General features: G+C 44.3%; 3 protein-coding genes and 1 non-coding gene across 5 annotated transcripts in view; 2 read left to right on the forward strand and 2 right to left on the reverse strand.

Moving 5' to 3' along the window:
• Positions 1 to 62691: 62691 nt before the first annotated feature.
• Positions 62692 to 401890, forward strand: PRICKLE2 (prickle planar cell polarity protein 2). The gene is made up of 8 exons (XM_065885383.1): positions 62692 to 62747; positions 303662 to 303845; positions 340650 to 340763; positions 343611 to 343748; positions 346639 to 346842; positions 351617 to 351803; positions 356706 to 357578; positions 401016 to 401890. The coding sequence occupies exons 2-8, from the start codon at positions 303702 to 303704 to the stop codon at positions 401888 to 401890; spliced, it is 2535 nt and encodes an 844-aa protein (XP_065741455.1). The 5' UTR covers positions 62692 to 62747; positions 303662 to 303701.
• TRNAR-CCG (transfer RNA arginine (anticodon CCG)) lies at positions 118400 to 118472 on the reverse strand. Its single transcript has one exon. It is a non-coding gene; the product is annotated as a tRNA-Arg (tRNA).
• A 79276-nt stretch (positions 401891 to 481166) lies between the features above and the next one.
• Positions 481167 to 502807, forward strand: PSMD6 (proteasome 26S subunit, non-ATPase 6). 2 transcript variants are annotated; one of them, XM_065885340.1, is made up of 8 exons: positions 481167 to 481346; positions 482089 to 482294; positions 485041 to 485186; positions 485847 to 486066; positions 486173 to 486281; positions 497600 to 497768; positions 502382 to 502459; positions 502608 to 502807. In XM_065885340.1, the coding sequence occupies exons 1-8, from the start codon at positions 481202 to 481204 to the stop codon at positions 502702 to 502704; spliced, it is 1170 nt and encodes a 389-aa protein (XP_065741412.1). In that variant the 5' UTR covers positions 481167 to 481201; the 3' UTR covers positions 502705 to 502807. The 2 variants fall into 2 exon arrangements, with proteins under 2 accessions (XP_065741412.1, XP_065741413.1); XM_065885341.1 differs by having other exon boundaries at positions 481202 to 481229.
• An 11473-nt stretch (positions 502808 to 514280) lies between these two features.
• Positions 514281 to 537758, reverse strand: part of ATXN7 (ataxin 7) — an 84580-nt gene continuing 61102 nt past the window's right edge. Inside the window, 10 exon segments of the mRNA XM_065886178.1 lie at positions 514281 to 514390; positions 516080 to 516101; positions 516103 to 516147; positions 516922 to 517885; positions 522249 to 522370; positions 523365 to 523563; positions 525061 to 525326; positions 529683 to 529765; positions 530242 to 530501; positions 532536 to 532785. Of these exon segments, the coding sequence (XP_065742250.1) occupies positions 514281 to 514390; positions 516080 to 516101; positions 516103 to 516147; positions 516922 to 517885; positions 522249 to 522370; positions 523365 to 523563; positions 525061 to 525326; positions 529683 to 529765; positions 530242 to 530501; positions 532536 to 532785 (2321 nt within the window).

The raw sequence follows: 537758 nt of genomic DNA on the forward strand, positions 1-537758 counted from the left end.
CGTGATCACCAACTTCAGGTGAAAGACCAGCTGTCCCAGAAGAGAAGGGTTGTGTTACCAGAAAAGGGTAGATGGTATGGAGCCAGGCAAAAGCAACACATATCCACAGGAGATTCCGTGTGTGTGTATGTGGTTGCAAGCACATGCATGTGTGCAAGTATAAAATCTCCAAATCCCATAGCTCACACCATAGGTCCATAGTTCCTTGTCACCCCTCAGCTTCATCTGAGACTTGGGTTCTAGTCCTTTCTCTGACATCTAGTAACTGTAGCATCCTGAACCGTAGTAGGATAAATATCTGTAAAATGAGGCTATTGAAATGCCTCCTATCTACCTTGCGGGCTTGTGTTTTCTATAGCTGCACTCAAAATACACATCCGCACATTTAAGCCGACGGCGTGAAAGCCGTGGGTTCTGTATCAGTTAGGAATTGCGTTCAGCTGATAATTACAGAGACCCGACTGCAACGGCTTACACGTTAAAGAGTGTATTTCACTGTTATATTCAAGAGGCCTGGAGATAGGCGATCCAGGGTTGGTATGGCAGCTCCACAAACTCCTCAGGGACATAGTTTCTTTATCTCCTTCTCTCCTCAGTCCTCCCTATTTCCATATGGCTGCTAGAGCTCCAGCAATCACTCCCAAATTCTAGGCAACAAAAATAAAGGAGTGGGGGAAAGGGTAAAAAGTAGCCTGGTCCCAGCTTTCTACTCTGTGAGAGAGGTTTTCCAGAAACCTCACCCAACAAGTTCCACTTATATCTCCTCAGCCAGAATTGAGTCCTGTCTTACACCTAGGCTGCAGAAGCGGTGGAGATGTAGGGTTATTTCACAGAGTTTATTGCCAAACTAAATAAAATGAGGGATCTGTTCCCGGAAGACGAAATAGACTTAAGAGAAGCAATTAGAAGTCTCCGCAACAGGTTCAACTACACTGACAAGAGGGAATGGTTTGGAAGCAATTATCATAAAGTAAGCAAGAGATAATAGGATCTGGGCTGGAGATGTGACCATTGTAATGGCAGAAAATTATAGAGTGATAGACGTGGTAAAATTAACAGGAGCTGACAGTGGGTAGATTCGGGGTGGACTGTGGGAGAGAAGGCACTGATCAGAATTCAAAGATGAGGTTTCATTTGCCTGAAAATACAACCAGGGTGTTAGAAAGATGAATGTTTGGATGGGTGAGTGCACAGATATAATCTATTAGATTCTGTTCATTCTTTATATCTTTATAGCACCGTACAGATTAAATATTGTCTTTGTGTTCTTTTCACTATTTATCCAAATAGTATTTATTGCACATCTACTGATTTCCAGTCATTGTTCCGGGCACTAGGGGTGCAGCAGTGTTCAGTTGATCCTTGAACAACACAAACTTGAACTGCACAGGTTCGCCTCGGCGTGGATAGTTTTCAATAGTAAATGCTACAGCACTGCCTGGCCTGGCATTAGTTGTATCTACAGCTACGGAAGAACTGTGGATACAGAGAACACAGCAAGTAATAGGTGGATTAACCCCCGTGTTGTTCAAGTGGCAGCTGTATTAGGGTACAGGCTAAGAGTCTGTGTCAGTCCACTGGGGCTGCCATAACAAAACACCGCAGTGTGGGTATTGTAAACAACAGAAATTGTATTCTCTCATAGTTCTGGAGGCCAAAAGTCCAATATCAAGGCACCACCAGGGTTGATATCTAGTGAGGCCTCTCTTCCTGGCTTGTAGACAGCTATCTTCTCACTGTGTCCTTTCCTTGGTGTGAGCATTGAGAGAGAGAGAGAGAGAGGTGTGTCTTCCTCTTCTTATAAGGATACCAGTCCCTGTTGGATAGGGCCCCTCCTTTATGACCTCATTTAACCCTTATAATCCATATCTCCAAGTTCCGTCATATTTGGGGTCAGGGCTTCAACATATGAATTTTGGGAAAACACAATTCAGTTCATCACAGAGCTGTAAGAAAGAGACCCCAAAATAAGACTGACATTTATTTTTCTCTCATTCGCCGTGTAGAAGTCAGCAGGCAGCTGGCCTGCAACGTGACTCTGTTCTGTATGTCTTCAGAGGACTTGGGCTCCTTCTGTTTTGTGGCCTGGCCTTTCTCGAGGTGGTGTCCTTATGTGGCTCATCCTCACTATGTCTGTGTCCAGTCTGCAGGAAGGGGCCGGTCATTTTCAGGCAATACCTGAAAATTTTTAAATGACTTAAAAAAAAAATTTTTAATACTGGAGTATAGTTGATTTACAATATTGTGTTAGTTTCAGGTTTACAGCAAAAGTGATTTAGTTATACATATACATTTATCTCTTCTTTTCCAGATTCTTTTCCCATATAGGTTATTACAGAGTATTGAGTAGAGTTCCCTGTGCTACACAGTAGGTCCCTCTTGATTATATATTTTAAATACAGTAGTGTGTATATGTTAATCCCAAACTCCTAATTTATCCTCCCCAGTCCCACCTTTATCCTTTGGTTACCAGAAGTTTGTTTTCTCAGTCTGTTTCTGTTTTGTAAATAAGTTCATTTGTGTCATTTTTTTTAGATTCCACATATAAGTGTTATCATATGATATTTGTCTTTCTCTGTCTGACTTCACTTAGTATGATAATCTCTGTATTCACAGTTTATTAGCAATTGCTTAGGTGCAGAGCCTGATTTAGAAGCAAGAGGAAATGTGCTCTAGTTGGCAGCCACGTGCCCTGCTAATGCTGAGTGGAGGTGGGGCTTCCATGACTAAAAAGAAGGAGGGAAGGATGGCCCCTGGGCAGATTAGCTGCTCTGCCACAAGCAGTGAAGAAGACCCACAAGAATCTCTGCCCTTCAGAGCTTACATTTTAGTGGTGACAGATGAGAGAGAAAATGAACAAATAAACAAGTAAGGCACTCTGCAGTTCTTTTCCAGTAATAGATCTGAGCTTATTTTCCATGATAGCCACCCCTATACCATCGTGGCCAGTCATGCTTCTCCCTGAATCCCAAGAACTTTCATACCCCAAAGCTTTCACACGTGTCTTTTTTTTTTTTTTTTTTTTTGCAGTACACGGGCTTCCCGCTGTTGTGGCCTCTCCCGTTGCGGAGCGCAGGCTCCGGACGCGCAGGCTCAGCGGCCATGGCTCACGGGCCCAGCCGCTCCGTGGCATGCGGGATCTTCCCGGATCGGGGCACGAACCCGTGTCCCCTGCATCGGCAGGCGGACTCTCAACCACTGCGCCACCAGGGAAGCCCCGTGTCTGTTTTTGCCTTAGCGTGTCAATGTTTCTTTCTCTTCTGATTCATACAAAAGTAATAAAGAGTAAGCAAAACCTAGTATGGTAAAGAAGTACCAGAGGGAGAAATAAAGAGGGGAGAAGAAGGAGGGATGCCCGGCGCCCCAGGGTGAGCAGGTTGCTGTTTTAAACAGGGTGGTCAGGAATTTCTTCTTTATGAACTTACATAGCGCCTAACAAAGCCCTGGATCACCATAAAAGCCTGGCACCAACCGCAGTGGGTGTGGAAACTCTCTCTGCCACCGACAGATGGCCTGAGAGGTCCTGCTCTGTTATTTTGGTATCAAGTCTAGGCATTGCACTATTAAACCTGCAGTTTATTTCTGCTGGTATTTTAGAGGTGATTTTTCAGGGTGTGCATACAACCTTTAGAGGCCCTAGGCCCTAAAAAGTTTATGCTACTCCCCTTAAATATGTACCTCAGACCATGAATTTAGGGGTTTTTTTCCCCATGAAGACTATTTTTTAAAATAATACCAAATATGAATTTTTCCCCTGAAACCTGAAGACCATCTTTGGTGTAGCCCTAGGCACATGTTTTTTCTGTTCAGTAGGTGATACAGCCAATGTTATAGCATTATTAATTGCAGTGATTTCTGATAAGGACAGAAGGAGCAAATATTTAAAGTGCTAATAAAAAGGGCATTCAGTTATAAAGGAAAGAAGATAAAATTCCTATATAACTTATACTATGTCACTTTACTAGGATTTAGAATCAAATGCCTTTCAGGCTGTTGATAGGAGAGTTACAGTTAGATCAGATGGTGTCTGTAGGTAGAAAAGACAATTAATATTCAGTTTATTACATTTACAAGTTCAAAAACCTAGCTCTTCCTTAAGCTTTGGAGCTCAGCTTACAAACCCTGTTATTTTACTATTTATTTTATCAGCCTACTTTTTAGCAATTACTTTTTAAAAACTTTTGAACAATATTTTCTCCATTCGTCACTTACTCAACAAAAAGCCTTTAAATATTTTATATGTTATTTATATATTTCATGAAGTTTTCCTGTCTTAAGCCCTTTAATTATCTGACAGAGGTAAATATTTCTGAGTACTTAGATAATTTTTATAAATATAAAATATAAATATTACGTAAATCAGTGACCTTAAAGTTCTTTTAAATACTCCTAAGTGGCAAGTTGATTTAGAATGGTTTTAACTTAAAATTACAAATGAAAATCAAGTACTCAATGACATGTTTGTTTGGTTTTTTTTTTTTTTGCGGTACGCGAGCCTCTCACTGCTGTGGCCTCTCCCGTTGCGGAGCACAGGCTCCGGACGCGCAGGCTCAGCGGCCATGGCTCACGGGCCCAGCCGCTCCGCGGCATGTGGGATCCTCCTGGACCGGGGCACGAACCCGTGTCCCCTGAATCGGCAGGCGGACCCCCAACCACCGCGCCACCAGGGAAGCCCTCGATGACATGTTTTAAATTGGCCTTATAAGCTACTACTCTAATATTTCAGATGTTTAAAATTATGACAATTACATAAGCTATCAGATTTTCACATGTACCTAAAACCAAAAATCTTAATAGTGGTTCTGATTCCCTTAGACATTTTTATATTCTAAATCTTGCTCTTAGCGTGAGTAAAAGTTGTGAGCTCATCCAACTGTTGTAAAAAACCAGAGGTACCCCTCGAGCATAAGAGTTGGAACAGCAGAGACTGGGATGGTTTTTCTCATTCCATCTAGGGAAGACTTGTGTATTTTTTTTTTTTTAAGCTGTAGATGCTCTTTAATGAGGATTAAATAGGAACAGGTGGGATTCGATAGAAAAGCATGTCAGCAAGGCCCTGGGATGCTCCCCAAGGCCGCTGGGCAGGTCCTGTACCAGCCCAGCACCTATCTTCTGGGGCTCCTGGGGCGCTTGCTGCTTCGGACTCAGGCCTGGGTCCCCAGAAAGCTGCTGTCCTCTGCTGGGCAGAGAGCTGCTCTGCGGCTCTTTATTTCCTGTTGCTGCCATAACAGATTACCTCAAACCAGCCTTAAAACAACATAGATTTATTATCTTATAGTTCTGAAGGTCAGACATCTAAAGTGGGTTAGTAGACCTGCATTCCTTCTCTGTTCTCTAGGGGAGAATCTGTGTCCTTGGCTTTTCCAGCTTCTAGAGGCTGCCTGCATTCCTTAGCTGGTGGCCCCTCCCCTCATCTTGGAAGCCAGTAGCGTAGCATCTTCCAGTCTCTGTGTCCCCTTCTACTTCTGCTTCCTTCATCACATCACCTTTTCCTAACTCTGACTCACTTGCCTCCTTCTTTTAAGGATCCTTGTGATTGCATTGGGTCCATCAGGTAACCCGGGATGATTTCCCTATTTTAAGATCATTACCTTGAAATGATATCTGCAAAGTCCCCTGTCAAAAGAAAGGTCACATATTCCCAGATTTGGAAATTGGGATGTGGACATCCTTGGGGTGGGAGTGAGGGGTCATTATTCTGTCTACTACATTTTCCACACATTTAAGGACTAGAGAGATTGGCCAGATGCTGACGTGATTGTCCAAATTCCCAATGAGCCACACTGACCTTTATGTCAGTGAACTTCAACTTCAAGAGAGGATGTTCCCATAGCCCATGTTCCTGGATTCAAATTCTACATATTACGTGATTTTTCCACCGGCATTCCAAACTCTATAACAGTTAGATTGCTTGATTGGCTTTGGCATGTGGCCCTTATATATATAGACATCTTCCTGTCTTGGTCCAAAGACTTTTGAACTTGTCAAGAATTTTGTGCTTTTGCATGTGCTTCCCAGGAGATAGAATTCTTATGGTACTAAAGTGATGGTGCACTGAATTCTGAATCTCTCTCATGCTTGGATAGATCTGACCTGCCATCAAGGCTTATAGGGCTATCTTTATGTTATAACAGCCGTCTAGGACATGAGCCATTATTAAGTATAGAAACTCTCATAGGTACCCTTGGTAACAGTGCCTTCTTCATCTTTCTTGTTAAGCCAGGATATCTCTTCAGTGCTTGGTGCTAAGTTTCACAATACCGTAGAATGGGTACACATCTGGGAGCCTTCTCGGCCCCAGCATACTCTGGGCCAAGGCAGGAGGCTTCAGGGGGTCCCTTTGTGGTTCGTGGGCATACCACCAAGCTTAATCAGTATCCTTAGGTGTGGAACCTGAGAATCTGCCTTTTAATAGGCTCCCTGAGTGATCCTGTGCAGACTAGGGAAAGCTACCTTTCAGAGCATCTTCTTTCATGCAGCAGTGAGGCTGTCCAGGCAGTGTCAGTTTCCTTCACCCTGTCACCCAGGCACTTCGTATTTGTCCTCTGTGGGCATGCAGTCGGCACCCATAAGCTCTAGAACAAGATGGAATGGCTTGTCTTGCTTCCCCCACTCCCTAGCCGTGTGACCTGGGACAAGACTCGTACACTCCCTGGCCTCCCCTTCCTCTTCAGTGGGATGAGGGATAATAATGGTACCCATGTCACGTGGTTGCTGTGAGGCCTCAATGTGCTCCTACATTTAAAGCACTTGGAACACTGCCTGTGTTAAGTACTCAGTATCTTTTAGATACTAGAAACTGACTAAATGCTATAGAAACCATGGTTTAATTTGGGAAGGGGTACTGTGGGAAAGGTATGAAGGTATTGGCCCACACTCTTACCTCCACTCCATGTCCTAGAGTTGAGAAAACCACGTTTTCATGTATGTGCCTTCCTCAGGCTCCACTTGTTCGCAAAATACCGTAGTTCTTTCTGTTTCCCTTCCCAAAATGTAAATGAAAGCTGTGTATCAGAGGATACTGTCAGGGCTAGAAGGGGCCTGAAAGGATATATAGATCAACAACAATAATAATAACTATATCCCAAGCATCATAAAACTGCATTTATTGGGCATTTACTATGTGTGATGGTTAATTTTATGTGTCATCTTGGCCAGGCCACGGTACCAAGTTTTGAGTCAGACACCAGTCTAGATGTTGCTGGGAAGGTATTTTTCAAATATGATTAACATTTAAATCAGTGGAGGGACTTCCCAGGTGGCGCAGTGGTTGCGGGGTCCACCTACCAGTGCAAGGGACACGGGTTCGAGCCCTGGTCGAGGAAGATCCCGCATGTTCCACACGCGGATCGGCTGGGCCCATGCGCCACAGCGGCTGGGCCTGCGCTCTGGAGCCCGCGGGCCACAACTGCTGGGCCCTCCTGCTGCCGCTACTGAGGCCCACGTGCCTGGAGCCCGTGCTCTGCAGCGGCAGAGGCCACCACGGTGGGGATCCCGCGCACGTCAACGAGGAATCGCCCCCGGCCGGCTCGCTGCAGCTAGAGAAGAGCCCGTGCGCGGCAGCAAAGACCCAACGCAGCCAAAAAAAAAAAAAAATCAGTAGAGTTGAGTAAAGCAGGTTACCCTCCACACTGTGGTGGAGCCGCAGCAATCAGCTGAAAGCCTGAAGAGAAAGCGTGAGGCCGCCTGAGGAAGAAGGAGTTCTGCCGTCAGACGGCGGCAGCAACTCTTGCCTGGTTCTGCAGCCTGCAGTTGCAAGTTTCGGATTTTCTAACCTTCACAATTGCATGAGCCATAAAATAAATCTCTTCCCTAAATAAATCTTTCTAGATAGATAGATGATAGATAGAGTAGAATATTATATATTATGAATCTATACAGAGAGATATCCGTAGCTATAGGTATATTCCATATTTATATCCATGTATAAATATACCTCTATTTCATATTGATATCTATAGGTAGATATCTCCTGTTGGTTCTGTTTCTCTGGAGAACCCTGACTAATACACTACGTGACAGGCCAGAGCCATTCCGTTGCACAACTCCAGGGGGTGCCATTCACCCTGAGCCCTAAGTGCTTTGCACGTGTCCTCTCATGGAACCATCATGACAGCTCTATGGGGGAGCCGCTTTTTAAATTCCCATTTTAAAGATGAGAAAATCGAAGGTTAAGAGAGTCTGATAGCCTGACTCCCAAACCCAGGGGCTTATGCACTCAGCATGCACGAGACCCGAAGCAGCTGTGTCCAGGGCATTAAATTAGTGAAAGGACAGTACCAAGACTGGAGCCCATACCTCCTCACTCCTGACACACTGACCTGTCACACCAGAGAGCTTGCTCACAGAAAGAAGAGAAAATTTAGAACCTTGTTTCACATGAGCGAGCAGAGAAAGGAAGAAAAGAGTCCCGCCGGGAATACTTCCTGTGATTGCTCAAATATATTCTGGACTAGATACCAACAGTTGAGAGCCACAGGCCCTGTGAAGTTAAGATGAAGTCAGTTTCCACTTAATTGGTTAGACTTTGCCCCTGTTCCATTTGTCTTTGGGGTTCAACTTTTAATATGACTGAGCAACACTTAGAAATGCGGCCTCTGTGTCCTTTCCGCTGGAGCAGCCATCCCCATTCCATCAAGGAAAGGTCAGGCAAGAGGCGCTGGGCTCATTTGCATCCCCCCTGCCCGCGCCCCCCCCCCCTCCGGAACTTGGGGCCTGAAATAAAAAGTCTTTGTCGGAGGAAAGAGCCAAGCTCTTCACTCAGCAGCTGTCTGGTGCAGAGACCTGGGGCTTTTAAGAAGCCCTTATGTTGTCTGAAGTCAAGTTTGTTTTCCATCCCCCCAGGTATTAGTCCACTTAGGAAATAAAGTGTTAAAAGCAATCGCTTGACCAGTTTGGGCTAACCCAGGGATCGGGCAAATCCATGCTGCTTGTGCAATTTACAAAATATTTTCTTTGTAGTTGTCCTTGAAGCCCAAGTGGGACTAATGGCTTTAACTACCGGCCTACACGTTTCAAAGTGATTTCCACATCAGGAAGCCCTTGTCTTCGTCTTCCCCAAACGCTTAATTGGTACAGGATGTGAGCAATTCCAAAAGGCCACGCTTCTGTTCTGAGTCCTAATCCGTGGCTCGGGTAGGAGCTGGTTTTCAGCAATGATTTCCATTTCTGTCTTCTTGTGTGCGCTCAATCATTTATGGCTCCACTTTCCTAGGGAATAAAAGGTTTCCTTGGTAATGAAAAAGCATTGTAATCATCCCCAGCACCCAAGAAGTGGAGTTGGTTTGGCGGTCACAGACCAGAGGGCTCTGCGTTGGCATAAACTCATGGAGAAACAGCATCAAAAACAGTCTTTGCAAGTGTGTGGTGGTGAAGAGTGCAGTTTCTAAAATCTGGACAAGTTGCTTACTTCCCTAGAACTCAGTTTCCTCGTTTGTACATCAGTTATAATGGCATTGAGCTCAGAAGACAATTCAAGGATTAAGTGCAGTAGTGTGCATCAGGCTCCTAGAACAGTGACTGGCCCACAATAGAGGGAGTAAATATCATCCTTCCCCTCCCTCCCTCCACCATCATCACCACCGTCATCCTTGTCATTATCAGTATCTTCCACTGTAAGATTATTATTTTTTCTTTGGAAATGACACAAAACCCAGAAGTTATAAAGAAGAAAAATTAGCAATTTAACCACATAAAAGTAAAACCTTTAGATATAAAAACAAACAAACAAACAAAAAAAAAAAACAAGCAAACCCATAAACAAGGCCTAAAGATAAATTACAAACTGGGAGGAAAATGTTTGCCAGATTAAGGCATTATTCCCATTTACAAAGATGATGAGCAAGCTGTTTTTAAAAAATAAGTGTTTACTGAAAAAAACAAAACAGAAAGGATGAGAATAAAAGAAAATTGAAGAAAAATGTTTAAAAGACACAAGCAGTCAGGCTTTTTTTTAATTTTAAAAATGACAAGCAGATGAAAACTGCCCAGTTTAGTTCATAAATCAATAGAATATAGATTAAAACATCAAGGATAATTTTTTTCATCTATCAAGTGAGGAAAAATTGATAAAACTCAATATTTGCCCGAGTTGTTCTCTACCTCTGCAATGCTTTTCAGCAGTGTTGTTGCAATAGAAATTGGTGAAACTTCTGGAGGATGATTTAATAATTCTCAGAAGGAGGAGTGTACCTTAATTATTAACCTATAGTTAACAATACTATATTTCATATTTGAAAGTTCCTGAGAGCATAGATCATCCTGTGGTGATGGATGTTAACTAGACTCATTGTGGTGATCATTTCGCCATGTATACAAATGTTGAATCATTATGTCCTACACTTGAAACTAATAGAATGTTACATGTCAATTATACCTCAATAAAAAAAAAAACAATGCTTTCCTAAAGGTATGAGTGGACTAATTCATGTGTAATACAGCATTATTTATAATAGCAGAAGTCTCGGAAATAACCTAAATGCCCATTAATAGCAGATTAGTTAAATGAATTATGGTAAATCTATATAATAATGGTATATAGGTTCGTCTGTCTATATATCTGTCTGTCATCTAATGCTGCATAACAAATCACCTCCGAACGTATTAACTTAACACACGTTGGTGTGATGTCACAGCAGCATCTGTGCGTCAGGACTCCAGGTATGGTTAGCTGGGTCTGAGACCCCTTCAGGGTCTCTTACAGGCTACAGTCAGGGATGCTGTAGTCACCTCTAGGCTGACTGGGGAGCGATCTGCTTCCAAGCTCACTCTCATAGTTGTTGACAAGATTCAGCCCTTTGCAGGCTATTGGCCGGGGGCTGCCGTCAGTTCCTTGCCCAGTGATGTCTCCCTGTGGCAGCTGATGATGTGGCGAGTTGTTTCATCAGAGTGAACCAGCGGAAAGAGCCAGAAAGAGAATGCCAACAAGATGGAAGTCCCAGGGCTTCTATCACCTAATCTCAGAGGTGACATCCCATCACTTTGGCTATTCTCTATTCATCCAAAGCATGTTTAAAGCAAATTTCAAACATGAGTTTTCACTCCTAAATTCTTCGGTATTCATCTATAAAACGTAAGGACATTCTCCTCCTTAAATGCAATGCCTTATTACATCTGAAGTAATTAAAAGAATTCCCTATTGTCGGGCTTCCCTGGTGGCGCAGTGGTGGAGAGGCTGCCTGCCGATGCAGGGGACATGGGTTCGTGCCCCGGTCCAGGAGGGTCCCGCATGCCTCAGAGCGGCTGGGCCCGTGGGCCATGGCCGCTGAGCCTGCGCGTCAGGGGCCTGCGCGTCCGGAGCCTGTGCTTCGCAACGGGAGAGGCCACAGCGCTGAGAGGCCCGTGTACTGCAGAAGAAAAAAAAAAAAAAAAAAGAATTCCCTATTGTTACCTAAGATCCTGTTTCCATCTTAAAATGTTTCCAGTTGTTTCAAAAATGTCACCTTACGGGGCTTCCCTGGTGGCGCAGTGGTTGAGAGTCCGCCTGCCAATGCAGGGGACACGGGTTCGAGCCCTGGTCTGGGAAGATCCCACATGCCATGGAGTAACAGAGCCCGTGCACCACAACTACTGAGCCTGTGCTCCGCAACAAGAGAGGCCACGACAGTGAGAGGCCCGCGCACCGCGATGAAGAGTGGCCCCCACTCGCCGCAACTAGAGAAAGCCCTCGCACAGAAACAAAGACCCAACACAGCCAAAAATAAATAAATTTTTTTAAAAAAATGTCACCTTACAGATGATTTCTTGGAACCACAATCAAATAAGATCCATATATTATATAAATCTGATTGTGATATCTTTTAACTGTCTCTTCGTCTGAAGCACCCCCCTCCCTTTTTTCATGCCACTGATTTGTTCAAAAGAAAGGAGACCAGTGGTCCCACCTTCTGGGTTTGTCTAAGTGCTTTCTCGTGATGTCTTTGAACTTGTTCTTCTACCTCCTGTCGTTCGTATAAACTAGATGTTGGATCTAAGTACTTATATTCCAGGAGACTATTTCATAAGTGATGTTGTGTCTTTCATATTCTATTTTATTAGGAAGTACATAATGGCTTGTGCCACTGCTAGTGATTTTATAATTGATCAGAGTGGTCGTTTTAAAATGTTCATATCACTCCTCTGCTGAAACCCCATCACATTTAGAATGAAATCCCAGCTCCTTACCATAATCTGGCTCAGGGCTAATTTTCTCCCCATTGGTCACTGCAACTCAGCTACACTGAGTTACTGTCCCTCACACTTGCCAAACTCTCAATTTGGACCTTGGCTGTTATTGCTTGGAACACTCTCTCCCTAGAACTTTGCATGGCTGGTTACTTCTCACCTCTCCCGACAGCCCTCCTTCCCAAACCAGCCTCTAACTTGTAACCCTGTTTTATTCTCTTTTGGCATTTATCCCAACCTGAAACAATTTCATCTTTTCTTAGCTTGTGGATTTCTATACGGGTTTATGAGATTTTTGTCTGATTTTCCATTCTGGAATGTAAACTCTACGAGATCAGGGACCTTGTTGTGGTTGCTCACCACTGTACCCCAAAAACTTGGAACAGCGTCTGACACTTAGTAGATGCTCAATAAATATTTGTTAAGTAAATAAATGAATCTTATCAGCACTTTTCCAAGGTAGTTTATGTTAAGAAACAGCCTCTAAGACACCTACCCGATGAGAATAAATACAGCATTGTGTGTATTTCTCGGTTTCTGGGGGGGTTGTTTTGTTGTACTAAGGTTTTTGGAGGGGTGTATGATGCTTTCCTACCACAGACCATTGCTGTTCAAAATGTTTCCCATGGCCCAGCGGCACTGGCATCACCTGGGAGCTTGTTAGAAAGGCAGACTTCTTGGGCCCCAGCCCAGACCTACTGAATCAGAAGCTGCATTTAACAAGATGCCCAAGTGACTTGCGTGCATTTTAAAACTTGAGAAGCCCTCGTCTAAAATCCTGGTCTCTTCTATTTCTCCTCCTTCCATTTCAACTTATTCTCCAACTCTACCCAACCACCCCCATTGTTAAGCCCTAATGGCCCATCCCCGGAAGCAGCCTCTGGTACCTCCCAAACTATTTACCTAAAGGCTTATCTTCCCGGGCTGCTTCCCTCCGGATTTCATTCTGTTTATAAATATCGAAGCTGAAATGTAAACCACATTGAAACTCTTCCCCCAGAGGCCTGCATGTCCGGGTAAGTCTTTACATTTGCAGGTATCTATTGACATATCTTAAACAAACAATTTTAAATGTTTCCGCGGGCACCCTGAGTTTAGCATTTCCTTTCATCTTGTCTGGTAGCAGATTGAGGCTAGAGTTTATTTTTAAAGGTTGAAGAATTCATAATATTTCTTAAACATGGGTTGAGGGTACCCACCACCACCACACCATGGAACTGGGATGTGGTCTCGTGCAGCCTGGTTGCAAAACCTGGACTGTTAACATCTATGGCAGCAGTGGGCATAAAAGTCGCTTCACAAAAGTGCCATTTGTTTGTCCATTCATTTATACATCCATTCGTTTGGAAGGTATGTGAGGATACTGGCGTGGTATAGAGATGTAGAGCCCTTCAGACCATCATCAGAGGAGATGAAATAAGTACAAAAGTAACCTCACAAGGTTGAGTCATGTCAGTGATGTCAGGTACTCTTTGAGTCCAGTGGAAAAACTTCATGGAGGAGGGCAGCAAGTAAAGATGCCTTTAAAGAGCAGAGGACCCAGGAAGTCGTGGTCCTTGGACCACCTCTGAACCCTTCCATTTGACTTCATTCAGGATCTTGGCCATCTTCCATACTGTCACTGGGCTTTACTCTCTCAGAATATATTAAGCACCTGAGACTCATAGGATCTTGGGGCAAGGAGAATTATCTCCACTCAATAACCTTTTCCTAAGCGCTTATTAGGTGCTAGATACAGCCCTAGGGACTGAGAATACAGCAGTGAATTAACACACAAAATACCATTCTTGTGGGGCTTATATTCTAATGAGGGGTAAATGAGGTAAATAATGATTGAAGTCCTCCATGGTGTGTGTACAGAAATGACTGTTCTGAAGTATATCTTGGTTTTAGGAATTAATGATTGCTTTATGAAAGTCACATGTGAAGAAAGCAAGTGTTTAAGCTCAGCTTATACATCTATTTCTAAAACATATAAGCCATTTTTAAGGGCACTTGAAAAATGTTTGATTGCATTTGCAAACTTAATTAAGCTACGTTGATAAATTCTCTATATTCAGTTTAATTTTTTAGTAGCTCATTTGTGTTTTTGACACATCCTCCTAGATGCTTAAGTCATTTTTGTAAATCTTTAAATTAAGCTACTAAATAGGGTGATCCTTAAAGTGTGTTAAATGTTTTAACACTTGATAAAATTTTAGTAAGATTTTAAATTAAAATCCTAAGTCAGGATCAGTTATTACTCCATTTCATAGTTTAAATGGGTATTACTTGGCTGATCTCTTCATTCTACTAGACAAAATCAGCCTATAAAATTACTGTTTTGGTGTTAAAATATTTAATATGTAAATATTAATACTATAGATTTGATTCTCTTAAACATTTTTACAATTAATCGGGAATTCCTAAGGGTTGAAATATGCTTAACCTTTAAGGAAACAGTGTCGGCCCCTTGCGGTTTGGGAGGTTGCCTTCAGGTTCACTGAGTTTAATAATCACGATACAGGTAGATCTTTGAGGTGTCACCTGCCACCTGAACCCCTTTTCCAGAGTTGCCTAAAGAAAAAGGCATGGCTTCACCTGTGTTCCTTAAATTCACGTGTAATTTATGACTCTTCACCCAGATGAACACGCTGTTGGTTTTTGCATTTCTTTCACTCTAAGTAAATCCATCTATTCCCAGGTCTAAAAGACACACGTACTTGACCAGAATCTGGCTTTTTTTTTTCTTTTCTCACAATTCTTACAGATTTCTGATTAAATTGTAGATATCTCTCAGCAGGGTGTGGAATTTTTAAGTGCGTGTCCAAGGTCATTTTATCGGCAGGATGTGCAATATGGAAAGAAGCAAGATAAAGCAGGGTAGAAGAGTTAGAAAATGATGGGGGGAATGCTGTTTTATAACGCGGTCAGAGATGGCCTCTCTGAGGAGGTGACTCTGGATCGGACACTGAATAATGGAAGAGACAAGGCCATGCATATATCTGACAGAGGGAATGGTAGGTACAAAGGCCCTGAGGCAGGAGCAAAGGCTTGGAACAAAGAGACCAGGAGGTTCCATCTGTGTAGTGAAGGGAGGGTGGAAGAGATGAAATCAGAGAGGGAAGGGGCAAGATGGGGAGATGGGGACAGTTTATACATTGCTTTATGGACCAGGATCAGGAGCCTAAATTCCATTCTGAATGAGCTTGGAGTCCTTTCGACCTGATTTAGCTTTTTAAAATTTATTTATTTATCTGTCTATTTTTAAATTTATTTTTGGCTGCATTGGGTCTTTGTTGCCGCACGCGGGCTTTCTCTAGTTGCAGCAAGCAGGGGCTACTCTTCGTTGCGGTGCGTGGGCTTCTCATTGTGGTGGCTTCTCTTGTTGAGAAGCACAGGCTCTAGGCGCGTGGGCTTCAGTAGTTGTGGCGCATGGGCTCAGTAGTTGTAGCTCGCGGGCTCTAGAGCGCAGGCTCAGTAGTTGTGGCGCACGGGCTTAGTTGCTCCGCGGCAGGTGGGATCGAACCCCGCATCCCGTTCATTGGCAGGCGGATTCTTAACCACTGTGCCACCAGGGAAGCCCTGATTTAGCTTTGAAAGAGCTTCCTCTGGCTGCCAATTGGAGACTAGAAGGTAGTGAGACTGTGAGAGAAGCAGAAAAACCAAGTGGGAAGAAGTCCTTAAAATAGTCCAGTCTAGAAAGCATGGTGGTCTGTGGTACCAATGGAGATTGTGCAAAGTGACTGGATTCTAGGCATATTCTCAGGGTAACACCAATGTGTAGGATGAGGACTGTGAGACCAAGAGAGGAATCAAGGAGAACAGAGTATCTGGAAGAATGAAGGGGCTAAATTTGGAGGTGGAAAAGCCTGGTAAAGTAGCACATGGGTTGGGGGGAATCGGTTGGATACAGAAACGTGGAGCTCAGGGTGGAGGTTGGAACCATTCTGAATGCCAGCTCTGGTCCCTGTGAAACTCCAGACTGAATGTCCGCCTGCTCTTTGGTGTCTCCACTGGATGTCTAAGGGGTGCCTCTGACTCTCAGCAGCAAACAGTGGGTATTATCTAGAAGCATGATCTGCCATGGGTGTCTGGGGGGCGGGGCAGGGTAAGGAAGTACGTGGTATATTCTTCTAGGAAAAGTGAGCCGTGACATCTAGCGGCTTTTCAGGATTTCTTCTTCCTTCTGCTGTGGAATTTCAAAGGTTAATGTGCCCCCACCCAAATTTACGTTTTATAGCTGACCTGACTTGGATGAACTGCTCTGGGTATACAGTAGAGTCCAAGGATTTGATACGAAAACGCGAGTCGGAATCTCTTCACTTTTCTTCTTCCAGTGTTTTGTGAGTGCCTCCCACATGCTGGCCTATGAGTTTCCCGTGGCTCCGAAACACATTACCACCAGTTGGGTGGCTTGAAACAGCAGAAATGTATTCTCTCACGGTTCTGGAAGCCATAGGTCGGAAATCACGGTGTCAGCAGCGCCATGCTCTCTCTGGAGGCTGTAGGGGAGAGTCCCTCCTTTTTCTCCTCCAGCTTCTGGTGGCTGATTTTATTCCCTAGGGCTGCATTGTTCCAATCAATCTCTGGCTCCATCTTCAAAAGAACTGCTCTGTTTCTGTGTCTTCTCTTCTATCTCTCATAAGGATTTAAGTTTGCTGTAAGTTGAATTTTTGTGTCCCTTCAAAATTCATATGTTGAAACCTAAGCCCCAGTGTGATCATATTTATAGATGAGACCTTTGGGAGGTCATTAGGTCACAAGAGTGGAGCCCTCATGAATGGGATTAGTGCCCTTATAAAAGAGACCCCAGAGAGATCCCTTGCTCCTTCTACCACGTGAGGACACAGTGAGAAGATGGCTGTCTGTGAACTACTAGGAAGTAGGCTCTCACCAGACACCAAATCTGCTGGCTCCTTGATCTTGGACTTCACAGTGTCTAGAACTATGAGAAATAAATGTTTATTATTTATAAGCCGCCTAGTTTATGGGGGTTTTGTTATAACAGCCTGAATGGACTAAAACAACATTCCACCCAGATAGTCCAGGAAGATCTTATATAGAGATCCTTAAATTAATTATATCTGCCAAGACCCTTTTTCCAAATACTGTCACATTCACAGGTTCTGGGATTTAGGACACAGACAGGATCGTTTGGGGGGGGGGGGGCGGGCACCATTCAACACACTACAACTGGCTAATGTTGCAGACACAGGAAAAGATGTAACCCATTCCCACACTCACACGTTTGTTAATTAATTCAACAAATATTCGTTGAGCACAGCCTAGAATATAAGGCCCCGTGCCTGGCACTGCAGACACCGAGGTGTGGTGAGGCAGAGGCCTTACAAAGACTTCACAGCCTTGTAAGAGGAACAGGGTAAGCAGGACTCAGCTCCCCTTGGAGTGCTCACAGAGTTCTCTTGTACATTATATTATTGAATATTTTATCCTCCCAGTTCTGGGAAGTAGCTATTAGTGTTTCCATGTACAGTCGTGAAGACTGGCTCAGAGAAGTGACGTGCACAGGGAGACAGTTAGTAGGTGGTACAGTCGGGATTTAAACCCAGATCTGCCCGATGGTGGCAGGTGGAGACTCCAGCTCCACAATAAACACCCACTGGGGATACCACACGTACGTGTCATAAAATGCTGACTTCTATGGCACTGAGTTCCAAATGGATTATAATAAGTGACCCCATTTAAATACACAAGGGGTGAATATTCTTGGCATCTTCTGGTCAACCCTTTTTGGTAAGCACTCACTTCTTTTTTTTTAATTAATTTATATTTGGCTGTGTTGGATCTTCGTTGCTGCGCGCGGGCTTTTTCTAGTTGCGGCGAGCGAGCGCTCCTCTCGATGCAGTGCACGGGCTTCTCGTTGTGGTGGCTTCTCTTGTTGTGGAGCATGGGCGTTAGGCACACGGGCTTCAGTAGTTGTGGCACGTGGGCTCAGTAGTTATGGCTCGCGGGCTCTAGAGCGCAGGCTCAGTAGTTGTGGCACGTGGGCTTAGTTGCTCCACGTTACCTGGGATCTTCCCAGATCGGGTATTGAACCCACGTCCCCTGCATTGGCAGGCAGACTCTTAACCATTGCGCCACCAGAGAAGTCCCACTTTTATATTCTGCTAATCTAAACGTATAGGACTCGGATTTTCTTAAAGTTCAGTGGTCTCAGAGACCTTAGTCCTGTTAAATAAAATGAGAGTGATAAAATGGCATCTTTGTCTGGGCCTCAGCAACCCAGGCCTGGTGTTTCCCTCAAAGTGATAACCTCAAAATGTGTTGCAACTGAAAAGCAACAGCAGTCCCTGTAAATGGTTGTAATTAGATGCAAAGCAGAGTTGCCCACCAATACTCTGGAAAAGCACCCTTTGTATTCAGACAGACCAAGTAGATAGAAACGCAGCTTTCATTTATACTTTATGCCTGGTAAGAGAATTAGGATTCTTCATTTTTTTTTTTTTTCTTTTTCTGCTATAGCCTTTGTAATAGTAAGGTGGCAAACAGGTGACCTGGGTATCCTCTTGCAATGCCACCTCCGAGCTGAGTGAACCAGGGCACGTTGCTTCCAACGTCTGAGCCCCACGTTGCCCATCACTAAGGTGAATGTTTGTTCTGGGTGATCTTTGAAGTCTCTTCTGGCTCTGAAATGTTTTAACTGTGAGGCTAAATATTTAGTGGTAATTATATTTACTAGGATGTATGTTCTGTATGGCTAGGCTTAGTTTACAGGTTTTTTTGTTTGTTTGTTTTTAATTAATTAATTAATTTATTTATGGCTGTGTTGGGTCCTCGTTTCTGCGCGAGAGCTCTCTCCAGTTGCGGCGAGCGGGGGCCACCCTTCATCGCGGTGCGCGGGCCCCTCACTATTGCGGCCTCTCTTGTCGCGGAGCACAGGCTCCAGACGCCCAGGCTCAGTAATTGTGGCTCACGGGCCCAGTTGCTCCGCGGCATGTGGGATCCTCCCAGACCAGGGCTCAAACCCGTGTCCCCTGCACCGGCAGGCAGACTCTCAACCACTGTGCCACCAGGGAAGCCCTAGTTTACAGTTTTTATGAGACAGATGAATGAGGTTTAATAAGAATAGTTAATTGAAAAAAAAAAGATTGAATTCCCAGAGGCATTTTACTATGAATTTAATTACGAAACTTGCTAATTGCATCACTCCAAGGCTTGAGAGTTATCCAGTTGCTGGATGCACAAAGTAAGGGGCAGTTTTTCTCAAGTTGGCCTCAACTCTGAACTAGTACCAGAGATGTGGAAACAGTTCACTTTCTAGGTATGGAAAGAAAGAGAAGATGGGAGAGCCTGGCAGTTGGCGTAATTGGTCTCTTCCCTTGTCTTTGGCAACTTAATGTACCTGTAACAGAAAAGAGATGTACATTGTAAAATACAGCTCTTCTATTATCACCTACTGTGTGCTCTGACTGTACAGCTGACACTTGACTGTATGGCATCTTCGTTGCAAATTAGCAAAAGATAGTCCTTTTCAGAGAATGCAGCTCCAGAAACAAACAGCTTGGTGAGCAGATGGCTCTGCACCAGGGTGTGGCTTAGCAAGTGGAGCTTGGGGTGAGCTGCAGTCTCTACTGGCCCCCTTGGCTGAGTGTGCAGTGCACACACTGCCCCACTGAACAAGGCAGCCCTTCCAGGCTCAATCACGTAAATCCTTTCTACTCCTCCCAGGCAGCGGCCTGTCTTTATTTTGAAAACTCCCACCATCACTGCCTTTGAGGTTCCAGTTTAGAGGGTCTGGAACACTTGAGGGCCTTGGGGTAGGAGGGAGAATGGCATTTTTGAGAAATGGAGAGAAAAACCATTGTGGTTGAAATTAGCAAACAAGGGAGATGAAGTTATGAGACAAGGCTCTGGAGATGGACAGGGGTCATTCTGTAATCTCTAGGCTGTTGGGGGCTTTTTCCTAAAAACACTGGGACTCTGTGACTGGTTTTAACCACCGAAGGGTTTGAACAGATCGAACTCATTTCTGTGGAGAGAGTGAATTACAGGAAGCCTTTAATCAGAGGCAAGAGATGCTGGTGGCTTGGAGAAGGGTGATGATGGAGAACAGTGAATGGATTTTAGCGATATTTGTACAGTAAAATTATGTGGAAATGGTGATGGATGGGCTTGAGGAGTCAGGAATAGTTCCAAAACTAAGAGTAACAGCTAACATAACACATCTTTGCGCCAGGCACCATCCTGAGTGCTCTACGCTTATCAGCTTATTTAATCTATGAAGGAGAGACTGTTAGTTGCTTCACTTTGTAGAAGGGGAATTGAGGCACGGAAAGATGGAGTAACTGACCCCACGCTCCACAGGTGAGTTAAGATTTGAATCCACAGAGTCTGAGGTTTAAATCCTTGCTCTAACAGTGGTTCTCCATCAGGACAGTTTTGCCCCAGGGGACGTTTAACAGCCTCTGGAGGCATTTTTGGTTGTCACAACTCAGGGATGGGGGTGCCACTGTCATCTCGTGGATAGAGGCCAGGGATGCTGCTAAATGTCCTATAATCACAGGACAGCCCCACCACAGCGGATGACCTGGCCTGGGACGTCCAGTAATACCGTTCCCACCACTGTGTCACAGTACCTCCTGAGGATAGCGCCTGGGCTTCGGCCTCAGACAGCTGATTCCCCAAGACTGCGGGAGAGCAACTTGAAAAGGGCTGTGAGTTGCTTTCTGGACACACCCAGCCGAAGCCCTTAAAGGCACCCCAGAGGAGTTGGCAGGTCAATGATGGCTGGGTGCTTGCTGGGCTCTGTCGTCCACAGGAGGAGCCTGGCGCTGCGTAGAGCAGGCTTCTATTCCTGGATACTGCAGACCCCCAAGTACCGTGTATATTTTATCTCATGTTTGTTTGTTTATACACTCACCCTCCTCCAGAAAGGGTATAAAGCTACTTACAAGGAAAAGGAATAAAGCACAGGCCATAAAAGATAACAGTGGGTCATTAACATGAGGGTGGAGACATAGGATGGAGCCAGAAAGGAGGCAAAAAAGGACCCTAACCATAAGCCTGGCTGCTGCAGGACTGTTATTAGGGGCTTACTGGACTCCTTTCTCTACCTCCCTGTCCCCTTCAGCTCCTCTCCAACAGATGGAGCCCAGGTCTCATCTCGTGGCCTCTCTGCAGCTGAATTTGGGTACCGTCTTTTAAGTTCCCAGTACAAAGTGGGAGAGCAATAAATATTTGCTCAGAGAATCTCTGGGGATACAGTTCGGAAGCAGACACAAACCCTCCCCTCGTCAAGCTGCCTTTCTAATGTCAGAGATCAACCAAAAAGGTAGGCATTTGGTGCAGGGAGTCATGGCTTTGTTTGTTGTTGTTTTTAAATCAGATAATAGAGTAGTTTTAAGATGTCATTCTTGCTATAAAGAAACAAAGGAAAAACAGAGTCAAGAAAGAAGGATGAGGGGAACTCTGTTAGATGGCGTGGTAGGGAGGCCTCTCTGGGGCCTGAAGAAAGAGCCAGCCCGCATAGAGCAGCGTGTGGGTGTCCCGGGGCTGAGGGAGCAGCATGGATAAATACCCCTGTGTGGGAAAGAGCCTTGGCCTTTGAGAGACCCAAAGTAGGCCAGTGGGCCTACAACATGTTGAGGGAAGGAGGCTGGGAGGAGAGATGGTAGGAAAATTGGCCCGGCCATTTGGGGCATAGTATAGGTTTTATTCTGAGGGCAGAAGGAAGCTGTGGAAGGATTGTGTGGTAAAGGTCAATGGTTTCCAAGCATCCATCCCCCACCCCCATCTTCCTCATTAATAAAAGCCACAACATTGAACTGGGCACATGGCTGCCTGGAATAGAGACAACTTTGCCCAGCCTCTTGTGTAGGTGGTGTGGTCCTGTGACTTAAGCTCTAGCCGCTAGAATGTCAGCCGAGGTGGTGTGTGCAACTCTGAGAAGTATCTTTGAAAGGATGGAGTGTCCCCCCGGCCTTGCTGCCCTATGGGATGCAGATCCAATGGCTGGAGCCCTAGCACCATCTTGGACTTTGAAGTGACCTTGGAAATGGAAGCCAGGGATGGCAGTGCTACCAGCTAGACGGGGCTTGGATTCTGACCATCGTGCCGCCTTAACAGTGCCAGATGCTTCTGTGAGAGAGAGGTAAACGTCCGGCTTATTTAAGACACTATTAGTGTGAGTTGTCTATCACAGTTGAACCTAATCCCAGCTGATAGAGGTTTTCAGGAGAGAAGGGCACAGTTCTGTTTATCATATAAGTAGCTCCCTTAAGAGCTCCCTTAGGCTGTTGTGTGGAGAGTGGATTAAGAGGAAAGAGCGTGGAAGCCGGGAGATGGGGTAGAGGCTGCTGCAGGTGTCCAGGCAAATGAATGACTGAATGTGTAAATGAATGAATGAGTCACTTCACAGTGCTGCCTGCTCTCTCACCACTTCTCTGATGACCTGCTCTTCTTTGCCCTTCTGTTCCATCAGTTGGTGAGCCTTCCTTACAGGCTGTATCAGTCTGCTCAGGCTGCTGTAACAGAATATCACTGACTGGACTGCTTAGACAACAGACATTTGTTTCTCACAGTTCTGGAGGATGGGGTGTCCAAGGTCAAGGTGCCGGCAGATTCAGTCTTGGTGAGGGCCCTCTTTCTAGCTTGCAGATGGTCCCTTTCTCCCTGTATCCTCACACAGTGAAGGAGGAAGCTCTGGTGTCTCTTCTTCTTAAAAGGGAGCTAATTCCATCAGTGAGGTGAGGGCGGGCTCCACCCACATCAAGTCATCTAAACCTAATTGCCTCTCAAGGCCCCACCTCCCGATGCCCTCACGGTGGTGGTTAGGGCTTCAACATATGGTTTGTGGGGGAAGAGGGCTGAGTGGAAAAGCCTACAGTTCTCCTCCTGCATCTTTCTCCTTTACTTTCACACAGGACACCTCACTTCTGACACTTCCGGTCACCAAATGCTTGGGTGGGGGACGGTCCACCCCCAAGCAATTCCGTGACACCAGCTGGCTGTCCTACAGTTTAACTCAATTCTGACACCACCTTCCTGGAGGTAGTGTCAGATCCCGCAGGGTAAGGGCTCAGTCTCACGAGACTGGCCCCCACTTCAGATGCCAGTCGCCGTTTCATGGGACTCACAACTTCTGCCTGATTTGGCTACAAATTAGAGGTTCCCATGAGCCCCTCCTCAGGCTCGAGTGATTTGCTAGATCAGCTCATAGAACTCAGGGAAACACTTATGTTTGCCAGTTTATTAAAGCATATGATGAACAGCCAGATGAAGGGATATATAGGGCGAGGTCTGGGACGATCCTGAGCACAGGAGCTTCTGTTCCCGTGGAGTTGGGTGTGTCGCCCTCCTGGTACAGGGATGCGTTTACCAACCTGGGAGCTCTCCAAACTCTGCACTTTGGGGGTTTTATGGAGGCTTCCTCACGTAGGTATGATCGATCATAATTCCATTTTTGGCCTTTCTCCTTTCTCAAGAGACTGGGGGATGGTGGGACCAGGGGCTGAAAATTCCAAGCTTGTAATCACCGCTTGGTCTTTATAGTGAGCAGCCCCCATCCAGGAGCCACTCAGGAACCCACCCAGAGTTACATCATTAGAACAAAAGACAGTCCTATCACCCAGGAAATTACAAGAGTTTCCCTGTGTCAGGAACTGGAGCCAAAGACCAAATATTAGAACAAAAGATGCCCTTAGTATACTTATCACTTAGGAAGTTACAAGGGCTTCAAGAGCTCTGTGCCAGGAACTGTGGGAAGAGACCAATGTATATTTTCTATTATCTCACAGGGGGACACAAACATTCAATTCATAACACAGGTGATTGTACTTCCCTCCTGGGCAGAAGGAAGAGACCAGAAATATCTCAAATATTTACTTCCTCCTCCAAAAGGAAAAGTCCCCTCAAACAAAGGAGGGGAGGAGAAAAGGCATGTCTTTGAGCATTAACCCTGGGAGGGTGCTTCAGGAATTCCCACTTCACGGATGGGAAGACTGATGCCCAGAGAGGGAAAGGGACTTGCCTGTGGCTACACAGCATGTCAGTGGGACAGAAGTTATACAGTATAGAAGCTGGAAGGGGATGTACAAACCACATAGCCCCATCCCCTCACCCACCTCATTTCGAGAAGAGGAAACCAAGGCCCAGAGAGGGGTAGTTAGTGACAGCCAGTATCAGAGCTCAGGGTCACTGTGATGGTGTAAGACCAGGACCTGCACTTGGAATTGAATGGCCTGCTGTCACATCTTGAATCATTTTAATGTTTAAATTTGTGGTTTGGAAGCTGAGTCCGGTAGGACAATGGAGCTTGTACCAAGGGTTGGGAACCTCAGTTCACGTGAAGCCCTACCTCCCACTACCTCCCCAGCTGGGTTCTCAGCCCCCAGCTTCCCTGCTGTCCCAGGACTGGCCCATTCTGCCCCTCCCCGCTGCTCTTCCAGCCCCGTCCCCCCCCCCATCCCCGTCAGGGGCCTGGGCATGGGGAGGGCTGCCGCCAGTACCCCAGAGCATCTCAGGGGAGAGCATGACCACAGCCGTCCCCGCCCTAGGCTGGCAGCACCGTGGTGCTTTCAGTGGGCAACCTGGCAGGAGTGAGTTTCTCCTGACCCTGACTTTCATGCGTAGTGCACCCTGGTGTAGAGATGACCATGTTTGGTGTCACCTGTCCACCACAGGTTGGGGTGGAAGGCCTGAGGGAAAGGGAGATGCTAACGCTCTATCCTGCTCCCCCAGGACCCTGGCAGCTAATGGGCAATGCACACACACACCAGGCTGCGGGGTGGGCTCCTGGGTGCCTGTGAAGGTGTGCACTCTCCCCACGCCCATGGCATTAAGTAGCAAGCAGAAAGTACTGTCATCCTGAGAGACTGCCGAAGGAGAAAAAGAAGAAAGCTTTCTGTTTTAGTGCCTTGAATGTAAGCACCTCTTTCCTGCTTTTTGACCGAGGGGCCCTGCAGTTTGCACTGGGACCTCACATTGGGTAGCCTGTTCTGACTTGGGACTTCTCACTGCTCCCTCCATCAGCCTCCAGCTCTGGCTGGGCAGCGCTAGCTTTTCTTACGGTCAGCCTACTGTGTTCCAGTCCCCGTGCTCGGCCCTTTTCCTGCATTATCTGTTTGGAAGCCTTGCTGGACCCCAGTGAGGTGTGTACTATTATTAGACTCACTTGAAAGGTGAGGAAGGGAAGGCAGGGATAGGCTACGTCAACTTGCCCAAATCCTCCAGCTGGTCAGCGAGTGAGCGAGGCTCCCTACCCACGTGGCTGGTCCGCTTGTCCTGGCCTGGCCTGTGGGCAGCTGGAGGTGGGGGAAGGAAGGCACCACATCTAGATGCTGATGCTAGCTGTACCCCTCCCCTCCGCTCCCCTGCTCAGCACCTCACCCTCAGCCTCCAGGGGAGGAGACCTTGCAACCCAGACTACCATGTAACCAGGCAACCGGTCCAAGATGCTGCTTTTCCTCCCTGCTCCTTCTGCCTTATTCAGTATCTGCCAGGCGAGCACAGCTCCTGGGAGTGTCCCAGAAGTATTTGTAAGAAAGAAGGCTGGCTGGGGAGGCCTGCGGGGACATCTGATATTCATCTCACTGCACCCTCCACCCCCAAGTCCTGAACCTGCTTCTGAGGGATTCTGAGAGATCTGTGGGAATCCAGATTCATGGGACTCGAAATTGCCCTGGGCTTGATGGAAAAGGGCGTGGACTATGGGGAAGATGGGGCGGGGGAGGCTTTGTGCGATGTTACACTTGGTCCTCAGCTGCTCTCTGGATGCCCCTGGTCCCCTAGCATGGAGGTTCAGATACCCTCTGCACTCTTAGAAGCAGCTCCCACGATCTGCCTTCTGCTCCCACGATTCCTGCCATCTGTAATCAGATGCGAGATGAATGCCGGGGGTGGGGGGGGGGACCAGGATTAATTGAACTCCTATTATATATCCTGCGCCAGACACGAGGGAAAGAAAAATTAGCAAATCAGACCCAATGCCAGTTTCACAAGTGGGAAAACACAAGCTCAGATAGGCAGAAAGAACCTGAATCTGCCTGATGACAACTTCTGCCTTTCCCAGTGGCGGTGCTGCTTGTACAGGAACAAAGGAATTTAGGACTCATCTGAGCCAGCTCCCTCGTTTTACAGAAGGGGGAACTGACAAACAGGAAGCAAGAGCGTCTCCTCCAGGGCCACCCAGCTTGCTTGGCTCCAGGCTCATCTTGCAATTACTTGAGCTCAGTTTCAACCTGTTCTTGGATTCAGTAACTGTTTAGAACTCCAAACCTCCTTCTCTTCTCTAAAGCTGACTGCATTATGCCTGTGCTTCTGTCAATATGCCTACAGCCCTGTAGTTTAATAGGTACGGCATAATATAGTTAAGACTCATTCCTGCGTCTTTAGAGCCGTGGGATTTGGGACAATTATTTCATCTTTATTTCATTTTTCATCTCTGTAAAATGGAGACAGTCACAGTACTTACCTCATAGGGTTATTGTGAAGATTAAATGAGATCATTTATGGCACATGTAGAATATAATCTTGAATATTATTTAATTGTGTCCAACTTGTATCACAGGTATTTTTAAAATCTCAATGAGATAAAGAATAGGGCTTATGTCGTATTCTTTATTTCTTTATTGGTACCCCAAGTGCCTAGGACTATGTCTGCAAAACAAGGGATAATAAATGTTTGCTCAGGTAGTGAAATTTTGAAAAATCTAAAAGTGAAGTCAAGGTAGACTTTGGAAACCACACCAAAATGGTGGGCAAAGCTGTCGTGCTCTCTTAGCCAAGACTGGACTTGAGCAAACTGTGCATCTAGCCTCCTCTTCCTTCCTTGTCCTTCCCCAAACCTCCAGCCTCCTCTCAGGGGATCACTGAACACCTGTCATTTCCTCTGTGATGTGAATTTAAGATCAAGGTTGTCCCTCTCCTAGGACTGGTTGCATTTATAGTCTTCTCTGCGATTGTAGAAATTCTGTCATCAGAGAGAGGAGGTGCACTGGGGTGGAGAGCTCATCACAGAGCTCAGGACATGAGGCAGAGACTGGCTGGCTGTTGGCTAACCTTGACAGCTAGGCTCTATTGCCCAGCTTCCCTTGCAGCTAAGTATGAGCACGTGACAGAATTCTGGCCAGTGACTGGCAGTGCAAATGATGTGCACAGCTTCCAGGCCTGGCTCACAAAACTCTCATAGTCTGTCCCTTTCCCCAGCCACAAGAGGACACCTCCCCCCATCAGGAGCACTGATTTTGGACTTTAATGGAGAGATGAACTTCTCTTATGTCAAGCCATTGAGTCTGGGGAGGGAGGTGGTTATCTGTTCTAGCACCTAGTGTTACCTTAACTAATACAGTCGTGAGACAGTGGCCACAAAAGGAAGTTGAGCGGGCTGTTCCCGGGTGTGATGCATGGAGGTGAGGGCCAGCCGAGCAGGAAGCAGGGCAAGATTCAGGTCCTGCCTTTATCATTTCCTATCCAGGCTTTTCGTCCAAAGGCTCTGGGCAAGCTGCTAAAACATCTTTGAAGTTGAGATACCCGTCATTGCTCGATCATTCTCTTCTGAAGAGATACCGGGAGGATCAGAGAGCTGGAAAGTAGGGCAGGGGTTCTTTGATTTCAGCCCAGTTTTTTATTTTCTCCTTGGCTAAGAGTTTAGAGTTAAAAATTCCCCAAGGGGAGAGTTCTTCAAGCTCTGCCTTTGCTGCCCCTCCCGCCATCTCTTTCTCCTTCCCTGGTTCCCTCCCTCCCTCCCTTCCTTCCCTCTTTTACGGTGAATGTGTAAGCACGCAGCCTGGATTCCCAGCTGTGTGGCCTCATCAAGTTTCTCTACCTTTCTGGGTCTTCATTTACACATCTGTACCTTGGAGATGATACCATTTACCTTGCCAGGTCCTTGTGTGGATTAGAGATGTAATATCAAAAGACCAGCACACGGCAACCTCTCAGGGGAAAAGATGGCTCCTGCTTCCATTATTACTATTATGTCTATGCCTCACGTTCTCTGATTCTGTGTTTCTATTCACTCCCTCACTCAGTGACCACTTATTGAGCACCTACTATGTGCCAGGCACTGAAGAAGAAGACGAAAGCCCTTTTCCTCATATTGATACAACTTGCATTCTGGCAGACAGGAAGATGTCATATAAGTGAGCAGACAGATAAAATAATTGAAAATTGTAATCAGTGCTAGAAAGGAAACAAACAGGTTGCTAAGATAGGGAATAAACGGTGAGGGGAAGGTGAGGCACAGCCTGGATGGGGCAATCAGGGAAGGTCTCTCTGAGAAGGTGACCTTTCTGTGGGCCTAGAAGATTAAGGGGCAAACAGACAAGAGAGGAACTAAAGGAGAAGCCCTCTGGGGAGAGACAGCAGCAGTGCCAAGGTCTTTAAGTGGTCAAGAGGCAGACAGGAGGCGGTGTAGCTGGAGCAGAGGGGAGTGGGGGGCCAGGGTATATAGGAGGTGGATTTCTATACACACGTAAAGCCATTTGAGTGGGGTTTTGTGGTCCGAGTTACATTTTTACAGCAGTTGTCTCACAGTGTGGTCCCAGACCAGCAATGTCAACATCACCCGGGAACTTGGGAGACATGGAAGTTCTCAGGCCTAGCTCCAATCTGCTGAATCAGAAACTCTGAGGTGGGACCCAGCTGTCTGTGGTCTGCCAGGCCCTCCAGGGGAAGCTGATGCTGCGGGTCCCGACAGCAAGCCCCGTGGTTCTCGTTCCTGGCTGCAGGCAACATCCAGGCCTTTCAAGATCTGTGAATGTTGAAAACCCCACCCACCGCGAGACTCTGATTGCGTCCAGTCCGGTTGGCACCTGCGTGGCGGTAGTTTGTTAAAGCTCCCCAGGGTGTTGCCTGCAGCTCCGCGGCGAGGATCTCGGCTCTAGCGGCCGTGAAGACTAGACTGGAGGGAGAAGAGGAGGTTGATGCAGAGCTCCACGTGAACCAAGTGGCTGCTTAGACTGGGGGGACGGCAGAGAAGGTGGAGAGGCAGGAACAGATTTTAAATATATTTAGAGGGAAAAAAATCAACAGGACGTTTAGATGGATTGGATATGGGGTCAGGGGTGGGACTTCACGTTTAGCATCATTGAAGGTAACTCCATGGTGGCAGTTACGACCCTGTGCTTGTAGGTGGCCTGTAGCCAGAAGCCCCTGGGAACAGGGGCTGGACGGTGAGCCTAGGAACGTGAAGAGGTGCATCTTCTCTATCTGCCTGTCAGTTAAGGCAGCGACGAAGATCAGATCGCAGCAAAGTTAGAAAGCTCTGAGTTTCTCCTGAGGGCTAAGAGGAGAGGGGATGTGAAAGACCCCTCTCCCTTCCTCCATCCTCCTCTTCCCCTCACCTTCCCCCCTTTCTCCCCCCTCTCCCCAAATGCTCAAGTGGGACGTTCTTGTTTTAGAGTCAAGTTGCCCCAGAACACTCTGGAAGGTCCCCTTCAGGGAACACCCGCCCGGGTGATGTATCCAGGAGTGGCCAGCGGAGGGCGTGCTAGACTCGGAAATGTGCATTGCTGGGAGCGAGGCACATCTTGCTGTTTCCAAGTCAACTAGAAGAAAGGGATTCGCTCCGGAAAATAATAATCGTATCTGCATGTATTAAACGGCCTCTATGTACCAGATACTGGGCTAAGTGCTTTCCGTGTACCGTCTCATTTAATCCTCTTAGTTTTACAAGGTAGATGCTGTAAGCAGCCCCCATTTTACATATACTTAGGATAAATGACTTGGCCATTGTCACCCAGGTAGTCACTGGCAAGACTGGGCTTGGTCGTCTAGCCTATCTATCTGACCCCAGAGGTGTGTGGCCACTTCTCTGTCAGGAAGGCCAGAATCCTCAGCTTTTCTTTCTTATCCCTGGTGCTGCTTTCACTAACACTTGGAGTCGGAGGATGCCCTTGGAAGGTGGCGTCACCTGAATGAGCAAAGCCATGGCTCTGCACCTCACTTGCTGTGTGATGGTGAGAAAGTTACTTAGCCTGTCTGTGTTCAAGATCTTTCATCTCTAAAATAGGGTGAGATGATCTTACATAACTGACCCAGAACCTTGTACAGCCCAGAGGACGTGCTCAATTAATGGCAGCTTTTCTGCCTAAAATGATTTCAGAGGAGGTAGAAACAACTCTGAAGGATCTAGAAGGACTGTGCTGTCCAACAGTCCTTCCTGTGATGATGGAAATGTCCTGTATCTGCGCCGTGCAGTGTGGTAATCTGTAGCCACGTGTGGCTCTTGCATACTTGATACATGACTAATTTAAAATATAGGAGCTGAATTTTAAATTTTGTTTAATTATAAGAAATTTAAATAACCACGTGTCTGAGATCAAAGTCTTTGTATCCTTGAAAGTCCCTTAGGTATTAAATAAAATAAACCATATTCAACATTTAGAGCCTGGCATAGAGCAAATGCTCAATGAACTTGAGTTTGTCCGAAGTCGACATAAAAGACAGGAAAATCAACCAGCAAAGCCATGTTCTGCGTTTGACACATTTTGTTCATTTGTGGGACTAGAGGCTCATATTTCCCCAAGAAAAATCTCTGTCAGTGTTCTCTATCCACAGGGCGCTGTCTGGGGCAGGCTGTTACTTTCTTACTTTTTCCTGCTAAAATTCTTTCAATATTTTATTCAACATGTATTTAGTGGGGATAAAGAACAAGCTTATGTTCTAGTTCATGGCATGTGTGTTCAAAACAAAATCCCTTCATTCATTCACTGACTAAAGAAATCCCGCTTCCTTTTCTATGCCCTTCTCTTTAATTTTCTCTTGCAATTTTATAAACCAGACAGCTTCCTCAAAAGTTTTTTTTTTAAGGTTTAAAATGTAAATAAGAAAATACCTGGTCCCCAGGAAGCAACACTACATCACATATGTCTCGGTTCTAAAATTTCACCTATGTAGACTTTGCTTTTAAGTGACAGTCGGTTGGCAAATCTGGAAATTCAATGGTTGGAAACTCCAGCTCATAGTGGGCAGTGGCATCGATTTCCTCCAGAGACAGGTACGCCCTGATGGACGCTGTTGTGTGTTTCCACCTTAGGGTAATTTCTACTCTCGGCTGTATTAGGAGCAGCTTGCCTCCAGCCGGTCGCATAAGAAAACCTGAGTTGATGGGCACCTAATTTCCAGTATCTTCCAGAGGAGTGTAGTGTTCCTCGTGGACTGGCCCCTCATCAGGCCGTGACCCAGAATAACACGAAGCCCCTGTCATCGGGGCAGCCTTGTCTGCTCCCAGGGCTGGCTGTCTTGTGTTCAGCGCCCTGCAGATCCTTGGCTTCCTTTCTCACCGTCCTGAAGACTTGCACGCTCTGGGTGCCCTGACTAGATGCCCAGCTTCTTGAACAAGAGCTGTGGTTCTAGCCACACACAGCCCAGTGTAAAGAGGCATTTTGTTTGTTTTTTCTACTTTTACTTTCACTACACGTCCAAGCCCTTAAGAACATAGAGAGTCCTCTGCTTGAACGACATGTTCCTTTTTAAAAAATTTTTCTGAACATGGCTCATTCCCAACTCTATCACCAAGGTCCCTTAGTCCCTTGGGAGTGGGGTCCAGATATGAACAAAGAGATGCCTTCCTAATTGTGCCTTTGAGTGAGAGGTGGAAGGATCAGTGGTCTGACTGATCAATCACTCTTCTCACCTCTGTTCGTTGGCCCGGAAGGCTGGCCGTCCTTCTCCTGAGTACCCATGATCAGCGCTCCAGCAGCCCTAGTAGGTGTCGGTACATCCTCTGTGAGGCCCTGTGCTACGTGGTATCATGGAGGGAAACATCCCCGGGGCTCCCGGAACCTGCACCACCGTGAAGTGCTTCACCGAGGTCTTAGCCAACCCTCTGTGGAAACGGCATTTCCCAACCAGTGGCTGAGGGTGGGTTTTCATGTGACGTTATGACTCCACACACGAGCCAGTACATAACCCTCAGCCCTTATCTACCCACTCCTCTGCACTGTCTCTTGGTAAAAGCACTGTCTTCATCCTCCCGGTGGGCATCGTGGGTCCCCCTACCGCCTCCACTGTGCCTGGTGTCTGGCTGTCACAGGGCATCCTTACCCTATGGCATTCAGGTGGGGTCTGCCCATGCAGAGCCCAGGGGAGACTGGAGGGAAGGAGCAGAGAAGGAGTGTGTGTGTGGGGGGGGGTTGTTGGCCCTTCCTTTCAAGGTCACCTTGGCCAGGTGTGCTCTCTAGACTAAGGTCTTGGCTTCTCTCAGGCTAACCCCTCTGTGCAGTGCTGTCAGCTCTGCTAACAGCTCCCTCCCCCGTCCCTTCAGATCTGAGGACATGACCCCTGAGCTGCTCCCAGCCCTGGGTGATTGCACTAGCCCTTATGGTCCTTTGCGCCTGCAGCTATTTAAATAGGCCCTTTCTAAATAAACCTTCCTCCAATTATCCTAATTTGAGTGTGTCATCTGTTTCCATTAGGTCCCAGATTGACGTGTCTTCCTTTGGCATGTATGTGCAGTCTGGTTTTGCTGGATTGATATTCCTGGTTGCTCTGTGAACCTCAATTTATTTCCCCCTCCAAACATTGCTTAGGTTCAAGATGTTTGCTGATTATTCCAAAGCCTGAATTTCTCAATTCTAGTCTCTTTCAAACTAACCATCCCTCCCTCCCTCTTTCCCTCCCTCCCTCTTTCCCTCCTTCCCTCCCTCCCTCCCTCTTTCCCTCCCTCCCTCTTTCCCTCCTTCCCTCCCTCCCTCCCTCTTTCCCTTCCTCCCCCTTTCCCTCCCTCTTTCCCTCCCTCCCTCCTTCCCTCTTTCCCTCCCTCCCTCCCTCCCTCTTTCCCTTCCTCCCTTCCTTCCTTCCTTCCTTCCTAGCAGTTCTGCATATAAATACTAGAGTCAGACTGCCTTGGTTAAAGGTCCATCTCCTCTGCCTACTGATTATGTGACCTTACCTCTCTAGCCTCCGGTTTTCTCATCTGTAAAATGGGGATGCTGCCTGGGTTATGATGAGAATTGAAGGAGATCTTATGATGATGTCTGCAGCTGGAGCCTCCTCTCTATCTGTTGCCTGTGATTATTCCTATGTCCAGGCCACTCTGTAGCCTACAGTTTCTTAACTTAGGTTTCCCAGGTCTGTCTTCCTTGTCCTTCTAGCCCGTAGATGACTCCTTCCTCAGCACTATCCATGCTCTTTAGGTGACCTCAGGATTCCTGGTCTTTAAAGAAACCCTTCATTTCCATGGGCCAAGTATAGTCAAAGAACACACTCTTACCTAATTCTTGTAGTTGAGTTTGCTGATTCCTCCCAGTTTCTGGTAAAGAGTAACAAAAAGGAGCTTTAAATTATTTTTAGTTTCTCCTATGAAGTAGGGGATATTCAGAATGCCTTGGAGGGAGGCATAAAGAGGCCAGGGAATCTTTTTTTTTTAACAATATGGGCCCAGCAGGAGGGAGAATTTGATACCAGTTCTAGCAGGCTGGGAGAAAAGAAAAGTACAAAGTGCTTTACACATGAAGACTGTGTAAGTATTTTGTGGTTTATGCAGTGGATTTGGTCAAGATTGTAGAGGAAGCAGTTGAGACCAACGGTTAGCTTGGAGATTTAGAAAGATCTGTGGCTATAAATTCACCATTACATGTCTGATCCATTGACGATTTTTAAGTGTTGGTTGTATGATTTTTCACCCCTAAGCTCCTGAGAATTGTTAAGAACAGGATTTAGGAAGGAGGTGTGTGCCTGAAATTCACCAAGAAAGAATGGAGGAAGCAGTTACACCCTATCCACAGCTGAATGCATTTTCTTTTCTTTTTTTTTTTTTTTTTTGCGGTACGCGGGCCTCTCACTGTTGTGGCCTCTTCCGTTGCGGAGCACAGGCTCCGGACGCGCAGGCTCAGCGGCCATGGCTCACAGGCCCAGCCGCTCCGCGGCATGTGGGATCTTCCCGGACCGGGGCACGAACCCGCGTCCCCTGAATCGGCAGGCAGACTCTCAACCACTGCGCCACCAGGGAAGCCCTGAACGCATTTTCTTGATGCTGTTTATTTCATATTTTTATGTTCTCAAAAGTCTCCCAAAATAGTAATTTGTATGCATTTGTCTTCCCATCTAATTTTGCTTTAACAATAGTTGGAAGAACATAACCAGATGCTTTCTTTTTAAAAAAAAAGAAAAGAAATTGACATGTTGACATCAAAATTAATACTACTCTCCAAAAAGTCACTTTTTCAGTTGAGTTAGTAATTAAGTTGGCAGACCCACCTCTTAAATTCCGGGACCACACGGTGGGTGGGTGAGTGGGAGGCTGGACCCTGACCTGGCCTCAGGGAAATCAGCCAGCTAAGCTTCTTGAAGTTCCCTGGAGAAGCATGCTGTAAGCCAGTTTTCTTATTTAAGCAATTAAACTTTAATTACCCAAGTAAGAGATGAATCCATTCTCCTTTTTAAAAAACTTAATACATCATAGATGAGGCTAAACTTCCTTGGACCACCACTCTTTTTTTTTTTTTAACATCTTTATTGGAGTATAATTGCTTTACAATGGTGTATTAGTTTCTGCTTTATAACAAAGTGAATCAGTTATACATATACATATATCCCCATGTCTTCTCTCTCTTGCATCTCCCTCCCTCCCACCCTCCCTATCCCACCCCTCCAGGCGGTCACAGAGCACCTGAGCACCAAGCTGATCTCCCTGTGCTATGCGGCTGCTTCCCACTAGCTATCTATTTTACATTTTACGTCACTTTGTCCCAGCTTACCCTTCCCCCTCCCCGTGCCCTCGAGTCCATTCTCCAGTAGGTCTGACGTGGACCACCACTCTTAATCATGATGCTGACCCTCTTTACTGGAGGTTCCAGGTTTGGGGGTCTATCTTTCCTGAGCTTGTACTTTGCATTTTCCTACATGCATATATACACATAGAAGGTAAGTAACATTGTTGTGTGTTTTTCTCACAGACCATTTTCTCCTTGATTACTCACAGCCAGGACTTGGGGGAGAGAAGAACTCCTTATTACAGCTGAGTTTGGGAATTTGAGACCTTCTTCTCTCTGCTGCATTTCCTTTTGCAGAAACCAAAGCTTCACTTTTTACACCCTGTGCCCTTTGCCCCTTCCTACCTTATCTTTTCCTGTTTGTGGATCATTTTGCCTTTATTTGAAATGTCAGTACTGTTTGCCATGCCTTCTGGGGGCAGTTTGCACATAGTCGAGGTAGGTAGGCAGCGACTCATGTGATCTACACCTTCCACAGCCATGATGAATCAGTTATGGTGAGCACTTGACCTTCAAGGTCATAATGTTGAGTTGGGGCTGGCCGCCATCTTGGGTCACATGCAAGATGGGTAAGTGGATGCAACGGCCTGAGTGAGGCAGTGCAGTCACCTCTGTTCTTGGTTTTTGGTTCTCAGGCCTGTGTCACCAGGCTAATCTCTGGTGCCTAAACTTGGATTCCATAACCTTTTCTTTTCTTTTTTTCCTAGTTGAGTTAAATTGAGTGAGTTTCTGTTCCATGAAGCCAAAAGAGATTCTACTTTGTTTTGTCTAATCAGGTAATTAAACTCTTTGATCCTATAGTCCCCGTGTGCCTTTCAAAGTACAGGATGCTGCCTGGTACACTGTAAGTATTCTGTAAACAGGTGTTTCTCGATAATGGGGATTTTATGAAGTGAGAATTATCTTGACCCGTAGATTCGGGTTGTACTTTGTTTCACTGGGGGAGAGAGGCCGTGTGGCAGTAATAGGAATCATTCATTCGTTCATCCAAAGACATTGCTTCCAGATAACAGAAATTGAAAAGTAAGGCAAAGCCCAGTTTCTGACCTTGGGAGGCTCCCTGTCTCGCAGGCGAGATAGCCATGGACAGCAGACTAATTAGAGTTTGATTGGTGAGTGTAGCCCAAACAAAATGTTCCCTCCCTACATCAGCTGTGATTGTTGTTCCTTTTTGCAAAATCCAATAACTCTGGCCAACTGGGTGTAAATACCAGCACTGCCGCTAGCCCAGGCCTACCCACGGATCTGTGATTAGTACGCCGTCTCCTGGTGATGGAGGAAGTGTCCCTTACCTTTACCCCCAGCTAATTCTAATGGAGAATTCCTCCGTTCTGCATTATCATTGTTCCCTTCAAACGAATCACTGACACTTGCTCGTTCTACGCTATTAGTCATGTCTGAAGTTCAGGACTGGTTCCCATTTGTCTCTGTTGCATGGCTAGGACGCTTTACACAATGCTGGAAATGTCTTTCAGTCCCCTTTCCCAGATATCACGAGTTGGGATATGTTCAAATCAAAGGATTTTCCCTTCCTCTTGTTCTCCTGTCAGACGGAGGACCAGGTGGCATCCTTGCTACCATCCCCTGCATCCCAATTCAAAACTTACCTTGTTTCCCATGGGGAAGGTCCAAGCCTCTGTCACTGATTAATGAATTTATTGAATGAACTTTTTTTTTTTTTTTTTTGCGGTACGCGGGCCTCTCACTGTTGCGGCCTCTCCCGTTGTGGAGCACAGGCTCCGGACGCGCAGGCTCAGCGGCCATGGCTCACGGGCCCAGCCGCTCCGCAGCATGTGGGATCTTCCCGGACCAGGGCACGAACCCGCGTCCCCTGCATCAGCAGGCGGACCCTCAACCACTGCGCCACCAGGGAAGCCCTGAATGAACTATTAATTACTGAAAGATGAATTTGTAATTTAACATATATTGCTGAGTATGGGTGGGAGGCTGAGGATTGCTGAGTATGCCTCAGGCGAGGTCCTGGGGACATTGCAGAATAAAGTCAACCCAGTCAGCACCTGTCCTCTGGAGCTTGGTGTCCAGTGACAAAAACCACTGGGAATTAGCAAGTAATATGAGGGCAAATCACAAAGGGCCGATGGATCTGGAGTGTCTGAAAACACACCACAAGGTCGCACTGAAGCGAGAGTGCTGTACAAGTGAATGAGGGTGCAGAAGGAGGGGAAAGCATTTGGATTCAGGGGATAATGTGTCCAAAGGCCCCAAGCTGGGAGGCACAGCCTAAATAACTTGGTGGCCACACCTGGAAGGCTCAGGAAATGAGAACAACTATGCATCGAATCGTCACCTTTCAGAAAAAAAATGCTCTGCTTTAACCAGAATAATTGGCTGGTGGGTGAGAAACCCATGATCAAAACAAAAGCCTCAGTTGTCACTGAACTGGAAGCTGTTTTACTGACGTCAAGATATTTAAAAATATGAGTGACGGGCTCCCCTGGTGGCGCAGTGGTTGAGAGTCCGCCTGCCGATGCAGGGGACGCGGGTTCGTGCCACGGTCTGGGAAGATCCCACATGCCACGGAGCGGCTGGGCCCGTGAGCCACGGCCGCTGAGCCTGCGCATCCGGAGCCTGTGCTCCACAGCGGGAGAGGCCACAACAGTGAGAGGCCCACATACCGCAAAAAAAAAAAAAAGAGTGACGATTCTCAAACAGCCCCTCCTCCCTCCCCTGTCCTCTTCTCCCTCCCCATCATCAGAACTTCTCACAACCCTGAGCTTTCCAGGGGGTCTTCTCAATAAAGAAGAGCCACTGAGGCCCAAAGGGTCCTGGTTTATTTTGTGAACCTTTTGCCTCCCTGTCCGGGTGAAGACAGAAATTGCAAAAATCCCAAAGAGCAAGATTTAGGGGAAAATAAGCAGAATTTTCAGTCAAGTTGGAAAACGGCTGCTGTTAGCTGAGGCTGTTTCTCTTTGATTTGTGACTGTTTCTTCATCATCATCATCACTGTAGTAGTAGCAATTAACACTTAACAGTCAGTCCCTCAGTGCCAGGCATCGTGCTAGGAAAGGCACAGGTATCATCTCATTTAATCCTAGCAAAACCCCATTCAGATGGGGACTGTTAGGTTGATCAGTGTGAAACTGTCAATATTCAACCACTTCTTGACCTGCAAAAATGATCATTTCGTATGGTTGAACCAGGGCTTTGCAAAAATTGTCCATGTTTTCATAATTGGGGAATGGCTGAGCTGAGATGCGTACCCGGCTACGTGTTGTACCAAAGTGACTGTATCCTTTGGCCTGACTTGAGAGCGGGAGGGAAGGAAAGATTAAATACCATAAAGGTTCTATATTTTTCCTCCCCTGTCCTAGTTTACTGCTCTGTGTGTCTCATGGGTTGAGAGAGGAGAGAAAAGTCAGAAGATGCTGAGGTCTGAACATATTCCAACAATCCTTACCCTTTCCACTCTGCTGCCCCATTCCCACCCTGACTCCATCGAAAACTGGTTTTTCCCACAAAGGGAATCATTGGCACACACTACGTCCAAGTCCAGGGAAGTGGTGACCGCAAGCACAGCCAGACCCAGGTCCCCGAACAAAGCTGAGAAAAATCTGTCTCTGCACCTCTCCACTCTCCTTCCCACTATCTGTTCCAGGTCCACAGCCCACTGCCTAATATCCCCACCAGAGAGAGAGAGAAGGAGGAAGGAGGGACGGGGTGGAGAATACGGCTTGCTCAGTACTTCCAATAAAATCCTAGCAAAGATTCCCATCAGCCTGGACAGGTCGTGTGCCCCTGCCTGGATTAGCAGTGATCCCGGCTGTATCTTGCTGAGGGTGTGTAAAGCGTTCTTTACATGCATCATCTTAATGCTTCCTTATAACAACTCTACAGAGGTTGGGGGGGAGGATATTATTATCATCCCATTTTACAGACGGAAAAACTGAGGCACAGAAGTGCTTAGGTAAGTGGCCCAAGGTCGCCCAGCTAGTAGACTCTGGCCCCAGCATATCATGTACCTCTCTGACTCACGTCATGGACTGCACCAGTGGGGAGCTGAGGCTCAGATGCCCAGCCCTAGAGTAGGGAGCAGGGGTGCGGCATCACCTGTGTGGGTCCAGGCCCACCTCAGTCACCTGAACTGAGGGATGGGAGAAGATGATTCCCCAAAGGAAACCTGGGTGCTCTTAACCGGAGGAAGAGGGGCTGAGTGTGGGCAGGAAACCACAACTGCCCTCCAAAGTGAGACTCTAGCAAAGTTTTTGACAGAGAGGGTATTTTTCTCTCCAATCTGATGTTGGACCCCCATTTCAAAGAATAGTAGGCTATAAAAGGGCAAGGGAAGGAAGTATTCATTAAAAGGTCCCTGCGGGCTCTGAGGTCAGAAAGAACAAAGCAAATCGTTGTGAGGGAGGCTCGCAGCCTGGTCTAAACTTCAGGGGCTCTGGGGCAGGACAGAGGGTCAGCCTGAGGACCTTGGACAGGGATGGAACGTCTCTAACTCCATCTTCCTTGTTTGTCAAATGGCGATAAAATACCCTCTCGGGTTTCTTGACAGGATTAGGTGTCCTAATACATGACAATTCCTTAGCCCTGTGCTTGGCGTGTGGCTCATTTTCAATAAATAGTACTGTCTGTAGGTAATGTTGTTGCTAAGGCTATTTAGATATGAGCGTCCTTGTGATCCTTCCTCTTAGGCCAAGGGTCTCATCTGCTCCTCTCAAATCTTTGGTTCCTTTTTTAGAATCACAGGTTCAAGGACTTCGTCTAGTACCTACAATCCTAGAAGTCCTGGTGGTACTTTTCCAGAACTTAAGTTGTTTTTCCTTTGTGGGGGAGGGGCAGCACGGCTGGGTCAGCAGGGCCTCCTCTGATTGGCTTCATGCGTTTCTGTCAGATGCTGGAGAAACAAGAGCCCATGTAGTCCTTTGGTCCCCAGTGATCAAATGGCAGTGTCCTCTAGCGCTCCCACTGGCCTTCTGTGGGCATCTCGTGAGATGCTTCACGATCCAAGCCCAGTGGCCTCTGGCAGCCATTCTGGGCTCAGCTTCTAGAACCCGCTTGTTCTATCTTGCCTTCTCTTGGGATCCAGCCTCTCGTCTCTCTGGCTTGACACTGTAGACTTCCCGAGTGTCCTGACGGATACAGATCAGTCAGGTGTCTTTTTGTTGCAAACAACAGAAACCCAATTGAAACGGACTTAAACAATTAAAGTAAGTGAAAAGTCAGGACACACAGCAGGATTCAGGGACGCCAACGATATTATCACATTTATGTCTCCAACGCTTGCCTTTGCTCTCTTTTCTGGTGGCTTCATTCAGGCAGACTGGTCCCATGAGGTGGTAAAGCGGCCACCAGGGAAGGTGGCTTATACCACGTGATTGCACAAAGGCTCCCAATTCGGCACCCTTCCTGCGTGCCTACCTTCAGCCGGTGACTGCCTCCACCGCTGATGTTGGGCGTGACCATGTAACCGCTTCTGGCCAAAAGCATGTGCTTGGAAGTGACAGTGTGCCAGTTTCGAGCCTCGCCCTCAAGAAGAATTGCCTGCTCTTACGCTTCTGGAATCAGCGTGAGAGTGTACAGCAGGTAGCCTGCTGGTCCTGGAGGGAAAGAAGACATTTAGAGCAGAGCTGCCCCACCGACCACAGATGTGAGGCAGAGGCAGAAGCGTGCCGGCGAATCCACAGAGCCGTCAGTGTGGCAGCAGTGCTTACTGTGCCCCTGAGCTGTGGGAGGGTCTGTGATGTAGCCTCGTGGCCATAGGTGAGGGATGCACACGCTATTCTCCCAACCACCACTCCCAGAAGAGAACTTTTCCTTCCTGATGGTTCCAACAAAAATCCCAAGATTGATTTCAATCGGCCAAACTTAGGTCTCTTCCTAGAGCTGGGGTGAAGGGGGAAAGAGAAGAATCTAGAACGAAGACATAATTGCTGAAAGTGAAGAAGCAGTGATCTCCCACAGGAAACTCACGCTGCTCTTACCAGAAGAAGGTAGAGATGCTGAGCAGGCAGAGTGACTGACTCTCAATACCCCATCCCTGAAGAGGACGTAGAAACCTGCACCCTTGGCTCCATGTTCAGCCAGGAGCCAGGCTTGTTCATGTCTACACCCATCTGTGTAGGGTGGAGCTCAACTGGAACTAAGAACCAGTCATCAATTGGCCAGGTAGGGAGGCCCAGGACCCAGTGTTTGATGAGCCACCCAAGTTAACATGACCTTGTCCCTAACTTCCATCCCTTTCCAGGCTGGAATGGGTTAGGTGGCTTCAGCCAACTGGCAGGTTACTACTTGGCAACTTGCCCTCCTTCCCCACCAGGCCAGCTCCACTTGGAGGTGAAAAGTAGTGGCTGGAATAATTGCTGGGTCCACACCTGGACCTGATCGAGAGCCGTTCTTTCTTTCCAGCCCCAGTCCTCAGTTGCACTCTTGGGGCTTTCATCTCTGGTGCGGTTCGCGCCCTGCTGCCTCTCTGTCTTTGAGAGAGAAGTAAACTGAATTGGAAGCATCACATACAATAAATATACCCCCTGCCCTTTTTCATGGGGTCATTCAACTGCTTGCTGAACATCATTTAAAATGAAGTTGAATTAAAAACTCAAGTGGCTCTATTTTGCCTGCTTCCTCCAAATCCCACCTTCTCTCTTGACCTTTTCCCTGCTCTGTTTAGCGGCTGCTATCTTTAAGGAATGACTTTTGGCTCCAAGATATTCATGGGGAACTTTTGATGGACAGCACACTGGGAAAGGACAAATGTCTGTCTCATTCTGGCAGTATCATACCCCACAGCTGCACGACAGCCTGTGCTTTCTCCAGGGCTTCTGTCAGGGAGAAACACTTAGAGATGTAAAGAGAAGGCTACCTTTTCTCTCTTCCTCAGGGGTCACCCATCACACTCCACTCCCCACCCTCCCTTAAATGCCACATCTCCCTGTGGGGCTGGGAGAGAATGTTGGAAGAAGGCCTGGGTGAGGGAAAGCAAACACTGGTCCACGTATTCGCTCCGATTTCACCATTAGGGATGAGACAATAGCTCTTGTGAACACGAGCAGGCAGTGTTCAATGCAGCTTTCTTCCCCTCCTCAATGCAGCTTTGATCCGGCCAGGGCTACCCAGAAGGAATTTCAGTGTAACTGGGGCAGCCCAACCTGGGAACCACGTCTCATTCTGTGTCCCTCTCATGATTTGGGAGGTTATTAGGACTGAGCTTGGACCATTCCATGAACGTGGAGCGCTGCCATCCCACCAGCAGCTCCGCACACCAGGCTGATCGCATTTAGCACATAGCCTTGCTCTAGGTACAGTGGCTGGTGCCAGTTATTAAACTGTCGTCTCTCAGCCTCAAAGTCACCACTGTTTGGTGGCCGGAACTGTCCTTTCTCCCAGCCACCTGGTGCCATGCTAGGTTCTGCCACTAGGGGGTGCCAGAGGGGGGGGGTTGCAAAACTGGAGGGCAGAGAAGGGACTTTGCTTCTAGTTGCTATGGGCTTCCTTCTGGCAGAGCCAACTGTCTCTAGCTTTTTTCAACACTCCCAGTGCCAGCCTCTTCATCATGTCTCTGCCCCGTGGTTTACAAGACTCTCCTACTTTTAAAACAATCTCTGGGTTTTTCAAACAATCCCGCCTCTCTGTGTACAATTTCACTCACAACAAAGAAGAGAAACATAAACAGCTGGTCCAGTGAGGGAGGGGTCTCTTCCTGCGTAAAGATCCAGTTTCCTCCCTCGGTGGGGGCGGTGGGGGGGTGGGGTGGATACAGCTAAGAAGATAAAAAAATGACCTTTCACCTTCGGGAACAGTAACGTAAGATTAATTTGAGGCTTTGAAACTAATGAGTTGGTTTGTCCTGGTGCAGCACCCCGTGAATAACACGGCGTTTGCAGAGCCGGCAACCCAGTGACCTTTTTCCTGGGGCTGGGGAGAAAGGAGGGATAAGAAAGAAACTCATTTTTAAAAACAAACCTCAGAGGAGAGAGATCCCCGTCAAGCTAGTATTAGAGGAAGAGAAAAACCAAAAAAACAAAAAACAGGGAGAGTGTGCGAATTACGTACCTTTAATCTCCTTAGCTTTTCACTGTGGGATGGCTGAAGGGCTCACGCAGGCAAGAGTATTGTGCGGTAGTTAAATACGTAAACTTGGAGTGCATCCCTCGGGGTCTAGGCCTGATCTGTGGCAGTCTAGCTGTGTGATCTCGGACATGTTTTTCCACTGCGTTTCAGGGAGGTTTGGATTAGAGAGTGCATGGAAAGCGTGTATGTTCAGGCCAGGAATCTGGTTATTTTTGCATTTTTGATGATGATTGAGAGAGGCAGGAACAACTTGAGGGTGCTTTCTCCACGCACTGGGAAGGCTGAGTTTTCTGCTCTGCCAAAAGGAAGTGTCTGAGAGCAGAAGACCAAAGCAGAACCAGGCTGATGCGAACCATGGGGAAACTGGTTTCCGCACCACCCAGGAAAAACCGTCTCACGGTCTAGCTGACCGACAACGGGCATGGCTGACAGAGGGGAGGCAACGAGCGCCCCATCCTTGGAAGTAATCAAGCAGGAGCTCTTTCCACTATATTAAAGGATGGGTTGGATCATTTCTAAAGATCCTTCTCCCTCTTCACATTCTGGATCTTCTGCTTGTTAAATGCGTTGCCTGGGGTCTCAGAGCCTGGGTTGCCTTATCTGTGAATCAGGCTGATGGTGCTACTGGCCTCCCTCTTACAATCTCTCTCCCTTTTTTCTTCACGCCTTCCCTTCAACGCAATGAGGATCATGAAGGTAGACACTGTGCTAGGCTCTGCGGATACCAAAAGGAAGTAGATGGTATATAGACACTGCCTTGGAAAAACTCAAGCGTATAGTGAGGGAGACAGATGAACAGAACATTATAAAGCAATTCCACAGATGCACTGAGAGAGCTACGTATTGAGTATTCTGGAAGCACAGGGGAGGGGCATCTAACTCAGCCAGGATGAGGTGGGGAAGGGGCATCAGAGAATGTTTCCTGGAGGAGATGCTGTAGGAATTGGATGCTGGGAGTGTATGCTTTGGAAGCAGAGTAAACACTATGATCAAGGCCCTGGGGTCAGAAACAGTGTGACGTACAGGGAACTGTACCAAAGGCAGTGCCGGTGGGATGCAAAACATCAGATGAGGTGATGGGAGACGAGATGAAGAGAGAGGGACTAGGTGACGGATGCCCTGGTCTTCATGCTAAGGAATGTGAACTTGGATCATGTAAATGATGAACTGTCATTGGCTGGTTTAAATCGGCGTGTTCAGGTTTCTGTTTTAGAGCGATCTCCTGGGAGCTTATGTGGAAGAGAAATTAGGAATCAACAAAGCTGGACCATCAGTTGGCCGACTTTTGAATCCTGGAAGTCATCTAAGCCAGAAGTGGCAATGCCATGAACCAGGCCTCTCATGGAGTTGCAGCAAGGATGCTATGGTGGGATGCTCAGGGAAGCTCCTAGTAAAACATGAACTGCTTCCCAAATGTACAAGATCCTTATAACTATGATCTCGCTATAAAACTTTGGTTTGGGGGGGCCATCGTATAAATTGAGTCCACCCATCACTTACCACGCAGTGGCAATAAAAGCCGTACGTGTCATCCGAACCAGTATAAATGGTACTTGTGCTTAACAGGAGCCTTTAAAAAGGTAATGAAACCACTGGCTTGAGAAATAATTTTGCAGATAGTTCTGGGATACAAAGTTTTCCATTCCAAGACTGAATATTGGTGCTGCTGGGAAGGACGGGGGAGAAAAGCACAAGATTAGATTTCACACAGACAAACTAAGAGGGCAGACCATGGTCTTTGAATGAAACTTCTGATGGATTTGGCACTGGAGGCACGAGAGGGCGCTGGAGCTGGGCCCAGATGTCTCAGATTTGCTGAACTGCTTTTGCAGACAGTTGGACATTTACCAGGATATATTGTATCTTGCAGACGTGCCCTGGAATGCCTCATCTCAGGGAAGGTGAGAGGAGTCTCTCTTAGGCAAGTGTGGTGTCTGCTTCTCGTGCTGTTTATGGCAGAGCTGAAAACTGTCTTTGAAATTAACGATAGATGTGCATAAATCTTCTTCAGTTACCTAGCAACTAATACAAGACAGCACAGGGGTTCACAGGGCTGGGAGGAGGTGAACCTGTTTTAGGAATACCTGGGAGCATCTTGGTGATACTTGGGGATTGCTGGGAGGGAAAGAAAGAAACACGACTGATTAAATGTTTGCATTTCTTTCTTTCTCTTTTATTTCTCATAAAAATAGAATCAGGGGCTTCCCTGGTGGCGCAGTGGTTGAGAGTCCGCCTGCCGATGCAGGGGACACGGGTTCGTGCCCCGGTCCGGGAGGATACCACATGCCGCGGAGCGGCTGGGCCCGTGGGCCATGGCCGCTGGGCCTGCGCGTCCAGAGCCTGTGCTCCGCAACGGGAGAGGCCACAACAGTGAGAGACCTGCGTACAGCAAAAAAAACACAAAAAAACAAAACAAACAAAAAAAATAGAATCAGATAACAAAAACTTTTCCTAAATCCCTGAGGTTTCTAGCAAAGTGAGGGTTTACGCAGACTAGACAATTTGTGAGCCCTCTTCCAAAGCTAAATTTCTGTTTGTAAACTAGCTGTGTGACCTCATGTGTAAAATAATAGATCTGATTAGGGAAATTGTAAAGTTTCACTCATTTTTCCAGGATGTATGGGGTGATAGCATTTTTAGATTTCAGTTTTGTTGAATCACAGATATGTGTCCTGAGTCAAAGTGGATTTTTTTTTTTTTAATTTATTTATTCATTTATTTATTTTTGACTGTGTTGGGTCTTCGTTTCTGTGCGAGGGCTTTCTCTAGTTGTGGCAAGCGGGGGCCACTCTTCATCGCGGTGCGCGGGCCTCTCACTGTCGCGGCCTCTCTTGTTGCAGAGCACAGGCTCCAGACGCGCAGAGCTCAGTATTTGTAGCTCACGGGCCCAGCTGCTCCGTGGCATGTGGGATCTTCCCAGACCAGGGCTTGAACCCGTGTCTCCTGCATTGGCAGGCAGACTCTCAACCACTGCGCCACCAGGGAAGCCCCCAAAGTGGATTTTTTAAAAGGAAGAGGTGTTGAAATAATGAAGTCATGAGGTATGTGACTTAACACACACACACATGTTCTCTGTGTGTATGTATATATATATGTGTGTATTTTATTTATAAAAATTAGTCTATACATTAAGCCTTGGGTTACAAATTCAGTACAGGGCCTGGCAGGTGACACGGATGAGTTCTGTGCCCAAGGACCATAGTGAGCCAGACATCTGGGCAGTTGCTAGGTGGCCCCGGCTGAACACGACCATAAGAGAATAGGACCCGGCACTGCCAGATCTTCTGATTCTTCAAAAATGGCAGAACTCCAGAATCCATGTAGCACCTCCTATTTTTAAAATATTGACAACCAATTTGAAGTTTTAAAAAGCATTGTGTGGGCTAAACAAAGCAAGTCTGCCTTAAAGCAAAAAGCTCTGAGCACATAGTTCTCTTTGTAAAAATTGTATGGTTGCTCATGACCTACTTTATGTGCTGGGATGGAGATGAGCTCGCCCAGGCCACGGGCTAATAGCGTTCATGCAGTGCTCCTACATCCTGTGCTCGGTGATTTTCACATTTGTCTGTCATGTTCAGTGTCCGCCCGGAGGTGGGTGTTACTTATCACAGGAGTTAGGATCTTTATTTTCAATATAAGGATGCTGAGAGCCACATACATCAAGGTTATACTGAAGGTCACTTAGCTCCTGAGTCCTGTGTCTCCAAATGTCTCATTTCTCTGACTCTACAGCTGCCTGCTCTTAAGGGTTTGACTCCCCTGGAATAAAAGGGGGGTGTTTATTACTTTTATAAGGAAAAAATCATTTTAACAGAATTTCTCTTAAGAAGAGCTAGGGAGCTGTATTTGTTTGCTGGAACTGCCGTAACAAAGCACCACAAACTGGGTGGCTTAAACATCAGAAATGTGTTCTCTCATGATTCTGGAGGCTGGAAGTCTGAGATCAAGGTGTCAGCAGGATTGGTTTCTTCTGAAGTGTCTCTCCTGGCATGTGATGACTGCCTGTCTTCTCCCTGTGTCTTCCCATGATCTTCCCTCTGTGTGTCTGTGTACTAATCTCCTCTTCTTAGAAGGACACAGTCGGGCTTCCCTGGTGGCGCAGTGGTTGAGAGTCCCCCTGCCGATGCAGGGGACACGAGTTCGTGCCCCGGTCCGGGAGGATCCCACATGCCGCGGAGTGGCTGGGCCTGTGAGCTATGGCCGCTGAGCCTGCGCGTCCGGAGCCTGTGCTCCACAACGGGAGAGGCCACAGCGGTGAGAGGACACAGTCATAAAAAAAAAAAAAGGACACAGTCATATTGGATTAAAGCCCACCCATGTGACCTCATTTTATCTTTTTTAAAAAATTTTTATGTAACTTTTAAAGGTTACTTTCCATTTACAGTTATTACAAATTTTGGCTGTCTTCCCGTTGTTGTGCAGTACATCCTTGAGCCTATCTTACACCCAGTAGTTCGTACCTCCCTCCTCCACCCTTACACGGCCCCTCCCTGCCCTCCACTGGTAACTGCTATCTTGTTCTCTATATCCGTGAGTCGGCTTCTTTTATGTTCTATTCACTAGTTTGTTGTATTTTTTAGATTCCACATATAAGTGATATCATACAGCATTTATCTTTCTCTGTCTGACTTATTTCACTTAGCATAATACCCTCCATGTTGCTGCAAATGGAAAAATTTCATTTTTTTTTTTTTACGGCTCAGTAGTATTCCGTTGTGTGTGTGTGTGTGTGTGTGTGTGTGTGTGTGTGTGTGTGTGTGTGTATATATATATATATATATACACCTCATCTTCTTTATCCATTCATCTGTTGATGGAAGCTTAGGTTGTTTCCATGTCGTGGCTATTGTAAATAGTGCTGCTATGAGCGTTGGGGTGTGTATCTTTTTGCATTAGTGCTTTGGGAATATATAACCAGAGTAGAATTGCTGCATCATATGGTAGTTCTATTTTCAGGTTTTTTTAGAAATCTTCATACTGTTTTCCACAGTGGCTGCACCAATTTACATTCCCACCAACACTGCACAAGGGTTCCCTTTTCTCCACATCCTCAGCAGCGTTTGTTATTTGTGTTCTTTTTGATGACGGCCATTCTGACAGGGGTGAGGTGATATCTCACTGTGGTTTTGATTTGCATTTCCCTGATGAGTAGCGAAGTTGAGCCTCTTTTCATGTGCCTGTTGGCCATCTGCATTTCCTCTTTGGAAAAATGTCTATTCAGTTCTTCTGCCCATTTTTTAATCAGGTTGTTTGTTTCTTTGATGCTGAGTTGTATGACCTGTTTATATATGTTAGATACTAATCCCTTATCTGACCTCATTTTATCTTAATGACATCTTTAAAGATCCTGTCTCCCAATACAGTCACCTTCTGAGGTGCAGGGGGTTAGAGCTTCAATCTGTGGGTTTTCAAGAGCCACAGTTCAGCCCCAGACAGAAGCCACCCACTTTTTTTCCCTCTTATGTCCCTGTAGTATTATTGTTATTGGAGAAACTGAGAGAGGTTTTCTAAGTCTGGGAGCCAGAGTGTCAAACAGGGCATTGGCGAACCTGAGGGGATCTGCTTGTCTGGCCCAGCATCCCACCAGCTCCCCAGAAGGAGTGAGGTGTGTTTGCACACTTGACAGTCAACCTGTTCCCAAAGCATTGCTTCAGTGTTTTAGGATAAATAAAACGACGTTTAGCAATGTCACTCTTTCACTTGGCATCACTTCTTACATATCTGCGTGTCTTGCTTTAAAATAACATTAATGTGGACAGGTAGCATTACTTATCATATCAAAATTGGAAACAACCTCAGTGGCCAGCAGCAGGATTTAATAGGATTCTCTGTAGCCTTTGGAAACTTGGCTATAGAACAATATTTGCAGTGTGAGAAAATGCTCAGGATAGATGAAGTGGGAAAAAAGCATGTTAAAGAAATATGTACAGTTGGATTTCAACTTTTTGAAAACAATTTATTACATGTACATATATATTCATATATATGTATATGCATCTGTGTTCATTTGGAAACATATGCTCTAAGATGTTTAAAATATCTCTTGGTCATGGAATTAAGATTCCATGGAATTGAGAATATTTGAGATTTTTTTTCTTCTGTTTTTCTCAATGTTTTATGTTTTCTGCAATAAATATATATATTATTTTTGCAATTAGGAGAAAATCCTTAAAAACCCAAACCTTGATATACACACTCAGTTTACAGAAAAATCCTTCTAACTTAGCCTTTGCCATAAGCTCTCTTACAGCTTTTCACGTGGGACTGCGTTTATAAAAATTTCATTTACTTGCCATTTTCCAGATACAACTCTTAGCCATGATTACCTGGACTTCTAGAAGGATTTTTGTGCCAGGCCTGAGAATCTCTTTTCTCTTTTTTGTCCATCTGACTTTCTTTTCCCATGAAAGGGGTTTTTGGAGTGAATTCAGTGAAAGGGTGGTACCCCACAGACCTGGATAAAGGGTATGAAAATAAATACGTATGTTAGATATTAATCCCTTTTCTGACCTCATTTTATCTTAATGACATCTTTAAAGATCCTATCTCCAAATACAGTCACCTTCTGAGGTGCAGGGGGTTAGAGCTTCAACCTATGGATTTTCAGGAGTAAAATCCAAGCAGATCTAAAAAGAAGTAGGATGTAACTTCTTAGCGATTTTGTGCCTTCTAGTTCTCTGTATTTATTTGAGAGATCCTTTGGACACACTTCCTTTTTAATAGAATGTGCTTTGATTGGCTAAGTATCTCTACCATATACATTGTATATTTTTATGAAGGAGAGGTTTGTGGAGGCTGATGCTGTCATGTCAAACTTGGAAGAGGCAGTAGTGGTCACCTTGACCAACTCTTGGCATCATTGGTTCCCAGACCTCTGAATCCCCTAGAGAAACTTTATGAAGGGTTAGGGTCCCATACCATTAAAGAAAAAGAAGGGGCCTGGGCCTATGGATTGTGAAAGCTCTGGTTCTTTTGATGCTTGATCAGGTTGGAGAACCCTTTTTCCACATGATTCATGAATTTCTCCCTTCAACCTCACAATAGATGGTTACATGAACACTTCTAGAGAAAGAGAATTTTCTACCTCATGAGCTATTGTATTCCACTCTTGGACAGCTATGCCTGTTATAATCCTCTTTTGCACACAACTTGGATAATTCCAACCATTTCAGAGGTTTAAAAAAAAAAAAAATGGAGTCACTTTGCGTGTGTAACCAAATAAAAATTCCATGGTCCCACGTGGTCCAATCTCTGCATAGGGCCACATCTTCAAAAGCAAAAATAATAATAATGATAATTCAGGGCTTCACCTGCAGCTCCCAAAGAATGTTGTCAGGGGTACAATTCATTATCCGTGGTAACATTTCTCAAAATCCTTTTCCCTTTTTTTTTTTTTTGCAGTACGTGGGCCTCTCACTGCCGTGGCCTCTCCCATTGCGGAGCACAGGCTCCGGACGCGCAGGCTCAGCGGCCATGGCTCACGGGCCCGGCCGCTCCACGGCATGGGGGATCTTCCCGGACTGGGGCACGAACCCGTGTCCCCTGCATCGGCAGGCGGACTCTCAACCACTGTGCCACCAGGGAAGCCCTCCCTTTCCTTCTTGATTCTCTTGTACTCCTCAGTTATACCAGAATTCTCATTCACCGTCCCAGCCCTAAATCTCCCCAAGATCAGCCTGCATGCCTCTGCAGGCGCTTTTCTTTTTCCGTTCTCAGCAGCTCCGTACATAGATTGATTTTTATCCCTGTGGATGCTTTTCTCTCTCTGGTTTGTCCACTACCCAGACTTTCCACAACAAAGGCGAGCCCAGGAAATGTGTAACAAACAAAAATCTTACCTCCTTTCTTCCATTCCACCTGGGCCTATTTTTCTATACCCAATTCCATGATATTGCTTTTTGTGTTCAAGCCAGGAACTGGAGAAAGGAGAAGATAACATCAAAGATAAAATTCTCTTTATCACATGTGATGGGAGAGGGCTAAAGTTGGGCACCCACCGAGGCACATTAATAAGCCATGTGTTCATCACAGTAGTGATTTTCTTCATCTGCCATGGTAAGACCTTGGATCCCTGCATAGTTTACATAGTTCCTCCTCATTCTTCTAGCCTCCTCCCCCCAGGCATCATAGGTATTCATAAATAAATCCCACCGACTACCAACTGGTGTCTATAAATTTTTTTTTTTCCCGTCCCTGGATCCAATTCCTCCTCTTTAGTATTGTCTGTAGGTAAGTTCTTCCCTGATTAGCATGTTGGGGGATATTAAACAATAATACCGTGCACCCCAATGACTTACAGTGAAGTATACGCCATGCATTTAGAATCTCAGCTGCATCAGCCAAACCTGGCTTTTGATCCCAGTTCTGTCCTTTACCTGCTGTGTGATACTGGGCAAGTCACTTCATCTCTGTGCCTCAGCTTTCTCATCTGTAAAATGGGGCAGTCACGAAATCTAACGTAAAGGCTTGTGAGAATTAAATGAACCTCAGCTAACTCATGTAAAGTGCATAGCACAGCAGAGAGCTGCTTCTATGCATGCATCACTATTTCCATTTTTCTTTCAACCATCCTTTTAGGAGGGGATGGACAGAAGAAAGGGTTATTTTGTTAGAAAGTGAAGAGGACCTGGTAAAAGACTTAGGGTAGAGGTCAGCAAACTAAGTTTGCAGGCCAAATTTGACCTACCGCCTTTTTAAAAGAAAAACATCAAAGCTTTAGTAAAACTCAGTCACGTTCATTCATCTCTGACTGCTTTTGCACAACAGTTATAGAATTGAGTTGTTGTGATAGGGACTGCATGACCTGCAGAGGCCAAAATATTTGCTATCTGGCTCTTTACGGAATATGCCAACCCCAGTTCAGAGTAAAAAAAACAGTCTTTTCCACATGGTCTGCCGTTGAAGACATGAATGTCATGAGGCCTTCTCTATCGGGTGAAGTGGCTGACTGTTGTCAAAGATTTCCTGTACCTAAGAGTCAACCCTCACCGACATCTTAATTTCCATGTCTTTCACCAAGAATTAACATCTACAACAATTGAGAATAAGGCAGTGTTCCTTCGAAGATTGGCTAGTTCTACTAGAAACACAAGGAATGGAGTATTGCACATCTGAGAAGGCTACCAGGACGAGGATGCCCAAGGCCTTACCCATGTCTATGATTCTGTGCTTCTTCCTGGGCTGCTTGTCACTTCCCAGTGCCCCTGCCATAAGGTGGGCCCGGTCTTGTGTTTTTACAGGTGGAATTGAGGGGAAATATGTCTGTGATTCCCACACCTGATCTGAATCCTCACTGACCCTCCATCCTCTCTCCTCTTCCTTCCTGCAGGCCAGATACAGACAATCCAGTGAAGGACCCTAAAGTTTAGAGCAAGCTGTCCGATAGAACTTTCTGGAATGATGGAAGTCTTCTATTCTGCACCAGTACGGTAGCTTCTAGTCTTACGTGGCTATCGAGAACTGGAAATGTGGCTCGTGCAACTGAGGAAATGAATTTTTGCTTTTCATTTAAATAGCACATACGACGAGTGACTTGCTGTATTGGACAGTGTACTTCTGGAAGATGGCAGATGCGGATGTTTGGAGAATCCTAGGCCTGAATGTCTGGGTGGAGCCAAGCATAGCCCCTCCCCCACCGCTGCCCCCACCCCTTCCCCTGGCCTTGGACTGTGATGTGAGCAAGAAATTAACAGCTCTTTGGATTGGCGTGTGAGAGTTACTGTTTTACCAGCTGGGCTGCCATGACTAATACAGACCCATGTCTTGGCAGCCACCTTTATGAAGAAAGGACAATTCAGTCTACTTATCCATTTTACAAGCTCAAGGAATGCCGGGGGCCTCTGCTGAGATCTAGTTTTCAACCTAGTCTGTGGCATTGATCATCCTGCTTAGAAGATAAAAGAGGTGGCTTTGTGGGCCAGAGAGTAAGTAGTTTTACTTAGCGGCTTGGCCGTACTGACCCCAGCTATAAGCTAAGTAGGAAGGTTCGGTTCTGTTCAAAACTAAGTTCCAATCGTTTTTTACAACTGCTTTAAACTGTACATGTCCTGTTCACGACAGAGAAAGGACCATCTGGTTTGATGATTTTTTGGCTTGAAGAAGAGAAAACGAAAGACAAGTGTAAGCTTTAATACTCAAGAGATCCGATTCTCTGCCGGAGAGGAAATGAACTCCATATCCAGGAGAATTCCACCAGGAAGGGGCCAAACAGACCGTGCTCTCTGGAGGATTCTCAGCAGTGCCGTGAACACCATTCTGACACTCCTTTCGGTCATTTCCAAGGTGAGACAGTGACACACCGCGGGAGTAGGACGGCTGATCTCACCTTCTGTGGTATCATGAGAGAGAGGATCTAGGAAGCTTCCGTGCAACGCCAGAAGGGCTAGGATGGCAGGAGCCATCTCATCTGCTCTATGTGCCTGCCCGTTTCTGGGAGAAGCACCTTGACACCTGTTTCACTGTAAAGAGAACCAACTTTGGAATCAAACAGACCTCTACCAAAATCTCAAGTCTGTCACTTACTAACTTGGACAAATCATGTCACCTCTGTGAACATTGTTTTCTTTCATTTAGGGATAATACTAAACTGACGTCACAGAGCTGCCGCAAGGATAAAATGAACCGGTGTCTATGGCAGCATTTAGGACAGGGCTTCATACAGAATCAGTGTCTTGGAGAACTGAGGGTTTGGAGCATAGAATTCCAGTCCTGGTGCATCAAGGAAGGCCTTCAGGGTGGTCCTGTGGATGAGGATGTGGGCTTATGTGTTAATTAAAACACTGCTTCTCAAATTCCAATGTGTACTCATACCACTTGGGGAATTTTGTTTAAATGCAGATTCTGATTTAGCAGGATAATGTAATGTAAGTGAGCTTCCAGGTAGTAATTTCAAGGCTGCTGGTTGCTGACATCACCTTTGAAGAACAAGGAATCAGAGGTGTTTACCTACCCTGTGTTTCCCTCCTCTTTCACCCACGTAGAAGAGATGTACTGTCTACTTTGAGTAGGGAGGTGGAGGGGGGGAGTGGAGGATAAGGGCGATGCAAAGTCGGCAGACAGAAGGGGAATCTACGCAGATGAGGAAAGAAATCATGGAAAAAGAGATGGATTTGAGGTTTTAAACCCTGACTGGACTTTAAACTCACCTGGAGAGCTTTAAAACTCCATTTTCAAGTCTCACCCCAGGAATACGTATTTAATTGACTGGGATGGGGCCAGACGTGACATATTAAAGCAGATGACCCCTCAGGCTGTCCCTGTGTGCAGCCAGCGTTGAGAACTGCTGGCCTAGACAACAGAGGCAACTTTCCCAGCTGGAAAGAATCAGGAAAGTGTCTTATCAAGATAGTAGATCAGGTTTGGTGTTAGGGGGCTGCTAGTTTAAGGGGAAAAAAGCCTCATGAAAATGGCAGGTAAGAGCAAGCCAACTGGTTGATACCTTGAAAAATCTGATCCATTTGATGGGTCAAGAACACCCGATCTCTGGGTCTCTGAAATGATAACTTAGCTCTGGGCCTTTGAAGAAATGTGTTTTCTTGTGGAGAAGCCAGCGGTAAATGGGAGATGTGAAATCCATGCCACTTTTTTTCTGGAATCGGACGCTTTTTCTTTCATGGACATTGTGGATTCGATTGTCCTCTGTGTTCACAGAGGCTGATGAATGATTCTCATTGGAGCACAGGAGCCACCTTGGCTGGTAGCCTTACCCAGGCCTCAATCCAGTGGGTCTCCATCAGGGTGCCCTGAGCCCAGCACATGTGCTCCAATGCACTCTGACCCGTGAACATACTTAGTGCTGCTGTGGTTGAGTTTTGACTCTCGAAGCCCAGGTTTAGGCTGCCTTCTTGTCACCAGAAGTCAGCTCAGAGCTGGCTCTTTGCCAGCCTGGACACAAAGCTCAGCCGCCTTCCGGGATCTAAGCATGCCAGGTATCTGCGAATATTGTGGTTTTGTGGCAGATTCCTTATGTCTTGGGGTGGGAGCCACATCAGACACCGTACAGCATTTCCCTTGAACAATCCCCGTTAGGTATATCTCTCCCATTGAAAGCCTGCGCACACAGCCAATAAGGAGACACTCCTCCATCACAAACCCCTAGCCCCCTCCCAATCGTTTACTCCTCTGCAGCAGAGTTGGCTCCGTCCTTTCTGCTCCACGCTTGGCTGCCTTTACCCAAGCATAGCAAACACGAGGCCCTCCAGACACCCAGACCCGCCTTCTTGAGGTAAATGTTGTTACCTGGGTGTTGAGCAGTTTATTCCGAGGGGTGCAGAGCTGGGCGCAGCTTCTGGAAGGAAGAAAAAAGCATAGCAGGTGCAGATCACAGCCAAAGAAACTGCCTGTGAGAAACCTTTGCCTAAATATTCCCAGGGTCAATAGATGTGCTTCGTGACTGCGTGTTGGAATCACAGGGGGAGTTCGTAAAATGCTGATGCCTGGGCCATACCCCTGGAGATTCTGATTGAACTGGCCTGGGGTGTGACCTGGGTGTTGGGATTCTTAAGAGTTCCCAAGGTCATTCCTAGCGTTCAGCCAAGTTTGAGACACGCTGTTCCATCCAAGCTGGTGAGTGCTAAAGAGGAAGAAAAAAAGACAGCTGCGGTCCTTACCTTATTGCTCTGTCCTGATTGCTGACCCATTTAGTCTTGTCTTGAGTGTTTTAATTCCTTCAGGTGAGCCCTCCAAGAGTCTACCGTCAGAAAGTATAAGCCTACAAAGGTTGAGAACCACTGAGTAATCCTGTGTCTTGGTGAGACAGAGAGGCCATTAAATAGGAGGGTAGGGGCTGGAGTTAGAGTTTATCTCTGAGTTAGGATTGAGGAGAAATACCAGCTTCTTGTGTCAAACCAGTGTCCTCATTTGCGGGATGCTTCTCAAGCACAGACTACGGCAGCAGGGGAAATGGGTACCAGGAAGCTCCCTTCGCTCTCCTTTTTATGGTTCCTATTCATGTGACAGAAGGCGCTGCAGGAAAATGATACAGCAACGACTTGAGAGCTGGAAGGAAAAGGGCAGCCTTGAGAGGTGAGCAGTGCGGGGCAGAGAGGCTGGGGAAGAAGCAGAAACAGGTAGTCAAGGGGGAAGGAGTTCCACTCACCTTCCTCAGAACATGCTGGTCCTTCTGGCGCACCTTGGGTAAATTAAAAGGTGTTGGGACTTCCCTGGTGGCGCAGTGGTTAAGAAGCCGCCTGCCAATGCAGGGGGCACAGGTTCAAGCCCTGGTCCGGGAAGATCCCACATGCCGTGGAGCAACTAAGTCCGTGCTCCACAACTACTGAGCCTGCGCTCTAGAGCCTGCGAGCTACAACTACTGAAGCCCGTGTGCCTAGAGCCCGGGCTCCACAACAAGAGAAGCCACCGCAGTGAGAGGCCCGCGCACCGCATTGAAGAGTAGCCCCAACTCTGGCAACTAGAGAAAGCCCGCGCACAGCAACAAAGACCCAACGCGGCCAAAAATAAATTTATTTAAAAAAAAATTAAAAGGTGTCCCCTTAGATGCACCCACATCCCACCCCAGGCACGTGAGAAACCCTGAACACTGTGTGTGGATGTGTGAGTGGCAGAGACAGAGAGAGAGAGAGAGAGAGAGAGAGAGAGAGAGAGTGCTTTAATAGAAAGCGATCCCCAAAGGCAGGAACAGATCACGAAATCCTCAGACAACAAAGCGGGGCTTCATTCCTTCTGGAACCACCTCTGTTAACAGCACAAGGTGATGACAAATCCCACCACCTCAGCGAGCATCTGGTTCCTCTTCTGACCTTCCTGGGAAACTTGGGGTTCTGATGTGATATTTATGAATGTACTTTGCAAACAGTAGACTGCTACCAAAGTGCAAGGGATTATTAAAAACGTCAGCTTTCCATCTTTGTGTTTTATAAGGGTACTAGGAAAACAAGGAGCACAGCATTATAAGCCCCCACATGCATGGTTGAAAGGAGTGTCAGTAGAAGGGAAAACAAAAACATATTTTTCTGTTATTACAGAAGACACACGTCATGGGGGGAAAAACTTAGACAATTGCAAAGACATAAAACCTGAAATGCCTCCTTCCAGGCATACTGGTATTTATCTTCCAAGGGAAGTATTTGTGCATATTTAAAATCCATTATTTTTCAAATTTAAAAGCCTCTTTTACTTCAAAACAATACATGTTTCTTGTAGAAACACAATAGATAGTTAAAAAAAGAAAAGAAATCTATATTCTACCACTTAGGACCTCCTAATCTTCTAGAACTTTAAAAAGTTATGTAATTATTTTTATATTTCGTATTTTTACCTTTATTTATTATACAAGGAATACAGACTCATTTTATAAAAAAATTAGATGAGCAAAAGGGAAACTATTAAATCACCTGAAACTCAAGCCTCAAAACAATCGATCACAATCTGTAGTATTTTTTGTTACAGTCTCTGGACTTTTAAATATTCAAATATGGGACTTCCCTGGTGGTCCAGTGGTTGGGACTCTGCAATTGCACCATAAGGGGCACGGGTTCGATATCTGGTCAGGGAACTAAGATCCCACGTGCCTCGCAGTGTGGCAGAAAAAAAAAAATCAAATATATGTATTTTTTAAAAAATTAATTTATTTATGGCTGTGTTGGGTCTTTGTTTCTGTGCGAGGGCTTTCTCTAGTTGGGGCAAGCGGGGGCCACTCTTCATCGCGGTGCACGGGCCTCTCACTATCGTGGCCTCTCTTGTTGTGGAGCGCAGGCTCAGTAATTGTGGCTCACGGGCCCAGTTGCTCTGCGGAATGTGGGGTCTTCCCGGACTGGGGCAGGAACCCGTGTCCCCTGCATCGGCAGGCGGACTCTCAACCACTGCGCCACCAGGGAAGCCCTTAGTGTAGTACTTTTGATCATTTCTAACATTTTTGCTTTACACATATTAGAATATATTTATAAATGTAAGATGATTTAATGCCCTGTGAAATATTTAGCCTGCCAACACTCTTTTTATTCCAGTTTTCTTCTGATTTAATTTTTCTTTTTTTTTTAATTTTTAAAATTTATTTATTTATTTTTAGCTGCGTTGGGTCTTCGTTGCTGTGCACGGGTTTTCTCTAGTTGTGGCACACGGGGGCTATTCTTCATTGCGGTGCGCGGGCTTCTCATTGCAGTGGCTTCTCTGGTTGTGGAGCGTAGGCTCTAGGTGTGCAGGCTTCAGTAGTTGCAGCATGCAGGCTCAGTAGTTGCAGCATGAGGGCTAGAGCTCTCAGGCTCAGTAGTTGTGGTGCATGGGCTCAGCAGTTGTGGCTCGCAGGCTCTAGACCACAGGCTTAGTAGTTGTGACGCATGGGCTTAGTTGCTCCATGGCATGTGGGATCTTCCTGGACCAGGGCTTGAACCCGTGTCCCCTGCATTGGCAGGCGGATTCTTAACCACTGCGCCGCCAGGGAAGTCCTGATTTATTTTTTTCTGATTGTGTATGTCGGTTTCATGCTCATACAAGAAAATTTGTAGACCACAGAAGCATGTGCGTTGGGAAGAAAGAAAAAAGTCTCCGATAATCCCACTACCGAGAGAGAATCGTCTCTCTAGTTACCTCCATCCACTCCCTCACCACGCATGACTTTACACAGTCTTTTTCAAAATACTATTTGTAGACTTCTGACTAGGAGGATGCTTTGATGGAGTGTCTAAGTGTTGGCTGTTGTTCAGGGAGATTTTAGCCCTGTTGCAATACTCAGAATTGTTTCTAGTAAGTACCTGAAAGAAATATGCACCTGGGTGAGGCCATGCTGAGATGCTGTGTTCTTCTTCCCTATCTTAGAAAGTACTGTGTGGATAGATCCCTAAGGTTCGCTGCAGCTATGTAGGAACGGGGCGTCCGGAGGCTTCACCTGGCTTAACAGTCACAGACTTAGTTAAGATAAAAATGTAAAGGCCAAGATACAGAAGACAAGTACATACAGGCCAAGGGGGAGGGGAGATAAACAGCTCCTTGCTATACCTGATCCAGATTTGATGTTAGAATATTTCAGGCAACAGGGCCTGATTCTCAATCTAGATAAATAAGTTTACATTTCTGACTATAAAATGAATACATATTATAGGAAATACATTTAAAAGGCAAAAAGAAAAAACTTATTTCACCATCAATCCATTTTAAGGTTTTATGTGTTTCTTTCCAGTTTCTCGACGCATGTGTTTTAAGACTAGTTAAAGCCCACAGCTTACACTGGTTTTGTTTTTCCACTTCATATTATAGCAGAAGCATCTGCCCATGTCAGTAGCTGTGGATGAAGATTTCTTCAGGTTCCATTAGTAATTGTATTGCCTTGAGAGATGAGGAAGAAACATACATCAGAGATGTCTGCGAGGGGCACATGCAGTGATAAAGCAAAATAAAATGGTCTACTGTTCCCCTATAGCTGACAGTGAGGATACATTTTCCTTCCTGGGTTACTAAGCTTTATCTTCCTAAGCAAGATAAAGTGGTTGTTGAATAGATAGGTAAGATTCTGCCGCTCATAAGTGAGCCTGAGGTGTAAATAAGTTCAGGGAAAACTGGTTCCTGCTCTGAAGAGATGGACCCAGGGGCACTCGTCCCCGAGGAGATGCTTTTATGGCAGGTGGTAGGGGAGACACTCTTGGCGCCCCCTTTGAGGTGGGATTGGGACTTGTGCATGTGGCTTGTTCTGACAAACATGTGGAGGCCACTTATATCTTGTCTCCTCTTTGATCAAGTAACAAAAGTTAAGGTCTAGAAACACTCAAACCATGTTCCCCAGGGCGTTACTACTGTTGCCTCTTTTACCACCCACATCTACCCAGGAGCAAGATGTGGGCAGGGTTACTGCCACTGGCTCTTGGGTTTCCTTCCAGGGAATTTGAAAAAGGTGCTGCTCCCTCTCTATAGAGAGCATTCCCTCCATCTGTTAGCAACTTGTAATGCACCGGTTTTGTTACTGACCTTTGCTAAACATCTTTATAATTAAAATACAAATAGGCAATGACTGCATTATGAACACTGCCCTCCCAACCTGTTCCTGCCAGTTACAAGGCCATGTGCTGTGTGGTGCAGAGCTGGCTGTGTGGTAGCCCTGCTGAGAAGACCAGGTGAGCATCCTGGGCTGGTACTGATTGTAACTGGGGTTTGAATTGCTAACACTCCCTGCCCCCCAGGCCTACCAAAGCTACTGCCTTCTATTTAGTCATTGAACAAACATGGAGCATTTGCAATGAGCCAGACCCTGCGCTAGGCCTGGGCAAATCAAGAGATGAATGGGCCATGGCGTGCGGTGGGTAAATGGAAAAATGCAATATAGGGGAATCTACCCTTTAGGTGACTGAGTTTTTGAGCATTTTTCCCAGGGCTAGGATTAGGGTGAGGTGAGTTAGGCAGAGATGTACGTGTAGGATAGGATCCTATCTTTAAAAGGATATTCTGTTCATCATGGACTTTTTTTGCGTTCATTTTGATCCTTTAATTTATTGCCTAAAAACCTTTATTACTGTGTTTGTGGGCACCCCTGTAAATTGCTCCTGAGGCCAAGACCTCACTCCCTTCACCAAACTTGAACTCAAACCAAACCTTGCCCTCGGGGCACTGAAGGTCATCAACTAATACATACTCACACGGGGGTGGGGGGGGGGTGGGGGGGTGGGGGGTGGGGGGTGGGGGGGTGGGGTGGGGGGGGCGGTATGGAAGCTGCGTCATCCTCTTGTTTTGGATTTGGGGTATAGGTAGCCTGGCCTTGCCACTAATTTGCTGCATTACCCCCGCCAAGCTGCTTTTCTTCACTCAAGTTCAGTGTCTCATCTGGAAAAACACTAAACTGGGAGAATTATCTTTTTGACACAGAGAAGAGTGTCTTCTTTTGACAAATAAGTAAACAAGATCATTTCAATGTTTTGACAAATAAGTAAACAAGATCATTTCAATGTATGCTACATGCCATATGAGGGAGTGCGCGTGTGAGAGATGTTACAATAGGGGATCAGGAAAGTTCTCTCAGGGGAGGTGGTGAGCTGAAACATCAACGTTAAGTGGACACCATGGCTTGCAATTTTTTTATTTTTTGACAGCTGATTTTAATGAGCCCTTAGTTTGTGCCTGTTATAACATGTATAACAACTATTAGGTGTCCCAACTCATCTTTCTCAACAATGCTGTGAGGTTAGGACTCTTGTTATAGCTTTTAAAATTGATGTGGATAAGGAGACAGAAGCAACAAGAAGTCAGTTAATTTGGGAAGATTACTAGCTAGCAAGTGGTGGAAAAAGAATGGGCACGTGGTCACGGGGGATTCAAAGCTTGCAGTCAGTGGTTACTTAATGAGCATCTCCTGCAGAAGTAGATATAGGGCCATTTTTCATCCTGCTTCGTCTCATTTACCAACACTTAGGAAATACTAAATAGATTCCACGCATGGTGCAGACTTTTAAGAGAGTCCACTTTGGGGGTGATGGGACTTCGGGATCTTGATCGTGCTGCTGGTTACAGGTCTGTATGAATTAGTCAAAACTGGCAGAACTGTGCACTAAAATGGGTGATTTTTACTGTAGGTGAATTATATTTTAATTAAAAAAAAAAAATCTCCACGCCCAACCCTCCACCTCCACCCCGTATCCCAGCTACAGCAGCAAGGGCCTTGAAGTGGTCCCTGCCCCTAACTTACGCGGCGAGGGTGAGGGAAGAGACTTCGGGGGCGGGCCCAGGTGAGGGAAGGGAGTAAGCCTCGTTGGGCCGGCCGGGACGCAGGGAAAGGGAGAAACTAGGCACAGCTGGGCGCCCCCCGGGGAGGGACGGGAAGGGCCCGTGGACCGCGGGGCGAGCCCGGGGAGGGCGGGGGGATGCCGGGAGAGAGGGAGGGACCTGCGGGCGGGAGGGCGAGAGGCACAGGCGAGGGAGGAGGGCGAGGCGTGTGCTCCGGAGCCAGTCTGGGGCTGCGAGGCGGAGACAGCCCACCGGCCGCCGAAGGTGCCCGCCGAAGGTGTCCGCCCAGGCGACCCGCCCTCGCGGCCGCGGTGCGGACGGACCGACGGACGGCGCTGCTTGCAGGAGGCGCCCGGACATGTTCAGCCGGAGCTCCCGGAAAAGACTCTCCAGCCGCTCGGTGAGTGTGCCCCGCCCGAGCGGGGCCAATCCCCGGGTACCCCGGCCCTCCGCGAGCGCCCCAGCCCAGACTCCTTCCGCCCGGCGGCCGCGCACCTGTGGCCCCAGGTAAGCCGGCCCCGCGGGCGGGGGTGTGGCCCGGGCGCGCGGGAGCGCTCGTAGGGGCAGAAGGGGTTAAGTCTGGATGCCGAGTCCCGGGGAGAGCCAGACCGGGAACCGTGACCCTGAATGTCACCGCCCCCCGCACCCCTCCTTTGCCCCTTCCCTTAAGGCAGGTCGCATTCCCAGCTCCCAAGCTCCAGCTTCTTGGAGCTCTAGCCGCGGACTTGACTTTGGGGCTGTTTTTTGGGGTGTCCCGTGCTGCCCCCTTCCCGGGAGCCCTAGCCTGGTCTAAGGCGAGCGCGCTATGGTCGCTTCTTAGGGACTCTGGGAAGCAGAAAGGTCTTGCTTTTGTTTCTTAGAAACCCGTGACCAAGGTGTCTGGGGGAGACAAAGCCCCAGCCAGGGCCATTTCTTGGTGGCTTAGTGCCCACGCCAGAGACAGCCCGCCTAGACTTCCCCAGGCGAGAGACCACCCCAGGGGCACCGGCAGCGCCCCACCCCAAATCCCCTACCTCGGAGAGGAGCTTCGGAGTCAAATTAGAGGAGGTGGGGTGGGAGAGGCAGGCCGTCCCGCCTGGGGCACAGTGGGGCTTTGGAGGGAGCCCCAGCGGTGGAAACATGCTTGTGTCGTCTTTTTGTTTTGAAGTTGACCGGACTGGGGCGGATCGAGAGAGGCCAGCCATGTAATGCCTGTGGTGACCAGTGCCCAGGGTTCGCCTTGCATAAATGGAGGTAGGACCCCTTACATGGGATTCCTAAAGACATACCACTGCAGGGGGGAAATCTATATATATATGTCATATATGTGTATATATGCACACAAGCACATTTTTCGCCTTTTAAATTCACGCGTAAGTCACATGGAAAGAATGCAAAGGCTGTTCTTTTAAGAGTGGGACTACATCTGCTACAAATATTGAAGGTGGAAGTGGTGACCAGACACTGAGAATGCAGGAGAGCCGGGCTCAGGCTGCATTTCCCTGATGTGAGAGTTTTGGGTCTTTGCACCCACCTTCTGTGTATCTAAGTCACTCTGTCCCAAGCGATTCAAGGCACGACAGTTTTTCCAAGTGCCGCGGTACAGCATGTGTAGGATTCCTGGGACTAGCTGGTGTTTTCCAATTGTGTTTTTAATTCAGCCTCTGTAACTCTGGGTCCCAACCACAAATCCACCACTGCCTGCCTGTGCTGTGTCAACCCTCTTCGGTGGCCAGATGTTTCTTATTAATGTGCCGTGAATGTTGACTTCCAGGCAGCCCCAGCCTGGATTGGAATGATTATGTTTGGGGGACAAGGGATCTGGGTGCCCTCCCAGTACATCTGGCTGCTGGGGCTCCGGCTGGGAAAAGTTAGGGTGCAGGCTTACAGGCCCTCTGTTTGGCTATATAAAGAGAAGAGTTGGATCCTTCTTGGCAACTTCATGAAAAGGCCAAAGCCGTCTGCAGGAGAAAATTCTGCAACAATGTAACCCGTTCTCTCTTTGCTTAATGCATCTTCCTCCCCGCCACCCCCCAAGTCCCTTTGAAGAATGCTGTTTCTGGATACTGGGGAGAAAAGCCTGCCTTGATTGGGTGTGGTTTGGTTTGGTTTTTTTTCCTCCTCTGTGTGTGCTTCTCTCCTTTCTCCCAGTTGGTCATGTGTGCTGGGCACCCAGTTCTAAGGAAACTCCCAACCGGCTCCTTCAGAAATTAAATGCTTTTGTTCCTGCCTCTGATGGGTCTGGCAGCCTCTTTGCCTTTGTTTCAGGACACTGAGTGCAGCCCTTATGGCTCCCTAGCATTTAATAACTTCTGTGGCAGAGGCAAGGCTGGGCGACCTTATAAATATATAATGCGCAGACATAGGCATCCATCAGTCCTGCCGATGTTGTAGCCCAAATAGGTGTGCTCTGGACTGGCCCCCGGTGTGTCCCCAATGTGAAAGTGGCGATACATGGGAATAGGTGCAGAAGCGTCATTTTTTTCAACCAAATCCTGTGTGACGGTGCTGATTGCTTCCTGTTTGAACCATCTTGTGCTCTAATGGGGGTGGGAAAGGCAGAGTGATGAACAGGAGAGTGATTTCCGGCTCCTCCCCTACTCTGGAGCCTTTGGGTCAACTTCTGACCAGAGGCCTGTGGGGCAGTGGTACAGTGTGCGTGTGTACCCAGGTGCCCCTCCTTTCGGTCTCTGTGACCTCTGACCTCCAGCCAGTCACTGTCCCTAGTTCTCAGTTTCCCTCTTCCGTTGAGTGGAAATAATTATGCTACTTAACCTCACAGCTTTATTGTAGGGATGAAATGAGATATTGAAAACACGTTGTTTGCTCCATACCGGGCACACAATAAACATTAGCGACTTTGTCAATTATTTTTAGCTTCCTCTCAGCTGTTGCCCTGGAGGAATCATAACTAGCTCGCTTGAGGCTGCTGGGTGTCCCCCGGTCACTTTAGACTGTCATGACCACAGCTTCTTAGAGCCCCTTAAGCCGTTTTAACCCAGCTGGTTTTGTGAGGGGAAAACGAGCGTTTGATTTTCAGCCCATTATGGAGCCTTTCTTTCGGAAAGAGCCTTTCATGAGGCTGAGATGGGTTTTCGTGCGGAAGCAGTTTCTTCACTAGCGGCAGAAAAGCCTCCATGAATGCGGTTTTTATGGTGTTTCCACCCATTGCTGGAAAGGAAGCAGATCCTTGCTTTTTGCCCCCTCCTTTTCCCTAATGGGCATGTTTTGGGTGACCTTTTAGAGAAGGGGAACAGCCATTTCTGGGTTATTGTACAATATTCTTTTTGGCAGTTTGAAATCCACAGTATGCTCCGTTTCCACTCCTCTGACTGGGGGCGGGGGGCACTCTGAGCCCCCGGGAGAGACAGTTGTATCCGGATAGGAGGAAAGGCTAGCCTGACACAGGCTGAAAGGCTGCCTTTGGTCTGTTGCAAGGAGACCAAAGGCCTTTGCCCCCAAGTACCAAGGCACCCTAAATATTACGGCTCATGGGTGTCAGCTCGTCCCTCTGCTTCTACATGCTCCCCCTCCCAACCATTGTCCACACAGCAGGCGGCTCCTAAAAGTAGAATGGACTCGCGTTCCTGCTTGCAGCACTGAAGGTACTGAAGTTCTTGGGAGGAAGCGGGTTGTAAACAAACTTTGCTTCCCTTTCTGGTGTGCTGGAGAGAGCTGGGGCTTTGAAGTCCAGAGAGAGCAGGGCTGTGGTCTTGCTCTGGTTTTGCCAAGCTGTGTGACCTTGGGCGAAAGACTCAGGCTCCCTGAGTTGCATTTTCCTCAGCCGTCACGCTGGGATCTCTCCACTGAACAAATATTTGAGGGCCTGCTGGTGCCAGGTGCTCCGCTGTGCCGGGGATACGGCAAAGAACAAAATAGACAGGATTCCTGCCCTCATTCAACAAATAATTACAATTTAGATAAGGTGGTCCAGAGAGGACTCTCTGAGGAGGTGACATTTGCACAGAGACTTAGATGAAGCAAGGGAGGGAGGGTCCTGTTGATTCAAACCTGAGGCAGGAACCGGCAGCATCACCGTCTCACGGGAGCCTGTTAGAAATGTGAAGTCTCAGGCCCTGCCCTGGACTTGCTGAATCTGACTTTAGGCCTTAACAAGATCCCCAGCTGATTCATGTGCAGGGCAAAGATTGAGGAAAGCTGAGTTACAACACCTGGCACCGCTTCAGCCAGCTGGCTCTCTGCCCTCTGGGGCTTCTGTGTGTGAGCAGAGATGCCTAAGGTTCTGTGGAGGGCTGTTATCTTTTATGGAGATTTTCCTGAGGGCTCATTCTCCTTCCCCATTTATATTGTCACCCGCACCTTTAGATGGCAAATGTGGGGATTTTTAGGATTTCTAAAAAAACAAACAACAAAAAAAAAGCACACACACAGAAAAACAAAACCCACAGGGGTTCCATGTGTTGGAGAGGGCTCATAATCGTCAGCCAAAGCGCTCTCCTCCACCTGATGTAGGGCAGCTGGGGAGCAAAGATGGGCACTGCTCCCTACAGGTGACCTGGCCCCAAAAAAGCTGCCCCTCAAGGCAGCCCAGGACAAATCCCGCAGTGGCCAGGCTGCTGAGGGAATTCTCATTAACAGGAAGATTAAGGCATCTTTGTGGACTGCGGCCAGAAGAAAATCATTAATAACTAGGCACTTAGTGTACTCTGCTTACGAGACAGCTTTCTGAGTGGGGATTAATTGGACTTGCTTGTTTGTACCCACTTGGAGCAGGGAGGGGGAGATAGCCATTTTTACAGTGACGATTTGCCCTGTGAATGCCTAGGCACTGAGGAATAAAGATGATAATGATGCCAAAGCAGCATCAGCAGTGACAAGGCTGTGTGTGTACTTACTCTGTCCAGAGCTGTCTCCCCGCATTTTTATTGAGACGTACATTTCTGTTGCATCCTCACCAGAACCGATGAGGCAGATGTGGTGATTTTCCTGATGAGAAACTGAGGCTCACAGTTGTTCAAACAGTGGCCCAAGGTCTCCTGGCTACTGAGAATGAAGCTAGGAATTGGCTCTAAAACCCAGGCTGGTTTCCCTGTGACTCCCTGCCTCTTGTGACTTCTCTATTCTAAGGCAGAGGTCACAGACTAGAGGCCCTGGGCTCCCATCCAGCCTGTGGATGGGTTTTGTTTGGTCCGCACAGTGCATTAAATGAGGGGCTTTTTCTAACATGAAAATCCAGGTTTCCAGCTTCTCTTGAAGAATCCAAAGATGTGGTAACATGGGGCCGACCTTCCTATGTGGCAGCACACAAGAGGTCTCCCTTTAGATGGATGTGACCTTGACTCACCCCAGCCACCAACATTCCAGTCGCATTCGGGGACCTCTTCAAACACTTAGGTGACCTGTCAGGTCCTGGAAGTGATTGGAAATTGTGAACCCTAAATGAGTATTCTCATCTCTCCAAAAATCATATTAAAAAAATAACAATATCTTCTGTCATATTAGCTGCCATTGTTAAAGCGTTGACACTGCCAGGGGAGTGTCTCACATGCTTCCAATCTTTCACTTGCAGCAGTCCTTGGAGTTGGGTGCAATTATTTACACCCCTTCTGATAGTTAAGGAAAGTGAGTCTCAGGTTAAATAACTTGCCTAAGGTTCTGCAGCCCCTTAGTCAGTGGGGCTGTCTGACTTCCAACCCTGTCAGACTTGAAAATTCTGTGTTCTGGACCAGAAATTCTCAAACTTGGCTGGCATATGACTCACCAGGGGATCTTGTTCAAATGCAGATTCTGATTCAACAGGCTTGAGGGCAGAGGACTAAGATGCTGCATTTTTTAACAAGCTCCCAGGTGATGCTGATGCTTCCGGTCCTGGGACATGCTTATAATAGGAGTTGGCAAACTCCTATTTGGTCCTGCCGGCCAAATCAGACCCTTCACCTGTTTTGTATGATTCATAAGCCATGCATGGTTTTAACATTTTTTTAATGGTTGGAAAAAAAATCAAAAGAATATTATTTCATGACATATGCAAGGTCTATGAAATTCAAATTTTAGTGCCCATAAATCCTTATCTGAACAGAGTCACTCCCACTTATTTACATATTGTCCGTGGCTGGTTTTGACCTACGGCAGTAGAGTTGAGTACTTGAAACAGAGAACGTACAGTTTACAAAGCCAAAAACATTTACTCTGTCCATTTACAGAAAATGTTTGCCGACTCCGGGTCTATACCACTAGTAAGGGAATATGCAAGTAGCTTCTCTTAGTTTTAGAAGAAAGGAATCTGAGAACCTTTTGGGAGGTTCAGAGCTAAAGGAAACATCCCCTCCAACCTGGTTGAGAATGGTGCTGAAATCAAAGGCAACCAAAGAACCAGGGAACAGACTAAAGCCATTTCTAAAGGGCATGTGGAGATGAGGCTGGCAAGACCAGATCAATGAACCGCCGGTGGATTCTAAGCTCCTTGTAATCCCTTTAACGTTTCAGCTTTGCTGATAAATGTAGATTTGACTCTTGCATTAAAAGGCTGGCTTTCAGAACAAGCCTCCCGGAGTTGCGCTTTGATGAGCGGCTGATATGGAAAGCCCAGAGCAATGGTAGCCTTGTGAAGTCATTTTAATTATGCAGAGTGGTTAGTCTGGGGACAACGGCCGCCTTTCCAGGCAGGATGCTTGGCCTCTGAGCGGCTGTTCCCCAAGCAGCGCTCACTGGGTCAGCCAGGACTGCGCCTTGAAAAGCATCTTTCCTTAGTTGCCCTGGTAATTGTGTTGATTGATGACTGAGGTGGTAACTTGGGGAGATGCTGGCCTGGTTTCCTTTAGTGGTTGTAATTTGGCTGAGAAATGGGTTCCCACTGATTTTTTTTGCTTGGGCAGGAAAAACCACTGTCTCAGTCAACTGGTGTGCCAAGAAAAGGGGAAAAAAAGGAGGTGGGGTGCGTGTGCGTGTGCGTGTCCACGTGCTTGCGCCTAAGAAATTCTTGGAATCCTCTAGGTAGGGAAAGATGCTTAGCAGCTAAGAGATGCTGGTTGGCTCACCTTCCTTATGTCATTAGCATTTGATAATATGCCCGGTAGAACCTGAAGCACCTAAATAGAGGTTTTTCTTTTGAGGAAATATGTATGTTCATCCCAAAGTATCTGTATTATCTCTGATTTTGAAATAAGACATGGCTATTATAAAAGATTTAAAAATCACAGGCTTCCGTGGTGGCGCAGTGGTTAAGAATCTGCCTGCCAATGCAGGGGACACGGGTTCAAGCCCTGGTCCAGGAAGATTCCACATGCCGCGGAGCAGCTAAGCCCGTGCGCCACAACTAAAGAGCCTGCACTCTAGAGCCTGTGAGCCACAACTACTGAGCCTGCGTGCTGCAATTGCCAAAGCTCGTGCGCCTAGAACCCGTGCTCCACAACAAGAGAAGCCACCACAAGGAGAAGCCCGCGCACCGCAACGAAGAGTAGCCCCTGCTCTGGCAACTAGAGAAAGCCCACGCACAGCAACGAAGACCCAACACAGCCAAAAATTAAAAAAAAAAAAAAATTACACAAAATTTCAATTTTAAGTCCATAAATAAAGTTTGAATGGAACACAGCCATGCCTATTCATTTAGCATCATCTACGGCTGCTTTTACAGTAGCAGAATTGAGTAGTTGAGACAACCCTCATGGTCCACAGAACTGAAAGTATTTACTAGCTGGCCCTGTACAGAAACAGTTTACTCACCTCCACAGCTAGAAATATATGTTGTTTATGGCTTGGGATTTATTTCTTCAGATTCATTCAAATTATTTATTAACAAGATTTTATAGAAAATACACATTCCACATATGGTCTTTTATAGCTTACTTTTTTCTTACTTAGAAGTACGTTTTAGGGCTTCCCTGGTGGCGCAGTGGTTGAGAGTCCACCTGCCGATGCAGGGGACACGGGTTCGTGCCACGGTCCGGGAAGATCCCACATGCTGCGGAGCGGCTGGGCCCGTGAGCCATGGCCGCTGAGCCTGCGCGTCCGGAGTCTGTGCTCCGCAACGGGAGAGGCCACAACAGTGAGAGGCCCGCGTACAGCGAAAAGAAAAAAAAAAAAAATAGAAATATGTTTTGGACATCTTTATATGTCCGTGTATAAAGGACATAAAGATCTAATATATTTATTAGCTTTTAGAATCCAGTATGTGGGTTATCATTGAATTAACTATTTTTGGTTCATGGCTGCTTTGGCTGTTTTCCCTTGTTCCTCATTATACACCACATGACAATAGCTTTTCTTATGCTACGAAATGCTGTTGTGGAGCTCTTGTCAAATTATCCTCCAAAGAGATGTTGCCAACTTCCACCCCCATTCCTTAAAAAATTGGAGTGTATTTGTGTGTTTTCTTTGGGCTGAAACTTTGAAACATCTCAGCTTGTGGAGCAACCTGACAATTAATTCTTGTTTAATCACCCTGAGTGACAATTTGTACCTGATGAATAGTGAGAAAACACAGAGCACTGATGTCAGTCATCTTGTTTTCCAAAACACATTTTATTTGTCTTTAATTCCCAAAGCGATATCCACATTCTGTTGAAAGGTTGTTATTCATCCTTATGCTTCTGTTGTTTAGGGTTGGTGGGATGAGGGGAATCTAATGAGTTCGTTATTTTGTGGTCTCAAAAAGCTGGAAGATTATCCTTTAACTCTGCGATTAATGAGTATCCCAGAGGGAATTTCCTGTGAACTGAGGGAGCATTCCCTAAAGGGAATGATTCCTAGATCATTGAGCATTTTGTGATCAAAAGGATTCTACCTGCATTCTATATGAGAGAGCCGTGGGGGTTGAACTCTGGGAAGAAATGTGTATTTCTAGGCAGTGTCATAAAAATTTCTATGAAGCTTGTAAGGGCTGCTGGGGGAGCATTCTAGCTGTGTAACCTTAAAGGGACAGGCTTTGAAGATACTTTGCTGGAACTGTAGTCTTGGTTCTGCCTCTTACAGGCTGAGTATCCTTAGGAAGGTGACTTAACCTTTCTGAGCCTTTCTTTGTTTTCTCATCTGCAGTGTGGGAATAGTATTACTTATTACCATGAGGTTATCTTACGTGGTTATTGTGAGAGTTAAATGGGATAATGTGTGCATTGTGCCTCATTGGGCGTGATGCGTAACGTGGGCTCCATATACGTTTGTGGTTGGAAGAAGGGTTAATGGAAACAGAATTAGATAGGAAGCAAGAACACCTGGGTTCACGGCCCTGACAATTGTAGGTTATGTGACAGAACAAGTCACTTCCCCACCGTGAGGCACAGCCCTTCACTTGCTAAAAATGGGGGTGATGATTCTTGTCTTAGGGCCTTAATTCAGAAGAGATAAGAGTCGAGTCCCCCCTGATGTGAGGATTTAGGGTCTAAAGGAATGAGACTTCCTGGTGGAATAGCAGATTCATATGGCTCATCACAGACACACCTGGGGACATGTACACTTTAGATGAAGTGGAGTTTAGAAGAATTGGACCTTATACGCTCACAGTCTCTTTGCTTAAGTGAAATATGCATATGATGTTTGTAAAAACAATTTGCAACGTATAATAGGAAGACGACAGTTAGACGCTGCCCTTGGGGTCAGTATATGAAAAGGGGCTTTTTTGTGCCTGGCACCCATGAAAATTCATGTCCAAGGTGAAAATCACACATCATCAAGGCAGTGCTTAATTCATTTTACCCAAGCCTGCTTAATAAGTATGAATTTTTGTGGCGCCTAGTGTGCCATGCTAAACACTTCCATTTGCACAGTCACCAGTCCTTAAGCAGAAGCTTCCTTTTCTAAGCCATGAGAAACAAGGATATTTATACAATATTTGAACCCAAGATGATACCCTGGAAACTCCTGAGATAAGACCTGGACTGTACCTACATTTTGTTGACATTATACAGGATTTAAAATTTTGATTAGTTGCCAACCTGTGATATTTTGGGTAAAAATTCAGATTTAAGGTTTTCTCTAGAATAATGAAAAAATTATGAAAATTTCGGGCAATTCGTATTCCTTCCATTGTTTTAGATAGAACACACGTGTTCAGCTTTTTCCACAATCCCCACCATTCCCTATTGTTTACCTGACCTGCCTCACCCATTTACATTCCTGGCTTCCCGCTATATTCGTCTGATGTTGTGGCTGCTGATTTGAAGGAGTGAGTGAGGGAATATGTACTATGGGAAGGATGATAAGAATGGCAGATTGGAATAAAGGTGCCACTTGGTGGGAACAGCTGTGCTAATAAGCAAAACATCCAAGCAGCTAAATCCTCCCTGTCCTGGAGATACTCTTGGGATGGAGCTGATATGACTGAGGACCTGCTGTGTGCTTGGCTTCTTTCATGCATCACCTCTTGTCACCCTCAGAACAATTTTGTGAGGCATGTACTTTATCTGCTCCTTTCTAAATCTGAAGAAACTGAAGCCCAGGGAAGTTAGGTAACATGCCGTAGGTCGTGCAAATAATAAGTAGTGGAGTCAGGATTCAACACCAGGTCTTGAGGGCTTGAGATCACAACTTCTTTAACCAAGAGAGACTCTTAAGCTTTGTCATTTTGACCCTGCTGGTCTAAATATAAAACAGTACCTTGGCAAAAACAGAATCTTGTATTCTCACTGGCCTAGGGATGAGATCTAACTGTTGTCAGATATCTGGAGAACCCTAGGCTAGTTGGTTTACTTGAGGCTGGGGTCTTAAAGGTGAAACTCCTATAAAATTAGAGGGTGTGGTGTTGAGCTTACTGGGGTGTCTGAAAGGTGAGAAATTGAATTAAATATAATGCGATTTCCAGTAAAAGGCTACTTGCAATTTTCTGATCAGATCCGCATACATTAAAGGAGGCTCCATTCAGCTTGTTTATAGCTTTGGTGTTAAATTGGGGGCTCTGGGGAGTTTGTGAAAGCAGGCAGGTGGGGGGCATCCTTCAGAAATGCCATTTGCATGTTTCCTAGAGGAAACCTCCACCAAAGGGATTAGTCAAGGGAGGGAGTTAACAGTGCATCCCTTCAGCAGCCAATTTGAGGTCTAAACAAGCTAAAAATAAAGAAAATGGTCATTATCCAGTCTTTGGACCTGTTTTTAAACTTCTGCTCCCCATTGCTTTAACAATTCTGACACCACGTTGCAAAATAGACCCAAGCACATTTGACTGTCGGAAGGCATTTAATGAGAACATTATTTGATTTTATGTTTGGTAAATACTTGGTGGTGCAGAAACTGCTTTCACAATTCTTGAAAACTGACTCACGATGTGTACATGTAACACCCAGAGCGGGTCCTCCAAGTTTGCGTGCTGAGGAATTAGGCCTCCCGGGGACTTTTTTTTTTTTTTTTTTTTTTTCCGGGGACTTTTTAAAAGAATGCAGGTGTTTTCTTTCTTCAACGACACTATGAAATGACTCTAATAATATGATTTCTCAAAGTCTTTTGTTCCGCAATCAGGCACCCAGGAGTGCTCCTGTCATTTGCATCCTTGATGACTGGGCCTTTGGAGCTTCTCCAGCGACTTAGTTGTTTGGAAATCATAACGACAGGCTTCTTTCATCTTTAAGAAGTCCCAGATTTGGAGACAGTAGATATCTGGGAGAGTCTCCATCATCTTGGGTCTGGAATATTTGGAGCGACAGGGAAGGACACATACGTATGTTTTCCTCTGCTCTGGGAGACAAAAGCATTTAATAGATGTGTCCACCTGCAAGGGATTTTGGATAATTTTTTTTAAACTTCAAAATCCTGGTGATAACAGTTTAAGGCAGTTTTATTTATTATTTTACATTCATTTTGATCCAGTTGCATAAGTGTACAGTGTAGACAATTTGGAAAATTCAGCAATGTCCAATGATTTATCTTTTAAAAAAAGAGCATTAACTCCATCACATAAAGAGGAAGGAGTATAGACCTCTTAGCTTTAGGGTGTGATTTCCTTCTAGTCTAGTTTCTTTATGGTAGAGTTTTATGTAGTTGTACTAGTTTTCTAGAGCTGCTGAAACAAATTACTACAAACTCTGTGGGTTCAGACAACAAAATGGATCCTCTTACAGTTCTGAAGGCTGAAAGTCTAAAATCAAGGTGTCGGCAGGGTTCGTTCCCTCTTTTGGCTCTGAGGGAGAATCCATCCCTTGCCTGTCTTAGCTTCTGGGGACTCTTGGCAGTGCTTGGCCTTCGTGGCTTCCAGATGTGTCACTCTGTTCTCTGCATCTGTCACCACATAGTGTTCTTCCTCTGGGTTTCTGTCCCCTTCTCTTCGAAGGGCTTGTCATTGGATTTGGGCCTACCCTAATCTAGAATGATTTCATCAACTTAATTATGTCTACAAAGACTCTTTTCTAAATGAGATCACATTTAGAGATTCCAGGAGGATGTTTGAAGGGACCACTATTCAACCCATTATAATGATTCTGGAAGTAAAGCATATATATATATATATACACATATATATGTAAATATATATACATAGTTTCATGTCTGTAAGCAGTGTGTCCAATTTGGACTTTCTAAACGTGTTATTTGGGAAAGTACAGTGGTGTGGGAGGGCCTTGACTCCGGGGCACCTTTGTGGGAAATACAACTTACTTGTCTTTTCTGGGCCAGTTAAATGTTTGCAACAGGACAGGATTGTACAAGCTGCTCTTAGCAGAGGGAACTCTGAGGTGGAATTTGCTGCCCATATTGATGAATTCAGCTGTCTGAATCAGTTGACCCCAGGGTCACCCTATGAAGTCCATCCATCTTCTTTGAGCTTTTGTTGGGCCTTGCCAGGGAGATGTATAGGAAATGAAGTGGTAGTGTGTGGACAGTTATTTGTGGGAAGAGCTTCTCGCCCTAGGGCCTTTTAATTAATCTCTAGGCTGTATAACCGATTCGCTCTGAAAGGGGAAAAAAGTGGGCTTCCTTAGAAAAGGAAATTCTTCATCATCCTAGAAATAGGTCCCACAAAATCCTGCCGGAGCTGACTCACTCTATCCCTCCCCCATCCTTACACCCCCTTGCCCCGTGCTGCTTCTCGGTAAACACAGTCAGAAAAACTATAACATTAATTGTACTTCCTCATTCCCTGTTGTCTTAAATCCAGCATGAATGGATTTAGGCTTTTCAGAATAAATTACGTGAAATAAAAACGAAAGCAGATTATGATTTTTTTATCATCATTTAGCTATCATGAATTGAACATTTACAATGTGCTAGGGACATTATGTTCTAAGCGTGTTTCTTGTAGTCTTATTTAATTCTTGAAACCTGTTATGAGAGAAACACCATCGTCCACATTGGTTTCATGAGGAAACGGAGAGCCTGCAAGTGAGTTAGTTTCCCAAGGTCACGCAGCTAGTTAGTACTCAAACCAAGGTTAAATCTTACAACCCTGACTGCTGTTTGGGCTCTTGAACACTATATTATGTGCCTGGCTCCAGAGGATTCTTATTGATTCTTATTGATTCTAAATCATAGTTTTCACACTTCCGTATTCATCAGAATCACCTGGAGGGCTGCTCCTCTCCCCCTTCAGAGTTTCCCATTCATTAGATCTCGGTTGGTGCTTATAACTTACATCTAATAAATTAGGTGCTGCTGTTGTTTCTGCTGCTGGTCCAGGGAACACAGTTTGAGAACCGTCAGTCAACACCATAGCCCAGCCCTCCAGGACTTCTATAGTCACATCAGTTTATCACACCAGATAAACACGATTTCAGTGACTGTCCAGTGCAACAGTCCATATGCTTTTTTATCACAAAGTAGTGTAGGTTACTCTTACATGGTTGGTACTGATGTTGAGGGCTAGGAGTTTAGATGGGAAAGAAGGTCCCCACCTGCTACTTAAGCTTTAGTAGATTCTTGGCTTCTTCCTCTTTCTTATCACCATGGAATTTAATAAAGTGGTTTTTAAGCTCTTTCATCAGCTGGAATGTAGAACCAGCCAAGGTCTGGTATCTGTGAAGATGACTAGAGATTAATGAAATGTTCTAGCCCCACCAGATAGTAAAATACATTATAAGGCTACAGAAATGAAAATAGTATGGTATTGGAGCAGGAATAGATTCCTGTGACAGACTAGAAAATCTCCAAAAATTGACCCAAGTATTGTGGGACAGTGGACTATGGTAAAGGTGACATATAAAAGCAGTTGGGAAAGATTCAATAAATGGTGCTAGGACAAGCAGCTTCCCATTTAGAATAAAAAGATTAACCCAAAACTTTCAAAGAACATTAAAATTTGAGGGGCTTCCCTGGTGGCACAGTATTGGGAATCCACCTGCCAAGGCAGGGGACACGGGTTCGAGCCCTGGTCTGGGAGGATCCCACATGCCGTGGAGCAGCTAGGCCCGTGCGCCACAACTACTGAGCCTGCGCTCTAGAGCCCACGAGCCACAACTACTGAAGCCCGCACGCCTAGAGCCCGTGCTCCTCAACAAAGAGAAGCCACCACAATGAGAAGCCCACGCACCACAACAAGAGAAAGCCTGCACGCAGCAACGAAGACCCAACACAGCCAAAAAAAAAAAAAAAAAAAATTAAAATTTGATTATGGACAAATGCTTTTACAAGTTTAGAGAGTAAAAAGCGTATCCAGGGCTTCCCTGGTGGCGCAGTGGTTGAGAGTCCACCTGCCGATGCGGGGGACACGGGTTCGTGCCCCGGTCCGGGAAGATCCCACATGCCACGGAGCAGCTGGGCCCGTGAGCCATGGCCGCTGAGCCTGCGCGTCCAGAGCCTGTGCTCTGCAACGGGAGAGGCCACAACAGTGAAAGGCCCGCGTACCGCAAAAAAAAAAAAAAAAAAAAAAAAAGCATATCCAAGTTCAAGCATTTGCTCTTCCTTTTTCTCTTACTCGCCTCTAGCTGCACTGGCCACCTTACTGGTCCCCAAATACAGCAGACGTATTCTCACCTTGGGGCGTCTGCTTTTGCTGGGACCTCCCCCACGACCGGCCCCCCAGGTATCCATCAGTTTTGTTCCCTTGCTTCCTTCCAGATCTCTCCTCCAATGCTGTTTCCTTAAAGCATTGTTCCTTGACCATCCTAAAATAGTACTCAGGTCACTCCCTTTTCCCTTCCTCTGACTTCTTTTTTTTTTCTCCCCCCAGAACATCTACCAATACCTGACATACTTGTAATGCATATCTGGCCTTCCTTGTCAACCTCGATGAAGTTACCTTAGCCTACGCAAGAATTTAAACTGCACGAGGGTATTTTGTTCCATGTTTCTCTTGTTAAATTCTCCAGTACCCAGAAAAATATCTAGTGCATAGCAAAATACCCACCAGGATTTGTTGAGTGAATGAATAAATGAATGGATGATAGGAAACCTGGACGTCATAAAGGAAGATGGGTTATTTTGAGATGAAATAATTTTGAAATTGTCAAAAGAAAATTGAAAATAAATTAGAACAGATATGATAGAGGCCTAAGTTTTTAAGATGTGAAAATGGCTCTAATAAGAAAATCATCAAATGACTCAGAAGATTGGGCAAAGGATCTCATCAGGCAGGTGTATGAGAAGGTATCATTTGTTTTCTTAGTAATGTTACCATTTCTAATGTTTCCGTTTATTTGTGAGTCCAGTATGTATAGCTGTTAGAAAATATGTTTGGGGAGAATTGTGATGTCTGTGTTCAATGAACTATAGCATCTCTTTTCCTGGGAAATGTTAAAGTAGTATGCATACTCACGTTTGGGCTAAGCTTTGTTGACTTCTGTCAAGAAGATTAAAAGACTTTTAAGATTCCTTAGGATTTGGAGTTGTCCATGGGTATAAACAAGACCCATAGCTGTGCTAGTGTGATCCAAGAAATGACAGGAAAACAACAAATAAAAGATTATGCTATCTACAGCATCAAAACATCACTTCTACATCCAGGGATGTGGACATTTGGCCACTCAGGGGTACATTTCTGTTTTCTTGTCATGATGACTTGGGAGTGTTGCCAGTGGCATTTAGTAGGCTGGGGACCAGGATGTTAACTCTTCCGTGGTCTGTGAGATTGTTCCATCACAGTGAATGTGATCCTATTCTGAATGCCAGTGCCATTCTCCCCCAGTGAGAAGCAGTGGAAAGTGTAGTAAGCAGCAAGGGCCTTTGGGAAGTGCTTCGTACACCTCTGATGTTTGGAAACTTAGTTAATTTCTCTGGACCTCAGTTCCCCTCATCTGTAGATTGAGGGAGATAGATTGTAGAATGGGAAAGGCCCCATCCTCATTAATACATGGTGATAGTATTACTAGGGAGTATTATTACTACGAATAGCAATAATATTACTATTCCTGCTCAAATAGCCAACTGAGGAGATTTGGGCAAGAAGAAATTTAGGAGAAATTTTTCAGTCAGTCCCTTTGCTGGAGAAGCCATCCTTTTCAGGATGTTCTCACTCTTCTGGTCGCTCTAGTTGTGTTGTGGAGTTGTATATTTACCAAGGGTGAATTTGTTTGTTGCCGACACTACTTACGCCAGTTAGACCTGCTACTATAGTTGGGTAAGTTACCTACATAAACCCATGAAATATGAATGTGAGAAGAAAAAGGAGCTGTTATTTCTATGAAAATTAAGCTGAATGCTTGGAAATGGCCTAAAACAATTATAAAAGATTGGAAAAGAGGCAGAAATTGTAAAAGGACTTAGGTTTTTTTGTTTTTTTTTTTTGGACAATATCTTTAAGTTCTGACACTACTCTAAGAAAACAAAAACAAACCCCCAAACCCCCATAAAACAAAAAATCTGAACTGGAAATTGAAGAAGATGCATTATAGGTGTGTTTTATGGGGGAAGTATAAGGTACTCTGTCTGTAAACCCATAAGCAAAATTCCCTTGCCCACTATAAGTGAATGTATGGTTATGTATTTCAAGAAAAAAATAAGATATGTATGTATCATTCTTTTGTGATTTCTCAATGTGATAGACAGTGCTGGTTGTCCTCATATACATTGTGTAGTTCTTCCTTAGAAATATTACCTTCAAAATAATGTCGGGCTCATAGCCAGTTAAGACAATGTTTCCTAGCCGTCCTTGCTCCTAGAGATTGCCATTTGACTAAACTCTAGCCAAAGGCATATAAGTAAAAATAGTAAGTACAACTTCTGGGATGCGCTCTTGAAGGGAAAGCATGTACCTTTTTTTCCTCGACTTCTTGCCCACTGGAATGTGGATGTGATAGTTGGAGCTCAAGCAACTAAATTGGACCATGAGGTATAAGCCCTCTGTTGAAAAAAGCAGAATAAGACAAGCAGTGCCTGGGTCCCTGATGACCATAGAGACACATCATAGCCTTGGACTGTATAACTCCAGACTGTATTTCCATGAGAGAGAAATTAATTTTCATCTTGTTTTTATTTTTTTATAAATTTATTTATTTATTTTTGGCCGCGTTGGGTCTGTTGCTGTGTGCGGGCTTTCTCTAGTTGCGGCGAGCGGGGGCTACTCTTCATTGTGGTGCACGGGCTTCTCGTTGCAGTGGTTTCTCTTGTTGCGGAGCACAAGCTGTAGGTGCAGGCTTCAGTAGTTGTGGCTTGCGGGCTCAGTAGTTGTGGCTCACAGGCTCTAGAACATAGGATCAGTAGTTGTGGCTCACAGGTTAGTTGCTCTGTGGCATGTGGGATCTTCCCGTACCAGGGCTCGAACCCGTGTCCCCTGTATTGGCAGGCATATTCTTAACCACTGCGTCACCAGGTAAGTCCAATTTTCATCTTGTTTAAGCCATTATTATTTTGGATTTTCAGTCACCAATAGCCAAATTTCAACCCAGCTGGACTATAGCAATAGGGTACACATTGTGTTCTCAATGGTTGAAAACCCAAAACCGTTCTTTTAATTTTAGGAATACCTGCTAAGGGCAGATGTGCTTTTCCAGAATATACTGTTCTGAGGCAGGAATGTCTTCATCCGAAACCTTGGCGTTTCGTAAGTTCTTCTAGTGAATGACTTGTGGTTATATTATAATAGGTATTAAAGAGAGAGTATTTTTTCCTGTTGTTCAGCGGCTCTGTGTGAATATGCGCCATCATCTATCGAGGAATAACGTGGAACATTTCAGGAATGTCATCATGTAGCACTGATTTTACCCCCTGAAAAAGTGCATTTCCTGCTTGGGGATGCGTTTAGAACTGCTTATTTTAGGATTAAAGGGTATAGAGTGAAGGAATACGATTAATCCCTTTGATGGTCCCTATCATTTTACCAGCAGACTAAGCAGAGGGGTTGGGTTCACATTACATCCATGGAGAAGTATGCCGCAGTGCTACTGTGTGGGTGAGGAGTGAAACCCTATCGCCTTTGTGTGAGCACAACACGGCATGTGCCCTTTTAACCTCTTAATTAAATAATCACCATCCAAAAACGTTTCTTTCTGGAAAGTCTGCCCTGTTGGTTGTATCCCAGGTTAGTTTTGTGTGAAAGTCTTTAAGCTGGAATTCGCTTTCTGATGGTTATTCCTGACCAGTTTTCTCAAATTATCTGAGAAGAGTGTTAAATTGGTAATAAAAAATGTCTGAAAAAAAATTGGGTGACATTTTGGGGTCAAATTTTCAAAAGGAAGAAGAACGCACTGGGAAATTGATTTATAAAAAGCTTAGAGGCAATTTATTCAAGAAAGTTTATTGTATGTGTACTATGGCTTCACATGCCATAAAATACAGTAAAACTGATATCATAAATGTGTATATTTTAAATTAGTTAGATGTCCTTTGACGCATATGTATACATATAGGTATGCATATATGTTATACATAGGTCAGTATGAATATGTGTGTATATATGTACATATGTTTTGTTTTTTAACATAAATGGTGGCATAGCATAGATACTTTTTGTCACGTAACAATAGATCTTGGTGGGCTTTTAATATCACTATATATAAATATTCTTACAGAAAAAAAGACCGTGTAATACCCCATTATACAGCTGTGTCATCATTTTTTTTTTTTCTACCGGTTCTCCACTGATGATCATTCAGGATGTTTAAAATTTCTAGTTAATGCAGTGGTGCTTCAGCAGACATTCTTATTTGCAGCTCGTTGCCTTTACATGTGACCATACCTGCAGGATAATTTCCTAGACAGAGAATCACCGAGTCACAGGGTATGTGCAAGTTAATTAGTTGAATATTGCGAAATAGAAAAAAATGGTTTCAAAAGATGTGTAGATCTCTCAGTGTGTATGAGGGGTAAAAGATTAAATTTAAATGGCCAAGGATTTATCTTGAAGAAACTTTTTGGAACGCTATTTAAAAATTTTATTTTTTATTGCGGCAAGATATTCATAGCTGGAACGCCATTTTGATTCATTATGTTGATATGCCACCCTGAAGTTTTTGCAAAACCACTGTATTGGATTTAACCTCCTTGTACTGAGATAGGAGCATTTAAATAATTTTATCCTGATGGAGTCTCTATGGGAATACGACAGACCATCCTTACAGTAGACAAGGACTAACATGCTGTCAACATTCAGCTACCGATAACGCACAGGGTACTGAATTTCGGTGTATCAGGATGAGAGTTTGTGTTCAGCCACAAGAATGGGTGGCAGAAGGCCGAGGGCTGGGTGTTAATGAGTTGGGTGCTGTTCTGCCCCTAATTTTTTTTCATCTCATCTGAGTCTTGATTTACAGATCTGTAAAAATCAAGGGGTTAAGTAAATTAGGGAAGAAAGCCCCTCTCCCTCATTGCTCCCATCACACTCTCTAGTGGTGTTTCTTAAACTAAACCTTGAACCCAGTTTGAAAATCACAGGTTAACTGTGCCCAGAAGCATCTCCTTCTCTCCGTCTCCTCTGTATCATGCTCTGTTCCAAACTACTATTATTTCTTGCCTCAATGCTGCCCTGGCCTGCTAACAGATCTCCCCACTTCTGCCTTTTCACCACTCTAATCCATTTTCCATCCAGCACTCGGATACAAAGAAGTAGTTCTTATGAAATATTGAGCAGATAAAAAATATTAATGAAATACGTAGAAGGCATAAACAACAGTGATGTGATGGACACCCGTGAGCCTGCCACCTGGTTTTAGGAAAAAGAACCTTGTTATTATCTCTTGTGATTCCATCCTCTTCCCCCTCTCAGAGGTAACCATTATCCTGAGTTATGAATTTATCACCATCCTTGCTTTGCTTAATAGTTTTGCCATAAGTATGTCTCGCCAGAAGTCTTTGCTTCTGCAGTCGTCCTTTGGGGATACATGTGTAAGAGTTTGTCTGGAGCAGTTTGTCTGGAGTGGCCTTGCCAGCTCATGGGCGTGTCCCTGGGACTTTACTAGATACAGATAGACTGTTTTCCAAAGAGTTTATACTGCCGTCAGCAGGTAAGGTTCTGCTTGTTCTCATCCTTGGCCACACTTGGTTTTGTGAGATCTTCCCTTAGTCCTTTGTACATGTGGCTTCCTCTGCCTAGAATGCCCTTTCCCCATCTATCCCAGAATTGACTGCTTCTCTTCGCATCCTCCCACTCTCAGTTTAAATGTCACCTTCTCAGAACATTTCTCTGACCCTAAGCCCCCCTTTCCCCACGACTAGAAGGGCAGGACCTGTGTCTGTTTGGTTCATCATTGTATGTAAATAGCACAACGATTTACTGGTAGGTGCTCAATAAATAGTTCGTGGAATGAGTAAGTGGCTGAGCCAGTCATGTCCTTTCCAGTCTGAAGTCCTCTTGTCCTGTGAAATGAAATAAAGATATGAGAAAGTTCAAGGGAACCCACACCATGTGTGGCTCTGGCTTCAAGGCAGTTTCATGATGGAGGTGGTTTCAGAAGACCTCTGAAGGGGTGTCGGTGCTCAGCTACTCTGGTGGAGCAGAACATTTCCAACAGCAGACACGAAAAATGATGTGTGCATTGCAATAAATGAATAAATTGAGCATAAATAAATAGAGCATAAATAAGCGGGAGTTGTAGACCTGCTTGTCTCCAAAGTAAGAAAGTGAGTAGCGGTGCTTCTGGGGTACAGAATTAACCGATATTCCAGCCAGTCTTAAGTGGGACAAAGAAGTAAGTGATCCCAGATGCGAGACCTGGGGATGTTTTATTCCAGAGCTCAGATGCCTAGTGTGGACATCTGAACTGCCTGTGGGTGTTTTGGAGTTTTTGCCTGCACTCATGGGAATTGGATTCTTTCAGTCCTTAGCGGTAGCACGTTGCCTCTGTACTCAGCCTGCTCAGAGTTGGGCAGGGCAGCTGCAATACTGGGCAGACTGGGTGGAGGTGGCATGCCATTGTTGAAAATTAACACAAAGACGTCCCTGGACTGATATCCACAAAGAATGAAATCCATGACCTGGAATCATTTATAGCCAGAAAAGCACTTTCTCATTCATAATCTGATCAACTTGAAATGGTAGGAAATTGATTGGTGCTCAGTATTCCTGTGAAATCCCAGAAGCGGGGTTGCCACACAGGGAGGTGATCATAGGCTCAGGCTGGAATCTCTGCTGCTCATTGACTGGCTCTGTCAATTTGGACATGTCACCTAGGCTCTCTGAACCTCAGTTTCCTCATCTGTAAAATGGGAATATCGGTACTTCTCTAACAAGTTTCCATTGAGGGAAAATTGATATAATAAAGATAAAACATTCGGCACAGTGTCTGACAAATGGGAAGTGCTTGGATTTTTTTCTTTTAAAGAATTATTGTCCTTAATTTATATATGATGGAGCAAGAGGTACCCAAAGGAGGTTGACATACTGGAGTATGTAGTTGAAACTGGGCCCAGAATGCAGATCTAGGGACTTTTGGCCAGTGTTCTTTGGACCCACTTCTCTCTCAGAACAGCTCAGATATCTTAAGCCTCTCTTAATTAAACTCTTTCTGTGAAGGAGCTACTCTTATTTTTTTTAAGTTTTCACAAGTCTTTCTTTTTTGCTACAATACATTCTTAGTCACTTATGATTTAAAATGGGAGGATTAAGACTGAGCAATTGGCAGTAGCCTGTAGGCACAAATGACTTCGAAGATTGTTAAAAATGAAGCAGGGGGCTTCCGTGGTCGCGCAGTAGTTGAGAGTCTGCCTGCTGATGCAGGGCACATGGGTTTGTGCCCCGGTCCGGGAAGATCCCACGTGCCGCGGAGCAGCTGGGCCCGTGAGCCATAGCCGCTGAGCCTGCGCGTCCGGAGCCTGTGCTCTGCAACGGGAGAGGCCACAACAGTGAGAGGCCCGCGTACCGCAAAAGAAAAAAAAAGCAGCAGGAAGTTGAGAGGGTAAGCAGGGAACTATAGCGCATCAGCCTCCAGGTTGCAAGTCCCCGGGGAACGAGGCTCGGAGGAACTCTCTGTGGCCCTGGCTCGTGTGTTAACCTGTGAGGACCCCTCTAAGTCTGCGGCCAAGAGGAAATGCCTTCTTGTGAGAAGTCAGCTTAGTGTGAAAAGGATGGGCAGGCTGACTGCCGAGCATTACTGGGCCAATGAAGCAGCACAATCCCCTCCAAGCCTGCTTGTTGCCCCCTGGCTGATGGACCTCCCCACTTCCACCCTGACCTTTTCCTGACGTCTTTCCAGAACAGTGTTTCTTAACCTGCCCTCCCCTAGATAAAGTTCAGGGCACCCCTGAACCAGGATGGAAAAAAATTGCTATCTTTTGTTTCTACTAACCCCTAACTCGAACTTTAGCGTTTCCCTTAATTATGCGTGAAGGCGAAAGACCACAGTAATTGCATTAGCAATACCTGTGGCTTTATCACCAATGAAAAGCCCAGATGCTTTCATGTCACGTAACAGTGTGGAAGTCATCTTGAAATACTGTTTATGCTCATCACTGCTTAGAAGTTATGGCCGTTTGGGCTTCCCTGGTGGCGCAGTGGTTGAGAGTCCGTCTGCTGATGCGGGGGACATGGGTTCGTGCCCTGGTCCGGGAAGATCCCACATGCCGCGGAGCGGCTGCGCCCGTGAGCCATGGCCGCCGACCCTGCGCGTCCGGAGCCTGTGTTCCGCAGCGGGAGAGGCCACAACAGTGAGAGACGCCCGCGTAATGCCAAAAAAAAAAAAAAGAAGAAGAAGTTATGGAAGTTAGTAGATTTACTGCTGGATCTTTGTATAGCATATTTTAATAAGTATTACTACCATATATACTAAGTTACATAAATTATAGCTTATATATATAATTTATATAACTTAATATTTATAACTATAGCATATATAACTTATATGCTGTATACTAATTATATAATCTGTATCTTAGCACTTATATATAATGACATAAATTGCTACATCAAATTTTAAAAATATTTTAATAACTATTTTAACGTAATTGGTTTCCTTTATAATCTGATATATTTTATTTTACTCATTATACTATGGAAGCAGGTTCATGGGCATCACCAGATGCCCAAAGGGGGTATAAGTCACAGAAAAGATTTAGAAGGTTGACGCTTGTTCTGGAGAGAGGAGAGGAGAGGAAGAGGAGGGTGCTGCCTTGGGTATTTTACTTGTTGTCTCTCTTGGGAAGGCTGTGAACATAGTAGAATTGATGGTTTGGAGGTGAATTTGACTTTTCTTAACCACACCGTTGCGTAGTCTCTATTTTTCAATCAAACTTTGCTTTTCACAAAGAGAAGCATTTTGCCATTGAGGGACTTGTCCCCCTCGCTTAAGCGCGCAGTGAAGCGTCTTTTTCTCTGATTCCCTGAGGACGGGGTGGAAAGGAGAATCCCCAGAGGTGAATCGGAGCTTCCTGTGTTTCAGCGGTCCCTCCTGTTCACCGGTAGTCACCACACGCACACACACACACACACACACACACACACACACACACACACACACGCACGCTTTTCGGCTTCCCTCCCTCTTCCCTTCACTGCCTGATGAACGCTTTCTCCCCAGCCCTCCTCCTGATGAGCCTTTGAAGAGGGGAGAAGGCAAAACCAGGACGTCACCAGGCCCCACCGAGAACATATTAGGAAACTGCCATGTGTCTTGATCCGTTCACTTGGAAAGGGCCCAGGCCTGGCAGCTCCTTCTTTGTCTCCCAGGCAGTATGGCTTAGAACAGAGCTTCCCAAAGCCAGTCGTTCATGTGCCCCCCTCTGTGAATTTTGCCACATCTAGGGACCTTCCCTATGCTGAGAGGCAATTTTGTGTAGTGGGTCTGCTTACAAGCCTGGCCTGGGCTCCTATAGCAGCTCCACCACTTTGGGCAAGTTACTTGACCTCTCTTAGCCTCAGTGTCAGTTTCTTTATCTATAAATGGGAGTTGGGATAGTATGTACCTTACAGGGTCTCTAGAAAAATTAAAGAAGTTAATACTTGTAAAGTCCTAAGAGCAATGTGTGACACGTAATAAGCACTCAGTAGGAGTCGGCCATGAAAATTCGTGATTGTCGCCTTAATATTTTTCTTAAAATTGCCTTTTAAAAATCAAAAAGGAATTTAATTTAGAAAGGAAACCAGTAGATAACAGGAGGGGGGCAGTGGGAACAAGTGTAAAATAGGAAGGACCAGGGTTTCGGAAAGAAAAGGCTGAGCTCCAGGGGCAGGGAGTGGAAATTCCGGAGCCAGGTAGAGAGGGGAGCCAGAGGGTGGTGAGCCAGGTGAGCTGCAGAGGGAGGTGGTGGGAACAGGACGGGGCTGGCAGGACCTTGGACGTCTGTCCATCCATAGCGATCCAGATCTAAGGCTACGGAAGGTCAAGTTGGGTTGTGGATTAGAGAAGGGAGGAGAAGCAGCTGGTGAGACTGGTCGGGGTGCCAGGATGAGGACTGGTGGGAAGAGAGGTGGTGACAGTGGGAGACGAGATGGGGGCTGAAGGCAGGGGGCACTGGGGGAGGCAAAGGGCTGGGCTGAGACTGGGGGCGGGGGCAGTGGTTTGAGGCATGAAATGTGGATCGGGGTATGGGGCACCCAAAGGTCAGACTCGTGCAAGGGATATGCAAGCATGGAAATTCTTTTTAACAGCTGTTTATTGAGGCAGGACATGCACAGATAAAAGTGTGTAATCTGAAAATTTTCCCTGAACTGAACACTCAAGACTCAGGTGAAGATACATGACCACCCTTTCTACACTCTGTGCTCCCCCCAACGATCTGTACGCCATCCTCTGAGAGGCACTCAGAAGAGTAAATTGGGACCCCAGTGGGGTCTTCCTGTTCATACTGGAGTCATAGGCTTGGGTGTACATCTAACAACAAGGTGGGCTGCATAGATTGTCTCCCGATTGCGTTTGGTGATAGGTGAGGACAGGTGACTAGTTATATGCTCCACATTTCCCCACGAGGCAAAGAAGGGAACGTAGAGAGGCAGATACAGAAGAGACGGAAGGAAATCAGTGTTTGCTGGGTCTGTGCTTCGTGGCAGCTGCTGTGTTAGATGCTTCATACACACTGTCCCTTCAGCCCTGGCAGCAGCCTTGCAAGGTAGGTCTCCGTTTTACAGAGGGTACACCTGCGTCTCAGAGTTCAGCTCTTATTACAGCTTGTGCTGCTAACCAGTGTTCAAATCCAGGCCTGTCTGGTCTGAAAAAGAAGGGCAAGTTCCTTAACGTTACTGATTTCTGCTGTTACACCTGGACATGAGAACAGTGATACGTACCTCAAAAAATGGTTACAGGATTTAACCAAGAGGAATCCTGTGAGGTTTATGGAGTTTTGTGAGGATTAAAGGAGATCATACATGAATAAGCTTAGAAAAGTGCCTGGCACATATTAAATGACATTCTTCCATAAATGCTGATTACCACACCTGGCTAATAGAGGTATTTAATAAATGTTAACTGTTGCTGTTGTCGTTAAGCCTCTAGGCTCAGAACTATTTGTTTGTGCTCAGTATTGAGTGCACGTCTTTAATGTTATCTGGTAATGGCTACTCCTTGGAGCAAAACGTCTAATTGCACAGGGAAAGCTTTTTAATGGTGATGCCTAATAAAAGTGGAACCTCTGGGCTTCCCTGGTGGCGCAGTGGTTAAGAATCCGCCTGCCAATGCAGGCAACACAGGTTCGAGCCCTGATCTGGGAAGATCCCACATGCCGCGGAGCAGCTAAGCCCGTGCGCCACAGCTTCTGAGCCTGTGCTCTAGAGCCCGTGAGCCACAACTACTGAGTCCACACGCCTAAAGTCTGTGCTCTGCAACAAGAGAAGCCACTGCAATGAGAAGCCCGCGCACCGCAATGAAGAGTAGCCGCTGCTCACCACAACTAGAGGAAAGCCACGCACGGCAACAAAGACCCAATGCAGCCAAAAATAAATAAAAGTAAATTTATTAAAAAAAAAAAAAAGTGGAACCTCTTTTTAACCTGTTGACTCTTTCCCTGCACAATTAGTTCACTTTCAGTTTTTGTTGTCTGCCACAGTAGATAGTCTGTGAAAAGAGACCTGCCTATTTTGTTTCTTTTTTTTTTTTTTTTTTTTTTGCAGTACGTGGGCCTCTCACTGCTGTGGCCTCTCCCGTTGTGGAGCACAGGCTCCGGATGCGCAGGCTCAGCGGCCATGGCTCACGGGCCCAGCCGCTCCGCGGCATGTGGGATCTTCCCGGACTGGGGCACGAACCTGTGTCCCCTGCATCGGCAGGCGGACTCTCAAGTACTGCGCCACCAGGGAAGCCCCTATTTTGTTTCTTAAAGAACAAAATTTTTTTTTTTCTTGGCCTGGTATTCACACCTAGCTACTTAAAATTTAAAGGAAAAAAAAAATGGTATTTCAGAAAATCATTTTAACATCCTCCAATTAAAAAGAAAAGGGAAAAACTCACTGTAAGACATCCAATTTAGACTATTATGAAAGATGATCTCTGAAAAATGTAAAGTGTTCATCTAAAAAACTTAAAGGCGTATTACCCTGACTTTAACTGAAATATCAGCAGTAATTTTTAATTAGGTTCTTTTCAACTCCCCAATTTTTCAGGCTAGGATGGAAAAAGGTCAAGATAGTTTCTGAAGAGAGATCCAAGTTTTAATTTTTCTCACTTTATAATCACGTTCTTTTTTTACTTCTCAATAGCTGACATTCTAAAAATAATCTTGTGTTGGCTTATAGGCTTCATCTGTCTGGCCGAGGATGATTTTCTTTTTCTTGGAAGATATTATCACCACATTTGGTTTCCAGTGATAATCTATGTGCAGTTACAAGAATTCCCCCAGCAAAACCTTGTGAGGTCAGCCAGGGCAGATGTTTAACATTTCGGCAACTTATCTCCTTGTTTATTTAGCATTTCTTAGCCTTTAAAGCTTCCCATAAATAGTCATGAAGTTATCACAGAGGAAATCAGCTAAGATGAATTGATGTCATTCCCAAATGCAAGTCTAGTGCCGGGAGCTGGCTGGTGTTGCAGGAAGATGGTGGTGGGAGCGATCTTGCCTGCCCCTCCTCGTGGCCTAATAAACTACGCCATTAGTGGTCCTCTTGATGGCTAGCCCTGCTGGACCTTTAATAAGCCTGTTGAATTTTTATTTCATCCTGGCGGGGTAGAGTATGAATTAGTAAACAGAAACCTGTATCCCCAAACTACAGAAGTAATTTGCCAGTTATATGGCTGCTTCTCAGGGGGGTTGGGGGTTAAATACACCCCATAACACGCGCACACACCTCAATGCTACCATCAGTTACAAGGAATTCACACTAGAAAGACAGACCAGGCTCAATGGATAACTGAGCCGGTAACTGTCCCGATTACCTCCCTTGCTGTAACCACAGAGGCTGACGGTTGTGAAGTATGGTGGTCATTTTGCTCCTCATTGAAAGTCCTGCCTGTGGCCCTGCGTCAGCTCCAGAAGATGAGGGTACTGGAGCTCTTGGTGGAAGATAAAGCATTAAAAAGGCCTTTGTGAGGATCTGCCCTTTTCTCCTGACCCCTTCCCCCCTATTGTAGCCCGAACCAGGACACTACGGGCTCTAACCTGTGAGCCAATCCTTCAGACTCAGTGGCTGACTTGAAATTGTGGAACTGAAAGAAAGGAAAGGTTTCTGCATTGGGAGGCTGGATGATACTGAATACCCGAAGCCAGGAAGAGGAAGAGAAGAGATTTGGGGAGAAAAGGAGGGGTTCGGATAAGATGGGGTTGAGTGGCTGGGAGGACATTCTGATGGAGGTGTTCTGGAGGCTTCTCCTAGATTCAGGCTTAAGGATATGGTTGGGGCTTCAGATAAAGGTATTATTAGTCATTCATGTTTAGGTAGTTGAGGGTAGGTAGTTAAAGCCTTGGAAGCAACATGACCAGGAGAAGGTATAGATGCTATTCTGTAAGGTAAGAAAAGTATGTTATTGGTAAAGAATTTCATGTGGCCGCAAGTAACATAGACCCTCTCCTCCCCAAAACAAAAGTTAGCTTCAATAAATTAGGAGCTTTATTTTTAATATGTAATGAGGAATATTGAGTTTGGGTCTTCAGGGGTGGGATGCCAGCTCAGTGCTGTCACCTGAGACCCATGCTTCTCTCTTCCAGCTCATCCATCCTTAGCGTACACTCTTGTCCTCCAGAGAACACAATAGCTTTTATTGCTCACCCCACCCCCATATCCCCCCCCACCACCCCGCACTTCACTATATTTAGGGCAGGAAGAAAGGGGAGGGGAGGAGGCAAAGCATTGATTCAATTTACTTATCTTCCTTTCATGGAAGATCCATCCACTCATGACTTCTGTGCACATCTCTGTGGCCTGAACATGGTCCCATGACCATCCCTACCTACAAGAGGAGTTAGAAAATGTAGTTGTTGAACTAGATTCATTGCCATCTTGAGTATATTGGTGTTCTGTTAGCAAGGCACTAAGACCAAGGAAAGATTAAATTAATGAACGAAACATTGAGCAAGTATTTACTGAATGCCGACTGTGTGCAAAATATGTGAGAATTCTTCTTCAAGTGGCTTTCTTCTCTTTACAATCTTCTTCCAATTGGGTCATGCGTGTCCCACCCTGGGTAAAACTGTATGGTCAAGGACCGGTCTAGTGCTTGACTTCCACTATTGCATTTGGTCTTCACCTAAAACCCTCTGAGGCTGGTGCTGTTATGTCCATTTTACAGGTAAAGAAACGGAGGCACAGAGAGGTTAAGTCAATTGCCTGGTGTCACACAGCCAGTGATACTCTTTTCAGTGCTCTCTACTACTTTTTTGGCCCCCTATACTCAACCCAGATCCTACCTTCTGTGAAGTCCCATACCTTTTGGTGCCCAGTTCTTTTAAAGCAGTTCATTTCATAAGTTAAAGTAAATTCCTCCCTACTTAAGGTACTGCTTACCTTTTACACATTTACCTAGGATTTACATTTTTTTTTTTTTTACAACAATTTACATTTTAATAGGGTCATTTTGTATAAGAAAGTGGCGGATCCAAAAGAATGCGTCCTCAAGAGTAGAAATTTCATCTGGGTGCAAGTGGGAAGCATTTGGGGGATGTGGGTAGGGGGATTCCAGTGGACAGAAAGCTGACCCTATTGGCAAGATGGTGGCAGGTGTGTTCCTGTTGGACCAACTAATCCTTATGGGAAAGATGAGTGAAAGAGAAGGAAATAATTTAGAGGAAATAATTTAGATAAGTGTGGACTTTCTGCCTCTCATTCTACTCATGGTACCTAGCCCCGGCGTGAGCAGAACAGGAAGGACGTGAATCTCCTGGTTCTTGTTGTTTCAGCTTCCAGTGCCTCTGGTGGTGTGGCCTTTTTGCTATGTAGGTAGGACGCTAGTGTTTAAAGATACTTTTATTTTTCCTGGCTGTGCCACGAAGCATGTGGGATCTTAGTTCCCTGACTAGGGTTCGAACCTTTGCCCCCTGCATTGGAAATGCAGAGTCTTAACCGCTAGATTGCCAGGGAAGTCCCAAGATACATATTTTTAATGCACTAGGGCCCTTTGGTGCAAGCTTGTGACTTTCTCTGGCGCTCAAATGAAGCAGCAGTGTTCTCTGTCAATACTAGGCGAAAGCTGGCTGGCTGAGATAAACCAGGAAAGATGGTTATCATTTTCCAAGACGGTACCTTTCTCAAATGTGTTGTGAAGAGTGATTTCTCTACATCAGTGCTTGTCAACTTCGGCACTATTGACATTTTGGACTGAATAATTCTTCTTTGTGTGGGGCTGTCTTCTGCCTTGTAGGCTATTTAGCAGCATCCTGGTCTCTACCTATTAGATGCTAGATGTGACAACCAGAAGTATCTTTGGACATGGCCGCAGGTGCCCTGGGAGCAAATCACCCCCAGTCGAGAACCCCTGTTCTACTTGATCTGACCTTGTGTACTGACCTCAAAACCTAAGCCCTGCCTAAGATGTAACTCCAGTCCACATTTTTCTTCTAGCTTTATTGAGGTACAATGGATACATAATATTTCCTGTTCATGTTTACGAAACTCCTGTAAAGCTGCCAGAGATGGGATGTTTGGGGCTTAGAGAAATACCATGCCCTAACATTGGTTAGCGCCAATTAGAACCCACCTGTAACGTACCGTTAAATCTTCTATCCATTAGATTTTGAGTGCCAACTACATGCAAGGCACTGAACCAAAGCCTGTGTACAGCAGGGCAAAGCATACATGTAGTTCCTGTCCTCATGCAGCTTCTACTGCACCCCTTCATGCTTATGAAGCATCAAATTACAGATTTTATATGATTGCAGAAAGTTCTCTACGGGGAATGACAGGATGAGCTGACCAAGCTTCGGGAACTGAAGAGAGCGAGATTTAGTCAGTTAATCTGAAAGATAACCAAATGATAGGAGGGGGAGGGGGGAAGAGTATCCTGGGCAGAGGGAACCACATATGCAAAGGCCCTGAGGCAGGAAGGAATGTAACACATTTGATGGACTGAAAACCAGGACAGCTGATGTGCAGAAAATAAGGCAGAGAATGAGAGAGATGAAGTGGAAGAATGCCTGGGCCAGACCTTCTTGGGAATTTAGGAGTTTATCTTAAGTATGGTGGGAAGCTGTTGAATGATTTTACACGGAGGAGTTAAGATTCGGTTTGTGCGTTAAAGGATCAGTCTGTCTCCGTGTAGGTCCAGAAAGCACAGGTTTCTCTCCAGACCATAAGGGATTGATCTCGTTTCATGCCGCACAACTCTGATGGAATCTTTTGAGGTTACCACGAGCGCTGGTGCCGGCACCCATCCTCCAATCACCCCAGTTTGGAAGCTCTTAAAACTTTAAATAAAGGAAGCCATTTCTGGTCGTTTTCTCCCTTTGTCGTCCTTCTTTAAACTGTGATTGAAGCTAGGCTCACGTATCTGAAAACCCCAGAGAAGAAAATGATTTCCATAGCAGCTGTAACCATGGGAAACCTTCAAAAATAGCTCCTGTTCCTATATTCCACTCCACTCTGTTTACTGGTTGGCTGGAAATGAGGGCTCGCATTTTGGTGTTCTTCTTTTTGTCAAAATCCATGTAGATGAGAGTCTTCCTTTCACTTCCACGTACATCTTATCATAGCTTGAGAATCAGAGCACGGCCTATGGGGGGTGAGGGAGAAAAGATGAAGCCGCCAGGATACCTTCATTTGTTCACAAGCTAGAAGAACTCAAGTGGAATGTTGATTTAAGATGATGAGATCAGTTTCTCTTCCTCTTGCTTCTTTTCTCCCAGGAAGCATGATAGGACTAAGTACATCTTCCCTGAGAGCTATCACAAGCAAACCTTTTTTTTTTTTCCCCCTTAGACGCTTGAAAGTGGTTTTCATCAGTTTCCCTTCCATTATATTCTCATGGGATTTTGGTAACAGGCCATCTCTTTGTCACTTCAGAGAGGTGCTCGAAATTCTTCCAGAAACCCATGATTCCCATTTGGAGAATTTCTTTCATAAAAATCGGGGCATGTTTTGGGCTGAATCTCTGGTCTGGTGCCTCTTGTTTTCGGGTGGGTGGGCACAGGGTAGAAACGGGCTGGTCAGTGTTTCTCTTGATGAACTGATTTTAATGAAATGAAGGCATGACAGTGAATCCGAAGTTATTGCTGTAAAAGTTAATAAGGAGCCTGGAACATATGAGTATAGTGTTTGCTTCTGGACTTTGGCCAGGCCACTGGGAGAGGCTCAGGAGGAAAGCTGAGAAAGGAAATACGAAGTTCAGGCAAGTTCGTTATGTGCATTCTCATTTCCAAAATGTTTGAAAACCATGTCGAGAAATGCATTGCATAAGTTAAACCAGCTGCCGGCAACTTTTATGTTCATAGTTTTCCTGGGTCACCCCAGATAACAGGGCAACTTCTCCAAGTTCTCAGCATGTATGATAGAAAACGGGGGGGATTTCCTTTATGCAACATTCTTATCATAACAGGGAGGCATCCTTTTACCTCCGGAACTCACTGTATAAAAAGAAATCATGACTATTGTTGGGCTGGGCTTATCATCGGTTGTTGGACTCTGAGGTTTATGTTTTCATACAAGGCACTCAGGACCTGGCAATCAGTCACAATTATGATGCAGGAATTTAAGAGATTTACCCTTGTTCAAGAGCTTGGCCTGGCCTGGCCTTCCAGAGTTTTCGCGTTGACATTCATGGGCCTTATTAGAGTACACTTGTAAAAATTAAATAAGATGATCTATGCAGCTGGCCTAGCATATGCTCCATAAATGTCAGTTCTCGTCTCTTATTAAACTTTTATAAGGGTGATCTTAAGACAAGACAGTTGGGTCTGTTTGACTGAAGCATATTGAGGGTGGGCATATTGAGATATTGTCAACATGGAGCGAGTGGCCTATCATCCAATCAGAGGCCAGGAATGGTGACAGTGCCTTGAGTCTCTTGCTTGAAGTCAAGACCGGCTAGTCTGAAAACAGTCTTTTTCTCAAAACAGTCTCTAGAGCGAAGAACTTGACAGCTCGCCTTGCTAGCGTGCTGTGGCCTCTTTCAGGCTGCCAGGATTGGTTGGTTACCACCCTAAGATGCTGGTGCCCATGCTTAAGAAACTTACTACCAAAAGCCGCCCCTTAACATGTTTTTCCTGTTAGGAAGTCATTAGGCATTCAATAGCAAATGCAGTGCCTCTGTGTCCTTCAGACTATGATTTGGGTCACTGAAAAGTTTTTCAGTATGCATCCATCTTTCAAGAATACTTTGAGAAATTTCTAGATGCAAGCCTTTTTTCCTCCAAGACCCTATTGCTCAATTCTTGATAAACAAATTTTACTTACATCATCTCAGAGTAAACTACCTTTCGTTTCTCTGACTTGTAGAATCTTAGACCTAGGAACCCTCTCTCGGAGAGTGCCTGGTATACCCAGTTGAGAAAACTGATTGACAGGGAGAGGAATTGGCTCTTCTTAAGCCAGTGTATTTGGTGGCAGAGCCAAGGCCAGAATCTGGGTCTAATGTGGTGGTTTCCAAAGTAAAGGTCTATAAATACTGTGAAAATTTAAAAAACGGTTTTCTAGTATTTATCTAAAAATTACTAGTTATAAATATAAAACTTCTGTTTTGCAATGGATAATTCATAACTGATAATCATGTTAATTGCATAAGTGTGTGTTGCTTAACTTGTTTTTGTTCTCAGACTAAGCCCTGATCTATGGAGATTGGCAGATGGGGGTGGGAGGAGTATGGGGGTAAGGAGGCTGTATGAGACCTTCCTCCTTTTTTTTTTTTTTTTGTGGTACGCGGGCCTCTCACTGTTGAGGCCTCTCCCGTGGCGGAGCACAGGCTCCGGACACGCAGGCTCAGCGGCCATGGCTCACGGGCCCAGCCGCTCCACGGCATGTGGGCTCTTCCCGGACCGGGGCACGAACCTGTGTCCCCTGCATCGGCAGGCAACTCTCAACCACTGCGCCACCAGGGAAGCCCAAGACCTTCCTCCTTTTAAAGTCTCTCTTTAACAAAAACTGATTTTGTGTTAAAGACATCTGATTCTAGAAGATCAGAATATCGGCGTTTTAAATCTCTTTGTGGATGTTATTTGGGGGAGGTTTTGAATTTAGACGGAATGGGGTGCACTTCCTCGCACTTCCAACACCTAAATTTGTGAGCAAATGCCAAAACTTGTGAAGCTCCCATTTCCCCCTCAGTATGATGAAGTTCATCATATTTCTTTCATGAAGTTCTTGCGAAGATTAAGTGATGTATAGTATATGGAAAGCCTTTAGCACAGTGTTTGGCAATAGCTGAAAACTATGATTACCTTTAAGATCAGCAGCTGATTTCTACTCTTGGACTTGAGTCCGTGCTAACAAAGAAGGCCCCCTCAACTTCCCTGTAATATGAACACGTTATTGAAAATGTCCGGCTTAATTATTTTCCCTTTTTTTTTTTTTTTTGGTTAATCTCTTCGCCTGACTGAATGAAACTACTGTTACCAATAGGAAAAGATGTGTGTTAGTTGGGTGTTACCTTTTTTTCCCCTGAAGTCTCCAGTGACCATATTCAGATGAATCTTCTGATGTTAGGCTATTTATTTACCAGCGTCATGTTACACCCAGCATATCAACATATTTTGTTTCTAGTCCCTTCATTTATCCTTGGGAATCTGAGTCCCACGGCAGGGGCACAAATGTTCTATTTAAAACTACATGACAATGAAAATAACAAGAAATCTTGCGGGAACAGTGCAGAGATGCAAAAGAGCTCACCCTTTCTCACACATGGAACTAATTGTGACATTCATCCCAGGGCCCAGGTCCTGCACGAGGACCCCAGAGGCCATGCTGTAAAGATGTTTTGGAATCCCACCTCTGTTATTGCCCAGTTGGAGGGACTGCAATATCAGCTTGGAACTGTGCAAAAATAATAAAGTTGAACATTCTTTCGGAAAGATGACCCACATGTTTAATGTATCGCAGTATGTGAACCAGAGTCAGGTTCGATTACAAGCCGCATAAAAGTTTCACGTAGGTTGTTTGTCCTTTTTTTTTCTTTCACTGTTTTTTCAGAACGTGGATTTACTAAGCTAGCTTCCCTGTATGGCACTGTTCTCCCACTCTGTGACCCAGAAAATGAGGAAGCTTTGAATCCCACGTTCACTCCTCTAGGTTGTGGGATACGGTTTTGTGAGCATCACCTCCTCAGACCAAAAGGACCATTAATTATAACATTGGAGCTTATAGAACTCTGAGGTTTTCCACCCTCTTTGGAAACCCCTTAAATCACATTTTCAATTTTGATTGGCTAGTTCTCAGTAAATAGATCTTACTATAAGTTCCTGTGGTTTTTCATAAAGAGTCTTCAGTAGTATTTAATTATTAAGTATTCATTATTAAGTGAAGTTCAACTTAAGTGCCATTAAAACAAGATTGCTCCTTGAAAACACCACTGTGCTTCTGTCCATGAATGAGAATAATTTATATTTGCATTGCTCTTTACAGTTTTTTTTTGTGTGTGTGTGTATCTTTTTATTAAGATCTGTATTTACATTTTGCAAATACAAACAGGCATCCAGTAAACACATCCAGAACAAAGAGCGTTTTCGGACACTTAACCCTTCACCATGGCCAGCAGGACAGGCCAGCTCTCAGCAGGGGGCGCCCCTCTCAGCACAAGGCTCAGAGGACGGGGGAGGCTGCCCTCACTCCCAGCTCCCACGCGGCCCCCGCCATGACCCGCCTGGGAAACGTGGGGACGTGGGGCACGGGCGGGGTGGGAACGTGTAGGATGCCCTAGGGAACAGAGACAGGTGCACCCACGTCTGCCTCCCAAGGGCTTCTCCCTGAGGACGCAGGGCAGACAGGTGTGTCCACACAGGCACAGAGGAGGACTGCTCTTTACAGTTTTTAAAAACCCTTTTGCATAGATTATCTCATGATACCTGGGATTATTTCATTGTTTTTGTTTTTTATGATCACCATTTTCAGGTGATGAAACCAAGGCTCAGGAGGGTGAAGTGGCTTGTTCCACATAGTTTGTGGGTGACAGAACCAGGACGAGAATCCAGTTCTTACTCTGACACTGGACCCTTGCCTCTGACCCAAGTGGCCTCCCCATAGTCTTGTTGAAGTTTATACTGACCAAGGCATCAACATGGGAGAATCAGGTATTTTTTTTCCAAGCACCTTCCATAGCCATGTACTGTATACGTGACTTAATTAAACCTCTCTACAGTCCTCTGAAGTAAGTAGGAGATTGTACAGATGAGAAAACAGCCTCAGAGAGCTTAAGTGTCTGGCGCAAAGGCCAAAGTTGTTAAGTTATAGAGTTCAGCTTTATTTCCGTAGCCTATGCTCCAGGCTGCCTTTCTATAGAACGGTTTAAAACTGTGGGCTCTGCACTCTACTTGCTAAGGGTGGCAAGTCAGTAAAAGATTTGGAACAGCTGCAAGTGAATTTGTTAAAGTTGGAGCTTCTATAAAGATAGTCTGCAAATATTTGAAAAAGACGCTGTCCGTTGAAGTGAAGCAGCCGAAGTAGCAGAATGTGGTGACCCATCTTGGTCCCAGATAATTTTTCTTTGCTTGAGCAGAAGAGTCCACTTTCTTTCTTTCTTTTTTTTTTTTTGCGGTACGCGGGCCTCTCACCGCCGCGGCCTCTCCCGTTGCGGAGCACAAGCTCCGGACGCGGAGGCTCAGCGGCCGTGGCTCACGGGCACAGCCGCTCCGCGGCATGTGGGATCTTCCCAGACCGGGGCACGAACCCGCGTCCCCTGCATCGGCAGGCGGACTCTCAACCACTGCGCCACCAGGGAAGCCCCCGAGTCCACTTTCTTTTAGAACCAGGGAAAAGGAAAGGGGTCCAGAACTTAGGTAGGAAGCTGGGTGGGAGTGAGATTAAGAGCCGTACTGTGCCTCGTATTACCTCTTCCACTCAGCCCTAATGGCATAAGGTTATTCTTTTATACTGTAGGAAAATGCGAAATTTAGGTCCTCTATCAGTTAGCTATTGCCACAGTAATGATGTGTAACAAATAGCCTCAGAATTTCAGTGGCATGCAACACTAAGCACTTTTTTTCCCTACCTGTGATTTTGCTGGGTTTGCCGGAGTGGCTGTGCTCCTCCTGTCTTTCATCCTCTTCCTGGGACCAGTGACGAGCTCTGGCCATTCTCCGCTCATGGCAGGGGCAGAGGTACAACAGAGCAAGCTGAGAAGCGCAAGCCCTCCTAAGGCTCAAGTTTGGAACCGGCACAGTGTCATTTCCACTCACTTGCCATTGGCCAAAACAAGTCATGTGACCAAGTCAAAGGTGAGGAGTGGGGAAATACACTCCATGATGAGCCAAAGTGTGGATGCAGGGAGAGGTGAAAGTTGGGGCTGATATTTCAACTGACTACGGGTTGCAATAGAACATGTTTTGGAATTGTTCCTTTTAAATCAGTGGCTTTACATTTTTGAATTTATGGGCCCTTTTTTGAACATAAGAAAAGTTCTGAACATGCTGTCCAGGAGAATACTAATACACACCGAATTTGGCTTTCAGTTTTCAGGAGATCTCTCAAGTTCAATCACAAGCTCCAAGTTCACGTAAGTAAGTGTAGGGAGGCATTGCCCTGGGTGGTGCCCTCTTTCCTCCAGGTAAAGGAGTGAGAGAGCTTGGTGCCTGCCCCTCCCAACTCCTTTCTGACACCTTCTGTTCTGCTGATCCCAGATGCTCAAACATTCATAAATGCAAACACTGAGTATTAGATAGGGTCTTTTTTCAGTTTTTTCTAAATTAAAATAGCTTTATCAACCTGTTTTGATTATGAAAATTTTCTGCAAAGCTAATGTGTGAACAAGTGTTGTTCTGTGATCATATTTTCATTAATTCACAGAAGAAGGTGAAGAACGGGGGGGTGAAGTATATGAAACTAAATCAATTTAAAGAATATTTCTCTTTTTTTCTGATGTTTCACTTTGAGTTTTTTGTCTGTTTTTGTTTTTTGAGATGCTTGCGCAGTTAAGTTTCTTGTACTTCGAGCAAGCTGTTATTTTTTTAAACTTTTATTGGACTATGGTTGATTTACAATGTTGTGTTTCAGGTGTACAGCAAAATGATTCAGTTTTATATATATTCCTTTTCAGATTCTTTTCCCTTATAGGTTATCACAAAATGTTGTGCATAGTTCCCTGTGCTCTACAGTAGGACCTTATCGTTTATTTTATGTATGGTAGTGTGTATCTGTTAATCCCAAACTCTTAATTTTTCCCTCCCCCACCTTTCCCCTTTCATAACCATAAATTTGTTTTCTATGTCTTTGGGTCTATTTCTGTTTTGTATATAAGTTCATTTGTATCACTTTTTTTAAGATTCCACATATAAGCAATGTCATATATTTGTCTTTGTCTGTCTGGCTTGCTTCACTTAGTATGATAATCTCTAGGTCCATCCGCGCTGCTGCAGATGGCATTATTTCATTCTTCATTACGACTGAATAATATTCCATTGTACAGTATATGTATACCACACTTTCTTTATCCACTCATCTGTCGATGGACATTTTAGGTTGTCTTGGCTGTTGTAAATAGTGCTGCAGTGAACATTGGGGTGCATGTATCTTTTCAGATTATGGTTTTCTCCAGACATATGCCCAGGAGTGGGATTGCAGGATCATATGGTAACTCGATTTTTAGTTTTTTAAGGAACTTCTGTACTGTTCTCCATGTGGCTGTACCAATTTACATTTCCACAAACAGTGTAAGAGGGCTCTCTTTTCTCCATACCCTCTCCATCATTTATTATTTGTGGACTTTTTTTTTTTTTTGGCCGAATCATGTGGCATGCGGGATCTTAGTTCCCTGACCAGGGATCAAACCCACATCCCCTGCAGTGGAAGTATGGAGTCTTAACCACTGGACCACCAGGGAAGTCCCTATTATTTGTAGATTTTTGATAATGGCCACTCTAACAGATGTGAGGTGATACCTCATTGTAGTTTTGATTTACATTTCTCTAATAATTAGTGATGTTAAGCATCTTTTCCTGTGCCTTTGGCCCCCTGTGTATGTCTTCTTTGGGCAAATGTCTATTTAGATCTTCTGCCCATTTTTTGATTGGGTTGTTTGTTTTTTTTATATTGAGCTGTATGAGCTGTTTGTATATTTTGGAGATTAATCCCATGTTAGTCGCAATTTTTGCAAATATTTTTCTCCCAATCCGTAGGTTGTCTTTTTGTTTATGGTTTCTTTTGCTATGCAAAAACTTTTAAGTTTATTAGGTCCCATTTGCTTATTTTTGTTTTTATTTCCATTACTGTAGGAGGTGGATCGAAAAATATGTTGTTGCGATTTATGTCAAAGGGTGTTCTGCCTATGTTTTCCTCTCGGGGTTTTATGGTGTCCAGTCTTAAATTTAGATCTTTAATCCATTTTGAGTTTATTTTTGTGTGTGGTGTTAGTGAGTATTCTGATTTCATTCATTTACATGTAGCTGTCCAGTTTTCCCAGCATCACTTATTGAAGAGACTGTCTTTTCTCCATTGTATAGTCTTGCCTCCTTTGTTGTAGATTAATCGACCATAGGTACGTGGGTTTATTTCTGGGCTTTCTGTCGTGCTCCACTGATCTATAGTTCTGTTTTTGTGCTAGTACCATATGTTTTGATTACTATCGCTTTGTAGTATCGTCTGAAGTCAGGGAGCCTGATTCTTCCAGATCCGTTTTCTTTCTCAAGATTGCTTTGGCTCTTCGGTGTCTTGTGTTTCCATACAAATTAAAAAATTTTTTACTTTAGTTCTGTGAAAAATGCCATTGTTAAGTTGATAGGGATTGCATTGAATCTGTAGATTGCCTTGGGTAGTGTAGTCATTTTGACAGTATTGATTCTTCTAATCTAAGAACATAGTATATCTCTCCATCTGTTTGTGTCGTCTTCGATTTCTTTCATCATTGCCTTATAGTTTTTGGAGTACACGTCTTTTTCCTCCTTGGGTAGGTTTATTCCTAGGAATTTTATTCTTTTTGATGCGACGATAAATGGGATTGTTTCCTTAATTTCTCTTTGTGATCTTTCTTTGTCAGTGTTTAGGAATGCAAGAGATTTCTATGTATTAATTTTGTATCCTGCAACTTTACCAAATTCTTGGATGAGCTCTAGTAGTTTTCTGGTAGCACCCTTAGTATTTTCTATGTATAGTATCATGTCATCTGCAAACAGTGATGGTTTTACTTTTTCTTTTCCAATTTGGTTTCCTTTTATTACTTTTTCTTCTCTGATTGCCATGGCTAGGACTTCTAAAACTATGTTGAATAAAAGTGGTGAGAGTGAACATCCTTGTCTTGTTCCTGGTCTTAGAGGAAATGCTTTCAGCTTCTCACCACTGAGTATGATGTTAGCTCTGGGTTTGTCATATATGGCCTGTATTATGTTGAGGTGTGTTCCCTCTATGTGCACTTTTTGGAAATTTTTTATCATAAATGGATGTTGAATTTTATCAAAAACTTTTTTTTGCATCTATTGAGATCATATGGTTTTTATTCTTCAATTTGTTAATGTGGGTATCACGCTGATTGATTTGCGTATATTGAAAAATTCTTGCATCCCTGGGGTACATCCCACTTGATCATGGTGTATGATCCTTTTAATGTATTGTCTGCTGGTATTTTGTTGAGGATTTTGCATATATGTTCATCAGTAATATTGACATCTAATTTTCTTTTTTTGTGGTATCTTTGGTTTTGGTATCAGGGTGATTGATGGTGGCCTCATAGAGTGAGATCGGAAGTGTTCTGTTCTCTGCAGTGTTTGGAATAGTTTGAGGATAGGTGTTAGCTCTTATTCAAAAGTGTGGTAGAATTCTTGCCTCTTTGATTTTTAGATTTGTTTTAAATGATTCCTCTTTTAAGGAAGTCATGGTGATATTAAACACAGGTATCCCCTGCTTCATGATACTTCTTTTTATGCCACTTTGCTTTTATGAAGGACCTACATTAGTACCTGTTTTCACTAACTGAAAGAAATCCAAAGGAGATTTCTTTTGCATTTACGAAAAAGAAAATTGCTTCTTCACCTAACGCCATTTCAGCTTCTGAAAGATTTCATAGGAACACTGTACTCTCAGATAGCTGAGAACACCTGTAGTAGTTTTTATAAATGTCTTTAAACCCTGTGTAGTTCCCCAGAATTATTTTGGGTGTTTTTTTCTGGCCTGTGACATCTCAGACTCTGAGAAATAGTGATGTGGACCAACTGCCCATCTGAAGCTGGAATCGTGAGATGTCTCCCCGTTCCTAAGGACTCATCCAGACTGTTGGATTACCTCCAGAGATGGAAAGTCACCATCATTGGTCAGCTATGACCACTGGACCATCCTTCCTTATGTCAGTGTAAAATCCTTTTCCCGGTCATGATAGGGGACATCCAGTCAGCACAGTGATCTTTAGTTTCCAAGCATTTTTAAGTATAGAAAGAGGAACAGGCTTACCTTCCATCTACCTATTGCTGATTCCTTAGACTCACTAATCTGGAATTCTGTAATAATTTGCTGTCCATCTGAAACATAGGGATGCTTCAGAAGTTAACTAGCCTTTATTTTAATTTTGGGCCCTATCTGGACCCAAGGTTGAGTAATCAGGGATGTGAGTGTATCATTTTGTAGCAGCATCCTCTCCCCATCCCCCAATTCCAGCCTTTCCCCTAGGATTCTTCATTTGGCTGAGAGCCCTGTAGGTTGCTCTCTCCATTTTGTGGGAGTCAGAAGTGGAAGAAGTCAGTGTCCTCCACTCGCACAGGACCTTCAGGATTGCTGGACTCCAGCCCCCCTACCAGACCCGGGATCTCCCAAAGACCGTCAATTAGTGCACTAATGAAAATGCACAGCAGAGGGCAGTCTCATGCATAATCAAGGCTGCCTTTGTGGTGATGTCTATTAAATTGAAAAGCCCATAGAAAAGTTTCTTTAATTAGGCTGGCTTCATAAAGGAGAGAAAAATCCCTTGTTCTCCTAGAGGCCATCTTTTATGTGCAGGAAGGCTGATTCTCTTGAAGGGATGATTTCTCTCTTCCCCTTGCCCCCACCCCCACAGCGTTGGGTCTGATTTGTGAAGTTCACCGACAGAAGGGGGTTAAATTTAGAGTAGGCTTTCTGGGTTTTGTTTATTTGTTTTTGTTTTGCTATTCTTTTGAAATCAAATATACAAAGTGGTAGGGACATTTGAACACAGTGCAGCCGGCCTTGCTGATTTATCAGACTATCTTAACAGCCCCCCTGCTCAAAGGATTAGCCTGGAGAGGATTATTAATGCCAAACATCTGTTTTTCTTTCATGTGCCAGGCACTCACTCTGCTGAGTCTGTCTTATGCAGTATTTCATTTAATAGTCACAAAACCCCATAAGGCAGATAGGTTTGTTATTGCCATTTTTCTGGGTAGGGAGATGGAGATGCTGAGATGCAGGGAATTGCTGGGTGACCTTGAGCAAGTCGCTGGATTCCTCCGGGCTTTACCTTGCTCTTCTCTGAAACAAAGGCATTAGAGTAAATAGCTTCCAAGAGCCCTATTTCCTCTAGGTTCCAGACAAAAATCAAATCAAAAGCACTGAAGCAAGACTTATAATGAAAATGAGAAACCTTTATTGTGCGGGGGCAGGGGTGTTATTGTAACTGACAAGGAGCTAGGGCTGTGCTTTTGCCATTTGTTTAAAATTTCCTGAGCTGAGCCTATGGCGCATTGGGAACCCAGCATCGGTTTAGTTTAACAACCATAAATGTTGAAATGCTGAGCCTGGTCCGTCCAATTTTAGCAATAACCTGCCTTAGTTCCTGGGTAATGTTAAAATGGGAACTGCATGAGAGGTTCTGAAAGCCTGGCCACTTAGCATCTGCTTCGGCTCCTTCATGAAATGCAGAAGCAGAGTGTTAGCATATTGAATTACGCAAAAGAGGTGACTCTCATTTTATTTTTCCTGACAAAAATTTAGCAAAAAAACCTGACTTGCCCTTCTTCCGAAAAAAAATTATCAAAAAGGAAACAGAACTTTCAGTGGCCGATCTTCTTAGATGGAAGTTTCATTCTCTGAAGCGTCAGCCAGCTGTCAGAAGTCTTACTTTGAGTCTGTTCTAATGGTTTTATATTCTTTCATATCTCTAACTGAGTTAGTTTCATACCTAACCTCTAACCAGGCCCTGGCTGCTGGGTGCTACTTAGGAGGGGTGGGGTGGAGATAAGAGAGAAAAAGTCACACGAAGTGGTTCTTAAGTAAGAGTCGGGTGTACCTTGGTTGCATCTGAACTGGGCCATGCACGTTATAAAAGGCAGGGGTGATTCATATAATGTTTTCTGCGGGGGGGGGGGGGTTACAAATCGTGTGACTAGAAGGAATCATTTTAAAGAGAGAGAAAACTGATAGGTACCAGTGAGATGCTTTTTATTGGTGGATATATTAAGCTTTACTGTAAGAAACTGGCAGGGAAGGTCTGGGCTGGAAAAAAATAAATTCAGCAGTTATCAGCATCTTGATGGTATTTAAATCTGTGATTGAGATCAGTTAAGGAGAGAGAATGGATGTAGTGCAGAGGGCTTACCCAAGGTTTGAGGCTTTGCAGTGTTTAGAGGATTTATAAGGGAAGAGAAGTCAGTGAAGGAATTAGAGAAGGGGAAAATGTATCCTTAGATAAATATTCTATTAGCGGAGTTGAACACACACCCATGCGTGCACACATATGTACAGAAGCACTGCTAAAAGTCCTGGTTCCAGCTTTTTACAAGTGAATTCTCCCCTCCCAAATAACCTTGCCTGGCCAAGATGCTATTTTGTCAGAGGAAACAGCAGGAGCTGCTAAGCTGAGATGATGATTCATTATCTGTTCATGGTTTCCCCCTGTGGCTTTTCTTTATTCTCACAACCCCCTACCCCCTTTCAGTGGAGTTTTCCATGTGCTAGAAAAATCTGTCTCTGGAAAATATCCAGGATTCTCAAACCTTCTGGACTTTTCTTGACTCATGGAACCTGAGAACTTCTAGGCCAATACAGAATCAGTGACTGTTAAACTGTGCATGAAATGTGGTTAACTCCACTGTATACATAACTTGTGATGGTTGATCTTATGTGTCAACTGGATGGGGCCATGGGGTGCCCAGAAAGTTGTTTAAACATTATTCTGGGTGTTTCTACAAGGATGTTTTTGGATGAGATTAACATTTAAATCAGACTTGAATAAAGCAGATTGCTCTCCCTAATGTGGGTGGGCCTCATGTAATCAGCTGAAGGCCTGTAGAGAACAAAAAGACCAATCCTTCCTTAAGAGAGAATGCTCCAGCTGACTGCCTTCAGATTGCATCTGCAACATGAGCTCAGCTCCTTCTGCCTGACAACCTTCAAACTGCAACGTGGGCCCTCCCTGGGTCCTGCTCCAGTGGTCCACCCTGGAGATTTTGAACTTCTCAGCTTCCATAATTATGTGAGCCAGTTCCTTATGTAGGCATACTTCATTTTACTGTGTTTCTCAGATATTACATTTTCCACAAATTGAAGGTTTGTGGCAACCCTGTGTTGAGCAACTCTGTTGGGGCCATTTTTCCAACAGCGTTGGCTCACTTCATGCGTGTGTGTCATATTTTGGTAAGTCTCTGAATATTTCAAACCCTCCACCAGCGAAAAGAGTATAACTGGGGGAAGGCTCAGGTGATGGCTAGCATCTTAGCAACTAAATGTTCTTTAATTAAGGTATATACATTTTTTTAGACATAATGCTGTTGCACACTTAATAGACTACAGGGTAGTGTAAACATAACTTTTATTATGCACTGGGAAACCAAAAAATCTGTGCCACTTACTTTGTTGTGATATTCGCTTTATTGCAGTGGTCTGGAACTGAACCTGCAGTATCCCTGAGTTACGCCTGTAATCAATCAATCTCTCTCTCTCTCTCTCTCTCTCTCTCTCTCTCTCTCTCTCCCTCCCTCCCTCCCTCCCTCCCTCCCTCCCTCCCTCCCTCCCTCCCTCTCCCCCCATCCCTCTCCCTCTCCCTCTCCCTCTCCCTCTCCCTCCCCTCTCTCCCCTCCCTCCCCCTCCCCCTCCCCTCCCCTCCCCTCCCCTCCCCTCCCCCTCCCCTCCCCTCCCCTCCCCTCCCCTCCCCCTCCCCTCCCCTCCCCTCCCCCCTCTCCCCCTCTCTCCCCCTCTCTCCCTCCCCCACCTTTCCTTCTCCCCCGCCCACCTCTCTGTATATATTCCTATTGGTCTGTTCCTAATACAGTCACCACTACTTACCACTATTTTAATGCTTTTTAAAAAAAACATTTATTTATTTGTTTTGGCTGCGCCACATCTTCCTTGTGGCACACAGAATCTTCCTTGCGGCGTGTGTTCTCTCAGTTGCGGCCTGCAGATTCTTAGTTGCGGCATGCATGCGGGATCTAGTTCCTGACCAGGGATCGAACCCGGGCCCCTTGCGTTGGGAGCGTGAAGCCTTACCCGCTGGACCACCAGGGAAGTCCCTGCCACCATTCTGTATCTGTCTCTTTACCCACATGAACTTCAAAGGCCTAGCCAGGTACAGTCTGACTGTTGTACTGTGGAGATCCCCGTTTGTTCGGGGACAGCACGAACAAGGGTGGAGGTCTTAGCACTGTCGACATCCAGTGAAGGTGTATTACACAGACCCCCATGCTGGGACCGCTGCCATTATTAGGTGATTATAGGATGCCTATTGGCCAGGAAGGGCTGTTTTCACCCCATTGTATTAATTATTTGAGCTCTGCCCAGTACAGCAATCTGCTGACAGGCAGCCTTCTTGGTTTCTTCTACATGCCTTACGGATTGCTTTCTGGAATTAGTGAACAGAAAGCAAGAGGATGAAGGACTAATATTCGGACTTCCTTTACTTTAGCAAGTGTACATTCAGTGGAGAAAAAGGTACCCTAAAGCATTTTTTAAGCAATATATACTCTTCGTTTTGGAAGCCATCTTCTCATACAGTAGCTCGTTTAAACATCACAGGAATCCATAGAGGATGCAAAACCAAGTGTTTCTCAAGACTGAAATTTAGTCATTAGGTACCAGTATAGCTGGATTGTGGTTACACTGTTGATTGACATTGGCACCAAACCAGTACGGTGGTGCAGGAGGCCAGGAGTGGTGCCAGGTTCTGGGGGCAGCTGAATGGACCAAGGTGGGACCCTTGAGGTACCTGCTCCAGCACTGGCCAGGCTTCAGAGGAGGAGGCAGGGGTGGGTACTGGTGGCATTGTCAGCAGAGGCCAAGTTCAAGGTCTCTAGGTCCAGGGTATGTGGCAAGAGCTGACGCCCATTCACTGGCCAAGGTGAACAAGCAGCATTTGGGCCTCCCTCTGGCTACAACAAGGTGCTGGGAGCCAGCAAGGGGCCCTCATGACTATTACTGTCGTGAGAATGTCCTTGAAAGGCCTTAATGTGGGTCCCTGTGTCATCGATGGATCAGATGCAGGCATCGTTTACTTTTGGCGAGTGCATCGAACAAAAGAGTGTGCCAACAAACCTGAAAATCAACACATGATTTGGAAAATTTTAGAACGATGTGAAACACAATATATGGTACAGCCTATAGTATTTAGCAATTTCTGACCAGCCGTTCACTTTTATGCACAATATGTTATGGAGAGAACAAAAGGAAATGCAGTTTGGAATTTCGGTGTGCATTCTTATATCAATTTAGAATAAGTTCAGTATTTTGAATATAATCACAGAATAGTCTCACTTTACAGAAAAGGAACCAAGCCAAGTGCTGGGCTTTTTTCCCTTCCCCTCTGCTCCTTGGAGCTTTATTGATTTCCTCCCTGCACAGTCTAGATTCAGAGATTGGCAGTAGCCAATCAGACCTTGCATATTGTGTCTTATCCTATGTTCTCCCTAGAAACTGTCTTAGTTAATATACAAATGGAAGAAACACTAAATTAGACTAGCCAGGCATTGAGTAAAATGTAGGCGTTTTTAGACAGAATAGTCTTCCTGTCAGGAACAAAAGAAGATTCAGAAGCTCTGAGGGTTATTTATAAATCGGGCATATGACAAGGCCGTCGAGGCTCACCTGAATGAAGAGAGGGATGGTACACAGTAGTGGTAAAAGATGTGCTCTGTGGGACCACACAGACCTGGGATCAAGTCCTGGCTTTTCCTTTTACTCTTTGTGGACTCTTAGCCCAGTTGTGAAACTGCTGGTCTCAGTTTGCACATCTATAAAATAGGCATCCTCATAATATCTATTGCGTGGTTTATTTTAAAAATTAAGAAGAATAATTCATAGGAAGTGCTTAACAGAGAGCCCAAGACATAGTAATCGCTGAATGAGGGTTTGCCATTATTGCAATTACTGTTGTTGTTCTAGGCAGTAAATAATACACTTGGTTCTAGGTCTGCCAGAAACATCCAGCCTTTGTTCAGAGTGCTTTGGTATCTCTGTTGGTGACTATCTCTCCTGGTCTGTTGGTGACTATCTCTCCTGGTTTTCACAACAGTTTATAAATAGTCTCCCAGGTGATTTGTGAATTACCTGGACTATACCATCGAAAATGTCTGCAAACTGTCCAGCTTTTGCCATTTGGACCACTCTTTCGCAGGATGTGTTTCTCACTTGGGGCTCAGAAAATGTTACGCCTGTCTGTCTGAGCGACCAGGACCAGTGTGGTCATTGATTACATCAGTGGCTCTAATTTTTCCCTCTGTCTTACCTCCCTGCTATTTGTGGTGCTGTCGTCCTCACACTCTGCGCTCAGCCGTGGGACTGCTGTGGCCAATGGGATGTCAGGAATCCTGGGGCAAACAGAGGCTTAAAAAAGTGTAAGCGTGTTTCTGCTCTTGTTCTTCTCTGTCACCTTCCCGAGAAAGATGCACCTGCTTAGCCTCCCGGTCCCGGAAACGAATGAGAAGCACATCAAGTAGAGTGGGGTAGACCAGACACACTCGTCCTACATCAGCCACCCCCCAGATGCACCAGGGAGCCCAGTTTAGGTTGGCTTCCACAGACGCCTGGGGAAGAGATGCCAGTAGATAACTGATACACCCAGGCAGGGAGGAAACGCTCTTTTCTGGTGGTCGATTTTTCCATGAGGAAAATGTGGGGATTTTTGTCTTTTTAAGTTTTTATGTTCCAAATAGACTGGATGTTAGAAAGAGAATGTCGCTGCAAGCTGACACGTCCTCAGGAGTGCCAACCAGATTTTCAGCTCATGGCAGGATGTCGTTATTTAATGTCTGTTGGGAAATAAAGCGTGTGTACTCATTTGAAGCTGCTTGTAAGTGCCACGAACGATCATCTGTACAGATGAGGAAGGGGGAGGGAAGGGGACTTTGCTTCCTTGCCACGTTCTGCTGATAAGTCCTCAGAATAGTGAGACCCCAGTCCTCAGGTCACCACTGTGTGAGACCTCAGAGGTCATGGTGGCTGGTGGGGGTGGTGCTCCTGGGGCTCCATTGCCGGGGACTCTGGCAGGGGCGGACACTCAAGACCACCAGGATCCACCTGCCTCTGATGCCTCTTCCCTGAGCTGTGGAGGAACCCAGGCATTCCACCATGATTGCACTTCCCTCGTTATATCCTGGGGGCCTGTTTGGGAGGGAAAAGGGGTTCTCCCTCTAGCCTGTGATTCTTCTGAGGGCAGCAAGTGGGCCCTATTCTTTTTGTTTATGAACGGTCTGGCATGTAGTAGGACCCCAGGAGTGAATGAATAAATGATGGATTGAATGAACGAATGAATGGTATACCATTAAGTATTTACAAGGTGCTGAAGTTTTTCCTTGATGGACGTCTATACTTCAGAGACTGCAAAAAGAGAAGGCATGTATGATACTGGATAAGTTATGTTATCTTTTGAGGGAGGCTTCAGTTTTCACATGTGTAGGGGGCAATTAAAAAAATAAAACCTGCTTCGGGATGAGAATTATTCGATTAGACCCAAAGGATCTAGCATTGCCGCCTGGCATACTGCCCACGGCTAGTAGTATGTGAGTGATGGCAATGCTGATGCTGAAATTTGGACTTTAATAGTGTAAGTTATACATGCAGGCATAAGTCTCCGAAGGAGAATCTGTATGAAAATACTTGAATGGAGAGTTTATGAGAAAGTCGCAGTCCCCGTGGAATTCAAGGCAAGGACACAGCTAACTAACCCGAGTACCGCTGCCGCTTGGAAAGGCTGAGGGCCGTACAAAGGCACAGCATGGGCAGAGCAGAGAAGATCTAAGGAGGGGCTCTAAGGAGAAGGCGGCTTTTGAAGGATGGGTGAGATGTTGACAGTGATCGTTTATGTGACAGAGACTTTGGGTCTTTAAGGAATTCTGAGAAGGTACAGATCTGTCTGGGTGTGTGGTTCAGGAAGAGGTTGGCGAGGAAAGTGTCCCTTCCTTTGGGCTTTGCACAGAAAAAGGTCGGAATTTAGTTGGGAATGAATATAGAGGAGAAAGCCTTACTTTATTTCTTGGACCTGTTAACATTTTACTCCTATATTTGGAAGATATAAATTGTGTTGCAGAGGACAGCCTCAGCTCCTTCGCCTGCTTTCTCTTCCTGGTCCTACCTTTGTTTCTTCCATGTCTTTTCACTATTCATAAAAGATCATAGGGTTTCCCTGGTGGTGCAGTGGTTGAGAGTCTGCCTGCCGATGCAGGGAACGCGGGTTCGTGCCCCGGTCCGGGAAGATCCCACATGCCGCGGAGCGGCTGGGCCCGTGAGCCGTGGCCGCTGAGCCTGCGCGTCCGGAGCCTGTGCTCCGCAACGGGAGAGGCCACAACAGTGAGAGGCCCGCCTACCGCCAAAAAAAAAAAAGATCATAAACTGTAGATTTGAACACATCTGGCTTCTAATTTCAGATGCTGCTGCTTACTTATAGTGTGGTTTTAGGAAAGGTGTGTTGCTTTCTGGGTCTTGATTTTTTAAAATTTATTTTATTGAAGTATAGTTGATTTATAACGTGTTAATTTCTGCTGTACAGTAAAGTGATTAAGTTGTACATGTATATACACATTCTTTTTCTTATTCTAGTCCATTATGGTTTATCACAAGATATTGACTATACTTCCCTGTGCTCTACAGTAGGATCTTGTTGTTTATCCATTCTGTATATAATAGTTTGCATCTGCTAATCTCAAACTCCCAATCCATCCCTCCCCCACTCCCCCTCCGCCTTGGCAACCACAAGTCTGTTCTCTATGTCTGTGAGTCAGTGTCTGTTTCATGGATAAGTTCATTTGTGACATATTTTAGATTCCACATATAATTGATATCATATGGTGGTTTGTCTTTCTGTGGGTCTTGATTTTCTCATCCGTAAAATGGGAAGATAATTCCTACTTCAGAAGGTTCATGAAAAGGTCACTTAAGGTAATAATATGCTATGGGTTCGCAGTAAATGCTGGTGACTACCATCATTCAGTTTTTATTCCTTCTGCCATTGAAGTACAAAGGACTCTTTTCACCCTCCCTCAGACCCTAATGATAAACCAGGTTAGACCCAAAAGTTCTAAGTGATGCAGCATTACTGTATGGCCCAGCAGCCTCACTCTTTAGCTGAGGGGTCTTCCCGTGGTTGCCATCATGTACCATGTGAAAGCCTTATAGAAATCGCCTTCGAGAGTGTTATTTCCCTGAGCCCTCACCTACGACTGTCAAGTAGCTCCACACTTCACATCTTGCCTTTCACCAAGTGGTGACCATCCACAGAGCTGATACCCAGCACTCAAAAGAAGGGCCTAGCCCCTTAATTCATGCCCACCTCTAGTTCGATTGGCTCGTACTGGTGACTTAATATTTTGATGATCACTCCTGGACGCCATCTTTACAGGCAGGGATTTGCAGGACAAATGATTAGGAGGTGACTTACCAATGCTTGTCCATGAGGACTATAATTTAGAGACTGGCAACACCAGGACGGTGATCACATGGCGGAGATGTACAGATACAGATAACAGAGTGAGGGAATTGGGGACAGTGTCACTTCAAGTAGCCACTTTCTAGAAAAATAAGGTTCACTAGTGAATCTGTGTTTCTCCACTTGGGAGCTCTAGGCATCTTGGGTTGGGTCGATTCTTATGATATAGGACTGAATTACACATACAGCATCCTTGTCCTTCACCTACTAAATGCACATAGTGCCAGAAATGCCCCCACCCATTGCTGGATGTCCTGGTGGGAGGGTGGTAGCGGAGAGTTACAGCGATCGTGTCCTTGCTGGAGAACCACGACGTGATTAGCCCAACAGAAGCATTAACAGTGTTTTGTAAGCACATTGCAGAGTCAAATTTAAAGTAGAAAAGCCTTCTTAATAAAAATAATCAATGAACATTTAGCTTAGGACTCAACGTAATCCTTGCCTTTCTTTAAGCCTGACGGGTAGCACCCCTGAACTATTTCCTGTAGCTTAGACCCAGCAGTTCCACTGGGCCAGGGACTGGGCTAGAAGCACAGTGAGGAATAAGATGCAATTCTTGCCCTTTAAAAGCTAACATTTGTAGACCTACCAGGGTGTAGAAACACCTCTGGCTTCAAAGCAGCAGAAGCCTGGGCAGGGACTTCCCCTTCCATCTTGCTCTAGAAGGAGTAGACCTTTATTTCATTTACCTGGGATCTTGTAAACCAGTATTTACCCCTTTAGGACCCAGATGATTGATGGGTTTAACTTCTTGTCACACTTAGAATAAAGTAGAGAAATGTCATGTAAACAGAAGAGATATTCACAATATTTAATAAATGCTATGGCACAGATAGCCAGACTTCACAACCAGTGCTGGCCATAGCATAGGAAATGGGCCTTTGGGTCCACTCCCCACCCCCCCCCCACCACCCTCTGGTGCTGTGAATTAACCCTTTGTTGTTGGTTGGGCTGCCTCAGGGAAGTTGCTGGAGAAGTGGCTATTTGCTACGTATTTCAATATTTTAACAATAGGTATGGTGGTTCACGCTTACTACCCAGAGGCAGCCTTATGTGTCATTCCTTGTGACCCTCCTTTTCCAGGCAGGAGAAGACTGCCCAGGTCACCAAAGTCTAAGCCCCGTGCCAAGTCTCCCCTCCCCCCATGTACCTTGCCATTTTCTCCAGGTTAGTTATGTGTCCTCATTAAGCACTGTTAGTGGCACACAGGTTGGACCTAACTACTTTTAGAAGAAGTATATCCATTTACCCCAAGGCAAACCTTATAAACACATTTAATAAGGATGTAATAAGTTGGGGTTCTTTTTGTTTTTTTTTTTTTGCGGTACGCGGACCTCTCACTGTTGTGGCCTCTCCTGTTGCGGAGCACAGGCTCCGGACATGCAGGCTCAGCGGGCATGGCTCATGGGCCCAGCCGCTCCGCGGCATGTGGGATCTTCCCGTACTGGGACACGAACCTGTGTCCCCTGCATCGGTAGGTGGACTCTCAACCACTGCGCCACCAGGGAAGCCCGGATGTAATAAGTTTTGAAGCCAAAACATAAAGTGTTTTTTTTTCCCTCCATCAAGTACCAGTTATGCTCTTTCTCCTTTTATACAACTACAAGCTCATGTGGTATCTTTTTAAAGGTGGTTCCACTCTCCTTTGAACCAGATCACTTACATTGGGCTGGCTCTCTGGGAATCTCCTCCTAGCCCTGATGTTTAGTATTTTTGTTTCTGTGGTTTCAAGACCAACCTCTAACATTTGTCTGACATAGTAGCCTTCTGTGGTCATGGACATCCGTGCACAGAGCTTACTGAAGTTGATTGACATCCTCGCTTTACGAATTGCTACCTTTTGAGATTTTCCTTTGGTTTTCTTTGGCAAATTTACTTTTTGGTCTTGAGAACCTGGCAGCCTCAGATGTCTGCTGGCTTTTGTGTGTCTAATATTATTATTGCTTTGATATCTGTTCTTGTTACCTCCAACTTGGTAAGAATGTTTTTGTACAGGGCTCTGTGTTTGCAGAAAGGATGCTATACATGTATAAATGTGTTTGATTTCTGTTCACTGGTTTATTTTAAGATGGCTTTTGAGTACAACATGGTGGAAATGGATGCCTTTGAATCCATTTGATAATCATCAACAACCCAAATAAGAACATGAAAAGGGGTATTTATCCCAATCATAACCCCTAAAGAGGTATTAGCATTTGAAAGAAAAATGTGTCTGAGACAACAGAACAGCAAAATGGACTGTTTAGCAAACACTTGTTGAGTTGTAAGTCATTCAGTCATCTTTGTTCATGGCTTTAGGTGAAAACACCTAATTTTCAACTGCCTTACGGAGGAAGAGAAATTTGTGCCTGTAAGACTTGGTAATTTTAGTCAAATCAGATCTTTATTGTCTTGTAGGGTTGAAACTCTGCCCAGGAAGAGTTTTTAAACAGATAATTATTTAGTCACAAATCAAAGCCTCAGTAAAAAGGAAAGTGTTGGTGAGCAGAATGGAGAGTGCTGCCTTTGAAATATAATATCCCTCAATTTGTTCCTCTTTTGAAACTGGGAGAGGCTCATTCTGGATCCTTGCCTCCTGTTCTCATGTGGTTCTAAGCCGTGTCTTGAGCTCTCTTTTCCAAAGTCCCTACAGAAGGCTTTGGAGGACCAGAGGGAAATAGGGGTCACTGGGGGGTTTGTACACAGGAAATGGTGTTGGATAGGAAAGGAGATGCAACTCAGGGTGGAGAAGGGAGGATAGACTGATAGGGAAGGGAAGGTAGACAGAGAGACGGGGGCCAGTCCTATGCCTGGCTGGATCTCTGGGGACAGCTCAAAGCACAGTGTACATCCAGCCAGGCACATGCTTTTGTTGTTATGATGAAGCTGGGTGAGAGTTCAGAATATCTTGGCAGTAATAGTAGCAGCCACAGCAGATAATTAAAAAAAATTTTTTTATTGGACAGTAGTTAATTTACAATGTTGTGTTAGTTTCAGGTGTACAGAAAAACAAATCAGTTATACATATACACTCATTTTTAGATTCTTTTCCCATAAAGGCCATTACAGAATATTGAGTAGAGTTCCCTGTGACCAGCAGCTAATTTTTACTGAGGGCCAACTGTCTGCCATTTAACATGCCAAGTGTTTTGGTTGGATTATCCCCTCTAATCCTCATAGCATCCTGAAGAGAACGAAATTTATTATCCTCATTTTCCTGTTGAGGAAACTGAGGCTTAGAGACTCAAAAGTTAGAAGAAGTAATTGTTCCATTGGGAAAGGGGGCTTGCTATAGATGGTTTTCTTTTTTACACGACTCATCTGTAGGAGCCTGTTTGAGATCACCTCCGTGGGAAAATTCCAATTGGGATGTGACAGAGATGGCATAAATGTGAAAGTGGAAAGGCTTCCACTACTCGGACAGTCTCGAATTACACTATGTCAGAGAGGTCAGAATTTATCAATTTGTTTTACTTTTTTATTGCAAGACTTAGAACTTTTAATATAGTAACATGTGTCACATAGTTTCTAGAGGGGGGTCTAGTACATTTTGCTAAACCTACTTGGCCATAGATCCACTCTTCCCCTTCCCCTCCCCTTCCCTCTATTAACTTCTCAAAACATATATATGAAGCCCCTTCCGAGAAGCATGGATGAAAGTGTAGAATGTATGCATAGAAGGAAAACGATCTAGGTGCCCTATTTAGTTGCACTCCCGACTCTTCATAATTCGAGGTAAAATTTCACTTCTCTCTGCCAAAGTTTTTCCTCTATAGCTTGGAATGTGTGTGTCTCTTGTACTATGTTACAATGATATGTTATTGTGAATATTTAAATGAAAATTAAAGCATTTCATTCTGGACACTGAACTGATATGAAGGGCATTTCATACAGAATAGTGTTAATATGTCATTCTTTAATAGTGGCCGTACAAGAGGGAATTTTAGTTTTCTTTCATTGCCTAAGAGTTAAATAATCTAAACTATTGAAATCAATTGTTTTTCTTCATGCTTGGGAAGTTGAAAAGAGCGTTTTTAGAAGATGATTGAGATGATCGGATCCTGATGAGCTTGTACTGCCTTCATTGAAAGGCCGCAGATGGAAGCTGGTCACCTTACTTGGATTAAGAGTTGGATTCTGAGCTGGAGTCCTCACAAACTGTGGTTTTGTTCTTCGGATGTAGGGCTCCTGGTGACACTTAAGCCTACATGGGAAACAACTAGCGAGCAGTAATTAGACCAAGGACAGTTTGTATAGTCAACGGAGAAAACGTCACGCCTCCCAGAATTCCGTAGGCCAAAAGAGCCAGGACCAAATTAGACGGCAGACAGAGTGAGGCAACCATATTGCTGAAACACATCCTTGGATGTTGTGTGGATTTGCCTTTATTTTCCTTTGAAGTATCAGATGTAGAGCCAGTAGGAAAAAGACATTTTCCCAGCGCTGAAAGGGAAAATGCAGTTGAGCCTTCTGAAATGAACTGTAAAAGGCCCAGATCTGTGGAAAGAATACAGTTATGTATGTATTTAGCAGCTTTCTGTTGACATTCAGTCTCTGAAGCATGAGTGGAGCAAAGTTACGTTGCTGAAACTTAAGACCAAGTCGAGGGCCGTGGAGGCAAGGCCTCTCTGTGGGTCAAAGATTCAGCTCCGGTGAGAATGAACGTAAAATACCTTTGCATCGTCACGATGCGAGGCTGGTGCTGGGGTTTTGTCTTTGCTTTTTGCACCCATCTTTCTTGTACAGTTCATTGACAGTTCTGCTCATGCTTTAAAATAATCTGGGCTCGAAGTGGGGCTTGCATCTTGCTGACTTTGATTACTCCCACATACTGTATTTATTTGCCATTTAAATCGTCTCTGTCTGGAGGCGATTCAGGTTCTGCCGCATCTGATCTCTGCTGTTGTTAAAAAGGGAAAGGGAAGGGAAGGCAGGTCTCTTCAGACAGGCCTATTGTGTAAAGAGGCCTCCAGGGAAGAGGGGGCAAAAATAAAATTCCTCATGACAAGGTAGGCTTGAGTGCTCCCTCAAGCCTTTGCCTGGTGCCTCTCATTCTTTTTGGAGGTTGATGGATGGATGCACCTTCAGGAAGGTCCTTATCATGTGAAATATACAACATTGATTGTTTCCAGGCAGCTGGACCCTAGATTCAGTTCTGTAGACTCTTGTCCTGGGACTCTGCTCTCCTTGTCATGCCCCATGGTGACATGAGGCACTAGGTGACCAAGGGCTCGCCCCCTGAGTTCAAGGACCCAGCGTTGGGGATCTCCCTCCACCCTCCTGGCCCATGAACAAAATATCAAAATTTGGGATAAATTTAATTAATTATCAATAAAGACTGGACATTAACAGTGCTGTGCAGAGCCATGCTGGAGCCTGAGACAAAAGGGGGGGGGAAAAATCAGTGCCACTGACCTTGTTTTTATTTTAGTCAGGAAAAACCCGAATGAACTTTTTGGCCAAACCAATAAAATGTAGGTGCTTTGTTCCTTGTTCACTGTTTTGCGTTAAATGTGATTCTTAGAAACGTTGCACTGAAACAGAATTTTTCTGTATCGCCGAGTTTTGTGGTACCCTCTTAAATTTTGCATCGAAGGGAGTGCCTCACTCGGTCCCGGACCTGGTAATAAGTTCTCCAGGAGCGCTTTTAATAAAATGTTGATAATGTCATTTACCCTGTATTAAGTACTTAACCCTGTGCCTCATGGCATGTGGATGTCATGCCCGTGAACCCCCATGCATCATTGGAAATGTTTTCAAGCAGTAACTCATGAAATTGGCCTGAAGTAGGTACAGTGTTTGTCCTGATTCTAGAAGTGAGGAAACTGAGGCACTAAGAAGTTAAGTGACTTACCTGAAATCATCACTTAGCCACAAAAGGCTAAGGCAGGATTCTAGCCCCAGCATGTCAGGCTCTGATTCTCTTCTGATCTTCTGTGTTTGAGGGACAGAACATTTTTCACCCTGTTCCATGAGGCTTGATTCTGTTTTACCTGTTCAGTGACTTGAAGTTTTCCGTTTCCATTTCCATTTCCAAGACGACTTGACTTCTGCCCAGGACATAATGCATCAAATTCAAGTGGAACCTGAAATATAAGATATGAGGAAAGTGTGTGGAAGACTTTGATTCTGTTAATCCTTGGAAAGAGGGAGATGGGTGTTAGTCTAGTTTCTTTCCACCTACGATGAACATGATTTTTATAGCCTTTAAAAAAAATGTAATATAGAAAATATCTGTGTGAATACTAGTTGATTTATTTTTACTTATTTATTTATTTTGGCTGCAACGGGTCTTAGCTGCGGCAGGCAGGATCTTCATCGTAGCATGCAGGATCCTTTTTTAGTTGCAGCATGTGGACTTGTTAGTTGCGGCATTCGGTCTCTTAATTGCAGCATGCATACGGGATCTAGTTCCCCGACCAGGGATCGAACCCAGGCCCCCTGCATTCGGAGTGCGGAGTCCTACCCACTGGACCACCAGGGAAGTCCTGTGGAAAGTTAGATCTTGACTTGAAATTTTACCATCCCCATTCCATAGACCCGTGTTGACCAGTATGGTTAAGTGCTCACCACATATGGTTACTGACCACTTGAAATGTGATTCATATTAATTGAGATGTGCTCTCAGTGCAAAGTCACGTGGGAATTTGAAGACTCAGTGTGATTAACAGAAGTAAACTATCCCATTAATAATTTTTATATTGATTACCCATGACAATGATATTCTGGATCTGCTAGTTTAAATAAAATATGTTGTTAAAATTAATTTCTCTTGTTTTTATTTTTACATGTGGCTAGTAGAAAATTTTAAATCACATATGTGACTGGAATTTATTTCTGTTGTACAGTGCTGCTATAAAATACTGCCTCTCAGCTGTTGCATTTTGAGGCAAGCGGTTGGTGTGCTCGTTTTAATTCGTTTGTTTACTGTTGCTGGAACAAGTAAAATTCGCCAAGAAAGAAAGAAAGAGAAGATTTTAGGAGCTTGAGACTTTTAGCCTGTAGGTCGTTACTTCCTTAAGGAATTTTTTTACCTCTGTCTCTGCCATTTCTGCAGGCATGTAGATTCTTTAGGCTGTAGCATTAGTTTATATTCCAAGAGGTTTGTAAACAGTGGGGCCTGTCTTTCAGAGCAGCTGCCTCGAGATGACTTCATCGGACTCTAAATAGGGCTTAGGTGTTCATTTCAGCGTTCGAATATTGATAGGACTGCCTGTGTTTGCCAAGTTCAGAGCTCTGCTGCCTCTTCCTCAAAGTCCAGCTGCAGAATGGTTCTCTGGGCCCTAGGGTCTCACGTCATGGCCCTGAGACTTTAGTTTGCAGAAGAACCACCTGGTGACCCGGAGAGGATGCACATTCCTGGGGGCTGATCCCTGGGGCATCTGATTTAGCTCCTCTGGACCAAGCACATCAGTTGTATTATTTCTAACAACCCCCCTCAGCCCCACCTCTCCATTCTAACTTGGGTATTAACATCGTCTCTCTCCCACTCTGTCTTAAGGATATCTTTGCTCTTTCCAGAATGCATTCCTCAGTCATCCAATCAGTTTCCCTTTCTCCTTCCTTTTCACATACTTTACTTCCAAATAGATATTGACTGCTCTTAGCAATCCAAAAAAAAAAAATCCTTCTAGTGCATAGACGGCAGGCAGTGCCCTTATTGTCTTAACTGCCTTATGGATCAGTGAAAATGAACTTGAAAGATATCTGAAGTCCCCTTTGAAGTAAAGGAGATAATTTTTCAGCAAATGTCAACTTCAGTGCCGTGCAGAGATGATGGTGCTCCATCTAATATTTAATTTATTAAATGAATGAATTTCTGTCCTGTTCATCTTCCTTTGAAGCTGCACGAAGTCCTTCTGGTCACCTAGGATGGGAATCTGGAGTGCACAGAAGCAGGAATTAAGTAAACGCATACGGAGGACTCAAATGGGGGTTTTAATGCCATGCTGTAGAATGTGCCTTGATGCAACAAATAAAAAGAACCCTCATGAGTAGTTGAGCATAACCTTTCCCTCCCTGTTTTCCTCAACTTCTCTTCATCCAACACATGTAACTAATCCCCATTCTCCATCTCTTCCTTAGAGTGGAACTATATTTGTCTGGACTCTGGGTTGCAAGTGACAGAGACCAGTCACTTGGTTTATGCACAAAACCGAGAATTTGTTAAGTTGAGCACATTGAAATACCCAGGCAAGGCTGCATGTAGAGTCTCAAACAATATTATTAGGACACGAGTCTCTCTGTCACTTGGCTCTACTGTTCGACTGTCTCCACCCTTGTGGATCAGATGGTAGTCCATTGTTAAACCACTTCCCATACTGCCCCACTCCCCCAAGACCCTGGCTCTCTGGGTAGCTCCAGGAAAGAAATCTTGGGATTGGCCGTGGTTGGAATGTGTACCTCCCCTGGAACTGTGGCCATGCAGATGAAATGCCCGGATTTGCCGGATCTGGGTCACATACCCAGAATCAGGGTGTAAGGTCAGCCTCACCCAAACTGCTTGAGCAGAGAGAGAAGAAGGGCATGGCACCCCAAAGCTAATTCAAGGTCAATTTATTGCTGAAAAGAGGAAAAGATGTGTGAAGTTGGCAAAATAACTCAAAGGGCCGCTATAAAAACCTCCAAAGGAATCAGTTTTTCTCTTTCTAAATGAGATTGACTCTCGCTACAGAAACCACAGCCCTCCTCCCACTTCCGAAGTCATGGTTGCAGGAGTTCCCAAGTCATCAGCAGGCTGGGAGCTCTTCAGGGCAAAGAACGCTCCGTATTGATCTTTGAAAATATCCCAGCACGCTGCACACAGCAGGTGTTTAATCTGTTTAATCTGCTCCAGTAGATAGAATTTCATGGTGCACCTACTGTGTGCCCAGCACTCTTACATCAGTGAATGTCTGTTGTTGCAGTAATCAGTCAAATCGGTTTTTATCCCACAGCCTGCTGCAGGAGGGCTGTGCGATGGTGCACCGTGGCTCTAAATCTGACCCTGCCATTGACTAGCAAGTCACCTGCCCCTCTAGGCCTCACTTTGTGTGTTTATAAAATGAGGCTAATATAGTCCCTCCACCCAGAGCCAGTGTGGTGATTAAATGAGATGATGCATGTGAAGTGCTTTGCACAGCAGCTGGTACATAGTGACAGCGGATACATAGTAATTAATATAGTAATTAATATTAATATTTGTATATTTCAAAGAACAGATGTTTGCTGGCCATTTCTCTTCAGTCAGCATCTGCTAAATTTTTGCTGTATGCTACGTCCTTCACTAGACTCGATGTAAAGATAAAAATGAATAGAATACCTGTTCTAGGGGAATCTGGGGTTTCTTGGTAGAGGCAGTCATGTAAAAACAGGTAATCAAAGGTAATGAGTATAATTCCATGGTCCATGTGGTTCCATCCCCAGAGCTGTGTACAACCAAAAGGAACTTCAAACTAATTCGGATTTCTAGAATATCATGAAGGGGGGGAGCACACACCTGCCAAGATGTGTCATTCCCTCTTTTCCTCTTCCACTGACTGACCTCAGCCTCCTGAGACAGGCAAGTGCTTTCATGTCATGGGCCTTGCTGGCACTTCCTGCCCCAACCCAGTCATGCCCTACTGCCAAGACTCCGTGAATTCAGGGGCCATTTCCTCTCTGACCTTGAATTTTCCATGCAGTTATTTTCTCTGCTCCAAAGGCTCTCTCTATCCACCTTCTCTTTAAGACTTAATTCAAGTGTTACCTTCTATGAGAGGCCTTCCCAGCCTCTCGGCCTCAGTGGATACCTCTCTTTTCTTCCTGGTTCCCCCAGAACCCAGTGCACACCCCCCTTTACACTCCTAACCCTCTCATGATGTGACTGTCAGCATCCTCTCAGCCTTCCTAACTGTCGTGTGTAGACTACGGACTGGTCCTCCTAATACTGGGGAGGAAAGGGGATAAATTGAGAGATTGGGCGTGACATATACACACTAGTATATGTAAAATAACTAACTAATAAGAACCTGCTGTATAGCACAGGGAACTCTACTCAATACTCTGTAATGTATGTGGGAAAAGATTCTAAAAAAGAGTGGATATATATGTATATGTATAACTGATTCACTTTGCTGTACACCTGAAACTGACAAGATTGTGAATCAACTATACTCCAAAAAAATTTTTTTTTAATAAAATAAAAAAGGAAGAAATCATGATTTCCTTTATTCCCAGGCAGGCTGGCACCATATGGAATGGTGGGAGGGAGGGAAAAGGTCCTTCCCAGAGACGAGCCAGCAAGTCCTCTAAGGTTGACAGTCCTCTGTGGGATATTTTGAACAGTGTCTCCACCTGCTGAATGATATTTCCTGATGTAGGTTATAAAATGGTAGTAAAGGCAGAATAGTATAAGGATGCATAGGCTGTTTCCATAGGGATCGACTTTTAGCTCTTGTTGGCGATGAGCAAGGTACTTAACCTCTTAAACCTCCTTATCACTAAAATGGACATGATGACAAGACTTGTCTCATAGGGTTGCTATGAGCGTTTTATGAGACGTTGTAGGGAAAATCCTTGGCACCTAATAAAGTCCCCAATAATAGTGGTTGCTGTTATTATAAATGTGGAAATATCTTTTGGAGATCTCCAGTGGTTTTTCAAGAAGAACCATCAACAACAGTTTTCCTCAAGGAACCGGTTTGATGGTTTCTTACAGACAGTTGGGAAGAAGGAAACAAAAGCATGTCAGTTGCAGAGGGAGAATGTCATTTTGCTTTGGTGGTTTTTTTGCTTTTGTTTTTCACACCTGTTTTCTCAGGGGAATGGGACTTAGTGTCTCACCAAAACTTGACAGCAAGTAAAATACACGGTTTAAAGTCCTCAGCAGTCATTGCGAATGTGAAATCAAATCTCTAATTTGCTTTGGAGCGTCCGGACGGCAAGGACAGCTGGAGTGTTGCTATTTTTTATTTCAAATAAAAGAGTCAGCTCCTCGTTCCCATAGAAACCACCAACCTAATTATAAGGAGTTTCGTTCATTGGATAAAAGTCATCATTTCTCTTTCCTCCCCACGCTCATACAGGTCCCCAAAATACTGCCATGGATTCGGTCCTGGATGAAAGGGCTTGCTCTCTTTAGCAAACTGGTTTTAGTGCACTGACCAGCTCACACGGGAAAGCAAGCAGTTGGGATTGGCCAGAGACCTGATGAAATAGCATCGGCTGGCTCGTGTTCTACTTTGGAAACGGTCATGAGCGTTTAGCAGTGACAAATGAGTGTTTTTCAAGTGAAGTTCAAAGAAAGATGCTCCTAACCTCGCCTCCCATGAGGTAGACGTACTCTTTCTTGTCTGGAAGTAGAAGAGTGGACCCCAGCTCTGGAATTCTCCTGTTCTAGGATTTTATGTTCGGATTCTGAGATCAATCACGTTATGTAACATTGCAGTGTTTGGAGAGGAAATGCTAAACCATGAGTTTCCAAGAGCTGACAATCTGTTTAGCATACATTTTGGGTTTGCTAGAATGGAAATAGTTGTATCTCGCATTACACCTTTGGGTACTATCAGGGCTCACCCACAGGATGAGCTTCTTTCTCCTTGAACTGCTTGTCCCATGTGTTTACTGACCTTCATGCTGATATGTACCTAAGTGGAGATGCTTTTCCTTGACCCTAGAGAGGTGTTCTCTCAAAAGTCAGCTGATAGAAAGCTAAGTGGCACTGAAGACCAAGAGTCTTGGATGTATTTTGGGCATAAGGTTACTTAGGGGTTAGCAATTTGCAAATGCAATTAATGCTTTTTTTTTTTTTTTTTTGAGATTCCATTTATAGAATGGACCAGCTGTAGGTCAGTGCTGGTGTTGAGCACATTGCTGCATTTTGTAGACACTGAAATACTAATTTGAGAAGTGAATGTCCCATATGCACATGTCAGGAGTTTTGGAAGACACATCAGGCCATTTGGCATGGGGGGAGGGGAGGCGTGCTCCACAGAGAGGCTGGACCAGGACGGGGCCAGGCAAAAGCCTGAGAGTAAAGGCAGGAGTCCCGAAGAAGCTGTAACATGAAAAGAAGCTTATATAAATATGTGGATGGGATGGGATGGGGAGAGAGTGGTAGGAATGCATTAGACCCTACAACTTGGTTAACATCCCAGGACAGGTAAATGTTTCCTGTGTCCAGAAAGGGCGTCTTGAGTTGGATGCAGGTTTCTTTGACCTGGGCTTGTTCTTGCGTGGTCTCCTTGCTCTTCCTGCCATGTACCCCCTGCTCTTGATGGTGGTGATGGTAGTGATGGTAGTAGTTATAATGATCATGGTGGAGGGGATGATGGAAGTTGTAATAATGATGTTGGTTATAACGAGATTGATGAGGTTAATATTTTTTGAGTACTTTCTCAGTGCCAGACCCTGTTCTAAACAATTATATCTGGCATCTGTTTCCTTGTTTAGGCCAGAAACCTAGAAATCTTCCTTGTTTGTTCCTTTTTCTCATACACGCCATCAAACTCTTGGCAAGTTTTGATCAGCTCTACCTTCAAAACCCATCTCTCTTTCGCCATTCTGGCTGTCCCCTTTGCTACCAACTTTCACTGCCTTGCTGCCAGAGGCTTCTTCCTGGGCTCCCAGATTTCATTCTTACCTCTTACAGTGCATTCACACTGCCGGCAGGGGGCCTTCTAAAATCCTAACTCCTTCCCTCCTCAGAACCTTCTCATGGCTTCCCTTCACAGGGAAAGTAAAATCCAAGACATTACGAGCATTTAGGCCCCAAATGCCCTTGTCACTGGCCTTTCTCCTTGATGCTTATTCTGCTCTAGTCACCACCCTTCTTCCCAGTCCTTGAATACACCGAATCCCCCAGCCGGCTCCCCACCAGGGCTTTGCATGGCTTGTCCCCTTAATTCATCTAGGAGTCTCTTGAGACTCAGCTTTCTCAGAAAGGACTCCTCTGAGAATCCTCTATTAAACAGCACCCCTCCCTGCCATCTGTCACTTGCCCTCCATCCCATTAACCTGATGTATTTTTCTTCATAGCACTTAATACTCTGTCATCCTTTTATAAAGTGTTATAATCTGCTATATCTATAGGGAGTTTTCCTCTGTAGAACATCAACTTCATAAGGACAGAGACCAGCTCTGAGTATTTCACCTCTGTGTACTCATGGTCTAGTATAGTGCCTGGCCCATAATAGAGGCACCATAAATATTGGTTGAAGGAATGTACAAATGATAAGCTTGTATAAAAATATATATATGACCTTAAGACTTATATTTTCCTCTTACGGGGAAACTGAGGTTTAGGGAGATGAATTACGCCCTTGACTCTGGTGAGAAAAGCTAAAGACTTTATTTGTTCTAAGAAATTCTAGTTTGTAACTCACTGCAATTTCTCAACCGAAGTTCCAACCCTTGCAGGCCTAATATAATGTTTGTGTGACTATGTGTTCCTTGGTGTTGGTGATGAGCAAGATGTTTTAGGTGGTTTGTGGATATTACTATTGAATCACAATGTGAATTTACTTTTTTGGGGGGGGGGCAATGGAATTTAAAGTTTTTTCATTTTTATTTTTAGTACAACTTTTAAAGGTTGCTTTCCATTTAGAGTCATTAGAAAATATTGGCTATTCCCCATGCTGTGCAGTACATCCTTGAGCCTGTCTTACACCCAGTAGTTTGTGCCGCCAGCTTCCCCACCCCTATATTGTCTCTCCCCTGTCCCCACCGGTAACCACTAGTTTGTTCTCTGTATCTGTGAGTTTGCCTCTTGTTTTGCTATATTCACTAGATTGTTGTATTTTTTAGATTCCACATATAAAAGATATCATACAGTATTTGTCTTACTCTGTTTGACTTATTTCACTTAGCATAATGCCCTCCAAGTCCATCCATGTTTCTGCAAATGGCAAAATTTCATTCACTTATATGGCTGAGTACTGTTCTGTTGTGTATATATACCACATCTTCTTTATCCATTCATCTGTTGATGGACACTTAGGTTGCTTCCATATCTTGGCAATTGAAAATAATGCTGCTATGAACATTGAGGTGCATGTATCTTTTTGAATTAGTGGGTTGTTTCTGTTTTCCGGAAATATACCCAGGAGTGGAATTGCTGGGTCATGTGGTAGTTCTATTTTTAGTTTTTTGAGAGTAGCTGTACCAATTTACACTCCACCTGCAGTGTAGTAGGGTTCCCTTTTCTCCACATCCATGCCAACATTTGTTATTTGTGTTCTTTTTGATGATAGCCATTCTGACAGGTGTGAGGTGATATCTCATTGTGGTTTTGATTTGCATTTCCCTGATTACTTGGACGTTGGGCATCTTTTCGTGTGCCTGTTGGCCATCTGCATTTCCTCTTTGGAAAAATGTCTATTGAGTTCCTCTGCCCATTTTTAAAATCAGATTGTTTGGGTTTTTTTGATGTTGAGCTGTGTGAGCTGTTTATATATGTTGGATATTAGTTCCTTATCGGTCCTATCATTTGCAGATATTTTCTCCCATTCAGTAGGTTGTCCTTTTGTTTTGTTGATGGTTTCCTTTCAGTGGTACAATTCATAGTGTACAATTCAGCAATTTAAATTATATAATTCAGTATTTTTTTAGTATATTCACAGAGTTGTGGAAACATCACCACAAGCAATTTTAGAATGTTTTCAGCAATCCCAAAGAAACTTCATGTACATTAACAATTATTTCCCTTCTCCTTCTCCCCCGCCCCACCTGACCTCCCCTAGCCCTAGACAACCATTAATCTACTTTTTGTTGCTATGGATTTGCCTATCCCTGTCATTTCATATAAATGGAGTCATACAAGTGGAAACATACAATATGTGGCCTTTTGTGTCTGACTTCTTTTACTTTAGCATGATCTTTTTAAGATTCTTCATGTTGTAGCATGAATCAGTACTCCATTCCTTTTTATGATTGAATAATACTGCATTGCATGGCTCTAACACATTTTATTTATTCATTTATTGTTTGATGGACCCAAGAAAGTGGTTATTTATCCTTTTTGGCTATAATGAATAATGCTGTTATGAACATTTGTATGTAAGTCTTTGCGTGGACAAATGTTATCAGTTCCCTTGGGTATATACCAAGGAGGAGACTTTCACCTAGGATCCTAAGATTGCTTAACATTGTAAGGAAGCACCAAACTGTTTTCCAGAGCGGCTGCACTGTCTTACAATCTCACCAGCAGTGTAGCAGGATTCCCGTTTATCCACGTCCTTGTCAACACTTATTATTGTCTCTCTTTTTTTATTAGCCCTCCTAGTGGGATAAAAGTGAATTCACTTTTGTGTTTCCCTTTTTAACAGAAAATGTAGGTCCTCAGGGCTGTCAGCAGGGAGACTACAGGGTTAAGTAGAATTTCATAACCTTGTTTGACATTTATTTTATTTTTTAGATAACATATCACTTTCCTTTTACTTCTTTATTTTAAAGTGAGGGCATTATATTGACTTTATAAAAATCACCTTTATTGAGAAATAGTTTACATCCCACACAATTCACCCATTTAAAGTGTATAATTCAGGGGACGTCCCTGGTGGTCCAGTGATAAAGAACCCACCTTCCAGTGCTGGGGACGTGGGTTCGATCCCTGGTCAGGGAACTAAGATCCCACATGCTGCGGGGCAGCTAAGCCCACGCGCCACAACTACTGAGCTCTCACACCTCAACGAGAGAGCCCTGAGCACCACAACTAGAGAGAAGCCCGTGCGCGGCAACTAGAGAGAGAAAACCCTCACACTGCAACTAGAGAGAAGCACGTGCACCGCAACCACGACCCAATGCAGCCAAAAAATAAAGAATAGACAAATAAATAAAAATAAAGTATAGGGCTTCCCTGGTGGCACAGTGGTTGAGAGTCCGCCTGCCGATGCAGGGGACACGGGCTCGTGCCCCGGTCCGGGAAGATCCCACATGCCGCGGAGCGGCTGGGCCCGTGAGCCATGGCCGCTGAGCCTGCGCGTCCGGAGCCTGTGCTCTGCAACGGGAGAGGCCACAACAGCGAGAGGCCTGTGTACTGCAAAAAAAAAAAAAAAAAAAAAGGTGTATAATTCAATGGCTTTTAGTATATTCACTGGGCATCCAACATCACAGTCAATTTTCAGATATTTTTATTACTTCAAAAGGAAACTCCATACCCCTTCGCCATGATCCCCCCACTTCCCCTTTACTCCAGTCCCTGGCAGCCACTAATCTAAATATTTCCTATCACTACAGGTTTGCCTATTCTGGACATTTCAGTATGTTTTTAAAGAAATGATTAGCTTACATTTCCAGCAACGTGTATTGGTTTTCCTATGGAAATATAAAGTTTCCTGTTAGAGTCAACTTACTAAAATAAATTAATAAGCTTAAACAATATTAAATAGAATAAGTGGTGTGTACATAAAGGTAAAAATTGCAGTGGTGGTTGGTTGTGAGCTGGACATAGGCAGATATCCTCACAGGGGAATGCATACGGCCAGCGTTTGGGAATCGTGGCTGATGGATGTCCTTGGACTAGACTGGTCAAGGGAAACACTTCATCTTTGGACTAGAACAGAGGGAGCCTAAGTGTCCACGAGGCCCACACGGCCATGTCATCAGAGAGCACCCACCGCTTGACACTGCCTGACACAAACCAAGTGCTCCTTAAGCTGGTTTTCATTGCTGGTTAATTTCAGTCATAGCCACGAGGAAGCCCTGAGGCCTCCCCATCCTTCACTTGCCCCAACTGGATCACTTCCTTGTTACTTTGTCTCTGCCCCTGCTTCTTTGCCTGCCCCAGCAGAGAAGCTTTACTAGGAGAGTACCCCTGCTCTAAGAGTGAGGAAAAAAGCCTGCAGTTTGAGGGTATTTGAGTAGCTACGTCCTCCGGCTGAAACATCCCAGCTAGCTTTCAAGTTAGAAACACATCGCCCTTAACCAAGTTGATAAAACCACAGGTTACCTCTTTATGTTTTTGCAAATTGCATCAAACCAAACAGTGAAAGCAAAATTCCTTGGGGGCTGAGTGCCATTGTTATCAGTTCAGCAAATGACCCTTGGACATGTTTCCATACCCCAACATGTGGAATGCATCAGCAGACCAGAAACACGATCAGTGTTTTTTTTTTAACAAAACCAAATTGGGATTTTTAAAATGCATTTTTCACGTTTTTCTTTGGTTGGATCAACCATATGTTAAAGTAAGCTTCACCTATGGCAACAGTGTTCATCGAGGCTTATTATAGCTTAATAAAAGAGTATGTGGGTGGCAAGCAGAATCTTGCACAGAGCTGCTAGAAAAATCAGAACTAATGGCTTTTGTCTTTTTGCCTTGTTCATCTAAAGTGTTTTGATATTTGCCCAGATTATGGATGAGTGAAGGCAAGTTACTGTTCTTGTGAGACCTAAGCTAGCCTCTGTGTGTGTCCGAGGAGAAGGCATCCTTTAGGGTGGAGCTTATGCGGTGAGAGAAGGACCCGGGACTCAGACTGTCTGGGTTCTAATCCCAGCTCTACCACCACTCAGTAGCTATGTGACAGTTACAAGTTATTAACCCTTCCAGGTTTAGGTTGCTTCATCTGAAAAATGAGCGGGATGACAGCTACCTCGCGGGATGTTTGTGGGTCAGGTGACACAGTGCCCGTGCGGTGCTTCGCCTGATGCTTGGCACAGACTGAACTCACCTGCCATTATTGGTGGTGTTATTGTTGTTTTCCCTCATTTTCGGAGGCAGTGGAGAATTTGACTCTTTGGGTCCACCTGGAATGATCTCTGATATCTGGTCTAATTGCATTTAATTGCCACACTGGGCGCTTCTCTGTTTCTTGAACACGTCAACTTTGGTCCTGCCTCAGAGCCTTTGTACTTGCTGATCCCCCTGCCCAGCCTGCCTTTCTCCCGCCCTTCACGTGGCCACTGCTTGTTAACCTCCAGGGCTCTCCTTAATGTCTCCTCCTCTGCTTTAGATGCTCTGTCATGTCACTGTTTCTTTCCGTCATTGCACTTGCCTCCCCCTGAAATGGTTTTGTTCATTTATTTGTCTCCTTGTCTCTTGTCTGTCACCCCCACTAGAATGTGAGGTCCGTGAAGGCAGCATCCGTATCTGCCTTATCCAAGATCAAATGGCCACCTCCTCTTTCGGTGCCTGGCACACAGTCAGTGCTCCTTAAATGTCTGTTGAATTTCAATGTACCACTTGGAGTTCAAATTCAGACTTTCCTAAGTAGTGGGACACGAAGTTTTAGAGTAAGTCTTCTGCTAGAAAGGCTACCGTACAATTTTAAAAGCCTTGTATTCTGCATTTCAGTGTTACCTCTCCCCCAGCTGTCCCCCGATCCACCCTGTTGTCATGAGGGAGAAGGCAGACAGGATGACAACAGCTATTGATGCAGGCAACTAGAACCAGTTTCAAGGCCATCAGAGATAACTAATGAGAACCTACTACATCCCAGGGAACTCTGCTCAGTGCTCTGTGGTGACCTAAATGGGAAGGAAATCCAAAAAAAGAGTGGCTCTGTGTATAACTGATTCACTTTGCTGTACAGCAGAAACTAACGCAACACTGTAAATCAACTATACTCCAGTAAAAGTTAATTAAAAAAATAAAATAAGGGACTTAATGCAGCACACATTTAACAAAAGCCATCAGAGGATTCGTTTCATGGCAGGATATAGGAAACCATCATTCTCCTTTGGCAGAATGAAGACAGGTGGATGGACAGTGTTACCCCTTCTCAACCAGTTAGTAGATGTGTCAAGGGAACAGTTAGAAGGATTATAATGAAAGATTTGGTGCCTTGAATGCCATGGTCATTTAAGGAAGAACATCCTTCCTGGGATATGCATGTCCCTGGATACACGTTGTTCTATTTCTAGTTTTCCTGGGTCATTGGAGATAGCGATAAAGAAGTAAACTAATAATTATATATATTTCTTTATTATTAATTGCTTATTGTAATGAATACTGTGGAGGAAAATACGGCAAAAATACAGTTTTGATAAGAGAGATAACCATGGCAGGAAACCAACTATAGTTTGGATGATCAAAATAAATGAATGAATCTATTAGAGAAGATGAATATGGTTTCATTATTTTGGCATGAAAAATAGATACTGTGATGGCCCTGCCACCAGATTCCTTGCCCCTCCATTGCTGGCACAGGGCAGAGGGACAGCATCGATTCTTGAAGTACCCAGTTGATTTCTGTCTTTTTCAGACTGGTAGTGGGCGCTCCGTTCTCTCCTCGCTCCAGCATCCCTCCTCCTCCCTGTCTCCCTACCTAGCTGGTAAGAAGGAGCATCTTGTGGTCTAAAGCCGCACAAGGGCCTTGGACCTGCTGGGCACCCAGCTGCTGGGGCACATTAATGAGAAACAGAATCTTCTTGTGGGGGGGGGAGTGAGGACAGTAATAGCTTCTGGGTTACCTGCTTGTCAGAGCACAGGCTCACCTGCAGTGTTACGGAAGCCTCCGGAACAGAACCGTAGTGCTGTTCGGCATCACGCAGGAAAGCGGGTGTTTTGACAGTTGGCTACCCATTCCCACCCATTTACCCAACCCAACAGGGCTGTCTCACACTTCACATGCGAAAGAGCAATGCTTTGAGTGTGCGTTCTGGTGACATCTTCCAAAAGAATGTGATGTGCACATTTGTTTCTCTCTTTAACGCTACTTATGTTTAAAAGGTGCAGATTTACTTGAGAGCTGCCTGTACCAGCATCTGGATGAAGCACCTCACATAAACCTCACCACAGTGCTTTGAGAGAGGCACGATTTGGGGGTGCAGCTCCCTTTGCTTCCGATGGGGAAATTGATGCTGGAAGAGATTGTCTTTACCAGTGTCGTGTAGTTAGGAAGCAGCTGAGTCTAGGCTTGCACATGGCCCTTTCTCTTAACCACTGTGCGCGCTCTTCACAAGCGTCACGTGTTCATTGTAAGTAGTTAGAACACAGGGATAAGGGAAAAGATATTTCACAATGTACCTGTAGATCACTCATAATGCTACCTACCCACTCATAAGTCTACTAACCACTGTTAAATTCTTGCTTCCTAAACTATGTGTGGGTGTGCATATTCGTACGTGTGTACATTTGTATGTTTATATAAAATATCAAATGTGTGTACCTCTGTATAAGTGTTAGTATTTGTTGAAAAATGGCAAATTATAATAACTTCCCATATCAGTACATATCTACAATCTTTTTTTTTTTTTTTTTTTTTTGTGGTCCTCGGGCCTCTCACTGCTGTGGCCTCTCCCGTCGCGGAACACAGTCTCCGGACGCGCAGGCTCAGCGGGCATGGCTCACAGGCCCAGCCGCTCCGTGGCATGTGGGATCTTCCCAGACCGGGGCACGAACCTGTGTCCCCTGCATCGGCAGGCGGACTCTCAACCACTGCGCCACCAGGGAAGCCCATATCTACAATCATTTTAATAACAGCGTAGTCTTCTATGCATCCTATGTTTCATGATTTATTTAACCAAATCCCTATAACTGGACGCTCACTGGTCCCTCCCTTCCAGATGAAAGAATAAGGTTGCTGCGGTTCTTCTTTCATGATTCCAAACCATAGCTCTGGATGTGTTTGTACTCAGGTCTTTTTGAACTTGTTATTTCTTTAGGATAATTCCTAGAGTGGTATTTACTCCTTACCACAAAGGACATTTCAGGAAAATTCCGTGGCCACAGACAGTCACACCTGGAAAGAATATAGTTGCTGTGATTAAGGGTTTAACCTGATTCTCTGCTTCCTGGATTAGTAAATGCTAGTTGGCTGGCCGGCTGCCTGCAGCTTCCAAGAAGCAATGCAGTTGGGTAAAGAGGGATGGAAGCTTTGTGTTATAATATGACATGGTAAGTTCCGTAATAGAAATGTGCTGAATATCTAGGACAGAGGGAAGCTGCACCTACCTAACCCCACCTGAGCGTCAGGTGTTTCTGTAGAATTAGCCATATGAAGAGCAGGGAGGATGAGAAGTTGGGGCTGAGAAAGTGAGACGTACCAGGCAGAGCAGACAGAGATAGAGCCGAAAAAGTAGCCAGGAGCCATAGCAGAGAGGGCTGGGTATAAATTATTGAGAATCTTAGGACCAGCCTCTGGATTTGATATCAGATGTGATGAGGAAAACCTTGGAAAGGCTCTAAGCATGGCCAGTTTGCATTTTAGAAGTTTCCTCTGGCCTGGGGTTGGAGGATGGTTGTGCCGTAGACACATTTAGAGACAGAGAGATGTGTTGGAAGGAGGATGCAGTTTTATAAGTGAGAAGCATCCATTTTTCTAGGTCATGGGGGTCTAGATGCTGCAGTGGTTAGACTGAGAATGAAAGTGCTAGATTGGAGATTATTTAGTTGAGGGGCTTCAACCTGGACATACCTAAGTTAAGCTTACAAGAATATATGATGCCTGGAATTCTATCCCAAAGTGTGCATGTATGCAAGTTGTTATTAAAAATATTTCCACTGGTAAGTCTTGGATGCTAGGCATAAACAAGCTGTGGATCATGTTTGTTCTGGCTAGAGTTATCAGATTTTCAGAAGGACCCCTATATACAAGTGATCTTATTGGAATGATGAAAGTCTCCTAAAACTGGATTATGGTAACTTGATAAACTTACTAAAAATCTTTGATTTGTATACCTGAAACGGATGAATTTTATGATATACCTCAAAAACCTAAACAGGGGAAGGGTACCCATAGTCCAAAGAACATTAAAAGCCACTAAATTATACATGTTGAATTAAGATGTAATGGTTAACTTAATTGTTTCAACTCGGCTAGGCTATGGTGCCTAGTTGTTTGGTCAAAGACTAGAGTGGATGGTGCTCTGATGGTATTTTTTAGATCTGATTGACATTTACAATCACTTGAGTTTAAGTAAAGCAGATTGTCCTCTATGATGTGCCTGGGCCTTATGCACTCATTTGAAGGCCTTAAGAGAAAAGACTGAGAAAGAAAAATTTATGCGTCCAGCCTGCCATGTAGAAAGCCACCCAAGCGCCCAGGCTCCTGGCCTGTCCTACAGATTTCAGACTCAAGACGGCAGGATTGATCCTCATCTGAATTGTCAGCTTGCCCTATGAATTTCAGACTTGCCAGCCCCTACATTTGTGTAAGCCAGTTCCTTAAAATACATCTCTCTCTATAGATATATAGAGATATATACTCTACTGGTTCTGCTTCTCTGGAGACCCCTGACTGACACATAAGGTAAATTGAAATATTTTGGTTGCTTTCAGTTTTTTTTAAGTCCTTTCACTGTAGAAATCATTTTCTGGCCTACCGTTCACAGGTGTGCCACTGTTAACCATGTGTATGTTGGGCCGCCCCTGTTGGGCCTGGTTGTTATGGCATATATGGCGGGGGGGGGGGCAGTTAGGCAGAAACCCTGAGGGTCCTGGATCTCCTCCGTGCACAGAGTGTCAGCCCCAGTGCACTGTGGGTGGCTAGGCAGGCCTGGAAGCCTGACTCTGGGTGGTGGTCTGAGAAAGGCAGTCCAGCCCGCTGGCCACTTCTTGTGCAGTGAAGGACCCAACTGAATCGTGGGGGAAGACAGAGGCTCTCTGAAACCTAGCCACCCTTCTTTGGCCTTCAGTCCAAGAATGTGTTTTGAAAGAAGACACACCAAGTGGTGATCAAGTGCAGCTCTGACTTTTATTAAGGGTTGGCCAGAAACCACAGGAAAATGACAGCCAGTCCCCAGATGAGGTCTGGTTCTCATCCCACTAGTGTCACAACTCAGTTTTTCATCTTGCATCTTTGTGCTGGGAAGCTAGTGGCTCTTTTCTCCTGTTTCAGTTTTTGCCATGGTTTGTGGGAATGGGCAGCAAAGTCATTTCTCGGGAAAACCCTTGGAAGAGTGGAGACTTCTTACACAGAACACATGGGGACTTAGGTACACATTGGAATGATCTAGGCTTTATTGAACACCTACTGTGTGCCAGGAATTATGTCAGACATTGGGTCTCCTGTTGGTCAGAACTCTTAATGCGCTTGCACTCTTGCTGCCTGAAGGAAGGAACAAATAAAGAAAAGAGAACCTATCCTCAAGTTGAAAATTGGTACAAGGTTCTATTCTGAAACCAAAAAAAGAAAAGGGAAAGAAGAAAACTGTTAGCCACATCCTTGGCTAACCTATGAAAGACTGCCCAGACATGGTGCCTGAGAACGTCTCAGATGGAGACTCAGCAGTGGTCTACATGTTGGTATTTAGTACTATCTGGATATCTAGAAGATTTGTAGAAGGTCACCATATGCTTTACTGGAAAGTTGATGTAGAACTGTAGGGATGTTTTACCGAGTCCAACCTCGTACTGCTCACCGCACCACGGGCCAGTAAATCAAGTTGTTGGGGCAACTTTATTAGGACAGCGACTTTATTAGGAAAGCGAGACTGGTGTCCCAAAGAACCATCTTAATCAACTTAGAATTCAGACTTTCTTTCTACTAAAAAGGGAGGGGGTGTGGCTAGTTGGTGCAAACTTCTTGGTGCCGGAATCCTTTGTTCTTGCCGCTGTCCAAGTATGTCTGGTCACAGTGTTCCTATAAACCTCCAGTAAGACAATTGTTATTTTCTTTTCTGCAACGTTTTATCTTTATATGAATGGGTAAGTGTTATACTTTAAAGGTCAGAGCCTTGAGAATGGGCTATAATGTATATTTTAGGCTGTAGGCAACATTCTTTTACGAAGGTGCCGAGCCAGCGTCGAGCCAGTGCGACTGAGCACAGGCAACAGAGCCCAAGGGTTAGAGCTAAAGGGATAGATCCAATATGGAGTCAGCTTTCTTCCTTGTTACAGGGCGTCTCTGCTACTTACCGGCTCTTTGGCCTTTTCCGGGTCCTTATTCTGTTGGACGGAATGGTCCTTCCCTCATCTATAACATCCTTCTCTTCACAGCCTCGTGGCAAGGAGCAGGTGAAACACTGGCCAGAAAAAGGATGTGTGTGGAGCTGCTCTGTGCTGAGCTCTAGGAGCTACGTTGTAACAGCCCAAGAAGTGCTCCCTGATCTTGGTGAACTTACGGTCTAAGGAGGGAAATGGACCTGAAACGGGCTGTGCACAATTCTGTGTGAACGTGTGTGTGTGTGAAGTGTGTGTGTTGGAGCCTGTAGAGCCCATGTGTTTAGGAGAGGTGTTGTCATCAGAGAAACACCCTTTGACAGCTGAAGGTAGTTTCAAAAAAGCATCCATTCTTTCCTTGCTTCTCACAAACATCGTGAAAAGGTACTTGAAAACAGTCCTTTAAAAAACCTCTTTTTCCTACGCATCCACTTAACCTCATGCATTGTTGGTTGCCCTCCATCTTTCTCTTCCAGACTCCTTAGAGATTCCTCACAAACACTCTTGCCCTGGACGCCTCCCTTACATTTCTTTCGTTTCTCCTTTCCCCACTTTCTCTCAATTCAGCTTCACAAAGGCCTGAATTAGTCTCCTGGAGAAATAGCGCAGACTGTCTTCTGTCTTCAGACCACAGATCTCAGATGGGGGGCCAGGGAGGGTATAAGGTAGAGATGGAAAACCAGGTTGACAAAGCCAGAACCTACATCCGTAGAGGGAGGAAGGCTAAAAACATGTGTGCATCAGTGTAAATCACACGGTACCCTGTACCTACTGCTGCAACGTGTCCTTACTATGGGAATGCATGATCAGGGCCACAGTCGCTGCCTGGAAGGCAGGTCTCTGAGCTGGGTCTTAGAGTGTTACCACATGCAAGTTCACGTGCCCAACGCAGAGTGAGGCCAAACAAACCGAGACGTCGGAGTGTAGAGCAGAGAAAAGTTTATTGCGGGGCCGTGCAAGGAGATGGGTGGCTCATGCCCAGAAAACACCAGACTCCTCGAAGGGTTTCAGCAAAGCATTTTTAAAGGCAAGGGGAGAGAGGGGTGTGGTTGGTTGATGCAGTTGGTGTAGGAATCCTTTGTTCTTGCAGCTGACCGTGTAGGTCAGGTCATGATGTCCCTATAAAAACCTCCAGCAAGACAAATGTTATTCTCTGTTCTGCAACTGAATCTCTGTATGAATGGAAAAGTGTTATACCCTTAAAGGTCAGAGCCTTGAAAATGGGCTACCCTGTATATTTCCAGCTATAGACAGCATTCTTCCCTGGAAGCAAAAGCAATGGAATACAAAGGTTAAAGCAAAAGAGACAGATGCAGTATGGGGTCAGATTTGTTCTTTCCTATCACAAGAGGAGTGGGAGTGCGTTCGTGTGGTAGCATGAAGCAGCGTGCTGTGAATTAGGGAAGAGAAAGCTGGTCTGTGTGCCTGGCATGTCAGAGACATGGGAAATAGAAGGTAGAAGAGGAGGCTGGACTGGTTATTTAGGGGCTGTGTGTGCTGCAAGCTAGCCCTACGCAGAAAATCTCGATGCTCTTGTTGCAGATGCCTCTTGACACCTGCAAGTTGGTTTGTAAGTGATCCCTCCCGTGACTGCAAGGGGAGGTGGGTGAGATTGTTGTGGCTGATCCTTGGCAAGCACCTCTGTCCCCTGAAAGCCTGAGGAGCCACGCTGGCAGCATCTTAGCTCACAGAGGAAAGTGTTCAGTGTTTATATTCCCACTTTCTCAAAATCACATCACTCTGGGTTGCAGTGAACAGAAACGTAACTTAAAGTGAGTGATACAAAGGAGAACATTGGCTCATGTAACTGATTAATAAGTGGGGAGGGGGTGTGATGATTGCAGCGGGCGTCTCTCTGTCTGTCTTTCCCTCTGCTTTCCTTCTCGTCCAGACAAACCCTCCTCTTGTGGTGGCAGGAGGGCTCCCGGCAGCCCCAGCCATACATCCTGTTAACACAGTACCCCAGGGAAAGGGAGTTCTCTTTTTCCAGTCCTTCCTGCAAGAGTCACATGATCGGCTTTCCTTGTACTGAGGTGACGCACATGCCCATCTCTGAACTCTCTGGCCAAGTCAGTGGGCTCTGCTGATTGGCCAATCCTGGCTTCTTGGTACTGGGATGGGAGCTGCCTAGCCTGCTCAAGCCTCATAAACTGAGAGTGGGGGAAGGGTGGTTCCTCAGAAGAAAACCTAGGTGCTATTACCAGAAGTGGGAATGGCTCTGGAGGAGGCTAAAACCCAGATGCCCACAACAAATTGCTTCCTGTCCACCTCATATTCTCACCCTGATGAGCAATAAGAAAAATGACCTCCACCAGAGATAACGAGCATAGCAATCGTTCGGGCTTTTTATGGAGGGCAGGGGTAGAGTGACTTCAGGGAATATATGTGCAGCAGGAAGAAAAGATTTGAAACAAAGCCCAGCTTCTTATTGGTTTTTAGTATCTCATTTGCTGAGGAGAATTAAGCAAGAAGAGAACTTGATTGAATCTAATTGCTTGTAAGAAGTGTTCAAAAGACATGTTATCATACAATTTAGATGCCTAAACAGCTAGGAGGTGAATGCCACCCTCCGAAGTAATAAACAGAATGGCAAAGTCTTCCTTCATATTGTATCTGTTTATGCTTTCACTAGTGCAGCCTGTGTTCATTGTTAAAACTAAGGAGGAGTTATATTAACTCAGGACAGATGGTGCTTAATACTGACCACACATGAAGACTGGTGGCCCCAGGCTCCAAGTTCAGGCCGAAGGCAAAACAGATTTGCTTCCATATGGGATGAGTACCATTAGATGCTAGGATGCTGTGGTTGTGGTTTGGGAGTGAAAACGCCAGAATTATCTTGGCTAGGTAGATACTATTGTTACTCTTGGTAATTTTAATAACCATTTTATAACAGGACTTTGCTATTTACTGCGTGCTTTCATGCACATCTGTTCACTTTATCCTCCCAAGAATCATGTGCAATAAAAAAAAGTTTGTCTCCGGGCTTCCCTGCTGGCGCAGTGGTTGAGAGTCCGCCTGCTGATGCAGGGGACGCGGGTTCGTGCCCCGGTCTGGGAAGATGCCACGTGCCGCGGAGCGGCTGGGCCCACGAGCCGTGGCCGCTGAGCCTGCGCGTCCGGAGCCTGTGCTCCGTAACGGGAGAGGCCACAACAGTGAGAGGCCTGCATACCGCCCCCCCCCAAAAAAAAGTTTGTCTCCATTTTTACAGATAGTAAGTGATTGACTCAAGATCACAAAGTTATATTGTATTGGTGCCAACGCATGTGCATTTGTGTCTGTACCTTTGACCCCAAACCCAGGGATGTTTTGACTACACATAATTAGTTGCCCAGAAGTCATTCTGTTATTAAAGGCTTACATTTCTTTTTTGGGGGTAGGGGGGACTAGGAGGAAAGATAGCTTTATTGAGAATGCCAGCAGTCCTGGGGAGAAGGTGGACTCATGTCCCAAAGAACCAGCTCCTGACTCCTCAGGCTTTGTTCAGAGATAATACAGGAAAAAGAGGAAGGAGATGCATGCTGGGAAGAGGGTAGTTTTCTATTTTCAGAGATGGTTATCACGATCATTGGCACCAAACTTCCATCACGTCTTGCTTGCGGTTAGAACATTATTGGGCCATGAGTCTCTGGTTAGTTATTTCTGCTGGTCTTGGAGGGTCCCCTGGGGAGGCAGGGGCTGGCTGCAGCTCTCCCTGGGGTCACAAAAGCTGGTTCAGGTGGTGCCCACCTACCCGAACTCCCACTGGGGGCAGACACCCTGCCTGGGTCCTTGCATTTCTTTATATGCCCCTCAGGGCAGGCGTAAGAATTAAACTGCCCAGGTTCAAGGCTCAGCTCACCTCCTCTGCCCAGAAGGGTCTTAATAATCTTCCTCGGCCTTCCTTGACACCATTCTTTAATCTCTGAAGTATACACACGTGGGGGTTGAGTGGGGGAGGGAAGAAAATATTAACAGTCATAATAATATTTATTTTTAAACAGCGGAACTTCACTAATATTTGAAAGCTTTTTCTTTTGAAATAATCTAAAATTATAGAAAGTTGCAGAATTAGTACAAAGAGTCCTGTGTACCCCTCTCCCAGTTTCCCCTAAGGCTGATACCTTAACAAAATCATTGTACAATCATCACAACCAGGAAATTAACATTGACACAATATTATTAACTCAACCACAGACCTTATTCAAAATTCACCAGCTTTCCCACTAATGTCCTTGTTTCCTGGTCCTGGATCCTTTCCAGGATCTCACGTTGCATTTGGTTTCCATGTCTTCTTCTTGTCTACGGCCCTAATCTGTGACAATTCCTCAGACTTTAAATTTCATGACTTTGACATATTTGAATGGAACTGGTCATTTATTTGAGTATCCCTCATTTTGGGTTTGTCTGATACTTTTGCATGATTAGATTGAGGTATGCTTTTTTTGACTAGAAGACCACTGAAGTGATGCTGTGTTCTTTTCAGTGCATCTTATCAGGAAGTACATGATATCAACATGTCTTAGTATCGGTGATGTTAGTTTTGACCGCTTGTTTAAGGTACTGTCTGCCAGGTTTCGCCACTGTAAAGTTTCTGTTTTTCCCTTTGTAAATAGTGCATGTCTTATGGGGAGACGCTTTGAGAGGATGCACATATTCTGTTTGTCATTGTTCCCTTGCCTGTCAATTTTAGCTTCCGTTGATGATGTTTGCTTGCAACACTTATTACGGATGCATTTGCCTAATGAGCTTGACTAAAATTTAGTTAATATACTCTCTTTAGTGCTCTTACTGAGAGGTCATGTTATATGGTGACATGCCATAGTAGTATATATATTCCCATTTCCTTTTCCTGTGTCTATTCACATGCGTATTTTTACCCACTTATAATAATAGTTCATGGAAAATTTGATAAGTACTTCATTTTAAAAAAAGAACACCAAAAGAATTTTTTGGAAGCATTATCACTGACTTGTGGAATTGATTGTAGGCTGCAGAATTGAGCTTGGAACTCTGAGGTTATGCAGGACCCACAGGAAAGACAACATTCTGCTTTTGATTGCCCACTGGAGTCAAAATTCAACCTGGCCCATTTCACTTGATGTTGTATCATCAAGATTTCTACATGCTTCCAGTATTACCAGTTACCATTTTAAATACCTGCATAGTATCCCACATATTATGGGGGGTATTGGATGTTTAGCTTGTTTCAAATTTAATAGCAGATGCGTTAATAATTCCTTTTTGCTCAGTGTTTCTGAAACTTGGCTGCATGCTGGAATCACCCAGGGAGTTTTAAGAAATACTGGTGCCTGGGTCCCACCTCCCTCCAGAGAGTGTGACTGTGGCCTGGGCATGGGGATTTTTCAGAGGTCTCCACAGATTCTGGTATGTAGCAGAGGTTGAGAACCACTGGCCTAGAAGCTCCTGTGGCTTGTGTGGCGTATGTTTTCTTGTACATAAAGAATCCATGCATTCACTGCTTCCTATTGACCACAGAAACTTGTGCTGTCTTCTCTCCACTTGACCTAAAGCACACATTCACATGCCTTCACACATGTAGGCAGCCTAATATTGCTTCACAGTATTGCCACTTCCTGCTTATATGAGAAAGGTAAGTTATAGGACTTCCCTGTGCTTTCCTTTTTTTCATCCAGAAAATGGCAATATCTTAGTGTCTCCCTCCTAGGGTCTTGGGGATAAAGAGTTGAAATTCAGACTCCTTACGCAAAACTTTACTGCAGCCATTTCAGAGCACAATTTGGCAATAATCGCAAGGCAGAGTTTGTATCCCCTGCCCTCTGAAAAGAGCTTTCAGGCTTATGAGTGTCATTAAGTTCTTGGGTTAAGAAACCACCATGATAATGTTTCTCCTGGGATGGGTTTAAGGTCATGGAGCCATCATGATGATGGTTCTCCAAGACTGGGGTTGATACAATGCATGGAATGGTGTCAACCTCCTCTTCTCATTGGGAACCGGCCACTTTTGCTGTAGCCATCTCAGCGTGTGGTAGGTTTCCTTACCAGTGCTGTTGTTTGTTTTCCTTCTTAGTTCTTTTAAAATGTGGTTTTGACTTTGTTTTAAACAGCGGATAACCACAGTTTTAAATGACCTGTGTGACATCCTAAGCATTTGCTCACAAACTCCAGATTCTCCAATGGAAGTTGAAATAAAGTCACAGGGTGAGTGATAGTAAACTCAGGATTAGAACCGTTCTGTATCCAGTTCTTTTTAAATTCTGAAGCTTGTCATTAATTAACAGTGATAGCTGCGGTTATCGAGCACTTACTCTTGGCCAGGTGCCGAGATGAACATTTTACAAGTTTGATTTAATCTTCACAGTTGAACCTTCAAGGGGTAGCTTGAGTTTGAATAAGTGTTTGTTTATTTATCTTACTGACATATAGTTGATTTACAATATTGTGTTAATTTCAACTGTACAGCAGAGTGATTCAGTTCTACATGTATATGTATATATCTGTATTCTTTATTTTCCGATTCTTTTCCATTATAGGTATTGAATATAGTTCCCTGAACCATAGAGTAAATCCTTGTTGTTTATTTTATATAGGGTAGTGTGTATCTGTTAATCCCATACGCCTAATGTATCCCTCCCTCCCCTTCCCCTTCGGTAACCATATGTTTGTTTTCTATGTGAGTCTGTTGCTGTTTTGTAAATAAGTTCATTTGTACTATTTTTTTATTAGATTCCACATATAGGTGATATCATATGATATTTGTCTTTCTCTGTCTGACTTACTTCACTTAGTATGGTAATCTCTAGGTCCATCCATGTTGCTGCAGATGGCATTATTTCATTCTTTTTTATGGCTGAGTAGTAATTCCCTTGTGTATGTATATATACTACATCTTCTTTATCCATTCATCTGTTTATGGACATTAAGTGTTTATTATAAAATTGAGAAAATGTAATAATAATAATTTATTCAATCCTTTCCGTGTCCCAGATGCTATTCAGATAGTCTGATTTGAACTCATTTGCTAACAGCTTATTTGCTCCAAGAGTGGATAAGTAACTTGCCCGTTGTCATGCAACCCGTCAGCACAGAGCTGGGAATTAAATCCAGTCCTGTCTGCCTGACTGCCGATGCCAGTTAGCTTGATCACTGGATTTGATTACTTCCCCTAAAGGCTGATCTTTGGTCAGCTCTGTAAGTATCCAAGTGCAGAAGGTACAAGGGAAATTCTGTTTCATTTCAGCCTCAGCCAAACGCCCACCACATTGGCTGGTGACATCTAGGTACAGAGGGACTGTAGCAGCATGGTGATTGGTGGCCCTGATCCAGTACTTACCTGTCTCTTTATGACACAGTGCCTGCAAGGTAAGGTAAGCTCAACTAATGTTTTGTGGTATTAGGTTTATGAATTTAAAAAATCAAATAGGATAAATAGGCTTTTGTTAATAACATTCACACCAAAGTGAAGGAAAGTCCCTGTTGATTTTCACTCCAGAGAACGGTAGACCCTTCAAGGCAGATTAGCTTAGATTCAGTTGTTGCAGAGCTTGTCCAGTTCATCCCAGCCATGCTGCGAAAAACAGTCCCTTCTTGTTTGTCATTCACAGTGAAGATGTTTGTTTTGAGGGGTGTTGCTAGATGGATTTTATAAATGCTAGTGCAGGTCTCTAATTTAATCTTGCATGTTGAACTTTGGATTCTTTATTCTACTGCCTCTGGAACACCATGTCTCTGTGATTTTGCAGAGCTCAAGTACTCAGGTACTCACTCTGTGCCTAGTTAATTTCCCGCAAACAGAAATGTTTCCAAAGATTAATGCCCAGCCCTGTTGCAGGGTGGTCCTTTCCTCCTCACACCAGCGACCTCCTCCGCGCTCAGTAGCTGTCACGTTTCATGAGAAGCTTCCTGAGGTGTCTTGCTCAGTGGGCATATCAGCATGGTGTGTGCCAGCAACTTGCAGCAGCAGTTTCCATGCCTCTTGAGAAGCACATTAGGGGAAGTGATGGATGCTGAAATCGGTTTTGACAGATCTCTAATGTTTCTTCTAATTGAAAGCTGTTATTGGAGGTGGTTCTTAATGGTGTCTCTTGCAGGAATTCAGTTTCCGTCCCTCTTGGAGCTCTTGTAACTTCCTTGTCCCACTGGCATCTGTGGACTCTGGCTACTAAGGGGTGAGGGGAAGGACAGCAGAGGGCACGCAGTCCAGCAGTACTCAATGGGAAGGAAGAGGCAGGTCTTTCTTCTCTAGGTGGGAATGGATTCTCTGCCATTAACGTTCACTTATTAGTGTTAGGTCAGCAGTAAGAAGATGAAGTAAAGGAAAAAAAAAAAAAAAATAAAGGGCGGGGGGCAGACCCTGTTCTCTTTTTCACAAATTATGACTGTTCGCTTTTAAAGTATCTTCCAGTTGGGCAAATGGTATGAACAGAAAGTGCACAGAAGCTGAATGCATGTGGCAAAAGGAGACTTTAGAAGTTCAGCTCATCTGCAGTAAGCAGTAGAAATTAAAACAAAAATGAGATAGCATTTTACCAATTAAGTACCAAAGCCTTTTTTTGAGATTCCAATACTTAATGTTGAAGTGTGCTGGGTGATAGGCACTTTCATATACTGCTCTTGGGAATACACATTGGTTCAAAACCTCTGGCAAGATATTACGAAAAGCCTGAAAAATATTCATGCCCTTTGACTCAGTGAAATTCCAAGAATTTTTACTAAGGAAATAATTTTTTTTTAAAAAAGAAGAAAGTGTATCACTTGGGTATTTATAACAATGTTTATTTTCCTAAATGCAAATAGGAAATAAATATCTAGTAGTAAGGTTATGGAACATTCTAGCAATGGGCTGGAATATTACTCTGTTGAAATAGTATCCTTGTAAACTGATGTTTACTAAGATTTTTATGATATGGGAAATGCCTATGATATATTGATAAGTAAAAGTTGTGTAGTTTGCTTCTCATTTTTTCAAATAATACATACATGTAAGGAAAAAAGACAAAGGATTTATATCAAAATGTTAATGATTATTATGTCTGGGTAGTGGAGTTTTCTTTACCTTTTTAAAAAAAAACTTCTGTGTATACTTAGCTTGTTTAATTCTGCTGTGTTCAGCATTTATTTAACCAATTAATATTAAGTGCCAATTATATATCAGCACTGACTTACCACAGTTGTATTTGTCTTAGAAGTATTTTTATTCTTACATATACATCAGTTGATTACAGTATTGAGAGCTACTTCCTCCGGGCTGTCAGTGGCGTTTGAGTTTCTACCAGTGAGGACTAATGAGTCCACCTGTGCTTCCCACAATTTGAACTTGCTGTGGCCAGAAGGAGAAAGATGGAGAAATCCTCTTCTTCCTTCTGTCATAATTTCATGGTCTCGTGAACACTATGGACTCACGATACCTTGAAAAGGACTATATGAAATGGTGCTAGAGTTGCCATGAACATGCCAAGGGAAATCTACAAACAATGCATATTAAAAATGCAGGAGCTACACAGAGTGACTTTTTTATTTTGGGAGTGGGATGTATTTTTAAAATAAGGAAGGAAGGGAGGGAAAGTTGTCCCAGTGAACTCTTTGTGTCACACCTTCGTTTCAGGTGATTGTCTTGAACATCCCGGACAAGTGTGGTTTTGAAACCAAGAGTTAGGTGGGTCCATGATTTTAGTTCTCAGTGCAGACTGTAGATGTCACCTAGGCGGTACCTGGTAGCACGGAGGGGAAGTTGTTGTGTCAGATCAAAACAGCTTATGAAATGTTCATCTGGCCTGTGGGTCTTGCTGTAACCTTGGATGACCCTCAACTGCTGGGGCCTCACTCAGTTTCCTCATCCATAAGTTCGGGGTTTGAAAAATCATCTCCAGTGATCAGATATGTGGTTCCCAGTAGCGGGGGTTAGGTGGGGTGCTAGGAGGGGGAATGGGATGAAGGGGGTCAAAAGGTGCAAAGTTTCAATTATAAGGTAAGTAAGTCCTAGGGATGTAATGCACAGTGTGATGTAGTTAACCCTGCTGCCTGTCACACATGAAAGTTAAGAGAGTAAATCGTAAGAGTTCTCATCACAAGGAAGACGTTTTTTTCTGCCTCTTTAATTTTGTATCTCTGTGAGATGGTGGATGTTCACCAAACTTACTGTGATCATCATTTCACGATATACGTAAGTCCCATCATTGTCCTATACACCATAAACTTATACGGTGCTGTATGTCAGTTACACCTCAGTAAAACTGGAAGAAAACGACAAAAGACGAAGAAACAAAGAAAAATGGTCTGTGAAGTCCCCTAATTCCATTGCTTTTGTGGCCCACTGTGAGTTATCTGGAGATCTTCTGAACTTTCTACGAGAAGGAACCAGTTCTTGTTCTGCTGGTATCCCTGGAGTTAGCATGCTTCTCCTGGCCATAGCTAAGGTTTCCATGAATTGTGGTTGTGTACCTGATCACGTCACCTCATGAGGATCTTTTTGGAGATGTAGGAAGAGGTTTTAATAGCTCCATAAATAGTTAGAGGTGAAAATAAAGTGTATTGATGAAATTGTCTGTCCTATGATGTGTCCTGCCTTATCACACTTAATCCTCATGGTTCCCCTGAGAGGTGGTGATACGGATTATACCCATTTTACAGAGGTCTAGAGAGGCTAAGGGGTCATGGAAAGTCACGTAGCTGATAAGTGTCAGGGTCAAGAGTAGAGTCTGGATCTAGCTGACTTGAAGATGTGTGCTCTTAACTCTCATGCGTCTTTCAATTCTTTTACTAGAATCAGTGAAATTCACAAAACATCCCAAGCCTCAAGAAACCCGGAACAGTGATACAAAATGGTGGCCATGAGCAGCATTGCCTCGATGTGTTTGTTGGTCGATAGGTTTTCTTTAAGAATGGGATCAGTTACTAATGTTCTCAAATTGGCGGTTTTGCTTTGGGCTCACAGCATTGCAAGGCTGGTTGTCACTCAGTAAGCGAGGCCCCCTTCAGGTGGGGCGCTGCTGTGTGGTTCGCTGCTTGTCCCGTCTGACCTGCCTCCCTTGCTTACATTAGCTCTCTGGCTGAGAGAAAAATTCAACCTTTTGGATAATGCACAAACGGGACAGCCAGTTCCTGAATGATTATAGTTCAGCCACAGCAATGATAGAATTCAAAGAGCCACAGATGTAAATGCCTCCCCCTTTAGAAGTTACTTTAGAAGTAACTGAATGCCATGTCTGAAAACAAAAATGTGCAAAAACAGATGTTTCCCGTATGACCACATGAGATCATTAGATGTCTATAAAGTTTTGGGTGTTGGTCCTAATGACGAATCATCGGGCATTCTTTGTTAGGAGAGAGGGAGGCATGTACCACCCAGGTGCAGGTCTGTGGTGGGTTTCTCTCTGTTCTTTGTTCTTCTTTTGTCCAATATTTGGTTCATGCAGAGCTCCCCAAAATGCCATCACGATAAATAGTGACTTTATTATATATTTCTTTGGATATGCCAGTGTCCCCTCATTGTAAAACTTAGGGCATTCTTGTTTCAAAACAAAATTACTCCAAATGCATTTGAGTTCTGTTTCATTGATTTTGTTTATGAAATGTTGGTATTCCAAATCTTATCTGTTTGGGTCAGTTAACTACCTTTACCTCCAGGAAGGAGCCTATCTTCCTCAATGTCTGGTAGGCGTAGTTTAGATAACGTTTGTCATGATGTCTGACATACTAGGGTCATGGTCCCCTCATTTTGGTCAATGGAATAGTTACCTATCTGGGTAAATAGCTATTGGTAGATGACTTTCGCATTAGTACATCTGTCCGGTGTTTGCAGAAGGAAGGTGAGTCTAGAGATTTGAGTATAAATTATGAAGTTAGACCATCTGGGGTCACATGCCACTTCTGTATATTAGCTATGTGACCTTAGCAAACTTAACTCTCTGGGTTTCAGCTTCTACATCTGTAATATGGGGAAAATAATGTATGTCTCGAGATTGTTATGAGGATACAGTAAGTTACTGTTGTAGACACTATTATTTTCACAAGTATTTGCCTCCCCTACACCCCCAGAGGAATTTATGTATCTGTCCTATTGATCTCCAGCGTGACCATTTAATGTGCTTCAGCACGTGGATTTTGAGTGAAAGGACGTGTGTCACTTTCCAGACTGGTTTGCCTTGTTTTCCTTACCCTTTGCCATAATACTGGCAATGCTCCTGATAAAAGCTGTTCCATCAGCCTGCATTCAGGAGTGGAAACCATGGGGCAGAGCCACAGCCAGTGGCCGTGCAGCACGAGGGGCTGCTCAACCTGTGGGATCATAAGCAATGAGCTCCTGGGATCATTTATTGTCATGGCATGACCTCTCCTAACCTTACTAATATGTGGATTAAATCTTTAGCCCTTAGCTGGGCACCTGCCACACGGTAAGTGTTCAGCCAGCATCCGCCTGTGGAATTATGGCTCCTTAGCTCGTATTTTTTCAGTCGTTGGCCCCAATATCTGGCTAATTTTTTAAAGTCTCTTCAGTCATTTGCTATCATTCCATTAAGACATGAAAGTATCACTGGCATTGGCCAATTTGTTCCATAGTTCAAGAAAGAACAACAAAAGGATTATAAAGAAAGATGCATTTAGGAACAAAAACAGATACATCAGTATTCTTGGTCAAGGGTCAGAACCAGTGATTTAAGGACCAAATATGGCCCAGTACCTCTTTTTGTAACATCTGTAAGCTAAGAATGGTTTTTATGTTTGTTAATGGCTAGAAAAAATAAAAACAGGGATAATATTTTGTGGCACCTGAAAATTATATGAAATTCAAATTTCAGTCCCCATAAAGTTTTGTTCAGAGCCACACCCATTTATTTAAGTGTTATCTGTGGCTGCTTGGCCAGGTTGCCTTATTACTACTTGGTCTCGGTGTCCTAATCTGTGCAGATCAGAGGATTATTTTAAATACCTAAAGAAACTATATGTATGACAATATATTTAAAAGAATAAGAGTCTGTGATATGCTCTTGAATGGGGAAAGCCTACATTATCGAAGGTGTCATTTAAACCAGTTTTTTGTTTTAATGTGTTCCTGGAAAAATTACTAGAAATATAAACTGAAATATTAAGAGGGGTGATCCTGGCAGTGGGATTATTCATGATTTTTATGTTACATGAATCTGTGCCTTTGGGTATTTTCTTTTTGAGTTTTAGGCATTGAGCATATAATTAGAGAAGTTATTTCAAAACAATAAAATAATAAGAATATAGTATAAGATAGAGGGAGCAATACCCATTTAACAGTGTTTGGGGCCTCTCGAGCCCTCATCCTGTGTTGTGCTGAAAAGACAGAAAAGGTTCTGTGCCAGAGAATGTCTCCTTCAAACTCCATTCCACTGTTTTACGTGCCATCTGGAAACAGAAATATCCTGTTCTTTCCATACTTTTTCAGTCTTGGCATCTGAGCCTGGCATCAGCTATGTGCTTTGGAAATTGTACTTAGAATTTGTGAGTTTCCTAGAACCCCATGGAATTTGCAGATGCTCTGTGACCTGTGTACTCAGCAGTGGCTGGAAGACACACCAGATCCAACTTGTGAAAGTACTCCAAGGCCAGTTCTTCTTTTTAAGAGTGTCCTTCTAGGATTCCGGGCCAGGACTGCCAAGTCCCCGCAACCTTGGCTCTAAACATCAGATGTTCATCCATAGCGGTGTCACCGGGAGAGCTGAAAAGGAGTGGTGGTGAGGGCTTTCCTGTGGGGAGCAGAATTCCCCACTGGTGGAAACACCTGGACTTGGGAGAAGGGGTGCAGGTTATCCAAGCCGTCTCTCTCGGCCACGGGCTAAATAAGCACTTCCATGCAGGCCGTCTCCCAGGAGCCGCCGTCTGTGTAAGCGATGTTATTCTGGAGCCTCCAAGATGGATGTGGCTTTGTTCTCCAGGGCCCGGGCAGGTCACATGCTCTCCAGAAGGCATCTCAGCAGGTGTCCTTGGATGCATGTGCTTTATTTAGGTTTCCTCAAGCCCTAGCACTTAGTGGACCGCCTAGATAGAAAATGCGGCAGCCAAAAAAAAAAAAAAAAATTCAAGAACGGTGTATGTTGCTCAAGTCCATTAGAGGGAAACTGATTCACCGTTGTGCATCCTCAGGTCCCACTGTGCTTTTGTTCCCAGGTTAAAAGACAGGCAGAGGCGGTGTAACTCAATGGTTAAACACTCAGATTAGAGTCAAATGCCCCTGCGTTCAAGTCCAGGTGCTGCTGTAAACTGGCTGAGTCCCCTTGGGCCTGGGCCTTAATCTTGGTAAATTTTGCTTTCCCCATTGGTAAAAGGAAGATACAAGAAAGCACCTACTTCGTGGCATTAGAAACAATAACTGAGGTGTCGTGATGAGAGGCATCGCGTAGTGCTCGGAGCACAGTGAGTGCTCGGGGAGTTCATTTGTTTACTTAGACATTTGTAGGCACATTTAGCCCTGGGAGGAGGTGCAAAGGGCCTGTTGTATCTGTGATCCATCTGGGGAATTTTTTGCCTTCTAAGTTTAAGAAACTGCAATACCCAAAGTTGAATTTGGGAACGATTTACGTCTTTTTAAATTTCTGTTGATTCATGACATCTTTTTCAAATTCAAAACTTCCTGCCATTCTCTTCTTTCACCAAGGGAATAAGAGTAATACAGTAATCACCACAGTAATGACAGCAACAAATACTCAACACCAGGCATTGTACTAAGCATTTTACTCCTTTAACCCTCACAATAAACCCTACGAAGTTCCATCTTTTATCATCCCCATTTTTCAGATTAGGAAAATGAGGCACAAGGAGTTTAAAGTAAGTTGCCCAAGGTTATGCAATTAATAAATGGTGGAGCTGGGATTCAGTTGGAGACCATCTGGTTCTGGACCGCTGGCTCTTAACGGCACCGGGTGAGGAATTTCCCAGGTACCAACACTTGACATTTTCATAATTGGATCTAGCCTGTTCAAAGCATAATTGGATCTAGCCTGTTCTAGCCGTTCAAAGCAAGGTTTCACTCTGGCCTTGGAAGGAAGTGAATCACACTTATTCTTTGAACAGTTTTGAAAAGAACTTTCACTGGATCTATGAAATGTCAAACAGACTGAATCAGATTTTTTCTTTTGTAGGAAGGTAAGCTCTCTCTGGGTAGCTCAAGATGGTAATCAAACGAGTTATTAAGTTGAGAAGTATCAACATTTTTCTGCACCTGAATCTTTGTGCTTTCATTTTTCAATCTGTCAGGAGTGAAGGATTTCACTGGAGAATTCTCCAAGGCTGAGTTTCTCAACCTTAGCCCTGTTGACATTTTGGGTCAGAAAGTTCTTTGCTGTGGAGCCTGTCCTGTGCATTGTGGGATGTTTAGCAGGTTTCTAGATGACCCTCTAGAAGCCAGCAGCAACAACCCCCCCCCCCCCCCCCCCCCCCCCCCCCCCCCCCCCCCCCCCCGTCTTCCCAGTCGCGCGTGACCAAAAATGTCTCCAGACGTCCCTTTTCCTAATGTCCCTGGGGAGCAAAATTGCCCCCTGGTGGAGAACTGCGGCTCTAAATTCCCACTAGATCTGTCTTGGAATTTGAGTTCTGTCACTTGCTCAGTAGCTTATTGTGACTATGTCTTAAAAACGTTCTCATCTTTGATTCTCTCATCTGTTTGCAGAAGGGCATGTTGATCCCTTCTTGTAGGATGACTGGGACTCTGAAATGAGAAAACCTAATTAAATTATAGTGGATGGTTAATACATATGCCTTTTTGGGGGACTGTTCTCTTCTTCCCAAGCTCCAAACTTCAACAATTCTAATCATAATTATAGTTCTTAGTTTCCCCCCAGATGCTAACATATGTATGTGATAAATCAATTTCTATTTCTCTGGAAGACAACTCTTGGGAATGAAAGTTGGGAGTAATTATTTTCCTTTTCCCTTTTTTCTTTTCTTGCTGAGTTGTGCATCCTCAGGTCCCACTGTTAGTTAATCTCTAACTAACCCAGAAAAGTATTTTTGTTAAATTTTATTCCACGTGAGGGATTGTTCAAAGAAGATTAAGGCCAACTCTTTTGAATATCCACTAACAGTTGAAAAGGAAATGAGTTTAAATAACAGCTCTTGGGATTTAAGTTAGATATGACAGGGAACTGTCAAAGGTATTGGACAGAGGTTCATTGCCGGAGCAGGTGATAGAATTGCCTCTCTCGGAGACTAGTAAAACCTAGAAAGCCACTGATCTGGAACTGTCTGAAGTATGACTTCTAAATTTAGGAAACAGTCTTCACCTTGCAAGTTTACCCTTGAATATGCTGCAAGCTCCACTTCTGGTCTGAGCTTCTAAGAGAGATTCTGGAACAATTAGCCGAGTGTTTCATCTTTCTTCCCTGCGGTTCTGGCCGCTTCCTTCCCCTCCCTCACCCCCCACCCCCACCCCCACCCCCCACCACCACGCAGCTAAAAGAACTCGAGAAGCAGTTGGCTGAATTTTAGCACTTAAGACCTTGATGAAGGCAAAAAACAAAAACAAGGAATAATTAGTCCCAGTTTGTCAGCAATTAACTGTTCTCTGAATATAACTTTTTGTTGCTGGAAACTTGGGCAGACAGCATGCCATGGTTCTATGGCTCTTCAGCGGCCAGAGGGTGCCCAAGTTACTACTGCACTGAGTGATCCCGGCAGCTTCTGAAAAAGACGCATGCTTGGGCCCCACCTCTGGGTTCTAATTCAGGAAGTTTGGGGGGTGCCAGACAACTGTGTTAAACACACACACACACCATTCTCATCACGATCTTAATTCTTCAAAGCATGAACCTTGGATCTTGGACGTTTCATATCTGTGTTTCTTCTCATGTGTAAAGTGGGGTTAATAATAGTGCCGACCACGCAGAGTTGTTGAGAGGATGGCGTAGATAATTCAAACCAAGTGCTGAGCAGAGCCGAGCAGTTTCCGTTAGCTGACGTCGTTGCCACTGTGATCCTTGTCGTCATCACCACTTCTGCCCTGGAAACCTTGGGCCGCTTTTGATTCCTCCCTTTGTGAATTTCCTTCCTAATTATCTACTTGCCAAAGCCTGATAAGTCCAGATCCTCTTAAGGCTGTTTGTAACCTTCCCCTTCCCACTTTTTTCTGTTTTTCTCCTCTAGTTCATGCCTTGCCCGGACAACAGGCAGACTCTTCACTGACCTTCCTGCTTCCTGCCTTCCTGTCTGTTCTCTGAGGTGCAGCCAGAGTGATCTTTCAAATGTACATGGGGTATCCTTCCCTGGATTCAAACCCTTCATAGCATTTAGAATAAAACCAACTTCTCCCCTCGCTTTAAACGGCCTGCCTGGTCTGATCCACCAGGCATCACCTCATGCCACTTCCTGCCTTGTCTACCGTGTTTGAGCCACCGTGATCTCTGACCGCATTTGGCTGTACTTCAGTTGTGCTGAGTTCTTTTCTACCTCAGGACTCTTTGCACAGGCTCCTTCTGAAGCTCCTGACGACTCTTCGCATAGCTACCTCCTTCTTACTTCAGGTCCTAGCCATCATCACCTCTTTAGGTAGGTTTTACCTGACCACACCCATTCAACATCTGTACTTACTCCCCATTATTTTAATCTCACCCTCCTGTCTGTTCTCTTCCTAGCATGAGCCAGTCTGTCATTTTGTTTATTGGTGTACTTGTGTTTTCTCACATCCTTTCACCATAATGTAAGAACCATAGGGGAAGCAACTGTGTTTCTTTTATTCACCAACCTGTCTCTAGAACCTAGTTCAAGTGCTTACCACATAGATGGTGCTCAGGAAATACTGGTGGGATGAGAGAATGAATGAATGATGAGTGAATGGGTGAATGACTTTCTTTGCCTGTGTATTCATTCATATGTCCACAGACATGTGTTGAATAGCTCCTGTAGACAGGACGAGCTGGGTATCTGAAGAGAAGATGATAGAGGGATGTAATCTAGGACCCATGGGAATGTTTTAATTTTTCCAGAGCACTTGGACTGATTTTACTTTTTGGATACCGAGAGTTGTGTAATTATATGATTTTTCCTTTTCCACATCAGCTGCCACAAATTTAGAGCCAAATTTGTGGCCCATGCGTCTTCTTGGGATGCAGTTTCGCCTCATTCTTGGATCCATTTCATGTCCCCGTCCTCATTTTTCTTTTCCTTTTGCTCCTATTTTTAATTTGTGTCATCTTGTGTTTGATGTATCCTCATAAGCTGCCTTAACATCTCCCTGAAACAAGACAAATTAGACACCCATCAATCTATAAAAATGCGACGAGAAGAGCTTTATGAGAAGTATAGATAAAGTGCTTCTGGCATTAGAAAGGTAGATATTTCCCAGGTGACTTCTGTAAGCTCCAGAGAGCGGGGCGGAGGGCTGAGAGCTTTCTCAAGGGGAGACCTGAGCACTTGGTCGGCGCAGGAAATGTGACTTCAGGTAGGATCAGTAAAGGGAGGGTTTAATGCAGGTAACTGGTCATTTTGCCTGTTATGACTGCACATTGGCGCTCTGCACCTCATGCTGTTTTTTCTCACTCTCTTCCTTCTCTAGAAGCAGCATATAATTTTCAAAATAATCAGGAGGCATCCACCCTGTTCTCTCTGAAAGGTTCGCACACGCTTTCTCCTAACTCTATTTCATTGATTCTCGGCCGATTTGTGATTTGGGGGGGTGGGGACAGGAGTTTGCTGCTTCTCCTCTTCTGTCTATTGTGGTGTTCGTTTCCAGGGTGTTCTGACGCAGATCTGGACAGTGAGGAGAACCAGAAATTCTTTCTGGATCTGGGGGGCTTTGTATGTACAACGGCAGCTATGGTGGTGAGCTCCCCCTTCCTGTGGCTCCAGGTACTCAGTCTGCCCCAAACATGGAGCCTTGAGTCTCTAGTCCAGACTTCTCCCAGGACACAGACTTGTGTATTCGGGGACCCTCTCAATGTCTCTCTCTTCTTGGATGACTAGTAGACGTCTTGAGTTGACGTGTCCAAAGGTGAATTTCTGGTCTCCTCCCCCGTTCCAGCTGCAGCTTTTACCACCTCCGTTGATGCCGCTTCCATTCATCCTACTTCTCAGGCCAAAAGCTTCGAGTCACCTTTGACTCTTCTCTTACCTCTCCCGCTCAGCCCACCAGGAAGTCCTTCACAACAGGCAGACTCTGATCTTGTCCCACCACCATCCCAATTCTGGTCACTCTCAGTTCTTGCCTGCCTTCCAGTGTTAGCATCACTTCCATCCTAGCCTCCAGGGATCTTTGGAAAACCTTCCAGGTGGGCTCTCTCATCACCCTCAGTCCAAAACCCAAAGTTCTTCAGTGGCCTCATGTCAGCATGTGATCAGCAGCCCTTTGCCCCCACCGTTAGTTCCTCTCAGCCCTTACGAGTCGCATAAACCACTGCACTTTCTCAGGCTTACCACTCCAGCCACATTGGGCCGATTCTCTTCTTTGAACGTGCTGTGTCTGCTCCTGCCTCAGGACCTTTGCGTCGCCTGTCCCTTTTGCCTGGAACGCCTTTACTTCCCTAAAGTCTTCGTTTGGTCTCCTTGGACAATCTATTTCCAATGAGCACATTCCTCTCTGGGATTCCCCGTCTCTCTAGCATACTGTTTTTCTTTTATGCAAAGCGTTTAACCGCTTTCTAACACGATGCATTTTTTTTTTTTTTGGCCTATGTTTTGTCTGTCTCCCCCTTCCCACCCTGCAGCAAATGTAAGGGCAAGGATCTTTGTTTTATTCTCTAAGCCCAAGGGCCTAGAACAGTGCCTGACATATTGTGGATTCTCCATCATCATTGTTGAGTTAATAGATGGAGCGCTGTCTCTTCTCCAGGGTACTCCTCCTTTCTTACCGTCAGTTAATCTGATGTGCTGTCCTACTTTAGGAGCCCGTCTATAAAGTCTTAACTACACTGATAAAGCTGGGGCAGATTCCTCCAGACAAAATTGTGACCTAACAGCACCCTGTACGTGAACCTTGCATAATTCTTCAGTAACCCTCTCTTCTGGAGCCTCCTGGATCCATCTGGAAGCCATTCCAGCAAACATCTCTCCTACGTAATAGATCACTCTTTTCCTTTCGCATTGGCCTCTGGCTCCCCAGAGCCTGCAGTCAGCCCTGAGATGGATTTCTTATCTCCGTGGCTTCATTAAGAGTGTACATATTTGGTTGCCAGTGCTACGGTTCTCCATAGTGCAGTTTGCTGCAACAAAAGAAAGTGTTTGCCAAATGATTTGTCAGCATATGTTATAAAGCCACATAGGCGCTCTTTATGTAACTGGAAAATACTGATCCCGATTAGTGACAGACTAAAGACCAAGAGGGGAAAATGGCGTTGCTTTCTTCAAAAGAACGTAGAGGGTTGATGCGAAGGTGTAGGGGTGGGGTGGGGGGAGGAAGAGGAGAAGAGAGGCAGAGAGCAGGAAAGGAGCCGACTGTGGGTGAGGCGATATAATTCTGGCACCCAGGAAACAGGGCTTAGCGTCACGAGGCTCAGCTCTCTCCTCGACTCCCACTGTTCTTCAAGGTAATAACCTTTTCAGGCCAACTGGTCTCATGCCTCATTTCTTGGGAAGAGACGCATTCCTAGGCTTTCTGAAATGGCAGGGACTGGAGCTGACCTCCCGAGGACCGGGAGTCCTGCCGTGGTGCCACGCAGAGCCCCCAGGTGGCTTGGCGAGCCTCAAAACTACAGTTCAGGCAAGGAGGCCCTCACTGCTGAGGTTGGCGGCCATGTGTGAACTCAGCAGCTTGTGATACTGGCTCCCTTTGGAAGTGACTCACCTCCTCACTGGGAGAGCACATTAGACGCGTCTGGCCTCTTCTCCACAAAGAAATATTTGACCTGTTGATGTTCTCCAGGCGTCTTCCTAATTAGGAAACTCAGACAGATCTCTAAGAACAAACCCAAACATGGCTTCCCTGAGCAGGGCAGGACCTGCCTTCCCCTGTGGTAAGTCCCCGAGCCTGTAGCACCGGGGTGTATCTCTTAGACTCGCCGCCTGTGAAAGAGTGTAATACTGGCATTTTTGGTTTGTTTCCATTAGAAGAAAAGAACTTCCCTTATCAAAACCAAATGTTTATCTAGTAATAGACTTGCTTCATCGCACATTCTTTTTGGCAGTGTCAGCAAGTAACTGTCAGTGCTTGGAGAACAGACAAATATGTCCCCTCAGCTGGTGAGGTAGATGATGGCCCGGATTACCTACCCCACGAAGGATACATTGCTCTGATGTTCCATGTGCCGGGGGTGAGGGTGCATAGCACCGTGGAGATACCCCTTGGTTTATTCCGAAGCTTTTCTGTGGTAATGTTCCTTAGAATGTTTTTAGATTGAGTGAACTCAAGAATTTACAGTTGTTAGATCAGGGCAGGGTTTTAAACTTTTACGACGTAGCCATGAGGCCCGCAGACTAAACGGATACCAAATGGACTCAACGGTGTGACGCGTGGTTTGGGGGTCCAGATCCCTTTACTTGAAGGTATTGTTCTTGAGCTCGCAGCTTTCTCTGAGTGAAAAACCAGCCTTCCCTCTACCCGTTCCCCCCATCCCAACCCCCCACTCTTGTCAGCAGGAAGCTATTCTACATTAAGAAAAGGTTTCTTGGGAAATGAAGAAAGGGAATGGGGACCTGGGCTGCCAACTTGCCAGTGGTCTTGAGTCGCGTGATTTTTGGCCTTTTGCTCTCTGGTTGTCGGGGTCACTTCACCCACACTCCCCCCCTTACACACTTATCTGAGAGTAAGTCCAAGTTGAGGATGCAGAAAATAGTCTGCGACCACACAGCCAGTAGAAAAGCTACCCTGAACATTGTTTAGTGATCAGCCCAGATGTATATCCTGCGTGTTGGATGAGACAATCCCAGTAGAGGAGGGAGGAGAAACAGGCGCTTCTCCGTGGTTCGCGATGTCATAGCTCTCTTTGGCTAGCATCTGATTACAGGCGTGTATATTATTTAAAAGGTTCTTTAAAAAAACATGACCACAGGGGAAAATCGAGTGGCTTTCTCTTCCTGCTGTCTGTGGATGATGTTTTAATCATGGCACCCGTAAAGATGCATGTATTCTGGTGAAATTTGTGAAAACTAGTAAGGCAATTTTGTATCCTGTGGCAACCACCACTTAAGTAACTCTTGTAATTACTCCGGACAACCCAGGCCTGCTCTTTGTTTTTAGGCTGTTATTCTTACTGGTCTCTCCCCTTTAAGACCTACTTGGGATGAACTTTGTCACTCTGTCCATCACTTTAATTCACATCCTGCCAATGTATGTGGAGCTGGATGAAACGTTCCAGGGATGAAAATGATCACTGTTTGGGTAGTTAGGTTCATTTACATAGAAGGGGGTTTTATTTTATTAAAAAAAAATTTTTTTATTGGGATATAGTTGTTTTACAATGTTGTGTTAGTTTCTACTGTACAGCAAGTGGAGTTCCCTGTGCTGTACAGCAGGTTCTCATTAGTTATCTATTTTATACATATTAGTGTATATATGTTAATCCCAATCTCCCAGTTCATCCCACCCACCCTTTCCCCCCTTGGTGTCCATACATTTGTTCTCTACATCTGTGTCTCTATTTCTGCCTTGCAAACCGGTTCATCTGTACTACTTTTCTGGATTCCACAAATATGCGTTAATATACGATATTTGTCTTCCTCTTTCTGACTCACTTCACCCTGTATGACAGTCTCTAGGTCCATTCACGTCTCTACAAAGGACCAAATTTTTTTTTTTTTTTTTTTTTTTTTGGCGGTACGTGGGCCTCTCACTGCTGTGGCCTCTCCCGCTGCGGGGCACAGGCTCCGGACGCGCAGGCCCAGTGGCCATGGCTCACGGGCCCAGCCACTCCGCGGCATGGGGGATCCTCCCGGACCGGGGCACAAACCCGCGTCCCCTGAATCGGCAAGCGGACTCTCAACCACTGTGCCACCAGGGAAGGCCTCGTTCCTTTTTTATGGCTGAGTAATACTCCGTTGTATATATGTACCACATCTTCTTCATCCGTTCGTCTGTCGATGGGCGTTTAGGCTGCTTCCTTGACCTGGCTCTTGCAGATGGTGCTGCAGTGAACACTGGGGTGCATGTGTCTTTTTGAATTATGGTTTTCTCTGGGTAGATGCCCAGTAGTGGGATTGCTGGGTCATACGGTAATTCTGTCTTTTAGTTTTTTAAGGAACCTCCATACTGTTCTCCATAGTGGCTGTATCAATTTACATTCCCACCAACAGTGCAAGAGGGTTCCCTTTTCTCCGCACCCTCTCCAGCATTGGTCGTTTGTAGGTTTTCTGATGATGCCCGTTCTAACCGGTGTGAGGTGATCCCTCATTGTAGTTGTGATTTGCATTTCCCTAATAATTAGTGATGTTGAGCAGCTTTTCATGTGCCTCTTGGTCATCTGTATGTTAGAAGGGGATTTTAAATACTAACAGCTCAGGGGATGTGGTGCTTGAGGTCTGGGGTCCAGAGCTGGATGAGAAGTAGGTACCGCCTCCTTGGAACTGCTGTGGTCCTAGAAACAGGGACTAATGCGTTGAGAAGGTGTTCAGCCAGGACTGAGGGGACTTGCAGGGTGGAAGGCATGCCCAACTGTCAGACCGCATTCCACAGCAGGCTCCAGAGCTTACACGTTCCCCAAGTGGGTTTTGACCCACAGTCACGTAGCGGAACTCTAAAGCAAAGGTCGGCAATTTGCAACCCAGATCTGGCTCATTGCCTGTTTTTATAAATAAAGTTTTATTGAGACCCAGTCATGAGATTTGTCTAGTTACCATCTGTGGCTGCTTTCCCTCTACAGTGGCGGAGGTGAGTAACTGTGACAGAGACCACGCGACCTGCAAAGCTGAAAATACCGACTCTCTGGCTCTTTACAGAACAAGTTTCCCAACCTTTGATGGATTTTTAACTTAGAGGCCACAGTTTTCCAAGGGTGTCCATTCGTGGTCTTCTGTGGAACAAACGCCCTGGAATATTTTATGTGTGTGCATGCCCACACAGGATTTTCTGGAGAGGAAGTGCATGGATTATAATAATTTTCCCAAGGTGTCTGTGATCCTAAGATAAAGGTCCTTAACTTGAGAGGATATGCAGATCTTACCTCATTTATGGGCTTGACGTCTGCTCTCCCTTTTAACTTGTTTTTCCCTCTAGGATCCTGCTAAGTAATTGGTCTGAAAAGTAAATTACATGTGAAGTATGAATGTCTAACAGGAAAGTGTTTCGCTCCGTGAGAATAGTTTGATTTTAAGCAGGGCCTTCCATGCCAGAACCTAACGGTCATGTCGTGGGGGAACATGAGAAACAGAGGAAAGAGTGGGGAACAGGACGGGTGGTGGCCGGGAAGCTGTTGACTGGAGGCAAGTGGAACTTTTTTCTTTTTTTCGTCCTGTTTAAAGAGACAGTAGGGCATTTATCTTTCTGGTCAGATAAGGGCAGAAAACCATAAGAGTAGCCACTCTTTAACAACGCGTAAGGCAGTATGCTAAGTATGTTATATGAAATGTCTTACATCCTACACCTCCCCCCGGGACTTAGCATCTGTAATGTTAGGATGGTGGCCAGTGCAAAGTGCACACAATATAATTGTTAGTGATTAGTTATCATCGTTGGCTTCACCATCCCCACTGATCATCTGAGGAAACTGAAGCTCTGTTGTCTAAGATTTCCCAGCTTCTGGAAATCACAGGCACCCGACCTTGTGTCTGTCAGCCTCAGAGGTGGCACTAACAGAAGCCAAGTCTGTTAACTTCCAAAGTTTTCGCTTTGTTTTTAAACCCTATTCTTCTAACCAACTCCATGGACAGCAGGATGTGGGTGGTTCCTCTTTCAAAAGGCAGCCAGCAAGAATCCTGTGGTGTTGGTATGAAGAAACACACTTTTCCCCCCATATTTCCTCCTCAGCTCACTTCTTGGAGAGGCCTTATCTTTAGTATCCTGGCTCTAGAGCAGAGGTTCTCAAACTTGGCTATCCATCTATACTACCTAGGAAGCATAAAAAAGTGCAGATCCTCGGTTACTATGCCAGGACCTACTACTAAATCAGAATTTCTGAGGATGGACCTTGGAAGTCTGTACATTTTATAAACCTCTCTATGTAGTAATGTTCTGGCCAACCAAGCATTGGTCCATCAGCTGCTGCTTGGACCCCACTATTCTCAGTGCCACCCAAGCTCTGGCCACGTTAGGCAGTCGAGGGGTGTGTGTGTAATTGTTACTGCGATCTGACTGCTTCATCCAAGGTGACTTACCCCCCTTTTGGAAACAGGCAAGATGTTCCCTCTTTGCAGTTGGGTCCTCCTGTCCAAACAGAGCCAGGAGTCTGTGGGTGGTCCCAGGCAAGCAGGAAGGCTCCCTTCTGGCAGAGCCAAGAGGGAACAGGCTGAGATGCAGTTGGTTCTTAGGAAGGGAATAGAGAAGGGTGCGGGTGCTTAGCCCAAAAACAGCAGGATTAGTAAGTTGATTCGGAACTCCAACTGGAGCTGGAGGAGGGAGAGGGTATTCCTCTTTTTCCTTTAGGCCTCATTGTAAGGTCTTTACTCCACTTACCTCTTAAGGGCCATGGAAGTTAGAGCTATCCCCTTAAAAAGGAAAGCATACTGTATAACAGATGATAGCCCTTTATTTCAGAGTTTATGAGAAGTGTCCCCAGGGTTCATACCAGTGACCCTCTCCCCAGCCCTGGCTAGTTACAAATTGGCCACTGCACTTGAAATTCACATAGGTCTAAATTACATACCGACTGAAAGTATGAGAAGGGGAAGGCTATGAGGTTGGAAATGACTACAGGACCCGGCAGGAGAGCTTGCCAGATTCTTGATGAGAAATACGAACTACTCAAAAAAATTAGAGCAAGGTGCCCTTTGTGGGCAGGTTTGCGTGTGAACATATTTTTGCCAGTCTGCACTGGTCTTTTTAGGGGGTCGGAGCAATTAATCTTTTTTTTTTTTTTTCCTTTTAACTGGAAGTTTGGAAAGAAGTTGCAGGATTTAAAGTTTGGAAAGTACACAGGGAACAGACGTATTTATGTTAAACTCGATATTCGAGTCTTCTTTCCTCTGAAGCAACATGAGTAACTACCAATGGGAACTGAGCGCTTTGAGTCATGCATTTTGATTTCTGTCTGGCTTTTCCTGGTGAGTTGATGTCCCTGGAACCTCAGGGGTATATGGAAACGTCATTTCGAGTGTTTTTTCTGAAGTGCTCCTCTTCTGGGTTAACTCAGGCAGGGGGGCATGTCATCATTGGCATGTAGATTGCCCGTAATATCTCTGCTAACTGACTTTTGAATTATACAAATAAGCCCCTTTCTAATTCCAACTTCTCTAAATTCTTTGCCGCTCAAATGTGGCTGGGTAGAAAGTTTGGATTGGGATACAGTCTCCTGTTCTGCTAGTATATGGATTGGAAAAGGGATGACACATGGAGTCAGCCTAAGGAAAATGAAAATCTAATTAGTCAAAGAGAAGGAGAGAGTTTTAGCATCACACTCGTACCACGTTAATGATCACACCCCCCAGACATCTTCCCTTGGCTCTGTTATTCTTATTTAGAGACCAAGACTTGAACTCAGTTCCCTTGCTGGCTTCCCTGTTTCCTCTGAAAGGGGTCCCAACCTAGAAGCTTCCATGGAGAGTATTGAAAACTGCCAAGGAGGACTGACTTGTGAGTTGGCAACTGTGTTCATTATAATCCTGGGCCTGGAGGGACCTCATTGCCTGGCTACCCATCACCACGTTCATTATTCCTCAAGAATAAAAATATTTCTCTTTTTAACAACAGGCAAATATAGAAGTAGGACTGAACCAGGTCTTTTTTTTTTTTAATTTTTAATGGAGTCTAGTTGATTAACAGTGTTGTGTTAGTTTCAGGTATACAGTGCAGTGAATCAGTTATGCATATATCCACTCTCTTTTAGATTGTTTTCCCACAGAGGCCATTACAGAGTATTGAGTAGAGTTCCCTGTGCTGTACAGTAGGTCCTTATTAGTTATCTATTTTATATATAGTAGTGTCAATCCCAGCCTCCCAGTTTATCCCTCCCTTCCCCCTGGTAACCATAAGTTTGTTTTCTACATCTGTGACTCTGTTTCTGTTTTGTAAATAAGTTCACGTGTATCATTTTTTTAGATTCCACATGTAAGCGTGAGCCAGGTTTAAGGGAGTAGCTGAGCTTCAGTCTCTGACCTGAATCATTAAAACTGCCCTTAGGGTGGGGAATTATGGGAGTGGCTCTAGGCCCCCAATTTTTTCAGCAGCTTTATTGAAATATAATTTACATACCCTACAACTCGTCTGTATAAACCATACAATTCGGTGATCATTAGCGTATTCAGAGTTGTGCAACTATCAGCACTAATTCCAAAACATTTCCTTCATCTGAAGGAGAAAAAAGACCATAACCCATTCACATCATCACTACTTCTCCCGCAGCCCTCGTAATACCTAATCTAGTTTCCGTCAATGGATTTACTTATTCTGGACATTTCATATAAATGGAATCATACAATATATAGCCTTTTGTGACTGGCTTCTTTGATTTAGCTTAATGTTTTCAAGTTTCCTCTATGTTATAGCAATTATCAGTACCTCACATCTTTTTCTTGCTGAATAATCTTCCATTGTATGGATATACCACATTTTGTTTCTTTTCAAATGTTGATGGACTTTTGGGGTTGTTTCCATTTTTTAGCTACTGTGAATAATGTTGCTATAATCATCCGTGTACAGGGTTTTGCGTGGACATAAGTTTTCTTTTCTCTTGGGTGTTATACCTACGAATGGAATTTCCGGGTCAGAGAGTAAATCCATCAACAACATTTTGAGAAATGGTCAAACTGTACCAAAGTGTATACGCCATTTTACATTCCCATCAGCAACGTATGAGAGGAGCCGTCTCGCCACATCCTCACCGATACTTGTTATTTCCTGTCTTTTGATTATAACCATCCCAGTGGGTGTGACGTGGTGTTTCACTGTGGTTTTGAGTTCTTTTTCTGTGATGGCTCATAATGTTGAGCATCTTTTCACGTGTTTATTGGTCATTGTATCTTCTTCAGAGAAATGTCTATTCAGATATTTTGCCCACTTTTAATTGAATTATATTTTTAGGGTTGAATGTTAAGGATTCTTTCTATATTCTAGATACAAGTCCCATATCAGATACAGGCTTTGCAAGGATTTTTTTCCCATTCTATGGATTGTCTTTTCACTTTCTGGGTGGTATCCCTTGAAGCACAAACATCTTTAATACAATAAAAGCCAAGATACATATATTTTTCTTTTGTCACTTGTGATTGGGGTCAGATCTAAGAAACCATTGCCTATCCCAAGGTTATGAAGATTTACTCTCGTGTTTTCCTTCTAGGAATTTTATAGTTGTAGCTCTGACATTTAGGTCTGTGATCCATTTTGTGCTAGTTTTTGTGTGTGATGTGAGGAAGGGGTTCAAATTATTTTGCATGTGGGTATCCAGTTGTCTCAGAACCGTTTGTTAAAAAGACTGTTATTTCCCCCGTTGAATTGTCTTGGCACCCTTTTCAAAAATCAGTTGACAGTAGATACTTGTGTTTATTTCTGGGCTCTCCATTCTGTTCAACTAATCTATATGTTTATCCTTATGTCAGTTCCAGACTACCTTGATTATTACACTTTATACTAGGTTTTGAAATGGGGAAATGTGAGTCTTCCAACTTTGGTCTTCTGTTTCAAGGTTGTCTTAGCTGTTCTGGATCCCTTGAATTTTCATATGAAATGCATCAATTTCTGCAAAATAGCCAGTTGGAATTTTAAACTACGCCCAAAATTTGAGTGGGTCCTCAATTTACTGGCTGTAGACAGCAACTCAGAGAGGTAGTACAGAGAGAGCCTAAAAAATAGGGGGAGGCGGGAGGGCGTTCCAGATAAGCAGCTGACTTTTCCTGCTACAGTTAAAGCGCGCGCGCGCGCGCGCGCGCGCGCACACACACACACACACACACACACACACACACACACACACACACACACACTTCTGAGGCTCACATATACAGGTAGCTCCAAATTCTCATCTACCTCCACCACCACCTAGGTCCTGTGCAGCTCTGCTACTGTATGTGTGTTGGGAGTAGTATCATTATTCCCATTTTACAGATCATATGAATCTCACGTGAGATGATATGTAGGTGGTTTATCACACTGTCTGGCGTAGAATGAGTGCTTGATAAATGTTTGCTGTTGTTGCAGTTACTATCGCTACTGCTTCCTAAATGATAGCAGTCACCTAGGGAAGCAGTAAGTCCTTAAACAAAATATAGATTCCAGTAATATGCAGATTTAAGTCCTTCGATAAATGACATAGGGAATCCCTATCTCTGCCTGGCCCTTCAGTTGCCTCTTGGGCTCATGTGTGAAGTCTAGAGTAGCGCTCCTCAGAAGTTAAGAGTATAAGAATTCCTTGGGGGTCCCGTTAAAATGCAGATTTTGATTCAGTAGTGTGGGGGCGGGGTCTCAGATCCTGCATTTCTAACAAACTCTTGGGTGATGCCTTGGAGAACCACCCTTTGAGGAGTAGGGTGGTCGAGGTCCTGTAGGGCAGTGGTCCCCAACCTTTTTGGCACCAGGCACCAGTTTCGTGGAAGACAATTTTTCCATGGACTCAGGGGTAGAGGGGGGATGGGTCAGGCAATAATGCAAGCGATGGGGGCGGCAGATGAAGCTTCACTCGCTCGACCACCTCCTGCTGTGTGGCCCGGTGCCTAACAGGCTGCGGGCCAGTGCCGGTCCACAACCCGGCCGTTGGGGACCCCTGCTGTAGGGGACACCCAGGTAAGAGGTGTTCAAGATCATCTCTGACACTTGGGGGCAGACTAGAGGTTAATAGGAAAGGCTTCCATCAAGTGTAAACTGAGAAAGCTACACCGTGAGACTTGGATTATCTAGTTCCTTGTTACTGTAGTCGTTAGCCTTTTGCTATGCCACATTCTCTGGTAAGCCTGGCCTGAGTCAGAGGTATCCAAACTCTTTCAGTTGCACACTCTCTCACTAGAAAATGTTTGATCACAGACTGCCACACTGTGTGTATTTACTTACCAATAAATGACACACACATACTCCTTTGATTAGCTAAAACAGGCAATACTTGCTTTGCATGGCGGTATGGGACTGTAAAAGTAACCATGCAAACTGAAACTTTGCAGAGCGATCTTAATAAGCAATGGGAAAAATGACAATTGTACTGTGACCTTTAAAATTTTTTTTCAAAACAATAAAAACTCTCTTGCTGTTGGTTATAAGTGCATTGGGAAATAAGAAAACTAATAAAACTAGTATTTGTTTAGTACTCTGCAACTTAAAGCACTAGAAACATTGAGAATTAAAATGCTTTACTTCTGGGGCTTCCCTGGTGGCGCAGTGGCTGAGAGTCCGCCTGCCGATGCAGGGGACACGGGTTCGTGCCGCGGTCCGGGAAGATCCCACGTGCCGCGGAGCGGCTGGGCCCGTGAGCCATGGTCGCTGAGCCTGCGCGTCCGGAGCCTGTGCTCCGCAACGGGAGAGGCCACAACAGTGAGAGGCCTGTGTACCGCAAAAAAAAAAAAAAAAAATGCTTTACTTCTTTGGGCAGACTTATCAAGGGTAGTTTGAAGAGTGCTTGTCTTTGTCTTAAGATACAGATGAAGCATGTTTTCCAGAGCACGGCAAATTGTCATACTCCTTTCTAAGTTTGTATCAGTTTCCATTTTATGCTTTGTGGTTTCATGAAATATCACTGAGAGCTCCTTACTTTTTCGTCATGTGTCACTTCCTCTGGAACATACCTCTTCATCCTTTTTTTCCCCAACCATTTTCCTTTATGTCATTAAGTTCACCTTCATTAAATTACTCTGGCTCCATATTCAGAATTCCTTGGTATCACATAGATATCACTGGGAGACAAGAAGGCGACACAACTACGTGCGTTGCCGTCTGTGCATGAACTGAATAACGTATACTCAGTGACTGGCAGACTTTGAAAGGAGTAACACGATTGGTCGCTGATCGTAATGTACACCTGTTATTTACATAGTGGTTTGTGGACTGAAGCGGTGATGTTTATGCTTTATGCTAATCACTCACAGTTAATATACTATAGAAACTGAAATTTGAATCATCACGGGAGGCCAGTTCTATTTGACAAAACTGGAGTAGCTGAAATTTGTGCATAAGGAGTTGTGCAAACTAAAGACTGTTTTCCAAATCATGGTATATACAGGAATCAAGATTCATAATCATAGTATGCAAAATTCGTACTTCACAGAGCCATCTTGATTATTTTTATTTTTTTTTACCAGATTATGGTTAGTTCTCCTTGTTACTGTTTTGATTTTATACTTTGGCATCAAAGGAACCCATACTAGGGTAGGAGATGCACTAACTCAGCCATTTTTCTCATTTTCTTGTGCTTGCATTAGAGAATTATACTCTGGATTCTTTTGTAGTAATCTGTTTAGGTCAGTTGTAAATTTTAGTTCAGGTAATACCAGATATCCACATCCCATAAACCCATTTAATCTGGCAGTCAGTATCCTCACTGTCAACTGTCCCAAACTGTGGCTCTCCCCGCCTTTTCTCAGGGTGCTTGCTGTCAATGCCACATAGGAAGTGTACCACATGATCGTCTGACTGCAAAATCAAGTGAGGGTCCCAGTGTCAAGCCATACATGAAATATCTATAAGTTTAATGCCCTAAATGTTAGGTAAAAATCAATTTAAACTCTAATATTGTCACTTAATGCACTGTGGAGACTACTAGCCTAAACATTCTGGTTGTACTTGAGCTGTGCTCCTGCTAAGAGAAGGGTCCTTTGGAAGGGGGAAGGGGACAGGTTTTCTCTGCTGCCAGCATGGTGATTGGCACTTCAAGGTCCTTGAAGACAGTGTCCTCAAGACTTTTTGCACTAATAGATTCACCTGGGGAACTTTGAAAAGCATCCACGCTGGAGGTCCCACCTGAGACCCTTTTAATAAAAGTTTCCGGATGGGGGCCCAAGAATGCCTGTATCGTTTTACAGCCCACAGTTGTTTCTAATGCACAGATAGGGTGGGAAACTATACCTTCAAGGAGAAGGTCTTCCCTCTACTGCCAGTCTTGAAGGACCCTAGCTTGCTTTATTTACTTATATATTTATTCATCCATCCGTCCATCCATTCATTTTTGTATAGGTATTGAGGCACGCCCTCTGGCAAGCAGCTTTTGTACTGTCTTCTTAGTGACCGTATTTGCCGAGGGTACCTCTTGGAGTCATTTAAACACCAGTAGAGGAAAGTTATCTGAGCATAAAGTCACTGCTGGTGGCTCTGCCCTCTGAGGACGATTCTGTGGTTTTCATAGAGTCCTACAAATGCTGGAACGGGCCTAGGATTCTTCACAGTGTTCAACCTTAGCCTTCCCTCTGAAGCTTGTTCTACAGCTAGAAACGAAAGCATTTACCGGACATCCCAGTGGATAACAGCTGATATGGTGATCAAACACCAAAGGGTAGTGTTGCCCGTCAAGAGGTTCTGAAGCAAAGTGAACAAGACCCAGTCAGCTCACAAAGGATGAGGGCCCGGGATACCCAAGACAGACAGAGTTGATTTCCAGACACAGAACCCCAAAGAGACTGCTTGAGTTGTTGAAGGCCTCTCACCAAACGTGCCTCAGAGCTAGTCTTGGTCTCCAACTTCCCAGCCCATTTCCTTGAGCTGTAGAATGCACAGTCTAGTCTGAGACCCACCTGCATCTGAATAGCTGGGGAGTTGATTAAAACTCAGATCCCTGGGCTCTACCCTAAGTGGTTTGAATTATAATGGGATGACATGGAGGCTGGCAGTCTGCATTTTAAACAAGCTCCCTTCACTCTATGCTCATTAAGGCAAGCTAAAGTTGGAGAATCATTGTCCTGGCTTAAGCTGCCATTGTGCAGTAATCTTCCACCCTGCATGCCCCTGTACACAAAGTTCTAGAATTTGAAATAGTAAGCGGGAAAGATTTCTAGCGGTTTTATAAGATTGATATGTATATTTTGAATACTGGTCCAAAAGAATGACTATTGCTCCTTGGTAAGAGGGATCCGTTCCTAAGAAATATTTGTAGACAGTACTGAGTTATTCATAATATATCCAAGTATGTTGAGAAGCTACTTGAAGTTTAGTGGGCACTTAGATCCACGGCTATATCCATCTGCCAGCCAAGCTTAGCACGACTTGGCAATGCGGGAGCTTTGGAATTGGACAGATCCAAGGTCAATTTTTGCCTCTGCTGCTTATTAGTTATGTGAAATTGGATAATTTACTTAAACTCTCTGAGTCTCAGTTTCCTCATCCAAAAATGAGTCCAGTTATATCAGTTTTGAAGAGCTCTTGGGAAGATTATATTAGAAAATAAATGCAAAGAACTTAATAAAAGGGATATGATTTCTATTCTAGAACTGACATACTGTTGTTCTATTCTGGGGGCGATCAGGTCACATTTCAAATGCATTAACTGCGTTGACTGAAGAAAACCTTAGGTGAACCCTTTTGTAGACAGACAAAGATTTTTGAAAATTGGCACCTCCCACAAAGCCTCTGCCTTTGACATTATTATGTGGTAATAACGTGGGTAGAGGTACAGAGGTACAAAGAGTATGTGTAAGAGGCACAAAGAAATATAAGATGACGTCTTCTTTATACACAAGTAGCTTACAAGTCCAGTTGGGGAGAAGATAGTGGTAATAATATCCTTGCTTTTGTTTGATTGTCACTTAACAGTCCCCACTGTAGCATTATATTTTATCTTCGTGGCGGCCTGAGGGTAGATAGGGCAGCTGCAATTGTCATCATCACCTCCGTTCCACAGGCAAGGCAATTGAGAGCTTCTGACTTGATCATTGCAACTAAGACTCAGACTCTGAAGTCCGCTCATGCTGCCTCCTTCTACCCATGAAACAATCAGCACACAAAGCTTGGTCGCTAATGGCCAGGTGTGTACCTGGGAGTTTTGATGGATTGCTTCTCTTACACCCTGTTCCTTTGCATGCTTTGTTTCCAGGGACAAGGTGCGACCCGTGCTGCCTCCTGAAATGGGCCGTGATGTAGTAGGGGGCCCTGGAATTTACTTACTGGCATTCTCTTGGTCAACTTGCTCTGCCTTGGCTTTTTTCTTTCCGTTACACCTCAAGTTTGTAAACAGCACATACCCCCGGCTCATCTCCTTAGTGCTGACTTGAAAATAATTAAGGCACATGTAAAGTCGGCATATCTGTCCTCCAAGTGTTTTTTAAAAAAATGGGTGTCTTGTTGAAATTGAATTAACTGCTGGAATCAAGAACTCAGTAACTATTTTAAGTATTTCACTTAGACTTTTTTTTTTAATCTGTTTTTTAATATGTAAAATAGGCCTAGGGCTGCTTACCTACCTCAGAGAAGACTCTCGTGGCTTTAATTAGTGACTGTTTGGTAAGGGCCAGACAGGATGAGCAGCAGCGTCATCATTATTATTGTTATTTTATTATCATTATTATTATTTTATTATCAGCATCATTTTCTTCATCATCATACTCGCCATTTTCATTATCATCACGTACAGCCCCTTTATATAATACCTGTACTTCAAGGACACAAACATTTTTCTTTAATAAGCTCCAAAACTTTTTCTCCTCTCCCTCCCATCTACCTTTCCATTTCTGTTTCTCTGGGATTTGGCAACCCAGTTTAATTTCTGATGAGAAAACACTCTGGAAAATTGAAATGAGATAACAGGAGTTGATTGGGGGGGGGAAATAACTTCATCTTAACTCTTAAAGCAGAAGACATCAGGGTCCCTAATTCCCTCCTTTCGTCCTTGAAAATAGAACGTCAGCCACAGAGCGCACCTGTGCCGAGTTCTAAAATGAATCTGTGGCAGCGGTTGCCAGAGTAGCAATTAGATAATTAAAGCTAAATTTCACCTGCAGAGAGGCAGGCTGCAAAATACCGTGGGTTTGACCTTCCACACTTCGGGATGAGGTAAATACTCTGTGGGAGATGGAGTGATGTCATGGGATTGGTATTGGCAGGGCAGCCCGACAGTGGTGTGCTGCTCGGCTGACCTCCAGGGCCTGGGGGACGTTGGATGCAGCGCATAATCCAACTATTTTTTGTCTACTTCTCCTCTGTGATAGAGTCATCTTACACTTTCCCTTCCTCCTTGTAGAGCTGTAAATCACCGAGGAAATCACCTAGCCTATCACCCTGCTGGGTTTGTTTCTCTGTTGTCGTTTTCGTTTTTGTTCTCAGAGCACTTACCATAGCTGGAAAGATCGTTTTGATTTCTTCAGTTATTTTTTTGTCTTCTCCGCTCTCCTCCAGTCCCTCACCACAACTGTAACCTCCACAAAGAGAGACCTTCTCATCCATCTTGCTCATTTTCTATGCTTGGCTCCCATGATGGGAGCGAGTAGCAGATGCTTAATAAACATCGGTTGCATAACTGTGTTAAAAATGCCCTGGACAGGGACTTCCCTGGTGGTCCAGTGGCTGAGACTTCATGCTTCCACTGCAGGGGGCATGGGTTCGATCCCTGGTTGGGGAACTAGGATCCCCCATGCCATGTGTCATGGCCAAAAAAAAGAAAAAAGAAAAGAAAAGAAAAAAAAAAAATTGCCTTGGACACAGAAAGCAGAAACCCAACAGCCCAGAGGCCAAATTTTGGCCTGCTGGTTTGCACGGTATTGTTAAAAATACTGAGTGGCCAGCGTGTAAATACAATGAGCCTTCGCGCAGAAGGCCTCATTTCTGGCTTTTCTTGAAATTCTACCAGAAGATCTGGAATACTGGACCAGCCTTAGGAGAGGAAGTAAGGCCTAAAACAGTGGTTCTCAAAGTATGGTCCTCAGATCAGCAGCATCAGGATGACCTGGGAACTTGTTAGAAATGCAAATTCACCATCCTTCCTGGTCTCCTGACCTGTTGAATCACTTCACGGTTTTTATTTTAACAAGCCTCTCTAGATGATTCCTTGCATTGTAAAGCATGAGAACTACTCACTGCCCCTAGAGGTTACAGAGTGACTGGCTTTGACAACAGAATGCCTGGTTTAAAAGTCTGGCCTTGCTACTCCTTAGCTGGATGGGGTTAGACAAGTTACCTAATCTCACTGTGCCTCACTCTGCTCATTTATAACATGTGGATGATAATAGGACCTTCCTCCTAGGGTTAGAAGGATGAAATGAGTTAGTATATGCAGAGTCCTTAGGCCCCTAGAGTCATCGCTCAACAAATGTTACTGGCTGTTAACTTGGCTGTAGTCAGCGGACACTGAGCACGCAGCTGCCTCTTTTAGATGCAACCTTAGCTGGATCTCTGCTTGATTAGGACACCACCCAACAGGCGTCCCTCCTTCATGTGATGTGCTCGGCCCCTGTGGGCATTCAGGCTGTCGTTCTGACATAAAGCAACCTTCTCACTGTCGGCAGTGATCCCCACACCCTCCCATCAGAGTGGTAATACGCACCTATTGTGTGCCTTACTGGGTTCCAAGCCCTAAGCTAGGCTCTTGGGTTGTTTTATCCTCTTCTATTTCCCAACAGCCCTGCAAAGTTAATATTGCTACGCTTACCTTGTAGATGAAGAATAAGCAATTCCGAGAGGTTAAGTAATCTGCCTCAAGCCACACAGCTGGTAAGTGGCAGAGCAGGAATCCAATCCAGGTAGTGAACTTCAAAGTCTGTTTTGTTTTCCCTTCAAAAATGGGTCACGTGTAGCTTACAAACGATTTTGTATGGCATTGAGGTGTTTTTAGGTGGTGAGGAAGATGGTTTTAGTTGGTGTGCAAATTCTGCATTAAAAAAACAAAGTGCATAGTGAAAAAGTTAATGCATTTCTAATTCTTCCACACACCTGAGGGGAAAGTCTGAACTGGTGCTAGTAGGTGTGTTAACTTTTAAATGAAATTCCAGTTTAATAATCTTTAAGATTACATGTTTTAGTGACATTAATTGAAGGTGTATTTTGAAGCCTTCATCAACAAATTAAGAAAGGAAATTCTGTCCTTTTATTGGCACTTAAAAATAGGAGTGTCTGGAAATGTGTTTCTCTCTATATTGAAACATAATTGAATTAAATGCCACATCTTTTTATTTAACCATTTCTGATGGAGCTCTTACTAAAATGGTTGGTCAAGGATAATCAGTGCAGGTTCTGACCCAGAGTAGGTGTCCTGTGAAGGTTTGCTGAACTAAAATGCTTCGTGCCCCTCCCCGCCTTTTCAAGTGACATATCATTTAGTCTGATCTTAGTGCTTCAAGGTCACTAGCTAATAGTAATCTGTTACCTGTAATTCCCCTTTTTTCTTAAACAAAATGAGAGTGATCCACAGGCTCAGAGCCTTTGATGGACAAGTGGGTCGGGTGAAATTGAGTATGCTTTGAATAATGTTTTTTTTTTTTGTTTTTTTTTTTTTTGCTGTACGCGGGCCTCTCACTGTTGTGGCCTCTCCCGTTGCAGAGCACAGGCTCCGGACGTGCAGGCTCAGCGGCCATGGCTCACGGGCTTAGCCGCTTCGCTGCATGTGGGAATCTTCCCGGACCGGGGCACAAACCCGTGTCCCCTGCATCGGCAGGCGGACTCTCAACCACTGCGCCACCAGGGAAGCCCTAATAATTATTTTTTAAAGTTATTTTCTATTTATGGCAAGTAAAAAGTTTTCATATGTCATAACTGTATAAAACTCCCTTTTCAAATATTTTAATGAAACAAGGAGCTGGTTAAAACCATGCAATAGAGGGGAGGAGTAGGGGAGTGAAAGGTATAAACTCTTGGGTGTAAGATAGGCTATAAGGACGTATTGTACAACATGGGGAATATAGCCAGTATTTTGTAATAACTGTACATGGAGTGTAACCTTTAAAAATTGTATACAAAATGTAAAACATTTTTATAAACGATGCTGAATCACTAATGGTACAGGTAGTCTATGGACTCGCCATATGTCATGGAAGTAGAATATACATGACGAACATCTGGAAACAACTGCTCCTGCTATCGTATGGCAGAGGGAGGACACCCATGCCTGCCATTCCACCCAGACTGATCCTTAAGGCCTCTGCTTGGACCTCAGAGGGGATCTGTGGCCGTTTTCTTCTTTCTCCTCTCTGGCAGCTTGCTATCCACGTTACCCTAAAGCTTTAGTTGGCTGCAGCGGCCTGGTAGAAAATCAAGCCCTGACGGAGGACAGGTAGCGAGGCTGTGAGTCTGTTAACTCAGGCCAGTGGGCCACGTCAGCGTTTTGGGAAGTGGAGCTTGGATCCTCCCTTCCAGGGGCAGAGGCCATGGCTGTGTGACTTGGTGACTCATCCGACACCAGTGACACCCACAAGTAGGTGTGTAAATTGACAAAGGGATCCTGACCTAGGAGCACTGCTGGGGGAAAGGCGGGGGGGGGCGGTGTGGAGTGTAGGTGAGGACTTGCTCCTTCTTGTAACTTTAAATCTGCCCCCCCCTCCAACTCTTTGGGAGAGGAAAGGGCGTCCTCAGGAATTTCCTCCCAGAAAATGGGCAGCTTGCCCAGTGATTGAGGTCTTTGGGATGGGTCACGGGAGATCTGAAGTGAATTCCTGGGTGTCTCATTACCAGCCTTTGGACCTGGGGCAAGTCCTTTAAGCTCTTGTCATCTGCGAAACGGGCGTGGCATATTCAGTAGGTAAGATGACGCAAACAAAGGATGTCACCCAGAACCTGGTGTGCAGGTCGGGGGGAGCGGGTGTTGTTGAACAGGGAGGTAGCGCTGGGTGAGGGATGCTGATACTATGTTTTTCCCACCTAAAACTCCGAGCGCCAGCGTGTTGGCCTGGGATCGCTTTTTCATGTACAAGTTAGGGTCCTCCAGACAAACAGAACCAGTAGGATACACAGTTGGCCCTTGAAGAACATGGGTTTGAACGCTGTGTGTCCATGGACAGGCAGGCTTTTTCAATAACTGCACTGCAGTACTGCACAGTCTGTGATTGGTTGAGTCTGCAGATGTGGAACCATGGATATGGGAACCAGCTATAAAGTTATAGGTGTATTTTTGACCACCTGGGGGTCGGTGCCCCTCACCCCCATGTTGTCCACGGTTAAACTGTGTGTGTGTATGTGTGTGTATACAGAGAGAGAGAGGGAAGGGGGGAAGAACAGAGGGAGAAAGAGAGGGAGAGAAGTGGGGTGCAGGGTGAGGAGAGAGAGATTTCTTTTAAGGAATTGATTCACACAGTTGTGGAGGCTGCCATGTCCCAAGTGTGCAAGGTAGGCTGGCAGGCTGGAGACCCAGGAAGGAGTTGCAGTTAGAATCCAGAGGTCCTCTGCTGGCAGAATTCCCTCTTCTTCCAGGAAAGTCAGCTTTCCTGCTAAGGCCTTGAACTGATGGGATGAGACTCACCTACATTATGGAGGGCAGTCTACTTCACTCATGGTTTACTGATTTAAATGTTCACCTGGGCTTCCCTGGTGGCACAGTGGTTGAGAATCCGCCTGCCAATGCAGGGGACACAGGTTCGAGCCCTGGTCCGGGAAGATCCCACATGCCGCGGAGCAACTAAGCCCGTGTACCACAATTACTGAGCCTGTGCTCTAGAGCCAGCCAGCCACAACTAGTGAGTCTGTGAGCCACAACTACTGAGCCCACATGACACAACTACTGAAGCCCACATGCCTAGAGCCCATGCTCTGCAACAAGAAAAGCCACTACAATGAGAAGCCCACTCATTGCAACGAAGACCCAACACAGCCAAAAATAAATAAATAAAATAAATAAATTTATAATAAATAAATAAATGTTCACCTGACCTTTAACAATACCTTTACAGAAACACATAGAAGGATGTTTGACCAAATATCTGGGTACTGAAACCTCACCAACTTGACACATAAAATTAACCATCGCGGATCGTGTTCCTCTGATCCGGTGGTCACTGGGGGAATCACTGGTGGAACTCTGTTGATTTCTTTCCATGTCAAGCAGAGTTCTTTTTATCGCAACGGGCAGAATGCATTTTAATACAAACTAGTTTAAGAAAAACAGGAGGGGGTAGGTGTGACTGACTCAGCGGCTCAAAGTGCCAGGAGTTCTGGCTTCTAGATCAGGGTCTCCTATGATATGAGGCCCTTCTCCCCCCCCCCCCGCCCCCGCCGTTTTGTCCCACTCTCATGCAAGGGTTTCCTTTGTGGTGGCTAGATAGCTGCCACCTGCTCTTGGCTTAAAATCTTCAGAGTCTGTTTCTTCTCAGGACTTTCAGCGGAAATCCTACGCCTGCATCTCATTGGCCCAGTTGTGTCACGTGCCCGCCCCTGAACCAGTCACTGCAGCAATGGGAATGAATGCACTGGTTGGCTTAGACCAGGTCATGAGGCCCATCCTGGAGCTGAGCTTCAGCACCACCCAAACCAAGTGAGCTGCAGTACAGAGAAAGAGTGATTCCCCATGGGAATCAGTTGTTTCCAGAAGGAGGAGGACTGGTTGCTGGAAGGGCTGAAAGATCACGTGACTACGTAGCCTCAGACACACAGCTCTTTTCTCTTCCCTGCCTGTCTCATTGCCCACCTTTCCCTCTTTATTCTCATCCATGCCTAAACCATTTTCTATCCCTTTAAAAACCTGGTTCTTACTTTGCTAATTTTGAAACTCCCAATTCGTCTAAGAAAGCAGATGCTTCAGAAGCAGGCTGCCTCAGAGAGCAGTTTTGAGCCTGATTCTGTACGTGTGATCATCGCCCAGGGACAATTTGGTACCAGCTGATCAGTCAGTGCTTATGTTCCTGGTGTGGGAGGATGGCTCAGAGTGACTTAATACTAACTGATGCTGGCAAGAAGGCAAGTTATGCCTCCTGTATCTTTTCTTTGTCCATTAGCCAGAGATCTGAAGGAAGGCCTTTAGAATGGATACTAGGAACTTATCTCTGAGTTGTAGCAGACTGGAAGAAATCTCATGCTAGAAGGATCAAACATTAGGGGCAAAGCTGCCTGCAAACACTTCTTTATTTTTGGTCATAATTGTGTATATATATTTTAAGGCAGCTTTATCAAGATATAATTCACATACCTTACAATTCACTCATTTAAAGCACACAGGTTTTTTTTTTTAAAGCATATTTGCAGGGTTGTCAAACCATCACTAAAATCTAATTTAGAACATTGTTATCATCCCTGAAAGAAACCCCATCCTATTAGCAGTCACTATTCATTCCCCTCTTCCTCTGAGCCCCTGGCAACCATTAATCTACTTTCTGACCCCACAGATCTGCGTATTCTAAACACTTAATATAAATGGAATCGTACAATCTGTAGTCTTTTGTAACTGGCTTCTTACACTTAGCCTAATGTTTTCAAGTTTCATACAGATTGTTGCATGTCATTCCTTTTTACTGCCACATAATCTTCCATTGTATGGGTATACCGTAGCTGATGGACATTTGGGTTGCTTCCACTTCTTGACTTTTATAAATAATCCTGCTACGAACATTTGTATAAGTTTTTGTGTGTATATGTATTTTCATTCCTCTGGGTATATACGTAGGAGAGGAGTGGAATTGCTGGGTCATAGGGTAACTATACTTAACTTTGAAGAACTTTCCAAAGCAGCTGCACCGTTTTGCATTCCCACCAGCAGCGTGTAAGCTCACCAACACTTGCTATTGTCCGTCTTTTTGATTAGAGCCATTCCAGTGGGTGGGAAGTGGTGTCTCGTGGTTTTGTTTGGCATTTCCCTAGTGGCTAATGATATTGGGCATCCTTTTATATGCTTACGGGTTATTTGTATACCTTCTATGAGGAAATACCTTTTACCTGTTTTTTAATTGGATTTTTTTTTTTTAAATTGAGTTGTAAATGTTCTCTATATGTTCTGGCTACAAGTATCTTTGATGTAGGCTCTTGAATTCCTATGAGGCCTTGACTTTAACAGCTTCTGGGTTAGTGAGAATATCTTTTATTCAAGCCTGGGGAAAACCAAAGAATAGACTAAGCTGTCATGGATAATATTGCCAGTGATTTGCATTGTCATTTAAAGTTGTCTCTCAGCCTGGTTCCTCAATTTTTTTTTTTTTTTAAATGTCAGAATTACTGAAAGAACAGCACAGGGAATATCCCTATACCTTCCGCTAGATTCATCAGGTGTTAATCTTTTGCCACATTTGCTTGTTTCTTCTGTGTGTGTGTGTGTGTGTGTATGTGTGGTGGGTGGGGGGGCGGGTAAAATTTTTCAGGGCTGAATCCTTTGAAAGTAATTTGCGAACATAAGGATCCGTCACCTCAAAGGTCTTTAGCACGTTTAGGCTGTGAACCAGGTTATACTCCTACATAACCACCATACCGTTATCGTGTTGAAGAAATGTCAGATTAATTCAATAATCCCAAATATATAATCCATATTCATATTCCCCCAAATGTTGTTCCCTGCCTTAAAAAAAAAAGTCTAGGTAGGATCCATTCAAGGTTCACCTGTTATGTGTGGTTGTCCTCTCCCCTAAATACTAGAAAAATTTCCCCCTTTTTTGTTTTTTGTGACATTGATATTTTTGGAAGAGTTCAGGCTAATTATCTTATAGGATGATCCACGTTCTGGATTTTTCTGATTGTTCCCTTAAGATTGGAATTAGAATAGACTTTTTTTGGAGGAAGAATGTTGCATGGGTGATGCTGTGTCCTTCTCTTGCATCACTTCTGGAGGTACATGATGTCAGTTTGTCCTGAAATTGGCGATGCTTAGTTTGATCATTTGATCAAGGGGGTGTCTGCCAGTTCTCTCTATTAAAAAGGTAACTTTTCCCATCGTAGTTAATAATTAATCTGTGTAAATCTCTTGTCCCCCAGAACCTTTCACCTGACTGGCATCCATTGATGAGCCTTGCTTGGGTCAGTTATTATACTGGGAGTTACAAGATGTTGATTTTTTAATGCTATTGTTCATTCACCATTTTTCAGCTGGAATTCTTCTGTCTAGAAGAGCTTTACCTTGTATTTTCTCATACTCCTAAAAAATTTCCCTCCCTCCCATCGCTCATTTTTTCTTTTTCTTAAAAACAAAAATAGCACCATGAACTTGAGAGTCATTTTAATCACTGTCAGTTCCTAATTTCAAAAATTAAATTGGGCTTCCCTGGTGGCGCAGTGGTTGAGAGTCCACCTGCCGATGCAAGGGACACGGGTTCGTGCCCCGGTCCGGGAAGATCTCACATACCGTGGAGCGGCTGGGCCCGTGAGCCATGGCCGCTGAGCCTGCGCGTCCGGAGCCTGTGCTCCGCAACGGGAGAGGCCACAGCAGTGAGAGGCCTGCGTACCGCAAAAAAAAAAAAAATTAAATTGTCCTCTCAACAAGTATTTTTGAGTTCCTACCGCGCACTAAGCATTATACCTTAAAAAATTGAATTAGACTGTCTTTGAGTTTTCTTTCAGGCCTAAATTATTTTGTGATTCTATGAGATTCTAAGGCACATCCTTGTACCTGCATTTTTATATTGATCTCTGCCTCTAAATTCCATTTATTTGCTCATGTTATCTTAGTATTTTGTTAAAATGATTTTATAGACTTGTATTTGTTTTCTATTACAGGAAGCCAGAACAAGTATAGCATTTTAGGATAATCTGTATCTCTCAGTGTTCAGGGCCTAGGAGAAATCCATCTCTGTGGGCGTGAGGAAGTTTCCGATGCTGTTGGAACTGGTAGCAGTTACCCAATTGCAGCCAGGTCCCCTGATAAAGTACATGGCCTCTTCAGGTCACAGGCATAGTACTAGTTACGCTTTTAATTTGCATTGATTATGAACTTGGCCACCAACCTCCTTCCAAAATAAAAATAGCACTTAAAATCCTACAGGCAGTTCTGCTTGCCATTCTGTTCATAAGGTTTGTGCCCAGCTCATGAGTGAGACAGGAGATGTGCCTCTCTGCTTTTACAGAACTCTCTTGCTTCTTGAGTGGGGACTTCTCACACATGGTAATTTCACATGTTTAGATTTTTTCTTAGTAATTAACAATATAAAATTACACTTTGCATAGGTACTCTTATTACACACTGTATTTTTAGTCTATGTAATAAATTTATATTAATAATTTCCCTGTGTGAGGTTATCAGTTATATCATACCTCATTGGTGATTCGAGTTGTTAATTGTGACTATATCATTTTTGCCTTATATGATGATTTCAGAGCCTAACCTCTGACTGAGTCTCTATTATCCTACTCTTGCAAACCTATCTCTGTAGTTTTGACATACATCTCTTTCCTTTCAAACTTTTTTCTTTTTCATATGCTGATGAAACCCACTATAGCGTTGCTTAATGAATCCCATTGGAGCGCTGGTCTATCAGTTACATTTGTGCTTTTCCGCCTCCCCCTCTTCCCCAGTAGGGGGCAGAAGAAATGAGAATTATTAACCCTAAGATAGCCAAAAGTGCCAATTTTATTGCTGTCTTGAAAACGGCTCCTTGTTTGCAATAAATAGCAGTGCACACCTGGTAAATAAAAGCATGTCAGTTTATTGCTTTTTTGAACTGGTGCTTTTTCCTTGGGAAGGCTAGATTTAGAGTTTGTATCAGTTTGGATTCTTTGATGGCAAGCAACAAAAACTGATTTTGCTAATTTCAGTAAAAAGGAAGGTTATAGAGTGCCTCACGGCTTCTAAGGCAAAGCAGAAAAAGCAGACGTCAGGAGAATAGGACCTAAGGATTAAGGCAGCAGGAGCCCATGTCCGTTGGTCCAACTTCTTCCATCTCGTGCCTCTCTGCTTAAAATTCTCAGTCATGCTAGAGAGAAACTAAATGGACTTGATTGGGGTCATGTGCCTGGTAAGGGCTGGATGTGGGGGGCTGGAATTTGATTGACATTTTCTAACCAAAATTAGGGCAGGAACATGTTAGCAAGGGAAACTTGGGCTGCTTTTCCCCAAATAAGAGGCAGAGGAGACTGGACAGACATAAATAGCACTGCCCTCGATCAAGCAGCACCCATGCATCTTTGTAAATCATCTGTGATGCCCAGTGCTTTGGAGAGCAAGGCATTCTGCCATTTTTCCTCCAAGAACAGCCACTGATCTTATAGCAAACTTTGTCTGATGATCCAGACAAGCAAAGGATTACCTGCCCTTTTATCTTCCTTCACCTTGGCTGGTCCTTTAGAAATCCTGGTAGTCATTTACATCTGGGGGTGGTGGTGGTATCGGGGAATGCAGAAGGGAAGAGTGAAATAGACAAAGAAGGAAAATGGCTGAGAAAGGGTTAAAATGATTAACTCCCTTCAGGAAATTTCCAACTGTCAAATATTTGTTTCCGGGGACCAGCACCTTTCTCATTCGAAATTCACTGTCTTGGTCACTGCTGCCTGGAGCTGTGGGTATGTAAATGTCAACTCTCTCACTGGCAAGTTGGTGAAATTTGCTGATGACACAAATCTGCGTAGGTTTGGGAGAAAGCAGGATTGTGAGAAACTCCAGATGCATCACAGCAAACTGTGTGAGTCACTCAGATGGGTCAACGGAGAGTCGGCTTGTTGGGTGGCGGTGAGAAGGGACAGCAAAGAATTAGCATATTTAGCACCAGAAAGAAAGAAGTCAAACTTGAGGGCAGCAGTGGTATTAAATGGCCTTCTGTAATATCGTCTCGAGCTCTTTCTTGGATCTGTGTACTAAATTTGACTCTTGCTATGTCAGAGAGAGAGAAAGGAGGAAAAAAATAGAGCTGTGCACCAGAGCGAGGCTGACTGTGAAGCTCCTGGTTCCCACACCCAGAAGCTATTTTTATTAATAGGAAAGTTGATAATAATAACAGTTAACCGTTTATTGATTACTTATGGGTACAAGGCACTGTTACTGGGCTTGTTACATATATCATTAGTCAGTAACTAAAGGAGGAAATGCAGATGGCAAAACTGGGGCTTGGGTTAATTGTCCCGGGAGCCACAGCTAGGAAGTGGTAAGGAAAGGATAAGAATAAAAACCTTATTAGCACTTCTGCCATGTAAATAACTGCTGTCTGACAAATATTCCTGCCTCGTGCAGTGTTAGTGGGGGTCCTTCATCCCATAGGTAGGAGGACCCCATACCAAAGCCCTACATAGGATTTTCAAGTATTTATTCATATTTTCTTTTTAAAAAAATTTTTTACCGGAGTATCGTTGATTTATACATATTTTCATTTAACTATATGTTGAGTTGTTTCTCTATGCTAGACAAGTCCCCTTTTAGCCAGAAGGGGAGCCCCGCTAGGAAAATCACCTTCTTAATCCCATTTTATACGCATAGCTGGAAGCTCTTAGCCATTTCTCCTATTTGAGGGTTGCTTTAAGCCTCTCAGACTCTTGTTTGACTCCTTGATCAAACCTGTAGAACAGAACAGACTTTGGCCCTTCCCTCCCCATTTTTAACTGAAAACTGAGTTTGGTTTAATATATTTACTTAAGAGCTGGACTAAGAAGGAAGAGGAAGTCTCACTGGGACGAGGAGGAACCTGGCATTTAATTGCAATCAATTAGGAAAGCAAAGCTGACAGTTTCTGAGCACCTGCTAGATTTCAGGACACATTACCGTATTTAATTCTCACAAAAACCCTGCAAGGTATATGAGAACTGTCCCATTTTATTTTACTACCTAATAAACTACGCATGGTTGTTTTCCAGGGTTTGCCCAAAGACACACAGCTTGCAAATGCTAAAGCCAGCCTTTTTCATTTTTGTCTTTCTCTCATCTTGTGGGCTCCACCTTCAAAATGTATGTAGAATCTGACTGCTCCAGAGGAAATAGACACGCTGTTACCCCAAGCCCCTCCAGTCTGAGCCTCTGTCCTTTCTCGCCCAGATGATGATGGTGACGATTACACTTTTTAGGTCAGCGTTATTGAACTCCACATAATTCACATACAATAAATTCACTTTATTTTATTTTTTTTAAATTTTATTTTGTAGCAGTTAATATTTATTGAGCACTTACTATGTGATAGGCAGATTCTAATGCTTTACATGCATAATTTAATAACATTTAATAATTTAATTTATTAATGTAATTTAGTAACTAATAACTTAATCTTCACATCCACTCTGAGGACGGTGTTGTTACTTGCCTATTTTTGTGTTGTTGTTCTAGAATATCTTGCCCGGATTATTGCAGCAGCCCCACAACTGGTCCCTCGGCTGCCCAGGCCTCTCTTTCTTCTCAACACAGTAGCCAGAGGGATGCTTCCAACCTATGTAATTACTCACATCAAAATCTGATTCAGAGCCCCTTCAGGACCTCATCTCCTTCTGCCCCCCGCTTTGCTCACACTGCCCCAGCCATCTGGTCTCCACTCTGATCTTAGCTGAGCTCCTTCCTCAGGACTTTGCACTTATAGAGCCTGGTATGCTGTTCCCCAAGACATCCACGGAGGCTGTTTATTGATGTCCGTCTTGTCACCCTCCCAGTGAGACTGCCCAGACTGTTTGAAATGATAACTATACAAGAGGCCCAGTTAAGGGCGGTGCGATAGGCAGAAATTGTCAGACAGCTTCCACGACCTTTGCCGCTGATGTTACTCCCATGATTGTGTTATGTTATATGGCAAAAGGCAAAAAGGAGGTCATCTGGGTTTACAACTAAAAAGAAGTCAATTCTGCCACCCACCTGAAGGAGCTTAAAGGAGATTCTTCACCCAGAGCATGTAGATAAGAGGCTAAGCCACCAAGACCTGGTTGTAGGTTTGTGACACCTAAAGCAGAGAACCTAGTAAAGCCCCCTGGACTTCTGACCTCCAGAACCGTGAGGTCACGAAAGAGTGGTGTTTTCAGCTGCTAGGTCAGCAGTGATTTGTTAGGGCAGCAATAGCGACCTCATACAGATGGTGAATAAATAGGATTCCGCTCTCCAGGCACTCTGGCTCGTGGGGCGGTGTCCGCCTGCAGAGCTGTGTCGAGGAGACCCTGAGACTGCTCGCAGGCTCTGTGACGGATTAGCAGAAGCTGAGAGTTTGCTACACGTGTGCCATCCCTGATCTGGGCTCTTTCTGCTGAACTAGATAGAATGGTGGGGTTAGATGGAGTTAAATTTTTAGGCTGGGGTCAGAACAGAGAACACAGCATCATTAAAGAAAACTAGCCAGCTGAATAAGAAGCAAGAATACAAGACTGTCTTAGTTCGTTCAGGCTGCTGTAACAGAAATACAGAGTGGATGGCTTCTTTTGTTTTTTGGGTTTTTTTGGCTGCACCATGCAGCATATGGGATCTTAGTTCCTGGACCAGGGAGCGAGCCCGCTCCCCTGCATTGAAAGCGCAGAGTCTTAACCACAGGCCAGCCAGGGAAGTCCCAGACTGGATGGCTTATAAATAGCAAACATTTATTTCTTGTCACAGTTCTGGAGGCTGGGAAGGCCAAGATCAAAGCGCTGGCAGATTCAGTGATGAGGGCCTGCTTCCAGATTCATAGTCAGCTGTCTTCTTGCTGTGCGGTACGCGGGCCTCTCACTGTCGTGGACTCTCCCATTGCGGAGCACAGGCTCAGCGGCCATGGCTCACGGACCCAGCCACTCCGCGGCATGTGGGATCCTCCCGGACCGGGGCACGAACCCGTGTCCCCTGCATCGGCAGGCAGACTCTAGGGAAGCCCCTAGAGTCTTTTTTATAAGGGTGCTAATCCCATCCCTGAGGGCTCTAGCCTCATGACCAAATCACCTCCCAAAGTCCTTGCCTCGTAATACCATCACACTAGGAATTAGTGTTTCAACATATGAATTTTAGTGATATACAAATATTCAGTCTGTAGCAAAGATCTAGAATGTAAATTCTGTCAGGGCACAGATTTTTGCTTATTTTAATAATTATTCTCTCCTTAGTGTCTAGAACAGTGCCTGGCATATAGTAGGTGCTTAATAACATTTTTTTCAATTAAAGATCTAAATAACAAGGGGTAGGAGTTAAGTATATTCTAATGGTTAACTGAATGTTTTCATATTATAGGGCCTAAAGTCAAATTCCATTTCCACCACTTAACAATTTCCTTATCTCACATAGGGAGATACGAGTGATTTCTTTGCAGTGTGGTGGTGAGAATACATTGAGATAACATACTTAGTATCCAGAGCCCCGTGCCTGACACATGGTCAGATTCGCCTAGTGGTAGATGTTTTAGAATGACTATATCCATCAGGCTTCTTAGTTGTAAGTTACAGCCATGAGCTTGGGCTGGTTGGAGCAGGAAGACTGTTATTCAGAGGCTATCAGGAAGCTCACTAAACCTCCAGGAAGGCAGGAGAGCCAGGCTCTGAGCACAGACACATAAAAGGGAAGCGCTGTGTTGAGTCAGACAGCCAGAAGCATGTCTAAGAGGGGCCCACCTGGACACGGCCGCCACTGCAGCACACAGCAGTGGCTACGGCTCATACCTTAGTGTGCTGCCACCTCTGCGCATGTCGCAGCTGGTCGGCAGACCAGCATCCCCCCCCCCCCCCCACTGCCATCCCTGCTCCTTTGTGTCAGTAGATCCAGATTTTAGACTCTGGACAAGGCCACACAACGGCTCAGGCCTTCCCCTAGCTGCCGGGAGAGCCGGGAGTGAGGTTTGGATTTTTCACCTTCTCTGCTGAGAGATAGGCTCTATCTTCCACTTATAAGGCAGGGATTCTCCAGCCGCAGGAAGGAGTTTAGACGCCAGACAGTCCCCTCGCACCTCCTACCCCCCAAAGACAAAAATCCCTTCTATTCATCATTGACATGCTGATCCAAAGTCAGAAATACTGTTTCAAGAAGTCAGGGGAAGCCCTAGGGTTCAGCCACAGGTTGATTCAGGTAGGAGAGCTGGTTCATGGGGCCTTCTGTATTCAGATATAGAGGAGGGTATCTTTCTGTCCATTTGACCTTGGCTTTCAACTTGACCCTTTCTGATTGATTCTGCACCAGGGTCACGCATAATTAAAAGGTCACTTATGTCTAGCCTCAGAACGTGGTTAGAGCAGGGAGGCACCCGTAAGCGTGAGCTTTCTTTGAATCTAGTTCCAGAGCTCTTTGGCCTTCACGCCTCTAAAAGATGTGGAGGGGGCTTCCCTGGTGGCGCAGTGGTTGAGAGTCCGCCTGCCGATGCAGGGGACATGGGTTCATGCCCCGGTCCGGGAAGATCCCATATGCTGCGGACAGGCTGGGCCCGTGAGCCATGGCTGCTGAGCCTGCGCGTCCGGAGCCTGTGCTCCGCAATGGGAGAGGCCACAACAGTGAGAGGCCCGCGTACCACAAAAAAAAAAAAAATAATAATAATAATAAAAGATGTGGAGGACCTGTGAACGATCCAGTGATGACTCATTCCATGGTTATACAGTCAGGCGTTGACTGTCATTCTTCTCCTGCGTATTTTATACCTGAGAATACTTTCTAAAAATAAACACATGATAATAGATAACGTTATTTATTGCTTACCGTTTTATAGCCACTGACAAAATACTTTAAGTTGTTTTTGGTCTCGTTAATCCTTCCTTCTGTGAGGTGTGCAGTATCATTATCCCCATTTTATAGACCAGGAGACTGAGGTTTAGGGAGCAGGTCAACCAGGTTGTAAGTGGTGGAACTTGTATTTGAACCAAGGTGTGCCTGACACCAAAGCATATTGTCTTAAGCATGAATTTATGTGAAGCTGATAGAATGTGAGCAGTAAAAATCCTTTTCAGAGCAAGCTATACTGTTCAGCATTCAGCATCATGAATTGTCACTCTTGTGTGCAAGCTTGGCATAAAGGCTGTAGAAAATCCACAGGTGCCCTTCTAGATTTGGGGTGGGAATTTGGCAATTTTTGGATCTCCGTGTCTTTCCTCAAGGTTTTGCCTGCAGGTGAATTTTTTTTTGAATAGTAAAAGCAGTATGAGAGAACATGTACTTTTTTCTGTAATCAAGATGATGAACTGAGTTGCCTGTATTTATTTCCGTTAGCACAGTGTTTACATATAATTAAAACTAAGCATCATCAGAAAAGGCCAGATAACAAATGCAGGATCGAAAAGATGGGTTATCTTTTCACAGAAATGATTTGTGCTGGCCCACTAAGAAGAAATACCTATTTCCCTACCCTCTCTGATGCCAACTTCCAGCACTCTGTTCTACGTTTTCCTTTTCTGTCACACCTTACCTTCCAGTATACTCGCTAATTTATTCCTGATTGCATTTATCGACTGTCATTGCGTCCTTTTAAAACAGAAGCTCCCTGAGAGCAGGGGCCTTTGTCTCGTTCTGTGATCGATCTCAAATGCCGGGAGGAGGCTTGCTGCAGAGCAGATACTCAAATATTTGTTGAATGAGTGGATGAACATAATAAATAGTAGTAGAAGTAGGATTACGTAAGAGGAAATTCTCTAAAAGTGCAACATATGTCTGCCGGATGGTTTCAATTATCTATTGCTGTGAAACAAGCCACCTCAAAATGCAGTGGCGTAGGAAAACCCACCCACTGGCTACCATTCTGCGGATCAGGGCTCTGGGCAGGGCTCAGCTTGCATGAGTGTCTCTGTTTCCCATGGCGCTGGCTGAGGCAGCTCAACTGGTTCTAGAGAATTCAGGACGGCCTCATTCACGTGACCGGTTACTGGCGGTTGACTGGGATGCCTTCGTTTTCCTCATGTGGCCTCTTTCCCACCCCCGGCCTCCCATCTTGCAGGGCCTTTCTCTCCATGTGGCTTCTCTCTCCAGCCAGATGGTCTGGACTTCCTTACGTGGTGGCTGAGTCCCCAGAGTGGACAGTGGAAGCTCCTAGGCCTCTCAGGGCCTCAGGTCCAACGTCCCAGAATGTCACTTCCACCGCATTCAGTGGTAAGAGCTAGTCCCAGAGCCAGCCCAGATTGCAGGGCTGGGCAAGGGGATTCTGCCTCTTGGTAGGAGGAGCGGCACCCTGACATTGTCCGGAAAAAGTGCAGATGGGGGAGGGGGTTGCTTTTGTGCTTTGTGTTTTGCTGTTTTTTTCAGTTTCCTTTTTTTATTGTGGCAAAACATATACAAAGTTTACAATTTTAACCCTGTTGAACCATTCATTGAACCGTTCAGTGGCGTTAAGATAGTCACGTTGGGCTTCCCTGGTGGCGCAGTGGTTGGCAGTCCGCCTGCCGATGCAGGGGACGCGGGCTCGTGTCCCGGTCCGGGAGGATCCCGCGTGCCGCGGAGCGGCTGGGCCCGTGAGCCATGGCCGCTGAGCCTGCGCGTCCGGAGCCTGTGCTCCGCAATGAGAGAGAGACCACAGCAGTGAGAGGCCCGCGTACCAAAAAAAAGAAAAAAAAAAAAGATATTCTCATTGTTGTGCAGCCATCACCACCATCCATCTCCGGACCCTTTTCTCATCTCCCTAAACAGAAATTTTGTCCTCATTGAACGGTAATTCCCTGTTCCTCTCCTTCTCCCCCCAGCCCCTGATAACCGTCATTCTACTTTCTGTCTCTATTAATTTGACTGCTCCAGGTGTAACCTATTTAGATACGTCATTTGCATGGAATGATACAATATTTGTGACTGGCTTGATTTACTTGGCATAATGTCCCCAGTGCTCATCCACGTTGTAGCACATGTCTGAATTTTCTTTATTTTTAAGACTTAATATATTCCTTTGTAGGTGTATACCATTCATTCTCCAGTGGGCACTTGGGTTGCTTCTACCTTTTGGCTATGGTAAATAATGCTACTATGAACGTGGGTGTACACATGTCTCTGTTTTCCATTCTTTTGGGTGTTTACCCAGAAGTGGAGTGGCTGAATCATATGGTAATTCCATGTTTAATTTTCTGAGGAACCTCCATAGTGTTTTCCACAGTCATTGCACCATTTTACAGAGAGGGAGCTCCTTTTAATCTGTAATACCACAGTAATATCATCTCATTTGTAAACCTGTATTCACCACTTTTATAAGGAATAATTTTTCTACTGCAGTTGAAACATACTCTAATGCACATTTTTTCCTTTATTTTAAAAATTTATTCCTTTATTTTCCTACATCCATTTTTGGTCCCATAGAACTTAATTTATATCAGGTTTTCCTTCCTCTATTACAGAGAAAGTCTATTCCAAGTTCAACTAAATGGCAGGGGTCAGTTACACCAAGGTCTCTGCTCTCTGTCTTGTTTAAACTCTGTAGCTCACACAGATTTCTAGGCTAGGGTGGCATCATCTTCCCTGAAAAGCTTTGCAGCATTGCCCCAGAAAACGATTCAGAAGTACCTTCAACTTCCCAGCATTTTCCAGCCCTCTGACTAATCTGAAAATGAATCTTTTGAGAAAAAGAAGGGAAAAAAAAGAAAAAAGCACCCTCCCAAGACAAACAATGAGAAATTACTAAAAGTAATAGATACTTTATTGCTTCTCTTCCTAAAGACCATATTTTTGGTTGTCTTTAGCTATTATTCATTCCCCTGGGGCACATTTCATTTTTTTCTGCAAGATTGTACAGCAAGGGAGAACGGTCTATAATTTAGGCTGCAAATTGTGTGTGACATTTCCGGGTCTTATTTGGTGGTTCTTCTCTCTATTGTTGTCTGAGAAGAGCTTTTTCCTTCATAGGCATCACTTGAAAGCAGGTAATACCCCTCATAATAAGGCACCTCCCTTCTGTAAAGATGTATAATATGACTCATTTCTGTGTTTTCTGAAGAATGGGATTAATGAGACCTTACTTCTCAGATTCACAATACTGTTCTGTACCCCAAGCCGTAACAGGAAAATCATTACATTCTTCGTGTCCCTAAAGCCTTCAATATTAGGAGGAGGACCATAAACGTGGGTGTATTGGGATTTCTCTAGGCCTTTTTGGAGTGAGGATGTACTTCCATTTTCCTTTGGAGGTAAACTTTGATTCAAAACTTGTCAGGATTCGGCCACCCCAATATGCAGGGTTCTGGTAGAGAGCAAGGGCTTTATTGTCTGGCACATGTAGGTTTGAGTTGATACATGCCTATTCACTAACTGTATGATTTGGGGAACGTTCCTACATCTGTGTCAGCCTCAGTTACAGCAACTGTAAAATGCTGAAGCCAACACTACATATCTCAGTGGATTAAACTGAACAGTCAAGGAACAGTGCCTGGTACCAAGTATAAGCTAAGTAATTATTCTTCCTGTTAGTAAGTTGTAAGTTCCGTAAGGGCACAATCTATTTATTTTAATTTTTGAATGCAACAGAGTTTAGATAAGTATTCATAAATAATATGCTGAAAGGAATTGCTACAGCAAAAACAGTGTTCATATTGTAGAGCTTTGTATAATTCTTCTTTTCCTGTTCTGTATTTTCAACTTTAATAGTAATAATTAGAGCAACTAAGTTTTTTCTTTTTTTTTTTTTTTTGAGCATTCACTGTGTACTGGGCATTGAGCTAAGCATTTTACATGTATTAACTCATTTCAACTTTTTTATAGGTACTATAATTATGCCCATTTTACAAATGAGAAAAGTAAGACCAATAAAGAGAATTTAAGTCCCTCTTGAAGTCAGTAAGTAGCAAAAATTTGAACTCATCTAGTCTGGATCCAGAGTCCATGCTTTTAACTTCATGAGTTTTCATAGTTTTTGTTCTCAAGATCCCTTTAGTATCTTAAAAGAGCTTTAGTTTATGTGGGTTATATCTATAAATCTTTACCATAATCAGAATTCAAACTGGGAACTTTAAAAATATTCACTTACTAATTTACTTAAAATATAAAAATAAAAAACGTATTATATGTTAACATAAATGTCATATTTTCCAAACAACAAAAATATTAGTGTACACAATGGCACTTTTTTTTCAAAATCTTAATGTCTAGCTTAACAGAAGACAGCTGGGTAATCATATCTGCTTCTGTATTCAATTTGTTGTGATATCACAAATTATTTAGCCTCTCGAAAACTCCATTTAACATTCATTAGAGAACTCGAGCAAAAATGACAAATAACATCTTAGTGTTATTACGAAAATATTTTTACCTCCCAGACCCCCTGGAAGGATTTTGGGGGTCCCTGGGAGTTTCCAGACCACACTTGGAGAACTACTGTCTACCCTTCCCTGCTTTTCAGGTAAAAAGTTTATGATCTAGTTAGAACAAGGAAGGGAAGAGGTATTACGTGCTATTTCTGAACCACCAAATGAAATACAGAGATGGCTGGCCCAATTGGCAGCCTAGTTTCACCTACTGTTTCTAATTTAATTCATGTAATTGGCCTGAGGGATAAATATTTTAAATATCTATTTTAGGGGCTTCCCTGGTGGCGCAGTGGTTGGGAGTCCGCCTGCCGGTGCGGGGGTCGCGGGTTCATGCCCCGGTCCGGGAGGATCCCACGTGCCGCGGAGCGGCTGGGCCCGTGGGCCTTGGCCGCTGGGCCTGCGCGTCCGGAGCCTGTGCTCAGTGACGGGAGGAGCCACAACAGTGAGAGACCCGCGTACCACAAAGAAAACCACAAAAAACAAAACAAAAAATCTATTTTATAGTTAAGAACAGTGAGGCTAAAAGATTGAGTCTTGCTGAGAGACACCCAGCAGAGCTAGGATTTGAACCCATGTCATCTGATTTGCAAGTCTCTTTCATGCTGCCATTTTCCCTGTAAGTAATTGACACACTTTATTTTAATGTAGACCACTGTGAGGGAGGGACCTGTGTTATTCAGGACTCTGGGTTGTTAGTGACAGAAGTCCAATTCAAACTTGTTTCAACCAAAAAAAGGAAATGTATTGTCAGCAAAAGCAAGTGGTAGGTGGACTTCAGGCATAAGTGGATGTAGGTGTTCAGCTAACAAAATCAGGCTTTGGATTTTCTTTTATCATCTCTTGGGTTTGGCTTCCCTCTCAGTTAGCTTCAGTCTCAGGCAGGATTTGATCCTAGCAAACCTAGACTTTATCTAATCAGCTTGACGACCCCTGGAAAAAAAAAAAAAAAAAGAATCTTTCCCCGAAGTTTCAGCAGTAATCTTGTGGCTGACTCTCATTGGTCCACTTGGGACAAGAGTCTGTCCTGAAACCAGTCCCTGGGCCAAGGACATGGAGGACTGCACTTGGTCAGGGCTGGGACCATGTGCCAGTCCTGGAGCCTAAGGGAGTAGTAGGGTCAAACCCACCTACTCCTATGTTGGCCTCAATTACTTCCTCTGAGGTTGGTGGAGGGTTAGTTCCCAAATGAGAAGTGGGATGCTCGTACCAGAAAAATGGGTTGAGGGATTCTGGGCTGGCAAAACTCAAAAGATGTCTACAATGGATCCCATTTTTCTCATGTATACCATTTTAGCTTATATCACAAATAGAACTCCTTGATTTCCACCCCACCCCCGCTTTTCTCATTCTACAGGGTGTTTTTATGGGATGCTGTGATCATGTCATAATGTTCTTTGGGCCCTGCTCTTAAGGAATTTACAATGTCGTCCTGGAGACAAATCAGACATACACACAAAATGCTCTAAAAACAGTTACTAAGCAACAAATTAGCGTATGGAAATGAAATCCTGGTACAGGTTAAATGCCTGTGAGCCAAGGGATTATGTAGAGGATCACAACAGACACAGATTTAGCACAGAGCAACATCTTTGTGGTATATATTATACAGTAATAGACACGCTGTGGACTTTCTTCTGCAGAAGCGTTCTGAAGTCTTTTTCTCTCTTCCTGGGAGACAGTGTGTTGAAGTTGAAAGAATACGAGTTGAAAGTCAGAGACTGCACATAATCTAGATCCCTGCCTCTTTTCCTCATCACCAGTGCTGGTATTTGCTTTCTGGCCAAAGTTTTCATATACAAGTAGAATCTAAGAAGCACGCCATCCCTTTTCTTAGCCTTTTGCTGCCCTCGCACGTGAAGTGTCTACAGTTTTCAACAACGGGTATCCAGGTAACTATTCAGTCCTGCGCCCTGATGAGGGACAAAGAGAAGCAGTTTTTTGGAGTGATGGTTATTTTCACTGGAAAGAGGTATAATTCAGAAGAGTGAGTGGTTGATTGTTGAGATCAGCTCAACAGTACATGTACTGATAAGCTACCAGGGCCTCGACTTTGTGATCAGAGATAGGTAAATTGTAAGAAATGCAATATTAAAAGAAAACTCTTATTTACCCAAGATATTATTTAGCAACTTAAGATTTCTGTTTAAAGGGTATTTTACTTCATTTTTCAATATATTTATTTATTTATTTATTTTTGGCTGTGGGGTCTTTGTTGCTGTGCGCGGGCTTTCTCTAGTTGCGTGAGCGGGGGCTACTCTTCGTTGCGGTGCGCGGGCTTCTCATTGCGGTGGTGTCTCTTGTTGCGGAGCATGGGCTCTAGGCACACGGGCTTCAGTAGTTGTGGCACGTGGGCTCAGTCGTTGTGCGCGCGGGCTTAGTTGCTCCACGGCATGTGGGATCTTCCCGGACCAGGGCTCAAACTTGTGTCCCCTGCATTGGCAGGTGAATTCTTAACCACTGCACCAGCAGGGAAGTCCCTAAAGGGTATTTAAAAAAAATACTTCCAGCACGTCATACGTTGTGACTGAGCATTGTTATTAACTGCTGTGATTGATGCATTTGTTTAAAGAGAGCAGGAAAAATGTAGCTTGCATTGAGTGAAGCCTGTTTAGCTGTTAACCTAGCTTCAGGAATTCAAATGTTGTTACATTTATTTCAAGAGTCAAAAACAGCCGTTCTGCATTAGTCTTCACTTGAAGATTTTGTTTTGAAATTTTTAGGGGTTGTGTTCACCAAAGCTCCTGTTTCCAATCCAAACATGCATAGATCGAAATTTTTTGCTCAGGCATTGTAATGCTAACTTGATCCAGTGCAAAAAATGGAAGAAATTGGCATTTCTACAGCCAGTTGGAAGCTTTTATCTCCAGGTTTTTTGGGTTGATGCTTAAAAGTGTGCTACATGCACTGGCCTGCACTCCACTTTCACTCTGAGTCCTGAATGGTCAGCGAAAAGAGCTAACTAGCTCGCCCCTTTCATTCACAACTTGCTTTTTTTTTTGCGGTATGCGGGCCTCTCACTGTTCTGGCCTCTCCCGTTGCGGAGCACAGGCTCCGGACGCGCAGGCTCAGCGGCCATGGCTCACGGGCCCAGCCGCTCCGCGGCATGTGGGATCTTCCCGGACCGGGGCACGAACCCACGTCCTCTGCATCAGCAGGCGGACTCTCAACCACTGCGCCACCAGGGGAGCCCCACACCTTGCTTTCTGATGGCACATAGTGAGGCGTTAGTTTTTCTTTGCAGTTTCTACCTGCTCCCCCATTTTGGTAGAGAAGCCTCTCCACTCTAGTTAGTAGAACTCCACTTGATAAAATGGAGACCCATTTCTTCCCATAACTTGGAAGCATATTCAATATGATTATATTGTCAGCTTTGGCTGCCATAACAAAATACTACAGACTGGGTGACTTAAAACAGATTTATTCTCTCACAGTTCTAGAGGCTGGAAGTTTGAGATCAAGGTGCCAGCAGGGTTCATTTCGGGTGAGGCCTCTCTTCTTGGCTTGCTGACAGCTATCTTCTTGCTGTGACTCCACCTGGCCTTTCCTCTGTACATGTAGAGAGAGATCTCTGGTGTCTCTTCCTCTTCTTATAAGGGCATGAGTCCTATGGAATTCAGGCCCAACTTCATAACCTTACTTAACCTTTATTGCTTCCTTGTAGGCCATAACTCCAAACACCGTGGGGTAGGGCTTCCATATATGAACTTAGAGGTTGTGGAGGGAACACAATTCAGTCCATAACAATCATTTTTGTTTTTTTGTTTTTCTTTCAAGAAGAATAAGATGAAAGTCTTTTTGGTGTTTCTAATTCACATGGTGTTCTTGTCGACCACGATCTCTGCTAGGAGAACTCAGCAAGCGTGCTGTGGGTGGAAAAAGGACACAGTAAACTATTTCAGCTGGTGAGAGTGACGTGCAAGATGAAAGGCACAGAAAATTTAATCTCATCTCTTCTTGTTCTCTTTTCCTGTGAATGTAGCCTGTCCTATTTGTTACTGCTTATTTATTTCAGGGCCGTCTTCTGATGGATGCCTGCTATTAAAGCGGATGGAGCTCTGAAGGGGTAATAACAGAGGCGATTTCCCAGAGCAAGGAGGTTTGCTTAGTGTGGAGATTAGCGCTGTGTTCAGCAATCTAGACTTGTAAGGAGACTGGGAGTAAAGACCCGGGTAGCACTTTCAGCTTTGTTCCATCGTGTTACCATGGAATTTAAGTGTGTCAAGGCATTTTCTGAGATGGTTGGCTTTGGCCCCTGACTCTATATTGTGTGTGCCCGCTTGTTTATGTATTTATAGTAGAATGATGTTTGGGACCTGGTACATGTTATCCCGTTATTCCAGAGCTGTGGCCAAGACGCAGAGTGGGGACAGAGGGCGCAGGTACCCCATATTCCAAGTTCAAAAGTTGTAGCCCTCCAGGGCTTGCTAACAGGCTCCATTTCACTAGGACAGACCTTGACTGCCTTACCCCCAACCCAGAGGCAAAATGGAAAGGTAAAAAAGGTTGTCTTTTTAGTGAGAATAATATTTACCAAAAGCTTTATCTTCCTTCCCTTCCTCTTAGGGAAGTGGGGAGTTGTCCCCTTGCTGTGAGCTGACCAAAGCTAATCTGATCCCTGTAGATTCTTTTTTTTTTTTTTCTTGGTACGCAGGCCTCTCACTGTTGTGGCCTCTCCCGTTGCGGGGCACAGGCTCCGGATGCGCAGGCTCAGCGGCCACGGCTCACGGGCCCAGCCGCTCCGCGGCATGTGGGATCTTCCCGGACCGGGGCACGAACCCGTGTCCCCTGCATCGGCAGGTGGACTCTCAACCACTGCGCCGCCAGGGAAGCCCCCTGTAGATTCTTTGGAAGTGGCCAAAGAGGTTAGAGTTAGTGAGTGTTGGCCACTCTTCTGTAACCTTGCTCCAGTTTTAATGAAAGCAGGCCTCAGGCCAAATTCTCCCACACATAGAGACATTTACTAAATGAATATTCATTAGCAGAGCAGGCTCCAAACAGCTCAGAAACTCTTTTTGCAAGCCCAGTGCTGTTCCTGAATGCTGCCGTGTACAAGAGCGATGCTCATCCCTGGCTATGGAGTGGAATCATCAAGGGAGCTTTAAAAAGGCACTGATAACTGATCCTCCAGAGATTCCTACACTGTTGACCTGGGTGAGCCCTGGCTCTTGGGATTCTAGAAGCTCCCCATGCAATGTCAAAGTTCAGCCAAGGTTGAGAACCAGTGTTTTAGATGCTCCCACCATACCCTGTATGACATTATTTGAGACCAACCCAGCAACATCACAGAGACAGGATTCTGTCTTCTCTAGTTAGGACTCTTCAATTAGAAAATCTCCTAAATCAGTGGCTGAATCTACAGTTGAGGATTACGTCAGGGGTGTTATAGTAAGGGGTGCAGGGTACAGGCCTGAATGGATTCTTGTTCCCAGTTCCTGTAGAGATGGAAAGTGTGTTCAGACTGTTTTGGCCACTTCAAGCATCTTCGATACCTTGTATTTCATCAGTGAGACCCTGTTTGTATCATCCATCATGCTAATTAACAGGTCTTTAGTTTCACCAGTGAGAATCTGTTTTGGCATCGTTGATGCAAACTAATAATGTGGGTTGTTGCCTATGCTCAGAAATGTGCATATGGTAGCTGACCATGGATTATGGCCCTTTCCAGTGCGGTGTAACTGGTCTCCCCAAGTCTGTGCATTCCTGGTAGCGTGTTAACAGACAACCCCTGCAATTAAGGCTAAACTACCTGGCACATGTATGATATCATCCTGATTATGCAGATAATTTAAAGTAAATTACAGGGCTTCCCTGGTGGCACAGTGGTTAAGAATCCGCCTGCCAATGGAGGGGACATGGGTTTGAGCCCTGGTCCAGGAAGATCCCGCACTCCGCAGAGCAACTAAGCCCGGGCACACAACTACTGAGCCTGCGCTCTGGAGCCCGCGAGCCCCAACTACCGAAGCCCATGTCCCTAGAGCCTGTGCTCCGCAACAAGAGAAGCCACTGCAACGAGAAGCCCACGCACCGCGACGAAGACTAGCCCCCGCTCGCAGCAACTAGAGAGAGCCGGTGCACAGCAACGAAGACCCAACGCAGCCAAAAATAACAGTAAATAAAGTCAATAAATTTAAAAAATAAATAAATGAAAAATAAATTACAGTCACGTAGTACTGCCGCTTCTCAAGGTCAACAGAGTGATGTTCCAGGAGAACTGTTGGTAAAGTCTAGACATGTCCTAGCTGCCCGTTATACCCTTTCTACCCTCCAGGCAAATCAGGACCTGGTGATCTCTAGTCTGCAGGTTGTGGAGACAGGAAAAGTGTGACCACCGGGATGGCTAGGCACAAGTGGGCCCAGGGTATCCTCTCCTTCTGCAGAGATACAGATGTTTTCCCCCACATTGTGTCTGCAGGTGCTGGAGTTGGAGGACAGAGTAGATGGGATGGAGACTTCAGAGTCATGGGGCAGCGCTGCTTAGGGTAGGTGGCACGTACATAGGAGGAATGGGGTCCGAGACCACCAACTGGGAGTCAGCCGGGAGGAGTGGCTAAATTCTCACAAGAGGACCATCAATGACTAGGGCAGTTTGGTGCCCCTAGATCACACCAAATACACATGAAGGACCCGGATTAGACATACATGTTCTGTGTGTGATCCAACCTTATCGGTTAGCTTTTCCTACAGTGATACTGCATAGAAGTCCACCCCTAACCAAAGTGACCTATAACAACAGTCATTTCTTCTTGATCATGTCAGCTTCTCTAGGATGGGTTGGTGTCATACTTCAAGGTGTGAGCTGGACTATGTTTGTGAGCCTGTGATTGGCCTCAGATCTGCTCCCACGTGTTTAATATGGTACCCACGCTAAAGGGGCAGCAGCTACCTGGGGAAATTTTTCCTCATGGCAGGGACTGAAATGCAAGAGAGCAAGCACTTATGTCATGCCTGCTAACATCCTGTTGGCCAACGTGAGTCCCGTGACCAAGCCCAACGTCAATGAGGCAGAGGGAGATACTCTCCCTCAGAAGGTACAGTATATTGGAGAGGATGAATGTTTCTGAACCATCATTTCATCTGCCACAGGGACCAAGAAAGAGGCACATCTCATCTTTCCTATCATCTTCCTTGTACCTTAGACCAGAACAAAAAGCTCAGCAAAGAGGACATCTATGTGTGGTCAGTCCATACTCTTCTCCACAACAAGCTTTGGAGGCTCCTGTTCTTGGATGAGAGAAAGAATGCTGATCTAAAGACAAAATAAAAGTTTTACAAAGAGCAAGCCTTAGTCTTAGGAAACCAGAAAGAGACACTTCCAATAATTGAATGTTACTGAAAAATTGTAGAGTTGGATTGAGATGTTTGTTGAGGGAGCCTTCCACGCAACAGGAAAAGGTTGTAGAACACTGAGACTGGTAGTGATGCCATCTCGTGTTTATACCTCGGTGTGCCCAGATGCCTTGGTAATCTGTTACATATGCCTGCTTTGATGTCCTCAAGGAAAACACCTTTGTAGATCCCTTGTCTGGTGGTTAGCTGTCAGGAGTACATTTCCCATGAGCAGTGCCTGGGGAAATTCCTTAATTGGGAGGGTGAAAGGGAAGAGAACAGGATGTCTCAACGGAGTCTTCTCCTTACTCAGCCATAAGAAGTTGCTTCCCCTCTTTGGGATTCTAGTTGCCCATCTGTTTGTTATGGAGAATGTTGTCTTTTCAGAGTAATATGTCTCAAAGTGTGCTTCACAGGATCCCACTGAATCATGATGTAAAAGGTTCTCTGGAAAGAGGATTCTATGATCAAAAGAATTTGGGAAATTTTAGGTTTACAAATAGAATAGTCTTCCTCACTGCAGGACTTTTCAGAGCCCTTAATATGCTAATATTCATTGTAAATATGGAAAAGAGGAATAGTTTGTAATAATTAAAAAAACCATTTTAACTAGAGAATGCTTTTTTTTCAAGGAATATTAGACCTACACGTGATGGTGCAGCAAATGCTGTCCTAGGGAATTTAAAGGATAAATTATGTTAAAATACATGGGGTTTTGGAGGAAAGTGCTAGCTAAATGCATGGTGTTTTTTTTTTTTTTATAAATTATTAAGTGCTTCTCTTCAATGTGCTCTTTCAAACAAGTCACCTCCACTAAAGTTTACGTTATCTTATGAGCCTGAGTAGTAAAATCAGTTGCCCTCAAGAGAACCTGACAGTGGTAAGGTATGGGAGAAAAAGGGTTTAGGAGAAAATGTTGAAAGAAATAAAAACCAGTGAAACAATTAACACGTGTCATCGTTGATTTGTCTTCTTTCTAGGTTAAAGAACTCTAGTTCCTTTCTTCCAACAGTGCAGTAAACTTTGTTTCAGGCTGACCATCTCTTTTGAGAACTTTTCAGGGAATTGTTTCATTCTTGGCTCTGTTAGGAGCACATCGGTCCCGTCTTCTTGACTGAAACTCCATTGTCACTTCCTCAGTGACATTGCTGAGCATACTCCTTTCCCCTCTCTTCATTTTTCTTTGCCCACAACCCTAACCAATCAACAGCCCTGGGAAAGTTTTCCATTCCGTTTTCTGTCATTGATTCTGGGGTGCCATGTTTTTGTAAGCTCTATAGCCATGCAGGTGACATCCCTAAACATATGTGGTTTCCTACTTAAGCTGGTCTTCTCTTCTCCTTGTTAGCTTTGCCACAGTAACTTCAAAGGGATCCTTCTTTACCGTCCACCCCCGACTTCCCTCGGCACAAAGAAATAAAGCCACTCATGGGTTTATATCTTCAACTTAATTCTCCTCCAGTTCTAGACATACCTGCTCCATCATCTCTCTTTCTCTCTTTTCTTCCTCAGAAGGTTAGAGAAAGCCTGAAAACTGCCCCCACCAATACTAACAATAGCTAAATCATTTAATCCCCACGACAACCCCTTTAAGTAGGTACTATTATTATGCCTATTTTACAGATGTGTATACTGAGGGCACAGAGAGATGAAGTAATTTGCAAAGGTCACACAGTAAGTGTCAGAGCTGAGATTTAATCTAGTAGTCTGGCTCCAGAATCCTGGCAGTCTATTTTTTTCTTTATGCCTATCAGCTTAAAACAAAACCGGCTTTATTGCACTATGATTCACATGTCATAAAACTCTCCTTTTTATTTTTTAAATTTAATTTATTGAAGTATAGTTGATTTCCAATGTGTTAATTTCTGCTGTACAGCAAAATGACTCAATTATACATATATATACATTGTTTTTCATATTCTTTTCCGTTATGGGTTATATCACAAGATACTGACTATAGTTCCCTGTGCTCTACAGTAGGACCTTGTTGTCTATCCAAAATTCTCCTTTTTAAAATTAACAATTTAGTGAGTTTTACTCTAATCACAGAATTGTGCAACCAATACCAATATCTAACTCCAAAATACCCCCCAAACCTAGTACTCATTAGCAGTAATTCCTCATTCCCCCTTGCCCCTAGCCCTTGCTAATCACTAATCTACTTCCTGCCTCTTGCTTTGCCTCTTCTGGACGTTTCATGTAAATGGAATCATGCAATCTGTGTCTTTTTAATGACTGGCTTCTTTCACTTAGCATAATGTTTTCAAGATTCAGCCATGTTGTAGCATGCATCAGTATCTTGCTTCTTTTTATTGCTGAATAATATTCTTTTGTACAGATTTACCACATTTTGTTCTTCCATTTGTCAGCTGATACATGTTTGGGTTGCTTCCACTCTTTGGCTGTTATGAATGTGCGGCTCTGAGTATTCGTGTACACGTTTTTGTGTGGACATAGATTTTCATCTGTCTTGAGTATATGCTTAGGAATGGAATTGCTGTGTCATACAATTCTATGTTTAACATTTTGAGGAGCTACCAAGCTGTTTTCCAAAGCAGCTGGACCATTTCATAATCCCATCAAGAATGTATGAGGATTCCATTGTTTCTACACCCCTAAGAACACTTGTCTTTTTTTTAATCATAGACATCCTAGTATATGTGAAGTGATGTCTCAGTGTGTATTTTTCTCATGACTGATGACGTTGAGCATTTTTTCACATGTTTATCGGCCATTTGTATATCATCTTCGAAGAAATCTCTCTTGAAATCCTTGGCCATGTTAGAATTGGATTGTTTGTCTTTTTATTGTTGAGTTGTAAGAGTGCTTTACAGATAGCGCATTTTTTACAAATTGAAAGTCTGTGGCAACTCTGCATTGAGCAAATCTGTCAGTGCCATTTTTCCAACAGCGTTTACCCACTTCACGCCCCCCTGTCACATTTTTGGTTATTTCTCACGGTATTTCAGACTTTTTCATTATTGTTATGTTTATTAAGGTGATACGTGATCATTGATCTTTGATGATACTACCATAACTCACTGAAGGCTCAATGATGATTAGCAGTTTTTAGCAATAAAGTATTTTTTTAATTTCTTTTTTTAAACATCTTTATTGGAGTATAATTGCTTTACGCTGGTGTGTTAGTTTCTGCTGTATAACAGAGTGAATCAGCTATACATATACATATATCCCCATACCTCCTCCCTCTTGCGTCTCCCTCCCACCCTCCCTATCCCACCCCTCTAGGTGGTCACAAAGCACTGAGCTGATCTCCCTGTGCTATGCGGCTGCTTCCCACTAGCTCTGTTTTACATTTGGTAGTGTATATTTGTCCATACCACTCTCTCACTTCATCCCAGCTTACCCTTCCCCCTCCCCGTGTCCTCAAGTCCATTCTCTACATCTGCATCTTTATTTCTGTCCTGCCCCTAGGTTCTTCAGAACCTTTTTTTTTAGATTCCATATATATGTGTTAGCATACAGTATTTGTTTTTCTCTTTCTGACTTTCTTCACTCTGTATGACAGACTCTAGGTCCATCCACCTCACTACAAATAACTCAATTTCGCTTCTTTTTATGGCTAAGTAATATTCCATTGTAGATATGTGCCACATCTTTTTTTTCCCTATGTATGGACCTTACTTTCCTGTTTCTTTTCATGTCTCATAATTTGAAATGGAATCTGGACATTTGAAATGATATGATATTACACCTCTGGAAACCATATCTATCTCCCTCCCACCCCCAGAGTTTGTTGCTATACCGTTGTTGTCTGCTTAGTAACTTTCTTGGATGAGTTCTATAACATCTGTATTCTTTGTCATGTGTGTCCACTGAGGTCTCTGTTCAGTTACCTTAATAGCCAGCTAATAATTGGACAGAGATATTCTTAAATACATAGGACAAGTAAGTCTCCTCTTTGCCAACAGACTGTGTGTGTATGTTGGTGTACATCATCAACATTGACAGCTGATATTTCCATGTTAGCTTTCAATTCCCACTTGTTTAAAACATCACGGTCAACTAAAGGTGAGAGAGCCCTCTTAGGTCTTTCGTGGACATGTACAAAGTCTTTCGGATGCCTGTGACTTTCTAGAGCCTCGGGAATATGCTGGAGCTTTCCCAAGACCCCTATGTTCATCTAATTATCTAGATTTTCCTTTTAAGATTTTTGGCCAGCCTTTTGTTTCCCCCAAGTGGTATTATTGCTTCAGGCACCTGCAATGTTAAACAATTCCTGCTAACTATTTTCAACACACACCCAGGGATAGGGCTTTTACCACTAAGCCAGCTTTGATTCAGGTCAACTGAAAATGAGGCCTGCTTGGGGGCTTTCCAGACTGGTCAAACAGTGACAAGTTTCTTGGGATAGGACACTTTGGGAGCTCCAAGCCCATTTTGCCGCCCCTACACTGGGTGCCAGGTTACTGTTTTTTAAGCCATTATTATTGTAAGACTGCTGGTTTTCAGGGCTACTGCGGAAATGAGGACGGGAGGGTGCGAAGAGTACCATTGAAAATGCTACAAAGCTTGTTCTTACCAAGATTCTGCTGGGAGGTTTTATTTTTTTTTTAAACATCTTTATTGGGGTATAATTGCTTTACAATGGTGTGTTAGTTTCTGCTCTATGACAAAGTGAATCAGCTATACATATACATATGTTCCCATATGTCTTCCCTCTTGCGTCTCCCTCCCTCCCACTCTCCCCATCCCACCCTTCCAGGCTGTCACAAAGCACCGAGCTAATATCCCTGTGCCTTGCGGCTGCTTCCCCCCAGCTATCTACCTTACTACGTTTGTTAGTGTGTATATGTCCATGACTCTCTCTCGCCCTGTCAAAACTCACCCTTCCCCCTCCCCATATCCTCAAATCCGTTCTCCAGTAGGTCTGCGTCTTTATTCCTATCTTACCCCTAGGTTCTTCATGACATTTTTTTCCCTTAAATTCCATATATATGTGTTAGCATACGGTATTTGTCTTTTTCTTTCTGACTTACTTCACTCTGTATGACAGACTCTAGGTCTATCCATCTCATTACAAATAGCTCAATTTCATTTCTTTTTAAGGCTGAGTAATATTCCATTGTGTATATGTGCCACATCTTCTTTATCCATTCATCCGATGATGGGCGCTTAGGTTGTTTCCATGTCCTGGCTATTGTAAATAGAGCTGCAATGAACATTTTGGTACATGACTCTTTTTGAATTTTGGTTTTCTCAGGGTATATGCCAAGTAGTGGGATTGCTGGGTCATATGGTAATTCTATTTGTAGTTTTTTAAGGAACCTCCATACTGTTCTCCACAGTGGCTGAACCAATTCATATTCCCACCAGCAGTGCAAGAGTGTCCCCTTTTCTCCACACCCTCTCCAGCATTTATTGTTTCTAGATTTTTTGATGATGGCCATTCTGACTGGTGTGAGATGATATCTCATTGTAGTTTTGATTTGCATTTCTCTAATGATTAATGATGTTGAGCATTCTTTCATGTGTTTGTTGGCATTCTGTATATCTTCTTTGGAGAAATGTCTATTTAGGTCTTCTGCCCATTTTTGGATGGGGTTGTTTGTTTTTTTGTTATTGAGCTGCATGAGCTGCTTGTAAATTTTGGAGATTAATCCTTTGTCAGTTGCTTCATTTGCAAATGTTTTCTCCCATTCTGAGGGTTGTCTTTTGGTCTTGGTTATGGTTTCCTTTGCTGTGCAAAAGCTTTGAAGTTTCATTAGGTCCCATTTGTTTATTTTTGTTTTTATTTCCATTACTCTAGGAGGTGGGTCAGAAAGGATCTTGCTGTGATTTATGTCATAGAGTGTTCTTCCTATGTTTTCTTCTAAGAGTTTGATAGTTTCTGGCCTTACATTTAGGTCTTTAATCCATTTTGAGCTTATTTTTGTGTATGGTGTTAGGGAGTGATCTAATCTCATACTTTTACATGTACCTGTCCAGTTTTTGCTGGGAGGTTTTTGTTTGTTTGTTTTTTCTTATAACGTCTCCTCTGGTTGTTGCACACCTTTGGTTAATTTCCAAAGTCCTGAAAAAGTTTATTTTGACAATTTTTTGCCAGTGATCTTACTGCTTTTATGGAGGAATGGATTTTTGGAGGTCCTTACTCTGTCATTCTGGAATTTCTTCTTTAGGCAATCCTGTTGTAATTTATGATCACAAATTTTCAAAAATCCTTAAGCACTCTGAAGACCTAGTTATGAATGAAAGTGGAAGTCTATAGGACTGTAAGTCATGTGTGCAAGAAAACTCCAGGAATGATTTAACTTTTTTCCTACTAGTTCAAGACCATCAGGAGGACATTTGTAGCCAGTATGTACTACAAGTGATTTAAGAAACATTTTCTGTGAGTTAAATATTCATGACTGGATAATGTTTCTTGTATATGGATGTGTCCTGATTTTTTGCTGATCAACATTTAGGTTTTTTTCCCAAGCTTTCGCTACTACAACTAATGGTATAGGGCATATTATCAGGCACATATCTTTGTGTATATAAGTTATTTGGCCAGATAAATCCAACGAAGTGAACTACTAGCTCAAAAAGTATATGTGTTTAAAGTCTTGACAGCTAGGGTAACATGCATTTTTAAATCTTTAGAGTCTATATTTTATTTCTCACGCTAGTATTAGTATTTTTTCTTTATGGTTCATTTTTTGTCCTGTATTTTGAAGAGTTCTAAATATGTACAGGATGTCTGAAACATTGGGAAACAAGGTAAATGATTTAAAGTCATATGTTAACTGTATTTGCAAATATATTTTTCTGTACCCTCCTGACATCTTTTTAGATGAAATATGTCTAAATTTAAAGCATTGAGGCCAATTGTTACTCTGAAAAGTGGATAGTGAAATTTTTGACACCCTATGGATTGGCAAGTGAGTAGTGAACTTTTTTGACACCATATAGATTGGCAAGTAGATGTTTTATTTCATCTTGACTTTTAATGTCTATGCCTGGAAACAACCTGAATGGCTAAAAACTTTCTTGGTATTCGAAAAGCTAGTTTTTCAGTTGCTCCTTTTGAATATTTTTCTCTCTCAAGTGAGTTGTAGCAGGATGAGTCACCTTTCTGGATTTGTTACCCACACGACTCAGCATCTTAAATTATAACATACGTGCTCTTTTAGCTGGGTGAGATTAGAACCTGATTGAAAGTAACGCAGTAGAAGAAGAACCTGGCTGTTTATAACACTTTTTGCAAAAGTGTCTTGAGTTGTGATCTGTCCTCTTTCGTTACATAAAGGGAGAATGAAAATGATCACTGTTGATAGCCTTTCACTTCTTTAATGTTTACCTGGCTGCCTTTTGACATTTTATTACTCATCCTACCTTTTGATGAGCAAAGCAGTAAAATGTGTTTTAGGCAGACCGTGGTGAGCTATTAATTACCTTATTAGGAGAAAGCTGGTTCTTTTGCAAGTACCCACGGGCAGTAGGATTCAGGCAGTGAAAGTGGCCCTCTGCTAAATCTCAGTTAAGTTATAGGCCAGATCCCATTACAACAAATCCAAACACAAATTCAACACAACAGAATCTTTATATGACCACAGGATTTCTAAATCTCAGACAAACAGTGGCCTGCTCATTGCAGACAGCAAAACCCTAGCCCTAAATATGCATTGCGAGTTTCTCATAATGGAATTTGACCTGTGGTTATGTTTGGAATCAGAATTATGCTTTGGGAATGGTGATTCTACACACGAATGCAAGGAACAAAGGGCCTCATTTGCTTCTCCCTGAAGTATGCTATCAGCAAACCAGAGCTACCCTATAATAACATGATGAATTCTCCTAAGTATACAGGAGATTAGTAAAAGCCGCTCATTAGGATGTGATCCACAGCTCAGGCTCCTATCACAATTGGATGCTGCCAATCTCTCTCCCCAGTACAGTGCCTGGCATTTATATTGCTTTCAGGAAATACCTGTTGAATGAGGAAGAGACTAGAGACGACTTCGGCTTGTGTTTCCAAAGCCTCTGAGAGGAAAAAGGTCCACAGAGGGAAGTCGGCTTTCCAGGCAGGCTGGATTTTAGTTACACTGCAAACAGGTCCAGTCTTTGTTAGCCTGCTGGCTGAGCGGGGTAGCCCCTTAGCATCCTCTGGCCAGCTCCAGAGGTGCAGAGTTGATGAAGGAGGATGGTTCTATGGAACCTGACCAGGTAATATTTGCAAAGCTGCTTTCAGCCCACCTGCAGAGGACCTTGGGGGTGACGTGGGGGTCTGTAGACTGAAGAACTAGATCTCTTCACCCAAGATACTGAAAAATTCAGTTCTGACTGCTGGCGTCACCTGTGCTGAGATCAGAAAAAATCACCCCATTGGGCTTCCCTGGTGGCGCAGTGGTTGAGAGTCCGCCTGCCGATGCAGGGGACACACAGGTTCGTGCCCCGGTCCGGGAGGATCCCACATGCCGCGGAGCGGCTGGGCCCGTGAGCCATGGCCACTGAGCCTGCGCATTCGGAGCCTGTGCTCCGCAATAGGAGAGGCCACAACAGTGAGAGGCCCGCGTACCACACACACACACACAAAAAAAATCACCGCATTACCTCAGCCATCATACAGAAATAAAAATACTATTGTTATTATGAGTACTACTAATAATGATAATAGTAGTAAATTCTTATATAGCACTTTTTATGTCCCAGGCACTGTTTGAAGACTTTAAATTCTCATATAATTTATAGACCATGATACCGTGAGCTTAGATCCTCTTTTCCTTGCTTTGCAAATAAGGAAGCTGAGGTGTAGGGAGGTTAAGTATTTTATCCAAGGTCCCATAGCTATTAAGAGGCAGAGCTAGAATTTGAACCCAGGCAGTTTAACTCCATAATTCATACACTTACCCACTTTCCTTCAGTGCATCTCATCTGCAAAATCTCTGTGTTTTCAAAGAGTAGGCCTCTATTAAGTGATTGATTATTCAAGTATATTCACCAAACATTCATCCAGCACCCCCCATGGGCCAGGCACCGGGATTATAACAGTGAACCAAGGTAGTCAAGGCGCTTGTACTCTTTTGTGATCAGTGGTCATGCAGATGAACACTAGGAAAGAACGAAATTTGGTTCCACAGTGGCCTTTGATGAAGGTACCTGCTCCAGACAAAGAAAAAGTAACACTCAGGCTGAGGTCTACAGGGAGGACAGGCAAGGGGAACACACGTGGAACAGCATATGCGAAGGCCAGGGGGTAGGTGGAATCATGGCCTTCTTCTGGAACTGCAACCCTGGTGGTGCGGTGGGGGGTGGCTGCAGAGTTGGCCAGGGCAGACCACTGAGGACTCCATAGGTCATGTTCAGGAGTCTCATTATAAGCAATGGAAAGCCATTGAAGAGCCTTCAGCAGCAGAGTGGAATAAATAGATTTGGGTTTTGAAACAGATTTCTCTGGTGTCTTGGGCAGAACAGAAGAGAGGGTCCCCAGAAAGGGTACTGGGACATCAGTCAGGGGGCTCATCCTGTAGTCCACACAAACAGTGGAGGCAAGCCTGGTTGGGCTCGGATGGCAGCAGTGGAATGAGGAGGATAGAGAGATCTGAGGAATATTTAGGGGATAAAATCAGCAACTTATCATGGCTGGGTAGAGATGACTCTAGCTATCATGGAAGCCAAACATCTGAATGAAATGGAACATAGGAGTTTTAGACTCAGATTTCGTTCTGGGGCTCCTGGAGCCATCTGGCCAATAGTAGCTATGTTCTTAGTTCTATAGCTGGAGAAAGACATCCTGCAGTGACTTGAGTATTTGTTGAACACCTAGTGTGTGCCTAGCCCTTTGTCAGGCAGTAGGTAAACAATGGACAGAACTCCTGTCCTGAAAGCGTTTGATAACAGTGGTTCTCAACCAGGAGCAATTTTGCTCCACCCTCCACCCCAGGGGCTGGGGCAGGGGTGGAGTTTGCCACTGGCATCTAGTGGTTGGCAGCCAGGGAAGCTGCTAAACATCCTACAGCTCACAGGATGCCCCCTGCAGCAAAGAACTCTTTGGCCCAAATTGTGGAAGTTGCGAACCCTGATTTATACTTTAGATGGGAAGACAGAGGAGCAAGCAGTACGGTATATACAGCAGCGTGATGAGGTCAACTGCAGTGTGTTAAGGCAGTGCAGGGCATGAAACCCAGCCTTGTTTGTGTGAGGAAGAGACAGTGGAAGCTTCTTTTAGCAAAGTTCGGAGAGGGCAGCGTAAACCCACTGGAACAGTCCTCGAGTTCTGTTTAATGCAAATTAATTTAAGTGAAAGAATTAAGACTGTGAGCTCTGGTGTCCAAGGGTTCAAATCCACACTCTTCTAGCTGCGTGACATTTGACCTCACTGTGCTTCAGGTTCTTCATCTTAATATTTGGCTCTCCCTTCACAGCCCTGTGGTGAGATGAAGGGAGATAATCCTGGTGAAAATTTGAGCACGTCTTGCGCACGGTAGTCACTCAGCAAAAGCCCATCGTAAACACCCTTGCCTTCAGTTGCCCGGCTGACACGATTTTTATCTTCTTGAACGATCAGGAGGCAAAACACTGCTTGGCTCCAGCACCTTCACAGAACCTTCACAGCATCTTCCTCTACCTCCTTTGCTGAGTTTGCCCAGTGTGAGTAGCCTCCTTCTTGTCTGTGACAGGAAAAATGAAGGTGAAGAAAATAATGCCGTCATTGTCGTTTTCACTGTAGTCTTCAGACTCTTGTGGGAACATCTGATGGAAAAGTTGAGATTTGGCAATGGAACACTCAGCCTTTACTCACTGTTGAGCAATAGATCCAGGGCTCCCTGATGTGAGACTGAGCACGTCTCCAGCCCATAACTGTCTGCTTGCAGAACTGCTGTCCAACACGTTTAATCATCATGTAGTAATCAGCTCAGAAGCTCTTCAGAATTTGCGCCATCCTAGTCTGTTTATGTGCAAAAGCCCATTGTATTCACGCAACCGTGTTGACTGGAAAGTAAGGCCAATTTTTTTTAACTCCCCGAAGAACTCATTTAAACACTTTCAATTTGATTTCTTGGTACCAAGCAGGCAAAGCATTTTGGGAAATTTCCCACTGGCCTCTTAAGCACCGGGCCGACTGTAAAATGACATTGAGGTTGACACATAACCATCTGACCTCAAGGAAAAGGGAATATTGAATGAGGTTGGAAAATGGTATTACTAGGAATCTGCTGCTTGCTACTGATGGGTGGGGAGTGTCCTTCCCATGATGGAGAAACGGGTTCAGTTGTCTTCCAGCAAATCAGAGAATGGATCCATCATAGTGGTGTAGCCGCTGTACTCTGGAGCAGGGCTTGGTAAGCTGTGGCCCATGGCCATTTTGGGAAATAAAGATTTCGGGAACACAGCCACGCTTGGTCATGTGTATATTGTCTATGGCTGATTTCGTGGCAAAGTTGAGTGATTGCAACAGAGACCATGTGGCCTGCAAAGCCCGAGTTACTTTCTATCTGGCCTTTTACAGAAAAAAGTTTGCCAACGCCCCCACCACCCCCCGCTCTAGAAGAATGCTTCTGAAACCCTAATGCACCTCTGAATCACACTTGAAGTTTCTGATTCAGTAGGTCTGACCATCTGCATTTATAACAAGCTCCCAAGTGATACCAATCCTGATGGACCGTGGACAGTACTTGGAGTAGCGAGGTTCTAGAAATTCATTGGCTTCACGGACATTGTTCTTGTGGGAAGCAGGATGCTTGGTGGTGCAGAGCATAGGGTTCAAGTCTCATTCGTAGCATTTATTACGTCATCATCTTGGTCACGTACCTCATGTCCTTAAGCTTTGGATCACTGCTCTGTGCAACAGCCAGGTGGTGTCTCTGACATGCTTGGCACAGGGCGTGGCCTATAGTATGGATTCAGTACTTATTAGCTGCTGATACATGGGCACACCCTGAGGCGTGTTACCTAGGAGTCAGGCACAGTCCCTACTGTGGCCTTCAAGTCAACCGTTGAAATCACCTTAGTGGCAGGGGACTTACGTGCATTTTTTGGAGCCCCTGCTTGGCAGGTTTTGTTGTGACTCTTGTTTCGAAGAAATGATTATTGAGAGAATGCTTTGGTTTTGAAACTTAATTAATTTAAAAACCTAATTCTTGAAGTTCAGCATTCAGATCTTACTATTCTATCATGTTTAGAAACCTTTGGTCCCTGTTTACAAACTTAAATAAATTCTTTATATGTTAAAATGCATTCATCAATATAAAATATTCGGCTTCTTTTTAAGTCATCTGACTTGATTCCCTTCTTCCCCAAGGAAAACTCCCTTTCCCTTCCCTTTGAATAATTCTTATAATTCTCACAAATTAAACTTATAATTATGGTAAACATTAAGTTGACTTAAGTATCCTAAAACTTTATGTAAATTTCATTAAGATTTTAGTTTAATATCATAAATCTATATCAATTACTCTGACATTTTGATTTGGAGCTACCTGTTTATTTCAACAGGGCAAATTCTTTCAAATGTTAAAAATGATTTAAGTACCAAATATGTGCAGATTCTGTAACACAAAGGATAAAAGGTTACAGGTTTGGTTCTTTTAAATGTTTCTGAATGTCATTATAAATCTTACCAGGGTTAATGCTTACCCACTAAGGAAACATTTATCATCCTAAACAATTTGTGGGGAAACCTTGTCAGTTACCTTGAGATTGCATGATGATGGGAAATTTCAGGTGGGTTGTGGATTGGATTCTTGTTTGTAATGCTGCTGGGAGACCCTGAGTCCCGTTTATAATTGCTGGGTCATCGACTTCATAAATCAATAACTAAGTGGTCAGATAGCCCATAGCCCTCAGATGCAAGTTAAATGTTACAGAAGTGTGGAATTCTCTTCCAAGCTGCGTGCCAAGCCTCCTGCTTGAATACTGCATTTCTTTGTCTCTTGAGGAATGTAAATATCTTGCTGCCAACTCTGATGACTCTTGAACTTGTTGGAAAATGGCATCTTTTCGAGAACTTTCTATCTCATAGGGCCATAACTTTTCTGGATATTAAAATGAAAACCTGTTTTGTTTTGCACATCTTGACTGACGTGTGGTCACAACTTCTAAGGTCATTCTGCTAGTGGGGTTGGCCTGAGTCATTAAACTCCTTTGATATTAAAGATGATCAGGACACTTAAATATTCTCCACGTGGTGTCTTTGGGTAGCCTAATTATAGGGTATATATTACAGTTAACAGTTGGTTATGCTGCCTAGATTGTGTAGTCCAACTCTTTACTTTAAGGAAGAGAAAGGACAGATGTTCAAGGGGAAGATTCAAGTTCAGATTCAGTCAGAGAAGGTCTAAGATACACCTGGCTGCATGATAGATAAACTAGGTTGCTGAGTCTTGCTTGGGAGAGCAGTGCTGTCCACATCCCCCCTCTTTTCATAATCAAAGTTTTCATTGAAGCTTATCATAATTGGTATGAGACAAATGGCTCTAGACGATTAATTTTTGCCTTCATTTCATTATTTGAAAATGTGAGTTGGTCTTGGATTATATTATCATAATTCATTTGAAAGGCCTTCATTTAAAAGATATTATTATCCATCTTTGGCCATTTGATACATGGCTGCTTTGGGTACTTGATTTAGATGCTTCCGCCAGAACAGTCTTTTCTGGGATTGGTTCGAACTTCAGGTGCACACTGCAAAGTTTATTCTTTGTTATTAAAAAAGTTTCCTTCATAGATATAAAATTCTAGGAGCTAAAGCTTTCCAGGAAGAGAGTACTCTTACATATCTTGCCTGACTTTTCACCTAAGGAGGGCCATTCTCAGCCACCTAAAGGCAAGCAGAATTTTGTGTCGAATTCACACCCAGGCATCTCAGATCTTCTCTACTGGATACGGCTTTATTTTGTAGTTAAGGGTAAAAGAACATTTTTGGCTATTTATGCTTGGGTGCCCCAGAAGTTAAACCTATCGGTGGTGTTATAGATATTAAATGTGATCCTACGCCCTTCCTTGAAAGGCATTAAGAAAGTAGACCATTACGTTCCTGCTCGTGATTCGGATTAAAATTGTTGTGGTTGAGCCAATCTCTTTATCTCTTCTTGAAATACATTTGCCCACATTTGATAATCTTGAGCAATGAAAGCTTCTTTGACACGTTAATATGCAGAGTTGATAGCTATCCCGTTTTTTGGCATGTTGTAAATTTTCACAGCACATCAAGAGAGACAGGTGACTTTCTTCGTTTCTCAGGGACCCATCCACCTTGCATTTGAATTGCTTTTTTTTTAAACATCTTTATTGGAGTATAATTGCTTTACAATGGTGTGTTAGTTTCTGCTGTATAACAAAGTGAATCAGCTATATGTATACATATATCCCCATATCCCCTCCCTCTTGTGCCTCCCTCCCACCCTCCCTATCCCACCGCTCTAGGTGGTCACAAAGCACAGAGCTGATCTCCCTGTGCTATGCGGCTGCTTCCCACTAGCTAGCTATTTTACATTTGATAGTTGCACACTCCCTTCTGGAGCTCTCACTTGGGCCCCATTGTTGTTGTTGTTATTGAAGGACTTGAGAGTCAAGTCAACCTTTAAGATTTTCATTAAAGTTCCAGATGTAATCATAGTCATTGCTGCTCAGAATGTTTGAATGCTCTGTTGCTCTGGGAGCTTTGAAAAACTATTGAAGTGCAGTTGAAAAAACAAGAGAGATGATTTCCTGAATCTTGAAAAATGTCAACCTCTTCATTTTGGCTTGAGTTCATCATTCAAGTTCCCAAGTTTGCATTTGATGCTTGAAAAGCACAGTGGTGATAATTAGGGTCTGACTCTAGTTCTTCTCTCCCGGACTAGAAGCATTTTCCTGATTAGCTAGATTCTCTTAAACTCCTACCTGATCTGTTTGCTTCTAGCTCTTTTCAATGCTAAGTGTCAGTGTATCAATGCCTTCCTTAAAAGTAGTCATAAGGAGTCTGTGTTTCTCTGAGTGAGTTCCCATTTTGCGTTCAACTCTCTTAAGGGCAGTGACTGTTTCCTAGTCCAGTTTTATTCACTCATTTAATCTCTGTTCATTCGATGAGTCAATAAATATTTAAACGCCTACTGTGTACCAAGAGCTATGGGAATCTGGGATTACCGTCATGGATAAATGTGGGCCTTGCTATCTTGTAGTTTTATGTTCTTGAATGGAAGACCAGCATGGAACAGGTGATCATACGATCATTTAGTGACAGTTGTGGTGAGTGAATACAACTGTGTATTGTGTTTAATACAGCGTCATTCACTCAGAGGCTGCATGATTAAGAATTGTTGGTAGTAATTGGAGAGGAACTTCTGGATCCACTTAGTTCAACTTAGGTTGCCCTGTAGTGTTGGACAATGTGCTTTTTAGAGCAGCTTATGTGTTTGTTATTTATGCCAAAGTCCATTATCTGGAAAGCTTGAAAAATTGGGATTTAAATACTACAAGCAAACAAACAGAAAGACTGGGTCATCCTCATATTCCCCGGTATGTGTGTGTCAAAAGGATATGGGTTCTCCCAGATCCTTCTTATTACTTTCACAACATTAATATGACAGTGTGTGGCATGATCATGTGTCTGCATTAATATGCATGAGCTCTAAGCTCCATTTTTTCCTCCAGTTGCTTTAAGCATTTATTCCTTGTCAGTGATTTTATTTTAAATTTCTACTCCATCTCATACCACTGATTCTATGAAAATGCAAAGTTTTGGTCTAACAATTCAAAGTGACAGGTAAAGATAGGTCCAAATCAAAACTATGACCCTAGTAAAGAAAAGTAAGGAACGAGATGCATGATGGCAGCCACAAACAAATGACTTAGCCACTTTTATTGTTCACAAGCCCTAATTCCGCTCCTGCCACAGTATTAATAGATCTTTCTCATCATAGGAAATGACAGACACATCAGCCATCAGAAGCACCAGAGAATACGTGATTCCTGGTATAGTTTTCATCAATGGATACTAAAGATTTTATCAGTCCTTTTCACTCTGTCTGTTAATACATGGATGGCAGGGATGTCTCGGGAGGGCTTTTGCGATCTTAGGAGCCTGAGCCACGAAGCGGAACATTTCTATCTCATCCAAATGAAGAGACATCATTCAAACGTAAAAATAGCCAGGTGCCAGTGTGCAGATTAATATCCCATGATGAGAAGACCTGTGGTCTGTTGGCCTGCCCGCACTCACACGCTTGCCAACACGCACATTCTCTCCAGGTGGAGACCCTCCCCCACTTCTGGACGAGGCTTGAGTCTGAGAAGTGTTTCCAGATGCGTTCAGGTGCTGACACCTTAAAGGATAAGGGTGGGCTCTCAGGATCCTCAGCCAGCTGAGTATTTCCTGGGCTACACCCCAGAGTGGCATTTAAGCCTGGCAGCCCTGCAGTCGTCCGGTCCATGCACATCCCCCCATGGATGCCCCGTTATCTCTGTGAAGGGGTAAACTGAAAGGCCACCTCGGAGCAGATCAGGCACTTGCCAAGCCAGATGAATTTGGCCACAGAAACTCTGTGCTGTTTCCATAAAAGGCTGTTGGTCCTTTCTTATTATCAGTTAATGGCGCCACTTCCTTCCAGGTGTGCAGGCTGCTCCTGGAAGAACGTTGGATGGGTTGGGCGGGTTGTTAACACTTTCCACCTGCTAGACCACCTAAGGGGGCGGAGGGCATGTAGAGTCAGTGGTGGGAAGAGCTCTTGCGTGATCAAGGTCACTGTGGAGAACCCAAGGTCACAGTTCTCTCCCTACCTCTGGCTGACTGCTGCCTTGAGGAAATTTAGGGCCAACTTTGTCTGATGTAAATTTTTCAAAAGAAGCTGGAGATCCTTTTTATATAAAAATCTCTGGATTTTTACAAGTTGCCAGCTAACGGAGACTTCCGGGAGCACTACACCAGCCCAACACAACACATCTGTGGGCCAGGGGCCCTTTTATGCCAGGGCCTGGCTACTCCAAGTGTGGTCCCCTGAGCAGTGGCCTCAGCATCTCCTGGGAGCTGGATAGAAATACAGAATTTCAGCTCCACCTCAGTCCCATTGGTCAGAGTCGGCATTTAAACAGGATCCCAGGTGATTTGGATGCGTGTTAAAATTGGAGAATGATTGTGTTGGGGGCCTGATGCAGGGTCTCACTCAAAGCAAGAAGAAGCTTTTGAATTATTGGCTAGAAATTAAATGTTTTAAATGGAATTCCATTTTAAAAGCCCAAAGAGAACCTCATCCTTGAGGTATTAACTTGGATATAACTTTTCTGGGGAGACCTCCTCCCTAAAACCAGGTTAAGTGTTCTTTCTACATGACTCCGTCCCACCTTGTTCTTACTGGTATTTGCCTGTTTATGAAAGAACACCGGGAAGGCAAGAGCCATGTCTTGTTCCCTTTATATATCCAGCACTTGTCAGGGTGCCTGGCACACAGGGACGTTCAACACATGAATGAATGAGTGAAATCTCCTGATCCTAATTCAGTTATTAAAAAATTGCATAGTAGACGTAGAGGATGGACTTGAGGACACGGGGAGGGGGAAGGGGAAGCTGGGACGAAGTGAGAGAGTGGCACGGACATATATACACTACCAAACGTAAAATAGCTAGCTAGTGGGAAGCAGCCGCATAGCACAGGGAGATCAGCTCGGTGCTTTGCGACCACCTAGAGGGGTGGGATAGGGAGGGTGGGAGGGAGACGCAAGAGGGAGGAGGTATGGGGATATATGTATACGTACAGCTGATTCGCTTTGTTATACAGCAGGAACTAGCACACCATTGTAAAGCAATTATACCCCAATAAAGATGGTAAAGAAATTGCATAGTAACTTATTTACTGTTTGGGGGGTTTAATTAGACTTGTCAGAAGGAGGAAAACTTAGCAGCGGTACAGTCTTTTTTATGCTTAACAGTTTTCTCGTCCACTCCTTTCGGGTGTATCTTCCATTTCACTGTTCAACTTGTTCTCCCTTACATTCCTGGGACCTGTCCCATGACCTGGCATATGTAGATGCTCAGTAAAGATGTCTTGAGTGGATGAGCAAGTAAAAGCAAAGAGCTCAGTAGTGGCTCCTGTACTAAGTAATGCTCCTCTCATCATCATCCCTTATTTACCCATCCAAATTACAGACTCATGGTTTAATTATAAGTTAAAGAAAAAGCTTTCAATATCTGTAATATACATACTACGTATGTATATATATACAGTGCTCACCAGCACGGTTCTGAATTAAGTGGGGTTTTAGTGCCCTTAAATATGTGGAATATATTACTTTATGAAAATAATGGGACAGTCCTTCATGTTTATCTTACCAAGTAGAAGCATCAGGAGTACCTCCCTTTCTGAGAGTTTCAGTAGGTTGCCCTTATGAAATCTGAAGTGAATTAAAAAAAAAAAAAAAATTTGTGGCTGCGTTGGGTCTTTGTTGCTGCTCTCAGGCTTTCTCTAGTTGTGGTGAGCCGGAACTGCTCTTCGTTGTGGTGTGCGGGCTTCTCATTGCGGTGGCTTCTCTTGTTGCGGAGCACGGGCTCTAGGCCCATGGGCTTCAGTAGTTGTGGCTCGGAGGCTCAGTAGTTGTGGCTCACGGGCTCGAGAGCGCAGGCTCAGTAGTTGTGGCGCACGGGCTTCATTGCTCCACAGCATGTGGGATCTTCCCGGACCAGGGCTCGAACCCGTGTCCCCTGCATTGGCAGGTGGATTCTCAACCACTGTGCCACCAGGGAAGTCCTGAAGTGAATTTTAACTACCCCCATCTGATCACTTTCTTTATCCACATCTTATCTAGAATAGCATATTGTGAAGAAGGAAAACATGGCAAAGTGGGTGCGAAGATAATGTTTCCTATGTTAGTGTTCATTTTTTACATATTCTATACAAAGGTCGTTTGTCATTGGGACAAAAGCTTTTGATCCAAATAAAATATTTTAAGTTGGATTTTTAAAAAACAATCACAGACATTTTTGGGTTTAATGGAAGGTGAATTGCTTTGCTAGGATTCTGTCACTTGATGGACACTGTTCCCATGGTTCTTAACAACTTGCAATATATATTGACACTCTTACCTTCTAAGAGAATTTATTCTGTTCAACTTTACTCTTATTTTAGGCTGGGATGGCCTCTCATTTTTGTGTTTATGCATTTGCTAGGCTTGTTTTTCTGTTTTTGTTTTTTTTTTTGGTGTGTGTGTGCGATTTTAAAGACTTGTTTTAGGTCTCCTGGCCTGCCATCTAGCATGGCCGTTCTGAGAGTTTGACTTCAATTCTGAAAGGTGTGGTAGGGCTTTTCAGATAAGAATTCTATTGTAGACCAAAAGATCAGAAAACTGGCTTTCTGTATATGTGTTATAGAGGCTAGCCTTTCTGCTGGTTGTGTAAAGTGAAGGAATAATTGTCACTTTTGTAGATACTTGATTATAATGGACTGAGGCTTTTATAAGATTTCTTTGAATGATGAAGCTGTTAAAATATGCTCTTTATGGTCAACAGATTTTTTTATTTTTAATTTTAAAGAACAGTAACTTGGTAAGCTTTTAATAACTATGTTTGCATAATTAAAGAAAAAGTATAAAAGAGGCACATTAAATTATTAATAGTTGTTACATTAGAAGGTGAATTTGGAGGGTGAGAACAAGGGAGGGAGGGACTCACTTATAGTTTATATACTTTATATTTTAAAAGCTCGTATTGCTTTTGACTAGACTAAAATGTAGAAAGCATTGAGGAAGCACACAACCTAAAACATTTAAAATAATAAAGACTGATTGAAGCTTATTATTTGCTTTATATTTTCAAAATTCATTCTAAAAGTTATATTGTTTCAGTCAGATTTTTTAAATGGAATTTGGTGCATGAATGACTGGGGGTACTTTTGATCTCCTGCTTTCAGGATCCAGAATGTCTTCCCGTGGTACTTCCTTACAGCACGTGTTTGGTGGTCTTCATCACTGATGTAATTGTTCACATTAAACAGTACTTTTCATATGTATAAAATAAATATTTCTGTAGGAGAAAAGTTAGAAAAGTTTATCATCAGTATTGTGTAGTTTGGGAGCAGATACTCTGGAGCCAGAGGGACTGGGTTCAAATTCTGACTCCACTGTATTCTAGCTATGTGACTTTTAGGTAGTTAGCAGATCTCGGTGTGTGCTTTCACTTCCTCATCTGTGAACTACATACTAGTACTGTCCCCAAAGGGTTGTTGTAGGGAGTAAATGAGTTTATTTATGGAAAGCATTTTGAAGCATTCATTATGTAAAGCACTTTATTTATGTAAAACATTGTATCAGTTTTCTCATGCTGCATAACAAAGCACTCCAAAATTTAGTAGATTAGAACAACAGTTCTTTATTTCTCATCATTCAGGCAGGCTGGGTGGGTCTTCTGGTCTGAGCCTCGTTGTCTGGGACTGGATTGGACTACTGGATGCTTCACTTACGTGTTTAGTGCGATGGCATCTGTGACAACAGGAGCTGGGCTTGTTCACGTGGTTGTGGTCACAGGTTTCCTAACAGCAGCAAAAGAGCAAAGGCCAAATGTACAGTTGCTTTTCAAGCCTCTGCTTCAGTTACATTGACTAATATTTCATTGGTCCAAGCACGTCCTATAATCAAACCAAGCCCATAGCCAGTATGGGAGAGTACTGGCAGAGAAATTATTTAGACCATTTTTTGCAGACAGTCTACTTCAAGCACTGTACAAGTATTAGCTGCTACTATTACTATTTTTATTCTTATTAATATTAACTCTCCAGCAGAAAGCTACTAAAAGTAAAGACATATTCAAATAAAGCTCTAGACTGTATCTTCAGTTAGTCATTAGCAGTTGCCGTTTCCAAATATTGTGGGAGCCTCAAAAATTAATACTTGCAACAAGAGAGTTTTTAAGAGGAGCTTATTCTGCAGGGCTGAAATTATTGTTTTTGTTACAAACTGTAGCTGTCCCTACTGGTCTCCCTGGGAGCATTTTGCAGGTTATAAAATACAGCGATTACTATGGTAATCATATTGCAAGTATAAAATGGCTTTGACCTACTTGTTAAAATGCAGTGTGTATTAAAATAAAAACTGTGAGCTTAAAGCTAAATGAACTCTGAATAAAAACAGAGTAGCAAGACCAAAGTGCTGGAGACATCTTCAAAAGGAAAGGAGGGCGTTTGATAAAGAAGATGCGGTTTTCCTCATCATTTCCCCCTAGGTCTGATGACCTCCGGGAAATGACACCATCTCAGAGAGCACTTCTGTTCTCTGCCAGACTTGCGGGCAGAAAAATTTTTTTTTTAAATAATAAGAACTACCATTTGCAAATCCACATTGTACCAGTCACGTGCTAGGTCTTTTAAGGCGCCGTTTCACTTTCTCATCATGACACCTCCCCAAAGTAGGAAATATTATTCAGTGAAGAAACTGAGGCTCAGAGACAATAAATGACTTGCCCCAAGCCTGGGAATTCCTGTCTTCAGATGCCTGGATCACTAAGGACACATGAATCAGGATACCTGAAAAACCTGTAAGAAATTGGTTACAGTTACACACATTGATCTGTACGTTGACATACTCATTTATTCAAGGAGTGTTGAATGTGTGCCTGTTGTGTGTTCGACAGCATGCTGACTGCTGTGTTGGTCAACAGGCAGGGCACCTGAGAGGGTCTTCTGAGGTCCAGGAAGGCTTCCCAGAGGTCAAAGATGTGTGGAGGATGAGTGGGTATTACTTAAGGGGAAAGGAGTGAACTGGGTTTCAGGTAGCAGGGGCAGTAAGAGCGAGAAACCAGAGTACCTACAAACAGGGCAGTTTAGCTGGAGTTGGGGGATTATTTATTTATTTATTACTATTTTTTTTTTCGGTACGTGGGCCTCTCACTGTTATGGCCTCTCCCGTTGCGGAGCACAGGCTCCGGACGCGCAGGCTCAGTGGCCATGGCTCACAGGCCCAGCCGCTCCGCGGCATGTGGGATCCTCCCGGACCGGGACACGAACCCACGTCCCCTGCATCGGCAGGCGGACTCTCAACCACTGCGCCACCAGGGAAGCCCATGGGGGACAATTCTGATAAAGAAACTTGGCGCTGTAAGTCAGGGTCAGATCCTGAAGGTCTCTGTGAGTCAGGGTCCTTGATCTGCGGAGTTGTGAGCAGAGAGTGACGTGCTCAGATGTATCGTTGAGCAAGGTTATTCCAGACGCAGTGTGTAAAGTGGAATTGGGATGGGATGGCAGGAGCGGCAGGATCTCTGGCCATGAGTAAGGCTGGTGCAGCAGCCCAGGAAAGAGAGAATGGTGCCTGGACCAGGGCATGCGCGGTGGAGGGGCATTTAGAAGCTGTTTGGAAGTAGAGGGAATGGAGGAGTTAAGGATGCCATCGGGTGTCTGACCTAGGAGTCTGGGTAGATGGTTCCACTGGGGAAGAAAACTTGGAAGAGGGTGGTGATCCGTGGTGAGTGTGGTGAATTTTGTGTCTGTGGGACTTCCAGGCGCAGATACCCAAAAGGTAGTTAGGATGCGCGAGTCTGAACCTTAGGAAAGATCTCTGGGATAAAAAGGAGATCTGTGGTCATCAGCGCTCTCTAAGCCAGCACCTCTGTACTCTGCCCATCCTTCTTTCCCCTTGTTTGACTTTCTTTTGCCCCTTAGCACTTCTCATCCTATTTGCTGATTGTCTTTCTCCACTGCAGTAGAATATAAGTTCCACAGTGACTGTGTCTGTTTTGTTCACTGCCACACCCCCAGTCCCTAGAGCAGGGCCCGGCGCTGAACACATCAGTCAGCCAACAGAGGGTGATAGGTGCCACTGGAGAGAAGGGGAGTTGCTCAGCTCACCTTCAGAGCTGTACAAGAAGAGACCCCAGGAGAGAACCTCCAAGGACTGCACTAAAAGGAGGCACAGAGAAAGAGGAGCCTTCAAAGAAACCGGAGAAGATGCCTCCTCACTTTGCTCTGAAGCTCGCATGGCAAAATGTTTAGAACTTCCAAGTACTTAAAGAGAGTGGCTCTTGGGCACCTGATGATTTCTGCAAACAGTGGGCAGGATAGAGCCGAGTAGCTGACATGCTTCAGTTCCTTTGTTCTTTTTCTGTGTGTTCTTTTTCCTTTCCTGCATTTAAAAAAAAAAAAAAAAATCAGCCAAATGCAAGCATGGCTCTAGGTGAAGAGGGAGAACCATTAGTATGTTTAATTCAACAAGAGGCAAATTGACTTTATCTTGTGGGCCAGTTGGGATCGTTTGGGAGGAGCTTTTTCTTCCCGGGAGAGTTGTGTTGAGAAAGAGTCTGGGGCTGGCTCCAGGCCCAGCGGGAAGGAGTGCTTTAGTGATCAGTTAGTGGTATTTGCTGTGGAAGCTGTACGTGGGCAGTAACATAGCTGACAGACATTCTCTACCCTCCTCTAGAGAATCCGTTACTATGAGTAATAATTTTCCAGAAACACTTACATTTCATCTCTCACGCTATGCATTTACCGAATGTAAATCCTGCCTACCTCGTTCCCTGGTACTCTGCTTGGTAACTTGAGGGCCTCTGTTTGGTCTCATTAGCATAACTCACTGGGGAGTTGAATGAGGCCAGAGTGAAGGTTGACTTTTTACAGCCTGATCGTTTTTATGCTACCCAAGGAAGCTGTGACTCCATAGCTTATAAGTTCGAGCTGCCAGTTTTGTCCATAACTATTAGTTCTTTAGCATACGTAATTTTGAGACATAATCAGCCCCAAGTATTGCAATTATCAGAGTCATATTAACCGACCTGCTGATAATTACAGAAATGAAAAGAATGTACACATAGGTTAGCTGGTAAATTGAGGTCCCAGGAGCTCTAATTCCTGAAATTATCCAGGAAAGAAATCTGAAGGTGAAAGCTGCATACTACAGATGGACCTTTAAGCGTTCAGTTATTTCAAATTTTCAATTCCATGGTGAAGGGTGATTGGGTCAGTAAAGATGAGTGATGCCATCTGATTTAACTTATTTTAGTTAATAATGTCTACATACTCCTCTCTTAGTGCTCATCATTTTCCTAGAGAAAGGTGATTCTTGAAATTCTCTTGGTGCCCCTCCAGAGGAGGGTAGAATATTCAGTGGACAGTGGTAATGGAAGGCTTCCTTTGGAAAACTCCTAATTCGGGTCTTCTAACAAGGAGACTAAACATCAAGCCCAGTGACCAGAAATATCGAGCTTTATTTACATCTAGATGGGAGGAGCAGCAAGAGAGTGTAAAATGCAAGGAGCCTGGAGACTTTTTCTTGGGCAGCTCATAGTAACTGAGAGTTAAGTGACCCATGAGAGGTCACCTTGACTTGAGAGTAATGATCACCAATGAGAGTGATCTCGTTTAAGTCATTATTGAAATACAAATGGTTCTTTTGGATGCTAACGTATTATCCAAGTCAGTTCAGTCATAACGTGAATTTGACAGTGGTTTGCAATACCTCTCATCCGCTTATGTGTGGGGTAAGGGGTGGGGAACCCGACCATCAATCAGTAATGATTTAATAAGTGTCTACAATGGGCTCCGATAGGCCTATGTGAGAAATTCAGAAGATCCTTCAAGAGATGACTGCTATCTTCCCAATGCTGATTTCTGTGGAAGGGGAGGGAAGGAGAGGGGCCAGCAAACACAACATGCAACACTTCAGGACATATTCAGTGGTAGGCGGAGCAGTCGTTTATCCACGTGAAATGTCACATGAAGCGTTTGGGACAGCAGAATCAGCATGAGAAGGAGAGTGGTGATTTGGGGAAACTCGCAGTGGCCTGGCTTGCCCTCTGCGCGGAGTGGGGAGAGGCCTCATGGAGAAGGAAGGATTGAAGCGGGACCTTGGAGGACTGAGGGATCTAGGTTGCGTTTTCTGTGGCTGCACAGTGGATTACCACTAATTTAGTGGCCTCGGACAATACCTATATGTATTATCTCGTGGTGCCGTGGGGCAGGGTGTGGTTTTCTTCTTGGCTCAGATTCTCAAAAAGCTGAAATCAAGACGTTTTCATCTGCATTCTCATCTCATCTTCCGAGCTCATCGAGCTGTTGGCAGGATTCAGGACTTGCGGCGGGGCTGAGGTCCCTCTTTCCCAGCTGTCACCGAAGAGCTTTTCTTTTTCTTTTAATTTTTATAGGAGTATAGTTGATTTACAATGTTGTGTTAGTTTCAGGTGTACAGCAAAGTGTCTCAGTTACACATATACATGTATCCACTCTTTTTTAGATTCTTTTCCCATGTAGGCCATTACAGAGTATTGGGTAGAGTTCCCTGTGCTGTACAGTAGGTCCTTATCAGTTACCTCTTTTATATATAGTAGTGTGTATATGTCAATCCCAGTCTCCCAGTTTATCCCTCCCCTACCTTATCCCCTGGCAACCGTAAGTTTGTTTTCTACATCTGTGACTCTGTTTCTGTTTTGTAAATAAGTTCATTTGTACCCTTTTTTTAGATTCCACACATAAGCAATATCATATGATATTTGTCTTTCTGTGTCTGACTTACTTCACTCAGTATGACAATCTCTAGGTCTATCCGTGTTGCTGCAAATGGCATTATTTCATTCTTTTTTATGGCTGAGTAATATTCCATTGTATGTAGGTACCACATCTTCTTTATCCATTCCTCTGTTGATGGGCATTTAGGTCGCTTCCATGTCCTGGCTATTGTAAATAGTGCAGCAGTCAACATTGGGGTGCATGTATCTTTTTGAAATCTGATTTTCTTCAGGTATATGTGTAGGAGTGGGATTGCTGGGCCATATGGTAGTTCTAGTTTTAGTTTTTTAAGGAACCTCCATACTGTTCTCCATGGTGGCTCCAGCAAGAGCTTTTAATGGCAACTTTTAAGTCCTTGCCGTGTGGCCCCCTCCATCTTCAAAGCCAATGACTAAGAATCTCTCTTACATCAATTGCCCCTCACCCTTTCAATCTGTGTGTCCAGGAAGATCCCAGTCTCTTTCAAGGGGTGATAGGATTAGGTCAGGCTCATTGAGGATAATCTCCTTAATTTAAGGTCAACTGATTTGGGACCTCAAATTACAGTTGCAAAATCCCTTCGCAGCAGCACCTAGGTTAGTGTTTGAAAAATTGAGAGAAGGCGTGTGTATTCCCCAGGGCAGGAGTCTTGGGGGCCATCTCAGAATTCTACCTCCTACATGGTTACATAGTAGGCATTACGTGTCCAAGCTGGAAACCAAAGTAATTATCAAAATTATATCTTCTAAAGTGGATTGCACGCGCAGCCTGGAATTGGGAGGAGGCCCTTTTAAAGGAAATGAACTTCAGAGTGGCCAGATGGTGATGTAGAATTGGAGGGGCCTGATTGGCTGGCTTGTTTCATGATCTAGGCCCAAACTACCTCCCTCTCCCTTTTTTCAGTCACTGGCAAACTCTCCTTTCTTGCCCTTCTTTCTTTTCATGCATACAGGCAGGCTTTCCCAGGAGTCCGGTTTCTCCATGGGCTGGATCTGCTGCTTAGGGGCATTTGGTGGTATCTGGAGATATTTGGGGCTATCATAACTATCAGGGATACTAGTGGCATCTAGTGGGTAGAGGCCAAGGATGCTGGTCAACATCCTACATGCACGGGACAGCCTCCAGAACAAAGAATTATCCAGCCCCCAGTGTCAATACTGCCAAGGTTGATTAGCTCTACAAAATGTCGCCTTCCTGCCACTCTCGGGTCTCTTTCAAGCCTGAATGTGCTTCTCTTGAATTTCATCTGCCTGAGTGTGTTTCTCCCCTTTTCGACCTCAAGGATGCCTCCTCATTCTTTTGAGACTTGCTGCTACCATCACCTTCTTGTGTTGGTCCAGGTCACTCACTCCACAGTACTTTTTCATACCCAGGGTACATCGCTCCGTGCTTTGTTTTATCAGTGTATGTATAACAGATCTGTCTCTCTCCCACGGACTGAGTTCCTCTTGAGTGTGGGTTGTGTTCTTTTATATCTATGTACCCAGAGCTCATTACTATAATGGCTTGTGTAAAGTAGGTGCTCAGTAAGTGTCAGGTGGACAGGTGAATGGATAAAATGTCTGAGCGCCTGAAAAGTTCGTAGAAGTGAACTACCATTAGTTCTCAGTTTCCCATCCCAGCTGCTTACAAGTTGTGTATAATAGAGGTAGGTTACTTAACTTTTCTGTGCCTCAGTTTCCTCCTTTGAAAAATGGGGATCTTCGTAGTTACTGCTTCAAAGGTCTGTTGCAAGGATTCCGTGAGAGAGTTCCTGTATAGTCAGAGAGTGGGAGAAGATGGGAGGGGTATTCATTTGCATAATGCTTCCTTGCTTTCCAAAAACAGTGGATGCAGGTGAGCATGGCTGAATGTGGCATACACCTCCAAAGTAATGTACCTGAAAGTGCAGGGCCAGAATGTTCCCATAACCACCAAGAAAAGAGATGTCAAGATTTAGGCCCAGAAAATGAAAATGCTGATACCTAGACCTCATATCCATACAGACTACCTCTGTTAGAAATGCTCTTAAGAGCTTGAGAGGCATCGGTTTCCCCTGCGAACTGGAAAGTTTGCCTTTTCAATTTAGGAATAGTAATCAAAGATAATATAAATATTTCCATTTCTTCCCTCCCCCAAATGTAATAATGAAGAGATTCTGTTCAATCTTTAGGTATCATTCATCAATTTTTCTAACGTACTTGATGATATAATGGAGAAGTAATGAATATATTAGTTTGGTTTTAAGAAAGCTTTAAAAATACAAGTTCTGGGCCCTATCCCAAACATAATGAATTTAAATTTCCAGGGTCGGGGTCCAGGAATCTGCAGAATTGACAAAATCGCAGATGGTCCTTACATACACATAGTCTGGCATTTGGAAACTAATGTACTTGGTGATACTTGGCATTAGGAAGCAGATTGAGAGTCCCAAATTCTAGCATGAACAGGGATGACGGGCTGAATTAAAAAATAAAAAAAGAACAGACCTGAACTTGGAGCCAGAAACCCAGCTACCCAGGTGTAGAATAAAGTAGATAGAGTCTAGTGAGAGATGCGTGAAGGGAAAAGAAAAACAAAAACCTACATTTATACAGGTTTTGGTCAACAGCTCAGTGAGAATCAAATTAATATGATCTTAGAAGCACCGAATCGGGAACGAGAAGGGCATAAACCCACCCTATTCTGCCCTGGACAAATCATGCTTGAAAGCCTTTCGTTATTAAGAACATTTTAAAACATAATCAGAAGTAGAAAGAATAGTGCAATGAATCCCTGTGTAATAGATTTAACAGTTATCAAAATTTTGCTACATTTCCTTCATCGATCTCTCTTTCCTTTGGCTTACGGTTCCTCCCTCTTTCCCCCTCTCCTTTACTATTCTCCTCCCTAAGTATTCGAAAGCAAATCTCGGACATCATGTTATTTTAACCTTACATACCTAAACAGGTTTCTGTAAAAAGCATGGATATTTTCTTACGGGACCATATCTCACCGAACAGCACTGACAATAATTCCTCCTCATTTAATTGAGGTGTCACATTTTTAAGTGGCTGGGATGTAAAAGGGTTGGTTTGAAGCCATGTCCCATGAGGAACCGTGCATAGAAGGAGGTTGATAGAAGATAAAGACTCAGGGTTTTGAAAGACACTGAGTGGAAGAGTTAGCTGGCCTGGCTGTCTGTGATCCACATTGGTGGCGTATCGGCTGCCAGCTTACTGTAAGCAAGAACTTAATCCAGGATCCAGCTGTCTACTGATGAACTGAACTGCCTCAGGAGTTTTCTCTCGTGCAGGGGTGGAGCATGAGATACAACTGAATGGTTTATTTCATTCATTTTGTGAATGGTTGTCAAGTGTCTGCCGTGTTAGGTGCTGAGGATTGCTGTGCAGAATAAGAAAGATACAATCCCTTCCCTCATGGAGCTTCCAGTTTCTAGCGCTGTTTCCCAGAACGTGAGATGGCTTGGGATGGTCCAGAATCCATTAATTAACTAACATTGAGTTACACGGTTAAAAACAGTTCTCTTTTCAGTGTTCTTAACTTTGTAAGTACATCAACAAGGAGATCTCATTTGGGTGCTAGAGTTGGCACTTCTCTAAAACTTGATCATCTCCCTTTTTAGTTGAGAAGGAACAACGTCATGGTCATAACCTTTGGCACACCACAGTTCCTCAGTAACTGTTTTTAGAGTAATTTTTAAAACATCTTTACAAAAACAAAATAACAGGAAAATGCTTAATACAGGAATAATTAAAGCCAAAGTGATACAAGGGATGTTTTTAACTCGGGTTTTTGTTTTTCACTCTTTAGATTTGCATACAGTAAAATTTACTCTTAGGTTTACCGTTTCGTGAGTTTTTACAAATACATCCAGTCATGTAACCAGTGCCCCAACCAAGATACAGACCAGTTCTCTATCACCTTCTAAATTTTTCTCAATCCCACCTTCCATCTCCAACCCTTGGCTTTCTGTGCCTGTAATTTTGCCTCTTCTGGAATGTCACATGAGGCAGTCTTTTCAGTCTGCCATCTCTCTCTTCACACTGCGTATTTGTGATTCATCCATCTTGTTGCTTATGTTTGGTCCTTTTACTCACTGGGTCGTATTCCATGGTCTGGATGTCCCACAACTTGTTTATTCAATATAAATAGTAATATAAGGCACATTCAATATGACATACCAGGAACACGGTATTTAGTAGAAGCAGATTTAGCAGAAATCCTGAAGGTGGTGTGCAAATGAGTGAGTTTTGTGGGGAAAAACTAATCTGACCAACTTATGCGTTAAAGGGTTGTTGTTGGTTCATCTTTGTTTTTTGTTTTTGGCTACACTGCACAGCTTGTGGGATGTTAGTTCCCCAACCAGGGATTGAACGTGGGCCCTTGGCAGTGAGAGTGTGGAGTCCTAACCACTGGACCGCCAGGGAATTCCCAGTTGTTCATCTTCTAATATCTTACCCAAGCCTTCAACAAAGTGTTTGATTGAAATATAAATAGGTTTCCTATCACCTTAAGTCAGAACATATTTTTGGGGGCCTCCAGGTAAACCCAGTGATCTCCAGAGCATTCTCTTCACATTCTCTCAATCATTTATTTTCATTTGTTCATTTCCCCCCTCCCTCCCTCCCTTCCTCCCTCCCTTCCTCCCTCCCTTCCTCCCTTCCCCATCTCCTCCCCCTAATATTTCACTGGAGTTTATGTAACTGAATTAATTAGACCTATTTCTCAAGGAGTTGGTTTTCCATAGAATTCACTTTGCAGTTAGCATGACAGAAGAGCTGGCATATTAATCGAATGCTACAATTTGTTCTTTGTATCTGAATCAGGCTGGGGTTGGGCTTTCTGCTTATCAGTTGTCCCTTTATACCATTCTGTCCTTCGCAGGGAATGAGCCAGGATTCTTTGTGATAGGACCGGGTGATGGTTGTGAGTGTTGATAGATAGGGTGTGGAAATGCTTAACAGGGACAGAGTCTATCTCCTTAGTTAGTGTTACAGAGTCCCCAGGATATAAAGTGTCTTATGAAAATAAATAAGAGCTTTTCTTTTCCTTTCTTTGGCTGATGATATCGGTACCATTTAACCGAATAAAATGATAAAAATCTTTGTTCTTTCTTAAATAACCTGTTAATTGCTGTTCTCTGTATTTTATTCACTTGGTATTTCTGAAATATATTCATTTTATAGACATTTCTGTCCCCCGGTGCATTTTAAATCCTCAAGCATACTCAAAGTATATATATTTTATGTAGTTTTGTGTGTGTCTAGTGGGGTGGGAGGGATGCTCTTTGTAGCTAACCAGTATGTAGCTTTCTCCATTTAGTCTGTTTGCTGCAGAATACAAAGGCTGCTAAAGGATTTGAGTGCATATCTTAAAAGCTCATCAGAAATATTCCAAGCTCTAGATTTTTTTTTCTCTCTCAGCAACATTTCAGATGTGGAGGTTCTCCTCGGTTGCCCCTGCTAGTGTTGCTGAATTTAAAAAGGAAGAAAGAAAGATCTGTTCTGTTTTCTCATCTGTGGAATGAGGGGGTTGGACTAGATGGGAGATGTCAGATTTATAGCACTAGTGCTGTCACTCCTTCCCCATCCACATGACAGACATCACTAATCAATCACAGCATGCTTTCCTGCCATATGTAGCCTCAGACTTCTTATCAAATCGCACTCCAGGAATCCACTACTAATCAATCAGTGTTAGCCCAAGAGATGAAATCTATTTGCCGTTGTGAAACATGATGGGGTTTAGTCTCTAGTGCAAACTTAGGATGGTTTATAAATGTCAGATCACCACTGCATGGTAGCAGGAAGATGTTGGAGGGCATGGGCAGTTTCAAGTGAAGAAGATTTCAGATCACTACGTTTATGCTCTTTGAAGGCAGGCATCATGTTTTATTCATGGTTTTCCTTGTTTACCCAGCCTATAAGGCAAACCCTTTCTCTTAGTAGACATTAGATCCATGTTTGTTAAATGATGCATGAAGAAATGAATGGAAAGCTTGGCCTCGGCCAATTCTTCCCTCTCTAGGACTGCACAGTTCAGTGCTTCTTCCAAAGGGCAGGTGCAACCATTGCCATTATTGAATTTCTCTACTTTAATTCAGGCCATTCCTACAGATTGGCTATATCGCTCTGTGTTCTTATCTGCTGAGCATTGGCAGGACCCAGCAACTTGGCATCATTGGTTGGACTTTACAAGTTCCCTCTCCATCCATTGTCCAGGTCATTCATAAACTTGTTGAGTAATACTGAGGAGGGTCCAATCTTTCCCTGCTGGACTCTGAATTCTTTCAACTTGATTTGTGGTTGGGAATCTGAAGGTTTCATGATAAAGAGAAGAATTCTGTCACGTTTTTGGGATTTATCACAGAAGAGAATCACATATTTGACATTTAACATATGCAGCCTTCATTAATTATTTTGGGAGAACTGTATTTTAAGTTTCTTTATTAAAAGGACCAGATTGGATAACTCTTTAAATTTTGATAGCATGATAATGTTACTTTTGCAGGGTAGATTCAGTAAATATTCAATGGTCTTCAAGATAGTTTCATGAAAATAGGCTGAAGCCTCTGTCTTCTTCAGCTTTCAGAAGAAAATCACCTTTTGAAACAGAAGGCAGGGCTTCCCTGGTGGCGCAGTGGTTGAGAGTCCGCCTGCCGATGCAGGGGACATGGGTTCGTGCCCTGGTCTGGGAAGGTCCCACATGCCGCGGAGCGGCTAGGCCCGTGAGCTATGGCCGCTGAGCCTGCGCGTCTGGAGCCTGTGCTCCGCAACAGGAGAGGCAACAACAGTGAGGGGCCTGCGTACCGCAGAAAAAGAACAAAAAAAAACAGAAGGCATTTTTTTCCCACCCAGGCACTGCCTTTCATCTAATAATAACACGAGCTACTCATTTAGTAAATATCAATTTTAGGCCAAGCATTCTGCTAAATGCTTTACATTTATTATCCCTAAACCTCAAAACAACCCCAGGACTGGTGCTGTGAATTCCATTTTACAGATGAGGTGAACGAAGCTTGGAGAAGTTACATAATTTGGCCAAAGTCACTAGGTGATAGGTGGCAGTACTGGGATTTAAAGCCAAGCCTAACTCTAAGGTGTTTCCTCCGAAGGGTACCAATTCCCTCAGTGTAGATGTTACCCCTTCCAGGAAGCCTTCCATCAGGTACCACTTTTCTGCAAGGCTGGTTGAGATATTCGTCCTCTGTGTTTCTGTAGTCGTTTATGCTCCCTTAGGATGACACTCTCGATCTGTTTATCTGCTTCCTCTACCACCAGTGTCAGATTCCTGAGGACAGGGGCTTTGTGTTTCTGTTGTTTGTTTTTTGTGTGTGTGTGGTTTTTTCTGCCGCTTTTGTTTAACGGCTGAATGAATAGTTTTCCCAGGAGTCCTCTGCCACTTCACCTTGGTACAGAGAAGCCATATTAATGTACAGCTAGGCCTGTAAGAACCTTCTATAGTTCAGAATTCATTATATTTGGGGATAAAAGAGCTAAGGAAATATAGTCCAGCTCGAAATGTGGAATGGCACAGTTGCCTCTCTCTAATACTACTAAGTGCCTTCCACTTAACTCTGTCATTGCATTATCAAACTGTTTCCCTTTTCCTCAGTTCAGTTTTTTATTAACTGTACTTTTATGAGTGATTAATACACGCAGATGTTCTTATGTTTATCCTGCTTGAGATGCCCTGTGCTTCTTGAATCTGAAGATTCATGAGTTTTATAAATTCTAGAAAATTCTTAGCCATTATGCCTCTTCTGAATGTCTCTTCTCTCCCAATGGGACACCTATTAGACATATGTTGGCCCTTCTCAGTGTATCCTCTGTATCTTTTAACCTCAGTTTCGTATTTTTCACCTCTTTATCCCTTTGTGTTTCATCTTGTGTAATGTACTGAGATCTGTATTTCTCTCTTCAGCAGTATTTAGCCTTCTGTTTCACCTCTCCATTCAGTTTGCAATTTTAATGACTGTGGGGAGAGAGAGGCATCGTGTCTTTTGTTTTTAAGAGTTTCATTTATAGCGTTTTTGTGTTTAACTGTTTTAAATTTTATTAATGTTCTTTTCCAAAATGTTGTTTTACGACCTCTAACTCTTGAGCTTCTGATCCTCATGCTTGTTGACTTGCGACCTTTGACTCTGTGTTTTGTAATTTACTATTGGGAGCTCATGCTTTGCAGGGCCAGTTTTAGCCCAGGTTTCAGGACTGACTCTCCAGGGCAGTTTTTCATTTCTTCTGTGGGGGAATTCTTGGCATATCGTGAACAGGACCAAATTTTATATTAATTGTTCATTTGGAGTTTTCTGATTCTGCCTTTGGTTATTCATACTCCACTCTCAAGAAAGGCATAGGCCTAGCGTTTCTAATTCTCAACTTAAACGTTTCCCTCCTGCTCAGAACACAGATAGAAAGACAAGTTTCCTTGGGTTGGTTGACAATTTTTCTAATCCGTTTGTTCACTGAGGGTGCAGTCCTCAGGGAGCATTCCTGGTTTTCTGTAGGGGTCTACTAACAACTTCCTGCTTCTCCTTGTTCCAAGGCCTCATATTCTGTCCTGCTTGGGCATTCAAATCCTAGCCCCTAGGGAACTAAGACAAACCATTCCCCGGTTGCCAGCCACCTTCCCTTCTACCTCAGAGCCCCAGCATGAGTTTGTATGCTCATCATTCTTGTTTTTAGTTACCTCTTTATTTCTACCACCTGGGTACTCTCTTAATTGTGAGTCAGCTAAGCCCTTAAAATAATTTTTGTTATATTTTACCTAGCATATCTAGGGTCTTTGAAGGGTTGGAATTTTCAGGCTGCATCATTTGCCATCTTGCCAGAAATAGGAGCTTATTACAAGTTCATAGTAAAATAATCAAATAACACACAAGAATATATGATGAAATATTAGTCTCCTTTCCATCTTCGACCTGCTTAGTTCTCAAACCACCTTGCCAGGTATAATAACCTTTATCATTTTCTTAGGCATAGTTTTAGAAGCATTTTATGCACATAGAGCATACATATGTGTATACAACACATGGAGATTTATTTATTCAAGCAGGGATATATTTTACCTTCTGCCCTGTACTTACTAATGTATTTTGGAGTTCATTGTTTATTAGTGCACTTAACTCTGCCTCTTTTTTCTCATAACGGTATAGTATTCCATGAAATAGATGTACCATAATTTTACCATTTCCCCTGTTTTTATTGGATGATCATCTTCAGTTTTTGTGATATTATAAGCTGTCCTACAATAAACATTCCTGATCATATGTCTTTGCTGAGTATCATTTAACATAATTCTCTTTGTCTCTTTCTCTGTCCTGTCCCCCACCCTGCAGTGGTTAATTTTATGTGTCAGGTTGACTGGGCTAGGGGATATCCAGATAGCTGGTAACATTATTATATTTTTTTAAATAAATTTATTTATTTAATTTATTTTTGGCTGCATTGGGATTTCGTTCCTGCACGTGGGCTTTCTCTAGTGGTGTGCGGACTTCTCATCGCGGTGGCTTCTTGTTGCGGAGCAGGGGCTCTAGGTGCGTGGGCTTCAGTAGTTGCAGCATGCAGGCTCAGTAGTTGTGGTGCGTGGGCTTCAGAGCACAGGCTCATTAGTTGTGGCGCATGGGCATAGTTGCTCTGCGGCACATGGGATCTTCCCGGACCAGGGCTCTAACCAGTGGCCCCTGCATTGGCAGGCGGAGTCTCAACCACTGCGCCACCAGGGAATCCCCCGGTAACATTATTTTTGAGTGTGTATGTGAGGGAGCGTCCAGAAGAGATTAGCATTTGAATCAGTGGACTTCCTACAGAGGAGTCTTCCTGACCAATGTGGGTGGGCGTCGTCCAATCTATTGAGGGTATGAATAGAGCAAAAAGGCGGAGGAAGGATCAATTTGCTCTCTCTGCTTGAGCTGTGACTTCCGTATTTTCCTGCCTTCAGACATTGGCACTCCTGGTTCTCAGGCTTTTGGAGTGGGACCGGGACTTGCACCACTGGCACCCAGTTCTCAGGCCTTTGTACTCAGACTGCATTATAACACCAGCTTTCTTGGTTCTCCAACTTGGAGACTACGGACCATGGGACTCTTCTATCTCCATAACCATGGGTGCCAATTCCTATAATAAATCTCTGCATCTCTCTCTGTCTATCCTACTGGTTCTGTATCTCTGGGAAACCCTAATGCTCACTCCCACTCACTAGGAGTTGGTGACCTCAGCACCTTGCACGGGACCTGAGTCTGAGTCGGCACTGAATTCACATCTGTTTTGTGAATGACTAATACTCACCAAGAAGCCAAACCAGCAGTCAGACCATCCCAAACCCCCAGGAAATGTATTTTTTTTAATTTAATTAATTAATTTGGCTGCTTGGGTCTTTGTAGCAGTGCATGGGCTTTCTCTAGTTGTGGCGAACGGGGACTACTCCTTGTTACGTGCAAGGGCTTCTCACTGCGGTGGCTTCTCTTGTTGCGGAGCACAGGTTCTAGGTGTGCAGGCTTCAGTAGTTGAGGCTTGTGGGCTCTAGAGCGCAGCCTCAGTAGTTGTGGCGCACGGGCTTAGTTGCTCTGCGGCCTCTTCCCAGAGCAGGGCTCGAACCTGGGTCCCCTGCATTGGGAGGCGGATTCTTAACCACTGCGCCACCAGGGAAGTCCCAGGAAATGTATTTTGAGTTCATTAATAACACTAGCTCTTGACTGTCCAATAGTCTGTAGCTGACTGGGCACATCATGTGGTCCAGATATGAGCTAATACCATCTTTACAACAAGCTTGTGAGATGGGAGATTTCACGATCATGCTTTACAGACAAGGAAACTATGGCACAGGTTATATAACTAGTAAGAGGCGGAGGCTATCACTGAAACACCTGGCCTCTTGAATACTGCCTTTTAATTAACACTTGTCACAGCTAACATAGGATGTATCATTGTTCGTTCCTTTGTTTATTCATTCATTTATTCCGTCTGCAAGTATTTACTGAGAGCTCACAGTGTTCCAGGCAGGAAGTAATAACGCTGTGATGAGGAATGGAAACATCCCTGCTGTGGTGGACTTTACAGTGTAAAGGGAGAGACAGATTAAGCAAAACAAAACAAAACAAAACAAACAAAAAAAACAAGTGAAACTATGATGAGTGCCGGGGAAGGGGATAATAATGGGGAGAATTTAGAAGCACCTAGCTGCGGGGTTCTTCCCATCACTAGAGGGTCTACAAATCTGTGATAAATTGGATGAGCCTTGAGGGACGAGTAAGATGGAAGGGGTGAAGGCCAAGGGCCAGCCTGTTCCCTGCCTTCCTTGTGTATTCTCCTGTACACCATAATTTTGCTTTTGCAGCCACTGCCAGCTCTGGGAACCTCCACATGCAAGGGCCACAGGGCCCGTGTCCTTCTGCTTCTGAGGAAAGGTGGCTGAACCCCCCGCCCCCACCCCCACCATCAGCCTTTTCTAATTTTAAAGCAGTAGCTCCCTTGATTGAAATCTCAATTTGGGAACAGGCCTAGGATTGGCCTGGAGCTTGGAATTTTCACCAATAAGCGCAGCGGTAGGTGGGGAGGCGTCCCTTTAAGCAGCTGGGAGGCAGCCTGGAGAGCTGGAAGCGTCCCTCCTGGGGACCTGAGCGATTTTCCTGGATCCAGAGCTGCGCAGGGAAGCAGCTGCCACCACCGCGCCCCGGGAATGTCACCTCCCTTGCGCGGAGCCCCTGCAGGGCCCCCTCTGGCTCCGGGCAGTTGGCGGCCGACGCCCCGCTGGTCTTTTTAGCCGCAGCCGCATCCCCTGCCCCTGGGTCTGCGGCCCCTTCCCCCCAGCCCCTTAGTTCCCGGCGGTGGAGGCGCCGCAGCGGCGAGCGATGCAAGGCTGAGCCGGGTAAGTGGCCCCCCAGGGCCAGGGCGCACGGAGGGGGCACTGGGGCGCGGGTGCTCGTGGTTCTCAACACCCTCTCTGGGAAAGGGGGCCTTAAACTGGGACAGTAACCTCTGAGAGAGATGCGCCTTGCCACACAGACACTGGGGAGGTCATGAGCTATGGGGAGGGGGCCTTGGGGTCATTTTCTTCTGAGCGTCTCCCAGCTTTTGCGCACTTGATTAACCAATAATAGCAACAGTATCACGAGACAGGGATCATATTGTTACTGTATTAGGACTTCTTCGAGGGAAACATTTAAACGTCCCTGAACTTGCTTTTTAAACAGCCTTTATTCTCTTACAGTTCATTTCCCTCAAGTACTTAAAATGTATGTATTGTTAATGACCTACTTATTTATTTCCCTTACACTCTCAAAAAATGTTTCATGTCTCCAGGAAGGTCTACTTTAAAATATTATGTGTTTCTCCCCACATTCCTCATTGCTCGTTTTCCTAGAACTTAAAAAATTCCTTGCTTTTCTCCTTGGTGGATATCTGTAATTAAGCAGCTCTGAAATTTGTTCATTTATTCTCTCTGAATTGGGGGTGGAAGTAGGGGAGAGGCCCCCCTCTCCTGGCCTTCCTAGCTCTGAGAAAAGAGACTGGGGGATGGGGAAAACTGTTGGGGGGAGTTCATTGGAACCCTGCTCTCCCAGGATTGCAGATGTACCCTCTTGGCTGTTGGGAGACTTAACCTGAGATCATGCAAAACTGGGGTGCCTAGGCAGCTGTATCCTGGGAAATTTTAAAACCAAAATAATCTGTAGGGATTGGGCTGGGGGAGGGGTAAGGTTTATTTAAAAGATGCCTTTTCAGCGTCCTCCCTCTCCCCAGTCTGTTTGCTCAAGTGTACCTACCTAAGGAAGAAGTTGGAAGCCTAATGCAGAGGGCCAGTGGGTTGGTTGTTTTTGTTTGTTTGTTTTTTGGGTTTGGTTGTTGTTGCTTTTGAAGATGAAGCTGCTGGGCTGCTGGAAGAAAAGCCTTCCAGAATTGGAGCAAAGTCTGATGCATGGATTGCCCAAGTCCATTTCCGCCCATATTAAATTATTTTGGCTCGTAGCAGCCTTCATTTTGCTGGATTACCTCTATTTGCAGTTGTTTGGGTGTTGTGTGACTCATTTGTATACTTTGGGTTCCCTGCTTTGTGCAAACAGATGTTTTTATCTGTGCAACTAGTTGAGTAATTAGAGAGATGGACACAGCGCTGTATGTACAGACAGAACAAATACCACTTGGGGAGGATTTGGGCCTTTCCTTTTTCAAATCATCACTTGCCAAATCTTCCCAGCCGTTGGGCAATTCAGATGAAGGTGTCAAGGGAGCTGAGCAGTGAAGAATTTATATGTACAGCTAATTCTGCTCATCTTACAATAAGACATCTTCCCATGGGGCCAAAAAGTGGGGGTGTGGGGAAAGCTTAGAAAAATAATGCTGTGTTCTTAGTCACTGACTACCCAGCTCTCCCTGGATTTCTGAGAACCTGCCAGGAGAAACTGTTGACTAGATGGAAGTTTCAAGAAATGCTGAACAGAAATCAGTACAGGCCCTCCTTGAGCGACTTTTATTTCTGTTTGGAGGAAGGGAACACTTTGTTAGAATAACAAATCGTGGCTGCTTTTCAAGAGCAGAAAACAGTTCTTGTTCCGAAGGCAAGATTCCTTTTTAAGAGTGTGAATCATTTGGTTTAGGTTTTTTGCTTTTTTTCTCTCTCTTGCGGTGGAGGCTTGGAGATGATTAAATGTCTTGTCTGCAGGAAATTACCAGGAGATTTGAGTATTTTCCTGAATCAGCCTCAGATGGTACACAGCTTTGGGTGTAATACAAGAAAGCTCTGTTACCAGGCAATCTTTCTGCAGTGATACCCTCAACCTCTCCCAGCCTTTCAAGCTTCTCCCTCAACAAGACTTTTCTTTTTTTATTTTTGGGGTTGGGCTTCCATTTGAGAAACTGAAATAACTCTCTCAATCCCTTCATGAGCTTTTTAAGATGGAACTTATTTTTGAGACAGTTTTATCGAGCCCACTTCCCCATTGGCCTCCTCCCACCAGCCTTAGCAGGAAAAGCTCTTGGCTCCTTTATCCAAGATTTCCTTTAAGCCCGGATTGTTATCCGTAGGGACACAGATGTCTCAAGGAATGAGAGGCAAAGGTTTGAACTAGCACTCACCAATTTGGTGGTGACATTTATGGTCTTTGCAGAGAAGGCAGAGTGATTCTGTGCTGCGTTTACCCCCGACGTGAAGATCGGGCAATTAAAAGGCGTCCAGGGACAACCGGGGGGGTCCAGTGTCCTGCTTTGTGTAGTGCTTCCAGAGATCTGCCATTTTCAATAATTTTGGAAAACCAAATCTTAGAGACGCTCTGCTCCCCAAGCTAGATTTCTGAATCTTTCCTGAAAGGTACCTGGTCACGTGAAGCACCTCCTAGCCGTGTAATCAAATAGGAGAGCTCTGGGTGCATATAAACTCAGCGTGATATTCCGAGTCAGTGAGAGGAAGCAGAGGGAATAATTTTTTTCAGCTACCAAAACACAGAATGGCAATCCTAGTTGAATCTAATGAAACTTGATGGAAATTGTATGGAGAGTTTAAATGTAATGTTCCAAAAGAGTTTCTTTGCTTTTTTAAAAATTTTTTTCTCAAAATCTAAATGGCAAGGGATTCTTTCCCAAGATACTTAGCATTTGATTACCATGCAGTTTTCTGTTTGTTTGTTTTTTGGGGTGATGTTCTTTTTTCATATCCTGCTGCTTTGTGTGACAAGCAGGGGAAGACTTGTTTTTGCAAAGATTGTATCTGGATGTCTTCCAAAAGATACAGAAGATGGAGGGGCGCTGGAGGGAACAGACGGACGCAGGTACTGTGGGACTCAGTGTCTGGGAAAACTCATGAATGATTTCCCTACAAGTATAGCCCAGAGGCTTTTGAGAATTGCTTCGTGTTTGACTTTTACCAGCCAGCTTGTGTATAGAAATCATCATACCCATCACGAAGGTCTTCCTCCTCCCAAAGCACCTTCCCAGGCAAGATGCCAAACATCAGGGAGTGTGTACGTGACATTGCTTATCACGTCTTTGGAAGTTTGCCTTGTACTACTTTTTCTTTAAAAAAAAAAAAAAAAGAAGTGACTACTTGATTTCTTGGTAGCATTAACAAAAGATTCCTTTGCATTCACCTAGGCGGCTGTAATTACAAAACCTTTAGTTTTTCCAGTGGTTGAGGCTTTGTTAAGGCTTTTGAGGATAAGTGAATGTCTATTGAGCTGGATTTCAGGTGAATTCTAATTTTGAGCCCCTCGGACTGTCTAGCCTGGAGAAAAGGTCTCATATTAGCATGTTATACTTGATGATAGCAGTAAATAGAATGATAGCTATTAACTTACTGAGTCTTTGCCAAGTACAGACTACGTGTCTTATCAGTCTTTCTTAGACTTTCCTGCACGTAAGAATATTCTTCAGAGAGTCTGCTTCAGGGGGTATGTGTGACACCTAGAAATCTGCATGTGAAGAAGCATCTCAAGTGAGACCTTGGACTCTACCTTGAGACACACTTGGCTTTTCCTTTCTGATCGCTTAAAATCCTCACAGTAACCCTGCGGAGTAGGTGCTGTTATCATCCCTGTTTCACGGATGAGGAAGGGTAGGCTCAGAGAGGTGCCGTAACTCTTCTGGGTCACACAGCTACTCAGTGGCCATGCGGGGGACTGGAACCTGTGACTGTCCAACCTCTGTATACGTGGAGCTCACGCTTATGCTTCTGGTGGTTGTGTGGTACAGTTTGGACCTAGTGACCCCTCCCCACAACTCTCTCTGCTACACCCTTCCCTGTGACGTTGGCACGCAGTACGCAGCTGCAGTCCGCGAGGGCCCCTCGTGGCAGGATGCAGGAGGGCTGCATGGGGGTGCAGGGGGTTCACGTTCATACTGGAGAAGCATCTGATTAATTTGCCTTGAGTTCTCTAACTGCTGAACCAAGATGACTCAAGGTCAGATTGATTTACTTCTGAGGTGCTTTCGAGTCCCCCAGCTTTTGGAATTCTTCATGCAGGTCTGTGTCCTTCAGTGGGTCCTTCCACAGTCCCCAGTGTCACCTCTTTCCTCCTCTCCAGACACCTGCCCTCAGACTCCTCCGACAAGACCCTTCACAGTTCACACGCCCCACAGGGCTGAAGCCTCTTCCTCGTGCCCGTGACCTGAGCCCACCTGGAGTCCATCTTTTTCCTCCATCTTCTGCGTCAATTAACACCCTCCCCCCAGGTAGATTCCTGCGGAAAGCAAATACCAAGGGAAAGTTGTAAAGAAAGGGGCAGAGGCCAGGAGGAGCCTCATTCACGCCTCCTGCTTGATTCCCCCTTGGCCTGACCGGATTTCTCTTGCTTCTGGGCTTATGAACCGGGGCTGATTTCTCTTGCTTAATTGCTGCAGGATTGTGATACAGGACAAACCACTTAACCTCGTGCACTTTGCCTCCATTATCTGTTAAATGGAATGTTCGTGTCAGCCCTTTCTCCTTTGGGTACAAGTGACATAATGTCTGTGGAAACACTTTGGACTTTGTTCAGACACATTTTGAAGACGTGATCCTGTTGCCTTCTAGCAACGAATGGTTCCCCTACGGTGTTCTAGGAAACACCTGTTGGGCAAATGGTTCTTCCAAACAAGAAAGCAAAAACATGGTTCCATGTGTATTTGAAACATGCGATACCCTACATCTCTTTTTGGAGGAATCACAGTTCGTACTAGCATATTAAAGGCTCTGAGCCCTGGAGTAGGGAAACCTGTTTAACTATGAGTTTGCGTCTTCCATGCTAATATGACCCCAGAACGCTTTTGCAGCCTGAGTTGTTAATGTGCTGCAGTAGGCGCTTGGGGGGAAGCTGCTACGCGTCAGGATGTCAGCTCTTCTATTTATTAGCCTTTACACAAGTCAGTACCTCTCTGAACCTCATTTCCTTCTCTGCGAAATGGGAATGATAATGAGACCTACCCTACAGAGTTTGGGGGATGGTTAAATAAATTAAGCGATGCGGAGGTTGCCTTCCACCTGCCAGGAACATTTGTGTGAGTGCATCGTTCCCGCCTCGCTGTGGTTTTATTCTTGCTTCGGCAGGTTTAGGTGTATCCCATTGCCGCATCTTCCTCTTGCCTCGGTCTCCTTTGCTCCTCTCCTTTTCATCTTTATTCGCTCCCTTGCTGACGTCATCCAGTCCATGGCTTCACGCGATGGCTCACAGATTTCCATCTTCAGCCTGGACCTCACTCCTGAGCTCCAGACTTACACACTGAACTCTTTTCTCAGCGTCTTCGTTAGGTGTTCATTGAGCTTCTCAACCTGATGTGTCAGAGCACAACTGCAGATTTATTCTCCTCCCCGAGCCTTTACCACATCGGGCAGTGGCACTTCCAGGCACCCCCGTTGTTTGAGCTACAAACTTTTGGCATATTTGTTCTTTCTCTTTTCCACACACTGCCATGTCCCATCCCATGGAAGTGAGTCTTTTCAGCTCTATCTCAAAAATATATCCGACACTGGACATGGGGGAGGGAGAGGGAAGACTGACGGGAAAGGGGCTTGAAGTCATTTCCTTGGGTACAAAAATGCTTTACATTCTCGGTAGAATGTGGGTTTCATGGGTAGAGGCATCTGTCAAAATTGGTCAGGCTCTACACATAAGATATGCATTTTGCTGTATGTAAATTACACCTCAATGAACTATATGATAGAAAGGAGTTTTATCCCAGATGGAGCGCTGCTCATCATCTCTACAGGCACAACTTTAGTATGTGTGACCATCGTTTCTCACCTTGATTACCCAGTAACCTTCCCCAGTACCGAGTGTTTGTAAAGCTTAACTCGGATCATACCCCTCCCCTATGTAACATCTTCCAGCAGCTTCCCATTGCAATACGAGTAAAATCCAAACACTTCACCGTGAACTGTGGGACGGCCCCCTCCACGCCACCTTAACAGAGCTGCCCCTTGTCTGCTCTGCAAGGACGTGTCCTTCCCCAAACACTTGTCCACATGCTCCAGCCACAATGGCCCTTCACACCCAAGTTCGTGCCTGCCTCTGGGCCTTTGCACTTGCTCTTCTTCCTGCTTGGAATGTGCTTCTCCTAGAACTTTGCCTGGCTGGCAGCTTCTCATCATTGACATCCTTAGCTTAAATGTCATTCTGCCAAGAGGACTTCCTGCCCAGCTTTGCGTCACCAAGCCCCGCCCCCCTCCCCACACACCATGTTACTTTTTGTCCAGAGCATTTCTCAAGATATAAAAGATTTGTTTTTCAACGTGACAAGTGTCTACCACTCCCTCCTAGTCCCTGAAGGGCAGGGACTATGTTGTTCAACTCCCATCCTCAGTGTACAGTTCCTGCCACCTAGTTGGGGCTGACTGAGCTGACTGACGGTGACCTAGCTCAGTTCTGACATAGGAACTGCAAGAAAATTGTTACTTAATATAAATTTTTAAATTATTTTTACCACTCTCCTCCTTTTCTCAACTCCCTCCTCCTTTTGGCGGGATGGAACGACTAAAAACCCTCATGGCCTCACTAAATCCCCGTACTTAATGTTTTTGACCTTCAGCTGTTTTTTTTTTTTAATTATAAAACAAGGTCAGTGATAGTTGCCCCTTGCAGAGGTTTGTACGCCCCTCGGAGGAAAGTGTTCTTGCAGTAGGAGTGAGGCATTCATGGTTCCTCACCTTTGAAAATTACACCCCCAACTAATGGTTTTCTTTGAAGACCCTGAGCTTCTGAACTTTCCTGCCAGGGAAGTCTAATCAGGCGCAGCTGCTGCTCTGGGATTTGACTTCGGATGCAAAGATTTTTAAGATCAACTGCAACTTCCATGAATGGCTTTGGAGCTCAAAAGGCAGTAAACACATATATATTTTAATTGGTTGGAGAAAATTCTGCCAAGAGAACAAAGGTTAGACTGCATGTAGAGTGCCCCAAACCCTCCCCTCCCTGCTCCCAAAGGCTCTCATCCAGTATCATTGCTGGGGTTCTCTTTTAAAAATCAGAGCAAAGGATTGTACGTTCTAGAAATGGCAAGAAAATCAACAAATGTCGGTGGGGATGAGGTTGTCCTTCCTGGGCAGGAAGAAAATAACACTCATTTCTGAAATCTCATAAGCCACGGTTTATTTATTTGAACTGTCTATTGAGTTACTAGAACAGAAATAGTACACAGGTTTTATTGGCCTAGAGCTCTGGTTAAGGAGGACTAGGGGGCCCTTTCAGAGCTCGGGGAGTGTGCTGTGATTGATTAGCAGTGTCTGCCATGGGCAAGAACCATCTCTGGTGTTATACATAAAGAATTAGAAATTGTTAGATCTCGAAGTCCCCACGGAGATCATCCAGTCTAACTCTTGATCTGATAACTACTATGCTGTGTTTGGGGGGGGACTTTAAAAAATAATCATGAGCTTGGCAAAGTAACACCTCTTAAATTTTTAGACCTTTGTCTCCTCGTGGGTCTCAGCAGTGTTTTCAGCATGGCATACTGCGGCACTTTCCTGGACTGGTCAGTGGGATCTTCCAGTTAAGACTTCCTACCATACCGCCTTCTCAAAGACGCATAAGACACAGTAAACTCATAAAATGTTCCGAGACGTCCAACTGTAAAGAAAACTGTCTAACATTAGTTCCCAAACCTGTATGATCCCACGATGCTTCTCAGGGACACTCGTGTGGCCATCTTGTAGAACATTGTTTACATGATGCTGTACGATGTTTAGCTGATGGAGAGTGTATTTGTTTCCTGTGGCTGCTTTACCAAATTGCCATAAACTGGATGGCTTAAAGCAACAGAAATTTATCCTCTCACAGTTCTGGAGGCCAGAAGTTTGAAGGCCATAGGTGTTGGCAGGGCCATACTTCCTCCAGAGGCTCAGAGAGAATTCATGCCTTGCCTCTTCCAGTTTCTGGTGGCCGCCAGCAGTCCTTGGTGTTCCTTGGTTTGTGGCCACATCACTGTAATATCTGCCTCCATCTTCACATTGTCTTATCTGTGCGTGTGTCACATCTCTGTCTCTCTGCCTTTCTCTAGTGAGGACACTTACACAATGACACTTAGGACCCACTCGGATAAGTCAGGATAATTTTCTCCTTTCAAAATCCTAATTTAATTATATCTGCAAGGAGCCTTTTCCCAAATAAGGTAGCATTCACAGGTTCCAGGACTTAGGACATTGACATATCTTTAGGCGGACATTTTTTAACCACCCAGAGGCATATTGACTCAAAAGTCAGGAGGCCTGGATCAAGTTCTCACTTTGCCAAGCGCTCTCCCCAACCTGCACGCCAGCCACATGCTTAAATCAGGGGTCAGGGCGCATGTCTTTACCCCTCAGAACCTCAGTTTCCTCAACTATAAAATGGGATGTCATTGCCCATACTTCATAGGGTTATTGTAGAGATTAAATGCGATAATACTTGCAAAGTGCTTACCACAGGTGAGCACTGAATGTCTATTAGCTTATTACTATAATTATATATTTTTACTATTGTTACAGCTACTACCACTATTATCATGTCCTTTCTCTTTGAACCTTCTCGTCAAATGAAGTTATATGGGTGCCTCATCCCCAGAATATCTAGGGCTCCTTTCAAGACTGGCAAACTATGGTTCCCCATCTGTCAAAGGCCAAGTTATATTTCTTGAGTCTTTTCAGGTGAACATATCTGATGCTTATAAAGTGAACGCACACATGTTCCCAGCATACAGATTAAGAATAAAATGTCACCAGTGCCACAGCGGCCCTTCTGCCCCCCTCTTACCAGTGATCACTACCCTTACTTCTAGCGTGGTAGGTTTTGCCTGTTTTTATACTTGCCGTAAATGGAATCATACTCTTTTTGTACCTGGGATTTTTCACTCAGCGTTCTGTTTGTGAGGTTCAATCATTCTGCTGTAGATCATTCATTTTAATTGTTGTATAGTATTCCATTGTTAAAGAAATCCCAGTGTACCCATTCAATTTTCGGTGGGCATTTGGTTAGTTTTTAGTGAGCGGCTATTACAGAGAATGCTGTAACAGACATTCTAATACATCCTCCTGGGGAACATTTAATGCTGAGGCAAAATATGTGATACTTTTAATCAAAAACTCTCTCCCCCACCTCCCATCCCAGTTGCCTGCTTCTGATTCTTTGCAACATGAAGGACTCATAACCAACGATCTTGGCTCATCTAAAGGCCCTTCCCTGGCCTACCCACCACCCTCCTAAGCCGTTGGTCAAGGCTCCCTTTCCTTGACGTGCTGACATCTTTTGAGCCTCCACACTTGCCAAAAGACTTTCCCCTTGGCCTGCCTTCCAGTGGGCTGAGCCGGATGTGGTAATCTGCAGGAGTCGACACCCAGCCAGAGACACAGCTCCGCCTCCCAGCGTCCCACTTGGTGCCACCACATTCATTTACTCACGCCCCTGTGCCAGTGCGCAGCCCTTGCTTCCCTGACTGCCTTCAGGAGAGACGTGATGCCCACGAGAGTCCCCTTCTTCCTCCGTCGGGGGCCTCCACTGCACTCATCCTGCACCCCCATTTCATAATCCCAAGCCTGGTATTTGTCACAGCCCAGACTCTTGTACAGATTAGAGTGTGTCCAACTGAGGGTCGGGGGCAGAAGGGTGGTGGAGGGAGCTGGCCCAGACTGGCAGAGCGACATGGGCGCGAGCCAGAAACTTGGCGCTGTTGCCCCGAAAGGTTGGGAACTGGCGATTTCACTCAACCGTATAATTTTCCTTTTGTTGGAGAAGGTCGGGACTCATGTTTCCACTGCTCCTTGTGTTACATCCACGAGAAGCTCTTTCTAGATGCCCAGATTGAGTTTGGTCATGGCTGAAGCATTAGTGCCACGTGGTGAATGGTGGAGTCATATATGTGGCTTTGCCCAGGGTTCCGTTCATTTGTGTCAGATGGGCAGTTTACCCCTGTCAGATCTGGAGTTAGATGGGGAAATGTAGGATGGACAGTAGGCCCAGTTACAAAGACATTCCAGAGGGATCTAAATGAAATTAGACTTGCTCCTTTGTCTTACCCATTCTGTCCCTTTTTTGACTAGGTGATCTTAAAGATATGTGTCTATGAGAGGTGGAGTGGGGAGGGAGGCATGGGAAACAGTACATTGTAAGTGTCTTTGTTAGACTCTCGTGTTTACTTTTTATTGCCTGGTGACCAAGAAGTAGGAAAGAAAGTGAAGATGCTTGGGAAGGCTGAGGTTGACTGGAAGATTTTTTTTTTTTTATCTGTTCAAGTCAGCAAAGAATTAAGCCAGACTTTTTCTGTAGGGTTGTAATATCTCGCAAAGAGGAAGAAATAATGGAGTAACTTCAGTGCCAAGCTTTTTTGGAGATTTAATTATACTAATAGCTGTCATTTACTGAGCATTTTCTGTATGACTAGCAGTGTATTTGGGACTTTTCTGTACCATAGGTCAGCGGATGTTTTCTGTAAGGAGCCAGACAGTAGATATTTTAGATTTTGCAAGACGAGGCAAAATCGAGGACAGTATGTAGGTACTGATGTAATGAAAAAACAGATTTCGACAACATTTTTATTGAAAAAATTCAAAATATAATAATAATTGAGTATAACTCTTTCATAATACAGGTCTACTAATGAGAAGAATGGAATTCTTTTTTGAGGTGGTGGGGTTTAAGAGCTGTCATTTCCTATCATCAGATTGATTCAAACTGGTCATCTCTAAAAATCACTCTTAGCTCATGGGCCATCCAGAAACAGGTGGGGGGCTGCAGGCTGTAGTTTTATTTACGTCGTTGCTGAGCTCTATTTATCAATAACAAATAGGCTGAGCTGCCCAGGACAGACAAAAACTCACCAGTGGCATAAATGAGTTGGGCATTTATTTCTCTCCCTGTAAAAGAAGTTTAGAGGAGGCTGTGTAGGGCTGGTCTGGCAGCTTCACTGAATCATAGTGACCCAGGTTTGTTTTTTCCAGCCCTGCCAATCTCAGGGTAAGTTTTCCCTTCCTCAGGGTCGTTGCGTGGTCCCAGCTGCTGCCACCACATCTGTATTCCAGGCAGCAAGTCAAAAAGGGAGAAGCAGAGCACATCTCCTCTTTTTTTTTTTTTTAATCTTTTGGGGATTTTTTTTGAAGTATAGTTAATTTATAATGTGTTAGTTTCAATTGTACAGCAAAGTGATTTAGTTATACACACACACAAACGTGTGTGTGTGTGTGTATATATATATATATATATATATATATATATATATATATATATATCCTTTTTCAGATTCCTTTCCATCATAGGTTATTACAAGATATGAGTATAGTTCCCTGGGCTATACAGTAGATCCTTGTTGGCTATCTATTTTATATATAGTAGTGTGTATATATTAATCCCAGACTCCTAATTTATCCCTCCCTACCCATCTACCCCTTTTTTTTTTTTTTTTGCGGTACGCGGGCCTCTCACTGCTGTGGCCTCTCCCGTTGTGGAGCACAGGCTCCGGACGCGCAGGCTCAGCGGCCATGGCTCACGGGCCCAGCCGCTCCGCGGCATGTGGGATCTTCCCGGACCGAGGCACGAACCCGTGTCCGCTGCATCGGCAGCCGGACTCTTAACCACCGCGGCACCAGGGAAGCCCCCATCTACTCTTTTTGAAGGAGACTTCTCCAAGACCCACCCAATCCCACTACCATGTTCTTGGCCAGAACTTGGTCACATGACCACACAGCTCTGCACAAGAGGCTTGGAAATGTAGTATCTCTTCCAGCTGTTAATGTGCTTAGAGAACAGCTGGAATCCTCCTGAGGGGGCAGGAGAGAGGTTGGGATGAGTACCTAGAGTTCTCTGCCGCATGTAACAACGGCAGAAAGTCAGCATTGGAGAGACGAGCATCTTCCCCAAGGCCTTGTGGGAGCAGACTGGGATATGAACCGGGTCTGCGCAGCCTCAAGGCCTCTTCTCCCTCTCCCTGCATCTGCCCTCAAGCCTTGTGGGGAGGTACACATGCACAATAGTAGGAATGAGGTGACGGGTGATTTTTACCCTTGCTCCTTCCAGAGATGTTCCCAGGGTACCTGTAAGGAAGGATCATGCCCATCATCCTTCAGTGGAGAGCCCTGTGAAGGCTGGACCAGGGCCCGTGGCTGTGGTTGAAGCTGAAATTGGACCTCCTACCTTCCTCCCCCTAAACCTGAGTGCATATTTTGAGATGCTACCAAACCTTCTCTCCAGTTGCAGAGAACAGGTAACAAGAGCAGTGACCAGCTAGCTCAGGCACGCACGCAGAGAGGAAGGTGGCAGGCCTTGTCATAAGCTCACTGGCCTACCAAACTGCAAGAAAGGAAGGACGTGGGAGCAAGGAAACAGTGCCTGGGTATGTGGCCTTTTAAAGTGACCCTCCTCACTCCTATGGCTTAGCATTTAGCCAACCAGGTTCACAATTTCTTACGCTGAATGAGAAGCTAGGTATGAAGTTTCAGATTCTTTCCACATACTACTTAAAGTACACTACATATTTTTACATATACATGTAGAAGGAATCTGAAACCTCATACCTGTGTGTCTGTATATACGTGTATGTATACATATGCAAATATGTGTATATGCACATATGTGTGATGCATAGATATGGATATGGTTACAGATATGGGTATCTAGCCATTAGAGAGCAATCGAGTGCTTGCCGAGTACCCAATCATTTCTCTCACCTAATGTCACAGTAGTCCTTTGGGGTACCATCATCACCTCCATTTTAAAGATAAGTAAATACAGTGTTGAGAGGTTTAAGTAATTTGCCCAGGACCACGCAGCTGGTGACCTAGGCATTTGGACTTGAGATTTCACTTTCAACTGTGCTGTTCCTGACTATAATACTGAAGTCACCCGGTGAGATAAAAGCTGTAAGAGCATTTTCAACAAAGCACATGGGATTACGAGGAAAGGAATGATTCATTTTGACTGGGGAGGGGTAGGGAAAGCTTCCCACAGGTGGTGACATTTGATCTGGGTTCCAAGAATGACTAGGGCCATATGGGTGGGAAGGATGAAGTCCACCGAGAAAAATTATTGTTGGCCAAAGATATTATATAAGCTACCGTAGTAATAATAACTAGCTGTGGTTGGTTAGGAGGTGAGAAATGGATTCAGGGCCCTTCCTGTACACCTTCCTCTGCATTTTACCATCACCCTAGGAATAGCTGGTCCATATTCCTGAGGTGGCTTCTTGTCTCACTGTGTTTCAGGCTTGTCTCTCACACTAGGGGACTAGGGCAAAGCCTCTCGCCAGAAGATGACTTGCGCTGAGTTTTGATGGTCTGGTATGGAATGGTTTCTTCCTCTCCCTACTGTATTCATGACTCCAGTGTGTCTAAAGCCGCTGTGTGTTAGCGTAAAGGAATACAGCTCATCAATTAAAGAGGAGGTGGAAATAGGTCTTAGTAATGAGGCTCCTGCTTAATCGCGTCAGCAAGCTCAGGAGAGACCATTAAATATTTATTGAATTGTTGCATTAACATTTTCACCGTGGCTGCTGTGGACACTAGAACTCTCTGGAGAGTGCAGTTGTCTAATGTCAAGCCAGGGAAGGGAACGGTGGCTGCACCAAAGCCTACACCCCCGTGATCGCGAACCTCCATCCATCTTGGCCCTAAAGAGATGGTATTAATAATTGTCAGTTGCTCAAGGAGACTCTGTTGAAGGCGCAGAGAGTGAGAAGCCCAGGAGCTGTTCAGCAGGTGCCCTACCTTGAAACGCCTCCCATGAGACCAGCCAGCCTCACTGATGCACGTTCTAAGTTGCCCTTTGATTTTTTTCCAAGGCCACTGTTTGTTGAGAGTTTTGTTTATGACGAGTTTTTATTTATTTACTTTTTATTTTATTGGAGTGGAGTTGATTTACAATGTCACGTTAGTTTCAGGTACACAGCACAGTGGTTCACTTATACACACGTATATCTATTCTTCGTCAGATTATTTTCCCTTATCGGTTAGGTTATTACAAGATATTGAGTATAGTTAGTTTAACTGTGATAAACCATGGTAAGATGTAGGTCCTTGCTGCTTCTCTCCTCTCCTCCTCCTTAGTTGAAAGAACTCTTTAAACAGGGCTGTGTCCTGCTGGGTGAGAGACTGCAGACCGCATCAGCAGGTCCAGCATTTGCCCTGTGATCGCCTTCCAAATAAGGCATGCTGTAGGTGCTCCAGCCGCTGCTGCCGCGAGGTATTGAGCTGATCAAGGAGTCAATTATTATGCATTAAAAAGCAATTTGTCATCTAGTGTTGTGAACTCTTGTGTTATTTTTAGGCCAGTCTTTTAATTTATGTGGCATGCAAGGACAGGATTTCTCCCGTGAACTTCTGGAAGGTTCATGGAAGAATAACCAGGGTAGGGGGTGAAGCGACCAGTGGGGGTGGGTCTCTGAATAACTTTGCGATAATCCCATAAGTCAGTAGTGTGAAGCAAGGACTTCGGAGTCAAACAACAGTTCAGATCCCAGCTCTGCCACTTCTCATTTTTATGATGTTCGGTGGGTTACTTAGACTGCTGAAATCTCAATTTCTTTATCTATAAAGTGGATTAATTATACTATCTACCTCAACAAATGGCTGGGAGGAGAAAATGACATGATGCACTTAAAGCCATTTGCAGAATACTTGGTACATAGCAATCATTTAATAATTGGTAGCTGTTATTCTTATTTCTTGAACTTTTAACTTCAACCTAGAACTTTCTAGCCTTTGAACTTTCTATAAGGCCGGATGGGAGATGGATCTTGAATAATTAAATTATGGAAATTCAGACCTAGAAAGTACCAAAAAGAGATCATCTAATCCAGGGGTTTGCAAACTGTGGCCCTCTGGCCAAATCCAGCCTGCAGCTGTTTTTGTAAATAAAGTTTTATTGGGACACATCCGTGCCCATTCATGTATGTATTGCCTGTGGCTCTTGCTACGCTGCAGGGACAGAGTTGAATAGTTGTGACAGAGACTCTATGGACTATGTGGCCCTCAAAGCCTAAAATATTTTTTCTCTCTGACCCTTTACTTAAAAAGTTGTTGACCCCTGATCTAATCCACTGAGGTTTTTAACCCCTGAGGAAACCAAGTCCCAGAGGAGGGCAAAGACTTACCGAGATAAACAGCCAACTCTCTAATGTAAATGCCCTGACTCCTGTGCCGGTTCTCCCCCGCATTATGCAGGCTGCCTTCTGGCTTGGTAAGGAAGGGGTAGGCGAAGCACAGAGAAAAGCTCGTGCCACCTGAAAACTATTGCAAAAGTGCACATGACCAGCAAGTAGACCAATTCTCTCATGGAGGAAACAGCTTCTTAGAGGTAAAGGATTGACACTGGGAAGATGCAGGATGGCACCCCCCCATCTGTTACTGTATCAGCTGAAAGGGTTCCAATCTCATGCTCAGTTTTCTCCAGCCAAAGCAACCAGTGGGTGGGGAGGGGGCGTACTTCCCACTGACCCCTCCAGCCTGTGGTTGAAGTGGGTGAGGCACAGTTGATGGTGACCAGGCATGAACCTTCCTGGGAGAGAAAGCTGGTGGAAGAGGCAACTTTTGGAGGCTTTTTTGCTTCAGAGTATCTCCACGGGGCTGATTGCCTCAGACTTTTCATTTTGTTAAGTTTCCTGCATGAAGCACTTCACTTAATCCTCCCAGCAACCTTAATAAGGTAGGAAACTGTTGATACCGTCCTTTTACAGAGGAGGAAGTGGAAGCTCAGAGTGATTAATAATTTGTTCAAGGTCACAGGGTCAGTGGTGGAGCCAGGCCTGATTGAGGTCTGCCAGATTCCAAAGAAAGGAAGGCACATACTGGGAGTGAGGGAAGAACGTTGGCTTGAGTACAGGCTATGCCTGTTGTTGTTATTATTATTGAGACCATCTTGGATTGACTCATGCATTCTTAAACTCTTTGCTATAATGTCTTCAGTGTGTTCTATTAAAATGTGAGTTCACCCATAGGAAGGTCTGACCAGACAGGCAATAAATCATGTCTGTGTGCAAAGTGGCAAGAGACCCCCATCCTTAGACAGTACAGCAAGGCAGAGGGGTACGTCTGTCGTGCTTGGCAATGTGTCCCCAAAGCCTAGAACAGAGCCTGGCATGAATTAGGAGCTTAGAAAGCACTTGTGGAGTGTTGGAAAAACTAGACTTGCAGATGTGAAATGTTATTCGTTAGAATCACCAAATGAACACAACATTGTAAAGCAACTATACGCCAGTAAAAATTAATTAAAAAAAAATCACCAAATGTAACCGGGTTCCTGTGCAACAAAGGAAAGCCTAACCTGGGTGAAGGGGCCCAGATGCAGACCCGGAAATGGAAAACTTCAGACTTGCCACTCAGGATTAGCGGCAACAGGTAACAGACACCCAGATGCGAGCAAGTCCCCATCTCTGATGGCTCCTCCTATTCTGCCCTGCGTGCAAAACAGACTCTGTGCCTCTTGACAGAAATGTTAGGGGGATCTTATGGCTGCTTTTCTCCCGCTAGAGAAGGAGCGCTGCATGTAGACTTGGAGGAAGTAAGGAATGCTGATACTGGGGGAGCATTCCAGGCAGAGGGACCAGCACACACAGAGTGTGCCCGGTGTGTCAGGGAACTCCAAGGAGGATGGGGTTGGGGGCATGGGGCTGGAGCAGCGGTGGATGAGCCAGGGAAGGGGAGATGCCAGAGCATGTCAGACCTTGCCGACCTGGGAAGGGACGTGGGCTTTCACTGTGTGCTCCAGGGGAAGCCCATACTGGGCCTCACACTCTACGATAACTCAGGCCTCTCTGGGTTGCAAAGTTCAGAGTCTCAAGTACAAGCCAAGAGGGAGTTTATTGGCCCGTGGAACTGGGAATTCTGAGGGGTGGTGCTTGTTTCAGGCACCACTGGATGGATGTTCTCACGCTGCATCGTGGTGGCTCTCTCTTCGCTTCATATCTGCTCTCCTGTGTATTGGCTTCATTCTTTCTGCCTGCTGCCAAAGATGACCACTGTCAGCTCCAGAACCAAGAAAGCAGTTTAACTCAGGAGCGAGGCTTTCTCACTTTTGCAGTGTCTTTATCAGCATCCTCCCCGCCAAAACAACCAAAATACTGAGGAGCCCTTGGCTTGATGACATTCACGCTCATGGAGTAATCAGGAGAGGAGAGCAGTGTGGGCTGCTCTGGTTGGTCAGTCTGGGTCACGTGCCCCCTCCAGACAAGGAAAACTTGGCCTCTCCGTAGCCCAGTGATTCTCAAGCAGTGTGACCCTCTCTTCCTCACTCAGGGGACGTTAGTCAAAGCCTTACACATTTTTGATTTTCACCGTTTGGAGGAGGGGTGCCCCTGGCACCTAGTGGGTGGATGCCAGGGATACTGCCACATACCCTGCAGGACACAGGACCACCCCACGACAAAGAGTTATCCGGCCCAAAATATCAGTAGTGGAGAAACCAAAATATCCCCATGAGAATATAGTTCCCTAAGGCGAAGTGTAATGCAGATGTGGTAGTGGTCTGGCTCTTGTGGCCTTCCATAGTACTTGCTGATTGGTGACACCATGGTTGGGAGGTAAAACCAGTGTTTGCTTTGGTGGCAAAGGGAAGGGAAGCAGAATCGAACCCTGGTATTTGAAAGCCTGGGTTCCTTTCTACCTTTGCTTTTTAAAAGTCTTCAGGGGCTTCCCTGGTGGCGAAGTGGTTGAGAGTCCGGCTGCCGATGCAGGGGACACGGGTTCGTGCCCCGGTCCGGGAAGATCCCATATGCCGCGGAGCGGCTGGGCCCGTGAGCCATGGCCGCTGAGCCTGCGCGTCCAGAGCCTGTGCTCTGCAACGGGAGAGGCCACAGCAGTGAGAGGCCCGCGTACCGCAAAAAAAAAAAAAAAAAAAAAAAAAGGTGTTCGGGCCTTGAGTAAGACATTAAGCTTTTGTCTTCTCTTCAGGAAAACAGGTAGGGAAAAACCCATCTCACCCGGGGGCCGGGAAGGTTGAAGTCAGAACTCCATGTCACGAGTTGTTCATTCTAGTAAAGAACCTGTGGTGTGCAGGGGGGCTTGCTACCATCAGTGTTGCACAAAACAGTCTCTGCCCTCAAGGAGCATCCATTATAATTTGGGTGATAGTAATATATTTAGTACAAGACTGCAAGTAGAAAAATATCCCCGAATAGAGGGGGGTGGGATTCGGATCTGTACAACAGAATTCAGATCTACACAGCTCTGTTCTAGGAGAGGAACAGAGTGGATGAGCTGTGGGGTTCAAGGAAAAGGGCTGTGTAGTCCTCAAGGCATTTACTGTATAACTTGCATGTGTTATCATGGTGTCTGTAGAGTCTGCTATTATTGTTTGATTCTGTTTCATAAGAGAGCCTAGCAGGATAAAAAATTTGCCACATTTTGCAGTATGGAATAGTGGGAGGGGGTAATGTTTTTGTTTTTGTTTTAAAGGAGTGATGGATGCATTATCCCGGTGAAGGGACGAGATTTTCCAGCTGGATTTGTCTCATTGGCTTTACCTCTCTCTTCTTTGATGTGAGTAGTGATTGATCTCTGGTTCAAGTCACCACTGGCCTGACAGCCAGAGAGGCTGACCTTCTGCTGTTTATGTGAAGCAGACTTTAATTATGAGCCTGAATGGTGCTGGTTTCCCCACACCCCCATGCTGGTTGCAGGTTAATTACATCTTCCTGGTCTTTTCTAATTAGAAACTTATTGGAGAAGAGAGACAATTTCCCTTTGGAGTTGACTGGCAAGTTTTTTGTTTTTTTCTTTTTTGCCTTATTATTTGCCATTTGGCTATTATTAAATGCTTTCATTGAAATGAATAAGGAAGATGGAAGAGGAGTTAGGTGAAACAGTGTTCTGCCAGGACAGATCATTAGCAAGAAGTTAGTGGGAATGACTCATGAAAATTAACTGATGTTGCATGAATTATTTCTAAGGTGAATTTTAATTTTCATCTGGTGAGAGGGTGGGCTGCCTTTTTAAAAAAAGTATTATGTGCACAGCTTTCTGTTGCTAACTTTTTCAGTGAGTAAAGTTCCAGTTACGTAAGTTTTACAGAGGATGGTTGGGTTTTCAAATTTTAAGGATTGGGGTGTGCAGACCCTGGGAAGGCTGTCAGTTTTCCTGACCCAACTAAGGAACGAGGAGCTGATTTCTCAGTTGGTGACAGGCCGGTGAAAACCAGTCCAGACCCAAAGTCACTTTGATCTCAGAATGATTGTACACAGCCACTTGTGTTTGAGGCCCATCAGAAAATGAAATTGAATGCTGTAACTCCTAATCAAATTAATTGTCTTCATGAAGAATCAGTTGGAGTTGTCAGCCCAGTGGTATCCCACACCAGAAGGCCTATCTCATGTGAAGTCTTTGTAGCTCAATACATTGCTAAAGGAACTTTAGGGAGGAAGTAGCTCATTTTATCCTGTGTCACGCTCACGGCCCAGGTAACTTAAATTACGACCTACAGTACTTCCGTCTGTGCTCTCCTTCTTTTGAAATGGTGTCTTTTTTTTTTCTTATTTTATTTATTTTTGGCTGCGTTGGGTCTTTATTGCTGTGCTCGGGCTTTCTGTGGTTGCGGTGAGCAGGGGCTGCACTTTGTCGTGGTGCGCAGGCTTCTCATTGCAGTGGCTTCTCTTGTTGCGGAGCACGGGCTCTAGGCGCTTGGGCTTCAGTAGTTGTGGCATGCAGGCTCAGTACTTGTGGTTCGCGGGCTCTAGAGCACAGGTTCAGTAGTTGCGGCTCACCGGCTTAACTGCTCCACAGTATGTGGGATCTTCCCGGACCAGGGCTCGAATCTGTGTCCCCTGCATTGGCAGGCGGATTCTTAACCACTGCACCACCAGGGAAGTCTGAAATGGTGTCTTGTTAAGTAAGGGGAAAGAACTTTGTGTCTTGTAATTGCTGCAAAATTTTGCACAGCTAAACAATGGAATGAGAAGGATCCACCTACAATTAAAGCCTGACTCAGTTAGTTACAGATTATATATGATGCAAGACAAAAAGATTGTAAAATAAAACGTCTTTATTCTCTGAAGATAATAGTAATTTCAGAGCGTTGCTCTTTTTAAATCAGAATGCTTAAAGGTAATCTGTAGCCTGTAAATCACATGGCAAGGTAATATAAATAGGATGATGCCACTTCAAAAATAAAACCTCACTTGTATCTTACGCACATTAAAATGCATGCATAGTAATAGCTGCAATTATTAAACTGTATTTTAGGAGCGTTCTGTTCAAATGAGAAAAAAATATGATATAGATAATTAAAATATATCATCTAATCGGGGAGCCTGGCCTGCCAGAGAAGGATTCTGTACTGGAAACTGACCAATCAAGAATCCTAGATTCTCGGTGCAACTCTACCAGTTACTAGGAGCTAGCACTCTGGCTTTAGACTAGTCTCATGATCTGCTTTCAAGCTTTTCATCTACAAAATGAGAAGTTCAAATATGTGATGTCGAGTATATGATTTTTTTGAAAAATGGACTTCTGATTGAGCCGTGAAGACCTTCCTGTGAATAAGTATTGATAAGCTATGAATGAACCATGTGGACCGATCTTCCCCGCTCCTTCTCTGGAATTCCTCACTGTCTTAAGGGGCAGGGAAACCTGAGAAGTCTATGAAGGCACTTTCTATCTGGAACTTTATTGAAATGAAGGCAGGGGCATAGCATGGGAGATTGAGACCTCTGGCTGCGAACTGGGCTGAAGTCTCTAGGAATGCCTTTGCATTCCTCTCATGTTTAAGGATATAATTGAGTGGTCCTCAAAGTGGGATCCCCAGATCAGTAGCATCAGCTTTACTGGCACCTGGGAACTCCCTAGCAATGCAAATTCTCAGGCTCTGCCTACCCCAGACCCACTGACAAGCAAGAACTCTGGGGTTGGGGGCCTAGCAGTCTCTATTTAACAAGGCGGCCAGGTGATTCTGTTGCACGTTATAATTTTAGAACCAGTGAGTTCTAAAATTCTATAAGTTCTATAAGTTGAGCCTAGACCACAGGCCTCATCAAGTAGAGAAACCAGAAGATCAATAAGGGAGAAAAGAGAATTTTATTCTAATGTTAAATGGTGGAGGTGTAGGGGCTGTAGGTTGGGTCAGGGTTACCTGAGATACCTAAAGTCTTGTCCAACACCAGAGCTCTCTTTTTAATAGCATCGCTAAGATCCCTCAGATAAAGTTTTAGAATGACCATTATAGCAGTGAGGTTCTCCAAGGAAAAGGCGTGTACGCAGGAGGGGTTTTGGTTTTTTGTTTTTTTTATTGAAGTATAGTTGATTTACGGTGTTTCAGGTGTACAGCAGAGGGATTCAGCTATATATACATATTCTTTTCCAGATGCTTTTCCATTGTGGGTTATTAAAAGATATTGATTGTAGTTCCCAGTGCTCTGCAGTAGGTCCTTGTTGTTTATGTATTTTATATACAGTAGTATGTACCTGTTAATCCCAAATTCCTAATTTAATTAGGAATTAATTTCCCTTTCCCCGTTGGTAACCATAAGTTTGTTTTCTGTGTCTATGAGTCTATTTCTGTTTTGTAAATGAGTTCATTTGTATCATTTTTTTTTAGATTCCACATGTAAGCGATATAATACTTGTCTTTGACTAACTTCACTCAGTATGATAATCTTTAGGTCCATCCATGTTGCTGCAAATGGCATTATTTCATCCTTTTTTATGGCTGAGTAATATTCGCGAGTGCGTGCGTGTGTGTGTGTACCACTTCTTTATCCATTCATCTGTCGATGGACATTTAGGTTGCTTCCATATCTTGGCTATTAACAGTAGTGCCGCTATGAACATTGGGGTACGTGCATCTTTTCTAATTAGAGTATTGGTCTTTTCCAGATATATGCCCAGGAGTGGGATTGCTGGATCACATGGTGATTCTTTTTTTAGTTTTTTAAGAAACCTTCATACTGTTCTCCTTAGCGGCTGCACCAATTTACATTCCCACCAACAATGTAGGAGGGATTTTTGTTCTCTAATGATATTCAGGAGAACTCAGACCAATATGAAAAGTCCCAGTAAACTATCACTTAAAAGAGAAACTCATCTTTGCAGAAATACCACGTTTATTGGCAAAACGAGAACACATGGTTATTCAGATACCTGGTCCTTTCACCCCTGCTTTCTTCTGTGCCTGAGAGCTCTGAGGCCACATTTGGATTTCAAACCATAGAATCTTTGGCTGGAGAATGCTTAGCTGTCAGTTACAGTGAATTTGATGAACCTTTTTAGGAATCATCCATTGGAACCCAAAGAGGAATCTCCTCCATGCCTCCCTGCATTAAAATGATTGGCCTAGTTGAAGGAACAGTTATATCACCTTCTCGAAAACGCTGGAAGTGCTCAGTGCATCCGCCTAAAGTCTGCCTGGACACATAGCACCCCTTCATGGTTCTCAGTTTTCTTTTAAGATCTTCTGTTGTTATGAATGTGAACCCTCACTGCAAACAGAAGCAGCAGTCAATGTGTAAAACCTGAGTTTCTAAGTATTTTGAATGCACTGAGTACTTTGGATGCAGACAATTATGTATAGAATGGATAAACAACAAGATCCTACTGTATAGCATAGGGAACTATATTCAGTATCCTGTAATAAACCCTAATGGAAAATAATGGGAAAAAAAATTATATGTGTAATTGAATCACTTCGCTGTGAAGCAGACATTTTTATTGAAGTATAGCTGTAAATCAACCATCCTTCAATGAAAAAAAAATTTTTTTTTTCTAACTGGAAAGATGGTGGGAAGAGCTGAGAGCCACTAGCATTTATATAGCCTTGACTACAGAGATTTCTGATCCATTATTTGCCAGCTTTCCCAGATTGAGAAACCCCGTATACCCCCAGAGGCAGCTTTGCTATTCTTCCTCATCTACCCATTTAATCCTTTTTGTTATGAAAACACTTGAAAATAGTAGAATTTTTGGCAGGACATTTTAAGGGATTAAAATTGAACCTTTTTTTTAAAGCGAGCTTTGGAAAATTGAAAGAAAATTTTCCAATGTCATCTGTCCAGTGAACACACAATTTTCCTTTCAGAAAACTTGGCTTGAAATTGTCCTATGCCTCTTACCCCGTATTAGTAATAATTTACCCATTGATACTAAATAGCTTAATTCCACATTCTTTAGGTTAAATTTCAATGTTGTAGCATACATTATTGATTACAAAAATAATTTATACTCATTGATCAAAATCTGACAGCCCAGTTTGGAAGGATTCAGTGTATACTGTTGTATGCTCTAACATACTGGTTGAGAACCACTGGTCTACGGACAACCTCAGTGTCCTCATATATGTGTATTATGTATGCAATTATATCTTTCTATTTTCTGTCTCTATCAAGCTGTGGTCTCTGAGTCAAGGACTGTGCCTTATCCTTCCTGTAATCCTGGTGACCAAATGAGGCTTAGATTATGCGAAATTGTGGTTTGTTGAAGGCATGAGTATACGCATGAGTATATCCATTCTCTCTCTCTCTCTCTCTCTCTCTCTCTCTCTCTCACACACACACACACACACCACCCATTCACTCTTTTTCTTCTGGGCTTGTCACTGTTTTTTCTTTCATCGTCATCACCTAGTGGCCAACATCAAAATGTCCAGCCCAGGTCCACTAAATCCAGGGTAATTAAATGTCAACCCCGGCCAGAGAAAGCTCCCTTCTAAATATGACTAGATAATTTTCCCCAACTTTTTCAAGTGAGAGACTAATTATTGCCTGACCTATACTACCTGACTCCCTCTGCCAGCTAGTTCATCTCATAAGTTCCCTTAAAATGACAAGGCACAAATAAGTATACAAATTGGAGCATATCGAGATGGTGTTTTTCCACTTGAACTGAGATCGCACAGTTTCTAGCTGTGGTTACCAAGTGGTGGAACAAACATTTTCACTGAGCAAAAATCAAACAGCATGAGGTATTCCACGACCGGGGTTGAATTCAGCAAAATATCAAGGCCAAAACACTGTAACTTCCAAAATGTTGGAAGGGTCTCTGTGAGCCACTGTTGGGATTTCATGCATTTAGCACTTCTTTTTCTCCTGTTTGTTGTTCATTTGTCTTTGATTGCCCCATCTAATGGATGGTAGGTACTTTCCTAAAAGACTTAACGTGTCCCCTTCCGTTATTTGGCTGCCACAAATGGGAATACTAACAATTGTAAGATAAAAGAACATGGGTAATTCAGAAAGAATATACTAGGGGCTCAAAGATACAATTTTATGGGGCAGGAATGATTAAAGGCATTGTGTGCTATATGATCAGGCCATCCAAGATGGCTGCTCTCTTGCTCTCTGTACATCCCCTGCTCTACCAGTCCCTGCCTCACCTATACCCTGCTCACCTGACTGACCTTCCCTCTTAATCACAGATCCTAATACATACTTGTCAGTTCCCCCCCGTAACTGGTAACCTCCTGCCACGTCCTGCCTGCTGTGTGCCACACACACTGGGGTGTTGCTCTAGGGCCTGACGTGTAAGATCCCCCCATCCATTAAACCATTAACGTCTCTGTCGCTTACTGCAGGCTCTTTCTTCGGTCATGAGGCTGAGCCAGCACAAGGCTTGCAGGCTTGTGGGGTACAACCAAACCTTTGCCATGGCCAAAAATGTGTAATTTTTGAAGAAGTGGACTAGGTCCTGATCACATTTAATACCTCCTATTTTTGAGCCTCAGTTTACTCACCTATGAGCTGCGCTGACTCAGTTTGACACCTTCTGACATCCGTTTTTCTTTTCTTTTTTAACTTTCCTGGATTATAGTTGATTTACAATGTTGTATTAGTTTCACGTGTACAGCAAAGTGACTGAGTTATACGTATACATATATTCATTCTTTTTCAGATTCTTTTCTCATATAGGTTATCACAGAATATTGAGTAGAGTTCCCCGTGCTATATAGTAGGTCCTTGTTGGTTGTCTCTTTTATATGTAGTAGTCTGTGTATGTTCATCCCAAGCTCCTGATTTATCGCTTCCCCTCACGTTTCCCCTTTGGTAACCATGAGTTTGATTTCGAGATCTGTGAGTCTGTTTCTACTTTGTAAATAAATTCCTTTGTATCATTTTTAAAAATTAGATTCCACATGTGATTGATATCATATGATATTTGTCTTTCTCTGTCTGACTTCACTTAGTACGGTAATCTCTAGGTCCATCCATACTGCTGTAAATGGCATTATTTCATCCTTTTTTATGGCTGAGTAATATTCCATTGTACATACGTACCACATCTTCTTTATGCATTCTTCTGTCAGTGGATATTTAGGTTGCTTCCATGTCTTGCCCTATTGTAAAATAGTGCTGCAATGAACACTGGGGTGCCTGTATCTTTTCTAATTATGGTTTACTCTGGATATATGCCCAGGAGTGGGGTTGCTGGATCTTATGGTAGTTTTGTTTTTAGTTTTTTAAGGGGCCACCATACTGTTCTCCATAGTGGTTGTACCTATTTACATTCCCACCAACAGTGTAGGAGGGTTCGCTTTTCTCCACCCCCTCTCCAGCATTTATTGTTTGTAGATTTTTTTGGTGATGGCCATTATGACTGGTGTGCCACATGTGTTTTTCTTAATCGCAATACTAACAGCTGACATTATTGCACTATTACTGTGTCAGGCACTGAGCTAAGGGCTTCACCTGCATTTTGTCAGTTAATCCTCAGAATACTAGTATCGGCCCCCATTTTACACGGAAGGGTTCAAAGAGGTGGAATACTTCTTGGTTCACAGAACTAGTAAGTGGCAGATCTGAGATTCTGACTCAGGCATGTTTGATACCAGAATTGTGCTCTTTTTTTTTTTTTTTTTTTTTTTGCGGTACGCAGGCTTCTCACTGCTGTGGCCTCTCCCGTTGCGGAGCACAGGCTCCAGATGCGCAGGCTCAGCGGCCATGGCTCACGGGCCTAGCCGCTCCGTGGCATGTGGGATCTTCCCGGACCGGGGCACGAACCCGTGTCCCCTGCATCGGCAGGCGGACTCTCAACCACTGTGCCACCAGAGAAGCCCAGAATTTGTGCTCTGAAGCTCTACCTTCTATGGCCTCCAAAGAGGCAGTAGTAACTTGTTGCAGGGTAGGATTTCTAAACTACTAGACCAGTGGTTCCTTAAGGGGCCCCCAGAGGACATTTGGCAATGTCTGGAGACATTTTTAGTTATCACCATTGGGAAGAGGAGTGCTACTGGCATCAGGTGGATAGAAATCAGGGATGCTGACAAACACTGTACAGCATGGAGCACAGACCCTCACAACAGAGAATTATCTGGCACACACTAGACCCAGCCTAGGAACGTCCTCTTTACCACCTTTCACAGAAGGTAAATAAAAAGTGCCTATGCTCAATGGTTGGCATCCCTATTTTTATTTATTTATTTATTATTATTTTTTAAAATAAATTTATTTATATTTTTGGCTGTGTTGCGTCTTCGTTGCTACATGCAGATTTCTCTAGTTGCAGTAAGTGGGGGCTACACTTTGCTGCAGTGTGCAGGCTTCTCTTGTTGCAGAGCATGGGCTCTAGGCGCACAGGCTTCAGTAGTTGTGGCACACAAGCTTCAGTAGTTGTGGCACACAAGCTTCAGTAGTTGTGGCACACAGGCTCTAGAGTGCCGGCTCAGTAGTTGTGGCGCACAGACTTAGTTGCTCCACTGCATGTGGGACCTTCCTGGACCAGGCCTTGAACCCGTGTCCCCCGCATTGACAGGCAGATGCTTCACCGCTGCGCCACCAGGGAAGCCCGGCATCCCTATTTTTAGAGTTGAGTACACAAGTGCATCTCAATACATGTCTGCCTTTAGGAGGCACTGGCTTTGGTACAAGACAGACCTCAGTTCCAAACCCTATTCTGTCGCTTTCTGTTTTTCTTTAGGGCCATCGTTTACACTCTTAAATCTCATGTTTCTCATCCCTCAAATGGAAATATTCCTTCCCGATCTTGGGATGACTGGAACACAGTGAGTGCTTGGTTAATCATCCCAGCTATCTCTCATCATTGTCTCTTTCCTTTTATAAACACCTCAGTCAACCCGTGCTTTTACAGATGGCCAGGTATGCTCCTGGCTCCACCGTTAATGCTGGCAGGACCCACCGACTGTCATTCACAGACTGGTGCTCACTGTCTTAAACACACAGGAGATGGAGTAGGCAAAACACACCCAAAGAGAGAAGCAGCTGTAAAGTAACGGTGGCCTGGCCATGTGGGATTGAGGGAGGCGGAACAGTGGGAGGGAAAGAGTCCAGGAATCTTGGCCCCCTGCCAAGGTGTCAACTGAAGTGGACTCTTAGGGTTGGCTAGTTTTATTGTAGAATAAATTGTTGCTCTGTAATGTAAATGGAAAATTAGCTTGTGTAACCAATCAAAGAAATCTCTGTGATTCTTTGTGCAAACATTCCACTCAGATAAGGTGAAGATTTATGTATTTTCTTTCAAGAGACCTTTTCTGGAGTAGACAGGGTGGGGAAAGGGGTACAAGTTGAAGAAAGAGAGAGGGGCGGTTAAGTGGAGGAATTTCCTTGCTGGAAAGGCCCCTGAGAAAAATGCATAGTTAGAAGAACGCAGTACTGTGTTCGTGTAACTTGAGTTAAAATTAAAATGCAAGATTCCAGGTAGACTGCTGAGAGGGTGACATTAAATATGCCCTTTTCCTTCTTTAAGAAAAGATCATTATCGTCCTGTGCACATTGTTTATTTATTGGGGTTAGTGTGAGGATGGGAAGAGGAGGAAGGAAAACTGAATGAGGGTAGAAGCCTCCAAATAAGACCTCTGATCCCTTATACTGCCTCTAGGAAAGAGAACAGAGGAATAGAAGTCACACCTGTTATTCTGAGCTTCCCAAAGAATCTTTAGCTGATCTGAGCAACATAATGTATGTGGAGGGATTTCTTTCCATGGTCTGTCATTCATAGGATGTGTGGCAAGTGATGAGAGGACCAATGCTGTGGAGTATTATCCATTTTGATTTAGGGAGGTGTTTAGATACCTGATGTAGGAGGAACAGAAAACAAAAATAAAAACAGAATCTTTCCCCCTGCTTGGCCAATCCTGAAGGCGTGATTCGGGCTGCTGACTATTAGGCTGTTTTTTGCTACTTTCCCGGGTGGTACTGCTGGCTTGTTGACACAGCAAACCTGAGAGGGAAGGAAGGGAAGGATGGTTTGTGCACTTGAGCACAGGAGGATCCTCTGAGCGGGCCACAGTCTGGCTCAAGTTATAGCTGCAAGGTCAGTCCTAGGGCTGGAGCCCCCATCCCCAAATTCTAAAGCAGGCTTCATACTATTGTGGTATTAAAGCCCTTGGAGAAAACTGAGATGTCCGGGCATCTCTGTAAAAATAAAGCACTGAAAGCCTGTGGGTGTTAAAATACACACACACACACACACACATATGTACATATGCACATGTATGTACAAATGCACATTTATGTCAATATAAGTAGATAAAGGAGAAAACGAGCAGGATAACATATGTGAACTGGCTCTGCCCTGGTATTTAGGAGAGAATCCGTGGGGACTGTGGAAAACTAGAGACGGTGTCCCCCGGGAAGAAGGCTGCCCATTCAGCTGTAGCTGATTGCTGCCTTTTGGGGACTTGAGCTCAGAATGGCCAGATCTTCTGAGTGCTGTTGTGTTTTTATTTTTACTTTTTAAGAGGCGCTGTTGTTCCAGATGTAGGGTTGGCTAACCACAACCGGCAGGCTAGATTCAGCCCAGCACCTGTTTGGATAAAGTTTTATTGGGACATAGCCACGCCCATCTGCTTACAGGTTGTTAGCTTTCAGGCTGCAGCAGCAGCGTTGAATAGCTGTGCCAGAGTCACAGACCACAAGCCTAACATATATATTACTTGGCCCTTTTCAGTTTCCTGACCTCTGGTGTAGCCTCAGTAAAACCCTTATGTGGGCCACATTTTGTCTCCAGGCCTTCAGCTTGCCATCTTGGACCCTCAGAGGCCCCTCGTGTCTCATGCCCTTGTTCATCCCTTCTTCTTTTTGGCTCCCAACAGCAGTTCCTGGTGGTTACTTAGACCTCTGAGTCTTACACTTAAGCCTACTTGCAGAATCCCCCGGAGGGCTTGTAAAAATTGGGATGACCAAGTTCCACCTCTAGATTTAGTAGGTCTGGGCGGAGCCTGAGACTCTGCCTGGTCCCCAGGTTCCCTGGGGAAGCTGGTACTGCTAGTCCGGTGTCACACTTTGAGAACCAAGAACTCAGATGCGCCATGCTGTGTGGGAGGCCTCAGCATACCCACTCTATCAGGCAGGTGGCCGAGTTGGCCAAGGGAGAGGAATGAAGTCCATAGCACCCGTAGGACAGACTCACTGAGGCATTGCACAGCCCACACAGGGGCATGAGGAATTCTCTGGATCCTCAGAGGCCTACAGAGTTGCTATGTTTCCTCAATTAGAAGAGCATCCAGGCCCTACTCCCTTAGATTGGAAAGAGACTCTCGCTGTATGGAGAGTGTTCGTTACCGGCAGACCTCGTTTGATTGCACTTCACTTTGTTGGACTTTGCAGATATTGTGTTTTTTTTACAAAGTGAAGTTTTGTGGCTACCTTGCCTGCAGCAAGTCTGTCAGTGCTATTTTTCCAAGAGCATTTGCTCACTTCAGGTCTCTGTGTGTCACATTTTGGTAAGTCTCGCAGTATTTCAAACATTTTCATTACTGTTACGTCTGTTACGGTGATCTGTGATCAGCGATCTTTGGTGTTAAACTATTGCAAAAAGATTATGACTCACCGAACGCTCAGATAATGAACATTTTTAAGCAATAGGTATTTTTTAATTGATATGTACATTTTTTTTTTTAGAGATAATACACACTTAATAGACTACATGGGACTTCCCTGGTGGTCCAGTGGTAAAGAATCCACCTTCCAGTGCAGGGGACATGGGTTTGATCCCTGGTCGGGGAACTAAGATCCCACATGCCGCGGGGCAACTGAGCCCGCGCACCGCAATGAAAGGTCCCGTGTGCTGCAGCCAAGACCCAGCGCAGCCGAAAATAAAAGATAAATAAATATTTTTAAAAATAGACTACAGTATAGTGTAAACATAACTTTTACATGCATTGGGACACCAAAAAATTCATGTGACTCACTTTGTTGTGACATTCACTTTATTGAGGTGGTCTGGACCTGAACCTACAATATCGCCAAGGTGTGCCTGTATTTCCCGCGTCCCACAGCTCCATGAAGAGGGGCTGTAAGTGCCTCACCCTACATTCATGGCATTCATGACGAGCACGGGAACTTGCCCATTAGCCCTGGGGTACCTTGTTTTTCCAACTGCTCTCCTGGACCCAGTCAGTCTCTTAGTGTTATGATCGCATCCCCCCATAACTGGCCCCGTTCAAGCGTCCCTTATATCCAGATGAACCCGAACCTAGGATGGATGGAATGGGAAGGGCAGATTCAGCTGGCTAAATGGAAGTTTCAAGAACAGCAATAAATAGGAGAAAAAGGAAATAGGTTCAGTCGTTAGATGAATGCTTGCAGTTACAGCGATTTTGACTTCTCCAAACCTCAGTTTCTTTACTTGTGATAAAGGACTATTGATATAACCTTGGAGGGTTGTCAGGAGGGTTCAGTGAGATGTTGTGTGTACAGTAAATGCTACTTACAAACCTGGCTTATAAATCTTTTCTCCACTCATGTCCCTACGGCTAGGGCTCCTCAGAGCAGTCACCTTGGAGATCCCAAAGGACTAGAGGCCTTTGGAGTGTCCATGGGTACCACTTGATGATTCTGATCTCTGCCAAAGGATCCCTCCAAGAAGCATCCCTGTTTTCTCGGGGCAGCTGTCTCCGGTCACTGGCTGACCCTGACCTTCTTTTATTCTTGGTGTTTCTGGTTGCCAGTAATTTGGCTCTCCTCCTTGGAGCTAGCTGCACCTCCTCTTCTGTGTATCTTCTTTTTGGCTGGGCTCCTACATCCCTTCCTTCCACAGCCGCCCCAGCTGTGAGGAGTTGAGCAGTGAAGACTGTGCCGTCCCCACCCCGTAGCAGAGCTCTGCATGTGCCATTTAAGGGAAGAGGAATGTGCTCCTGCCTGATGGGTCAGGGGCTGCTACCTCGGAGCAGGGGTGCTAAATAATTCACCACAGCAGCCTGCTCTGACATCCATCTGGGCCTGTCCCCTGGTGACCCCGAAGACACACCAGCAGGGTTCCTGCTTGCGCTGGTGTCGTGGGGAGTAGGCAGAATAAACAAGGCAACGGGCAAACCGCCCTGGCTGTCAGGGGCTCCACAGGCCTCTGAGTCAGGGAAGAATACAGGCGGGGGGGCAGGGGACTGATCCGCGGGTGCCGACCGCCACTCCAGTCGGAGGGCTTGGGACGGTGCCTCACCGTCCTGACTGTGGTATGTTTACACTCAGACTGCATTAACGTTTTTTAAGAACCTGCTCTGTGCTTTGGAAACTGCCTGTATTATTTCATATAGTCCAGAAAGTCCATGAGGCAGAGACTATTGGATGAGGCTCATGAGAAAAAGTGACTTGTCCCATTTCACGCCGCTAATAATAAGGCTCCGAGTCAGGCTTTGACCTTGGACACGTCCTGCCTGATACCCAGAGGTCCCTGGCCATTGGGAACGTTTCTCTCTCCTCCAGACACTGGCTCTCCTGGTGGTTCAGACTCATGTTAGGTCAGACACTACCCGCTTCTCTGAAGGGAAGCAGGTTACGGTGGATAAGTAAACCTCTTCCACCGCTTGTTCCCTCTGGAAGTTCACGTTCGAGATGTTTTCTGTACTTTGGACTCTGCCTTCGCCTGGTCCTCTGTCGAGCAAGATGGTGGCTGGAAGACGGAGTTCAGAATGATAGCCTTGTGCCAGGAACTTCCTCCCTGAGGGAAGGTGAGGGTCTTCAGACAGGATTTCCAGTTCTCCTCCAGGGCCTCGTTGAGCCTGGGACTTGAGTAATGGGAGCACAGGCCTGGAGGAGTAGCATGACGGATTAGAACAGAAGCGAACACTGGTGAGGCTTTTTCTCAGCCCAGCAGATCAGAAAGACTTAGTTCTGTAGCTCTAAGAAGGTAATTTTGCATGATACGTCCACGTGAACAGTCTACCTTCCTAGCCACTCTCTCATTAAATTCACAGATCACCCCAGTGTGATGGCTGAGCAGGTCTCTGATTTCTGTTTTACAGGTAATCATAATAGTACCTAACACTTACTGAGTGCTCCGGGTGTGTCTGACACTGTGCAAAACGCCTCGCAAAGATTGTTTGAACTCATACGAGAAGAAAGGATATTACAATCAGTTCTCGCCATTATTCACGTTTTTCAGAGGAGGCTTCTGAACAACAGAGAGGTTAAGTAACTTGCCCAGTGGCACACAGACCACAAGAGCCAGAGCCCAGAATCAGACACAGGCTTCCTGATTCCATTTCCAGGACTAGTTCCATTACAGCAGGACTTTTTTTCAAACCAGGATAAATTAGACGCCCTTTATAGCAAGCTATTTATAGATGTTAAAGAATATTTAAGATGAAAAAGAGCAGAGGTGGAATCCAGCACAGAGGGTTGAGGGATATGTATGCCATAGCTATACTTCTCACTCTTTCTTCTCCATCAGTCATCTGCCTGACAACAGTCACAGGTGTGACAGTCTCCCAGGGCTGTGATCAGCTTCTGAGGGAATTGCAAAACAATGTTATGTGGAAATATAGGACTGCAGTTATCCATAATTGTCTCGTGAATGACTCAGCCATGGCAATTTGTGGTCAGCCGTGGCATACATAAGATAGACTGCTGTTCGTGGGTATTCCATTCGTTCGACCCATATTTATTGAAGACCTACTGTGTGCCAGGCATTGTTCCAGGCTTTGAGGTTAGGGTGCTGACTGAAACTGACAAAACTCTGCCCCCCTCACCACAGCATGGGGCTTATGTTCTAGGGCTGTGTAGGGAATCAGAGCATAAAGCAACATAAACAAGTAAATCATATAGTGATTTAAGAGTGTTAAGTGCTGGACATTAACTTCAACATGGCAGTATGAGAAGCATGGCAAACCCTTTCAGTTAACCAGGGAAACAGTTGTCTGACTGCTGTAAATTACTTATTTAAAAAAAGCATTTATGGTTTTGAAAAATTATCCCAAGTGTATGCAACAAATGGAGAAACTGCTCTTCAAGAAAATCTATTCAATCTTGGTAAGAACAGAGAGTGTATTGGCATTTGAGCCACGACCCGCTCATCGGCCCTGTTCCCCCCCGACACAGATCAGTGTGATGGAAATTCTACTCTGGAAATATGCAGCCAAGCAGGTGGGGCTCCATCTCCACCTAGATCTCAGTCTAGGGCTATGGTTTCCCCCTGGGAGGGACAACCTCAAAGACTGGCAAACACCCTGCCTCTGCAAAGGAGCCATACTTCAGTCAGATCAGACTGTGAAGCAATTTGTGCTTCGGGGTATTGTTGAAAACGGTAAGTAGAATAATCAACTAGCAGTTAGTGGAGGCTAATAGCTGGGTGTGAATCTGATAACTGTAGACCAGCCGGGTGCTCAGGGAGACTGTGCTCATGTCCTCTGAGGAGCAACCTCAGAGTCTGCACACTGCAGGGGAAACAGACTTCACTCAACTAGCCTAGCCAGTCACGAAGCAAATAAGCCAGCAGCAGCAAACGCCTGGGCAAGGGAAGAGGGAGTCGGTGTTCAGAATTGCTAGTGTATTATCTAAAATGTTCAGTTCTCAAAAAACACATCACGAGTCATGCAAAGAAACAAAGTGTGATCCATACACGTGAGAAAAAAGTAGACAGAAGAAACTGTGAGGGGACCCAAATGTCAGCCTTACCAGAGACTTCGAAGCAGTTATTATAAATACATTCAAAGAACTATAGGGAACTATCTAAAGAATTAAAGGAAAGCATGATGACAGTGTCTTGTCAAATAGAGATTAGCAATAAAGAGAAATTATTCTTTTAAAGAATTATTTAAAAATGGAAATTTTAGAGTTAAAGAGTATAATAACTGAAATGAAAAATTACTAGTAGATTTAATCTGGAGAAAGAAAGAGTCTGCAGACTTGAAGGTGAACCAGTCAAATATTCTGTCTGAAGAGTAGGGAGAAAAAGAAAAAAAGAATGAGGGAATTAAAAAAGCAGAACCTTTGAGAAATGTGAGATACCATTAAGCATACTGACATATGCATAATGGGACCAGCTAAAGGAGGGGGGGAGAAAAAAAGGAAAAGAGAGAGGGCTTCCCTGGTGGCACAGTGGTTGAGAGTCCGCCTGCTGATGCAGGGGACACGGGTTCGTGCCCCGGTCCGGGAGGATCCCACATGCCATGGAGCGGCTGGGCCCGTGAGCCATGCCCACTGGGCCTGCGTGTCCGGAGCCTGTGCTCCGCAGCGGGAGAGGCCACAACAGTGAGAGGCCCGCGTACCGCAAAAAAAAAAAAAACAAAAAAACAGAGAGAGAGAAAAATATTTGAAGAAGTAATGGTGGAAAACTTCCCAAATCTGATGCAAAATATTAGTCTATACATCCAATAAGCTAACGCACTCCGAGTAAATACATAAAAAGAGAGCCACACTGAGACATATCATAGTAAAAGTGTTGAAAGGCAAAGAGAAAATCTTGAAAGCAGTAGTAAGAAAAAACAACCAATCACATATAAGGGAACCCTAATAGGATTAATGACTGATTTTGCAGTCTTGACAAAGACGTTGATAGTTCCTTAAAGCGTTAAACAGAGTTACCACATGACCCAGCAATTCCATTCCTAAATATATGCCCAAGAAAAATGAAAGCATACATCACAAAAACTTGGACACAAATGTCCATGATACCATTATTGATACTAGTCAAAAAGTAGAAACATCCCAAATGTCCATCAGTTGATGAATGGATAAATAAAATGTATATCCATCCAGTGGAGTATTATTCAGCCATGGAAAAGGAATGAAGCTGTCGTCTAAGCTGCAACATGGATGAACCTTGAAAATATTATACTAAATGAAAGAAACCAGTTACACAAGGTCACATATTTTATGATTCCATTCATATGAAATGTTCAGAATAAATTTCTAGAGACAGAAGGTAGACTAGTGTTTGCCCAGTGCTAGAACAGTGGGGCAAATGGGGAACGATTACTACTTGCTAAGAGGTTTCTTTTGGGGGTTAGTGAAAGTGTTCTAAAATTAGATTCTGATAAGGGTTGCACAGCTCTGTGAATATAGTAAAACCTGTTGGATGGGTGAACCATGTGGTTTATAAATTACCTCAATAAAAATTTGATATTAAGGTTGCTAAGTGCTGAGGAGAAACAAAGTAAGGAAAAGGTTTGACAGTATTAGGAAGATAGGACGGAGGACAGTCTCAGATAGGATGGGGAGCCCTCACTGAGGTGACATTTGTGAGACTTGAAAAGATAAGAGAGTGAGCCCGGCTACCATCTGCAGGAGGAATACTTGAGGCAGAGGGAAGAGCAAGTGTAAAGACCGGGAGGCAGGCATGTGCCTGATGTGTTTGGGGACCAGTGTTTGAGTGACAGCAGGGTGGAGAGTAGCAGGAGATGCTGTCAGAGAAATCACGGGGCCTAGATCTCAAGGGCCTTGCTCTGAGATGAGCAGCATTGATGGGTTTTGAGCGGAAGTGTGACATGCTCTAATGTTTGTTTTCAGAGAATCACTATGGTTGTAGTTTTGTGAATAGACTGAAGGGGGGCAAAAGTAGAGGTGAGATTTAATGGTGGCTTGCATCTCCATCCAGGAGAAAGATGGTGGTGGCTTGGAGCAGGGTGAGAATAGGGGAGGTGATGGAGTGATGTTAGATTTTGCATACATTTTGATGGCAGAGCAAACAGGACTAGTCAAGGGTCAAAATATTCAGTGTAAGGGGTCAGATAGTAACTGTGGCCATACAGTCTCTGTTGCAGCTACTCAGTTCTGTCCAAGCATGAATGTAGCTGTAGATGATAAATAAATGAATGGGCAAGATTGTGTCCCAGTCAAATGGTATTTGCAAAAAGATGAAGCAGACTGGATTTGGCTGGTGGTGGGATGTGGTTTGCCAGCTTCTGGATTAGATGTCAAGGGCAAGAGGAAGAATAGAGTGAAGGGTGACTCGAAGGTGTTTGTTCTTAACCAGGAAAGATGGAGTTGCCATTAACTGAGATAGTGAATGCTGCAGATGGAGCCCACTTGGGGGGGAGGGGGGTGGGTTTTAAGAACTGAGGTCTGGACTTGTTAAATTTGAGAAGACTTTCAGACCTCCAGACGTAGACGTGACATAGGCAGACGGATCTGTGAAGCCTTGAGTTCATGGAATAAGTCTGGCCATGGACGTGGTGTTTTAAGACCCTGGACCAGATCAAAGAAGTGAAGGTAGGCAGGGAAGAGTAGAGGTTCCAGGACTGAGCCCTGAGGTATTCCATTGTTTAGCTGTCAGGGCGATGTCAGGGTAGGAGAGAAAACCAGGAGAATGTGACATCCTGGAAGCTAAACGAAGAAAGTCAGAGAGGTTTACTCCGTCCTTCCCTTTCCCACTCACGCAATCGTGTTGGAATGCACATGAGCGGAGAGGTGTTCTTACAGGAATAATCCTGAATTCCCTCTAGTTTCTGGGCAAGAAAAATCATTGTCAAACTTCGTATTCATTCAGCAAATATTCATTAGCTGTCAGGGTACCGGGTACTCTGCTAGGTGCTTGGAATAGAATGGTGAGCCGGAAAAGGCATGTCCTGCCCTCAGAGATGCACAGTCTAGTTAGAGAGAGAGGTTAATCAGGTAATCATTAACCCTGAACATGGATGGACCAGAACTGCTAACCAAGGTTGCAGAAACTGTGAAACAGGACACAACTTCTAAAGGAAAGGAAAGGACACAGGTCTAAGACAGTAGTATTGTTGAGTTTTGTACAAAGGAATCCATCTAATCTGGGTGACCAGGGAACCTTCTGTGTTTTTTCTGTTTTTTTTTTTTGTGTGTGTGGTACGCGGGCCTCTCACCGTTGTGGCCTCTCCCGTTGCGGAGCACAGGCTCCGGACGCGCAGGCTCAGCGGCCATGGCTCACGGGCCCAGCCGCTCCGCGGCATGTGGGATCCTCCCGGACCGGGGCACGAACCCGTGTCCACTGCATCGGCAGGTGGACTCTCAACCACTGCGCCACCAGGGAAGCCCTTTTTTCTCTTGTTTTTAATAATAAGTTAATTCCAACATATCGCACACTGATTGGGACACACCTCGTTTTTGTGGGGATGGCTGAGAGAACCTTTGAATTCGAGGAAGAAATATGGACTTGGTAATCAGACCCAAGAGGAAATCTCAGCTGTGGGTCCCTGTGTCATTCTTTTATCCCCTTTGAAACTTGTTGTCCTCATCTATCAGTGTGGGATGATCAGAGCTACGGTTTGGGATGATGGTGAGGACCAAATGAGATAAAGTGTGCGAAACACCTGGGATATAAGTCCTTCCCAGTCCTTGAGAAAAATAGTATGTCAGCTCGTACGTCTGTGACACTCTGTGTTCCAGGATAATTTTCCTGAGACAGATCTCTGTTGCCAGTTTGCTATTTTATGAGGCAGAGTCTTTTTTTCAGTCTTTTTCCAGGGCATCCTCCGTTTTTTCCAGCGTTCTCTCCCAAAAGAAGCATGCAGGGGCTTGAGTGCCTGCATTTAGAAAGTGCTGGAAAACCAAAGCATCCCTGTACAATCCGTGCTTGTTCTTCTGGTCCTTTACATAGAGAAAATTCAGCTTTTTATTCTGATGTTTAATGAAAATTAGTAGTTACAAAAAGCTGCTGTAATTAAGTGCAGCGTTCTTTATCTAAAACAAAAGTAATGTTTGCTAGCACATCATGTCACTTTAACAGTATTTTCATGGAAATGTGTGATGGTAAACATATTTAAATCATTGATGCAGTTTTTAATCTTTCGGGGGAAGGGAGCAGTCTTTCATTTTGATTTGCCCACACTTGCTTGTCTGTATTTCTCCTTTGAATTCATGTAATTAAAAGAGGATTAAAAGGCTATGTTAAAATTTTGTGCGTTAGATTATTGGGATCAAGAATAATTAAAATGTATGAAATGTGGGTGATTCCTAAGATGGTGGAAAAAACGAAAAGGAAGGCTTCTTTTTCGGATGTAAAGTGTGTCAGGTTATTTTTCACAAGATAGAGAAATGTGTCCATGGTCTGAGAAGCATTTATGATGATGGAATCTTATATAAATGGATGTGAAAGAAGGGGGTGCTGTGGAGAGGGGGTCGTCCTTATGTTTAGCGTGAACAGTTTTATCATTTATGGCTGCATCTCTCATTCTTGCTCCCTTCTCTGAAAACCAAGAGAGGAGTAATAGTATATGCTACTGTAGTATATATCCTGTCACATGCAAGGTACTCTACAAGGCACTGTATAGAAAGTGACTCATCCAATCCTGCCCAAACTTTGGTAGATAGATGTCTGCATTCTATAGATGGAGACACTGAGGCTTAGAAAAGGTGATGGGCTGTTAATTAGCAAGGTCATACAGCTAGGAGATAATAGAGCTGGATTTCAGTGCAGGTCTTTTTGTTGGGCTCTTTCCAGGACAATGCCCCCCGCCTGCTGCAGGAGACAGGTTATTGTAGGCCTGAATTGGAAAAGTGGTTAGAATCGCTTGAGGAGAATCTCTTTCGAGCATTTCTGTCTTATGAAGGCAGCTCCACCTTCGGGTGCCTTGTTTATCTTTACCTGCAGCGTAGAAGCTTCACAGGTTTTCATTTATTTTCTGCTTACATGGGTTAGATGTTGGTGCTTGGGAGTTAATAAAAATCGAGAATATTTTGTTTACTTCCTTTTGGGGCAAAACAGATGCAACTTTGATCTCTAGTATTCTTTGAGGGCTATTATCACTTCTTTGATGTTAAACATACCTTTGTTTTAAGACATTATGGGTGTAGAACATTGTGTTATTTTTTAGAAATGAATTTACATGGCAAAAATAAAAATTGACAGCTGTGGTAGGCATTACCAGGGCTTCTCATGATCTGTTTTTCCTCTTATTTCTGGGTGTACAGTTCCCAGCCCCCCTGCAGTCGGGCGAGGCCATGGGACTTGTTTGACCAACAGAAGTGATGTCACTCACCTGTAAGCTGGGGAACCTAAAAGCTTCTCCAGTTCTCTCTCCTTCTGTTGCTGTAACCTGGAAATTATGTGTTAAGATCACAGATACACAAGAAAGAAGCAGACTAGATCCCTGAGTCACTGCTTGGAATGGAGGTGCCTGGAGAGGTTCTGGGCCTCCAGCCAACTCTGCATGAATGAGAAATCAATTTTCTTTGTGTTAAGTCACTGAGATCTATGATTGCTACTGCATAATAGCCTAGCCCATCCCAACTAATAGAACAGTTCTTTGGCAGCCTCCTCTCCCTCATTTTGAAACATTTGCTGGATTTTGAAATCAAAATGTCAGAGAACTACTCTTGAGTAGATTATTTAAAACTGTATAAATCAATCTCTCTTTGTATTATGTATCAATATGTGTGTGTATATACATGTGTATGTATGTATATATGTATATATACACACATACATACTATAAAGTTTTACAGAATATATTCTTTAAAAATATATAATATATATTACATACTAAAAGTTCATAGTATAAAGTTTTATGATATGTTTTATAAGTTATATAATAATTTATAACAAGTTTATAAGTTAAAGAATATATCCTTTAAAAATATATATAATATAAAATACATACAGTATATGTGTGTGTGTATATATTAATTACACATACTTACCTTTTTCTAAAATAAAATAAACTTAAATGAACTTCAGACCTTTTATTATTAGATAAGTGGTTTGAAACTTTGGTAATACAGTAGTTACGATGTCACAATAGCAGAGCCAGGAGGTGCTAGTGTAAACCAGCCAGGACTGGTGCTGTCGTTTTCTTTGTAAAGTGCTCCTGAGAGCAAAGATGCTGCCACTGCTCTGAGTGACCCAGGCCATTTCTTACCATTTCCGGATTCAAACATCTTCCTTAGGTCCAAGTGGAATCCCTCTTTAGCTCGTTGAAAATCCATTCCTTCTTATTTTACACCTATGGAGATGGAGATAAAAAAAAGTGTTCATTATCACCATCCTCATTAAAGCCCTTCATTTGGGAGGCCACAGTCCTTGTCATCACTTACCTTTCTCTTCTGTAAGCTAACCAGCAGTGATTCGATCACCCTTTCCCCATAATCCTCTAACAAGATTTTGACTAACGCTGGCTGGAATGGAAAGATGATTTGATTTTCTCGCATGTATGAAGCGGCCTCTTTGTCATTACCTGCCAGTGTCCTGTTGGTCCTGCTCTGCCATCTTGTGCTCGTGCAGAGGAGTTTTGTTAATTCTGCACTTGTGCTAACACGTTTCTCTCATATTTGTACTCTTCCTCCTGTCTGCAGCGCCCCCTCTACCAGCTAGAATTTGACCTCGGCACTTTTAGCACTCTTTTCACTTATGGCTTCTGGATTTACTGTCATGCTTAGTAAGGCTTTCCCCCCATAACCTTGTTTTTTTCATCCCCCCCCCCCCAAATTTTTTTTGACATTCAACGTGATTCACATCACACTCAGTTCCTGATTTCTGATCACTGCAGCCTCAACCAATCTTGTCTTCCTTGTCTCTCTTCCTATATACTGTATGCAATTATGGTCATTTATATAAATATCGTATTGTGCTATATCAATAGAAGGTTCTGAAGGTCTCGGGCATAGCCTGTTCTCCCCTCCCCCACCACCAAGAAGCTTGCTGTCATGAATGTGCAATTTCACTCCGTTGTGTAAAAACAGGGCGAGCTGTGCCCCTATTTACCAGATCTCTGAAACTTCCAAAGTAGTTGTTGCCTCACCTTGTCTAATTCCTAACAGCGTATTCTCCAAAAATCCAGAATAGAATATTCTCCAGGATGAAAATAATTGTCACAAGGAATTGTCGATCCCTGGATTTTGTGATTTCAGTCATCTTGTGCAAGGGTGGTGCACAGATCACCAGCCCCCCCACCCCCACCTCTAAGCCGCGCTCACAGAGCACATGCTGTCAAAAGGACGTTGGCGAAGTGATTTTGCACCATCCCCCTCCTGACTGCAATCAGACCTTCGAGAACTCTGCACGTACACCTATCATAATATGCATCACACTCTAATTGCTTGCGTAATTGTCTTCCCCTCTCATTTCTAAGCTTTTTTAGTCAGGGCCCGTGTCTTTGTTGGTCACCATGATGTCCCTAAGGGCTAACACACTGGCTGACACATAGGAGCTCATTTAATGAGTGAATGGTTACATGAATGAATGGGTGAAAGACCCATGCTTCCCAGAAACACAGTTGTTTTGCTCTATTCTGCAGATTCAGAAGGAGAGACCCCCTGAGACTTCTTGGTCATTCCTCTTGCTTCCCAGTTTCATAGCCATTGAAAAGTATCTGTGTTGCTTCATGGAGAAAAAGTGTGTCAGCAGCTCACCTACATTAGGTGAACTTTTTGAGTCATGCCCTAGGAATGGGGAAGATTTGGCAGTCTTCTGTTTACCCATTCCTCCTGACTTTTGAGCTTTAGTCCTTACCTAGTTAGTGCCAAAGTGAATCGTAAAAGGTCATCACTTCCACTACCAATGGCTAAAATTTGCTGTGTGCTGGGTTCAGTGCTAAGGACTTCACACTGAGGATCATTTGGTCCTCAAAACAGCCCTGCAAGTGTAGGCCCTATTATTGTCCCTCCTGTTGTAGATAAGAACCTCAGGCCCCCAATCAGAGGGTTAGCAAATGTCAGAGCCAAGGTCTGACCGCAGGCACTCCATTCCAGACCCCATGTCATATCATCCCCTCTTAATGAAATGGATGGTCACGTGTCAGATCTACTCCAGGTGAAGATGAATCTCTTTTCACTCTCTGCTCTGCTTTCCTCTTCATTGCTTCCCTGCCCGTCACTTGTGAATTGCTTCTCATACTTCTTGTATGATCACACCGATGATAAGTACATCAGAGAGGCTCATCTTCAGATGAAGAAACTGGGGCATAGAAAGTTGAAGTGACTTGTCTATGGCCACACCAGAGTAGGCTGTCACTGCTTTCATTTGGCCGTTGGTGGCCCTAAACTGGTATATTTGGTAATCTCCTTATCGAAGGATACTGTGGTCTGGGGGAACCATCTGCTTCCCCACGTGCCCTGAGTTCCGTGTGATGGAGACCTATAGCAGAGTATAACTCACTCGCTTGTATTCAGTTTCTATTAGTAAAAAGTTATTTCAGGTCCCATGATTTTCACCATGAAAGGTCTTCTGTGAACCAGAGAGAAGCAGTTTGAAAGAAGTTATTAAGCATTATTAATACAATTATGCATAACAAAGGACGTAATTTAACTTCCCCACATCCAACAAAGAAACTCATTTGAAGCTTCAGGAGCTCTAGCCGGAAGGGCAGAGCTCATGGGGTGGGTTCTTCAGGCGGGGAAGTGGGGAGTGTGGGCAAGGAGCCAGTGCTGGCTGCTTTGTCCTCAGGGACACTTCTGCGCATGACGGGATACCCCTCTCTCCCAGCCTCCCCAGCTCTTCAGTCACCTTCCACCTGAGGACCCCACAGCGTTTCCTTATCACAGGCGCAGAGTCCAGAGAACTGCCTTGCTCTTGCCTCTCCCCTGGCTCAGCACACTGCATAGGCAGCACTGAAAGAACAATTGATTAAACGATAAAAGATGACCACAGAAACACTCAGAGGAGAGATACAACGGCTCTCCTAGTGGAAGGAGAACCTTAGTGAATTTTTCTGACTTCATCGAAAATACCAGAGATAACTTATTTGCTGTTACTGGTATCGTATCCATCCTTACCGCAGTTCCACTCGGTATTTTTACTTTATTGCACTAAAGCTCAGAGCAAACACTGTACCTATACGCAGTCCCTAGAACAGCTCATGGCACAGAGTTAGCTGCTCAGAAAGTATTTATTGAATGAAGGGATGGTACAGATGAGAAAACTGAAGACCCCAAGTGTTAAAGTGACTTGTCAAAGGTCACATCTCTAGCAGCCGACAAAGTCAGGATTCAAACCCAGGGCTACCCAGTACTATAGAGTTCTTTCTTCCTGATTGCTTGGATAGGCCTCTTTGTTGGTACAGAAAGATGGAGATTGGAGACCCAGCGATCTTTAACAAAGCCATGGACTGAGGTCCAGGAAATGTCAGTTCTGGCCCACCGTTGCTGAAATCCCTGTGTGGCCTTGGAAAAGCCTCTTCTCCACTCAGAACCTCAGTTTCCTAATCTGTAAAATGGAGAGATGGAAGCAGTGTGTTCTAAGGGTCCAAGGGTCCTCAGAAGCCCCTGGGCAGGTTTATGCTTTGTCATCTCTCATGCTCACTTGGAGCTGGGGTCAGGGGTTGACAGAGGGGCTAATTCAACACCCAAGTACATGAGGAAATCAGTCATTTGTGTTTTATCTCAGAGGTGCAAAAAAAAATTCAAGGTTGACATAGTCCCAAGCCAGCAAATACCCTGAAATGAAAGTTGGAGAAAAGAAAGAAAAAGAAAGTAGAGGCATTTGGAGAGGGGAAGAAAAAAAGCTCTGATTCCACGCCTGGGTTGGTGTAGCATATAATCTGAAACAGGCGCTCAGGTTTATAACTGTGCCCAGGTCTGATTCCTGGCACATAAGAGCGCAGCCTTTAAAAAGAAAAAAGAAAAAAGGAAAAAAAAAAAAGGCGTGTATCTTTAAAGCCTCTCTTCTCCTATGTGATATTTTTGTAACCCTTTGGAGGTTATGTTGCTAGGGCCTTTGCATCCAGCAAAGGCTTTCTTCCCCTCTTCCTGGCTTGGGGATTATTGATTTGGAAGGCGAGGCTAATTTACATGTAAATAAATCTCAGCGCTGGGCAGAGGGGACGGGACACCCAGATGCCTCGACTGACTTGCTGACGTCACGGCTTCATTAGCATGCGGAGGATGCGAGCACTGCAACAGCGACTTCGGCACCACCAGCAGCTCCGCCGACTGTTATTATTATTTTTTGGCGGAGCTGCACGTTTCCTGGTTCTGTATCTTGGGCTCCGCGACCAGCTGACTGGTCTCCCCGGGGTCTGGCTCAGGATCAGTTGGTGACGCTGAAGCTTCGGTCTGTGACTTCCTGAAGATTGTCGTGAAGGAGGGGAGTTAAGACGAAACTGGGGGTTCTCGGGAAGGCGATCGGATCCGAAGGGAGGGAAGAAGTCACACTTTTTCCCCTGCCTGGTGGATCCCAAGAGGGGCTCGATCCAGCAGTGTTCTTTCCGTGAGCGAATGCAGAGCAGCCCTGGCTTGAGCCTGCTGCTGCTGGCGTCAGGAAGGGTCCAGATTTGGAGAAGGGTTTCCAGAAAAAGATGCTTTGGCTGCCTGCAGTCCTGCTTGCATTCTTAGAAGCCAGAGCCAGGGGAAAAGTGAACTGGGGCAATTGACAAGCTCAGAGGGTCTGGCGGAAGCTTCCATCCAGACTGGGAATTTCACCCTCCCTTGAGGTAGGTAAGAAATTTATCCTAATTCACAAATTGAACAACAGTGCATTTTCTAGGAAGGATGAGAAAGCTAGATCTAGAAGCTTTGCATGGGGGGAGGCAGGACATGGGGGCTCCGTTATCTTGCCAGGTGGCTGTTTTCCATGGCCCTCTGGCACCTCTTCCCTTCTTATGCTTATTTGAAAGCTCAGTTTCACAGTGACATTTCACAGCTCTAGGAAGTCCTGAAGAAACACTTACGTCTTGGTGCTTTAGAAGCAGCCTTTCTCTAAAAGAAGTGTAGCTATCCTTAAAAAATAATCATTTTTTTTATTGGTTTAAGAGGGCTTAAAAACAAACCACACACCTGGCTGTGTTCTTGCATTTCGCCTCAGGATGTCAGAAACCATTAGAGGCTCTGGGAAATGAAGACTTAGCTGAGACTTCCAGGTGAAGAAATGGCGCTGGAATTATTTAGGTTGAATTTTAGCCAGTGCTTTCGGATTAGAAATGGTGACAGAGCTCCAGAATATGACTGCACAGCCTGGCTGAAACACATGACTCAGTGCATTCTCTACATTGGGTTTCTTGGAAGAGTGTTCACAGTTAGCTCTCCTTGCTCTTGGTTTCCTCAAAGCCAATCACAGCATTACTAATCTGCCATGGAGGTCTTGCGATGAAATACAGATTTTTAATCCCATTATTTTTTGTTATGTGGTCTTAGAATATGCTGGGGTGTCACGGGAGTTTTAGGAACCATAAATAATCCGAGCTTGGCCAAATCACCCTGGGCTAAGTGATCTGTACCAGCCGTGATGCTGTCCGCTGGTCCAGGCGTGGCTCTTGTATAACTTCGGCACGTATGTGATTTCCCCAGCGAGAGAGTTCTGCTTCTAGTCATTGCATCCATGGCCACAGTCAGGGGAGGGCTCCAGTGTGCTGTGACGCTGTAGACAGGGACTGTCAGGTACCAGAGCTGCAGCTTGCAAGGCTGCAGTTTGCTTTGCTTGAATATCTCTTCCCAGGGAGTGTTTTAAACCATCTCAGTGAGACTTAAACTAAATGAAGCAGCCTGGTGTCCTTGGTGGAGGCTGAATTGGCTGCTCTAATGCTGCTTCCCAGAAGGCTTACTGGCTGCTGATGGCTTTCACAGAGTGGTCAGGATGAGTGTCCCCTTGGGCTCCAGAGTAAGTCACAACTTTAACGGAATTACTGTATTTTGGAAATTCGGATTTTAATGCCTCCTTGAGTGCTTGTAAAGGTTTTGCCGTTCCATCAAATGCTCTTTCCCCTTGGAAATTCTTCTTTTAATGTGAAAATTAAAACATGTTGGCTCCATCAGGCATTACAGTCTGTAAACAATCGTGGGACTGCCAGAAATTGTAAAACAGCATTGTTTGAAATGGCAGGTTTGTAAAGGTTCACCATGCAATGTCGGGAAAAAAAAATTGGAAGGAAGGTGCATTCATGGAAGCTTAAGGAATGAACAGGGAATTTAGAGGTTAGGCAGTAGGGGATGATGTTTATCATCAAGGGCTCAGACTCTGGATTCAGAAAGAGCTGAAAATACTTTGAGCTACCTTTCTGGGTATTGTTTCCTGTGTATATCGTGAGAAGAGCAGTAGAACTAATAGGCAGGGTGTAAGGATTCAGTGAGATGACATACAAAAAGCACCTAGCACAGTGCTAGCCACATAATAAATATTCCATAAAGGTTAGCTATTACTGTGGTGGTGGTTGTGGTTGTTACCTTTTTATCATCTTTATTCTAAGCGTCGTTGCTAAAAAATAAGACAGTCTACTGAAAACGCAATATGCTCACATCCGTTTGTGTGCAGAGAGGTTTAGCCAGCAGCAAAGGTGCCATCTTCAGTCACTGTAAGGTCCCAAACCATTCCCACTCAAAGGAACTTTCCACTATTTCAACTCTATGGACTGAGTTGCCAGAATAAAGTGTATTGTCCGGGCTACTGTATTTTGCTAAACTAAAAGTCTCGGGATGGTAGAATGAAAATCATCTAGCATTAGCTGGGGCTCAAGCACCCTTAAAGAAGGTCTCCTGTTTGACAGCTCACAAGTCTCCTGTAGAACGCTGCGGGCTCCACATTGGAATCAACGCATTTCTGGATTTCTGTACATGTTTCTCCTCTGATGCAACGCTGCATGTGTGAGAGGCCTGCCTTTTCTTTCTACTTTCTGTTCAGTGCGGACACTAAGCATTTTCTCCTTCACGGAGGCCTTTAAATATGGCTTCACCTGCTGGATGGCTCCTCGGAAGTTCCCAGGCTTCATTTATGCCATTGTATGGGTGACTTTAGCTTATGGATCAGCTGTTAAGGGAAAAGAATGGGCCTCCCTTGCTCACCTGCCTGTGACCCAGCCCGCTGCCCTTGATTTCTGTCCACAGACAGGATCCATCCTTGCTAGGCTTTCGCCCTTCCTCTCTTGCCAGTGAGCATACTTCAGTCGTGCTGTTTGACAGCTGTTTCTCCTTTTCCTTTCAACGTCTTTCTTTTAAATTTAGATGAACTGGAACTCCAGTGCAGAGGTCTGAAGGACAAATTAAAAGTGAGTTAAGGGGCTTCCCTGGTGGCGCAGTGGTTGGGAGTCCGCCTGCCGATGCAGGGGACGCAGGTTTGTGCCCCGGTCTGGGAGGATCCCACGTGGGGCCCGTGAGCCATGGCCGCTGAGCCTGCGCGTCCGGAGCCTGTGGTCCGCAACGGGAGAGGCCACAACAGTGAGAGGCCTGCATAATGCAAAAAAAAAAAAAAAAAAAAAAGTGAGTTAAAGGAACCACAGGAGTCTGGCATGAAGTTCTTTCTCCAGAAACTCAGAATTGCGGGTTGATCACTCCAGATTGCCATGGTCTTTAGTAAAGTAGTGTTTTGCATGGAGAATCATAGTTATTCCTTGATAATAGCCCACCTGCATTGCTGCCTGATTGTATACGTGACCGTAGAGCCTAAGCTCTCTGAACTTTGGTTTCCCCATATAAATATTAGAAATAGGGACTGCCCTGACGGTCCAGTGGTTAAGACTCTGCACTCCCAATGCAGGGGACATGGGTTCAATCCCTGGTTGGGGAACTAAGATCCCACGTGCCACATGGCACAGCCTAAAATTTTTTTTTTTTAATTTTAAATGTATTAGAAATAAATTTCCCTGGACTCGTGGGACTCATGGGCTTGCTGGGGAATGGTGGCTGCACCGCCCTTGCTCAGTTCCTGGCTCGTACTAGGTGTTGGACTTTCCTTCCTTCTGCTGATTTTGGTATTTCCCATTGGATCCCAACCTGTGAACTACAGGGGGCAGTAGTTTTCATATTCATTCAACAGAGGAAACTGAAGGCGAAAGAGAGAACGTAACTTACCCTGAATGACACAGCTGGTGACAAATCCTGGTACCCAGTGTAGCGCTGCTCCTACCACACATGGATTGCAAACGCTCCAAGTTTGAGCAGAGCTCTCAACCTCTGTTCTGTATTGCCCGCCTTGAATTAGCAGAAACCTCAGAAGCCAAAGGCATGGTCTTCTGTCTTCTCTGTTGTTTTCAAACACCCGAGAATCAAAATCCTCTGTCCATCAGACAGGCATTCTGGGTGGCGTTTGGGTGAGGACTTTTCTTTTGTGCTTGAAGATCTACTAAAAACTTTTCTCTATTCACTCCCTCCCTGATTGTCGTGCTTATAATCAGGTCCTTGCTGGTGACCATGAACTACTGCAGACTAGGAAGCCTGAGGGCTAGGCCTTGGCAAAATCTGTTTTCCTCATTAATGCTCTGGGCTGACACTTGGCACTTGGCTCGTGTCCCAACCTGAAAAGATTTTTAATGAAATGTTCTCATTTTGATATCTTGTCCATGTGTGTGGGTAGAGGGGGTGTGTTTGAATGAAGCAGGGGAGAAAATGTTGGATAAGATCACACCGAGTTTCCAGCATCTTGAGTCTCCGCAATCTCCCCTGGGGACCTGGGCAGTGATTGCCGAGACTTAGCTTTTTTTTTTTTTTTTTTTTTGGCATGTTGTTTGAGCAGTTCTTTGTTCGGAATCTGAAATCCAGAGGCCTGCTTCTTCCATTATTTCCCTGGGGACAAGGCAGAGGGGAGGTGTGGAGAGAGAGAAGCGGAGCGATTGGGTGGAGGAGTTAGGAGGAGAGGAGGGGAGGGAAGCAGCTGGGAGAATATCGAGAGCAATCTCCAAAACCACCATGAAAGTGCAAAGCTGAAGCTCCCTTTGGGTGAAGTCGGAACTCAGAAGACAAGCACCGTGGTTGTACTTCAGCTAGAACTACCTCTACCCATCTGTCCTACAGAACCCATAGTGCAGCCGTTTTAAATTCTGAAACCCTACATGGGGCTAAACACAGCAAGAATTTTCCACCACAGCACCATGGCCTATTTTTAAAAATGCATTTCTTCAAAAGAGCACATCTTCAAGTACAGTATGGAGCCTGGCTTTTCTCGGTGGGTGTGTAGGCTACACTTCCGGCACGCATTTGGCTGTAAAGTCCATAAGGATCACGTCGGCCGAACTGGAGACTCAGATTTTATGAGAGCTGACTTGGAGGAGACACAACACTGTCGAGAGCAAAGAATCCAGAGGCATCACTGGTTGGAAGTGGAGGCATCAAGGGCTGGCCTCGTTTGAGAAAGTGTGACCAGAGTCTTGCACACTCAGGACAGTAGGGTGATCCTTTAGGAAGAAGGAATGGTGGTGATTTCTGATACCCCCTTCTTCCTGGTCCTGGCACTTGTGCATAAACCATCCTGGGGCGCTGGAGGGATTGCAGGCACCATTTCCCCCGCGGGATGTGGGATAGAGATGGAGTCCAGGTTGGTACCTTTTACAGGCCAGCGCTGTGTCTGCCTCACAATAGACGGTGACTTGAGTTACCTCCGTTTGCCTCACATTGGGAGTACCATTGGCCTCAGCTCCCCCATCCCTCCTTGGTTTTTAAAAATCCAACCTTACACGTAGGATCCAGCTCCATCCAGGGTTAAAAGTGACTGGGACCGGAATTCTTAGCATTTCATTTCAACTGGGCAGGATGCCATTTTTCTGGCTCTTGCCATCCATTCATCAGTGTGAGTCCGCAGAGATACTTGTTCATGAAAGTTCCAGGACTCAGAAAGTTCCAGTATAGCTGAGAAACAGCTATACTTTCTGTGGTCACAGGGTCAGATATTTTTCGGGATAGCTGTCAGTGTATGTTCTGGGTATCTATGTGTCTGAAATAGTTTTTGTGTTAGTGCTTGTGTGAATATGTAGAACAGGTAATAAGTGTCGCAGGTTGAACACTTACCATGTTCTAGTTGATGTGAAGGGTGCTTGACATACCTTGCCTTGTTAATTCTTACAGCAGTTACACAGCTATATATTATTAACTCTATTTAGTAATGGAGAAACCAGGACTCCTAGAAGTTAAGTAACTTGTCCGACATTACACAGATAAGAAAGAGTAAAGCTGGAATTCAAACCCAGGATAATCATTGTCCAAAGCCTGAATGATGTCCACCATTCTAGGCCTCCTTACACTTTTTACTGTAATGTATTATGAATGTTTTTTCTTTGCCTTCTAGATCTTCTCTATGGAACCCTCATGGGAGAAATACCTCATTATGTAGCCACTGATTTAAAATTCTTTTGCTGTATCTTTTGGTAAACTTGGGAACAGCCAAGAGACTGTATCAGGTACAAAACAGAACCGAGTAGCTTGTTCACCTCCAGCTTTGAATGTGGCTTTTAGAATGGAAGTGTGAGGTTTGTTGGAAAGTCAGTTAAGAGACACTCTGATGAGCAGGAAAAGCTCCGGGCGAATGGAAGCAGCCCTTTTGCTGGACTAGAGGGAACTGGGTGATTCTGCTGCAAGGCTAGTGGGGTCTAGAGAGGGGACCAGGCTTCTTGGCTTTTGATTGCCACTTGCATGCACATCAGGTGCTAACTAGAAGGTATGTGCTTCCCCTGTCTGAGCCTCAGTTCTTTCCTCCCTAAAATGTAGGTCCTGGATTAGATGGTCTGTAAGTTCTCTTCCGGCCCTGACCTGGATGAGTATGAAGTTTCAGAAGGAATTCACCCTTGTCGGTGGAGGCATGTGATTTGTACCATCGGCTGCTCTTGGGCGGAGAACTGAAAGGTCAGGTTTTATATCTGGACCTGACCTCTGTGTGTTGTGACTATGCACCGGAATATGAGAAACAGTAGCCCTCCAGAGAGAGACTCGGGGCTTCCTGCAAAAACCTCTGACCTTTGGATATTTCAGCCTAGTGCAGAGGCGGGTGTCTGCATCCCTCTGTGTGTCGGTGCCGCTCATTCACTCTCAGAAGCCCTCCGGGCTGTGTCACGTTTGCCAGCGTCCTGCAGAGTGCCTGAGACCAAGACCTCTCCAGTTTAATGTGTATACACCTGGGGGTGTTGACGAAATGCAGACTCTGCATTTTTAGCAAGGTCCCTGGTGTTGCTGGTGCGGCTGCTTCTCGGCCACCCTTGTAATAAGCACTGAGGGCGGCACAGGGAAGGAAATTTGACTAAATTCAGAAGGGCCCAGGTTCGAGCCCCAATTGTGTCATTCCTTATTGCAATAAACCTCAAATAGATCTCTTTAGCTGCTCTGTGCCTCAGTTTCTCCTTCTGCGGAGTAATGAAAGTAATTAATAGCTAACAGTTAATGACTGCTTACCGTATGCCTGGCAACACGCTCACTATATTTTTATGTGCTATATCTTAACTAATTCTCATAATAACCTTATGAGGTAGGTTCTCTTATCAGCTGCATTCTATAGAAACAAAACACAGAGAGGTTGAATCACTTGCCCGAGGTCACACAGCTAGTAAATGGCCAAGCTGGAATTTGAATTCACATCATTTGACTCTGAAGCTTGCACAACTTGTAGAAATGATACATGTGAACAATCTTGGAACTTCTGTGTGTTATACAAGCATACCATGTAAATAAATGCATTTTTTTGTATGATATGTATGATTTATAAATGTTTAGCACACCTGAAATTATAAGAAGCTGGTGTTTCCCAGATGGGATGGTATTATTTTTAAGGGAAAAAAATATTGTTCCAATTTATATTAACTAAGGTCAAATGCTTTGTGAAGTTTCGAGGAGCACAGGTGTTTGCGCTGTTGTCTTGGGTTGTTCAGCTAGGAAATGAAGTGTCAGCTAAGAGGAATGGGAGGTTCTGATTAACTGAATTTCTGGCTGTTTAGAATTAAATCCCATTTTGTTTCCAATCTTGTTTTTGCAAATTTGGACAATATATCCAATCACTTTTCTGCCTTACAGAAAAGCACAGTTACCCGACTGACTGTGTCTTGTGATTGAGGATACGGCAGCCATGTAAATTATTACCCTGAACACGACTTTCCTGCAAGTGGATTGATTGTGGGTTGATTGTGAGCATCATCTGAGTTTGATATCTCACCGCTCACTGGACCCCAGGCTGTGATCTGGCAGGATAAACAGATGTCTGCTTTCTTCCCTCACCCCTCCTTGTTATTCCTCTAGAAGCTTCTATTTGAATGACAGGAAATCTTGAGTGGGGAAAAATATTCTTATTTGAATGTGTACCCATGCTTGAACCCCATTCTTAGAAATGTCCCAGTCTTAGTAGGAGTATGGCAGATACCTAGCACCTGCATCGCCAGGCCCCCATCTCCCTTGTCCATTGTGGACCTCACTCATGACACACCACACTCTTTTTGTCAAGTTCCAGCACCACTTCAGAATCCTACTCAACACAGCACTCCGGGTAGCCTGTATTCATCAGTTGTAGTTACCCTAAGAGATTTAACTTACATGTCATGTCTACCCTTGGACACTCACCTGGAAGTTGATTCTCCGTTTTTTGTTTTGTTTTTTTTTTGGCCATGCTGTGCAGCATGCGGGACCTTAGTTCCCTGACTGGGGATCAGACCTGCGCCCCTCACTGGAAGCGTGGAGTCTTAACCACTGGGCTGCCAGGGAAGTTCTCTTCTCCTTTCAATTTAGTAAATATATATCAAACACCTATTAATTGCTTAGGCATGATGAGAAGAAATTCTGTTTTCCACTTACTCTGCATTTATTCTTTCTCCCCAAAGTGGATGACCTGCAGGCTTTTTGAAATTTTTAGTTAAGGTTTTCATAGTTTTTTTTCTTTCTCTGGGATCTACATCCTGTTGTTCTGATTAATATGGTGACCATTCTTAAGGTTCCCATCACTTTTCATTACCGGCCGTGTAGGGTCTTCATCCACCTTCCCTACTCTGATGCTTCCAGAGGAATACCTGCTTTACAATGAACTGTTTCCTGTAGGCATCCTCTGGACAGCTCAGCCATTGGCTGGGTGGCCAGGGCATATGCAGTGGCTGCTATTGGCTCACAGCTGCGATGCCCTCAGCTAAAGCCCTCTCCTGACAGCTTATCTATCAAGATTCAGGAGTTCATTTAAATTACTGCCTAAGTCTCCTACTTGCATTTGAGGTCGTCATCTCAGAAGTCACCTGGAGAGCCTGTAAGGACTAGAAGCTTGCCACCGATTGGGACAATGAATCCCCTACCCTAAGCCCCTCCCCTGCTTCCTGTGCAGGTTGGAGCACCACTTTGAAACACCTAGCTCATTAGGAAGCAGGGTGAAAATGCAGAGCAAAGAATTCACGCGTGCCTGTCTTAACAACAGGAGCTTGAGTTCTTGCTTGAATGGCTTCTGAAAGGCAAATAGCAACCTAATCGCTGGGCTTGATGTTGGTCAGACTAGCTTGAACCTGCCTTCCGTTCACCTTGTCAGTTGGGCTGCGTAAACACCAGTGCGGTTTGCCCTTGCCATGATTAAAAATTGTTTTCAATCCTGTATCACTGAGTTTCTAAGATTCAGCATCCTAAGTGGTTGTGATCATATCGTGTGCCATTTTGAATTTTTAAAAGAAAACAGTGCAAAGAGTGAGAAATAGAGCATCTGCAAGATATAAGGCACTGTCTCTGGGCCTGTGAGGAGTAGCAGAGAAGACCTTTTACACTTAGCCAGTTCTCTAAACCAGGTATTTTTAAACTCAGGGTCCACGAGCACCAAAGGACCAGCGAAGATTGACAAACTTTTTGAAATTAAACGCAGAATTTTCTATGAATGTATGTATGTTCACCGTTTTAAGGGAGAGGATCCCGCCTTTCATCAGATTCTTAAACGTGTAAAGTCACCTGAAAGGTTAATAAGAAGTGCTAGATTGGATGGTAGATTGTTGTAAACTCATCCAGGAAACTGTCCTAAGGTTAACTTGGGACTGGAAGAAACTATCCTTTGGCCCTATAGAAATAGAAATATATCACTGTTCTGCGAAGCTACCCAGGAAATAAGATGAAGCTCCGTGGAGCTGGAAGGAGAATTACCTGGTTCTCTTCCCTTTTATAGATGGGTAAATTGAGGGCTGTAGTCTCAGATGCCAAAGCCACAAGAGTACTTCTTCTCTGTTTCAGATACTTTTTAGTATTCACTTAACAGTTCAACAGTTTTTTGGAACATTTACTTTAGGATAAACTGGGAGTTTTCAGTCTTTCTATATTCAAGGCATTCTTTCAAATATTGGACATTTTGCAGTACACTTAGCAGAATTAAGTTACACTGCAGTTATGGTATACAGTTCTTGGTTGTTCTCAACATAAATATATCCTTCTCTGCCCTAACTTTCCTTTGTCTTGTTTAATCCCGGAAGAAGACAGTCTTTCTTTGGTGTGGCTTTGACGATGTGCTACTGATCATATGGTTAACTCACACTGTACGTTTTGGCATCATTTTAACAGTTCACATTTTTAGTAATTCCATAAAATATGTATTAAAAAGTGAAAATTTTACAGAGTGATTCTCTCTTCTTTTGTGCCCATGAAGTGTTCAGCCTCTAGTTGAGAACTGCCAAGCTAGATTCTGGGCTGGGTTTTAGAGATTCAAAATTTTAAAGAACTACCTACTGAATGCTTATTGTTCTAGTTACAAGGTAACCTCCTTGAGCTTTTGGAAGTTATATTATCACGGGAAAAACATTTAATAGGTACGACAACAGGTAAAACAGTTTCTGACAGTGACAAATGTTAAGAAAAAAATTAAAGGATAATAGAATGGAGAGTGAATGAGAAGGGAAAGTGGGGAATCTTTTTAGGGTTCTTGGTGGAGGTGCCTTTGAGTGATTACATGCATAATGAAAAATAGACCAGCTCAAAGAGCTCAGGGTAGGACGCTCCAAGCAGTAAAGCAGCCACTGCAAAGATCCTAAGAGAGGGATGGCCTTGGCACACACACAAGCACAAAGGACCAACAAAAGGTCATTGGGGCCAAAACACGGTAGAGAAGGTGGGGAATGGGACACAATGAAGTTGGGGAGACAGGAAAGGGCCAGATTAAATTGTATCTCGGAGGCCAAGGTTAGGGAGTGTGTACTTTATTCTAATTGTAGTGGGAGGCCAGTGGAGCTTTTTAAGCAGGGGAGTTGAGTGTTATCGCCATTGTTTTAAAAAACAAAACAGTTAGTAGAAAATAGATTCTGGAAAGGAATGAGTGGATACAGGGAAGAATAAGTAAGCTGTTGCCATAGCCCAGGTAGGAGGTGATGGTGAATTGGACTAGAAGGGTAAAGGTAGAAATGGTGAGTAGAGGTCACGCATCCCATGCCCCAAGGGAGTCCACAGTCTGGGCTGTTGTTCAGCTCAGCCAAAAGCACGTGGGCATTGCTACATCCCCAGGTTTGGGGGTAGGAGGTGCGTCCAGGGGACATAGATCCTTCAACCATCACCTTGTCAAATCTGAAGATAACAAACTCTTAAATATTTTCAGTGTCTCACTCCTGTAGACCATGTGAATTCACTTCATCCAGGGCTTCTTTCCAATAAAACATGAAACCAGGAAACGTTATTTTCTTTCTCTGTACTTCCCTGCATCCTCTCACTGCTGCAACATGAAGAGACTAGTCATGGCTCAGTACAAAACCACAAAAACCTTTCCATGCATCGGGCTTGAAGAAGGGAAATCAGCATCTTGCCTTTTTTGACTGTACCCCCCTCTGGGAAACCTTGAGAAATGGGTTTTGTGTTTTTCCCTGGACTTGACTGAAGCCAGGTCTCTCCTGAAAATAACATCTCTCGCTGTTGTGTCTAACTCAATATCAATTGCGGGGCCTTGCTTCCAGCCTCGGTATTTGGTAAACACCCAGTTTCTTGACACTCTTGTTTCCCAAGTCTGCTGGGGTCATCTTGAGCCTTGGCCGCATTCACTGAGGATCATGGATTTCTGGGAAGTCTCTACCTCCAGCCCTTCAGCACGGGTATTAAAGGGCCCTGTCAAGTTTTGAAGGGTGTGACCATTGCCAGAATCCCCACAAGCCGAGCCCCTGAGGGATGCTCTCGCCAGCTGGCCCACATCCATACCAGAAAGGGCTGGATTTCAGTGGTTCTCTGTGTATGGAGCTGGCTGAGTTCCCCTGGATGAAAGGCAGCCTAATATAAACTGAAAATGTTATTAATAAGCAGCCACTTAAGAATTTCCTATGACTTGCCAGTGATTTGGGGGCCTCTGTGTGAACAGGGAGAAAAGCACAACTTGTTTTACATGGATTAAGGGACCAGTGCAGTCAGTCTGACGGGGCCCCAGAAAGGCATTCAGGTGTTTGGTGAAGGGCTCTGGAATCTAGCAGATCTAGGTCTGCGTTTCCATTTTCATCCTTTCGCAGCTGTGGGAGCTTGAGTACGTTTCAGAAACACTCTGAGCCTTGGTTTTCCCATCTGTAAAATGAGGGTGATATTAGTAATTTCCATCTCTTAACTGTGCTATGAGGATTAAGTAAGGAATGCGGGGAAAGTGTTTAGCATAGAGCCCGGTGTACACTCGGAAAATGTCTTCTTCGAAAGGAAAGTTGGAAAAAGCGTACCCTAGAAGTAGAACCAAACTGACTTGACTTTTCCTGGTTTAGGGTGAGAAAAAGTAGATGTGGCGTTCTAGACACATCACATTTAATAGTAGCAACCACAGCACTTGGCTTCTTTGAGCTCCCCTCCTCCTTCTATAAAATGGCAATAATAACCCTTGTTCCTCTGACTAACTTTGTAGAGATTTTTGGCAATTCAGAACTGAATTGAAAGTGCATGGGCAGCTCTGAAGTACTTGATCAGTCCCAGGGTCATTCATTTAATATCCAAACCTGTCTGCCTTATTGTATCTCGGTAAGAAACCAAGGTCGTTTCTGTGACCTTGAAATATTAAAAGGATGGTAAAGGGTAAGTAATCCTTTGGTAAAGATAATAATCAAATCACCATTCTCAGTCCAGCACACCTTAAAGTATAGACTAGGTATTTCATAAAGACTTGTAGAAATGACCCGTTTGCCACCCATCTGTTTTCCATTGATCTGTTTCCATCCCAACTAGAATATATTAGTAGGGGTTAGATTGACTTCTAGAGAACCAGAACCATGACCATTTTTATTGACTTGTTTTACTTTTTGTCCCTACCCAGAGCATAGGGTCTAGCAAGCTGGCACAGAGTCAGATTTCACTACACTCAGCGAGCTGTAGGTATTCAGTTATTTAATCCTAACAGCAACTCAGTGAAGTGGCAGTTAGGATTGGAACCCAAGGCACTGTGCCTCCAAGAGCTAATATCTTAATGCACTGCACTATATACTGTTTTTAAGTACTTAGGGGATACTTAATGCTTCAGATTTGGTCTACATGGGCTTAGCCAACTTCTTACACATAGAAGGTAGAGACTGAACAAGCACTTGGGCAGGTGGCATGGAAGAGAAAGGCAAACAGATATTTTGTGGAGACTTCCAATTCTTGAAGTTGGGAGGTGAGGAGTGTTAGAATTCAGTGTGCAGTCATTTCCTCAGAAACAATTCCCCTGAAGGACTCCTCTGGAAAGGAGGAGCTCTTGGAACATGATCTGCTCAACATCCAATGAAGCAAAAGCATACATGCCATAGAATCACAGTTAACATTCGGACAAAGAGAAATGGAGGAATTGATCCGGGCATAACCATTCCATCTACCTTGGTTTCTTCTTAGGGAGGTGGTTGGTCTGACAGCAGTTCAGGAAATCAGAGCTTCTCTAGGTACCCACAGCCTTTCCTACGGATGCAGTGATGGAGGTAGCAGTGTTGCCATGGAGACACCATCAGTAGCCAAGTTCTTTTCCTTTGAGGGCTCACTCTTTCCACTCATTACGATGCTCAATTAGCTAGCTGTGTGTTTGGTAGGCAGACTCCTCACTAGCCTGTGAACATGTTTACAATAAAGTTAAAACTCCTTCACCTGGGTTGCATGTGTAGTCCTCCAGCTGCTAGCTTGTCACCGTCTTAGACTTCTCTCAATATCTTGATGACACCTTGTTCTCTCTCACCTCGTGCCTTTATTCAACCGTCAGGGATACTCCTTCCTTCTCTTTTTACCTAGCAACCTCCTATTTAGCAAGTTGTATGCAGTGCCCAGCCCATGGTAGGTTTTCTATTAATAACTGACCTAACAACAAAGTCACAGGACTGTTCACTTTGTTTCTTTGTTTCAAAACTTATTTTGCAAACTTGCAGTGTTATATACAGTTTACAAGAATAGCATAATGAACTTCCAGACACCCTTCTAGAAATGTCTGTGGATGACATTTGGCACTTTTGTGCTGCTTGTTCCCTTCCTCCCTCTCTTTTTCGCATGTGCCCGCGATGCACACACATAGATTATTATTTTGGCTCAACCCTTTGAAAATAAATGACAGACATAATCCTTTACCTGTATGTATTTCAGCATCTATCTCCTAGGAACAAGGACACTCTTTTAACTAACCCCACAAGTACTCTTGACTTTGAGATTTATGCTCTAGCTCCTTGTGGCCTAGATCTTTGTGTCCCAGTCCGATAGGGGCTCCTTACTGTTTTGTTTTAATCCCTCACAACCACCACCAGAATGCATAGTACATAGTAGATGTTCAGTGAATTATTGTTTAATAAATGAAGCTGCCTTCGAACACTTGCAGTAGTACCCTCTTCCCCCTTGGCACTCACCTTTCCAGGGTACCCTGACCCATGGTTCCTCGTTCGGTAGCAGCTGTAACTCTCTGCTCTAGCCTGCCTGTCTCGTATGTGGGGTGGGCCACAGGGGCCCGGGTGTGGTCTTCACCCAGTGACTGTTGGGAACTGGGGGGTAAGTACTCCTGCCTCCTTGATTCTCCAGCGGGACAGCTCTGAGGAATGTTCTGTACCATCTCCCGAAGCTCCTCAACTGCTGAAAGGAGTCTCAGTTGCCCAGAGCTTCAGCTGGTCATCACCTCTCCCTGTGTTAGCATCCTTCCCCGCCCTGCTTGCCTTCTCCGATTCCCTCTCAGGTCTTTTGGGGATCACCTCCCAAACTTCTTTATGTTCACATGCCTTCCAAGGATCTGATTCTGGGGAAACCCAATCCAAGACATCATTCCTCGGTTGCTGAGACATCAGACCTGGAAATCAGAGTCTGGTAAGAGATACTGAGAATAGGAAAAGTCATCCAACAGGCTTCTTGTTTTTTTAAAGGAAATGTGTTTCCACTGCTAAAAATTCCAAGATAAATGAATCTGAAGTAGGGCACTGTGTATGTTTCTTCACGGAAATATGAATTGACATGTTAAGAGAGGAGACAGCTGCCACTAAAGATGATCCTCTAGCAACTCTGGCAGTGCCTGGGAGAGAGAACCTCCTCTTGGTGCAGATGGCCAGAGCCCCTGGAGCCCGGGCGGAGGGCAGGGCGTTGGATGGGCCCGGCAGCGGGTTTTGGCTCTGTTGCTCGCACCAACCTCGTACCCAGCTGGCCCTGTCATAGTCTCCGCCCTTGAGCTTCTGTGTTTCTTAGGAAACCGTTTTTCCTTTCTCACAGAGATAGAAATCTTGCTTCCAGACATGGCAAGTGTCAAGGTTCATGCCTGGGTCCCTCATTCAGACGGAGTGTTTGCCAAAAAAGAGGAAAAACACAGCATTGTGGCTGGGGGGAGGGGGTAAAGGAGCCAGTGAGGCCGCAAATAACAGGATATGCCAACGTCTGGGTATCAAGACCGAGGAATATAGGAATTCCAAGGGGAAGGGGGGATTAAGGAGAAAGGAAGAGCTTTCCTACACCCATTAGGATGGCACCGTCCCCTGAATCTCACATCGCTGCTTGGGCTTTGGGACAGGCAGTGGCTCAGCCAGTTTGGACGACAGTGATGGGGGAGGGGAGGCCACACACCACCTCCTGAGAATGACTCATGCCGCACTCCTCCCCACCTCAGAGCCTCTGCTTGCTTTCCCTCTGCCTGGAAAACTCTCTCCCTGGTCTTTCTCAGAGCTGCTTCCTACTTCATCTTCTAGTCACAACTCACATGTCACTTCGGCGGGGAGGCCTTTCCTGTTCCATCCTCGGCCCCTCTCTTATCTCCTTGCCTGTTTCCATCATGACACTTATCACAACCTATAAATGGCAGGTTTATCTATGTGTTTACCTGACTGTTGTCTGTCTTCCTCACTTGACTTGAAGCCCCATGAGGTTAGAGATACTGTCTGAATCACTGCTGTATGCCCAGCATCTTTGTACAGCGCCTAGTACACAGTACATGCTCAATCACTGTTGTCTGCCTGGGGCGTTGGTTGGATATGGATGGAAGGATGGTTGGACAGATGCAGGGAAGGATGGAAAGATGCACAGAAGAAAAGAAGGAAGATTTGGCCAGTCTCCTTAACACAAGGTGGTGGGAAGAACGTTGGTCTTGGAGTCAGATGGCGTAGGTTCTAGTCTGTGTAACTTCAGTCGAGTTGCTTATGAGTTTGTAGAACACGTAGTTCATCTGCGTGAAATGGATGAAAACGCCAACTTTATAGGGCTGCTGAGAATGAATAAAGGAGATAAACTGTGAAACAAAATGACTCTTATAAACCTTTTGTAAATGTAAGAAATAATATTAATATTAGAAATACAGCCGCCGTGTTCAGCCTTACCGGCCATCCTCCAGTAGCCAAGTACGTACTGGAGTCAGGGCCCTGGGGCTCAGACCTGTGGTGTGGAGCCCTCGATCCTTTGGGGACAGACTTCTGCCTCTCGCAGCATCCTCATCTCACGTGGAAGGTAGGAGCTGAAGCCCCGTGCGTGGGTCGTGTGACGCATGCGATTTCGGAGGGGAACAGGTAGTGTTCTTTGTGATAGTTCAGTTTTGACAATTCTGACCTATTCCTCGCGGGGGTATGTCAGCGATATCCTAAAGCAAGGGGGACCCCCACTTCCAATTCTTAACGGCTCACTTACTCAGCATGCCTTTTTTGGCTAAGAATACCCACTGTTTCTTTATTCAGTTAGATCCAGGCAGCCTGCAGCCCAGTACAATCTCTCTTCGCTCAAAACACGTATTGACCTGTTTTTTAGTTAAAAAAAAATAAAAAATAAAAAACACGTAAAGTGGGAAAGGTGTTCCACAGCGCAATAAACGGAGAATAATTTTTGGTTCATTTTAGGCCGGTGCTCTGCGCGTGTGTGATACGTTTCCAATAAGTCCTCATTGGAAATTTGAGGAAATTGGGCAGCAGAGCAGACTGGGGAAGCCTGGCTCCTGCCCAGCCCCTCGTAAGTCTGGCCTGCCGAGGACAGATCCTTTAGGTGGTTGGCAGTGACATAAGTTATCACACCTCTGAGAGTCTGTGACCGATGTACAAAGACACAATTCAAAGCCAGGGCTTAGTGGTTTTAAATTATCCATGCCCCATCTCTCCCTACTTGCACAGAAAATTGAAAGTTGATAGCTGTAGAAATCTGGTTTTCAGATGTTTTTTATCTGAGGAACCTAACTTAACTCTGTGATACCCGTAAGTGTACATTGCAATTCCAACGTTTTTGGCGTCTTCCACGCTACGTAAATAAATTCTCTGATCCTGCTACGGGCACAAGATCAGAACAAACCCACTTATCTGCATTGAAGAATGCACATCTCCTTGCCGAGAGTGTACATGTGTGGGTAGCTCTGGCTCATGTCTTTTTATTTCAGGCCAGAGTCTTGTCCCTTGGTCCTCGCTGATGGCGTGCACATAGAATGAAATCTGGTCTCTGGTTTCTTAACATGAGGGAAAAAGGGGACCAGCAGCTGTTTCTGTTTAACAGTGATTATCTCTGGGATTGTGAGTGTTTGAATTATTTTTCTTCTTCTTGCTTATCTGTAATTCCTGATTCTTTTCTACATACATTGTATATTGCTTTTCTTTTTAGGATAAGGAGGTAGTAACTTTAAATTACCATAGGAGAAAAAGGCTTCCTCTTATTAAGAATAAAAGGAGTTATTCTTTTGCCTTTAGTGAACTCCAGTCATGGAAGAATTTAAACACCTAGGACGCATTCATTATTCAGCAAAAAGCTATGGAGGCTTTTGGGTTCTTTAAGCCCTCTGTCTTTAAGAAAAATGTCTTTTCCCACACCTGATCTCAGCTGCCTGAGGCATTGCCATATTCAGCCCAGAACTTTGCATTCCTCATCTATCACTTGATTTGTGTTGGGACTGAGCCACTCTTCAAGCAGTCTGTCCTTTGACCCTGTGCATAAAAGTGGCCTGAACCTGATCTGACCATGGACTTGGGACACAGAAGCCCATACCACAGGGGAGGTAGAAGGCAGGACCAAAAAGCAGGCTGGCAATGAGAGACACTGTTCTGGTGGCTGGTGTGGTCCTGCTTCTCACCAGCATCTTTTCACACACATGCCCCAGAGGGACCTAGCTGAGTGACAGGTGGGCTTAGTGATATAAGAGTTTAGTACATGGTAGTCAGGAGGGGTTGGCATAGATCCCCTGGAACAGTTTTAAAAATGTCCATTGTCCAGAGACCATCCAGTAATGTTGGGAGAACACGCCAGTTTTCAGACTATACTCTGACTCAGGTGCTCCCCTTCTAACTGGGAGGCTAGCTATAGAAAAATGTCCTCCAAGTGCATGTCCGAATCACCTGGAATGCTGGTGGACATGCACTTCCGGGGCCCTGTCTCAGTCCTATCAAATCACACTCATTGGGGCACATCACTGCTCCCCAGTCATCTCCATGTAATGTCTTAGAAACCGGATATACAATTTCCTATGACTAGAATCATCGTGATCTGCAGGGTTGATGATTAGGAATTATCTGTCTCTTAAAAGCCATCGATAGCCTCTGTTTTTCTTTTTGTCTTTCTACCATCTGTCAAATTATTGGGCACCTACTTTATGTTTTGATGATACTAGAAATGACCTTGAACTGTCCTGGGAAGTATGCTGGTTTCCAGACTTGTGTCTTTGGAACCCTTGGGAGGTCAGTACCATGAAAATGCTTGGATGTTGGGAGAAGGTTGAGCTCAAGAGAAGCTGGGCTCCGGGCCTCCTTCTGTCACATCAACTTGGGCAGCTCTGTTTTATATATTGAGTTTCCACATGGGAGTTCTTTTGCAAAAAATATTTTCCTCTCATTAAAAAAAGAAGAAGAAGAAAGAGAAGAGGGATGAAAGAGAGAAAGAAGGAAAGCGCAGAGGGGGAGGACTTAATGATGTGTTTCCAATCCTATCCAAATCTAGAATCCTGCAGTTTTTGACTTGAACGTGTCAGCATCGTGTGACAACGGAAGACTCCTTTCTTTCCTTCATCCTATCGCTTCTCACACAAAACAAGACATTGTGGTTCAGGATTCAGTGTTATAAATAACCTGTCAACATCTCAAAGATGAGACACCCCCCCTAGAGACACACCGCCCCCCAATCTATTTATAATGAATCCTTCGGAATCACGGTAGGTGAGTTAATTGGTATAAATTGTTAGTCATTTTGCAAATGCTGTGGTCACTGGTGCAGATGACCAGAGTACTTTGAGACGGTTCAAAAGAGAGCCTTCAATACCTGCCGGTATTGTGTATTTCACGGAAGAGCCACTGGTGGCTTCTGAATACGGAAACGAATGAATTTACAGCTGCAGGTTTCGGGTGGGGGGTGGCAAGGGTTGTTGCTGGGTAGAGGGAAGAAGGGAGACGGAGGATGCAGGATCTCTGCTCTCTGAATCATGCCTTATTCCTTGGAAACCTGTCATTCACAAACCCAATTATGTACAGGTAGAATGTCACCTCTGACAGAATGAAACCAATGCAAGCTTTGTGTGATTGGGTTTTTTAATGAAATCCTGCTTTACTAGCAGGTTCTATTTTCATAAATGTCTCTTTAAAAAAAAAAAAAGCCAAATCATATATTTCCCCACGCACTCCTGAGAAGCTTTAATCAGTGTGTCGAATCAGAGAGCTGTTGGGTGTTGCTGTGTGCATTTTGCCAAGAGGGAGAGAAAGACTTGAGGACCGAGAGAAATGCTCTTGTCTCTACCTCTGACCCCTCCACACCTTTCTGAGCATCTGGGCCTTGCGTTCCTCATCTGTAAACAGAAGTTGTTAAATTAGTCTCTCCAAAGGCTGTCATGGAAGCACTCAAAGGGTTAAAAATTCTCTGCAAATAATAATGCCTTGCCACAGAAGTGCCTGTTCATTATAAATGAGGAATGGAAGGCGGGCAGCTAGCAGGGAAGATACGTACGGTCCTTGTGGTTTTGATTTACCTTTTTTTTCTTTTTCCTTTTTCTTGTTTCCTCTTTGGTTTTGATTTTTCTGAATGTGTTTGTTGTTCAGGAGTGAGAGGCTGTTCTCTGGTTGGAGTCAGGTACGCCCTCTGTAGGTTGTTATTAGGGCTCGGGGGTCAGATTGATCCTACTTTGAATCTCTGTTCTGTTGGCTGTTTCAGGTGTACTTTCAACATGTTGCTTAAACTCTCTGAGCCTTTGTTCTCTGGAAAGTGGGAGTGATATTTCCTTTCTCGGATGACTGGTGTGCGAATCTGGGCTCGTGCGTGTCAGGGGTAAGCAAGTCAGGTGCTGTGTGTCCTGCTCCGGTGCCTCCACGCTAATCCTGCTTGCCCTTATCCGGCTTCACCATTCTTGTTTTGCGTCGCGCTTAGCATCTTTAATGTGCTATTGTATATGAGCGAATGATTTGTTATGTTTGTTGCTTATTGTTTGTGTCTTCCCCTCTGAGAATATAGGTTCTATGAGGGGAGGGATCTTTATTTGTTTTCGCTGGGTATCAGTAGTGCCTAGAGCAGTACCTGGCAGATGGTAGGTACTTGGTGGTTATTTGCTGAATGACTAAAGAGGGCCCGAAGCCCTCACCCCTTTCTCCCTCCTGTTCAGGCTTCTACTCGGTGAGACTCATTATGGATCTGGTTCTTTAATTCTGTGTTTTGCTTTCGTCTTGTCTTTGTTCCTTCTTCTGGAGCTTCGAAGTTCATTAGATTATGTCCATCTAGCGTTAAAAAGTGTGCTGTTCCCTGCCTTGCTGAATAAATGAGTTTCACTGATGAATATTCTGCAGACTGCCTTTAGAAAAAAGATCTCTACATTTTGTTCTAAAAGTATGACTTTCTAGTAAAAAACCATTAGTCACCAAAGAGCTTCCTGAACTTGCTTTAAAAACACTGAAACTTTTTTCTTCCCTTAAGTCATAAACTGACATAAAAAGTTTCGGAGGGAAAAAAAAAACCCAAAACCCTGACTGCTTCCCAAGACCCCTGACTTGTTTACAGTAGCTAATTAATTAAAGAGTTACTGTTAAAATGAGCTCAGACTATTTTTAAAAGCAATAGCCAGGGTTTGGATGAAGCTTCTCTGAGGTTGGAGATGCAAACCAGATCCAAGTGTGCATTCTGTCTGGGTGTATCTTCAGTCGGATGAAAGGCAGGAAGTGGGAGAATCTGACAAGCCTCACTTGGCTGGACAAAACTGATTTTGTTTCTTTAAATGCAATTTGGTGTCAAAATTCAGACCAAGACATTAAAAGAATAGGGACAAAAACCAACTGATCATCTCAATAGATGCAAAAAAGCATCTGACAAAATCCAACACCCTTTGTTGATAAAAACACTCAATGACTAGCATAGAAGGAAGCTTTTTCAACTTAAAAAAGGAAAGTTACCAAAAAACGCACAATTATGTGATACTTGATGGTGAAGGATTGGATACTTTCCCTTAAGGTCAGGAACAAGACAGAGAGCTCCACACTTGCCACTTCTGTTCACTGGAGGACCTAGCCAGAGCAGTAAGGCAAGATAAAGAAAAAAATCAGCATTAGATTGGAAAGGAAGGAGTGCAACGGTCTCTATTCACAGATGATGTGATGTTGTATATAGGAAATCCTAAGGAATACACACACACACACACACACACACACACACACACACACACTATTTGAACTAATAAACCAGCTCAGCAAAATTGTAAGATGCAAGATCAAGGTACAGAAATCATTTGTGTTTCTGTACGCCACAATCTGAAAATGTAATTATGCCAACAATTCCATTTACAATAATGTCAAAAAGAATAAAATACTTGGGAGTGAACTTAACGAAAGATGTGCACAACTTGTACCTGAAAACCACAAAATATCATTGAAAGAAATTCGAGTAAACTGAAATAAATGGAAAGACGTTCTTTGTTCACGGATTGGAAGACTTAATATCGTTACGATAGCAATACTCTCCGAATTAAAGATTCAGTGCGATCCCTGTCAAAATCCCAGCTTGATTTTTTGCAGAAATTGGCAAGCCAACCCTAAAATTTATATTGATAATTCAGATGTCAGGGGCCCAAAAGAGCCAAAACAATTTTTTAAAAGAAGAACAGAGACTGAGTGAACTGATAAGGATGATTATAATTTTTGTGACTTTCTGTTTGAATTTAAAAAAAAAAAAAAAAAAAAAAGAACAGAGTTGGAGGGCTCACACTTCACGATCTCAGAACTTACTGCAAAAAACTACAGTAATCAAGATAGTATGGTACTAGCATAAGGATACACATATAGATCAATGGAATAGAATTGAGAGCCCAGAATAAACCCTTACATTTATGATCAGTTGATTTTTGACAAAGGTCAATGCAGTTGAATGGTGCTGGGACAGTTAGATGGGCACATGAGGATGAAGTTGGACTCCTACTTCATGCCATATACAAAACGCAACTCAGAATGGGTCATAGACTCAAGCATAAGAGCTAAAACCATAAAACTCTTAGATGAAAATACAAGAGTAAATCTTAATGACCTTGGGTCAAGCAACGGTTTCTTAAATATGATACCCAAAGCATAAGGAACAACAAAAAAAATTGGGCTTCCTCAAAACCAGAAACTTCGGTGTTTCAAAGGACGTCATCAAGAAAGGGAAGACAGCCCACCAAATGAGAGAAAATTTTTACAAAGCATATAGCTGATAAGGGCTTGTATCCAGAAAGTATATAGGGAATGCTTTCAGTTCAACAATAAAAAGACAGTTTTAAATGAACTAAAGATTTGAATAGCCATTTCTCCAAAGAAGATATATAATAAGCACATAAAAAGATGCTTAACATCATTAGTCATTAAGGAAGTACAAATCAAAACCATTGTAAGATACCACTTCACACCCACTAGGCAACAGTCAAAGAGAAAGACAGTGTCAAGTGCAGCAAGAATGTGGAGAAAATGGAGCACTCGTTCATTAGCACGTGGGAATGTAAAAAAGAGCAGATATTTTGGAAAACAGTTTGATAGTTCCTCAAAATGTTAAACATTAAGTTACTGTATGACCCAGCAATTCCATTCCTAGGTAAATACCCAAGAGAATTGAAAACATATATCCATACAAAAAACCGCGTACATAAATAAAGCACCATTATTCAAAAAAACTAAAAAGTGGAAACAATCCAAATGTCTACCACTTGATAAATGGATAAACAAAATTTAGTATATGGAATATTGTAATGCAATAAAAGGAAATGAAAGATTGACGCACGCTTCAACATGGATTTATCTTGAAAACATCATGCTGTGTGAAAGAAGCCAGTTTCAAAAGACTGCATATAGTAAGATTCCACTTATATGAAATTTCCAGTACAGGTAAAACTTTAGAGACAGGAAATAGATTAGTGGTTGTCAGGGCCTGGGGGGAGGGGAAGGTGGGAAGTTACTGCTAATGCACATGGAGTTTCATTTGAGGGTGAAGAAAATGTTCTAAAATTAGTGGTGATGCTTTCACATCTCTGAGAATATACTAAAAACCAATGAATTGTAGATTTTAAAATGGTGAATTTTATGGTGTGTGGATTATATCTTCACAAAGCTGTTGTCAAAAAATTCAGGCACATGGGGATTAGAATTCTGGGCTGTTTCATCAGTTTTATAAGGTGCTACTGAAGCTAATTCTGAAGGTCAGAGTACAGGTACAACAGCTTATTAAAATTCCTTCCTCCTTTATTTTTTTCCTTTCTTTTTATTTTACTGGTAGAAGCTAGAAATGCTCTTGTGTTGCTGACATCAGCGTTTTTATTGCTTCATCATTTTTGTAGCCATGGAAAAGGGAACAGATGGTAATCTTAAAAGAGAAGTGTTTTATTTGGGGGAGAGAATTGTTATCTTTGGCTGCTATCTTTTGAAATAATTCACATGCATGATCCTCTTGTATATTTAAAAAAAAGCTACCAATGTGGGGTAATTTGGGGTTTCTAATTAGAATTTCAAACCTACAAGTACCTTTAGTGGAGGTGGAAATGTCTTTCCCATGAGATCTTAGGGTCAGCTTTGTTTAATGGGCAAAAATATTTTTGCTCTTCTTAAAGAAAATCTCACCTGCAGTTATTTTTATAACCACTTCCTTTTCCTAAGGTCTAGAAACCTTTTATAAAAACGGAATGTTGTCACTATTTGTTAAACCTACTGGTAATATTTCTGGTCTGCATATGTATTGTGTATATTTAATTACTCTTCCAGTCAAGGAAATTGTGGTCAAGGTCCATATCTAGTGTTCTACCTAGTAAAATAAAAGGTGTTCTGACATTCCTCTTGGGATACTGATGTAGAAGAAGAGGTTGCAGTCCATGTTTAAATACCCTTAGCGTGCTTACCTGGTGGCCTCTGATGGCTCAGGACGTTTCCAGGTACGCAGTGCCACGCCTTCTACAAAGACAGGCGTGCTGTGGAACTCTCCTTCAGATGCCAGAAGCCGGTTGCCAAGGAATGTGTTTGTGGTTTGGGATCCAAGGGCTGGTGAGTGGCCGGCCAAGTGAAAAACATGGTTTCTTTTGCCTTCCTTCTCACCTCCCGCCTTTGCCACTTGCAGGAAGATCTGCCTGCACTGCAAGTGCCCTCAGGAGGAGCACATGGTGACGGTGATGCCCCTGGCGATGGAGAAGACTGTCAGCAAACTCATGTTTGACTTCCAGAGGAACTCGACCTCGGATGACGACTCAGGCTGTGCCTTGGAGGAGTACGCCTGGGTCCCGCCGGGGCTGAAGCCTGAACAGGTACCCTTCTTGACAGGAGGGCATTTGTGGGGTTGGCTTTTACCTTTGTCTTACCCGTCCTTCCTCATTCCGGTTCAGAAGGGAGAGTTGACTTTGCTGATTCAGAGAAGTGGGGCTACATGGGATGAAGATGTCTGGGGCCCCAATGGGAAACCAGAAAGAGAAATGAAACTGAGCCTTGGGTGGGCCATGGCTAATTCATTCTGTATTGCCATTTTTAACTGTTACCAAAAGATTGTCTAGAAACATTAGATAACGAAACTTCATTTTTGGAGAGGGAAGGGACGTTCTACATTGGCCATCAATCTTAATGTTAAGATTCTTTGTAAGGAAATAAGGATTTACCTTCTTCTTCCCAGTGATCTAATGCTGTGTTCAAAAGTTTGGCCTGGCTTTACAAAGAAAGACATTGACATTTCCTGAAATATTTTGGCGCTGCCCACAGGTTGTCAATATTATTAACTTGGTTAGATGAACTTGGTTTCTTTCGTTTTACTGCATTTCTCTCAGTGATATACAACTTCTGCTTTGCGTTTCTTGGTACTTGGAATTTTCTCTTCCACGAGCCTCATGTTGGTTTAGAAGCCCCTCCTGTAAGCTGGATATTGTCATGATCTTCCCTGTGCGTCTTTGAGACACAGGTTTATCAGAATCTTAAGTGTGAGACCACTATACCCTTCCTTTGACACAAGAAGTTTCTTTCTCTGGAGATCTTCTCTATGTCTGACAATGTTTTGAAGCTTAAAAACCCTGAAATGTGAAGTCAGGAACTTGAGATGTGGTGATGCTTTTAGAAAAGGTTCTTTATGGTTAGGGAAGACCTAAGAATTCACCAAGAACTTAAGGATGGGACCCTGATAACATCTCTTTGGTTAGCCATTTCTTGTCTATGGCCATACCACCCTGAATGCACCCGATCTCGTCTTCCCTGAGCCATTTCTTCTTCTTCTTTCTTTCTTTCTTTCTTTCTGAGGTTGTAAATTAACAGATGAAATCAAGCACACAGGCAAGATTTGTTTAGCCAGCAAAGGATTGTTTAAATTTCGAATTAGTCACTAATACTTAAAAATTACTAACACTTAAAAATTAGGAAATTTTAATTTTAAAGTTTAAAATCTTACTTTTCAGGGATTTGTGTGCAGGCCATTGAGTTGAGCACTAGTACTTCTTTCCAGGAAGTGTTTAGAAAGAATGACTCTCCAAGTCACCCTAGTCTCCACTAAGCCCTTTTGTGTTAATCTTCCTGCACCCCACAGGCACTTCCGGTTTGTGATCTCTACTCTGATTCTTACTAGGAAGAAAATGTCTTAGAACAGAAACATTCACAGAAAATAATCTGCATGAGAATTGAAGGGACTTCTGTGTTGGGTTATCAGCAGAGAGAAAGAAGTGTGTTCTCTCTTAGTTTGTAGGTTAAGGTTATATCTTGATTTTCTTCTGTTCCAGTAAAGACTGTATTATTAAAGAGTAAGTTGAAGAAGAATGAGAGTATCTGATTGAGTTTGTCTGGAAACTCAGATGAGGTGGTGGGTGACTGAATATCTGTGTTTGACATCACGATTCTACTGGCAGTACTTGAGCAGTGAGTTTTCACACCTCGATACAGCTGTGAGCTTGTTTCGTTTTCTTGCTAACCTCATTTCCAGCAGCTTCTAAGAGACCCACGCTTCTTTTATTCACATTGCTTCCTGCTGAGTTGGGCCCTGAAATTCCAAAGTTAAGCTATTTCAGTTCCCTGCTTAGGTAGATTCTTTTCTAAGGCCATTAAATATCATTCTATGGTATTCATATTCAGAGAACATTTTCTGCTGCCCCAAGAGAACAGGCAGCTGCAGAAGCTAAAGATCTTGGTTACATTCACCAGTTCCAAAAGTAAGTGCTTATGTATTTTTGAAGGCCACTTGCCTCATCCAAAGTGAATGTCTTTGGAAAACATAAAATGACTTTCTTTGATTTGTTTTGAAAGAAAATGTTTAATGCTAGGACTTCCCTGTGGGCGCAGTGGTTAAGAATCCGCCTGCCACTGCAGGGGACACGGGTTCGATCCCTGGTCCGGGAAGATCCCACATGCCAGGGAGCAACTAAGCCCATGTGCCACGACTACTGAGCCTGCGCTCTAGAGCCTGTGCTCCGCAACAAGAGAAGCCCACGCACCGCGATGAAGAGTAGGCCCCACTCGCTGCAACTAGAGAGAGCCCGCGCACAGCAGTGAAGACCCAACACAGCCAAAAAAAAATTTTTTAATAAATAAATAATAAATTTAAAAAAAAGATTAATGCTATTAAACAAGTGGTTTGAATTATGTCAGATGGCAGGATATCCCCATCTCTGATAACTGTATTTTTCTTTAAATGGTTTTCTCTATTCCCTACACTTACTCAAACCTATATGATACAGGTGATTAGAAAGGAAATTGTTCTCCAGAGAGAGACTGTCTCTTTAAGCTGTTTGAAGGGCTCTATATTTGTCTAATAAACTATGGATCTGTATTAAAGGTGTTTCAGGGGATCATGTTGCATGAAAAAATTGGTCTTCAAATTTTTTAATTATGAGATCTTTTAAAGTCTATTATTAATGGAACTGATTATAGGTTTAAAGATTTTTTAAAAGCTGCCTAGTAGCTTTTAGAAAAATTTGAGACCCTAAATGCCTTTTACTAATAAAAATTCTGATGTTTAATACGATGTTAGTGGTCTCTGGTTTGAGAAAAACCATTTTTCTATCAAGAGAAATTACAGTGAGCATTAAAATGCTTTGTGCTGGAGGAGAAATAGTCAAGACAAGTCAGGGTTCCAAGTAACGTGTTTTCATTCTTGTTAGAAACCTTTCATTTTATTCCCTGGTCGTGGGGTTGGTAATATGCCTTCAGGTGACACTCTTTATTATTCTATTTCTTCTGAGAAATGCCTTCTGCAGTTTAATATAATGTGAACAAAAGTTACCTCCGTTTTAGGGAGGTGTTCTTGAACACCAGCACTTAATTTTATAAAAATCCATTAGCTGCAAAACGCAACCTTCTTAAAATAGTGTGGAAAATGATAAATGTAACAGTCGATGCTGGAAAAGAAAGGCTTCTCTCTTGTATTTTTTAATGGCTGGACTGAAAACTGATCGGAGAAGTTGCCCAGATCCTTTGCCTCTGCTCGCTGCAAATGAGGTGTTTAGTATTATCTAGAGATCCCTGCGGAGGCAGAGCAGAGAACTGGAGTCTTCCCTGATTGACCCTCTGAAGTTATCTATAAGGCTCCAATTTCTCCTCAGGCTTGAGCAATTCATTGTATGTGCCCTGTCTCCTAGAGATGCTGTGGTGATACATTTACAGTAGATAATACTTTAGGAAGAATTTGGAAATTATTTAACAAGCTTTAAGAAAGGAAAACGGTGAGCAGGGTTTCTCAGTCTCAGTGCTGTTGACATTTTAAGCTGAATAATTCTTGGTGTCGGGGCGGTCCTGTGCATTGTAGGACGATTAGCAGCGTCCCTGGCCCCCACCGACCAGATGTCAGTAGCACTCACCACCCTCTCCCTGCAACATTGGGGTGACCAAACATGTATCCAGATATTGCCCATTGCCCCTGGGGGATGAGCCGGACACCCCAGTTGAGAACCACTGGGTAAAAGTAATGGTAGAACCTGGAGGACATGTCAGCACAAGTCGGGCCCAGTCAGGACAAGCAAAGGATGAGTCAATTCAGCAAACCTTTATTTGAGCACCTACCAGGTCCTAGCCCTGGTGTTATAGCTGCTGCCTTGAAAGGAGGCTGAGTGTTTGGCAGAGCGAAGAAGGTGATCCCACGCTGCTCAAGCAGAGGCCAGTGCTCTCCGAGGTGCATCCTGCCATCCTCCCGAGAAGTCAAAACAAGAAGTGAAACGGTGTGAGGGACAGGTGACAGGTGGGTCACCATTTGTCCTCCAAAACAGGAATAGCTTTCTCCTTCTATAATGGGAAGACTTGCCCATTGAAAAAAAGGGAAAGATAAGAAGAAAGAAAGATAAAAATCACTCATAATTCTCCCAACCAAGGAAAATTGTTTTCTAACCTTTTTTGCATGTGTGTAACAAGTATATATATGGGGTACATTTCTGTTTTGTTCTGGACAGAAATGTGATGATGCTATCCACTTATCCTGAAATTTTTTTCAGTTTATGTATCGTGAACTTTTTTTCTGCATTTTTTTCTATATTTAGACCCAGATTATCTTTGTGAGTGGCTGTATAGTTCTCCACTGGTAGTTACTAACCTGTAGTGGCACCACCCACCACTAGGGCGTGCTTGGAAATGTATGTTTAGAAGCGGGGGTTGAGGGGTGGGGGAACTTCCCAGGCGGTCCAGAGGTTAAGACTTCATCTTCCAGTGCAAGGGATGCGGGTTCCATCTCTGGTCAGGGATCCCACATGCCTCGAGGCCAAGAAACCAAAATATAAAACAGAAGCAGTATTGTAACAGATTCAATAAAGACTTTAAAGACGGTCCACATCAAAAAAAAAAAAAAAAAATCTCAGAAGCGGGTAGTTATTGTCAAAATGACTAGGGAACCTCCACTAGTATTTCAGTGGGTGGGGGCTTGGGATGCTAAACAGCCTGAAAAGTATCAGACGACAGCACTGGAAGGAGAATTGACCCCTCCCAAATGCCAAGAGTACCACCACGAACTGAAAATTTATTTTTGAACGTGTGCATCCTTTGTAGCTTTTCTCTATATTAAGTAAACGGGAGCAGCCACCCTTTCTGTACACTTGCTTGCTCGTCGCCTTCAGCACGATTTCTAGAGGTGGACAGGTCACGTGTAAACCTCTTTAAGACTTCTGATTCATTGTGCCAAACTGCCCTCCAGAAATGTTGTGACCGGTGCATCCTCTGGGTGGATAGACTTCATTGGGTACATGAGGATATGGTTTTTTTTTTTAATTAGTGCTTCTACTCCTGATCCTTGAAAATCTGAAGAGACCATCAGATTGCTTCTCCTGAGTTGAGTGTCCTTTTCGTTGATGTTTTGGATACTCCAGGTATCCATGGAGAGTTCTCAAATGTGGATGTCACCAAATGTTAGTCATTTTACCTTGACCTTAATCATTTTTTTGCACATAAAAAATAGCCGTTGGGTTATTTGTCTGGAACTCTCAACGTTCACTTCAAACTATTGCAGGAAGGATGAAGAGTGGATACTAGAAGTAGTTGCCCAAATTTTGGCTTTCAAAGCATTCTTCCATATGTGGCAAAATAGACTCTCCAGTACTACCTAAAGATGGGGGTGAATTAGCTGGTTTTGAGCCCTGTGAAACTCTAAAATCTATTTGCTGAGGGTACCTAAAATTCTTTATTTGGCTTTTCATTTTAATTTGATGACTGTTACTCATCCATCAGATGTCAAGGAGTGTCTCCTCAAGGAGTCTCTCTGGCGACCCCACTCTCCCAACACAAGACTAGGTCTCCAGTCCCACGCTTTGTGACAGTCCCCACAGTTTTCCTTTTTAGTGCCTCTCAAACTTGTACTTACTTAGCAGCGTAATTTTTTGTTTAATATTTGGCCCCCCCACTTTGCTTTAAGATCCAGGAGGGCAGAGATCTTGTCTGCCTTGTTCTTCGGGAATTTTCCAGCACCGAGCAGAGCTCCTGACATGTGGCAGGCACCCCACCACTATTTGTTAAGAGGCAGGCAGGTCACCAGAATCCTCTGCAGAAGCAGAGATGTTCAGGGTTGCATCACACGGTGAAAAGATAAAGGTCTTTTAAATGTTTTTCTACATGAAGAACTAGTCTGCATCCATTATTCCTGCTCCCTCTATTTCTCTTAAAAGTATGTATTCTAAGCACATTCCCCTAATAATCCCAGCCGCTTCAGAGATGTCTTAGGTTCCAAAGGGGCAGGAGGAGATGGGTGACATCTTAGGAAGGGCTATGCAGCAGCACAAACCTGGGGCAGCACTGCCAGCTCCAAGGCTCAGGGTCTGGAACATGGTGTGAGGAACCAAGGGTCTGGCAGAAGCCCTCTGTGTTTCCAAACCAGAGGACCATGTGTGTCGCTGTAAAATTTGGAGAACCCATTGGGAGGCACAAGGGGAAGGGGAAGCAGCATAGTCCAGTGGGAAAGAGCTTCACTTCCAGAGTCCAGTAAACCTGACTACTGCTCCACCCCTTTCCGACCTCAGGAGGGTTGTTCAGCTTCCAGGAGCCTCAGTTTCCTCCTGATGATGTTGATAATGTGGAGAAAATTCTTCAACTTTCATTGAACACTTGTTATGTGCCCACCACCATTTTCAACTTTTGTGTGCATTACTGTATTTCATTCTTATAACAACCTTATTCAGTAATTATCATTCCTGTCTCTGTTTTAGAAGTGAGTAAAGCAAGGCTCAGAGAAGTGGAATAACTTGCCTGAGGTCACACAGCTAAGGAGTAGCAGAGAGGGATTCATTCTCAGGTACCCTGAGCCAGGAGCTGATACTCTTAGACCTCCAGAGCCCAGGGCTGATCTGGCCCTGAGTGAGGGAGTGTGTAGAAAGTTCCCAGGGCAGTGTGTACACATAGTAGATGCTCAATAAAATGATTGTTTCCTTATCACTCTTCTTGTGAAGCTATCGTAAGTGTTGCTGATTACTACTGCCCTGAGCAGGCAGGAAGAAGCGGGGAAGGAACATAAGACTGTCCAAGGCAGAAGAAGGTTATATTGGGTGGAAAAGGGACATTAAACATAGGGTTAACCAAAATCCAGGATTCCTTCTCAGCCTGCTCAAAGGCTTTTAATCAAATCATTTGGATTGTGCTGCTCCGGGAGCCTTTCTGTTCTCCAGGTTCTCTGCTGTGGGATTGTCATAAAGGTGCAGCTTCTTTGTAATGAAGTTCTGGCTCCACAGAGCCAGAGCAGCTTGGACAGGGGACCAGACGGAGCCACCTGACTCTGAAATATCCAGGGTCCCAAGCGGGCTTCGGGGGCTGTCTGCTGTAGAAATGAGATCTGCCACCCCCTTCCTCGGTGCCTGGGGTCACCTGCAGTATCACAGTCCCTGGGCCTGGGAGGAGTGAGTGAGCCCCCAGGGAGTTTTCTGTAGGCCGCTCAGAGTGCAAAGAGAACCTCCCCACAAAGGAGAATGGCCTATATTGGGGATCTGCAGGACAGCCGGAAGCGTGGCTCCTTGCCCTTGCCTCTCTTACTTTGCCTGTCACAGTCTCTTTAGCAGCCATCTCCAGTGGGTGGGCTTCATGGCAGCTTTCCACTGCATTGTACACCCCTGGTCCGAGTGGAAGAATGAGTCAGAGCTTATGCTGGAGAAAGTTGTGACAAAGGAATAGCGATTGGGCTCTTTCCGTTCCTTCCTTCCCTTAACTCCTGTGCACCTACTCTGTGTCAGGCACCGCACTAGGCACTGGGGGTAAAAGAGTAACCAAGGTCACTGAGGTTTCTGCTGTACTGTAGTTCTAAGTGGAGGTGTTGGAGACCTATACATTAGAAAACAAGGGACTAAGATAATTCAACATTGTGATTTTTAAAATGATGCTAATAGTAGTGCTATAAACATTTAATGAACTCTTCCATGTGCCAGGCACTGTCCTAGGTGCTTTGGGAGTTATCCTAGGGCTTTGTCTCGTTTAATTTATACTATGGAGGAAATGCAGTAGCTTCTGTGATCATGGCTGTGGGCCGGAGTGTTGGGGACCGCGGGGATTAGCTACTTTAGATTGATCGGTCAGGAGCAGACTCTCTGGGGCGGTGGTCTTTGAGCTGCTACTGAATGACATGAGGAAGCCCGCCCTGCAAAGATCTGGCTTGTGGCAGAAGTTCAGGGATTTACTTGAAGCTCAGAAGTAAGATGAAATCCGTACCAACTTTGGATCTGCACACAAAATTTGGGGAGAGTGTTGTTGGATGGTCTGGGGAGAAATGAACAGGGCCCATGCGGTGTCGAGCTCTGGCCAAGGTAGCCACTGACATGAGGGCTGGGTAGTCCCACTGCTGTCCCTCCCCCTGGGAAATCGAAGGAGCCCCCATCACCCTTCACCTTGATGTTTCTGCCTGCGGGCAGAGATAAGGCAACAGAGATCCCCTGTTCAGAGGTGACTAGAGAGGGAACAAGGAACGTTCCCCATGCCAAGTGCATAATGCACAATTTACATACGTTTCTGTCTACCCCTTTCGTCATATGCCCTACCTTCTAAAATGTGAGCCTGTTGGAGGGAGACACAGTGTCTTGCTCACCACTGCATACTCAGTGCCGAAAATGATGTCTGATACATTATTCAATAAACAGATGTTACATGAATAAACAGTCCCATTTAATCCTTGTATAAAATCCTCCACTTTCCCACTGAATACCTTGCAGCTCAGAGGAAATCAGGCTTGACCTGGAAGGATGTCACAGCTAGTAATGGGCAGAGCCAGGATTCACAACAGCCTTATTTGGGCTTCTCTTCCTCCACACCCACCCCGCCCCCTGCCCCCACCTTCCATGCTGATCCACCCAGGATATCAGATCCGAGGTAGCCAGCTTGGCATGTGTTGGAGGAGGGAGCGGCGTGCATCACACTAGGCTCTTTCATGCTCGGGGGAGGGAGATGGCTTCTCATCTCCAGTTGACCCTGCTGACTAAGGAATTCCTCTTTCCCCACCTCCAGTTTCCCCATCGCTGCAGGAAGTAGCATGGTCCTACCTCCAAAGGCTTGTTTCTCCCTCAGCAATCTCTTTATCTCTAGCTCTTCTCAATCTCTCATCCTGGCTGGGAGCCCGCTTGGTGACAACCAAATTTCGTCTTCTTCCTCCAGTGGCCGTCGTGTTCCTAGTACTGTGTCCCATACCTGGGCACTCCACAGTGATATTCATTGAGCAGGTATTTATCAAGTGATAACTATCTTCCAGGTACTGCGGGAACAGCCATGAGCAAACAAGTATCCTTGCTCTTAGGGAGCTGACACTCTAGTGGAGAATACAGACAGATCAACCACTGAATGAACAGTACACTTTCAGAGAGTGATGTGTGCTGGGAAAGCAGTAAAGAAAGGGTGATGTGATTTAGAGCCAGGGTTGGCAAAATTTTACTGTAAAGAGCCAGATGGTAAATATTTTAGACTTTGTGGGACATACAGTCTCTCTCGCAGATACCCAACTCTGACGTTGTCATGGAGAAGCAGTCATACACAACACATAATGAATGGGCATGGCCATGTGACAATAAAACTTTATTTACAAAAACAGGCAGCGGGCCTGATTTGACCCACAGGCTGTAGTTAGCTGGTCCCTGATTTGGAGAATCTACTTTAGATTGGGGGAAGGGGGCAAGGAAAGCCTGTCGGAGGAAATGACATCTGAGCTGAGTTGTTACTTGGAACAATGGTTCGATTACTCAGATTCAGCCCATTCCTGTGGTTTTCAAAATCTGGTTCCCATGCCTGCAACATGAGTATCATCTGGGAAATTACTAAAAAAATACAGATTTTCAGGCTCTGTCCCAGACCTACTGAACCAGAGCTCTGGAGGTGGGCCCAGCGTTCTCTTTCAACAGGGCCTTCAGGTGTTTCTGATATAGACCTAAGCTTGAGAACCGCTGCTCGTGGGCTACGGAAAACCAGCAGTGTTGGAAATACATGGAGCCAAATCTTGGCTCTACCACATATAAACTCTATAACCTTGGCTGCCCTCAGCTTCAGTTGTCTTGTCTGTAAAATGAAGAGACTTTTATGCCAAAGTCTAACGTAGCTGTGAAGGCTAAATGAATTACTCTTTAAAGAGCCTAGGAGATCTAGGCTGACACGTCGTAGGTCCTCATAAAATGGTAGCCGCCGTTGTCACCAGCCTCACTGGGTGGGTCTTCGAGACACTGATGCAGATTTGCCCATGGGCAGTAATAGAGGATGAGCCCCAGCATCTTCCCCGTGAGCAAGACGTCTTTCATCCCCAGCTTGTTGCCCCTGTCTGACGTACCCTGAATGTGGCCTGAACACAAGGCTGTTTGTTAAAGGAGAATTCAAGATACTTTGAGAATTCGTTGACGGGTCCTGCTTCTTCAGCTCTATCCTTGGCCTGTTAGCCCAGAAGATGCTTTGGTGCCTGCTGTTGCAGAATCATGAATTCTACATCTGTGACTCACCACTGGGCTGGGGCCGCAGTGCCAGGCGCTCAGCTTCACCATTCACTTTCAGGCTATTGACAGTTTGTTCTTTTTATGTAAGAAGCTATTTGTACCAGGAGGGACAGAGGCTGGCAGGTGTGGGTGCAGGGAGAGAAGAATGACGAAGTAGTTCATCTCTCTAGGCCTGCTGGGTCGTTCTGGTTCATAGGGAGGGAATCTAATAACCCCTCTAAAAGCTCCACAAAAACCATCATTAGACTCGCCAGCCATTTGCTGTGTCATCTTCGTTTCATTATTCCGTCAGCACGTGCTGAGCTCAAAATGGAATTTCATGGCTGCGGTGAGACACATGGCTCTCCAACTGGATTGGATTAAATTTCTTCTAAGCTGCGTCTCTTGTGTTAGCTTTCACTGTCACTCACCCCCGTGTTCTCAGTGCTGTGTGAGGAGTGAGTGGGGAGGGGAGGGGAGAAGGAAGCTAGGAGGAAGCCTGAGTGCGTGCGGTCTTCTCCGGTTCTCAGGAAACCAGTCACGTGAACGATGCTGTTGATCTTGGCTCCAGAAATGCACTGACGTCATCGGATGGCAGTGGGAAATGTGCCTGTCTGTGCAACCTTCAATAAAATTGCCTGTTAATGAGCTCGTTTTCAAGGGAGCCGTCAGAGATGGGACCAGAATTGGGGTGTAGACTGGAGGGCCTCTGCCAGATGAAGTCAGCAGCAGGGTGGCCAGGTGCCACCAGCAGGGCCCTGTCAAGGCTCGTTTGCAGAGTGCAAGGCCTGGAGAAGCCAAGGCCCATTTGCAGATGTGGGAGGGGAGACCTGCCATTGGAGTTCCCAGCTTTCAAGGCAGATGGCTCCAACCTTTATAGTAAATGTGCTCCGGGATCCTGGAGATGAGGAGTGAGCCTCAGGACTTCGACATCCTGTAGGCGTTCACAGCTGCACACCCTTTCTGCTGACGGAGCAGCCTACGCTGTGGGCTGCTGCGACAGTTGATTTACTATCAAGACGATCCCCTCCGCCTTCTGACTCCTGAGACATTTTGAGCAGTTTCATGGGATGGTTGGATGAATCTACCATCAAGGCAACTAGTGACTACCTTCGTCCACCTGTCCATCTATTTGTCCATCCGTTCATTCATTCACTAGGGCATTCAGCCATGGATTCATTCAGCAGTTATTTATTAAGTACCCGTTAAGCGCAAGCCCTTAGTCTAGGTGTGATTTCGCTGTGGCTGTTTTCCAGGTCCAGTGTAGAACTGGAGCTGCCCAGGCCCTGTCTTGCCGTTGTGCTTTGTGTAGCATGCGGTTATTCACAGGCAGGTGCAGACAGTCCCTCTTTGAGGAAGACCCACACAGACTTCAGGCTTTGTGCTGGTGTCCCATGGCTTCTACCTTGTAAGTACCTATCCCCCGGAGCTCGTAGTGTCCAAGAGTATAAGCTTTGACACTGACTAACTCTGTGTTCACATCCTAGCTGTGTTGCTCACAAACATTGGCCAAGTTCATCCACTTCCATGAGCTTTCATGTCATCATTGGAAAAATAAGAATGTCATTATGCAACTGTAGCATGGTTGTGAGAATTAAATGAGACAGTGCCTTAAGCGTGGAGCTTTAAAAATGGCAGCTCTTAGCTTTCTTTTTAATAGCCCAAAATTGAAACAACCCAAATGTCCATCAACAGATGAATGGGTAAACAGATGGTGTTGGATCATAGAGTAGAATGCTACTCTATAATAAAAAGGAATGAACTCTTGACATATACTACAACATTCATGAATCTCAAAATCATTATTCTCGGGCTTCCCTGGTGGCACAGTGGTTGAGAGTCCGCCTGCCGATGCAGGGGACACGGGTTCACGCCCCGGTCTGGGAGGATCCCACATGCCGCGGAGCAACTAGGCCCATGAGCCATGGCCGCTGAGCCTGCGCGTCCGGAGCCTGTGCTCCGCAACAGGAGAGGCCACGACAGTGAGAGTCCCGCGTACTGCAAAAAAAATAAAAATCATTATTCTGAGTGAAAGAAGCCAGACCGTAAAAGTACATACTGTTTGATTCTGTTTATATACAACTCTAGAAAATTTGAACTAATCTGTAGTGACAGAAAGCAGATGAGTGGTTACTTGGGGATGGGGAGGTGCATGGGGAGAGAGTAGGAGGGAGGAACGACAGAAGGGCAGAGGAAGCTTTTGAAGGTAATAGGTATTTCGGTCTCTTGATTATGCTGATGCTTTTGTGGGTATATGTATATGTCAAAACTTACCAAGTTGTATACTTCAAATATGTGAAGCTTATTATGTTTCAAATACCTCAGTAAAGCGAATGAATGAAGTTGCTCTTTAGCAAACAGGAAGGCAAGCATCTTTGCATGCCAGTGCCGGAGTCTTCCTAAGGTTTCATGGTTGCCTTAGGAAGTAACTGAGCCCTCTGATCAAGTACTGTCAGAAAGAAGTGCTCAATATTAATTATGCGCGGTGAAAACGAAGATTTGGGACAGAAATTCATCAACACCCAGATGGACGGCACTAAAAAATCAGTTCCACAGACTGGCTCATTTCATCATCTCTGTAAATGCTCTAGGACGGTGCCTAACAGGTAGTTGGCACTCGGTGAGTAGTGGCGGTAGTTATTGCGATGGCAATTAGAAAGACTGGTAAAAACTCAGTGGTCGTATCGTGCTAAGGGAATATCATTATTCAGGTAATTTCTGAACCTGTACTTCCTGAAGCAAAAGGATAAATTCATAACCTCTCAGCTTGGTAGGGGATCAGGGCTGCCACGTACGGTTGTACAGTTTGTATACTGCACAAAGGTGCCTGGCCAAGGGGTTGATTAAAGGTTGATATTCACCTGGGCTCTGGTGACTGCCAGCCAGAGTAGGACATTTTATTTAACCTGGGACACCTTGCAATTTACTTGGTTGTGGTACAGGGCTCTCTCTTCTGAGACTGGGAGCTTGCTTTTCGTAATTTGTGGTTGGGGTGGAGGGGGGTGTCTTTTTCTAATTTCCATTACGGTACCAAAAAGTCTAGCAGCAACCTAGGAGGGACTGTAAACATTAACTAGCCTAGCTCAACGTTGACTTTTCATTCTTGCCCTGCAATCCTGGGGTCCTAGGAAACCTCCTTTCTGATTCTTGCCAAAGGGTATTAGGAATAAGAGGTGATATCCTCGTGTTCACTGGCATTGAGTGTTAGGTGGAGAGGAGGAGGTAGGTTATGATTTCCCGAGTTTTGATGGTCAAGATTTTGAACACTTAAGCCCCTTTTACTCTTCCTCCTCTTCCATCATTTTGCAAACCATTGCAAGCGTCATAACCTTGGACAGAGACACAGGCAGAGAAAGGAGTTGAAATGCCAGCCAACTAATTTTGTCAGCCACTTGGCAAGTCTGTTCATATTGTTTGAGGGAGAGGGTCAAGTCAAACTGTAAAAGTAAATTTGAGGTTGGACTTGTGCATGGTTTTGAAGCACCCATCCTCTCCTGTACCCCACTGCTGTGTGGAAATCAAGAATTCATCTGGATGGTGAATATGACATGAGAAATAGCTCTGCTGAAATACGGTCAGTGGGTGGTCTTTCCCAAGCATAATGATTAAAAGCCATGACTGTGGTATCAGATACATATGGAACATGATCCAGCTCTGCTACTCTCTGGCTATATTTATGATTGGAACAGGTTATTTAACTCGGTGAAGTCATTTCTCTTCATCTATAACATGAAGATAGTAACGGTTCCTGCCTTACAGGGCAACTATTCCAGAACCTGGTATTTCAAGAACCCGGTATTACATATAATTACTTTTTCTTTTAATAAATTTTATTTATTTCTTTTTGGCTGCGTTTGGTCTTCGTTGCTGTGTGCAGGCTTTCTCTAGCTGCGGCAAGCGGGGGCTACTCTTCCTTGAGCGGGCTTCTCATTGTGGTGGCTTCTCTTGTTGCGGAGCACGGGCTCTAGGTGTGCAGGCTTCAGTAGTTGTGGCACACGGGCTTAGTTGCTCCACGGCATGTTGCATCTTGCAGGACCAGGGCTCGAACCTGTGTCCCCGGCATTGGCAGGCAGATTCTTAACCAGTGCGCCACCAGGGAAGCCCACATATAATTACTGATTGGAAAGGCCAATTAGTATGAAAATACTTTTCTTGGAAAAGCACACCTGAAGAAGAAAAAAAATTGAGAACTAAGTCTGAAGTTCTTGTCCAGTGATTGGAGGGAGCGGGGGTGGGGGAGACAAGACCCATAGAAATAAGGCTTCAAAGATTATTAAACCTAAACCTTGTAAGTGATATTTAAGAAAACAATCTCAGAGAAAGTATATGACTTGCACATTGTCATATAGAGCCAGAATTTAGAGAGCTGAGTTAATTTATTTCACCACTCTTCCCCTTACAGTACCAGGAAGAAATACCTAGGGACCGTAGAACAGGCAGATGTACAGAAAAGGAAGCATTCAAGTTCAGGAAAGGGTTGTGAATCAGAAAAGTTCAGTTTCAGACTGTGGTTACCTAAGTGACCTTCACCAAGTTTCTTAGAACTTTCTAGCTTCTGTTCCCCATTTGGAAAATAAGGATGTGAATTCTTTCCTTCCCACTCTAAAATAAGAATAAACAAAATAATGTTTCCAAATTGTTAGAAGAAAGGTGTTAGAATTAATGAACAATAATTACTATTGTTATAATATACTGTATAGCCTTCATAATTTTTTGTCTATTTGGTCTATCGATGCTAAGAGACATATTTTTAAATCTCTCACATTGTTTATAGATTTGTTTCTTCTTGTATTTCTGTTTTGCTTATATTTTGAAGCTATATTTTTGGGTGCCTAAAAGTTTATGAATATACTCCAACTTTTATAGATTTTTTCCTTTTATTATTTTGTAACATCTTAAAAATTTTTTGCATTTAATTTATTTTAACATGAAAATCATTTTTATGGTTCTGAAAAAGTTTATGAACGGATGCATTAATAATATTTTCCAAGAATATAAGTAGGGAAGTGATAGCTCAATCAACAAATTGTGTCACTAATAATTTTGAAATGACCAAGGAGCTGTTAATCAATTGTAACATCACTTTTAATCCATCCTAATTATACTTACTTAAATATAAGTTTTCTTCAGTATTAATATTGCATACTGGCTTTTTGAAGGGGAATAATTGCAAGACTGTACTTTTTCATTCTTTTATTTCAACCTTTTCTTACGGATTCAAGTAGGCAGCATATCATGGATATTGTTTTTTTCTTTTTAATCCAAACTGATAATCTTCTGATTGATGGATATATTTACATTTATTGTGATAACTGAGATAATTATTACGTCCACTTTTTTTTGTTGTTTTCTGTTTGCTGTGTGTTTTTCCTCTGCTTTTTTCTATTTTCTTGAATTCGATTTTTTAATATTTTCCGTTTCCTTCATTTTCCTTTACTTGTTGGAAAATTATAGAATACATCTCTAAGAGAAAAACAAATACCATATGCTAACGCATATATATATATGGAATCTAAAAAAACGGTACTGATGAACCTAGTGGCAGGGCAGGAGTAAAGATGCAGACGTAGAGAATGGACTTGAGGACACAGCGGGGGAAGGGGAAGCTGGGACAAAGTGAGAGTGGCATGGACATATATACACTACCAAACGTAAAATAGATAGCTAGTGGGGAGCAGCCGCATAGCACAGGGAGATCAACTCGATGATTTGTGACCACCTAGAGGGGTGGGATAAGGAGGGTGGGAGGGAGACGCAAGAGGGAGGAGATATGGGGATATATGTGTACATATAGCTGATTTACTTTGTTGTACAGCAGAAACTGACACAGCATTGTAAAGCAATTATACTCCAATAAAGATGTGAAAAAAAAATACATTGCTATTTTCTGGTGGCCACTTGCCATTTCTTAACACCCAGCTACACCGCATCTCTTGCCAGTCTTCAAGTACCCTGAGCTTCCTCCAGCCTCAGGGCCTTCTCACTTGCTGTATTTAATGCATTGCTTTCCCACCTCATTCATTTCTTTTTAAATTGAAGTATAGTTGATTTACAGTGTTGTGCCAGTCTCTGCCGTACAGCAAAGTGACTCAATTACACACATGTATGCATTTTTTAAAAATATTCTTTTCCAGTATGATCACACGATATTGAGTATAGTTCCCTGTGCTATACATTAGGACCTTGTTGTTTATCCACTCTGAATGTGTTATTAATAGTTTGCATCTACCAACCCCAAACTACCAGTCCATCCCTCTCTCTCCCCCCATCCCCCTTGGCAACCACAAGTCTGTTCTCTGTGTCTATGAGTCTGTTTCTATTTTGCAGATAAGTTCATTTGTGCCATATTTTAGGTTCCACATATAAGTGATATCATATGGTATTTGTCTTTCTCTTTCTGACTTACTTCACATAGTATGATAATCTCTAGTTGCATCCATGTGGCTGCAAATGGCATTATTTCATTCTTTTTTATGGCTGAGTAATATTCCATTATATTTATGTATCACATCTTCTTTATCCAGTCATCTGTCCATGGACATTTAGGTTGTTTCCGTGTTTTGGCTATTGTGAATAGTGCTTCTATGAACATAGGAGTGCATGTATCTTTTGAATTATAGTTTTGTTGGGGTATATTCCTAGGAATGGGATTGCTGGATCATATGGTAATTCTATTTTAGTTTTCTGAGGAACCTCCTTACTGTTTTCCATAGTGACTGTACCAACTTACATTCCCACCAACAGTGTAGGAGGGTTCTCTTTTCTCCACAGCCTCTCCACATTCCACTTCATTCATTTTTAACAAGTATCAGTCTTTATGACTTCCTTCTACCTTTAACAGGGACCTTACATAATGTACATTTTAGTACCATTTCTTAGATTGCTTATGAAAGATTTTTCCTTCCCTATGAGTAGCCTGTGTCTCAGTGCATTTCACAGCTACCTTACCTGACCTTGAATTCATATTTGCTCAAGCTTAAGGAAATTTTTGGATAGTTTCTCTTAAACCAAAATCATATCAATACTAGTAATTGTTTCATTTTTCTCATCTTTTTTTTTTTTTAAATTCTTTGTACAGGTTTTCAATGTTACTCTGTATTTACAGTTGTTAAAAAATATTGGCTCTGTTCCCCTTGTTATACAGTACATCCTTGAGCCTATCTTACACTCAGTAGTTTGTGCCTCCCTCCTCCCCAGGCCCTACGTTGCCCCTCCCCACTGGTAACCACTAGCTTGCTCTGTATACCTGTCAGTCTGCTTCTTTTTTTGTTATATGCACTAGTTTGTTGTATTTTTCAGATTCCACATACAAGTGATATCATACAATATTTGTCTTTCTCTGTCTGGTTTATTTCACTTAGCATAATGCCCTCCAAGTCCATCCATGTTGCTGCAAATGGCAAAATTTCATTCTTTTTAGGGCTAAGTAGTATTCCATTGTGTATATATACCACATCTTCTGTATTCATTCCTCTGTAGATGGACACTTAGGTTGCTTCCATATCTTGGCAATTGTAAATAATGCTCCTATGAACATTGGGGGTGCATATATCGTTTTGAATGAGTGTTTGGGAATTTTTTTTTGCGTATATACTCAGAAATGGAATTGCTGGGTCATATGGTAGTTCTGTTTTTAGTTTTTTGAGAAACCTCCATACTGTTTCCCACCAATTTACATTGCCACCAACAGTGTACAAGGGTTCCCTTTTCTTCACATCCCTGCCAGTATTTGTTATTTGTGTTCTTTTTGATGATAGTCATTCTGACAGCTGTGAGGTGATAGTTCACTGTGGTTTTGATTTGCATTTCCCTAATAATTAGCAATGTTGAGCATCTTTTCATGTGCTTTTTGGCCATATGGATTTCCTCCTTGGAAAAATGTCTATTGAGTTCTTCTACCCATTTTTTAATTGGGTTGTTTGTTTTTTTGATGTTGAGTTGTCTGAACTGTTTATATATATGTTGGATATTAATCACTTATCAGTCATATCATTTGCAAATATCATCTCCCATTCAGTAGGTTGTCTTTTTGTTTTGTCGATGGTTTCCTTTGCTGTGCAAAAGCTTTTACGTTTAATTAGGTCCCATTTGTTTATATTTGCTTTTATTTCTGTTGCCTTGGGAGACTGACCTGAGAAAACATTGATACAATTTATGTCAGAGAATGTTTTGCCTATGTTCTGTTGTAGGAGTTTTATGGTGTCATGTCTTAAAGACTTAAATATTTAAGTCTTTAAGCCATTTTGAGTTTATTTTTGTATATGGTGTTAGAGGATGTACTAATTTCCGTTTTTTTTGCAAGTAGCTGTCCAGTTTCCCAAGTACCACTGATTGAAGAGACTGTCTTTGCTCCATTGTATGTTCTTGCCTCCTTTGTCATAGATTAATTGACCATAAGTGTGTCGGTTTATTTCTGGACTTTCTCTCCTGTTCCATTGATCTATGGGTCTGTTTTTGTGCCAGTACCATACTGTTCTGATTACTGTAGTTTCGTAGTATTGTCAGAAGTCAGGGAGCATGATTCCTCCAGCTCTGTACTTCTTTCTCAAGATTGTTTTGGCTACTTGGAGTCTTTTGTGTTTCCATACAAATTTTAAAATTATTTGTTCTAGTTCTGTGAAAAATGCTGTTAGTATTTTGATAGAGATTGCATTGAATCTGTAGATTGTCTTGGATAGTATAGTCATTTTGACAATCTTGATTCTTCCAATCCAAGTACACAGTATATACTGTATATCTTTCCATCTGTTTGTGTTGTCTTCAATTTCTTTTGTCAGTGTCTTCCAGTTTCTGGAGTCCAGGTCTTTTGCCTCCCTAAGTAGGTTTATTCCTAGGTATCTTATTCTTCTGATGCAATGGTAAATGGGATTGTTTCCTCAATTTCTCTTTCTGGTACTTCATTGTTAGTGTATAGAGATGCAACAGATTTCTATTAATTTAGTATCCTGCAACTTTACCACATTCATTGATTAGCTCTAGGAGTTTTCTGGTGGCATCTTTAGGGCTATGTATAATAACGTGTCATCGTCAAACAGTGTTAGTTTTACTTCTTCCTTTCCAATTTGCATTCTTTTTATTTCTTTTTCTTCTCCAATTGCCGTGGCTAGGATTTCCAAAACGTTGTTGAATAAAAGTGGTGAGAGTGGGCATCCTTGTCTTGTTCCTGATCTTAGAGGAAGTGCTTAGCTTTTCACCACTGAGTATGAAGGTAGCTGTGGGTTGTCATATATGGCCTTTGTTAGGTTGAGGTATGTTCCCTCTATGCCCACTTTCTGGATAATTTTTATCATAAATGGGTGTTGAATACTGGTAATTTTATACCAACAATTTTAAGATCATTTTATGTCTGTTGTTTACAGCTTTACTTCTTTCATTTAACATAGGTAAGAACCGATCCTGAAACTCCCTAAAAAAAAAAAATGGATGTTTAAAATTAAGCCTTTTTTCTTTTTGATTCATTTCCTGTTTCCAAAAATGGTTTAGGTGAACTATCAGTAGAATAAGTAAAACAACGGTAAAGAATCCTATAGGCAACAAAGGGAAAGGAGATAATTATAACAGAGACCAAGACTGAAGGTTGCTTCTACAACTGGGCACTGTCATCGGCTAACCACAAAACAATATCTGTTTATTTTGGAAGAGACTAAGATAGCACGTGGATGAGCATTGTTTTAGACCAGGTGTCAGGGATGTCAGAATGCTGAAGAATGCCTGCTGGAACTGCTTCTTTGGGTCTAGGCCTAGTTGATACTGAGTTCTCTTCTCTTGAAATTATTGACTAGCATTGGTTGCTTCTCATGCTGCTCCAAGAGCAATCAGAAGACTGTCATGAGCTAGAAAGAGGTGCTGTGTAATGGGAATTCTGTGATTTGTAAAATATTGAGTCAAGGCTGAAAATTCAGAAGAAATTACTTCCCCAGGTATTAGTAGTGATTTACTTCATGGGTCTTCTTGGTGGAAACACAGTATGATACTCTCATTTGTTATAGATGCTGATGGCTGAGGCCACAGTTTCCCCTGCTCTCTTTAATTGTTTTATTAAAAACAGAAGGAAAGTTGCTTACAAAAGGACTTAAATGTAAGTGTCGATACATTGCCTGATTCATTTTATTTCCCCACTGATTTTCACCATAGTATCAGAGAATTGTTACTGCAAAAGAACATTTGGCACCAACATGTAATAAAAATCACTCTGAACCCTAGTCACATTCATAGAGATGGAAAGGAGAATGGTGGCTCCCAGGGGGAGGGGAAGTGGGGAGTTAGTACTTGATGGGTACAGAGGTTTAGTTTGGGAAGATGAAAACGTTCTGGAAATGGTTGGTGGCCATGGTTGCCCAACAGTGTACTTAATGCCACTTAAAAATGGTTAAAGTGGTAAATTTTGTGTTATGTGTATTTTACCACAAAATGAATAAATACATGAAATAAAATAATAAAGTAAAATTTAACAGTATAATCTGGGGAATCAGAGCACTCACTTCAAGGACCACAAGGCCTTTGTCGGGGATGGACGTGGGCATATTAACATTTCTCTTGCATAGACCGCAAAGAAAAAAAGTTTGTCAAACTTGAGTCACTTCACATGACCTTTACTACATAACGTTATGCACATAATATTCAAAGCAGACACATTAGCAGATAATACTGTTGATTTCCATCGTCTTTGGAATTCCACTTGGTTCATGTGGCTTTCATGATGAAGCAGCCTCCCTAGTCTGTTTATTATTCTAGGTTTTAACAGGAACCACAGGCTTGAAGAATGAACTGTGACTGCACTGGGTATGGAGTCATCAGATGCTCAGGGCAGAGTGTAATCCTGTGAGTGGTTTAGGGAGACAGTGGGGTGAAGCGGTAAGAAAATGAGCTTTGAAGTCAGACCTCAGTTTAAATCCTGGCTCAGCCCCTTTCTCCTGAGCAGGTCAGATAGGTCGTAATCTAGTCATTCCTCATTATCTGCACGTTCACCTGTCTCTCAAAATTTGTTTGTAATGCCAACGTCAATATTCGTGTCACTTTCACAGTCATTCCCAGACAGGTGCAGAGGGGCAATATTTTTTTAAGTTGAAGTATAGTTGACTTACAGTATTGTGTTAGTTTCAGGTGTACAGCGAAGTGATTCAGTTATATATTTTTTCAGATTACATTCCATTATAGGTTATTACAAGATCTTGAATAACTCCCTGTGCTATACAGTAAATCCTTGTTGCTTATCTATTTCACATATGATAGTGGGCATCTGTTAATCCCATAGTCCTAATTGGCCCCTCCTCCCTTCTCTTCTCCCCTTTGGTAACCATAAGTTTGTTTTCTATGTCGGTGGGTCTGTCTCTGTTTTGTATATAGGTTCATTTATATTATTTTTTAGATTCCACATATAAGTGATGTCACATAGTATTTGTCTTTCTCTGTCTGACTTCACTAAGTATAATATTCTCTAGGTCCATCCACACTGCTGCAGATGGCAATATTTCATTCTTTTCTATGGCTGAGTAATATTCTATTGTATATGTATACCACATCTTTTCAAGCCAGTTGTCTGTTGATGGGCATTTGGGTCGTTTCTGTGTCTTGACTATTATAAATAGTGCCACTATGAACATCGGGGTGCATGTATCTTTTTTGAAGTAGAGTTTTCATCTTTTCCCAGGAGTGGGATTGCTGGATCACATGGTAGCTCTACTTTTAGTTTTTTAAGGAACCTCTATACTGTTTTCCATAGTGGCTGCCCCAATTTACATTCTCACCAAGAGTGTAGGAAGGTTCCCTTTTCTCTACATCCTCTCTAGCATTTATTATTGTAGACTTTTTGATGATGGCCATTCTGACCAGTGTGAGTTGATCCTTCATTGTGGTTCTGATTTGCGTTTCCCTGTTAATTAGTGACGTTGAGCATCTTTTCATGTACTTGTATGTCTTCTTTGGAAAATGTCTGTTTAGGTCTGTTGCCAACTTTTTGATTGGGTTGTTTTTTCAATATTGAGTTGTATAGGCGGTTTGTATATTTTGGATATTAACCCCTTGCCAGTCACATCATTTGCAAATATTTTCTCCCATTCAGTAGGTTGTTTTTTTGTTTAATTGATGGTTTCCTTCAGGGGGGCAAAAATTTTGAATGTTATTTAGCCATAAAATGTCATGAAGCTCTGATAGATGCTACCACATGAATGAACCTTGAAAACCTTTTGCCAAGTGAAATAAGCCAGACACAAAAAGAAAAACATTGTATGCTTCCACTGGGATGAAATAGCTAGACTCGGTGAATTCACAGAGACAGAAAGCGGATTAGAGGCTACCAGGGGTGGGAGGAGGGAGAAATGGGGAATTATTGCTTAAATAGGTAGAGAGTCTCTGTTTCGTATGATGAAAAAGTTTTAGAAAATAGATCGTGGAAATGGTTGTACAACTTTGTGATTATAATTAATGCCACTGAATAGTATACTTTAAAATGGTTAAAATAACACATCTTATGTTATATATGTTTTACCACAGTTAAGAAAAAGATTTTTTTAATTTCTTAATTAAAAATCAACTTTGGGGCTTCCCTGGTGGCGCAGTGATTGAGAGTCCGCCTGCTGATGCAGGGGACACGGGTTCCTGCCCCGGTCCGGGAAGATCCCACATGCCATGGAGCAACTGGGCCCGTGAGCCACAATTACTGAGCCTGCACTCTGCAACGGGAGAGGCCACAACAGTGAGAGGCCCATGTACTGCAGCAAAAAAAAAAAAAAATCAACTTTGGTGCAAAGCCAGTGATATTTTGGTGGTGTTTGTTACTGTGGCATAATCTAGCTCATGCTAACCAAACCTTCCTTCCTCCCTGTTCCTCTAAAATGGCATAATATAGGACATTTAGAGTTTTGTAAACATTATCTAACCTTGAACCTATAGGCCAGTGTTTTACCTTAGCTGATCATTTGGTTTCTCAGAACAGGGAAGACTAAATTCTTACAATTGTATCCGTGATACATTTGAAACTTAATGAGGCAAGCAGCGTAACTGAGGCTGAAAGTAGCCTTGGAGGTCAGAAACACCTACTTCATAATGTATAAATGAGCCCCTTAGTTTTCATATTTTTCCGTGGGTTCACAACCTTGTTATTTTAATGTGAAGAAATGAAACTGCCTTAAAATGAACTGATTCCAAACAAAGATCACCTGTATTTTAAAATGGCTTTCCAGCAGTGTTCTGTGAAAGCAAGCTCCAGTCTATGTAAGAATGAATTTTTCTTGGAATTACAGCATGTGTCATTATGCGTCACTTTTTAGTTTAAAAGTTGAATTTGTCCTAGGATATCTTCAGTTGCTGCTCTCTAAACTTTTTTTCAAAACTTTTTTTCCACATGACATTGTGAATCTATACTTAGTAATAATAGTGGGGGGAGGGTGGAATGGAGTAATGATGTTTAGAGCTCTCTACTGCTCTTGTCTTCTTACCTTTTTAAAGAGAGTTTGCCCAAGAAGCGGACTTACAAGTTTCCAACAATGATGTACTGGAACTGGCTTACACAGTTTCACAAGATCCAGTTGGTCCGTTTTCAGGTATTTTGTAAGCCAGTTAAATTCAGCCATTCTTAAAACTTAATTATATAAACTTATAATTAAACTATATTAAAAACAAAGGTATGGGCTTCCCTGGTGGCGCAGTGGTTGAGAGTCCGCCTGCTGCTGTAGGGGACACGGGTTCGTGCCCTGGTCCAGGAGGATCCCACATGCCGCGGAGCGGCTGGGCCCGTGAGCCATGGCCGCTGAGCCTGCGCGTCCGGAGCCTGTGCTCCACAGCGGGAGAGGCCACAACAGTGAGAGGCCCGCGTACCGCGAAAAAACAAAGGTAATAAATACTCAAACCTCATCACTTCATGATTACTTTCCCCTATTTTACTGTCATCTGGGCTCTTGAGGTTCTTTCGTTTAGTAGATCCATACAGTAGAAATACTGTATAATTGTATGCATCTCTTCCCTATCCCACATGCAGTGATGTCACATTGGTAGCTTGAAATCAGCCCTAGTAGGATTATTTATGCCATGGAAATTGGCAAATGCTACAGATGTAGGATTGATTTATTGTTTTTTGAAACTCTGAAGTGTTTTTCTCTGCCTCTAATGGCTTCTGCATTATAGTCATTTGCCTACTTGTCTTATACAGTCTATTGAAATATAACTTCCTTCAACCAGGGGTAGTTTCTTATGCGTGTGTGTGTCCTTTCCACACAAGTACCCCAGGGTTCCTTGCATGTGGTAGACTGTTAGCCTGCTCAGGCTGCCTTAACAGAATACCACAGACTGGGTGGCTTCAACAACAGAAATTTTTTTCTTCACAGTTTTGGAAGCTGGAGGTCCAAGGTCAAGGTGCAGGCAGGGTTGGTTTCTGGTGAGACCTCTCTTGACTTGCATTCGGCCACCTTCTTGCTGTGTCTTCACATGGCCTTTCCTCTGTGCATGAGCACTCCTAGTGTCTCTTCCTCTTCTTACAAGGATATCAGTCCTTTCTGATTACAGCCCCAATCTTGTCACCTCATGTAACCTTAATACCTCCTGAAAGGCTCTTTCTCCAAATACAATCACTTTAGGGCTTACGGTTTCAGCGTGTGAATGGGGAGACGGGCAGCACAGTTCGGTCCATAAAACAGACATTTATGACTTATGGATTAGATTGCTTTGAAGCCAAGAAATATAGATCCTTCACTGTGTGCCTTTTTGCTAGTTACATTACAGGCAGACCTCAGAGGTTTGCAGTATCAGTTCCAGACCACCACAGTAAAGCAGGTATTGCAATAAAGTCACAAATTTTGTGGTTTCCCAGTGCATGTAAAAGTTATATTTATACTATACTGTAGTCTATTAAGTGTGCAACAGCATTATGTCAAAAAAATGTACATACCTTAATTGAAAAACACATTATTGCTTAAAAATGCTAACCATCATCTGAGCCCTCAACAAGCTGTAATTTTTTTTTTTTTTTTTTTTTTTTGCGGTACGCGGGCCTCTCACCGCTGTGGCCTCTCCCGTTGCGGAGCACAGGCTCTGGACGCGCAGGCTCAGCGGCCGTGGCCCACGGGCCCAGCCGCTCCGCGGCATATGGGATCCTCCCGGACCGGGGCACGAACCCGTGTCCCCTGCATCGGCAGGCGGACTCTCAACCACTGCGCCACCAGGGAAGCCCTGTAATGTTTTTGCTGGAGGGTCTTGCCTTGATAGTGATGCTGCTGACTGATCAGGGTGCTGGTTGCTGAAGTTGGGGCGGCTGTGGCAGTTTCTTAAAATTAAACAGCAGTGAAGTTTGCTGCACTGATTGACTCTTCCTTTCATGAACAGTTTCTCTCTAGCACGGCAATGCTGTTTGATGGCATTTTCCCCACAGCAGAACTTCTTTGAAAATTGCAGTCAGTCTTCTCAACGCCCCCGCCAATGCTTTATCAAGTAAGTTTACGTACTGTTCTAAATCGTTTGTTGTCATGTCAACAGTCTTCATAGCATCTTTACCAGGAGTAGATGATATCTCGAGAAACCACTTTCTTTGCTTATCTATAAGAAGCAACAGCTCATCTATTAAAGTTCTGTCATGGGATTGCAGCAAATCATTCTCATCTTCAGGCTCCACTCCTAATTCTAGTTCCCTTGTTATTTCCACCACACGTGCAGTTACTTCCCCCACTGAAGTCGTGAACCCCTCAATGTCATCCATGAGGGTTGGAATTAACTTCTTCCAAACTCCTGTGAATGTTGATATTTTGACGTCTTCTCATGATCATGGATGTTCTTCCTGGCATCTAGAATGGTGAATCCTTTCCAGAAGGTTTTCAATGGACTTTGCCCAGATCCACCAGGGGAATCACTTTCTTTCCCAGCTATAGCCTTCTGAAATGTATTCCTTAAATAATAAGAGTTGAAAGTCCAAATGGCTCCTTGATCTGTGGGCTGCAGAATGGATCTTTGTTAACAGGCATGAAAACAGTATGAATCTCATTGTACATCTTCATCAGAGCTCTTGGGTGACCAGGTGCACCGTCAGTGAGCAGTAATACTTTAAAAGGAATCTTTTTTTCTGAGCAGTAGGTCTCAACAGTGGCTTAAAATATTCAGTAAACCCTGTCGTAAACAGATGTGCTGCCATCCAGGCTTTGTTGTTCCCTTTATAGAGCGCAGGCAGAGTAGATTCGGCATCACTCTTAAGGGCCCTAGGGTTTCGGAATGGTGAATGAACATTGACTTCAGCTTAAGGTCACCAGCCGCTCTAGCCCCTAACAAGAGAGTCAGCCTGTCCTTTGAAGCTTTGAAGCCAGACATTGACTTCTCTTCTGTAGCTATGAAAGTCCTAGATGGCATATTCTACCAATGTGTGGCTGTTTTGTCTACACTGAAAAGCTGTGGTTTAGCGTAGCCACCTTCACGAATTATCTTAGCTAGATCTTCTGGATAACTTGTGCAGCTTCTACATCACCTCTTGCTGCTTCTCCTTGCACTTTTATGTTATGGAGAAGGCTTCTTTCCTTAAACCTCATGAATCAACCTCTGATAGCTTCAAACTTTTCTTCTGTAGCTTCCTCACCTCTCTCAGCCTTCATAGAATAGAAGCGAGTTAGGATCTTGCTCTGGGTTAGGCTTTGGCTTAAGGGAATGTTGTGGCTGGTTTGATCTTCTATCCAGACCACTAACACTTTCTCCACATCAGCAATAAGGCTGTTTTGCTCTCTTATCATTTGTGTGTTCACTGGAGCAGCACTTTTAATTTCCTTCGAGAATTTTTTCTTTGCAGTCACAACTTGGCTAACTGTTCGGAGAAAGAGGCCTAGATTTCTGCCTATCTCAGCCTTCGACACGCCTTTTTCACGAAGTTTAATCATTTCTAGCTTTTGATTTAAAGTGAGAGATGTGTAACTCTTCCTTTCACTTGAACACTTAGAGGCCATCGTAGGATTGTTCATTGGCCTAATGACAATATTGTTGTGTTTCTGGGAATAGGGAAGCCCAAGCTGAAAGGGAGAGATGGGGGAATGGTTGGTTGGTGGAACAGTCAGAACACACACAACATTTATCAATTAAGTTCGATAAATGGGCGTGCTTCGTGGTGCCCCAAAGCAATTACAGTAGTAACTGATCACAGCAGCTACTCACCCGAATATGCCCATTCTCCCCTGAGAACATACTATCACTTAATAAATCCTCGATTTGCTTTCTTGGAAAAAAAAAAAATCACTGATCACAGATTATTATAACTAATAAAATAACACTGAAAAAGTTTGGAATATTGGGAGAATTACCAGAGAATGTGACACAGAGGCACAAAGTGAGAGAATACTATTGGAAAAATGGTGCTGATGGACTTGCCTGTCGCAAGATTGCCACAAACCTTCAATTTGTAGAAAACACCATATCTTCAAAGCACAGTAAAGCAAAGCTCACTAAAATGATGTGTGCCTGTATAACATTTGAGCCTCATAGCAATATTTCAAAGTAAATATTATTGCCCCCATTTTACAGATAGGAACATTGACTCTATAAGAGATAAAAAAAAAAAATTGCCCAACTGTGTACACATGGGAAGTGTTCAGTCCATTATTCAGACCCAAACAGTGTGACTCCAGAGTCAACACTTAGCCACTCTAAGAAACTGCTACCCTGCTTTTTCATACACATGTACGTGTGTATTTTGTCTAAAGGCAATATTGAAACTGTTATCCAAAAAGTAAGCAACTGTTGGGAAATTTTTAGTAGCATATACGCAAATGTGTAGACATTCTGCAAAGTGTTTTGGTAAAATTGAGGTGGGGCAGTCTTGTAATTGCACCTTAAAGGGAGAGTATTGAAACTCCCAGTTCTTCCGTTTCTAAGACCTCTTCTTTAAGATAGGATAAAATAAATAGCTGTCAGATAATGCTCCAAACTAAATGGAAAGTATTTTCTAACTAGACATTGAAGTTTAATATTCTAAATTAAAAAAAGTTGTAACGAAAAGGATTGGAAAGGGAGCGAGCGTGTGAGTGCAGACAGGCATAGCTGCAGAACAGCTCACCTGATTTTGAGTCACAGTACTTGCTTAGGACGTAACGTGATTACTTTCTTTAATTTCTTTGAACAGAGTTGACTCAACTTGAAAGAAGTTCTCTGGCTTCAAATCAAAAGGGGTGTGTTGCTTTTGTCCCTTCCTCTTAAAGAAACAGTACATTGACAGTTATTTTATTCATCCTTTTCTTAGCGTGTCCATCATGCATCCCACATCAGTGATGTCTGGTGAAAAAGCAAGTGCTTGGGTGGCGTGAAAGGGAAGCTCTGTGAGCTTTACTCTGGTTCCTTCTGAAACCTCACCTGTGTTCTGTTGCTGCATGTCCCTGTTCACATCCACTGATAAACCAGAAAGGCAGAGAGATGAGATCTGAACACAGCACGCATTCATTCAGCAAACATTTGTTGAGCACCTACTGTGTGTGACACCTTTTTCTGGGGATAGATGGTGCGCAAAGCACCGGGCATTCACATTCTAGAGGGAAAAGAGAGACAATGAACAAGTAGATTATGTATCAGCAACTGGTAAATTATTTGTAGAAAAGCAGGTTAAGGGTTTACCATTTTCAGCACTAGTGACATTTTGATCCAGATCATTCTTTACTGTGGAAACCACCCTATGCATTGTAGGAGGTTTAGCAGCATCCCTGGCGACCCACTTTATGTCAGTAGCACACGTGCGCACGCACATACACACACACACACACACACGCACGCACACCCCAGCTGTGACAACCGAAAATGTATCCAGACATTGCCGAATATCCCTTGGGGGGCAACATTAACCCCAGTTGAGAAGCGTTGGTCTAAAGAGTAAGAGGTGGAGGTACTGATATATTGGGATCAGGGAAGACCTACCTCTCTTTTAAGGTGACTTTTGAGCAAAGACTGGAAGAAGTGAGAATAGGCATCCTGTAAATATCTGGGGGAAGAATGTTTGCAGCAGAGGATGGCTAGTGCAAAGGCACTGAGGTGAGAGGAATAGCAAGGAGGCCATTGTGAGCAGGACTGAACGGGAAGAATGTAGCAAGTGATACGATCAGCCAGCTCTTCAGGAAGCCAGATCATGATCCTATAGTGAGGACTTTGGCTTTGAATCACAGGGTGATGGGAAGTCATGAAGGGTTTTGAGAAGAGCAGTGAGTGATGGGACCTGATTTATCTTCACGTGGGGTTGTTCTTGCTGAATAATCACCTGCAAAGGGCACAAAGGTGAAAGCCAGGGTCCAGAAGCAGCTGTGGCAATAATTCCAGTGAGCACTTAGTCAAGGCTGGACTGGTTGTGAGGGTATGGGGGAAAGTGACTGGATTCTGGGTATATTTTGAACCTAAATCTCACATGGTTTGCTGTTGAATCAGACATCGGCTGTGAGCAGAAAAGAAAAGAAGCGGTCTTTGAAATATTCTTTGAAAATACCCCAAATGGGCTTTTATTGTTGATTTTTGATCCTAATCCTATGAGAGTTTAAGCACGATGCAGACATTGGTTAGGCATTAGGTTTTAGACTGTTATTTCCTAAATTACTTCCTGAGTAAACCAATTAAACTTAAAATGCGCGTCTGCAGGAGAAAAGGGAAGGAGCCAAACTCGGTATGATTTTCCCTCTTAGACGATACTTAGCAACACTTTTCTCCTATTGCTTGGGTAATGAAATTCGGGCAGGTGGGAGCCATATGAATGAACGGGCCCTCAGAAGCAGCCTGTCACCCCGTGCTCATAGGTACAATACTACCTGATTATTCTCCAGGTCCCCATTTGGGAACTAGTGTGCACTTTTCATAAAAACCACCATGTGCCTCCAGTTCACGCAACATCTCTCCATTCTCTGTAGCACCTGCCTTCTGAGACCTCAGGCATATGCTAGATATTGCCTCCCCAGATTGAGGTAGATTAACCAAGGTTCCAAGCTTCTTAAACTGTGGGAGAGGGAGAATGTGAAATAAAGGCTCGATCTTCTAGTTAGTCTCTGAGTTAAGATGGGCTTTTATAAAACCTTCCAAATGTGTCAGCCCACATCAGTGATTACACTCCGGGAGTTTTTACCTTTACCTTGTAAAGTCACATTTGCTTTCCCCTTAAAGCAGTGTTTCTCCTGGTTGGGTGTGAGGTTTTTAATAAGAATGCAGAATCCTGGGCTCTTGTTTCAGACCCAGAGGGATAAAAATGGGAATAATGTTCAATAAGGGCCTCAAATGATTCTGTAGTGTGCTAACATTTGAGAACTATTGCTCTATCATTAGGAATTGCATTCACTTCCAAGTAACTGAAATGTAAATAAAGAACTACTTTATTTCTCTTATTGCTTAAAGAAGTTCAGTGATAGGCAACCCAGGGCTAGTATGATGGCTCTATGGTATATTCAAAAACTCCCATTCTTAAGGTTACTTCATGGTATAAGATGGCTGCTGGACCTCCTGCTGTTGAGTGTACATTGCATCCAGGAAGCAGGAAGGAAGGGGAACTTGGGCAAAAAGACCTTTGTCAACTACTTGGCCTCCTTTAAAAGAGCTCTCCCAGAAGTCACATCTTTACATGTCATTGGCCAGAATTTATTCCGATGGCCACATGTAGCTACTCCAGAGGTACAGAAATACTGTCCTTAGCTGGGCATATTGATGCTCTAAGTAAAATGATGGTATTCTAATTAAGGAAGAAAAGAAAATGGACATGATCGGTCAGCCATCTCTGCCAGAACCCCCTTACACCATCATACCATGGTGTTGTGGAAAGACTGTTTAACTTGGAGTACATCACTTTACTTACTGTCAGTTCATTTTGAACCATATGTTGGTTATGTTATGGAGAACACCAAAGGAAAGCATGTTCATCATTTCTGTGGTCAATCATGCAGACATATTAGGAATTTACTATATCTTTTTGTCTTCTTTTCCATCCATTTGCTCGTCTTTTTTTTTTTTTTTTTCCTTGATAAAGAAGCCCAAGAATCCATGCAAAACAGAGGGAGACGATGAGGAAGCCAAGCTCAGAAGTGGCCCTGCCATGTTTTAGTTGTGTGACTCTAAATCTGATGAGTGTAATGTACCACCTCCAGGCTGTGGGGAGGGTTCACAAGCCACTGTATATAAAAACACTTCAGGCATAAGAGCAACTCCACAAAAAAGAATATGTTCCTTGATCCCTTCCTTCATTTGCACTGTGAAGGACAGTTGGTTCTAAATTCAGCCCCCAAATTCTGACTTCTTTGTTGGGTTCCCGCTCGAAGAAAATAGGAATGCTTTTGATATGGAAAACGTACCACCCAAAATTTGAGCACTTTGCCATTAGGATTTCTCATTGTTGTAGGAACTGGTGGAATCTCCTTGCTTAAGGATATGTGTAGGTGTAGAAGGAGACGCGTACAAAATTGAGCGAAATGGAACAAGTTCTTTTGCGTCCTCTGGGTCTCCTGGGGTGCCTGGCAATCCCATGGGTTGGCTGTTGAAGGAAAACACTTGGGTGACTCTAAAACTCTTAAAATGGGTTCCCTTGAACCAACAGCAGGGGCATCCCCTGAGAAATGGTTAGAAATGCAAATGATCGCCCTCGCCCCCCAAGGCCCCCTGAATTAGAAATGTGTATTTTAGCAAGCCTTCCAGGTGGTTCTGGTGGAAGCTAACATTTGAGAACCACCGCTCTAAGTAAAGCACGTTTCTCTCCAACGAGGAGCCATTGACTCCCTGGCTTCGATCTCTGCTCAGGCAGAAGTGCTGCCAAATGTGCAGTTCCTTCTGACAAACCCAGTCTTTCCAGCTGGGCGAGGTCTTGCTTTGCAGACTTTATTTGCACACTGACTAAAGCTCTTACAGTCCATCTGACACAGACTGACGTTATTGCCAAACCTCGCTGTGGGGAGTCACACTTTAAATAAAGGCCTTCAGCTATTTCATTTTCCTAAGCCAGTTTATTGTGTTCAGGATGCTTTTGTTTGGAGGAAATGTACCTCGTGTGGCTACACCCAGCACACAATCACAGGGCACCTCTACCTGGGAATCTGTAAATGGAGCGAAGTTCCTAGCACGTTCCACAGACCTGCCGGATAATAGCTGGGTAATGATCATCACTGACAAAGTTCTATTGGATTTGACTATTTACTTGTAAAAATTAACAAGTGAGGGCTTCCCTGGTGGCTCAGTGGTTAAGAGTCTGCCTGCCGATGCAGGGGACACGGGTTCGTGCCCCGGTCCGGGAAGATCCCACATGCCGCGGAGCTGCTGGGCCCGTGAGCCATGGCCGCTGAGCCTGCGCGTCCGGAGCCTCTGCTCCGCAACGGGAGAGGCCACAACAGTGAGAGGCCTGCTTACCGCAAAAAAAATAAATAAATAATAAAAATAACAAGTGAAATGTGTTTGGGCTAAAATGAGCAAGCTGCAGGGTTTTCACAGGTGGTGCCAATTTTCGCTTTTGTAGTGCCAGAAAGTATACTAAATATTTTCCCCTTACTATTGGTATGATTGGTGTTTGTTCTGAGCTATACAGTAGTTTTATTATGGAAGATGCCAAACCATTTCTGTGCATGTGGCATTTCCACGTTCAGCCAGAGACGGATTAGGAAAGAGAGCCGTTTCTCCCTCATTCCCATCTGTCTGCTAATCCCCTTTGCTCAATGAAGAGCTTGCAAAGTCCAGCTTCTAAACACCAGGAGGAGACACAGCAGCCACCATGAAGGGGGGTTATTTTTACTCCTGGACTTGAACAGGCTTTGAAGAGAATTGGACGTGGTAAAGGACCAACTCTTCTGCCTCACAGCAAGTCAGATCACCTACCAGGTGATATGGGGGTGATTTGGTAGGTTGTTAATTAATAATTAGCTGATTTGGTTTGATAAACGGAGTATTTTAGCAGGTAAGTTTTTAAGTCATCTGCCAAATTATTGGTTGCCTTGTGAGAAATTATGTTAGCACATTTTATATTGAAGGAATTATGGGAATACTGGTAGAAAAGATGCGTTTTCAGTGGTGGTGATGAGTAGGCTGCAGTTATAGAAGGCAACACAAGATGTGGGACTTCCCTGGTGGCTCAGTGGTTAAGAATCCACCTGCCACTGCAGGGGACACGGGTTCGAGCCCTGGTCCAGGAAGATCCCACATGCCACGGAGCAACTAAGCCCGTGCGCCACAACTACTGAGCCTGCGCTCTAGAGCCCGCGAGCCACAACTACTGAGTCCATGTGCCACAACTACTGAAGCCTGCACACCTAGAGCCCATGCTCCACAAGAAGAGAAGCCACCACAATGAGAAGCCCGCTCAAGGAAGAGTAGCCCCCGCTTGCCGCAGCTAGAGAAAGCCCGCACACAGCAACAAAGACCAAATGCAGCCAAAAAGAAATAAAGTAAATTTATTTAAAAAAAAAGAAAAAGTAATTATATGTAATACCGGGTTCTTGAAATACCAGGTTCTGGAACAGTTGCCCTATAAGGTAGGAACCATTACTATCTTCATTTTATAGATGAAGAAAAATGACTTCACCAAGTTAAATAACCTGTTCCAATCATAAATATAGCCAGAGAGTAGCAGAGCTGGATCAGGTTCCATATGTATCTGATACCACAGTCATGGCTTTTTAAAAAAAAGCAGATCGACTGAAGCCCGAATGCCTAGAGCCCACGCACCACAACTAGAGAAGCCACCACAATGAGAAGCCCGCGCACCGCAACAAAGAGTAGACCCCGCTCGCCGCAACTAGACAAAGCCTGCGCGCAGCAACGAGGACCCAACGCAGCCAAAAATAATAAATAAAAATTTTTTTTAAAAAAGGCAACACAAGATGTCCAGCCAGGAAAGGTGTTCCACAAGAGTAGTCACTGCCTCTGTTGAGTTAAGGATTCAGTCTTTAAGATGGACATCAGCATACCGAGGTACTTATTTACCACCTAAATATCTCTAGAGCTCTCCATCACTGCCTCCCCCTTAGTCCAGTCATGTGTTGGGACTCCTTTATCCTCCAGTCTTAAAATGGCATGGAACCTCTCCGTTCCAATCTCCAGGTGTGGCCCTTGCCCACGATGGGGTAAACAGGAGCCTTCTGTAAGGAAGTGGAATTGAGCAAAGCTAGTCAGTCTAGGGTGGACTCTTGAATGGGGCTTGTGTAAACTCAAGTCCTGTGGGGAACAGATCTGCAGAGAGGAAAGAATAGAGCAAAGGTAGGAGGACACCAGGCTTAGGGAGATGGGAAATCCCTTAGTAATCACCTTCCATTGGAAGTTTCCATTTCCTCAAGAGGCCCTACCATACTGCTGGGTTTTTTGAGAAGACACTACATCTTTATAATAATTTACCTTTTTTTCCCCTGAAACCAAGCTAGCTTAAATCGCATTTTATCCCTTGCAGCCTTCTTTCTTAGACCAGTTATAAGTGGGGGCCTCCCCAGGTTTGGTCTCACTCTACAAGCCGACAGTGTTGCCCTACCTCTTAAAATGGAAGGAATGCCAGGAAGATGTGGATTGTCCCATTTGGAGTATACCAGGCTGGACAATATACTTATTGCTGTGTATTCATATTATTTATTGTTATTGAGGGCCAAATGCTCTGTCTCCACTCTCGTTTAATTACCACAATCATATGATGAGGATTCGGAGAGGTTTTGTCAACTTGCTCAGGAACACGGGGATGGGAAAGGACAGAGCCATGACTGGGGGTTCAGAGCTACCCGGCCATGCTGCAGAGAAGGTACAGGGAAAACTCCAGCCTGGGTCAGCCTTGGATGGTAGCGGAGAGACCTTCCTTGTTCAAGGTACCAGTTCAGAAGATGACTGCTCTGGGCAGTGAAGAGAGGAGTGTGTGAGTGATGAGGGGTGATTGAGAGGAAGGTCAGTGGAGCTGAAATCAGATTCTTTGTGATCAAGCATCCACAGTGATGCATTTTATTTTTTTTAATTTATTTTATTGAAGTACGGTTGATTTACGATGTATGTTGTGTTAATTTCTACTGTACAGCACAGTGATTCGGTTTTACATATATATCCATTCTTTTTCACCTTCTTTTACATCATGGCTTATCACAGGATATAGTTCCCTGTGCTGTACAGTAGGACCTTGTTGTTTATCCACATAGTGATTCATTTTATATTAGCATTTGTCCCTAATGTTCTGTAACCATAATGGGAGCTGTGAGAATGACAAAGTGATGTTTCCCCAAGGTTTTTCCACCAGTCATTTTTTGACCTGGGAGGCAAAGCCCGTTCCCCAAGATACAGGGACGGGGCCTGCTGCTTTATATACCTGGCCCTTACCTGGTGAGGCATATGGGGCACGAATCTCCCGAGGACATAATGGTGTGCCAGTCTCTGATGGGCTCATCGCCAGCTTCTCATCCCAAACTAACTCATGATCTGGGCTTGCATTTCTTCTCAGAGAGAGTGCCAGTAACTTGTGGGCTGCCTTCAAAACCCGGAACCATTGCTTCCCATCCTGAGACTTGGCTTCCTGCCAGGTGCCTCTAGGGAGGGGGTCGCAGGGCCCTGGGTCCCCAAAGCTGGCTGGTCTACAGCAAGAAGTCTGTTTATGTTTACCTTTGGGATTTGATCAAGAGGATGATACACACACGATGCTGAATGGTTACGATCATTTGTTACGAAAACAAGGATAGCTTTCACATTTTTTTATTAAGGCTTTGTTATCACAAAACCTTCTTCCTCCCTCTTCTAACAATTATGATTTCGTTTCTGGAGATCAAAGTAGACAGAGCTTTCGCAGCTCTTCACGCCAGCATTCCCAAAACGTGTGGTCATATCCAAGGCTCCCCAAACTGAAGGGAATGTGACCAAGTTTGTGGAGCCTAACCAATATGTTGAATGTAGAGCCCCAAGTCTTCTGTCTTCTCCATTTTGTTGAATGAATGCCTTGTTTCACAAGAGTTGGTCATGATGCTGAGAGACAGTTGAAAAGTATTTTCCATGATGTCATCTGACTTTGTGGGATTTTTTTTTTGGCCTCTCCTATATAAAGCATACCTTCTGTTTCGGCCAGTTTTTTCCCCTGGTTTTACATGCAGCTGGATGCTAGAATGTCTGTTTTCTTTTCTCAGGCAGAATTAGATGTTTGGTGCTTTCCCAAATAGTCGTTAGGGTTGAATGAGCCTCAGAAATTGTAAGAATGTGTCCTAACATCTGTAAACAGGAGCATTCTAGGATGTACAAAAAAAGTCACGTCAATGACAGTTTTTAATTACACGCTCTGTATCCTAAATTCAGTGACTTTTTTTTTCGGGGGGTGGGGGGGGACCGATCTGAGCTGCTGCCTGTTCTTACAAAAAGCTTAAAACCTAGAGGGCTTTTAATGTAGGTGGAGGCTGAGGGACCCAAGAGTTCTCCGCGCGCCAAAGACTGGTGTTGACTCCAGCGCCAGGGCAGGCGCTGACACATCGCTTTGGCTAGGAAGGCAGGTTACATGCTGGAGACTCACAGAGAAAATGGTAAAGCCAGCTCTCGGGGGAGCCTGCCGAGAAAGCCCTACCCTCCGGGTTCACCAGCATGTTTGCCAAAATCTCTTTTTCTAGGAAAGTTTGCTAGCTTTATTTGTCCCTTACAGAGAGAGGAAAAGCCCCAAGACATGGGTGATTTGTGGGACTCTTTCTTCAAGGATGAATTTCTCTGCTTGCAGTGAGAAACTCATATGCCGTTGAGTTTCACGAAGGACGGGGACAGCGGGAAGCAGATGTGTCCTGTTGTGGGAATCATCTCCCCAGGATGTGGGAGTGGGCAGGTGGTTTGAGTAATGGGCGAGTTACCTGTGTGCTTTCCATCCTTCAGGTTCACCAGTACTATAGCTGTCTCCCAGAAGAGAAAGTTCCCTACGTCAACAGTCCTGGAGAGAAACTTCGAATCAAGCAGCTATTACACCAGCTGCCGCCACATGACAATGAGGTAAGGGGCTAGAGGGGCCTTCGTAAGACTTTTCTTAGAACTTTCTGTGAACTGTTACCTTTTTCGTAATCAGAATGCTCATTATCAGTGAGATCCCCAACGAAAATGTCTGGCAGTTTAGGTCTTAGCTTCCTTAATTAGAGCTAAAAGAAACTGTCGGACACCTTCTGGGGAGGGTTACCGAAAAGCAGAATCTCATTATGCACTGGGTTCGCCTCTGTGCCTGGCACTACTAGCTATTTGAGGTAACTGGGGAGCACTAAAATTTAAAAGTTCAAGTCCAGGTTTTGTTAGTTGAAGGACGTGCGATGCTGGTTGCCTGAGCCTGTTAGATGATTGAGATTCCCTGGGCAGTTCAAGTCCAGCACACACTTTGAGAGTCTCTTGAATTTTCAGCATCATTTCTTAGTAAATGAGTATGTAAGTTTTTCATCTTACACTGTAGTAGAAGTTACATGTCCCGATTTGCAGCTGTGAACATTTGTGTTTTTGTCGTTTCCAGTCCAACTTGGCAAGGTCACCCCTTATACCCGAAAGTATGACTCGAAGGCCGTCCTTTTTTCTGAACCCAGATACAGGGCACTATAAGTAGGCATTCATCGTCTTTGAACTCAAATTGATCCTAAAGGGAAATTTGTAAATACGCTTTTAAAAGATCATCACGCTTGGGGGGTTTAGATTTGCAAACTAGAAATTAATTCTCAAGTATCTGGTTTTTAAAAATAGTGATCCTACAGAATCGCATTGTCTGCTTAACTCCGATTGTGATTTAAAGAAAAACACAACTTTAAGTTGAAAGGAGAAATTTAAAACCCCTTCAGAGAGCTGGACCCCAGCTTTTTACCAACTGCCCCCACCCACAAGCTCAGTCCCTGAGGAAATGAGTGAGTACTTTTTTAGTCTTTATCTTCCCACATTTGAATAAAAGGAATACATCAAGAGCCTCAAAAGTGAATTTGAATATGTAGAGCCAAAGCTTAAAAACTGAAGCAACTCCCTAGAAAGACAGTCACAGTTCCCTTTCCTATTGTTTATTTCAGACTTCAGAAAACACATTTAAATAATGCTTTCTCCTTTAAAGAGGAGAGCAAGCATTGTAACCAGATGACTAGTTAACTAATTAAGAATTGAAAGTGTGGGTTTTTACAAGCAGGAGGGGTGTGCCTTTCTTTCATAGCATGTCCCTAAATTGTCAGTGGTGTAACCATATATTCTGGGCCGTTCAGGTCATTGCAGTTCTTTCTCCACATGAAGACTTTTTTTTTTTAACATTTTTTTACTCAATAGAGGGAAGTGATCTGCTCTTTTCTGCTTTTGAATGATTAATTCTGTTTATGGTTAACTGTGGTTTCATGAAAAGAGACGCTTCAAATTTCGTCTTCCTGTTGGTGAGAATTGCTTACATGTGACCCAGTAGACAGATTTGCCCATTTGACATGGCCTTTTTAAGGACAGAGGGTGAATCTAAAGTAAATATTTGATCATTCTCTTTTTCACTCAGATTAGACAATTTTGATGTATACAGCTGCAGTGGTTTTCAAACTAGTCCTGGTTCAAAGGTTTCCCTTTAACCATGTGTAGGACAGATCGTCGGGGCAAGTCGGTTAAACTTGGTGATGCTCAGATTATTCTAAAGTAAGATGGGGTGGGATTAGAACCATGTTTCCCGAAGTGTAGCAGATCCGTGACGACTTTGGTTGGTACATGGCCATGGCAATAAATAATATTGAACCACATAATGAGAGACTCACTACCTTTTCAGTTGCATTTCATTGCTTGTGACTGAGTTGTCAAGGGGGAACTTTTAGTTTGGGGGGAGCAGGTATCTCACACCTCTCCAACTCCTGCTACTTGGCATTTTTAAGTAACAGCGTTAAGAACCTCCGTTTCAGAATCTCCGACAAGCAAAAGTAGCCAGCTAGAATCCAGCAATGTGGTTTTGTTTTCAGTCTCGTATTTAGTTTTATGGTCGCTCTGTTTTTTCACAAGTGATACTGCTTTTCTATTTTTAGTCATAATATACTTTCTTTTCAAGTAAATGTATTCAAGTAAAAAACAGTGAGTCCGTTTTTAAAACAGTGTTAAGTAAATAATAGTTCAAGATTATAGCAAAATTCCCAAGGTGTGCATAAATAAAAGAGAGAATGGGAAATAGCAGATTTGAATATCTTTAATGTCCCTCCCTTAATTCTGTGAGTTTCCGTGTCGGACAAGAAGGAAAATATCTTATGCAAGTTGATGCATTAACCAAAGCCCAGCAGGTAGTCCTCTCCCTCCTACACACAGATAAACACGCGCAGGGACTCCCGTGAAGTAACACAGATAGCGCTGGGCCAACTCCTCAGTTTCACGCCTTTGGTTCCCATCTCATTTTGGGAAACAGAAGCTGTGAGCACGTTGACCGCTATTCTGGGTCGTTGGCCCGGAGCCATTCTTTGGCGTCAAGGATCGTTTCCATGGGCACATGGAGGTGAAAGTATCACGATCAATTTGAAGATACAGATCACTTTGAAAGGAGGAGGAAGTCCCCGATCTTGACTAGCAGCAAAGCTATCCCAGATGGTATGGCTCTTAGTGTGGCAAGCAGAGTGCGCCAGTTACAGACCATTCATTGGCCTGCCCAAGAATGGGGCTCTGGAGTTTGGAGCCTTTAGGAAGCCCTTTTGATGGTCAGCAATCTCAGGTAGGGACTCACTGAAATAGCCCCCAGCCTGGTGGTGTTCAAGTGCCCACAAGGACTGTGAAATCAAATGGGAGTGTGTTTAGTGAGCACAGTCTGAGGCCTGGGCTTCAGGAACCCTCAGGAGCAAGGGTGACCCCTGCGTGCCATCCTCTGTGTCTGTCCAGGTTCGCTATTGCAACTCCCTGGATGAGGAAGAGAAGAGGGAGCTGAAGCTCTTCAGCAACCAGCGGAAACGTGAAAACCTGGGTCGTGGCAATGTCAGGCCCTTCCCGGTCACCATGACAGGAGCGATCTGTGAACAGGTGAGCGTGGATTGCGAGGCGTGCCGAGGGGATCGCTCTGGCATCCTTTCACTCATTCATTCAACAGTTATTTTAGTGAGAACCTACTTTGTAGGCCTGGGGGATACAGCCGTGAACAGAAGATTTGAAAGCTTGATCTTGCCCTTGTAAGGAGTTCCGTTCTAGGAGAGAAGTCAGACAGTAACATAAATAAGATAGAAAAAATTCAGTGGGGAAGGGGGTTGGTGTTGGCAGTGTGCAGTGGTTGCAGTTTTCAGTAAAGTGACGGGGAAGGCCCCGCAAAGACATGCAGGAACTGTGAGGGGGAGTGAGTCATGCAGATGGTGGAATGGAGCGGGGGTGGCTAAGGGAACAAGAAGTTCAAAGGCCCTGTGGCAGGAGCCATTTCTGTTCTGTTTGAGGGACAGCAGGTTGGCAAGTGTGGCAGGGCAGAGGGGATAAAGAAGAGAATGAGTGGATGAAGTCATGTTTCACAGAGGGTTGGGTAAGCCACTGGAAGGAGATAGGGAGCCATTGGAAGGATTTGAGCAGAGGAATGGCATGATGGAATTACATCTCAAAATGAGTCCTTTAGAAAGTGGAATTTGCCTGGACCATGGGTCAGCCTCTTTCCCAGGGTCATCCCAGGACCAGTGCCATTTAAGCAGGTGGTAAATGGTCACCTCCTTGGATTTGAGGGTTCTTTAGCACAGTGCATGAAGCCCCCTGCATTCTTTCTAGGACCTCAGTGAGTCGAAAGTCTGGATTTGTTTTTTTCTTCGACTCTCCTGTAGAGTGCTCCGGGCATGGTGGAGGAGGGTTTTCAAGAAAGCAGGGTGGGAATCCAGCCTGCCTGGGTTCACCCTGCCCCACCTCTTGACCTCCAAAAGCCTTCTGGTGCAGATGGTCATGTTTTAGACACATCTCTTAGGCCTGCTGCTAAGAGTGTAGCCCCATCTAACTCCTTAAGCGCTTTGGGGACCCATTCACATACTGAAAATATATGAACTGGATTGAGGAAGAGAAGGCAAGATACTACCTGAACGGAGGGGATACCATTTGGGGGCCCTTTTTGGGGATTTCAGAGGGGTAGTGTGGGAAGGCTCAGGTGCATGGAATGGAGATGCTACTTAACAGGGGAGCCAGAGGACCACAGATTTGGCAGTGGGATGGGGTCTTCATCCTTGACACCTGCCCCTGAGGTGTAGGTGGTCAGAGGTTAAGATGTGAGATTCTGTGTGCTCAGTTCAGGGCCTCTGCCACTCTCGGGTCATTCTTTACACCAGTCCAGGCGGACTTCCCTGAGACAGTGGGAAGGTTGGGTGTTTCATGGGCAGGTGTCAAGAGTGGCATGGAAGAGTGACGAGAGCCTGGAGGCAGAAAGACATAAGATTGACTCAGGTTTCTGCCAGATGGCAGTGACCATGTTACTTTTCCTAATGGTTTTGCTGCAAAATGAGGCTAACAGATGCCTAGGTCGTAGAATCACGGTGAGGATTCAGTGGGATTCTGTGTTGTTAAAGTAATTAAACAAGGAGGCCATTGGACTGGGGTGGCTCTAATGCCTCGGTAGCCTGTATCAGCAGACCAAAACCTAAACCGGTCAGGGTAGTGGAATCCGAGAAAGTGAAACTGAACAACCAATTGCAAACAGCCAACCAGGCTTTCCCAAATAAGGGGACTGCTTCATCTCTAATCTCTGAAATACTTTCCGCACTTTGCTTCCACGTCTTCTCTATAAAAATCTCTCCCCGGGTTCGTGACCTTGGAGCGCTCCCAACAACCTTTAGTTTGATGCTTGTAGCCCAATTCGAATCAGTGTTGGAGCAAATAAACTGGAACACTTGAGTGTGCCTCAGTTTCTCTTTTAGAAGTATGCATACCTCAGCTACCAACGTTAGCACAAAAGGCAGGGGTAGCACTTGGCATAACGTAATGTCTTTCTTATGTCTGGTCACTCGCATGAATGAGGCCCCCGAGACTATTCCACGAGACCTTGACTTTCTTTTCTATGAAGCATCACAACCCTTCTGATGGCCAAGGTGTGGGAAAGGTTTGGAGGTCGCTTTTTTCCTCCTTGGACATTGCCCCCAGCCACTCATGTGGAGCCATAGTGCTGGACCCTCAGGCTGGGAACCTCAGGCCAACACCGTGGTCAGCAGAGAGCCTCCCCCCCGGGCCTGTTACCTCACACTTCACTCCTCCCTCGAAGACTGCACCGCATTCATTTTATCCCAAGCGCAGCTGGAAGCGTGGGTCATCAGGGACTCTGCCTTGTTCCTTTCTGGGTAGGGGAAGGAAATGAGTGAGAAGCTCAGGAAGGGGAGAAAGAAGCAGCCCTTTTCACAGTCTGGCTTTAGGAGTGGTACCTTTTCAATCGGAACTGTGTAAAAAGATGGTAGGTAAAAAAAAGCATCCCTGAAAGGCTTCTAGAGAAGATGGTTATGAGTGGGCATATCTTTATGAACCCACTCCCTACCATCCAAAGTGCAGACCTCCAGGTCCTCCCAGAGTCCCTCTAAACCCCCTCCCCACTCACGCATCACCCAAACCCCACACAGCCTACTCTTTCTAGCAGTAGTCCTGGCTGGGCCTCTGGAGGGAGTTGGCAGTATCTAAAAGATAATGAGACCTCCTGCTGGCAGACTTTTCCTTTCTCTCCCACCTTTGGGATTGCTTCTTTTCTCAGTGACAGGGTCTTCCTCATGTTGGCCCTAGGAGGGGCAGTGGGGGACAGAGAAGAAAACCCTGCCTGCCTGTGTGTAGAGCAGGTAGCACAGTAACTGACTTGCAAGTAAGCGCTCAGTCACCAGCTAGTCACCAGCCGGTGGTGGCCGTGTATCCTTCCCGCATGGCGCTGAGAGACGAGGCGCCGGTGTCCCTCTTCCTGACGTTTCTGTTCGCCTTGCAGTGCGGAGGCCAGATCAACGGCGGGGACATTGCTGTGTTTGCGTCGCGCGCCGGACATGGTGTCTGCTGGCACCCACCCTGCTTTATCTGTACTGTCTGCAACGAGCTCCTGGTGGATTTGATCTACTTTTACCAGGATGGGAAGATATACTGTGGCAGGCACCACGCGGAGTGCCTGAAGCCACGCTGCGCAGCCTGTGACGAGGTCAGAGTCCGCCCCGCTCCCTGGGTTACACCATAGCCAACACGTTGTCCTGTGGTTCCTGCATGGAAGAAAACCGTAGGCCACTCCCCTCCCTTCTTATATTAACCCTTTCAAAAATGAAGCCCCACCATCCCTCGTTGCTAGAATGTCCAGGACTGTGACCTGCTTTACTGAATGTGACAGTCTCATGGGCCGCTAGGTGGAAGACAGTTTCTAGGGCTGAGGACATTTCCAGGGGCACTAGGTCAGTTCAGAACTCTAAAAAAAAAAAAGGCTTTGTGCAACTTGAGATTTCAGCCCAAATCCCAGGAAGTCGTTGTCATCAGTGATAGTGTGTCGTTTATCTTAAAATCTTGGGTTGCCTGAGATTTGATGGGACAGTTTGGTTTGAGAAGACAAGAAAATGGGTAGCATGATTTGATTCTCCCACAATTTACAAAAGGTCTGATGAGGATTCAGGGGGCAGATGGCTACTCCATCTGGATACCTGTGCCCCACACTCTTAAGAGGTACTTGAATTTGCTTTTCCGAGTAAGAAAGCAGTCCGGACACAAGGTTCATACCTGGTGTTTTCTCCCAGCAGAAGCACACCTAGGTGTGATCTGGGAGCTGAAAGATAGAAAGCCTGGTTTAACTTAAGAGTTGGGGACAGAAAGGAGAATGTTCTAAACCTGACCGATTTTATGGGACAAATTAGGAGAAAGATCTTGGACAGGGGTTTCTTCATGTATAAAGTAGGTTTTTGGTTCCTTCTGACCCTATAACCAGCAATGTGGGACCCTGAAAATAACACTCCTCTTTTTCATCCAGAGTCCACTATTACCATGGGCATCTCTTCCTTAAAAGCCGCCAATCAGAGACTCACTCTTCTAGAAGGAAGTCAATTGGCCTTATCTAACCTGGATTCTAATGCTACCAGTGATATTCAACAGAGACCCTCTGGGCAGGTCGTCGGTCCAGTTCTAGTGATTCTGGGCAGCCCCTTTTCCTGCCTGCCTCAGTTTCCACATCTGGAAATTGGTGCTCATAATACTTAATATTATCTAATGGCAAATAGAATAGGATGATTAAAGTGGTTTGAAATTTTTGCTTATTGAGATCTTATTCATACAGCATAAGATTTACCCTTTTAACGTGTACAATTCAGTGGTTTTTAGTGTATTCACAGAGTTGGACAACCATCACTACTGCCTAATTCCAGATCATTTTCATCACCGAAAAAGCAACACCAGGTCCATTAGCAGTCACTCCCCTTTTCCCCTCCCTCTAGCCCCTGGCAACCAGTAATCTAGTCTCTGTCCCATGAATTTACATATTCCAGACACTTCATGTAAGTGGATTAATGCAGCATATGACCTTTTGTGTCTGGCTCTGTTCACTTAGCACAGTGTTTTTGCGGTTAACCCGAGTTCCAGCATGTATCAGTACTTTCCTTTTCATGGCTGAATAATAACCAGTTGTGTGTATATATCACATTTTGTCTAGCCATTTATTAATTGATAGACATTTACATTGTTCTCACTTTTTGACTATTATGTACAATGCTGCTATGAATATTGATATACGAGTTTTTGTGTGGACATATATTTTCTGTTCTCTTGAGTATATACCTAGGAGTGGAATTGATGGGTCATATGGTAGTTCTATGTTTAACTTTTTGAGGGAATCTAAACTGTTGTCAAGAGGAGCTGCACCATTTTACATTCCCACTATCGATGAATGAAGATTCCAATTTCTCACATTCTCCTCGGTTCTTTTCTTTTTTTTTTAACATCTTTATTGGGGTATAATTGCTTTACAATGGTGTGTTAGTTTCTGCTTTATAACAAAGTGAATCAGTTATACATATACATATGTTCCCATATCTCTTCCCTCTTGCGTCTCCCTCCCTCCCACCCTCCCTATCCCACCCCTCCAGGAGGTCACAAAGCACAGAGCTGATCTCCCTGTGCTATGCGGCTGCTTCCCACTAGCTATCTACCTTACATTTGGTAGTGTATATATGTCCATGCCTCTCTCTCGCTTTGTCACAGCTTACCCTTCCCCCTCCCCATATCCTCAAGTCCATTCTCTAGTAGGTCTGTGTCTTTATTCCTGTCTTACCCCTAGGTTCTTCATGACATTTTTTTCCTTAAATTCCATATATATGTGTTAGCAAACGGTATTTGTCTTTCTCTTTCTGACTTACTTCACTCTGTGTGACAGACTCTAGGTCCATCCACCTCATTACAAATAGCTCAATTTCGTTTCTTTTTATGGCTGAGTAATATTCCATTGTATATATGTGCCACATCTTCTTTATCCATTCATCCGATGATGGACACCTAGGTTGTTTCCATCTCCAGGCTATTGTAAATAGAGCTGCAATGAACATTTTGGTACATGGCTCTTTTTGAATTATGGTTTTCTCAGGGTATATGCCCAGTAGTGGGACTGCTGGGTCATATGGTAGTTCTATTTGTAGTTTTTTAAGGAACCTCCATACTGTTCTCCATAGTGGCTGTACCAATTCACATTCCCACCAGCAGTGCAAGAGTGTTCCCTTTTCTCCACACCCTCTGCAGCATTTATTGTTTCTAGATTTTTTGATGATGGCCATTCTGACTGGTGTGAGATGATATCTCATGGTAGTTTTGATTTGCATTTCTCTAATGATTAATGATGTTGAGCATTCTTTCATGTGTTTGTTGGCAGTCTGTATATCTTCTTTGGAGAAATGTCTATTTAGGTCTTCTGCCCATTTTTGGATTGGGTTGTTTGTTTTTTTGTTATTGAGTTGCATGAGCTGCTTGTAAATTTTGGAAATTAATCCTTTGTCAGTTGCTTCATTTGCAAATATTTTCTCCCATTCTGAGCGTTGTCTTTTGGTCTTGTTTATGGTTTCCTTTGCTGTGCAAAAGCTTTGAAGTTTCATTAGGTCCCATTTGTTTATTTTTGTTTTCATTTCCATTTCTCTAGGAGGTGGGTCAGAAAGGATCTTGCTGTGATTTATGTCATAGAGTGTTCTGCCTGTGTTTTCCTCTAAGAGTTTGATAGTTTCTGGCCTTACATTTAGGTCTTTAATCCATTTTGAGCTTATTTTTGTGTATGGTGTTAGGGAGTGATCTAATCTCATACTTTTACATGTACCTGTCCAGTTATCCCAGCACCACTTATTGAAGAGGCTGTCCTTTCTCCACTATACATTCCTGCCTCCTTTATCAAAGATAAGGTGACCATATGTGCGTGGGTTTATCTCTGGGCTTTCTATCCTGTTCCATTGATCTATCTTTCTGTTTTTCTGCCAGTACCATACTGTCTTGATTACTGTAGCTTTGTAGTATAGTCTGAAGTCAGGGAGCCTGATTCCTTCAGCTCCGTTTTTCGTTCTCAAGATTGCTTTGGCTATTCGAGGTCTTTTGTGTTTCCATACAAATTTCTCCTCAATTCTTGTTTGTCTTTTTCATTTTATGGTCACCTTAGTTGGTATGAAGTGACATCCTGTGGTGGTTTTGATTGGCTTTTCCTTAATGGCTTATAATGTTGAGCATTTGTTTAACGTATTTACTGGCTATATGCATATCTTCTTTTTGGGAGAAATGTCTAGTCAAATCTTTTGCCTATTTTTTCACTTAGGTGATTTTTCTTTTTCTTGCGGCTTTGTAAGGGTTGTTTATATATTCTGGATATTAGTCCCTTATCAGATATGTGAATTGCAAGTATTTTCTCCCATTCTGTAGTTATATTTTCACTTTCTTGATGATGTCCTTTGAAGCATGAAAGTTTTTTATTTCAGTGAAATCCAACTTCCATTTTTTCTTTTGTTGTCTGTGCTTTTAGTAGTCATAGGTAAGAAACCATTGCCTGATTGTCTGATCCAAGTTCATGAAAATTTACACCTGTGTTTTCTTCTAAACATTTTATAGTTTTTTTCCTCTTACATTTAGGTCTTTGATCCCTTTTGAGTTAATTTTTATATGTGGTGTGAGGTAGGGGTTCAAATTCATCCTTTTTTGTATGTGGCTATTCAGCGGTCCCAGATAGATTTGTTGAAGAGAGTATTCTTTCTTCCATCGAATGTCCTTGTCACCCTTGTCAGTAATCAATTGGCCATAAACACTTGAGCTTATTTCTGCCTTGATTACTGTAGTCTGCAGTAAGCTCTTAAATCTGTGCTTTGAAATTGTAAAAAACTCTGTCTTAGGGGTCAAAACACAAATTCTTCTGAGGGCTAGACAGTTATCGTAAATGAAGGTGACTCATTTTAAGGTAACAGTGAGTGGTGAAAAAAAATGACAAGCTACAGAACTCATCACTCATCTGAAAGCAGCAACCCCTCTTATGGTTGCCATGCAAGAATGTGTAGCACACATTGCCAAACATGTATTTTCTAAAGAGAAACCAGGATTCCAGGTGTTTATATGACATTTCTCATTTTAAAAAAATATTGTATATAAGCCAGATTAAATCGATATGGCCAAAGTGCCCATGAGCTGTCAGTTTTTAGTCCTGCTTTATATTCTTTAGGGTAACATGTTCTTTGTCTTTATACAATGTGGTTAAATTAATCACCGACCAGGCCAGAAACTGTTTAATTGTGCTTTAGGCAAATCCACACGTGGGAACTGATATAGATAGAGAATAAACATACACATATAGATTTTCTGTTTAATAATTGGTGGACAGGACCTATTTCTCTACCCTTCCAGTTTGGGGCCCTCATAGCTTTCTACCTTTAAAGTACATTCTCATGGCTGGCTCTTATCCACTGACCATTTGGCTTCTCCATCTCCAGATCATCTTTGCAGACGAATGCACAGAAGCTGAGGGGCGACACTGGCACATGAAACACTTCTGCTGCTTCGAATGCGAGACAGTGCTGGGCGGCCAGCGCTACATCATGAAGGAGGGAAGGCCCTACTGCTGCCACTGCTTCGAGTCCTTGTACGCAGAATATTGCGACACCTGTGCCCAACACATAGGTGAGGCAACTCTTGGTGCTCAGCTTGGTCCTACTCTGACTGGATCTGCTTTGTGTCTGGTATAGTTAGAATCCCTTTGGTTGTAAGTGATAGAAACCCAACTGATACTACCTTAAGTGACAAAGGAAATTTCGTGGCTCACGGTACCAGAAAAGCCAAGAAGGAAATTGGTTTCAGTTAAGGATGGTTCAAGGATTCAAAGCCTGGTTCTTTTTTTCCCCCTCTGTATCTCAGCTCAATTTGCTTTCTCTTGGCATCATCTGGAAGCAAGCTGCCTTCGCAAGGTGGCCAAGATGACCCCCCAGCTACACTTAGTCTTAGCACTGGTATTCTCTAAAAGGATGGGATCGTGTTTTTTCCAGTATCCAAGTCAGGTCCTCCAAATAGGAATGCTGTAGCCCCTCATTTGGTCATCTGTTCCACCCTGGAAAGAAAAGAATACGGAGTTCCCATTGGTCTGCCTGAATCATAAACCCACCCCCAAGGTATACAGTCCCACTACCAAAGGGAGGAGGAGAGGTCTCGGAGGAAGATATGAGGGGAAAATGTAAACAGACGTCTTCCACAGCCTCCTCGGAAAACCTCGGGGGTCAGCAGAGGGAGGAAACAAAGCAGTCCTCGTGGTAGGAAGAGATAGTCAAGGAAACCAAATGGTTTCTGGCACGCATGTCTTTAAAAAAAATCAGCAAAAGCTGACCCAGCCAAAAACAAAGTGAGAGAACCTCAAATAGCTCAGAAGCTATAAACTCCCCAAAGAAGTGACAGATACGAGATGGTGAAAATCATTTTCCCTTTTCATGTAACTGATTTGTTCAGCCCTTCAATGCTATTCCCGATCGTGCTGCATCTGTAGCTTCTTATTCAGCTTTCCTGTTCTGGCACCTTGAGAATGAGCTGCCCTTTAAAAAGAAAAAAAAAGTTGGCAGCAGATGAATGTCTTTGAGACCAGCAGCCTGATCTTCCTGTGGCTTGTGCAATTCCAAGAAATCTGCTCGGAGGCTGCCAGCTTCTTACCTGTAGTTGGGAGATATGGAGATAATCAGTTTGAGAGCCTGTTGTGCCCCGCTGGGAGGCATCTGCTGTATGCTTAGTGGTCCTTTGTCGTTGAGTCCATCCCGTGGACTCAGGCCCACTTCCGTGGAGCTCTTCTGCGCTGAAGTCCCTGCCAGGCCCAGGGTGGAGCCTTGCTGTGCCAACCTTGGTCCAGCAGCGTTCCCTTCTGGGGGCTGGGGTGTTGCGAAAATCCCCTTTCCCCAACCCCTAAAAACCTCCCCCTCTCACAGCCTGATGCATTTCTCACAGGGTCAAAGAGGTTAGACAGACATACCTCCCTTTATTCTAAGAGCTAGGAAATGAGCTTGATTTGGACAGGTGGTGGGGCAGGTGAGGAAGGGCGAGGGGTGGGACTCGATCCGGGGAAATGGTGTGATGGTGCTGACCCAGCACTGCTCACTGTGGCTTCTGGGTCTGCAGGGAGGTGCCTGCGCCGCTGAGAGAGGCTGAGTATAGACAACTTACCTATGGCAGCCATACCCCCTGCTTGTTAGTATTTCTGTTCCTTCTGTCCCTTTCCATTGAGGCTTAAAAGCCTCTCCAGAAACTGCCACTTAGAATTTTTGCTCAGTAGCTTGGACAAGAGGAAATATGTCACCGCAGCATGTACACCTCAGAAGTTCCCTGTTTTCTTCTGTTTCTGTCTTCTTTTTAGCTTTGATTGGCATTCCCTTCTCCTTCCCTCTGAAAGCCATAAAAAGGCATCAGTGCTTTATCAGAAAAGGGGACCACTGTGGCCTGTAGTACTTATCACTGCTGTGGTTAAAATGCTGTCCCTGATTTTTCTTTTCCTAAATCCACTTTTCTGTACAACATACTTTTCTTGCAGCAGAGAAAGGGTATGCTGTGTATATCACACATACCGCAGTGTCTGGGTGCTTTGCTCTGACCATATTATCCAAATATTCCCTATTTATACAGCCACTCAGTGTGGACCCTACAGCAGGAAGCCGTTGCCAGGGCAACGGTACTTTTGCCTGCTCACAGCAGAGTAAATAGTCCTATAAACATACCGAGGCTGTAGCAGCAGTAGACACATACACCCTCAGAGAAGTACTTAAAGGGCTTAGGGAGGGAATAAAAAAGGAACGCTTAGATGTGGAACGGCCGAGCCCTTTTCCAGATGTTTAGAGTTCAGGAGCAGTTCAGAGCACCATCTGACATCGTTGATGTTTATCAGGGACCACGTTTCACTGCCTGCTGGGCCGCTTTGGAACATGCCTCCCCCTCCGCTCTCCCTACCGCGGCCCGGCCTTCTGTGAGGCCCCCATCCCCAGAACTAGGCCCCCTCTGCCGCATCTGAGTATGTTTCCTCGCAGAAGCACAGGGAGGCAGCTGGTGGAGGAACAGCCCATAGGAACTGGACTTGCTGCACACCTCTGAAAGGCAGTGGATAAGGCTGCAGCTGCCTGGGGTGCTGTGCTGAGTTGGAGCTCACTCTGAGGACCCAGGGCAGCTGGGATGTCAGTGGAAGCTCTCTGGAGGAGAGGGAACAGGGGAGAGGGGAGGGAGGGCCGAGCCAGCCTCAGAGTTCTTTCTTGGACAGCATCCAGGTAGCGGCCCTCAGAGCAGAGAGGGAGACGGGCATTGAGACCTAATAAAATCTCAAGAAGAGGGCTGGGAAGAGTTAGCAGAGCACTCACTGTATCTTAACTCAGTTAGTTCTCAAGCAGCCCTCTGAAGTAAGTACTATTATTATCCCTGTTTTATTGTGGAGAAGACTCAGGCACAGAGACATGAAGCCACTTGCCTAGGGTCACACAGCCCAACAGCGGCCCAGCCAAGATTGGAACCAAGCTGACGGGCTTCAGCATGTTTACAACCAGCTGGCACGGCGTGGAGCTGCGATTTGAACTTGCGTTTGTCCGAGTCCTGATGCCTCACCAGGGAGCTCGGCCTGCCTGTGCTGCCTGCCCCTGCTTCCCCCGGCAGCCTGACGGAGGAGAAAATGTTTTTGGAGCCCCAGCTTTGCGCCTGCTGTCTCTAGCCCCTCCCCCGCCAGTTCTCACTCCTCCTGGGAATGCGGTGCTGAAAGGGAGTTGATTCACTGTCCCTCTGATCTTGGAGTGACCCTGTGGTTGCTCCTGTCCTGCTAAAAATCCCCGCTTGGTCCCTAGGGCCTGACTCCTGAATAAACAGAGACCCCTTAGTTCAGGGAGGAGCTCCTAGGAGAAGAATTTACCTTATGCTTCTCCCTCCCTGGGCTCCAGGGACATAAAGGGAAGTGAGGGGTACACGGGGAGGGCCCGGAGAGGCTGCTGTGCCATCTGCCTTTTGTTCTTGCCCTTCTCCTTTCCCCTGTTTCTTGTTCACAGCCTCTCTAGACAATAATCTAGAGGTTACTCTTGGAAAGTTCAGACTCAGGACTCTCAGCCACCAAAGGTGGAAGTTCACATTGGTACTGCCTTTCGGGAGAGGCATTGATCGCTAGGTGTCAGGATTCTTGCAGAGGTCCCTTCCCATCCCACAGTCACTGCTGGGTCTGCATTTTCAGCAGGCTCTCCCTATGGGAGGTTGGGAGGTAGGTCCCACAGCTCCCGGCTCCCATTCTGCCCATTTAGCATCTGCTGTCAAAAGAGAGTCTCCCTGTGTCGCTCTCTTAGCAACAGCCCCAGGTGACTCTCCCTTTGGCCCCGGTGCAGGTCAGGTGCCCACCCTTGAACTAGTCACTGGGCCGGGAGATATGGTGTTTTTACTGGCCAGTGCTGGTCCAGGTGTGGCTTTAGCCCCGCCCAAAGCTCATGGCCCAAGGGTGGCAGGGAGATGGTGTCCCACAGGGAAGTTAAGTCCTGTAACCAGAAGAGGGCAGAAGAGACTCTGAGACACAAGAGGGGCTATGGGAGGTTCCCAGAAGCAGGTGTAACAATGTTATGTAAACGAGACACAGCCTGGGCTCCGGACAGAAGTTACGCAAAGGATATGCATGCTTATGGTGAGGTGATGTCTTTGACAGACTACATCCAAGTTTTTCCTTACCATGAGCTGAAGTCCACTTTTTTCCTTTCCACTAAACTGCTAAAGTAATTACTCTTTGGAATGCCAGGCACTGGTGATGGAATTCACTTCATTCATCCATTCCACACATGAAGAGCCCCTACGATGTACCAGGCCATGTTCCTGGAGATATCCCAGAGACTTCATCGTACAACTTCACTTTTAGTAATTAACACACGCACATATGTAGTGGCTCAATGTCAAGCAGTATCCATGCTGTGAAGAAAATACAGCAGGTAAGGGTGGAGAATGGTGGAGAGTAGCTTTTGGGGGGGACAGGAAGACTTCTCCATGGAGCTGCCGTTTGAGCAGACCCCTAAGTAGACTGAAAGATGATTATCGAGGTCATGTTTAGGAACAAGACTTCCTGGGTATAGATCTCGTCTATGATTCCTAGCTCCTTTACATTAAGCAAGTTATTTAACCTCCTCTGCCTCTGTTTTCTCCTCTGAAAAATGGACGTAATATTAGCAACCTACCTCGTACAGTGGAGAAGTTAAGTGAGTTTACATACACGCAAAGCATTTAAAGCAGTGCTTCTCACACCCTAGTATCATTATTGCTGTTTATCTGGAGGAACGCGCCCCAGGTGGAAGGATTCATGGACAGGCCATTTGGATTTAGTTTCTCCGCGCTCAGAGCAAATGAGTTAAGAAGGACCTGACTGGGTAGAACGAGGGAGCTGTCCTAATCGGACATGACTACTATTTACACGGGGGCCTGATCATTGATTTATTGACATTTTATTCTGCTGCATCTGGAAGCCTCAGCCAAACCAGGGTGCTCTGTATTTTATGTCGTCACGTAATAACTCTGAGCAGCTCGTCAGCCTCTTCATGTCTCTTCTTTTCCCAGGGATCGACCAAGGTCAAATGACCTATGACGGCCAACACTGGCATGCCACTGAGACCTGTTTCTGCTGTGCTCACTGCAAGAAGTCCCTCCTGGGCCGGCCGTTCCTCCCCAAGCAAGGCCAGATCTTCTGCTCACGGGCCTGCAGTGCCGGGGAGGACCCCAATGGCTCTGACTCTTCTGATTCAGCCTTCCAGAACGCCCGGGCCAAGGAGTCCCGGCGCAGCGCCAAAATCGGCAAGAACAAGGGCAAGACAGAAGAGCCCATGCTGAGCCCACACAGCCAGCTGCAGGTGAGTTCCAACCGGCTGTCGGCTGACGTGGACCCCCTGTCACTGCAGATGGACCTGCTCAGCCTGTCCAGCCAGACACCCAGCCTCAACCGGGACCCCATCTGGAGGAGCCGGGACGAGCCATACCATTACGGGAACAAGATGGAGCAGAACCAGTCGCAGAGCCCCTTGCAGCTCCTCAGCCAGTGCAACATCAGAACTTCCTACAGTCCGGGAGGGCAAGGGGCCGGGGCCCAGCCCGACATGTGGGCCAAGCACTTCAGCAACCCCAAAAGGAGCTCATCGCTGGCCATGAAGGGGCACGGTGGCAGCTTCATCAAGGAATGCCGAGAAGACTATTACCCGGGAAGGCTGAGGTCCCAGGAGAGCTACAGTGATATGTCCAGCCAGAGCTTCAGCGAAAACCGAGGCAGCATCCAAGTCCCCAAATATGAGGAGGAGATGGAAGAGGAAGGGGGCATGTCCACTCAGCAGTGTCGGACCCGTCATCCAATCAGTTCACTGAAATATACCGAGGACATGACGCCCACAGAGCAGACCCCGCGGGGCTCCATGGAATCGCTGGCACTGTCTAACACAACAGGTGAGTTCTGTTTACCTGGAGCACAGCGAGTGGACTCTCGGGGTGACCTGATGCCAGTGCTCAAGGTTTGCGCGTCGTGCCCGCCATGTGCTCTCATCCGCCGGGTCATTGAGGAAGGTGAACCCAAGTGTCGATGGGTTCTGTCTTTGACTGGATTCCCTTTAAGCAGAGCCTGAGGCAGGGATTAGGGTGCCTGTGATGTGTTGAGGACATGCTCCCAAGGAAGGGGAGTGAGAGAAACAGGCTAGGCGGGGGGAGGAGCCAAGTGAAGAATGGTGTCTGGGCTGGAGTCTAGCTTCAGCCTGAGCCCACAGGGGTCTCTGGAGGATGAGTTGTACCACACGGTTGGTTCCTTCTTGGGACAAGGGGGCTGACGTTTTGCATCACCGTGTCAGTCATTGGCCCAGGGCTGCTGGAGAGTGACCTGGGGATAAGGATGTGGATGTGGGCACGGGGGCAAGACAGCTCCCGTCAGCCAAAGGCAACATTCAGGAGAAGGGGTGGCAGTGAGCTGGAGGGGGGTACTCATGAAACAGGGTGCCGCCTGGGACATCAAAGCATCCATGACAGCTTCCGTGGCTGTCCTGAACCCCAGTATCTCATTAGCGAGCCGGATTTTTTTTTGTTTTTTAAAGAAGATATTGGGGGTAGGAGTTTATTAATTAATTTATTTATTTTTGCTGTGTTGAGTCTTCGTTTCTGTGCGAGGGCTTTCTCTAGTTGCGGTGAGCGGGGGCCACTCTTCATCACGGTGCGCGGGCCTCTCACTATCGCGGCCTCTTGTTGCGGAGCACAGGCTCCAGACGCGCAGGCTCAGTAGTTGTGACTCACGGGCCTAGTTGCTCCGCGGCACGTGGGATCCTCCCAGACCAGGGCTCGAACCTGTGTCCCCTGCATTAGCAGGCAGATTCTAAACCACTGCGCCACCAGGGAAGCCCGGGAGCTGGTTTTAATATGTAGATAAAGATGAAAGAAATGGGGATGGACAAGGAGAAGGCAGGCAGGCTGAGAAGGACAGAAGTGTTGGGAGAGACAGACAAACAGACACTCCATTGACTGTTCTGGCCAACCAAATTTTCCAGCTGTTTTCCGTACGTGTGAAGACGATGTCAGTGTCTTCTAAGATGCCACTACTCAAAGTGTAACCTGAGGATCGCGGCTGTCCGCAGTGCACCCCGAGATAAGTACTGAAATTGACAGTGTTTAGAAACTCTTAGAGCAGTCTGACATTGCTGGGACATCCAAGTGCACATCCAGTGGGCTCGTCTCATGGGTCCAGGTGCAGACCACTCAGGGTGTTGTAGACCCACGGGCGAGTTGTCTGTGGCAAGTGCTGGGTATGAGTCCTGCTCAGGTGGGTCCCATATCAGGCCGCCACAATGGACTGAAAATTTTAAAAACTGGTCCTCGGGCTTCCCTGGTGGCACAGTGGTTGAGAGTCCGCCTGCCGATGCAGGGGACACGGGTTCGTGCCCTGGTCCGGGAGGATCCCGCGTGCCGTGGAGCGGCTGGGCCCGTGAGCCATGGCCGCTGAGCCTGCGCTTCCGGGAGCCTGTGCTCCGCAACGGGAGAGGCCGCAACAGTGAGAGGCCCACGTACTGCAAAAAAAAAAAAAACCAAAAAGAAACTGGTCCTTCACTACAGATAGCTTGGGAAATGCTGCTCTAAGATGCACTAAGTGTCTGTGCCCCTTGTTGGCAGGACACCGAGGAGGGAGATGCACTTCTGTCCCTTACAGTAGAGATTCCCAGAGTCTAATGTGTCCGTCTGGGTGGAGGCTGTGATAACCTGATGCACATCAGCCCTGGATGGAGGGACGGCCACCCCTCAGCCCCAGCTGGTTGTTGCCACTTGCAGGGATGTTTATTTATTCAACTAAGAGTGATAGAGCTCTTGCCTTGTGCCAAACATTGTTCCAAGCACTTAATAAATATTCACTCACTTAATTAAATCATCACAACCCTTTGAAAGGTACTCTTAAAATTCTCACTTCAGAGTTGAAGAAACTGAGGCACACAGAGGTTGAAGGACTTGCCCTAAGTCACCCAGCTTTCTTTCTTTTTTTTTTTTTTTTTTTTTCGGTACGCGGGCCTCTCACTGTTGTGGCCTCTCCCGTTGCGGAGCACAGGCTCCGGACGTGCAGGCTCAGCGGCCGTGGCTCATGGGCCCAGGCGCTCCACGGCATGTGGGATCTTCCCGGACCGGGGCACGAACCTGTGTTGCCTGCATCGGTAGGCGGACTCTCAACCACTGTGTCACCAGGGAAGCCCAGTCACCCAGCTTTTAAACAGGGATTTGAACTTCTGCATGTGACCCCAGAGCAGTGCTCTTAATCACACCAGGGTACCAACCTAATCTGAGCCCCATGCTGTCAAATCTTCCAGTTTTTCCCAAGAAGTTAAAAATGTGGATTTTTAAAAATGTGAAACCTATTGGAACTCTCTGCTGGACAAGCAAAACGTGTCTCTGAGTTGTAGGAAATCTATGCGGTGCGTTTTTAATTTTCATCGCCCTCCGATGCTTTCACAGCTGTGTTCTCGTTTGTCCTGGAGGACAGATAGCAGATATCCTTACCCCCATGTTTCAGATGACAAAAATGAGGCGTTGGTGACCAAGCACTTTGCCTACTGTCGTAGAAGTGAGCAATTAGTGCAGAGTGACGACCACCTGGCTTCCAGCCCAGTTTGTGCTATTCTCGGAAGATTTATATGCTATAATTATTTAAGAGGCCAGGAGATAAATGTGTAGTTCAGACTCTGAAGGAGAGTTTCTCAAAGCTAGACCACCTGCGTGAGAATCATTGGCTGCTTGATTGAAACATGGACTCCAGGGCCTCCTCCCCAGGCCTGGTGTATGAGACCCAATAGAGGTGGGGTCCAGGAACCTGCATTTTTACCAGCTCCCTGCTGGTGCCGATGGGACCACTGTCTGAGAGCAGTTGTTCCTGGGTTTGTCTGTTCTGACTTTATTGTCCTCACACTGTAACTTAGGAGGAGATCTAGGGCTTGGAGAATGTTGGAAAGGCCACACGGGTACATTTGAAGAACACACAGTCTCCGATCCTAAGGAAGTGGCCGGGTTGCTTATCCTTGAGATTTTCTACAAATCCCTGGGCAAAGCAACAGATGCCCCTCTGTCACTGAGATTTTTGGAAAGCAGCCCTGACCCATGTCTGATAGAGCTGAGAAAAATTGCTCAGATCAGCACTGTCTGATACGGTAGCCACAAGCCACATGTGACAGTTGAAATTTGAGTTAATTGAAATGAAATAAAATGAAAATTTTAGGCCCTCAGCTGCATGAGCCACATTTCAAGTGGTCACTAGCCATGCACTGAATTTTAAACTTCTTTTCATTTTAATCAGTTTCACTTTCAATAACCATGTGTAGCTAAGCTAGAGGCTACCCTATGGACAGCACAGATGAAGGAAGTGAGCTGTTAGGCCGGACACAATTTCAACCCCATTATTAGTCTCTTTGGAAGTTCTCTCATGAGCTCTGGTTTGTCACATTCTAACCTAACGGTTTGGAGTAGCAATTCTGGAGTTACACTCCCTAGGTTCACATCCAGCCTTCGTCATGTAGGAGCTGTGTGGCCTTGAACAAGTTGCTTAAATTCCATAAGGTTCGGTGTCCTCATCTATGGAACCTGGTGAATAATAGTACTTCCTTTGTAGGGTTTTTGTAGAAGGAAATGATGATACACTTAAACTCGTGAATATAGTCTTTGACACATATGACTGTCTCTGATGGTTACCCGCTACTTTTTATTATTATTATTATTTCTCTCTCATCCCAAACACACTGGTGCATGGTTTTAGCCTCTAGGGATGTTTTGGATTTCGGTAACTCCCAGCATCCAGCAGCTGTGCAGGTTCGCATTTTTAGGTTTGAAACTGCTCCCGTGGGTCCCCTTTTTCCTAACCAGCCTGAGAAGAGCGTGAGAAATGGGACTAAAGAAAGCCATTTTGTGCCCCTGTGTTTCCATGGATCTGTCAGACACATCAGTGTGGAAGGGAGACGGTAGCTAATATTCATAGCACTGCTTCATTGTTGATCACTGGAGCACACCCTAAACAGCCCTTCACATCCTGTGCTGGACACACATCACCAAGGACATGGTGTTGACGAGGCTTGGTAATGGGTCCTTTTGCTGCTGACCCTCACTGTTGCACTCAAATTTTGCTAGAAAATTCAGCAGTCTTTTGAGAAGGCAGTGTTCTGAACTATCTGTGTGTCTTCAAACCCTAGAATCCCAGTCTATGAGTGAAGGTACGGGTCACCGAAGTCTTAGTCAAAACACCTTGATTCTGCAGCGAAAGCTAGATTTCAGAATAATGGATTTTTTCCCCCTCTTTTATGGCCAGTAACTTGTTATTAACTAAGTCTGCAGTGTTTAATCTGCCACGAAGCATGATCTTTTTGTGGGCAGCATTTTTCCTTAGAACAGATCTTAGAAAAGCAGGTAGCCCCAGTGGCTGGCCAGCCTCAGATCTGGCCTTTGACACCTCCGGTTTGGTTTAGAAGTGGGAGTGTACTGTCCCTCCCTCCTCCCTGGCAAACACAGTCCATCTGTTCTGCTCACACAGAGTGCATCAGGCGGGCACGGTCACCATTTGCATCCCCATCATGTGGAGTCTTGCAGAAGCTCTTTAACCCTGCCATGGCCTAAACATGCCTCTAAAGCCGCTTGCAACCCGGGTGATCATAGTATTAGAAATAGGAATAACAAAATCAACAACAGCTAACATTGCCAGGTGTGTTTGTCATGTACTAGGTACAGTTCTAAGCACTTTGCAGGAACTAACTCACAACATCCCTGTGAGGTAGATACAGTTATTTCCATTTTACAGGTGACTTAAGTGAGACACAGGCTAAGTAGCCCAGGGCCACACAGCTTGGAACTGGAGGAACAGGGTTTAAATTTGGGTGTCCTAGCCCCAGAGCCTGTGCCCTTGACCACCGTGTCATGGCTGAAGTGGATGATGGTTATGTGGATGATCAGTAGTGACCGTAATAGACCAACTGACCATGATGTGACATGGTAAAGACTTCAATCTTCATGACAGTTCTGTGAGATAAGTCTGATGATTATGCCCATTTTACAGTTGAGTACACTAAAGTTCATAGATGTCATGACCTCCCTACAGTCACCACTGATGGCCAGGACCTGAGCCCGGGTGTGATAGTCTGCAAAGTCCCTGCCCTTAACCTCTCTGATCTGCATCCTCGCAGGAAGGGTCGTCTTCATATCAGGAGATTGGCACAACGACTCTTCGCTGAAGGGACAAGCATTCCTTTCCCTGTTGCAGCCGGTCTGCTGCTATGTCTGTGAGGCTCGGGCAGGGCTAGAGGGAAGCTCTCAAATGAGAGGTGAATAGCAGAGGCAAAGGTGACTGTCCGAGGTGATGTGCCTGGGTCAGACGCAGGAAAGACGAAGGAGACTCGTGCAGACCATCTGGAGGTTGGCATCTGGGCAGGAGGCACTGATGGGGTGGAGACGGCGGCTGTAGAGCAGGTTGGGGTCTGGGTTCAAGTCTCACTGGGGCAGGTGAATAGAGCTGGAATTGAGACTGGTTGCCTCAGGCAGAGGCCACACCAGAGGACAGCTGGAGACCGTCAGCTGGTCCCTCAAAAAAGGGCCCTGTTGACAGCGAAGAGGCTGCGAATAGGGCTATTTCTTGAGGATCAACCAGATTCTGTAAGGAGTGGTTGGGTCACAAAGAACTGGGACCTATAGGAAGGAACTGCAGATGTGGATGGGAGTGAGGGAAAGGGAAAGGTGGCTTCTGTTCATTCATTCATTCAGCCAGCAAATGTGACTTGAGTGCCTCCCTCTGTGAGTTACAGCAGAATGAAGGAGAGCATGGGCTGTAGACCAGTTGGCCAGTTGGAAATTGGACTCTCTGGTTTAATACCTATGTTATGCTAGGCAGAACTGGCTTATCTATTCTGTGCCTCACTGTCGTCTTTTTTTTGGGGGGGGGGGGGCGCTTGCGGGATTGCAGTTCCCCAACCAGCCATCGAACCCCAGGCCACAGCAGTGAAAGTGTCAAAACCTAAGCACTAGACCACCAGGGAACTCCCTCACTGCCCTCATCTTTAAAATGGAATGCCAGCAGTGCCTTGTAGAGTTGTTGTGGGAATTAAATGAGTTAATTCCTACAGAGAATTTAGGACAATGCCTGACATCCTCTAAGTTACTATTAGAGATGATTCTTAGTAGGTGCCGTGGCCTGTTCAAGGTGCCGGGGATGCAGTGCTGAGCTGAAGTGGACATGGGCCTTCCCCTCCTGCGCATTACAGTCTAATGGAGTTTAATACATAGTAACTATCTAATTGTACCATATAAATTTGCATCAGTGGTAAATGTGGGGCTAGGAGGGTATACAACGAGGGCTATAGCTAAGTTAGGGAGGTCAGAGAGGGCATCCGGAAAAGGTGATGCTTAAGGGGTAAAGGGGAAGGAGCATTCCGGGTAGCATGTCAGCATGTGCGGCGGTCCTGTGGTAGGAGTGTGTGGCAAGTATAAAGATCTGGAAGAAGACCCAGTGGCTGGGTGAAGTACAGAGAGTAGTAAGACTGGGAAAGCAGGCACAGGGGGATGGTGCAGAACCATTTCAGATATTTTAAGGTTTGGGCCTTTCCACTAAGGACAGTGGAAAGCCCTTGAAGTTTCAGGCCAACAGGGAGGGGAAGTGACATGATCCGATCTGCATTTTGAAAAGATGGCTCCGGCTGCTGTGTGGGGAATTGATTGGAAGAGGGCAAGTGCTGATACAGTGAGACCCATTAGGAGGCCATCCAGGACCGTGCAGCCAGGAGAGGAGGTGAAGGTGGCAGCCCTCAAGGTGTAGACAGAGCACAGACTGAAATAAGAGGATGCAAGTGATGGTGACCTAGGAGAGGAAATTGGCAGAGCTCTCAGTGCCCTGGGGGAACGGTCTCAGGAGACAGAAGAGGATCGATTTGAAAACATACACATGGATCAAAGTGTGCCTGCTCTGTGATTTTTGACCCAGGCCAGCATTAGCAGAAAGTACACGTGTCACTGGCCTGGATGTGGAGACACACAGTAGGAGCAGAGAGGCTTCCTGCTGTCGTTGATCAGTGTTGCACTGTTGTGGCATGTCCACGCCCTTATTATTTTTTTTAATTGAAGTACAGTTGATTTACAATACTACATTAGTTCAGGTGTCCAACATAGTGATTCAGTATTTTTATAAATGATGCTCCGTTTAAAGTTATTATACAAAATAATGGCTGTATTTCCCTGTGGTGTACTACACACCCTTTTTGCTTACCGGTTTTATACATAGTATGTGTCCACGACTTTAACATGCATCACCTACATACCTTGACAAGAGAAGCTTGGTTGCATTATACCGGGGCGTATGGATTGCTAGGGGGTAATGGGGTAATTTTTCGGCATTTCTGGCAAACAGGAAAAGGAGGAGAAGACATCAGTGTGAGGATCTGAAGTAACAACTGGAACAGCCCACTTTGCCAAGAATGTCTGCAGTGTTTTTAAATCCTTGTAATGCGAAACATTTTTATATTTAATTTGAGGCAGGAACGTTTCTGCCGTTCTTCTGCAGAGCTTAGATATCCATCCTCTGACCCAATTTCTCTATTAAAATTGTTGGGTAAAACCTCCTAACCAGCTGGCACCCGTCACTTGAGGGCTTCCCCTCAGACGTGCTCATAAATCACATGGCCCAGATCTTCCTGATCATTTCCTCCACTGGGGAAGATGTGCACCCCAGTCTGGAATTACAGATTTGAAAACCTAGAACTCACCTTGAATTCTGTCAGTTGGCCCCAGAGCCAGCCCAGGATCTACTTGGGAAATGCATTAGGGATAGTCTTTGTTCACTGGAATTAGAGAACTCTTTTGTTTGCAAGCATCAGAATCCCAACTCGAAAGGGTGTAAAGAGCAAGGTTTTGTTTTTAATCAAGTAACTACAAAGTTCCCAGATTTTTGTTCCAGGTACAGCTGGATCCATGTGCACATATGATGTCATCAGGACTCAGCTTCTTTCCTCTCTCAGTTCTTGTTTCCTCCACACTGGCTTTATTCTCAGGCACCTCTTCCCCAGGGGCAGCAAGGAGAGCTCTCAGCAGCTCTAGGCTAACATCCGTTAACATCAGCTCAAGGGGAATGGGAACTGATCTGTTTTAATAGTGTCACTGAAAGTCCCAGAATGGAGTCGCATTTGCCTAACTTGGGCCACCCTTGGTGGGGGGGGGGGGGGGGGGTGGAATCAGTGCTCTTTGGCCAAGCCCGAGTCACATGTCTATCCCAGGAACTAGGCAATGGGGTCAAGGTCATCAGAACTGTAGGGACTGAGAATGGAGATGGGGAGCTTCTCCAAGGGAAATCAAAGTAGCCTTTTCAAAGGAAGAGGTATTGTGATGCAAGAAGGTAAAAGCCACAGGTGTCTACTTCTGGACCACAAGTATCCCACCCATCTGGGGCTGACCACACCCCACCCCCACCCCTTGATCTGGTTCCTTCCTCCAAAAGCCCCACCATTTAAACTTGACATCAACTGTCCATTACGTATGTCAGCCATGTTTTTCTAGAGACACAGCTCTGCTCTTTGGGGCATGTCCCTGTGGTGATTTTAATGGGGAGGTTTCAGATGGTTTGAGGGACAGCTTGGATGGTACCCTCTCGCTCCGTGTTGAGGAAGTGATTCAGGAATGCTTTCTGACTGGTCTCATGGGGTGACTGCCTCTTTGCTTCTCGAGGAAGCCATGCCCTCTTGTTGGCATTTCTTAGCTCTGAACCAGGCTCACAGACCAGGGACCAGATGAAAACCAGCAGAGTGAATGTCATAGGAGAGTCTTTTTGTTCCCTATTTCTTTCTGAGTCAGTGTTTTGGTGTGTGGGGAAACAGAGGACATTGTCAGAGCCAGGGGTGGGTGACAGATGGAGAGCAGTGGACAGACGGGACAGAGCCCAGCCCACGGTGGCTGGCGCACCCCTGCTCCCTGTCGTGGTCTCACTGACATTTTCTGGGTCCAGAGAAACTTTTCCAGCGTCCTGGTTGTTGTTTTTTAATAAATTTATTTGTTTATTTATTTATGGCTGCGTTGGGTCTTCATTGCTGCCCGCAGGCTTTCTCTAGTTGCGGCGAGCGGGAGCTATTCTTCATTGTGGTGTGCGGGCTTCTCATTGTGGTGGCTTTTCTTGTTGTGGAGCACGGGCTCTGGGCACGTGGGCTTCTGTAGTAGTGGCACACGGGCTCAGTAGTTGTGGCACACGGGCTTAATTGCTCCGCGGCATGCGGGATCTTCCCGGACCAGGGCTCAAACCCGTGTCCCCTGCATTGGCAGGCGGATTCTTAACCACTGCGCCACCAAGGAAGTCCCCAGTGTCCTGGTTTTTAATAACCATTCAGGAGGCTTATTTATAGCCTCCTTGGGCGTGAGCAGTCAGCTATGCCGAGAGTAAGGAACCGTGGTTGCTGACAGAAAAAAGATGGCTGATTTTATTCGTTTTATTACTGAAAGTGCAACGCTGGAAAAATGGGTCTAGGGTGGAGGCCGGGGGGTGATGGACTTTTCAGACTGGTACAAGATTTTACAGAGTGGGTTTTTAAAGAATGAGCATGCATTACTCTTGGAACCTTTGAGTTGGGGAATCTCACATGGGCAATGAGCTAGCTCTTGTCCACTTGAAAAATGGCTTTGAAGTGCAGATCTTTAGGATTTATTTTTTAAAATATTGACAGTTAGGAAAATGTAAAAGAGAAAAATGATAGAAACAGGGAAAAAATATCCCAACGCCTAGCACTTGACTAGTGCTAATATTTTGGTGAATTTTCCAGTTTTTCCCTGTATACTGGTATATCATTTTTTTCTGAGTTGTAGGCAGACTGAATATTTTGTGTCCTGAATTTCTTCATTTGCATTCTATTATCAGCTTAAGTTCAGAGCTTTTGTAACCCATCATTTTTGATGACTGCATTAATATTCAGCTGAGTGAGTGTTACTACGTCTCTGGAATTGGACACTTAGGCAGTTTCCAAAGTGATTTTTATTCAAATCTTGATTTCCTTTGAGTTCCATCAACAAAATGTACTTTTTTGACCTTCCCTTTTCTTATCAACATAAACCTAAATATTTTGGCTCAGTGGCTCACCAGATCCTTGACCGTCTCAGCTTGGCCACTTGGGAAAGCATTTTAGCATCTCCTCCACAGAGTGTTCAGGTAGCAGCATGAGGTCTGTCAGTACTGTGCCGACCATCACCTGTCTTAACCCTCTTCAACCCATACATGAAGTGTGTCCCAGAGCCCTGGAAAATTAATGTGATTGAAACCCCACTTCCTAGTATGAGCCATAGGGAGCCAGCTTTTAGGAGTATACTTCTCCATGTGAACAGTCAACCGTCCACTCCATCAATTAGAGTCATCCAGGGACCACCTACATTATATTCCTTTGGGATGCTTGCCAATAATGCAAATTCTTGGGCCCCACCCCAAACTCACAAACAGAATCTCTCAGGGCTCAACCCTGGACTCAGGGTTTTCTAACACGTGCTCCCGGAGGACTCTCAGGCCCACTAAGTTTGAGGAAGGACCACTGAGCTAGAGATACCCAGACTCCTCACCTCATCACCTGAGTGATCAGACATACTTACCATTTCGTCTATGGCTGGAACGTTCATCTATCCCACAGTGCCCTTTTGCATCTCCTCTTAGCCCTGAGTCCAGCCTCCTGTGTAGACGAAAGAAAAAGTAGACCGTGCTTGTTCTGAAAAGCTCTGAAGATGTCCCTGATAACAAATCGCTCTTGGTCCAGTCAGTAGCGTTCTCATGAGTTAAGAGCACATGATCTGAAACATATGGGTGGGATATTCCTTAGTTACATAGTATGGATTAAATAGGAAAGAAGGTAATACTTGCCAAGTGGTTTTGGTATTTTCACAGGATACAGCAGAAAAAGTGGGCAATAAAACACTCTTCAAATAGGACCAGTTTCAGTTCTAAATCAGTGTGAAAATCAAAAGGCCATGAAACCAAAGTTTCATAAGAATAACTTTCACCAGCCCTCCAGTTTTTTACCACCATCATCTTGAGAGCACCCAGGTAGCTGTCTGCGTGCATGTATGTGTTTTTTCTGAGCTCTGTTCTGCCAGGCGGCTCCTCCAGCCTGCCCTTCCCAAATCAAAACCAGACCGTGACACGTTTCTGCGAGGCAGCTGTCACAAATCAGGCTGAGCAAGCAGGCGGGGCACTGTCTAGAAGATAAAGGCTCTGTGTCCCAACACAAAATTACTAAGAAAAAACCTAGTGTTTTCTTTGGTACAAAAACTTTTAACAGCTTAAAAACGTCATACTGAATTACCCATCCACTTAGCTAAGATTTACGGCATATTTCTTCCTTTTTTTTTTCCCTCTGTTGTGGAAAATCATGTTTCTCAACTCTCAGCTACCCAGGGTTTTGGCATTCCAGTTTGCAGACCACCCAGCCCCCATCTTCTCCTTTCTCTGTTTTTTCCCCCATGTACAAGGAGTGGAGGCAAAAACGAGCTCATTTTGCTCCTTGCACAGAGGAGTAGAAACTGTCCTTCTGTGCATTTCCATTCTCTGGACCTTTCCTTGGAGCAGATCCTTGACTCTCAGCTGTGCCAGGTCTGAGGGATGCTTGTTTCTTGGGATCAGCCGTCCTGCCCAGTCACATCTGCGTCCCTGAGAGTGTTCAGTCCAAGGATACCTGTGGGGACATACTTTCGATTCTGACATTGTGAGAGCATCCATGGCAAGGATTCTATAATTGCCCAGCAGCAAGCAGTCTGGACCTCGCCAGGGTTTCTCATCCCGGCTGGAGCAGACTTCCAATGGCTGCCTTTCAAAACGGAGTTGCTCATTTAAAAGGGCAGGAAAGTCCGTTTCAGGCTTTACATGTGTCTTTTCCTTGGGAGCAGATTGAGCTCAGAGCTGAAAGGGAAGTGAGAGGAGGAGAGAACAGCCTAGAACAACTCATCCTTTTTATTTCTTTCGATACTGAGTCCTGGGTAAAAAGATCAGGGGGAAATTCCCTTTGCCTGAGATGCACATTCATGTACAGACACTGCCCCGGGGTGAGCCTGATGGTCTAGATGAGTGACTCTCAGTAGGGGCAGGTGGAGGTGGGGAGGGTGGGGATTTTGCCACCCAGGGGACATTTGGCATTGTTTGGAGACATTTCTGGGGTGCAGGGTGCACCTTCCCTCCTGGCAGAGGATTATCCTGCCTCATGAGCCAGTAGTGCCAGAGTTGAGAAAGCCTGGTCTAGACACGGGGAATTCGATTAGAAAGCATCAGTCCCCATGAAAGCCACTGAGAACCACATCTGAGGAGGTCACGATGTCACATGAAGGGGTGGGTCTGCCTGGCCTGGCATTTCAGAAGCCCTCTCTGCAGCTGAAAGAACCCTTTCTGCTTCTTGGTCTGACCCCAGCCACAGCGCACAGTGAGTCTTACGGTTGAAGGATCAAACCAACCTGATTGAAATCCCATCACCACTCTAGCTGCGTGACCGCGGGCAAGTGGCTCAGATCTCTCAGTCCCTCAAATTTCTGCCACACGGGGCTGTCATGGGACAGGAGGTAATATGCAGAAAGCACTTAACTGCGTGCCTGGCACTTGGCAAACTCAATATTTGAGAGTTATTATTACTCTTTTTATTAGGTGCCCCAGCACGCTGACCTCCTGTCCCTTTCCTTTTAATTCTGTCTCAGCCCGTTGCTCATTTGCCAGGGAGAAGGGGGACTGAATGGAACTCAGACATCATTATCATAGACAGAGATGGAAGAAGAGGGCCGGGATCAATAGAGGAGCCTGAGGTCTGGCGGTTCTGTAGATGTCGCAGACCCAGACCATGCTGACGCCCACAGCTGGGGAACTTTATGGCTTGGGTTTTCAGGAATGTTTGCAACTGGAAAGATGAGCCCCCTTCTCCCTGAGTCTCAATTTCCCACCTTGTCTGAGCTGAAAGAGGCTACCAGAATCTGTGGCCTAATTATGCCCGCATAACACCTATTAGCGCTAACATAACGCCTATTAGCACCGAGGGAGCCTGCCTCCCCACGTAAGGAAGCCAGGATGTCACCTCCCAAACCGCAGCCTCTCCTCTGCTGATCCCCCTCCCTCCAGTGTCAGTGAACTTCTCAGACAATTCCCATTTGCCACAGCTTAGAGGAGTTAATTTGTTCTTAGAATCTGTGGATGAGAAACAGGCCCAGTTCTGGGCCATGAGCTAGGAAGACAGTGGGGGGGTGTCCAACAGTGGAAATTTTCCACTGAGATCATTATCAGTCTCAGAGACATGCCCGGCTGTTATCTGCAGATCCCTTTCAAGTTCAGGCCGCTTGGCAGGGAGAGGAATTCCAGCCTGGCCTGAGGTGCTCATAAAGGTCTCCCTAAAGCAACCCAGATCTCACCATTTCTTTTTTTTTTTTTTTGAATTGAAGTACAGTTGATTTACAATGTTGTGTTCATTTCTGCTGTACAGCAGAGTGACTCGGTTATACATATATATATTCTTTCTCATATTCTTTTCCATTGTGGTTTATCACAGGATATTAAATATAGTTCCCAGATCTCACCGTTCTTGAGTCAACCGTGGATGACTGGGCTTTGTGTCACCTGAGCGTTGTCCTTTGTGGCTCTTCCTGTGCAGGATTAGGGCAGTCCAGGAAGCAGGTAGCTTCCTCTGTCTTCTTCTGCCCTCTGAAACTGTTTAATTTGGGGACTTTGTAGTCAGGGCATGTGGGTGGCGCACCTTTATCTGGCAACATGGGATGGAACACAGCAGATTGGAGGACATTTTTTTTCTGGCTCTTCTCTGAGCCCCAGGACTGCTGCAAAAGGAGAATTGCAAGCATTCTTACTGGGTTTTCTGAAGTGCCATCCCCCCTTCCTCCGTCCTCCAGCAGCTGAACCCAAAGCCCTCCAGGGAGCATTGAGATGTAAATATCATTCACTTGCAACCCAGCCTCTAATATTGTGAACCTCAGTGGCAAAAACTGCATAAGATGCCCCATCATCCTTTATGGTATCCCCCCAGAATACATCTCTAAGGTGCTGGGTTTCTAGGGTTGCCTATTTATTTATTTATTAGAGTTGCCATTTTTAAATTAATTTGTTTGTTTGTTTATGCTGCCATTTAAAAGGGAGCCATGCTCGTGTGTCTCCCTCACCCATCACAATCCCAACAATCCTGTTTTATCTTCTATACCAGAGTTTGATACAAGATTGTGTTTTTTTTTGAAACAAAAAGAATGGGGAAGAGAAAGGCATTTAAAACATCTTGGTTCTGAGTTGTTTTATATTCATTTATTCAACACATATTTATTGGGCGTCTACCATGTGCCAGGCACTCTGCTCATTGCCACGTATAGGTTGGTGAATAAATCAGACCCAATCCCTGTGTGCGTCAGAGCCCCAGCAGGAAACAGATGGCTCAGGAAAGGGTAATTAAAGGAAGCCTAAGGAAGGAGGCCACTGGGTAGTAACTGATGCCCTTAGGCAGAGAAGCTCAGCCAGCCTGCAGCCTGGGGGAGGGATCCGGGCAATAAACATCCTGACCTCTCTCACTTTCTGCCCTCTGATTTCCTCCTGGGAGTCAACCCCAACCAGAAGCCCAAGGGTAAGAGAGCCAGCCATTGGTGCAGCTTTCTGGGAGAACAGGGTGGAGATGGTTATAACTGTAGCAGGGGACATACAAGCACACTAAGGGCAGATGATGATATGGGATATGAAAAACACGAGCAGGGTAAAGACATGAGAGAATTGAGGATTAACAACATTAAAAGGATGGTCAGGGAGGCTGTCTGAAGTGATGTTTAAGCTAAGAATTCGATAAGGACTTGACCTTGCAAAGGAAGGGAGGAGGAGAGGAAGAAGATTAAAGGCTTAAGGAATAGCATATGCAAAGGCCCTGAGGCAAGAGAGAACTTTACAGTTCTAATAGTAACTGAAAACAGGCCAGTGTGCTAAGAGTGTAGTTGTCAAGGGGGAGAGCTATACTTAGAGCTGTGAAGCACTCACATTTTATTGCTGACTCAAATTCAGCCTCCTGGCATCCCTGTGAGGACACTGCCCTGATCCCTTTTTAGTGGGGTGTCTTAAAGGAGAAAAAGGTGACTTGCAGAGTAGGTTGGGAAAGCAAAGGCATGAGTACGCAGAAACGCTAGGTCAGAAATATCATGTGTGTCGGGGAGTGTGGGGGGAGAACTTACTTGAAAACAAAAATGTTTTGGAAAGAAAAAATCTGAACTCTTTCTGTTGATCTTTGTGTTACTGTAGCTTTTTTTTTTTTCCCTTCAGTGCTGATTTCTGGCTGGTTGTCTCCTGGATTTCATATACATGGTACCCTTGAATTTTACCCCAGGTATCCTGGCTTATTTAGCCAAGCCACTAATATATAAATCTGATTAAAGCAAAAAGCCTTTCCTTAAGTAAACAGTAAGCCCCGAAAACATATGTCTAAACATATGATTCACAAATCTTCCTTTATTATTGCACAATTTAGCCAGTTTGGGCCATAGTAAACAGCCTCCAGGGCTCTTGGGACAGAGCCATTGGCCCTCGAGAAGAAAGGTGGATGTTTCCTGGGTGGCTCTTGCCATAGTTACAGAAGGCTTTCACCCAGCCTTCAAGGATCTGAATCTTTCCACCTTTCCTCAAAATTCCTTCCTAAAGTGAAGGTCCAAGGGTTCAACAAGATTGTACATTGTTGGGGGGAAATCACCATGTGACATTGTCCTTGTAGAGTCTCAGCGCTGTGGTAAGACGAGAGATGAGACCAAGTGGGTTCACAGTTTAGGACACATTCAGTGACTGGTGACCAAGGCTTATCCTCACAAATCGCAAGAGTCATCACATGTGTGAGGTCCTTGGCGGCCATTAACGTGGTTCTTGTTAACAAGGAAAAGGGAGCCAATATCTCATGGGAATTCCCACCTCAAACTCAAAAGTTATAAAGTGAATAATTAACACTTATTCGAAAGAGAATGGCCACCGTGTCTTCTCCTTCTCTTTTAAGAGAGAGTTTAGTTGGACACCTATTGGAAAGATGCAGTGTCAACGAAAAAGTCATCAACGATCTAAGAAAGAAATGGAAAATTTTATTTGAGCCAAGTTGAGGATTATAACCTGGGCACAGCCTCTCAGAAAGCTCCAAGAACTGTTCCGCCCATCAGAAGTCAAAGCACAGTTATTATACGTTTTTGAGACAGAGGGCGGTACATTTAATGACATATTGTTGACGGTTTGCACAGTCCAGATCTGTAAGTACAAAGCGGTGGGCCATCATGACTCCTTACAATATTAAGAAGGAATGTTACCTTTTAAGGAGCTGTCTTGGTGGTAGGGGAACGATGCTCTATATGGTTGGGGAGGTATTTTGGCCAGTGCGGGAGGTATGGTCGATGCCTAATGCAGATACACAATGCACCGTGGAGGGGAGAGGAGGCCAAATGGCAGAGAAAAATTTTTTACGTTCAAATGTTTCTTGCCTGGCCATAAAATATGAATTTTATTTCACAGTAGACAAGAAACTCCTCGGACACTGGTTCTCAGTCTTCACCACACAGGAAATCATCTGGGGAATATAAAAGAATACAGATGCCTGCCCCCCCCCCCGCCAACACACACACACAAGATGTCAATTTAACTGGTCTGGGGTTTGCCCTGGGCGAGAGGATGTTTTAGGACTCCCTGTAATTCTACCAGGCAGACAAGCTTGAGAAGCAGTGTATTAAGGCAAATCCAAATTTTTTAGCAGGTGCGTATATTTCCAGCTTCTGGGATGATTTATGGGTCCCCGTCTGGTCTGTTTTCTCTCTGTCTGTGAAGTAGCGCACATCCTAAGGGAGAGAGCTCTCATTTCTGAGCGTACAGAATGCTCTCTGGTAACATCTTCGCTCTGCCAAATCCAACCCAGAAGCATCTAGAAATTGCCATTAGGTGATGGTCTCAAGGGTTAGATTGGCCCCTATTGAGTTCTCAGCTTGGACTGTTAGTTCTGTAACCTTGGACAAATTACCTAAACTCTTTGAGTCTGAATTTCCTCACCTATAACAAACCTTTCAGAGGATTAAATGAGAAAGCCCTTAATACAATTCCTGGATCATAGTGAACACTCAGAAACGTTTGTGGTTTTCATCAGCAGAGATGTGAAAGATTCCCAGGACCATGTGCATTTTGATTCTGTAATAGCTAAGGACTGACCTGGGAAAGCCAAGTGAACCACGATAAACAACAACAACAATTGTAGCTATGATCCCGGTCTTGGAGATGAGGAAACTAAAGATCAGAGTTCAAGGTCACACAGCTAGTGACGAGATGAGTGGGGATTAGAGCAGGTTTCCCAGGCTATACTTTTCACCACCATTTCATATATTTCTCTCCGTAAAATAAGAGCCCTAGAAAGAAGAGGGGACTCATGGGGACTGACATCAGCCCTTAATCTTGGCCGAGAAAAGGGAGTTGACCCAAAGCTCAGGTTTTTCTCTGATGGGGAGGGTTCTCCAGAGAGACATCAGCCAGTGGGCAGGGTCCCCCGATTGCCACAGGCACCTCGAAAAATCATCTTCCTTGCCCTTTCTTCGTTTGCTTCCCTTCCTCACAGCTGTCCAGCCCATATGCTACCTCACAGCAGCCAGGGCGCCAGCCCAGGCTCAGCACAAACAACCTTGGCAGCTGCTGTTGCAAGATCAGGGCGACCGGCTGAGCCCGGTGGGTCCCCCCTCTTCTTCTTGCGCACTGCTTCTCTTTGCTGTGGTAGAACCACAGTCCTCTGCAACTTGCTTTCAGTAGCAGTGGTTCAGACTAGTGTATCTCATGTTTTGTTTTAAATGAGACATGCCCTCTTTTTAACAAGATAAACGTGAGACTTTTACACCCCACCTCACCCCGGTTTCTGATTCTTTGCACTCCTTCTCTCTTGTTCAGAGGACTGTCCTCTGTACATCCCCAAGGCAACCAAGATCTACTGTCATAAATAGAGCTAACATCTGGGAAGCCTTTTAAGTGGGACACTATGTTAACTACTCATTTAGACGTTCCTTGGTTAATCTTTGTGATAACGCTGTGAAGCATACGTGTAGCGTCATCTCTTTGTCACAGATAAGGAATCCAAGTCTCGCACGTGTGGAGTCACGTGTTCAGGACCATAAGGCAGCAAGTGGCCTGAACCAGGGTCCCAACACTTGGGTCCTGTACTTTTAACCATAATCCCACGGTTCTCGACGGGGACATTTGTCGACGTCTGGACCCATTTTGAGTTGTCAGAGGAGAGGGTGGGATGCTACTGGCATCTCGTGGGTAGAGACCAGGGATGCTACTCAACATCCCACAGTGTACAGCCTCACCCCCGCCAGAGAGAATCACCTGACCCCCAGTGTCAGAAGCGCCAAGGCTGAGAATCTCTGCCATAGCCCTAAACTGCTAAGCTACCTCTCCTTAGTTTGTCCTATGAAAATAATGGTTAATATGGTGTTCGAGTATTGAATATGCTTTTTAAAGTGCCCATGCCCCTCCCTCACCCTCTAACTCTCCCCTGGTTGGGGAAAGCACAGCCACTCCACTCCCCACTTTGATAATCCCCAGGTTTGACTTTGTCAAAATCACTTCACCATGTTAGCAGCAGAGGTTTGCATCTGTCTTCCTAAGTTTCTTTTCGCCTGTGGAGGAGTTCGTCTATGTGCTGGACCAGCTTCAGGAACTCAGTGGCTCCAGACGTGGAGAAAGCAGGTGGGTGGTCTCAGACCACGCCAGCCCTTGCTGTTCCCCTTTCTCCTGTATCCCCTCTTCCTCTTCCACCACCAGCACCTCTCTTCTTTGTTGAGGTTCCACTTCAGTTGGTGTCCGCGGCCCTCATTCTGAGTCTGATTGGGAGACCCCAAAGCACGAAACGGGACCGAGAGAGAGAAAGCAGGTCAGGATTCCAGGGTTGCAGCGTCTGGGTTATCTTCAGCATCCTGGCCTTGATGTGACTCGGACAGCACCACAGGGCACGTGGGCACCGCTGCCAGGGCCTCAGGAAGGGAGGGCATTGCCTGTGCTGAGCTGTGCAGGTAGGATCTGGCTTTTGGGATTGGGAAGCAGAAGACGTCCGCGGTTGAGAGCTTAAGCCTTCAGTCAGGCTAACCCGGGCTTGAGCGCTCCCTGTGTGCTCTGGGTGACTGAGCCCGGCCCCCGCCAACTTCTCTGAGCCTCAGATTCCTCTTCTGAAGAATGAAAATAACCACACGCACTCTTAGGGGGTTGATGAGGATTGAATGAGGTTGGATATGTACAGTTGCGGAGCACCACGCGTTGCCCATGGTAGATATCCAGAAGGGTACCTCGTGTGAGATGCTCAGTGGAGAAAAACTGACGGAGGACAGGCCACAGAGGTGGGGCAGGGAGGTCAGGTGGACAGTGGTGGTGGGAATAGTAGTTGTGGTAGTGATGGCATTAACTATTGAGTAGTTTCTGTGAAATGAGGGCTATGCCTAGAGCATCATATGCGTCAACTCACTGTGTAAGGGCAGGGTCTGTTCTTGTTCCCTGGTGCGTCTTCCACAAAAGTCCTCCGCTTCCCTCTCCCCTGCCTTGTTTTTCTCTGTAGCACTTAGCACCATTTGACATAGCATATATTTTCTTTCTTTCTTTCTTTTTTTTTTTTTTTTGCGGTGCGCGGGCCTCTCACTGTCGCGGCCTCTCCCGTTGCGGAGCACAGGCTCCGGACGCGCAGGCTCAGCGGCCATGGCTCACGGGCCCAGCCGCTCCGCGGCATGTGGGATCTTCCCGGACCGGGGCGCGAACCCGCGTCCCCTGCGTCGGCAAGCGGACTCTCAACCACTGCGCCACCAGGGAAGCCCGACATAGTATGTATTTTATTGCTTAGTTTGTTCACTGTTATCCTCCACTAGTGAAATGGAAGCTGCATGAAGGCAGAGACTTCATGTGGTTTGGTTTTGCTGCTGTTTCCTCGGCAGCTGAAACACCGTCTGACACAGCAGGCATTTGGTAAATCTCTGAGCCACGGTAGGCATTCGTGAAATACGATGCCGCATGAATGAGCCTCCATTTTACAGATGAGAAAACAGAGGCTTAGAGAGATTACGAGATTTCCCCAAGATCCCATGGCTCATGAGAGGCAGCCAGTGTCCACAGCCTTTGTGAGCAGACTGCCTCATCCAGCATCGTTTGGCCAGTAGTGATGACCACAGATAAGTGTCCTTGGGGCTCATACCTAAAACCAGCTACAAAGGCAGAACGTCCTTCGCTTGGGTTCAGAACTTTGAGGTCGAGTGTGGGTGGAGATGGGATGGTTTGAGATCTGAAACCACCTACCCTGGTTTCTCATGCCTCACGTATGAGCTCCAGATTTTTTCAGTTGCAAACAGCTATGAATAACTTAGCACAAGATTCGGGGAGGAACTTATTTTCTTGTCACTTCTCACAGTGTCCCAGAAATGATAGGCTTGTGTGTAATATCCTTGTCCCCAGCTTTGTTTCAGCCCCAGAGAAAGAGCCCGGCTTCTAGCTGTCCTGGGAGGTAGGCTAAGGTGGAAGGGGGTAGGCTTCTAAGTTTTTCCATGTAATTTTATTAGCTTCTCTAATTAGAAACAAAATTCTTTTTTTAAAAACTACAAAACTACAGAAATGTGTATGATATAAGTTGAAATTGTCCCGTAAGTTCTACTCTCCACCACCATTAGGTGAATACTCCTTTGGTATTTATCTCTGGGCATATACACTGACAGTTATTGAATTACAAACAAAAAAGTCATCGTACTGTTTTGCAATTTGTTGTTGTTGTTTTACCTAACAGTATACTTGTTGGTCTTTGTAGCTCTAACGCATCTGAACCTATATAATATTTCATTGTATCATCCTTTTAACACATCCCCTATTGCTGGACACTTGGATTTTTAACGGTTTTTTTATTGTTACAATTTGTGTTCTGGTGAATATCTTTTTACTTACATTCGTGTGTTTGTTCAAGTTTTCCCAGAGCATAAATTCCCAGAAGTGGGATTTCTGGATCCAGGAATATGCACATTGCAAGTTCTGTAGATGCTACCAAATTGCCCTCTTTTGGTTGTATAACTTTGCACTTCCGTCAAAAGACTAGGGACTCTGAGATGGTCACTTGGTAGGACGAAATCCTGCATGAGGACGGGGGATGTACATCACGCCCCGTGTGGTCACCCACTTGCTCTGATATTTGCAGGTTTTCAGTGCTCAGAGAACAGAGAACTGCTTTGGTGGCCCAAGAGTTGGAGGCAGACCAAGTAAAATCCCTCCCTCTCTACTAGTCTCCAGCATCCTAATGGGTTTCTCGGGTACCAGCCATCTGAACAGTTTCCAGGGGAGCTGGGTTGCCATCTACCCTGGCTGGGTTGGCACAAGGACCACACTTAGTGTCAGGGGTTGGGGAATTAAGTCATCAGTCATCAGCAGCCAGGATCTGGCGGGAGAGGTAACACAATTTGTCCTGGAAATTCGGCATCTGACATTGGCCCAGGGCTTGGCGGATCAGAGAATCCTTGCACCTTGCTCGGTGCTGGTGAGGCAGAGTGACATAACAGGCAGCTTTTCACACTCTGAATTCCAAGGTTGCTGGCAAGTGAGGGGAGCTGGTGCTGGGGACCTGGTGTTTACATATGACTTCGAAGCAGTGTTTTTTTTTTTCATTTTAAAGGCATCAAAATTAGCTGAAGAACTTGTTGAAAATGCAGATTGTTGAGCCTCACTCTTAGAAGTTCTGATGCAGTAGATCTGGGAGAAGCCCCCCCAGATGACTCTTACACAGGTGGTGCCAGGCCCACACTCTGTTTTAAAGTGCGCCCTGTCCGCTCAGTTAGGACTTTCTGGGGGTAGGGCCAGGCTAACAGGTACCACATGATCCGTTTGAGGACTGGTAGTAGGGTTAGACTGATGAAAGATGACAAAATGCACAAATCTTAGGTTTAGGTTTCTCTTTCTCTCTTTTTCTTCTCTTTCTACCAAAAGGCTACAGCCCTAAATGTTTCCTGACTGTTTAGGAACCACCTAAGTATTTTCAATTCTAACCTCTCTGGCAGCACCCCAATAACTCTTCTTACTTCCCTTTTACCCCCTTGATCAGAACTTACCTCTCCTAGGCGCCATTCCCTTGGGGATCCGGTGCTGCTGTGGTACCTATCCAATAATCCATCCGGATCCGATTATGGGCAGTATCTCTCTCGGATCATGGAATCAAAATCACAGACTCTCACAGAAATGGGTGAAGGGGATCAAAAGGTACAAAGTTCCAGTTAGAAAGAAAATAAGTGTTGGGGTTATAATGTACAGCATGGTGACTCTAGTTAATAACGCTGTATGGTGCATTTGCAAGTCGCCAAGAGAGTAGATCTTAAGCGCTCTGGTCACAAGAAAAAAGAAAGTTACTACGTATGATGATGAACGTTAACTAGACTTACTGTAGTGATCATTTCGCAGTGTACACAAATATTGAACCATTATGTTGTACACCTGCAACTGATGATCCATGGCAATTGTGTCTCAACTTAAAAAAAGCCTTTTGAACCACCTCAGAAAATAAATCACAGACTCTCAGCTGGGAGAAGCTTGGAGAATCTCTGGTGGAGGTTCAGAAGAAGAGCTGAGGTTCAGAGAGGAGGAGGGATTTATTCAGGATCCTTCTGGTCTTTGCAGCAGAGTTGGGACTGGACTCCAGTTCCTTTGCTTTCCAGACCAGTGACTTTTCCCTTTGCCCTAGTAAACACAGTTCATAATAAATATACAGTCCTTGGAATTTCCCAAATGAAAATTAAAGATTTGACTGAGGTGAGAGGAGAGTGGCCTGTCTGCAGGGCCAAGACTCGGGTGAGGCAAATCAGAAGGAGTGCTAAAAGCTCAGTCATCAAGATAAGCAATATTTTAGTGCAGTATTTTAAGAATCAAAATTCATGCAAAGATTCATGGTTAACAAAATATAAAATTTGTAAATAAAGATAGGGTCAGTTTTACTGACTTTTTGCCTCAGGCTCCAGTTTTGCTAGGCATGGCACTGTTACAGTGCAGGGATAGAAATTGTAAGCAGATATGTTTGGATTTTAACAGGAATCAGTGTTGGTAAGCCAGTATTTCCCAGAACGTGTCCTTTTGAGTCAGGGTGGAGCCAGGCTGGCAAGGTGTTCTATTGTCTAAGTATGGAAAACAATGCATTTTTCTGTCTTCTTTCCGAAAATTCCTACTGCCCTTAAGCCAGTTAAAGGTTTTGAGAAGACCTTCAGGAATTCCCAGATTTATTTGCCCACAAATATTCTTCAGCATAATCCAGAGAGGATACTTTGGAAAAAACTTCCTTGATTCTCAGGATGGCTCCGTGTCAGGTTGGCAAGGTGGGAGGGAAGAGATTTGAGGGCCTGGGAGGACTCTGGATTCTCAGCCCCTCACAGGTAAACAGCTACTTTTTCCATCTGTGTGGAGGGCGAGCCAGGTCAAGCCCAAGTTCCCTCAGGAAGTCAGGTGAAGGACACAGACTGGCTGACACGGGAATTGAAGATGGAGAACAAGAAAGGAAATACCCATGGCCGGATTCAGTGTCTTTATGCTTTCCAAGAACCCACTCCTGGCTTTAGTGGCTCTCTCCTAAGGATCAGGGCAATAGATTGGTGCCAGCTTTGTTTTTGTTGATGAGAAGAGAGGGAGGGACAGGATAGAGCAAGGCGTGCTTCCTCTCCCTCTTTCTATGGGTCCCCTGGCTCCCTGGCCAGAGCTCTGGGGCCTTACGTGCTCAGATACAGGTCTGTTTGACACACACCTTCCTAGATCTGTTAATGAGAAACAAGGGATGCCAGGCTTTCTTTCTAAAATCATGAGGTAATAGAAAGCACCCCAGACCTTTGCTGTGCCAAGTGTGTTCTGTGGACCAACCACATCAGCATCTCCTTGTTAGACATTCAGAATCTTGGACGCAACTCCGAACGCAGTAGATCCAAATTTCCATTTTAAGATGATCCCTGGGTGGCTTGCATGGCTGCTAAAGTTTGAGAAGAAGCTGCCTTTGAATGTCCGGAGGCCTCATTCAGTCCCTGCCTCCATCACTAACTCCCATCGTTATCCCCGACTTTGGGCAAGTTGCTCATCTTTTTTTCCATTTTCAGTTCCTCATCTGCAGGTACCACTGCCTTCCTCTCTAAAGATGGAGGCGCCAATGGAAACTGTCTTAAATCGGAATTAATAATGGAGCAGTAATGATTCCTTGTTAATTCTTACCTAAGACCTTTATTCTTCAGCATGAATTTAAAAGACCTTGGTTTTTAAGAACCCAAAACCATGTCTCTCTTTCTGTACATGCGTCATTTGGCATCCATTCATTGATTTATTCATCCATCTTTCCTTTTTTCCATCCCCACCCTTTTATCCATCCTTCGTACCATCTGCCCATCCATTTAAATGCCACCCCATCTACCTGTTCTTCGTTGTATCCTTTCATCCACCTAGCAGTCAGTTCAGTAATTGGCTGTGTCATACGTGGTATCATGAACTTCTATGCCAAGAATGGTACTTTATCAACGCCCAGCTAGGGAACTTGAGAAGCAAGAATGCCAAGTGTAAAAGGGTACATTGTATACTGTCTCTTAAATCTATAAACCACTTTCATCCAAACTCCTGCGCTCCCTTATCAAGCTGGCCAACACTGGTGGGAAATGCGTACGCTTAGCGGGGAAGAGAGGCTTGTGAACAGGCAGGTTTCATGAATGTGTGCATTTGCCTAGGGATGAAGGTGTTGAAGTTCCCTGTGCCTTCCAGTTAAAAAGGGAAAATAAAGAAGAAAATTTAACCCTTCAGGCCCAACAAAGCCTAGTATTAGCTGCCAGTCTGACCTGTGTGTACTAGTCATGTAACTCTAGTGTACCAGACAGGCTCGTGATGAAGGGGATGAATTACACATAGTCACCTTTTAAATTGTCTTGAGTACATGCTTGCCTCTCTTGGTGGTACTCTTTACACATTTTTAATAGATGTGTAACAAACAGAAATGTGCATACATCATCGGTGGCGGCTCAGGTAATCGTCACACCCAGGGCACAACTTCCCGGGTCAAGCCGTAGCCCCACGACCAATGCCGCAGCAACTCCCCTCGCGTCCTCCCACCCGCCACCCCTCCCTCCTCTCTGAAGTAAGCACTGTCCTGACTTAACAGCAGCTTGGGTGAGTTTTTAATTGTCTATAAATGGAATCATACTATGTGTATTCTTTGAGTCTGGCGTCTTTTCCTTTATGAGATCCATCCGTGCTGTTGCAAGTAGCAGTAATTCATATTTATACTGTAGAAAACTACCCATTAATGAAAAGGATTTCTTTGCCTTGCTGCTGCTGGTTCAGAGTTTGGATGTGTCGCTGGATCTTTCCTTCTCTGTGCCCGTGTCCCTCCTATGTCTAAGGACACTCCTGACATATTCCTTTTACTCACAGAAATAAAAGGCAAGAGGTCGGAGAAGAGTTCTGAAGTAGCTGCTCTGAGATCGCAGGCAAATCATTCCATCTCTCTGTTACCCACTTGAAAAATTGCATAACAATTCTTAGCAACTTGCTCTATGACAATATGCAGAAAAATGCTTTAGAAGTGACAAATACGGGGTGGAAGACATTGAGAACATACCATCCGATTTCTCTGCACCAGCAGTGTTCTAAGCACTTTTTGTATTAACACACTTAACACTCACCTTCACACTAATGAGGTAGATTCTACTATCATTCCCATTTTACAGCTCAGGGAACTGAGGCACAGAGCTGTCCAGGGCCTCTCCTGGGGAGGCACAGCTGTAAGGGAAAGAACTGGAGGGTGATGGCGAAAGCTAGCGCTCTCCCCCGCTGCCCTGTGCTCCTCGCAGGTGCTTTATCAGTGCTGCCTACAAGCACGGGCAGGATGGTCTCAAACCCTTGTTGACCTAGATGAAGCTCCCTCTGGCTCCTCTGCTCACCTTCCTGGCCTCACCCCTGCTGCTCTCCTCTTGCTCTCTGTGCTCCAGTCACACTGCACTTGTGTCACTTCTTAGAGCACCCGGAATTTTCTCTGGTACAAAATGTTCTCATTCCCTCTGCCTAGAATACTTCCTCCCCACCCTCTTGGTTTGACTGGCTCCTTCGCATCCTCTGTGTCTCAACCTAATTAGCACCAACACAGGGTTCTTCGCCAACACTCTGTCTAGGGAGCGCCAGCCTTTTACCGTAAGTCCCCTACATACGAACGAGTTCAGTTCTGAGGACGCGTTCGTAAGTCGAGTCTGTCCATAAGTCCAACAAAGTTAGCTTCGGTACCCAACTAACACAGTGGGCCATATACCGCTGCTTTTACGCTTGCTTCTGGACATCCTGGGCTTAAAATAAAGATACTGTACTCTCTACAGTACTGTACGGTAAAGTACACAAAAGCACAACCACTTGTAGAGGGTGCACGCACGTGACCACGTACGCCAGACACGTGAAGTAACTTACATGGTTGGACATGTGAGTGCACGTTCACATCTTTGAAAGTTCGCAGCTTGAGGGTTCGTACGGAGGGGACTCACTGTATTCTCCATCTTAGCATCGTGTTTCTTCCCTGCCTCCTGATGACTGTGTAATAGCTGTAATGGTGTGAGTCAGTCATCTGTTCTCCCCGTACAGTGGAATATCCTGGTGAGGCACTGCCTGACGGGGCCTTGTTCACACTTGTACTCACAGCGCCTGACAGTGGCAGGGCTTCATCAAAAGCCCTTTTGAAGAGACCAAGTGGGTCTCTGGTCCCTGGCTGCCCGCTCTCTACCATGGGGGAGCCGTTTCACTTCTGTCCCATGGAATCAAGTGTTTCCTGAGCAAATACTCCAGTGTGGTCTGCTTGTTGACTTGGGCTGACGGGTCCTGGAAAGCAGCTCGGGGTCAGTGTGAGCGCAGAGCAGACGCCAGCAGATCATCTTCAGGAGGTTTGAATTTTTTGCGCATCCTTTCAGTTAGCAATGGGCTTGGTGATAACACAGCCACAGTCCCCCAGGGAGCTGAGGCATAGTGAAAACTGACCCCACGTGTTTCCAAATATGCTGCTTCCTGGCTTCCTTCTTTGCTACCTTTCACACGTCCATCTGTTACTGGGGTAAGTTCATCAGGAAGTTAATGAGCAGGTTAGCAGGTAGACGGTAAGAGACCTCCAGCCCGAACAGGATCCTGATCAGGCTCGTTCTTGTGACTGTACCAGGTCTGTGAGGTTTGTCAGCGATGCACCTTTAGTCCTACGGTAATGCTTGTCACTCCTCAACCACGCCGGTTCAGAGGCACCTTCCTACCACAGTGCTGCTAAAAAAACAATACCTCTGCCGTCGGGGAAACCAGAATTAGTCATGGCCCTCTCTGGAGCCAGCTGGTCTGCAATTTGGGCCAGTCTCACGGTGTGTCAGGGATGGGGCAGTGGGTTAAGGGGGTAGGCAGACGTGCCCGCTCCCACCTCCCCTCCAGCCTCCCCTCCCCCATAGCAGCTGGTGAAGGAAATTGTTTCACACATCTGGCACCACTCTCCCTGGTGCCACAGGAGCAGATGGCAGACGCGTGCCTGCGAGCACTTATGACCTGCTGGTCACTTGGGACGCACTAGACAGGCTGGTGACCAGAGGACGGAAGGAAGAAAGATGCATCAAGGGCTCGAGATCTCAGAAGCTTCAAATGGGGGAGGGGAGTAAGGCAGCAAAAGACTTAAGCCCAGGGAACTTCTGAAACCCACTGAGGGAAGGACAGGCTGTCAGGAGTGGGTGTGTTGAGAAGAGTTTAGAGAGAAAACAACTTTGCAGTTCCCCCGATTTGGGAGACTGGCCACACCCAGCCTAGGAGAACACATTCATCCTTCTCCAGAAAGAGGGTGCGTCTGCCCTGGCTAGTGGTAGGCTTAACCACTGTTGCCCTTGGAGGGTCAGGAACAAGTTCTCCTTCGTCTTCGATCAGCAGCTCCAGGATTGAAACTGTTAGAGCAGTGGTTCTCCATCAGGCTGCCTTTGTTCCCCTGGGGATATTTGGCGTTGTCTGGAGACGGTTTGAGTTGTCACAAATGGGAGGGGGAGGGTGTTACCGGCTTCTAGTGGGGAGAGGCCAGGGATGTTACTTAACGTCCTACAATGCACAGGACAGCTTCCAGCACAAAGAATTATCCTGCCCGAGATGCAGATACTACCGAGGTTGAAAACCCTGGATTTAGTGTCTCTGAGGGTACGGGCTTTCCTGGTTTAGAAGCACCTTTAGTTGCAAAGAAGATTGCCCTTGAAGCTCTATCACAAGTCCGGCAGTGTTCCTCTAATCCTCAAGCGTGTGTGAATCACCAGAGGATCTCGTGCAAATACAGATTCAGATTCTGCAAGTCTGGATCGGCTGCCGTTGCCCCTGGTCCACAGGTCACGCTTTGAAGAGCAAGGGATTTTGAGTCGGTTCATAATCTCTCCCCTTCCTTTCCTTCTCCCTCTCCCCTTCTCTCCATCCCCACTCCCCGAGCCTTCCCTGTTGTACTCTGTTCAAACCAGTCTGTGCCCATGTCACCAAGGAACATGTGGTGGTGGTTAAACTCCACTGCCTAGATGACAGGTTCTCTGCAGCTGTTGCCAATTTGAAGTTCAGGGTGTTGATGAAATCAGTCGACTTAGTTGGGAAAAAACGATCCCAAGGGACCTGAGCAGACTACCCACATGCATTTAAGTCAGCTGGTACCCCGAAGATATTTTTTATGGTCTCAGACAGTTAGCCTGGGTAGAGCCCTTGACTTTTGGTGATGCTCAGACTTGACACAGCTTCACGTTCACAGTCACCTTCTAAACCAGAGGTTGAAACTGTTTCTAGAAAGTGCCAGATAGTAAATATTATACGCTTTGCAAGTCATGCAGTCTCTGTCACAGTGACTCACTTCTCCCATTATAGCAAGGAAGCAGCCATAAACAGCATGTAAATAGATGGAGTTGTGTTCCAATAAAACTTTATTTACAAAAATAAGTACATAGTGAGCTGGATTCGGCCCATGGGCCATCGTTTGCAAACCCCTATTCTAAACAATTCCTTTTTCTTCATGTCTCTGCTTCAGAAAAAAAAATATTGGGGAGACCTTACTAAATCATCAGTATGGGTTGTAAATGTATAGAGGGCAAAAAGCGAGTAGATATTCTTTCTTTTACTGAATTGCATCTTTCAAGTTGGCAGAAACACAGTTCTCTGCCTACGCCAGTTGTGGGTTTTTTTGTTTTGGTTTGGTTTTTTTGTTTGTTTTCGCAGGGGTGGAGTAGGGCTAGAAAGGGCAATAAGTGAGGAACAGAAAGAACTGCCAGTACATTTAAGTCTGCATTTTCTTCTCTCTGGCTTGAGCGAATACCTTCTGCTCTTAGAATAAATAGAGGGAGGGAGCCCCACAAAGATTACCCTTCTCTTCCATCAGACCCAGAGCATTCTTTGAAGGTAGTGATTTTTCTCACTGTCACTGGCTTCTGTTGAGACCTCCTATTTGCAGTGAGGAGGCATTGCTTGGACAGAAACGCTGGAGTGTTGTTTAAAGCGCCCTGGCTGCATTTTCGGGTTGACAGCTTAACCACAGGGAACCGCAGGCTAAATTCGATACTGACGTCTCCCTGTTGGGGCACCTGAGGGAAACCCCCAGCCCCTGCGGCATGTGGACATTTCTGTCGCTCCTGGCCACGCCGACCCCAGGGATAAGGATAAATCAAGGCGTTTAACTCCACGGTCACCATCCAGTGCCTCTCACAAAGCCTGCTTTATTAGAAGAGGAGAAAACCCTCTCTGTCTATTAATAAGACGGAGTTCCACTGGAGAGCAAAGCGACCTGGCATCTGTGTCTCGTGCCGCCCGGTGGGATCTTCTGCCAGGCTCTCCAGAATGTGTTGGGGCCCGGAAGATGCCAGTGTTAAGTGCGGGGTCAGACGACGGGCTTCCGCCAGAGCTCTCTGGAGAAGTTAGAGTGCAGTTTCCACCTCCCATAGCACAGCTGTGCTCGTTCACACACACACACACACACACACAGAGTTATGGCTTGGGCAGCGAGAAAAGTAACGTTCATTCATTGCAGAAGAACAGAGTGGCGTTGAGAACCCCAGTTGGTTGGACTATATTGATTTGCAGTGTTTTGACACTGAGTCTTATGCTACACAGACAAGTGGAACAGAGAGTTGCATTTCCTCTGGGTAGAGAAGTCAGCCCCAGCTGCAGTTTGGAGGCACAAATTATTTTTATTATTATTTTAGTGGCTCATCTTCAGTGAACGTCATGATGTGTCTGGTCCTGTGTGGCTCGTCTCGGGTTCGTTCCTTCATATAATCACTCCTTCAGCAAGTATTTGTTTGTCTTTACAGTTGGCTGGGTGTAAATTTCTTGGGGCATGCGCTCTTTCACTGGGGACTCTTAGGCCTTGCTTACTTTCTTCCCATGTATCGAATACCAGCTACTGAGATCGGGGCTAGCAAACAGGAGCCAGCTCCTGCCCTCTTGGAGCTTATAGGCTCGCCAAGGAGATGGAGAGGAGATCAAAACTACCCAGATTTATGGTAGTTGTGATGAGGCTTAAAAACGTAAGGTGGGACTTCCCTGGCGCTCCAGTGGTTAAGACTCTGTGCTTCCACTGCAGGGGGCACAGGTTCGGGCCCTGGTCAGGGAACTAAGGTCCTGCATGCCGCGCAGCATGGCCAAAAAAATAAATGAAATAAAAACGAAAGGTATGTATTTTCTCACCCAATCATCACTCAAGCTTTTGAACTCAGGTACTGTTGTTAGGCCCATTTTACACACGCATCTCAAGAGGTTCAGAAGTTGCCCCAAGTCACCTTTCAGTTCTGCTCAGAGTGAGTTAGAGAGGGAAGGAGTGTTTCTCAGGGTTAGGTGTGAGCTGGGATAGTATAGGTCCATCTTGGGGACATGAAAGCTGCTAATTTAAACAGATCTCCAGCAGTGTGATCAATCAGACAAAATATTTTTGCAGTTTGAGGGGCCAACTATAAACCACACGCTCCTCTAATATTGAAGAAGCCCCAGATGGTGGGCCGTGTGATGAACCACCAGAGACAGTGAGATTGGTTCGTGTGACCGTGGGTTTTTTGGTTCCTGATGGTTGGCATGCCACTCATCCAGATTACAATCGGTTAATCTTTTAAGTCCTGGCCTGCTCCAGGTCAGAGGGTGGTTGCTTTTTCCTAGCTGTGGGCAGCGTGAGGATTCATTTACCTTAACTCCACCAGCAGGATGCCCAGCACTGCTAGTTCCAGTGTGGTAAACGGGGGGGGGGGCAAGATCCCTGCTCCCAGAGGGCATCCGTTTGGCTACCAACTTAAACATAAATTTAAGAAAATAAGTCAGAGTGGGGACTTTAAACAAGGGTCAGATGCTACAGAGTGACTGTTTGGGGGTGGAGGACAACTTTGCTCCTTGAGAAAGAACAATCAGGGCAGGCACCATGGAAGAGGTGGTATTTACATGAGGTCCTTAGTGATCCAAAGAAGGCAGCTACGCAAAGGGGAGAGTTTTCCATAAGGGGCTGATATGAGCTTGCTGCTGTGTGTAAGCGCGACTAAAGCAGAGTCAGCCAGGGAGGAGCATTTAGTCCACCATCTTGGAGAGACTTTGACATCTGCATAAGGTTTCTGGATTTGACCAGTAGTGAAATTAACCACAGAGCCGCTCTGTTTAGAGGCAGGCACACAATTATTGCTCATCTCTGGGCAACACTGGCCATTTTGTGCGTGGCCTGCGTGTAAGAAGCCCCTGAAGGGGACTCTGAGTTAATAAATGAGAACATACACATTTCTCCTGTCTGGAGTGAGCCGGTGGCCTTTGCAATCCTACCCGCACATCTCCCAGCTTACGTTTAAGTAAAACTGATAGTGGACTCTGAGCTTGAGCAACAGGGCTCTCTAGTTCTTGCCAGAGGACTTTTCTTTTGTGGGGATTGGAGATGCTGAAGGGTATCCTGAGATTTCCCAGGAGGCAGAAGTACAGTTCAATAGGGCATCATCACCTCCCAGCAGAGTGGAAGCTATCTTTCCTCACGTTTACTTCCTCATTGAATATGAATGTATTCACACACAGGACATCCTCAGAAATGCATGACTTTGGGGCTTATAAAAGACAGGTTCAGGAAAACAGCATGTTTGGGAATGTATAGTATTTGCTAGATTATTTACCCCGACCCTAATTCCAAAAGCCCCACAAAGATCATCGCTCCCACCCATGTAGCTTTTGTTTCTGATTGTAATTTTTGAAGGATTTTTTTTTCCTTCCTTACTAGAGTTTATCTGCCCAGGCTAGTCATTCATCATCTTGCGTCGCTATCCTCTCCGCTCCGCCTTCAGCTTGGGGAGGTTCTGGAAGTGATTAGCTGTTGTAAATCAGCTTTTATGATGTGTATGTCACAGATAAGCAGGTCGGAAAGCAGGAGTCAGAGAACTCCACTCCTCTTACCCTGCCAGTTATCCCAGTAATGAAATTTTTAAAAAAGAAGAAGTGACTGGAAGGTACGATGTTTGGCAGAATAGTTTCTTTGTAGGCATATCCAACGTTTAAATTGAGCTCTTTAATGAGAACACTGCATTATTTTTACACCGTTTTATTGAGTTATAACCTACATAAGGTAAAGCAAACAGATATTTAAACTACACCTCAAGGGATTTTTACATGTGCATCCTTTTATAATCATCACCCAGCTCTGGGTACAGAACATTTCCTGCGCCCTGGACATTTCCCTGTGCCCCTCCCACTCTTCTGACCTCTGTCACCACAGACAGCCTTAGCCTGTTCTTGAACTTCACGTAAATGGAATCGTACTGCTTGTACCCTTTTGTGTCTCTCAGCGTTTTCTGTGAGATTCATCCATGCTGTCCGTGTAGTTATTCATTCTCGCTGTGTAGTATTCCAGTATAGCATGGTTTCTCAACTTGGGTATTATTGACATTTGGGGCTGGATAATGCTTTGTTGTGGGGACTGTCCTGTGCATTATAGGGTGTTTAGCAGCATCTTTCTGGTCTCTACACACTAGACACTAGTAGCATCCCCTACCCCCAGTAATTTCCCCTGGAATTAAAAACCTTTGCATCACATAACTATACTACAATTTTAAAGAAACTTTGTATTTGGAAATAACTTCAAACTTATTGAAAAGTTGCAAAAATGGAACAAACACTACCCATAAAGTATTTACCTAGATTCACCTATTGTTAACATTTTACCCGTTTGGTTTATCACTTGCCCTCTCTTGTGTTCACACGTGTGCACACACACACACGTGCGCACAGTGTATTTCTGAACCATTTGAGAGCGAGTTGCATCCATCTTGGCCATTTACTACCATATACTTCCGTGTGTATTTCCCAAGAATAAGGATCTTCTCTGACATTATCCTAATTATCAGTTAACCACAGTATATTTAGCATAATACATTTATGAGTTAGCCCATGTCCCAGTTTTTGCATTTGAGGGAAAATTATCCTTTGTAGCATTTATTTTCATTGCACTGCAGGTTCCAGTCCAGGATCAGGTATTGTATATAGTTGCTGTGGTTCCTTAATATCCTTTAGTCTAGAACATTCACTCAGTCTTTGTCTTTTATGATACTGAATTTCTTTTTAAAAATGCAGTCCCTTTTCTTCTTAATAGAATATTCCTCATTTGGGGTTCATCTGGTCTTTCCTCCTGAATCCATTCAGGGTATGTGTTTTTGACTGAAAGACTCCATAAGTGGTAGTGTGTCCTGCTTAGAGAATCCCATCTGGAGGGACGTGGTGTCAGTGGCACCTCGTCCGTGATGGAGGTAGTCAGAGTGTTGTCTGATTATTCCACTGTATAGTTACTAAATTTTCTCTTATAGGTAATAAACGATATGTGGGGAACCACTTAACACCATGCAGATATCCTGCTCCCCAATCAAATTTTACCCCCTAAGTTTAGCATATTTCGTGTCTTGCGTGAGCCAGTCTTTACCTACAGTGGTTACAAAACAATGATCTTCCAAATCCAGCACGCCTTCTGCACACACACTCCAGCCTGTTATGTACAAGGGCCCACTCTTCTCCCCCATTTATTTGCTGGTATTTTTATCTGTTATCAGTATGGATTCATGAATCCTGGTTTTCTCAGTGGTTTATAAATCATTACTGTGTGAATGCTCGAATTGCTCAGCTTCGGCTGGTGGGATCCCTTTGAAGTTGGGTCCTGTATTCTGAAAACCAACCCCCCTTCATTTTTGTTTTGTGTTTTTTTTTTTTTTTATTGTTACCAGGGGCATTTATTTATTTTTTAACATCTTTTTGTTGTTGTATTTTATTTTATTTATTTTTTTATACAGCAAATTCTTATTAGTCATCCATTTTATACACATCAGTGTATACATGTCAATCCCAATTGCCCAATTCATCACACAACCCCCACCAGCCCCCTGCAGCTTTCCCCCCGTGGTGTCCATACGTTTGTTCTCTACATCTGTATCTCAATTTCTGCCCTGCAAACCGGTTCATCTGAACCATTTTTCTAGGTTCCACGTATATGCATTAATATACGATTTTTGTTAGTCTCTTTCCGACTTACTTCACTCTGTATGATAGTCTCTAGATCCATCCACGTCTCAACAAATGACCCAATATCGTTCCTTTTTATGGCTGAGTAATATTCCATTGTATATATGTACCACATCTTCTTTATCCATTTGTCTGTCGATGGGCATTTAGGTTGCTTCCATGACCTGGCTACAGTAAAGAGTGCTGCAGTGAACACTGGGGTGCATGTGTTTTTTTGAATTATGGTTTTCTCTGGGTATATGCCCAGTAGTGGGATTGCTGGATCATATGGTAATTCTCTTTTTAGTTTTTAAACGAACCTGCATACTGTTCTCCATGGTGTCTGTATCAATTTACATTCCCACCAACAGTGCAAGAGGGTTCCCTTTTCTCCACACCCTCTCCAGAATTTGTTCTTTGTAGATTTTCTGATGATGGCCATTCTAACTGGTGTGAGGTGATACCTCATTGTAGGTTTGATTTGCATGTCTCTAATAATTAGTGATGTTGAGCAGCTTTTCATGTGCTTCTTGGCCATCTGTATGTCTTCTTTGGAGAAATGTCTATTTAGGTCTTATGCCCATTTTTGGATTGGGTTGTTTGTTTCTTTAATATTGAGCTGCATGAGCTGTTTATATATTTTGGAGATTGGAGATTAATCCTTTGTCCGTTGATTCGTTTGCAAATATTTTCTCCCACTCTGAGGGTTGTCTTTTTGTCTTGTTTATGGTTTCCTTTGCTGAGCAAAAGCTTCGAAGTTTCATTAGGTCCCATTTGCTTATTTTTGTTTTCATTTCCACTACTCTAGGAGGTGGATCAAAAAAGATCTTGCCATGATTTATGTCAAAAAGTGTTCTTCCGGGCTTCCCTGGTGGCACAGTGGTTGAGAGTCCGCCTGCCGATGCAGGGGATACGGGTTTGTGCCCCAGTCCGGGAGGATCCCATGTGCCACTCCGGCTGGGCCCGTGAGCCATGGCCGCTGAGCCTGCGCGTCCGGAGCCTGTGCTCCGCAGCAGGAGAGGCCACAACAGTGAGAGGCCCGCGTACTGAAGGAAAAAAAAGAAAGTGTTCTTCCTATGTTTTCCTCTAAGAGTTTTATAGTGTCTGGTCTTACATTTAGGTCTCGAGTCCATTTTGAGTTTATTTTTGTGTATGGTGTTAGGGAGTGTTCTAATTTCATTCTTTTACATGTAGCAGTCCAGTTTTCCCAGCACCACTTATTGAAGAGGCTGTCTTTTCTCCATCATATATTCTTGCCTCCTTTGTCATAGATTAGTTGACCATAGGTGCATGGGTTTATCTCTGGGCTTTCTATCTTGTTCCATTGATCTATGTTTCTGTTTTTGTGCCAGTACCATATTGTCTTGATTACTGTAGCTTTGTAGTATAGTCTGAAGTCAGGGAGTCTGATTCCTCCAGCTCCTTTTTTTTCCCTCAAGACTGCTTTGGCTATTCGGGGTCTTTTGTGTCTCTATATACATTTTAAGATTTTTTGTTCTAGTTCCATAAAAAATGCCATTGGTAATTTGATAGGGATTGTGTTGAATCTGTAGATTGCTTTGGGTAGTATAGTCATTTTCACAATATTGATTCTTCCAGTCCAAGAACGTGGTACCTCTCTCCATCTGTTGGTATCATCTTTAATTTCTTTCATCAGTGTCTTATAGTTTTCTGCATACAGGTCTTTTGTCTCCCTAGGTAGGTTTATTCCTAGGTATTTTATTCTTTTTGTTGCAGTGGTAAATGGGAGTGTTTCCTTAATTTCTCTTTCAGATTTTTCATCATTTGTGTATAGGAATGAGATTTCTGTGCATTAATTTTGTATCCTGCAACTTTACCCAATTCATTGATTAGCTCTAGTAGTTTTCTGGTGGCATCTTCAGGGTTCTCTATATATAGTATCATGTCAACTGCAAACAGTGACAGTTTTACTTCTTCTTTTCCAATTCGTATTTCTTTTTCTTCTCTGATTGCCGTGGCTAGGACTTCCAAAACTATGTTGAATAATAGCAGTGAGAGTGGGCATCCTTGTCTCATTCCTGATCTTAGAGCAAATGCTTTCAGTTTTTCACCATTGAGAATGATGTTTGCTGTGGGTTTGTCATATATGGCCTTTATTATGTGGAGGTAGGTTCCCTCTGTGCCCAGTTTCTGGAGAGTTTTTTATCATAAACGGGTGCTGAATTTTGTCGAAAGCTTTTTCTGCATCTATTGAGATGATCATATGGTTTTTCTCCTTCAATTTGTTAGTATGGTGTATCACATTGATTGATTTGCATATATTGAAGAATCCTTGCATCCCTGGGATAAATCCCACTTGATCATGGTGTATGATCCTTTTAATGTGTTGTTGGATTCTGTTTGCCAGTATTTTGTTGAGGATTTTTGCGTCTATATTCATCAGTGATATTGGTCTGTAAAATTTTTCTCTTTTTGTAGTATCTTTCTCTGGTTTTGGTATCAGGGTGATGGTGGCCTCATAGAATGAGTTTGGGAGTGCTCCTTCCCCCGCAGTTTTTAGAAGAGTTTGAGAAGGATGGATGTTAGCTCTTCTCTAAATGTTTGATAGAATTCACCTGTGAAGCCATCTGGTCCTGGACTTTTGTTTGTTGGAAGATTTTTAATCACAGTTTCAATTTCATTACTTGTGATTGGTCGGTTCATATTTTCTCTTTCTTCCTGGTTCAGTCTTGGAAGGTTATACCTTTCTAGGAATTTGTTCATTTCTTCCAGGTTGTCCATTTTATTGGCATAGAGTTGTTTATAGTAGTCTCTTAGAATGCTTTGTATTTCTGCGGTGTCTGTTGTAACTTCTCCTTTCTCATTTCTAATTTTGTTGATTTGAGTCCTCTCCCTCTTTTTCTTGATGAGTCTGGCTAATGGTTTATCAATTTTGTTTATCTTCTCAAAGAACCAGCTTTTAGTTTTATTGATCTTTGCTATTGTTTTCTTTGTTTCTCTTTCATTTATTTCTGCTCTGATCTTTATGATTTCTTTCCTTCTGCTAACTTTGGGTTTTGTTTGTTCTTCTTTCTCTAGTTCCTTTAGGTGTAAGGTTAGATTGTTCATTTGAGATTTTTCTTATTTCTTGATGTAGGCTTCTATAGCTATAAACTTCCCTCTTAGAACTGCTTTTGCTGCATCCCATAGGTTTTGGATCGTCGTGTTTTCATTGTCATTTGACTCTAGGTATTTTTTGATTTCTTGGTTATTTAGTAACATATTGTTCAGCCTCCATGTGTTTGTGTTTTTTACGTTTTTTCCCATGTAATTCATTTCTAATCTCATAGCGTTGTGGTCAGAAAAGATGCTTGATATGATTTCAATTTTCTTAAATTTACTGAGGATTGATTTGTGACCCAAGATGTGATCTATCCTGGAGAATGTTCCTTGTGCACTTGAGAAAAAAGTGTAATCTGCTGTTTTTGGATGGAGTGTCCTATAAATATCAATTAAATCTATCTGGTCTGTTGTGTCATTTAAAGCTTGTGTTTCCTTATTTATTTTCATTTTGGTTGATCTGTCCATTGGTGTAAGTGAGGTGTTAAAGTCCCCCACTATTATTGTGTTACTGTCGATTTCCTCTTTTATAGCTGTTAGCAGTTGCCTTACGTATTGAGGTGCTCCTACGTTGGGTGCATATATATTTATAATTGTTATATCTTGTTCTTGGATTGATCCCTTGATCATTATGTAGTGTCCTTCCTTGTCTCTTGTAACATTCTTTATTTTAAAGTCTATTTTTTTCTGATATGAGTTATTGCTACTCCAGCTTTCTTTTGGTTTCCATTTTCATGGAATATCCTTTTCCATCCCCTCACTTTCAGTCTATATGTGTACCTAGGTCTGAAGTGGGTCTCTTGTAGACAGCATATATATGGGTCTTGTTTTTGTATGCATTCAGCAAGCCTGTGTCTTTTGGTTGGAGCATTTAATCCATTCACATTTAAGGTAATTATCGATGTGTATGTTCCTTTGACCATTTTCTTGATGTTTTGGGTTTGTTTTTGTAGGTCCTTTTCTTCTCTTGTGTTTCCCACTTAGAGAAGTTCCTTTAGCATTTGTTGTAGAGGTGGTTTGGTGGTGCTGAATTCTCTTAGGTTTTGCTTGTCTGTAAAGCTTTTGATTTCTCCATCGAATCTGAGTGAGATCCTTGCCGGCTAGAGTAATCTTTGTTGTAGGTTCTTCCCTTTCATCAGTGATTTAAGTATATCATGCCACTCCCTTCTGGCTTGTAGAGTTTCTGCTGAGAAATCAGCTGTTAACCCTGTGGGAGTTCCCTTGTATGTTATTTGTCATTTTTCGCTTGCTGCTTTCAATAATTTTTCTTTGTCTTTAATTTTTGCCAGTTTGATTACTATGTGTCTTTGGCATGTTCGTCCTTGGGTATATCCTGTATGGGAATCTCTGCGCTTCCTGGACCTGGGTGGCTATTTCCTTTCCCATGTTAGGGAAGTTTGTTTGTTTCTTTTCTTTTTTTGCGGTACGAGGCCCTCTCACTGTTGTGGCCTCTCCCACTGCGGAGCACAGGCTCCAGACGCGCAGGCTCAGCGGCCGTGGCTCACGGGCCCAGCCGCTCCGCGGCATGTGGGATCCTCCCGGACTGGGGCACGAACCCGCGTCCCCTGCATCAGCAGGCGGACTCTCAACCACTGCGCCACCAGGGAAGCCCCTGTTTGTTCTTTAATTCTTCTAGGTCTTTGTTAAACATTTCTTGCATCTTCTTGATCTTTGCCTCCATTCTTTTTCCAAGGTCCTGGATCATCTTCACTATCATTATCCTGAATTCTTTTTCTGGAAGTCTGCCTATCTCCACTTCATTTAGTTGTTTTTCTGGGGTTTTATCTTGTTCCTTCATCTGGTACATAGACCTCTGCCTTTTCATCTTGTCTGTCTTTCTGTGAATGTGGTTTTTGTTCCACAGGCTGCTGGATTGTAGTTCTTCTTGCTTCTGCTGTCTTCCCTCTGGTGGATGAGGCTATCCAAGAGGCAAGTTTCCTGATGGGAGGCACTGGTGGTGGGTAGAGCTGGCTGTCGCTCTGGTGGGCAGAGCTCAGTAAAACTTTAATCCCTTTGACTGCTGATGGGTGGGGCTGGGTACCCTCCCTGTTGGTTGCTTGGCCTGAGGCAACCCAACACTGGAGCCTACCTGGGCTCTTTGGTGGGGCTAATGGCGGACTCTGGGAGGGCTCATACCCAGGAGTACTTCCTAGAACTTTTGCTGCCCGTGTTCTTGTCCCCACCGTGAGCTACAGTCAGCCCCTGCCTCTGCAGGAGACCCTCCAACACTAGCAGGTAGGTCTGGTTCAGTCTCCCCTGGGGTCACTGCTCCTTCCCCTGGGTCCCGATGCACACACTACTTTGTGTGTGCCCTCCAAGAGTGGAGTCTCTGTTTCCCCCGGTCCTGTCAAAGTCCTGCAATCAAATCCCACTAGCCTTCAAAGTCTGATTCTCTAGGAATTCCTCCTCCCGTTGCCAGACCCCCAGGTTGGGAAGCCTGACGTGGGGCTCAGAACCTTCACTTCAGTGGGTGCACTTCTGTGGTGTAAGTGTTCTCCAGTCTGTGAGTCACCCTCCCAGCAGTTATAGGATTTGATTTTACTGTGATTGCGCCCCTCCTGCCATCTCATTGTGGCTTCTCCTTTGTCTTCGCACGTGGGGTATCTTTTTTGGTGAGTTCCAGTGTCTTCCTGTCGATGATTGTCCAGCTGCTAGCTGTGATTCTGGTGTTCTCGCAAGCCTCCCTTCGTTTTTTATTTTTAACACTTCCTTACTTTTGTGGCATAACAAGATGTTCCAGGCTCATCTTTTACCTTCCCTCCTCCTATCCTGGAATCAGCCATTTCTCCAAAAAGTCCTGCCTGCTTCCTTTTAATGGGGAATGCTAGAAAATACCACAATTTATTTATCCTTCCTCCTGTTAATTGACGTTTGAATTGTTTTTAGTTCTGGACTATCATAAAGAAAGCTTCTCTGAATACCCTTGTGCATTTTTTGGATCCACAAACTGTTTTCGGTTGGGTATATAACCAAGAGTGGCAATGGAAAGTCTCAGAACAGAACAACAAGGACTGTTGTAGAGCACAGGGAATTATATTCAATGTCTTGTAGTGACCTATATTGGAAAATAATCTGAAAAAGAAAATTTATATATATGTTTATATATATGTGGAAAGAACTTATATATATCTGTGTGTGTATATATATATACAGTGTGTATATATAGAAAGAATTTATATCTGTGTGTGTATATATATATACAGTGTATATATATAGAAAGAATTTATATCTGTGTGTGTATATATATATACAGTGTGTATATATAGAAAGAACTTATATCTGTGTGTATATATATATATACAGTGTGTATATATAGAAAGAATTTATATCTGTGTGTGTATATATATATACAGTGTGTATATATAGAAAGAATTTATATCTGTGTGTGTATATATATATATACAGTGTGTATATATAGAAAGAATTTATATCTGTGTGTATATATATATATACAGTGTGTATATATAGAAAGAATTTATATCTGTGTGTGTATATATATATACAGTGTGTATATATAGAAAGAATTTATATCTGTGTGTGTATATATATATACAGTGTGTATATATAGAAAGAATTTATATCTGTGTGTGTATATATATATACAGTGTGTATATATAGAAAGAATTTATATCTGTGTGTGTATATATATATACAGTGTGTATATATAGAAAGAATTTATATCTGTGTGTGTATATATATATATACAGTGTGTATATATAGAAAGAATTTATATCTGTGTGTGTATATATATATACAGTGTGTATATATAGAAAGAATTTATATCTGTGTGTATATATATATATATACAGTGTGTATATATAGAAAGAATTTATATCTGTGTGTGTATATATATATACAGTGTGTATATATAGAAAGAATTTATATCTGTGTGTGTATATATATATATACAGTGTGTATATATAGAAAGAATTTATATCTGTGTGTATATATATATATACAGTGTGTATATATAGAAAGAATTTATATCTGTGTGTATATATATATATATACAGTGTGTATATATAGAAAGAATTTATATCTGTGTGTGTATATATATATACAGTGTGTATATATAGAAAGAATTTATATCTGTGTGTATATATATATATATACAGTGTGTATATATAGAAAGAATTTATATCTGTGTGTGTATATATATATACAGTGTGTATATATAGAAAGAATTTATATCTGTGTGTGTATATATATATACAGTGTGTATATATAGAAAGAATTTATATCTGTGTGTATATATATATATACAGTGTGTATATATAGAAAGAATTTATATCTGTGTATATATATATATATATACAGTGTGTATATATAGAAAGAATTTATATCTGTGTGTGTATATATATATACAGTGTGTATATATAGAAAGAATTTATATCTGTGTGTATATATATATACAGTGTGTATATATAGAAAGAATTTATATCTGTGTGTATATATATAAACTGCACACCTGGATCATTGTAAATCAACTGTATTACAATTTTTCAAGTAACATATACATATGTACATACATAAATAAATAAAAAGAAGGACACCGGATCTCCACTCTGGCTCTATACCCGACAGAAATGAGTACATTAAGTCCACCAAAAAAGTGAACACAGGTATTCAAAGCAACTCTGTTCATAATTCATGTACGTATATATATACACACACACATACATATATATACACATACACACACATACATATGTATATTTAGCTTTAGTGGGTATTGCTAAGTAGTGTTTCATAGTGCTCATAACAGTTTTGTGAGGGGAGCCAAAGTTGTTTGGCCCCGTTAGGTGGGGTAATCGGTGGCAGGGGTTCTAATGGGCCAGTGCAATCCAAAGACATGTTGTCTGTGACCAGAAATGGCAAAGCTGCTCATCTTTTCCATTGATAATGAGTGGGAAATGCTGAGATTTTGCTACCTGGTCCATTCTTAAACTGCTGTTTTAGCGACTGCTGCTTTAAGATGGGCAGAATGGAAGTTTCTGAAGTCAAGAATCTCCTGCTACCTTCGACATGGTTTTCATCTCAGTGATGGCAGTGACAGCGTGTAGGGAATGCAGGATCATTGCTAGGGGCTCCTGCTGTTAGAGAGCATTCGGGTCACTGCTTTGTTTTAAAAAGTGTCTCTCCAGGAGAAGGAGGAATGCCCCCCGGAGTCCCACTCACATCTTCTGACTGCTAGGGGCCCATTTGGAACCCTGAAACAGTCATTTACTAAACACCCTGAGAGAGTAAATATCCCTCTGTCTACACCCAGGGAGCCACTTAGTTTTCAAGACATCTGGAATAGAGGCCCAGGGACAGCAGGCAGAGCAGGAAGTTGCTGGAGGTAAACATGGAAGTGAAGTGGTCCAGTATTATGGGACTAGACTCTAGGCTCAGTGTTGCTAGGAACTGCTTGGGCGTGGCCCGGCCTCTATAGCTTAAAGGTTCTTTGTCCAGAATATCTCTCCTGTGGAGCTTATAGTTCATCATTAGAACCAGTGAGGTGATTGAGCACTTTTTAAAGTGAATTTCTGAACAGAAGAAACATCACTTATGAGATACATGATGGGCTCTTAAGTAATTTTGATGAACCTTTGGAGGAATTCATGACGATTATAAAAACATCTCGTGGATGCATTTTAACCAGGTGTCCCCTCTCAGTGGACACTGGCCCACTGTGGAATGGGGAGAGCCCTCCTGCATACTTTCTGAGCGAGCCTGTGTGCAGTGTGCAACCGTATGCAGCGACCCTGGATAGATAACGGTTCAGATGACCCACAGTGACGGGACTCCCATGGCTGCACGTTTGTATTAACCTCTGTGAACCTTTCCTCTCTCTCCCCCAGGCCTCTCCGCGGATGGTGGTGCCAAGCGCCAGGAGCACCTCTCCCGGTTTTCCATGCCCGATCTCAGCAAAGACTCTGGGATGAACGTGTCCGAGAAGCTGAGCAACATGGGCACGCTGAACTCGTCCATGCAGTTCCGCAGCGCCGAGTCCGTTCGCAGCCTGCTCTCCGCCCAGCAGTACCAGGAGATGGAGGGAAACCTCCACCCTCTCAGCAACCCCATCAGGTACAGAGACCTGCAGGCCCACGGAAGGATGCATCAGAGCTTTGATTTCGATGGGGGGATGGCGGGCAGCAAGCTCCCGGGGCCGGAGGGTGTGAGGATCCAGCCCATGAGCGAGCGCACGCGGCGGAGAGCCACTTCCCGCGAAGACAACCGCCGCTTCCGACCTCACCGGTCCCGGCGATCCCGACGCTCTCGCTCAGACAACGCCCTCCACCTGGCCAGCGAGCGCGAGGCCATCTCTCAGTTAAAAGAAAGGCCCCCCCTGAGAGCCAGGGAGGATTATGATCAGTTCATGCGCCAGCGGAGCTTCCAGGAGAGCCTGGGCCAGGGGTCCCGGAGGGACCTGTACGGCCGGTGCCCCCGGACTGTATCGGACCTGGCTCTGCAGAACGCCTTTGGGGAGCGATGGGGACCCTACTTCACTGAGTACGATTGGTGTTCCACCTGCTCTTCGTCCTCGGAGTCTGACAACGAGGGCTATTTCCTAGGAGAACCCATCCCCCAGCCCGCCCACCTGCGATACGTCACGAGTGATGAGTTACTGCACAAATACAGCTCGTACGGCCTCCCCAAGTCTTCCACGCTAGGTGGCAGGGGACAGTTGCACAGCAGGAAAAGACAAAAGAGCAAAAACTGTATCATTTCTTAATCCGATGGGGGTCAGGGGATAGGGGAAGATGGGAGGTAAGAATGTAAATTCAGAAACTTGCACTGTTTTAAATTTTAAAGCTCTTTGGTGGTTCCAGGGAGAGATGAGAAGAGCTCTCTGTTGATGGCGGCAAGGTCACCGACTGACTCAATAGGTAGTCACAGTTCTTGGCATGTTGAATATTATTTGCACATTTCACTTTGGAAACGCTATAGACTCTACGGAGGCCAGGATTGGTCACCTCCTTCCCGTCCGTCTGTGTTGAGCTGCCACTGGCAAGATGGCAAAATTGTTTCCCGCTCGCTTATATATTATAGCCTCTCTGGTTCTCTCCCTTTTAGGACCCTTTTTCCAGTACGTAATTTGTTTATTAGCCAGGACCCAACACTAAGTTATTTACATGTCCATTGTAAATGCGATGTAAATGAGAGTTCTGATAAAATATTTTTGTATTTTGTAATATCAAAGGAATTTCTATATCGTAGGACTCAGTGGAGCCTTGCATGCACGTCCAGCATTGTCTTTGAGTAGTACTTCAAGGTGGTCCAGGACCACTTTTTTTTTTTTTTTTCTTTTTTCTATACAAATTTGTTACATGTCAGTGAGACCTTTTTCAAAGGAGTTTATTCAATTTGGCTTTTTGTGGCTGAAGAAAAAAAACATTACCTATTACACCCAAAGCATTTGATGCTCCATCTATCTTGAGGAGCCATCCTTAAGTCCGCTCCCAGCCTCAGTAGAATCTCTTCTCTACAAAGTGATAGTAACTTTTTTTTTATTTATAATTGCCAGCATAACTTTTGCCAATTAGAAAAACCAACCAGTGTCAGTCAGGTTCCGTGAGAAACGCCATCCCTGCTGGGAACATTGAAGTTGCTTACCATTGATCTATCCCTTGGGGAAAATAAAGTGTCTGTGAGTGGTGCGGTTTGTGTGATGTCAGCATGACATTGTTTTGAATGTGGCATTATTTCCTGGTGCTCGTTTCCTGGATCGTATTATCCGCTTTCCTTTACCAAGGCAGACAGCTGCCTTAGCCTGACAACCGGTTGTCCTCAGCGCAAATGAACTTCAGCTTTGGGAATTTCGGGCCAGAAAGGTTCCGAGGGACTCTGGGAGTGATGGTGTGTTCTAGGTCGTAGGTCATACGTGGAGAAGGAACAGGTCAAGGGTAGAGACTGAAGGGGAATATGAAGGAAGGTCAGAGCAAAGAAGAACTTCTGGAAATGAAGTAGAGGAGACTTGACAACCACCTCGAATAGCCCCCAGTGCTTGTGGGGAAAAAAAACCCAGTTTAATGCACTCTGTAACCAGAGTATCTGGGTTACCCAGAAAGATTGAGCTGCTCAGGAGATTTCCGTGTTATGGTTTTGAAAAACAGATGTTGCTGAAAGGGGGGTTTCCATTTTGAACTTTGGGGACCGTCAGTCAGATAGAAGATGGGCTCAAAAGTGAGTTTGCTTAAAGAAGACATTTAACGGTTGTGTTGTTTATAGTAAAATAAAACCTCCTACCTTGCTTCAGTTAAAAGTGAAGCGCTTGCTTTTACTTCCATTCTCCTCGTCCCCTTCGTGGATTGTGGCAGTTGAAATAATCCATCGGAGGACCCACCTTTAGTGAGGTGTACTGTCGATGTAGTACACAGTGTATCTCAGTGGCCATCTGCCATGGTGAGGCGAGCGTGGTCTCTCTTCAGTATAGTAGTTCATATTTTCTAGTGCTTTTTTATGGGGAGAATGTGAAAAGTGGCTTTTTAGACACCATCCCTAATGGGTCTGGGGGAAGGAAGGCTGTAAAGGATGTGGAAGTGGCACTCCATTCAGGATGTATTAAAATAATTTGCTTTTCAGGTATTAATAAGACATTTGTCATTGTCACTGATGTTTTAAAAAAGCAATGCAAATGTTGGTTGTGGCTGTTTTCCGCATGCTTTCTTCATATCTAAATGCTTCATTAATTATCCAAGCCTCTGGAGAATTAACTCTATTACGTTTGTATAGTGAGTTTGTAAACTGCTTGGCGAACTGATTAAGAAATAATGTACACCACCACGCTACCAGCGTGGCAGGTTTCTGGTAGAAATGGGGCGAGTCCAATTTGGAGTTCTAAGTTGCTGGATTGATGAGAATAGAAAGGCATTTTGGAAAAAGAAGAGAGAGAAAAAAGTAGATCATTTAACTTAGTAAATAACTGAAAATAATGTCTGTCCTCTGTGGCCTGGAATCCAAGGAAAGAAATTCTCCCAGTGAACGTTGCTTTCTCTTTCCTTTTTAGAGTACCTCTTACATTTCCCAGATGAGGCTTTAACCACCGTCAGCAGAAAGAAGAAGGTGGCCTAGAAACTGACACCTAATTAGTGCCCAGAGGGAGAGAGGAATAAGCAATTTCAGATCTAGCTGCCCAGGGAGCATCCATCGGCTGAACTGGTCAGAGCTGGAGGTGTGTTGAGATGCAAGCCTCAGGGTCAGACGGTCTATAAGCAAGATCACCTCCATCTAGTCCATCACTGCCAGTGTCTCCTTCCCACCCCACGTGCAGCCAGGCACCTTATGGAGAATGCCGATGGAGGACAGGTAAATCCTCAACAATGAGGACGGAACCTGCAAGTATATGCCTTAAAGTGAGCAGGATATCATTGTATCGGGAGTTCCTCCCCTTAGTGATAACTTACACGTAACATCCCAGAATCCCATTCCCCAAAATTCAATGCATTCGTTTCCGAGGCAGGATCTGAGGGTCCTTGCCTGATCATCACCGGGAGCTCTTCTTGGTCAAGTGTCATCTGTGGGTGAGGCTCACACTCACCTCTTCTTAGATCATCATTTCATCTTTAATAGGCTGTTTTTAGAAAAGTACCACAGTTTATTTTCTTTGCTAATGCCTTGGGTTTTGTTTTGTTTTGTTTGCCTACCTCTTCTCATATTGATCTTCTTATCTTTTGGGTAAAACCCCACTTTAGCGTTCATTTCATTTCCTGTCGCTGCTGAATTCAGTGACAACAGAGCTGGCCCTTTCCCAAGCAGAAGTCAGTGACAGTTTCCTGAATGGCCCTGCCAGTGCATATCACCCTTGATGTTATGAGCAAGTTTGTTAGCAGGCTGGTGGCATTCAGGTACTCTTCCATCTGTCATGGAATTCTGGCATTTCTACCAAGTGACGGTAAATGTCACTTAAATGAGGTAAATGAGGTCACGGTAAATGAGGTCAGGGAAACCAGAACCATACTTCCCATTTTGCAGGTGTTCAAGGGGGGGAAATTTTTTAGTGTTGGTTGTTTGACCCCCTCTTTTCATATTCACCTTCTCTTCTCTAGTCCTTCCTTTCCACCCTCAGCCAGCCCCGTGAACAAGCAATTTTGCGTTTCTCATATGTGACCTGAGGACAGCTCTTTCTCATCCTCTTTTCCCATTCTGTAGGATGTTTCTTCAATACACCAAGATTATATTTCTCTCTCCTGCGGCAGCTCTCTGCTTCTTGGGTACCACCAGCCATTGCTGAGTTCAGGTGGGGCCAGTAATACCACATATGTAGCATGTGCTCTGCCATCCCTGCAACCTGGGCAGATATAACCAAGGTACCACTGTATACTTTCCCAGAGAGCATGGCTGCAGCCTCAGAAATCTTTTCAACACTCCAACCATCCAGGACTAGTTGATCAGAACTGATTTTATTTGTCTGATAACAAATCTTATTTGTGAACTGATTCTTATTTGTCTTTCTACCTTGGGCTCTTTTGCCATTGGCCCAAAACAGTACACCAGCCATTTAGGAAGCATCATCCATAAATAATTGTGAGACTCCAGTTTCTATGCCCCCGTATTGGAGATGCTAAAGGAGGCTGACTTCTTTAGGCTAAATGAAGACAACTCTCTTTGGCCTCCTTTTCCATTCTCGTGTTCTTGGTCCTATCACAGAGGTCAGATAAGAGTTCGTCCTATTCTTTGTCTAATTCCACCTTCTAACAAGAAAGAACACAAAAATTTAAATTCCAAGGAGAAGTGCTCTTTGCTGTTTCTCTCTAACAGAAACCAGATGCTAATGCATAAGAAGGAGAATCTATGACAAAGGAACGTGAATGATGGCATCAGTCATCTGAGGATTTCATGCCAGAAGGCTGCTATTAGCACTGTTTAGCACCTTCAGGGCTTTGAAAAGGGCTCTGCGACAGCGTTCCAGGTACAGGACACAGCCAAGCCTCCTCTGCATATTTGGAAGGCAGTTCCAGATGGCCGCCTTTTGAGGTGCGTTTCTTAAAGCGCAAGAGAAGTGGAAATGAAGAGAGTTTTGCCTAGCCTCCAGTGGCCGGTCCCTCTGGGGCCTCAGCAGACACCAGAGCCTGTTCGTCTGACCCCTCGGAAGCAGTCATCAAGGTTAGGATCAAAAAAGGATTTCAGTCTTTTTCCATTTTCTCATAGTAGGATCCCCTTCACCCCAAGACTCCCATAAAATATAATGTACTGTTGGGAGCTATACTGTTTTATAAGCTTACTTCCTGCTGATAAAACTAGCTTTCCCCAACAGGAATAAAAAGGCGGGGAGGGGGGATGTCACGTAGTGTTAGGAAACATTTCTGTGATTTAGATACGATGACTCTGTAGGAAAAAAAAAAAAAAAAAAAAGCCTTGTTGTAGCCTGAGAGTTTTCTGAGACATCCCTCACCCTACTGAGTATGGCCATTGGTGTGCCGTAGGTCGCTGACCAAGCTTTTCTAAATTTTTCAGAGAGAGTTACTCAAACCTCTCTAGTGAATGTCCATGTTTTTCCGTAAAGCATTTTGGTTCTATCGTGGACCCTGACTTCACATTCTAAGACCTATGGGTCCTCCTTATTCCATAGTAAATTAGGACTTTGGCAGTTTTCCCGCTCCTAAACACATTCTTTCCTGTACAGGATCACTTTGTCCATCTCCTGCTTTAATTCCAAGTACGTAAACAAAACCTCAAAGGGCCTGAGAAGGTAAGGCATGCCAGAGTCTGTGTTGTGTGTCGGGTGTCAAGCTATTTGTTAAGAAGGTCTGCAGTAGACCTTTGGTGTGGGCTCTGCCAGAGACTGTCGTGAACACTTTGCTTGAGATCCGTGCCGTGTAAAATGGATATGATGTTTTACTGATGTCTGTAATACATTTGTAAACTTCCAATAAAATTTGAATAAAAGAAATGTTGCCATTCTTCTCAGTCTTCCCTTGCTTTCCAGGTTTTTGGAAATTGTTGGCTTTGAGGATCTCAGCAAAAGAAGAGAGAGGCTGCACTTGTCAGGGGGGTGAGATTTGCTACGAAAGATGAACCTGATAGCTTAAATCAGGATTTCTCAACCTGGCCACTATCCACATTTTGTTCCAGTCCATTCTTTGTGGCAGAGGACCTTCCTGGGCATTGTAGGATGTTTAACAATACTGCTGACCTCTACCCATTGCCAATAGCACCCCTCCCCCTGAGATGTGACAACCAAAAATGTTGTCACATTAGGATAGCTACTATTTAAAAAAAAAAAAGGAAAATAACAAGTGGATGTGGAGAAATTGGAAAACTTGTGCACTACTGGTGGGAATGTAAAACGGTGCATCCTCTGTGGAAAACAGTATGGCCAGTATGGCAGTTCCTCACAAAATTAAAAATAGAACTACCATATGATCCAGCAATTCTACTTCTGGGTATATACCCAAAAGAATTGAAAGCCGGGCCTCAAAGAGAGATTTGTACAGCCGTATTGATAGCATTATTCACAGTAGCTAAAAGGCAGAAGCAAGCAAAGTATCCGTTGATGGATGAGTGGATAAGCAAAATGTCATCCAGACATACAATGAGCTATTATTCATCCTTTAGAAGGAAGGAAATTATGACACACGCTGCAACGTGAATGACACTTGAGGACATTGCTAAGTGAAATAAGTCAGTCACAAAAAGACAAATGTTGTATAATTCTACTTATATGAGCTACCTAGAGTAGTCAAATTCGCAGACACAAAGTGGAAGGGTGGTGCCTGAGGCTGGGGAGAGAGCGAGTGGGATGTTGTTTAATACAGAGTTTGTGTTTCAAGATGAGAATTCTGGAGATTTGTTGCACAACAATGTAGATGTACTTACTACTGAACTGTACACTTAAAAATGCAAATTTTATGTTACCTTTATTTTACCAGAATTTCTTAAAATGCCTCCTTAGCTGAGTGTCCCCTGAGGACAAAATCACCGCTGGTTGAGGACCACCAGTTAAAATGCTTTGCCTTCTTAGCATCTCCGTTCCTTGAGGGTTCTCGAAGCTGACTCCGACCCCAGGCCATACGGTTAATTTTCACTTATTAGCAAGAATTGAAACCGGCAGATGACCAAAAATATTTGTATTTGCTTTTAAGCAGATAATAAGTGGGTTGTGTGGCACGTCATATGCGTGGCTGTGTTCTGGTTAGGATGGTATTAGTATTGTCTGGGAGCCAAGGCCAAAGCAGCATGTAAATTAGATTTCCCCGTGTCTGATCCACAATATTTGGGACCTGCTGGATACTGCAGTATCATTTATCCATTCATTCAACAAATGGTTATTGAGAGCCTGCTCTGTGCCAGGCACTGTTCTAGGTGCTTGGGATACAGCAGTGTACAAAACAAACAAAAACCCCTACCCTAAAGGAGTTTACCAATTTGACTTTCTGCTAGGCGAGAAGTCTGCAACTGCCTCACCCACCCTTAAGCCTGAGGACTTGGGAGTTGCAGGTGAGAGTTATTTCATTCTAAGCCCTCTGAGAGCCTTTGGATGACGCTTTTAGAAATGGCAATGACTGTGCCAGTTCTGCTCACAGACCCTCCTGGGGAGCATGGCCGTCAGGTAGCCACGGTTTCACTCCATGACCCCCCTCTTCCTCGTCCTCTGCAGAATGATTGGAGTCAAGAACAGCAGCAAACCAGTAATCTGTAAGTGACCTGGCAAGACATGATAAAGTGGACCAATCAGATTATCTCTCTTAAGTATGTAAATTAAGAAATTCCGTGTAAATTGGTGCAGCCACTATGGAGAAACAGTATGGAGGTTTCTCAAAAAACTAAAAATAAAGTTGCCATATGATCCTACAATCCCACTCCTGGGCATATATCTGGAGAAAATTATAATTTGAAAAGATACATGCACTCCAGTATTCACTGAAGCACTATTTACAATAGCCAGGACATGAAAGCAACCTAAATGTACATCAACAGATGAGTGGATAAAGAAGATGTGGTACATATGTACAATGGAATATTACTCAGCCATTAAAAAAGAGTGAAATAATGCCATTTGCAGCAACATGGATGGACCTAGAGATTATCACTGTAAGCGAAGTAAGTCAGAAAGAGAAAGACAAATACCATATAATATCACTTACATGTGGAATCTAAAGTATGGCACAAATGAATTTATCTACGAAACAGACTCAGACACAGAACAGACTTGTGGTTGCTGGGGGAGGGGCAGGGGGAGGGGTGGAATGGGATTTGCTATTAGCAGGTGAAGACTATTATATATAGACTGGATAACAAGGTCCTACTGTATAGCACAGGGAAGTATATTCAATACCCTGTAATAAACCATAATGGAAAGGAATATGAAAAAGAATGTATTGATATATGTATAACTGATTCACTTTGCTGTACAGCAGAAATTAACAAAACATTGTAAATCAACTATACTTCAATAAAATAAATTTTAAAAAATTCCGAGACAATGAGACAGTAGAAGTTAAAGCTAAGAGGATGTATAGGGAGAGCTGGCCGGTGGAGTTAGGCCCACAGGATCATGATAAGATGAAGGATGGGAAAGCAGAAGCTCCGGCTGAGAGCGGGTCCAAGAGCAAAGATGGATGCGAGCACAGAGATGTGAAGTGACCCAGAGGAGCTGGTCCCCATGACTCCCTCACCTCCACACAGATTCCAGTTCCTGCCTTGGAGGTGCTCCTCTAGGATTACTGTAGGACTTTGGTCCCTCCCCATTGTGTTTATGTATTGTTTCATTACATATCTACACAAGCTCCTATTCACACTGAAGTGTTCCTTGCAACCCTGATTCAGACATGAAGGATGAATTCTGAACGCCAGTTTCCACACCTTTTATTTTGCCCCACTCCCCTTTAGCATTTCCAATTCCGTCTCAACCACTTTCTAGTTGTGTCATCTTGGGAAATGTCCACATCCTCTCTGAGTCTCGGTTTTTAGCTAACAAATGTGAGTATAGTGGCATTGTTGTTTGGATTTACTGGAATAATGCACATGAGGCTCTTAGCACTGAGTCTGCCATTGTAAGAGCTTAAAATACGTTAGCTGTTGTTGATGTCGATGTTGTTATTACTACTACTATCCCACCCATAGAGAAAGGGTGGCAGGAACTAGATACCGTTAGTATCTTGTCTGAGAGTATTCATTGTCTTTTCTTCTAATGTAAGCATTAAATAGGATTTTGAGACATCCCAGAAAGGCCTGAATCTTTACCATATTTTAAAAATGCCTGCAGAGCTAATTAAATGATGCACATCTCCCACAGAGGTTATAATTCAGTGCATCTGGGGTAGAACCCCAGTATCTGCATTTTTAACAAGGCTCTGCACGTCAGTCTGATCTAGCTGGTTTGAGGACCACACTTTAAGAAATTCTGCCTCAGCATTTGTTTGTTTTCTTCCAAGTATCTGGGCAAAAAACCAAAAAACAGCTCTTCCAGCCCCACCCATTTCTGGAGAAGCTGATAACAAGCCCTCTGGTCAGGATGGAGAGATATGAGCCTGGGGTTTATAATCCAATTTTGGAGGATCTCAGGTATATTCACACTTGCCTAGAAGTGACAGTCTTCAAAAAAAGAAATGTAATTTAACTGACTTTAATTTTTCTGAGAGATATGTATCACTGTATATTAAAGTGATATGTAGAAGAGAAGCATAGCATGGAAGAAGAAGGTGAGTTTGTTACCGAAAGTGGGGTCTGGCTGCCCGCCGCTCAAAAGCCAATAGTAGAGACTCTAGGTTGGTGGAAAGGAAAGTTTGCTTATTTCAGAGGCTGACAACCGGCAGGAGAGGGCAGACTCATGTCCAAAGGCTGACTTCCCCCACTGACAATCAGTGGGCAAGAGTTTTAAAGGGGAGTTTCACAGGTATATAGGCGGAGGGAGGGGACTACATGCAGAAATGTGCCTGAGAGTCATCTTGAAATTGGTCATGCGGTGCTCTGATCCACGTCATCGTGATTGTTTCAAGTACAGTTAATCTTCATTTCCAGGGTCAGTTTGTTCCCATTTCTTTGAGGCCTGTTCTCGGAATTGTGGCAGCTTCTGTCATGGTTACAGTCTGGTCGTCATGTAGTTAACTTCTTCCACTTGCAGGGGGGCATTTTCTGTATCTACAAACCAGCTCAAAGGATATGGCTCAGAATATTATCTATAGCCATTGAGGAGGAACTAAAGGTCCTTTGCTTAATCACTAAACTATTATTATTTTGTCTTGTTTGACTGTTTTCCTTTGTTTCTGTATTTTCTCACTTCTCTAATTAAATTTATTCTTTGACTAAAGTTTTTCTACAGACAAAAGGCAGGTGGAGGGCATGGGGGCGGGGAGAGGGATGGAGAAGGACCTTAGGGTCCTGCTCCATTTCAAGTTTATTGTGAAATACAGTCTAACAATTATGTTTGAATTTGAGAATTGCTACTTTTGGTGCGTATAGCCAATGGATTTCACACGTCAGAATTACCTATGTAGATTATTTAAAATCCAGAGTCCCTGGCCCCATCCCTAGAAAGTCTGATTCAGCAAAACCTGGTAAACTGCATTTTTCATAAATATCTAGGGATCTGAGAAGACCCTTTGGGAAAAACTGCTCTGAGCCTCTCTCGTCGTGGGAAATCCTTCATATTCTATGAGCACTTAGGTGCTAAATGTATCCAGCTTGTGTTATAGAGCTTCAGTCTGGAAGGGTCTGCTTCTCAAGTGTTCATCTACCATATGTGGAAAGTACACTGGTTTCCTAGTAGTCTAGAATGAGAAACGTCAGCCTCTTTGGAAAACCAATGCCAGTGTCACTTCTAACTACAGCTAGTTTGCCCGAGAGAGATGCCCAGACAAGACTCCGAGAAGGAAACCTTACCAGAAGATGCAATAGGTAAATAATCAAAGACAAACACAGGCTGAAGTTTAGCGGGAAATGGTCAAGACATTAAGTGACACAATTGTACCCAGCAGAACAGCTTTCTCAGCAAAATACTAGCAGATACTTGTTTCCCTGATAGGCTGGCTGATTCTAGAGTTAAAACAGATCATGTGGGTTGTTGGGCAGCTTTGTACCATTAACACACTAGTTAGCAAACACATGAGACCAGAAGTACCAGAAAGTGAGCCAATAACTTGAGGAATTTGGGCCATAAAAGGCCACTGTCTTAGGCCACATTCTTTGGATTTTAGGTGGTTGAAACTTACTTCAAACAAACTTGAGCATAAAGGAAAAAAGAGAGAATTTATTTGAAGGAGACTATGTATCTTGCAAGAATCAAAGGACAGCCTGTTCATGAGAACTTGGAACCAGGAAGAAGAAAGCCACCAAGAGCTCAGAAAAATTCTATCCCAGTTTTTAAGTCTCTCTTTCCCTTCAGCTGTCTGCTTAATCTCCCTTCGTTGATCTGCTTTGGCAGTTTGGGGAGCTCATGGACATAGGTGGCTCTCCACAGCTCCCACATTTAACCCCTTATTCTCAGGAAAGAAACTCTGATTGGCCCACCTTGTGTCAGGTGCTCATTCCTGGTCCAATCACCTGTTGGAGGAGAGGGGGTGATGCCTAGGTGCCAGCATGCTGGTGGGGTGCTAGTTCTTGTGGGTGAGGAAAGAGTTTTCAGATAGAGAAAGTCATGGGCTGGGCAGATCCACCAAAATGTACCTCCTGTAACAGCTATCCCAGCGGGACGAACCAGGATTATCACCTATTGGATATATTTCCAAACAGTCGTGTGCACTGTACTTACTGAGTTGGAGCTACTATCTCAAGGGAGAGTTTCTACAGTCCTCCAAACCCTACGACTCCAACTGGCCCAGTCTCAGCCACGTGGTGCATTCAAAGAAGTACAATTCAGGAACCAAGAAATATTATAAATCTATACTCATTATTTCAAATCTATACTGTCTCTCAGGGAAATGCCAAAGGAGAGGTGAATTCTTAAAGCATAGCAAGCGTCTTAAAATTCTCCATCGCTGCTCCTCTTACTATTCTGCACATGGATGCCAGCTTTCCCCCCAAATTCTCTCTTCCACCCTGAAACATACCCTGTGCACAGATTTTTTTTCCATCCCATGTTCCCTTCTCCCTCACCTGCTCTTTATTATGTAAATCAATCAGCCACTCTGTTGTATATCGTTTTTTCCCTCTGTTTTACTCAATACCCAGACTCCCTCCATGCTGTGCAGTTTCTGATACTAGTTGAATTTTTTTCTCCAAAACTTCAGGAACCACAGAGGTCTTTTTTGTCTAACTTCATCCGCCATGTGAATTCCATCCAGCTGGAGGCCTCAAGCCAGGTAAGAGGATGACTATGTGAAAGTTGCTGTATCTGTTCTCATGGTCAAGACCCATAACCTAGGAAACCTTTATGGTCAGGCAAGGTCTCAAGTCTGGCACCTTCTCTCTGTCTTCACCTCATCCTGCCTCAGAGAGGTGTCCAGACGTGAACACGCAAGCCACCGGTACTGGAAAGCACTGCATGACGTGCATATAATGAAAAAACAGCATGAAAGTCCAACCAAACTGATCTTTCCAGGTCTCCTTGTGGTCTCTGCCTTGCACCCAGCCTTCTGTACCTGCTGTTGCATCCACTTAAAACACTCACATCCCTACCTTCCCTGTTCTACCTGTCCTTCACCTGACAGACGACTCCTCATTCTTCAGGGCTCAGCTTAGATCAGCTTCCTCCAGGATGGTCCAAGCCCCTTGGAAATAGGTACCTCTGCCTCAGGCTTCCAGGGGACTCTGCATATCCCCTTTCTCCATGATGTACTTGTGAGTTTATGCTTCTCCCCCATTACAGCCTGTACTACTCAAGGGCACAGGCATGCTGGCTGTCTTTTCAGCCTGTTCCTCTGGGGCCTAACACAGAGTAGAGCCTCAAAACATATTTTGAAGGAATGTCAAAAGGAAGATTCCTAAAAATCCTTGTTCAGTAAATTAAAAGGGAAAAAGGAAAGCACAAGCCCAGCCTTCTACACCTTGAATGTTTGCATTCCCTCCAGTGCTCCGTGTTCCTTGTAAGACTAAGGCTTTTTTCTTCTGGTTGCCGAGTTGCTGCAGGGCAAAATTTCAGTCAGAGCTTCCTATTAGTGCCTGTGGCTATGATCAGGTTTACATTACTGAATTTCCACCAGATTGTTTTTGGTTTTTTAACTCTAGCTAAGCATAGTGCTTTCCAATTTCAAGGAGTAATACTGCCCTTGGACTCCATAATGAAGCTACCAACTTTTCAATTGCTATCAGCTCTAAATGCAAAAACCAAAGTCAAGAATCCATGCCACTGAATTCTAATCAGATAATTTATGATCTAATGAGAGAACCATCACTAGGAAGTGAAGGTTTAAGAATAGGCAAATCCATGTTGATCTGGAAAGCATTACCCAGGAATAAACTTATATTAGCTAATGGAATAAATTATCATATCTCAATATTCTTCTTTCATGGGTCTAGTGCTAATTACATGGCTGTTGTTTATTAGAAAATATGTCTGAACAAGCCAGGACAGAACCAGGGCACATTTAGTAGGTAATAGAAATCTGCAACCGAATTAGAAATAAATGAGATGGTACAGTCCTTAATAAAAGCCCCAGTGGCAGAAGAAACACAAAAAAGGAAGTTGATGCTTTCTATCCAGTAGCAAAAAGTGAATCTAGCAAAAGCAAATGTTATTCTAATTTTTCAGGTACAGTCAGTTATGCTTCTTGTAAACAGAAGCCCAGTGGACAAAGGTTTGCAAAGACATACATTTAAAAGGTAGGTAATGCTACTGCCATAAAATTTTTAGAGGTATTGAAACCAATTTACTTATCTACAATCTAGGGTTTTCTCTCATCTCTCTTTACCAGGGTGGAAGAACAGACCTTCCCACCTGAAAATATGGAGGTGAAGAGAAAATTTTCCTGGCCTGTAAGAGAGAACAAAGGGCTAGGAACATACATGGAAGTCAATAATGAATTCCTCTGACCTAGAAACAGGGGGGACTAACTATATTCCTTTCACTTCCAAAGTATTCCCAGATAAAGAGCCCAGGAAAGAAATTGGCTCACTTATTTGCAAAATCTATCATCTAAATTTCTTCTCTCAACTGTTTCAAAGTTGTTTTTCAGTTCTGCAGAATGATGGTTCAGGGGGCGTTTTGTGTAAAGAATGGGTGTGGTTGAGACATGTAATGCTCACTGAATATCCATGTGTTCCCTCCCACTTCCCTGCCCCTCTGTGGTGGGTGGGGTCATGTGACTAGTACTGGCCAAAGGACTGAGGGAAAGTGAGGTGTCAACCCTAGGCCTTTGTCTGCAGTCTCTCATCCCAAGCCCTGGTGACCAGGATGCACAGATTGAGATGCTGAATCATTGGATGGAAGCAGACCAGATCCCTGAGTCACCGCATGGAAGAAGTCATCCATAACAAGCTTTGTTTCAATAAGGAATACAGTTGGCCCTTGAGCAACTCGGGGCTCCAACCTTTCAGCCAGTTGAAAATCTGAATATAATTTATAGTTGGCCCCGGAATGCATGGTTTCTCCGTATCCAAGCTTCTTTTGTATCTGAGATTCCGCATCCATAGATTCAACCTCGGATGCTGTAGCACTGTAGTATTTACTGCGGAAAAAAACCGCATGTAAGTGTATCCACACAGTCCAAAGCCGTGTTGTTCAAGGGTCAGCTGAACACCTTTGTTGTATTAAACTGTAGAGATTTCAGTGCTGATTTGTTGCTACAACATAATTCAGCCTCCTGTGACTAATACATGGGGGCCAATCTAAACCTCTCAAAGTTCCTCCTTGCCTAGACCATCTAGTCATGTGAGTTATTCGATGGCCATGAGAAGTTCTGAAGGCCATAGGGCCAGTGCTTTGGATGTAGTTTCTTTTTTGACTTGCTTGCTTTGGTTTGGTTACATTGTTTGGTTAGCTAAAGCCTCCATCCATGACAATGGCCTTGGGGAGCTACAGGTCTATGAGACGGTGAGCTCCAAGCCAGTGCACACCTCTTTTGCTCACCATTGTATTCACACATGCTAAGCTCAGTGCCTGCACAGAGTAAGCGCCCCCCAGAGGTCTACTGAATGAAAAGAATAAAATAACTAATTTAACAATTTAATGACTCACGCAAAGATTATCCGGATTGCATGAAGCCCCCCCATCGCACAAAATGCTGCCCTCGAAAAACTGGAAGAGACCTCCCCCTTCATACAAAGGCAGAGGCTGTGGGAGAAAACCACTGCGCTGAATTCACTGGGCAGCATACTCATTCCTTAGGTGTTTATTGAGTACCTACTGTGTGCATTATTCTAGGATTGGGGATAAAACAATGAATAAGTCAGACAATCTTCCTGCTCTCATGAAGCTCTACTTTGCTTTTCTTACGTCTCTTTTTTCAAGCTAAAGTTTGGCCTGCAAAAAGAAAACTTTCCAATTATCTAGTTACCTGAGTTATCTAGTGTAAAGTGTAAGGCACGGCAGAAGGCTCAAGTAACCCCCAGTATGTTAACTCTGCAACCCTCAACTTTTCTGGAGCCCTTGACTACTAACCAGTTTGCCTTGCTTCAGCATCACTTCTGGGGCTTCACCTGGAGATTCCCACCTTCCTATTTCTTACTTGAACTGAGGAGATGACCCTTACCTTCCTCCCTTGCCCAATCTCGTTCTTCAGAAAAGCGGTTTCGTTTTCTGAGTTTCTCTTGATCTCCTCCTGGGTCAGCATCCTGCACTTTTTGTTTTTACCAGTTTTTTACCAGTGGTTTTAGGGACGGCTTGCTAGCCTTCCCTGTGTTAAGTATCTCCGGCCAAGGTCAGAACTATGAGTGCTTTCAGAAGGGTCACTGAATCTCCAGAGCGATGCTCCCAAGTGTCTAAACTGAAGTCTGCACTGAACTGGCCCAATGACTCAAGAAAAAAGTTTGCTTCCTCCATCTGGTCCTTAGAGTATCTTCTGGGACCACACAGAGTAGAATCTGAGCGGTGCTCTGGGCTCAGAAGGGCAGCAACGCTACTGCACAGCTGCTAATGACCCCATCTCCTGCCAGTGCTTTCCACCCCCCTACCCCTTGCCCCGACCCATCACCAAACAGCTGTAAATACATAGCTGACCACCCTCAAGGGTCTGGGTTGGAGGGAACTTCTCCAGCATCCAGTCCTGCCTTTGTACCTTCTGTAGCCTCTCAACTGCTAGGCCAGTATTTTGAGTAGATCCAACCTCACACATAAGATAAATGATACCCAGAAACACATGTTCCCCTGAAAGGAGTCTGTCTCACATCATTAGGGCAGTCTTCCTCTCCCTTGCAGTTCTCTGCCCTGCAAAGGAATGCCATCCACACAGTCCTGTAAATGAATCTTTTTTTATTTTTTAAAGACTGAGGCCAATCCTAATGTCCACAGCAGCATTATTTACAATAGCCAAGATACAGAGGCAACCTAAGTGTCCATCAACATATGAACAGATAAAAAAAAAAGATGTGGTATGTATGTGTGTGTATACACACACACACACACACACACACACACACACACACACACTCAGTGGAATATTACTCAGCCATTAAAGAATGAAATTTTGCCATTTGCAGCAACATGGATGGAGCTGGAGGCTATTATGCTTAGTGAAATCAGTCAGGCAGAAAAAGACAGTAGGAAAATCTGTATGGAACCAACCAGAAGATAAAGTATTTGACTGGTCCTATTCAGATGCCTCTGGGGACCTGGGATCCTTTAAAAGGGAACTGGGCACAGGTTCAGACTGCTCACATTTTATATCTTGGCTCTGCCCTTTGCCAGCTGTGTGCCCTTGGGCGTGTTTGTTGCTCTGTCTATGTCCCAGATAGAAAGAAAAGGTAGAATGTGTGAGAGGCAAAGAGAAGTTCTCCTTTGCTAAGAGGTGAAATGAAACCCAAGTATATAAATGAACAAATGACCCCCCCAAGTAGGGTAAGCCAAGGAAAGAGATGAAATGGCTCAACTTGGTTGACTCTGATTACTTCTCCTTCCTGCCTCACCCTCATCAAGATCCTCCTTTTTCAGGTAAAATTCATCACGTAGCTTCCAAGCCTAGGAGCTAGCTCTGCTGGGGGAAGTTATGAGACGTCAAGTGAGAACAGGAGGTCCCTTTGACGTGCTGGTTGAACTCCAGGACACGGCTCCATTTATTCTCCCAGTGGAACACCACATTGCTTCCTCTCATTCTTTTCCAACAGGGCTGATCTAGGAAAGGACGAGGACCAAGTAAGTAATCAAGCCTTTGGATAGGATCCATATGGCATCCCATCTGTGAGCCACAGAGAGATTCAAAGTTAGCTAGTACTGGGGGCCAGACCATATTTACACCATTTCCAGAATGGGAGCTTTTGACTGATCCTTGGCAAGTATATGAGAAAGTTTACTTTCCTTTCTTAAAATCTGTGTTTCTGTTGCTATAATGTCTAATGCCTTTAATGTCTTTTGATAATTACACTTGTAACGAGGATAGCATGGGTACGATTGAAATTGCATTTAGTTGGGGACCTGTTAGAATGTCAGAGCTTTGGGGAAGTATCTTCCTGGGCTTTGGGGTCAGACCACATCCCTGAGGGTGAGGCTGGGGAGGTACTTCCCCTGGAGAGAATGGATGACTCCATTGCTGATGACTTTGGGGGGAAGAGAGGACTTCCTTCACAGTCAGGCTGGAGGGGACTTGGGCCAAGATTCTGAGGCATGGAGAGGTCCCAGGAGTGGATGTGCTGTCTGGCTATGTCAGGGCAGTGATCATGCATGGCCCATGAGGGCACCATTCTTTTTTTTTTTTATTTTTTATTTATATTTATTTTTGGCTGTGTTGGGTCTTCGTTTCTGTGCGAGGGCTTTCTCTAGTTGCGGCAAGCGGGGGCCACTCTTCGTTGCGGTGCGCGGGCCTCTCACTATCGCAGCCTCTCTTGTTGCTGCAGACGTGCAGGCTCAGTAGTTGTGGCTCACGGGCCTAGTTGCTCCGCAGCATGTGGGATCTTCCCAGACCAGGGCTCGAACCCGTGTCCCCTGCATTGGCAAGCAGATTCTCAACCACTGCGCCGCCAGGGAAGCCCATGGCCCATGAGGGCACCATTATTAAGGAATAGAATGTGAATTGTGCCCTGGAGAAATGTACAACAAGATGGCCCCATGCCAGACAGAGATAGGAACTGGCTCAGCAGGAGACCTGGGATAGGCATGGGCTTGTGTCTAAATTGAGAGGCCTGTAACCGTGCTTGGGGCGATGTGGTAGAGAGGAAACCATCTTTCTCCTATTGCTGTGGTGAGACTGGGGGAAAGACATAGAGCAGGGCACTGGGGCCAGCAGCAGGAGTGGCCCATGGGACGCACGGTCAGCACGTAGCGAGCTCTTGTTTGGGGCAGAGGTGACAGGAGGATTCCTGGGCAATGAGTGTTTGGGGCAGTAATTGTGTCCTTCAGCTTCACAGGGCAACAATCACCTGTGAGCAATCAGGCATCTGACTGTGATTAATTAATATGCTTCTCGGACATCTGGGGTGAAGGAGGGAGACGGGCTTAGATGATCAGCCAGGGACAGGGAGTCACTGTATTTTGGAGCATCTGTGTCGGGTGATAACGTTTGTACACAATGGGGAATAGACGTCCCAGTTATATGTGATTCTGTTGGCTTGTTGCCTGTGGAAGGAAAAGGTGTTCAAATGGTCGTGGATTTTATTTATTTTTTTTCAATATTTGTTTACTTATTTGGTTGCATGGGGTCTTAGTTGTGGCAGGTGGGCTCCTTAGTTGTGGCATGCGAACTCTTAGTTGCGGCATGCAAACTCTTAGTTGCGGCATGCATGTGGGATGTAGTTCCCTGACCAGGGATCAAACCCGGCCCCTTGCATTGGGAGTGCAGAGTCTTATCCACTGCACCACCAGGGAGGTCCTGGTGTGGTTTTTAGATGTGTTTAACTGTTCTTTAAAAAAGAAAAAAAAAAAACTGGTGAGTTTTATGAAGATGCTAAATTCTAGTTTGTTGGAAATTATAGTGGGTTGAATTTTGACTCCCCAAAAAGATCTGCCCAAGTCTTACCTCCAGTACCTATAAATGTGACCTTCTCAGTAGAGGTCTTTGCAGATAAAATGGAGGATCTCCAGATGACATCACCTGAGATTTAGGACAAGCCCTAAATCCGGGGACTGGTGTTCTGACAGCAGAAAGAAGAGAGACACACACACACGGAGACACACAGATGGAGAAAGCCCTACGAAGATGAGGCAGAGACTGGAATAAGGTGGCCACAAGCCAAGGAACGCCAGGAGCCGCCAGCAGCTGGAAGAGGTAAGGAAGGATCCTCCTTTAGAGCCTCCAGAGGGAGGATGGCCCTGCCAGCACCTTGATTTGGGGCATCTGGCCTCCAGACTGTGGGAGGGAAACTTTCTGATGTTCTCAGTTGCTTGCTTTGTGGTTATTTGTCACAGTGGCCCCAGGAAACTAATGCAAAAGCATATTCAGTGTTTGCTGGTATCGAGTGAAAACTCAGTCATGATTTCACGCCCCTTTCGCTAGAGGGAGATTCTCAAAACCTGGTCTAAAGCATGTGACTGATTCATTAAGTGCTGTTCTGGGACAACAGTTCTTTTTTTTTTTTTTTAATTCTAAAACTGTGCTATACACTGCAGACAGTTTTGTAAGTTTTGGACTGTGGGCCCTAACACTTGTCTTATGCAGTTGATATGTCTGAGTTCTTTCCTAGTGTAATAGAGCTACAAGGGTAACACTTTTTTTTTTTTAATTTATTTATTTTATTTTTTCATTTTTGTCTGTGTTGGGTCCTTGTTGGTGCGTGCAGGCTTTCTCTAGTTGTGGCGAGCGGGGGCTACTCTTAGTTGCGGTGCTTGGGTTTCTCATTGCCGTGTCTTCTCTTGTCGCGGAGCACGGGCTCTAGGCCCGTGGGCTTCAGTAGTAGCAGCATGTGAGCTTCCGTAGTTATGGCGCACGGGCTTAGTTGCTCCACGGCATGTGGGATCTTCCTAGACCAGGGCTCGAACCCGTGTCCCCTGCACTGGCAGGCGGATTCTTAACCACTGCGCCAGCAGGGAAGCCCGAGGCAACAGTTCTTAAACTTGAATGCACATCAGAATGCCCTGGAAGGACCATTAAAACAGAGTGCTGGGCCCCACCCCAAGGGTTCTGATCCAGGCAGTCTGGGATGGGGCCTAAGGATTTGAATTTCTGACAAGTTTCCGAGTGCCGCTCCTGCTAGTTTGGAACCACACTTTGAGAACCACTGAGTTAAAGTTACACGCCACTCCCCAGCTCCCACCCCCGTGCCCCTGCAAGGGAGTGCTTCTAAATTTAGAAACTAGTGGGAATTTAGGGGAAAGCATCCCACTGGGGATGACTGATGGGAAGAATAAAATGTGGTCTTTTTTATTTCCTGTGGTTTACAGTGGCTCAAAGTTATAAATCAAAGAAACAAAAGCTATTCTGTGATGAGCAATACTGCCTCTTTTCCCAATCGATCTTTGCCGTCTTCCTCCGAGTGTAGACGAGTCTATGGACTGATCTGGTGCTTAGTAGGCAAACCGTTTGAAGTCCCTGGGGAGATCGTGAGTCCATGCAGTAGTCGTAAACTTGGTTAGAACTGCAGGGTGATTTTGTATTACGCTGGACCCGTCTTGTACACCACTTCACTTCTCTTGGTCCAGCCTCTTACTGCACCTGCCGCTCTGCCAGTGAGGTCAACCCAGGCGTCAACAACTTCATGCAGACACAGCCTGCCACTGCCTCTCCTTGGGTCCTTGTTCTGGGCCACTTGCCTCTTGCTTCCTGCCCTGCCTGGGCCTTTTCTCATTCCTTGCACACGCAACCCAACGTGCATAGTGCAAGAAGTTAGTGCTCGTGAGGTCGTTCTTGATGCTACGGAACTGAGCCAATGGATAAATATTTCCCTTTTTCAATTCCTAGGTGGGCAGTCCTGGCTTCTCTTTCACATGGTTTCTCAAAGTGTCCTATGGGATTCTTTCTTGCCCATATAGGTGTCCAAGTGAATAACAGTTCTCAGTGTAGACTTTTCATTTCTTCCGTGTTAACCCTCCATCCTGCAGTCCTGCTCCCTGGGACCATTTCCCAAAGAAACCTACCTGCACTCAAGCCTTTGGCTCAGGGTCTGCTTTTTAGGGAACCCAGGCTGAGACACTTATCTATACCCTCCTTCTTGCTTTCCCACCTTTTGGAGATTGATGCAAGTTCAAAGACTCAGAGTGTGTGTGTGCATATGAAATTTGGGGTGTCTGCTGGCTTCTGTTGGGTAGCTTTGACACAAAGAAATGGAATTTTCCCACGGGTGATTCATGGAAGTGGGCAAGAAAGGTGAACTACCCCCAGCCTTCTATCCTCCCTGGAGAAAGACCTTGGATTTCATTGACTGTTTTCATCAGAGGGAGGCCCGTTATTGGCTCGGGCAGATCCCAAAAAGGCTTGGAGTTCATCTGTGCTCACAAGCTAGCTATATCCCATAGGAAGACGCTACAGTTTTTTCTAGTTTAATGCCGTGCAAATGCTTTGGCTTTTTAGCCTCTGAAACACCTAGACCTGTATGAGGAGCTAGTCCAGTGGTTCTCCAAAACTACTCTATGGGCGGCCTTTTTCAAAATCAGCAAGGAAGCCGTTTATTTTTCAATCGCGGTAACATATAAATGACATAAAATTTACCATTTTAACCATTTTCAGTTGCACAACTCGGTGACCTCAAGTACATTCACACTGTTGTACAACCATCACCACTATTTCCAAACATTTTTCTTGACCCCAGACAGAAACTCTGTAACCATGAAGCAGTACTTCCGCATTCCTGGCCCCTGGTAACCTCTGGTCTGATTTCTGTTGTCCAGTCTAGATATTTCATCTAAGTGGAATCATATATTAATTATTTGTCCTTTTGTGTCTGGTTCATTTCACTGAGGATAATGTCTTCAAGGTTGATTCATGTCGTGGCTTGTGTCAGAACTGCATTCCCTTTTACGGCTGAATAATATTCCACTGTATGTATATACCACATTTTGTCAGTCCATTCGTGTGTTGATGCCACCTTTTGGCTATTGTGAATAATGCTGCTAGGAGCAAGGGTGTACAAATGTCTGTTTGAGTCTCTGCTTTCACTTCCTTTGGGTATATACCTTGAAGTACAATTGCTGGATCATATAGTAAGTGTATGTTTAACTGTTCAGGAAGCATCATGCAGTTTTCCACAGCAGCTGTGTCATTTTTCTTACCTACAATACAGAAGATTCCATTACCTCCACATCCTAATGGCTTCGTATACCTAATGGGTGTGGAATGGTATCTTACTGTGGTTTTGATTTATTTGCCTAAAGACTAACTAGGGAGCTTTCAAACAGATCCACATTCCTGAACTCTACCTTTGGGTATTTGGGGTGGCTCTGGGATTGGGGCCATAGACCCAGTACAGTCTCCTATCTAGTCTAGAAATCTCTTTTTATAATTCCCTGAAATTTTAATCCAGTCTCTGCATATGTCTAACTGTATGGAACTTGCTGCTTTCTGGTCAAGCCCAGTATACTTTTACCCAGTTTTAGTGATTTATCTCCTAATCGGAATTTGTGTGATTTACAGACACCTACATAGTACGGGGCATGTTTTCTCTACCTGAAGGACACCATTCTCTCACCTCTACTTTCCCCGGCTCCTTCACCCTATGGCTTCACCCTGGAGACTTTTCTCAGACCATCCCCCTCGCCAGGCTGAAGCTGGAGGACCCTAGCATCTTAATCTCCCTCTATCACAGTGTTTCCACATGTGTTGCAATTTCCTGTTTGTCTGTCTCTGCTACCACACTCTGAGTTCCTTAAAAGGTCACAGCTGTCTACGCCGCTGTTCCCTCGTGTCTCCCCCGCTGCCCCGTGCATAAGGTAGGCACTCAACAAACAGAGGTTGAAGCATCTGTTGAAAAACATAAATTCTGCACTAAAGGCACAAGAAAATACTTGGGGTTATTCTTCAGTATGAAACTCAGTTATGCTTGTTAACGTTAGGAGCCCCCCCAGTCAACCAGAAAGAAAGAGGATTTACTAAAACCTAGATAGCCTTCAAATCAGGGGACGGAATCTTAAACCCATGAGAAGTGTCATCTCTAAGCAAAGGGAGCTAGAGGAGCTGCCTAATTCCTTTCTCTCCTCACTCTTTTCCTTCACACAGACTTATTGCAAGCACATACACTATGTGCTCAACCTGGACTTCCTTTGTACTTTAATTTTTACTTGTGCATTTTACCTACAGCATTGGAAAAAGTAAGTTTGTCCCAGTTAGAATAGGTCTTTTCAACTGCTGACACATGTTCATAGAGCATCTGGATATAATCTGATTAGCATCTGGTGTGAGGCTGTGAGATACTATCTCCCAGGGTCTCCCGTGGAGAAGGAAAGGCATAAACTTGCATTCATTTGGACCATCCTCGTGTTGACATCTGCTGGGCTTCCCATCCTCCAGCGCTTTGCCCAAGTTCATCTGGGCAGAGAGCATCACCCTAAACTCTCAAGGTCCCGCTGCAACTGGAGCAGAAAAGAAATGTCAGCACTCTGGGCCGGTAAGAGAATCTTAAGTCTTCTCTCCTCTTACCCTCTGTACACGTTTGAGCCAGTGTGGAATGCATCACACATGTCTATAGAAGGAAGAGTATCAATAATTGAGAGGCCTCTCCCTGCCCCAGCTGTAGACACTGCCAGCTCTTTGGTTTATGTATTCCCCATTCACCTTCAGTTTGCACCCTCAGATAATGTTGCCTGATACATTTCTTGAGAATTCCTTCCTAGTTTTTGTGTTGTTCTGTTCCTTTATGAGGCACAGCTTTAAAGGCAAATAGTTTCATGAAGTTGTGTTTGTTTATTTTGAGGGTTAGTTTTTGTTTTAGGTTGAAGCAATTCGAGCTGGTTTCCCGAAATGTAAACAAATGGGTATCTTCTCCCTGCGGATGCTTAATTCCTGGTGTCTGATGAATACATTTCACTGAATTGGGGATGTGGGAGCAGCCACTTGACATTCATCACCCGTAGAACAACTGAGCTGGGAAGGCTTCGAAAGGCTACTCTGTATAACCAGGAAGGAAAAGGGGGGTGCGTGCTTTGAGCACTAAGTGCTTACTTGGGCAAGTTCTGAGATCATCCTCGATTCATCACTTTTTGTGATGAGACAGGTTTGGGGAGACAGGGTGACTTGTAAACATTTGGCTGAGTCTCACATACCCTTTACCTATGTAAGTCCAGTAGGGCCAAACAAACACACTGATCTATCTTAGTGATTCAGGCAAATAAATATTTACCGAGCGCCTCTAATCTATCAGGCATTGGAAGGCATGCAGAAGGGAGCAGGCCCAACATGTTCCCTTGTCCTGACTACAGGTAGAGTCTCGTAAGGAAGACTGGCCATCAGAGATGAGCACAGACATCAGCGCGGTGTCCTGAACCGTGGGGAGGTCAAGGGTGAGAGTGTAGACCCAAGAAGAACGGGGATGGGGAACTGCACGGACTGAGGTGGTGAGCATGGCCTCCCTGAGGATGTGACACTTCGGTTGAGGCTTGGAGGCATCCATCAGTTGGAGGCAGAGAGTTCAAGGCAGGGACAGCATCTTGTGCAAAGGTGGGAAAGAGCCTGGCACATTCAAGGAACTGAAATAGTGCAAGTATAGGTGGAGCAGAGAAGGAGAGTCAGAGGTTAGAGTGAGGGAAGAGGTGGGCGGTGCCGGTCCCACAGGCATTTCAAGCCTTACTGAAGCTTATGTTCTTGTCTTAAGAACAGTGGAAGCTCTTAAAATTGCTTAAATCGGGGAGGATGTTACAATCCAATTTAGGATCAATGGTTGTTCGGAGAATAAATTGTAGCACCAGTAGGAGAAGCAGGGAAACAAGTCAGTAAGTATGGAAGAGAGTGCTGATTGCTCAGTTAATAATCATTCTTCCTTTTTAAAAAAAAAATCCTGATTTTATTCTAGTTGGTAATCACACTACATCTCCCTAACACCTTGCAGCTAGGACTGGACAATGAGATGAAAGTGAAATTTTGGGGTAAGCCTTCTGAAAATCCTTTGAGAGGGACTGATTCATCTGGGAGAAGGCCCTTTGGCACTTCACCTCCTTCCCCCATCCTCCTGCCTGGAGTACAGATGTGATGGCTGGAGCTTCAGTAGCCATCTTGGATTATGCAGTCATCAGGGTTAGCCCAGGGAGAGGGCAGAGGGGATGGAGTGATGGGGGAGTGGGAAGTGAAAGGCTTCCCATAGAGGTGATGCTTATCCAGCATTTTGGAGGACCAGAATGATTTGATCAAGTAAAGAAACATCAGGGCAGCAATTAACATTTCCTGTTGTTTTTGTATGTTTAGTTTTGTTGTCATTCCACTATACATGAAAGATAAGGCCAGGGGTTGAAAATGGCAGCTCATAGTCATATGCAGCCCTGTGACATATTCTATTTGAACAACACTTGGTTTCAGATTTTTAAAATTTCTTGTCGAGCTTTAAAAGTTAGGAGATTTCATATAAAAATCTGGATTGGAGGGCATTCTCTTGAAGAGCTAACAAGATTGGCACCCTGTTTCTGCAAAGCAAGGTAGTTAACTGAGTCCAAGTAGTAACGGCCTGCGTCTCTTGACTCACTCACTGCTGATGTTCCCTGCTTGGCCCAGTGGGTACTTCAGTCTGCAGGCCTGAACCAAGGCTCCCTGCCAGCAAGACCCATGCAAGACTCCCTAGACTGAGACTCTCTGAGGGCAAGTGGTGAAAGCAAGTGTTAATTGCATTAGGAGAATGCAACGCAGATAACTTAGGATGCTTACCTTGTTGAGTTTGGGCTTGAGAGGTGAGGGCAGCAGGGTACACAGAAGCCAGACTGGGGAGGCTTTGTGAGCTAAGCTGTGAGGTGTGAACATTTCCTGGAAAGCCATGGGGAACCAAGGAGCATTTTAGAGATGAACTCCTTAAACCAGGTATGTTTTCAGACTTGTGCTTTGAAAGCTGGGTGAAGAATGAATTGGAAAAGACTGTAGTTTTGTTGTAAACAAGTATAATTACCAGTTTGTATATAGTTTATGAGTTTGTACGCACATTTTTTTTCATTTGACTTTCATAACACTTCAGGAGTCAGGTATTGTATATATTAATTTTAAATATCAGAAAACTGAGGCTCAAAGAGGAAATAAGACTTGCCCACAGTCACATACTAAGTGACAGAACCATGACTCTTAAAACCAAAGCCAAGGGGATTTTTCCCCCCCAGGACGTAGTGTGCAAGACAAAAGATGACAGTCTGATGTATTTCAGTAATGAATTAGCAATCAAAAAGAAATATGTATTTTAAAAATTGATATGATGAAACAGGCATATTTCATCATCCTGAAACCTCATTTTCTTCCTTTCCATTATGTTAAATCTATATGTCACTGTCCAAGTCTTGATGGCCTTTCATTTGTCTTTGGTTTGATTTCTTTCTCAATATCCTCCCACTCATTTGGTTCCCTTTTCCTCCCACTCCCTCTTTGCTTCTCTTTCCTTCTCAGTCCAGGGCTTTTCTTCCAGTGAACTCTGATGCACGTTCAAATAGCTAAGTTTCGCCAGAGTTCCTCGTGTGCTCATTGAAGCAACCAACCCGCCATAGCTGGACTTTACTGGTCCCCTGTCTTGCCCATCCCGCCCTCGCCCCCCAGGCCCCACACAGATCTAAGGGTCATTGAGTTAGGACACACCTTGAGAGATCACCCTGAGCGTCTGGGCTGGCTGAGTCAGGCAGGAGCGTCGCCCAGGCAGCCCCAGCCTCCAGGGAAAGGCATTCCACAGTTGCCCTAGGCATCCTGTTTCTAGGATCTGTCCACACCAGCACTCAGGAGATTTTCTCAAGCGCTCACCTAAGTCACGCCGTGCGTATTTGGCAAGGACAGTGGCCATTCATGCCAGCCTCTCTCAGTCTTCCCTCCCTTTCAGAAGTGCAAAGCTTAGCCTTCCCCATCCATACACACCCTCTCCTCTGCTCCTCCAGGGAGTGAAAAATGTGGCTCAGAAATCCACTCAGGGAGGGCTCCCAGCTTCAGCTGGCCATCTGGCATGACTGCTGCCTCCAAATTATGTTCACATCCGTAGATAACCAAGTGGATTATCTCCAAGAATCATCTCCTCAGTGAGAAGAGAGGAGGTGGAGAAAACATCACATTCATTTGCTTGTCTGGAAAAGACCGTGGACATCAGCAATTTGCCCTTGCCAGCAATAGCGTTTGGTTGCCGCTCTGTAATGCAAAACCTAAATGAGGCTTATTAGTGTGAAACGAAAAGGCCCTGAAGGGCAGCCAGGGTGTCCAGAACAGGCATCCGCTGCTGTCTGGCACAGCCATAGAGCTGACAGGTCCCAACTTGGGAAAGGTCAGTAAGGGATCAGAGTACTCTGAACGCCGCCTCACTGACCCATTAACCACCGTAGGTGTGATTAAGATGCATGTCCTTCCATTTCTGGATGTCATCCGCTTGTTGACAGGTTGTTCAGAGAATGAAAGCTAATGTTTAATAATTAGCCCAAGCAAAACATTTGTCAGGGAGGCAATTCTGGGAGAAGCTCAATGTCTTGCTGGCCTCTGGCAGCATAATGAATAGAGTTGATGTAAGTACATGTCGCTCGTAAGAATCTCTGTCCACAAACTCAAGAATTCCAACCTTTCTTTACTTTCCCTTAAATCAGTGATTCTCAGTCAGGTGTAATATAGGTCCCCAGGGGACATTTGGCAATGTCTGGAGACATTTTTGATCCTCAAAGAGGGGGGCAAAGAGGGGGCGCTACTGGTGTCTAGTGAATAGAGGCCAGGAGTGCTGCCAACATCCTACAATGCACGGGATAGACAGCCCGCAGCAAAAAATCCCCCAGCTCAAAATATCAGTAGTGGGACTTCCCTGGTGGCGCAGTGGTTAAGAATCTGCCTGCCAGTGCAGGGGACATGGGTTCGATCCCTGGTCCGGGAAGATCCCACGTGCCACGGAGGAACTAAGCCCGTGCGCCACAACTACTGAGCCTGTGCGCTAGAGCCCGTGAACCACAACTACTGAAGGCCGCGCGCCTAGAGCCCATGCTCCGTGACAAGGGAAGCCACCGCGATGAGAAGCCCGCGCACTGCAACAAAGAGTAGCCCCCAGCTCACCACAACTAGAGAAAGCCGGCACGCAGCAACGAAGACCCAATGCAGCCAAAGATAAATAAATAATTTTTTTTTTTTTTTTTTTTTTTAGCGGTACACGGGCCTCTCACTTCCGTGGCCTCTCCCGTTGCGGAGCACAGGCTCCGGACGCGCAGGCTCAGCGGCCATGGCTCACGGGCCCAGCCGCTCCGCGGCATGTGGGATCCTCCCGGACCGGGGCATGAACCCGCGTCCCCTGCATCGGCAGCCAGACTCTCAACCACTGTGCCACCAGGGAAGCCCCAATAAATTTATTTTTAAAAATACATATATATCAGTAGCGCCAAGGTTGAGAAACCCTGCCTTCAACTGACATAATTTCTACTCTAAGCCTTCCACTCTACTGGCAAGATGATTAATGTCTTTATGTCATTAAAGATTAATATCTTTATGATGAATGTCAGTTATTATTGGGGTTTTGACCCAAGGCTGAACCACAGTTCCGGAGTCTTAGGCTGAGACAAAGTTGGGTGGGGGTATTATGCTTAGAGCAGCAAATCCTTTGGGGAGGCAGCCAAGGGTCACATCAACTGAGGGCTGACTTTCAGCCCCTGTTCCTCGAGGTCTTTCCTTCTCTGCCAGGCGGCTCAGTGGGATCTTCATGGCTTCAGGAGCTGCAGCCCTTTCTCGTATTCTGACTTTAGCTTGGGGGTGTCCTTTCATCTAGAATCTGCCCCCTGATTTTTCTGCCAGTCTTGTTTTCTTGCAAACCTTCTTCTTCCTCTTAGCACTGCAGAAATTTCCTACATTCTGTGTGGGACAAGAAATCTCCCTGGCCACTTATACTTTCTTCTTAGGCATATGCCTCCCTTAAGCTTGAATAAAGTGAAGGGAAAGAATAGGACAGAGGAGAGGGAAAAAAGCACATAAATTAACATCTCAAAATATTATCCAGCAGTCACAAAGGTAACGGGGAAGTCAAATTAAGGAACGTGCATCATTCTTGACCTGGATCTAGCAGGGGTACCCAAGCCTTCTTCTCTTCTTCCCATAGCACCACCTTTCATGCCTGTGGGTAATACGAAATTAATATCAGTTTTCAGATATGCTGACCTCAGTTGTCACCACACTGAATGAGAAAGGTTTTAAGGTCTCAGCCCTGGAGAAGATTTCTTGGAAATATTTACACCTTGGCATAAGAAGAAAAAGTTAAATTTTTGCACTCACTGGCAGTTAGGGTACCAGAATCACCCTAAGAGTTTGTTCTAAGCAATAAAAACTCCTTTTGGAGATGATCCAACAGCATCTGTTAAAATTACAAATAAGCGTACCATTAGACCCAATAATCTTTCTTCTGGGATTCTATCCTGTGGAAATAAAAGAATTTTGATACATGAGCATTGTTTATAGAGTCAAAAAGGATAAAGAAAAAAGGCTGAAAGTCCATCACTAGAGAAATGCACTGGGAAATGAATGAGTTAGAATACATCCGTATTATGTGTGATGGTTAATTTTCTATGTCAGCTTGGCTGGGCCACAGTGCCAAGATATTTGGTCAGAGATTCTTCTGGATGTTTCTGTAAAGGTGTGTTTTGGATGAGGTTAACATTTAAATAGGTGGACTTCGAGTAAAGCAGTTTACACTCTGTAGTAATGTGGGTGGGCCTCATCCAATCAGTTGAAGGCCTTAATAGAACAAAGACTGACTGCCCTTAGCAGGAAGGAGTTCTGCCAAAAGATTGCCTTTGGAATCAGACAGCAACTCTCCCCTGGGTCTCTAGCCTAAGCTGCAGACTTTGGACTTGACCAAGCCTCTACCATGACATGAGCCAATTCCTTAAAATCAACCTCAATCTCATTCTCTCATTCTATTTTTTTTTAATTTATTTTATTGAAGTTTAAGTGAGTTACAATGTCATATTAATTTTTGCTATACAGCAAAGTGATTCAGTTTTTAACATATATATGTATATATATACACATATATTTTCATATTCTTTTCCATTATGGTTCATAACAAGATACTGAATATAGTTTCCTGTGCTATACAGTAGAACTTCATTGTTTATCCATTCCATATATAATAGTTTGCATCTACTCATCCCAAACTCTCAATCCATCACTCCCCCCACCCCCGCCCCTTGGCAACCGCAAGTCTGTTCTCTATGTCTGTGAGTCTGTTTCTGTTTCGTAGATAAGTTTATTTGTGTCATATTTTATATTCCACATAGAAGTGATATTATATGGTGTTTGCTTTCTTTTTTCTTTCTTACTTCGCTTAGAATGATAATCTCTAAGTCCATCCATGTTGCTGCAAATGGCATCACTTTCATTCTTTTTTTATGATTAAGTAGTATTCCATTTTGTATATGTGTGTATATGCAAACCACATCCTCTTTATCCATTCATCTGTTGATGGACATTTAGGTTGTTTCCATGTCTTGGTTATTGTCAATAGTGCTGCTCTGAACATAGGGGTGCATGTATCTTTTTGAATTAGTGGTTTTGGTTTTTTGGATATATACCCATGAGTGGAATTGCTGGGTCATATGGCAACTCTATTTTTAGTTTTTTGTGGAAACTCCATACTGTTTTCCATAGTGGCTACTCCAATTTACATTCCACCAACGGTGTAGGAGGGTTCCCTTTTCTCCACATCCTCTCCAGCATTTATTTGTCGACTTTTTAGTAATGGCCATTCTGACCGGTATGAAGTGGTACCTCACTGTGGTTTTGATTCGCATGTCTTTAATAATTAGCGATGAAGAGCATCCTTTCATGTGCCTGTTGGCCATCTGTATGTCTTCTTTGGAGAAATGTCTGTTTATGTCTTCTGCCCATGTTTTGATGGGTTGTTTTGTTTTTTGTTATTGAGTTGTATGAGCTGTTCGTATATTTTAGAAATTAAGGCCCTGTTGGTTGCACCATTTGCAAATACTTTCTCCCAATCCATAGGTTGTCTTTTCATTTTGTTTGTGGTTTTCTTTGCTGTGCAAAAGCTTATAAGTTTGATTAGGTCCCATTTGTTTATCTTTGCTTTTATTTCTATTGCCTTGGGAGACTGACCTAAGAAAACATTGATACAATTGACATCAGAGAATGTTTTGCCTGTTTTCTCTCCTAGGAGTTTTATGGCATCATGTCTTATATTTAAGTCTTTAAGCCATTCTGAATTTTTGCGTGTGTGTGTGTATGTGTGCATGGTGTGAAGATATCGTTCTCTCATTCTCTCTCTCATTCTCTTATGATGGGCTCTTATGGGAGTGTTCCCTCAGACATACCAGTAGTTCCCAAACCCAGCTATGTACCAACAATCACTCTGGGGCCTTTATTTAAAAAGTACTGATTCCCGACCTGTGGTTGCCAAGGGGGAGGGCAGGAGGGAGAGGGATGGACTGGGAGTTTGGGCTTGGTAGATGCAAACTATTACATTTAGAATGGATAAACAACAAGGTCCTACTGTATAGCACAGGGAGCTATATTCAATATCCTGTAATAAACCGTAATGGAAAAGAATATAAAAAAAGAATGTAAAAAAAAGGTACTGATTCCCATGTAACCAGACTTTTCCCTGCTGTATCAAATCAAGTATCTTGGGACTCGGACCCAAGAATAGAGAGAGAAAGAGAGATCAATCTCTGTCTTATTGGTTCTGTTTCTCTGAAGAACCCTAATACATCATAGAATACTATGCACCTATGAGTTACGTCTACACCTAGGAACCTGCAGGGATTTCCATAATGCATTAAGTGAAAAAGCAACATACGGAAATACATGTTGTAGAAAAAAAAAAAAAAAAGGAACAGCCAAAAATGTGCATATGTATATTAGCATGTGATGTATGGGCATAGAAAAGTGTTTGCGGGAAAAAAATGTAATAAGTTTTAACAGTAGTTATCTAAAAGGAGAGCAGGGAGGTAGAATAAAACTAGTGTGAAATCAGAAACTTATCATCAGGTAATGTCGATGAAAACTGCAGAATACCAAATTCTATGGTACTATGAAAAATAAGAAAATGCTAAATATGCTCATAGTCAGGGATTAGAAGTTAACAATTAAAAAATTCATATGCTTTTGGATTGGAATTTAGGGCCACTCTTTTACTTGAATTTCTGATACTTTAATATTATGATAATTGAGGGAAAAAAAACCAGATTCTTGGGTCTAAGTCCCAACATTCTTGATTTGGTAAAACAGGGAGAAGACTGGGTACCTGGGAGTGAGTACTTTTTAAAGAAAGGCCCCAGTGAATGCTGATGCATGGCTGGGTTGGGAATTACTGGTGTGGATGAGGAAACACTCCCACGAGAGAGAAAATGCAGAGAGTGTTTCTACAGATTGCCTCGTAAGGACTTCCGGGTGAGTGGGAAGGGGACATCCCTAGAGCTTCTGTTCTTGGGGCTTCCTTCTGGTGGCAGCCAGGCTGAAAGCCTTGAATCTTCTGCGAACTTCCTTCTTATCCCAGACCTAACCCCAGTGCTCAAAGCTTAGTCCCAATATCACACACTGAGTAGAGTCAAATCTGATGTCAAGTGAACATTTCAGGACTAGGGAAATATCCTTCACCTTAAGCTTTTCTTAAGACCCTCAAACCCAGGACTTCCTTTTCTGGCCTTGATCCCACTGTCCTCCTCTTCAGGAATGGCCTTGGTTCCTGGAGGAGAAGACATACACAAGATATATGTGTCCATGCATTTATATTCCCACATCCTACAGGCCCTAGAGTGGACTCGATCAGGCATGGCCATGGGGACTCAAGGAACCTGAGGAAGTGACATTTATGAATTGTGGGAAGGAGGGAAACGACACTCCCTGGGTTTGCCAAGTCAGAATGGGCACTTGCTGTTATTGGGGTGTCTTCCATTCTTTTCTGTTTCCTCTGTGCTTTTGCCTTTTGCTTTTTCCTTCTCCCTCTGTAGCCCAAAAGTCACTAGAACAGGGTACACAGTCAGAGTTGGAATGAAACCATTTCAGGTTATCACTCTTGCACTCCAGGCTCCAATTAAAGTCTCAGAGACTCTCAAAGCTGTTACCATGGCCCTCATCAGCACTCCAACCGCCCCATCACTGAGTCTGCTGCTAACTCAATTCATTATTATTTCAAAGATGCATTTGCTTCCCCCAGCCACCACCAGAAAAACTGTGAAGGAGGGCTCTCAGGGTGAACAGGAGGGCAATCCCAGGGCTCCACAGCAAGTGCCATGCCCACAGTCTCTCCCGCACCCCACTGGAAAGGTCTGAAGATCTGGGACCTCCTGGAGCAGGGAGAAGGGGTTGTGGGAGGTGAGACTGAAGGTGCAGGCCACCCCCAGCTCTCACAGGCCACGGTCACCTCCCCTCACTTGCCAACTCCGCTCTTTCAAATGCCGTCTTTCTCTTTAGAGATGCAAAACTTCATATAGCCCTGTGTAATGACTTCAAGTCCATTATCTCATCTGATTCTCACTGGTTCCCAGCAAGGCGGATGTAGGGCTGTTGCTCACTTCATCTCCACGTACAGATGGTGGCAATGAGGCTGAGAGGGACTTCCCTCGTGGCGCAGTGATTAAGAATCTGCCTGCCAACGCAGGGGACACAGGTTCGAGCCCTGGTCCAGGAAGATCCCACATGCCGCGGAGCAACTAAGCCAGTGCACCACAACTAATGAGTCCGTGTGCTGCAACTACTGAAGCCCGCACGCCTAGAGCCCGTGCTCCGCAACAAGAGAAGCCACCGCAATGAGAAGCCCGCGCACTGCAATGAAGAGTGGCCCCCGCTCGCCGCAACTAGAGAAAGGCCGTATGCAGCAACAAAGACCCAGTGCAGCCAAAAATAAATGAATAAATTAATTTTTTTAAAAAAAGAAAGAAATGAGGCTGAGAAGCTAGTTAGGTGGCCTCCTCAGACCCAATTAATTCATAGTAGAGGGGACAGTACTTGAACCCAAGTCTGACTCCAAACTTCTTTTTTCTCATACCTATTGCACTGCCTTCTCACCTTACATCAATTGTTTGTTAAAGGGCACCCTCTTTTCCATTCCTTAAATATCCATCCTTTAATCTTTGCTGATTAGATGTGAAAACCATTCTCTTATGATTGACAAGGCCCTTGACTCATGCTGTTTTCTTTTTCTGTTTGCTTTCATTGTTAGCTGTTTCGCCTTTGCCTCTATTAGTCATTCCATGTGAGGGGTTTTTACTTTATACTCTATGCATCACAGATTATTCAGGGCAGAGAGCTTTGCAGATGTGTTGGGGACAATGTGAACTGAAATTGGCAAGATGTGTTTTTTCCCCTAAGTGGAAATTATTGTTCTGTTGATGGGATGGTTTGTCTTCTTCATTCTGGGGACACTTGAACAATGGGTTTGAAAGTCACTTCCGAGCCAGCAGCACAAACAATACCACACCTGAGAGTGAAAGCAGAGGAGTGTCTTGAAATCCGTGATAGGAGTGTACTTCTCCAGTTAAGGAAAACTTTCCTGGTCTGAAAAAATACAGCGTGGAATAGAGCCAGGCCCACAGGCAACAGGAGAATGTCATCACTGCCAGGAGAATACTCTGGGGCATGGATTTTTGTTCCTGACAAAAGAGGAAGGTCTGCCTTTTGCTCATAGAAACATTTTCCCAATGGAAAGCCCCAAAACTATATTTGTCAAAGTATTTCACGAGTCTCAGCAATAGGTAAGAAGTAGAAATACTCATTAGCCATCAAGAGTGGAGGAAAAAAAAAAAAATGGGCTTCAAGTTCGGGTCTTCACTTCAGCAATTTTGATGATCTGTAGTATTTTGATGAAAAGCCAATAAATTATTATATGATGAGATTGATAACCCAGGGTAGAATCAAAGAAGTTGAAAGAATTCTTAATTAACTGCAAGGACAGCTGATCTCATTGACCAGAAATCTGTCTGATGACCAGTTTCCTCTGCTCAGCTCAAGGTGCACTTCAACGTGACCTGAGTTTGGCCTGCATTTGAGGTCCCTGGAGGGTGGCTGTGGATCCTGTGATCCTACAGTCTTACAGTTCATCCAGCTCAGCTACAGTAAATATTGCTTTTTGTAACGCTGGAACTTCAAGAGTCTGCTGGGATGTGGGATATATTTCCTTAGAAACTCGGAAGAATAGAGCCACCCTTCTTCCTTTCCTCCCTCCTAAAACCCAAAGGCCTTGATGTTGGTCATGGTCTCTTTTATGCCAAATTCAAGAATAAAGATGAAGGTGTCATGTGCAAATGAGCCAGTGCCCTGGAGACAGAGCTGCAGGCCATTCTGCAGGCCTAATAAGAAATGAGTTGCCACAGTATCGCTTGTGAGAGAGAGAGAGAGAGAGGGGACAGAAAGGGCCCTTATTAATCTGACGTCTTTGTGACTGGCCCTTCAGGCTCTTATCTTCCACATCTCACTGGTGTTAACCATTTATTATTTCATCCAGATGCACTGCCAGCCCACTTCTCTGAAGGGCACTGGAAAAGACCCCAGCTTCATTTCTGTTTTATCTTCTAGGGCAGACAGGAAAATAGCCTTTTGCCATTTCCTCTTGATGAGTAAAGAAGATCCAGTGGTTTCTGCCTACGGGAACAGGGACCACCCTATACAAGAGGAGAGCAAGGCTCTTTGGAGTTCTGTCAATACAGAACTGACTAAAATTGAAATACTAAAGCAGTTAGCTTTGGTATAAAACATGTTGTCATGTTTTTTTAATCATTGCATTATTTATTATATATTTTCAGAATTTTTATTGGAGTAGAGTTGATTTACAATGTTGTGTTAGTTTCAGGTGTACAGCAAAGTGACTCAGTTATACATATATATATTCCACTCTTTCTCAGATTCTTTCCCCATATAGGTTATTACAGAATATTGAGTACAGTTCCCTGTGCTGTACAGTAGGACCTTGTTGTTTATCTGTTTTATATATAGTAGTATGTACATGTTAATCCCAAACTCCTAATTTATCCCTCCCCCTCCCATATTTCCCCTTTGATTTCAAGATCTGAGTCTCTTTCTGTTTTGTAAATAAGTTCATTTTTATCAATTTTTATTAGATTCCACATATTAGTGATATCATAACGATATTTGCCTTTCTCTGTCTGACTTAATTCACTTAGCATAATCTCCAGGTCCATCCATGTTGGTGCAAATGGCATTATTTTGTTCTTTTTTTAAAGATGAGTAGTATTCCATTGTGTATATGCACCACATCTTCTTTATGCCATCTCTGTTGATGGACATTTAGGTTGCTTCCGTGTCTTGGCTATTGTAAACAGTGCTGCGTTGAACATGGGGGTGCATGTATCTTTTCGAATTATGGTTTTCTCCAGATACAGGCTCAGGAGTGGGATTGCTGGATCATATGGTAGTTCTGTACTTAGTTTTCCAGGGAATCTCCATACTAGTCTCCATAGTGGCTGTATCAATTTACATTCCCACCAACAGTGCAAGAGGGTTCCCTTTTCTCCACACCCTCTCCAGCATTTATTGTTTGTAGACATTTCGATGATGGCCATTCTGACCAGTGTGTCGTGATTTTTTCATTGATGAATTGCCCCGAGCTTTGGCATTCAACATTAACATGCGGCACATAAGCGGTTGCCCAGCTTCGGCTCTATTCTGTCTGTCTACCTCATACAGGGCCAGGGAAAAGGCAGCACCATGTTTTGCTTCACAGTTTGTAACACTCACTGGATCTTCACAATAATGCTATGGGGGGGGGTGGCGGTATTGTTTTGCCCATTTTATAGATAAGGTATTCAGCTTTACAAGAACTCGATATATTTACTGTTTGCTGGAAGTTGCTCCAATACAATGTGAAGAACTAGCATTTGCAACTCTCTCTTCTCAGATTGGTCAGTTGCATTGTTGTTATCCAATTTATGGAACGTTATTGCAGCTGTTTACCAAAGTGAGATGCCACCATGGTGCACTAACACGGGGGATTGGCCACAACATACTGTGAAAATACAAGTGTGTGGTTTTTTTTTTGTTTTTTTTTTTTTTTTTGATGTTGGGGGTAGGAGTTTATTAATTTATTTATTATTATTTTTGCTGTGTTGGGTCTTCGTTTCTGTGCGAGGGCTTTCTGTAGTTGTGGCAAGTGGGGGCCACTCTTCATCGCAGTGCATGGGCTCTCTTGTTGCGGAGCACAGGCTCCAGACGCGCAGGCTCAGTAGTTGTGGCTAATGGGCCTAGTTGCTCCGCGGCATGTGGGATCCTCCCAGACCAGGGCTCGAACCCGTGTCCCCTGCATTAGCAGGCAGATTCTCAACCACTGCGCCACCAGGGAAGCCCAAGTGTGTGTTTTTATATATGTGTGATGAATAGAAAGCGCTCTGGAAGCATGTTCACACAACTGGTAACAGCAGTCACTTCTGTGGAGGTGCATGTGATGGCGGAGGTGCCTTAGCTCTTTATTTAATGTACTTATGTATTGTTTGAATGTTTAATGACAAAGATATATTACATTTGTAATCAAGCTTTCTTTTACTAAAGATAAATGACTAAAACATTCTCCCTCCATTAAATCTCTTTCCCCCCTCTATTTCCAATTCTGCAGACCTGCAATAAGCAAAAAGAATATAGTTACCCTCCATGGTAAAATTAATCCACAGTGACACAGACGCACATGACCACTGCCCCACCTTGTGAGAGACAGTCCATGAATTTAAAACAAGAAAGGCACAAACATTGACTCCTTTGAATTTGTGCAGGGCACTTTCCCCTTGTCAGCCAGTTTGAGCCTTTCACTATCTATACAGAGAAGGTGTAATTAGCCCTGGTTCTACAGGTGATAAATCCAGAACTCAAAGGAGTAAGTGACTTGCCCATGATCCCATACAATATGTGGCAGAGCTGCGTTTGTGCCTTTTCTATACCACACTGCCTCCTGGAAACTGGCTTAATACGATTGTATTTAGGTGAAACTTAAGATCCAGAATGATTATCATTTGGTTTCTATTTCTCCTTTTGCGAGACCTTTTAGTTTAATTTTTCTTGGCAATAATCTTCGCGATCCTAGTTTAGAGAAATGAGGGCAGTCCCCTGGGAGGGAAACAGGGGCCATTGGTTAATGTAATTTTTGCTGTCGCTCGATATAAATTGTATGAGCTGGATAGAAATCTGGGTAGCAGAGGCATTTTGGGTGAGAGTTGGTGACTGCAGCCCTCACGGCATTTCAAGTTACCTCTTAGCCCTGAAATGTTCCTTCATACATCATTATCTGCTGTCTCCCGTTGTCCTTTCTTTGGTCCAGCCCTTCTCTCAAAGTGGAGACATGCGGGCTCCCACCCAGGAGGAGCAGATAGGTTACAACTCTAGAAGCATTTTTGTAGCCAGATAATACCGTACTTCCCCTCCACACCCAAGGTCACAATTTAAAAATGTCAACTGGGAAAAGAAATCCACTAGATTTTTATTAAACGACTTGATTTTCCAGGGGTGTTTAACTCAAATTTTGGCTAAATGGTAATTGGACAACTAAGGAATGACCCCTAACTCTCTCGAGTGAATTTACAGTTTTGTTAAGGACCAGGAAAAAAAAAAAACCTAGACGGGGAGGTCACCAAAATATTAACAACGCTTATGTGAAGCAACAAGATTACTAGCAATTTTTCATTTCTTCTTTATACTTTTCTAGTTTGTCCCAAATTTTCTACCAAGAACATGTACTCGCTTTTTAGTCAGACTAAAACGTTATTTTTTAAATTCTGAAAAGCAGGACGCAAAACTTTACTTGCAGTATTATCCTTGGTATGTAACAATGTGCTTAAATTACTGGGGAAATCAACTCTACTTCAATAAAATAATTAAAAATAATTACTGGGGAGAAATGGCGAAAATGTTTATAGTGTCTGTTCCGAGGCAAAGGCATTGTGGTTGTTTTTTGTCTTTATATGTTTATGTATTTTTCATATTCTCTCTAAGGAGTTGAACAGAATTTTTAACCTTAAAAGATAGATGTTTTTAAAGAGTGGAAATTTGATGGGGGGGGGCTAATTCTATTAAACTCCAAAATGTTATTTTTATTCCTATAGTAATGACATATCCCCCTCATTCCTGGGATAGTTGAGATTTCTCCAAGATACCTAATTTATACTCAGGGAATAATGTATCCGTCTTTCAAGATCTAGCTCAAAAATGCCCTCATTCCTCCCAAACTGATTTAAGTTATTTCACTTACAAAATATATAATGAGCCTCCACTCTGTACCAGATATCATATCATAATGTTGCTGTTTCAAGCAAGTTCTCATCCTCAGATGATCTCCTTTCCTTGGAGAACCCTGAGACCCTAGTCACCCCCATCTCCCTTCCAGACGCTTGTCTCAGGGGCCACGTTTCATCAAAGGGGTCCATATTTTTTTTCTTTCTTTTTTTCGATATGCTTCACAGCTGGAGCTGTTTTTAATGGGGTCAGTCCCAATTACTATGAATGAGATTCCACATCTGGGACAACACGATGACCCTTTGACTTAGCAAGCCACCCTCTAACTCCATTTTAAAAGGGTATCAAACGCAGGAGCTGGAGGTGAGAGAGGAAACCTGAAGAAGGAATTCACCTAGGAGCGGCAGGCTTACCTTCCTAATTCTGACTCATCTATCTCTTTGTTCATCATTGAAACTATGACTGAATCTTGTATCGCCATCCTTGCTTTAAAAAAAAATTCCTTTGGCCAGCTGCATCTAATTTGAGACCTTGTTTCATTAAATACTCACAGGAAAGGTCTTTGGCAAACCTAAGAGTTAATATTATGCCAGATCATTTTTAAAAAACATATAAAGAGTTCCGAATCAGGACTGAATTTCAAACCAGAATTCTTTGCTTTAAAGAAAACTTTTATTTTTTTTTAAATAAGGAGTGGTGCTTTTTCTAGAAGGAGGAAATAGTGACTGTAAGCTACATACGTAAATCAGAGCAGCTTACCAGCATCAAAGAAAGAAATCTGTTTATGGAGCTCAACGTTCCTTCTTTGACACAGTACAGTAAATGCAATATGGTGACACAAACCATTTGAGTAAATACCAGCTCTAATAATAGCTGCATATCAGTTGGAAAGTATTTTTATCCTGTGTGTGCTAGCTCCCTGGCCGTAGCCTTTATCAAGCAGAGCAAAATGTGTGATCACTCTGGCACCGTTTCAGAGAAAGAAGTGATTGATTGTTTGATCCTTGGAAGCATCGATGCTGCTTAATGGGTCCTTAGAGCTAAGAATAATGAAGGAAAAAACCCTGCGTGTCGTTTGATAACCTCCATGGCTAAGAATAAGGGTTTGGGAGGGGAAGGAGTAGAATAAGAAAAGAGGAAATTTAATTCCCCAATTAATCTTACTCTGCTTCTGACATAATTCTGGATGGCGTAGAATATTAAAAATTGGCATGCCCCACATTCATGTTCTTCCCCTCCATCCTGTCTCTTTATCCATCTCTGTCCGATTTTCCCTGTAGAACAGGGACAGGATTCCGCGAGGACTTGTGAGAGAGGGGAGGAGAAAGCGAGTCCTCCCTAAATTTTGCAATATTTGATTTAGTTTTCACCTGAAGTTCACCTATAGGTGGTCTTATGAGATTAAAGGTGTTCCCACCGTGGTTTTAAATATGCTCACACTCTCTGACGTTTGCTTTAAAAAATGGAGCCTAATTCCCATTCCCTTGAGTGTGGGTTGGACTTAATGGCTCCCTCCTAACTAATAAAATATGGCAGAAGTGACAGCGTGAGACTCTGAAACTAAGTCATAAGAGTCACAGTTCTCTCTCATCACTTAGTCTCAGAGAAGCCAATAACCACATTGTGAAGCTGCTCGAGCAGTCCTGTGGAGAAGCCTGTGTGGTGAGGAACTTCTCCCAAGAGCCTGCAAAGAGCTGAGATCTGTTACCAATAGATCCAGCCCCAGTCAAGCCTTCAGATGAGTGCAGTCCCAACCAACAGATTGCTGCATCATCAGGAGACGCACTGAGCTAGAGCTACCCAGCTCAGCCACTCCTCTTCCTAAGAAAGGGTGTGACATAAATGTTTGTTGATCTCATGGCTAAGATAACTTTGTTGATAACTTAGCAGATAACTTTGTTGATAACTTAGCAGTTAATTCTTCACCTTTCCTCTTGAAGGCTAGATAATAGTACATTCCCCTTGGGCACATTGGTATTTAAATCATGGGCTTGTGTTGTGATTTCCTGTGAAGATTTGTATACCCTCCTGTTCATATACCTGAGGCAGAGCTATGTTCCCTAACTGCTTTTGGACAGATATAATTATGTTTACATCTTTTAGTTGTACAGTTGTCACATATGGTTTGGTAGGCAGTAACAATAATTTTGATCATCTCATTCTATAGATATGTCAGAAGTGGCCTAGTTGTGCCACAGATGACACATTTAGTGGCGGGGACACCAGTGTTCTGATCTGCTTGGATAACTTTCATAATTTAGATGTGATGGATTTAAAAAATGAATTAGTAACAGGGGCCAGAGTCCGTCTTAGGAAGATAACAGTCTCTGTCTGGAAAAATACCTGATGAGTTTCTAAGGAAAAAGAGAAGGCCCTACGAGCACAGATTTTGCAGGAGTAAAGATGACAGTTGGTTACATATCTGTGTGTTAGAAAGAATTCCATATAACAGTGGAAGTGGTGGTGGGAAGAAGTCAAACACCAGGTAACCAAGAGGGAGGCTGCAACTCAACCATGGAAATGGCCATGGGTGTTTTAAGAACAGGACTGTATAGCATTGATTTTTCTGGTGTATCCGTGAGGAGGAAGGCGATCTCCACGTCTTACTCTTCCGCCATCTTCCCGCCCCTCCTCAGCATTGATTTTTAGCGGTTTGAATTTCTTCAGTAGAAATCCTACATAAATCTTCCCTAGACTTTCAGTAAGATGTTGTGGTTGTGTGAGAAATTCATTTAATGGAAATTAAGAAGAAAGAACTGACAAGGTGGGAACCTTGAGGATTAATTCAACAGAAGTTGGAGCTCAGGGCCATGGTGATTCACAAATACCTGAACCCCGCAAGGAATTTAGAGAACTCTTGAGAATGGCATTGGACTTCTCAAAATCTATCAAAAAGCAGGTCTGGTTCAAACATAATGGCTCAGCTAACATCTGTATTATGTGCATAGTTCATTTTAGCCTTCCAAATGATTATAAATCCTCAGTATGGAGTTTTGTTCATGCTCATGTATTTTCCTGCATTCGTGTGTTCAGAGTTCTATCCCTCTAGATGGTGATGTTACCTAGACTTTATTTTTTCATGAGCTCATCTACAACACATACCTAGTGAATATCACCTAAAACAGGACTCCCCCTTGCCTCTGTGTGGGGGGCGTACGTGTGTTTCTTGGCTTTTTCTAAAGTGTAACACACTTGAATCTACGTGACAACTCTATGAGGTAAACCCTATTCCTGTCAACATTTTACAGATGAAGAAACTGAGACTCAGTGAAGGCACCTAAATGTCCCAAGACACACAGCTAACAAACGGGGGGAAGAGAATTCCGATTAGGGATTGTTCAGCTGAACAGCCTCCACTGTTAAGTGCTAATGCTGAGCTACCTTCCTACTGAAAATGGGTGAAATTTTGCAAAGGATCTGAAGCAGGCATAAAAGACTTGATAATAAAGCAATGGATTGAGCATAAAAAGGAACAAAATTGTGCCACCTGCAGAGACATGGATAGACCTAGAGACCGTCATGCAAAGTGAAGTAAGTCAGAAAAACAAATATCGTATAATATCACTTATATGTGGAATTTAGAAAAACGATAGATGAACTTATTTGCAAAGGAGAAATAGAGACAAAGACGTAGAGAACGGGCGTATGGATACAGGGGCAGGGGAGGGAGGGTGGGATGAATTGGGAGATTGGAATTGATACATATACACTACTATGTATAAAATAGATAACTAATGAGAACCTACTGTATAGCACAGGGAACTCTACTCAGTGCTCTGTGGTGACCTAAATGGGAAGGAAATTCAAAAAGGAGGGCATATATGTATACGTATAGCTGATTCACTTTGCTGTACAGCAGAAACGAACACAACATTGTAAAACAACTATACTCCAATAAAAATTAAACAAAATAAATCAATGGATTGGGGATCAAACAGAAAATGACAGAGGGCCAAATTAATTAAAACAATGTATTATGTAAATACTTGAAGAGAAGACAGCATTGTCACCTGGGGTCATCTTGGAGATACTTCTTTGAGGAGATGGGGCTTGAGATGGGTGCTGAAGGGTAGACAGGACTGAGGGGGGCAGAAAATAATCTAGGCAGGGAAAAATCAAAGCGATTACAGCCCGAGAAACGGGAATGATCTGGCATATTTGCAGAGAAAACTGGCCTGTCTAGAGTAGAGGACAGAGGCTGGTCTCTTGGAATAGAAGGGTAGGTGAAGGTGGAGGGAAGAGGGAAGTGACAGAGGATCTTGGATGCCAGGTGAGCAATGAAGAGCTTTAGGGTCATGGTGGCCCAGAGCACTTTGTGGTCAGGTTTACCTTTGCTCTTGAGATGCCATCATGACTGGCTGAATGCTTTCCTTTTAGGAGCAGGCATCATTTCTTATTCTTCCCACTATCTTCCCCCATTCATAGCACAGTACCTGACACCCAGAGGCACTCGTTCATAGATGAATAAATAAATGAACGATCAAGAAATGAAGAAAGAGGAAGGGTGGTAGCATAGAGTAGGGTAGAGTCTGATACACCTGACCGCCCACTTGTTTTCCACTCACTGTCTGGGTATCTTTGGGCTTGGTTCTCCCTAAGCCTCAGTTTCCTTATCCATAAAGCAGAACGAATAGCGGTTGTAACCTCTTTGTGATTTGGGGGATGTTAAATGAAATAATGTGTGTACGACATTTACCATAGTGCCTCCTATATAGTAAGCCCTCAATACAATACATTAATCTCACAAATCAACTTCAGTGCATCTAGACTCACAGAATATAAACCATAGAAATTAGGAAAAATCTTGGGGAGAATGGTAAACTTTCCTCAGAACCCAGGATAGGGCCTCAAGCTGAACTTTGGGCTAAGTCTCAAGAGGCATGCCGGCCTCTTGATTTTAACTGGGAGAAATGCCTGGGAATGTGATGGTGAAGGGTCTTGAATGCTTTGTCAAGGGTGTTGTTGAATAAAGCAGTGACAACGCTGTATCTGTTTTAGAAAGATCTTTGGCAGTGTGGGTGATGGCTTCGGGGACAGCAGGACTAGGGAAGTTCACTAAGAGGCTACTGCAATAGTCCTAGTAAAGATGATGAGGGCTTGAATTAATGCTGTGACTGTGGAGATTGAGAGAAGACCTTTGCTTTAAGAGGCTGGGAGAAGAAACTGCACTGGATTTGGAGACAGAGTGAATGTTGTGGGCAAGGATAGAAGGCAAGGACCACTGAGGCTTATTTGAGCATCTGGGTGACTGGTGATGCCGGAGGTAGAAGAGAGGGCAAGCGCTGGGGTAACTGAGGATGTCAGCTTGGGCAACCAGGTGACTCCTTTGACCAAAGTAATAAATAAGAGGGGATAAATTTGTTTTATCTCCTTTTAGGAATTCATAACAGCTGTGCACACAATGAAGGCTGCCCCTGACCTGCCCGAGAAAGTTCCAGTGGACTTCCCCAACCCCTGTGCAAAAAAAAGAAAAAAAGACTTAAAACAGTCCTCGTGTTTACATTTCACCTGGCACATCTCTCTACCCTATATTTCACCCCTGGTCTTGAGAAGGGAGAACTTTGCCTCAGGAAGGGCCATAGTTACAAAGAAAATTCCTGTGTGACAGTGAATCTTCCTACCTCCACCTGATGACCTGCTTATAAGAAGATTGAAAATAAGTATTGGAATCAGATTCCTCCCTAACATAAGAATCAGGCAGTTCATTTGGCTTGTGTGTGCCTGCATGTCCGCGTGTGAGCATTGGTGGGTATGTGCATCACCCCTCATTTACACGCACAGAGGTATACGCAGACATGGAACACAATACTTTAGAGAACTCCCTTTTAATGGGCTTTGGTATCACCATGGTAACATGAGCAGAAGCAGTACTCCTAATCACTCAGGGAAAACCTGCGGTTTTGTGATACACACCCGTGGGGAGATTTCAGCCATCATATGGACCATTACAGCATATGGTGCTCAGATAACCTCTTGGGCTCTGTTTATGTTTGACTGCTTCGAATCTTTCTCATATCTGCTATTTCAGTCGGCCTTCTCCTAGGACCCCAGCTCTCCAGCTCTCATCCTGGTCCTTGGTCCTGAAAAAGACTTCCCTCTAAGGGTCTTTGGGCTACTGTAAATGGGGCCTTTCCCCACTTAGGTGACATTGGTGCAGAAATAACTTAAACAATTCTGCTATGCCTTAAAGGTATTTGAAATTATATATCATTAAAAATAGCTGAAAAAAAGTCTTCAAAATACCAGGAGGATTCACTTCTCAGGTTATCTATGTACTTACTCACTCATGAAAATGACACGTCTGTGACCTACAGACTCAAAATACCAAGTCAGAGGTCAGCTACCTGTGGGGAGGTTTAAGAAGTGCCTACTCAGTCACTCCAAAAGATAATCAATCTGGCCTTTATTATTTTTCTTAGGAGAATTGGAAATAGCATTCATTAGAGAAATCCACTTCCCTCCAACTCCAAAGGGACTTCGAATTTTCCAATTGTACTGAAATATTGTATCTCTAGTAATAGTGGTCCTAAGGGAGAGCTTCCTTCTATATAACATTCAAATAATCTTCAGAGGCTTCTGTCTGCTAAAACTGGTTTGAAAATTGGATTTTACTTAAGAATTCATCTTTAAGTACCAAACCATTACTTTTGCTGTGTCATCTGTATACAGTGTCATCTACAGAGGTTGTCATGAGCCTTTAATAAGTCAGTGGTTTTCTATTTTGAGCTTCAGTTGAAACAGAGCTTGTCATGAAAAATTAAACAGTGTTAATTTTAGAATGTTTTATAGTAAAGATAGGTGTTTATGTGTATTCACACAAACATATGCACACTTATATACTTATATGTATATGTGCATAGGTACACATATATGTATGTAAGGATACATGTGTGTTTTTATGGCATAGAGGTTAAGAGTATGGGTTGTAGAATCAAACTGTCATGATGTGAATTCTCTCGCCATGTGACTTTAAGTTACTTGACCTCTCTGCATCTCAGTTTTCTTGTCTGTAAAATGGGGCCAATAATAGCAATTACCTCATAGAGTAGGGTGATGATTAAATAAGTTAAGAAACATGTAGTCCTGAAAACAGCCTGGCACATAGCAAGTGTTCAGTAAATGTTAGCTATTTTTATTAGAAGTAGTCCAAGTTACCTGTATTTTTAAAAATTGAGTCACCATCAAACAAGAAACTTTTAAGTTATTAGTGTGTTTTACAACATGATAATAGCATTATTCCTATGGTTTGCTCTTATGTGACTCAATGGTGGCCCTCTACTGCCATTCAGGTGGACATCTCTCCCCCTAAAGCCTTCAGCTTTTCAGAGAGCAAATTAAATCCATGTGGAGAAAGCTGTTTCAGTTGTGGTCACTTTTTGTCATTATTGGTGGTGGTCCTGGTGGTGGAGCTTTACTCTATTGTGAAAATTCTCCTTTTCCTTGTTGGTGTAGTGGCAGGAAAGGGAGTGTGGAGTTTCCAGCCTGGATACACATATTCAAGCAGGGTTGGAATTTCAGAAAGATCTATAAGAAGGAGGATGGTGGGCTGGTGGAGCTACTTCTTTTGAAATCAAGGTAAGTGGTAGCTGACGATGGTGATGGTCACGGTGGGGAGCGTTTCTACAGTTTTGTATTAGTACCTCAGAAGTTAAACACATACCTTTAACCTTAAGGAAATCTGGGCTCAGAAAAGGGTAATAATGGCTGAAGTGACGTAAGAAAGAAGAATTGGTAACAGTGGCTCCTCTTCACTAAGCAGGTACCACACTCGGCACCCTGTTCACTGTTCTCCTCCCACCCCGCCGCTCAGGGAAGGCCCTGACGAGGGCCTCTATACAGTGGCCTGAAGCGCCATCCACACCTGTGCACTTGCACGTTTGGACGGCTCTGAGGAGGTAACATTGGTCCCTAACCACAAGTAAGGTGCTCTTATGCTTGGTTTTTTTGTGGTTTTTTGTTTTGTTTTTTTTGCGGTATGCGGGCCTCTCACTGTTGTGGCCTCTCCCGTTGTGGAGCGCAGGCTCTGGACGCGCAGGCTTAGCGGCCATGGCTCACGGGCCCAGCCGCTCCGCGGCATGTGAGATCTTCCCGGACCGGGGCACAAACGCGTGTCCCCTGCATCGGCAGGCGGACTCTCAACCACTGCGCCACCAGGGCAGCCCTTATGCTTGTTTTTAATAGACTTTATTTTATAGAACAGCTTTATATTTACAGATAAATTGAGTAGCTAGTACAGAAGGCTGTAATATTCTAGGTGCCAAGTTGCCCTACTCTTCACATCTTGCATTACTATGGTACCTTTGTGACAATTAATGAACCAGTGTTGAGATACTACTATTATTATTTTTTTTTTTGGCCACCCCTCACAGCATATGGGATCTTAGTTCCCCGACCAGGGATCGAACCCACGCCCCCTGTAGTGGAAGTGTGGAATCTTAACCACTGGATCTCCAGGGAAGTCCCTAGGGACACTATTATTAAAACATATTAAAATCCATACTTTATTCAAATTGCCTTAGTTTTTACCTGATGCCTCTTTATTGGTAAACCTAATGTCTGTACTTCATTCAGATGGCCTTAGTTTCTACCTAACGCCCGCCCCAGTTTAACACCTTACATTTAGTTGCCGTGTCTCCTTAGGCCCCTCTTGGCTGTGAGAGTTTCTCAGACTTCCCTTGCTTCTTATGACCTGGACAGTTTGGAAGAGTCTAGCCAGGTATTTTGTAGGATGGCTGACAACTAGAGTTTTTCTGCCGTGTTTCTCATCCTAAGAGTGGGGTGGTGGGTTACTGGGAGGAAGGCCATGGGGGTAAAGTGCCATTTCATCACCTCTTTTGAAGGGAACATGATGTCAGCGTGATTGTGACTGCTGGTGTTGACTTGATCCCCTGGCTTGGGTAGTTGGTCAGGTTTCTCCACTATAAAGTTCCTCTGTTCCCCCCTCTCCATACCATACTGTGGTGGCAAGTCACTGTGCACAGCCCACATGTAAGGGCTGGGGAGTTCTCCTCGCAGGCAGAGTAGGTACAGAAATCATTGGGAATTCTTCTTCGTGGGAGATGTATATAGTTGTTTTTCAAGTGAGACTATGCAGAGCAGAAGAAAATTGACCAAAGAGAAAGTTAATGGTAGACAGATGTGTAGAGAGGAAGAGGATGTATTGAAAGCAACAAAGGAAAAAAAGTCTGAGAAGTAACGTTTTTCATCCATTTTTGAAAATTACCTGAATAGTCAGACAAGTAACCGGAAATACGTGCGACAGTATTTATTGCTGGATTGCTTATAATACTTAAGAACAGAAAGCAAGTAGAATATACAAATAACTTATGGTACCTTCATATAACTAGTAAGTCAGAAACATTTTGTAAAATTGTATATTTAAAATTACTGGCATGGGGAACTTTCCTGGTGGTCCAGTGGTTGAGACTCCACGCTTCCACTGCAGGGGCCCCTGGTTCGATCTCTGGTCGGGGAAGTAAGGTTCCACATGCCGCGTGGCATGGCCAGAAAATAAAATAAAAAATAAATCTTTAAAAAAAATTACTGGCATAGAAATACAGTAATAGTATGTTGATGAATGAACTATACCCAGTATGAGTATATTTATATAAGTATACTTATATAAATACACTTATAAGTATATATACACATGTATGTAAACATATATAACGTCTGGAAGGTTAGCTAATACAAGAAAAAAATTACTGTCATTATCTCTAGCTGGTAGGACTATATGTCATTTGGAATATTCCTTTTTAATACCTATACTTTGTATTTTCTTCAGTAGCTTTTTATTTATCTAATAAAACATTAAAAATTGAAAGAAAATTGCTTAAAGCAAAAGTTTTACTGACAAATACAACACCAGCCCATAATGTTAGTGATCCAAGTCATCAAAACCCCACTATATGCCAGCTTTTAAAATGCTGCTATGGGACTTGGAATAGAGAAGGAGGGCAAGAGCTTCATTACTGTGTTTTGTTGTTGTTGTCATTGTTGGGCCGTGCAGTGAGGCTTGGAGGCTCTCAGTTCCCTGACCAGGGATCGAACCCGTACTCCCTGCAATGGAAGCACAGTGTCCTAACCACTGGACCCCCAGGGACTTCCCTTCATTTTTCTTCCATTTTCTCTCACTCCAGTAATCTAACTGCAGATCATTCTCTATTCATTCGAGACTCTGATCCCAGAGATCGGAGAACGAAGTGGGAACAAAGGGCTCTGTCCCTCCAGCCTTTCCCCGTCTTCTCTGTGCCTGCGTGGGCCTTTGTTCAGTGAACCCCATGGTCTTCTCTTCCGGACCCCCCACCTCCCACTCCTGCTCTCTCCTCTCTTTGTGTCCTCCTCTCCTCCTGGCTACTTACAGGTCTCCCTCAATGCACTAGGTTCCTTAGCATCGCTATGTAAGACCCTTTATCGTCTTGCACCAACCTCTTCAATTTCAACCTAACCCCTCACTCAAATCAGAATAGGGTCACTGCAGCTGAACTGTAGACAGGCCGTGTGCAATCTTCCTCTCCTGCCTTTCCTCACCTCACCTCCATACCCTTACCTCGGCTCTCCGTTTTGTGACCCCTCTCTTTCCTTTAAGGTCTAGGTTAATTGCCCCCTGCCCCTTCACACACACACACACACACACACACACACACACACACACACACAGGCGTGCACTTTTTCCAGCTATCCTGAAGCCTGTGGTTCCTCTTCCCTTTTATCTTCAAGAGCACCTACTGTCTATCAGGCAGTTCTCAGCAGAAGAACTTAGTGACTCTTATGTTTTCATTGAATCCCTTAAGAGTAGGGCTCACTTTTCTCCTGGACAGGTACTCCTGGTGCCTAGGACAGTGCAGCGCATGCCTTTGGCCCTCACTAAATGTTTGCTGATGCTCATGGCTCTATGACAGTCACAGTGGGAAAGAACTAGTATGTAGCAAGTGGGTTTGAGGTAAGAATAAACATAATATAAATATAGCCTTAAAAACCCAGCTACGGGAGCCAGACTGCCTCTGAGTTCTGTTGCCCACCCACTGAGTCACCACAAGCTCCTTTCTCACCCTCTCTGAGTCTGTTTCTTCATATGTGACATGGGCATGACGATGGCATCTACCTCGTAGAGCTGGGGTGAGGATGAAATGAGTTTAGTCATGAGAAGGACTCGTTGTTGGCAAGTCATCAGACAGGGTCAGCTCTTGTCATCAGTAGCTGGTTTGTGAACGCCTCCTTCAAAATCATGTGGGCTGTGAGCACAAAATCTGTCTCACCGCTATGCTAACACAACTTAGAAGTGCACACACTCCTGAAGATCCACAGTGATGTGTTGCAGCTGTTTTAAAATGTACCCAGGGTTTTTAAAATCAGTTGTGCTACAATGGCAGACACAGACAACTGCCTTTGAGAGCAGGGTTTGTTACTCACTGTTCCCAGGAGGAGGGGACACACCATGCCATGCAGGGCCACCTGGAGAAGCACCAGGGTGGTCACGAGGCCGCAGGAACGAGGGAAAGCACGGCAGAAGCCTTTCTTATTAAAGTGGAGGAACGTGGGTGGGTGGGGATGTCCCTTATCGGGCAGGAAACGAAACAGAGATGTTGGGACTTGTGGTTGGAGGGTCTGTAACGTGAGTTCTGTGTGCTCACAAGACCTGGGGATAGTATGGATGGAAACCACTTTGCCTGTTTGTTTGGCCCATGATCTCAAGATGCCGAATTGTCAATTACAGAATATCAAGAATGATTATTACAGCAGCCCAAGCTAATCTCTCTCCATGATTGCTTTTTCCTTTAGTTTTCAGTGTAGTCACCTTCCTTTCTATCACTGTTTGTGTCTCTTCCTCTTTGTGAAGTGGCCTTGCTGGGCCCTGGGTTTTATTGAGATCTCCCATTCTTTGGCCCCTGTTTGTTTATCTCTCTCCTACTCTTTGACCCTATTTCCATTATACCCAAAGAAAGGTTTTTTCTCAGTCTTTCACTTTCTTCTATCTTTGAGGGCTGCTCCTTTTCACAGACAAGACTAGAAACTTGGGAAACAGAAGGAAGCCAAGGCTGCGTTGCCATGTCAACCCAAGGCGGAGCTGAATTCTCAGCATCGCACACTCATCTTTCTGGTGTATGAACTAGCAGGGTCCCGGAAAATGGTTTTGCCCACCAGAAAGGCTTTTGGCGATTGTCGAGGGTACCTAAGCTTTGCCTCTGAGGCCAGCCTGTCCTGTGGCTTCCGTGAGCTGCCGAGTGAGAGCTGATGACTTTGATGTTGCTGTCGAGACAGAACCCGACCGGGGCCCAACACCCTTGTCCCTGTCTCCCTTTTCTGAAGAGAAGCCCCGCTTAATATCCACGCCAGCACACGGCTGGATAATTACAGGAAATCCTGGCTCCACTCAGCTGAAAAGAAAGAATTCTTAAAGAAGAATTTCAGGCTCTTTTACTATTTCCCCCTTTTTGTCGTCTGGCTCCGTGCCCTTATTCTGCTTTCTTTTCTCCATGCTAGGCGCACCCCTCCCCCCAGCATTCTGTTCAGATGAACAGAAGACCCCTAATGTGTAGCCTTCCCCTCTGACTTCGTTGAGCTTCTTCTCTCTCTCTTTCTCTTTATATTTTACTGTATGGCTCCTGATTACTATTTTATTTATTTGTTTTTTTGAGGTAGTGAAACTTGTTGGTAAGTGGCCACCTCTCTGGCTTTGATGTCTGCTCCCTTTTAGGGGGTCGGGGAGAGGGTCTCACTTGATGTAATGATGATGACAGCAGAGAGATGAGGACACATTTGGAGTTCTAGAGGGATCTCTTGATTTAGCTATTTTTGAGCAGAAACGCAGAATCAACAGGAGCCCTGGAATTTCAGTCCCAATAATTGTCTTTCTTTGATTCTGGCTTTTACATCCCCAAATCAGCCATCCTGCTGTTTGCCGGTCTCTTTTGCTTCGTGTGTCCTGCTGCCGGTCTCAGCAAGTGAGACAGACCAGACGGTACTAGAAGTGCTTGTTAAGGAGAGCCGGAAGGGACCGACCAAACCTGCCCAAGTTCCCGTGACAGAACTGAGTCCAGCCTAGATTCCATTCCAAAACGCAGCTGCATCTTCCTTCATTTGACTGAAGCAAATGCAGTCAGTTTTCATCTGCTCTGACATTTATTATTTGAGGAGGGGCTGTCAGGGGAAAGGATAATAGCCACAGATATGACAAGGTTAAAGGACAATGAGCCTGGTCTGAAGCATTGTATTCCGACGGTTGACATCCTGGGTTCATCCATCAATATAATTGACTTGGCTGAGCTTCAGGGTGGAGTAATTTCTGTAATGCACTTTAGCCTGTGCCACAAAATGGCACGTCTGGGATAAAACGTCTGAAGCCAGTCGTTTGGGCAACGTTCTTAATCTTAAAGTTAGAACTGCCTGCATCCAGGAAGATGCTTAATTAGATCCATCTAGGAGCCACCAGCTGTTCCTAAGACACACAGAAATGTCTGAAGTCTCTTCTGGTTCTGTGGATATGGGTAGGTGGCTCCCCGTTTGCAAGCCAAGGCTGAGAGACCCTTCAGCAGAAAGCTCTCTAGGCCTGAGTGGCCAAGCTTGACACACAGAGCTCACGTTTTCCTCTTCCTCTGTCCTCTCACTCTGCCCTCAAGACCTGAGGAGCTCTTAGTCACAATAGTAATACATCTGCAGAGAGATCCTGCCCTGGAAAGGGCCCTGTTGATCTGTGCATGACCAGCCATGTCCCTCCTGTCTTCTGCCTCAGAATCTCAGAGGTAAACCGTGTCTTCGCCAGACTGATTTCTGGACCTTGGTGATGCAGTTGTGGACAGGGAGAGAGTACAAATGAAGGAAACCGATAGGCAGGAGGGGAAGCTGGAAAGGGTTTTTGCAGAAAGGCTGAGTCGATCTACAGAACCACAGTTTGGGAGAGAATAAGGAGACAGTGTGAAGGGAGCATTGTGCCGCTGGGACTGAGGGAGTTTCATGGTTTTGTGAATCCATAGCTCTTGAATTGTGGAGGAAAGAAAGGAGACTTTGATGTGTGGTGATGAGTTATGAACCTGTCAGGAAGATTTGAGATGAGTTACCAGCCTCACCGGTTGAGAGGTGAAAGGAGCCTTTGAAGTGATAGAGCTCAGCCTCCCATTCAACGCAGGAAGCTCTTCTAGGGCATTCCAGCGGAAGGGCCACCCAACCTTTACTTGGAAGCCTTCGGTGATAGGAAATATGCTCTTGCATTGGCAGGTATAGCAGACTACTTGAGAACACAAATGCTAGAGCCAGACTGCCTGGGTTCAAATCCAGGGACCACCAGTCACCGGTTGTGGCGCCTTAGGTATGTTCCCTAGCATCTCTGTGCCTCAATTTCTGTATCTATAAATTGGGCATGGTGATAGTAGAGGGTTATCATGAGGATTAATTTGATATATTTTTTTCTTTATCCATAAAGGATATATGTCATTAAGAACAGTGCTTGGGGCTTCCCTGGTGGCGCAGCGGTTGAGAGTCCGCCTGCTGATGCAGGGGACGCCGGTTCGTGCCGCGGTCCGGGAAGATCCCCCATGCCGCGGAGCAGCTGGGCCCGTGAGCCATGGCCGGTGAGCCTGTGCGTCCGGAGCCTGTGCTCCGCGACAGGAGAGGCCACAGCAGTGAGAGGCCCGCGTACTGCTAAAAAAAAAAAAAAAAAGGAACAGTGCTTGGTCTATAATAACAAGCAGAAATATTTTCTACTATTATATTATTATCACTGTTATCAGGTTGTTCCATGTATTAGAAAGTTCTTTTTCAGATTGAGTACATTTGGCTTCTTTTACTCCTGCCTCTTTTTCCCATTTCTCAGCCCCTGAAATAACTCAGGGCAAGGCTGCTCTGCCTTCCACATTGGAACCCTCCAAACATCTGAAGAGAAGTATCACGCCCCTCTTTGCTTTTCTTTCCTGTATCGTAGAGGAGAGATTTTTCTGCAAATGCTCTTTCTTCTATCCAGAACACTTTTCCCGGTCACGTTTTTCTTGTTCTAACTCAGATTCCTCCTTTTGCAAGATGCCTTCCCACATCTGAGTAATTTACACAATATTTCACCCGTGTTCTTATACCCGTATAAGTATAAAGATAAAAGAACACAGTACAGGTTCTCACAGCCATTTGAATGTGTTACCATTTTATCATAGCAATTGTTCTTCCTGGTAACCCAGCACAAAATGTTTATTGAATAAATTAGATGGAACATAGAAGTTGGATATGGATATAAAGCAATGGCCTTCTTCAGAGACGTAGAGCATTTCTCTTGGGGAAGACAGTCTTTGGAGCAAGGAGACAGGTGGAAAGATGCTTTCTGAAAATGCTTTTCAAACATTTGTAGGAAACAGGCATGCCTGTGATTCCACAAACTGACAATTTTATCCCTATTAGTTCCATCAAAGAGGGAAGGTTTCTTGGGTTCTTGATTTTGGATTGCTTGGTCAGCTTTCAGACTGCTTTGTGGTATGGATTCCTATTTAGGGAGGATTGAAAAACAAAAGGCAAAGAAGCAAGAGAGGATAAGTGGATCCAGATGATAAAGAAACAAAGGCAGAGAGTGAAGACAGGGACAGCAGAGATGGAGGAACCTTTTAGGTCTGGATGTGGGCAGAAGGTCCCTTGGAAGAGGAGTGAGAGAAGACAGTGGGGGGTTTTTTTGGTGTTTTTTTTGTTTGTTTGTTTTTTTACAGTGTTTTAATAGAAGTCACTGGCTACAGGGTAAAAGTTTAAACGTGGAGCATCATGAAGAGAGGCTTTTTAAGGGAAATTAGGTTTGCACAAAAATGTTGTCTATTAAGTGTTTTCTTGTGAGACTGAGTAAAGATTTCAATGGCGTTTGATGTGCATTTTCTCCTGGTTTTTGAATAGGGCATGGCCCGTAGCCCCAGCCCTGCGGGATCCCACTTGTATTCAGGTTATATTCTGCTTTGGCTGGTCATTTGGGTTAACACCCAAATCCATGGCTGTTCTTGTTTTGTGGGACAGTGAATGATGCTTCACTGTAGCACATGGCAGCCCCAAGTAAGAGAGCAGCTGCTATACAGAGGCAGCAACATTGATGTCTATAAATGTGTGAAATAATTAGGCATGGGTGCAGTTCAGAAGAGCCCACAGGGCTTCCCTGGTGGCGCAGTGGTTGGGAGTCCACCTGCCGACGCAGGGGACGCGGGTTCGTGCCCCGGTCCGGGAAGATCCCACCTGCCGCGGAGCGGCTGGGCCCGTGAGCCATGGCCGCTGAGCCTGCGCGTCCGGAGCCTGTGCTCCGCAGCAGGAGAGGCTACAACAGTGAGAGGCCCGCGTACTGAGAAAAAAAAAAAAAAAAGAGCCCATAGGCCTCTTAAAATTTTCTTTGTATTAATATGGGTTTCCCAAATGGAACCAGTCATTAGTTACAATCTTTACCTAGAGACTGGCCCAAAGAGCAAATTATTTTGGAGGATAAGACCAGAGCAATGATATATCCTTGCCTTTGTTTCTATCAATTAATGGTTGAAATGTTATTTGAAATAGAAAATTTACGTAAAATACCAGTATTCTTTTCCAGACTGGGCTACTGGTACGAAGTCTTTGGTCAGTGAACCTCTTATGAAACCTCTGTCCATCCTTGGAAAAGCCCCCTGTCATAGGGAATATATCCAATACTTTGGCTCCCTCGAATGTAAAAGGACTAGCTGTCCCTATCTAATTTTAGCCAAGTGTTCATGTTTTCAAATTGCTGTTTTAATTGTACAAAGACAGGAAAGTTGGCATTCTTTCGTTTTCCAGTGGAAAGGTGGTGTATGTGCCCTTCCCAATACGAGATCCTAATTTTAAGAAAAGCATTGATCAAAAATATAAAATTGTATTATGGTAATACATGGAAGTAGGATCCTTAAAAAGAATTCCCTATTTGACCATTTCTCTTAGGATGTCAATTTCTGCCCCTGTTACACAAATCCAGTCTTCTTGCAGGTTTCTAAGCTTGTTACTCTTCTGGGGTTAAGCTTTTCTGCCTTCATTAAAGAACACTTAGCATAAATACCACTATGAGAAGCTTGGAATTGTGTATTTTAGCTAATCTTCCCAGACAGCTCCATCAGAATTAGCCCCAGCTTTTTAGGAATAAGTTCATTGTAAAGTAATTTTTTTTCTCTCTTTTTTTTTTTTTTTACATCTTTATTGGAGTATAATTGCTTTACAATGGTGTGTTAGTTTCTGCTTTATAACAAAGTGAATCAGTTATACATATACATATGTTCCCATATCTCTTCCCTCTTGCGTCTCCCTCCCTCCCACCCTCCCTATCCCACCCCTCTAGGTGGTCACAAAGCACCAAGCTGATCTCCCTGTGCTATGCGGCTGCTTCCCACTAGCTGTGTACCTTACGTTTGGTAGTGTATATATGTGCATGCCACTCTCTCACTTCGTCCCAGCTTACCCTTCCCCCTCCCCGTATCCTCAAGTCCATTCTCTAGTAGGTTTGTGTCTTTATTCCTGTCTTACCCCTAGGTTCTTCATGACAGTTTTTTTTCTTAAATTCCATATATATGTGTTAGCATACGGTATTTGTCTTTCTCTTTCTGATTTATATAAAGTAATTTTTATTTGACTGTTGGAACTATTTCAATTTGCTACCAAATCTTGACTTCATTTTTACCATTAAATTTGACTTCAGGGGCTTCCCTGGTGGCGCAGTGGTTGGGGGTCCGCCTGCCGATGCGGGGGACACGGGTTCGTGCCCCGGTCTGGGGGGATCCCGCATGCCGCGGAGCGGCTGGGCCCGTGAGCCATGGCCGCTGAGCCTGCGCGTCCGGAGCCTGTCCTCCGCAACGGAAGAGGCCACAACAGTGAGAGGCCCGCGTAACGCATAAAAAAAAAAAAAAAAATTTGACTTCAAAAATTTATGGAAAGCTTTTACCACATTCTCTGTGTTTATGAGAGACTAGGTGGCTGGGACTTCCCTGGTGGTCCAGTGGTAAAGAATCCGCATTCCACTGCAGGGGACGTGGGTTCGATCCCTGGTCGGGGAACTAAGCCCACGTGCCACAACTACTGAGCTCATGTGCCTCAACGAGAGAGCCTGTGCGCCACAACTAGAGAGAGAGAAAAAACCCGCACTCCACAGCTAGAGAGAAGCCCGCGCACCACAACAAAGAGACCGTGCGCCACAACTAAGGCCCGTCGCAGCCAAAATAATAATAATAATAATAAAAGAGAGACTAGGTGGCCGTACACACTAACATGGTAACAGTGATGATCTCTGAAAGGTAGAACTACAGACAATTTAAATTTTCTTCTCTTGGGTAATAGTAAGACATCTAATTAGAAGAAAAATTAAATGTTATTTTGTTAAGTATCTTTTTAAAGAAATTATAGAAAGAAACTTTTCTTTGTGCTCCCAGGCTTTCGGAGGAGGTGGAGTGCATATTTCTCTGACATCACTTACATGTGTTCTAGATTGTTTATAAAGGGATCAGAAGAGAAAACTCAGCAAAAAGAGGGAAGAGACAGGATAAAAAAAGAATTGCTCATGGAGTCATGCAAAAACTGGTTGTCTTATAAATGTCTGAAAATGTCTGAAAAGCTTGAAAGTGATTTAAGCTGGATCTATGCAATTATTTGACCAACGTAGGTCAAAAGCCACACTTTAAAAAAACCCAAATGCTGACAATTCTAAGCAAAAGTATTTTATCTGCATCGATTTCTACTCCATATAAATGTAAAATTGGCCCAAAATGTTTAAAAGACAGAACAAAACCAGAAGCATTCTTGGGCTCTCTCTCTCTCTCTCTCTCTCGCTCAGAATGTGAGCACATCATAGATTAAAATAAAACGGAAGAAGGTTGGAGTTTCAGTAGGCATTATCCCAGGCAATCAAGGGATGGTTGAGAGTAGGTGGTGGGTGAGTAGATATTAAGAATAAAATCTCCTTGGTTGCTGAATTGTCTGTGGATTTGTTCCCACCCTCTGCTTCGCTTTGGTGGGGAAGCAGTGCTCTCACATGGCTGTGTGACATTCCGTGACATGCACTGCAAAGCTCAGAGATGTGGCAGAGAAAATGTCAGTGTAAGGACAGTCTGTCTCCAGGCAGTGTGACCTGGCCATCCGAGGTGCTGCTTTGTGACTGAGAGATTCGTCTGAACAAAACACTGGGCGCTGTTGATCTAAGGGCATGGCACTGCCGAGATGCGTGAGATTCTCATATCAAGTCTGGGGAACACACACCAGAGAGGAAAAGCCAGGACAGCAGGCTCTGTACAGGCAATAGAGGTGATGACAGTGCGTGAATAGCCGTATTTTGTCAATGACCGACAGTTGTTAATAAAGGGCACTCCCTAGAACAAACCAGAACAAGTCCATGCCTAAATGAAGTCAGCTGATATTCAAAGGTTTTCAAGCTAAAAACCAAATTGCTTCACTGCAGGCAAAATGCTCCATTTAAGACTCGTAATTGGAAGGCACTTTATCGACCTAATGATCAGGAGGAAGCTGATTATTAGAAATGCCTGCATTATAGACGCTAGGCACGTTTTGCATTCAGTTCAGAGTTAAAGTGAAAATAATGAGAATTTTCTTAAGATACAAATCTGAAGTTCTTTGTGGCGTTTGTGTTAATGGGTCTTTTGGAGTTCAGCCTTGGGTAAAGTGAGTGGAGAATAACCCAGATGTGAGCGTGGACACTGGATCCTCCTGCACAGAGAACTCAGTGATTCCTGCAACGTAAGCCAGTCCCATCTAAGCTTGTTCTCACCGGCAAAAGCAGCTCACACGGCCAACACCCAGCACGGCACATGGCCCTGCCCTGCATTAGAGCCACGGCAGATAACTTGAGACGGGTCAGAAGGGAGCTACCATAGAGATATTATGAAAACCCACCACGTTAATGTTTCCTCAAGTTTGTGGTGGCATAAGAAGAGAAGAATAAAGTGAAATACGGAAACAGAAGGAAAACCAAACCTTGGTCTGTTCACAGTGACGAATTAAGGGCTGCTCTAAGCTACCCACTCTCCTCTCTTAGTTTTCTCTCAATTATCTGTATAATTGAAGTGAAAGTGGTGCTTGGGATCTGAATTATCAAGCTGATGACCTCACTTTCTCTAATTCACTCTAAATCCATCTACTTAGATTTCCTAAAATAACTTAAAATAGCAACTTTGTGCCTCTGTTAAGAGGTGTCATTTTTTTATTTTGTTTTTTTATTTCTTTTCTTTTTGCGGTACGCGGGCCTCTCACTGTCGCGGCCTCTCCCATTGCAGAACACAGGCTCCGGACGCGCAGGCTCAGCGGCCATGGCTCACGGGCCCAGCTGCTCCGCGGCATGTGGGATTTTCCCGGACTGGGGCACGAACCCGTGTCCCCTGCATCGGCAGGCGGACTCTCAACCACTGCGCCACCAGGGAAGCCCAAGAGGTGTCATTTTTTGATTGGAACAGAACGATGAGCATATGCTGTCTGACACCTGATAGGTACTCACCGGCTATGAGTGTGTTCCCCACCCCACCCTGATTATACTGTCCTTAGACAATGAGGCTGGAGGCCGGGAGGCCGGGTAGAAGTCTCTTATGTCCAGCAGACAATGATAAGGTAGCGCTTCGGGGACCGTGGGTTAATATTTCAGGATGTTCACCCATTTTTGTCAGGCACCAGACCCTCAAGATCCATTTAAGAGGGAATGGATAGGACTTGGTGACCAACTAGATAGCTGTAGAGGGAAAGAACCAGGAGAGAGTTGATTTCTCATGCTGGGGCAGCAGAGTGGATGGAGAGGCCGTTTCCATGGCAAGGAATGAAGGGCTTCGGGTCACCCCTAAGAACATCAATCATTGTGCCGTGCGGGGAAGCCCTCGGGAGGTTATTGAGTTATGTGGGACTTTGGTCGGCTTTTTAATTTTCTTGCTTCTTCCTTAGCTGACAAACTGTCCCCTGTCACTTCTCGATACTCTCAGTGCTCCTGCTTCTAAGCATTTTCCTCCTTTACTTTCTAATTTGCTGCTTCTGGAAAACCCAAGAGGCAAGGTGGCTCGAAATGTATGTAAAGCAAGAGTCTCTAGGGGCAAAGTGATGGTCCACAGACCAGCGTGCATTATACAGTCCCAGGCTTTGTGACTTCTCCCTCGGCTGCTCCCAGCGCTGCTGTCACTTTAAATGGATTAGGTCTTCACAGATCTGGCATTCAGAGAGCTGCGGACGTATTTATTTCTGTTTTTAATATCAACTTTGAGAATAAAACAGCTCCCTCAAGTCATCAGGTGATTATAAATTTTTAAGGTACGATTTTAAAATTTCTTGGCTGTCACATAATAAATAATAGCTGATGTTTCTTGGGCACTTAGTAGAGACCAGACCCTGTTCTAAGCACATTTCACGTGATATCACTGCGGATCAGACAGTATTATTATTATTTTTTTTTTTTTTTTTGCGGTACGTGGGCCTCTCACTGTTGTGACCTCTCCAGTTGCGGAGCACAGGCTCCGGACGCGCAGGCTCAGCGGCCATGGCTCACGGGCCCAGCCGCTCCGCGGCACGTGGGATCTTCCCGGACCGGGGCACGAACCCGTGTCCCCTGCATCGGCAGGCGGACTCTCAACCACTGCGCCACCAGGGAAGCCCCAGACAGTATTATTATTATCCAGTTTGTAGACAGGAAATCGGAAGCATCAGGAGGTAACTTTTCCCAAGGCCACACAGTCCATAAGCAGCAGAACCAGGATTCAGATGCAAGCAGGACTCCACAAAGCAGGACCCTAACCCAAGTGTACTCTAGTTCCCTGGTTGAATAAGTGAATGGGGCTTAGAACCAACTTGCAAATGGTTTCTGTGAATCTTTAGGGCATAAAGATTGTAGTTGGTTAGTAATACAACTCAGGCTTAACTCCCCTGCTCCCACCTTCCTCTGATTTCACAACACACAAGCATCAACCACGTCTGACACGTTTGCCATTCCCTGACTCGGCTACTAATGCAGAAAAGCAAAACAAGGACGAAGCAGAGTTCACAAGTTAGGTGACTGCTGGCCCAGTCACAGAACATACCTGGTTAATTCACTGAGGCATATTAACTTGTGTTGTTGTCACCATATCTCTTCCTCCCCTGGTCCAAGAAAGTTCTCCCTGTGTGTTTCCATTATGTTGTGGGTTGAATGATGGGCACCCCCCTGCCCCCCCACACCCCGCCAAATTGATATGTTGAAATCCTAACGCCTAGTACTTCAGAATGTGACTATAGTTGGTGATAGGCCTTTAAAGACGTAAAGTAAGATGAGGTCATATGGTGGACCCTAAAACAATGACTGTTGTCCTTATGAGAAAAGGAGATTAGGACACAGGCACAGATAAGACCATATGAAGACACAGAAAGAAGGCAAGCCATCTACAGGCCAAGTAGAAAGGACTCAGAAGAAATCAACCTTGCCAACATTTTGATCTCAGACTTCCAGCCTCCAGAACGATCAGGAAATAAATTTCTGTTGCTTAAGGCACCCAGTCTGTGGTACTTTGCTATGGCAGCCCTAGGAAATGAACACAGTGACCAGAGAGGTTTGTATTCAGAACCTTAAATACAAATTACCTGAAAATAGCCTCCCTCCCTAGCTTTTCCCCCAAAGTTTAAGTTCATTGAGGAATTACCTTAGGAAGAGGGGAGGAAGTTGAATTTGGGGGGCAGTGGAGTGGGGGAAGGGCAGAAGTTCAGAAGGCTGATGGGCAAAGAAAAGTCTCCAAGACTAGAAGGGCGCCTGGCTCAGTACTAGACACAGCAGCTCCCCTCTTTTCACCACTCCCAATCCCCCTGCCCAAGAATGACCCAGTTGAATTCCATCTATATCAGTCAGAAAGAGATTCAGAGGTAGGTATTATTGTATAATGTGACTATTCTATTAATTTGAACATAATGACATAACTTGTGTACTCAAGCTTGCTGAGTAGAAACTTGAGTGAAATCACACCCTTTAGGAAAACACTAATCATCTAATCACGAAAAGGCCCGGAACAGAAAGCTGACAGCAGCGACCACCGTTGCTCCGTCCTCTCCAGCACTGTCCCCTCTTCTGCTGGGGACACACCTTGACACGTCATTGAAGAATGACCTTTCCCCCAAGTGCATGGGCCTGGAGGACTGTCCATCAGGATGCTTGCCTTGCCAAGGACAGGCGTTGGACCAGCTGGACTAATTGGATTCTCCCCGCTTTCTGAATCCTGAGAGAAGGGATATAAGGCAGAACAGATGTTAAAATTATTTCTTCCCAACTTTCACTCCCTGAAATCACTGGCCAGATGGCTGGAATTCCTTGGAGCTCCCATAATGAGACCGGTCTCCAGGCTTCAATTGCATCCTGCGAGGATCCACATCTCCCTTGAATACATTTCACTTCTGCCTAAGGCCACTAGAGCCTGTTTCTGTGGCTGACAGTCCTGAAGCCTTGGTTAATACGATGCCTGTGGAATCAGATCCCAGATGTTAAGGTGGAAACAGCAGATACAGCACACTGATCACCACTCTTTGGGGAATGTCATAGTCCGTTATTTACTGAGATTTTCAGCCACCCATTTTCTCACAGGTGGTTCAGTTTGCTAAATTTACATATATGAATTTTGAGATTAGAGACAGTTTGCTGCTGAATCTGAGGTTGAAACCATGATTGTCATGTGCACGCCAAAAGGCGCATTATTTCAGAGGCATTTGTCAGAAGCAGTGGTTCTAATTCATTTACTCATTAGTTCAACAAATATCTACTGAGCAACTATTATGTGCAAGACACTGGTTTCAGCAAAGGGGATACAGCAGTGGCTAATCCACTGAAAAATCCCTACACTCATGGAGCTGAATTCTACTGAGAAAGATAGGCACTAAATGAGAGGAAGTAGATATACAGTATGTTAGATAAGGGGAAGTGTCGGCGGGAAACAATAGGGAAAAGAGGATAAAAAGTATTAAGGAGTAGAATGCTGTAATTTTAAATAAGTTGAGACATCAGGATTATATAAAGTTGTCTGTCACATACCTGTGAAGACAATCCAGGGGACTAAGGTCTTCCTTTTATTTATTTTCATAACAGTTTTATTGAGATACAATTCAAATACTATACAATTCCCACATTCAAAGTACCATACAAGCACTTTTAGTCTAGTGACAGGGTTGTACAGTCAACACCACAGTCAATTTTTTTTTTTTTTTTTGGTACGCGGGCCTCTCACTGTTGTGGCCTCTCCCGTTGCGGAGCACAGGCTCCGGACGCACAGGCTCAGCGCCCATGGCTCACGGGCCCAGCCGCTCCGTGGCATGTGGGATCTTCCCGGACCGGGGCACGGACCCCCAACTTCCCCATCACCCCAGCCCTAAGCACCACTAATCTATTTTTTGTTTCTGTAGGTTTGCATGTTCTGGACATATCACATAAATGGCCTCGTATAATATGTGGTCGTTTGTGATTGGCTTCTTTTCACTCAGAATGATCATCCATGCTTTTGTATGCAAATTCCTTTATATTGTCGAACTGTATTCCATTGTGTGTATATACCGAAATTTGTTCATCCGTTCATCTGTTGATGAACATTTGGGCCATTTCCAGTTTGGGGCTATTACAAATAAAGCTTCTATGAATCGTTGTATCCATGTTTTTGAATGCATGTGTATTCTCTCTGGTAAATATCTAAAAGTAGAATTGCCAGATAATGTGTTTAACTTTTAAGAACCTGCCAAGCTATTTGCCTCACTATTGTAACATATTACATCCCTACCAGTAGTGGATTAGAGTTCCAATTCCTCTACGTCCTTCCACCGCTTGTAATTGCAGCCATCGTAACAGGGATCTCCTGAGGTTTTAATTAGCATTTCCTTAATTAATGGTGTGGAGCATTTCTTCCTATGCTTATTTGCCTTCTAGATATATCTTCTTTGGTGACTGTCTGTTTAACATCTTTTGCCCATTTTGTGTTGGGTGGCTGGCTTTGTTGAGTTTTGAGAGTTCCTTGTATAATCTGCATACAGGTCTTCTATCACATATACACTTTCCAGTGAGTTTCTCCTAATCTGTGGTTTGTCTTTTCATTCTCTTATCAGTGTCTTCTGAAGGCCAGAGATTTTACATTTTCATGAAGTCCGACGTATAAATTCATTCTTTTATGGATTTGGATAATAAATCTTTGTCTAACCTAAGGTCAACAAGATTTTCTTCAATGTTTTCTTCTAGAAGTTTTATAGTACTGGGTTTTAACGTGTCGAGAGGCAGGTCACTTTTTCTGCATATGGAAATCCAACTTTTCCAGCATCATTTGTTGAAAAGTCACCATTGGTTGCGTTGCCTTTGTGCCTCTGTCAAAAATCAGTTGTCTAACGGGGAGGGGGAAGGGGAAGCTGGGATGAAGTGAGAGAGCGGCATGGACATATATACACTACCAAATGTAAAATAGATAGCTAGTGGGAAGCAGCCTCATAGCATAGGGAGATCATCTCCGTGCTTTGTGACCACCTAGAGGGGTACGATAGGGAGGGTGGGAGGGAGACGCAAGAGGGAGGGGATATGGGGATATATGTATATGTATAGCTGATTCACTTTGTTATACAGCAGAAACTAACACACCATTGTAAAGCAGTTATACTCCAATAATGATGTTAAAAAGAAAAATCAGTTGTCTATATGGGTGTGGCTTTATTTATGAACTGTCTAGGCTGTTCCCCTGATTAACTCTGTCTGTTTTTATACCAATACTATACTGTTTTGATTACTGTAATTTATGGTGATAGTGCCACATTTGTATGTGTTGTGTGTGTGTGTGCGTGACATCATGGAATCTCATCCCTAAATATCTTAGCATGAAAGTTTTAAGAATGAGGGCATTGTCATAGTTAACTTGCAACAGCAATATAAATTAGTGATAATCCCGAATATTATTTAATATACAGTCCATAGTCACATATCTCTAATGTCTCCCAAATATTTATAGATTTTTAAAAATTTTTAATTAATTAATTAATTTATTTATTTTTGGTTGTGTTGGGTCTTCGTTTCTGTGCAAGGGCTTTCTCTAGTTGCGGCAAGTGGGGGCCACTCTTCACCGCGGTGCACGGGCCTCTCACTATCGCGGCCTCTCTTTGTTGCGGAGCATAGGCTCCAGACGCGCAGGCTCAGTAGTTGTGGCACACGGGCTTAGTTGCTCCGCGGCACGTGGGATCTTCCCAGACCAGGGCTCGAGCCCATGTACCCTGCACTGGCAGGCAGATTCTCAACCACTGCGTCACCAGGGAAGCCCCATATTTATAGCTTTTAAAGACATTTATGAAGGTCTTTTATCAATATCTGTAGCTTTTCTTTGATATTTCAAATTTTTTAAGTTTTTTGCTGAGTCAATTTTCACACTTTATCATATTGCTAGGAATCCATCCTTTCTAATTTTGAAAACTGTTGCTGTAGAATTGATTATTCTATTCTCCTAAATTATTTTAATCACTTCTGTCTCTGTGGTTATTTCTCCTTTCTACTCTTACCCATATTTGCTCACACTCTCTTTATCTCTCTTGCTGTCTCTTTCCTTTAAGGGGTTTATCTTTTTCATAAGTCTTGGCCAAGAAAAGCAACATTTGGATTTAATGTATCCTCTGCTATCCTCTTATGGTACCTTATTACTTTGGCGTTTTATCTTTATTTTATCTCTCTTCCTAGTTTCTTTGGGTTTCTTTTGTTGTTCTCTTTAGGAAATTATAAAAGTGAATTCTTAGCACCTCTTGGTCTTTTTTCTTTAGCCATAGATGCATTCAAGACCATGAACTCCGGGGATGGGTCTCACTGTGTCTTACAGGTTTTGTATGCTGTGCACTGCTTTTTGTTGCTTTCTAGATAGCTGGTAATTTTTCTTCTGGGGTTCCTTTTTAATCCACAGATTATCAGCAGCTCCTTTTTAGTTTCCAAATGGATAAGATTTTTGGTCATTTTTGTTATTTATATCTTTTAAAAAATTTTTTTATTGAAATGTAGTTTGCTTACAATGTTGTGTTACTTTCAGGTGTACAGTAAAGTGATTCAATTATACATATATAGAAATATATATATCCTGTTTTTACATTCTCTTCCATTATAGGTTATTACAAGATATTGAGTATAGTTCCCTGTGTTACGCAGTAGGTTGTTGGTTATCTATTTTATACATAGTAGCGTGTATATTTTAATCCCAAATTCCTAATTTATCCCTCTCCCCCACTCCCCTTTGGTAGCCATAAGTTTGTTTTCTATGTCTGTGAGTTGCTTGTATCTAATTTTATTTGATTATGAACTGAAAAATTGTGATGTTTAAAATCTCAGTGCTTTTGAATGTTTAAGGTTTTAATTGTGGACTTGTGTCACTTCTTTATGATAACTTTTAATAGATATTCTTGGACTTTGAAAATAATGTACATTCCCTATTCAATGGATGTAAGGTTCTGTATATAAGTACCAGTTATATCCAGCTTATTGATTGTATTTTTCAATTCCTCTGTGTTCTTGCTTATTTTTTTCCTGTTGGATATGCTGTCTCAGGAAGATATCTAGAAGACTGACTATAATAGTAATTTTATCAAATAGTTCTTGAATGTGTCATCGTTTTTGCTCTGTGCTTTTAACTTGTAGAGTTTGCTGCATAAATGCTGTGTCTCTTATACTGCTTTAACAAAAGTCAGCTTTGTGTTTATAAAAAGGCCCTGTATATCCTTGAGGGGTTGAGTGGTTTGGACCTCTGCTATTCATCTTCTTCCATCTCGAGACCTCTCTTGCGGTTCCTCTATGGTTGGTTTTGAATCTTAACTATTTCCTTGGAAAGGGGTATTTGAGTATCATAGTTTCTGGCTATTTGCTTATCTTCAGATATCTTCCTGACTGTTGGAAGATCTTGGCTGGATAGAGGATTCTTAGGTTGCAGCCCTTCTCTCTTAGGTGCTACTCCACTATGTCAGAGTAGCAGGTGAGAAGTCTCGGCCTTTTCTGCTGAGTTTTTCTGTGTGCGTGTTGGTGGGGGGTGGCTGCAGTGTGAGGGTCTTGGGGGAGCAATATCAATCAGGGCTGTCACCTTGCCCAATGCCAAGAGGCACCATCCGTGTCAACTTTCGTCACAAGAATCGCAGATGACTGCGGGCCCACCTCTTTCCAGCATCTGCCGCTATCTTGTTCTCATCCTTGGTCTTCCCAAGCCTGGGCTCCAGGTACTTCCCCAGCCCAAGGGGAAAAATACTTCTGGTGGTTTTCTCCACCCCACAAAGCTGACGGCCTCACCTGGACCCCACTGTCCTTAGGCTTCTGCAAGAGGACCCCATGAGAAGCAGATCAATGGAGGTGAGCATGGAGGCAAAGGAGGTTGCTTTCTTGGTGCCATAGTCCCAGAATCCCTCCTCATCCTCTCTGAGTGTAGAGTTCTTTTGACTGATTGATTGATTGATAGATTTTTTTATTGATGTTTAAAAATTGAAGTCGAGGACTTCCCTAGTGGCGCAGTGGTTGAGAGTCCGCCTGCCGATGCAGGGGACCCGGGTTCGTGCCCCGGTCCGGGAAGATCCCATGTGCCGCGGAACGGCTGGGCTCGTTCTCCTTTTTCAGATTCTTTGCCATTATGGTTTATCCCAGGATATTAAATGTAGGTCCCCATGCTCTGCAGTAGGACCTTGCTGTTTTGAGTGCAAGGTTCTTGGAGTAAAGCTTGCTTAGGACTCTTCCTGCAGACATATGAACTCTTCAATTTTAGACATCCCACAGTGACAGTAAAGCTGCTGTTCAGTAACTGTAGCATCCTTTTAAACAGAGTAGGCGTTCAATTATTTTTCCCTAAAATAAAGCTTAAAGTGTGGCATCAGTGTTCTCCAGTAAAAAAAAAAAAAAGAAGGATGTTAAAATGTTCAGGCATTTGGCGGTTATATACGGTCTAGGAAATCTCCCAGCCAGCTTGCTTTTGAAAAGGGAAAGATAAGACCACAGTGCATGGCGTGACGGTCCAGAGCACTCATGACCTCCTTGGAGAAAGTACTCCACGAGAGACCATCTAACTGGTTAGAAAGCGGCGTCCATGACATGAACTTGTTTTGCTATTTCTGTAGGCTTTTATTAGAAGGTCTCACTGAGAAGAAAGAAAAGAATGTTCCTATAAACTTGGGACAGAAAAGCAATAAAAGCCACTAGAGACAGTCTGAAATTTTTTTTTTTTTTTTTTTTTTTTTTTTGCGGTACTCGGGCCTCTCGCTGCTGTGGCCTCTCTCATTGCGGAGCACAGGCTCCGGACGCGCAGGTTCAGCGGCCATGGCTCACGGGCCCAGCCGCTCCGCAGCATGTGGGATCTTCCCAGACCAGGGCACGAACCCGTGTCCCCTGCATCGGCAGGTGGACTCTCAACCACTGTGCCACCAGGGAAGCCCAGTCTGAAATTTTTATTGTAATATTTCACTGATCAGAAGGAGGAAGCCGGAAGCCTCACGAGGTTCGAGAAATCATAGACGATATGGACAGACCATTTTTTTTCTGCCTTGTGGAAAGGTAAAAATTAATCGGGGAATGTGGTTCAGAGCGGAAGAAGCAATTGGTCTAGTTGTGCTAGAATGAAGTATACTTTTTGTGAATTTTTTTATTGTGGTAAAATACATACAACATAAAATTTGACATTGTAACCATTTTTATGTGTCTCATTCTGTGGCATGAATTACATTCAGTGTTGAATAAACCTTCACTATGATTTCCAAAATGTTTTCATCTCCTCAAAGAGAAACTTTGTAACCATTAAGCCTAACTCTCCTCTTCCCCCAGTCTTTGGTAACGTCTTTTCTACTTTCTGTCTTTATGAATTTGCCTATGGAATGAAGTACTTTTGTGAACCAGGGAGCTGTAAAACTAAGTTGGAGCTTGGGTGAAAAGACTGATCCTTTTTTTTTTTTTTGCATTTTATTTATTTTTTTTACACAGCAGTTTCTTATTAGCTATCTGTTTTATACATATTAGTGTATACATGTCAATCCCAATCTCCCAATTCATCCCACCACCACCTCCACCCGCCGCTTTCCCCCCTTGGTGTCTATACGTTTGTTCTCTACATCCGTGTCTCCATTTCTGCCTTGCAAACCGGTTCATCTGTACCATTTTTCTAGGTTCCACATATATGCGTTAATATACGATATTTGTTTTTCTCTTTCTGACTTACTTCACTCTGTATGACAGTCTCTAGGTCCATCCATGTCTCTACAAATGACCCAATTAGAAAAGACTAATTCTTGATGGATTCAGTACTTAATTTTATAGACAAGTGAAGCCGTGCAAAGTTTCAGAGCAAGAAATATGACCTGATCTATACATAGCTTTCGTAGCTTCATCTGGAAGAGGTTTGTGGAATGGATCGGGGTCTGGAGACCAGTTGAGAGGCTGTTATAAAGCCCCAGGCTGGGGGTAAGGAACACTAGTAGCTGCTACTGAAATGGAAAAGAAGATTTAGGAGACATTTTAGGGAAAATACAGGAGGAAGCCACTACATGACCTGGCAAAATTACCTTGGGGATAAGGGGAGGGAGGATAACAGCTGTTTTGAGTCTGGGTAACTTGGGTGATTAATTTTGAAGCTACACTTAAATGAGACATTCTATTAAGTCAAGAAAACAGTTACTTAAATTATCAACACAGTACAAGGAAAAGGTCAGAATGAGGTGTGATGTTCTTTTAGGATAAACCCAAACTAAAGAACAAAAGAATTCTGTCTTCTCTTAAACGTCATGGTTCATGTGACATGGCACTTCTTAGGAAGGGAAAGAGGTAGGAAGGATGGGTGATCAGTCACTCTAGGGTGATGGAAAGTAACAGTTCAGGGAGGGAGTGTGAATTAATTCTATGTGGAAGATCAGTCCTCGTGGAAGATCAGTCCTCATGGAGGACTCTGCTATGGTCAATGCTTGGCAGTGGTAAGTGTGATATCATGGCTAGGAGCCTGGAGTTTGGATCCAGACGTCTTGAGTTCAAATCCTACTCTGTCATGTACTAGCTGTGTGGGCTTGGTCAAGCTACTTAACCTCTATGAACCTCTGTAATAAGCAGTCATAAGAGTATCTCACTGGGTTGTTATACACAGATTAAATGATTTAGCATTCGTTGAGTGTTTAAAGAAGTACCCGGCTCAATGGTTTGAGTTAACCAAGAATACTGGCCTCCACGTCAATGCTAATTATTCATTTTATGGTTAAAAGTCAATTTTAAAATACATAATTGATATCATCATAACTCACTTCGAAAAATTCTTTGACTTGGACTTGGATTGTTTGTTTCTACGGGGTCTACGTTTTTTTTAATTTGTTTGTTTTTTTTTTTTTTTGGTTTTTTTTTTTTTTGCCTACAACGTGTAATATTGAGTTGAGCACGTAGTAGGGCCTGAATCACCATATGGTTGACTAAATGAAGGAAATAATAAATTATCTTTATCCACGTCTAAAATTAGGAATACGGATTTCTAAGGCTCTTTTGCTTCACTTGTAACTAAAATCAGGGGCACTGTTTTGAAGGTCATATTCAGCTTTTAAATGAGAGGGTTTTTCTATCATTTTTCTCTCGGGAAATTTAGAAGACGCCCAAATTGGCTGTGATTAATACCAAGTGCCTCCGTGCGGTACACGCTTACCCCTGGACCAGCTGCACGCCGCCTTGCCCACCGCCCCTGGAATTCCTGATCCCCAGGCGGACCTGGGGCCCCCGGGAGCCGGGCTCCTCCGCAGGCTGGGCTCTGAGAGACTCGGTGGACGCTGCTGCCCTCTGCTGGTGACCGCACGAAACACGGCTCTCCGTTCCCTTCACGGGGGCTTCTCGGAGGAAAGGGACTGAACCTGTGAGTACCTCCGAAACCTCCCTCACCTGCACCCTACGCCCTGCAAAAAAAATGTTCAAAATCAAAGCACTACTAAGTGGTATAGATGAGCAGTAGGAAGTCTGACACAGTTCTGATTTTTCCCATTAGACCACAGCTCTTCTTTAAATGTTCACTATTTAATTCTTTCCCAAAGTTCACTTTCCCGCGCCTCTGCTTTGTTGAATTGGCTGGATACAGCGCCGTTTCGATGTGTCCAGTGTAGTTTTTTCAAGTTTATCTTAAGAAGAAATTGGAATGTAGGTGCCGTGTGTTCTAGACTGGTTGCACGATGTTTAGCAGGGCTCTGTGGTTGTGTCTTAGACTCCTGATGACAAAAATCAGAGACTCACCCTTTTCTTTCCTCTTTCAGTATTTACGGCCTAGTGGTTAGCTTTGAATTTATACCTTTTGTAGTGCCTTTTGCCTTACGCCCCTTGATCATTTTTGTTGTTAAATGATAACCTTTGATTTCTGGAAATCATATCAGTTCATAAGGATTTTCCTTATTCTTTTTTAGCTCTGCCTAATGCTTCGTCGTGCGTTATGTGCTGTAGCTTATTCGACCCCTTTCCTATATTGGGGCATGTAAATTGTTTCCAGTACTGTACAGCTTCACGTAATGATGCCATGAATAAGCGTGTGCGTGTGTATTTTTGTATGACTGGGGGTGTATCTTCAGGGTAGTGATTAGAAGTGGGATTGCTGCCTGAAAAGGTGAGGGCATATGTAGTTTTGTTCAATTTTACCAGACTTACTAGGGGCAGAGGCTCACTCTGAGAGGGTTAGTGACTAGCATTGATTGTGAGGATACTTGTGATGAAAGAAAGAGAGAGAGAGGGAGAGAGAGAAAGAAAGAGAGAAACAGAAAAGAAAGAGAGGAAGAAGGAAAGAAAGGGAGAGGGAGGGAGGGAGGGCCACCTGGAATTTTAGCCATGTGGTCCTATCTCATGAGGACTCTGGAAAATAGTCTGGTTGGCGAGGAGGGGGAGGCATGCACTAGACCTCTTGGGACAATTAGAAACTGTAGCACGACTCGGCTCGTAGAGACCGATCTGCTGCTTGCTGGTTCTGGCCGTAAGGCTGACCTTGGTCCCTGCACAGCCTGGGTTGATGCATATTCATTCTGGTATGCCTGTCCCCGTTGGTGACGCCACTCTTGTCTGTCTGGCTACTCTTCTTCCCATCACCACCTGAGTCCTTGGCTCTGTGAGACATTCATCCCTTCCTCCTGCTCTTTCTTGCCAGCTCGCGCCTAACTTTCTGATCTGATCGTGGCCACTCTAACTGCACCGCCTATTTCATGCTGTGCTCTGTACGTCCACTACCAACTGGGGAATCCCACCACGTTTCTAATTCAGGTTCTGATAAGTAAGAGTCTCGGTGCCCCGTACTTCCCTTTGGGACAGAACTGGTCATGCCAGGGCGTCTCCTAGGCCACCTGCAGTTTACACAGTGTGTCATGTGTCCCCCTAGGGCAGCCTCTCCAGAGGGGCTAATGGGTGGCACTGGAGCTATGACAGGTAACAGGATTGATATTTCTATAATTGAGCAGTTCACCAGAAATGGGAACATGGCCGCGCGTATGACTTTACCTGTTATGTTCTCAATGGCTGCACAAGGCCAGTTGTAAATCCGTGCTCTTTCCTATAGCACTCTTGTTTTTAAACTGTCAAGAGGGAAAAAAAAAAAGCTATCACGTGTTTCATCACTTGTTTTGTATATGAAGGGAGGTAATTACTAATGGAACTGAGAAAGTTGGTACCAGGTAACTTCCTTAAAAAGTGATCCTAAACCAAGTCCATCATTTGTATCTTACCCTAAATGTCCCCTTGTCACAAAAGCCTTTCCTTACCACCTCTATCCCAAGAATGTGTTTACGTCCTCGCTATTCTGGCCACTGTCTGAATAATTTACTTAGTGGTCTGTTGTTTGTTTACCTTTCCCCATTCCTCCCCCACCAGAACATAAGCTCCATGAACTTAGTGGCTACCGGTCTGTCCTATACCCACGGCACCCAGAACAGCGCTCGGCACACAGTAGGAGGTTATAAATATTTGTTCAGCAAATCAGTATAATGATGGCGAGGCTGTGTGAAAAGTGTCATGCTGTGTGACACATTCGACACTTCCTGCTGTGTGCAAGTGGCTTTTAGTAATCAAAAATCACACTGATATTGTTTACGTCAATTATTCCAGCTCGATAACCAAATCCAGAAATAAGAGCATTTTGTAAGTACTCTTCTTCCTCCAAGATGCTTCTTTGCAAAGGTGTCTTCTAGCGAGGGCGAGATGAGCATGCCCCGTGGATTGATCGTTGTGCTGCCATAACACTGGAGTTTGGTGTGTTCGGAGCAGATGGTCTAAGTCGGCATCCTCTGAGGTGTCATCGGTAGCTGCCTCCAAGGAAGGACGCTGGCAGTGGTAGAGATAACTGCGCCTGCTTAAACCCATCTCGGACGTAAGCGGGGAAGCTGTAATCAGCCTCTCATATCAAGCCTTTGAAATTCAGTAAAAAAGCTGGAAGTGCATGCAATTAAAAGTGAGCATCGCCACAGCCAAGCAGATGAAGTTAATTATACGCTAAGAGGACCATGTTTTAATGCAGTGGGCATGGTCGTCATCCGCATCAGCGGCCTGCGGGGCCTGGTACAGCAAACTGACTACGTTCTGCTCAGAATGAAAGAATCCAGTCCCCTGAAACAGAGCATCCTTTTCAGAGCCAGATGCTCTCACATAAAGGGAAAGTACAAAGGCTGAGAAGAAGGAGGGCCCGCTTGATCGAGTTTCTAAATAAAACCAGGCTGCAATAGAAGAGAGCTTGTAACACTCATCATAAATGAAGAAAGTATGATTTAAAAATAAACCCTAGAAGCAGAGCTGATAAAGGAGACATCCCTGCCCTGAGCTCACCATAGCCCATGTCAAGTCAACGTTTTAATTTCTAGGGGGCTGGATTCTACAAAGAAGAGGCATGTTTATTTTTTCTCCAAGAGGCAACAAAGACCCCAGACTTCAGGCTTCTCTAGCAGGGTCTTTGTGAAACTAGTTAATCCAGTCAAATTGAGTTAATGGCTACAGAGAGGTTGATGGAATGGGCAATTTACTGTTCAATAATGAGCTGTCAATATGGGTCAAAGAACCCCTTTGATCAAGCCAATCACGGCAACAGTTCAGGGTTCCGTTGATTTCTCTGCAATTAGTGGGCATGGTGCTAAAAAGCAAAGACGAAGACAGACCTGACTAGAAATGTGTCTCCTCTGTGCCGAGCAGAGAGCCTGACGGCAGGAGCTGGGCACGTGGCCTCAGAGAGCGTTGGCACCTGGTGATGAGTCCCAGAATCCCCTGTGATTTAGGTCTCTGGGCAATTGCAGTCGAAGTTTGGTTACGAATCTACAGTAGGAAGAATCGGAAACCAGAAAATACCAGTCGTATATAATTTAAACGGCTCTCTCTGCCTTAATGACTATGTACACAGGTTTTCCCTTAAACTTAATAATGAGTTTTTGATCATATATCCACTCCTTATCAAAACTCTGAGTCTCTGATGATCATTTTTGGGGGGTTGGGAGGATTCTTTAGTTCTTTGCTGATGGACTTGAATTTATCTTCCCCCTTCTTTGAATTGAAATACTTCATGTCTTAGCTCCAGGTTTCAAAACATCGGCTAATAATTTATACTGGATTTTGTTTAAAGCTGGGCTTCACCTGAAATCATAAATCAAACGACAGAAGTGAGGATTTTCACATAATTCCCTGAGAGATTTATCTTCACATAAAAATGTGAAAAGTGAGGTGAAAAAAAGAATAAATGACAACTGAAAGCATCCCAAGTATAAAAGTCAAAATTTTTCCTGCGTTCATTGTAATCAGTCTGTTGTTTTCATCCAAGAATGCTCATCGCCGTCAGAGTTCACCCTCTTGTCTGTGGGGTTAAAGTAATTCCTCAAGTGGAAAATCTCCACCAGAGATACGGGTTTCCAGAAGTGTCCACAACGAGTAACACATTTAAGAATAAACACCCATCATGTATCCAGGAAGAAGTATTGTTTAAGGAGGCAAAGAGATTTGCAGATTCCAGACCTTCACGATTATAAATTCAAAAGCAGAGCCTTCAAACAAAAATGCAGAGTCTTGACTGCTTTTCTCAAATATTTAAATGTGTTCTTCAAATTATTCAAGTGGTATATGGTTTTTAAAGGTTTGGTTTGAAAAAAGCCACAGTGCCTGGCTTCCAGCACCTTCCCCAATAGTATCCCACATCCAGAGGCCACCACTTTTAACCTTGTCTTGGGGGTTTGACCCCTGTCTTTCTAAACAACGTGCTTGTACTGCTTTTTTCTTTCCTGTACAACTTTGGTGCAATTGGGGTTAATAATTGTCTTGTGGTTTTGGGCATAGTTTTCTAAGTTCCTATCTCAGACCTAGACTCTCAGGCAAGAGTATAAATACACTCTCAGTATTTTCAAACTCATCATGTATTTGATCTGTTTCTTCTTTTTGGAGATTCCCTTCTAGAAGCCTCCACTCTATTTATTCATTCATTCATTGATTCAAGAAATGTGTGTGGGTGTCTACTAGGTGCCAGGCCATCTTCTAGGCACTGAATGTGCATGAAAGATAGGATTCTTGCCCTCCTGGAGTTTACATTGGAGTTGGAGGAGATAGAAATAAGCAATAAGCCTAACAAAACATATTATTTTAGATGATGGTGCATTGTATGGGAAAAAAAGTGAGCTTGGCAAGATGGATTGGGAGTGCAGGAAGGGGGGGCGCCAATGATATTATGAACAGAGGAGTTGGAAGAGGTGACATTTTGAGCAGCCTTGAAGGGATGAGCGGGTCACGGGGAAGCGCATTCCAGGCAGAGGGAATGGTCATGGCAAAGGCTCTGATGTGAAAATGTGCCTAACGTGTTCAGGCCATAGCTAGGAGACAGGAGCTGCAGCAGACGAGTGAGGGGAGAAGGGTCGAAGAGGACAACACAGAGACGTTGGGAGGCGGCATCTCGCAGGGCCTTGTGGGCCACTCTAAAGGGGAACTTGAACTTGAAAAGGGTCACACCATGGTGATTGGTCTATCAAGAAGAGCACCAGGGGCGACGCAGGGAGACCAGTTAGGAGACCAAGATCCAGGAGGCAGAGAGTGGCGGAGTGGACCAGGTGTTAGCAGGAGAAATGGTGGAAAGCGGCCAGACTCTGAGTAGATTTTGAAGTTACTGTGAGTGTGATTTCCTAGGGAAGTGCATGTGAAGAGGAGAGAGGGGGAGAAAGAAAAAGAGGTATCACGGGGAACCCACTTCCTGCTCCAGTCCTTCTGGAGCTTTCGAGGTCATTGACAAGGTTGTCATCCTGAGATCTCTCTTTTTTTCTTCACTGGAAAAAAGCAGAAACTTCATTTAAAAAAAAAAGGAAAAATTGCACATAATTCTGCCACCCAAAGATAACTACTGGTAACATTTTGATGTATGCTTTGCCAGACATTTTTTTTTAATTGAAATATAGTTGATTTACAATGTGTCAATTTCTGCTGTACGGCAAAGTGATTCACTTATTAATATATATACATTTAAAAAAATTTTCTTCATTATGGTTTATCGTAAGATACTGAATGCAGTTCACTGTGTGTAGCACCTTGTTGTTTGTCCATTCCCTGAGCTCTCTCTTTATACCATCCCAGGGATTCCTCTTCCCTTGGGTTGGATTCCCCATTTTCTAGGTAGAGTTCATCCTCTGCGACTTCCTTCCTGAGAATGGGCAGATGGGAGATATGTTTGAGATTTTTGTAGGTCTTCAAATGCCCATATTCACTCCACAGTAAAGGGTGAGTATGGGAGTCTAGGCTGGTAATCATTTTACCTTGATCTCTGAAGGCCCTGTTTCATGGTCCCCAGTGTCCCATTTCAGAAGATATGAGCCATTCTGATGCTCATTCCTTCCTAAGTGACTTTGTTTTTTCTTCCCTTTAACCCTTGGAATTTTCTTGTTGTGCCCACTGTTCTGAGTTTTCACAGTGGGGCGACTTTAAAAAAAAAATCCCTATTGCTGGGTACTCAGTGGATTCTTTCAAACTAGAAACGTGGTGTCGTTCAGCTCTAGAGTGTCTCTCTTCTTAGTTTTCTCTGTTCTCTCTTTCTGGAACTCTTACTCAGATGGTGGCTCTCCTGACAGCTTCTCTCTGAACACCGTCAGGGAGGTTCCTAGTTCGGATTCTCCAGAAGAAAACAGAATCTGCCCAACCGGTTCATCTAGTTGAGACAAGACAAATTGGTCATGAATTGCTAACCAGCCAATGAATCAGTTTCCCTCAGCTTCACTCATCTGAGCAGCTTTGGGTCACATGACCACAGCTGCCACTCCTGAGAGTTCTGTAAGCAGGAGGATAGGCATTTGGGAACAGGCTTTTGTCACTAAGATAGAGCTAATTGCAAATATTCTTTGCTGTCAAATCTTATGTCAAGTAATAGATTCTGGGCTGGAAAATATGGTTTTATAGATATATATAATATTATATATATTAAAATATATATGTATAGTTTAAATATATATATTATAAATATATATTATTCCCCTAGTAAATTGTAAAAATATTTTAAATATGATATACCTTTCTCTTTAGATGTACATTCCAGATAGATCAAAGATATAAGTGAAGAAAGAGAGAGAAAGGAAGGAAGGGAGGAAGGAAGGAAGGGAGGAAAGAAAGAAGAGCATAAATATACCAGAGGAAAACATGGATGAATATTTTTCAAACCATGGTGTTGGAAAGGTTTGACCATGAGAACAGAGACCATAAGGCAAAGAACGACAAATCTAACTACATAAACACTGTAAACTTTTATGTTGAAAAAAATTCCATAAAAATGTAGAAAAATAACTAGAGGAAATTTTGCAACAGTTGACAAGCATTTAGTTTCCTTAAGATATGAAGAGTGCTCACAGATCAATAAGGAAGATTTCGTAGAGGAATTGATAAAGCAAGATAGGCATTTCATCAAAGAGGAAATATGTAGCGTCAGTACAATTGTGAAAAGAAATTCAGCGTCATACTAATAAGAGAAATGTAATGGGAAAGCAACACTGTTTCTGTTGCCGAAGATTAAAATGGGTGATAAAAATGTCTTGGCAAAGGGGGAGACAGGCCCTCTGTTTAATGTTGGTGGAATGTGAGTTGGTGTATAATTTTTAGAAAAATAATTTAATCCTTATATACTATGTCAAAATGCAAAACGTTCAGCCCTCTTATTCAGCAATTACACTTCTAGGGATTTGGGGTAAGAAATAATTACCCAAGTGTGAAAATATATGCATGTAGATGGTCAACCCTAGCGTGTTTACGAGAGTGAGAAAATGAAAATGATTCAAATTGATATCAAGTAAGGATTGAAAGGGGAAAACTTGGTACATAAAAATAATAGAATCCTATGTGGTCATTAGAAGTGATGACGTCAATCCATATTTACCGGCATGGAAAGACATCTACCATACATGGTGGGGCGAACAAAGCAGTTTATAAGGTACAAGTTTAGAATGATCCTATTAATATATATCTAGGTGAATTTCCGTGAAGCTAAGTGTGTCTAGAATGTACGTTCCCCCGAGGACAAGGCCTTCATGGTCTTCACTGCTGTGTTCCCAGTGCCTCAAACTGTGCCTGGTACTTTGCAGCCGTGCAATGATGTTTGCTGAATGAATGAACGAATGAAAGCGGTTTACAGAGTTCTTCACCAAAAGTTTAACATGAAGGAGTGCTGGTGATTTTTTCTGTGCTCTCTACATTTTCTCTGTCTTTTGAGTTGCCTTCAAAATGTTTACTTTTACCGAAACAGATGCGCTATTAGAAACCTATGGTAATGCCTTCTGCTGGTGAGAACGTGGCAGTCCCGAATGTTTCAGTGACTGTGTAAACTGGTTTAACTCTTTCTGAAAACCACTGGATAGTCAATATTTGAAAATCAAAAAGGGTTCCTTCCTTGTGCCTATTAATCCTGCCTGGATATTTATGCTAAGGAAAAAAAAAAAAAACGTAAAATATGAAATGCTGTGTACGTCCCAAGGTGTTCATCTTGGTTTTTTGTTTTTTGTTTTTTTTTTTGTGGTACGTGGGCCTCTCACTGTTGTGGCCTCTCCCGTTGCAGAGCACAGGCTCTGGACACGCAGGCTTGGTGGCTATGGCTCATGGGCCCAGCCGCTCCATGGCATGTGGGGTCTTCCCAGACCGGGGCACGAACTCATGTCCCCTGCATCGGCAGGTGGACTCTCAACCACTGCGCCACCAGGGAAGCCCCCATCTTGGTTTTTATATTAGGAAAATAACAACCCTGGACAACCTAAAGGCACTTCTAATGGAGGGAAGAGTAAAAGTAAATTATGAAAATCCACTAGGTGGAATTTCCTGTAACCATTACCTGTTCTGAAGACTCTGTAGCAACATGAACAAAGAGAGGCTGAAAACACAGGCACGCAACGACTTAAATTCTGCATAAACAAAGTCATGGTGCTTTGGTATTAAGAGTGTGGAATTCTGGGAGCCGTTTTCTGAGAAGAGCGGAAAGAACATGAGCTTTCGAGCTGCAGACAGAGGTTTTTATTCAGGCGTAGCTGTTGCATAACCTTGGCTGGTCATATTCCCTAACTTCTTTGTGCTTCATTTTTCTTATCTACAAGATGGGCTAATAGTACTACTTCCTAATACTGGGAGAATTCAAATGAGATGCACATAAAAGTAAAAGCCATCACAGATATAGAGAACAAACTAATGGTTACCAGTGGGGAGAGGGAAATCCAACCTTGGAGTTGGGCACCACCCACTCTGGGACTCTCGTGGCTGAGAGCGAGGGAAAGCCACCGGCGACCACACGAGGGCGCCCGCATTCGGGATGGGTGAGGCATTCCCGGGCGTGTCCAGCAGGAGACGCTATGGGCGGAGAGGGACCCTGGACCGGAAGCCGGGCTGGAGGCCTCCGGGCGCAGTCGCGAACTCCTTCCACTTCCGCCGCCGCCGCCGCGGGACCGGGCTGAGTTGCCGTTTGTTCCGAGCCGCTACCCTCGCCGTCGCGATGCCGCTGGAGAACCTGGAAGAGGAGGGTCTGCCCAAGAATCCGGACCTACGCATCGCGCAGCTGCGCTTCCTGCTCAGCCTGCCGGAGCACCGCGGGGACGCGGCCGTGCGCGACGAGCTGATGGCAGCCGTCCGCGATAACAGTGAGGCCGGCGCGAGAGCCGAGTCAGCGGCCTAGGCCTGGGCGGCCCCGCGCTCCCGAGCCTGCGGGGTTTTCCACAGCGGGGCTCGCGACCCCGGGGCGCCCCTGCGACGGGGTCCCCGAGACCAGACCTGGCCTTTGCGCCCTTCGGGGCTTTCCTTTTGTCGGGGGCGCCTTCTGGGACCTCCAGCCTTGCCCTCAGAGGTTTGCATCTCTGTGCGCCTCCCCCCCTGGGGCCAGCCTCGGGGCGGGGGGCGGGCGGATCCCGAGGTATTGAGCCCCGTGCCAGGCACGGAAGAGAGACATGACTTACTGTCATTAGCGACTGGTCTCGGGGACTTCAGCATTGCGGGTGGAGGGGAAACTTGGGTCGGTTCCTTTCGCCCTTCCTAGGAGTGAATGGCAGCGGGCCCTGTACCCTTGTACGCACGGGTCTGAGTGTGTGTGTGTGTGTAAACAAGCTTAGCCTTTCCCTTGTTGGAAGACTCTGTGGGAACAGAAGCCGCCGAGAGGCAAACCGAGGTTGTCCGCCCCCCGGCCCTAGTAGAGGGCGGCGGTGACAGGCCTGGCCCTGATGCTGACCGCCCAGCCCTTTACCAAGCTCTGTCCCATTCCTTCCTCCTGGCAGGTAGGCGACTGGTGGATGACCTCGCAGTCGTGTACGAGGAAGGAGTGGGTAGACACTGAGGTTAGGGCAGGACGGGGCCTCACTCCTAAGCCACATCCCTCTTGTTCGCTCTCAGACATGGCTCCTTATTACGAAGCCTTGTGCAAATCCCTTGAGTGGCAGATGGACGTGGACCTGCTCAGTAAAATGAAGAAGGCAAATGAAGACGAGTTGAAACGTCTGGACGAGGAGCTGGAAGATGCGGAGAAGAATCTGGGCGAGAGCGAAATCCGAGACGCGATGATGGCAAAGGCCGAGTACCTCTGCCGGATAGGTGACAAGGTGAGTGAGATGGCCTCCCCTCTCTGTAGAGCCTGACATGGGCGCTGTGCAAGGTTAGTAATGTCTCATTTTAAAAACTAACGTCCTTTTCCACCAAGTGCAGAGGTAACCTGCTTGCCTGAACTAGTGAATTAGTGCAAAAAGTTAATAAAGAAAAAGTAGTCTTCTTGCTACACCCATTCTGTCACCTGCCCCCGGACAGCCACCGGTGTGTAGTCTTCCCCCTCTCTTTCTATGCCAATAAAACAAAGTGCCTGTTTGGAGGTGTGTGTTTATTTATTGTTTTTACAAAATTGGGATCATTCTTAGTAGTTCACTTTTGTAACGTATCCTGGTTGGGAAGCATTGGTTCTGGTGCATTTTGAAAATTATTGTTTACACAGGTAATCGTCTCCTTGTAAGAAACTAAAATATTACAGTTAATGCTGAAGTTCTATTTTGGTTTTCTTTATTCTCTATCTCCTCAGATCTTTTAATTTCTTTTATTGTACATTTCCAGTTAGGTAGTATTGGTTTTAAAAGTTGGTTTTACATCAGTGGAATCGTAGTGTACTCATGTTGTTTACTTTTTCATTCAGCATTATATCTGAGTGACTCCCGTGTTAATGTGCCTGTATCTTGCTCATTCTGGCTGACTGCTAGCTAGTAGTCCATGGTAGGGCTATGCTGTAGTTACTTAGCTAGTCAGTGGTTGGGTATGTGTGGTGTTTTCAGCTCTTTTTGCTAGGACAAGCCACTGCTGTGTAAACATGCCTGTGTGTGTGCCTCTTTGTGTATATATGCTTATGTTTCTCTAAGGTGTATTCTGTGAGATGAAATCTCTGGGATGAAGAACAGTTTTTATCTTAGTATGTGTGGCCTGTTCTCCTGCACAGCAGCCAACCTAATTTATACTCCACTATCAGGGCACAAGAGGGATGCCCACGAGCATTGGATCTTTTAAATTTTTTAACTTAGTAGTTCTGTAATAGTGGTTAAGAGGATGGGCTTTGAATGTCCTAATTTTAAGCAGTGCCCCCTGAAGTATTTACATAATGGATGACACGGTGTCAATATAAAAAAATTAAATAGTGTGAGCTCTTGGATAAGATTGCTTGGGTTGTATTTCTGACTTCAGTAATTATGATTTACTCCTCTGTATGAGTTTCCTCATCTGTTAAATAGGGATAATGATAGTGCCTAGGAGCAAAGAGCTTAGACTAGTCCCTGCTGCAAAGTGCTGAAATGTTAAATGGTACGAGCTATTATTATTTAGTTTAAATTTAAAACAAGTTTTTTTCTTCTGATTATAAATTTAGGGTTTGGAAAAAAAGAAGCTTTGGTCATTGTAAAAAGTTGGAAAATACAGAACAGTTTAAAAATAGCTAATAGTTTGTGTGGCTTTCTAGGCTGCGTGTGGTTTGCTTTGGTTTGGTTTTAAAGAGGATAAATTATTACACGTGAATGAGAAATTAAAAGCTTTTGATTCAGGCCTTAAGGAATTTCAACAAGGATATGTTTGAATCAACATCAGGGGGTTGTAAATCGGTGATGTTCTAATAATATGTTCCATATTTGTTAAATAGCATTCTTCTAAAAAGAAGAGTTGTCTTTTTTCCCTCCCGTTTACTTTCTTGCTTTAATATTTTATTTTATGTACTATTACTAAATAATGGACTTAGTGGATTTTTATTATTCACTGTGGTGTATTGATTACAGTCATTATTCTTTCCGGTGCTCAGTTTGTTACAAGTTTGTTAGTGCAGGTTCCTTCAGGATGGTTTCTTGGTCCTTTTGACATGATCTCCTTGGTCTTCCTTATAACAAGATGTCACAGGCTCACCTGTTATTTTCACTCTCCAAACCTGGAATCATCCATTTCTCCTAGGATCCCTGGTTTCTTTTATTGGGGGATAGTATTTAAAAACCGAGATCTTAGTACTGGGTGTGCCCATTACTGTCTTGCCAGTCTCTTTTTAGAAATGTATGAGGCATAACTAATAATTACGTAAAACGAAGCCAGACACATACTAAAAGGTACCAAGTATAAACAAATGATTTTATTCATGTTCATTTTTTTGTTTTTGGGGGTTGTTTTTGTTTTGTTTTGGGTTTTTTTTTTTTTTTGCTGGTGGTGGTGGTGGTAGTTTTTTTTGCTGTTTTTTGGCCAGGCCACGTGGCCTGTGGAATCTTAGTTCCCCAACCAGGGATCAAACCGCATCCCCTGCAGTGGAATCTCAGTGTCTTAACCACTGGACTGCCAGGGAAGTCCCACATGTTCATGTTTTAAAAGCAATAAAAACATTTTATTCCACAATGATTTGAGATAGAATTGTATATTTAAATACTCAATTATGTTCCAGTAGTCAGTGATTAAGATAAAATATTTATTACCCTTTAGGTGATAAGATTGACAGTTTACAGTAATTTTACAGTAGTGTATTGTAATTGTTAAAGGAAAAAATATAGAACAAAGGAGAATACTGAAATAATGGTGAACAAATCGTGAATGTGTTTCTTCCATTGTTTTCTAGAATATAAGTATATGCTTAGACACAGTTGATGTGTTTTTTATAAAAGTGGAGAGAATCGTATAAGGAGCCCCATGCAATTATCCCCCGGCTTTAACAAGTATCAGCTCATGGCCATACTGTTCTATCTCTACTCCTACATGTTTCCCCAACTCCTTGCTAAGAAAATCCTAGACAGCTATTAGCTTTTGAAACTTTTAACCTTTTCTCACCTGTTGCCTTGGTTCTCTTGACAGGAAGGCGCTCTGACAGCCTTTCGCAAGACATATGACAAAACCGTGGCCCTGGGTCACCGACTGGATATTGTGTTCTATCTCCTTAGAATTGGCTTATTTTACATGGATAATGACCTCATCACACGGAACACAGAAAAGGCCAAAAGGTGAATTTTATTTTTTCATTTTTTTAGTGTTTTATTTATTTTTTGGCTGTGTCGGGTCTTAGTTGCGGCACACGGGATCTTTGTTGAAGCACACAGGACCTTTCTCTTGTGGCGTGCTGGCTCTTTGTTGTGGTGTGTGGGCTTCTCTCTAGTTGTGGCATGCGGGTTTTCTCTTCTCTAGCTGTGGTGTGCAGGCTCCAGGGCGCATGGGCTCTGTAGTTTGCGGCACACGGGCTCTCTAGTTGAGGCGCGCGAGCTCAGTAGTTGCGGCGTGCGGGCTTAGTTGCCACACGGCATGTGGGATCTCAGTTCCCTGAGCAGGGACGGAACCCGCGTCTCTTGCATTGTAAGGTGGATTCTTTACCATTGGACCACCAGGGAAGTCCCCAGAGGTGCGTTTTAGCAGTGGGGATTTATTCCCTCTAAATTATGATGCTACAGATAAGAAATTGATGTAAGAAATTTACCTATTTTCTTTTGTTTCCAACTAGTAAATTTGGTCAAATAATTAATGTTCTTACTTACAGAAATGTTCTCCTTCAATTTTTCTTTTTGGTTTAAGTTGTTAAAAGCTGTTTTCTCTTTCATAATAACACAAAACTTGTAAAAAGTGGCACTGTTTATTTTCAGATCATCACCTTACTGTTTTGTATTTTATAGCTTGATAGAGGAAGGAGGAGACTGGGATCGGAGAAACCGCCTAAAAGTATATCAAGGTCTTTATTGTGTGGCTATTCGTGATTTCAAACAGGCAGCTGAACTCTTCCTTGACACTGTTTCAACATTTACATCCTATGAACTCATGGATTATAAAACCTTTGTGACTTACACTGTCTATGTCAGCATGATTGCTTTAGAAAGACCAGATCTTAGGGAAAAGGTAATGACTGGATCATATTTAAAGAATGCCCCTTAAATACACAAAAATACACCTTAAATACACAAAAATCATTAAAGCACATATTTGTTTTTAAAAAATTTTCTAGGTAATTAAAGGAGCAGAGATTCTGGAAGTGTTGCACAGTCTTCCGGCAGTTCGGCAGTATCTGTTTTCACTCTATGAATGCCGTTACTCAGTTTTCTTCCAATCATTAGGTAAGGATAGAGTTGCTCGTTTTGACTGTCTTCATCTTATTCCTGACCCTGTTTGCAGGTAACCTAAGATGATTTTTCACATATATGAAAAATATAGTGTGCAGACAGCTGTAGGTCTTTGGTCAGTACAGCTAATCTTTTGCCCATCTTGTTTATAGGGGGGTTAGCAGACTTTGATCAAGTGCTTTTGTGTGGTCCAGGAGGTAAGATTGATGTTTACATTTTTTAAGGATCGTTTAAGAAAACAGGACAAAGAAAACTACATGACAGCTCTATGGCTCTCAGTGGCTAAAAATATCAACCATCTGGCCCTTTGCCGGGGAAGTTTGCCTGACCCCTGCTTTAGAGTCTTACTGGGATGTAAGGCAGAAAGTGAGCAAATGGTTCGAAGTACTGAGTTTTAGAATTGAGATCTTGAATCTCCGTTGGATTGAGTTGATGTTAATTGAGTTGAATTCAACAATGGGTTATTTATGCAACAGCTAAATCTTTGTGCTGAGTTGCAAATCATTTTCAAGGGATGTTGGTTGAGAAAATCTGTTGAAAGTGCTTGTGGTGTTCAACCCAGGGGTCCTTCCCAGATGATTTTCCTAAAACTTAAATAACTTGGCATTGATAATTCTCTTGTTTGTGCTGCAAGTTTCAGGAAGTATTTGGTTAATAAGTAGGTAGAATTTACAAAACAAGGGTTAGGAGGACTCCAAATGATGGTCTTCTGTGTTTGGAGTAGGTTTTGGCCCAGTGTTTATGGAGTGCTTTCTGCATGAAGTTAGGCTGCTTTATGGGAATTCATACTACTCCCGTCACGCAGCGTGGGAACAGGGCTCCTCAAGTGTGAACGACCTGCATGGCCCTGTCTTCCCATATGTGCACGATGGGTGGGTTTGCACCCAAGGTTGTACTGCAGAATTGCCCTTCTCCCCTTTTTTCTGCGTGTGGATCTCGTCATTATTCTGCTCAAATGTGGCGCTTTTCCCTTCTTCCTTCAGTCCAAAAATTTTTTAAATCCCTTCTCTGCATTCCTAGTCTTATTTTATGCCCCATCCTCTTTTTTTATTGAGATGTCAATCACTATAAAATTCAGTATTTTAAAGTGTGTAATTTCAGTGGTTTTAGTATATTGACAAGGTGTGCAGCCACACCAGTAATTCCAGAACATCTTCATCACCCCAAAAGATGTTCTGTACCCATTAGCAGTCACTTCCCGTTCCTGGTTCCAGCCCCTAGTCTTTCTGTCTCCATGGATTTGCTTATTCTGGACATTGCATATGAATGGAATTACACAGTATGTGGCCTCTTGTGCCTAGCTGCTTTTGCCCAGCATAATGCTTTTACTGTCATCCGTGCTGTAGCATGTATCAGTGCTTCATTCAGTTTAGAGCTGAATGATAACGCCATTGCATGGATATACGACATTTTATTTATCCGTTCATCAGATGATGGATACATTATAAATAACGCTGGAATGAATGTTTATGTACAAGTTTTTGTGTGGACACAATGTCTAGTTTCTCCTGGGGATATACCTAGTAATGGGATTGGTGTGTCATATGGTAACTCTTTGATTAACTTTTTGAGAAACTGCTGAACTGTTCTCCAAAGCAGCTACACAATTTTACATTCCCACCAGCAGTGTGTGAGAGTTCCAGTTTCCCCACATCTGATACTGGTTATCGTGTGTCTTTTTGATCGTAGGCATCTTAGTGGGTGTGAAGTGGTATCTTACGGTTCTGATTTGCATTTCTCTGATGAGTAGTGATGCTGCATATTTTGTCATGTGCTTATTGGTCAAATGACCTATTTTTACTTATTTAATTTTTTTTAATCTTTATTTTTTGGCCACGCCGCGTGGCTTTCAGGATCTTAGTTCCCCAACCAGGGATTGAACCCACACCCTTGGCAGTGAAAGTGCAGAGTCCTAACCACTGGGCCGCTAGGGAATTCCCTGCCCCATTTTTTAAACAGCAAATTATTTTGTGATTCTTTTTTAGAGTTTTTCTCTACTGCTACTTGGGATAATTAAGAGTAGACCTTACGCTTTTTTCCTTTGTAGTGATCTTGACACCAGCACAGTGCCTGTATGTTACTGAGTGCTCTGTGTAATTGTAATTTAAGAGAAAAATGGGGGGAAGTGCTATCCTAGTGTGATGAAATTGATGGCTTTTGGAAACTTTTTTTTTTTTTTTTTTAGAAGATATTGGGGGTAGGAATTAATTAATTAATTGATTTTTGCTGTGTTGGGTCTTCGTTTCTGTGCGAGGGCTTTCTCTAGTTGTGGCAAGCGGGGGCCACTCTTCATCACGGTGCGCGGGCCTCTCAGTATCACGGCCTCTCTTGTTGCGGAGCACAGGCTCCAGACGCGCAGGCTCAGTAGTTGTGGCTCACGGGCCTAGTTGCTCCGCGGCATGTGGGATCCTCCCGGACCAGGGCTCAAACCTGTGTCCCCTTCATTAGCAGGCAGATCCTCAACCACTGCGCCACCAGGGAAGCCCTGGAAACTTTTGAATGGTTAAGGTAACCTCTTCCCATCTTCCCCATCCCTACTGGCAACCTTTTAAAATTTACTCATTTCCCAGATAGATTTTTATTTTTATTTTTAAAAAATATTTTAATTTCATTGGAGTATAGTTGATTTACAGTGTGTTAGTTTCAGGCGTACAGGAAAATGATTCAGTTATACGTATACATTTATTCATTCTTTTTTAGATTCTTTTCTCATATAGGTTATCACAGAATATTAGAGTTCCCTGTGCTATACAGCAGGTCTTTGTTGGTTATCTATCTTATATATAGTAGTGTGTGTATGTTCAACCCGAGCTCCTGATTTATCCCTCCCCCTCCCGTTTCCCCTTTGGTAACCGTAAGTTTATTTTTGATATCTGTAAGTCTGTTTCTGTTTTGTAAGTAAGTTCACTTGTATCTTTTTTTTGTTTGCGGTACGCGGGCCTCTCACTGCTGTGGCCTCTCCCGTCGCGGAGCACAGGCTCCGGATGCGCAGGCTCAGCGGCCATGGCTCATGGGCCCAGCCGCTCCGCGGCATGTGGGATCTTCCCAGACCGGGGCACGAACCCGTGTCCCCTGCATCGGCAGGCGGACTCTCAACCACTGCGCCACCAGGGAAGCCCTGTATCTTTTTTTTTTTAATTAGATACCACGTATGAGTGATACCATATATTTATCTTTCTCTGTCTGACTTACTTCACTTAGTATGATAATCTGTAGATCCATCTGTGCTGCTGCAGATGGTATTATCTCATTCTTTTTTTGTGGCTGAGTAATACTCCATTGTATATGTGTACCACACCTTCATTATCCATTCCTTTGTCAATGGACATTTAGGTTGCTTCCATGTGTTAGCTGTTTTAAATAGTGCTGCAGTAAACACTGGGTTGCATGTAACTTTTCGGATTATGGTTTTCTCTGGATATATGCCCAGGAGTGGGATTGCTGGATCATATGGTAGTTCTATACTTAGTTTTTAAAAGATCCTCCATATTGTTCTCCATAGTGGTTGCACCAGTTTACATTCCTACCAACAGTGTAGGAGGGTTCCCTTTTCTCCACACCCTCTCCAGCATTTATTGTTTGTAGACATTTTGATGATGGCCATTCTGACCCTTGTGAGGTGATACCTCATTGTAGTTTTGCTTTGCACTTTTCTGATAATTACTGATGTTGAGCATCTTTTCATGTGCTTTTTGGCCATCTGTATGTCTTCTTTGGAGAAGTGTTGATTTAGATCTTCTGCTCATTTTTATTTTTATTTTTTTGGCTGCATTGGGTCTTTGTTGCTGCGTGTGGGCTTTCCTCTGATTGCGGCGAGCAGGCTTCTCATTGCGGTGGCTTCTCTTGTTGAGGAGCACAGGCTCTAGGCACGTGGGGTCAGTAGTTGTGGCCCGCAGGAGTTGTGGCCCGCAGGCTCTAGAGCACAGGCTCAGCAGTTATAGTGCACAGGCTTAGTTGCTCCATGGCATGTGGAATCTTCCTGGGCCAGGGCTCCAACCCATGTCCCCTGCATTGGCAGGCGGATTCTTAACCACTGCGCCACCAGGGAAGCCCTGCCCATTTTTTGACTGCATTGTTTGTTTTTGACATAGAGCTGTGTGAGCTGTTTGTGTACTTTGGAGATTAATCCCTTGTAGGTTGCTTCATTTGCAAATATTTTCTCTCATTCTGTGGGTTGTCTTTTCATTCTGTTTATGGTTTCCTTTGTTGTACAGAAGCTTTTACGTTTAATTAGGCCCCATTTGTTTATTCTTATTTTTATTTTCATTACTCTAGGAGGTGATCAAAAAAGATATTGCTGTGATTTATGTCAAAGAGTGGTCTGCCTATGCTTTCCTCTAAGAGTTTTATAGTGTCCAGCCTTACATTTAGGTCTATGATCCATTTCAGGTTTATTTTTGTGTATGGTGTTAGAGAATGTTCTAATTTCTTTTACATGTGGCTGTCCGGCACCACTTATTGAAGAGACTGTTTTTTCTCCATTGTATATTCTTGCCTTCTTTGTTGTAGATTAATTGACCATAAGTGCCTGAGTTTTTATTTCTGAGCTTTCTGTCCTGCTCTGTTGATCTATATGTCTGTTTTTGTGCCAAGTACCATATTGTCTTGATGACTGTAGCTTTGTAGCATAGTTTGAAATCAGAGGGTTTGATTCCTCCAGCTCCGTTTTTGTTTCTCAGAATTGCTCTGGCTATTTAGGGTCTTTTGTGTCTCCATATAAATTAAAAAAATTTTTTTGTTCTAGTTCTGTGAAAAATGCCATTTGTAATTTGATAGGGATTGCACTGAATCTGTAGATTGCCTTGGGTAGTACAGTCATTTTGACAATATTGATTCTTCCAATCCAAGAACATGGTATATATCCTTCCATCTGTTTGTGTCATCTTCAATTTCTTTCTTCAGGGTCTTACAGTTTTCAGAGTACAGGTCTTTTGTCTCCTTTGGTAGGTTTATTCCTAGGTGTTTTGTTCTTTTTGATGTGATGGAAAATGGGATTGTTTCCTTAATTTTTCTTTCTGATCTTTTGTTGTTAGTATATAGGAATGCAAAGGATTTCTGTGTATTAATTTTGTATCCTGCAACTTTACTGAATTCATTGATGAGCTCTAGTAGTTTTCTGGTAGCATATTTTCTTTGTATAGTATCATGTCATTGCCAACGGTGACAGTTTTACTTCTTTTCCAGTTTGGATTCCTTTTCTTTCTTTTTCTTTCATTGCCATGGCTAGGACTTCCAAAACTATGCTGAATAGGAGTGGTGACAGTGGCCATCCTTGCCTTGTTGCTGATCTTAGAGGGAACGCTTATAGCTTTTCACTGTTGAGAATGATGTTAGCTGTGGGTTGGTCATATATGGCCTTTATTATGTTGAGGTAAGTTCCCTCAATTCCCACTCTGGAGAGCTGTTATCATAAATGGGTGTTGAATTTTGTCAAAAGCTTTTTCTGCATCTGTTGAGATGATCATATGGTTTTTATTCTTCAGTTTGTTAATGTGTATCACACTGATTGAGTCGTGGATACTGAAGAATCCTTGCATACCTGGGATAAATCCCACTTGAGTATGCTGTGAGATCCTTTTAGTGTATTGTTGGATTTGGTTTGCTAGTATTTTGTCGAGTATTTTTGTGTTTATGTTCATCAGTGATACTGGCCTGTAATTTTCTTTTTTTTGTGGTATCTTTGGTTTTGTGTCAGGGTGAGGGTGGCCTCATAGAATGACCTTGGGAGCGTTTCTTCCTCTGCAATTTTTTGGAAGAGTTTCAGAAAGACAGGTGTTCATGCTTCTCTAAATGTTTGACAGAATTCACCTGTGAAGCCAGGACTTATGTTTGTTCGAAGTTTTTTAATCACTGTTTCAATTTAAGTACTTGTGATTGGCCTGTTCATATTCTGTATTTCTTCCTGGTTCAGTCTTGGAAGGTTGTATCTTTCTAAGAATTAGTCCACTTCTTCCAGGTTGTCCATTTTATTGGCATATGGTTGTTTGTAGTAGTCTCTTATGATCCTTTGTATTTCTGTGGTATCCCTTGTAACTTCTCCTTTTTCATTTCTCATTTTATTGATTTGAGTCCTCTCCCTTTTTTTTCTTGATGAGTCTGGCTACAGGTTTAGCAAGTTTGTTTATCTTCTCAAAGAACCAGCTTTTAGTTTCATTGACCTTTTCTATTTTTTTTTTGTCTCTATTTCATTTATTTCTTTCCTTCTACTAACTTTGGGTTTTGTTTGTTGTTCTTCCTCTGGTTGCTTTAGGTGTAAGGTTAGGTTGTTTATTTGAGATTTTTCTTGTTTCCTGAAGTAAGAATGTATTGCTGTAAACTTCCTTCTTAGAACTGCTTTTGCTGTGTCCCAAAGGTTTTGGCCCATCATGTTTTCATTGTCATTTGTCTCTAGGTAATTTTTGATTTCCTCTTTGATTTCTTCAGTGAGCCATTGGTTGTTTAGTAGCATTGTTTAGCCTCCATGTGTTTGTATTTTTTAGTTTTTTTCCCGTAACTGATGTCTAATCTCATAGCGCTGTGGTTGGAAAAGAGGCTTGATACGATTTCACTTTTCTTAAATTTACTGAGGCTCAATTTGTGGCCCAAGATGTGATCTGTCCTGGAGAATGTTTAGAAGAATGAGTATTCTGCTGCTTTCGGATGGATGGAATGCTCTGTAAATATCAATTAAGTCCATCTGGTCTAATGTGTCGTTTAATGCCTGTGTTTCCTTATTGATTTTCTGTCTGGATGATCTGTCCATTGATGAAAGGGGGATGTTAAAGTCCCCTGCTATTATTGTCTTACTGTCAATTTCTCCCTTTATGGCTGTTAGCATTTGCCTTATATATTGAGGTGCTCCTGTGTTTGGTGCATATATATTTACAACTGTCACATCTTCTTGGATTGATCCCTTGATCATTATGTAGTGTCCTCCTTTGTCTCCTGCAAGTCTTTATTTTCAAGTCTATTTTGTCTGATATGAGTACTGCTAGTCCAGCTTTCTTTTGATTTCCATTTGCATGGAATACCTTTTTTCCATCCCCTCACTTTGTCTGTATGTGTCCCTAGATCTGAAGTGGATTTCTTGTAGATAGCATGTATACGAGTCTTGTTTTTATATCCATTCAGCCAATCTGTGTCTTTTGTTTGGACCTTTTAATCCATTTACATTTAAGGTAATCATCAATATGAATGTTTTATTGCCATTTTGTTAATTATTTTGGATTTGGTTTTGAAGGTCTTTTTTTCTTTCCTTCCTCTTTTGTTCTCTTCTCGTGATTTGATGTCTATCTTCAGTGATGTGTTTGGATTGCGTTTTCTTTTTTGTGTCTCTATTGCAGATTTTTGGTTTGTAATTCCCATGAGGTTTTGATATGCCAGTCTGTATATGTACAGGATTGTGTTAAGTTGCTGATCTCTTAATCTCAAATGCATTTCCAGTATCCTGCCTGTGTACTTTCCTCACAATTGCGGGTTTTGATATAATATATGCGTGTGGATGATTTCCTACCGTTACTTTGTATTTGCCTCTACCAGTGAGCTTCTCCATTTGTAATTTTCTTGATTCTAGTTGTGGCCTTTTCTTTTCCGCCTAGAGAAGTTCTTTTAGGATTTGTTGTAAAGGTGGTTTGGTGGTTCTAAACTCTGTTAGCTTTTGCTTGTCTGTAAAGCTTTTGATTTCTCCATCGAATCTGAACTAGAGCCTTGCTGGGTAGAGTATTCTTGGCTGTAGGTTTTTCCCTTTCATCACTTTATATCATGCCACTCCCTTCTGTCCTGCAGTTTCTGCTGAAAAATCAGCTGATAATCTTATGGGGGTTCCTTTGTATGTTATTTGTTGCTATTCCCTTGTTGCTTTTTATATTTTTTCTTTGTCTTTACTTTTTGTTTAATATGTGTCTTGGAGTGTTCCTCCTTGGGTTTATCTTGTATCGGCCTCTCTGTGCTTCCTGGATTTGAGTGAGTGTTTCCTTTCTCATGTTAGGGAAGTTTGCAGCCATAATCTCTTCAAATATTTTCTCAGGCCCTTTCTCTCTTTTTCTTCTGGAACCCCTATAATGTGAATGTTGGTGCATTTAGTGTTATCCCAGAGGTCTCTGAGACTGTCCTCATTTCTTTTCATTCTTTATTCTGTTCCGTGACAGTGATTTCCACCATTCCGTCTTCCAGCTTACTCGTTCATTCTTCTGCCTTAGTTATTGTGCTACTGATCCTTTCTAGTTTGTTTTTCATTCCAGTTTTTGTGTTGTTCATCTCTGTTTATTCTTTAAATCTTCTCTTTGTTAAACGTCTCTTGTAACTTCTTGGTCTGTGCCTGCATTCTTTTTGAGATCTTGGATCATATTTACTGTCATTAATGTAAATTCTTTTTCAGGTAGGTCGTCTACTTCCTCTTCATTTAGTTGTTCTTATGGATTTTTATCTTGTTCCTTCATCTGAAACACATTGCTGTCTCGTTTTGTCTGATTTTCTGTTTGTGGTCGCCTTTCTGCAGGCTGGAAGATCGTAGCTCGTCTTGCTTCTGGTGTCTGCCCTCTGGTGGGTGAGGTTGGTCCTGAGGCTTGTGCAGGCTTCCTGGTGCGAGGGACTGGTGCCTGCTCACTGGTGGGTCTTGTCCCTCTGGTGGGCAGGGCAGTGTCAAGGGGTGTGTTTATAGGTGGCTGGGAGCTCAGTATGGCTTTAGGCAGCTGGTCTGCTGATGGGTGGGGCTGTGTTCCCATCCTGCTGGTTGAGGCTTTCCAGCACTGGAGCCTGTAGGCTGTTGGGTAGGGCCAGGTCTTGATGCCAAAATGGTGACCTCCAGGAGAGCTCATGCTGATCAATAGTCTCTGGGGCCTCCCCGCAGAGACTAGTGATTGGTGTGAGCCACAGCCAGCCCCTGCCTCCCCAGGAGACCCTCCAAGATTCACAGTTAGGTCTAGCCCTGGCTCCTGTGGAGTTGCTGCTTTGTGCTGGGTCCCAGTGTACATGAGACCTTGTGTGCGCCCTCCAAGAGTGGCATGTCTGTTCCCCCCAGTCCTGTGGAGCTCCTGTACTCAAGCCCCACTGGCCTTCAAAGCTTTTGGGATTCCTCCTCCCAGTGCCAGACCCTCAGGCTGGGGAGCCTAATGTGGGGCTCAGGACTCTCACTCTTGTGGGAGAACCTCTGTGATATATTTATTTTCCAGTTTGGGGGTCACTCGCCCGGCAGGAATGGGATTCGATTATGTCACAACAGTGCGCCTCCTGCCGTCTTGTTGTGGCTTCTTCTTTTCATTGAGTGTGAAATATCTGTGTTGGTAGGTTCCAGTCTTCTTTATCAGTGGTCGTTCAGCGGTTGTGATTTTGGTGTTTTTGCGAGAGTGGGTGAGCTCAAGTCCCTCTACTCTGCCCTCTTCTCTGGAATCGAGTGGTGGCTTTTAGTTTGGATGCTTGCTGCCTCTTTGCTCAGCGTGTGCTGGCTGTTATCCACTTGATATGGGTGTGCAGGTATAGTGGCCCTTCCTGGTATAGTGGGGTTAATTAGCACTTGGTGCCTTGTGGCGGGTCTCATATGGGTGGCTGCTGTTCGCACATTTCTGGGACAGTGGGGACAGGGCCTGGTGCCTGCTCGTGATTTCCCAGATATTTAAAATACACAGGACAGATAGTTAAATCTTTTTGACAACAGTCATAATTTGTATCATTTACTCTCTCCTTTTACGTACTAAGGCATGTAGCATTTATTTGGTTTTATATATAAATAAGCCTTTTTGCTTCTCCAAATATACATAGACTTTGTACTATGAAATATTTTATTTGAAAGATAAAATAGCATCCTTTTCTGGGTAATACATGCTGGTTTTCTAAAAATAAACTGAGATGAGACAGTCCTAGGTCCAAATTCATTTACACGTTCACATACACAGAATTCTGCCGGAATAGAAACATTTTAAGATTGTTACATATCCTTCCAGAACTTTTATTCATTATATGTACTTTAAAAGTCAGAAAATAACACACCAAAAAAAAACCCCAGAGTTTTTTGTATACATGGAAAATTTTCAAACTGTATCATAGAAAGAAGAAAAAGTTTCTCTAGCCTTTGATTGCCCAGGTCGTTTCTCTAGAGGCAACTACTGATTTCACGTTCCAAGGGTGTCCGTCCAAGGGCATTTGTATCCAGACATATAAGCACGTAACACCTTTAAACATGTGTGGGTGTATTTTACATGCAGTTTTGTAAGTAGGTTTTTTTCTTTTTCTTTAAAATGTATCTTTATGTCTTTTGGAAATAGCTGGTATTGAGTCAGTATTTTTAAGTGGCTGTTGGACATCAGACACTGTGTATGTAGTGGCAGATCAAACAGGCAGAACTCCTTCTAACTGCCAGTTATCCTTTTTTAAGGACCTTAGAACTTCAGTGTATTGAAATAATGTATTTTCTCTGGACCTACTGCCTCATCCTTTGTTAGGCCTCTCAGTGACTAACTGGCCCAGGCTTGGTCATTGCCCTTATCTCTATAATTCTGTCATCAAATACATATGGATGGCAGTGATTTCCAGATTCATGTCTCCAGCCCCACACTTGCCAGTGAGCATCAGACCCAAGCCTTGGGATCTTTGACTTGGGTGTCTGACAGGGGAATCCACCTCAACCCTGCTGAAGTGTAATGTTTGAATCCTTCCCTCCCCACCCCCCCCCCACCCCCGACCACCACCACCACCACCACCACCACCACACACACACACAAAGCGACTCAAAAAAAAAAGAAATTCTCCAGGGATTTTTATCTTGTTCAAGCCAGAAACATAAGTATATTCTTGAATCTTTTGTCTTGCTTACCTTCTGTATCCTTGTAGCTGTCCTCCTGCTACGTTCTGAACCTGCTCTCCTTTCTGCTCTTGGGCTTAGCCAGGCTCTTCCTGCCTTGGATCTTTGCATTCTTTGTGTTGCTCTAAACTTCCTGCTCTCTGCAGGGCAGGTTCCTCGGAGAAGTCTTCTCCTGTCGACTCCAATCCCATGGAAGCCCTCCTGTTCACTATCACATCAGTTTTCTTTTCCTTACAGAACTCGTTCTTTTCAGAGAGTACCTTCTTTATTTGTTCATTTATCTCTTCTCTTTGAAAATTTAGTTGCTGTGGCAGCAGAGATCTTGTCCTTTGGTTTCCTACTGTATCCTCATTATTTAGAACAGTGATAGTAGTATTCAGTAAAATAATTTGCACTTGTGTGTGGATTGCTCATTAATACTCTATATACACTTTATAGATAAAGGCTGTTAATTTCTATCATGTTATAAATCCATCCTCCAGTTTAATCAGTTTATCCAAAGGGAGGTCCTTATAATTTGTCATGTTATTCATTGCAGCTGTTGTGGAACAGGAAATGAAAAAGGACTGGCTTTTTGCTCCTCATTATCGATTCTACGTGAGAGAGATGCGGATTCACGCGTACAGCCAGCTGCTCGAGTCATACAGGTCATTAACCCTGGGCTATATGGCAGAAGCCTTTGGTGTTGGTGTGGAGTTCATTGATCAGTAAGTTTAAGTAACATGTCAGTTTATTTTTTACACTTACCTTTGCATGTGTGAACTTGTGTATTTTCTCCATTTACATTGCTTCCCTCAATTATAAAAACAAGATCTAGGAATTTTCCTTTCAATATCAAAACAATCATATCCGTTATCTCTGCTTTCATGTGTTTCTACTGTAGTAGCAAAGATGGGAGAGAAGTCTACTTTTAATAGTAACTGGAGCAGAGGTCATCTCTGTTACGTCTTTGTGAGCCACACTGCTACTGCAGTAGTGACTCTCAGGACCTAGTGTGAAGTATAAGATAGATAGAGAGCTATTTCCTCTGCTAATGCCTTCAATTTTTTGGTTGCTACTGCAATTCTGGGCAAACTGGTTGTTAAAAATGGAACTTCCAGTGCTTGAATCAGATTCATCAAATATGTATTAAAGCCTTAACTGAATGGGTTGGCATTGTTTCAGGTCTCTGTCTTCATGGAGTTTGATTCTAGTTATGGGGAGAGTTGGCAAGTAAGCAAATAAACGTGTAAGTCATTTCAGATAGAAGTGAGTCTACAGAGAGAATACAGTGGCACAGAAAGATGCGTAGCTGCAGCGTAGTAGTGGGGGTAGCTGTGGGAGAGTCAGGCAGTGTACGGTCGTGTAGGGCCTGGTGGGGAACTTGGGTTTTAATCCAGGTGCTGTGGGGAGCCACTGGAGCGTTTTAAGCCTCCGGTGGGTAACGCGGTTCCATGCTGTCTTAACACACACTGGATGGGGAGGCCAGGTGGTCTGTTCAGCAGCTCATGGAGGAGGCGTCCCCGTGTCTTGGACGCAGGGTAGTGGATGTGGAGTTGGGGAGAAGTAGACGTTCAGAATGTGAGCTGTCCAGGTGGTTCCCAAACATCAGCCTTTTAACTTTGAAGATGTAGTTTTGCAGTGGCTCACCGTGAAAAACGCACTTTTTAATGAAGCTGCATTTCATTTTAAAAGACCACACTCTTTTTAGCCATTTTGGGTATTTTTCTAATATTTTATTATGAAAAATTTCAAACATGCCAAACATTGTAAAGAGTTACACTGTAAATTCCCATAGATCCTTGTTTCTGTAATTTATTTACTAACATTTTGTTACATTTGTTTTATCACCTTCTGATTTTTAGCTGCTTGAAAGGAGGTGTCTGTCAGACACCAGTGCGTTTCACCCCCAGTCACCTTAGCATGCATATCAGTGTTTGTTTAGGGGTGGGCGGGTTGGTTTTGAGTAATCTTTACGTTCAGTAAAATGCACAGATCTTAACCGTACCCAAACTGTGGAGCCAGAAATTTCCTTCTCTTCTAGAGGCAGTGATTGATAGTGGTTTTTGTTGGTTATTCTATCCATACCAAAGTAGAAGGCTGTGTTCCCTCGGTTGGTTTGGTTTTGTTTCACTTCTGAATTGAACTCGTGTGTGAAATTGGTAACCACTGCCCAAGAGCAGTGTTATAAACGTGATTCTCATGCGACAGTGTAAGGAGTGGCTTCCTGTGGTGGGCAGTGCACAAAAAGCCGGGGCTGGTCTGGCTTCCTAGCCTTTAGTTTCTTAACTGCGCTGTGGTGGTGATAAAGCCGTGTCCACTGGTTGGGAGCAGCGCGAGGCTCGGTTGAAGCTGTGGATAAGATGCACGGAAGCAGGGGAGTACCAGTTAGACAGCCACACTGCAGTGTTCTGCAAGTCATTACAGTGGCATCTGAATTGATGGTATGTGGATTTCTGGTGGTATTAATTGTTCCCTTCATGGTCTCAGACCAGCTTTAGAGGCAGAGGGTGTCAAGTACATACCGAGCTGCAGTTGTTGTTACCAGAAAGGCCTTGTTATCTGATTCACGCCTGGGTTTTCACAGATTGTTTTCTTCCCTCCTAAAGTGATTTTGGACAATTGAACGACGATTGTACTTCCACTTCCTTAGACTTAATAAGATATTGTCGGAGAAGGGGACCAGGCCATTATTTGAATAAACCGGGCCGTCTGTTGACATATGTAAGGTTAGAAACCATACCCATGGGCTGTATTCTCCCATTTTGTTGGTAGGTGGTTTGTTTGGGGAAGAGGAGTCATTCTGGGATATGTTTGATTGATTAGCACACGGGGAGGCGACAAGAGCGTCGCCTACTTGAACACGGATTTAGGGCATTAAGTAGTTTAAACTTTGGTGTTGTAACCAGAAAGGAGACTCTGCTTACTCTTAGTGTACATAGTTCAGAGTGAGCATAACTAGGAGTCAGAATATGTGACCGAAGTGCCCCCGAAATGGGCACACCACAGATGGCTTCCCGTGGGCATTGAGACTGGTTGTCATTGCGTATTTAGGATTTTTTTTTTTTAATTTATTTATTCATTTATTTATTTTTGGCTGTGTTGGGTCTTCGTTTCTGTGCGAGGGCTTTCTCTAGTTGTGGCAAGCGGGGGCCACTCTTCATCGCGGTGCGCGGGCCTCTCACTGTCGCGGCCTCTCTTGCTGCGGAGCACAGGCTCCAGACGCGCAGAGCTCAGTATTTGTAGCTCACGGGCCCAGCTGCTCCGTGGCACGTGGGATCTTCCCAGACCAGGGCTTGAACCCGTGTCCCCTGCATTGGCAGGCAGACTCTCAACCACTGCGCCACCAGGGAAGCCCCGTATTTAGGATTTTTATAGGAAGTGGTGGGGAAAAGGACATTCCAGATGGAGGAAATAGCAGAGATAGATTTAGGAGCATGGTTGAGAAACCAGCAGCCTAGGTGCACGGGAAGGAACGTGTGGCAATGGGCACAGGGAGGTCCAGAGCAAAGCATGGGAGGAAGATACTAGGTTGGATCTGAAGGGATGTTGTAAAGTTGTTTAGAGTCTCGTCGTGGGGCGGGGCAGGGTGTGTGTTGGGGGGGGCATGGGGGTGGTAATGAAGGGCTGAACTAGTCTGGTGATGGTGGGCATGGGAAGCAGCAGTGGAATTGTCAGCCTGGGTGTCAGCAGTTGACTGGGAGGTCTTACCTCAGCAGAGGGCATTCTTGAGTTAGAGTTTGCTTGTACGTCAAGTCTAGTGCTGTTCTCCTAAATCATAACATCAAGATGATTCTTTAGAGGTTTCCCCTGCTGTTCTTTGGATCTGGGTAGGACTCACAAGGCTGCTGGTTGGGTAGTATCTGGTTGGGTAGTATTCTCTGTGTACTTCGGTGCCAGTGGGTTTTGCAGCGGCACTCTGGAGATGCAACTATGTACACTGCTGGAAAATGAACACAAGTGAGTTTAAAAACAGTGCTGATCTCTTTTAATTTTTAGATTTTTACCTGAGGCCACTCAGTAACATAACTCATAGCAATACAGCATGCTCTATAAACATTGTTACAAGTAGTTCTTGCTATTTTTAAGATAACCTCTAGCTTAAAATCTTCAATAGCATAACTTCCCCATCTTTCAAGCCCGTCACCAGATTTTCCAAAATTGCACGTTTCCTTATTGAAAAGGAATAGCGGGGCTTTCACCACCGACTGACCAGTGGCAACGACATACTTGCAAACATCTTTTAGCCACGTTTTCATTTGGTTTTGGTTTTGGACTTGATTTTGGTACTATTTTGCTATGTAGAAATTCTCTTTACATAATCGAGTTTATCGTTTTCTCCTTACATGGTTTCTGGGATTTGTGATAATTAGGCTGCCTCAACACCATTCCATAAGCCAACCTTTCCCCACTGACTTGAAATGGCACTTCCGTTCGAGATTCCGTTCGAGATTTGGTTCTTAAGATTTGGAGTTCCTTTCCTGTTGGTGTTTATGTGCTAGGATCAAGATGTTTTAGTGTCTGTGACATAATTCTTATTTGGAATCAGATTTTTCTTAATTAGGAGGACTCCCCCTAATTAATCTCCAAATTTAACATCATTCTACTATAAATGGATTATCTTAAAGGAGTCAGCTTTCCGTTTATTCTCTTTGGCAGCATTGGAAGGCTGTCTTCATGTAGCTCTAGTGCATTTCTGAGCATTTTCTTTCTTCTCTGTGTCATATGGTGGTACATAGACCTGGATGGAGGGCTTCACTGCTGATGCTGCTGTGGAGCTGGGTCTGTGACTGACTGTTGTTTAAGTAACTGTCTTAAATTAGGGGGCTTTCGGTTGTGACGGGATATACTCACAAATGCCTTTTTTCACATTCCTAATCCAAATTTATTGTGGCACGTTATTCCGTCTTAAAAATAATTGGAAAGTTCTCCTTCCCTCTGCTCTGAAGGATTTTGAAAATCCTTAGAGTTCCCTGCTCCGGAAAGGTTAAGGAGAAGGAAACTAGACGGTTTCATCAGGTTCCCCCGCCCCAGTAAAGTGCATTATTTTCCTCCTCATGTTTATTTAATTTTTCTAACCCCTTCAGGTTTTTTCCTGAGCACTTCTGTACCTGTGAATGGCTTCATTCTTTGACCACCTACGCTTCATAGGAATAGGCACTTGTAGGGTCACGTTAATGCTGGTAGATAAGACACCTGCAATACACTGGAGACCATCTTCTCAACTACTGCACACCAAAATGTCACCCTGAAAGACAAATCATGTGTTTATTTATATTTTTCTAAGAATTCTCTATAAGGCTAATGCTAAAGGCTTTTTTCCCCCTTCTCTCTCAATTAGGGAACTCTCCAGATTTATTGCTGCTGGGAGGCTACACTGCAAAATAGATAAAGTGAATGAAATAGTGGAAACGAACAGGTACTCTTAAGTTTGTGTATCGTTTGTAATACTGCACAAAATAAAGGGCACTCTTAAAAGAAGAATGCCTTCTTTTTAAAGTAGGTCAACTATTGTTATGGAGTAATGTGACTGGTAAATAATTCATTTTTCTTCAATTTATTTATAGACCTGATAGCAAGAACTGGCAGTACCAAGAAACTATCAAGAAAGGAGACCTGCTATTAAACAGAGTTCAAAAACTATCCAGAGTAATTAATATGTAAGGAAAAAAAAAAACCTCATACACCAAGGATTTCCTGTAGCGGTGCTTACTTTACTTTGTGCCCAGTTGAACTGTATAAAATAAATACTGCATGGTTTCTTTCAGTTTACTTTTTTTGACATCTCTCTTTAAGAATGGGGTCCAGTAATGTTCAAATAAATAATGTCACATTTGCCTCATTTGAACAGCTCTGGTTTATGGTAAATGGTTACAGAGACTACAGGCCTTTACTTGAGTTCTAATCCTGACTCTGCCTCTTCAGTAAAATAGGGGATCATGCATGTCATCTCTTACCTTTAAGCCTTCTGAATTTTACGAAGAAGAGAAGATGCTGTATGATTAATGCTTAGAAGACAGACGAGAAATGCAGTGTATCGTAAGCTTTCCCTCAGAAACAAGTATCTACAGAAGATAGGAAGTTACTCCTCCTTTTTTGAGGCTACCATAACGCTAGATTCTAGAATCTGCCGCCAAAGCCAGTCTCACTGAAGATTTTAGCTATATCCCAATTATAAACTTAGTGAGTCAGAGGGGGAGAAGTGCTAGGAAGAAAGAAATACAAAAGCAGATAAAGGTGATTAATAGGGCATGAGAGCTCTCTGCTATAGGGTGTCATAGAAGGCCTCTCTAGTACCGTGATACTTACAGAAAAAGGAGAGAGCGCCCATGAGAGCAATTATCGAGGGAAGAAAGTCGCTGGAGGTTTTCAGCAGAGGAATGGCCCAATTTGACCTACCTTTTAAGTGTCACCATGGCCCTGAGCTGCAGGGACGCTGGGGAGTGGTGGAATAAACTGTAGAGGCAGCCGGATTTGCTGAGAGAGGGGATCCCAGGCTTGCTGAATGGTGACCTTGACAAGAGCAGTTTTGGTAGAGCTGAGTTAAAAACAGAATGGGAGCTGGCTTTTACTGTAAAAAGGAAGGGGGGAGAGAAGTCTGAGGTTTTGATTCATTTTTTTAAGAGAGCATGTTTACATTGCTGATGGGAATGATTCATTAACATATTAGAGGAGAAAACACATGATCTCAGTGGATAATCTGTTGAAAATAACTGGAAACAAACATTCATTCATTAAAAACTTGAGTAAAACTACGAGTAATAACAGGTTGGGAAAGCAAAGCCCTCTTGCAAATGATATACTTAATGGCAAAGTATTAGAAGCACTGCCTTGAAAGTCAAGACAGTGGCAGCTGTCAGTACTGTACGGAAAGAGGGGCCACTGACAGTTTGCCAAGGAAGCAGGGACCAGAGTTGTGCTCTGACAGGAGCTTCCTGCAGGTGCTGTGGACTGTTAAAATGAGGGATGGATTTCTAAAAATGCTTATTTATAAAACCTTATTAACAATGATCACTGTAATTTCTTGAAGAAATTGGTAATATGGGGGCTTCCCTGGTGGCGCAGTGGTTGAGAGTCCACCTGCCGATGCAGGGGACACGGGTTCGTGCCCCGGTCTGGGAAGATCCCATGTGCCACGGAGTGGCTGGGCCCGTGAGCCATGGCCGCTGAGCCTGCGCTCCGCAACGGGAGAGGCCGCAGCAGTGAGAGGCCCGCGTACCTCAAAAAAAAAAAAAAAAAAAGAATATGCTCATTGCAAAAGAAATTCAGGATACTAAAGTGGACTTGCCTCGTCATTCTACCCTGCAGAGGTAATAACGCCTATTAATATTTTGATGAATATTCTCTATATTTAGTCCTATGCATATGTATTTTTTAATAGAAAATCTGAGTCTCTGTGTTAGCTTCAGAGTATCAGTGAAAATAAAATTGGAACCTAACACATTTCTTTTTAACATGGCCATATGGTATAGGAGAAATGAGCACTGGACACTGCAGCTGGAAAACCAAATCCTGATCCCAGCTCTCCTTGTGCTGGCTCTCTGATGCTGGGAGAAATTACTTCCTGGAGGAGAAAACCAGGCTTTCTTATGAGATTCATTTATATGAAAACATTACAAACTATAACACATGCACATTAATTACCATGAGTGTTGGCCAAAAGCTGTCACATAAAATTAATAAATTGGGCCATCTGAGCCATGTTTTATGGGAAAAACAGAATTTTTTAGAATTTTTTTGTATTTGACCACCTCATTGATGTTTTTCACTTACGTTTGTTACGTAGTAAGACTACATAGAATGCTAATTTCAAACCTTGGTTCTCTGCTTTTTGACCAGTGGGGGTATTTTAAATCTTGATAAAATCCTCATCGAGGAAGTTTTAGGTCCAGGCCCTTATTTCTCACAATTGCGGAAACAAAAGGCTCAGAAACCTAAAACAAGTCAGGGACGCCAAAGGAGGCTTCCTGAAGCTACCGAGCTGCAAACTAGTCACCGATGGGCAGCAACTGTCATCGGCCCCCTGACCCCCATACGTTTTTTAAGAAAAAAATATGTATGGTTGCCATCTAAAAATTGAAAGACAATTCAAAAATCACCTATTATCTAGCTTCTCTGGAAAAATGGACAGATCAGGTTAACTCTGAGCTCACGTTTCCAGTCCAGCCGAATGGCTAGCACGTCTCCTCCAGCAGGCCCGGTTCACCCGGCCTGCCCTGTTTGTTACCTTATAGTATCTGCCTGGCTCCACTGCCATTTGAGTTTGTTGTCCTGGTCCCAGCCCCCTACCGTACACCTGGGGTTGATGATCAGCAGCCTCCGTTAATCACCTAGGAGAATCCATCCAAAGAATTAAAGTCTTAATTTTCTGGTTTTAGTCATGAAGGGCACACATATCACAATATGAAAATAAGATTATCATCAAATGATAGTTCTATTTGCTAAGTGATAATAGCGCTAAAACACTTTCACTGTTTAGTCCCTTTTCAGTACTGATCAAAGTTGGCAACCTGTCACTTTTAGCAACCCTACTCTCATAATACACTATTCAAGTACAAAATGAAGTCACTGGGATGAACGATTTTGTCATTATTCTCTAAAACCATAACATCTGTGCATCAAATTGATCCAGTGAAATAAGTATTTATAAGCTTTGTCAAATTTTGGTAATCTATTTCCTAAATGAGAAAAAACAGATCAATTTTTCATTTACTAGCAGTCTTTTAGGAGTGGAAATACTGTCTACAAGCATTTTTGTTATTAAGTGTCTGCACCTAACTTTTACCTAACCCAGTGGCTGCAAGGATAACCTACCTCATTTGTTCACGGAGCACACACAGCTGCAGTGCACGTAACGTTTTGTGACTGAACACAGGTAGTCTTCAGTAACCTGACCAGGCATTAACAGTAATTGATGGATGGAAGGTTTACTGACCATTAGCAAATCAATTGTATAATTAATTCTAAATTAATCCCTGGTGCTGTCTGAAACCTGTTTTTGAAGATTAATAGCTGATACTTGACATCTGTCCCCCTGATTACAGGGTAAAAAAGGGAGAGGGGCTGTCATAATCCTTCATCCTTCTAATTCTACACAAATTTGTAGTCGTTAGTAACTAACGTCACATCTCCACAACGGCTATGGGGGAAGTGAAGTTACATGCCTGTCTGGAAAGCATGAAAGGCTCTAATTATCACTGGTTTTGGTTTCAAAACCATTTTGCATTATTCTTCTGTCTCGGAAGACCTACAAAGGGTATCAAGAATGTGGGTCAATTTGGTCCAGGCCATTATAATAACCTTGAAGTGCACGGTACCTCTCGTCATTTGGAAATCTCCTGTAGTGGCATAATTTTCCCCGTGCAGGCTGGATGTAAGAAATAAAAGGTACAACTTGCCAATGAATGATCAGCCTCCTGCCCGGCAACTACATATCGTAAGTCCTGACACTGCCTCGGGGAAGGGACCACTTAGTCAAGACTACCAGTAGGTGGCGTCCTGACAACGGTACTAACCCTCTCTTTTAGAAGTTATCAGAGACCTGCTTTTCCAGAGTGTCTCTGCAATTAGTGGATTATCAACACTGGTATAACTCTACACTTGGTTTTGGAGGACTCAACTTTTCTTGAAGTGCTCTGGCATAGAGGCTTTTCTTTCATCTACACCTCAGGAACTTGGGGCCAAGATGAAGTCCACTGTTTGCTACTCCCTGGATCTCTCTCCTGGCCATTATGTTTCCACCCTCATTCAAAACACCTTTTCTTTGAAGCTGCTCACCAGCCAGCAATACCACCAACCCACTGTGCTCACTGCCCTCAGAACTGTAAGTTACCACGTCTCGTCCACTCCAGACCTGAGCAGCTGGCTCCGTCTTCCCCTCACCCTTCCCGACTCTGAAATGGACGTGTGCAGCAACAGCCTGGTTCCCTGGCCTTTAACTCCAGTGCTCTTTTCCTCCGCGCCACTTCCATCCACTGCCACGGGCTCACCCAGGTCCCAGGGATCACAAGCACCTCTGAACAGCTCTGCTTTTGAAACTGAAACCTGGAGTGCCCCTCGGACTCTATTATCCTATTCCTATCCAAAAGTGCTGTGCCACCATCATAACTCTGGATCGGCCTTGTACACAGTCCTTCTTCATTACTGGCTATATCAAATTGAACATGGACTTTGCTCTGTAACTCTGAACAAATCACTTAACTGGTCTGATCACAGACAAGTTGCCTGGAAGGAGGATGGTAAGACGTAACAAGAGGGAAACTGCAAATACCACTTCACTAGGGGGCCAGCATGGACTTACACGGCAGCTTCCAGTTCTTCGTTGAAAACCCAGGCGAGGCCATCACTTAGCCACACTCATACTTCTTAATGCTTTGGCAATCTCCCTGCCCAGGTTCTTCTAACTTTTCATCTCAATACCGATTCCAGTTATCCTGGAGAAAGCAGAAGAAAAAAAATACCTAAGTGGGTTGATGGGTTGATAATTAAGACAGAGTCAACTGTCTGAACTTCTAACTCAACCAACTCAGCTTCATCCTTCTCTGTCTTCCCTGATCTGATTTTCTACTCTTCAGTACCGCTTCTCCATCTGTCTTTACTACAATACTCTCTTCTCCAGGGTTTCGTCTTGGGCTGCCTTCCCTCTCTGGGCCATGGAGCATGGGCTTCGTTTGTGAAATCCTGGAAACGGAACATGAAATGTGGGGTGGTGCCTGTGCCTGTCAGAAGAACCTATGATTTCTTCCATGTGATTCTAAGCGTCTATTGGAAGGGGGGGGGGGGGGAGACTTTAGAACCACTGATCTGACAGACCTGAATTCAAAGCTTGGCAATACCCCTACTCATTGTGGGGCCTTAGGCAAGACACCGACCTTTTTGGAAGTTCCTCATCAGTATGATTAGGATCAAAGTACCAACTCTATTCGGGGCTGTGTGAGAGAGAAGGTAGATAAAGTGCTTGCTACCATATCTGGCACATGAGGCCTTCAAGTTGATGAGTATTATTTTAACTAATGATAAGCCAGACAGCTACCTATTTTTCCTAGGTGAACTCATCCACTCCCAGTGAAAGACAACCCTCCAATTCTGTTTAGGCTCAGACCTCTCTCATAAGCTCCAGACTACACAAATAGCCACTGGGTACTACCCTTGAATTTCCCATGGGCAACTCAAATTCATTAGAGTATGTTTTCCCTTCTCTATGGCCATACCACGTATTTCATGTTAAGGCTCCTCAACCAGTTTGGCCAAGCTAGAAATCTCTATAAAGTTCTGTTAGACTCACTCTTCCCTTGAATGTTCAATACAATGAGACCTCAAGTCCTATTGGTTCTACCTTTAAGAGATCTCTGGCATCTGTCCCCACTTTATCCACATGGTCACTGCCTTAGTTTGGAACCTTAACAGCTCTTACCTGGATCACTGCAACAGCTTTATGAATGACTTTTGTCCCAAGGTTCTCACCTGTCCATTCTGTCTTCCACATATATTGGAGGGCCCTACGTGACGGGGATGTTAAGAAAGTATTGAATTATAAGTGTTCGATTTCTCCCCTCCCCCCGAAAACTTTCTCTTTGGCTGATGGTCTCACCCTCCCCTGGAAGAGATCCTCTGCCAGTGCCACCTCTGTTCCATGAGCTCCGATTATGGAAAGTGAAGATAACAGGTGCACCAGGCGAAAGACCCGTTTCAGTCCCACTAGCAACAGGAGCAAGCGTTTCTTATGAGAAAGGGAGGACTGAGAGAGCAGAAAGTGGAGTAAGAAGGGGGAGGATCCTAGGCTTGATGTAGGGGAGAGCCCTGTGATGAGGACCTGGGGGTTGGGGGCTGAAGACAGAGTTTGAGGCCAGGGTGAAAACGTGAGAAAGAGGGACAGAGATTTAGGTGCTTCTTTGATTTGCCAGAGTCACCACTGAAGATGTGAACGACCATTATTATTTCTGCATGTGCTGGGACGGGACCATGAAAACCTCTGGGCTCTGACAGTTACATCTGGTTAAACTGCATGTTCCTGAGGATGAAGGCCCCATCATGACATTTAAGGTCCTTGACCATCTGGTGCCAACTTCTCCCACCCTGTCCGCCCCTCCCTTCCAGCAAGCTTCACCCAGTTCGCCCTCCAGTCTGCATTTCTTCACACCTGTGTCAGCCCAGCGTGCTCCCTCTGCCTAGAATGGCCTCACCCTGTCTTTCTGCTGGTCACTTCCCACAGGCCAGCATCCAAAACTGCCAACCCCCATTCCACGAACTGGGATAGCCTCCTGCTGTCCAGGGCCAGGTTATCTGCAAGAGAGCTGAAGCAAAAAGCGTAAAGAGATTGAGTGATTGAACCTTTTCCTTGAGTGAAGGTTAAGGAGGACATCCGAAGTGAAAGGAGTTATCCACAGGGAACTTAATCAAGAATGAGTTTGAGCCGTCGGCTGATCTAAGGACTGAACGGAAGTCCACGGGGCAGGGCAGCGGGGACTTCAAGCCAGCCTCACTCCTTCCTGTAATGTATATGCACCTTTACTCCAGTACACAAATCCACTACTTCCTTCATTGTCTTAAGCAACAAAAATAATTTGTAATTTATAAGAGCGATTTGCAAATGGTAAAACCGGCCGAACTTCTAGAGGTGAAAGATTATGCTGTGCCTAATATCAAAATGTACTGCCAGGGAGGGAGGTCTGTAAAAGCAAGGAAGAAACCAGACCAGCTCTGGTTAAAAAACTTACCTCTCTCCTCAGCGTTCTGTAATAACTTAAATGGGAAAGGAATCTGAAAAACAACGGATACTTGTGTAACTGAATCACTATGCTGTACACCTGAAACTAACACATTGTTAATTATACTCTAATACAAAATACAAGTTTTAAAAAAACACACAAAAAACTTACCTCTAATGAAAACTGACCACATGCCATCAAACAGTACAAAGAGAATGTATTTCTCAATCTATCAACTTCCCTTTGTTGACAAACCTACAGGGCAAGAATACAGTAGTGTTCACTGTTTACCCGGTTATTAATTTACCCAAGGCAAGCCTTTGTGCCCAGGAACAGAAACATCCTAAGCCCTCAGAACCTTTTAGGTGGTCTGGAAGGGAAGCTGAGCTTCATAAGGGTGTCTGATGCTACAAATGAAGAAAAGTCAGACTAGATTGAAAAGGGTTTAGTATCACAACGAGGCAGAAACATGTAAAATATTTCATGCAGCCAACCTTGTTTATTGAGAAATCCTGGTTTTATTGCCCGTTAACATGTTTGCTCCACAAACTAATTTCTCATAAAGCAAAGCACAACTTTTTCTTATAAATAGTATAAATTATTTTATTTACAGAACTTGTTACAAAACAAATAGACTATTATATTTCTTCTCTTTTAAATATCCAAAGTAATTTTCTATCCCTTGACATTTGTTCATGTTCTATACAGCAGCCAACACAAAGTCCAGCTGAGATGCTCTTGATTATGTGTACAAATGATCAACCTATTCACACATTTTAACACAGGAGATTGCTTTTATAACCAAGCTCAAAAACAGAAAACAAACAAAAAAACACAGCAAAATGCTTTCAAGGCCCTACATTCACACTGACAGTACGTAGTGCTCATTTAAATGATCTGAAAATGTAAAAGGTTTTGCACAAAATGTAAAAATGATTATTTTCTGCTAAACAATGAAACTTTTAACAATCATTTTCCAAAGCCCAACTTTTTCCCCCCGCAGGACAGAATGGGAGATATTAAGAAATTCCTTGGCAACAGAACTCTCGCAGGAAGACAGCTGCCTTTATAAGTTACATTTTTCAAATTATACATTTTTTTCAGTGTTCTCAGAGGTACTTTGTATATTTTTGGAATACAAAATATTTTAAATATTCTATTTTAAACTCTGCATTTCATGAGTGAATAACAAAACAGACACATTGTGTAAGTTGCTGGCTGACAAGAAGATTTGTAACCCTTGGTGCCACCGGGCAATCCATCACCAGTTGAATTCCTGTGAACCAAAAGGTCTTAATTTTAAAATACCTTATAAAATTACCAGCATTTGGTGGTTTTCGACTCCTCCCTAACATTTTAGTAACAATATTTTGGTGGAAAAAGCAAACTCCAAAAGTTCAACTGAACATTCAAGTCTTTTTAAAGTATCTGTCTAAGCTTAAAACTAGGTTCAGGCACTTTCAGTTTTTTTTTTTTGTTTTTTTTTTTTCCCCATTAGTTTTAATCACATCACATACTAACGCACATGCGCTCAGGGCGCGTGCACGCGCGCGCGCGCACACACACACACACACACACACACACTCTCACACATAAAACACTAACAAAAGAAAAGCAGTGTGTCACTTATTACGTGTAGTCTATTGGGAAATCAGGCAACTAGGGAGAAGCAATGCCCACTTCATCTGTATGAATCCACTCCCAAGACACTGAAAGGGACAAAAAGACTTTCACAGAACAGAGGCATCCCTTAAACCGTAAAGGAGGCAGGTTCTAGAACTATTGGCTTGGCAGTGAACCACTTCAAATTATAAAAAGGTATTCACTTTTATTAATTAATAAATAAATACTAGATGATCTCAATTGTACCAAAACAGGATATCCGAAAAAAAGACCTGTGCAAAAATACATATTTAAATATGTACAATTCATTTTTAACAAAATATGTCTTCTCAAATAGGGATACTTCCATATTTATAATAGAACAAGAAATTCCAAAATAAAGATACAAAAGTAGGTTTTGTATAATTCTTTGTTCATCATTGCAGCACTTTTTTTTTTTTTTTTTTTTTTTGTAGGTTAAGAAAACTGCAGGAGTTGTCATGAAATTCTAGTGGAAAGAATATAAAAATTATCTTGGTTTTAAATTGATACCAAAGTCTGTCTAGAAACAACCCAACCACTGCAAATTTGGTTTCTGCAAGTTAATTTAATTCAAAAAAATACTTGTACTCCCGTGTTTTAAATGGTCTTAATTGTTCACCATAATAAAAAGTAGTTGTAGGAGAAAATACAATATTTGAACAACAGTCTAAAATTTAATAGCACTGTTTAGGTCTGTTTGTGGCAGGCGGAATCCAAAATGGCTAATTTCCTAATCCCGATGCTCTGTGTACTACCGGGAGACAATAATGAAATTTCAATTAAAACCTCAGCCTAAGAAATCAAATGATCAAGACTCGCTAATCTAAATATCTACATTATTCTGCATCAACCTGCTAGCGTGGATCCTATTCACATCTTTCGGAACAACATGATCTGTCTATAAATTCCATCACTAAAAGCAACTTTATTTATAACCATCAAGTCCCCTTGGCTCTGAAAATAAATTCTACCCATACCCCATTGCACTTGTCACCAAGGAATCAACTAAGTACGTTCTGATTCCCTCTTACCTCCTTCTCTCCATCTCCTGGGATGAACAACCAGACTGACCTCTCCTAACGACACCAAACTGGCCCATCCGTGCTTTCTTCTTATACAAGCTCTCTTACAGTATCATTTTTAAAACATTTACTGACTGATTGCATAATAGGTGAACAAGATACTGTTCTCCCCTTCCTTTAAAAAGAAAATCAATATTTTACATCAATTTATAGCTAAAGTATCTGAATAAAGTTTTTGTTACCTTACATAATAAGAATAGTTCTGTAGCAATTCACATTATTAGGCTGGTAACCAAGTATTTATTCATTCTACCTGTTGTTGACTTAAAATTCCCTGAAACTGAAGTTTGTAACCCAAGAATTGTAAGGAAAACGGATGCACTGACTGGCTCTGTCCCAGCCCTGCCCAGGGCCGTGATCAGAACCTTGGGAACTTTACCCTGTGTTCGGCAACTTTGTGTGTTCTTCTAAGCAAAAGTGCCCGGTTCTCCTTTCAGGAGCTGTGGTGGTGGAATCATCTGTTAAAGAGCTCCAGCTCATCCCCTCACATTCAAGGACACCTTCTCAATCAGTGCTGTCTGAACCTATCAAGCTCTTTCTTTTGGGATGGGGTACTGGAAACACTATCCCGGAGGGTCTCTGAAACTCTCCATGAGATGGCAGGCGTAAATCCCCAGAAAGGAGGTGTGACTAGCAGACACTACACATGCCTCCCGCCATCTCCGCATGGGCAGGTGTGCGCAGTCACCAGCGCCCCTCCCTGGGTGCCTGCTCCCCATGACAACGGCATCCACATTAACATGTGTAGAGGCAGGAAGGGGTGTGTAGACCCACACGGTATGGGGAGTGCTCCAAGCGGAAATTGACACTTAGTCCCAGGACAGTATCCAAAGAAGAGGTTGCGGGCAATGCACCGAGTGCCTTGGAAACATTTAAAGTATATCAGTGACTTTGTGAACGACAGAGTCTGCTGCATCCCAACTATTTCACGTTACAAAGGCAATTTGTAAAAACAGGAGACTGGGCAGGACAACCAACCTAACTGTATACGGTTTAACATGAAAACAAAGGTTAAAAAAAAATTCAATCTCTTTGGAAATCTTGGAAAATTTTCCCCCATAGTGATTTCTGTCTACCTCCCCACCCACCAGAATTTGGCTTTCCATTATCAAAATTGTTTGCATTTGCATTTTCTTTAAAAAAAAAAAAAAAATCACACAATTGCTTCTGTACCATGAAAAGTAAGCCTCTAAACTGGTGTACACTTGCTCTCTGGCCATCAATGGCTTTAAACCAGTTTGTACGTTAGAAACTTCTGACGGCTTCTGATCCCAAATTACTTGCAAAAGGCTGGGCAAAAACACAGGCTCTTTTGTCATGGTGCCTCTCACTGACGTCCATATACCATTCCCGGCACCTGCTATAAAAACCTAGCTGCAGACCCCCTTTCTCCAGAGGGCTGCTTGGGGTGCAGCTCTGCTCGCCCCTGGGAGGTGTCTCCAGTTAAGGTGCCTGACTGCTGGAGAGGGACCTACAGACGACAGGGTGAGGAAAGAACTAGGCAGGGAGAGGAGGGAGGGAGAAAAGTCTACAGTCACGCTCTTGCCAAGACACTCTCGCCAGCCAACCTCCTCCAAGAGTGGCTCCGTGAAATACTGCAGGTTCAACGAGACAGGAACTTCTCACAGATTGTAGCAAGTAGTCCAGACCACTCTAACACTGATAAAAGCACTTCGGTGGCTGGACTTGATCCAGTGTCCTTTACGAGTACTCACTGCTACAGACAAAGCTTCAGGGACATCCTCGTTAAAACAACAGCCCGGCAGATTTCTACCCTCGAGGCCCACAGGAGGTTGGGAAAACAGACTCAAAGGCATCGTGGAGTCCAGAGTGCTGAGTGGAGGTGTAACTTGTCGTCAAAAGTGTCCAGATTATTCCTCCCCGTGCTATTTTCAGCTGTCAGGGACGTGCCTTTGGCTTTCAAAAAAGAGGGGGTGGGGAGACAACGAAAGGTAAGTAAGCTGCTGTACACGGCCCCGCCCTGATTTCTAAACAAGGTACTCCCGAGGCCACTGCGTCTCCAACCGACTGGGCAATGCCAGGAGCAGGCAGCTCTAGAATTTGGCTTTAGCTTTCAAAAGCCTTCTGTGCCCTGGGGCACAATCCTTCTAAAAGACTGGCTTTTAGAAAACTGTCCAGAAGAGAAGCAGCCTGGGTTTCTAGCTCAGAGACAAGGCTCACATGTTTGCCTTTTGGTTCTATTTACTGATGCTGTTTCCTTGAAGGTATTCCAGGTTGTCAACTGAGACGTGAACAAGGTCAAATGGGCCACCACACAGGTGTGAAAACTCACACCCAAGGCCGCGCTGAGGCGGGGAGAGGGGACTCTGGCCTTCACAGTCCCACAGTGAGCTATTTTTAGGTCCTTGGTGGCAGAGCCCAAGAATCAACTCGGGGGCTGGGCTCACACCCAGCCCCATCTCCTAGGCTCCCCAGCAGGTCCCACTGATTCCGCTGTTGAGGGGATTCCAACCAGTTCAGTTATCTCTGCTTTAAAATCAGCTCCGTGGAGAACGGCGAGCTCAGGTCCCTACTGGTCTAAGAAGCAGCCTTCTTTACAGCATTTGGAGTCATGGGTCCCTTTGATAGTCTGAAGAAAGCTACAGGATCCCTCTTGCAGATAAATGATCACAGACGTAAAAATACGCAAGGTTCATCCATCCTCTGATCTGTAGCCATGGCCCTAGAATCTGCACAGCGTAACAGAGAGTACGCCACTGCAGAGGAAATCTTTCTCAAATACAAACTTAACACGAACTGCTTTTGAGGAAAAGAACCCAAACTTAGGCTGTTTGTCCTAGTGGGACACAGTCCCCCACCCCCACCCCCCCCAGACGGTGGAAATCAGAGGTGGCAAACTGGCAGCTCATGAGCCAAACTTCGCTGGCAAACGTGTGGGCTTCACCAGATCAAAACAAAAGGAAAAACTACAGAGCTTTAGAAAATGGTCAAATTTCTCACGCAAGTCCAGATCAGCAGTTTCTCTTTGCAACTGGTAACAAGCGTCTGGGAGCAGCCGCTCTGTGTAGACGAGACTCCCACTCCCCCAATCCCCACAGACACTGTCACTCCCTGCCGCACCCGCCCTGCCTCTTCCTCGCCTTCTGACACTGGCGGGCGGTAAGGTCCGCAGCGGCGTCTACGTGAAGACGGCGTGCTCAGTGACACTGGCGTGGGCATCCCTCCTGGGATTCATGTGCATCAGGAAACTACACCCAGAAGGGAGTTAGTAAGGGATGGATTCTTACAGTGTTTGCACTGCGTTTTTATGCTTATCGTTAAACTAGAAGGAATAACTACAAATCAAGAAGGTTTCACTTGTCCAGGAACCCCTGTTCAAAGAGACCCAAACAACACACGAAGAAGCCCATATGTATTTGTGGCTCAGAGAGAACTGAAGCAGCTGCTACCTAAATTTGTGCATAATCATTTTCCCCATACCTTTGGCACTGAGTATTAATTCACACAGATATTGGAGGGAAACGTCTATCACGTGAACAAACTTCTTGGTATTTTCTGGAAAAGTTCTAGCCTGGCATTTAAGTTCAGTTTTGAAGATGAGGAAGGGAAAAAAACAAAACAAAACAAAACAAAAAAGAGGCTCACATTTTAAAGTAGGGCTCTGGGGGTGACACCGCTGAAACTCCTGCTTGTAAGCAAGGACAGGAGGTATCCTGCTGAATGAAATAACAAGATGAGAGAGGACCTGGACAGGCGAGAAAGGAAGCTGGAGGAAGCGGCCACAGAAGGGAAGGCCAGGAGGAAACAGCAGCAGGGGGAAGAGTGGGGAAAAGACAAGGTAGCGCCCGAGAAAGCCATGGTCAGCAATGAATCCGAAGGCCAGAGAGCCCTCCTCTACAAGTGGGTCACGTTCAGATTTTTTTCAATCTGTTAACTTAAACAAGATTTTAATCTTCTGCTCTGCCCACAGTAAATGCTGTTTTCCTGCCTCCTCGGAAAACAGGGAGGAGGAAAAACAGGGAGAGAATTAGCAAGGAAATTAAAATTCTGAAATTCTTTGATGGGAAAAATATTAAACGGTCTCTTTCAAATTTAAATCATCCCTTTCTAAATCAGTCTGATTTTAGCCCAGCTTTCTTCAGAAAAACACACTGAAGGACTGCTCTCCGGGAAACACGGCCTGCCGGCCTCAAGGAGGGGTCTGCCGTCACGCACGAGACGGTGTCCGCAGCACTTGCTGCCGAAACGCACTTGTCGTGGCCTCCTCACCCAGGAGCGTCCTCCGAGTCATCACAGAGTCAGGCAGAGAGGAGCCTGTTTGACCTCCGTCCGGCCATCAACTCATCCTTTTCTTAAAAGACCCCATGAAGCCGGACATTGGCTTTTAGGCAAACCCACCAACCCGACCATACAGATCTCCAAGCTGACGAAAGATCTCAAGGGAGGGGCCACGGGCCTCCCCACGGGGCTCCCAGGCCCTGTCCTACCTGATGCAGGAGGGAGCTGTTTGCCAGTCCTGGCGGCCCCGGGCTGGGGCCCGCGTGCTTCACGTGGACGTTGTTCAGGGCCGGCAGTTTGGCCACCTTGGTGGGCCTGCCGCTGCTGCTGTTGATGCCGCTCGAGCCGGGCGAGCACTTTCTTTTCTTGCCTAGGAGCTTGTCCAGAGGAGTGTGCGGGTGGGAGCAGGCGCCGTGAGAGCTGACGGGCAGCTCGCCGGCCTGGTGCACGAAGGGGCCGAGGGAGAGTGTGGAGTCGCCGCTGTTCACCATCACGCTCATCCTCTTGATGGACTCGCCGGGGCTCCCGCCGGGGGCGCCCCGCCCGGGCTGCTCGTGCCGGCCGCTCACTGAGTTTGCTTTGCCGGCCACGCAGTTGAGGCCGATGCCGTGGGGAGAGGCTACCGCCGTGGGGTGGGGAGGCCCAGGGTGAGCCACACAGTTTTTCCTAAAAGACTCCATGGAATGAGAAGAGGAGGAGGGGGAGGGGACTACCAGCGGGGAAGTGTTTTTGCGTTTCTTTCCTGAGCCGCCGCTGCCGGCACTGCTACTCGCGTGGTGACAGTTAGTGCTGTTACCAGAAGGCTCCTTGGGCCTTAAAGACTTGCTAGATTTCAACTTCTGAGGTTTCCTGGCCATGGGGGAGGAGGGCACGCAGGACAGGCCGGAGGGCGTGCAGGGGGAGGGCGAGGAGGAGGACACCTGTCTGGACTGCATGCTGCACGCGGGATCCACGGCCCCGGAGGCGGCGGGCTGTGCGTTCAGTGTGGTTCCATGAGCTGGTACCGACTTGCTACTGGGAGAGATGCAGGAGGACGAGAGCGGGGCAGGGGAGGGAGATACGGTGGCTGCCGCCAGGCAGCTGACCCCACAGTGTGATGTCGGCACAGAGTTTGTCCGGTGAGGAACACGTGTGGAGACGGGCAATGCGGTACTGGGCACTGGCGGGATCTTCCTGCGAAACAAAAGAGGGCCTGAGCAACGTCCACCACTGCCCTTCGTGGAAACTTTCAGGAGGACACCCCCTTCACCTCTGGCACTGAACACACCCCTTGGTCACAGGGATCGCGCTGAGATGCTGGGCCACACAGAGGGTCGCTTTTCCCCTTCAAATTCTTAATGGCTTCCTGCGCTCTGAGAACAACGGCCTGTAAGGCCGTGCACCTCACCGGTGCTGCAGCCGCAGGCACGTAACCCGCACCCTCCCATCCGGCACCCCGAACTCCGTGATCCTGGCTACTGATCTTCCTTCAGCTCCGAGAACGGGTCGTGAAGCGAGACCCTGGGTATCTTCTGCCTACAGCACTCTCACCCCAACTTCCGCTCACACTCCCGTTTCAGCCCCCATCATCACTTTCTTAGGAAACCTGCCCTGACCGTCCTGACTCGCTTCGTTCCCGCACTGCCCCCTGTTCCCAGACTCTGGAAGACTCTGGCAAGTTTTAACGTGTGACCGATGATCACTGTCTAGCATCTCCGCAGACGGAGCGATCCACAGCTGATTTACCACTGTCCATCCAGCACGGTGCCTGGCACACAGAAGACGCTCAAATGCTGGGACAACTCATGAGAGAACGAGGAAAAAGGAAGGGCACAGCTAGTTAATAACAACTGCTAGGTCCCAGCTACTGGCCTGAGAGCCTGTACAAGGGAACAAAGCCCCCAAATCTCAGGGGGACTTCTGGTCACGGTGCGCTCACAGTGTATTCTGTCTATAATATTTGGGTAAAGTATGTATTCAAACAGTCAAACCAGGAAGAACCCCCCCACCCCGCCGCCCTCACCCCGGCTTTTATTTTAGCTCCGATTTTTAAAATGTGACGGCACCAAAATCTCAGAAACGCCTGTGGCATAATGAACACTGAGATGGCAAAACAGCAAACGGCCTGACTGGAAGCCAAGTGCCAAGACTGCGCGGCTCCCGGCCTGCACGGGCAGCTCTGGCTGATCCGGGAGCCGTACCAGCAGGGGCCGGGTTCCTCATCCTTCAAGTGAGAGCGCTGGCCTAGACTGCTGCCCAAGGGCTTTCCACATGCGTTTTGAGAAGGACTATAGTTATTAATAAACAGAATCAACAACTGCAAGTGTGCACCCCAGTCTTAAATCTCCCACTCAAAAGTGTGGCTCTGGCCCTAAGTTAGTGCTTCCCAACTGTGTCTGCACATCAGAATCATCTGTGGAGTTCAGGCCACACCCAGACGGGCCACACCAGAATCTCGGGGTGGGGTCCAGGCGTTAGTAAGTTCCAAATCTCTCCAGGAGACTCCAGCCAAGGTTGAGAAGCCGGCCTCTACCCCCATGCTACTCACGAAGGGTAAGCACTGACATTACCTGAGAGGCTTACTAGAGATGCTGAGTCCCTGGGCCTCACCCCAGACCTCCTTCCTCGTGGTGTGTATCTCAACAAGATCCCCAGGGCAACGGCACCTGTGAGAAGCTCTGCTCGAAACGCAGCACAGGGGCTCCGGCTCCCTGGGCGCAGTGGCTTCTCATAGCCACCAGGTGGCTTAGGAAGACGGGCCTAAGGGCCAGGCTGCTACAACCAAATCCTGTGAAAAGGAAAGGCTTCCACAGGGGCAGGGATGTGGACCTCTCTGGATGATATGACCGGTTTCTCTTAAAAAAGCTCTTTTAAGTCATTTCTTACCTTCTGCATAAAGAAGAGACAAAAAAAGAAGAGGTAGTCATATTGACCTCTGTTTGCACACATGAACTCAGAGACACAAGCAACTGATAAAACTGCTTCTGTCTGTGAGGAGTGGGTAGAAAACAGAGGAGTATGGGGGCCAGGGGGACTAAACCTTTTCACTGTACGCCTCTTTATATTCATGTTTCCTTTTTTAACCAAGTGACTTTATTACCAATCTAAAAAATTAATTAGAAAAAGGAAAACCCAAACCACAAAACCTTTGACAGTCATCCCAGCCCCTCCTTAGGGAAAGTGCAATAGTCGTCCCCAGTAACAGCACGCAAGCAGCGGACAGAGCTCACAGGAGCTTGCAAACCGCCTTTCCGGTCGTGGCCATGCTCCAGAGGAAGAGCTGGTCTACTTTCACTGCTGCCCAGAGACTCCACACACTGAAGATAACGTACTTCACTGCCAGGCTCAAATGGCACCTCCACTTATCCCGAAGTTAACCACAGTAACTCAAGGGTAAGGGGCTGAGAAGAGTGCTGCCGGGGCTCTTTGCAAAAGGGAGGACTTTCGGCTGAGCCAGTAGGATGGGACCTGGCCGACCTCAAGACTTTCCTTGAGTGCCTCAAAGATGCCACCTGAAGAAGAGCTCTCTTCTGGTTGAGAAGTGCCGAGCCACTCCCGGCCAATCTCAGGGGTGGCCTGCACCAGGCTCCCCTCACTCCCCTGTCGGCAGCATTTACTCCCTCAAGCACCTGGCCTGGCACCTCTCTTCAAGCGCCTACCTGCCCCAGGCCCGTGTGCCAGCTCATCACTGAGTGGCCCGTCTGTCTCTACCGAATTGACTTTTTCAAAACCAAAGGTCACGTTAACAGAAAGAACGGTTTCCTCCTCGATGGGAGCAAGTGACGGATAAGGCAGTGAGCCTGACAGAACAGAGAGAGACAGACAGTGGAGTCAACTTCAGGATCCTGCTTCTTCAGAGGTTCAGAGCACAAGGAAGAAAACCTCTCCAACACAAGCCATTAGGAACCGAAACTCTCTCAACCCAAACCACTGGCCATAAACCACTTACCAATGTAACGGGGATAAAAATTCTGAAGACCCTTCTAAACCCTTAGGAGTACATTAAACCCATAGTTCTGTGAGCTCAATGAGCTCTCCAGGTCCCACCAGTAAGAAGCTAAGATTTCATGCATTTTAAAGTTTTCTGATGTGAGGCCATCCCCCAAAGAATCCCAGCAAACCATGGCCCAAGTCTGTCTGTGGTTCAGAACACTGTTCCTTCAGAAAGGTTCTTACCTAGGAAGAACCAGGAAGAAACGTGAAATAAAGCAGAGCAACACTGCTGCGGGGCTGGTCTTCACCGTGAACAAGTGCAAGTCCTATCAACGAGCATGGGGGTGGTTCTCTGGATTTTGGACTACCCGAGGTCTCTGACAGCTCCCTCTGACTATATCAGGCAAGCAAAGCAGAGAGGCAAAAACAGATGTACTCGCAGAGTCCACTCAGGGAGGCACTAGTAAATGATGCCCAAATGGAGGGTTTGGGATGACTAAGTATTATCTGACAGCCCCCTTTAGCAAAGCTCAGTGCTTCCCGAAGTAGGTTCCACCAAACGCTAGTCCCCAGGATGCTCCCCTAAAAGAGGTTCCCAGGTCAAAAGAGCCTGGGAGACAGTCCGCATTACACACGATATCCTCTGCTTTGAGAGTCACGATGGACCGTGCCCATTAAAGGCTTTGAGAAGTCCTGCAGTTAACAAAAACTATTTTACTTTAGGAAAGGCTGAGCTAATAAACCTTTCAGGCCACGGAACTGTTCTTCCACTTAAAATCATGCTGGGGAAACGGCGTGCATAAGGCCACACGAGATGATCGTCTTACTTTCAACTGTAAACCAGAGCAAATGGCTCCTTTCCCTAAAGCCCTCAGCAGCTCCTCAGTGCCCTCAATCAATTTCAGTGTCACCTGACCTCTCGGATCCCCTCTTGTTCCAGGAGCGTTCTTGCTCTTTCTCAAGCCACGTTCTTTTCTGACTCAAGACCTTTGCACATACGGTTCTCCTTGCCTGGAACCCACTCCTCCCCGCCAGCCCCACGGCTGCTCTCTCTCATCCATTCATCTCAGTTCAAGGGCCCCTTAAGACAGGCTCTCCATGAATCCCTCCATCCTGTTATTTTCCCATCTCAGCTCTTAGGTGGGTGCAAACCCTGGCTCTACCTCTAACGTTCTGTGTGACCTTGCTTCTCAGTTTCATTACCTGTAAAACAGGAATAATCCAGGCCACCTGACATGGCAAGGTGTGACAACTGTACTTGCTAAGGTGCCTGGCCTACAGTAGTCTCAGTAAGCGCTACAGGTTGTTAGCGTTTCTGTTCTCTCCCTTACGACAAGCTATGAGCTCTATGTTCTGTTGACTGGCTTTCGCATTTCTCCCCGACCTAGAATGTGAGCTCTGTCCATCTGGGAGTCCCTCGGCCTGAAACCCCAGCACCGAGAACAAGACACATTTGCTCCGAGAGTGAGTGGATGAATGATGAGGGCCCTTCCTCCAGGGCTGGTCAAAGGCCATGTGCTCATCTCAGAGACCACTACCTTCCTTAAATCAGCCCCGTAAGAAACAAAGAGGACGCGGCCCTGACGCGCCAGCCGCCCACAGAGGAGGGGGGACGGGCACTCACTTCCACAGCTGCGCGTTCAGATGCTTCTCCACCATGAGGCTGAGGGCACAGCGAAGCCGGTTCCACCTGGAGTCAAACACGTAATAGCCTCTTCCAATCTGCCGGCTCCCGAATGTGCAAAACTGCAAGAGAGAGAGCACACGCTCGGACTCGCTAACTCCGAGGGCGTGCGGCCCGGGAAGAAGAGGCCAGGATGGACGGCGCTTACTGAGGACCGAGGGCTGTGAAGCAAGCACGCGTGTGACAACGCCTGGCCCCGAGTGTCATGGAAGAGAACGGAAAGAGCAGGAGACGCGCCCGACCGAGTGCGTGCCGCCTCGGGGCGCCCTGCTCTGAGCTACACTGGCGCCTTGACCCCCCCCACACGGACCGGGGGCATGCCTGGGTCCCCGCCGCACCCCCCCCACACGGACCGGGGGCATGCCTGGGTCCCCGCCGCACCCCCCCCACACGGACCGGGGGCATGCCTGGGTCCCCGCCGCACCCCCCCCCCACACAGACCGGGGGGCATGCCTGGGTCCCCGCCGCACCCCCCCCACACGGACCGGGGGCATGCCTGGGTCCCCGCCGCACCCCCCCCACACGGACCGGGGGCATGCCTGGGTCCCCGCCGCACCCCCCCACACGGACCGGGGGCATGCCTGGGTCCCCGCCGCACCCCCCCCCCCACGGACCGGGGGCATGCCTGGGTCCCCGCCGCACCCCCCCCCACACGGACCGGGGGCATGCCTGGGTCCCCGCCGCACCCCCCCCACACGGACCGGGGGCATGCCTGGGTCCCTGCCGCACCCACCCCACACGGACCGGGGGCATGCCTGGGTCCCCGCCGCACCCCCCCCCACACGGACCGGGGGCATGCCTGGGTCCCCGCCGCACCCCCCCACACGGACCGGGGGCATGCCTGGGTCCCCGCCGCACCCCCCCCACACGGACCGGGGGGCATGCCTGGGTCCCCGCCGCACCCCCCCCACACGGACCGGGGGGCATGCCTGGGTCCCCGCCGCACCCCCCCCCACACGGACCGGGGGCATGCCTGGGTCCCCGCCGCACCCCCCCTGCAGTGCCCCGTCCCTGCGGCGTGGGGAGGGTTGGCGCGGGGGCGGATGTGGAACTTACAGATGCTGGCTGAGGATGATGACCTGAATAATGACAGTCCAGTTTTTCAACAGACTCTTCTTTGTCATCGCCTTCTCCCTCCTCACTGGATAACCGAGAAGCTGGCTCAGTGGCAGGCATGGGAGGGTGTGGAGATTCATGGACTGGAGAAGGGTCAATGGGGGCACTCCCACCTTGCTGAGCAGGGCAGCCTGGAGGCCTTGGTGAGTAGAAAGTGCAGCACTGATCAGATCACATCACATGTCTGGGAATCAGCTGCCTTAACTCAGATACAACAATGTCTCCAAAACCATCAGGGGAGGTCTGGGCTCCACCACTAGCACTAGGGACACAGATGCTGATCCGGTGGGCCTGGGAGTGAAGGGTCCTCTCTCCCGAACCGCGCGATGTCAAATGCAGCTGTCTGCCCAGTCTAACCAAAGTAACTTATCACCACTTCTCTATTCCACAGCCACCTGGTCCGCCTCCTATTCTCCCCAAAGAAGGCGAAATACAGGTGGAGTTTAAGAGAATTCTTTCTTTGATTCCTCTTCAAATTTCACCTGGAACTGGGTTACTAAGGCAATCAATGAGGTAATTGGTAATGTGCTCGAAAATAACCTAAGAGGGACAGGAGGTGATAAAAGAAGGTAGCTTTACCATTTTATGTGGGTAATCTAGAGTGTGTAACTCAAGGACAGCAGTGTGCTTTTCCAACACACATAAAGGCCCGGTGTTTCTAGACTTAAGCCTATTTCTTAATAGATGGAAAAACTTTAATGAAATTGGCCAAAGAAAGGACTTGCAAAGGAATCGACAGCCTGGGCCTGGCCATATTCTCGGGCACCTCCTCCGATCACTCCTCCAACCGTGTTGTTCGGAAACCAGGGGGCCCACGTGGGGACAGGCTCACGGGCACTCTCAGGTTCCCAAGACGGAGGCACTTCCACCCCTCATGTGACCATTTCAAGAATCAGACACGTGAGGATAAAAGGTTAATTAAGCAAGAGCGCCCAAGGGTTGGCACATTCCTAAGCACAAGCCCTCGGCCCAGACTCAAAACCCTCGTTCTCTATGCCTTTCTTTTTCCCTTCTTTCTGGAAAGTGGGTACAAAGTCCTTTACTTCAACTGGGTTAAATATACAAGCACGCACACACATATATCCAGCCCACCATCACTGTCTCCAAGGGATGTGCCTAAGTTCTGACCTGCTGCTCACTACACAGCTCAAATGACTCCTACACGCTCAGGCCAGAGTCCCAAATGAATGAAAGAAAAAACACGCTGTAAATGGATGCTGTAAAGACGCAGGCTGAATGCCTACCCCCAGCAAGAATCCCAACTGCTGTGTTTTGCAAGAAGCGAGACAAATGAATGGAAAATGGCTGCCAAAGCCACGTGAAATGTTCCCACCACTAACGTGCGGGCAGGACCCGGGCCGCAGCCCTACTCAGCAGGGTCAGGAGACACCGAACGCCGAGCAAGGGCAGAACAGATAATTCTAGCTTTACTCTGCTGCTTGCATTTGGCCACAAACAGCCCTGGTTGAAACTCAGTGATGAACGTTTGTTTTTCTTAAAGTAAAACCCCATTAGAGAAACATCTCTTCTCGCAGCGAGCCTGATGTCTGTCCTCGACATCACGATACACCGGAGCTCTACAGTCTGCACGTCTGTTCTCTGAAAGAGGGAGAGAGAGCTGTTGGACGGGGCTTACCTTGGAAGACTGGGGGTGTGAGGTTTAGGTTTACTAGCTACAAAAGGCTTTGATTCGGAAGGAATCACTCCGTGAGAGTTTTGGTGTGGCTCCTGTGAAGTTCTAGGAGGAGTGGGATGCGGGTCCCTGAGAGGCTGCGTTGGTTGCTGAGAGTCCGGATGGCGAATCGATTCCTTTTCCCTGGTTTTGTTTTTGTGCTCGGCTAACAACACATCGAATCGTTTTCTTCTACCCTGGACAGCCCTCCGCTGGGTTAAGGAATGTGTCTACAGACCAAAAACAACAACAACAAAAACAAACAACCAGAAATGGAGGAATCGCAGTAATCATTTTTTCTGCCATACATCGAAAAATACCAATGCCAATAAAAAAGCAATTTGGAGCATTAGCTGAATCAAAGGCTGCTCAGCATCTGATAGGCTAAAAATCTTGAGTATGATTTTTTTTTTTCCCTAATAGTTAGAAGCAGATATTCCAGCCTCCAAATGTATAAGAACCTGGTGATATTATTTCCACCAGAAGAAAGAAGAAATGTTAAATAACCATGCCACCAGGTATGTAACTGAGGGGCAAACAGTAGATACAAACAGGTAACAGGTCCTCGTGTTTTGTGTGACAGGAACCATTCATTGATCGGAGCTGTTACCAACTCCGCTAGAAAAGCCCCCTTTGGGCCATTTAGAGTTTTGAATGTTAACAGGGGAGAAGCACTTATTCCATAAAATACGTATCACAAAGTCTTCTTTCACTAACTGCCAGAGAGTAAAAATTAAACACAACTGTTTCTTTCTTCCTGTGACAATGCCATACAGAGAGAAAGGGGCTCACAGCATCCTGGAGACAGGCCGAGGGAGTCCTGGGCGGATTAAAGAGTAGGAGGCCAAAAGAAGACAGGCTGTGCACAGGAGAAGACGCAAACCAGCATCTGAGTCCCTATCGAAAGACACTCCCTATGGGAATCAAGAAAACGGGATAGGATTTTTGGATCCAGAGACAATGTCTAACCTCAGAATTTAAAAATGGTCACATTCTTTTTACTGGAGTATAACTGCTTTACAATGTTGTGTTAGTTTCTGCTGTACAATGAAGTGAATCAGCTACATGTACACCTAGATCCCCTCCCTCTTGGGCCTCCCCAAAACGGTCATTGTTGAGAAATGTGAAATTACTTGAGAAGAATGGTCCAGTAAACCTGACCACTCCATACTGCTTAGGGCCTCCGTCTGTAAGGAAAAAAATGCAAGGAGCCGCTAACCACAGCAGCGCCAAATCACACCTCCCAAATATGCGTTCATCTACATAAATCCTTCCCTCTTCTATGTTACAACAATACTACAAATGATACTTTCTGTGTGTTCATTATACACACATTATACAAATGTATTGCTCTACAGGCTTACATTGTCGCTACAATTTAAGGGATTTTAAGGGGAGTTAGGCTTCTAATTCTCTTTTGCGGTTCAATAACATAACCTACATCCGTACCACATACACTGCAAACTATGTTCGCCCAAAATCTAACCTGGCACAGATAGTTAGGAAACTGTGTTGAGGTTCTTTTTAAGATTTTACTTGGTTTTCTTTAATATGTAATATATCCACAAGAAAGTAACCCTAAATGAAGACAAGGACCTTTGTTTTGTTCAGTGCTGTACCAACACCTAGTACAGCACCTGGCACGCCATAAACGCTTCAAACAAAAACCAGATAAAAATAATGGCCCCCCAATACATGTTGAATGAACAAACGAATATACAACGTCACCGGGGTTCCACCTGCCTGTCTCTCCAGACAGATGACACAGAAGCCTCTCCTCACCTTTGCGTGTCCCCTGGTGCTTAGAAGACGCGGAAAGACCAAGTGAAGAAAGTAGGCAGAGACGATCAGTATTTTCCCAGCTTGGTTTGAAGAGTACATAGCATTTGCCCTGAGCTCTGAAGAATCTTCCAGCCGCAACCCTGATGCCCCCTCCTCCCCATCAGAACTCTGTGGGGGGCTGCCCAAGGCGCGCAGGATAAAGAGCAGCTGTATGAGGCCCGGGGCCCCCGCTCACTAACACCCCTGCCCCCTGCTCCTCTGGCACCAGGTGCCGCCTCCCCCTCCTGGCTGCCTTTCACACCCTAAGCTGTTTGTCCTGCCCCGTCCCAGAGCCTTCACAAAAGGCTGTCTCCTCTGCCTCTCCCACCCCTTTCTGCCCAGACAAATCATATGGATTTCAGCCCAGTATTCCCACAGCAAAGGAGCCTTCCCTGACTCAGTTCCCCTAGTGAAGGCTGTCATTACACAGGCCTCTCTTTTTTTTTATTACCCCTCAGTGGTAACTTTTACAGTTACTTGAGTCATTACCAAGTTAATCTTCATCTCTTCCATTAGACTGTAAGCCCCAAAAGGGCAGGAGCCACGCCTTGATTTTGTTCAAGCCTGTATCCTCTGAGGCCCAGAAGGAGGTCTGTGCCCGCAGACGTGTGCAGTAAATGCTCCTACCCTGAGAGGAACCCACATGGAAGGCACAGAGGACACAGAACAGAACACTGGACAGATGAGGAAGTGAGGAGGGGACAGTGAGGGTGGCAGGCAGACGACAGAGGGACAGGAGTGGGCAGCAGCAGATGTCCTGACAGCTAAGAGAACGGACAACGTCCTCAGTCTAAGACAGGAGAGATCTGGGCAGCAGCGTGGGGGACATTCAGCTGGGTCCTTTGACACGCAAGACCCGCTGCTTGCATGTCAAGCATTCCGGTGTGTTTACTGGCCCACCGCTGAATGGATTCGGGCCGCAACGGAGGCAAGGAGAGGGAGAAGCACTGACAAACAGAACACGGGAAGAAAGTAAGGGTGTTCTGTGCAAGTGCAGGCCAGCCACAATGCTGCACGTTCTGCCAGCTCTATGCCGAACTCACGGCATGCCTGGATGGAGATGCATACTAATGCGAAGACAGGCTTAGCACCCTGCTACAGATGGCAATGACACCCTTAACAGGACACATGGAGAGCATACACGACCTGAAAAGGAAGAAGCGAGAAAAATGCAGGATCGACACAAAGCCAATGAAGGTTCAGGAAGAAGGCTGGTCAAATTCCTTGCGGATTCGGAGTTGATAAAGCTTTTGGTTCACCAGCATGCCTCACAGACGATTAAAAAAGAGCACCCTGGGTAAAGCAAGCATCCTTCGTTGACCACAGGTATCACAATACTGAGAAATCTATGTTTCTGAGAGCCAGGTAGGCAGGAAGAGAGCAGAGAGGGGTTGGCAGTGTGACATGGCGTGGAGCAGGGCTGAGGCACACACTCACAAGTTCCCTCAGGGGCAGCTGAACAGGACATGATTCTACAGAGCTCAATTGGCTACCGTCAAACAACACACCACTCAATGTGTTCAGTTAATATTATATAAAACAAAGCAATCTGTCCTGAGGAGTTTTTAACCTAGAGATTCAATGGTGCAATTGGAGTGGGGATGACCATCTACCTCTGAAATAAAATGCAAAATTCAGAATACATATGTGTGTATATGTCTTCCTCTGGGAAGAGAATCCGTAATTCTTTAAAAATTAGGTATTTAAAGGTGCTTTTGACCAACCTAGTTCCTCACAAGATTCAGTACCATTGTTGCAAGATAAAATCCACACGCTAAAATTAAATTAGAAATTGAAATTAAAATAAGAACTACCGAGAAATAACATTTCCCGTTTCTGAAGATTTTAACATTCCTCTACTGTTTAGGGCTGGAGTGGAGTCTGGATTTCTTTATTCAAACATAATCTTTGGTAAAACTTAAAATAATACATCAAAAATTTTATTAATTTTTAGAGAACGACACTAATTTTTATAATTTTTAACCTCCTCCTCCTCCAAACAAGTGTTTTAAAATTACTTCAAGGCAATGATTCTTAATACTTTTTGAACCCTTCTGCACGGTGGTTGGGGACATAAGCATATATGCTCATTTATGAAGGGGGTCTACTGAAGCCAGAGGCCACCCCCATGTCAACCCTTATTTTATAGCAAACATACCGCCTTCTCACTAGCATACTGGCATTTCAAAGGAAAACTCAGGATAGAAAGGGGGAATCTTTACATTTTCTTGGGATTTACATATACATTGAATTATGTGGTACCTAGTATTTTTTTTAGAACTAAAAAAATAAAGCTATCTCAAAGTCACAGATATTTTTAAAGTAGCTGTAAAACTGAAGAACCAGAGATAACACAAACATTTTAAGAATATTCACATATATGCAAAGGAAATGTCTGGACTCATTCCAAGTCAGTACAATTTAAACCACAGTAAAGGGGAGCCTCTCAAATTAAATGTCTATGAGGAAATATTAAAAGGCTTTGAAAATAACAGATTGATTAGGGAAAAAACACCATTCCCCTGCATACAGTAAGGCTCACTGAAGGCAAAACCCCTCTTAAGATAGCAGTTTATAACAACAGGCTCCACGTTTTCTGAACTTGAGGCGTTCTTCATCAAAACGGAGTCATTCCCTCACTTAAAAATTCAGAACAATCCTCAGAGCAGATGCCCTGTGAGTGAGAGACGCTTGGGGCGCTGTGCTGTGCAGCCCAGGTCCCCAAGCTTCCTGGAGCATCGGGCTCTGCCCAGGAGCCCCCCTACCTTGCATGTCAAAGATCGGGTGCAGGGCTTCTTGGTGTCGAGATCGATGACCCCACAGTGGATGTCAGGATCAAACTCCCTTTCTGTCAAAAGCACACAGACATTACAATGTCAAACGCTGCTTCATTTATTTTGAAAATAAGAAAATAGGAGAAATCTGAGATTCTCCTATCTCAGACCAATTGTAACTTGAAGCAAATCTACCACATTATCAATAAATATAAAATACACAACGTACGAGCGCCACAAAAAAGCCATGACACCTCTAAGAGAGTGGGGACTTTCGCCACCAGATGACAGGAAAGAGACTGTTTAAGCCAGCATTACTCATTACTCCATTTAGGAAGACACCACTAGAAAGCTACTTTTACGTCACCTACCCACACGCGTGCACTTTAAAACCAAGAATGAAGAGCTCAAAGACACTACTTAAGGAACTTCATCCTTAAGCTGAAGTTGGCCAGTTTTAAAAAAAGGACTTACAGAAAACGGTTGATTTGCTCTCCCAGGAATGCCCAATTAATAAAGAAAGGAATACTGAGAGAAAATGTGAAGTTACCTGATAATCTCTTATTTAAAAATTTCCTGTTATTGGAGTTATCTTCTGACTTCTTTTCCAGCGTAGGCGGTGCAGGAAGCCCTTTGCCATTCAGAATCTGTCCAGGCGAAGGCAAGGTTGGCTTTGGTATTGAGGGGCAGTTAAGGCCAGGCTTGACTGAGGAACTCACAGCAGCAGGACAGGCTGGCCCTACCGCAGATTTCAGTAGTGTGCCATCCATCTTCGGAGGAATCTTTTCCACTTTGACAGAGGGCGTCATGCTGTCGTAGGGGGAAGTGAGAACACCAGCACCTGAGTGCCCCAGCAGCCCAGGGTGACTGGTGAGCCAGAGGGACGAGGGCAGAGCCTGGGTCTACCTGTGCACTGCGCAGAGCTAGGCTCCCAAAGGTACATTACGAAAATTTGTTAGGGCTACGCAGAAAACTCAGTAAGACTTTTACTCCGTCCGTAAGCCCTTCTGGAGAGGCAGAAAGCTCCAGAGGAACCATCAAATTTACCTGGTCTATCGTCATTCCCGTTACCCAATGTAATTCCTGCAAGAAGCAAAATATGAAAAGGTCTAAAAGGACCAAAGACTACTGCAGGACCTTTAGAGGATATCATTTGAGAGCTGTCATTTTTAAGAAATGATCCATCAAAATAAAGTAAAATGAGTGAGCAGAGAAAAGAACAACTGAAATTAGAGAACATTTCCAAGAAATGTCACTAAGGACTTGGAAGAACTCAAATGTGCCTAACAATGTATCTCCAAGAAGAGGCTCTCTGCCTCTGTCAATGAGGAAGACCAATGTTTAATTAGGATACGATGTGTCAGTGAAGTGGTAATTCTCCAGTCCCTGAAAAAGGTTTCTCTATAGGAGCCTGGAATCTTAGTGCCTGACACTCAGCTGGTGAGCGCTGAATACCTGTATCGCTAACCAAGAACTGACTTTTTTCTGGAATCTTACTGATACTGTCATTTGGGTGGCAAATGTTGGTACGAAGCTAACAGTTAGCCTGGTCCCCGTCTAAAGCCCAGCTACAAATAAAGAAGATTTGGACTGATGAGGTTTTATACACTTTGCCCAGTGGCGTCAGTGCTCGAACAGCTGGTAAGCGGGCGAATGGCTTACACACTGTACTGGCATTTTCTTTGGCTCTCTGACAGCTCCAGGAATGAAAGCCAAGCTTCCTGTACTTGCACTTCTGACAGATGAGCAGAGGCTGAGGGCTTAACAACCAGGACAAATAGCACCGAACAGCTGTACCTGGAACAGCCCGAGAGCAGCAGAGACACTGCAAGATGCCACCGCCTCTCCCAGCTGGCAAGGTCCGTGCGCAAGAGCAGGTGCTGGCCGTTGCCCGAAGATTAACCAGGTTATCAGACCTTGGGACTGCGATGTGTGGCATACCCTCCGAAAGGGAGGCAGGCCAGGGAAAAGCCACCTGCCACCAAGGCCGAAGCATGCCGTGATGGGGCAAGATGTATTTCCACAGGAGTGCACGGCTGCTCCCTCATGTCACCCACAAAGAGCCTGCCAGCCTACAGGCCCACCAGGGAAGCTCGTCAAGGCCTTGCCTGGTGGTGTGAACTTCTTCCAGTCTCCCCTCATCAGGGCTTGGATGTGAACCCAAGACTGGGGGTGGGAGGAAGCACTGCTCCCCTATTTGCTGTGCAGGCCCCAGAAAATCCTAGAACAGCTTCTGGGGATCTCTTCACCTTTTTATTTCTACTGTCATCCTCAGCGGCGGCACCAGCATCCGTTCCTTTAAGGTCTCCTGTGGGCCGGACACTAGCCAGGTGCTTGAGTCTAATACATGAATCCTACCACCCCCACTAAGCCTGCACAGGGGCCGTTATCTCAGACTCTGAGATAAACAGGGCCTTGGCCAGGCCCCTCAGCTAGGAAATGATAGAGGCGGGATTTGAACCCCAGGCCTGTTTGACCTGAGGGGCCCGTGGCTGAAGTTCTTCAATCTTATCACCCTTCCCCCTCTCCTTACCCAGAAAATGGAGATAACAGCAATACCTATTTCAAAGGGTTGTTGTGATAAGTAAATGAGAATACGCTTAGCTAAATTTCAATAGCTGGCACACAAGAAAGGATCAATAGATAAGTATTATTATTGCTATTATGACTCTATAAAGTCTCCCAAGGTATAATAGGGAAACAAAAAGAAACAACAACATATATTTGAATTTTCCCCAAAGTGGGCTCTCTTTCACATTATCCAAGTACGCTCTCAGATGCTACTTGTGTACACAGTTCCACTTCTGGCAGGTGAGCTTTAAGAACCCTCTGGGCCATACTCACATTCTACCATGGGGGACTCTATTTTGCTGAATGGGATGCATTGGCCTGTTCCCCCTGAGCTGCAGTTTCTCTTTGGGCGATTTCAACAACTTGGAACTTAACGAGGATGCACTTAGAACACCTCCACTGGAAGAACGGCTGCTTCCACTTCCACTGCCTCCTTTGCTTTTGGACAGAGAAGGGAAGAAGGAAAATACTGAAGTGGGAGGAACGGCCAAAGAAGGCTTGCTGGATGAGCTATGTCTTCTTTCTGAAAAGGAACACAAAAGGGGCGGGGGGTGGGGGGGAAAGACACTGTTTCAGGCAAGTCTCCAACGGAACCCTGCGGGAGTCCCTGGAAATCAACACATTTAGGTTCAAATACGTGTCACTAAGTGAAAATATATTAAACTCAGCAGCTTTCAGAAATGGCTTATCTAGACCCCACAGACTTATTCTGGATTCTAGGAACTGGTCCTTCTGCTTAGGAAACGTCTCGGCATGAAGAGGTTTATCATACATAGACAACCATTAGGAAACAGACATTCTAACCCTGAGAAGAGTGGGTTTTGCATTTTAGAAATGAACCTCACTGCAACTTGTAGTCAGAGAGGAGGAAAGTATTCATTCGTCTGCAGAGCTCTGCTAATTGACACTGCACGGAATTCTTTCTTCCTTTCTAGCATAGTACCTCTCCAATTTTCAAAACAGCAAAATGTTAAGAAACAAGTTGTACCTTAATTTTTTTTTTTGTCACTACCCACCAGTATATGACACCAAATAAGAATGTTTCTAGGGTTATCTTATCATTCCCTAAGAATCTGTGCTGAAATTTTCCAGTGAATCACTTCACTCCCCACTCCCAACGCCCCCCCCCCTTTTAAATAATCTCACTTGACTACAGATGGCACAGCTCTTGTTCACACCATAGGATGCCAAAGGCGCAAGACAAAAATACCACAAATAGCTAAGCCTGCTTTTTATACCAGGAAGTAATTCATGGTTAAGTAAGGACTACTCAGGCTTAACTGAAAGTAAGTCTATCCACTAGAGAATCAGGTTTTCTCAGAGTAAGGCAACCCACACTAAATAAATCGAGAGCTGTTGAAGAATGTTACCATCGGAAACAAGTAAATTACTTAGTAACTTTATCTACTTAAGTACCTCAAGCTGGTAGCTTCAGTAGTTGCCTTTAGTTGAACTTGTAATTTAAAATACGTTTGCTTTACTCATAAGTTTTAAAATGTATGTGATCCAACATTTATTTATCACAATACGGAAGCTATGTGAGTATTTTTTAAATTAAGCACATTAGAATCAATTTGACTACAACCATCATGTAAAGGATTTATTTCCAAAGGTCCTTTTAAATCAGTCCTGAGACTCTCTGTGAAGCTGTGCTGACTTATTCCCAGAAGGGCAAATAGCTCAATGACGCTGTATGAGGTACTAAAGAGCCTGCTCTACACCTGGGCAAAATCATTATGCTATCTACAGGCAGAATTCAAATTCTCCAACTAGACCACACAAAGGCTACAAGCAGGTTAGGAAGGCTAAACTGATAGTAATTTATAAGTGCCTGCTGCTTTTTTCCGCCCCAGATATGAAAGTAGTGTGTACGGGAGGGAAAGTTAAAATAACAAGTTTAATAATTTTCCAAATTTGGCACCTGAGGTTTTCTTTAAAAAAAAAAAAATTAGTTTCCTTCTCTTCCGTGATCCCAAAACACTCTGAATATACTTTCAAGCATCAGCACTTGTCAGCCAGGACTGTAAAAATCTGTCTCCCGTTCTGCCGACTCCCTTGGATGGTGGAGCTTCCTGTCTCGGTCATCTGCCCCTGGCAGCGTGGCAGCACAGAGCAGGCCTTCAATTAACATTTGCCCGATTGGTACGGCTCTTCTTATGAAGACAGTGATTTTCAAATGGTCCTAGACCAGTGGTTCTCAACCTTGGCTACACATCGGCATAATCTAATGAGCTTAAAAAATACTGATGGGGCTTCCCTGGTGGCGCAGTGGTTGAGAGTCCGCCTGCCGATGCAGGGGACACGGGTTCGTGCCCCGGTCCGGGAAGATCCCACGTGCCGCGGGGCGGCTGGGCCCGTGAGCCATGGCCGCTGAGCCTGCGCGTCCGGAGCCTGTGCTCCGCGGCGGGAGAGGCCACAGCAGTGAGAGGCCTGCGTACCGCAAAAAAAAAAAAAAAAAAAAAAAAAATACTGATGCCTCAGTCCCACCTTCAAAGATTCTGATTCTGATTTTTCTGTGGCCTGGGCATCCAGACTTTTACAAGCTCTTCTGTGTGATTCCACTGCGCAGTCAATGGTGAGAGCCTACCCTAGACGAGGCTAATGCCTCAAGAACCATTAACCACAGCTGAGTAAATTACCATCTCTATGGCACTGAGAACACTGCCAGGCACGTGGCACTACATACCAGGGTTTGTTAAATGAAGCTCACCGCTACTACTTGTCCCCAACTAGTGTCTTCCAAACTTCCCTCAACTGCAAACTATTTTCATCATTCTTACCAACGACACATAAAATACTATTTTTTACTCAACACGTTTATTCAAATTATCAACTCTACTGTTCCTTCCTCCTCCTTAATCTAATACTCACCAGTCTTTCACGGGGACAGCATTGGTATTTTGGACACAACAATCCTTGTACAGGATTTCAGGGTGGTTAGAATTCCTGTCCCCCAGCCCTTAATCACCAGTAAGTAGTGCCCCTCTATCAGGGGCAACCTGAAACTACCCCCAATCTGTTTTCAGATGGCCCAACTTTGTGAAGCAGGGTACCACTCTCAGTGTTTTCCCGAACTCTTGTTTTCCAAAACAATAGCATCTATAAAACAACAGGTTTCAAAAGTGTGTAATATATATCTCTGATATACATTAAAATTATTAAATATTTAAATTAAAATGTTCAGCCACAAAAATCACCCCCAGTGGCAGTGTACTAAAGGAATAATTACCATGTCTGTGGTACAAAGAGGGGGAAAAATTCCAACCAAAACTTTGACTTCTAGGAAATACAGTCTTCTTACTATTTGGGGGGGTATCAGAATTCTCAAGCAGGTGTCTCAGAGTAAAAGTGATATATTTTCTCTGATATCAAATGATGTAAAGAAAATTCTCAATCAAATTAAACATAGTTCACTGTAATGCTTCTTTTGAAAACGTAAACTTATTCCGAAGTCACTGATCTACTAAGGAACAATCTGAGCAAAAATAATTTTTGTATGTCCTTCTGCAAGATTTCATCTGCAAGAAGCACTAGGTAAATGCAGAAAGCCACACCTGGCTAAACTGAGCCACGTGGGAATAAAAGCTCACACCCTCAGCCTGCCCAGCCACCCCCACCCCGCCCCCAAACATCCACCATCCACCTCAGTTCACCATGGACCTTAGGAGCCACACCATCCACACAGCTGGTGCTACACCTTTTCCTCGACATCAGATAATCTCCCTTCCACCACTTCACAATAGCTTACAAACTGAAACCCTTCCGACACCTACCTGCAAAAGCACATGTCAGGTTGTTTTCAAGGAAAACTGTCATGTTAGAATGAATATTTATGTATTTTTCAAACCATTTAATACACATAAAACTGTGCTACCATTCTTGTTAGGTTCCTATCTTTTTCTGGGTGTCACTGATGAAGTTTTGAGTGTTGTGCCCATTATCCCATTTTTCTAATGAGTCTCCTATGGTTTTTATTACGTCATTTTGCATAATGCAGTAATTTCTTAGGAACGTGTGCTGTCTTATGGCAGAACTGGCTGCAACTTCCAGTCTGCCCTTTTCAATTTTTTCTTTTTTTTTTTAGCTGCACCGAGTGGCATGTGGGATCTTAGTTCCCTGACCAAGGATTGAACCAGAGCCCCCTGAAGTGCAACCGCGGAGTCCTAACCACTGGGCCACCAGGGAAGTCCCTGTCCTTTCAATTTTCTATCCCCATCATAGTCCACTTTCCCTGTTTTCTTCTGTTAATGCTTTTTTTTTTTTTCCTGAGTTGTCTATTAACTCTTTGATATGGGATTTTGCATTAGAAAATCAAGAGTGAAAGCTTTCTAACATTAAAGGTCAGCTGATATATCAATAACATTTCAGAAAAGTTGTACTTTCTACTACAACAATAAAAGCTATTTAAAAACTAAGAATGGCAATCCATCATGTGAACTTCTTTCATTCACTAGAACTTGAAACAGACTGCGTGCGTGCGTGCGTGTGTGTGTGTGTAACTGTGATTTTGGCTGAAAAGTGCCAGCTCAAATCCTTGTCATGCTGCTGAATTAAGTTGTTCCTTCACATCATGGTCTGGTAACTCATTCTCTGGAAAGGGTGGCATTTGGCTTTCCCTTCACGAGAAAGCAAAGAAGAAAACACAAATTAAATTATAGTTGAGTTGGACTCTCCCCAACCTTTCACACTGGGCCCCTATTTTTCTTAAGATTTTAAACTGGGCTTCCAGTTTTAAAAAAGTGTTTGTTTCCAGATCAAAAGGGAAACGGGCAAGTTATGGGTAGGGTTAGGGACCTTATATTAAGTGGACAAACTGGTGGCCAGATGCTAAGCATAACTGAAGTGTGGTTTGGTGAGGAGTCCAAGTTGAGTTTTCAAAGCACTCCTCTCTCCAGGGTCTGGCACCAGCCCAGAGAAAGCACACTCTGTCCCTGAATGAGCAGGGCACTGTGAATGGCTCCAGCAAGCAGGAGAGACAGGCAGACCAACAGACCGACAAACACAGATACAGTGAAAAGACAGAGCAGAGACAGAAGGACAGACACGGGTGAGTGTGTGATGTATGTGTGGCAGTGCTGGGGTTGGGGGCGGGGGGGGGGGGGACCACAGAGACAGATCTGGAAACAGAGACAGGGAGAAAGAGACAGAGCAAGAGATGGATGCATCGGGCTTTCTTCCCTTGTGGCTTGAGCACGTGATACCACTGCAGGCAAGGGTAGGATTCCGAGGTGGCCAGGGGAGAGGACAGCTTTCGGTCTTCCAAAATAGAAAGCAACCAAGAACACTGGGCTTATAATTGTGGATTCACGCTGAGGCTTAAAAATATATATATGTAAGTGTTGACACCTAGGTACAAACCAAAAAGGAGTTCAAAGCAAATAATTAGATCTTTTAAAGGCATATACATTGCTTTGAAATAAAAAACTAAAGATAACTTATAATGTGTAAGTGTCAAAGTTAGGACACAAACCTAAAATGCGTCAAAAGCACACTGTC

The sequence above is a fragment of the Phocoena phocoena genome, chromosome 10, assembly GCF_963924675.1.
Source record: "Phocoena phocoena chromosome 10, mPhoPho1.1, whole genome shotgun sequence".
In the NCBI taxonomy this organism is placed as follows: Eukaryota; Metazoa; Chordata; class Mammalia; order Artiodactyla; family Phocoenidae; genus Phocoena; species Phocoena phocoena.

Bases quoted from the DNA above. Each gene is read 5' to 3' on its own strand.
- PSMD6 (XM_065885340.1), top strand. From the start codon at position 481,202: ATGCCGCTGGAGAACCTGGAAGAGGAGGGTCTGCCCAAGAATCCGGAC. The intron at 486,282-497,599 runs GTAAGGATAGAG...TATTCATTGCAG, and splicing joins AGTTTTCTTCCAATCATTAG to CTGTTGTGGAACAGGAAATG. The intron at 497,769-502,381 runs GTAAGTTTAAGT...TCTCTCAATTAG, and splicing joins GGTGTGGAGTTCATTGATCA to GGAACTCTCCAGATTTATTG.
- PRICKLE2 (XM_065885383.1), top strand. From the start codon at position 303,702: ATGGTGACGGTGATGCCCCTGGCGATGGAGAAGACTGTCAGCAAACTC. The intron at 346,843-351,616 runs GTCAGAGTCCGC...CTCCATCTCCAG, and splicing joins GCTGCGCAGCCTGTGACGAG to ATCATCTTTGCAGACGAATG. The intron at 357,579-401,015 runs GTGAGTTCTGTT...TCTCTCCCCCAG, and splicing joins GGCACTGTCTAACACAACAG to GCCTCTCCGCGGATGGTGGT.